Raw genomic sequence first — 472,666 nt, 5'->3', positions numbered from 1 at the left:
GTTTATCTCCCCCTCAGATGCAGAAGACAGTGGTAAACAGAAGACAACGAGCTCATTGTGTAAAATCTCTCGTGGGGACGCACTGGTGGTGGTATGAAGGCGGATGAAAAGAATGCTCCTCCATTTTCAGATTGTGACCGGCTAAATTGTTCTTCTGATGATTCTGCTTCATGTGAGGATCTGACAGATTGTGAGCACAGGCAGCACACCGTCCACCAAAAATCTCAGCCGCACATGTGAAATTGTGCTGTTGGATCTCTCCCCTGATTCACTGGAATATTAATTTGTACACCACATATCTCAAGCAAAGAGACCAAAGTCTGTCAAAGATAATTTTATGCATAATCCCTCGCATCACCTGTTTATGTTCAAAGGGAGTTTTCACCCAAGAGACCAATCATTTTTTTTGTGCTGTAAACAGAGCCTCATGAGAAATCCGGTGCTACAGTGTGGGAAGAGCTTAAATATTGTGCGTTTCTATGAGAAACAGGGTCACTATTCATTTGTCACATGTCTTTGCCGTATGACAGGGGAAAAAAGAAAGACGCCCGACCTTTTACATGCTGCAACAAGAATGAAAGCTATTCCCTGTAGGTTAGCTGTCACATGCAAGAAAAAGATATACTGATGTCAGAAGTTAACATGTGCCTCATCGTCACCAACTGTTCTTAATGGAAACTCTCACATGATGAAAATCAAAACACCTACAGTTTTCAAAAACACCATTGTCAGAAAGCCATTGTGGCTGTTTTTATGTGCTAATCCTTTATTAATTGTAACATGAGAACAGAAACAGGTAAAGTGCACTTGGGAACGTCATTGTTGCCTCTGGGAACAAAGTGCTGTAACTCTAGCTCATCATCCTGAGAGCAAAGATGACATGAGCGACGCATGTGAACATCTTTTTGTGGATGGTCTTTAAAATATCACGTGAATGTAACAGAGAGGTTAAGGGAGAAGTATGAGGTAGTGAGTGAGAAGCAGTTGCTTCTCACATTTAAACTGTGTTATCTCATCACGACTAGTCAGACGATCAATAAAAGTCATCAGGGTTCACCCTCTGGGGAACATAAATACTGACTTTAATGTCAGTCCTTACCATAGTCTCGGTCTGTATCAAGGTGGCGGATCAACCAACTGACTTAAACAATAAATGGATTATCAGAGTAGATGTAGATCACAGTAGTTTTCTAATCAGCTCTGCTCCACTGTAAAAAACTGTATTTATTTTTACTTTTATTAAGTGGATCTAAAAATGCCCTCAAAAGCAATAATGCAAGGTATAGCACATTCTGTGTATATGTGAAAATCTTGCCAGACAAAAGACTGCAACTACTCACATTCATCTTCCTGCAATATGCTCTGTATAATTGGACAAATCATACCTAATAAAGTAACTAATGGTGTTTTTTCAGTGCAGTGTCGTCTAAAATAATCATCCAGCCAACACTATGTAGGCCAGCATCAATAGAGTCAGAGCTAACTGCTGCCACAAACCACAAACATAATTGATTCAGATTTCCTTCTCCTATTTTCTACTGGGATATTGCTGATTGTGCTAGTTTCACATGTCAATCAGCTGATAATCACGTGTCGTGTTTATTGATCTGCACAGTGATTTATTATCTGCCTGCCAGTCACCCTCCAATGGGACCAATCAGTGACTCTCCATGGGATCAACAGTCAAACCTCATCAGTCTGACACATTTTAAGAAGGACTCTGCCTCGCTTTGAGTTTTCTGCACTACAGTAATCATTTCCAGCTGATGAGAAACCTTATGATTCTTTTCTGGAATAGTCCTCATTGATTTGACACAGGAATAACACAATCGATAAGTGTAGTTGCTGTGCACTCGGTTTGACCTTTAAACCAATAAACACTTGCTTCCCACTCCGCAGGCAGATTTTTGGCAACAGCCGCAATTACATAAGCTTGTTTTACAGCTTTATATTGTGAGTAATGCTTTTGTTTGAGTGTTACATAAATATGAGTTCACTTTGCTTGTGATTCAAGGACATTTTTCTTGTACAGCATAGGAAGGATCTTCAAATTTTACTGCTGAAAAAAAAAAAACATCACGATGAAGTCACACATTGACAGCTTATTCACATAGCATGAACAACCTGAAATATTACTTTACTTTACTAGGAACATAATCTAATTTTTTCCACCTTCTTCTGACAGTGATGAAGATGTATGGCTGCAATACTAAAAAACTCCTCAGGGGTTAAGACACAGAGCAAAGAACCATAAAAATAACACCATAAAAAAAGTACTTCTGCTCATCAACAACATGATGTGTGATCAAACAGCAATGTCACTGCTAACAACTGTTGCCTTCTAAAAGTGACAGTCTTATTATCATCTTTGGTTTGAGCAACTCATCTGAAGAGATGGCCCACACATACACATCCTCTCCGGTTTCCTGTCTCTGCCATGTATGGCTCTGGTTGCAGCCACAAAAACCTAGATGCAGCTTAAGTCAGTAAATGCTTGAGCGAGGAGCTGTTTGCATGACGATTTTATCCATCTGCGCTACTACATCACTGTCTCGCTCCATACTCTGTGTGCTGATAGTGACAGTCTGGATAAACTGCTGTGACTGACTGGAAACTGTACATCACCTATCAGTGTGACAGACAGTGACTTATGTCCTGTCAAAATGCGCCCTTCAGAGAAGCTGTGTGGGCCAGGGCCGGACTGATAAACTATTCCCTGGCTCCATTAACACAAACAAAAGCCCTTGTGTTTGTTGCATTAAGATTTTATCGTAATTGCGATTATGTGATTGTGAGTATGTCCTGTTCAGAGGGGTGTGCCCTGTCACCTCTGAGAAAGCTGACTGTTTTCACTACTACCCCTCAGTTAACATACTGTATGTAGCACTGTGAAACCTGATCAGGGCTCTTTCAGGCAGCGCATGGCAGCAGCATGACATATTGGGTTGCAGTATGACGAATGGTGCTGATATGTCCTCCGATACAGTCAATGTAGTAGATGAGGGCGTAAAAGAAAGAACGTTGTGGCCGAAGGGTGCAGGAGCAGGTGGTGCAGGACTTACTGAAGTAGCCGACCTCATCTATTAAACCTGGTGATGGCTGCTGGCATTAATAATTCAGCAGTCTCTCTGAAAACTACCAAAAAATAGATCCTGCATTATTTAAATGGCAGACTGAATTAATTAGAAATATGAATTAATGATGAGATTATCCTAAGCATTCAGCTTAAATCCCTGGCCGTAGCACTCCAGCAATCAATGGATAAATCGGTTTCTACTGTAGATTCTACACACATGCGCACGCACACACAAATGTTCTGCTTGGAGGACTGAGGCTGTAAAATCCACCACATGCTGTAATTGCTATTCAGGAAACGTCTCAATGTCGTTGCTGCAGCTCAGGGTAGTATTACTGGAGACCTACATCTTTCAGTCACCATAAAAAAATTATGATTCTTTCACCGAGTTTCATTTGATCCTTTTGACTCTGCTGCCCTGTCGTATCTCATTAGACACATCTGACACAGTTTAGGATGTTTCAGTCGGTAGTCTCATTTCCTCAGCTGTGCTATCAGTGTCACACACGGTGCTTCAGCTATAACCTCATCACACTCTTAAGAAAAACACATTCTTATGTTGTATGTAATGATTTTTGGTCACCATTGATTTATATGATGTGTAAAACTTTTTGCTTGGCAGTAAGAATCTAGATTCAGTACAGATGTTTTATTTAAGGCTCTACTTTCACATTCCTGTTGCTCTGGTAAAAGCAGGGCTGAACAACAGTCATCCCATCAAAGCTACTTTTACCAGCCAGTAAAATGCAATGATACGTCCTTCTGTTTAAAGATCAAAAGCATAAAAGTTGAGGAACAACTGTAGACATTTATAAATGACTCAGATATGACACATGCTCTCAAGTGGCTTTGTTGCAGTCCTGCATATCTGCCAAACTGTGAAAAAGCTCCACCTCTTCTCTTATGTCTGCACTGACTCTTGTCTTGTATTATTAATGACTAGTGTGGATGATGAGTGACAATAAAGACAAAGAAGAGTTGGAGTGAATGGTTGAGAGTGTGTGTGTGTGTTTGTAAGAGAGATGGCAGGGGATATTTTATTGAGTTGATCTCTTTTAGAAATTACACAGCTAGAAAATTGACAGTCACTGGAAAATATTACCACAACTACTCAGTAAGTGGGTTGAATTTGTTTAGATTCCCATGCTTTTAGGAGTTTATCTGGCTCTGTTTGGTGTCACTAGATAAAATCCAGTATAAAACTACTTTCCAAATTTCCTTCAGGAATGGAAAGCAAAAATAAGTAACCTTCTCCCTGAGTTAAGTTGAGCAATAGCATCAAATCCACTTATGTGAAAACTTACAAAACACTGCTGCAACATTATCCCCAACTGGGAAAAAAATAATGAGGATACAAAATTCAAATTACTTTATGTGTTGTGAAAACTAATTGTGATGATGCTTCTCGATCCAAAACCAATTTGTTGACTTTAACACATTTGCCATCCCCAGACCTTCAGTGCATTAACTTACTTTGTAAAGAGGGATTTTCTTTCTGCACTCATTGAAGCGTTTGTTTGTTTGTTGAGCGCCATGTAACAAAAACTCATTCTGGTAATTGGAGTTTGTGTCTCGTCAGAAAATTGCAGGGTGTCAAATTGTTTAGCCAGGCCCAGAACACTAGACCCTTACTGATAATTACACATCACTGAAAATCATTCACACACACTCACCCACATTCAGAACCCATGGCAATACACACAGCCCACAATGATCTTGGGTGTCTAATTACCAACTGTCACCTTAATTTTTCAAAACTGCTTTTGCTGACTGAGAAAAAGTGAGTTTTTTTGGTTTGAGCTCTCACATTACAGTTTCTATGTGTGTCTGTTGTGTATTAACACTGAATGACAAAAATATAGATTTTGTAGGAGCTGTCAAATGGCAGCTCAGTCGTGTCGCCATCATCCATTCTGAGCATACCCAGGAGAGTTGACCCACTTCATGGTGCAATTCGTCTCAGTGACATCCTCCTTCACTTCTGTCTTTTCCTGCCACTGTCACCATAAATAAGTTCAGATGACCTCAAAAAGAAAGGAAAGTTAACTTTAGTGTTTTCTTCTGTCCATGCTGACACTGTTCTAAAACCAGTAAAAATCAATAATGATTTCGACACCAGTTTTAGTTTTACACAGTTCATTGGTAGCACATCCCCCACTCACACTTTATTTTAAACTCAGTGCCCGTTTACATGAAATGGACTGACTGCACTGTTAAACCTTAAAAACTGCCTTGGTATTACTGTAATGTTGGTGCTCTTAAATGATTTCAGGCCTCCACAGTGAGTGTGGAGCTGAGCTTGATGACTGTTTGGGCTGCAGAGTCTCTCTGTAGGAAGAATGTAACAAATTATAAATACATGCTGAACAAGTTAACAGTTCAAATTGTAGCAAGCTGACTATTCTGCTACTGTGGGTTTCAGTTAAGCTCAATAGCTGGCCGATAAGCTAGCTAACATACGCCGTAAAAGCGTCCATTGCTTCCAGACTAGCAGCATGTTAGCTAACTGCCAGTCTTTACAGATGGAAACACAACTACAAATATTATATCAAAATCAGGACACATTATTTAGGCCGAGAGGCTTCATTACTTTCTTGAGGTGTCCTCCAAGGATCAATGCTTGGACCCTCGCTGCTTTTGCTGTTTGTGTTACTCTGACTTTAGAGTTGTGTGAGATGCTGCAACGATATGAAGCAGGATTGACTCGTAAAAGCCCACGCAAACCAGCCATCTACTTGGTGCCTTAACACGTTCTGTGAGGTGTGTGGATCAGCAATTGATTCCAAAAGTGGAGATTATAAGTAGCAGATAGTCATGTTCACAGTGAGTGGAGGCAGAGCAAACTGAGTGCAGTTATTGTTGATGTCCTACTAATCTTACTTTTTTTGGGGTGTGCTGTACTTTCCAGTTGAAGCAAAACAAATTACAAGAAAGAAATTACCAATAGTCAGCAAACAAGGGAACCATCTTTGTGGGAATTGTATGGGAAAAAGAACAGGATGGATTGAATTGGATGGTGTTTGACAAAAATCCATTTAAATTGGATAAAAGCACACACAACACCACCCTCAAGCCAAAAGGGGTGCAAATGTGGAAAGGCATGTAGAAGCTTCATCAACCTCTGGGCCAAATTCAATTCCCTGCCAGCTTTATGAAAGCAGACTAGACATATTGAAATTTCTGTGCGGCCTCATTAGATTACCATGGTAGGAGCATTTTATTCCTGCATCCAAAGACACAAAGAAAAAAGATTGTCTTTTCTGTGGTGATACACAGAAGACATATCAGACATTTTCAGAGATAAAAGACCTTTTCTCATACACCTACAACATTTATTCCAGCCTCATCCAAAACCCAATGAAATTCTTCACGGGAAGTTCCTTTGAATGAGCAGGAGCACTGCAGCCTTTTTATGCCATCCTCCAGGATGCACAAAGGAAGGTGTCCTCTATACCAAACTCATTATTTGGAAAGCTATCAGTTCTGAGGTGTGGAGTCCATGCATAGTAAGTGAGATCTGCACAGACACCACATGACTCCAAACTCACACATTTAGCCTCAAGCTCAACCATGGGACTTTTTGAGAGACATACTCAATCTGTTATGTGTGTACGTACGTAAATAAGTGGCTTCACTAACCCAAAATGGATGTAAAAAACCAGCATCTGCCACAAGTCAAACACTATGAATGGAAGAACATTTTTCAAAATATTCCTGTCAAATATTTTAGATATAAAATTGTGTCTGAAAAAGTCATTAATTAGACTGTGGCACTGATATACAGGTATGTTGGCCAATTCTGTGAAAGTCTGCTGATTTACAGATTAATTTGCAAGTGAAATTTGGTTACTCTCTGAAGAAACCTTCAGAGAGGGAAAATAAGTTGCCAAGAAGTTAAATGATATGCCATCCTCACTGTTCCTTGAAAAGAAAATGGACTCTCCTTGAGCGTATAACAGCATTTCTTATTTGGGAGAAAGGCCAACTAATGCCGTGAGCTGTGGCCTCATTACCAGCAGGAGGTGAGCTCTATTTAGGGACAGACTTGTTATGTATGCACATCCCAAACAGCTAGAAAGAAAGCTCCAAACAATCCTCATTAAACAAAAGCAACTGTGCAGCAGGGGCACACTGTAGCATCCAAGCCGTAAAAGCTCTTATCTGCATATGAATAGTTGGCAAGATACACTCATTAGCATTTTAATGGGTTGAAATAGAGAATAAACAAATATGCTTATTCAGACATACTGGACAAATCCTGTATGCATTAAATACAAAGACTGGCATGTTAAACCTCTGAATAGGCTGAGCATAAGGGGGTTGAAAATCAGCGCAAATCAAGGCAGCAGCACCTCACTCTCCTCTGCAGTGTAAATACGAAGCTTTGAACTTTTGTTTTTCATGTTTTTCTATACTGACTGCACTGCCTCTCTATAGGTTACCACCACCGCACGCTGTCCAGATGTATCACTTCTGCCTCGAGACGGCACAGCTAAATGCACATTAAATAAACCACAAAAGAGAGCACATTTATTATGAGCACTGCAGGTGCAGTGAAGTGTCTCTGCAAAGAGAAAACACGCTTAATGCGTCAGCAACCACAAGGAAGTTGCAGAGTAGATGTGTGATCTGTTTTGTAGATGCCACATGTTGGGGGGAAAAAAGAGCAACCACTGAGGTCACAGGAAAAAGGTTACAAGAGACAAAACATCTGCAGTTATATTTGTACATGGTGTGCATATGACAGCTGGAGTGTAAAATATGTGTCATCAAATTAGCTTTCTCAGTTATTTTTTATATTTTTAATAACACTTTTAATACTTTTTTTGAACATCAATTAAATTCAATGACTTTCCTCTGCAAAGGAGCTGACCAATAAATTCTTGCCATCGTAGGTTATTGACCATGTTAGAAATATTAGTTTCCAGTAGTAGAGCCCAAATCTTGCTATTTCAGTACATCTTACCACACTGCCCCAGAAATCAATGCACCATCTCCAGCCTGTACAAAACACAGTAGCTAGGTTTTCACAAGAGCAAGAAAACACATTCTCACCCCCTTGCACTGGTTACCAGTGTTGTTCAGAATCTTTAAGGCATCGGTTGGCCTTGCCCCATCCTACATTGTTGACTTTCTCACACCCCTGCTCATAATCTTAGATCTGCTGACCAGCTACTGCTGTCTGTCCTCAGGGCAAGGTTTGAGATTGCAGAGTATTTTCCAGGGCGATAGCCTACCATTGGGAATTATACAAGCAACCTCAGTGTCCCCATTTAAAACTCTTTTACATTCTAATTTTTATAAACTGGCTTTTAATTAGTGTTTTATTGTTGTATGTTTGTTTTAATCTCCCTTTTACTCTTTTTATATATTCATTTCTCTTCCAACTGATAATAGTTCTGTGTATTTTCTCTTTTTATATGTCTGTGAAGCACTTTGTAAACTTGCTTTTGAAATGCACTACATAAATAAAGAATTATTATTTGCATATTTGCAACCACAATGAGCTTGGAGGAAGTATATACCAGCTGCTGTGGATTCCTCAGATGTAGAACCAAAGGCTGCAGTCGCATCATCATGATGAAGTGGAGTGGTTAATGATGAAGTAAAACTCCCCTCTGTGGACGTAGTACTTCATATTATTCCCAGCACCACACCCATGACCAGAAGCAGTATGTAATCAACCTTGATCTCTGCTTCCTTAATCATCTTCGTGCGCACACAGAACCACACACAACATACATATGCATGGCTTACTCAAATTAAAACAGATGGGATCCTCTCCACTTCACACGGTACACTATGAAGAAAAACTAAACCAAAAAAAACAAGGGAATGGAACAGTAGAGAAGAGAAGGAGTAGATGAAACCTTAAGTGGTCACAAAGGAGTGAAATTTCAAGTTTCTTCACAGGCAGTGTGCCATTTTCTGCCTTCTTTTTCAGCCATGGTTATTACAGATTGTTGAGCAGAGATGATCAGACGCACCAGTGGATTTCCAGGCCCACTGCACAATTTACTTCTACTCAACAAAGGTCAGACAAGATCTGAAACAGCTCTAACGTGAGGCTCAGACGCTGGTTTAACTCTTTGCCTGGCACAGATAAATGTCTTCACACCCCACGACAGGAGTAAGACAGTGACCCATCTCCCCCTTCATTGCCCATTCAGGCTCACAAACACTTTCCCTCTGCCACGTATACCCATTAATTTACTGGCCCTTGGGCTGCACTGTCTATGGCTATTGATCAAACAGTGCTCCCAGTGCTAATTTAGTGCCGATGATACGCTCTGTCATGAGGGAAGCAGGAAGGCAGTATTGATTAACGTACAGTTCTGCTAAGGGCGCTTCTGCAGCACTCTACGACAAGGGTCTAATTAACTTGCAAACCTCTTAGAGCACTGCGTTCGGCTGTGCTCTCAGCTCAGCGTGATGACCACATGACCAGAAATTCCAGTAGATCTGGTTCAATTCCCAATGGGGTCATCCATTCTGAAAATGTATGTAGTGACGATGATGGTGCTGGTAGGCAGTCTCAGTGAAGTAATGTCTTACTGCATGATTTCTATTTTCATCTATTAACATCATTATCAAAGAAATTATTATTTATTTACTAGAATCACACCAGAAAATCATACTGCATGTATGTAGGCTCCACTACTTATAGATGTACATTAAGGGGAAGGTTCTCTCTACAATGATTTATATATTAAAACAACAACAATAATAAAACCAGAGTTAAAATAGTATGGAAAAAAGCAATAGACTGTGTTTTGTTGCTATCAGATGTTGCTTAAACTTTCCCTTTTGTGGCCAACCCACTGAAAGATCTGCAACAACATGAATCAGATGGAAGTGGCACACCAGAAAAAGCAGTTTCTGTAATGATAAGTGGAGAGACTGAAGCAGTTCAGTTCCCTATTTTCATTTCCTGCTGCTATGCTGCCACCCAGTGACTCTCTGAAGCTGTAAACCACAATCTACATCAGAGCAAAAATTAAGGCTTTTTATTTAACAAAATGTTAAGACACCACACACCATTACACAGTAGAAATATGATTAAAATAGTAAGAAAATTAAACCAACAATTAAATCAACATAAAATTTGATTGTGAAATTGAAAAAAGCTGTCACACTTTACAAATATCGTGTTGCATTCAGTCTATATGTCGGTATCTTTGTTGTTACAGTGTGTGAATGTGAGAACACTGCAGGTTTGACTGTGGTCACTTACAGACTAATATCATGAAATGGTAACAAATTACACAATGGTACAAATGGAGTCACAAATTAAAAATGTGCATGTGTATTATGAGAAAATATTGAAAATCAACATTTTTAACAACTAACCCAAATAACCACAGACTTTGTGCATTTCTAAACAAGATTTTTTAAAACCATAATCATGTTAACAGCCCATTACAATTTTTATTTAGTTCATATTAAAATTCCAAACACTAAAAAGCGTAAACAGTGACCTACTATGTTGTAAAAGTGCTTCTAGATCATCCTTGCACATTTAAAAACAGCTTATACACTTAAATATGAAACAAATACAAAAGTAGAATGATAATATTTTCACTTTTAAATAGTGATAAGATGTGAAACGTAAGTATCTTTGTTTAGAAACATCCTTGGAACATTTTAAAAATCATATTCCGATGTTTGGAGCATCTATTATCAGAGCTTATTTCAGTACTTTGGAATAAAAGGCACTCTTAAATGAGAGTCGGTTTGATAAGCAACATGGTGAAGACAGAAAAGGCCAAGAATATGCTGTACGATTGGGCGCAACCTTAAGTGTGACTTTTTCTCCTCTGGTCATTTTCAGTCAAGGTAGTTCATCTACATAATATATTACCCCAAAGCTTACAGTTTCAACACCGACTGAACTCTTTTCTCTTTGAAAGATCTGGTTCAATCTAACTAGACATGAGGTCAATCGTTAAAAAAGCTTTACATAACACTACTGTGCAATCTCAAAGTTAAAGCTTGAGTTAAAATAAATTACATTTCCACCAAAGTGAACTTTTTGTCACCTTTCTCTGTTAAGAAGTGAGAGATAAAAGAGTCAGTGATTAACTTTGGTTTTGGGTCAATACAATATGGAGCACAACTGACTGTTACTGTCCTGAGGATTATTTACTCTCATTAGCCCAATTTGGTGTCATGGCAGTGGATCAAAGGCACCACTTATAATCTCTAAAAAAAAAAAAAGTTTAGACAGTTAAAAAATAATGTTAGATGCATCACTGAAAAATAATATTATGTCGTTCCTCAGCCTGTGGAGATCAGACGAAGCTGATTCACACATTCCTATTTGAGCTCAGTACCTGGATATAACGTTATCCTGCTGCTCTGATCACTCACTAACTCATTATTGTATCTGATGGAAGTGAAGTGAAGATGGAAGTGATGATCAAATGAGTCTTTCTGAAGCTTTGCAACACACTGTATCAAAAAAAAAAAAAAAAAAAAACAACGTACAAATTGTACTTGTCTGTTTGTGTTTATGCTTTTGTTGTGATTCAAACACCTTGGCTTCTCTGTGTTAAAGAGTTTTCACTTTATATAAATGGTGTTTGTGCACTGGTGCTGTGTCCCAGTTCAGAGGCTAGACATTTGCACGCAACCATTTGGGCCCTGTACCTACTCTTTCTACCAAAATGAATCCGTCTAGACTCTCAGAGGTCAAATCTAATGATGCATTCAGGCAGTTCCAGCAAGTCGTAAAGTCAAATATTTCTAGGTTTGTGACCAAGCGTCACGATCCGCTCCCTCTCAGCTCCCCTCCGCCCCCGTGCATTTCCCCCTGACTGTGTTTCATCCTCCCCTTTCCCACATCTTGCCATTTTCCATCCAGCAAACAGACTTTCCCTCCTTTACCATTCACCTGACTCCCCACACCCACCTGCACACCTGTTCTCATTTACCTCACCAGCTCCCCTGCCTTTATAGCAGCCCTTTGTTCCCAGTCAGCATCAGTTTGACTGCCTGTGTGTCTGTGTTCCTACCTTTGTAACACCAAGCAGCTGCCCTCAAATAGCAAATGACATGTAAATACCAGTGACAGACTAAAACAAGCCTCATAATGCTTGAGTTTAGCGAGTGCTGAGGTTTCGATGAAAGGGTGCTGGTAAATAAATAATACGGCAAATTTTATTCTTTTATTCTATTCTTTTTATTCCTCTATTTCTCTTTTATGTCTTGGGATTAAAAACACACTTGGGCTGCTATCAGTGACAAGTATTGGAGAGGTTATATCTAGCTCCTCTCATTTACACATTGCAGTGTTTTAGGTATTGGTCTATTCCAGATGAAGACCTACCTTTCATGTTTCTCAACATTACAAGAAGCTGAGAACTGCCTGAATGTTACATTAAACAACAAAACAGCACCGTGTATTATGGCTTTAGGGGCCACAAAGTGGTACAAAAGAATTTAAATCATAGATATATTAAGTTAAAAATAATAAATTAATAACCCTCTGATTGCCATAGGAACAAAATGCACTGTTGTGCTACACAAACTCACTGACATTTATCACACTTTGCAAGGGAAAACATCACTGCATAAACTGCATAATACCAATTAATCATCAGAGGGGAGGATATAATCATCTCAATTTCAATCTTTGGTTGGACCAAACACCTGCATAGTCTGGAGAGGGAACAGAATCACTCATACCTAAATTTAAATAATTTAATCTTATGTTAGTGGACAAAATCTCAGATTTTGGTTATATACTTGTACACTGTACAAGGTGCCAGGGATATTTTCATTCTGTTGAAGTCTCCAAAGGAAAAAGTGGCTTGAGTATTAAAGCACTACAGTGGGCTTAAGATACAGTAAGGGCTATACCCCAAACACCTTACCCTAAAACTAATGGGAAAAAATCATAATTTTATGACCAAAACATAAAGACTCATCTGACTGTATCTCAAAGTAAATGCTAAATAGCACCGTTCACTAAAAATCAAACTGTATCACAGGGTTTGGTACGTACAGATGCAAAGACATGACTTCATGCCCCTGAAGTGAACAAGGTTTCAGACGCCGGGTTGTGTTTTTCCAACGAGGGATCCTCAGCATCCAGGTCTATTGTAGGAGTCATGGCTGTTTTAAGTCTCTGAGGGTTAGAGAAGGAGGAGGTTTAGAAAAGCTACCTTCTAGAAAACTATGTTCGAGTACAGAAGTACATCATATTTAACTTATGTCTCATTCAAAAGTCATAAACTTAGCTCTGCCTATGACGCTTTAACCTCTCCTGTTAGAAATGTTTTCCCACATTAACAGCGTGTTGGTCTATTGGTCCAGACTTAAAATATCTCAACAGTTATTGGATGGATTGCCATGAAATTTTGTACCGACATTCATCGTCCCAAGACAAAGAAGTAAACAGACTAGTGGCATCATGAGGTTAACATTTTTGGTTCTAGGAGAAGTATCTTGGCAATTATCAAATAGATTTCCATTTATTTTTGTACAGATATCCGCTGTGCCCAGATAAGGAATACTGTTGACTTTGACATTGCCCTGATTTCTCCTCTAGCTCCACCAGTAGGTTTAAGTTTTCACCCATCCAGGGAAGTATTTTACCAACTAAAAGATTCACTTTCGCAAAATTTTGTAGTTATCAATGACTACTGGGTGGATAGCCATTAGATTTGGTACAGATATTCATGTCCCCCTCAGGCGACTGTTCACGACCAAATACCTGGTAAACAATTTATCACTTTTAGTGCTAATCAGCAAATGTTAGCATGTTAATACACTGAACTAAGATGGTGAACATGGTAAACAGCATACCTGCTAAACAAGGATGTTAGCATACATCTGTCATCGCAGACATTTTTGCATGCTAATGTTATCAGTCTGAATGATGAGTCTCACCTGGCGAAGTGAGCCTTTGTTGCTGTAGATCTCTTGAATAGCACCAAGTGGGATCCACACTACAGAGACCAGTGACACGCACCAGCCCACACATTCAGCCCACACTGGGTAAGTGTACGTCCCATAGCGAGCAGGGGTGTACTGGACAATGCTGGAGATCATTATGCACTAAGTAGAAGAAATGACACACTTTTACACAACCTTCACCATTAATATATTTATACTGATAATTCCTAGGGAAAAATGTCAGAATTTTATTCAGACAGTTAAAACCTCACCAGCACCAACAAAGGACAGAGCAGCAGCCAACAGAGACGGAAGTATATGTTTGGAGTTTTGCCTAGCATCCTTTTGACCATTAAGGAGAGGCGTGAGACACCTGATGGGAAAAGACAAGTGCTGATTTAACACTGGGAATAACCCCAAACCACTGATGCAGATTTCCTGATGTTTGAAGTAATCAAAGATGAGAGCATTTACCATGTACCAGAATATCTGGATTATGAACTTTATCGGATCTTACCGAAGATCCAGCAGACGGCTAGGACTTCAAAGAAAGCCAACAACACGAGGGAAACCACAGCGGTGTAGTGGTCCATCAGCTGAAACACGTAGATACCTCCCTGGAGGAAAAAGAGTGAGGAAAACACTGAAATGACAAAACAACTGCCACCATGTAACTATTGCTACATACAGTCTAACCAAATACCATCAAATATGTTTCTCTGAGGTGTAAAAGAGTTTTGTTGTTTCTTGCTCTACCTTAGTGACGTGAGGAATCCCCAACACAAAGCAGACGACACACACAGCCAGGGCGAGCATCTCTCTTTTTAGGAAGGGAATTTTGTGACCAAACTCGTCTTTTATGAACGTCACAGCCACCTCAGCTGTCGCAAACTGCAGCACACACAAAACACACCCAAAGTTGATAATAGTAATCCCATTTCACGTGTAAAATCGGTCCCTTCTGACTTGTTCTGACTTTAAGACATTTATGGTGCAATTACGAGTCTATGCAAAGAGCTGTTTGTGATAAATGGAAGCAGTATATTTAGCAGATTTTGACCATGATCAGGTCATACCTTTACAAAATGAATGACATTTTTGTTTAGTGCTAAACGTCAGCACATTAACATTGTTATGTGTGAATGTTAGCATGTTGTGTAAGCAGTTAGCACAAAGTATGGCCATCCACTCTAACCCAGTTTGAAAGTGTTGGGATCATGTAAAATTGTCTAATCTACCAGAAAAGCATAAAAGTCATAGTACAGTTATGCATGTTAGTGCCTGACAGTCAGTTCTGTTTCTGCTTTATGGTTGAGAGGCCTTTTAGATTAGATTAGATTAGAAAGGAAATTCACAGTTCTAGCAGCATCAACAAACTTAAGATGAAAGGTTGAAGGCATGCAATAAATATTGGGAATAATAATAAAAACACTGCTAATAAAAAACACAGTGAAGAAACTATTCATTTTGACCACACAAAATTGTACCTGAATAATCTTTTCCAAGTCCATGGCCAAAAAATGGACACAGTTAAACCGTTGTTTGAGCGGGAACATATTGCATCTTCTGTAACTGTTTTGCCTACATTAGTTGAGCAATGGAACATCTGTTTTGCCCTGTTTCCCCACATGCGTGCCCTCCTCCTCATAACTAAAGTCAGAGAGAAATAAAATCTCTCTGACTTCAGTTTTGTGTGTGAATGTTTCCTTGCATCATCTTCACAGATGTCCTCTGCCTTCATCACACACTTATGTGAGAGACAGAGATGTTTACCTGGCTGTCCAGGCCCAGGCACAGCAGCATAAAGAAGAACAGAGGGGCCCAGAGCTGAAAGACGGGCATGGTGGAGAGGACTTCAGGGTACACAACAAACACCAAACCAGGACCTGAAAACATGACATAGCAAAGGCATTGTTGGACTGTTGTGCCTCCATTAACTGAGTCCCCTGTGTTGTTCTACTTTTGTGAGCAGAGCAGCCATATGGAAGCTGCCCTAACAATGCAGACGACTGGATTTCCCTTAAAGGGCTAGTTCTACATTTTAGATAATATGCTTATTTGCTTCCATTCCAATTGTTCTTCAAGGAGACGTTTGATGAAAACAGGTGCCGGCTGCCAATTAGCTTAGCTTAGCATAAAGACTGGAAAAAGGGGGAAACAGTTACCACCACCTCTAGAGCTGTACGTCCTGTTTAACTACAATTTACTGCAGCCAAATATGTAGGTCTACCAGTTTAGCTGAACCATACAGTTGTGCAATGTTAAGTGTTTAACATAATAACAGCCTTGTGTAGTTTTTTCCCAACCACTAGGCTTGGTGAGGTGTTTAAGAGCAGGGAGGCAGAATGTGACTGGGCCAAACAACACTTAGTTAGGCTCTGTTTCAATAAACAATGAATGGTGCTACAGCTACTGGAGGAAGATGGAGCACAGGATTCTTTTACCTAGTAAATTATTCAGGGAATTTCATCTGTATGTTGTCTCTGCAACACAGTCTCAAAATATTCATTACAAAAAAACCCAAAAAGTGATTAACTTGTGTGTAGTTGGTCTGACATTTAAACATAGTACAGCGCAGTTGCTGTAGTGTGGTTGCAGGGGTCAAAATAACTTGTGCTATTTCTTGGATTTACTTTTCATTTCAACTGAGGATCGGATGAATCATTAACTAACCCACTAATCTTCCACCCACATATAGGGGAGCTGGCAAGAGATCAGCAGCTGTCACTGTGAGACTAAGGACGGCTGTGAGACTCTGAAATGATTTTGAGCCATTGCTTTTCAAAAGGAGCAGAAGATTAAGAAAATACAGTTTGTTGATTGGCCAGTCATGTTCATTATTTGACTCTTGAAGAAAATTAAAAACCATTTATCAGCAAAGGAGGATTAGATCACACCACAAGGAAGTCATCATTTGACTGTGTGATTAGAGCTGACAGAGAAAAACTCCACATGATTCTTTCTTATCTGACCTGGATGCTGAACACATGCTGTCTCTGTTTTTAATAATGCATTACTGAACAGACAAAGCTCCAGCTCAGAGGGTATTTAAGCATTTGGTTACTGATGCCAAACCTCTGTGTGTTTTGTGATTTACATGTCACTACAGTCACACACACACACACACACACACACACACACACTAAAGTTATGTTCATGTTGCAGCTATCTATGACTTAAATTCATAACAGCTTAAAGATACATTGCATTCAGTGCTGCTCTTCCATGAGCCTGGACATCCACAAGAGACAGGACAGATTAAAAAGCAAATGGTCAAACTGAAGGCAGCAGCAATTGAAATATTTTGGCTTTTAGCATCTAGAATGGGTCCAGCTCCAGAAAGGGTGGATTCTGCAAATCCCATAATGCAGTTTGTGATGCAGGTTTTTTATTAAATTTTTTTTGTAGTCCTGATGACATCATCAGGGTTATATTTTCATACTTTAGAAAGCTCCGCCACAGCCACAGAAAACATTATGCAACTGCTTTTACAGCACTGCTACTTAGTAGTACTCCTCACGACTGAACTTGTATAAAATAGTTGAGTGTTGCTTTAAGAAACTGTACATTTCCAGTGTTTTATCCTTAAGTGACCTGCACATTTCGTCAATGCTGACGTGCACATGTTGAAATCCTTTTCTCCATGTAAGGAAGAAAAAAAAATGCTCCCAGGAGCCTAAAAACAAAGACGCGTTCTCTCGGTGATCTTTCCAGGCTTGATGCTTACCATCTGTAGCTATGTTGTCCACTGGGAGGTTATGTATATGAGCCATGTAGCCAATAGCTGAGAAGATCACAAAGCCGGCCAGGATACTCGTGAACGAGTTGGTAAATGACACAATCAAAGCATCCCTGGGAAAGAAGGAGGACAACATAAACCATTTCAACCCAGTTCTGAGAAACTCATCTCAACACATTATGAAGCAGCCATTTGATCATACAGACAGCAGTTTTTATGTTTTTTTTACCAGATCACTGAGCTCTCATTCAAGTAAAAACTGGAGATCAAACTAAAAAATGTCTCCAGCAGGTAAATAATGTAGGACAGTTTCTGGTCTATTTTCTGCACCCAACACAGAATCTGAAGCTGTCATTGGTGCACTCTGTTTACTGTATTAAAACACCCTTCATCTCTCCTTTTTCAAAATGAAACTTGTATTTCTTACTTTCCTAGCTGAATTTCTTCCCCCTATGTGGATGGAAGGGTTCATTTCACTTCTCTGTGGGAAGGGAGTAACCTTCTCAGACAGCAGCTCAAACAGTAAACACGGCAAATTTAGACAGAGAAGACCAAAAATGGAGCCTCCTCCCTAAACAATCTGTCCCCTGTGTTGTTCTACTTTTGTGAGCAGAGCAGCCATATGGAAGCTGCCTTAACAATGCAGACGACTGGCAGCACTGCTGTTCATCTCACGACATGCTGCTGTCTGTACAGTGGAGGGGTTTGGAATCATTTGTGGTAAAGTTGTCAACAGTGATAAAAACGAAGTATTTGTCTTGTTACATAATTAATGTGCTGTTAACATGTTTGGGCTATTAATATAAATATGATTTTTATTAAAGCAGACAAACAAATGAACATATTTTTACCTTGTTCAAACAGAATATTCAGTCTTTACCTGAGAATGTTGTTGTTGAACTTGTTGTAACTAGCCATCGAAATCATGGAGCCAAATGCTATTCCAATGGAGTTAAACACCTGTGCAGCTGCATTAACCCAAACCTATGATGGAGATAAAGGTGAGCATGAATATTAATTTTGGTATTGTCTCATTTAATTTGGTGTTAAACGTCTTGGAAAACATTTTCTGCTGAAGTTTGAAGAGTTTTTGTTCCTTCACATGACAGATTTTTGTATTTGTGTTTTTATCTGAGCTTTTCTTACTGGTATTTCTTACAGAGAAATACCTAAGATCTGAAATAATGATTTATGTGTGTGTGCATTTTTCTTTTCATTTAGTACTAAACTTAAGTTGAACTATTCTCCCTGCAGTAGATATTTAACTTACATATAATTGCACTGTTAAGGGGTCAAGAGAGACCCAGCTGTTGCCAGACCAGACTACTTAATATCAAAGGGAAACTATCACTCTAGTTTAGCTTTCTGTCCTAAAATTTTATTCTGGCATTTGTCCCTAAAATCTTCAAAGTCAAATTTTCCACTGCTTAAGTTGTACTGAGAACAACCTAATCTGGGTTTATTGAATTCATTCCTGAAATTACCTCTTCCCCCTTTGTCTCTTGTGGTTCTGGCTTGCACTGAGTTTGAGCAAACATGAGATAAGTGTGATGGAAATCAGAAAGTGACCCAGATATCATGAGGAGAAATCCTACACAGAATTACATTAAGTCACGTTGTATAAGGAATACTTTATCAACAGAAGACAGTCTGTACCTGAGCCGAAGGGCTCCTGTTTTATGACTTTTCCCTCTCTGGACCGGAGGCCAATAATATTTTAATGACCTTGGTTGCCATGGTGACTGCCATTCTATCAGTGTCTTGATGATTAACCAAGAGATGGACAAGGAACTACTGCTTACAGTAAGAGACTTGCCTAATGCTACTTAAAGACCTATTAAAGGAAGACTTTCTTTGAACACCTAAAAGTTGGCTTATAGTATCTGGTGCCAATGTGTAACCACTGACCTAAGGATTAGTCTGCTTTTTTCTGTTACTCACTGTCACTCAAAGTCTCACCTTCACTTCAAACAGTTTGCTCCAGACAGGTGTCACAAAGTAGAGGATACCTTCCCTGGCTCCGGGGAGCTGCACATTATTGATGAGCAGGGCGAACAGGATGAAGTATGGAAATATTGCAGTGAAATGCGCAACCTGTGTGACAGAAGCAGTAAAAAGCAGAGATCACATCAGAACGTGGTTTGTTGTGAGCGACAGTAGACCTGCATTCAGTGACATGATTTGTGATGTCATTTTGTATTAATATCTCTGCGTGACCCAGGACAAGGTTAATTTATCACGGTGGGTCACACTTTCCATAAGACGAATAACTGCACAGAATATGACAAGAAATTAAATGAAGAAACGTGGATGTTGACAGATTATCAAATTTAAAATTTCAAAGCTCTTCTATGTTTTATTTGATTGTGTCCAGATTCATGTTTGTTTTGCATCTGAAGCTTGTCTATAAACTTTATGTCTAGCATGCATGCAACAAACATATCTCCCTTGCAGAAGAAATAACACATACTGTATAGCATATAAAAAAACGTATTGTACTCACTTCAAACACACTCAGAATTACAAACGTATTATTTTAGATCTCAATCTGAGAAGACCCTACAGACCATAGACTACACACCATATTCATGTAAACCTAGAAACCTCCCTCTCTTTATCTCTGGCAGTAACGCTGACAAAACATCAGAGAGATTCTCAAACACTGAAATGGACCAGGACAAAACAAAAAATTCATCATAATCATCACTTTGTATAAAGCATTATTCTGACCTTGCCAGTGGATTTGACTCCTTTAAATATGCAGAAATACACGGCGACCCAGGCAATAAGGAGATAGCCGAAGAGCTCCCAGCGAAGGCCACCAGCTTCTTCAATGCCACTGCTTTTCTCCAGCAGCCTGTGACTGGAAAAATGGAAAGAAGAAACAGCAAGTGATTCCTATCACAGTATCCTTAAAGTTAAAGACAGGAAAGACCCTAATTAAGTATTATTTATTTATTAAGAGCTCAATACTGAAAAAATAAGTTAATGTGCTTCATTAGGACTGCATAGGTGATGTCTGATCAGATTTGATTGACTGTGGCCTAAAAAACAAACAATCCTATAACCAAATTTTAAAAAAAAAATTGATTTATATGTTGCTGAACCCTGATTTATTTACGGTATGTGACATCAAAAATTTTCCCTCACAGAGAAAAAAGAGATACAGAAACATCTAATATGAAATAAGCAAAACTGGATGCAGTATATTTCTGCAGTTAAAAATGCAGTGAAGTCTTCTCACTCAAAGAACTGTTGACTGGCAGACTGCAGGTGGGTGGCGTTGCCGGGGAAACCACTGGAGCAGTTTCCGACAGCGTTCCACGTGTTGTTACAGGACGTCCAGGGAAGCGTCGCTCCGAACGAGTTGAAGAAATAGAAAAGTGCCCAGCTCATGAGCACATTGTAGTATGTGCAGAACACAAAGGAGATAACAACTGTGGCCAGACCAACACCTGCAGGGTAACACGTAGTGGGGGTGGAAGGGGTGGGGGTGGGGGGACACAAAGTGAGAGAGGACTCTGCAGAAGTCATGCCATCTGTAGGGGATGAAATTACCACACTTAAAACTGTTATAAAATCACTCTGAAACTCCATGTTTTGCAGTGACATGTCAATTATTTGGGCCTGGGATTAAAATGATTTTGCATAAAGATAAGACAACAGAGAAGAGCCAGTATCATGGGGTAATCTGGGGTCAGTGCTGGCCAGGATAAAGTCAAGCAGACTCGGCCACAGATGAAAGGAATTCCTGGAGTCATGGATTAGAAATTCCACTATGTCATTTGGCTGATGAATATAACAGGCTCTTGACCAAAATGAGTACAGGAGAGATCAAAGTCCTCCAGCATACAGATGTAAATTATTCAGTCCTTTAACACCTGTGGTTCTTAGCTGTGTGTCAGGTTTCAGGTTGTGGTGTCTGTGTGTACCATATGCATGTTTTCTTTTTCTTTTTTTTTTTTTTTTCAGCCGTCTCTTCCTCAGGGAATTCAGAGCAATGACTCAGCTAAAGACTCAGGAGCAGGTTCATTATTTTTGCTCAACGACAATTCAGTAGAGCAGACAGTTTTAAACCTTAAGCCTTCTTAAATACAGGATGGCAACTTTTGAAGTAACTAGGAGAAAAGTTTTCATTCCATTTGCTTCTTCTGTAACTTCTGAGAAACCTATACTACCTTTTGTACTACCCGACAATACAAAGCACTGCAAACTTTTATATTCTGAGATCAATAGTTTAAAGGAATAGTTTGGGAAATACGCTTAATCACTCTCTTGCAGAGACTTTGATGAGAAGCTTGTTACTCCTCACACGTAAATATGTAGCTGGAGCCAGCCGTCAGTTAGCTTAGCTTAGCATCAGATGGAGCACAGGATGCTTTATTATTCAGAGAATTTAATCTGTATGTTGTTTTTCTAACACAGTCACAAAATATTTACTAGAGGACATCCATGAAACTGATTCACCTGTTTGTAGTTGGTATGGCATTTAAAAATAGCACAGTGCAGGGATCTAAATAACTCTATTTCTTGGACTAACCTTGAATGAATTGGATAAAATGAGAATTTGCCATTTTACAGGGGTTATGGACTGGATGATTGGACCAGTAACTTTCCTGGAGTCTCCACTGGTTGCCTGGTAATGACCCTCAGTAACAACTAATTGTCATGTTTACCTCATGTCATTTCATATTTCCTATGGAGCCAAGCTGGCTGTTTCTAGTTTTTGTGCTAAGCTAACCAAGTGCCAGCTACATATTCACTGTATGCACAGTACGTCAGAGCAGCATTTAACTTCTAATCACACTTTCAGTAAGAAAGTAAATAAGTGTATTTTCAGAATTGTGGAGTATCCTGTTCCTGATCTTTTGTATAATGCTATCTCTGCTATCTTTGTTATCTTTGATGTTTGAGAATGAATGAGATCTTTTACTACAAAAGCTCTGTCTTTGAAAGACTGGTCTCTCTGCTGTTTTTCAGGGATATGTAAAAATATTGCCTTTTTCTACTAGTCGTGGAAAGACAGGAATGCCATGCTCCACTGGATCCAATGTCACTATCTGGTAAAATGGAAGGAGAGGCAGCTGAAAAACAGCTCTGTGTCAACATGATGACAGAGCCAAAGGAAACCCGCTCTGAGCTCCAGGATCAGCAAGAACCACTGGGTATGGTCCACGTTAAGCGCTCCCCCCTTTGTTATTGCCTGTTTGCCTCTTTCACTCTACACATCTAGCTTACACGGTTGACTGCTCCACTCGTACAACAGACACACTCCAAGTGGTGTAGTGATGTGTCATTACAAACTGCCAAAACACATCAGTCTGCTGTACTCAAAAACAAGGCAGAGCAGACAAGGATGGAGGGAATCAGTTGGAGCCAATCCTCTTCTGTCTCGACTTCTGTGTTTATTACCCTCACCTGTCCACTAGGTGCCCTCACTGAGACAAATCAGACAGTCAGCAAAGAGTGGCAGAAAACCGGTTGGCCGGTTAAAATTACACTTTCATTTGCTATGATTAAGTCTACTGCAGTCAGTTAAACATGAGCATATTCGCTGATTTGTGATAGATATTTGTGGGCATCCAAATCACTGATCACAGGTACATCACAGTAAACTGCACTTGAGTTGCACAGGGAAATCATTCAAAAGAACATACAGAAGAAAACTACCTGCTTTTGGCCCTTGTTTAGCACAGAGCATTAACCAGGAAGAAATGAGCGATAAATCAAGTGAAGGACCCATACGTTTTGACCGGGTAGATAATCTCTGTCTTTAAGGAGATAAGAAAACTATGGAGAAAAATTTGATGTTAGAACAAGACAGACAGCATTTTCAATTCACACCCATAAGCACTGATTGTTGATGGCTGGGCGCTTGTTTGATTTTTGACGCTGATTAGTTTGATGAGCTGCCGAGTGACTGTCAGTGCTCTCTGAGTCCACACTGGTCATTGAGATGAGTGTGAATTCTATCATGACCGCTGTGAGCTTTTAAATGGACAACCCATTATACTGAGCCATGATTTGCCTGGTGTTTACATTTTGTATAAAGAACCAATGTAGACTGTGAGAACACACCTTCAGTCACCCACCTTTGATTTCAATATCATTCAAATATGCAGAATTTAAGAATATTGGTTCACATTCAAATTATTTGACCATTTCTTTCTTGTGAATGTAAAATGCATTCAATCTCAGAGACGGTACAACTGAAAATAGATAAAGAAGTTAAAAAAGACACTGATTATAGTGATTGTAAACAAGTTCCCATCCATCAACATGTGAAAACAATTCATTTATCAAATAGAAAAAAGCAGATTTTATTGCAAAGAGCATGCTTTCACTGATCACTTTAAAATATTCACCTGGATCAAACACATAATGAAATGAGGATCATGGGATAAATGTGCAAGATTTATTTTTTCTCAAAGCAGTCGGTCCTAAGAAAATGCCTCATCTCACAATGTGAAAAAAAACTTTAAAAAGCTAAAAGCTTGTTTCTTGGCTCTTGATCTAACGTTCCATCATGGGATTGCGTATAAATAGCAAGCCACTTCCAGGACATTTCATGTGTCGTGGCTACGCATTTTAAGCTTTTGCGTGTCATTTTACCCACATGTCACGTAACAATGTTTTGGTTAGGGTTAGGGGTGGGTCTCATAAATGAAGAAACAATAAAGCGTGAAATGACATGTGAAAAGCAAAAAAAATGTACAGTGATAACACATGACTTAAAGAAATTGTCCTGCTATTCATACACCGCTTTTAACAGTCAAACAAACCAAAGTCACTCAGTGGCAACTAGTCAGTGTAAAACTACTAACACAGCTCACAGTGCATTTTTGTGGCGCAGGTTTAATCCAACCTGAATAAAGATTTGTAAAATCTCAGTTTTTTTGCCTGTAGGTGGGCCCTCCCCTGAGGGTATAAAGTCTGCACCAGCTTTATGTCCATGAGTGGGTAAGATTTCACTGCATTCCTCCTTAATCTACTGCACTTTTTATGTTGATACAGTGAATAGATACAGTACTGTTGCTGTTTGTTCAGTTTTTCTTTATGCACCTGTGAGTCAGTGCATATGTCATGTTAGTTGTTTGCTCTGTCAACCAGTACTAACTAGTCCTAGCTCACATTATGTTTATTGCTGTTAATTAGGAATCATGTTAGTAAAAATTGTTAGCACAAAGGCTACTTTGTTTTTTTTTTTTAAATTCCATTCAGCTGTACGTTTTGTTTCCCAAATAATTATCATTACTGACTCGCACCCTAACAAATTGTTGTTGACAGCTAATACATAGTTACTGCAATTATGTGTCGTGCGCATGGAGATAAATTAAGTTGTGTCCTTTCTGTTATTTTCAGTACATAAAAAATATATCTGCCTCTCTTGGTCTGTTGCTGTATGCAGGACCATACTGATTGCACCATTTAAACTCCTAATCCAATGCCTAGTCCCCTCCATGGATGATCTATTTCAAAAATGTGGAGCTCTTTGTTTACATACTGTGTTGATCAACAGGGATTCAGGGGCTGATGGTTAATAATTAACTCTTTTGGGGAAGTAATTTCTTCAATAATGGATTGTAGTAACATTTTTTTGGTAGTATATATTATATTATACAACTATACAATGAAATGAATGGAATTTTCAATGATTATGGTTCCTCGTCACAAAAATTTATTCATTCCCTGACATATTTTCCAAATAGCTTGCATGAGTAATGGCCTCTGGTGAAAGCACTTTCACTTTATGTGACTTGATCATCCTTTTGCCTGATAAATCTGAATCATGATCACTTATCTCTGAGTTTACAAGAGGTTTGCTTTCTAAAGGTAAGAGAGGATGCACCAGTTAGTTTTGGTGATGTAGTGAAATACGTAGATGTTCATCTCCATCACATGAGAGGAGCCTTTGGGCTGGCAAGTCACTCACCTTTTAACAACGGACATATTTTGGCGATAGCATGCACTGGCCCTAAACGAGTGTACTGGCCGACGACGTACTCCATGAAGAGCAGAGGAACACCACACAGGAACAGCATGGTGAAATAAGGGACCATGAAGGCACCTGAATCAGAAGAACAGAAAACAACAGTGGGTAGCTGATACTTTAAATATCTCCTCAGTATGTTAAGTATGATGGCTGCCTCAAGAGATATGTATAAAGTGGTAGCTGCTGTGCGTGGTTTAGATAAAGCATACTTACTCTATAACACATTTCTAAGTTGTTAATGATGACTTTGTAATTGCTTATTAATTCTTGCTTAACAAATCACTCACAACCTGATTTAATCCATCAGTAGAAACTGATTCTACGGATGCCAGGTTTTGGGCCCACATGGTAGATATCTTCTGTACACAGAGCTTGCTTTGTCTTTTTTAGATAGCCTGGTCCTTTAATCAGGAAAACACATCCCATAGACTGTTTAACCCTCTGCTCTCAAGACAAATAGTCAGATTTGGGCAATTCATTTCATTTGTAACTGCAGGCTCAATGGCTTCTCAGTGGACACCCACACCTTAACAAATATTAAAAATCATAACGCCTTTGTCAGTTCAGGGAAAATGAAAACCGATCATGTGCTGAAGCTCTTACTTAACAACAACAAGACGGTTTCTGTGCTGAATCTTGCTGAGTCATTCTTACAACGCAACAGTAAAGTCATGACTGAGAGACAGAATTTGCTTGTATAACGTCTCTGTACCGTGATTATTAGCAAAAACTCAGTTATTGCTTCTTTTGTATTTTAAAACTGCTGGTTTGGGTGAAAATATTTTCAGGTTTCACAAAAGGTATGAAGATTTCTAATCTCTAACGTCCTAACTGTCAGTGTGTGTTTTTTATCCATAAGTTGGGGAACACATATTTTACCTCCAGGTAAAATATAGCAATGTCTGTTAAGTGTATCCAGTTCATGCAGTTGCTTTTTGTAGACTGAGACTATTGTCCTATGAAGAGGCATTCATGTAGCACATACCAGTCATCCTGCATGTGACTGGTCTTAATGCTATAGACTTTAAGGACAGTGTAAGAAGATGACACATCACAAAAAGCTATTAAACTGTTACATTTTAAACATAAACTTTTAAATGTTTTAAAAGTAAATACACATTAGCCTACTTATTTTCAGTCAACATAAAAATTAAAGTGAAAAGTCAATTTCTGATTTTGTTGGCACCATTGACTGTTCTCACATTGCAGCACTTAGATATATGTATATCTTTTTAAATATTTTCATTTTAGTTAAGTATGATCTAATTTTTAAGACAACAGCTTCAGTGTCTTTTCAAACCATCTCTTTCTTAAACAGAGAAAGTGATATTGTGAATGACTTTATACAGTTACAGAGTGAGCGAGTCAGTGATTAACAGTGACTATGAAAATGAGAGCGACTGACTGAATGAGTGACCAAGAAAGACTTACTAAGTACCTGAAAAAAAAAGAGTGTGGCCAAGAGACTAACAGTGTGTCAGTGTACGTGTGATTGGCTGGGTTCACTGATTTATATAAAGTCCCACTCAAAGTCCATTAAATTCTCTGGTAGACTGGAGACACAAAGGTTGACTGATGTCATCTTTTTCTGAGTGACTGCCCTGTCGAGCTTTGGTGCCTCTCTCAGAGTCTATCCAGATGAGCTACCTGAAAAGGTATGCGTTCAGAGGTGGCGTGGAACAAAAAAGTTTACTCACTGAGAAAATAACATATATCCTTTATATAGAACATGCTTTCTTGTATTAACATCACTGTCCACTGTCCTTTGAGTGCTACCACTTGTTCAATTTCTGAGGGGAAACCCTAAATATGCTTACAGTCATTGCAAGAGAGAAAACTATTCCCCACTCAAGTTACTTTGTATGAGCCGTGACCTTGCTATATCTGAAGGATTTGTGTAGTGAGCAGGGACAGGTAACAATTGTTATTTTCAAGTGTTCTTTGTAGTTATCAGTGCTTTAAATTATATATTTTAATTTTGCAATTAGATATAAGTGCTGGACACCTTGCTTAATAACAATGTGTATTTCACAGGTAATGTATACATACAATGTCCTGCGGATGAAAATGGCACCCATTTGGCGGAATGGCTCCATTAGAACACGGGCCAGCTGCAGATCAACAGTAAGCATTATATCATATCATATCAACAATCCTCTTTGAGTACTCTATCACCAGCTTCAACTGACAAAATCCAATTTGCAAGCTCAGGGACAGCTCAACCGAAATTAATATTTTGACTGCAGGTGTTGGTAGTTTCATAATTTAGCTAGCTAGCTAATGTTGGCGAACAAGCTCCCCAAGTCAATTCAATATACTACATACAGAAAAGTTATCTAAATAAAATCAGTAGTTTTCAGATGTGCATTTGGCAGATGTTATCACAAAATAAGATAAAACTCATCCTGCAATTTGCAAGATCAGAATCAGAAGTTCAGCTCCACTCTGTCATACGTTGAAATGGCCGCTGAGACAAGCATTGAAAAACTTACCATTCCAGTATCACCAAAAGTTTCAGATTACAAGAGATTGGGTTTTCCTACTAACTGTACAGCTCTGTAGTTTGAGGTAGCTAACATTAGCTGGCAAAGTACAAACTGACAGCTTGTGCATATGTGTGTTGTAGTGTTTGTCGGCTCACTCTAATCTTAAAAATGACTCAGAACTTAATTCAAGTCCAATGCCTTTTGCATTCAATTAAGAAAACAATTTTAGTGAAAGAATCCTAAACATGCCAACAAAGAAAGCACACCACCCAACAGTGGGTAGCAACACATACCTATAAAACCCAAGCACATAGACTGTTCATCTCCCTCAGCCATGTTTAAATGGGGGCCAGCTGGGCCCCCAGCTGGTTAACCCTCAATTATACGCCCTTGCGGATGTATGTTATGTATCTTGCAGTTGTTCTTATTATACTCTCTCTAGTCCACTTGGAGTTTGCTTGATGCATGTGCAGTTGGTGTGCTGACCCTACACAGAGAATTTCATGGGGACGCAACAAATTGTTGGGTATTGGTATTTTGGTTGTATAGCACTGGGCTTAGAGGGTTGTGTCCAGTAAATACTATTTCTATTCCGTACATGCTCTGCCCTTTGCTACTGGTTAACAATGAAGGCAAAGGCTGTGATGGACTGATGTACTCCCAGATGGACCCAAGCCCTGACCCCTAAAGGCCAGCAACAAGAGAAAAAAATAAATCAACAACCTGGCCTAGTCCCACATCTCAGGCACCACTCACCTAGTCGATGCCTCTGTGGGGTCGATCCCCCTCAGATGGTGCCTCAAGCACTGAACCAGTGGCCATGTCTCTAAGGTACAACTGCACAAAGGAGGAGGTGGTGACCTGGAGGATGGGTTAGTACGTAGCTCCACCACGCCCTTGTCCTTGCTGACAGACATGGAAAAGGGGTTCACTGACACACACAGGGATCTCCAGCTCTCTCAGCAGAGGTAATCTCACACCAGGAAAACCAGAGTTTTAAGCCTCAGTTATATTCCCTTGCAGGCAGTCAGACAGCTGTGGACACTGTCCCTACTTTGAAGGTCATCTAGCAAACCACTCTCAGCTCCAGCAGGTTGACAGGACAGATTAGTTCCGACCATATACCACTTACTTGGTTGAGCGTCCCACCCTGGTCAGCCAGGGATGCATCCAGTGAACACCTAAACATAGTTGGGACACACCCTAGCCTCACTCCCTCAAGGGATGGCTGGTTGAGTTAGAGCCACAAAAGCGTAGTCACACACTCCTCTGACACACACTCACTTCTGGTCTGTCCACCTGCTGACTTGGTTGCAGAGTGTTCTTGCCAAAACAGACAGCAAGGCCCAGCTGTGGACCCTGGCTTCCTGCTTCTAAGAGGCCAAGATCAGCCAGATGTACATGTCAGAATCCTCATTCCCTTCTTACTGAGCAGTCTCAACACCATCTCCACACACTTGGAGAAAGTGCGTGCCACCAGCAAGTAGCCAGAGGGGAGGCAACAGTACTGATAAATCCCCTCTCCCACTGTAAAACTTCCTGTGCTGCAGCAGAGTGGGGACAAATATGCATTTATCAGACCTATGGACATTATCCAGCCTCCTGGTTGGATGGACACTATGCAAAACACACAATGCACTAGGGCTGGGCGATTGAATATCATCAAAACCGCAATTAGATTTTTTATCTGTGAAAATGAAATTCAAGAATTCGTGCTAAAATCGTGACTCGTTGCAATCGCGATAGCCTATCTGTAATAACCGCCAGCAGAGGCAGCAGATGTATGTCGTGCGGTTCAAGCTGGTCTTCAGTGTAGACAATCTACGACGCCAGGGGGCGGCAGAAACGTCGTAGTTCCGTATTCAGAATTGCTAAGTGAAACGGGGGAGAGGGGTAGCACGTGCACTGGGGATTTAGATCGCTAGCCCCTGATTGGGCGGAGAATGCAGGTGGAGCCTAACCAAGTTTCGAGGGCGGACCACGAACAAAATAAAATCAAACTTCTCTGTCTAGTGGGTGTGTTCTCAAGAATTTCTGTAAAATACTGTTCAAATACTGTTAGATTACAGCCCGCAATTTACCGCGTATTTACTCCGGAGTAATCTTCCTCCAAGCAATATTACTGTAAAATAGTGCCATTTTACTGAGAACAAGCAAAATAAATATAGCCTAAGCTTCCTGCAATTAAAGACAACATGATTGTAGTGGTGACATTTCCAAGTAAATTGACAGGAATTTCTCATAGGCGGCGATTTCACTGTAGGCCAAATGCATCTGTATATTCTTGACCTCTTAGAAAGTCTCACCTCCACCGCTGCTGTAGCACAGGTAGGGAAACCTCCAGACATTGCCCAGTCCCACCGCGTACCCCACCGATGCCAGGATGAACTCCAGCTGCCCACTCCACGTAGGTCTCTTCGCCTCTGCATCCGCGGTCATCTCGGCGATCACTTTGAGATCCAGGGGTTTCAGGGTATCATCTCTCTCATCAGATGGAATCCTGGAATTTTCCGCACTGACTTCCATCGTAGCTTATTAATAATAAGAATAAAGTGGCGTTTTTTATTATTAGAGTCACTCGGTGCTGCGCTACACTGTATCACACATGCAAAAAATGTCAAATCCGGCTGAATTTAGAGTTAACCAGCTGCATCGATTCCGCCGGATCAACCCTGACGAGTAAATTATCACCAGGTCTCTATGGTGATATTCCTAAACATCTATTTTCTTAACAATGATTCATGATTTTCAATAAAAGCCAACAATATGCGCTGTTAAGGGACAGTAAGGACACAACAACACAATGAAAGGCAGCGTGTACATGCAAAGCCCACCGTGTCTGCTCCCCATTCAGCCTACTCGATCCTGTGTTATGTGACACAACTGCAGATGCCCTTCTCCAGCCTTACTGGTTAGACCACCGTCAAGCGAGAGGGGGTGTTGTAGATACGCCTTTTTCCAAAATAAAAGCCCAGATTAACTTGATATTCAGTAAGCTAAGTAAACAGATGTGTCATAAGGAGAGCTTTCCAAAACGTCCAGAGTATTTCATTTTAGGCAACTTACAGCAAAGTGGACGCTAAAACTTGTGGCTGTGATCTTCAAATAACCTGCCTAAATTGTGGCAAATAAATAAACATAAGTACATTTCAGTTCAGTTCAACTGGACTGGAGAAAACAAACAGTAAACATACAAGAATTTGGTACTTTTATTTTGAAAACAGAAATCAAGTTCAATTCCCGTTGTCCTCTATTGGCTCAGCAGGTCCCAGCAGGATCACAGGAGTACGCTGCGGGACATGTGCAGTGATCGGGAGTCTTCACTTACAATAACCGCAGTCACTGGTAGTGGTAGACATTTGAATTCATCACATAAAATTTTCTGCCTTGGCCACTGATTGGCTTACTTGCTCGACTAATCGTCAGCGTTGCGTCAAAGACTCAAAGAGTCGCGTGTTATGAGAGGTTGTTCTCACACAGTCTCCACAAATATTGAAAAACGATTATCAACCACTTTCTATCTTACTATATATATTTTACTGATTACAGTTTACAGTAAATAACAGTGGTCTGTCAAATATATTCTTCTCTATTATAGCGTTTCTCCATTATTTGAATGTATTGTTTGAAATAATGATCACATATTTGCAAACAGGTGACACAATCATTCAGACTGTAATTCACACAGCAGATGTTTGCCAAACAGCACATTTTCAAAAGTCCTCTACAAAATGCAACTGCGCAGTCTAAAGACTGTGTTGACGTGCTGGTTAAAAATCTCATTACATTCTGTACATTTTTACTGAAACCTTTGAAGATTGAAAAGATTGGAGAGTCTGGATGGAAATAGAAACCTCTCTTGAGCAAATTTCACTGATGGGACTGGAATATGTCCAACTGCCGATGCTTTATTTGCCCAGCTTATATTGGCACACTTTATATGTCTAGCAGCTGCATTTCTGACCATTTCTCACTCAGTTTTACATACATACATACATACATACTTTATAGCTGAAATCACACTGCACTTCTGGTAACTGTTCTGCAAACCATACTTTATAATTTGACCACTTTAAGGCCATCAAGTAAACACACTAATAACTGTGAAAAAAAAATCTTGTGAGCTGATGAAATAAGTTTTCAGGAGATCTCAGATGTCTTAAGCAGAAGCACTGAAGCTTGATGCTTGAAGAAAAGAGATGAGCATTGACGCACAGTTCTGAAGGCTGTCTCTGGCAGAGTGTATTTAAATCCATGGTACTACTACATGTTCATATAAGGTTATTCTGTATCAAACCCCAGCACTTTACATTATGTGTGAAGACTCTGTTTGGTACCTAAACATAAACAGTAACCAAATTCAATCAAACTTTTATTGCATATTATATTTAACACCTGTGGAAGACTTGTTTATCTTATGACCCTGACTGGCATGTTGCTGTGACTGTCTTCTCCCTCAGCCGGACGTTCTGTTATCATGTTATTTAGGTTCATATTGCTAAGCATCTGGACTATGACATGACCACGACCTTGATTGCTATGGAAACAGCCAATGAGGAGGAAGGCTTGAATACACAGTCATTTTGATTTGTATTTGAACAAGTTAAAATCAAACATATTACATACAAATAACAAAAGAAAGAATATGAAGGGAGATGAACAAACAAAAGACTTGTTAAAACATACATTCCGTTGCCAGTTTACCAGGTAACCTACAGCTGGCTTCAGCTAATGCAGTTTAATACAGCAGTCCTGCAATAAACCCTCCTTCATGAAGGTTATTATTTTCAGTTTTTGTTGAAACTGAATGTTGAGCCAACTGTATGATCATGTTGATAAGGCTGCAGTTTGTGGTGCTGTTGAATTGTTCTGTAGTCAGAGGCTCCCCGTGTATTCATATACATATATATTATATATGTATAATATATATTATATTATACCTCTCCAGCACCATAATCTGCAAAAAAAAAAAAAAAAAATCAGAAAGTTAACTGTAACTGCAGTGCGGTCATTTTGGCAGTAGATGGCGCCACTGTTATTCCCTTTCAGTTCGCGACCAAACCTCAGTTTTCTCCTGCTTCCAGGTGCTGCAGCTGAGCCCTTCCGCTCTCCGTACAGGAATGTGTAAACTGCATTACGTCAGTTATCCTGCCAGCGGCAAGAAAGCACCTCCGTCCAAGAGAAGTTAGGTTGCCTATTTTCTGCGGAGAATTAAAGGGATTTGTGTTTTTTTCCCTCTCGTGCTCAGAGTTGGGGGGGTTTGGGAGTCTTGGCCGCTTGACGACGGGGAGGAATGAAAGTCTGAAGCGGCGCATCGCAGCTCTCCTGCTTCTTCAGCATGAGAAGTTTGTAAAAAAGTATCTGAAAATCGACGACACTCTCAGAAAGTAGATGGAGGAACCAGAAGGTGAGGAATGTTTCAGGTTGTATTTTTTAACTGAGGAGAGGTTACATTGTTTTCGTGAAGCAAAATGTTGTAGTCTTATCGTTTCACACGGTGAGCTGATTCAGTGTTAAAGTTACTCTGTTTTTAGCATTTTCGGTGAAACGTCGAACATACCTGTTGTTTACCCACTTACCTTCAGCTACCCAGTTCTACCAGTTTCACCTATTTTAGCCAGTAGCCTGCATTGCTATTCCAGGTTTAAGTAAAGTCCGAGCGATTTTTATTTTTTATTTTTTTTATTATTATTTTCGCAGGTACAGATATTTGTTACTGTGCGGGCTGTGGAGAAAAAATTCAAGACTCATTTCACACGAAAGTCCTCCAAGACATCTGGCACAACGCCTGCTTTCAGTAAGTGTCCACTTTATGATTTTAAACACGCCTGCAATTACCCTCAGTAGCCACAGTTTTGTTAGTCATAGTCTGATAAGTGAAGGCTTTGTTGTCACAGAGAGAAGAGGGGGAACAGTTTGCATTGACATGGATACAATTGGATTTTTTTGCTGTTGGACAACATGGGCTGCTTTCTCTTTTTCTGTTTGGGTTAACTTACAAATGCCCTTGTGGATAATCCCAGAAGCTTCTGTCTTGTAGCCTAAGCATGGGCCTGCATCTCTTTTTTTTTCCACAATTCCTCATTGTTTTTTTTTTGAGCCATGCACAAAATGCACTGTGTAGGATGTCTGTCCTGCTGCTGTCACAACTGACAGGCCTCTGCATGGGGATGGATCTAGGTTCTCCACTATAGATTGGTTGGTGAAATTGTCCTTTTATACTGAAGGGCTTTGACCCTCTGCTTCGAGGCTTAATGATTGCCACACTGGAGCCCATGTGAGCTTCTCTGGTTTTCACAGGTTCACTGACCCATAGTGAGATATCTCTGTGCGGGGCAGTGAACCTGTGGCTGGATGCTGACATACTGTACATGCCAATATGATATAACACTCACAGGGGTTTTCCCTGTGGTTAGCAGTAACATTCACTGATTGTAATGTGTTATAAGATGTCTCAGATTTTTAAAAAGCTGATGACGCTCCTTGATCAAACTGTTCCTGGTCAAAACTGGCACGTGAGGTTTGAACTGACCGCAGCATCACAGCTGCACTTTTAATGAAAAGAGTATGTGTCCAGCAGTCACTGTGTCTAATCAGACACTAACATTATGAAGCAGATGAGTAAGAAGTGGGTGCCTGAATTAGTGAATGTAGCTGACTGGAGCAGAGTTTTTTTCTAAGAGGCCACATTCTGTAGAGAATATCCAAAAATGCTTTGGTTTTTATGACTGGAGTCTGGCTCTGGAGGTCTTCTGGTGTGTCCAAAAAGCCTTAAGAATAGAACACAGTTAATGCTGACTGGTTTGTCTGTTTGACAACTGAAATAGCTCCCACAGAGCTTTGAGCCAGTATCTAGCAGTGTCCTTACATAACCTGGGACTTCATTCCTCCAAACACTGACTCCTCAATAACACATACAGCTCCTTGTATCATCTCAGAGGCAAAGTTCCTGACATAGCTGTGTTACTCACCATTGATCTCTCCCTCCCTTTGTGCTTTTATGCTCCCTCACATTTCTTGGCATCCTCCTCCACAGCAGTATCCTCGTCTAAAGCTGCTTTCAGTCACTCTCTTCAAAAACTTGCAGATATCAGATGTTTTTGCGTGTGTGTGGGATGCCAGACTGCAGCACTGTCGCTCATCTAAATGTGCTGCGGCTTGTCCCTCTGAGGTTTGACTCCCGGATTCAAACTTGTCTTTTTTTATTACAAGCCTTAAGATATCACTTCCACTGCAGCAACATGACACTCTAATCACTGCTCACTTTTTTTGCAAGACAATTATTTTGCTTAAAGAGCCCTATCACTGGACTCTTTAAAGAAACAGCACAGCAAAAACAAAATGTCCATGTTCTAGTGAATACCCCCTGTGGTGTTCCTATTGTCCATTGTCCACATGCTGCCACGCTGCCCTCCACGTACCTCCACCTTGTGTAGCATTCTTACAAGCTGAGGTCACTCTTGTTCCAGTAAACCTGGCAGTGTTATTGAGGTCTATAGGTAGCGGCACGTTGGGCTCTGTCCTGTTCTACATTCCTAGACAACGATTCAGAGGTGTGAGACAGACACAGACAGCAGAATCTTGTTTTTTTTCCCATAACGAAGCTGGATGTTTCCTATCTTGTACTGGAAGTGTATGGAGCTGCAGATATTATCAGATATCATCATCATCATCATCATCATACTTTGCCACAAAAAGACAATCTATTCCATATTTGGTTCTATAATACAGGATGGGGTGACATTTAGTACTCTTGATCTAACCTCATTTCATTTTTTTGCTATAAAATATTCAATTCCAAATACATGAAAAATTGATGAACATTCCTATGCAGTGTATCCACAGACACATATTTTAGGAGACTTATTTTGTTTCCAGTCTAGTTTGGTGGCTGCACTGCAGCACAACACAACAGCTTAAAATATTATGAAACTATTAAACACATTTGAGAGAGTTGATATTGTTCTTTTATTGCTTACTCTACTTTTTGCTGGCACCACATATGACCTGTGTATTCCAGACCATAATTTTATATAGTGCCGGAACAGGAAGTTGATTAACTGATTAGTTGATTGACTTATTGAAAAACAAGAACTGATAATTAATTTCAGTCATCTTTCAAGCAAAAAAGTCAAATATGTATTGGTTCCCAGCTTCTCAAATGTGAATATTTGATATGTTTTTTTGGCATATATAACAATAACCTGAATTATCTTTGGGTTTTGAATTTCAAACTATACAATTTGATTATGTTTGCTTGGGCTTTGGTAATTTATAAAGGACATTTTTACTATTTTTGGACATTTTTACTTATTTTTGGACTTTTTAAAATGTTGTTAATCAGTCTTTCAAGAAAGTGATTGGCGGATCAATCAATAATGAAAATAATTATTAGTTGCATTCCTAATTCTGTGTCTTGACACAAATCAGCAGAGCTTCTTGATACTCTTGTTTACTGAAATCAGAGATCATTTTAAGCATTTCATCCAGAACAAATTGCTTTAACTTCAGGCTGTCCTTGTGATATGAAAGAGGAAATAATTGTCATTCTCCATTTCTTGGAAAGAGGTTGTTGTGTCGAACACTGAGAACACAACAATCAAACATCCTGAGATAAAATTTCACTGAAAGTAAAACACTCTTCAAGGACACTACAAAATATCCCTCTCTTACTATCTCTACTTCTTACTCTGACAAAAGAATACACTCCAACAGGAATGTGGATTTAAGGAAATGAGTAATGTTTACTTTGTAGTGTTTGTGCAGGCTGGACCATTGCATTGTTCACTGAAGAACCACCTGAGTTTTGCGTGCCCGCCCCCCATTCACCAGCACACAGAGAGGGAAGTCAGGTGTTTTCATAAGCACCCCTGCATCACTTTATCTTGATATATTACAGGGACATAATGGACAGTAATTATAGTTTATCAGCTGGTTTTGCCATGGAATGCTTTTTGTTCAGAACAAGGCGGATAAGGTGGAAGCTTTTTTTTTTGTTTTTCATGCCACACCTGGACAGATACTGAGAGTCATACATATCAGATGAAATACTACACTTCACAAGTCTTTCTCTTCCTTGTATGTACATATCTTTTATCTGATTGGACTGAAATGAGTGCAGAGGTATCGTCAGATTTTTAAGCAGATATCGATACCAGTATTCAAGAGCTGAAAAATCTAATAAGTACTTTAAAAAACCTATTAATGCATAACATAAATAAACTTTTTTTAAATTATCAGAATTCCTTAAATTTGCAAATTATAGAATTGTGACTAGAATATGTACAGAGACGGATCTCTTACATTTAAGAAATAAACATGTCAGTGCTGTCAGGTAGACAGACTGTCTAATGGCAACACCGTTTCTACATCAATACAAACACACTATATTTGTGGAATTTCAGTTTTCCAGTTTCTTGTAACTTTTCAGCTGATATAATTCTAGAATTATACAAAATTCTAGAATTATTCTAGAATAATAGAATATAATTCCTAGTAAAATTCTAGAATTATTCTAGAATAATAGAATATAATTCTAGTAAAATTCTTTCACACTCAAACATTTAATTAGATGTGTGGCCTTTGGTGCAGCTGTGGCCGCAGCAGCACAGCTACCATTACTCATGCAGTGTTTACCTCAGCAAACTTTCAGCTCCACTTCCCCTCATCATGTCAGTGAGATGAATCAGGCAGGAGTCATTATTATGTTGACCTCGTGTCCCTTGTTAATATTTGCCGCTCTCATCTGAAATGAACAGGTTGTTTGCCCTTTCATAGTATTTGTCATGAGGCCATTAACATGGTGCCACTTGATGTTAAAGACTGAGACGTTGTCAGCGCTTCCCCCACTCTCTCACTCACTTTTCTCTCCACAAAAGACACAAACGTGGTCTTCTCTCTATAAGAAGACTCCTTCTTAAGTAATGCCAGAAAACTTTGAAATATCTGGAATCTCTGCCAAAGTCAATAAGCATGGATCAACTATACCTGCAGTGCAGAGAGCAGTGTGATGCATGAGGCTCAGCTGAAGGCTGCTGCCAGCACTGCACCAAAAGATTAAAAGTGTGTGATTAAAAACAATCACATTTCCTTTGAAAATAACACCTCTGACGTCCTGACATCCTCTAGCATCTTTGTTAAAATCACTTAGGAACCAAGGTGAAAACAAAAAGGCTGAGAAACTGTATTTGGAGTATTTGCAGTCTGAATGGCAGCAGCAACACTAAAAAAAAACATGACTGTAGACATTTCAGTAACCTAATCTTTGACAGAGTGGTTCATCTTTGATTGTATATTCTGGCAGTCGAACCTGATGCCACCATTTTGCATAACCAGTTCAGCTTGTTTGAGGAACACTCGTTGCCTGCAGGTGCTTCCCAGTCTGCTGGCAACTTCAGCATTCCTCCCTCTGAACATTTTGTCCCGAAGTCGCAGCCATAAATGTCCCTTTAATTTGCCAAAGAGCTTCTCAGGTGACGGCCTGGATCAGTCAGCTGTTGGAGAAGTTTTATTAGAGCTGCAATAAAAAGGAATTTAGTATGACAAGTTCTTAATATTTACCTTTTTAAAGAGTTATGTTCTCAGTGTTTCACTTTAATTTAGACAGTTGACAGAAAAGAGGTATGAGGGAGAAAGTCAAGGATACCCTGTGACTGAGAATCGTGACTTAACCCAAAATTTTAGTTTTATAGTTTTCACCTTTGACCACAAGGATAGCAGGATGCCTTATTATTCACACTGACCTAGATAAGCACAAAGGACTAAGGACTTTGGCCCTATAGGGATTTGTTTTTAGCCTGTTATAACAGACTATAGGTTGTTGTCAAAGCGGTGCTCCAGTTTCTCCTAAACAACTGGATCCTATTAAGGTGCTTGAAACTGGCAAAGGATTTGGATGTGGTGTGCAGAGGCTAATAACCAAATGTTACTTAAGTCCACCATCTGTAAAAGACCGGTAGATTCTCCCTTCTCAAAAGTGGAATAGTTCTTTGTGCCGTCTGTTTTTCTCACGCTGTAACATTAACAGCAAGACCCAGCACATCTCATGAACGAGGCATTTACTATGCCCTACACCTTGTTAAGCACAAAGACAAGTATGCTGTCGTTGTCAAAAACATGCCCCTAGCTAATGTTCCTATCTTTCAGCAGTATGATTGATGGTTTCTACACAATTCTCTTTTTTATTATCTAACACCATTCACTGGAATGTAATGTATGTAACATGTGGAATGAGTTTTGTAAAAAAAAATGTACTAAAAGCTCATCTTGTTTGGGTGATGGTTCAAACATTTAACTCTTACACAGCCTGGCTTTTTCCTGTTTCCTTTTTTCTCTCGTGTTTGTGTGGCTCTTGGCTTTCACCTAATTCTGTCTTATACTGTGGAAACAAGTTGAAATAACTCAAACCAATTAAAGGTGCTATGTGTACGTTTTAGCATTAACAGCTGTTAGCATACTAGTGTAGAAGAAATGTTTTGAGTTCAACATCAATCTTCATGCCTTTACTTGCCAAGAGCTGTCTTCAGCAGTGGAAATCAACACCAATGTTAATTCTTGCTTTCTATCACTTCTTCTACTGCTAACCTTGCCCCAGTCTGACCTATCTCGTAATACCACTTTGTGATAGTGATTGTAAGGTCCAGTCTGCCCTCAGTCCAACATGAGAGGATGAAGAAGTAGCACTGCCCAGAGGAAAGTTTCTAACCTCTTGTAAATGCAGTGGTGGCTGCAGCTCTTTGTAAGTTAACAGCTGCTAATGCTAATGTTGCCTATGTACTGATAATGAAAACTTACATATGGCACCTTAAATGACCTTTTTGACAATTAGTAACTGATGATTTCATGGAAGTCAAGCACAATACAAAATATTTCTTGAACATTTCAAAAATATTTTATTTTATATACTAAAAGATTAATTGATTAATCAAAAATTTCAATTGGTATATTGATAAAATAAGAAACTAGTCTTCTTGCAGCACTACTTTCTTGCTTTACATGCCAGTGGATCATATTAATGTGCACAAGACAGAATGGAAACACAGTACCTGATACAGAGTTATCATACTGTATGAGTGAATGAGAATTTATTAGGCATCACCCACATACCTACATGTTATGTTATTTGAAACAATAGACAGGGCTTTTGAGTCTCTACCATATCACCTTGTGGATGATTACCTGAGAGTTGAAACAGCCCTCATCTCTTCCTTCTTCCCTGTTCATGTACTTTTTCTGTCTGTCAAAATGTGATCAGGATGGTTTTTTTTTTTAATCCTAACAGGTGTTCTGTGTGCTGTGACCACCTGACGAACTGGTACTACGAGAAGGATGGCAAGCTGTACTGTCGCAAACACTACTGGGAGAAGTTTGGAGAGCTCTGTCATGGTTGCTCTCTGCTCATGACTGGACCTGCCATGGTATGTCTGCTGCTCTCACTCTTCAACTCTTGAACACTTCATTGAGACATTTTAAGCAGTCTTTTGGTCCAAAATATTGGATTATTGAGTCATACAGATCATGGTTGTCCAAGATGGGTTAAATCAAGGGCAGAAAGTATATAAGTTACAAACTGGGGGGTGTGGCCTGTAAAAGATTTGGGCATTTTCCAGAAAGCAGGAGTGTAACAAAAGGTGTTATCAAGTGTAGGAGCCAGGGTTTTTCAAACCTTAAAAGTCAGCATCTCTTCTACTGCTTCTACTGCTTCGATTATATTCGTTTTTTGCAAGTCCCCCAACTTTATGAAAGAACTATAGTAGAAGCACTCTTTTAATGCTAACACATCATCCTAACCTATGGCTCTTGCTCTGGTACTGCCCTCTAACCAAAGTCTGTGCTTTTCTCTATATTTAAGATGTTTTTTTTTTCTGGTGGGTAATGATCATTGCAACCCACCAGGCTGCTGGCGAGGCTATATTCTGTTTTCTAATTTTTTCTGCTCACCGGTTTGCGATTGTGCGAAACTACGGTCTAATAAATCCCCACACTGGTTCAAGACTATTAGAACACTATTGCTACATGCGATTGCCAGGCTTTTAGAGTCTGCCTTGCCATGATTCATATAACAACAACTGCCAACAATTTCCCCCTCTACTTAAATAATACCAGAATGCCCACAGAGCGTGTCAGTGCTCTCTGTGTACCCATTTCTCCCTACCGCCCCAGATTAATACTAACATGTATTAAAAGGCAGGGGGCCTGTTTCTGTGGCGATTACAGATGAGTGATACTCTGCAAAGGCTGCTACATAGCAGATTGGACCCCAGACCTCACTTGTGTATTAGTTTCCCCCCTGAGGCCCCTTTCTGTTCCTTCTCAGCACTGAAGTTCTTCACAGTTAACTTCCTCAAGTACAGAGAGGATCTAGTGGGAAGATGCTACATGAGGTGGTTTTTGGAGCCCATCATGCTTAGTCCCCTGTGGTGTGGTGTCTCTGTATATATAACCCACAGTCTGTCACTCAGATTATAATCTTTATTGATGGGTTTTCAGAGATCAAGGTATTAAGGCAATACTATGTAACATTTGAAAGCAGAAATAACACGATTCTCCCTCTACAAAGATTATTAAGAAGCAGTAAAACACAACCTTGCTCACTTTAATGCTATCATAGTGTTTGCTGCTTTACCCTTGCCTGGTCTGGTATGACCAGTAGCTTACTGGTTAATGTTAGTACACCATAGTTAGATATTGTTATGTAACTGACATTACTGAATCAGTTCACTGAGTTTATCATTCCTCTCTACTTGTACTACTGTTATGCTATGTGTTAGCGTCCTGTACCTGCCACTTGCTGCCACGGTTGAGTCTTGCTTTAAAAGGAATACCTGTTTTTTTTTTTTCAGCTGCTTTCCATCATTACACCTTTGACTCAGTCAAGTTCCAGCAGTCTTTGTTTAATTCTTAGCAGACTTAATTATTCAGTTTGCAGTGATTGGCTGTGCCATCAGACTGACACAGACTATGAATTAGATTTCTAATGTTTCTAAAGTAACGTCTTGAATTGGATTCAGACCAGTGTAGAGGGCAATGCCCATTTGAACTGTATCTTATAATGTAATAATTACGTAACGAGTAAAGTTGGGTTTAAAATATCTAAATTTAGCAAACAGAGTCAAATCTGGCACCAGAGAGATGTCAAATGTCAGCCAACTTTGATTTAGTATCTACAAGCTGAAACATGCAATTCAGGTGGCAGCAGCTCTTGCTGGTCACAACCAGGGTCACTTGTCTAACATGGAGCCAGACTGAAGTTTTTCTTTTTGCCATCAAGCAACACACATAATGGACTCTTCTATTTAGTATTGGCATCCCGTTTCATCAGCTGGTGAGGCCAAGTGTTTTTGGCAGAGCTGAATTGGCATTGCAGCCTCTCAGCCAGAAAGAGAATCATTGTGGTCCATCAACAGAGGATGGTCATGCAGAACTGCTGCTGCTTGTTAGGCATTCAGGTCCAGAACAGTATTGTTTTTGTCCTGCGCTTTATTATTTGTTAGTTTACTGATTCATTGAAGATGGTTGTTGTATTTTAAGACACAGTTTTTTCTAATTTATCTGCTTTTGCCTTCCAGTTTCACATTTTTAACCTCTCCAGAAATTAGTCCTACTTAATTATTGCTTCACTTTGATCTTTTTTTGCCAGGTTTTTATAGCTCTGTCTTGCTGTTAAAGCCTGAGGCAGGTCGTGACTGCAGTCTGTGGTGGTGGTTCTGTTGTTGGCTCGAAGGCAGGGAGTTACAGACAGACTCCTGAGATGTCACAATGATTTGGCTGACATCACTTTAATCTTTCTGTAGTGGTGGGGAATCCTTTCCCAGCACTGACTTACTGACTCACAGACTCACAGCCGTGGTAAATGTGGGAAAAAGCCCAACTTAAAATGCACATAACTAAACAGTGAGTCTATAGCTGTCTCCCAAATCCGTAATACACACAAATTCAAAGCAGGTTTGGGTATGTTACATATTCACACCAGAAGAGTGATAAAAGTGTACTTAAACAGTCAGTATCCAGACAAAAGTAAAACCCTTCATTTTTAATCGTGCAGTGTTCATGGTCATTATTCTAACACAATGCAATGCACAAAGGAAATGGATGAGCTTCTCACAGCTGGAAACAGTTAAAATAAGTTATGAATGGTGGTGAAGCATCTTCTGGAACAGCACAGAAAACAAAATAACTATTAGAAAAAAAAAGTTACTTTTTCCTTGCAAAAAAATTAAATTGGCTGTTGCACTCTCAAATCCCAGACTGGTTGACGTCTGTCATTACATGTATTGTTCTTATGAACTAACTGCATACATTTTTATACTATTACATTAGTATATAGTATAAACTGTATACTGTTAGTGTGTTTTAAGGAAGTGGGAAACAGCAGCAAGTTTTCATGCTTCACTTATCTTCAGTCAGGTGCATGTGCAGATTTCCCACTGGGCCACATTTAAAAGGTTTAATTCCTTAAACTTCAGTTTCATAATTGAAGCTGAAATCAGCATTTTTCGTGCTCAGGTGTGTGCACAGTTTGATTACCCACTCGCTGAAGGGCGGACACATTATCTCATCTTGCATGAGAGAGAGAAGTAGGAAGCCAGATGATTTAATGAGTGCAGAAAGAGAAATCAGTCAGTGATGTATAAGCAGCGTTAATATGAGAGAGAAAGCACATGACAGATCGTTGAAAGCAGGAACGTCAGAGAGTGGCTCAGACCTGCAGAAGGAGGTGACATCATAGTAGATTCCAGACAGACTGAGAGTGAAGCAGGTGTTACGACTGTGTCACCGCTCACAACAGGAGGAGGGCAGAGAGCAACAGGCATCAGAACACACTCATCTCTGCTGAGCAAAGCACAGCACAGCACAGCAGCCTCGTCTGCAACGTATTACTGCTTTCCGCTTTGGTGCTGTGGAGATTAGCTGGTTTGTTTGTGGTTCCAGGTGGCCGGAGAACACAAGTATCACCCTGAGTGCTTTGAGTGCCTGAGGTGCAAGGTGGTGATTGAGGACAGGGATACCTACGCCTTGGTGGAGCGATCAAAACTCTACTGGTAAGTCACCTGTACAGGCTGTCACTGATTCTCCTCATTTATGAAATGTGTATTTTTCAGTTTATTTTTCAAAGATGGATTTGAAGAAGAGCAAGCAAGAATGTCTCCTCAAGTTAATGTTCAGCCTTAAACATTATTAGTCATTGTAAGTTAGTCATTATTCCACTACTCCCTGAATTTTTGAGTTCTTTGAACTGTAACTTAATAACAAGCACATGCCCCCACATGTAATGATTCACTCCCTCTCCTGTTGTTTGCAGTGGAAAGTGCTACAAGCAGGTGGTCCTTACACCCATGTTGGAAAAGCGTTCACACGACTCGGTGCTGGACTCGCTGCCCCACACGGTAACCCTGATTTCGATGCCGTCTGCAGCCAATGGCAAGAGGGGCTTCTCCGTCTCAGTGCTGAGGGATGTCAACGGCTCAGCGAGTGTCCAAGTCAAAGAGTAAGTGGCACCTGACGGAGGCTGATCTCTGTACTTGTCTCACTGCCCTGTGGAGACAGCATGAGTAATGCTTTACGTAAGACTGATTATAGGTTTGCTAAATAGCAGGGCACCGGTGTGTGTGTGTGTAAGTGTGCAGCTGCGAAAAAGGTAGTTATTGATGAGCTTAAATTGATGTCAGAGTTTTTAGTCACTCATGTGCTGGTTTGATGGCTAACTAGCAGACAGACCCAGTTGTTCTTAATGTTCTGATATTAAATCAGCACATTCCTTCCACAGTGCTAAGACTCACATATTAGTGTTGGTACCGTGTTGTTCCAGGGTCAGAGGGATGCTTATTAGTCCAGAGGTGCGAAATGCCATTCATGTTGGAGACAGGATCCTGGAAATCAATGGTCTTCCAGTGGGGACGCTGATGGAGGAGGAGGTGGGTTAATGCGTTGCACACATCTCTGATACTCATGGAGTGATATGTGATCTGTCATCGTTTAAATGAAGCTAATTGATGTCCTTATCAAGGGCAGGTTAATTCCTTGTGTGCAATTTGCAAAGCTATGTTCTTATTGTACAACATGTGATTTTTCGCATTCCCCACATTCCTCCATCATTTAGGCCATACATACTTCAGCTGGGAGAGGACGGTATGTGGAATGGCACTTAAAGGCTCATTCCCACAACCTCACCCTCCCTCACAAAATAACATGCATTCTAATACAGTCATCATTCACTGCTTACATCACCTCTCTTGTTTTCCCTAAAATGTATTTTAATATAACATCGCATCTCGAAGGATGAGTTAAGTTGCGTTGTATTTTCTGCAATTAACTCATGCTTTTGAATTAGTTATGCCCAGTCCTTTGGTTAAAATCAAGTTTTATTTATCACAAGAAATCCTGAGTATTCCAGGAAGAGTGCGACACATTCCTGGGAAGTATTAACTTTAAAATGGTAGGAAATCCTTAAACACTAAATCTCATTGTTTATTCAGGTGGACGATCTTATCCACCGCACGAGTCACACGCTGCAGCTGCTTATAGAGTATGACCCAGTCAGGCAGCGTTTGGATCGCCTCAGACTGGGATCACCCAGGAACCAGCTGGGAGTCCCAGCCACCTCCCGCATGCGTCTGTCCTCACCTTCCGATGCAGTCCTGGAGAGAACGGACGTGGTTGATGAAGGCACGCTGAAAAGGAGGTCTTTGAGGTATGTTAGGTCTAACTACAGGGCCAAAAGCTTCACAGCTTACATAATGTGGGTCTGTATTGGACAAGAGATGAGTGTATGTCATTTTTAATGGGCCATGTTCTCTCTCTACTCCAGGCGGAGTAACAGCATATGTAAATCTCCTGGGCCAAATTCTCCCAAAGAGCTGCCTTTTATTACAAGAGACATTGGGCGCTCTGAATCCTTGCGGTCCTCCAGTAGCTGCTCTCATCGCATCTTCCGGCCATGTGATCTCATCCATGGAGAAATCTTAGGAAAAGGTTTCTTTGGACAGGCCATTAAGGTCAGCTTTCAGCTCCCATCAGTTCCTCACCATGTGTTTTATTGCTACAATTCAGGTCATTTTTCTTTTTTTGTTCCCTTGTGCAGTGGGTTTAAATACATATGTGCTTTTGTCCTGCTGGCAGGTGACCCACAAAGCCACAGGAGAGGTGATGGTGATGAAGGAGCTGATCCGTTGTGATGAGGAGACCCAGAAAACTTTCCTAAAGGAGGTTGGTAATCTGCAGCAGGAGGCCTGCGCTTCCTCACAGACAAAACAGAGTCCTCTGGCTTTGCACAGAGCTGTGATTTATTATACTCATAACTGAAAGCACACCGCATGATCCAACAGTTACCTCTTTGTACCTTGTTATTTTGAGGTTTTTGTCCCAGTCTTGTGGGAAAACATCAGCCTGATTTTTATTGTGTTTAATGCTTTTTCTCGTGGATTAAATTTCACCTTTCGTAGAGGCTGATTAGAGATAATCTGCTTGCAATCATAATCATGAACTTCTGTCCTCCTGTCACTTAACTAATCTTCAGGTCAAAGTAATGCGGAGCCTCGATCATCCCCACGTTTTGAAGTTCATTGGTGTGCTATATAAGGACAAGAGGCTCAATTTGATAACTGAGTTTATCGAGGGAGGCACCCTGAAGGATTTCATCAGAGACACGGTGAGTTAAACAAGTTGATTCACTTAGCTCTCTCTTCCTCTTCTCCTCCAGAGTAGAGCACAAAAAAACCCTTCAGTAGCCACAGAAAGAGCTGTTTGCTGCTCAGAGTCGTGTGGGAAGGGGCTGACCTGAAGTAAACTCTGCACTGATAGAGGGCTCTCGGCTCTATAGTGGGCTGGCTGGCATGTCAACTGGCCAAGACGTGGAATGAGAAAAGTTGTAGAAAGTGTTCCCAGGTGAAATTTAAAGAGCTGTGCTTCCCTCCTCCCACTGCTGACTGTTCCTAGGGAGCGGCTCAGTGCATGGCCCAAGGAAGACAGGGAGGGTGTGTTTTTTTTTTTTTTTGTCTCTAAGTATGTGGGGGAGGGAAAATTTTTAATTGTTCATATGTTTAATTTTGCTCACTGTTACTGTTAAACACTTTTCCTGTCTCTACCTTGATGCAAAATCATTTTTGTATTTACCCCTGTTATGCATTATGTCCTCTGAGGAACCTTTTATTCATTTCTCTAATTTATTTATTTATTTGTTTTGTTTTGTTTTTGTACAGGACCCATTTCCATGGGAGCAAAGGGTGAGCTTTGCAAAGAGCATCGCTTCTGGCATGGTGAGTTGGCCTGTTGCTAAGACATTTCTATTAGTGAAATCTTTAGCTGCTATTTTCAGCCATCTAAATGAGTGTAAATGTGCTGTAGACCCCTTGTGGTAGCCCTGGTGCCCGCAAGAATGATTCCAAGGAATGGCAGACAATTACTGGGACAGTAAATGAAAAAATTGGCATGCAATACTAGGTTTTTTTTTTCTCTCATTTAGTCCGTAAAATAGTTGTAATACTAAATGTAAATTTTACCTCTTCAAGCCACCAGAAGCGATTCAAATAAAAGTAATCTGAGTGTGAGAATTTTACCTTCCTTTTGTCTTTGTTTCAGGCCTACCTTCACTCAATGAGCATCATACACAGAGACCTCAACTCTCACAACTGCCTGGTTAAACTGGTAAGTGACATGGCATTGTACCAACCGTTTAACAAAAGAAAATTTGAACAAGAAGAATAAGGGGTGGGAACGATTTGTCTGTTTAATGAAGTGAGCAAAAGTTCTTCCCAGCCCTGTAATTTCCCAAGACAGATGTGTCCAAGGAAAGAAGAGTAGTTGGAAAACTCAATATTGAATTATTTAAGAAGATGCTAAATGAGATTCCTTTACCTTGTAGTGCATTTATTCTACTTCTGTGGGTACCTAAAATCCACTGACTGTAACCTGGTGTTTTTTCATTCTGTCAGTTGGTTGTCAGATCAATTTATGTTCAGTCATATATGTACACATATACACAGTACTTTTTTATACTAATGTGACTTCAGATGGAGTTCAGAATAAATCATTAAAATGTCATCTTTCAACAGGACAACACTGTGGTCGTTGCTGACTTTGGACTCTCCCGACTCATAGTAGAGGACAAAGTAAAGCCCCCACCTGAAAAACCTTCCACTAAGAAGAGGGTTTTCAGGCGTATTGACCGAAAGAAACGGTACACTGTTGTGGGAAACCCTTACTGGATGGCTCCAGAGATGCTAAATGGTGAGCCACTTACAAAAAATAAAAAACAAACTACCAACTTGTTTTACAGAGGATAAGTCATTCTGTGGGTCAGTGAGTGCCTTTGCTTTATCTTTTACTTGATGTTATTTCAGGTAAACGCTATGATGAGAAGGTGGACATTTTCTCCTTTGGAATTGTGCTTTGTGAGGTAAGAACACGCTGGTTTAACTCAGATTATCTCGCTTTGATTTTCTGGTAACATAGCTTGTGATTGCAGTGCTTTTTGGCAGGCACATCTAAAACCCTGGACGAGGGAGCTTCTGGGAAAACACCAAAAATAGTTTTCAAAACAGCTTCTGCTCACAGCTGTATTATCAGATCATGACAACACAAACTTGACAAAATATTAGATTACCAAGCAAATATCAAGTCCCTGCAGGTTTTAAGTTTACCTATATGCTTTAGATAAAACCAGGACATTACAAGTAAAGTGAAGTCCACTGTAGCTGACGTGCTTAAAATGTTAGGGTCTCGTGTGTGTTTCTATCTCTTAATTGATTGACCCCTTATTTCCTCCTCTGTTTTATGATTCAGATCATTGGAAAAGTCTATGCAGACCCCGAGTGCCTCCCCAGGACGCTGGACTTTGGCCTGAATGTTGGCAAGTTTGTGGAGAAGTTCCTCCCTGAAGACAGTCCACCAGCTTTCTTTCCATTGGCTGTGGCCTGCTGTGACCTCACACCAGACAATCGGTGAGTACATGCTGTTGCTGTAACACTTAATGGCTTACACTTCATCATCATGGGTTTCTGACTGGTAGATTAATAATAATAATAATAATGATAATAATGATGGTGATAATAATAATAATAATGATAATAATAACAACAACAACAACAACAACAATAATAATAATGATAATAATAAACTGAACAAGGCAAAATCAAGAAAGATGCAGCGGCTGTGTAGCAAACATTTAAAGAAATCTATGGGACTAATAGTGTCAATCACCCACTCAAATGGCCTAATGAACAATGCGTCCGTGTTCACCTTGAGACACAGTTTCCTGACCAGCTATTTGAAGTCAAGAGTCTGTAGAAGGAGTAGAGGAAAAAACAACTGCTTTCAGATGCCATCTCAACCTGCCTGCACAGGGACACGCCTCTGCTGCCAGATTGCTTCCTCATGTTTTTTCTCAACCTTGTCAGTCTGGTTTTAAACTCAAACCCCTCCGTGTGCCCCCTTGCCCTTTTCCTCCCCCCTTCCCCCTCAGTCCACCTTTCCAGAAGCTGGAGGACTGGTTTGAAGCTCTGTCCCTCAACCAGGAGCTGGGGATCCCCCTGCCAGCTGAACTGGATGAACTGCATCAGAGCCTGAGTCAACTGCACTGGCCTAAAGATGGCTCTCCGACGCAGAGCTCAGATCAGCCGTCGACGCCGACAGCAGCCTCTCCAGACTCTTCTGGCATGACAGACAATGGCACCTAGGACCTGCTCCTCCCTTATTTGATCTCTCTGAACTGCTGCACTAATACTCTGGATGTGAAAAAGAGGAAAACTGCATTGAACCCGAGCCATATTGGAACTGGATAACCTGAGGTAGCTGGACCAATCTTCTCCCTATGTGGGACCTTAACTCTGAGAGTTCCACTCAAAAGATGAGGGGGAAAGACACATTTCAAAAAGACAAGTGTTAGTTACTAATTTCAGCCCCCACTCAAGTCACAGGGTTGTACTAATGTTTACTGTGTATAAAGACAAAATGCAACGAGGACGAACGTCTTTATAAGGTGAAAAACCTCATCGAGTTCCCACATGACAGAAGTTTTGTTTTTCTCACTCTGAAGCTGTTGTTTGCCATGTGTGGAATGTACACATCAGTCCTTGCCCAGAAGAAGACTCACTTCACCGCAGCAGCAAAGAAAACAAAAGAGGCTTGACAGCGAAGAGCTGATTGACATGTCCAAGTAAACAGAGGGCAAGGCTCAAAGAAGACAGGAGTGACTTAAGGCAGCGGTGAAGGCGTAACAAACACTGACCCTAAATAGTTTCATCACTCTGAGATTTGGCACAAGATGGCAAAGGAATGTTTAGATTTTATTTTTGTCCAAGCACCACTGATCAAATCTTTGACGAGATAGTTACAAGTATGGCTCTGTACTTTGTAATCTAATGATTTAAATTCACTCAGAATGATGAATGGACACTATTTGGATTTTGACATTTTTTTCATGCCTATTAAACAACAGAAAGGCAGAAACTCTTCTGGAAAAGAAGGGCAACAATTGTCAAACTTAACCAAGCAAGAGTTGACCTTAATAAGTTGCAATACACTTGTACAGAAGAACTGGATTTTTTTTCTTAAGCAGTGTATATAAATATGTACATATAATGCCTCTAATTGGACGTCATTTTCTAATGGGAACTTTAGATTTGTAGATTTTTAGACATTTCGTCAACGATGGACGTTTTTGCCTTTTTTGCTATCATCACGCAAGGTACTGACGACCAGTTGTAACCACTATTATTTATATCACTTTAGTGTTTCATAAATAAACCTTCAGAAAGTTGAATTGTTGTTGTCATTCTTCAAGTTTGCAGGTTTGTCAGTTTGACAGGAAAACTGCAAGAATCAGATCCTCTGTTAAATCATCTGTAGATGTGTGTTAACTTTAAAACACACTGCAGGGCACTGGTCAGACGTGACGGAAAGAAGAAATCAGCAAAAAATGGCCAACTAAAATATTTTTTCATATTTTCAAGGAAGTAATTAATTAATGACTAATGATAAATTGCTAGCCACGGCTTCAGAACTGCAGAATTCTTGCTTTTGTCTGTTTCATAACCACCTACACATTTATTTGTACTTTTGATTGTTAGTTAACCTATAAGGTGTAATGACAAAATATTTCATATTCATTACTTGAAGCCTTGAAAGTGATTCTCTTTGGCTGTAATTTACATATCTATTTTTTAACTCCTGTGGATCACCAAAAAATGATGAAATATTGTCAGTTGAGGTCTTAAGCTCAGGTTGCTCTCATATCCAAATCAAAATAATTATAAAGAAATCAATCATGTGACAGTCATTTAATAGAATCCAGGTTGATTTGTGTCTTGCATCTTCAGAAGCCTCCTCATGTCTTGTATTTCCCACATTACTGAAGTATCAAGATTTGCCAACAGAGGGTGCTGGTGCAAAAAAGTTCCTACCTTCAACATGACATGCACAACAAGTATCAGTCCAAGCATTCCTCTTGTGACATGTTGTTCTAACGGGGAAATCCCTCTACCTCTATTATTATAACATACACACAACATCACACCATAATGTCTGTGTTTGATGTTTTATTTCAATCTCAGCAGTGAAAATCTGCATTCATACAAATGCAAGTACTAAATTCAAATGCTGAACAACAGTATTGTGAACACGTTGCTTATATGAAGAAGAAAATACTCACAGCCATCACACAGACGCTTAAAATAATGGAACAGCATAACCAGAGATTACCAGTGATGTGGCTCCAGCAGTAATCACAAAATAAGATCATTGGGAGTGATGGATAGATAAACTAACTGGCAACACACTGGGAAGTAATGGTGCATCATGTGCATCAACAAACTAAAATCTTCTGTGAACGGTGATTTCTATTTTCAGGCAGGCATTTTCTAAATGTCTTCTTCAATGAGTAGCTCTACTTTTTTACGATGCAAAAAGTGGCCCCTGAATACAACCATACAGCAGGTAACCATGTACATGCATTCATGTTTTTTTTTTTTTTTTTTTTGCATGAACAACATCAAACTTTGGACTGTTTCTATTCTACTCCATTCCTGTCTCTACCCTGAAGCTTCAGGTGCATAACTCAAATGTCTGAATCTAATCTAGGCACCAGGCTTCTTCAGCACTTGCAACACACACACACGCACACACACACACACACACACACACACGCACACACACACACACACACAGTCCTGCTCCACAAAGACAAGATCTCAGGTTGTTTTCTTGTTCTGATCCCACCTGTTCTGTGTTGTGGCAGTGCTATTTTGTCCTGAGGACTAACTACTGTCTCTCATGCTTCCTGAGAGCTCTCTGTGTATTTCCTGTCACTCCTTAACCTGTGGAAGAAAAGGGCAAGTCCTCTTTCATGTCTGCCAATGACCGCTGTCATGCTTTGTAACCTCATTGGCCTGTCAGTCAAGTACAAAGAGAAAAAAAAAATAAAATCTGGGAAAAGACAAACAAATACATTCAGAAGTATCATGCTAAGGCAATTTTTGGAGGCCTTCCCTTGTCTTTAGTGGGGCCTGTTTTACCTCATCCTGTCTCAGCGGAGGATGACTATTTTTGGACACTCGAATCTGTGTCACCAGTGTGTCTTGAAGACAAACCAGCCTTTACATTTTTTTTTCTTTTGTCCACATCTCCCTTGGCACAGCCAGTAGGGTCAATACAAATGAAAATCAACCACATGTTCATCATGTAACCACACCTCCTGTGGATAACACCATCTCCACATGGAAACATACTGAAAAACAAAAGCTTATAAACATTCCCTCAGTCCAAACACCATCTCTTTACAAGACACTGGTTTTATGACACACCATTATAAACACTTACTCATCAATGTCCATTTTTATACAAGATATTCATACTGTTATTTAACGGGGCAGCCCATGACCTTGTTTTCTTGGCCATCAAATGTATCAAATATGAATATTAAAGACCTCGTGAGATATCTTCATTAACAACAGATTCACCATAATGGTTTCTAGTTGTTAAAACTGTGTCCATTGTGTGTCAGCTTATCTTTGTTGTGCCTCAGTTGTATAAAACTCAAAGGAAACGGGACACAAATGGCACAGCATTCAGTTCAAGTCTTTGGAGCGAACACTGCTCCCCTTCTCCTTTAAAAAAAAAAAAACAACTAAGGTTGCTCAGGGAGGTGGAAAAAGGAGAAACAGGGAGATGGGAGTGTTTTGGTCCACAAAAACATATCACAGCCCACTGTTTGAGGACTACACGCCTACTCATGCTCCGGGGGTGCCAGCTTGCTGGCCCATGAGGGGGTCCCCACCCTCCACGCCCTCCTGGACGGGGGTGGTCTCGTGCTCCGCTGTGATCACAATGGTGTTCTCGTCCACCAGCTCGCAGGTGGGGTTGGAGAAAGCCGACAGGGGCAGGGTGATCCTCTGCATCTCGCGCTCATACACTCGCTGGTCATGCTGCTTCTTTAGGTCTCGACCCCTGAGCACCAACAGACAAAGGAGATTCGTTATGAGATTCATTCGGCTCTTAGCAGGAAAAAAAGCTGCAAACAAAACACTGACACGTAATCACGTTATTAGTTAACTCTGTTTTGCTCTCCACCATCTCCTGGAGGAAATATGTTCACCAGCGAGATGCTGACTATGCCTCAGGGTTTTCCAGTGAAAAAAACAACTGCCTGCTGTGGCTGAAATTTGATATTATGACAGCGGTGAGACTGAAAGTTGTTAACCCAAAAACCAAACAATGAGCTGAGAGCTAAAGCGCTCTGTAGAATGGAGGGGAGTAGAATAATGTGTCTGTAAATATAAGCAACATGTGATCTTATGTCAATAAAATTCATTTATTATAGACTATAGAAGTATTTCTGTTCTTAAGATCAAAGCCATCGTGCAATTAGCAATCGGTGTCAAATTTTATTTAGCTGATTTAGCTGAAAAAATATCGTGATTGAAGTGATACCTTGAGTAGTCTGGTAGCTGATACTGTGTACAGTCCTGTTTCTGGGGACCACCCAAGCTAAATATTCATGATAAGGAGCTTCTGATAGCATACTGAAAGTAGATAACAGAGCATATTATACCAAGTGCCTGGTCTGTAACAAAGTCAAGGGACAGATGGTGAAAGGGAACAGGGAACTGACAAGCTGGCAAGGAGTTTATCTACTCCAAGGCAACACAGTGATGGGAGGCAGCAGGAGGCTGCTTTCTATTGATGTGGAGCCAACACAGGCCAATACACTCTCTGACTCGAAACACTTCCTACCTGCTTGCTTCACTTGCAGCATATTGTGCAACTCAAACTTAAACAGTGTACATCACCACAGATTCTTTACACAAGGTGGTGTGGTTGATTTCAGTTCTAAGCGTATCTGCTTTTTTTTAATTTCCTCTGTTTTTTTCACATCTCCCACAAACCATTTTTGCTTTCTCGCTGAGAATAAGTTAAAAAGATGAATATCACTCTCATGTCTGTACAGTGTGTAGCAAGAGCCAGCAGCTAGTTAGCACCTCTGAAGCTCACTAATTAACATGTTTTATCTCTTTTGTTTCATCTGTATGAAAGCCTGAGTGTAAAAAACAACAATTTGAAGTTTTATGTCGAGTTGTGTGCCAAATTATTTCTTGGCCAGGACCAGAAACTTCCTGGCGGTGGTTGCTTGGCAAACTACCCAGGATTTGCAACACCCCCCCACCCCCAATTTCCAGTCTTTGTGCTAAGTTACCAAATGACACGGGGAGAAAACACTTGCTACATCATTGCAGAGCCTCAGGCTTCTCAGAGTGCTATTTGCTAAGATGGATGGGAAGTCAGGGATCTTGTCAATACCGTAACTACTCCTACTAGTTGGTTGAGAACCCGTTCCCAGTGGGGGTATAGTATGGACCTCTGCGTGCATTACACGCTCTCTGGCCTGGGGAAGTGCAAAGAGTCATTTATATTGTAGGAGACATACAGTAATCTGCGACCACTCCTGGCCTGTGGATGGGGCAGCTGAATTACGAAGAATGTGGGCATGAACGCAGCACAACTATCACATCGCTGAGGCTGATGTCACTGCGCGCTGAGGGCAGGTATAAACCCTGTGACATAATATGCTGCTCCTCCTTATTAATAATCACCTCCCCAAAATAGAAAGCAAAGACAGGGGCAGTGCTAATCAGATTTACAGCCAAACACAGATCTGTAAGGGCATTTTGTGCTATGCAGAAATGAATCAGAGTGCCCGTCTCTCACCACACTGGGGTCCATCATTTTGCATATTACATAACGGCACAGAATGTAAGGGGCTTCTCTGTCTCATTCCGCGCTGTCGTCTCTTTCAAGAATATAAACTCGAAATAGACTGCAGGCGTTTCATTTCCTGCCACGTTACTCCCCATGTTCTGTTGTGGTTGTTGTGATAAAGGCACTAAAATGGCTGCATTAAACAGCTGATGCTCTAAGCTCAAGAGACCACTACCATGCATGCTAATATGTGATTTATCTAAGCATACTGGCATTCATTCCCATCAACAAGGCTATGTGTTCCAGTGGAAACAGGAATGCAAGCAGGCTGTGCAGCATCACATTCTGGCTTTATGTCACAGTTAGATGCACACAGTAAAACATCCTGCAAACAGGCTGATAAATACCTGATAAACAGATGCTCTATATTAGTTCCCCTTTTCTCTTACTGAACTAAAGTGATGATTAGTTTTGCTGTGATTTGGATACTGACCTCTTATAGAAGTAGCCAAGTGTGATGCCAGTACCGAGGATGATTATAATCGCCATCATGAGTATGCCGAGGACGTAGCCTAAAAAACAAAAGGAGAACATAAGAAGGTTAAAAACTGAACCTACAAATGCATCACAAAGACACTGAGCTCATGTAGCGGTGTATGATTTCAGACTGCAGGTTAGCGTGTGCCACCAGTATCATATATGTTGTCAGAGTAACAACAACTATAGCATACCGAGTGTGCCAAGGTCCTTTTTCTGTTTGGGTCCCGTGCGCACTCGCTGGCTGATTCCCATCACCGGCTGCACAGCAGCAACTTCACCCTGAGAGCCTCCTGACTTGGCCGGCTGAAAGCTCTCTGTGGAGGGAGTGGTTCCTGTTGGGTTGAGGGATTCGGCCTCTGCAGGCATCGTAGAGGCTTGTTCTGAAGACACAGTTAAACAATGCTGATGTTAAACGACAGTGATAAATGACTTTTAATTGAGGAACGATGTGAGTTGTGCTACCGTCAATGGACACCAGATCATAACAAAGTAAAATATGTACATAAGATACAGGTCATATTTAGCCATGTACATTCTTTATTTGCTCGACTGTGTTCGACTAGAGTTACTTTCATTTTTGCTTCTCTAGTCCACGTCATCCATCCTGTGCAGAAAAGTCCCTCCACAACTGTAACCGTGACTAGAAAATCTGATTTCACAGATTATGCTAAATTAAGAATACACCATAGGCCAGTATAAATCTGTACATCATCAGATATTTTATCTTAATGTCATTTATACTTTGGTATCTCTCTCTAATATTTCAGCATGTATCAGACCATTGTGGGTTGTGTTGTAAATCAATGAGCTTCATGGCTGCTTTATTTATGTTTTTTAGGTGATTTTTTTCATCAGTGTGTTGAAGTTGTTAATCAGTTCATCAACTGAAATTCCCTTCATCACAGCATATATCAATATCACAATATAAAATTACATATATGGGGACAGAGAATTTCATCCCTCTCTGGCTTTCCTATTATCAAATTACATTGACTTTTATCTTCATGCACATTATTATACCACATAACACTGGAACTATTTATTCTTTAGATTTATATGCATCACACTTTATCTGATTTATTTTTATCTGCCCTGTCTGTGTTTTATTAATGTTGTTTTATCTTATAGTGTGTGGAAGCACTTAATACACTTAAAAATACACTTTGCCTTGATTTGATTTGACTAGAAGTGCATCGTCTGGACCGTGTGGTTTCCAATTACTGTTGGCCCAGTAAAATTACCTCTGACGCAATAACCTCCTCACCAGCAGGACGAAAGCCCTGACACTGTTCTCATGTAGTTGTTGGGACATAAATCAGTTAAGAGGAGCTGTGAGCGCGTGCTTTTTCATATATACCAGTCATACAGGCTCTGTATGCTCTGCTCTGTTTAAAGGGGGGAGAGGAAGGTGCAGCTGCGGATGTCAGCATCTGCTCTTTAACTCTTTTTCCATTTCCTTCACGCAACTTGTTTACGAACTCTGCTGGAGTTAAGGGGCATGAAGTCATAAATTCAAGCAGCCAATTAAAGCTGCGAGCAGCGTTGAACGGGCCCTCGCACCCGGCGTCCGTCGGGGGAGCGGCGACCGCGGGACCCCGGCAACCGCGGGGTCAATGCAGGTCGCAGGGCACACGCTGGCGTAACAGTTCACACTTCCCAGATGTAAAAATTTTAAATAAAAGCTTTTATGCTAATTATTTTCTGTGATAATATTATTCAGAGCTCATCATCTGTGACAGATCATGGCTCTATTGACTGTAACCTCCCTGTGGCAGCTTCTCACAGACACAATCAACTCCTCTTCCCCTCCCCCCTCAGACACACACAGACACACACACACAGAGACCCCCTTCCAAAAACCCATCAAAGAGTAATACAATGGCTCCATCTGTAGGATAAAGTAGAGAGTCGCAACAGGAAGTTACCCCAAAATCTGAGGTTTCAAACAGGAAGTTGGGTTTCCGAACTTTGACGGGCCAGAACCGGCACACGCTTCGACCCAAACTCACAATTTTCGGAGCCAGTCTTCCAAAAATCCTTAAGTCTGTCCTGACAACATTTGAAGTGAATCTGGTCACCCGTCTAGAAACTGGACATCACACTATAAAATATGTCATTTCCTGCTATAAATAGGTGGTGCTACAACAATTGTATGAATATTGACATATGGATGTGTGCAGATAGGTACCATTAACAATCCTGTAAAGTTTGATGCAGTTTGGACAAAGTATGGCCGAAATATAGCAAATTTAAAGCAACTTCCTGTTTTGTGGCGAGTGATCGAACTTTGAGGGGCCATAACTTCCACGCCCTTCAATGAAAAGTCCGAAACTTTTGCAATTTAACTTCGTCTATGTCTTAAGAACAAATTATCAAATTTTGAAGTCAATCGGATAATGCGTCTAGGACTAGTTCGCGTTCAAGCGACCCCTGGAAATGGCCAAAAACACACAATTTTTTCACCTTCCGGTCAAAATAAAAATACTTTCTGTTGGGTTTAGAATATGGCTCCAAGAGACTTTTTGGTGCGTCATGGGATGTTACATATGTGTGCAGATTTTCAGATTTTTAGGCGCAACGGGCTTGAGGGGCTGTTCCGTTAAAAATGTAGGTGGCGCTACCGAGGCCATTTTGCCACACCCATGCTCAAGACCCCTAAATTCTTAAATTTTTCGCCGTGCCTGACGCGTCTGCAAATTTTCAGGAGTTTTGACGCATTTTAAGGCCCTCAAAAAGGCGATCAAAGAGGCGGAAAAAGAAGAAAAAAAATAATAATAATAATAATAATAATAAACCGAACGAAAACAAGAGGGTCCTTGCAACTCGTTGCATGGCCCCGTTGGGCCCACGCAACTCGTTGCTCGGGCCCTAATTAGCTGCTGTCTCCATGGGAAGACTGTTCTTCCTCTGCCCAATGAGCTCAGATTCGGGGTGTGGTTTATGCCTTGAAACTGAACTTTCTGACATGTGACTGCAGGCTTTGTTGTTTTGTGACTTGGGCTGACTACGGAAACAAAGAGGAAACAAAGGGCAAAGTTTGGAAGACTTCTCAGAGTAGCTTAACACTGACCAACTGACCCAGTATAGATGTAAATTATCAGTAATTCATCTTGATGACTAGCATGTGGTTCATCTGTGGTAGATTATTGGCCCATCAGAGTTTAAAATCTGGCTGCATCCTCTCTAATTAAGCTCTCTCTTTTTGTCTTGAGTAATTAGTTGCATAGCTACCAAAATTTCACCTCATTATTTTTAGCCCACTTTTTAAAAATAATGAGAGTTTTACAGGAGAGACAAAGTAATTGCCAGCAGCACCGAGAGAGCGCAGTGTGAAAAACCTCAGAGAATTCAGTGACAGTGTTGTTTCGCATTATGCAGTACGCATATTCATACCTTCCAGGTCGGACTTCTGCAGATGGGGCTCTGGCTGTTTTGTCACAAATTTGAATGATAATTGTGATGTGCAATGTTCACCTACCTTTGCATACGTCAATCGCACAGAACTGTCTCTGGACTGTCCCATCTGGGCCAGCAATGTAGCACCAAGGCCTCTCAGAGGAGTCCGGGTTTCTGCAGTAATTGTGATCTCCGACACCTCCAGGAGGAACGATAAAAATGGCACATGTCTGTTAGAGATGCCTCATGGAAATACAGGCCTTTCTCTGTCTGTGTGCCTGTCCCTTGGTGTGTGGTTAAACCACTAGATTCATTAATCATTAACACTGCTTCATCACACAACAATGAACAGGCAGCACTGAGCACAAAGAAAGGAAACAGCGCAGCTCCTGCTATAAAAGAAACCATTTAACACTATCAACACACTGACTAGTGGCATGGTATCTAGAATGAATGCTGTGTTTATTGCTCTGCTTGTTTGTGAGATTAATAGCAATCCTGTGGCGAGCTGTATCATTAAACTGTGTCGTCACTGTTTGTTTCTCCTGTGCAGACACTGTTGTAAATATCAACATCAGCCATTTAAAGTCGCCTGTTTCCTGTCTGCAGTCCAACACAGAGAAAACACAAGAAAAATCACAATCTCATCCTTCATTTAATGAGGCATTCACTGACCTCTGCATTAAAAATCAATCATCAATTTAAGCAGTTTACCTGTCTGTGAATCAGGCTGCATTTTAAAATCATAGTCTCTGGAAGTGTTGGTCCAGTTCAGACAGGTCAGACCCGAGGAGGAGCTCCCTTGTTCCCCTCTGTACTCCACACCATTGGATCTTATGCAGTCTGAGAATAACAACAAAATAACATGTGGGCACACGTCACACAAAACAGAAGTGAGTGCAATAAAAAAACAGATGAAAAATGATAAATATTATTATTAGAGATGTAGCTGGAGGTGAATCAGGCTTCATTGTGTACAGTTTAATACAAAACACAAATGAGAAATGAAAAGTAAAACACTGTTACATTATATTTTTTTACCTTTTTCTTTTCCATTTGATGCGCTGCTCTCCACCATCGCCACGCTCAGGAAAACAACGTGCAGGGAGAGTAACATTTTGCAGAGCTGACGGGCTGAATTCACCGACAACATGGTGCGATGATGTGCTTCTTCCTCTACAAATTTAAAAAAAAAAATAGAAAAAGAAAAAAAGAATACAAAATGTTTTTATAAACGGATGAAGAGCCTGTGCTGAATGTGCATCAGACACACTGCTCCTCTCTCGCTGGAGTCCCAGCCCTTGTTTTTGTCAGAGGGGCTCAGCTTTCTTCGTAAACAGCCTTCAGTGGGAGGAGGAGCTGCCCTTTGCAGTACAAACCTCAAGGTCCTAAAGCCTCACCGGGTTCACACACACACACACACACACATACATACACGTAAAACACGCGCAGGAGGAAGAGCACAGGCTGATAAACAGTCTGCTAACTTATCCCGGCATGCAGCCTTGTGAGAATAAACTCATCGTCAAAACATGCAGCACGGAAAGTCAAGGAAGTTCATTCACATTTTTGTTTCAGGTGAAGAAACGAGGTTTTGGTTTGGCTACTCCTAAAATTCATCTTCAACCTTTTTTCCTTTTCCCTATCCAGCAATAATTTCCAAGCTTATTACATTTTCTGTGGTGTCTATAAATAGCTGCTCTGCTTTCCGTTTTCATGTAAAAATACACTGACTCATTACTTTCCACTTTTAATCCTCATCCAACTGCAGAGACTTATCTGGCTCTGCTGTGAGTGCTTGGTGCATCTGTCCAAACCCAACCTTCCCTGTTTCCCAGGCTCCCCCTTTTCCTCCCCCACGAGGGCCTGTACTCCGCTGGTCTCGGTCAGAAGTGGGCTCCACAGAGGCTGATAAAGGATCCAGCTGCAGCAATAGCGTTTGCCTCAATGTGCCGTGCGCTGCCCCCCCGTTGTCATTGTTGCTGGCTGATGGGTAAAGAGGGCAGCCAACGCGTGACTCAGTCAATGTTCACTAAGCCACTTTTCAAATAGATGCTTACCCAGTTTTCAGGCAATTACTAGAGCAAACACACAGCATCTGTGTGGCACTCTCTCTCATCACGCTCTCGCTCATTCAGGGGGTTACAGGGGGCAGGAGCCTCTCCCAGCATGCACTGGGTGAAACCATAAATCACTAGACCAGTAAAGGGTTGAACGCATCTGGGAGTGGGCCAGATAATACCTGTAGAGCCCCTTTCCATCACAAAAAGGAAAATGATATAAAGTTAATTGTGGCTAAGAAATTACCTGCATTAAGTCAAAAGAACCTTTCATGTTTTTCTTTTGTGGGCAGAAATGAACTTCCATAACTCTTTAAGTCCAAATTTAGATTTTTTTGTCTCATAATTTTGACTTCCTATGAGCAGTTTTATTTTTATCATGACAAACTTTTTTGAAATGTACTTCTAAATCTACCTAAACTGAGCTGAAGGTGATTCAGTGAAGTTGCTGAGGGCCAAAGTTGGGCAACAATTTGATTTGAGACTTAAATTGGGACTGTAATAATGTTTGGGAGAGTAGTTCAGTACCCTTGGCCTGCAGAATGCTTTAATAGGAATTTCAAGCTTTGCAAAAGCTTTGGAAAATAAAACTGCCGGAAATTGCAGAGAGACAAACATTTTTGGCGGAATAACAACCTCAATAGTACATTTTATTATATTCAGCATCAACAGTTCTTTATAAAAAAAAATCTAATTACACAGTTAAATTGACAAAAAACCTGCTTTTGAAATGGATTTAATTCCCTTTGTTAAAAAAAAAATATTTCTTTAAGAGTCATCCAACAGTGGAAAAACACTTTCATGCTCCAAATGGTTCACACGTCTGTATGCATGTACACACATACACACACCAAGTACAAGTGGTTTTACCTACTTGGCCTTGTTCCCTGTTGCCATAGTTAATCATTTAATTAGCAGGATGCAGGCGTACTGAGAGTCCAGCACTCTCAGTAACGACAGCAAAGGCTTTTATTAAGCCAGGTGGTCATTTCACAGTTTTATACACAATTCGACCTCAGGAAATTTCCAACCCTGCTCACCTCCTAAACTCGCTTCTCAGACTTTCGAGGCAGGTCAAGGCAGGAGACATAATATTGCACACATTGTTCAAATAGTCTGAATAAAAGGTAATATGTCTTTTCATTAAAATTAAGCCTTTGTTTTCTGGCATGTTGACAAGCTGTCGAGACCTTGAGCCACATGTTTTTCTTGTCTTTGTCTTGAAGTAGAGCAAAGTTCAAGCCCTCATTTGAACTTTTAAAGAGTCTGTGCTATGAAGCGTTGTCTTAAATTGCTAATGAATCCATGAAACTAAGACACATTTGTGATTTTGTCTGATAATAGCAGTCATTTTTCATCACTTAATACATACTGTAGCTGTGTCATAATTAAAAACTTTGGGAGGATTCTCGATAAAACGATGTGTTGTCAACAAGGACCACCTGTAGCGTTCCTTGAGGCACATGTTAATCTCATAGAGCTGTGCACAGCAGGTGTTAATTCCGGCGTGGGTCGTAAGGAAATGCATTGCACAAGCTTTATGTATGAATCATCAGTAAGCTTGATGTCATAGCAGTTGCATAATCAGGATGCTCACGAGCACAATGCATCACGCATACACAATGGCAAACTTAACCTAAATAGAGGTAACGTATTTGCATATAGAGTTAGGTGAAAAAAAAAAGAAAAGATAACTGTAACTCTGCTGGTTTACAGTCAGATGTTGATGAACTGGTTGTTAGGAAACTGTCTGTTCAGAGAATTGAATTACCTCTGACAATACAATATCCTTAGGAAATAAAAGTTGTGAGGATACAACAATAAAAACTTTCATCTATATTTCTAATTCAAGTCATTGTCTAATATGGCCAACCATAGCATGCGCTATCTTTTTCATGTCATTGTTTGTCTATTGCTGAGAGCCGCCCATCTCAAACAGAAGCAGCAGGGCTGTCTGGTGATGCAAGACTGCTTTAGTGTGTGGTCCGTTGCGGGGCAACCGCCAGCTCTCTATCAGATCCAGTCAATCATTTTCAGCCCTCATGTGGTTGGAAAATGGACACTTATCCAGGCAGAAGGCCTCTAATGGAGCATTAAACCGTACACTATATTCCCCCGCTGGGCACCAAGCAGCCAATTTCTCCAGATGCTGTTGCATTACATCACTGCATCAGTCTAAGGCTGAGACATGGCAAACAACTTACAGCAATAGAGAATGGGAGCACTGCTCTGGGAGTAAGAATGAGCGCATTGCTTGAGGTGATGGTGATCACAAAGACAGACCTGGGGATATGCTGGTGGCTGTATTTCTGAATAAAAACCTTTATTCTAAAAAAAAAAAAAAAAGAATAAAACTCAAGAAAATGTACAAGCACTGTAGCAAAGACAGGCCTCTGGAGTTTCTAACTGTTTTGCTACACCGTCCTCCTCATTTGCACATGCCCAGAGGGTCTGCTCTCTATGTAGGTAATATGATGATAGATACAAGCCTCACCCACTTACATAACTCAGCCTGCCAAGTACTCGAGTACTGCAGCATCAGCAGTTGCAATATTCATTCAGGGCTTGAGTCGCACATGTAGATGTCATCAGGTAATTTTATCCCCGGGCCACATCTGCCAAGATGCTGCTCGCTGAGTGTACGAAATAAGCTCCTCCGTTCCATCACAGCGGCAGCTCTCCAGCCACGGCAGCTATTAAGGCAGGGGCAAAGTGGACACCGTTCTCACTGAGCAGACTGCAGACTTCTTGTAGAGTCGTGCGCAGGGATGAAGGATCGCAGAGGTGTCGTGCGTCGTCGGACGTTTTCAACAGTTGGAGGAGGAAGGCAGCCCTGGTGAACAGGCTGCACAGGGTGCTGTGGAAATGGGGGTCCATGAGGAGAGCCAGCCAGGCCGGGGTCAACGTCTCCCCTTTGGAGAGAATAAATAACCCCACTGTAACATGTAAAATTCTCAATATATCACTTATGAATTTGTCAAACATATTCTGACATTCAGATTGACAATGTGGTACCTGGCTGGAGGTCTTTGCACACTGCAAGGCTGTCTGCCACCTGTGCAGCACTCTGCTCTGCCCATGCTCTCAGGCTCTGTGCCAAAGCAGAGGATTCAGAGTGTTTTTCAGCCATCTGCAGCAGGCGAGGCAGCACATGTGCCGACATGACAGAGGGCTCTGCGAACACATTGGCCTCATCCTGCTCGTACAGGCTGGAACACCTGAGTAAGAGAGCCATAATAACAGTTAAGCAAAACCCAGTCTAGGTTTGTAAAAGTGTACTGACGCAGAGAGGTGACATACCCCATCTCCGAGGCCTCTCTCAGCACAGATCTGAGGTCAGACTGAGGCAGGTGACTCAGCAGCACCTCCAATGTGCCGGGGCCATCGAAGCATTCCTCCAGCAGCAGGCCCAGCAGTTGGGGCAGAGCCCGGTTGACCTGCATGAGGTAGACCCTCCTCCGACTGTCTCCTCCTCTCGCATGGTGCAACATGGAGGTAAAACAAGCCGCTTTCATCCTCACCTGCTGGTTTTGGTCTTGCAGCAGGTAAAGGCCCGTGTCAATCAACCTAAAGCCAGAAAGATTCAACATTTTGAACTTCTGTTCCTAAGAGTGTTATGACCTGATACACTGTTTCACTTTCAGTATACCTGATCATGACCTCAGGCAGAGTGCTGTGTTTGTTCAGGCTGTGGCTCATTAGTGGGACTCCAGCCACGCACAGAGCTTCAGCACACGCCATTCTGAGCACCTCAGGAGCGTCTGGTGACCGGTGGCGTTCCAAGATGCTACACCAGCGCAGGAGCACAGACATCTTTGTGCTAATTTGCACAAAAATGAGAAGAAGGTTAGAGCTGCTGGTAGGTATGTGACTCTATAACGAAGCAAAATCAAAAAAAGCCAATTAAGTGTGTAAAAACCTGGAGTCTGACCACTGGGAAAGCAGCAGACTAGCAGCACACAGAGCCTGGGACAGAAACTCTGGCCCGCCTCGCTGGTCCTCAAGGTCCCCAAGCAACAAATCCAGACACTCAGGCAGAACCGGCTCCTCCAGTGGGGCCCACTGAGGAAGATGCTGGGGTAAAGAAGAGTCGCCTCCGGCCATTACTGCCACCAGGGCTGCGAGGTAGGTCCTGCGGTACTCCACACTGTGGCTCAACAATGCCTCCTTCAGGTTTGACTGGAGACACAGAGCATTAGAACAGCACTTTAACATACTCTGACAAATCATCAGTGTGCTTTTAAGTACCAACCACACATACCCTGACTGGACCTCATTAGGCATCATAAAAGAAATGTACAATTTAAAATTGGCATATCATAAAAAACAGAAGTCTTGGAAGTCTAACTCTAGCACAGCTAAATGACGTCATAAGAGTTAACAACTGATGTAACTTAAATGAAGAGACACCACATGAACAGTCGTCCCTATCTTTACCACTGTCTGTAGATCAGTTAAACACTAAACAGGACATACATGGGATGGCTCAAGTGGGTGGTCTAGATAATGTAACAATGTGGAGTTTATCTAAATGATCTACATAAACTTCAACACAGTAAATAATAAAATGGACAGATATCCTCAGTTTGACTGTGCTTAAGTTTCCTTGGTTACAGACTATAATAGCTTATATACACACCCTTTTTTTATGTGAGAGGGAAAAGAGATCTCCAGACAGATTGCAGTCTCCGATGGCATTATAGTTAAGCCTATCTTTGCTTCCTCAATTTCCTCACATTGTGCTCTGAGAGGGCCGTTATGCCGAAAGCTGTTGAACTGGTTTTTGGAAAGTTTGTTTTCTTCGTGTTGAAGTCTGGGGAACATATTGTGTCTCACCTGCAACACCCTCTGGATCACCTCTTTCAAGATGGTTTGCTGCAAACTCCGCCCATCTACCACCCACGCAACCAATGAGAGCCTCAGATCTGGGCTTACAGCGGAGAAGCTGTTCCAGATTTGGCGTGCCCAGTTTAGATCTGCACATAGAAAGTGGATGGCTTGTTGATGGAAGGATGACAAACCAACCTGCAAGAGATGACATAGATAGAGCATTAGAAAAAATGCTGTTGGCTGAGTGTTAAAGAGGACTTACAGTACAGCTACTGTAGCCATATCCATAGCACTATAGATCCACAAATGCAGTCATACAACCACGACCAGTGGTTTTACACTGTCTGAGCTTTGAAAGGAATAATGTGCAGTAAATGCATCATTTAAAGCCCGACATCATCTCTCCTCTCTGTAGTATCTGTAGAGCATTCCTCTAAACTGCCAGTATATTATAATTAGACTAGAGCAACATCCTAAATGTCCCTATGGATAAGTCTGTAGGACCATGGGTATTTTTCTGTAACAGTAAAAATCTTGACTAAATAGGAAGCAATTTGTTTTAAAGTTCAGAAAAGCTTATAAGGTTTTATACATTATGAGTTTAAAGCTCTAAAAATCAGTTAATCTCATTCATCAGGGCTTGTGTGTGTTGCTAAATCCTAGCTGGTATGCATAAATAAGTAAATAATAACATCCCGTTTTTCCCTATAGGGCACCGCTTGCTTAAAACCAGTGAGAAGAGCACAAACAAAACAGCACAGGGATGTGGTGGGATGTGCGTTACGGACCTGAAGTCCTGTTTGGGGTGTCTGGAGGTCATGCATGAGTGAGTCACTGAGCTTTGACAGGTAGGTCTCACAGCAGAATCTTCTTAGTGTGTCTGCCACTCCGAGGTAGACCGCTCTCACCAGAGGGCAGCGTTGAGCGTCAGTCACCAGCCACAGCGACGCATCCACTCTGCTCAGAACCTCAGACAGGGCAGCTGAAGGGGCACTGCAAACACAGAGAGAGAAACACACGGCAGGATTTCAAAGCCTGACGGTGTCTGACGAATGAATAAACCAGGCATTTTAAAAGCCTGAGAGTGTGTGATGAATCATTAAACAGCTCTTTTAAGTCTCACCTGTCAGTGCAAAGAGCTCTCTCCAGGATAGCTTTGATCTGCAGCAGCTGTCCGTGGAGACGGTTGTGACAGCAGCGATTCTGTGGACTGGGCAGTTGAGCCGTCAGCTTGACGAGGATGCTCATGTACTCTGAGGGGGGAGTCATGGCAACCAAAGCCTTAGAGGCCATCACTCTCACACTGTAGATAGGACTGGCAGACAGCTGAAGTAAAGGGGGCAGGAAGTCTGACAAAGTTCTGGAAAGAAAGAGAACCAGAGATTCCTTTAATCAGTGGTCCCCTGTCACACAATTAAAGCAAAAAAAAAAATGTTTATTCGAGTTCTACATAAACATCAAAACTAGTTTAAAGCTAGTTTCTTTGCTATGTTCCAAACTGTGTCATGATAAGTAAGCAGCAATCACTCTGTTGAGTCTTGGACACCAGGCTGGAGTTGGGCTAACAGAGTGAGGACAGGGTAGAGCGAGGGTTGGAGGTGTAGCTTGGCCTCGTCAGGTCCACCCTGGAGGTCTTGTGCTGCCCCTCTCAGCTCGCCTAGGAGGAAGGGCTGGAGCGCTGGGTAGTGGAAGAAGAAAGCAGCGGGGGACATGCCGTGCTGGGTAGGGCAGCCGTCCTCGCTGCTGGGCCGCTGGCCGAGCATTCGTGAGCACAGAGAACCTGGAAACAGGATGATCAATTAGTCAAAAGACAGAAAATTATTCTTTTTCAGAATATGAGCCTTAGGTCCTGGTGCAATCCTTCATATTGTAAATACAGACTAAAGTAAAGCTCCTAATGTGCCTTTGTCTTACTGTAAAGTTGCAGTGCAGCATTCCTCATAGCCCAGCAGGGAGAGCTGAGCAGAGTGAGTGACAAGATGGCTACAGCAGGAGCAAACTGAAGGACAGCTACTCCTAGACCTGAGCCACGCACCAGGGCCTGCAGAGTGTGAACCGCACACACCTGTAAGGGAGAGGACAATGACGTGACCACATCTGGTTACTGCAAAGACAGATGTCCTGAATCTTGTCGGCGTGTCTGCAAACCTGTGGCAGGTCCAGCGTTTGGTCCCAGTTCTCGGGCAGAGGCGTCTTGGCCGTCTCCAGTAAGGTCTGCATACTGTGAGCTAACAGCGGCCTTGCTTTACTGGCCTCCTCTGCCGACACAACGCACAGAATGAGCATGGGCAACCCTGCAGCCCGCCTGGTCACAGACGTAGAACGCGGGCACTGCACAACCTGTAATCCCTATAGACAGAGAGGAGACTGAAAGTCAGCATCTCCACTCACAAATTCATTCACCAGCATGTATCTCTACTCACTTGTTTCAGCATATGGGCTGGGATATCCCTAAGCTCTGGATCATTGCTGCTCAACAGAGAGGCACAGAACTTGGTGAAGCCTACGCAGCATCCCTCTACTGCCCCCTGGTGAAGAGAAATATGATTTTCAAAAAGGATGATAGTTTGGGAGATTTAGACTTAAAGCCTCTAAATGGATTTATAAACATACCCAGTGACGACATTTGAGAAGAATATTCTTGAATACTTTTGATGCTCTTTTTAGATCCTCTTTTCCTAGAAGGCACTTGCTGGGTTTGGATTCCGAGAGAATTCTCTCCACCAGAGAACCTAAAAAGATTCCTATTTCCTAAAAAGAAAACATGAAATTAAGTAACACACAAGCAGCAAAAATCAGGTTTTTGCCACTTTCCTAAATGTGGTTGTGCATCTAACTGGTGTATCCGGTTCTGTTTTACCTTGAGGGAGACCCAGCAGCAGGTGAGAACGAGGCTGTGCTCTTCAGACAGCAGAACACACTCCTCTCCGTCCGCTTGGCCTCCTCCAGATGTTTGGGCTATCAGTGAGCTGATGGCGTTTCCCATGTCGCAAAAAGAAGGCGGGGCATCTAAGGCAAAGGAGAGTGATTTAGTGCGTGGCATCATAAATAAATGGGAAATGTGCTGCACTTCATCCCCAAATCAGTATTGTTTCTGCAGGTTGCTCCATACCCTCCTCAGTGGCACAAGCATCCTGGCCTCCATACAGGACTCCCAGCAGCAGCACAGAGATGCTTTCCAGCAAGCCCAGCACCTCCACGGTCAGACTGTGGTCAAGTGTGTCATAGACGCTGCTGCCTGCCTCAAGCATGCACTTCTGAAGGGCACTTACAACACCTGGAGCAGAATTCACGACAGGATTTAAAAGAACTGAAAAATGTTTTCTAAGGCTCAACATAATTTATATAAACAGTGATACAGATCTCAAGTCTCACCATGTATGGGCTTGGCTCTGGCAGCAAGCATCATGTCAGTCTTAGCTGTCAGATAATGCTCCTCCAGCTCCTTCACCAGGAATCTGACCATGCAGGAAGCCTTGGGGTCACTTCCACCGCTGACAGTGATGTCACTGTTCAGTCTGCAGTCCTCAGGCTGGTCTTGTGATCTATGGATAGAACAACCAGTAGCCGCTAATCCCTCGCATCTAAAGCAGGTGTGACTATGAGCAAGGGTATGCAGAAGGCGAGGCTTACTTCTGAAGGAGGACCTTCATCATCAGCGCTCCCATCTGAGCCTCCTGCACCCGAGGGCTGCGCAGAAGCTGTTTGGTTCGCGTGAGCAGCACTGCAGCGATATCACCAGGAAAACTGGGTGGGAAAAATCTCAACAATAACCCAGCTGCGAGCTCACGAATCTGTAGAAGAAAAAAAAATTCCTGTATCTATTCTATCTTTGATTTTAACTATATAAAAGTAATATGAGTTGCAAGTTAAGGCAGCTTTACCTCATTTGTAGAATCTTCTAAACAGCTGATGAGGACCAGCTGTTTACTCCTGCAGAAGAAATCCCACTGTCCTCTTTGTGTGGCACACTTAATAAGAGACCCCATATTTGCTGCAGACAAAATTTCATGCCACTCATTTAAATTCCGATACAAAAGAGTTGAAACTAAAACATATAACATGAAGTATCCATAGATCCAAATATATGCACCACGTAGTATTGTTTTGAATAAATTTGTTTTGGGCGTTTTTTGCCAACATTTTCCAATCACTGGTTTTTCCAAACTGACCTGGAGGTTGTCCCTTCTTTTTGTCTGGGTTCCAGGTGTCTGTGCAGGTCTCCAGCACTGCAGACAGCAACAGCAGCGCAGTCTTCTTCCTCTGATAATTATGTCCCGGCGCCAGATAGCTGTATGGAAGCTGACCCAACCATTCCACAAACCCTAAATGAAATAAAGAAAAGGTTTTGATGAACAGAAAATATATCCCCCTATACTATAAACATCTGTACGGTAGAACAGTCTTTTGTTGTTGATATAAAACAGCAGCTCAACTATCAGTTGATTATCTCACCTATTCCCTGCTCCAGTAACTCCTGTGCCCTCTCTGAGTCGGTCATATCTCCTTTCTTTTTGCCCTTCTGTCCTCTGACCTGTGCCAAGCAGCCGTCTCTGATACGAACAAGAAACCTCTTCACTCCAGCCTGAAAATGCTGGCGAAAAGGTGACGACTCACAGTTCAGGTTCTGAGGAATAAACAGCTTCATTATTGACATCTCCTCTGTGGTTGGAGTGTCTTTGGTTTTGGGGCTGCAGCAGAGGAGGTTGAGAGCGGCGAGGCGGACTTTGTCATCCGCAGACCCCAGAGCCAGCTGGAGGGTTTCAAGGGTGGAGCCGCCTCGCAGAGCCCAGGGGGAGCCTCCGGTCGTGGCTCGATAAGAGCTTGCGATGCAGGCCCAGGCGTGGAGGTGGCCTGGGGCGTACGGGTCCAGAGAGGCCAACAGGTGATCCACAGAGGAGGGGAAGACTTGAAAGGTGCAGGGTAATAAGTGCGTCGCGCTGTTGTTCTGCAGAAGAGTCACGTCAGACGTCAGCGCCTTGTGAAGGACTGGCCGCCAGCGTTTTGCCCACTGATCGGCCAGATCCAGCTCCGAGTGTGAATCAGACTTTTGCAAGCCGGTGCTTAGCTCTCTCCTCTGCTGCTGGATCAGACACTTGTACAGCTCTGATCCACATGGTGAGAGGTGATTGGTTGACAAGCACTTCAGGAGATGACTGGGTATTTCAGCGTACTGATCCAGCACCTGATTGATTAAAGAAACATCCATCAAAGTCATCATGACCACTACTAACTACACTGTTATACACTGTAATGATGTGTAATCCTCACCGTGCCAGTACCCAGGTACGGCAGTAGGGCACAAAGGCGATGATATTTGGCTTTGGATTCCCAAGGCAGTTTGATTATTCGCTGAAGTAGAGTGAAGTAAAGAGTCTTCTTTGTGTCACAAAACTGCTCACAGTCCATCTCATAGAGGTCCAGCAGCAGACAAAAGGCACTGCGTGCAAACTCTGACACACCTTCCACCTGCCGGTGCATAATAAGACAGATGTCAGAGAGGAAACCTGGCAGCACTGTGTCCTTAAGTTATCTTAGAAGATAATATGAGGTCCAACATGTGACATGGTTTGTTTCCCGATGCTTGGTTGTGCCTTTCAATATATGGCAATATCCTGTGTTATTTGGCCATCCATTGAGTTTATAAAGTCAAATAATACCCTTGTAAGTAAATGTTTTTTTTAGGTTTTTGAATTGGAATATAATCATGTTAATCTGACTCACTGGGCTTTCTGCATTGGTCCAGATAATGTGAATGAGCTGTTGCTGCAGGCTGCTGTCGTCAGGTAGAAGCCGGACGCCCGTCATCTTCCAGATATCAGCCAGACATTCTTTAACTTTCTTCAGCCACAGCGTTAACACTGCAACAAAATGTTATATCTGAGCAGATGATATCACCATTTACGCACACGAGCAAAACAACCTGGACGTTACCCACCTTCGAAGGCAAAGTAGTGGCAATCCAGCTTCGCCTCGCACAAAGCAAAGACCAGAGGAAACAAACCTTTCAGCAGCAAACACGTCTAAAAAGAAGGAAAAAGGAGGAGACGGTGTTGAGAGCGAGCAGAGCAAAAGTAAAAACATGTTTTTGATGCGAGCTTCAGTAGATTTACTTCTGTGGTGTCCGCATGCGAACTGAGCAAGATGTGAGGTCGACAGCAGGTCAGGAGGCCCCTGCTCACAGCCAGCCTCCCCACTCCGTCCTTTCCTGCAGGGGCGCACTGTACCTGGAGAGCACCGACAGTCAGCGGCCAGGGCTCTGAGAAATCACAGGAATAACAACTACTCTGTGAAGAAACTCTGGGTATTCACACTCAGTTGTAGAATTTATAGTGTATCTAACATTTATGCTTTTTGTGGACAAAATAAACATGGAGAAAAAAATGGGACACGGGCACATACCTGGGTCAAATACCAAACTTTGATGTGCTCAGATTATTTGTCCTGTGGTTTTGGTAGTTACCTACCTGAGTCAGAGACATGTAGCAGACTCCAGGCAGCAGCTCCTCCAGCTCTGCTCTCTGATGCTGTGTTGATCAGCATGGCCACAGCAGTGCCTGCCAAAAGACGAGTGTCCCTGTTGCAGCACTGCAAGACACAACACTGACTGATAAGAAGAAACAAAGATAATAACTGAACAGACATCTACTATTTGAATAAGTCACTCTGAAGTACTCAGTTAATACAAAACCTGTCCGAGTGTTATGTCCATGAGAGCCTGCAGGATCTTCTGCACTGTTGGATCCCCACGCTCCTTGTCCCACACCAGAGGAGCCACTTCACCGGACAACAGCTGAAATGTTTGCAAGCACACCTGCAGAGATCACAGTTCTCAGGTCAGCAACCGAAATCACACGGCAAGTCTCCGATGAATGCTTTGGATGAGGCGCACCGCTCTACGTGTACCTTGACAGCAGCATAACACATCGGCCCATCTCTCAGGGATTCTTGTTGCAACACAACAGGGAACAACTCGGACACTTTCTTCAGCAAGGACAGGTATGACCCTCGCAACACCTCACGACCAGCAGTGCTGTCTTCCAGGAACATGCAGGCTAAAAAATAAGTTGATATCAACTTAGATATGAAATTAGCAACACAGTGTAATAACATATCATATATAGTCAGCACCAACCTCTCTGCAGATCCTCAAAAGACAAGATCTGAAACAAATACAAGGTAAAATTTATCCACAGTGCCTCTACATGAATATGCAACATACACAATCAAAATGAGAGCTCTGTACCTGCTCAGCGTGGACCATGGAGTGCAAACATTCATGGGTTTCTCTATAAACCAACAGGTGGTCCACCTTTGCCAAATGTTGCAACATCTGCAGAGCAAATGTGAAGTTTCAGTGAGATTCCATTTTGTCGTGAGCATTGTGCAGTGAAGAAACACACTACAGCAGGGCTGACCTGGTCCACTTTACGGCAGGCTGTGGAGATGTTGACCACCTGCAGCTGCACGGACATGAGGAGTCTAACAAGAAGCAGGAGATGACTCTCCTCTAAACCACCAAGCTGTGCCTCTGGAATCTGTCTCAGCAGCTGGGCAGCCTCCTCTAAACAGCGCTCCTTACATCTTTTCACACCGGTTCTGTTCATGCAAGCATCATTATTCATTACCACACTTTGTTTTTATTTATTTATTTTTTTTAAAGCGACACATACTTATAATAGTATATGCAGGACATAAATAGTTCCCAAACATGCTGGAGTTAGTCACCAACCTGGAGGATTCAGACAGTTTCTCACAGAAGAGCCTGAGTGTCTGAATGACATTTTCAGCTGCTTGATGCTCGGTGATCACACAGTCTTGAAGACTTGTCATCAGCTCTTCAAACGACAACATTGTTTCACAGATCCCCCTGAACAGACTTCTGCTGCTGTCAGACACATTGACAACACGCTGGTACGGCTGGTCACGTGATATGACTCTAATTCAGCGGTCAGATGTAGAGTTACAGAGACATGTTGCCACCTAGCGGCTGGAGTCCGCAGGTTTTCAGTTTTTCAAACGTATCAAGGACACATAAAAAAAAGAAAAAACACATAACAAAGGACAACACGTTAAAGATGCAAATATCCCATTAGTACCAATGAAGTAGAAGGCACTTTAAATAATCAACGTTTGTAAGTACTTCACAGTCAATTAGAGAGAGATAGTATTCCCTATAGCCTTTATTTAATCTTTGCTTCACAAGCAGATGGATTAAATTCCTTAAATTAAGGAGCTTATGAATGTGTGTCTATGTATACTGTGTGAATTAATAAAGAGTTGAGTATACACACAGTGGTTCTGGTGTTAAGGACTTACCCACCTCATAAAAAATCCTCCTGTGTTAACCCCTGTTTACTTTGAAAGGATATGCAGATTTATATTTTGGGGGGTATTTTTTAATGAATATGAAAATTAAAAAGAAATTTAGACTAATGAAAATTAGTCATTTGAAGAAATTAACCTCCGGGAATGAACTAAACTCAATAGACGAAGAGTTGAAGATTCTTCTGGGCCCTCTTGCCGACTCCGGTGATAAATATTTCTACCACTCCAGGCCAGAAGAGGTCGCTGTTGTTCATTTAAATATAATTTTAATTCCCCAGAACAAGAACTTTCCCAGACTGTGATTCGTTTAGGATCTCCGTTGCCAGGACATCACCAACAGTTTACAAATATGTCGACTTTAATCTGAAAGCAACCAAATGGCTAATGACAAGTTCTTCCCCTTGTCTGTTTCACACCTAGTCATATGTGTTTTATTGCTTTTTCCCCTGGCTCACACTCAAAACATTGTCGGTAAGTCTCTCATATATATATATATATATATATGCGCACAATTCATGTTGTCTTACGTCAAAATAGCTAACGTTACCTTAGCTTGAATTAATTTCATGTGGCTAAGATTAGCTGCAGCTAACAGAGATACTGTTTCCGCTGTGTTCAACAGTTTTCCAGCCGTCGTTTCTCACTGCAACTGGACCCGCGGTCTCTGCCCTCCTGCTCGGAAACACGTCGGGCATCTCTCTGAGTCTGAGGACAGTGTCTCCATCCAACACAACAGGTAAAAGCTAAAATCAGAGACTCCTCAGTCTTCTGCATCTCGCTGTATGAGACTTGTTTTGTAGCAGACTGCTAAATCAGAACATGAACGATGATGGTGTTTGGCAACATTTAGTTACCTGAATATATATATGCCAGTGGCTCACAGAAAAAGATAAGGAAGGCAACCATGTGACTGCACTTGGTGATTATGCAGTCAGTTGGACAGATTTGTTGGTTGGTGATGATGTGTTTTCTTTTACAGGAAGCATCGGTCCTCCATCATGTGTGGCTGAGGTGACACAGTGGGTGCTCACAAGGGAGCAGGTGGGAAAGGTAAGAGCCTAGTCTTACAGTTAGCAGTAATTTTCCTGTTTTTACAGATAATGTTGAAATAATGCAGAGGTAAGAGGCAGTTAAACAGGGTTTATAGCTGATATTGTGGTTTGAATATCAGTGTTTCTTTTTGCCTCGTCTTTGTTTTCATGTGGCAACCCAGACTGCAGTTCGAGTTCAGCTGAGACTGAATAGAAGTCTGCGTTTATGTGGTGAGAATGAGACAGACGCAGACTGCTGTCCTGAGCGGCTGTGTGTCCGGGAGGCCCTTCGGGTGTCGGCCTGTGTGGGCGACACACCTCAGGCATCACTGCTGATCCAGGCTAAGATACATGCCCAGCTGTATCCTGCGAATGTTGGATCTGGTAAATCAAATGAAACTCATGTCCTTATCATAACAGGCCTTCATGCTGAAGATGTAAGTACTTGGAGTATCACATTTCTTATGAATATAAATCTCTCCATCTCAGATAATGAAACAGTCATTCCAAATCAAGTGTACCAACCACTGGGGCCTTGTCCTTGTGATCTCACATTCAGAGCATGTGACATACGCTGCTGCTGTGACAAGGTATTTACATCTCTCACATTATTGTATTCTTTAACAAGCACTTTGATGAATGTGTTTCTCTCTTTGTTAATCATTGGTAATTTATTCATCTTTCAATCTAACCAGGACTGCTCCTCTGAAGATTTGAGGCTGTTTGAGTCCCACTGTCTCCCAGGACCCTTTGGTGGACAGGTCTCTCCTGCTCCAGATTATCAGTGCTCTGTGCAGTCCTCTGAAAACTCCCCAGACTGGTTTCCATTTTTATGTGTCTCTTCTCCGCCTGAAAACAACCCTTACCTTGGGCTCTTTTACCAGGGAGACACAATGTGAGAAATTATTGAATATAAGTTTTTATTTCTGTTCGTTTTGACTGTGTGATTCATTTACTAACACTTGTGTCATGTTATCTTGTCTAGTACGTCGAAGCCTGGCCCAACCTTCCAAAGGCCTGAGTTGTCAGCTCCAGAACCAGTAAATGTTTACATTCAAAGAAGTCCCATTTTAACATTAAATAACCAGTACTTCACTATTCCTCAGGTAGGTTGTGTGTGTGTGTGTGTGTGTGTTGTTTTTAATACAGCTTAATTATGTCTTGCATTGGATGTATATAGATATTGCTAAGACTGTAAGAACTAATGTCTTGTGTCTTTCTGTTCCACAGAAGGTGCTCGGGCGGTGTGTAAACAATGCTCCTGTAGCATTTTTAAAAAATTTCAATGTCACATGTGTAACACTGCTACACATCTGTCCAACTGGACCTCCCTTACAGACACTACCCATCGATTTTAGGACTAAAGTAAAGAATGGACAAGGGGGTATGTTTTACCTGTTAAACATACTGCAGCAAGGCTTTGATGTGTTCTGGAGATGTTTGAATCCATGTGTTTATTTTTTTCCTGTGTATTCAAGGTGATGTTACAGTGGATGTAACAGATGAAGTGGCCTCTGACATGAGTCCGTTTATTTCGAACAAAGACGCTGTTGCCTCCTCAGGTATGGAGATTACAACATATCCTTACTAAAATAACAACAACGCAAACTCACAATTAACCTCAGTGTTGAAATGTGATGATATTTCTCTGAAGATGAGACGCTGGTATGTGAGAATCTGACCTTAGCGCTGGATTATAAATTCTACTGGAAAGGAAATGGCATCACGAATATCACTCTGACACGCACTGTTGGAACCATCACTTTGAATGGTAGTGGTAAGTGCTTATAATGCTTGCACATGATTTGGCTTATCACCGAAGTCAGTGATACAAGTTGAGAGACACATTTGATGTAGCCTGAGCTAATATTTGCTATTCTGTTTCCTAAACAGTGACACTAACTACACGGTATTCTGCTGTGTTTGTAAATGGAGAATTCATGGGTGAGCCCAACTCAGGGAACCCAGGTGAGTGAAAAATAAAATACTTCATCCTGAGATTGGTTGTGGGAGTGAAGTGTTTTGTAGAAAATAGTTCACTGTCCCCGCTGCAGTGAGTTAACATAACACACAGACATTTTAAATGACAGGTTATCAGGTGGGAAGGCCTGTCATTGCTGGGATCGTGGACACTTTGGACAATAATACAGGCTCAATACAGAGGACATCAATTAATCTTTGGAAACCAGGTAAAACCAATTAAGTCTTTTTGTTGATATTGGGTCACTGTAAGTAGTTTAATAGTGAATTATGTATATTTCAGTCAAAACAACTTGCTGACACAGCACCATTTTCTGATCTGGTTGACAGTTAGTGATGGACTCTGTTCTGCTAATAAGAAGAAACCTATTCTGTTTGGGGAGAATTCAACGTCAGGGTGTCTGCTGCCAGTCAGTCGACAGAATCTGACCCAGTGTAATCTCCTGAGGTCAGTATCTCAGCACGAGTTCATGTTTCATCTATGTCTCTGTGTATTTTTGCCAAAAAAAATAATGTTTTTTCTTCTTTAGAGAGACTGTTACTTCTCTCCAGGCAGCTTTGACGACAGTCACATATGTGGCGAGGTATGGAAACCCAGATCCTCTAACTGTGACAGACTGGATTAACATAAGCTGTAAGTAGATGAGTTTAATAGAGTTTTCTTCTTACACAGTTCATGTGTGAAATCATGCTTTTGTTATTTGTTAATATTAACTTTATTTTTGTGATACTTTTATTTGAACTTGTAAAGAAAATGTAACAGCGATCTGACAGATATTTATGTCTTTTGATTCTAACTAAATGTTACACACAACATATAAATTCCAGTTGTGACACTGAACTCAAGTACAACAATGGAAGACAACACAAGCTCATGCTATGGGATTCCATCCCACCAACGTATCCATGTTTGGACTCTAATCACTGGCGTGGTAGAGGGCATACCTCAAAGAGAAATCCGTGCTTTGCAAGTCAGGTGTGTATCAGGTCGCTCATTGCAATGCCCAGTTTAAATTGTATTCTCAGTCATTATGAGTCACCATGTGTGCCAAATACCGTCAGATCTACAGAGTATTATAAGTCATTGTGAATGAAGAATCCTATTTTGGTCATTTTAGCCACAGCCTGTCCACCTGGGCACTGGATTGTGGAGGAGGTGATATCTCTCCATGTGTGGACCAAATGGAAACTCAGCTGTTCCCAGTCACCTCTTCAGTCACCTTTATCGACATTCCCATCAACACAGGACCACCAAAAACTAGGTGACTCTTCAAACAGCAAGACTGCCCTTACAAAGAGAGAGTTGTTAACTTGAGCCAAATAAATTGTGGGTTTCTTGAGATGCCTGACTGATTCTGACCTAGAATGTGATGTTCTGTTTTTACTTTTTCCCCCAGGTTTCAGATCAACTTCACTGAGTATGACTGTAGCAGGAATGATGTGTGCTGGCCCGAGTTAGCTTTTCCCATCACCAAGTATTACACAGGTAGGAATTTCTCTAATCCTTGGAAACTTGTTGAGTATTTTATTGAGATCATTTGGTTGGAAACTGCCTTAATGCTAAGAAAAATCTAATTACTGTGACAAAGAACAGTGTAATTGAAAAGTGAGTGCAACTGATCCCAGAGAGGAACCCTGGATTTAAAAAAAAGCCACTCTCATATCCCACTGCTGTGAAACAGAGGTATGACAGCACCATTACTGATCATTATTTTACCTTTACCCTTCCAGGTGAGCCATATTCTCAGGCACTGGCTAAGGGCCTTATCTTGGTTTTCTTCTTTATCGCTGCCTCGATTCTTGGGACTCCATGGAGACAAATCCGACAGGCGTGGAACAGTGGCGCTCTCTAAAACTCTGAGAAGAATGTAGAGGAAGACACATGTTTGGAGGGATAAGGAGTGAGAACATAAACAAGATGATTTATTTAAATGTCACTGAAATGCAATGACACCTTTTCCAATCAGAAATATTTCATAATAATCTAGTTTTACATGTTTGTGGGAGTGTAAATAGCTGTTTTGATGCACAATTTTGTAATAAATATTTTTTCTATTATTTGTTGTCGGCACAGTCCCTCCACATACTTTTGATCACTCCATTCTCAATGACTGTCTTTACATGTGCACAAGTATCCTGGTTTTGATCTTATTCAGGATATGGCATTTACATGGAACATTAGAAATGTGGTTATTTGTTAACCTCTTTAACGTGATTCGAACAGTAACCAGGTGTCTCATAATCTGTGTGCATTCCTCACCATTTCAGCTCATAGGACTTGTACCAACAAAGAATGTTTAGAAACCAGGGTAAGGTGTTTACAAGGCACAGAATTTGGTTTCTTTTGGTGTATGTCAGGTAGCATATCCAGGATTTTCAAAGCAGGATTCTGAAAAAAGCATATGGTGTTAACATGTACAAGACACTATCAGGATATTAGTGTGCACTACTGTGTAATCTCATTTGTCTTGTCCAATTGTTTCCCCTCATTTGCATCTTTTTCTGGTGTCTTAGTGTCTAACATTGAAAGGGGAAAAGTTTGCCCAACCTAAGTCTTCAAATTTACATCCTGAGCCTGTCCAGCAGGTTTTTGGAATAACAGAATCGTGTTTACAGAATATTACGCGGCCAGTGACAACTAACATCACCCCAGATACTGATTGCACTAACTTCTCATATTCAATATGCTTGTAAAATGCTTTTAAATTGCTTTTATGAGGACTTCTTGTAATACAGCCCATATATATGGAGTGGTCGGCCTGTTAAGCTCAGACAGTCTACTTATGTCTGCCTAAATGCTAAAAGTTGACGTGGAATGAAATGCTAATGCTAAATGCTAATCTATTTGCTGCAGGAGTTGTATTTTTTTACTTCTTCTCACTTTAAAATTCTACCAAGGAAGTTATTTGCCAAACCTCAGCATACAGCCTTGCCTACGTGTGTACATTTGGTGTATATTCGCCTTCAGACAGCGCTGAGGGCTGGAAAGCAGTATTCATGTTAAAGGGTGAATGTATAGTGCGCAGACTCCAGCGGCCGGTGATGATTGGTCAAAGACAATACTCACTGCTGCTGTGGAAGTTGTTGGTATTCAACAGTGTAAAATGAAGTGACGTGGAGTACTACATGACAAGCGGACGTCTCCTAAAACTTCACAAACTAAGAGAAGAGTTGTGACCATATCTTTGGACATGCACCGTTAGCGGTTTTAATACCGGTGGCTTCATATTTTCGGACTCAACATTGACGAAACAAGTTTTACACCTGAGAAACAGCGCGACTCTCATCGGCTAGCTCATTAGCTATCAGGAACTGCCTCTGCTCTAACGATGGCTATCTGAAGTCGGCGTCATCCAAGTCATACATCGTATTATCACCGGAGCCTTAAAATGACAAGGACTAAGAAAGACTTAACAGTCCGCCGTTGACGTTTACTTTGCAAGAAATCGCAGTAAATTAGCTAGCTAATATTAGCCTCGTCGGCTGAGCTGGGAAGTATCAGAGCGAACTGTCAAAATGTGCTCCCTGCTCCGAGGTGAAGAGATGTGTCTGGCCCAGCTGTTTCTACAGTCCGGCTCAGCGTACGACTGCATCAGTGAACTTGGAGAGCTGGGGCTTGTTGAGTTCAGAGACGTAAGTCCCGAAAGAAAGTCCTGAAACACAGTAATGTCTCAGTTTGAAAGTTGAACTGCTGAGTCGGCTAGTCGCCAGAAACACTCGGCAAAGTGGTTTATGACAGTTTGTCCTGAGGATATTTGCTTGTTTCACACTCTCTCAGTGATGAGTGGGGGTGTGAGGATTGTTAATCATTCAACTGACTGTGTCTCTCACACCTTTTCGTTTCAGCTCAATCCCAGCGTTAACGCGTTTCAGAGAAAACATGTCAACGAGATCAAAAAATGTGAAGAGATGGAGAGGATCCTCGGTAAGCATACACTGATCTTTAATATGCAATCTGCCAGTAAGGCTCCCAGTCTAGTCATTGAGTTGTAGTTGTAGCCGAGCCTTGAGCAGGAAATAAACCTGTTTAGCCGTCAGACAGGATCAAAACAAAGCTGTGATGGGACTGTTGAAGCAAAGCAGGAATACACGAGGGCACAGAGGGCTGTCTCATTGAATCTGAAACTACAGTCATGGGAGATGTCAGCTGGTTGTAGATTTAGTTGAATGAAATGCAGCCTTTGGTTAACTAAACCCGTTATTATTAGATTAAGAGAAGAGAATGTTTGACTGTTAGACTTTGCTTGCACTGTTAGACTGTTTGTGTGCCTTAGAAAAGATTGCTCTTTATTTCTAACAGGATACCTTCTGAGGGAAATCAAGAAAGCAGACATTTCACTGCCAGATGGAGACGTTAACCCAGTGGCTCCTTTACCCAAGCACGTCATGTCTATAATGGTTAGTTACTTGCTTATGTGTATTTTATCATTTTTAATTCCTGGGCAGCTGTTATATCAGTGTTGTGTTTCTGCCACTGTGACTAAATGAATATGGTGGACTATAATTAGTAGAATGTTTTCAAAACATATTATTATTGCTGCTGTTGATCATTGGGTATCTGTGTATGTTCACAGGAGCAGCTACAGAGGCTAGAAGTGGAGTTAGGTGAAGTCACCAGGAATAAAGAGAAGCTGCAGAAGAATCTGCTGGAGTTGACAGAGTACACACACATGCTGCGCATCACCCGTAACTTTGTACAGAGAACCTCAGAGGTTAGCACATCACGCCATAACGGATGCTTTACATCCACATTTTCATCCTGTATATATAGCAGTTAGAATCTGTTCTTTGCTTTGATTTTGAGTTTCATCTTTACACTGTATCTTATCTTTGCTTTTAGCGAGAGCCCCTGCAAGTGCAGTATGAGGAGTTTCCCTTCCTGGAGAAAGACACAATGATGGACTACAGCAGCATGCAGAGGCTCGGAGCTAAACTGGGGTGAGGGATGAAATTCTGCTAGCCATATCAACATGACACGTCTCTTAATGTCTGGATCTGGAGTTTGATTTGTTTTAGAGTTGACAGTAGGCCTTAGCTCTGTCACGGTCACCAGTTTTCACAATTGTCATGATAATAGAAACAGTAAGATCTTGTGATTTTACTAGTCACAAAAACATCATGAGGCAAAATTAAATGGGTTGTACAGTTGCTGATATACATTAAAGGAAAGTTTTAAATGGGACAAATTGGATTATTATTTTCCTTATAAATAGTTTTTTGTGTCCTGTCTGTCACCTATTACAAACCTTATACACAATACACACACAAACAGGCTGGAGCTTCAGATGTTATAACTGATGTGCAGCTCTGGCTCTCTGCCAAAAATTGTGTCTCATACAACACCAGTGTTGTGGGAATGCTCTGCATTCAGGAAAGAGGACAGACATTTAGCTGAATGTGAGTTTTTGTTGGTTGTGGATGTGTAGCAAGAGTGAGGTCTCAAAGGAGAGACAGCTGAGCTCACAGCTGCATATCTCTGCAGTCACTAGGCCACTGCAACATAGTATCACAGCTACAGCAGGCAGCTGGTATCATGTTCAGTTGAGCACAATGCGGCATCAATGATGTAAGATTGTTTAGGTAATGGCAAAGCTGTTGTGATTAACCAGACCTCTTGAATGCAGCTGTGTCAGTGAAAATATTCACACATGCAAAAACACACACCTTATCCCTCACCCCTAAGAGAGAGTTCATGATGAAAGGGGAAAAAAACTCTAATTTTGATTTATTTCAAATAAAGTTTTTCTTTTGTGATGTAGTTACTCAAAGGAAGACATCTCTTTGAACTTGAAATGATGAATTACGAATGATTTTAGAGATGGGTATTGTGATTTTATCATAATATCATTATTGTGGTATTTTTAAGCTAAAAGTTAAAATAAATTTTATGAGCCCCAAAAGGCATGCATGTACATGATAGACTGATGGGGAATGTTTTGCTCATTGTCTTGCAGTTTCATCTCTGGGCTTATTCAGAGGGCAAAGATCGAGGCCTTTGAACGGATGCTTTGGAGAGTCTGTAAAGGCTACACCATCCTCAGCTATGCTGAGGTTGAGGAGTATCTGGAAGATCCTAACACGGTAGGTTTTATTGTGGAACTATTCTGTCCTCTTCAATTCTTCAGCAAATTTAGTCAGACTTTCCCTTCTGGGTTTGTAGCCACCAAATCAAAGGCACAAGAATCACACAATTTTCACTCTTTGGATAGTGGGGTACAAAGTACAAATCTGACATGGAAAAGGGTCTGCAGAACCAAGAATCTCGTATCCCTCCTAGAAGGATGCAATGTTACTGTTTGGTCAACAGTTACTCACAGATTATCTAAATGGTCTAGTTCTAAAATATTGCAGAGTCATTTCTGTAGTGGCTGCTAGGAGAACACCTCATTATTTGAGCTGTTTATCTTTATCAGGACAAGTTTCCACCTGCACACTGGTACAGTATTGTACCTGTCTCTACTCTCCCTAGCTAATCTCAGAAGAAAAGAAATTTGCTTCCTCAGGCCTTTAAGAATGTGCAGGTCAAGATGATCTCTTTCCATACTCCACCACTCTGTGCACACTTGTGATTAAATGTACTATCTCTACCTGACTACAAGTAATATGCTTTATTGAATATGTATCAGACTAAGTATTGATTACATGAACAGTTTCCTTCGACAGTTTCTCAAGGTTAACTTTGTCGTGTCTTCCCTGGCTTACAACGGGAGATTAATATCAACAAGGAGGGAAGAAGAAACATTTCCATGAATTACATATCTCACTTCCTAAGTTAGGTCTAACTGGGTGAAAGGTGCTTGGCTTGATACAAGATAAACTTGATCAACCTAAATTTGATTCATTTACTCTAAATCAACTTTCATAGCACACCTCGAACCTAATTCAATGACCAGTCCGTCCTTGGATGAGGTCCAACTTATAACCTGATACACATCAATTATTACTATGTTTTGTGCCATGTTCAAGGCTGTGGCATTGCCAAGACCCATAATTTACATATTTAATAAGAATAGTAACAAAGTGTAAAATATTCCAGTTTGTATTTTAAGCATTTTAATAATTTTGCTAAAGCAGCAATTTGACATAATGAAAAACATATGTTGGATTGATATTACATGGTACATGGTTTTAAATATAACTAAAAATATTGTTACTTCCCTTTGTTTGTGTAGCGTTTCTTAAGAAACCATGCAGAATATATAGAGCATTGCAAAAGACAAAATAGTTACCATATATATATGTATATATATATAATGTTAAGGAATGGAACGGTATTGAAAATTACACTGGTGAGGCCGCTGTGAGGTCTATCCTTCTCCTCCTTGCTGTGATGAGTGCTGTGATCTTGTCCATTCAAAATTCAGTGACAGCAGTAATCCAGTTATCCACTTCCTCTGCTTGACCAGAGGGCAGGCATGCAGGGCTGTGACTGATCACCAGTGGAATGTCAGGACGAAACTTTCATTTGAGAGTTTATAGGAAATCTTAACATGTGTTGCTGAATGGTGTGAAAAAATGGAGGCTTCACATAAAGCGAAAAACACAACTAGTTGTGAGTTGAAAAATCGAGTAGAAAAATCAATGCTTTTCAGCTGCTGCTTCCAAGGTCGAGAATTACCTTTACATTCAAGTTTTGTTTAGGTAATGAACAACTTGATGTTACACACATAAAGACATGTTTTTAGTTCATTTTTATTAATGAAGCATACAGTTGTTTTTGAGGTGAAAATGTACGCAGGTCCTAAAATGATTCTCTTCTTGTTATCAATGGAGCTGTGGGTCTTATGATTGATATACAACACTTCCTCTTATTTTCTCGCCGCAGGGAGAGCCCACCAAAAGTGTGGTGTTTCTGATCTCTTACTGGGGAGACCAAATTGGCCAGAAAGTGAAGAAGATCTGTGACTGGTAATTATTCCTCAATACTTTATCCAGTGGTTGCTATTAATGTCAGAAAAAGGGCTGAAATCTGTGTGTTTAGGTTTGTTTTTTCTTTTCTTTTTTCTCATTTCTGTTGTAGTAGTGAGTTGAGTGATAACATCCTTTTTGCCTCCGTAGCTACCACTGTCATTTGTATCCATATCCCAGTAACAATGAGGAGAGGAATGATGTTGTGGAAGGACTAAGAACTCGAATTCAGGACCTCCACACGGTATGTCTAACATTTTTTAAAGTATCTGCTTAAGCAGATGTTTAATTAGTGACAGACAAAGAAGAAAATCAGTTTGTTATTGACTAAAGGTTTACTTTTAAATTCATTTGCGATCATCTCCCTGTTAAAATACAACCTAGATCATTTGAAGTAGGAGCTCTCCTGCTGTTTTTTTTCCTGTTGGTGGGTTTGTAAGATAAGACAACAACATGTTCCACAAAAAGCTTGCAGAGTTTTGTGTTTGTGTATCGCATCACATCTCAGTGAGGGTGTTTCTTTTGAACCGGTCTTCTTATGGTAAAAGAACACAGACCTAAAGAACAAAACTTAATGGCTGCTTTATTTTCTAAAAGATTAACCCAGTTGTTCCTCTTGTCCTGGCAGTGATGGGGTCAGTTGAGTTTCTGTCTGGGGCAGTGCACCGTGAATCATTTGGTAGCTTTAACCCACTGTGACTGAAAACTAGAATTGCACTCACCCTCCTGTAGCACATGATCAACATGAGGCCTCAGCTGAAAGTTGAGCAGTTTTTTTTCCTCTCTCTTTTCATGCATACTTTTTTCATCCTCTCCCGTTTCTTGACTGCTTCTCTTGTCTTTCTCATCTCTTTGTCTTTTATTCACAAACACAAACACTCACAACTGCCTCCTGTTTAAAATGTAATCGATAATTTCCCTATGTTCATTTTCCATAGATAATCAGAGAAATTCAAAAAATGTTAACATGATGTATCACGCTGCTTCACTCACTGTGTTCAGGTACTTCACAGGACAGAGGACTACCTGAGACAGGTCCTGATTAAGGCTTCAGAATCCGTCTACACCTGGGTCATCCAGGTCAAGAAGATGAAGGCCATCTACTATATTCTGAACCTGTGTAGTTTTGATGTTACTAACAAGTGTCTGATTGCGGAGGTGTGGTGTCCGGTCAATGACATTCCCACTCTGCGAAGGGCCCTGGAAGAAGGATCGGTGAGGAAGCTCTTAACAGAGTTGCTCTATTGTTGACTTTCACCACAGGCTACATTCTTCTGTTTATTTAACCGGGGCAGTTCTTTCATGAATTGGGATATTGTTATTATAAAAGCAAGTAATTGCTTTTATTTTGCCTTTTTTAGTTTAAGAAAAAGAAAATTTCCATGACTTGGCGAGGGTACTGAAAGGCCAGTGTTGATTCAGTTTGCTCGCTGAATAGGACAGTGTGTGTATTTCAGATAAAGAAATATAAAGAAGCACTAATGGGAACACTGAAGTGTCACAGTGTCCCTTCAGAGGCTTTTTTAAAATTATTTTTATTTTTCCACAACTGACTCTCTAAGGAAGCTGCTGAACCACAAAGGGGACGTTACATCCACCGTCTTTCTCCCCCACTTTTTGCAGTGCTAATAAAACATTTAAAGACATTACAGTGAACTTAGTGTAAAGTAATATGCATTTTAACATTTTAATTTGATATTGTTCTTCTTTTTTTTTTTTCAGAGAAAAAGCGGTGCGACAGTTCCTTCCTTTGTCAATCGTATCCCCACCAGCGACACTCCCCCCACACTTATAAGGACCAACAAATTTACCTCTGGCTTCCAGAACATCGTAGATGCCTATGGAGTGGGAAGTTACAGGGAGGTCAACCCCGGTAAGTTGGATCTTTTATTTTCTTCATTTTTTCCCCTCTCTGTATGTGTACAGATGTGTCATCAGATGAGACTTCAAAATAAGAAGTGCATGGGTCAAACTGAAATGCGAAGTCAGCTTTCATTTGTCAGTTTGGAGTTTTAACAAGGTCTTGTTTTTTTGCATTATTTCAAGATTTTAATTTTCTCCCACTTTTCTTTAGCTCCATTCACAGTCATCACTTTCCCCTTCCTGTTTGCTGTGATGTTTGGGGACCTGGGGCATGGACTTATCATGGCTCTCTTTGCTTTCTGGATGGTGGTGTACGAGAACAACCGCAAACTTAAAAACACCAGGAATGAGGTGAGTGAAGCTTTTTTAACCTAATGCTCATTTGAGAGCTCACTTACTGTAAACAATCAAATGAATGCCAGTGTGTAACATGCACCATGTCTGAAGTGTAACTGAGTGATTTGATGTGATATGTGCAGATCTGGAACACATTCTTTGAGGGGCGTTATATCATCCTGATGATGGGCCTGTTCTCCATCTACACGGGCCTGATATACAATGACTGCTTCTCGAAGTCCCTCAACATCTTTGGTTCTGGATGGAATGTGACGGCCATGTTAAAAGCGAACGTGTGGAGGTGACTACTTTATAACAAGATGGACTTAACATTAACATTATAATAGTAAAAACAGCTAAGCAGACCCAGAAGTGCTTTAGTATCATTTTTACAGTTAAGAAATTTAATGAACAATCTGTTATATGTGTTAAAAGATATAAAGGTAAGATGTCGTTTGTGGATTTGTTTCATATTGATATACATTTAACACACTGATGGTTTCATTGGTGCCTAACAGTGACACTGATCTCAATGGGAATCATCTTCTAACTCTTGATCCAAATGTTGAGGGAGTTTTCATGGGACCCTACCCTCTGGGAATTGACCCGGTGAGTAGAGAATATTGAAAACGGGTTACCATATAAGACAGATCATATTATCATTGTGGTACATTTAAAGAGGCTTTGTCGTACTCACAGTCACAGCAAAAAACACTCTAAAATGCACATGTGTAGTTCAGGTTACACATAGATCCATACTGAAATACACTCACCATGTATTGGTTTAAGGACTATGAAAGAGCCAATAACGTGAGGCAGTCATGTCTGGTGCTGATACAGTAAATTGGATTAGTGCATCTCTATTCAAAACAGTGGATTGTTTGCTCTATTAGTGGTAATGTTACTCACAAAAGGACACACAGTATGCCAGGTCAGGTCTTTTAGGTTAAAATGACATTATTAGATTGCCCCCAGGGCACAATAATTAAGTTGAAGAACATAACACAGCTTATTTATCATTTATGGGATTTAAATAGTACAACTGAAAAACAATATTTTACCAATCAAAACTACCCACTGTATAATACAGAGTATGTCATATTTCTGTCACAAAGATTTGGAACCTGGCATCCAACCGCCTCACATTTCTAAACTCTTACAAGATGAAGATGTCAGTGATACTGGGTGTTGTACACATGAGCTTTGGGGTCATCCTCAGCACTTACAATCACTTGTAAGTACCAGTTTTTCTTTTTGTTTTTTGTTTTTTTTCTTTTTCATTTTTTTAAATGTAATTTTTTGATAGCCTGCCTTATTTTTGTCAACAAAAACAGGCACTTTAGGAAAAAGTACAACTTGTACTTGGTGTTTCTTCCTGAGCTCCTGTTCCTGCTGTGCCTGTTTGGCTACCTGGTGTTCATGATATTCTACAAGTGGCTGGTTTTCTCTGCTAAGGACTCCAGACATGCCCCCAGCATCCTCATCCACTTTATAAATATGTTCCTCATGCAAGGTGATGCAGTCCAGCCCCTGTACCCAGGACAGGTGAGAAGCTAAAGCAAAGCTCCACCCCCGCAACAGTGTCCCTGTTCTTACCAAACACATTAAATATGATGTTGTTTAAAATACGCTACAGATTCAACTGAAACAGATCATATCAATGTAATACCACATTGTTTTTCTCCTTCCAGGCTGGCCTGCAGGTATTTCTCGTGGTCATTGCTGTTCTCTCAGTGCCTGTGTTACTCCTGGGGAAACCCATCTACCTTTATTGGCTTCACAATGGAAGACCTCGCCTAGGAATGTACAGGGTGAGGGTTTGAAATGCATGTGTACACAGATGTGAAAGCTTTCTCCAAATATTTGCTTTCCATTTACAAATATGCAAATCTGTGTTTGTGTGTGTTCTCAGGGATATGAGCGTGTGCGGCGTAACAGTGAGGAGGAGCTCTACCTTATGAGGGCTCATGACATGGAGGAAGGCAGCAGTCACAGTGATCTCTCCACAAGTGGAGAGCACCAGACAGAGGAGGTCAGGCTAACAAAACAACAGATAGTTACCCACTAATCTTAAGCATCCTTATAAGCAACTATTTTTATGTTTGTTTTTTCCAGATTCTGTCATTCATGCTGAGTTTTGCTTTGTTTTTGTGACAGTTTGACTTTGCAGATGAGTTCCTGCATCAGGCCATCCACACTATAGAGTATTGCCTAGGTTGTATCTCCAACACAGCCTCCTACTTAAGGCTCTGGGCTCTGAGCCTGGCACATGCCCGTGAGTATGCCGGTTTGCATTACAACATGGAGGCAGTTCTTCCGTCCTTCAAATCTGTCCAAGCACACACTGAATGTAAAATGAATTTATGAAATTATGGATACTGCATAACAAATTCTAATTAAATAGAAAATTGATTGCAGTGTACTCTTAAGAAGGCAGAACCAAACGGCCATTCAACATCTCCAACATGTTCATATAACCTTGTGTGCGTGCTGTAGCCATAATATGACTTCCAGTTGTAATTAAGCAGTGATGGAAGTGTGGCAGAGATCTTAATATGGCAAATATAGTCAGGTCTCATCAATTATACAGGAAAATGGGCATCGTCATCTCTTTCAGACTTGACTCTGTATGACATGTAAAATTGACGACAAAGAAGAGTGGGGAGTCTAAATAAAAGCCAAAGACAGGCCTGAGATCAGCCTGAATATTAGTAACTGGCATGTATCCCTCGTCTCTGTTTGTTACAATTCCTTACATGGATGGTGCTCATGCTCTTTCCTCTCACAGAGCTGTCAGAGGTGCTGTGGGCCATGGTGATGCGAGTAGGACTTAAAATGGACACAGTTCTTGGGGTCGTATTCCTGGTGCCTGTGTTCGGCCTGTTTGCCGTTCTCACTGTGTCCATCCTTCTGGTCATGGAGGGTCTGTCTGCGTTCCTTCATGCGCTCCGGCTGCACTGGTAAGACAACAATAATACCAACTGCACCTGTGTCACTGACTGGGCCAAATTTCTTTGTATTATCTCAGTGTTTTATATTCATAGAAGCTGCTTGCTTCTTCCTCAGGGTGGAGTTTCAAAATAAATTCTACAGTGGGACTGGAGTCAAGTTTTGCCCCTTTTCCTTCTCTTTGCTGCCCTCCAGCTTTGAGCATGACGGCTTACTGTGAAGCAACAATCTGGTAATACTGTAACGTGGTAAACAGAGCCAAAACAAGCCAGCAGGCTTCTGTGCTCATGCAGACATATTCTTGATATGTCATAAAGTGATTTAGATTTTTCTTTTCATCTTGTAATGATTTTTCATGTAAAGACATTGTATGGCAACTTCACAAACTTTGGACTGAATGCTGCCCCCAAAACTGTTTTAAGAACAGACGGTGCAGAGTGTACTGCTGATAAATTACTGTTTTTCTTATGTAACACAGGGTGTTTTGTACCAGGATCAGTATGCTTCACTGCAGAGCACTTTGTGAGGTTGAAGTGTGAGTCTCAAATTTAAAATGTAACTCATACACCTAAGATCATCAGTTTTCTTTTGAGGCATTATTGGTAACAGTTGTTAATATCACTTGTATGGAGAACCACATCCCCCAAATCTAGAATCTATAAGTAAAAAAGACGTATGATTCTAGTATGAGATAACTTAACAGTAATAAGTAAATGGTTGTCCCCAAGGTTTGGCTATACAGACAACACATGGTAGGATAAATTTGTGGCTGATTTTGGCCAGCTTGATTTTGGTCTCTTCATAGGATTTGCTGATTAAATAAGATAGAAGATGAGAGAACATCTATCTTATATATTTATTTTATCTCTTTCACGCCATTTCTTCTCTTCTGAATCTAGTTATTTTGTCATTAATTTTAGCATAATTGTGTATATTGATGCTGTAATTTTTGACTTCTTTTTTTCTTTCACTGAGTTTTAGTTTTGGCTGATCTGGTTACCTTACACTGGGTAGTGAGCCACCTTTCAGTTACATAGTCCTTACTCAACTTTTTGTTGCACTGACTGCCTTATGGAAGTACAACCAAATGACAGCATACTGTATCATTCTTCAGCTTCCCCTTGTATTCCTACTTTGTGGTACCAAAACACTGCAAAGGATCTTTGACTTTTCAGTTTTGAAAAGTGCCTGGGCAGGTGTGTGAAGAGATGTATATAGTTTTACAGAATTATTTTTTTAATTTATTATATTTTAAAATGTTGCATCAGAATTAAAGATGAATGTTAATGGGATATGATTGTTACTTTTATGCATTCACAGTGTTGCCTATGTGTCCACTTGGTGTACAGATGAACATTCCACCCATGAAAATCTTAAATCATTGATCTGTTGACTCAGCTCTGTTGGTCAGGAGCCCCTCACTTTGAAAGATCTTCTATCCATATTCAACACAGTGGTTGGGCTGTATTAAATCATATTAGGAGAAGATTGAATTATGTACTAATATCACACACAGTAGTATTTGCTAATTTTGTAAAGTTGTTAGTATTGTATGCAGCTGATGTTGGGATGTTTTCTAAGGGAAGGAGACTTAATTGTCATCATCATAACATAATTGACATGTCTGCACTTTTTCAATGGCAACAAAGTTTGCTACAGTGAGATACTGCCATGCGTTTGAAGGTCATGACCTTGTGTCTCAAGTGGAACAATATGGTGTCATGTCATGATGATGCAAGTGGCAGTCACTGTTTAATGGGGTGAGTGATAATTGATTAGCAATCATTTGCCGTAATTAACACTTGTGGGTTGGTCGAAGTGGTATTGCAGTTTCCTTTAATGCAGCCCTAACCTTGCAATTCATTTAAACATTAAATAGTTTTTTTCATTGTCAGACACTCCAGGTCTTTTGAGAAAAAAAAACTATTTCCATCATGATGTCAATAATAAATTGTATTTGTTTGAGTTGTTTTTGTTTTGTTTTTTTCCTCAGAGCCTGTAACTACGTTTAGCAGCAGTAGTAACAGTAGTAAAGGTACAGTCTGTAATTCTGGGGAAGCACTGTTGTGCATTAAAAAAATGTTGCTTTATGTTTATGTGATTTGTATTAAATGTATATGCACACACACACACACTTTGACTATATATGAAAATCTTGGCTCTGTATACTGGAGAGGGATTACTGGAAAAGATACATTTCAAATCAACTTTTTGTACATTTTTGAGTTATTAGCTGATCATTGTTAAGTAATTAAATCAGCTGATCAAGTGATTTATCATGTGATTGGTCAGTTTTTGATTACTTACTGAAATAGCACCCTATTAGAAATACATACAAACCAACAAACTAGATACACCAAACCCTTACTTTGCCAGGACGGGCTCAGTGTGATGAGCAAAGAGATAAACAAAAGGTAATGTAAGGTAATATAAAAAGGTAATATAATAACAAGGCATGTAATATATATATATATATATATATATATATATATATATATATATATATATATATATATATATATATACACACACACACACACACACACGTTCTAAGTACAATAAAATTTGATTGTATTTATTATCGGATGAATTGTTGATATTTTCCCCCAGAATGCTGAGTTGTTTATCTTTTTTGTTTGCTTGTTTTAATTTGTATTCATTGTGATTGTCGATGATGTAGTGATGGAGTGACTGGTTTGGTAGTCAGTGATATACTGTGCACAACTACTGTGCAGACTATTGTCTAAGGCTCTTTTATGTTTACAGATGACTGGCACAGCTCACGTGTGTAGGGTAGTCAGGCAGCTGCCTTCCAGTCATTGCTCTGGGAACGAATTTCTCATTGTTTCGGAAGCCGTTGATGGTTGCCAAGGCAACGCGAAACCGTTTAGGGTACGACTGTACAACACGACCGACAAACGCAAGTCAGCATAGGCAAAGTTTCAAATGGTGACATGTTACCATAGAGTAGATGCGGTTTTTGGCTCTCCAAATGTTAACTAACGGTAACTGAAAAAATAAACATGGTCCACGACGATTTAAGAGTGGAGTGGATCCGAGAGCGGGTAACTGCTGGCTTCAATTTATGGGACTGTCCCAACTGTTTTGACGAACTACTCAATCGCGGAGATGGAGAAGAAGAGGAGAAAATTATCCGGTATTTAAACGTTGTCTCTGAGGAAGACTCACCATCATGTCTTCTGTTTTTCAAAACTATACGAGAGGAGGAAGTTGAGGTTGAAATTCCAGTCGGTAAGTTAGCCAAGGTGTAGCCCCAGTTTGTCCCTCCGATGTATTAGCACCACACCATGGTTACAGAGTAAATAATGCACCAGATTAATTGATAATTAAAAAATGTAATACATCATAAAATCAAGTTATATAAGTTATGCATTCATTAGCACATGTTATTTTGAATTTTGTTACCGTGAATAATGAGACTGCATCTAACTAAAACATGTATAACTTCAGAAAACAGGGAAAATGGAGACTCTTCAGATCCCGACAAGAAGTCCGGGACCCAAAGTGGATCAGAAATTACCTCAGGCCCAGAGGAGACAAATGAAGAGGGTCCCAGCCATGTGAGATCAAACTTTAATTCATACCCCCTTGTCTTAATTGCTCTCACATTGTGACTGTGCTTGAAATCATTTATCTGTGTATGGCAATGGAGAGGATAGCGATAAGAAAAGAAATGATTTACCCATTTCTGATTTTGTGTTTTCAGAGGATTGAGGTCCAAGTGGTTTATCACACTGAGCTTCATGTCTCAGTAAACGAGTACCCAGAGAGATTAGTGAAATCCCGTGTCTTCTACTTTCTCAGGAGCACAAAGGGTGAGAGAGCAGTTCAGTGTCATTACAATAAATCATGTTCAAGCCTCTACTGCATATGAAAAGGATTTACCATTTTTTATTTCTGTTTTAAACAGACACCATTGTTGAACCATTGGACATGAATGAAGCCAATATACTGATGCCCAGGCTGTTTGACATCGGCTTTCATAGTGGAAACCCACTTTCTGTGATGCAGTGCAAACTTGCCAATGTAAAATCAATTCAGTAACAACCAACCGACCACAACCATTATCAGTCACACAAACACTTAATGTAACAACAGCAGCAAAAGCTGTCAACATCAACCATGCATTTCAAAAATGTCTGATTTTCTGAATCAAGAATAGAGGACATATATTTTCACTGTCTCTTGGCAGGTGTATATACCCTTGCTTACTGCCCACCAGATGAAGGTAACTGGTGGAGGTTATCAAAATGGGACAGTTTCTTCTCTGGAGGAGACCAGTGGAGAGGATAAGGAGGAGAGTCTACCGAAGTCAAGCAAGCAATTCTCAGTTCGTGATGATTTGCTCAACAGGACTGTCAAGTTTTTGGAAGTGATTAACACAACTCTCCTACACCTTAAGATTCAAGGTTTGTTTTATTTGATACATCAAGGGTTTTTTTTTTTTCAAGAATTTATCGGTATTTAAAAACAAGTAGAAATATTATTTAAGTCTACAGAATAATCGTTTTTAAATAATTTATTTCATAGCATTTCATAATAAACGGTGCAATCTAGAGATCACTCTCTTTGTCGCAGATGAGATTACACTGCACATCCCTGAGCTAGACCTGGAGTCCGAGGTGGATGTACTGCTTTCTAATCCAGAGATGGTCGAGAAGTTGGAGCAGTGCGTCATGAACTGGCAGACTCAGATTACCATTGTAATTGAGGAGCAGCAGAACAAAAAGCCAATGGTTTGTAGTTTCAATGCAGGCAGACTTGGGAACTCGTACTTCAACTGAAAGACTTGAGCAGCAGTCAGCGTAGTTGCTGTTGAGATGTCTGAGTTATTTCTGACAGAATTCAGTCCCTGTCAGGTCAAAATTAAATTATAAGGTAGCAGAAAGCATAAAACATACATGATGATATCCTTATATCAGTGTGAAACATTCCCTTTCTATTTCCATCTAGGCTCCTGGCCCCATGGCAGAGATAGCTTTTTGGCAGGAGCGTGCATCCATCCTGAGTGCTCTAAGTGAGCAGCTTAAACAGCCTGTGATAAAGAAGATCTTGGAGGTGATGACCAAAGCAGATGCAGGCATTGTTCAGACTCTGGAAGGAACTGTTGCTGAACTTATTAAATACCGCGTGGAGTCAGAGGATAATATACGCTTCCTCGGCACACTGGAAAGACACTTCACAGTGAGCTGCACTATTGCTGAATATTCTTTACATTGATTTACTCTGTTCTCTGTTAACCTTCCTTCATCCCCTTCAACATTATCATTGTCTGTTGTAGAATCTGGCTACTGCAGCAAATTTTGGCTTGATCCTAGAGACCGTCCCTGAGCTGATGAGCAGCCTGCAAATTGTGTGGATGATCTCTTCCCACTATAACACAAATGAGCGTATGGTCCCTCTAATGGAGCGCATTGCCTGGCAGCTGTGTGAACGTGTGTTTCAAGTAATTGATGTCCACACGTTATTCAAGTATGTGTGTATACATCTTTAGAGTTTAAATGTAACTATATTTTATAATGTCAGTATTGTTCAGTCGTCAGTCAGAATCCTTTATTCAAATAGATTGTTTTGTAATTTCAATATAACTAAACAATGTGTTGTGACCTGGACAGAGATAAGAGGGAAGTGGCAAAATCCAAGGTGCATGATTCCAAGCAGGTTCTGGACCAGTGGAAATTGTCCTACTTTGAGGTGCGCGCTGAAATCGAAGAATCAGCGAGGCATCCACGCTGGGAATTTGACCGCAAAAGACTGTTTGAAAGGACTGATTACATGGCTTCTGTCTGCCAGGACCTGTACAATGTTTTGCAGGTCAGTGATAAATACAGGCCTCCCACTCACTAACTGAATATGTGAATGTATAAAACAAAGCAGAGCAGATTTTGAGGGAGTTCTCCTCAATTTGTTTTGTGCAGATCTTGGAGGAGTTCTATAACATCTTTGGCCCAGAGCTAAAAAGTGTGACCGGTGACCCAAAACGCATCGATGAAGTGCTATGCAGAGTGGATAGTCTGGTTTTGCCTATTGAAGAGGTCAGTTTTAGTCCTTTCAACATCTGTAAGATGAGCAGCTGGAAAACGATCATGCAGGACTTCGACACCACAGTTCAGGTGAGTTTGGGACGTCTAGAACACAGAAGTTATGAAATTATGAGTTCTGGACAAAAATAACTGACTAAGCATGGTAGTATCAATGTACATGTAAGTTTGCAGCAGTAAAAATGTTTTCTTTGTGCTGTATGTCAGTTATCAGGCTGATTCACTTTTTACATGTCTGCTCAGGCTATTGAGGGAGAGGCCATCAACTTCATTGATCAGTCTTTTAAGACGCTGCGCTCCTCAGCTGCTGCCTTTGACATGCTCCTGAAATTCAAACACATCCGCTCCAGAGAGGCCATCAACAACCATTTGATGAGAAAGTTCAATGACGTCCTGGCTCAGTATTGCAAAGAGGTAGTGCGCTGTGTAATTAAAAAAAGTGTTGTTTGATATTTGACTTTGCAGTTGAATTTGAATTACTATCAAAGTATGTGATAATATCAGACCATTACAAAGCTTCTATTGAGGAACAGTGAGCCCATGCATGTGCTTTGGTAAGGAATAGTACAAACCTAAATGGCTTGCAGTGTTACACTGCATTGCACTTCACTAATTAAGTAATTACCTATGACATTTATTTAATATACCTTTGATACATCCAGGTTCCAGTTTATTAATCTATATAAAACCTTGAAGTTACATTGCAGACAGCCACCTCATTCAACTGTGTATAAAAAATATGCAACTAAACAATATTTTATGTTGTGCCGCTGTACCAGTTCATCATCATATTTTTGAATAGAGTGAGCTTGGTCTACCACAAGCAGAATTTTTTTGTAGAATCCCTGTCTTTTTTGTCTTTGTAGGTGGACAGTATAAATGAACTCTTTGAGGCAAAGAAGGATAAACCACCACTAAACAGGAACGAGCCTCCTGTGGCAGGATCCATCCGGTGGGTCCGATCTCTTCTCCATCGCATCAAACACACCATCCTTCCCTTCCTGGAGGTGCCGGAGATGCAGGAGTGTGAACAGAGAAATGTGGTGAGTTATTTCACGGTTGCACAGCTGTATAGGTCAGTGTAAATATTAAACCGTTTATAGACACCAAAATGTTATTGAAACCTCTTTGCTGCATTCTGCTCAGGCAAAGGACAAGTATGTGGAAATGGCAATGCAGATCAGGGACTATGAGGTGAAGAAGTATGAGCAATGGACGGCTGAGACAGAATGCAACTTGCCATTGCTAATGAAAAAACCCCTGCTGGTCATGATTATCACTGAAAACCAAACCCAGGAAGAACTGGTATTTAACTCTTTCTATTTAATTACTTTTATGTCTTACACAGTGTTGTGCAAAATGCATATACATTAACTATTCTTATTATCTTCTTCTGCTCTCAATTTCCCTACTTTTGTTTTGGTTTTTCTCATTCCCAGGCTGTTTCTAAGGATGTCCGACCAGCTGAAGGCAGCCTACAGAGGGATGTGCAATACCTGGTGAACTTTGCTCCTGAGATCAGGGAAATCATTTCCGAGACAAAGGACCTTGTGTCACTGGGCCACACTGTGCCTGATATTGCTCGAAATGTTGCTCTGCAGGAGCACAAATTTGTCAAGTAATGACACTCAGCAGTATCCAAATGCAAAGTTTATACCAAACAACAAAAACCACTGATTCATGTTATCTCTGGCCTGACCTGTTTTCATCCTTGGTCTTAGGTATGTTGCTGATCTGAACAAACTTGTTAACTGCTACCACTCTGTAATGGATGACATGAGCGAGGCAAAGTTCATCATGCTGGCTGAACACATCAAAGCGGTCAGAAAAGAGATGCACTTTGGGTGCAAAAGACTCAACTGGAAATCCTTGGGTATGGTGCAAACAGGGGCTGGAATCTCATTTGTGCACAGCCGTGGTCTGATGAAATTAATATAACATAATATGATTTTTGGTTTTAGGTATTTCCGACTTCATCATCCGAGGCACTCAGGCTGTCTCTAAGTTTGAGTCGGTTGTCAGTCAGATTCAGAAGAATGAGAGGGATATTGATTCCAAGTTGCAATCCATGGTGATGTCCAACTTACTGAAATTTCCAGTCCCGGATAAATCAAATGACTTACCAGGTAGAACTAATAGAAGGATATTATTTGTTGGATATAACAATTCAAACTTATTTTCATTGACTTGACTACATGTTTGTTTTTTTCTAAGGTGTAAAGGAGTTCTGTGAACGCATTGAACAAGAGCGGGCCAAAACTGTGAACTTGCTGAGTAGGAAGTATGCAGATATTGGACCCCTCATCACTAAAACAGAACATTTAATCATGGAAACCAGTAGTGGCAAAGCCACATGTATGGCAGATTATTACATGTACTGGGAACACAAGGTGCTAGACTCCCTTGTGAAGATGGTGCTGAGGTGATTATATCATGTTAATGTTTTTGATGCTATTTGTCTATTTTGTAAGCAGTATTAATCCCTCCTTTAAAATACAGTTCAGTATCTGTCTCAACTATTGTGGAGTCTCTCTTGTTAACTTTTACATTTAGGAGCATTCAAGCCTTCAGTGCAGCGCTGATGGGAAATACTGCGCTTTTCCAAATCGATGCCATCCTGTCCGCCCCTAAGATTGTGTTACAGCCCCAAAGCAATGAGATCTACTGGCTGATCATGCAGTGTATCAGGGACTGTGTAGAGAGCACAAAGGTGGCATCATCATGATTCTCTTATGTATCACTGCATTAAAAAAATGTATATTTGTAACCTTTTAACATTGATGGTGTGACTTAATTATGGCCAAATTTTGTGTTTCAGCAATTTATGCGTTGGATGCGTGGGACCTGCATTGAGTGCCCTCCACAACGTGTGGATGGTGAAGATGAATTGGTGACATTTACTTTTTATAGTGACGTGCGGCAGTATCCTCAGATAAATGAGAGTGTCATGATCGTCTCCCAGAACATCAAGCGGCTGCTGCTCTCTTTGGATCGATACCTTAACCACTGGAAACGCTATCAGCCTCTTTGGGAAAAGAACAAAACCATCGTCAATGAAAAGTTTGCTGCAAGAAAACCATCCTGTGTCATGTATGATGACAAGCTGCAGTTCCTTGCTGGTATCAAGCAGGCAGTGATGCTGGAGCCCCTGTTTAAGAGTGAACACATCATCCATCTGAATCTGGAGTCTCTGGCTTACACAGTGCAGGAGACAGCTGAGGCCTGGATCAGTTCACTAGGTAGCCTGCTCAACAAGCCTGCCAGAGAGGATCTCTTCAACTTGAGAGATAAACTCACGGTACTGAGTCATGCTACCCAGATTGCGTATTATGTTTGCATAGTAAATATACTTTGATTTTTATATCTGATGATTTATCCTTTATGGTTATTTTGTACAAAAGGAACTCTCTACAAAGCTGAAACAGAGCCCTGACACTTTTGAAGGCCTGAAGTCTGTGCTTGGCACCATCTCAGACATCAGGGACATGTCTCTAGATGTGGAGATGAGATCCATTGATATCAAGGAAAGATACAGAACACTGGCCATGTACAAAGTACAGGTACTGTGTGTCTAATGTTAAATTATTGCCCCCTGAAAGCACAAGTTGTTTTTATTTCTCCTGTTGAACTTCTTGTGCTCTACATTCAATGCTTAGGTTGGTGAGGATGAACTGGAACTGGTGGCCAGTATTGACCAGATGTGGAGTGACCTGTTTGCAGAATCCAGACAAGTGGATCGAAGTTTGACACATGTAAAAAAATCATTTACACAGGTAAGACTTAAAACCCATGCAACATGCTTTACCTAAAGATGAAAAGTACTGTTTTTCAAGATATATATTTACAGTTCTCCTCTTATTCTCCCTCCAATACTCCCGAAGCTTACAAAGGACAAAATTGAAGCATTTAAGCAGGAGTTGTCTATCTTTGCTGAAAGCTTCAACATGCATGGTCCTGGAGCTGTGGGAGATGATTTGGACAAAGGTACTTGAATCCTGTCTAAAGAAATGCTATATGGTGTTGAATCTTCAAATGTAGTCGGGCAACCAGTCTCTCTCATTTTTCCTTTGCAGGACTGGCCATTATGGAAACGTATGAGGCAGACCTTGCCAAAATAGTTGCAGGACGGCAGGAGCTGGGTAATGCTGAGAAGCTCTTAGACCTACCGGTCACCGTGTACCCAGAGGTTATCAGCATACAGAAGGATATGAAGGGCCTGAGACAAATATATGATGTATATAAAGCTCAGAAGGTGGGATGTGGTGTCTGTCAGATAAAATTTGAAATTGTGAAATGGGACATATTGGGAAAGTAATTCTGGTTGGCATTGAATTTCAAGTATTTAATGTCTGTCCTTAAATCTTCCAGGACGCAAAGACAGAGTGGTCTCAGACCTTGTGGGTTGATTTAAACATCCAGCTGCTCCAGGAGGGTGTTGAGGGTTTCATCAAAAGGTTGAGGCAGCTGCCCAAAGACGTGCGGGCGTTGCCTGTGGCCTTCTTCCTAGAGGGACGCATGAAGGAGTTCAGAGAGTCTCTGCCTCTTCTGCTGGACCTGAAGAATGAGGCCTTAAGAGAGAGGTCTGTCTTCAGAAAACAACATGCCAATTAATAATAGACTGTGAAATACTGAGAATGTATGTAGACCAGGATATAAATACATATGTTTTTTTTTTATCTCGGGCCACAGGCATTGGAAGGAACTGATGGAAAGGACTGGTACTAGCTTTGAGATGAACCCTGAGAGCTTTACTCTGGAGAACATGTTCGCTATGGAGTTGCACAAATATGCAAATGTTATAGGTGATATTGTCACATCTGCTGTAAAAGAGCTCAGTATTGAGAAGGCAAGCATTTGTCTTTTGTGAATCATCTCAAATTGGAGTTGTATCACTTTATCAGTTAAGTCATAAACACTGTGTGTGTGTTTCCAGGGAGTGAAGGAGGTGGTGGAGACTTGGGAAAACATGAAGTTCAGTGTGCTGCCCTATTTTAAAGGGACCCAGGAACGTGGATCTATTCTGGGTGCAGTGGACGAAATCCTTCTGAATGTGGACAACGATGCCATGAATTTACAGAGCATGGCAGGCAGCCGTTTTGTTGGACCCTTTCTTGGCCCCATACAACAATGGGAGAAAGACCTGTCCCTTATTAGTGAGACCATAGAGGTCAGTGAGAGCAGCCATATCTCTCATCACACTGTAGCTGATCCATAAAATGCCTTCCTACTGAAAAAAACTTTCTTGTCCAGGTATGGTTGCTGGTACAACGAAAATGGATGTACCTGGAGAGCATTTTCATTGGTGGAGACATTCGCTCGCAGTTACCTGAAGAGGCCAAGAAATTTGATAACATTGACAAAAAGTTTAAAGACGTGAGTGTCGCTATAATATTATCCTGATGAAAGCAAAGTATCTCAAAATAATATCCTTTCCTTCATTTCTTGTGTAGATAATGAGTGACGCAGTAAAGGGCCCAAACATTAAGCGGTGTTGCCTGGTTCCCAACCGGCTAACAGACCTGCAGGCTCTGAGTGACGGTCTGGAGAGGTGCCAGAAGAGTCTTAATGACTACCTGGACTCTAAGAGGAACGCGTTTCCTCGCTTCTTCTTCATCTCTGATGATGAATTGCTCAGCATTCTGGGGAGTAGTGACCCTGCCTGTGTCCAGGAGCACATGATCAAGGTATCATCTTAACATGCTTACATACTTCTTCAAAGTAGTAAAAGATAATACTCTTCATGCGTGTGAAACACTTTCCTCGTTATTTTTCTTTTCCGTTAGATGTATGACAACATAGCATCTCTGAGGTTTGATGTGGAAAGCAATGGTGAGACAGTAGTTGGAGCTATGGTGTCTGCTGAGGGCGAGGTGATGGAGCTGAGGAAACCCATCCCAGTGGAGGGCAGAGTGGAGGAGTGGATGACGGGAGTACTACTGGAGATGAGGAGGACCAATAGACTCATCACCAAGGAAGCTATCTTCCGTTACTGTGAAGACAGGAGCAGGTGTGTGTAGACTGATTGTGTAGATGTGAGCAAGTGTCTGCCAGTGTTTGTGTAAATGTATCTTTCATATGTCTTTCAGGGTGGATTGGATGTTGCTGTACCAGGGCATGGTGGTGCTGGCTGCCAATCAAGTGTGGTGGACCTGGGAGGTAGAGGATGTCTTTAAAAATGTGAAGAAAGGAGAGAAGCATGCACTGAAGAACTATGCTAAGAAAATGCACCAGCAGATTGATGAACTGGTAACACGCATTACACAACCTATGAAGAAAAATGACAGACGAAAGATCAACACTGTGCTTATCATCGATGTCCATGCAAGAGACATTGTGGACAACTTTGTTCTAAACAGGTAAACTGTTGCCATTTTTTTATTCATCATAGATGACAGTGTAACATGTTTGAAGGTAAACTTTAATTAAATAAGCAATAATCATAATGATTCTATTCCCAGTATAATGGACGCACGAGAGTTTGAGTGGGAAAGCCAGCTAAGATTCTACTGGGTCAAGCAACATGACGATCTATTTGTGCGCCAGTGCAGTGCTTCGTTCTCTTATGGATATGAATACATGGGGTTGAACGGTCGCTTGGTTATAACCCCACTGACAGACCGGATCTACCTCACCCTCACCCAGGTTTGAGAAGCTTTGCATATTTGTATCAACAAAACAAAATAATAAAAAGCCCAAGCAGACACATGTTAATTGCTCTGCCAGCGTGTTTTGACAACAGGGTGGCTGTGAATGTGGTTGTGTATTCCTGATGCAGGCCCTCTCCATGTACCTGGGTGGAGCTCCCGCTGGACCAGCTGGTACAGGAAAAACAGAGTCCACCAAAGATCTGGCCAAGGCATTAGGCCTGCTCTGTGTGGTTACAAACTGTGGTGAGGGCATGGACTACATGGTAAGAAGCCTACACTTGGAATGCTACCAGCCGCTGAAAATATGTTTATGCCTTAAGCCTGACATCAAATTGTTTACATTATAATTCACATTTAAGAAAATACTGTGTATTGCTTTTGCTCAAATGATGAAGAAATTTCCTAATTTAGAAAACAAATGTATTTAGGGACTCTTCTGTATATGTCACATGTAAAAACTTTAACCACATACTGTGGATAATAAGAGGATGTCTGTGTATGTTTACTTCTGTGCATATGCTTGAAAAATAATAATAACTTTGATAACAACAAACAAACAAAAACCAACTCGTGTTTTTTTTTCCCTTGAATCCCTCTCTCTCTTTGTGCACAGGCTGTGGGTAAGATCCTCTCTGGCCTCGCTCAGTGTGGAGCTTGGGGCTGCTTTGATGAGTTCAATCGTATCGATGCCTCAGTGTTGTCAGTTATCTCCTCCCAAATCCAGACCATCCGCAATGCTCTCATTCTGCACTTTAAACGCTTTAATGTAAGTCTGTTGTAGTTACACAGAGCCAGACATGAATATGTGGAAAATTATTCCAGTTTTTATACCAGCTTATTTCACTTGTTAAACTTCATTCCCCCTAAATCACCCCTTGTCAAAATGCACCTCAGTTTGAAGGGCAAGAGATCAGCCTGGACGACCGCATGGGGATTTTCATCACCATGAACCCAGGTTACGCAGGACGCACAGAGCTGCCAGAATCAGTCAAAGCCCTCTTCAGGCCTGTGGTAGTCATTGTGCCTGACCTGCAGCAGATTTGTGAGATCATGCTCTTCTCTGAGGGCTTCCTCATGGCCAAGGTGAGGGACACACACACAAAATACAAATGACAGTTACTGTTTAGCTGATGCTCTCATCATAAGTAATGTATAATCATCCACTTACATGAAATATTGTTCTCAGGTACATTGGAAATGTGAGGACAATATGTAAAGAATTACTTTGAAAATTCCCTGATATTTTTAAACATAAAAGGACAAAATTTCTTATAAACATGGATAAATGTGCAACTTTACAGTGAAAGAAGCATACTACTTACCTACACATGTACATTTCCTACTGAGGATTGTATTTCTTCTTTTTTGTTCTCCTCAGGTGCTAGCAAAGAAGATGACAGTACTGTATAAGCTGGCTCGTGAGCAGCTGTCCAAGCAGTCTCATTATGACTTTGGCCTGCGAGCTCTGAAGTCTGTCCTAGTGATGGCAGGAGAACTGAAGAGAGGATCACCAGACCTCAGTGAGGTACAGACCAAAGAACACTGCACATGTTTCATTTTCATAAAGTGAATAGAAACCCTCTCCTTTTTGCTTAAATTCAACATGGAACTAAGGAGTTATTTGTGATCCCACAGGTCAAGACTGAAGCTTGATTGCTGGGTGTATGTTTAGATTACTCAGTGCAATATTAAATGAGATGTTTTGACAAAGATTCAGGTAGTGTCCACCATTATGTAATGCTTTGTGGTCTTTGTGTTATCATCTGTTATTTTCATCTTTCCTCTCCACAGGATGTGGTGTTGATGCGTGCTCTCAGGGACATGAACCTGCCAAAGTTTGTGTTTGAGGATGTGCCTCTGTTCCTTGGGCTGATCTCAGACCTGTTCCCTGGGCTGGACTGCCCTCGTGTTCGCTATCCCAACTTCAATGATGCTGTGGAAGAGATCCTTCAGGAAAACAAATATGTCATACTGCCTAACCAGGTGTCTCCACTGGGTCTCAGATTTGATTCTATGAGATACAAGCTTTCTTACACAAATTAAAGACGGCTGAGTTCCAGCAGCAAAGATTTAGTTCAATAGCATATGAGTGGTTAGATGTCAGTATAACCTATTCTTTATGCTGTCTGTGGTTTCAGGTGGATAAAGTGGTGCAGATGTATGAGACAATGATGACCAGACACACTACTATGGTTGTTGGCCCAACAGGAGGAGGGAAATCTGTTGTGATCAGCACATTATGTCAAGCTCAGACCAAGTCAGTGCCACTTTGCATCACCTAAGCTTACACCACTTTTTGTGGACAGTTGTAACCTTTATTTTATCCCATCATCAGATTGGGATTACATACCAAGATGTACCCCCTGAACCCCAAAGCCATGAGTGTGATTGAACTTTACGGTGTTCTGGACCCTGACACTCGAGACTGGACTGATGGGATCTTGTCCAACATCTTCCGTGACATCAACAAGCCTACTGACAAAAAAGAGCGGAGGTAAAAAAATAAATAAATAAAATAAAAATTAATTTATACATTGAGAGAAGGGGAAAGAATTCCTTGAAATACAATTTAAAGACATGAACTTTAACTCACAGGTACATCCTCTTTGATGGGGACGTGGACGCCCTGTGGGTCGAGAATATGAACTCAGTGATGGATGACAACAAGCTCCTCACTCTAGCAAATGGAGAACGGATCCGTTTACAGAGTCACTGTGCCCTGCTGTTCGAGGTTTGTCTGAATTTCAAGACTGCTGTCAGCAGAATATGTCTCCCTACACTTTTCTGCAAAACAACTTTCAGAACATATTGTAAGAACTTTTCACCATTACAGGTTGGAGATCTGCAGTATGCTTCCCCTGCCACTGTTTCCCGCTGTGGGATGGTCTTTGTTGACCCCAAAAATCTGCGATACACACCATACTGGCAGAGATGGGTGAAAAACAGACCTGAGAGGGTATGGGGGAAACATACATATACACTATGTAATAACTGTACTTGCTTATAATTTGATAATAACTCAACACTATTTTTTTTCCAGGAACAAGAAGTGCTCAACAAACTGTTTGAGAAATATGTGCACAGCTCTATTGACATGATTGTAGATGGCATTGTTGATGGCAAACAGGGCCAAAAATTGAAGACTGTTGTCCCTCAGACAGATCTGAACATGGTAGGTTAATCTCATCCATCTCCTATGTATGAGCACAGTCCCATCTTCAGACTACTTGCATTAATTGTGTACCTGCTGGTGGTGTGTTCAGGTGACTCAGCTGTGCATGACACTGGATGCGCTGCTTGAGAGTGAGAGCAGCAGTGTTGAGGTCCTGGAGTGTTACTTCCTGGAAGCTCTGTACTGCTCCCTAGGGGCCACATTGCTGGAGAACAGCAGGATCAAGTTTGATGAGTTCATCAAAAGGCTTTCATGCTTAACCACAGTGCATGATGAGAAAACCCTGGCTGGACCTGGTGAGATCCCAGGTAAAAAGCAAGAATTTGTATGTAGATGATCCAGAAATTAACGTGCGTTATCAAGATATTGCATTTTTAATATATCCTTTTCGGCACAGTTTAAATGTGGGTAAATTTTCGTATTGTGCACTAGAGAACAAGGTTGGGAGATTTAACTATACGAGATTGGTTGTCCATCATAGCTGTTTCGGTTGAAAATCAATAAACAGGATTGCTTTATGGTTTTAGGTCGAATGATTATTATGATGAAACAAACTCACTTTTGCCTTTTGACAGTTTTATTCTCCACATTGATATGTGCAAATGTGTTTTATTGTGTCACTTTTCTGTTTTTTTTATTGATACCAAAATGCCTGCATCCATACAGGATACCTCCCGACTCTGTATGATTTCCATTTTGATGGAGCACAGGAGAAGTGGGTTCCCTGGAGTTCCTTGGTCGTCAAATACATCCACAACCCTGAAATGAAGTTTGCTGATATCCTAGGTAATTTTCTTTGAGCTCTGGGGAATCAAGTGTTGTTCACACATTTAAACTTTCTGGTTCTTCCAAGCTCCCTTGCTCCACTTTGATTACCTCATCGTCCGTCTTTGCTTTAGTGCCAACTATCGACACCACGAGAGCTGGTTGGATCCTGGAACAGATGGTGAAGATAAAGAGGCCGATGCTTCTGGTTGGAGAGTCTGGCACTTCAAAGACTGCCACCATTCATAACTTCCTCAAGAACCTCAACGCAGATACAAGGGTACGTTTACCATCTAGCTACATCGACCAACGTTATGTCATTTGAGTTTAAATTCATCAAATTTCTTCCCTTCTCTCACTAGATTACTCTGATCATCAACTTCTCATCTAGAACGACTTCAATGGATCTGCAGAGGAACCTGGAGGCCAATGTGGAGAAAAGGACCAAAGAGATCTATGGGCCTCCTATGGGGAAGAGGCTGTTGGTCTTTATGGATGACATGAATATGCCAAAGGTACCTGCTCCAAGCTCTCAACCAAATATCTTATCTCCTGTACTGTGGTGAATGACAACGCTTGTATGTTTGACATTATCGTATTATGTTGTCTGCTCGTCCAGGTGGATAGTTATGGCACACAGCAACCTATTTCACTTCTGAAGCTGTTACTGGACCGAGGAGGCATATATGACAGAGGGAAGGAACTTAACTACAAAATCCTCAAGGACCTTGGCTTTATTGCTGCCATGGGAAAGGCAGGAGGTGGGAGGAACGAAGTGGATCCCCGCTTCGTCTCACTCTTCAGTGTCTTCAGCATCCCCTTTCCTGAAGTGGAGTCACTCCACCTTATCTATGCTTCCATTCTCAAAGGCCACACCAGAGTGAGTATTGCCTCATAAATCAATACATATCAGAATCTCAGTCATTAAAACATCATCACATCACTCACATTTAATAAACTTGATCAAACATTTTAGTCATTTGAGGACACCATACAGAAGGTTTGTGATAAGGTCACCTCCTGCACACTGGAACTGTACAACAATATCATCAAAGATATGCCACCCACTCCTTCCAAGTTCCACTACATCTTCAACCTGAGGGACCTATCAAGAGTCTACAATGGACTGACCCTCACCAAACCTGACAGGTCTGATCTGGCACGCTCTATTAACAGATTAGCAGAGACTTTGCAGGTAGAGGTGTTTCTAAATGTCTGTGCTTTACCTGATTTCTCTCTAACAGGTTTTTGACTGTTACCCAGTTTGTGCGAGTTTGGAGAAATGAGTGCTTGAGAATCTTCCATGACAGACTCATTGATGAAAATGACAAAGCCCTGGTAATGGTTATTGATAATAGTGGTAGATATTTACAGTAGATTTTCCTCTGTATTGACTGCAGATACAATATGTGTAACTCTTCCTTCAGCTGTAATTGTCACAGCTTAAATACTACTGTATACTAAATGGTTTTGTAGTGTTGCACAGGTGTACCCAATGTGTGTTTTTGCCGTTAGGTCCAAGGTCACATAAAAAACCTGATCGAGGAGCATTTCAAGTCAGACATGGAGGCAGTCATGAGGGACCCGATTCTTTTCGGCGACTACAGGACAGCCCTCAGTGACACAGAACCGAGGGTCTATGAGGACATACAGGACTATGATGCTTCAAAAGCCCTGTTTCAGGTATGGTCAAGTTGCAGTAATTTAATGATATGACAATAGTTTTTACAGTTATTTAGTATATTTTGTATTTAAATATGCTGAAAGTTACGGTGTACCCCTGTGTTTTTGTACTGCAGGAAATTCTAGAGGAATACAATGAAAACAAATCGCGGATGAACCTAGTACTGTTCGATGACGCTCTTGAACATCTGACTCGAGTACACCGCATTATCCGCATTGATCGGGGCCATGCACTGCTTGTCGGTGTGGGGGGCTCTGGCAAGCAGTCTCTCACCAAGCTCGCTGCCTTCACTGCCGGCTGTGAGGTTGTAAAATGCATGATGGGTGTGATAGAGGGCAAATGATTCCTGGTGATGAACAAATTAAAAAATTTAATTTCCTTAGACATGCAGTTTAAAAGGTTGCAAATGCTACAGTTACACTTACAGCAGAGCAAATAAACTTTGTTGACGTCTTCATTACTAGACAACAAATGTTTCATGCCAGGCACTGGGGGAATATGTACACACAAGACATTCAGAGTATTTCCATTCACTGCCATGAGAATGTAGCATTTTAGTTTTCAGTATTTCTCTCAGTACAATCATATCTTAAGCAAAACTTTGGAACAGTGTGGAAACTGCAGAATTTTAAGTTTAAGGCTGCTAAAAGAGAAACTGAAAGGGAAAATTGGGGTTTGAGAGGTTAAGCCGCATCAAACTATATTTGCAAAGAAATGTCCAGCAGTTGGTAATGGAATCTGTTTTTCCCAGGTGTTTGAGATAACACTAAGCAGAGGATACAGTGAGTCGAACTTCCGTGATGACCTGAAAACACTGTACCTAAAGCTTGGCATTGAAAATAAGAAGACGGTGTTCCTCTTTACTGATGCCCATGTTGCCGAGGAAGGCTTCTTGGAACTCATTAACAACATGCTCACTTCAGGTTGGATATCACTCTAACATCCTCACAGTATGTCTGTCTTTGTTACATGCTACAGCTGTAGTACTCTGATCATGCTTTCTCTTTACAGGCATTGTTCCTGCACTGTTCCCTGATGATGAGAAGGAGTCAGTTCTCAACCAGCTTCGCGATGAAGCTCTAAAGACGGGAGCAGGTCCCTCTAAAGAAAGTGTGTGGCAGTACTTTGTCAACAAGAGCGCCAACAATCTACACATTGTTTTAGGCATGTCTCCAGTAGGAGACACCCTGAGGACACGCTGTAGGAACTTTCCAGGTAAAATACAGTGTACAGCCTCATCTAATCATAATATAATTTCTAATTTTATTTTACCAGTTGTGTGCACTGTTTTTTTCTCAGGACTGATGAACAACACTGTGATAGACTGGTTCCTGCCATGGCCTCCACAGGCATTACTTGCAGTTGCTCAGTCTTTCCTCGGTGTGTAATTACATACATTTCCATCTTTTTAAAATGCATTTGTTTGTTTTTTAGATACCCATTTAAGGACTTTCTTTGCCTTATTTAGTTGTAATAAGACCTACAGCAGTAATATTATCCCTAAATCTAGATTCACTGAGTTTTGTTTCCTGTTTTGTTTTGTTTTGTTTTTCCCCTTTTACAGGTGAAAGTCCAATGATTCCAGAGGCACACTCTGCAGACGTCATAGCTCATGTATGCATGGTCCATACTTCTGTGGGTGACTACAGCAAGCTATTCCTGCAGAAACTCAGACGCAGTAACTATGTTACTCCAAAGAACTACTTGGACTTCATTAACACCTATTCTAATCTATTGGAGGAAAAGGACCAGTACATCCTGGGTGAGAAGATGGAACATGCTGGTGCCTCTGTGGGAAGGGTTGGGCTGGTGCTGCATGGCTATGTATCGACATGTTTGTAATGATTTGAGAGACTTTGTTTTGTGAACTTGTTCTCTCTTGTTCCAGCTCAATGCAAGCGTCTAGAGGGAGGTTTGGATAAACTGAAGGAGGCCAGTGAGCAGCTGGCTGACCTGAATGTCAAGCTGGCAGAGCAGAAAGTGGTCCTTGCTGAAAAGTCCACAGCATGTGAAGCCCTGCTGGATGAGATTGCCACAAACACGACTGTGGGTCAGTGGTTAACTGCATCTATGAATAAATACAGTGTATGGTAGGCTTCTGAAAGTAGACACAGCTGTTACAAACCACTTATCAATAACTTTTCCTTCCAGCTGAGGAGAAAAAGGCACTGGCAGAGGACAAAGCCAAAGAGATTGAAGAACAGAACAAAGTAATTGCTGTTGAGAAAAAAGAAGCTGAAAGTTCCCTGGCTGAGGCTCTGCCAGCATTAGAGGCAGCCCGCAATGCCTTGCAAGACCTAGAAAAATCTGATGTCACAGAGATCCGGTAAACTTTCCTCCTTGCTCAGAGCAGCATTTTCAATCTTTAGTTGAACAAGTTTGCAGTGATGATGAATGAATAGATGAACGGTGACATCTGTAATTCACACACCCATTGTGAACGTTTATGAAGAAAATTGATGGTTGATTAATAGGAGTTGATTAATATTCTAGAATTAATGGAGCACTGATAGATTTTAGAAAATCAGGATTTGACATACCTGACAAAAAAAACAAACACCATCTGTTAATCTGTCCTCTCCCTCTCTTGTGCAGATCCTTTGCCAAGCCACCCAAACAGGTGCAGGTGGTTTGTGAGTGCATCTTGGTGCTGCGTGGTTACAAGGAGATCAGTTGGCAGTCAGCCAAAGGGATGATGTCAGAGGCTAACTTCCTGCGCTCGCTGATGGAGATGGACTGTGATTCCATAAATAACAACCAGGTTCGGACTGTCAGAGGTAAGTCAGCTTCACGATCATTGGAAGCCTACCATAAAAACTCCAAATAATAATAGCAGCAGCATTTGTGCTTGCTAAGTGTAATGGTTGTTTTCTGTGCAATTTCCCCTGACTAGGCTTCCTAAAGAACCTCCAGACAACCTTTGAGGAAATGCAAGCCATCAGTAAAGCCGGCTCAGGAATGCTCAAGTTTGTTGAAGCTATTATGGGTTACTGTGAGGTTGCCAGGGAGATAAAACCCAAAAGAGATAAGGTATTGTAAAGTTTTTATGTCACACTCTATAAGACAGAACACAGACTAAAGAGCCATATTTCGAATATGTTTTTTAGGTGGCACGTCTAGAGAAGAACTTCTTTGAGAGTAAGCGAGAGCTGGAGCGCATTCAGAGTGAGCTTAGCAATATCCAGAAAGAGTTGCAGGCTCTTGGAGAGAAGTACCAAGCTGCTATTGCGGAGAAACAGCTACTACAGGAGGAGGCTGAGCTCATGGAGCGGAGGCTGATAGCTGCTGACAAACTTATCTCGGGCCTGAGCTCTGAGAATGAACGGTGAGGCTGGAAAAGAGTTTCAGCACTTGCTATTGTAAACCTAGCCATCCCTGCAAAGAGCTGCTTATTTATTTATTTATTACTCTCATTTTCTTTGTCACTTTGTGTCTCCACCAATCTATTTTTTTCTACTCACTCTTTACACCTCTCCCCACTCAGGTGGACACAAGATTTGGAGGAGTTGAAGCAGAGGCGTGTGCGTCTCCTTGGTGACTGTCTGATCTCTGCTGCTTTCCTGAGCTATGAAGGGGCCTTCAGCTGGGGCTTCAGGAATGAAATGGTATACCAAGTATGGGTTAAGGATGTGCAAGAGAGAGGCATCCCCTTGAGCCAGCCTTTCAAAGTGGAAAGCCTTCTTACTGATGAAGTAGAAATCAGCAGGTGAGAAGGAGTGTGTGCTCACGACAGATTTTGAAACTTGAAACATGAGAAGATGACGTGAGAAGTCTTTATTTTGGCTGTATTCGACACATTGACTAACAGAACTGTGGGGTTAAGTATATGTAAAATAAACTCTTTATGATGCTGTAGGTGGGGCTCAGAGGGCTTGCCTCCAGATGAGCTGTCAGTTCAGAATGGGATTCTCACAACCAGAGGTAGCCGATTTCCCATGTGTATTGACCCTCAACAGCAAGCCCTCAACTGGATTAAGAAAAAGGAGGAAAGCAATAACCTCAAGGTACAAAAAGTTTCATGCTCCTACAAGTTATGTTATTAATGCCCTCGAGTCCCAGAATGGCTGCTTTAGGACAGGTTCCCACTGCTGTCAGCATCTTGGAAAGAGTCACGTCACCTGATTTTGCAACTGTGATCATCCTTTTCTCCCCAGATCTCATCTTTCAATGATCCAGATTTCCTAAAGCAGCTAGAGATGGCCATCAAATATGGCTTCCCATTCCTTTTCCAAGATGTGGATGAGTACATCGACCCTGTGATTGACAATGTACTGGAGAAGAATGTCAAAGGAGCAGAGGGCAGACAGGTCATCATGCTGGGTGACAAGGAGGTGGACTATGATCCCAACTTTAAACTTTATCTCAACACCAAACTGGCTAACCCCAAGTATTCCCCATCAGTGTTTGGAAAAGCCATGGTCATTAATTATACTGGTAAGAGTCTTTGGCATGGCAACCTCAGTTTTTGTCTCTAACATTGGAGCAGCATGTACTAAATCCTTTGTCTGTCCACCTTTTGTATCTGTGTTTCATGTAGTGACCCTCAAGGGTCTGGAGGACCAGCTGCTGAGTGTTATCATGGGCTTTGAGAAGAAGGAGCTGGAAGAACAGCGTGAGCGTTTGATCCAAGAGACGAGCGACAATAAGAAGCTATTGAAGAACCTCGGGGACTCCCTGCTCAGAGAGCTTGCCACATCTACTGGCAACATGTTGGATAACACAGAGCTGGTTTACACTTTGGAAGAAACAAAATCAAAAGCCAGTGAGGTCAGTTTGGCCACAGCAGACATCACTGAACTCATGGAAGAACATACAATTCACAGAAGTCATTCATCTAATTTTGTCCTTGTTTGATGTTGTGACCATTAGGTATTTGAGAAACTAAAGTTGGCTGTAAAGACATCCATGGACATTGATGAACTCAGAGATGGCTACCGACCTGCTGCCAAGCGTGGTGCTATTCTGTTCTTTGTGCTGACAGAAATGGCTCTGGTGAACAGCATGTACCAGTACTCTCTCGCCTCCTACCTGGAAGTGTTTGACTATTCACTGCGCAAATCTCTGCCAGACTCTGTTCTGTCCCAAAGACTGAAGAACATCATGAACACTCTGACATACAGTGTTTATAACTATGGCTGCACAGGTAAATCATGAACACTGAATAAGAAAATGCATGGAAGACAAAGCAAAGTATTTATGATTTTTTAAAATTATTTTATAACCTGAACTGACTGAATATCCCTAGGTCTGTTTGAGAGACACAAGCTGCTCTTTTCCTTTAACATGACCATCAAGATTGAGCAGGCAGAAGGGAGAGTACCACAGGAGGAGTTGGAGTTCTTCATCAAGGGTGAGATATAAATTGAATATTTAAGTGATCACACACACACAAATGTGTATGCCCACAATGTTCAAAGCAAATTGTCATGTTTTTCCACCTCATATGTAAAGGTAATCTATCCCTGGAAAAGAGCACACGCAAAAAGCCTTGTGACTGGCTTCCAGACCAGGGCTGGGAAGACATAGTGAAACTTGCAGAGCTCTTTCCTGAGCAGTTTGGCTCGCTACCTGATGATGTGGAAAAAAATTCTACTGACTGGAAGTCTGTAAGTAACTGCAGAGCCTGGGCCCACTATAGGCATTTCACATCAGTTGAGAATTTAACCCTCGTTCTTTTTCACCTCAGTGGTATGACTTAGATGGACCAGAGCAGGCTTCATTCCCCATGAAATATGATGAAAACCTGTCAGCCTTTCAGAAGCTGCTGTTGCTGCGATGCTTCCGTGTTGATAGAGTCTATAGAGCTGTGACTGACTATGTCACTGTCACCATGGGAGAGAGGTGAGACTGTTTCTATTGCAGTAATGCAGTTAAATATATATAATTATGGATACATACTTTCACTGTGTATTCCCTACATAAATTGTATGTCTACAATTTTCTTTTATTCCTGCTCAGATATGTACAGCCCCCTGTTATCAGCTTTGACGCAATTTATGAACAGAGCACACCCTCCTCCCCCATTGTCTTCATCCTGAGCCCCGGCTCTGATCCAGCCAGTGACCTCATGAAACTAGCTGAGAGATCAGGCTTTGGAGGCAACAAGTTCAAGTTCCTTGCTATGGGTCAAGGCCAAGAGAAGGTACTGAAGAATTCTTTTACATGTCACAGCTATGAAGCTTTAAGTATGGTCAAGTGAAACGAGTACTGTGATCACAAAGTAGTCACAATAAGTAACAGTAATAAGTAAAGGTAATTGTCTTGTGTTCCTGTGATAAAGGTAGCACTCCAGTTGCTGGACACAGCGGCAGCTCGTGGTCAGTGGTTAATGCTGCAGAACTGCCACCTGCTGGTAAAATGGCTAAAGGAACTGGAGAAGTCCCTAGAGAGGATCACCAAGCCCAATCCCAACTTCTGCCTGTGGATCACCACCAACCCCATTCAGGATTTCCCCATCGGCATATTGCAAAAGTCTCTAAAGGTGAAAAACGTACTTCCAACACATATAAAACTATTTGTCTTGTTTTAACATACTGACATGTATTTGTTAAAAAAACAACAATCTTGAAACAAGGGAGACTGCACTAGGAACATCTTAGTGGTAAATACGTGGTTGAGAAACTACCATAATGATAGAGACAGGATTTTGTCTGTGTTTTTACATGTTATCTAATACTATATGCAGGTAGTGACAGAGCCTCCAAATGGCCTCAAGCTCAACATGAGAGCCACATACTCTAAAATCTCCCATGAGACCTTGACTGAATGCCCACACCCTGCCTTCCGTAGCCTGGTGTATGTGCTGGCCTTTTTCCATGCTGTGGTGCAAGAGAGACGCAAGTATGGCAAGATTGGCTGGAATGTCCCCTATGACTTCAATGAGTCAGATTTCTTTGTAAGTTACATGGAAGTCATTTATAATATTGTGGAAATAACTGATTAAGTTCAATTTTTAGCGTGTATTTAAATGCTGTAATACAAGTTGCACTTCAATTTTCACAGGTTTAAATTATTTAACTGTGCTTGACAGGTGTGTATGGAGATCCTGAACACCTACCTGACCAAAGCTCACAACCAGGGAGACAGCAATATTCCCTGGGGAAGTCTTAAATACCTTATTGGGGAGGTTAGGCTCAGTTTATTATGTTTTAGTAAACTGTGCATCTATTATCCTGTCAGCTGATGGTATGTGTGTACAATGTTTTACAGGTGATGTATGGTGGGCGAGCCATAGATAGCTTTGACCGCAGGATCCTGACTGTCTATATGGACGAGTACCTTGGAGACTTTCTCTTCTACACTTTCAGGCACTTCCACTTCTTCCACAACAAGGATGTAGATTACAAGATCCCTCCAAATGGGCCCAAGAAGACATATCTTGGTCAGTTATTATTTTCACTGCTTTACATTCTCTTACTTTAAGAAAAAACGTATGTTGTGTCACCTCTCACAGATTTACCCCGTTGCGGTTTGTTACAGATGAGATTGAGACTCTGCCACTGGCAAACACACCAGAGGTAATGGGCCTTCATTCTAATGCAGAGATAGGATACTACACACAGGCAGCCAAAGACATGTGGACTCACCTAATAGACCTGCAGCCTCAGACAGGTAATAATTCATCTCTCTTGCCTCTTAATTGAATGAGCATCTCTGGAAGTAATATTTATTATTTTTTGAAAGAAGGTGTTCCATACTGTCCTTATTGCCTTTATATACTGTCTTATGCTATAGGTGAATCTGGGGGAAGCATCAGTAGAGATGAGTACATCAGCCAGGTGGCCCAGGACATTCAGAACAAGCTCCCACAGTTATTCGACATGGACGTGATCCGTAAAAAGTTTGGCACAGACATTTCCCCAACCTCAGTGGTGCTGCTTCAAGAACTAGAACGCTTCAACAAACTAGTGGTCCGCATGCAGCGCTCTCTGGCTGAGCTGCAGAGGGTGAGAGGGAGGAGCAGAGGACAACAAGATATCTGGAAAACAAACTGATGAGTGTTGCGTCTGTTTTGGATTTGTTCTGATTCTTTTGTGTCCCACAGGCCTTGGCCGGTGAGGTGGGTATGAGCAGCGAGTTGGATGAGGTCGCTCGGGCCCTGTTTAATGGTCACATCCCTGCCATTTGGAAGAAGTTGGCACCTGACACACTTAAGTCACTTGGCAACTGGATGAGTCATTTCAAGAGGCGTTATGAACAGTATAGCTACTGGGTAAGGACAGACACTCAGAATCACAGATAACCCCTTACATGTAGCGTTCTGCATTTTTCTGGAATCACAGAATAGTTAACTAACGAGTTTAGAATATAATCTTATGTCTGATATATCTGTGTGTATCTTGTGTCCACCAGGTGGATGAGGGAGAGCCAAAGGTAATGTGGCTATCAGGACTTCATATCCCAGAGTCCTACCTGACTGCCCTTGTCCAAGCTGCATGCAGAAAAAATGGCTGGCCTCTGGATCTTTCCACACTGTACACACAGGTCACCCAGTACAGCACTGAGGATGAAGTCAGTGACAGACCTGGACAGGGTAATGATACAACACTCACTGCTTGCTGTGTGGTTAGTGATGAGTCATAAAGACTGATAGTCTTTTTCTGTGCAGGCTGTTTTGTGTCTGGTCTGTACCTGGAGGGAGCAGACTGGGACATGGAGAAGGGCTGCCTAGTGAGGAGTAAACCAAAAGTTCTGGTTGTTGAGCTGCCTCTTCTCAGAGTCATACCCATAGAGGCACGCCGCCTCAGGTTACAGGTGTGGACTGCAGGCGCTACAGGCCTTCATACTATATTTCACTATTTTGATTATTTTTTTCCTAACAGTTGTGTGTATTTCTGTATTTTGTACCACAGAATACACTGCGGACACCGGTATACACCACATCGTTGCGGAGGAATGCAATGGGTGTGGGGTTGGTGTTTGAGGCAGACCTGTTCACTACCATGCACATCTCCCACTGGGTGCTCCAGGGAGTCTGTTTGTACCTCAATACTGACTAAAGACAGTACTCAACCTCACTGAGGTGGTTGGCTTTCACACATTCTCTTCCAGCATGTTAAATGCTGGATTTTTACTTTAAAATTTTTTTTTTTAAATTAAAAAAAAGAAATATAGGAAAACTAATAAGTTATGATTAAAACTTGTACATGTATTTAAAAATAAATTGATAGTGATTAGAAAACTAGATGGGTTTTTTTGTATGTTTTCATTATTTACTCACTAGATGGCACCATAGAGCAGTACTGAGCTCTTCATATAACAGAGCTCTTTACTCTGGGCAGTAGGTCCAGGGATCTCTCTTTGGTGTTTCATTGTGCTAGCTAGTATGTTCAGTGGATCAGGATATTTTAGGCCTGTAAGTCTGCTACTGTTTGGTAATGACTGAAAGTGTTTGCAGATCAGTTCAGTCATGTTTAATGATTCTCTTTCTTAAACAGAACCCTGTCCAGTCTTTTAAAGGACAGCAGATGCTGAACATTTCGGCTGAGGTTGTAAGGGGAACATAAGCTGCTGCCTACAGTGGAAAATGTAACACTGACCAAAGGTTGCTAAAGTTTTCCACTTTACCCAAGTAGCTTTTCAGCTTTTCTCTGCAGCGTAGGTAGCAGGGTAACATTTAACAGACAGATCTAGTGCAGCACTGAGTAATCGAGGCTGCTGAGGTCAGCATGCCAAAGCAGGTAAAGTTTACTCTTACGAATCAGACAGCCTCAGGAGGATCTGGCAGCTGGTGTGGCAGTGAGGTCACTGAAACACAGGAACAAAAAGTTCAGTGGTTTAGAGCCATATAACATGCTCAATCTACATCAGTTGTGAAAGTGCAGCTGTAATCAGGGATGTGCCGGTTCAACTAAACTATCATAAGCCAATGTGAAAATATGCTAAATTTACTCAAGCCTCATTCTTAAAGTCTCTACCCTCATATGAGATCGCTGTCATGCTCCTCATTACTGCATTGTGTAACCTAAGAGGGCCCCTGCTGAATGGCTGAGGGTAAAGGCTAGACAGGCCCCTTCTCAGCTTCAACTAGTACGACTATCATAAAGAGTGGAGATCAAGACATGTTTATGACCAAACACAGGAGGGGAGGAATTGTGTTCCCCTGTTGAAAAGAGGGGAAAGAATGGTGTGTTGTTTAATTAACCTACACTTTATCTTAGTGCACAGATACCTACGCAGACAATAGGTAACCCAGCTCTTTCAGTTTGCAGAATAAAAGGGAAGGGGATTATGGCAGTGAGAGAGTAACTACTCAAGAAATGAGTAGATGGGAAGAAAAAAAAATCCTCTCAATGGAACCAACCCCCGTCTCTCTCCTCAGAGGTCAAATTATTTTCAGCTGCTCGTGACTGGAGGGATTTACATTAACCCTACGCTGCTCCGGTCGCTGCTTTGCACAGCCGCCTGCAACCGAGTGGCCTCGTAAAATGCCAAGGGTGCCCTGAAACAAAAAACTCTGACACATCATTTTCCAGCCCTCCTCCTCCTCCTCTAACGACCCCCACCCCCATCCCAAACAGTTTCCGTTTGTTGTGATTGAGAGCAGGTGGGCTCACTCAATCCCATTCATCCAAGTGCATGCACTGTTTGCTGCTGCTTTCTCCCTGTAGTGTAGTGTAAGAGAGGAGGAGGAGGGGGTTGATTAGTGCCAGTCTGAATGCCCTTCTGTGAGTGTTAACACAATCTCTCCTTAGCAGAGAACTTCACCCAGAACTACAGTATCCTTGCCAGTTGCATAAGTACTCTAAGCAGTCTGCAGCATCTTTTGCAGCAGCTGGTGGTGAGACTCGGGCAGTTCAGCCCACAGGGGCCAGAGACGTGTAGTCACTCCGACCACAGATATACATCTCGGGGCCCCAGTTTTTGGTTGCCGGTGCCAGGTGTTTAGTTTGGAGCAAGACCACAGCCCTGTGGTTACTGGCTGCCTGCACTGTAAACCTACATGTCCCATATGCATGGACAGGAACCACAACTATTCTCCTGCCACTGCACAGATAGATAGATAGATAGATAGATAGATAGATAGATAGATAGATAGATAGATAGATAGATGAAATGTTGAGGAATGATGAACCCTGCTTTATGAGCATTTAAATATAACTTTTCAGATCCAGTGGGGCCAGAACTGAGTCATCATTTGTTTTATATTCACCAAAAAACAATTACTCATCACCGGCACAGCTCCAGCTGATTTCAGGGAAGAAGCAGCGGCAGCCCCATAATTCATTTAGAGCTGATACAACGCGTAATCTGCCTTCGCCTTGAGCATGCATTGTCCTCCGTGAGAGGTTGAAACGGGGCAGGGTAAGAGAGACCCAGCAGGCTGTGCTTTTAAAAGACCCGGGGAGACTATAAAACTGGTTTCATGCCCACTGCTGTAAAAGGCTCGGCTCGATATGCGCACACAGAGGGACGGAGGTAGGCAGAGCAGATAGAGGGAGGGAAAGGAAGAGACACACACACTTTTATCAACACTCACACACGGTGTTCATGGTTTGTTTTCATATGTCGAGTCTCTGTCATAGGTAGAGAAGCAGGAGTTTACGGAGAGGCATTTCTCTTTAGCTCACTTAGGATTTTAGGAAAGGCAGGTTTTACAAAGACACGAGCGTCAGATATCGTTGTTGTAGTCCGCAGAGGTGCATGTGTTTTTCTGCCACTTTAGTGCATAGGATGCGCGTCTTTTCCAGCAGACCCGGTGCTGTTTGACACATTTCCCTCCTCGCGAGCTGGGACCCGCTAACCGGCGTGAACTGGGGTGGAGGTGAAAACTTTTCTGGCCGTACTTTTGATGCCACGGAAATGGGACCGCGCCAACGGGAGAGCGTGTCCGCGCTTTGCAGAAACAGTTTGCTTTGGACTGTGCTGATACTCTGGCTGACCGCGTTTGTTGACGGGACCTGGAAGACGGGACTTTACAAAACCTACTCAGCCGGGACGCAGACAGCAGCAGCCTCTCACACCTCAGTCTACCAGAAAAGGTAAAGACAGCATCTACTTTGTAGTCACTTTACACACACTGTTCTGTATGATGATAACCCTCTGTATGTCTTGGTATAACCTCCTTTTTTTTGCCTCTACAGTCTATTTTTAAACCGAACAGCCTCACTTCTTGTCAATGCATGACTCTGCAGAGCTACTCCCATCTCCATCCATCCACCAGGTCCTATTGTCTTCCTGACAGTTGGTTTCCTTTTTCCTGTGCTGGCAGCACACATTGCTCTGCTGACTCCCATTGTCGGCCCAACTCACCCACTGTCTTCTCTCTGTGTGTGGCTCCTGAGAGCACTTCTGCTGAGGTGGGCTGTGTGCTGCTCCTCATCCCTGCAGCAGCAGCAGGAGCAGCATCATCTGCTCCTTCTCAGCTGTCTCCTCAAAAGCCTTTAGTCCCCAGGCCTGTCCACATAAAATCTGCTCCTATGTGGATCACAGTAGGGGAGAGGGGTTTTTTTTTTTTCATTTTCTGTGATCTAGTGAACAAGATTGATAGCTGAAGTAAAGGTCACTGAATTGAAATGGGGGGTGAGGTGCTTTCATAAAATGATTGATCTGGTGATGAGGGATTTTCTGAGGGAGAATCACTAGACTAAACACACAAGAAGAGAGCGCTGACCAGCTCTGCTTCCCTCCTGGACCGGGCCAGTGTTTAGCTCGGAGACTGGCCAGTGCTTAATGATGGGAGGACCTTTCACATCTTGCAAATATTTATGCTGTCAGGTTGTGATTGTGTGTGTGTGGGCTGAACCTGGCCTGAGGCTGAAACCCCGTTTTCTCTCTGATGAGGCTCTTTTCTCCCTGGGTGTGTCCAGGTGGCTCTCAGGGCTCCCAGCCTCGCTCCACTGGCTCACTTCCCAGCTCAGCTCCCCTCTGTCACTCATGGCCAGAGGTTTTTTTAATGGACATGTTTACTAAACACAAGCAGCTGTGACTCCACCACATCTGGGCTTGTTTTGGGGAAGGGTAGACAAGTTTACAGTCGGTGGCAGCAGGGGGGGAATATAGACAAGAGAGTCAGCCACCGTCTTCAGAGCCAGAGGAGAGGTCAGCGGGTTTGAGGTGACATGAGAGGAGCAGTCCACCTGCTGTCTGGCCTGATCCGTGAAAGCAGCAGTTTATGGTGTGTCGACAAAGCCAAACAGTGGCAGTGGGATTTCAGAGAACAGAAAGTTGTCTCATGAGCATTAGCAGCCTGATATTCAGTGACAGAAACGTCACTTGTCACTTTAAAGGGAACAAATGAGGATTCTGTCACGGGAAAAACCTTCACTACAAACGTCCTCTCGTACCAGCCTGTCTTCACACAGTGATTACCCAAATCAAAGGGGATTAACGGCTCTTGAGTAATTTCTTGACCGGAGCGGTCGCTCTGTAGAGGAGCTGATAAAGTGTTCGTTCACCCTTGGCATTTCTTAACAACTATATGAGCTCAGTGCACTTGGGGGGTGGGAGGTGGGGATGAGGGGGTTACAGAGGTAGCCGCTTCTTTACTTCTTGTCTCGCCCACTTCTTTATCCTCCCTTGGAGGACTTGTCATGGTCTGACAGGCAGTCTGAGCCCTGTGGCCGCCCTCATTCTTCACCCATCTTAACCACATCCACGTTTTCTTTGAGCATGGGAATAAAGATGACAGAGAGTCCGGTAGGCTGAGCCCTGTGTGGCTTAAAGCAGAGCGGCTTTAGATTTGACCAGTCAGATAACTTAAATTAATGTGTGTGCTCGAGGAAAATTGGTCATGGATATTACGGAGCAGTCTCAAGTCAAGTCAGTTTTATTTATATAGCGCCAATTCACAGCAGAAGTTATCTCGAGGCACTGCACATATAGAGCAGGTCTAGACTGTACTCTTTATCTTGTAAAATTTACAAAGAGAGACCCAACAGCAAGCACTAGGTGACAGTGGCAAGGAAAAACTTCCTTTTAAGAGGCAGAAACTTCAACCAGTCTCCAGTTGTGCAGTGCCATTGATAATTATTGGTGGCTGATCCATTAATCAGGATGATTTTCAGGGAATGATGCCATGCACCAGTGTGGATCTGCAGTCGGTTATTTGAATGTAAACCAAAAACTATTTCTTTCAATGCAAGAAATACTAAAATTAAATGTTTCTATCTTCTCCAGTGTGAGGATTTGCTGCCCCTCTCTGTTTAACATCATTGTAAACTGAAAGTCTTTGGTTTTAAGACATCTTAAGACAACACCACAGACTCTTTTCTTGCACTATTTTCTGATGTTTTATAGATCAAACTATTAATCAAAGAAGTGATTAGTTGGAGCCCTATATTTTTAAAGAAAACAAATGGATAAATAATCCAAAATAATCTGGATCTATCTTCTCAAATGAGAATTTCTTTCCTTAGTCTGCTGTGATTGTAAATAATTTTCTTTGGTTTTGGGTCATTGCCTTGACAAAACAAGGCATCTGAAGTCGTCACCTTGGGCTATGAGAAGTTGGACATGTTTCACCATCTTCGATGAGTCGATTGATTAAGAGCATGATGGGCAGATTAATCAATAATGAAAATAACTGTTAGTTGCACCCCTGTACCAGTGTCCCAGTTCCTTTCTGTACACTGCAGATAACCCGTCCACCCAAGTCTCCTTCATGATCAGTGGAGAAGCTCAGCTCCACATGATTCATGACTTCAGCGCTAGGTGCGGAGTCGTAGGTGTGATATATGTGAGTTCTTCAGTTGGGCTGAATTCCATGTTTACTGCCTCAGATGCAAATAACCCGTTACGCACGGAGACACAAGCTCAAAGCTCACAGCTGTTCGGGCCTGAAAGCTCAAAACAGACAGAGACAAATGAGAGTTTCTGCTCGTTCCTCTGAGGCTGGTGTGAAGAGTCGCTTAGCCTTGACCTTCAGGGCCTCACTGGGGTGCTTTCACGATCTTCACCGTCCTCTGCACTTGGAAAACACACGGCAGCTTTGAACTTGCAATATGATATCCCAGCGGCACTGATATTTTCTGTTATCTTATTAAATAATTCTTCCAATGCAAACGGAACATAACCCTTGTCCATTTTGTTTCTCATTTTATTACAGTTTGTTTTACATGTTTCTCTTACAGGCTGCTCTGGTTGTTTCTGTTTTTCCTAGAAGCTGCAGATTGTTACTCCAGGAATGTCGTATCCCTCTCTCTTCATCAATTTCACTGTGATTGTACTCCCTCTTTGTCTTTTGTTGTTGCTCCACATTTATCTTACGCCTCTTCTATACCCCGTGGGACCAACACTGCTTCATAATTGTCTTTCCTTCCACTTCCCTGTTCCCATGGGAAGCTCCCTTGTGTGACCCTTATGGTAAAATGACCTATGTCTCCTCTCCTGCTCTCGTTTCCATTGCTCCTCTCCTCTCCTCTCTTCCCCTCTCCTCTCCTCCTCTCCTTTCCTTTCCTCTCCTCTCCTCCTCTCCTCTCCTCTCTTCCCCTCTCCTCTCCTCCTCTCCTTTCCTCTCCTCTCCTCTCCTCCCCTCCTCTCCTGGCTGTTTGCCACATCTGTCTTTTGTCCTTTGTCCTCCCCAAGTATTTTTCCCACAGACAGAAATCTAGACAAATTCCTCCAGATTTCTATCCATGCTGCATCTCAAACATATCTTTGACTCTTGGTCCCTCCTCATCCTCCTCCCACAGTACACAAATGGATGGGCGGATGGAAATGGAGCTACTGAGATGTTTTTCACCAGAGTCTCACCAACGTTTTGCCCTCATCAGCCCTCTTCGTCAGTTCACACGGCTTAAACTCCCAGCTTCCTCCTCCCCACGCAGTCTGCTGCACCAACTCAGTAGCGTGCGATCATGAAAGATGCAGGCTGCACGGCGCACGAGGCGAAATGAGGGCACGCTCGGTTACTAGAATACAGCATATAAGCCTTTTGACAAGTTCATGAGCTCTCTGTCAGCATTTGCATTCATTTACTGCTCAGCACGTTTTTGTTTCCCTCCAGCGTTTTACTGTCTTGGCGTCTGCGGCGTTGAGGAACAGATGGGCCAAAGCTGTGATTTTTTCCGTCCCTTTAAAATTGTGGATTTGTTTCTTAACTGTTGGCTGTGGCCATGTGTGACTGTGTGAGAGATGGTTGATGATTTATTTAGCTTGGGCCCGGCATTCAGAGTGTGCCATGTGTGCTTAGAGACCCGATACTCACTGAGGGCCTGCATGGTGCTTTTTGCCAGCGAAACAGCACGGTGCTGGTGGGTTTCACACTTCATAACACAAGGGCGCCTCCAGTAAGGAGAAGGTGTTGACTATGAAACATTTTACAGTGAAAGACTGAATGCACCATGCACCTGTGTCTCTTCATGAATAAAGCCTGACAAAATTCAATGGACTATTGTATGGTAATGTGAGGAAGGTTATTGTTGTAGTGTTGTAAGTAAGACAGATTTGTATTCTTTAGTCTTATAAGGTCCAGTGGAGATAATGATACCTAGTTAATACAGTTATCTTTAGACATCATCATATCTCTATCCTTAGAGGAGAAAGTGTTGTTCTTTCTGCCTTGTAATTCTGTGTAATTTGTGAATCAGTTATGTAGGTAATTCAGATATTGGTTGTTAAGCCATTTGGGAAAACGTAAACTCTGCTATGCCAACTGCTGTTATTATTTCATTCACTGAAGCAGCAGCGGTTTTCATTTCCCCCTTTGGTAATTGCATAAGTGAAATGCAAAGAGAGGGAGACAGGGAGGGGGGTAGACCGTAAAACTCAACCCCACTTCCCTCCTCGTACCCCCTGGTGACAGTCTTAGCTGTTCCCAGGTGAAACCTCCTCTCAGCCCTGGGAAAACTCAGATGTTTATCTGTTGGGTCTGGAGAATAAGTGGAGGGGAGGAGTTGGGGTTCGTACCCCTCCCTCCCCATACCGCCAGCTCTACCTGACCACAGTTCCCTCAATGCCTGAAATTTTCCACTGATGATTAGAGCAATTTTTTTCTGGACAAGGGAAAGCAATCATAGGGTAATCATATAGATCAGTGTTCATTTTTGTAGCCTTATGCCTGATGGATGTATACGTAAAGGGTGGGCCTGTATTTAAATCGCATGTGTGGCAGATGAATTCCCAACTCGCTTTTCTTGACAAGTTCATGATTGATTCAAACTGTGTCTTACTTTTTGCATGGTTCCTTTTTACTTTTAAATCATTCCTGGAATATGTTGTCTTAGACTCAAGTATCTTTCATACGCAGCTTCTTCTGGCAGAGTAATGTTTTTATCTCAATGCACCAATAGCTGCAGTGGGAACACAGACTTTTCTCAAAGGTGCCCCCTGCTAGCTGGTTCAGGTCTGTGTGTGTGTGTGTGTGTGTGTGTGTGTCTGTCTGTGTGTCTGTGTGTGTGTGTGCGGCCACCACAACATGTGGGGATTGTTAATGGGAGCTGGTTCAGTCCGCATCCTCCGCCTTTGGCAGTTTCCTTTATTGTAAACTCCGTCTCTCTCACACACACATACAAACATATGGTCTCGCATATTGACAAACAGACTTTGGTGGGAGCACCCTCCCACTCTTGTGAACACATTGGCAGCAGAACACACAAAGTGTAGTTTTGTGCTACAAGCCACAAAGTGTCCTTTGTGGTTTCTGCATAGAGCCCCCTTTCTATACATCTATTGATTGTGTAAACACAGGCTATAGTAATTGTTCTCCTTGTTCCTCCTCCAGCTGTAGCCGTATGAAGGTAATCAGGGTATTTATACTCTTCACTGTCAATAAAGTAATAGTAACATATGGTAGCTCAAACAGCTTCAGTGTGTTTTCCATATATTAAAGCAGGGTAACCGGCCGTCACTTTTTCCCAGCGAGCTCTCACTCTCCTTAAATGAATCACCTTTTACATAATTTTAGTAACTTTTAGCTTAATGGTGACACAAATGTGCTGTCATTGGAACCTTTTCCTGAGCAAAAATCTTACATTTTGCTTCTAGGGACCCAAGAAATAACTTGTGGGTGAATGTAGGTGAGTACAGTTGACTCTGCCCTGCTGTAAGTGATCATATCCTCACTATCAGTTCTTAACCTCTGACCTCCACACAAGCAGGTCGGTTTCTTGAGAGCCTCAGTGAATCCTCATAATGTCTTGCGAAGGCCTCTCTGGAACAGGGAGTGGACTCGTGACCCAGCATTAACCCGTGCTGAGAAACTCTAATCTCCGTATGAGACCTCGTCTTCCTCTGTACTTCCTCCTGGGGGACTTTTACCTCCTCCGAGAGCCCAATTCAAACGGATGTGTATTGACAGAGGATAGACTGCAGTGTAAATACAGCCCACAGCCTCACAATGCACTCCCTCGAATCTCGTGGCTGATTAAAACCGTGTAAACACCATAAAGGAGTTTCAAAACAAAAGGGTGGGGGAAGGGAGGGAGGAATCAAAAACCTCTGCTGGAAGACGACAGCGTACTGAATGTGACTGCATGGCTGATTTACTTTTGTGAGCGTGCTATAGTGTGAGAGCACTTGTCTGAAGGTGTTTTTAAAATACACACAGTTCTTCCTTGAATTATTTACTTTGAAAATGAGCTTTTCTTGTGTGTATAAAAACAACAAATCCTGCTGTTGTTTTATTCTTTAACCTCGCATTTTTAACCTTCGCCCACTTTATTTCTCCCTTCAGGAACTGGTGTCCTCATACAGTCACTAAAACGGTGACATGCCAGGTGCAGAATGGGACGATTCTCCAGCGGGTCTACCAGACATGCCGCTGGCCACAGGGATGCACAGGAGGCAGGTGAGGAAAGCTAAGGGACCTTACCGCTGAGATGTGAACCCTTTAAAGAGAAGAACCCACTTTCAAACACTTTGTTCTGTCACTGCTGTTCATGCCACATCCAAGTCATATCATTTAGACCATATTTACAAGCAAGTGAGTCAGAAAAACCATTCACATCAGCCTCCGACAGTTGTGCACATGTGATGGCTTTAGAGATTGTGTGTGTGTGTGTTTTTCAGCTATAGAACCGTGGTCAGACCTTCCTATAAAGTGGTGTATCGCACAGTGACCTCTCTGGAGTGGAAATGCTGTCCAGGATTCAGTGGTGCTGCCTGTGAAGAAGGTGAGTCACGAAGGAGGGAGGGTTTTCATGGATTCACAGACTAATGCAGATGGTAGTTAGACAGCAGTGGATCAAAATGAACAAGAAGTCAGGGCTCTTGAAGGGAGCACAGCACTGCAATGTAGGACTAAGACATGGTTTGGAGAAACGAGCTCCCTCAACAAGTTTGGCTTTGGTTTTCTCTTTCTTTCACTCTGTCTCCTTTCCTTCACCTGCCTCTCTGTTTCCTCTTTTTATCAGTCTCTGTTTCCTCAAGCTTTTTTCATTTCCCAACATCTGCATCCCAACGCTCTGCATTGCCGTCTTATAGCCTGCGGGTGTGCCTTCCAATACACGTGTACAAGTAATACTTATAAACAGGAGTGATTTCCATTAGGCTTACATAAGGCTGCTTCTGTCTTCAAAATGAAGTTAAGAAATAAGATCCCCCCAGCCTCATCGGGGTGAGTCAGATACCTCCACTTTATTAATCAGTTTTAATGTGTTCATTTGAAGAGTCATTGTACTACGTAAGGGTTGATTCTTTTGTGTGGTTTTGAGTTTTATGGTCCAGCTGGAACCAAGTTCTCGTCCTCTTAAAGTGCCATGCAGCACTGCTGGTTTCATTTTGCGACTACAGTAGCTGCCCACCACACACAGGCACACACACACATATACTCACAGTGTATAATGACTTCCCCTGGCACTGGCCCCCGTGTCTCGGCAGTCTGGGGCGAAGGGTGGAGCGTCTGTTTATGCCAGGACCCAGGACTTGACTGGGTGTAACGTAAATTGTTGGGCTTCGTGGCACAAAGGACAATTAATATTTACAGTGGTTAAAGTGGTCAGTTTTTGTGGTGCTGAAAGCAGAGGCTGTTTTTCTCTTTCATGCTCCCACTCCCAGGTGACCCAAGAACAACTCTCAGCCCTCCCAGCGGCCTGCAGTCAGCCTCAGTTGGAGTACTTTCTCCAGTTTTCCTGCTAGTTTATGCATGGCACTCATCAAAACTGCCTGAATGTCTTGTTTGTTTTAGAACGTCCCCACTCTCAAAGTCAAGAAACACGTTCAAAGTCAGACAAACCCCCAGACTTTACTTAACAAAAGCAGAGGAACGCACAGTCAAACAGGGAGGAAATTATCCAATTAAGTTGTTGCTGGAGGAGATTCCCCTCCGGTTGTCATGGCAGTAGGGGGCTGTCGAGCCAACGGGGATGCTGGGATTAGCCACTTATCTGAGCGTCGTTCCGGGTGGCTCAGATCACAGGCGGCGCTGAGTGGAAGTGACAGGTCCCATTCACAGGGCCTTTACTCTCCGGCACCATGGATGCTATCCAGGGCCACCGGTGCTTTGTTCTGCTCCTGCCGCGTGAGCAGAACCTCTTGCCAGCGCAGAACCTGATACCCTGCTGCTGCTGTCTGCCTCATTCGCAGCTTTAAGGAGAAATAAAAGCACACCGGGCAAAGCTGGAGACCGGATTGTGCTTAAAGCTGTTGCTATAGTGTTGCCAAGTGAAGTTAAAGCTGCATTCGTAGTTCAGTGGGTGCAGGTTTCAAATCCGGGATCTTAATACCTGTGTGTGGCTCCATCTGCAAATCTCTACACATTTCTTTGTGGATTTCCAGACGGCTGTGAGCCCTTGTTTGACCTTCAGAAAGGCTGAATTAAAAAGGCTCAGTAAGTGAAGCAGCTCTGTTATATAAATGGACAAACAACTACTGCATTTTTTTTTTAAATCTACTGTCTAGATCTGACATTAAAAACATATTGCTTTTGATCTCATAAATCTCATAAATAACTAATACCGGATGCATATATCTTTAAAGACCTCTTCTGGAGACCAGTGTTGGTCATATACCTTTGCTCCCACCATCCCTTTTCTGCTAGTCTGCTTTTCACAGACTGTGGAAAATGTGTATGATCCACTCATTTACTCACACCGCCCTGCTTTGACTTCCACCGTTCTCTCACCAGGCCACCTCTAAAAGCCCCTGGCCATGTCTGACTCTCAAGGCCACTCTCTGCTTTACAGCATATATCCATACGCGTGAGCCAGGGCTCTGGGGATGCTTTGAGGTGCAAGAGAGGAGAGGAAGTGTGTTATAAACTGAGAGTATGGTCGCTGATATGACCACATTTTGAATGGAGATGAGAGAGTTGTTTTCTCTCGTGTTCCTCTCCGTTCTCACCCCCTCTGCCTGCCAGCCGATCAGTCAACATCTGTAAATCAACCGGTCCAAAGTTAAGATAACGTGTCTCTGTTTAAGTTTGGGCTTATGTGTTTCCAAAACCAAAGCAGCGGTGTGCAAGATATAAATTAGAGAACACTGTGGGAAGAGATCACGCCGTGCTGTCATATGGTCATATGCAGGCTTGCGAGGATTTTTTTTGGCCCTATCATGTTTGAACCAAGGGCTCTAAAAGCAAAACATTACATCACGCCCAGGCTGATAAACAAACTTACTCCATCTGAGTCCAAGCGGAGTAAGATAACACTGCATCAGACAGGCACCTTTCACATTCGCTCTCTTTTTCTTACATCCTGAACCCAACCTCAGGACTTGGCTGGAATTCCAGGCCAATGCTGTAATTACTGGGTCCTAATTGTTTTCTATGAGGTTTGGGAGATATTGTCTTACTCCTGAACCTGGAACACAATGGTCTTTATCTCTGATTGAGCCAGAGAAAAAAAAAAGCTAAGTATTTGCAGATGGAGGCACTTTCATAGCCTGCCAGAAACGGGGATTTAATGTATGCCTGGTTGGCTTTGGCATTCCAAGTAAGTAAATGCTTGTTTTCAGATGGGATATCCCAACTTATGCTACATCAAACACAAATATCAAAATTATACCTCATTTAGAGGCAATTTTGTGATACAAGAATATCAAATGTAACCCATAAAAGCAACATTATTATATTAGAACTCGCTCTCAAAGACATACAGGCTGCATCAGAGTCAACGTACAGAACAGCATTATTGGACTAAAATTTGGACTTTTGCCCTCTATCTGCTAATTATGATTGAGTCTTAAAAGTGTGAAGATGACACTAAGAGACAGCAGTTGACATCTTGGCCTTGATTTGATTTATGGAGGAAAGCACTTAAAAGAACTATGGCTGCAGCTTATCGCAGAAGGGGGGCCGCCGTGCAGCAAAACATATGGGGGAACGTAGACTTGAATTAGCATGGCTGTCAAAACTCTGCCGCGGGGGTCCCCATCAAGCCGTATCTCGCAGCCAAGCGGAGGCTGCGGTTTTTGGGTTGCAATTACGGGTATGGCTGGGAGGCAGAGGCGCGCTGTCTATAATAAGCTGCAGAAATGTAATCTGTGTTTTCACAGCTCAGCGCAGCTTATCACAGGCCTACACGCTAAACCCTGCGCTTTAAACATCAGTCAGCTGCAGCTTGCCATTAGCAAAAGGAAGAGTGGGAGTGTGCGTGGACGTCGGCATATGTGTCTGTCTGGCTGCCAGGATGAATGCGTGGGAGGGAGAGCGAGGTGTTGAGGATTTGTACAGTGAGGGATGCAGCTGTTCAGTGTGATTAGCTGCTTTAATGGCAGCAGGCTTTAGTGGCTGTGAGTGGAGGGACCCCCAGCCCGAGGTCAAAGGGGAGGGAGCTGAACAAGAGTAGGTGACCCTCAACTCCCACTCCTCTCAGACCACACAGAGAAGCGCTATCAGAGTCATTATGCTGACAACACATAGAGTCACCTTTGCATTCAGCCCTCCTCTCTTCTTTCAGTTGCATTCCTGGATTCCCCTGTGTTTGCATTAGCAGGTGTTAAATATGTTAGTCTCTCCTGCTCCAGTTCATTCACAAAAAAAAAAAAACCTGATTCAATGTCAGATTTAGCTGCATTCATGAGAGTATTTATGCATTCATGAGAAGAGCTGTATAAAGGCACATAAATCGCATACGTATGGGAACGCTGCAGCCAGTGTGCAGAAAAGGCCACAGCGGCAGCAGCAGCAACAGCAGCAGCTGATATTCATGGTTATGTAAATGGCAAGCGCAGCACAAGTGCTGAGCCCAAATTGGAAGCAGCTGAAGTTAAGGCGAACTGGGCTGAGGGCCCCAGATGAGATTAGACATGGGAGCGTCCAGCCCTTTCAGCCCATGCTGCTCCGCTCGGGGGAATTGTCATAACAGTCATTAATTAACAAACAACACCACTGAAAGCACTGACCAGCCAACCTAGAATTAACTAAAGCAAACAGTGGAGGGAAGTTTCTTTTTTTCTTCTTCTTCTCCTGCCTGCCTTTCTTTCCATACTGTCTTCTTATGTAAGTGTGTGCTGGTATGTGCATCAGGTTTTTGAAAGAATCCCCAAATTATACCTCATAGATGGACTCAGGTTTTTAAATTGGAATATATACTAATAATTATGTTAATATTATTATGACATTATTTTGAGAGGTTCCATGCAAACCACATACAGAGCACATACTGGACAGCAGAAACCTTGTAGGCTGTGGAATAAAAATGACAGTCAGAAGAATTATAATTATAACTCAGTCATGGTTTGGGTTTGTCCATAATATTAGAAGCACAGGCACAGTAATGGTAGAATATCATTTTCTAGCTCAGCCAGGTTCATTTAGACGTACAGGAGATATGATTATAAATCTTATTTATCATACTATCTATGTTATTTACGTGATATCCTGTCTGTACATTACAGCAAATATTAATTAATGCTTTACGCTCCATTTGTTGACCTGCATCTTCAGGTGTTTAGTCTGTCCTTAAATCTGAAATAAATGGCAGCGAACTTCAAGAAATACAGATGCACAGTTCTTTTGCTGAATCTTTTTTAAAGTTTCTTACATGCTTAGCCTTGAATCTGAGTTAAGTTTTATGTATCTGGCTCCTGGACTGGAAATGCCTCTTCTGCTTACTGATTTATTTATTATTTCCCAAGACTTCCCGTGGGACTGCATTGAAAACTATTTTTCCTGCAGTCAGAAAGAAATAAAGTGGGCCGAGTCAGCAGCGCAACTTTTAGGGATGAAAATAGACACACACGCGTGCGCGCACACACCCACACACCCACCCACGCCATGGCAGCTGGAGTATTCTTCTGTCCCCAATAAAGCAGAGGCATTTCCTTTCGCCGGGTAGTTTAAGTGGACTGGTGTGCTGACTGAGTGACCCACAAACAGACCGGCTCTTTACAGCCTGACAGATCACACTATCAGAGGCAGGGGAGAAGAAAGACGCAGTCCTCCTGGCCAAGATAAGGCCAAGTGAACTGGTAACGGCGCTTTTATCACGTAGAAAGATAAAGGAAAACCTTTACAATCCTGACCTTTTTAAATCCTCCTCACTAGTGGAGGTGTGGGCTCTTACATCCTCTCTCCCCTTTCTGATCCATTCAGCGACTGATGTCATTAAAGCTGCATTAACCCGTCTGCTCCATGCCCTTCAAGATATTGCCATCTCTCAGCTTGCAGGTATAGAGTGGCATGATGTAGGTGCTGCATAACACAGCACCACTGTCTTTAGGTAGGCTCTGAGACCGTAATGAAGTATATTTGGCGTTTTGACGTCAGTGCTGAGACAATGGCAGCATTGATGGAGCGGGTACGCTCCGAGGTCCTGTTGGTTCCATACAGCTGTGATGAGTTCAACGGACCCAACTGCTGCCTACAGCTCGATGGGCAGGCTGGTAATCTCTTCACAACGCCAGACTTAATGCAAATCTCCATCTCTCAGCTAATTTGAGAGATGACTCCACTTTGTTTCTGTCTTAACCTTCCTTCTCCCCCTTTATTTACCTTGATAAAACAGTGCAGTACTTTTTAACTTTTTAAAACTATTTTCTTGATTAATTGATTGATTGAATTCATTTGATGTAGGTACAGTCATGAAGGATTAAAATACAATATATCAATTAGTAATAATGGAAAATTGTGAAAATTGCTGAAGGTGATATATTCACATTGATTATTTTGTGCAACCAAACTTCCAAAAACCCAAAGATATTAAATTTAGTTTGATTTAAAACAAAGAAAAAAAGCAAATGTTCACACTGGAGAAGCTGGAACAAGCAAATATAGACAATGAGTTGATTATCAATTGGTTCTGATTGATTTTATCTCAGTTTGCTAATAATTTCAGCTCTACTTCTACCAAAAAATGTCACTCTTTATCCCTCTTTTCTTGTCAGTAAAAGCCAGTTACGTCTCCTTCTCACTGCTGTCTCATTCCCAGTTACATCCACACTCTGGACCACAAAAACATGAAAGTACAATGAAAACAGTTGCTTTTAGGTTTGATATTCTTCTCTTACACTGTATCAGTCTGTGGTTTGTGTACACTCCCAGTGGTCCTGATGATCTAGCTGCTCATTTGTCACTGTTATGAGTCCATAAACATATACAACACCACATAAGAGAAGCTCAAGTGTTGTGGCTCAGTGGGTGGGGATTTCATGAGGCCGACCTTCAAACCTCCTCCACTCCCATGTACACTAAACCACAAACAGACCACCACATCACAGAGATCTTGCTGTGGCGTGTTGTGGTGACATCATTTATGGCCTCTCGCATCACAGACCTCCCAACCCCCCCCTCCAGTTCAGTCTCAGTTTCCCAGCCAGTTAAACGCTGCACTCTTGGATAAGGTGTTGAATTTAAAAGCCGTTGCCCCTGTCTGACTTTTGAGCTTTAGTTTGTGCTGGTCTTTGCATATATTTCCATTTGCTCATGTGGTTGATAGGGTGCTCAGCGGGGATGAGGGGAGTGGTGCTGATGGTTGTGATTAGTTCTGGACTGAAGACGAGAGCAGAGAGGAGGTTTGGATGAACTGCACCAGCAGTCGGTCTAATTAGAGACATGCCTGGTTGGCTTTCAGAGCTCAAACCTGACAGAGGAGCAGGCATTCCCCTCAAGGAGCCAATCGCCTTGACCAGAAAGAAATGACCTCATTTGATTGGCTAGCATAGAGGATAATACAACTTGCCTCTGGAGATCAAATGCCTGATATATAAAGCTGAAACTATACACGGCTGGTAAAGTGGGACTTCGCAGTAAGCTGTATTCTCACAGTCACTACTATGGAAATGTTTTTGCAAGTGTTTTGTTTGTGTTTTGGCAGGACAATGTTGCCAGGTTCCATAAACAGAAAAAGTTATAATTCAGTGCAAAGTATCATACATTCAAATCCAGACTGCAGTGCGCTCCAACAATAGGCCAGTGTTTATCATGCAGGCTACAAGAAACACTATAAATTCTAGCATGTAAGCAAATTGGTTACAGGTAAACCATACCAATCAAATGTTGTGAAGCACGCCCCCAAAGAGTTTCTAGAAGGTTGTGAATTGTGACATTGGCTGTCTGACAAGATCTTAGCAGAAATGTGCTCAGATACTGTAATGAAATGCAAATCCAGGGTCAGTTTTCTGCAGTAAACTATTGACATAGTCAGTGTACAGTGAATAATTGGTCATTCAGTTATCGTGCTTCAACATCATGTAGATGTTAGTTTATCCTCAGTCAGGTCAAAACGTGTTTAAAACTTTCAGCTAACCCATACTGTAGAAAGTGAGATTTCCATGTCTTTTGTGATTGTAAAGTTGTAATGTCACAACTGCACAGTCACTGCCCTCAACTGGGCTCCCAGCACAGCGCATCCAGTAATCCACCACTGACAGCACCAAGCTGCAAGGCAGAAAAAAAAAATTTTTGAGGAAACACTGCACAATCAATGGATGCCTTCCTAAGGATAGTGATGTTAAAGTCCATTGGCTAAAGTTTATTTTTTTCTGTAATACCAAGGCATTTTAGTCTGGTCTTGTCTTTTTGGCTCATTTCCTCAGTGACCATCACAATTAGCATTTATCAGTAAGTTTCACCAAGCTACAGTTGGCTACAATCTCTTACCTGTTGTTGGCCTGGCTGTGCGTCACTCAGAAAACAGGCAGCCAATCAGAAGAGAGGCTCAGAGGCAGACACAAAACACTCCTGCCAGAGCTCCAGAGAGAGGCGTGAGAGAGGAGATTTAAAACTATCTTGAGATGGTTTTTGGTACTTAAATTCACAAATAAATCTTCTTGTGGATATCAAAATTTCAAATAAAACTGTGGAAAAGTGTAAAATATGGGAACCTTAAGCATTCATCATTATCCACATGGCTCTTACATCCTGAGCTCTCGTCTAATGTGGTTAATGTGGGTTAATGTCTCTCATAGTATTTCTTATTTTATATTTTAAATAAATTTTGTGAAGCATGTCAAATTGATTGTGTGTATAAGAATGTGCTATTTAAAATAAACCTGCTTTGCTACATATGTTGAACTTATGGCCATCTTCAGGGCTACAGTATTCCACAGAAAGCGTGTGTGTTTCATGTTTGCAGAATGATGTTTACCCCACACTAATAGAGCATGTAAGACATGCATCATTTAGGTAAGAGCTCGTAACTCCTTCTCTGTCCTGCATCGTCTGGGGTCACGTCTCATGGGGTCCTCTTAATGCCCACACACATTTTACGGGCCTTCACGCCCACTCAGGCGTGTTCATTCTGCGGCGCTCGACAGACCATTTCAACATGGCACAGCACTTCCTTCTACCGTCCTCCAGTTCACTGGGAGACACACATCTTCTTGAGATCATCGCGAGGGCACAGACTTATGCACAGGAAGCGTGGCATGCTTCAGTGGTCCAGGTCCAGGTCTTCGTTTGCTGGGAGAGAGAGGCTATGGCAGTGCTGGTGCGGCTGGTGAGGCAGTGTCGAGGGCTTGTAGCCAGAGAGGCCCAGTGAGGTGAGCTCATTAACAACAGGACGTACCCCTGAACCTCTAAACCCAGGCCTGCATTCCGTCCGCTCCAGTGCCCCCTGGGACTCATCCAGGGGTGAGGGGGGTGGCGTGGGGGGCTTTAACAGCCCTGGTGTTTTGGTTGGACCCTCGCCACAGGCAGAGCTGAGCTGTGCATGACGACTGCCTCTCCTGCCCCCACCTCAATCAGGACCGTAAATATAGCCCGGAGAGAGCGTCTGTGTGTTCCCTGCTTCCTCAGGTGTTTATGGCTCTCTCACTCATTCATGCTGAGCTCACGGCCAGGGCCCTGGCAGCAAACAAACATGCGCGCTAGCAGGCGAACGCACACATGTTTGAGGCGCCAGAAACACCTGCTCTCACAAGCGCAGGCGCGTATATTAAGTTTGTGTGTACAGACAGACAAATGACTGGAATTAAAAGAACATTTTTGCACTGCAGATGACTCGGGTCGCACAACCGAGAAAAAGAAAAACAGTGGTCTTGTGTTGCTGTGATCATTAAACTTGATACGGGGGCACAGACGCGTGCTCACTGTCTCTCTCGGTTTCCACACGCATGCATACTGTATATCAGTTGCATGTGTGCCTCATGACAGACAGGCTGACAGGGCAGTAAATCACTGCCACTGCGCCAGAGTTAGAGCTCTATCTGCTCTGTCTGCTACTATTATTGACTTTGGGTCGAGGGACAGAGGATGATGTCATGGTCCTTTTACTTCTGTTGGCTGCCCTCCATGTTGCCTTCCTAAAGGGCTCCGTCTCAGCTTATGGGGACCGTATGTGGGCCCCATGAGGCCATGTCTGGTCAGCTTTGTGGAGACACCAGGGCCGACAGTCAGATAGAACAATCGTCTGCCTTAATGTTGATTTACTTGTATATTATCAGGTCATATTTGGCTTTGACTATATTCCCCACTGTAATTATGTTTGCATTCTTTGATTCACTGTGATAGGGAGATACGATCATAGCCAGCAGGAGGTTTGTTGTAGAAATGGCTTTGCTCTTTGTGTGTTACTAAAAAGAGGAAGATTACTGAGCCTTTCATCAACTTGCCTCATGCTGCCTTCACTGTCAACAATCTCAACTAATCATTTTGGCAGTTTTTCAAGTTAAAAAAACACCAAACATTCCCAAGGTCCACTTCTCAGCTGTGAGGATCTGCTGTTTTCCTCTCTTTTATTTGGTATTAAATCAATAATTTTTTGACTTGGGGTCTGTTGATCAGACAAATGAAGCTGTTTGAAGACATGGTGGGTTTTAGGAAATTGTAAAAGGCATTGTACCAGGCAGGTCGTTGAAGGTAGTGTACTGCAAACTACTGTAGTACACTAAGAATATCTACTAAATGATGCATTTTGTCAAAGCTAAAGACAATGAGGAGGAAAAGTATAGGTAATTTTTGTAGTTTTTCTTATTTGTGTGTATTGAATGAAAACCTTTAAATCAGCATCTATCTGAAATTCAGTAAATGCTTATACTGATATGTCAGAAACCACAGTTGTACAGCTGAGAGGATCTGGTACTGAACCACAGCCTGCACGCAAATTGGCCTTTCTGAGCCTTTTCCAAAATGCTTACCCTCTTTGGACATCCCCCATCATTACATCCTATTTACAAAAGACCAAAAGGATTATTCTCAGGTAATGCGTTTTATATGAACTCTTCACTTTGTCCGTGTAAACCTAGCTACTCGAGTAAACAGAGCCCTATTGAAGCAGAGTTACTAAATCTGCAGCCAGATGGGTTCTCGACCCAGAGACAAAGTGGAGAATTACAGTTTGTCCTGAAAGTCCAAGCTTTAGCCCCCCCCCCGCCCTTCTCATCCCTCTGGCCTCGCTCAGAGGCAGGGTGGTGGGATGGGGTGGGAGGATAATCTATTCCGTCTCTCTCTCATAGATGGAGAAAAAGATGAGTGTGTAAAACGAGAATGGCTGTACTGGTGAAAGGGTGGCACAGTTCCAGTGGGACACGTTTCCCCGAGCGCTGCCAGGTAGAAGAAAAGAGCGAGAGCGGAAAAGAAGATGTGTTTTTCTTCCTCTCTTGTTGTCACAAGCTGACACCTGCAAAGAAATGAGATGGCACTGTTGTTTTAAGCCAGACTGAGGAAAAATATTATAAGAGACGTGGAGAGAGGTTGGGAGGGGGGAATGAAGGGGTTTTCTTAACTGGAAAGGTCTGTTCATGTTACTGTTAAAAGGACAAAGAACAGACTGAAGTAATAACCATGATGAGCATCATTCATACTTTCTCTGCGAGCCATAACCACAATGTTCCTTTGAGGTAATTTATCTTTTCATAATGTAGCTGAACTTTCGAAGTAAAATTAGATTTGAGGCTCCCATGTCTTTGTGTGCTGTGTCTGATGCTCTCTCACAGTCCATGCACCGCTACCCCCCTGGGTGTGGGTGGGTAGCCGTAGGGACGCCAAAGGGGGTGAAAGGGCAGAGAATTGAGGGGTGCAGGGTGTGTGCTTTCCCCGCTGGATAATGGCATGTATTGTTCCTTAAGCGGCAGCGCTGTATCAAGACTATCGTAGGAAATTTCTTGACATACTTGTTTGGCGTCGGTCTTAAATTTCTGAGACACTTCAGGGGTTGCGTGTTGTGAGCTGGTCATGCTAAGGCACAATGTGTCCCTTTTAAAAGCCTGAGTATCGGTAAATCACAAAATTGATTAAAGCCAAAGAGAGAGCTGAGCAAATGCTTCGATGTTCAAGAAGATGATTGACTGAGATATCTAGGGAGTTTCTTAAGTGTTGTGGTGTGAGTGTCCTTTGTTCCCCTGTTTTCTGTTCATTCACACTGTTAGGCTGAGAACTGGTCAACATGGAAGCCTGCCAGAGATACAGAGACTTCCAGAGGTCATTATTAGTAACAGTGAAGTCTAAGCCTCAGACTAATACTTTCACTGTAGATGTATAATTGTGATGGAGGCCTCATACACTCCCCGATCCGCACGGGGGGACAGGAGAGGGCACGCTGGGAGATGAATTACAAACACTGCTCGGGATCATTCATCCATCAGAGCGGCTCTTCTCGCCAAAGCTGGAATTCCTTTCCCCTGGCTGCACCTGACAGCGCAGAAACCTTAGCCTGAGCTACCGCCAGTTCACTCTCTGGTTCCAACGGTGCAGCTGAGTTTTGCTGGAGCTTTTTTTTTTGGGGTGGTTTCTCAAGTTGAGACCGATGGAGGCAGTTTCTGTCAGCAGCAAGCGGCTGAGCCTCCTCCCTGGAAGTGCAAGTGAAGGGTCGGTCTGAGAGGCCGTGCAGCAGACGGGCGGAGCGTGGACAGCTATCATCAGCAGTCTGACTCTAGTCGCTGAATTCAATTGAAAAATGTGGATGTTGACAGGGAACGGCGTAATGTGGCACAGTTCGCCATGCAGAGGGTGCGGAAAAAAAGGCGAAGAAGAAATTTTCAGCCATTTTTAGACGACCAGGTTCATGCCACAGCCTGAAAACTTTGTTTGTCCTTATTTCAAGAAGAAGTCCCTACAGATGTTCTGAACTATGTGTCATCCCTGACACCCACCCACCAAAATCTAAACATCACTGAACCTGTTTGTGAAGTTGTGCAGCACAAAGTTTATATTTGTCTGCCTCCTCTCTTTTGCAGAATGTACATCTCAGGACTTGCATGAGAGGAAGGGAAAGTGCTGCTAATGTAGCTGTTTGATGCTTAATGCTCAAAATATGCTGGTGGTCCATAGCTTCAGTGACGTGGCAGATGTTCACACAGTGACCACTTTGAACCCCGAAGTTCAAAAACCACATCGAGAAAGGTTGGCCGCTGTTTTTACACCATCAGGTTTGCACATTGTCATGTTGCTGATTCCTCACTGAAAAACATAAATACAGAGACAACTGCATCTGAGGACACAAGAGGATCAAGAAGACAAAAGTTCAGCTCTTAATACATTTGTACTCTTCATGCTTTAATACAGTATATTTGGACATTATTGCTACCAGAGTCTGTTCCAGTGAGGTCACTAAATTCATTATTATGGTGATTCATGTTTTCAGTATGGAGGCAGAGTGGGTGGAGTTGGTGAACTGACCCTTTGGGACAGCCGTCACAAGTATGTCTACTCACACTGATCAGCCACAACATTAAAACCACTGACAGGAGAAGTGAATAACACTAATCATCTGTTAACAATACAATGTTCTGCTGGGAAACCTTGGGTCCTGACTTTCATCTGGATGTTACTCTGACACATATCATCCAACTTGACGTTGTTGAAGACCAAGCACACACCCCTCCCATGGCAAACGTTCTCCCCGCTGGCAGCTGCCTCCCCAGGCACAAAAACTGCTCAAAAATCACTCAAGGAACAAGACAAAGAGCTCAAGGTGTTGACCTGGCCCGCAAACTCCCCAAGTCCCAATCTGACCCAGCATCTATGGGATGCACCAGAATAAGCCCTGTGGTGCAACTCACAGGACCCAAAAGATCCACTGCCAATATCCCGATGCCAGACACCACAGAAAGGGTCAGGGTGAATGGATGAGGCGACTGTGACACAGGATACTTTTGTGCATGCCTTGTTTTCTTACTGATATCCTTATTATACAACCTAACTTTATGAAGTAGTCTTTGTGGCTAAGGTTAAACACAGCGATGAGTCATGCAGGTCATTTATCTAGCAGCCATTTGTAACTGTTTTGGAGACGCGAAAGAAACAACGTTGTCCTGTCATCATCCTGTCATCAGATCTGAAAATACTCCAATCAGTTGTGTCAGGAGGCAATGACAAACAGCATTCGTCTATCTCGCCAGTTCTCAGAGAGGAGTATTTTAACCTGACTGTGAAAAAAAAAGGACACAGAAGTTTAAGCCTGCATGAGTCAGCCAGTTGCGCAGATAGAGGGATGAGGCTCTTTGGGCTGTATCTCATGTATGAATTATGATAACTCCTCGCACTCTCCGGGTTTTCACCCTCATAACTTCACAGAAATAGGGAGGAGGACTTAAGTGCCAAAACAGTGTAAAATTACTTTGATTTTCCACTTGTGCTGAGTCTTATCATCTCACCGCCGAGTGATGCCATGTGTAATTCTGAAGCTTTCATAAAGCTTTAAAGTGAAATACTTTTTTTTTTATAGCAGCCTGGTATAGTTTTATGTAGATGGGTGTATAATGAGTTTTAAAGGCTGATTTGCCCTAAATTGTCACTGGTGAGTTTTACAGCTTTCATAAGTAGTTTAACAGTCTGCAGATAAAACAGATACAGCCCTCTAAGTCAGCACAATTAGCCTCCATGTTTCGTGTGTAGCTGGTGAAACTTCATCTCGCTGTAGTGACTTTTATGAATCAATTAAATTGCGATAATAGAGGGTGAGTAAGAGGATTAAGAGCTCATAAGAGGTGCCGTTGATGGTTTTGGTTGACCACTGCGTCTTGAAGTCTTTAATAAGCCGCCGCTCTGTACTTTAACCTCTGTCTGTTTTCTACTACTGTGAGGGGAGGAGATGAAGGGGGGAGCACTTGTTTTGCTCACACACACTTTCTCCCCACATCTTCAAGTGCCTTGGTTTGATATACTGTACTTCAGACATTTTTGGGAGGTTTTTTGGAGTCAGACAGTGGGACACATCCATCCATTTTTTACTGCAGCACCAAATGTCTGGAGAGATCAGGTCAATCTCAGCCAAGACCTCCACGTCTGCTCCAGAGCAACCACTCACCCTGCCAGATATCAGCGATGAAGAGGGGAGGACAGAGAAGATACACACATCATGTTTGGACTACACACACACACACGCGCGCACATGTACACTCTAGACAGACAAGACACCGCAAACATACACACACTTGGGAGACATATTTAGTCGAGACAGGCCAGATGTTTTATCTCAGTATGTATGTGTCAGAGCTCTCCGCTCACTCTGACGGAGGAGTGTTAATCTCTGGAGCTCCGGGCTCGGCACGTCGCCCACGGGCTGCTGTGACCGGGACCGCTCTGATAAATTACACCGCGCTGACCATGGGGGGCTCTGGCCTGTAAGTGATTTAGACCTGAAAAGCCATAAAAGACCCCGTACGCCATAAGTCTTTGATAGACCTAGTGCAACTTCTCCCTCGTGAGTCACTTTCTGAAACTCGATAAGGAAACTTTATCTTCACCTCACTAACAGTCCAAATATGACCACTCATCTCTAAATCACTTTTATACTGGTGTAATGATTATATAATTACTGAAATAACAAAACTATGTTGATATGATGATTAATACTTCATCGCTGATTACTGTGTGTGATTAAAAAGCCACACAGTATAGTTACACATACATCATGACCAAATGAATCATTTTATTCAGTCTAGTGCAGTGAACCTGTGTCTATCTGTGACCTGGAACAGATCCTAAAACAGCTACAAGCAAATCTCACATCTACATCCACCACTATCTATTGATTGATCAACCAACAACAAATACCTAAATAAATAAACTAATAATTTTATCAAGCAAAAAAAAACAGAAATTCTCTGGCTGCAGCTTCTCAAATGTTAAGATTTACTGCTCTTTTTTTTGTTTTATAGCATTAAAAATTGAATATCTTTAGATAAAACAACCATTTGAAAAACTGTGATGGACTTTATCACTATGGGGATTTGTGGATTTTTTTAAAAATTAGTTGCTGGCTCTAGTTTCATGATTCAAATAAGATTGGCTCTTTAGATGTTATTTATAAATGGGCTGAAATCATCTGTGCCAAAAAGTCTGGTGGATGTTTTTTTTTTACTGTTTTCATTATATCGTCACTTGATCACCTATGAAAAATAATTATTTGCAGCCTTAGTTGTTCAGAGGTACAGCAACAGAAAGCACTGATGTTACTAAAGTGTCTACTGTGGAGTTCTTGAAGTTCTTTTCTTTTCCTTGATCAGCAGTTTCTCACAGTGTGGGTGTGAGGGAGTGCAGGAAAAAGGCAGTTGTTGAAAAACTTTGTGAATGCCAGCAGGGAGGAGTTTGAAGGGGAGCCTGTGTTCCTTTTGTAATGCGCTGCTGCGATAAGGGCCACATCCACCACGTCAGCCCCCTTGCTGGAGCCCCGCGGGGTCGGCCGACCCCTGTCGACCCGAAACTGTGATCACACAGTCTGTTTTATTGGCCGACAGGAGTGGCGTGATTGATTGTTCACTTCTCGTTTTGCCTGTTGTTACTCTCTGCTGTAAAAAAAAAAAAAAAAGGCGCTGATGGTTCCGCTTGTGTTTTGATCTGTGTTCCCTCGCTCCTCTGATCCTGTAATCTGCTTCCACCACCACCCCCCCGTATGGGAGCCTCTCCTCTGTATGTGTGTCCTTTCATCCTTGTGTGCGAGTGTTCGCAGTCAGCTCTGTCTGTGGGCATGTTGTGTTGAAGTACCTTTCAGAGATAAGACCCTCATTCTGGCATGATGGCAGAAGGGTTGGAGGATGTAGGGAGTGAAAACACTACGAATAGAAGCATCACTTCTTCCTCCCTCTGTTCCCACTCTTCTTCTCCTCTCTTATCTTTGCTCCTTTTTCCTTTTTTCCCAACACTTCCCTCCTTTTTCTCCCTGAGTGATCTGCAGCAGAGCCAGTAAACTGCAGTGCACTTGCAAACTGTGGGAGAGTCTCTGGGTCCCCATCGCGGTCTTTAGCCTGAGAGCGATGGAGAATGGATGTCACATTATCACTGGAGCACTTCATCACCTAGCAGCATCTCTGCTTTGGCAAACTGAGACAGGGAGAGAAAGAGTTGGACGTAAAATAACATTGAAGGATGAATGGTGCATCACTGAGAGCTTTCCTAGACCAAATCATCCAGCGGCCTCCACTGGTGTGTTATAGCCAAGAAGCGAGCAAAAAAACAAAAAAAAAACAAATCCCCACATCTGCTCTACAAGTCGGAGCCCTCATTCTACAGCTAATAAATCTGCCTTTGAAGAATAAGATACCCTAAAGTAAAACTTTAATGTTTCAGCTCATTTCTTTTCCCCAAACTTAGTTTTTCTTTATCCATTGTTGCTGAACTTATTTCATGATGGAATCTAAGGTAGTAATGGTATGAAAGCTTTTATTTGAATTTATATTGTGTTTGTATTTAAACCGAGAAAATAGCAGCAATGCTTGCGTTAAAGAAAAGGGTTGTTAGCCTTATTAGATTTTTCATGTCTCAGATTTTTACACACAAAACTCCCACAACACTTTATCAGTTGAGTATATTTGGCACTTTGTGCAGTTTTTTTTTTCATACTTAAGGCACTTTTTGGGAAAAGACCTCTTCCTATCATATACAATACATCCATGTGTGAAGGTTGGTATATATGCTTTTATATTTATTTATCTTTTTAAAACTCTTTCTTTCATTCTCTTTCCACGAACATGTTCTTTGTACAGTATGTGTTGGTCTCACAATGGAGTTGGTCTTTATATGACAAGTGTTGCCTTAGGTTTGAGCTCCTCAAGATATTTTTTTTACTCCATGCACTTTGGAAGTAGGTGAAGTAGTGCCAGAAATACTCGCTCAACATAATTCGCACACATACACATACACTTTTCTTTTCTTTTTTCTTTTCTTTTCTTTCTTTTTTTTCTTTTTTTCTTTCACTCCAGGACCCTGATCTGGAGACTGGCTTGTAGATAGACACCCGCTCTCCCCTGAGTCTGTATTATTGTCCTCTGCTCAGCTCAGCTCTAGATGCCCCTCTTTAGTTTATCATCCCTTTGTAGAGCGCACAGAGCATGCACACTTATCTCCAATGGTGCAAAACACAAACAAACCGTAGCCGCCGCGTGCATGAGGGCCCACTTTATTCCCATCTGTCAGAGGAAGCAGACATGAGACAGAACCACATGTTGGAGTGAACACTGCCCAGACCCGAGGTGTTGTCAGTGGGTTCGGGCTGGTTTTACTCCAGACAGAGCAGAGATAGGACACCTGTGCATGAGGGCCTTCGTGCCTAATAATCTTCCATCTGTACTGACAGAACAAAGAGCAGGAATAAACGACATCAAGATAACTCACTGCATCTTAAGTGGCGTGCACACAACAGTCAACATTTTTCTGTTTTGTTTGCCAGATCGTGCCGGTCATGATTATGCTTATCTGCAGGGTGCTGAAATCCTCTGAAGGTCATTCTGTGTATTTCCTCTGAAGTTTCCAAAACATGCGGCGGCGCTGTGTATAAGTGTTTGTCATCAGGATTGAGATGCTAAAGATAGCTTTGGCTACACATAGATTAGCCCTTGAAATTCCTACATGCAGTTTTTAGTGTCATCCACTGCCTACACTGTGTGTCTGTGTGCTGGTGTGAGTTTTCTCCCTAACTACTGCACGTGCACAGACGCACTGATTTCCCATTAATATCTGAGTATATTTGAGGATACACTCTGTTTATTTTCAGTGTGCTCAGAGGATCTTGGTGTGTTAGCCATTGCTAATCCTGCTGTTGTATTTCTGACAGAAGACCAGAGCTCAGAGCTCTTTGCCACCTCTGTGTATTTGTCTTTCTGTGAGCTATTTTGGTAATTCACATACTTTACACATTGTAGTGTCACGATAAAGACTTCCTCCACTTCCTCTGTGTTGTCTTTAAAGGATTAAAGGGAACCTCCTGTTTTTTTTTCTGCCAGGGTAAAGGTCAGACGCTGTATGGATCAGTCGAGGCGCTCTGAGGTCGCTGCAGATCAGTCGTCGTGTTTGTTTTGTCTGTCTTCAGTTTTGCTGGATGTAAGTTTAGCCAGCATAAAGCCTGCGGCGCTGTGTGAGTGATCAGTGGAATGAAGTCCAGATTGCTGCACAGTCTGTCACATACATGTTTCATTCACGTCTTCCTCATGAAAGGCTCCTTATGCTGTGTGAACTGTGGGCATGACAGGGGAAAACTGTGATTGAAATCTCCTTCGTTTGTGATTTACGTTTTGTGTTTTTGTAACCTCAGCAAGCTCAGGCCCGGCATACCTGCGTTATTGCTGGAGTTAAAGCCTCCTACCTCCTGCAGGCCGGCCATCAATCAGCACAGTACCGGTTAGCGCTGTGCTGGATTAGTGCAGGTTTGACCCCCCTCCCCTCTGTTTCGGCATCTCATGTCTCGCCTGAAGTGTCGTCCCCCCCTCCGTTACTCTACCTGAGCAGGCAGGCTCACCGTTCCACACGGTATCACCCTGAACCCAAAAAGCCCAATCAGCTTTGATCCCACCCTGCGGCCCCTGGAAGTAAGTGGGGTCTAATCCCCAGAAAAGCCTTAGAAAGACACAGAGGAATGCCTGGCACACAGCACACCATTCACCCAGGGATTAGACTGAGAGGAGCTCAGCTTCACACAGTCATTTACTCCACTCGCTCTGTGGGGGTATATGTATACTTGTGTGGGTTTGTGGTGTGTGTGTGTGTATATATGTACATGTATGCAAATTCTGTACGCATGCATGCATAGAAGGGGACAAAATAATCCCAAAACCTCGAGAGGACTTTTGCTAACACTGCCAGAAAGTCAGGTCATATTAGGCTGAATGCTAATTAGCAGTATTTGCCAGTAATAAAAGAGGTTTGGCAGTCATCCCTTTGATACTCTAGGAGTATCTGTGCCAAGGCTGAGGATGCACTGGTCCCAAAAAAATACCATAACCAGCTTCCAAACTGGGGCTTGGTGACATTAAAAAATATATTATTATTATATTATGTTAATAAGATTATTTTTTCAATATCAATATGCAGACAGTCCCAGTACTTTACAAAGACACTTTTTCCTATCATTTTTTACCCATCTGTATATCACAACAAATGTAAAGGTAGAATCCACTGTCCTCCACTGTTACGTACATATCAGACAAAACACATGTAAAACAGAGCCTTCAGTTACTCATGTGTTGTATATAACTCAGAATCATTAATTTTGACAGCAGAGTTTTGTAAAATATTAACACAATATGTTCATCATGATAGTCCACTGAAATCAATAAAGTATAAAGTTATTGAATTATAGCACAGCCCTGTTGATGACAATTTAAGACAAATATTTACAAGGAGGGAAGAGGACATTACAAAAATATTGGCTAGGTTGCATTATGTATGAAGTTAATCCCCGTTTCCCTGGTAATGAAATAACTGTCTGTTAATTTGTCAGTCTGGAACCTGAATCTGTTTTCTAAACATCTGTAACCCAGAAATCAACAGCAGCAGATCGCCATCCGGTTTGATCACAGCGACACGCCTCTGAACAGATTTTTTTGATACTTTATAGATCCTCGAAGGAGAAAGCTGAGAGCTGAAAACGCGAACTTGCTGCCTTTTATTAAGGTTTCATTCTGCAGCAGCAGGATTATGTGTGTCTATGAGAAATACTGAGTGCGGAGGCCCCCGTCTGTCAGCGCACTGAGGGGAGGGATGCAGTGGTATCAGCTTGGATGACTGTGTTATTCAAACTCATGTCACAGACGCACAGTACCGTGGTCAGTCTCCATCCTGTGTGTGTGTGTGTGTGTGTGTTTTAACAGGTGCACGGTTGCCTGGAAATGTATAATGATGTACAGAGTGATGCTCAGATTTGGCATTAAGTTGGTGGTGAAGACAACAAGGCAGCAGTGAGCAGCAGACTCATCAATCTTACACTGAACCCGGAGTGTGGAGGGAGTGATGTTGATCCTGGCGCTCTGCCACTGCTTTGAGAGCTTACCCATATGTGACTGTTTGTATGTAATAGAGCATCAGTAGGTAGATTTCATACGATCTAATGGAGGGGATGTGCGTCTGATGTCAGTTTAGTTTAGGACTTCTTCTACTCCCTTACCTGGGAGTGTTCTTCCTAACTGCTCCATCCGGTTGTTTTCTCAGATTTTACTGTCGCTCTGCACTCAAAGCGAAGTTTTTATTTGAGGAGAGAAAACAAGCCATCTAAATCAGGGGCTTTGAGACGCTGCTGTTGAGTCAGGTCTGTGTCTACAGCAGAAGAGACTGTATGTGACTCAGCCAGGTCCACAACAAAGGACTTCTTCAGACGTGCAGCGCATCGGACAAACAGACACAGCCGGCTGCGCTTTTATCAGCCAGACTTCCATGTCTGCTTCCTTTTCATGCATGAACGAATCTGCTGTCAGGAACCCTGTCATGGCACTGAATGCTCAGATATGGTACAGTGTCACTGTAGTGATACATTGCAAGAATCTATGAAGCGTAAATGGTTCGGTATGCTCAAAACAAACCACTTGTTTCACATGTCAGGGTGAAAAGCTGGACATCATCAAGAGTGTTAAGATGCAACACTTGTTCAGATGGTTATGACATTGTACACTTGCACAAAGTCTCTACTTGAAGGCATTCATAGTGTTGTACTCAAATGTACACACAAAAAGTGACGGATGTTGTGTGAAGAATGAAAGAAAAGAGAAAGTTCAAATCCTGCGTACTTTCTCACCACTGCACACCTTCTCCAAATTCAGTGTTAAAGGTCCACAGTGGAGTTTTCTCTATTCTGTTTCTCACCAAAATCCACTGCATGAATCCTCGTTTAGACGTTTCTTTCCTCATAAAACTGCAATGTCAATTTTTTACTGATATTTTGGGACCATTGTTTTGATCCATGTTTGCTCGCGAGCAGTCCTTTCCTGCCTTTTAATGGAGAATTGCTGCATTTCTATGCTCACTGGTGCCACCAATTGTTGATCTAAAGGAGCAGCGATAAGATGTTAGCGAGGTTACATGTCATGTTGTCTACTCATATGCGCACGTTGGTGTCGTTGCACGTTTAAATGAGATGCAAACAAAACAGGAACTTGCTCTTAAAAGCACTGCTCTATAGTGTTACTTGCGTTACTTAAATGGGAAGGTTTGTCAGATTATTGGCCCCTCTGACATTCCTCTGACATCACATAGGTGTAAGTGAGGGTACAGTTTGCTCTTCACTGCACTTCATTTGAGGCATACTGAGACCTTGAATTTTGGCAGCTTTCACAGTTTTTGCAGCATTGAAGGACAAAATAGTTACCTATAAACTTAAATCTTATTTTTTCACATTTGACTTTCTAAGACTGCTTCCAAATCCCATTGTTGCACCATAATTTCAGATAAACACAATTCCTTCATTTCAGCGACTGTTAAAAAGACAATAAATGGGCCTTTCTTGAAACTGCAACACGCAGATTGAGGAGTTTTTACTGAATAGTTTATGTTTCTACAAACTGTTTATATTGGCAGTCAAGCATATTTACAGCGACGAGGGGAATACATGATGAGAAGATAAATAACATTTTTGAGCAAATAAAATTTCTTCTCACAGACTTCTTAGACCCATTTAAAAGTACATGTGGTGAAACAGTGGTCTTCGGCTATTTCACTATGTTACATCAAACATTTTTCACCCAGACAACCCTCTGAGCAGGGTCGAATACCTCCACAGTAAAATGATCCAAGCTTATGAAGGCAAAATGGAGATTAGGGTGTTATATGAGATGTCCCAAAGGAAACTGACAAATCAAATGATTTGTTATGGTGGAGGAAATGGACAATGCTCTCAGAGAGAAGCTGAATCATGAGGAAAATTGAAACAATAGTGAAGAAAGATTTGGCCTACTTCTTACCACACATGTCTGCTGCACACAGTTCATTTATAGCCCTGCAGAGTGAGGCAGGTTTATGGTTTGCTATTGAAGCAGAATATCGTCCTAAGGGGAGCTGGAATGGCTACAGTCTGGCAATCATGCCTTGGCTCTGGATGGACGAGTGCAGTCACTATCACACAGTCATTGTGTTCAACTGGAGCTTTTTTGTTTGGTTGTCATGGATCCTGCTGCACGGTTGTCAGAGGGGACTCGATTGTTTTTATTGTTTACATGGGTGGTTAAGGAAAAATATAGGTTATTGAAACCTTTTTCTTAACAGGATGTAGTCTCGTGTGTACTTGCACACAAATCACGCCACAGGAGGGAAATTAAATTTGGCTGGTGTGGCAACGGGCCTCTGAGCCGTAATAAGTGAGCGTTCAGACCAACCTTGGACAAATAAACTGTGTGTTGGACTGGACGTGTCCTTCAAACACTGAGGGCAAAGGATTTACTCACCCAGCACTGAGTGTGTATAGCAGAAGACGCGGGGCAGGATGTTTAGCTGAAGGTTTGTGGATTGGCCTGCGCTCTGCTTGGCTGCAGCTGTGGGCAGAGAGCTGGAGCGCTTGTCAACCTCTGTATGGTAATGAACAGGGTCAGAGTAAAGGGTCCGTTGGCCAGGAATTCAGCAGCATGTTTTCGCAGAGAGCAGCAGTGTGTAAACTCTGCTTCTCCACCGCTGTTCCTATTACAGTCCGTCTGTTCAACATCTTCTTATTGTTTAGTCTTTGCAACCTATTGTTTGAATATTTTTGATCCTCAAAAACTTTCTTTCTGTAACATCTCATCTTCTAGTTTTTGGTCTTATTCAGTGTTGGACAGTGTGTTGGGAACAAGTTACTTTTTTTTAGAAACAGTTAAGGGATTACAATTCAGCAATTACTTTACAGTTAGTAATCTCAGTAAGGCAGCATTACTTTGACATTTTAGAGGTCGGCTTGTTTGCTCTCTCAGAGGGGCTGCAGTCAGTGGAGAAGTGGCTTGAGGGTGGAACAGCTAGCCTCCACCAACAGCAGCCCTCAAAAGTTATCCTCTCTGCATATTGGGTCTTCTTAGCTGCTAGCTAGCCATTAGCCTATATTCAGCAATTAACATAATGTCTTTTTCAATGAGTAGTAAGTTATTTTATTTTGTTTTTTATTTTATTTTACTAGAGTTGCTTCCCCAACACTCTGTTATGTAACTGTATGTAGTTTTGCACTGTAGCAGATTGTCCTCAGATCTCAGCACTCACTTTGATGAGTACCATGATCTCACAATTGACAGAAATGAGCCAAACATACAATAATAAGAAAATTAGATAATTGACAGGGTTTGACTATTTTAGTCACAAAGACTTATAAAGTGCAAACTGTTAAACAGCTCAGCGCATAATATTTAAAACTTGTGTAGTCAGCAGCAATAACTCGCAGTTAATATGTTATTGTACATGTATGTGTGTGCATGGAGGTCTAATTCTGGCCCCAGTTGTTTTTAGAGCTATTGTTTGCTAGCCACTTGCGGCAGTGTGTTGGCTGAGAGGAGCGGGGTTCAATTACTGCGGTTTGTGGGGAGTGTTTTATATGGAGAGGTCAAAGACAAGACGGACCCCTCCCTGCCACTCTAAAGCGGCAACAGAGGAGTGTGTGGTTTCATTCAGTCGAGTCCCCGTCTGCAGTCCCCTGTTTTTTTACTTGTTTCCCCAGTGACCGCAGGAGAGACAGCAACTGAGAGACTTGGGGAGGGAAAAAGGTTGCACATCATAGGATAAGATGCCAACTAAGTTCATTGAAAGGGAGAGTGTCGCCAAGGAAAAGTTTACAAAGCAGCTTTTATTTGGGTCAACCAGGGTCATTAGGGAGGAGCCGGGTCCCATCAGGCCTCTGTGTTATTGTGTCTCTCTTAATAAAAGTGAAGGGTGTGAGCTGGAATCATCATCCTCTGCCACACGCTTTTATTAGACATCTGCTGCTTTCAAGTGGAGGAAATGTTTAAAGCCTGCTGGGTGGATTTGTAGCGCAGCCCGTCCCGACCACATTCTATCTCAAATCGGCACGCTGCAATTCAACAGATGTGCCCACCACTAATTTTAGCCACTTAACACAGACCACAGCATTGTTTGCTCTCATGACACAGAGAAAATTGTTTCAATTTTTCCATGCACTGAAGGTTTTTGTTTTTAGATACTACTGGGACGGCAGCAAATTGGAGTTATTCCATTTTTAAATTCACTTAAAATTCTTGGGCTTTTATTCTCTCAAGCTTGTGTAAACATCACATTCTCTTTCTGTTTTGTGGCTTTGAACACAAACTGCCTCTCTCTTGCTGTTGTGGATGCTCAGGCAGAGCGTTGCCCACTGAGACAGCCAACAGTCACTCAGGCTTTTAATAAAATGACAGAATACACAACACTCCTACACCCCGAAACAAGCAGTTAAGCAAACAGTGGAGGCAGGCCTGCTCTGCTCAGTAATTAGAGGAGAAGGTGTTGAGTGATTGTGAAACAAAGCTCAATTTTCCTGTAATTAGTATCTGCGAGTGTCTTGCAGCTACTGTCGACAGTCTGGACCAAGCCTCTTTTCGGGGGAGATAGCTGTGGGTCTCTTGTGATAAAACCTTCTGGAAAATACAATAAGCAGGAAGCCTGACAGGAGGGAGGTTATGGAAGGTGAGTGCTGCATCCTGTGCAGAGAGGTCTACCCCTGCAGCGGTCCGTGCCCGGGGAGGCCAGTCTCCCATCCCAGAATGCCGATGGGAGCACATGTCCGCAGGCCAGACAAACACCTCTGTCAGCAGACCGCAGTCACCCCACCAGTCAGACCATTCAGCTCGACGCTGCTCTGTAATTACACACCACCGCCGCCCGCAGGGGAGGGGGCGGGGAGGGGGGCGGCCAGACTGAGGTGCAGACCCTGTCACTGCCATCAGCATCATTACAGGCATGTGCTGGAAAACAGAGAGTGAGAGAGAGATAGGAAGAGTGAGTGAGAGGGAAGGTGAGGTAAAGACAGCCCCATCTGGGACAGAGGAGCGGGAGAAGAGGCAGGAGACCCTCCTTCTTCCTGTGAAAGATTAGAGACCGTGTGCACGAGCACATCTGGATGGGCTGGAAGAGCTGAAAGCACTGATGTGAGAATGGGCAGAGACAGAGCCAAACTGAAGAAGATTAGTGAAGCAACACTGCTGGTCACACTGAACAGGCCTCTGCAGCATTTATCTCTGTTTGTGTGTATGTGTTTGTGCACAAAAATTAAATCGACCACTCATTAACAGCTTAAATAGACACAGACTTTACTGTCAGACACTGCCAAGTCACCAGAAATATAACAATGTCCTTCTCTCTGGTGTATTATTTATTTATGTTTTCTTCAAGGTGAAGTCAAAGTACAACAGATTTGCGCAGTTTTAAAGATCAGCGCAACTGTTGCAACTGCACAACTGGACTTTGTGAGTCTGCTCAGCAGACTCTTATTGTACAGTTTTGTAATTATTTGAAGTATTTTTTCCACTTATGTCAATTGGAAAAGACAGCGAACTGAGAATTTCATTATGCAGTGTAAGTTATTATCTGTTCATGTGACAATACAGCTTTTAGTCTTAAAAATCAGTAAAATCAGAAAATATTCATATACTGAATATGCAGGAGGTAGGATGTGATTTATTTTGGATAACTAAATAAACATACTTCAAAGAAGAGCCACTGACTTTAAAACTACTCCAAAAAGCATAAATCACCTCCTCAGGTGCAGTAACCAGACTAAATGTTATTAATTATTCTTCGTCCTGCTCTGTGGAGGGTGTGGTAAGGGTGGTGTTGCAAGTGTGCGCTCTGCTTTGGCTTAAGTGTCTGTGTTGATTGATGAGGTGAGATGTATGTGCATGAAGTGAGAACCTCTCTGACCTTTGGCGCTCTCGCCTCAGGGTCCTGGAGTCTGTAGCGTAGTTTCATTTGCAGCAGGTCTTTGCAACACCTCACCTAGACTTGTAAACCGGAGCAGATGCAGACTGGCCGCCTCAGTGCACTTGTTTTCAACGCAGTGTGAAGGCAAGGATTCAGTCTTGCTGAGCTTACTTTTTCCTCCGGGACCAATTATCTGACCAATTGTTACAGCCAGGCCGCACTTCCTTCTCACCTGTAATTACAATTGAACCTGTCCAGTGTGTGGGCCGCTCCGCTCTCAGACTGAGAGGTGGGGAAGGCAGAGTGGCAATTCCAAAGGAAGGAAATGATGAAGTGTGTCCCACCCTCTAAGTCAGTCACCTAATAAAAGAAACCTGTGACCCTGGGAAAGCATAGTAAACACTGGGGTTCAGATGCAGGTTTGTACTGATGACCGGATTAAGACCCATCAGTTACATGGGAGGTGGAAACTGCAGATTAACCTGCTTTAATACACTTTAATACTAGTTGAGATTGATTTGAGTCGACCATCAGTGAAAAGGGTTTCCCCTGGTCCACCAACCTGCGTATCTACTGATACAAAGAAAGAAGTGAATAGTTACAGTATTGGCACTCATCCTCAGTACAAGACCCATCTCAAAATCAGGGTCAAACATGTGTGTATAAGACAGTTTTACAATGAAAAAGCAGTTGGTGCAGGTTGAATGATTATTGTAACTGGATGAGACACAATGCATGTTGTGCCCATCTGCCACTGATAAAACAGCCTGACATGAAAATCTTTGAATATTTAATCGCCTGCTTGGGCTCTGCTCTGCTTGGCTGCCACATAATGAGAATTTAACAAAAAAAGAAAATATCATACGATATTTATTATCTATAAACTGATTAATAATAATAAATAATAATAATTCATTTTATTTATTATAAATGGGTGTAAAACATAAATTAAAAGTAAAACTAAAGGCTGTAGTTAGTTTAACTTATAGTATTTTGTCTCTAAAGTGATTTATTTACCTAATTTAGCTTATGTGAGCCTAACTGAATGGTCATCACATTCTAGTCTTGACATCTGCACTTAAAGTAATGTAGCAGGTCTGCACAATAACTGAGTGCAATGCAGTTCTTTCTTGGAAAAGGAGTATTAGATGAGGAAAGAGAGAGAGAACGTGAGAGGGAGGAGAGCAGAGGAAACAATACCAGGTTCAACTTTACGTCACCTCAATTTGTCTTTTTTAGTTCAAAAGTAGACAAAAGAAACCACTCGCTCAGCAAACATATGTTCTGAGTAGCCACCTTGTTCAGCTTGGCTTGGCTTATTCTGAGGAGTACAGTGCTCTCTCTGAGTGGACTGTGTGTGTGTGTGTGTGTGTTTATCTGAAGGCAGCAGCAGCAGTCTTCAGTCTGTCCAAGACAGCGTGGAGACAGAGACAAACGCCTCCCCTGGTTGGCTGTCAGCACCTGGTCACTAATGATGCTGCAGCGCTGAGCTCAGCTAATTGACCAGACAGAGATGGATCAGGACTTTGCGCTCTGCTGCGCTGTTTGTGTGTGTGTGTGTGTGTGTGTGTGTGTGTGTGTTTTGATGTTTGCGATCACAGCTGTTGCCAGGCCCTGCTCTGTATCTCCCCGCAGCAACTTCAAACTTTGAGACAACACAGTTCCACTCAAGAAAACAGACCAGATAAGCCTTTAGAGGCTGTGCAACACAATATCTGCTCCAACCCTGTCTTCACATACTCATCCAGCCTCTGCTGCAGACCATATGAGAGGACAACAAAAGTCTCACTCATGCATTCATGAAGCCCCTTAAGACCGGGCCTGTCTGCACGCTGCTGAGTCTTTCTACAGAAGCAGAGAGCAAATAAACCTCAGTAGGTGATGAGCTTGGAGGATCAGGCAGTCAGTGCAGCTGAGTGTGAGATGTGTGTTTAAGGGCTCTAGTTGGCAGGGCTAACTGGGCTCTTAGCATGAGGGCTCTGGTTTATTTCCACTGGGAGAGTATCACTGAAGGGATGACCTTGCGCCATTAATTACACAACCAGTGCTGTGTATGTGTCTATGTGTGTTTGTTACACATGCACTTTCACACACACAGAAACAAAACCCTACACAAGAACACATGCACACACACACACACCTCAGTTTGTAGAGTGAGAGGTGCAGCTGCAGTCCTGGTCACCGTGCCCTTGGCTCTCACTCCGGTGGTTCCAGCAGAGCTCCAAGTCCAATAATAATCGCTTCGGAATAAAGCTGCGGACAATAATAACATAACGATTTAATGACAGCAGCAGCTTATTAATGTCGCTGTGGAATCCAAATGCTGCGTTCTGCTGAGTGCAGTCAGTTCAGCTTCAGGGTTTCCCTCTTCCACACAGTTTGCACTTGGCATAAACGTGTCTCTGGTGTTGGCTCACATTCACTTTCCTCCTGACTGAATTGTCGTGTCTCACTTTCGTTTCAAATTTTTGGGATTTTTTTATTTTTTATTTTTTTTTAGCGGCACAAAGCCACTTCATTCCTGTGCATGTTTTTGTCAAGCAGAAATTGCAATTTATCTATCAATACAATCTTATGTGAGTGGGTGGAGTGAAATAAAACAACATGTGAACTTGAGTTTGACTCAGCTGGATCTGAACACTGGTTGGAGATACAAAGTCTGAACAGAGAGCCAGCGCAGTGTTTGTGCATTACACAATGAAATAGAACTTATATCCAGACAGGCTAGTGGTCAATTTGCTCACCTTCAGAGAGTGATGCCAGGGAGGGGAAGGAGAGAGAAGTCCTGTCTGGGTTTCATCTGAGGCCTGCGGGGCTACGTGTGTGGCTTTGGCAGACCTATTGCCCAGATTTCAGCAAACAGTTTCATTGGTGTGTCTCACCCTAGCCCCCAGCTACGTGAATATAACAAAGACGGCATGCTCTAAACTCTCCCATAGACTCTTGGATGGCTTGAGAGCTCCACAACAAACTTTAATTTGGATAACTTCAGTCTAAAATAGACGTTCTGCAAAATCTGATTTGTTTTTTAGACTTCTTATCACTGCCTTTTCCTGCTGCCACAGAATACCTTTACATACAATGTACAGTATGTGTCAACATGTGCTCAGGCATAAACAATCCCTCAGGCCATCCTCCACCCTCATGATGAAATAGGAAGGGTTGTTTTATTTACCTTATTTCTGTGACCTTTGCTCCTATCTTCCCTCTTTTTCCTATGACATTATTGCACCAGCAGGGGCAAAGATTATTAAAAGAGTGCTTGTAAACAAATAAGTTAACTCTGTGTGTCTGTTTGTGTGTGTGTGAGAGAGAGAGAGAGAGAGAGAGAGAAAAGCGGAGTGAGAGACATAGCTGATGTCAGAATGGCCTCTGGCCCGATGAACTCTCTGCAGGGGTATTTCTCTAATGAAGAGCTCTTACTCAGTCACTGATTAGGGCCCAGTGCAACATGGGGGCAAAAGGTCAAATACATTCACACATTTCTTTGACCCCCACACCCCGCCCCCCCACTGGTACAATTAGCCCACTGAGAACAAAGAGTAGATACAACGAACCGTGTCCGTCAGGGGGCATTCATTAACTGTGATGATGTTATTGTTGGCCAAGGGAGCGATGGATCGCACTCAAGGCATCCGAGTCATCCGTGTCCTCAGGTCTCACCTTAACACAGCCGGGGTACACACACACACACACACACACACACACAAACACACACCACAGGCCTTAATAGACACAAAGCAGTAGAAAAGAGGGGTCCTGCAGGATTTGAAATGTGTTGTTGCAAGCCAGACGGAGGGAGTGTGTGAGGTGTGTGTGTGTGTATGTGTGGGAGACAGTTGTCCTTGTGCCAGAGCTTTCTAAATGCTTCATACAATAGCTTAAGTGTGGGTGAGGGGATCCTGGCGCTTAAATGTTCTTTTCTCCAGAGGGAGAAGAGGTGCCGTTAGGAGGGGAGGGGCGAGAGCTAGATTTCCTATCCAGAGCCCCCTTATTGTAATTGAGTGCAGCCATCTACATGCTCCGAGCTCCAGAAAAAACGTCCCCAGCATTCGCAAAGTGCATGCACGCGCACACCTCTCTCTTTGTCTCAGCAGCCTTCTCCCATGTGGACTGAAGTGGTGGTACAGACGAGTGAGGAGCGGATCAAAGTGTGTGTTCTCCCCATCTCTCCGCGCGAGGTTTACATTGTTATCGAAACGTGGAGGAGTTTTCTGCGATCTAGAGCGCATGCCATAACATTTCAGTCTCAGGTCTTACATGGTTTAAATCCATCTACACTTGTAATCCTCTGAGAAATACCCAGAACCCAAAACAGTGAAATCATGAGTGTAGAGGTTGAGGAGGGGGAATTATTGGAGCGGTCTCAATTTACCCTAAACCATGTGTTCTGTGTACTTTTCATACTCCTCCTTTGCCCTCTCTCTCCCTCCTCTTTGGGTAATCACTCAGCCCGTTATGCTTTCCTGTCTAAAGTTCCCCAGTGTTTATTTTTCTTCATGACAATAAGCTCTCCATTTTCCTTCTCTGGGCTCGCAGTGAATAGAGACAGATCATGACATGTGATGTTACACATGTCATGATCTGTCTGAGGCTGTTAAAGAAGAATACCCTTATCCGACTCCAGCTCGTTGCTGCAGGTGCTATTTCATGGCTTCTCTTAGTACAGCACTTGGCGCCGACTGTGGCCGCTGGCCGCCGAGTGGAAAGACGTGCGTCCTGGTGGCTAATGAGGTGCTGAACCCAGCCTCTTGTTTGTATCAGGAGCACCTGGGTCGACCAGAGCCAGACCAGGCCAGACAAAGGAGTCAGTCTAGCATTTCCACCAAGGTCTGCCCCATTCAAAAACATCCAGAATCCAGGGACACAAACTCCCACACTTCATAAAGTGAAGGCAAGACAGAATGTGAGCCGAGGCTGCCCATTCTGTCTGCACAAGGAAACTATTGTTTGCCTTTACACGCCCTCTCTCCCAGGCCTTTGCGAATTTATACTCCATAAAGGAACAAGGCAAACAGAAAGCAACTTGGCAGAGATGCAGCGTGCACAATGTTTGTCTCTTGGAAATGTGAGAGACACAAAAGCTGCAACTGGTGGTTTCCATTTCTTCCCTCTCTACACCCTTTTGTCAGCTCTTTCTTGCTAACACCAGCTCACCTGGAGGTCGACAACCCACTGACAGAAAAGGCGCAGAGGGAATTTGTGGTGAAACATCTTCATACAACCCATAGCACAGTCTGTCTGACTTCCTTATCACAGAAGTGATGATATTACAGTAAACAGATCATGGCATACACCTTCAGCCTATCAGTGTTGGATCAGTTCAGAATTATAGACAAATATTTTTCTCGTCTCTTTTTCTGTAGACTCAGTTGTTCTTCTGTTTTTGTCTAACTGTCGTTCACAGTCATTGTAACTGTCACATAATTCCATGTCACATTATTTTGGATGATTAATGCATCTGCATCACCTTAGTTGTTTGTTTGTCCGTCTGTCAGCTAAGGGTGCAGCTAATGATTATTTTCATGATCAATATGTCTGCTGATTAATTGATCAGTCATTTGTTTTGTGTATAAAATATCAGAAAAGAGTGAAAACCATCCCAGCACCTAGGTTGATGTTTTCGAATGCCTTTTTGTCTGACCAACAGTCCAAAAGCCAAAGATATTAAATTTTCAATGATGTAAAACAGAGGAAAAACAGCAAATCCTCACATTTGAGGAGGTGAAACCAGAGAATCTTGGATTTATGCTTAAAGAATGATTCAGCTAATGGACTAATCATTTCCACTCTGATGTCAGCAGCAACATTTAACCTGATTTCTTTTAAATGTGATGGACAAAATGTTACTTGGCTGTCAGATAACTGGGTGGGGATTTAGAGCTTCCCATCTTATGTATAGATAGATTATGTTTTCAAGGTCAAGAAATGCGCATAAGTTCAAATCCAAGCCACAGAAATGACATTTTTCTGTCTTTTTATCTTCTCTTACAGATGCAGGAAACCAGCTCGTGGCTCAAGAGGCAGTAAGGAAACCGTCTACGCTACGCCGGCCACCTGCGCGCACAGGAGAGTCGATGTCTGGTAAGAACTGTGAACATCTTACTGCTTTGCCTATGCAAAACAATGGCAGAGGTATACTATATGTATAAGAGTCTGATTCCTGAAGGCAAAGAAAGTAATGTTCTGTTTTTTTAGGCTGTCTCAACTGCAGTCGAATCACAGCTTTGAGTGACAGGCTGATTTCACTGGAGGCGAAGGTAAGAGCTCGTGTCTGATGTCACTCATTCAGCTGCGGTAACTGAGTCACCGAGGAACATGACAGGCCTCCATTAAACAAGCATGTTTTTTAATTGCCCACGCTTGTTTTATGTCTTCCTGTACCAGGTCCAATTACTCACTTCCCCAGCCTCCATATCACATCGCCACCTTCAGGGGAAAGGAGGAAGTGCACCAGAGGCCTCATTACTGATGGGGGCTGTGCCCGCTCAGGGAGCTCCTGGTGAGCAGGGACCTGCAGGTAGGTACACCACGTTGTCATGCATGAATAAGTTTTATGTTTAAAAAAATACAGCATATTTCCATTAAGGGGGAGTCGGGGGTTTTTTGTTTTGATGATTGAGTCAGAAATCACTCCTTGCAGCTTTCCTCTGCGAGCAGCAACTCTTTTTCTGCCCTCTACCTGCTCACCTCTGCTCATATCCTTTTTCCTCCTCTGCACACACTCATTTCCTTTAGCAAAAAAGTAAGAGCCCAGTAGTCTGTGCTGCTCACTTTCAACTCTCCCTCTTTCTCTCTGGTTGTGTGGAAAGCGATCACCTCAGAGCATGAGAGTCCTCTACTTCCCTGGCATCGAGCCCAGCGCTGGCTACAGCTAAAAACACAGAGTTCATCAACCCTGCTGCACTGTCAGAGGAAGTTTAAAGGAGTGTACCAGTCATATCAAAATGTAGCCACTACGTGAAGGAGTTTTGTGTGGTTATATAATCTTTCACTCTTCGCACAATTACTCTGATGGCTTAAGAATTAATTTGTAGAAAAATGAGACACTTCCAGTGAAAACGGGTGCAGTCTGTGGCAGTGTCTGAAATCACAGCCTCGTTCACTCCTCCGTGTCCCACATTTAATAGACACTCAGTAGTTTCCTCTACAGCGCGTAGTAAACTGACACTCACCCTCATAACTGACAAACGTGAAGTCTCACAACTGTCATTTTTGCATCTGTAAAATGCAATGTATTGCATTGTGGGATTGTTAAGTAGCATACATAGCACTGATGCTCCACTGTGGAATTTTTGTGGACACTGTATAGAGAATAAAAATAGTGCACAATAAACAGTGGGCTAGGAATAGGAATAGGAATATTTCAGACACAGCCTATGTGTTGCAGGGGTTTGTGGTGCTCATTTCTGTCTGCTACAGTGTTTTTGACACTAATAATGGATGGCACCAAAATCTGAAATTTTCTAATCTTAGACATGGTGCCTTTGAACTCTGTATACCATTAATCTTGACAGGGCATAGCAGAAGAGTTGTGTCGAAGGTCCACTTGTAAATAAAAAATATAAAATTAAAGTGGCCAAATTTAGCAAACATGTTCAACTACACCTACCTCCAAGTTTGGTGTGTGAAATTGGTGGAGTTTTCCTTTAACTTCCTACCATCACTGTAGCCAGAGCTCTGTGTTGGATCTGTCACTAAAGGCCTAATTAAGTCCTGCTATGACTGAAATCACTCAACCAGCCATTTTCAGAAATCCACTGGCTCAGTCAAAGTTAATTATTAATCTGGAACAGAAAATTAAATCAGCCCTAACAATGACATAAACATGGAAATGACAGATCTTTTTGCTCTATTGCTTGGACAGAATTCAGAGAGTTGCACCTCATCCCTCAGTGGGTTTTACACCACCTCCTCTCCGAGCGGTTTGAGCCCAGATTTTGTTCACATCTCTCAATTAAGCCACCTCTCTGTTTTCATTACAGGTCCTCAGGGTGAAAAGGGGAAAGATGGGCTTCCTGGCAAAGACGGTAAATTGTAACCATAGTTCCCTTTCAGTCAGTGTAAAAACCATTTAAGATGTAAACCAGTTAAGGCTCCGTGATTACTCATGACTGTTTCCTTCTTAGGGAAGCCAGGGTCTCGGGGGCTGCCAGGTCCCAGTGGGCCTCGGGGGGAGGCCGGGGCAAGGGGCCCTTCTGGAACTCCCGGATTGAAGGGATCCCCAGGACCAGCAGGTAAGAGAGGACTGAAAGTAGAAATACACTCAGCTGAGAGTTGTGAGCAGAGAGGAAGAAATGAACTTTGTCTCAGTGGATGTTGACACAGTTTGTCAGTAAGAATGCTATAAAGATCTGTGTGTGTGTGTGTGTGTGTGTGTGTGTGTGTGTGTGTGTGTGTGTGTGTGTGTGTGTGTCATTGAGAGAGATGGAGGGTATCCTATCCACTTAACAAGACGTGTGAATGGGACACTCTTGACCAGAGACTTGTGGAAACAACAGCGGAAAAATCAGAGAGATCTCCCACAAAAGACTAAATAGTGATGCCCTGCTCCAGAGTGTTTGTCTTTCTCTTAAACCACTTGGTCAACCCACAGACCCTCCAGTGGTAAATATCAGAGTGTTCCAGCAGCCCCTGAGGCCAGCTGGTAACTTCCTGGAATTTGGGCATTTTTTTGGCTAGCTTTTGAAATCATACGTTTCTAAAAGTGCTGTTTTGTTGGGCAGCAAAAGCATTTGTTTTTGTATAAACCTCACGACATCAAGCCACAACAGAAACAGAGGCATACATCTGTTCTATGTATTCAGAGCTCGGCACTTATGTACAAATAATAAATGACCTTTTGGGAAAAAAAATTGAAATAAATCCACAGGCAGCTGTGACTTGAATGATAATAAAGCAAATGGCAGCATAAGTTTGTCACAACATCTGCTCTCGCTATAGGCTGTTATTCCTCTGCTCTGGATCATGAAGGGAGTGCCTCTCCTCTCAGGCTAACATATGACCCCTGCTCTGTGCCTGCTGCTGGGTAAAGATGAGATTTAGAGCAAAAGTTAAACTACAAACCCACTTTCCGAGAAGCGCCATGTGACTTCAATCTGAAATGAACATGAGCTATATATACACAAATCCCAGGTCCTTATGATTTCCATATGCCTGTGGTGTTATTGTTTTTTCTATCTCCATTACTTCATAAGTACCCAAAGCCAGTTCCTGCATCCAAAGCTATGTTTTCCTTATTGTGCTGATTTTTTCAGCTTAAAGAGAAAGATAAACACAGAATTGGAATGTGTCCGATGTCAGGCAAAATGTAGACAAATGTGTTTTTTGAGCCAGGGGTTATGGGAAAGATGGTGGGAAAAAATTAACTTGTGATGTTAGGAGAAGTGACACTGTACATTATGATGAGTCCTGATAAGTTAAAGGAGAGTTGTGTTACAAACTGTGACTTATATTTTGACGGGGTATCCTCCTGGATGCTTTGGGGAACCGTTATCCTTCAGGAAAAAAGAAAACTGTTTTCCCAAATATGTCATGTAGACTCTGAAGGGCCACTTTGACTGGCTATTTGAGCCACTGTGCCGCAGATTGTAGCTTACAGTCTCACCAAAGCAAAGCAGCCAAAACACAGCCCATCACACTACGGCGTTTACCGAGGCTAAATGAAAAACTGAGCTGTAATAACGGTTTCTTTCAAAGCAACAATTAGCGGACTGTCATTGTCGGTTGCATCAGCACATAAACAGAAAGGTGGTGAGTGTGTGTCTGTCAGAGGGCAAGAGGTGGTGTTTACGGGGCAGCACTACCTCAGCGGAGTCCAAACAATGAGGTCAGATGTAGCTGTGGTGGTGTTTTTTTTCCCCACCTTTAAAAAAATGATTGGGTCGTGGGGGGGTGGGACACTTTCACCAGCCGGCCCATACAGGACCAGTTACAGGCTGTTACTGATTCACACACACATGTGCAAAAGCTAGCGGCGTGTATGCAGGGTACATTTAATTTACTGTGAACCAGTGCCAGTAACACTCTGCAGAGTTTAATGGTGTTTATTTGAGTTTTCCTGTGTCCCTGAGTAAGTTCCAAGCACCGAGACATTAAAGACTCTCTTCCTGTTAATTACAGAGAAAAGTTGGCCAGTTCATACACTTCTCCTCCTCTGTCCAGCTGCTGCTTGTACTCCACATGTGCACATATACAGATATAAAGACACACTCACTCCTGCCAGACACTGTAATGATGTATCATTCAGTGCTTTATCTAATCTATTTCCTCTCTGGTCTTTGTCATAGTTTATCCTCCCCTATCATCACATCATCCACAGTCATTTATCATTACCACTCTGCCATTGTGCTTTTTCTCTCTGGAAGACACACAATGCTATGACATAACTTCTGAAGTACCTGTGTATCTGTCACCACAGTGATGTTTCTGTCACCCCTCCCCTCAGGCCCCCGTGGTCCACCAGGACTCCCAGGAGACAGGGGTCTACCAGGCCTACCTGGGCCTCCAGGGCCCCCAGGCCCTCCAGCACCGTCCAGCGCCCACATCCCAGAGCCAGACCACAGTAAGAGTTCTATTCCATACATTCTTCTTCCAAATCAAAACATGGCTCCTACATTACTTACAGTGCAACCCAACTGCCACCATTTTACTCAGAGCTTCAGGTGTGTTGTGGTAGCAGTGCCGAATGTAGCCTCAAGTTGCCAGCCTCAAGCAGAGATGAGAAGGTCTGGTAAACCCATGTCTTTCAAACCCCACATCTACAGATCCCTTCATTTTCAAACTTGTAGTCTTCAGCCCCAACCAACAGTGACTCAAGCAAATCCTGACAGTGTTTTCATATAGAAAATTCCCAAATACCACCAAGCAGACTTTGCAGTGTAAAATCTGTGCACGTCCCCTTTATTTGCTGTATATTTAATTTTTTCCTTCTGTGGCTTTATAAAATTTGGACGATCCTTATGGTGCAGTTTATGAATTCTCACACTTTGCTTTTATGGACCTGGCTTTGTCACAGAGGTCAAAAATTCCAGATGGAGGGTACAACCTTGTCAGACAACCACTTCACCACCTCCATCATGCATGGAGAGGTTTCTCTCTGAGGCCAAACCAGACAACATGACCTCTATATTCAAACAAAAATCAGCTTGCCATGAACCCAGCATGAGCACATGTACACAAATTCAATCAAACCCTTTGTTCTCGGGCTGGGTGACGTGGGTTTTACAGATTTCTAGCTCGACGCTACAAACTGCTGATTCGTGGTTCTTTAGCAGCCTCGTCAACATGTTCTCTCCTGCTGCGTGAGAGCGCTCACAGGGTTTTTGGGACTAATGGTAAACAAAAGAAACAAAGAGAATGAGAAACAGACAGGATGACGGTAATCCTTTAACTGCTACTTGCTCCGTATTGACTACCAGCCAAGTAGAACAGAATCAAAGAGTATTAAATGGAGGCAGAGGCAGTCTGAGATTGACACAGACTTCACATGCTGGGATGAGAACCTGTCCACCCCTGATGTCACTCAACAACTTCCAGATGTAGGCCGATCAGACAGCTGAGGGGGAGTGCGAGAGACAGATGGGGGCCCGCACCGGCTCCTTCAAGGTCAACACATCGGTGGGTTTTATATGTGGATTCAGTGGTAAAACGAAGTATGTGGCGCGCGGATTTGCAAGCTCCGGGTTCCTGTGTGGAGAAAGCTGTGGGTACGTTGAGGTTGGCATGATGATTTCCGAGACTGTGAGCCATTTCTTTCACATCAAAGTAACAGTAGGGAGGGTAAGGACGTGGGGGTGGGGGTGGAGGGGTTCTGTGCTGAGCTTCCTTTGGAAAACACTGGCTTATTATTATTATTATTATTATTTTACATCTGTATCAGGAGGTTGGAATTCCCTTCTGCAGAACAGGAGAGGGTCCCAAACCAGGCAGCAGCCGGAACATTTGGTTGTTTCAAAAGTATGATTTCAGCGTTTCTGAGTGGCCCCACATGTTTTCATGTCACATTAAGCTCCAGATCCCAGTGCATACTTAGCAGGGAATGAAGAGAGTGTGTAGAAATAGACACAGGCAGAGAGAGAGAGAACGGCCCTGGCTTGGATGTCACCCACAGTCCTGATCTGTTAGCGGTGTGCAGCGATCTGGCAGCTGGAGGATGTTTCTGGCTCTCGTCCTCTTCCTCCTCCACCTCCTCCTCCTCCTCCTCCTCTCTGTAATTCCTGGTGTCTCATGCTGTGATTGGATCTGTGTTTCCTGTCTGTATAAAATGACCCAATGACCGTGCACTTCCTCTATGGCTCACACGTTCACCACCCTCTTCCTCTTGTCCTTTAGACGTAGTCTCATGTAGTTGTGTGTGTCTGGTCAGTGCTGTTACACAGTGAATATGGAGGAAAAGTTTTTCATGCAATATTACGTAACTTTTTTTTAATGAATGTGAAACTCTGATCTACTACTGACAGTGCTTTTGAATACATTTTAGTGTAGTTTACTCCACTGTTGAAGTCATTAAGTAACATTTGAGTATATGTTGGAAAACACTGCCCTCTAGAGGTAAGTGTCATTTGTGAAAGTAAAGAAGGTAAAGTCCAACTTTATTGCCCTGAGTTGTGTTTCTTAGTCAGCGTCAACATCATAAGGTTGCCAAGTACTCCTGGCAGCAGGCTCATACAGCAACAATCACAAAAATGGAACAATACACATTGAAAGGCTTATATAAGTTTTCTTCAGCAGGTCAGTTTTTATCTTTAAAATTGGTGCAACCGTGGACCTAACCCTGAACATCACCATCTATAAATGTAACCAAAATAGAACCACTTCATTGGTGGAGTGTTTGGAGCCCCAGTGATTTCCTGAAAGAGAAGTTAAAATCATCAATAATCGATGAAATACTAATAATAATATATAACTTGTACAGAAATGAAAAGTTTGTTTGAATAGTGAGGCTACAAAATCTGATTTTCTGTCACTGAAGCAGCACCATGCTGTGTAATGGTACGACAGATCAGCTTAGTTCCTGTTTGCAAACACTGTTCACAGCCAGGAGAGTAGCTCCTACATCCCATTAAACACACACGTTTTGTTTCAACTCCAGCTCGTGGAAAAGACCCCTTCTTCACCAACACTTTCCATGACTCACGAGGGCTGCCTGTTCCAGGACCTCAGGGCCCTCCTGGGCCTGTCGGTGAGTGTTTATCAGTCGCTCTGTTGTGTTTATACCTAACTGCACATGGGATGTTTGTGTTGTGTTTAAGAAACTTCTCTCCATAAACTCAAAGATTCTGATATTGAAAATGCTTTTACATACAAAACACTGGCCTCTAGTTTAAGTCTCATTTTTCCTCTGTCAGAAGATTATAGGTTCAGTTTTTGTGATTTTATATGCAAATCTTAACCAGGTCACCAAACACAAATCATCACTCAAAGTTGAGTCAACACACTTGATGCTAATCTTCAGCCATATAAAGTCAGAAACAGCTGCAGGTATTGTATACGTGTCAGGTTGAGCTCAGTGCGCTTCACCAGGCAAAACACAGTTAAAAACCAGCACCACCTCCTCCCAGTGGGTGAAGATACTTGGTGCTAATATGATGAATCTTTCTATGTATTACACAGGTCCGCCAGGTCCCAAAGGCCCACTAGGACCTCCTGGCCCACCAGGACAAAATGTAAGCTTGGCCGCAACAAAGCAGTGCACTACAATCACTTGTTTGGTTTAGTACTGTCAGATTTGTTGCCTTACAAATATCATTCTGAATATCCTGTCTGACTCAATACAGGGGAAACCTGGAGCTCCGGGAACACAGGGCCCTGTGGGGCCAAAAGGAGAGCGTGGGGAGAGAGTGAGTACAGCACTCAGAGCTTGGTGATCTTCAGTAGGGTTTTCTCCATTTAACTCTACATCCTTAAACCAAAACTCTCTGAGACATGCCTTTGGTTTTTCAGGGTCCCTTAGGTTACCCAGGAGAGAGGGGCTTCAGAGGCGAGCCGGTAAGCCATCTCCACCCTGCTGCTTTGAAGATTACAGCCTGAGTAGACGAGTGCATGGGGGTGAGGTGGGGTGGGGTGGGGCGTGGGGAACACACATCAACACATGTCATAGCTGGTTATATTTGTGTAAACTACACTATCCAGCAGCACTACAAACCAGTGACAACACAATCTCAGAGAGAATGAGCTCTTTCTGTCAGAGTAAACTGCTGCACTGTGTTTGTTAATGTTTTGAAGACAAACTCATTGTTTTCTCTTTGTTACAATCTCTTCACAGGGAGTACCAGGTCCAAAGGGAGAGCCAGGAGAGAAGGGCTTGCCGGTAAGAAAGTAGTCGGTGGTAGTTCACAGTTCACATGGTGCCACAGGGCCTGGACCAAAAAAAAAATTTTTGATATTCCTTTTTTGAGCATTTAATGTTTTCTCTGTGTCTGTCTAACCCTTACTTTTCTTTTACCTCTTTCTCATTATACAAGAGCAATCTAAATGTAAGATATTTTTATTTATGTCATCGTGTGTTCCCTTTGCAATGCAGTGAATCTATTCAGTGACCTGAATTAAGTTTAACCATGACCTACATCTCAGGTTATGGTTTCTGTCTAGTCCCTACTTTCCTACCTTCTGATAGTCATAGTGTCTGTTATACATTGTTGTTATATGATTTTAGCTGTTAATCTGTCTGATTTTGCGTGTGAAATCTTTTTTGTTTTAATGTGTTTCTGTTTTTGTTGGTCCTTGGGGGTGTGCTCTGGACTGCTGTCCCCTGTCACGACACTGTCCTCTTGACCCTAAAGCTGTCTGACTCCCTCTGCAAGCTACTGTCCCCATGGCTACCTTTCACAGTCACCTTTTCAGCATCTGACTTTGGCATATACATATAAGAATACAAAACACAGTCAACAATGTCAGTATTGTAACAACACCATGTGCCAGCTCTGATGGAGTGAAAGTTCTTTTGAAGGCAAACACTGTGTTACATCCGATCAATTAATTAAAATTAAAATTAATTTTAAACTTGAGAATGTTTCAGTGAAGCTCAAAGACAAATGTATATGCCAAATCACTCCATATGTGTCAGTGGTGGGTCCTGTTGGGCTTAGAGGTGTTGTGCTCTGATGTGAGTGGAGTGGATACAGCTATCCTCTTTTGTCCCATAATGCAACCTTGCATGATTTCATCCTGATATTCTGCATCACTTTCCTTTCTGGATGTGAAAATCAACTTGTATATAATGAATAAAATAACACAGTGCTGTTACAACAGAAATAAGGCAAAGTGGCTCTAAAATTCCTAGTGGAAATGTCATTACTTTTGTGGTAACTGCAAGTGTTTGGCCACAAACCAAAGACTTGGATTACAAGTCATCCTCAGGGGAATGAATTGTTTCACGGCACATTTCATGGCAATCCATTCAGCAGTTTTCAAGATATTTCACCAAAATCTATAAATGTGAACCTTTTGGTGGTGCCACAGAAAATATCAGAGCATCACCAAAATCCGTAGGGTTCATCCTCTGGACAACATGAATGTACTTACAAACTTTTATGGTTATTGAGATATTTTAGTCTGAACTGAAGTGGTGGCCCAACAAAACTGACATTGCCATCCCCTGGAGGCTAAAAATATTATGTAATCAGAAACTGTATGACTAAGTGAAACTTTGCCTTTTTTCAAACATTCAGTATGTATATGTTTGTCCTTCTAATCACAGCATTTCATAGTAGGAATCACTCACCTGGGCAGCAAAAGCTTTAGCTATTCTCTGCATGTCTCTGGTTGATGCTTTCAGCTGCCTCTGTCTGCTTCACTTCTCCTGTTCCACTACTTCTGTCATTTTGAAGGTATGACTCGTGAAGCCAATGCATTATCCTTTCATAAAAAATACAAATCAGATTTGAATGTAAATCTATACTGGCTTCATTCTGTCAGATAACGGCCGGTAGCTTATGTGACCACAGCGTTAAAGAATGAATGCTGCGGTGCTGAAAATACTTGCCTGGTTTAACTGCTACCCAACGAAAGGAATGCAGATGGCATGATCAAATCTAAATCTTGGGAGAGCGTTAATTCAGCCGTGTTATGTCACCAACATGAGGCTGATCTGTAAATGTGCATGCTGATGCTGCCCAGCCCAGCATGGCAGAGACTGGCTTCATATAGCAGCATGGCCAGAGAATGAGGGAGATGTACAGAGAGAAATACAGGGAACAGATTGTGTCTGAGAGTGCTGGGCAGATATGTGGATTGTTTTTAACCTTCTAACTGCTCAACTGTATTGAGAAAAAAATGCATCTCGGCGAGCAGTTCTTTCGGCTTGTGCTCCTTACCTTGACGGCTGTATCTATCTTCACAGGGGGACGGGATACATCAGATCAGAGAGGCGCTGAAGATCTTAGCCGAGAGGGTTTTAATCCTCGAGACTATGATCGGTATTCATGGTGAGTAGGAGGCCTGAGGCAGGGTCAGCTTTAGACAGGGGTCAAAGAGTACCTCACTGCTGGGACAGGGAGTGGGAACAGTCGCGAGCAGCCCCAGGACTCGGGCTGGTGTTTCCACCCCCTCACACAGTCCCCCCTGTCACTGCTCTCTGATAGGACGTTAGCTTGCAGATGTTCCACGACTTGCAGGCAGACCTTGAGCTTCTGGCTCGCAGGGTGACACTGCTGGAAGCTATCATCTGGCCAGGTAACGCTGAGACACCCTCACCCACAGCTCTGCCGGCTCTCACTGACCACTTTGACAAGATCTAGAAAATGTTGAAATATAAAATTTCTGATTACCACTTGTTACTGAAATGTTGAATGTTGATCTATTAGAAATATATACTGTATGAATTGTGTTGGTTGTGATGATCCTACAGTATGATGGCAGCACAGCTTCTTACTATGAGAGATATGGTCCTACATGAACAGTCTTTGTGCCAAAGTTTCAACATTTTTGGTCGTTTCAAATGAGCCTGATTTCTGTTTTTATGCATTTTTCTGTGCTTTTTGCACTGATTTTAAGTGGATGGGGCTCAGTTGGGAAAAAGATGATATCACATACTTCCAAGCACCAAATTAGAGTTTTGCAACATTTGAATCAAAATCAGATGACGGTTTACTTGTTTGGTTGCGGATGTTGCCAGCGCTATCAATCAAAACTGATCAAACCACACCCAACCAGACCTGCTGAAGAAGATAAGCTGTGTTTTTGAGTGTCTCATCAAACACATAATACCTTATAATAGTAATAATAGACAGCTTTTTAGACTATAAACTTGATTGTTGTCATTTAGTTATGAATGTTATTAAGATTTTAAGCCAAAATAATTTTGGGGTTTTCAATTAAAATCAAGATTAATCTTGATCAATTAAAGTATAATTGTGCTTTGTAGATCAATGTGAACCAATGGATGTAAAGTGTGTTAGTTTAGCCTGTAGTGCTGCAGTGAACAGTCTATAAAATAGTCTGACAAACGACAGAAGTCAGCCGCAATTTTGATAATCAGTTAATTGTTTAAGTTGTCTATCAAGCTAAAAGGTCAAACAGTCGATGGTTTTAGCTTCTCAAATGTGAAGACTTGTTGCTTGTTGCCTTGAAATTGTGTATCATCTGGTTTTTGACCATAACAGTCTATTTGAAGTCCCCTGAGTATTCTGACTAGTTAGCAAGATAAGAGCCCCACCCCTGACATAGCTACATCAGAGTAGACTTGGTTTAGGACTGCAGAGTGCACATGTCCTCACACACTGGTGGACAGGGAGGCCCACATTCCAACTGCTGTCTTTCTTCAACAGAGCCTGATCTAGGGTCTGGGGATGGACCATTTGGCACAGCCTCCCCTAGTTTCTACAGAGATAAGCGAGCAGGTGCACCCCCATATCGACTTGCTTCTCCTCTGTCCTCCGACACCAAGGTTCGAGGGAAGTAGATCCCCCTCTGCTCACCCTGAGGATCACGGGCTGGGTTGACTCCCCCCTCCTATAGGTCTCATCGGCACTCAACAGATTTAGACCTTTACTGATGCCCTCTCTGGGCTTTACCATCAGATTTAGGATGGGGGACACCTCAGGGACTCTCCACTGATACTCCACAATACTCCTCCTCCATCGGGAACCTGAGAACTAGTTTGACCCCCTCCTCACCTCACCTATTGCCATAACCAAACACTTACCTATACATTATACACCCAGCAGCTCCTTCTGTGTTTCATTTTCTTTGGCTACAGAACTAAAGCCTCAGATCGTGTTTAGGAAAAAAAAAGGAAAATCTGTATCTTCTGTTGCACTCCTTTAGCTTCAAACAGTTCTGGACAATAAGGGTAATTTAGAGTAAGCAATTGAAGGAGAAATCAGATGTGAGAAAAGAGACTGGATTTAAGTTTGTATTGCTTTCACAATCTAACTGCAATCTGAAGAGATTCCACTATTTAAATATATTGAGCATGTACAGTTTGCAGGACACAATTACACAAACAAACCTCTTCTTATAGTATTAATTTTGTTATACTTCTATCATATTGTTTAACTCAATGTTATGTAGTGCACTAAAAAATGAAGTCATCTCTACTCTAACTGAGATATGTGTTGCTAACAGTAATTTGTAGTTTTCTGGTGTGAGTGCCCCCCACCCCCCCAAAAGTACACGCTGATGACGTGATTTAATGAACAATAGTATATTTACATTTAATCAGCACAAAAAAATGCACTAACATTTGCATTTGGGTTTGGCTGCATATAAACCGAAACAGTCATAAATAATGTTGCATTCTGGTAAAAGGACATGTTGAAATGAAACCTGGCTGTACATTTTAAGATGTTTAACACAAGCACACACACACACAGGAAATAGCAAAACTGTTAACAGAACTTGAACATATTTTTTACCACTGCTGTGTTGGTAAACCTAGACTGCTTAAACTGTCCTGATGAAAAGACTTGATAATTGTTTTTTCATCTTATATCAAACTTATTGTGAAACTATTTAAAAATGATCAATTGTAGTTTATTTTGTATGCTGTTGTGTAACCATTTCATATTTTGAACTTTTTTTCTTGCAAATGTGTTATTGTGTTAAGATAATCCTGTCTAGATGATCGGTGTAATAAAATAATGTTTGTTGTTTTTTAAACAAGTCACCTGTCTTTATTTGTGGCACAACAATATTGATTTAAACAGTATCGCAATGTAAATAAATTACATCCACTCTCTCCAATGTACATTTTATGTGCAGCTACAGAAACTGTGTCAAATAATCAAGTTTGCATTTAGGCCCCTCTTTTCCATGTGAATTCTTATCATTGTAATAGTTGAACAAGACGCCCACAGGGAAAAAGTACAATAGTTAAGCTCAGCAAAACCCAAGCATTATTTATATCCAGTTTACTGCACAAGTGCAAATACTGTTACAGATTCAGTCCGGTAGTGTGAAGTTGTCTACTGTGGTGGCTTTCCCTTTGAAACTACCACAGCTTGTTCCCCAACGCTGTCGTCGATGAGCAGAGAGATGGCGCCATCTAGCTGTTTTGAGGCTGCTAATGCCACTACAGCTTTTTCTGTAGGGAAGCCCATCTTCTCCAGCTGCTGGAGTCTGAGAGGAAACACTTTGCCTTGTAGTCAACTGTCAATGATTACTTCAAATCACAAAAATAAAACTGTATATATGATGTAAGAGTGAGAAGTTTTAAGTAAAAAACAACATTCACGCATTCATAGAAAATGCAACACAATATACACATGATGATATCAAATTATTACTAACCGCAAAGAAGAAACTGATGATTTATGAACTTCCACTTTTGCATCAGGGTTATCAGGAGCATCCTGTAATGAGGCCAGTATCCCTGCCCTTAGCATCTGCTCCTCCAGCGCCTCTGCCTCAGACACTGCAGCGGACTCCTCCATCATCCAGGCGGGCGATGGCTCCATCCAAGGGTGGTGATTGAGAATAGAGAGGTCCCTCGTGGGAGGAGCAGCTGCCTGACCTACAGGCATCATCTGAGAAAGTGATCCGGATCTGTGACAACAGATTAAGTTGAAATTATAAAATCTGCCACGGTGGACATTCAGTGAATGAGAGTTTTGTTGTGAATGAGATGAATCACACCTCTGTGAGGTAGTGTAGGTGGGCAGTCTGAGCCTGGCTGAGGTGGGAACATATGCCCAATCAGGAATGACATCCAAGACCCTGGCCTCCTCCAGCTCCTGTAATGTCCCAATGAAGGGCTGACGATCTGAGGTATATTAAGTATTTTAAAAAGACTTGAGGGTGAACCACATATCACACTCACTTTTGTAAAGGTTAACTAAAAACTGACAAGGAAAGGATACAGTTGTGTCCAATACATATTGCGCAGAAGTGAAGCAGGGCAGGTGTCCCTGGCAGTAGCAGCAGACCAATCAGTAGAAGCATCCAGGGGAGAAACCATACTGGCAAACACCTCAGCAGCCTCCTCTGTGTCACCTGACGACACTGCGCTGTAAACAGAGCCAGCTGGATGCCAGAGTAACCGCAGATCCGACTCGCCTCACCACCACCAACGAAGAGGACCAGGGTGTAAAGAAAAGGTAATATGGCCATTGTCAGAATGGAGAGGACGAGGAAGGCGACTGTTCCCCATCGACGCTCCTGACATGGTCCGACCAGCAGCAGGAGAGCAACACTGACCAGCAGAGAGGGCAGGTCATCATGACTGAGAGCGTAAAGGAAAAGATCTGAGGAGATATGGGGTGGGGTAGGGTGGGGGTTGGAGGTTATGTTTTGATTTCACCAACACTGAAATATGTCAGATGTGCATGTAAAACCCACACAGCACACACTTACCTCTAAACCTTGGGAAGTCTCCACCTGGACCTACACTGAGACTTGCCTGGATGCCTCCAGCATAAACCAGAAGCATCAGCGTTATCATTGAAGATGTTCCCAGACAGAATCCAGGACGATCTGATCCAAACCAAAACCATACTGACATCATGCGACTGAGCATTATTTGATAGCAGCTGCAGTTTCTCCACTCACTTGACCTTTTGGGGCACAGCTCTTGTGAACAAACATCTGTTGCTGCTCATAACAAGCACCCCGTCTTGAAGAAATGAAAAGGCTACTTAGAAATAATAACAGTATCAATCTAAAACTGGCTGCAAAGTCCTCTACGATTTGTCTTGTCACATCCTCTCTGCCAACGACACTGAAATCGTACGAGGAGCCTATAGGTTTAACTGATGCTCTAAAATGATCAAATTCGTAAAACACGAGTCATAAAAGCGTTTTATGTGTAAAAAGTAAAGAAGTAAGAAAACTCCCAGGGTACAAATATTTACAAGGCTTAAAGAATGCCCACTTCCTTACTATGTTACGTACGTCACGTTACGTACGTGACGTAGTCTTCTTCTTTGTGTTTATTGGCGGTTGGCAATTTAGCGTAAAAGCGCATTATCGTCACCTACGGGATATACTGCGAGTCGGTTGATTTCTTATGTGTCTTCTGAATCTGTTAATCATTTTGTTTATGAATAATTTCCCGAGCAAATTGCCAGACTGGTTCCAGCCTCTCAAATGAAAGAGTTTTACTTTATTTCTCAGTTTTATATGATTGAAAATTTAATCTCTTTGGGTTTTGGATTGTTGTTTGGACAAAACAATCTCTATGAAGATTTCATTCTAGGTACTTGTAATAGTAATTATTCCTACCTAAATGCTTTTATACTTAATGTAGATGTCTATAGCAATATATTATAGTATGAAATATACTACGTTTAATCTTTTCAGAAACGTTATAGTCACTATCCGGTCCCTTAGCCACCGCGGTTGAAGCGAGTACCCGTAATTCTCGCGATATTTCTGGTCCCCGCGAAGAGAAGAACCCTTATCCAGCATTCAGCTCTAACCAGTCGTCTTGCATAGGAACAGTGAAATGGCGTCGGCTCCGGGTATGTGAAGAATTGTAATATTTTATGCTGAGTTTAAAGAAACTATGTTATTTAATCAAAACCAAAAGTGCTTTGCATAATTTTAAAAGAGATTATGTCGACATAATCCGTCTTTTCAGTTTATATTCACCGGAACATCGTGAGCCTTTGCTAGCGCTAGGCGTGAGGCCTAGTCATGTTAGCTCCTCGACTCGTTGCGGTATTTTTTACCTGATATTTTCTGCACGCGGAGGTTGATAATGAACGCCGGATTAGCAGTTATAGAAAATTTGTTTATAAAATGCATGTGCCCGTAATTTCTAGTAAGTTTTGACACGCGGTGTTTAATGGGCTTGGTGAGCGTTGCTGTGGTGTTGTTGAATGGCGACCTGACGACCGGTCTGCGTAACGTGCTGCTCGCGCGCAAAGAATGTTTTGTTCGTACGTTAAATCGTTTGCTAATGAATGTTGTGTTGTTTTGCAGATTACAGCTCCTACAACCAGACCAGCGCCCAGCAGGGGTAAGACTACTGACTTCTTACACTCACTGATTGTAAAGTTTTTGTATTTGTTTTTTTTTTTTTTTTTTTTTTTTTTGTAAGCATCGGTTGAGCAATGGTGTAAAGTAACACATTCACTCAAGTGCGGTATTTGAATACAGTTTTGAGGTACCTGAGTATTTACCTTTTTCTACTTTATTCTTGTTCTCTAAAATTCCAGAGTGAAATATTGTACTTAAAAAAAAACCTATCTGCTGTTGTTTCAAGTTACTCATCAGCGTAATATTATATAGAAGGAAGAAAATAGTTTACAAATTCAGCATCAGAATAAGATTATACAGGAGGAGGAAAATTGTTTACAAATTCAGTACATTGTTATAAAGATGGTTCCCAACCTCTTTGACCTCTAACCTCTTGTGAATATTCAAGGATTCAAGGAGCTTTATTGTCATTCCAACACATGTGAACATGAGGTGAAACGAAATAGGTTACTGGTCCCGGTGCAAGCCAATACAGAATAAGTAACTAACTAAGTATAAAATTGAATATGCAGTAATATAAATATAAATAATAAAAATCAAATATTCAGTAATTCACAAAAAAATCCCATCAATCATCGCAGGACCCCCCAGATTAATCTAGTGTCCCTGTCCCACTGGATTAATTGAATTAATTATTATTATTAATTATTATTAAAACTAACTCCACCTCAAGCAACTAAAACTGTAAAATGCTCTTTACACTTGGATGCCATAAAATTTACAATCTAATAATGTCTGTCAGTATAGAGTACTTTTACTGCTGAGACCTGCTGATACCTTAAATACATTTGGCTAGTAATACTCTCTCTTCTGTTACTACAGTAGGTTTTTGAGTGGTTTTTGTAGTGGAGTATTTGTTACAGCGCTGTATTGGTACATTTACTTAATAAAAGACTCTAAGTATTGCATTGTTAATGTTGAAAGAGTACATAGAGCAATGTTTAGGTCCTCTGAGTTCTTATATTTTCTGAAGCTAAAACTTTGATTTGTGTTCTTACAGGTATGCCTCCTACGCTGCCCAGCCCTCACAAAATTATGGGCAGTCTGCACAGGTGAGATTCAACATAGCTGGGTAGTTGTTTGACTGTAGCTGATTGCTTTGTGATGAGCCATGTTTTTGTCTTGCTTGGTTGGTTTGGGGTTTTTGTTTTTATTTTCATTTTAACTGTCTTTAAATGTACAAATAGAAACTGAAGCACACATTTACATGACGATCTGATTTAAGAAAGTTCTTTTAAAAATGGTTACAATTATCATGGATAATTTTACTTAGCATGGATAATGATTGCTCAGTCTTTGTGCGTCATTGGTATTTATTCTAGTATGCTCTTTCCTTTCAGCAGAGCTATGGCCAGCAGAATTATGGATCATATGCTCAACCTGCTGCTGCTGACAGTGGTTATACCCAGACAACACCTGCTGCTGGAGGCTACCCTCAGCAGCAACAACAGTATGGATCATCATATGGCCAACCAGCTTCAGGTCAGTTATTAAAGAAGGAACATTAGACTCATTTTGGTGTGGTTCTGCTTAGAACTACATGGAGTGAGCTGAGTTGGACAGAACAAATTAAGTCACTAGCATGCCTAGCATCAGCATGACGCCCAACTGTACACTGTTTGTAGGTATTTCTGTCGGGTTTATCTTACGTCTGGACAGTCTTCATTTAAAAGATGTAACCTTAAAGTCTAATTGATCATTATTTCAGAATGCTCCCAAGTTTTAGGTTAATGATTGTTTGTTGCCACCCCATAAAAACACAAGTAAAGGATTTTTTTCCAATGATTTGTTTTCCACAGCTGGCTATCCTGCTGCCCAGTCTACCACTCACAGCTACTCGCAGTCAGCCCAGGGTTATGGAGCCAGTGGTTATGACAGTACTCCAGCTGCTGCTGCTCCAGCTGCTTCCCAGTCTTATGGCTCTCAGCCAGGGTATACTGCCCAATCTGCTTACCCTGGTTATGGCCAGCAGGCTGCTCCCACTGCACCACAGAGGTATGTTAACTTCATTAAGCAACTAAATAACAAGTAAATTCCACAAGAATGTACAGGTCTTTATCTTCTGTTTTGTCTGTCTCTATCAGTTACAATGCAAACAGCCAGCCGGCTAGTTACAACCAAAATAGCTACACCCAGCCAGCTGGATACGGCCAGCAACAGCCAGGTTACCAGGCCCAGCAGGCAGGCTACGGCCAGCAGCAGGGGTACCAGCAGCAGACCCAGCAACAGCAACAACAGGCTCCTCCTGCATATCCTCCCCAGGCTGCTGGTTCCTACGGACAGCCTCCAGCCACCCAGTACAGCCAACAAGGTGGACCACCCAGTTACAACCAGTCCAACCATTACAGTAAGCTTTGCTTTTTAATCTTGCTAATCTGTTATTTTCTAATATTCATTCATAATGTTCAGTTTAATGTCACTGAAAACATACATTGATAACTATGTTCTGATGCATTTGTGCTTCTCCTGTAGATAATTACAGACAAGATGGCCAGGGTGGAGGTTCTGGTTACTCTGGCTCTGAGCCTTCAAGGTACCCAGGGGCAGGGGAGAGTAGGGGCCCTGGCAGGGATGGCTTTGATCGAGGTGGAATGATGCATCGTGGACGTGGAGGCATGGGCCGTGGCATGGGGTAAGTGTCTTTCCTTAGCATTTGACCTCACATTTATTTTGACTCTACAGGTGCTGTGGCCACTAGGGGCAGGGCTGAGATAAGTCCTCATCAGAAACAGCTGGAATAAGCCAAAGTAATGTGGCATCTATTTATTTATACAACTTTATTCCCTTGAATGGGTAAGGTCATATTTTATCAACAGTCAATGCTGATAAATTATGGACCCCCCTAGTGCCAGAGGACTGTCATGGCAGATATAGGACATGCCAACATTGGCAACAATTTTAGCTGTTGTCATCCATTTTCTCTCAGCCCTGTCACTGATTTGGCCAAAGGTAAGAAAAAGGTTTGTCCCTTTTTTAATCTAAGTTCATTTTAATCAGAGACCTGTGCATAAACTTTTAGGTTGAACAGTTTATATCCTAGAACGTAATTTGTTTAGGAGCCAAAATCAAAAGGTTTTAGGGTATCTGAAAAGTTGCAAAAATTCATGATTGGTCAGGGGACGTGATAGAATTGTATTCAATGAATATTTCATATTAAATCCAAAAATTTTAATGGGTTTCCTTAAGGAAGTTTCAAACGCTGTCTCAGTAATACTCCTTTAAATCATTTTCTCACCATGGTGCATCATTCCACACTTTGAGTTGGTACAAGAAAAATGCAATTAGATGTTGGATAAATCCTGCAGGTTTTTTTCTCAGTTATTGTGGTGCTGGAGTCCTTAAGTAAACTTTAGTTTGTCCTGCAAAACTGTACACCACAGCATTGGTATGTGAAGGAATTTAGAAATAGACTATGGCCTCATACAATACATTCTGTTGTATTTCATATATATATATATATATATGCTTACTCAAGCATACTATTTGGGTTAATGATGTATTTCCTCTTAAAAAGGTTTTCTTTCTTCTTTTTTTTTCTTTTTTTTTTTTACTTAAAAAAACACATTGAGGAATGTTTCCATTTTCTTGAAACAAGGCTGTCACTGACATTAGGTATATTGTCCTCATTTAACTGGCCAGAGGAAGTTACACTAAAAAGGAAAAATGGCGAGTCAGATGTGCTAATGGTACAGTAAGACCTCTGTAATGAATTGCATCATCTACAGAGAGACAAAGAAAATGAGGAACTATCTTATCTCTCAAGTTTGTCAGTGAATTTTTGCTTGTAGCTTCAACATTTGTCCTAGAAGATGATCAGACATCGTCACATTGTGCCAGCTGTTGTATCAAAAGAAGTTGTTGAATTTCTTAAATGGGTTTTTGTGGTCAAAGTTTCAATATCCACCCAAGCTAAAATTCATCATTTGAAATTGTAAACTTGCTTTATGGGCAAAACTGATTGAAAGCAAATTGGATAGAAATTTTACTTGTTTTCAAACATATTCACTATCTTTATTTGCCAAGCATGTACTGGCAGTGTTTTGTGGTGTCACACTTCTTTGATAATAAGAAAAAAACACATCTAGTAATGTTAACTGACATGGGAAAGTACAATTTATTTATTTCCTGTGTTCATATTTTAGGAGTGCTTTAAGGATTGTCTTAGTGCAGAGACCTTCAGTTCACAGATTTTGGTGTAGTGTGATCCAGTCTAATGGCTTTCAGGTGTATTATATTTTATTTTCCATTATGTCTTATGTAGATATGTATCCCATATCATGGTGAAATTAGATCTAAATTGGGCTAGACCATGACACATTTACTCTAGTACACCCTTATTGACATATCAATCAAATTTGCTCTTGATACAGATTGGGCATTTGAGCTGTTTTTTTACATTGTTAACTGAATTCTGTAGCTGGAAATGGTTTGACCCAACCTCAAATCCAATTCAATGGCATTCAACTCCTGTGAAAAGGAATTGAAATGGTTACCAAGAGAGAGACCAGGGGTATGAAGGTGAACCGAGGTTGCACTGTGCATTTGTTTTCGTTAAAATCTGGTATCACTGCTGTTAAAAACTAAAAGCTGAAAAGATGAAAAGCTTTGTTAAATCAGCATATTCGGTTCCTCAAATACTACAGAGGTACTCCTCAGTATAAATCTTGATGACTGACATAAGTTTTCATTTTTAGGATGTGGTATTGGAAAGAGGTGTTCTTTCCAAGTCTTGATTGATGAGATTTGGGTCAGAAATGCAGCGTGAATTGTCAGTTCTTATTTCAGGTGTTCTTTTTCTAAAAGGTGTAGTTTTTTTCAAGAGTTTCATCTTTTCTGGTTCAGTGTAAACCTTTTTAAATAACAGGGTTCTTATTATTTCTTCTTGTTTTGATACAGTGAATACACACACTTAAAAATGCAGTCTTTTAACATTGTAGTGAATTTAAAACTATACAGGACTCGACCTGAGCAACTTTGCAGTCTTACTGAAATAAAGGTAAATAAGAGCAAATCAAAAGAAATTCAATAAATAGGAACACAACCCTAAATAGATATATAAATTAAGATGTAGTATAGTTGTTGTTATACTAAAATTCAAATTTTAGTGTAATATTAGCCTTGCACAGGTATATTTGTTTTGTGGTGTGGGGGGGCAAAATATGTCATTTTGAAATGTTTTAAATTGTTTTTGTGGTTTGGAATACAAATGTTTGATCACATTCTTTTGAGCACTTTTTAACATGCTTTGTCACATTTATACCGTACAGGTAACAGTGAGAGCCATTTAAAACCATCTTTTCTCTAAAAAGTATCTGTACTCAGTACAGAGCCGCCAGCTTAAGCAGCAGGAGGGAGCTTAAACAAAGATTCGGGGTCTGCCTTTTTTCAAGAACTGAGGATGGTGGTTTTTATGAGCATGATGGGTATTATTAATTGACCAAGTCTTTGTTTTTAATTTAACTTAACCTTGGTAAACACTGTAAAACTTTCTTTTTGGTGTTGATTTGTCTTGAACATTGTATAATTGTATTTTTATTTGTTTTTATTACCAGGTGAATGTGATCACCTGATCATCTTGTGAAATTTCAGATGCATTGTGTTTTTACACTTGTACATATCTGATTCAGCTGTAACTTTTGTTAGAAGTAATGTTATTAGGGTGTCTGGGTACAACTATGTATGCCATCAATGCATCTGAAATCTGTGTACGAATGTTTGGGTTTTGTCACATTTTCAAAGGCAGTGAAAATATGTTAGCCATTAATATTTTTGCACAAATGTATCCACTACTGAAAACTGTCACTGAGTTTGTACTCCGCTAGCTAAGGAATGGCACGTAATTAATACACTTATCCCCTAAATTAGCTTGTGTATATATAATTTTGGGGAGTTTTTAGTTACTGTTCGCCTAGTTAGAATGTTTTGATTACTCCCTCAATCAAGCCACTTTGCTCGAGCCATGGAAGTGGCTGTAAAAGGGAAAACGCCTTCATATCTCCATTTATTCCCCCATAGCGGCGCTGGAGAGAGAGGTGGCTTCAGTAAGCCTGGTGGTAAGTTAACGAGTATTACACTGGTTAGTCCTTTAAAAGCCTTAAACTTTTTGAGCAAATATGCTTCGAGTATTGATGTGTCTTACATTGTGGTATTCAAAATTTATTTACATGAACATATCTGAAAATATTGGGGAATTTTTTTCAATGCCTGAGACCATTTTCCCTGGGGTACTTGGTATAATTCAGTCACTGCTTATGGTTTGACAATGAGTTTTTGACAGGTTAATGACAAAATTTCACTCAAATGTGTCCGTTACTGCTTTAACAAATCTCATGAGCTGAATTCCTGGGTTTTTTGGAGGATTTATTACTGGTCTTCGAGGCTTTTCAAATGACACACAATTATTTGCCAAAGGGTCTGAGGTGTTCTATTTCCAATTCAATATATCACTTGTGGGAATTGTGGTGTACCATAAGGTGCCATTTTCAACTTCCCAATATGTCTGACTGCGTCTATAAGGGAGTGTCTGGATTATCTTTTGTAGTACTCCTCAGGTGTTGTACTTTGAACTTCAGTTGCACACACTGACTTTTCTCAATCTGTTTCTCTCCCTCTCGACTGATGGACTACAGGACCTATGAACAGTGACGAGCGTGAAATGGGTGAGTAGTCTCTCACCGTATTGCTCTTTGACATTGCTGGTTCATATGCAGACTACGTTTGTTGAAGTGATGAGATAAAAGGTTACATTTTTGCCTCATATTTGGTTTGGTTTGTTGTAGGACGCCCTGAAGAGCAGGATGACTCTGAGAACAGCACCATCTACATCACAGGGCTGACTGAGAAGGCTAACCTGGAGGACATGGCTGAATTCTTCAAACATGTTGGTCCAATCAGGGTAAGATTAGCTCTACACTCTGAATGTTAGTGTTAACAAAACTAATATGGAAACTAAACTAAATGAATCCTCACTGTGTGTAAAGATTAACCGCAGACTTGGCCAGCCAGCCATTAACATATACACAGACAAGGATGGAAAGCCCAAGGGAGATGCTACTCTGTCCTATGAGGAGCCAATCTGTGCCAAAGCAGCTGTGGAGCACTTTGATGGTATGTTTGATTGACTGCACAAATGCATCCAGCTGATTTAATTTGTGAATGGTTGTTTATATGTTTATCTTTATATTTTTAATTGTAGGTAAGGAGTTCCAAGGCCGAAGGCTTAAGGTATCCATGGCACGCCGAAAGCCCATGATGGGTGGAATGAGAGGAGGCATGCCCATGCGAGATGGCATGATGGGTCGTGGAGGTAAATGTCAGCTCTATTTGTTAGTGTTCGATTATTCAAGGGAATATTTATGCCACTCATCACACCGTCAGAGGGTTTTGTAATTTGGAATCCACTTGCCTTTTGTCTTTTCTTTTGGTCTGACTTCTGACTTCCTTAAAAAGCACTTCTCTAAAAAGCATACATATATTTGCTGCTGAGTCTCTTGCTTGATGACTTGATGCTTGATGGTTGAACTCTGTAGCATATAGAAGATCTATCTCTGAAAAAATATAAAAGCGGTGAATACAGCCGCATGATTAAAAATTGATGGCATTAATGTTCAGGTATGATGGGCCGTGGAGGAGATCGTGGTGGGTTTGGCCCACGCGGTGGTCCACGTGGTATGGGCAGAGGTGGACCCACAGGAGGCAACATGCAGCAGAGAGCTGGGGACTGGGAGTGTCCTAACCCGTATGTATTACTTCTGTAGTGCAACATTTTCTTGGATGACTTTTTTGTATCAGATGAGTTTGTAATTTAATGCTCTGCTTTACCAGGGGTTGTGGTAACCAGAACTTTGCCTGGAGAATGGAATGTAACCAGTGCAAAGCTCCCAAACCAGAAGGGTTGGGTGGTGGCCCTCCATTTCCCCCCGGAGGTGACCGAGGCAGAGGTGGAATGGGAATGCGTGGAGGCAGAGGTATGGACCGCGGTGGGCCAGCGGGAGTAGGGGGGCCAGGTGGCCCTGGAGGTTTCCGTGGAGGCTGGGGAGGAGATCGCGGTGGGTTCAGAGGACGTGGAGGAATGGATAGGGGAGGGTTTCGTGGAGCTGGGCGTGGAGGACCACCCATGGACCGAATGGGCGGAAGAGGTGGAAGAGGAATGGGTCCACCAGGTGGCAAGATGGATATGAGGTAGGATTAAGTTCCTTTAACTCATCCTCTCATTACCAGAATTTTAATTTTAGATGCAATTGGGGAAAAAAAAACAGCCAGTGACTGCAGATCTGTGACCAAAACATTTGATGTCAATAGAGATGTGAAAAGCAGGCATGTGAATATAAGCATCTGTCATATACTACTTCTGTTGTTTTTCTTTAAGGGACCATCGCCAGGAGCGCAGAGACCGACCCTACTGAAGGATAACTTCGACTGTTCCTCTTGTGGAATTTGATTTTTAAGACGAGAATTTTTAATTTATGATTCCGTATTTCGATGGTTAAAGAACTGCTGTCAAACATCCTGTGCAGTTTCATTCAACTCGTGTTTCCATTTTTTTTTTTTTTTTTTAGTTTTCCATGTTTATACTGCATCTTGTATTTGTGCATGTTTTTTTTTGTTGTTGCTTTTTTTAAATATGCATATTAGGTTTGACATTGTATTGTAAAATGCAATATTTTTCATTCATTATGTAATTGCCTCCCCTTTCCCATAACTGACAATTGTATGATTACAAATTTGGGAAATAAAATTTTACCGATTTGATGTCTTTGAGATGTGTGCTTTACTATTCCACAAATGAGGTCGTACATGAAAAGCCAGAACAGATATGTTAATGCAGCTCACAGTCATGATTGTGACATGTGTTCAGTCCAGTGGCAGCATGAGTGATTATGTTACTGCTGATGGCATATTTAGCAGTTTGCTCTTACGGTCAAGGAAACGTGGTCATTACAGCTACAATTGATAACAAACTGAAAACAAACAATTTAATATAATGCAACTGAGATATTGCTGAACGAGTTGAGACTGGGCGTCTAACTAGAGAGCGATGATGAACAGTCTTTACTCGTGGTAAAGCAGTGTGAAGCACCTGCTTGCATCTAAAATTATTCAGTGTTGATACAACAACATAAAAATGTCCAAAGATGTAGATATCTTTATAGCTGATGTAGAGGAGTTGCACACTTTTGTAAGTCAAAAACTAGTTTTAAATTCTTGAGTGGTGCTGAAAACAGTCAACTCCCTGTCACATTCACATGACTTTATCAGTTGAATACTTGTTCCACCACAGATAATGATTTACATAAATCCTGAGGCCATATTCCTCTAATCTGTGGTGACTTTCAGAAATATCAGATATTTCTCACCCTGAAGGCCTGAGTGTAGGACACTAGGAACTAGTGTGTCATCCACAAGGTTGTAGACTATGTATGGTATGATTGTGTAACCTGAGAAATTATGTCTGTTTTCCGATAACCATATCCTGAAGAGCATTTCAGAGTATTCATATTTTTGATGCATCAGCCATTTTTAGACCCAGAAAAGTGTGCTTTTTTCTTTTCATTGTACATTTTTGTTTGTAGATGGAGCACAGCCGCTGTTGTTACTTTTCCTGCCACTAGGTGGTGCAGCTGTGACTGAAACTTGTGCTGCAGCTCTGACTCAGATGATACTGGCTTGACTGGAGCTTTGCATCAGTGACACGGTGTGTCCTTGCTCACACAAAAAGCCTAAAGTGACTGACGTGACAAAACAGCAGTCCTATAGAGGACTTAGAGTCTTTCCTGTCAATTATTTAATTTTATCTTTCAGATTTAAGTAGCAGAACATTTTTATAACCAGGAACAAAATAGACAATGACCTGATCTGAAGAAAAGTCGCTCTGTTGTTTAGAAATCACAAACACCTTTGACATATCTATTTCTTCAGAGTTTCCTGTTTTAACTGCATTCAGACTTTGGTCTCATTAGTCTGTTAAATCGAGCCGTGTTGCCATGTAAGGCAGTCAAGTTGAATTAAGTGCTGTTATTAATTACAGATGTTGATTCTTGGCATATTTTATTTTTAACATCTGTCAAACATGTGGCTGTTAAAAGTATCTTACGGCCCTTTGATGTTTTCCTCTTGTACACCTATTGTGTTACCACTGAATAATCCTGCCTGTAGGATTTGTCTCCTTTGATGAGACAGTGTGATGCTTCTTCTGCAGTATTCTTTAAGTTGTAGTCAGTAACCATGCCTGTATGTTTCTATACCTGTGTGAAATATAGAGTAGCTGGTTTGCTTTCATAGCACCCACATTTAAGCTGCCTGAAAGTCCCTCAGAGCGGGACACATGTTTTTCAGCTCCAGGATTGCTGTGCTCTGACCTCTGACAGAGCACAGGGGGGAAAATGACTGATATACTCATGATTATAAAAAGCTGATAGGTCATTCTCACATTAAACACTTGTAACAGCTCACATCTTTGTACATTAGAAGGGGTCTGACCTCACTGTCTTTTCATTGATTAAATGATTTTTTTTAATTTTTTTTTTTACTTTAGGCCCTGTAAATTATCCCTTGGGGAAACCCGGTCACAGCTGACATCTTGAAGTGCTTCTCATTTGCTGTGGCCAGTTGCTCATGTGGATTAATAGAGTGCTGAATTCTCTCCCTCTCTCCCTCTCTTTACTGACAGAAAAGCTGATTCATCCCGGCCCAGAAAATGATCTCATCAACCCCCACCTTCTCCCTCTTTCTCTCTCTCTGTCTTTCCCTCTTTTTCTCCCTCTACCTCTCTTTCGTCCCCTCCCTTCCTTTCTTTCTCTCTGTCTCTCCTTCTTAAACAGACACATGCCCTCTTTTTAAATGAAAACAAGCCCTCCCTCTTGGCAGTGGGCTCTGCTTTAATTCAAACAATCACACATTAGGAGAGGACATGAGCCGCTCCAATAGAGGAGAGCCCACAACATAAAAAGATTGTTTAAAGGGGAAATGAGATGGAGGAAAAGATATTTAAAGGCATAGTCAGAAATTTTTGGCTTTATATATTACAGGTGTATCCATGTTGAAGAGTTGACAAAAAGAGATCAGGATTTCTGTGCCTCCCAACAATTTAATCAAACTTTCTTTACAACCTTTTAACACTATCAGAAAACATTTAAAATGTTTGCATTAAAAGAACTCTTGGGATTCACAGCAATTTCTAATCATGTGCTTGTAAGATTACACTTTGTTTAGAGTTAACTCACAGACTGCACCTTTAAAATCCAGAGCAAATTTCCCTCATGTTTTCAAAAATCTAACATACCATCAGAACCCGAAAGTCAGGTTTCTCGCACCAACATTTGTCCCAATTTTCAAACCTTATGTTCAGACCAATAGACTTTGTATAAAGAAAACACTCTCTTGTGATTTTTGTTGCTCTGTGTCGATCCTGCAGTCTCATTCTGGTCTTAAATATTTCTTTAGATGATACAGAAGTCAATTAATGCAACACTAAAGTTAACTTACTATCTAAGACCCCCCCCTTCACCCCCACAAGTACACTGCCCTGCCCCGCACTAGCAAAGGCCCTGTTGAGCAATATGTGATGTGAACAAACACTTCAGATCGTGCATACATTAGATCATGTGCTCTTGAATTGGCTGCTCTGTCTTAGGCTCTGTTTACAGCCTGTTTTGACTTAACTGGATAACAGTGTCTATCAACTGTGTATCTATCTCGTGTGTCTCCACTTCTAATCGCCAATCTCCTCCTGTTTCAGCGTTTACAGGCTCTGTCCTCCCAGGTGTGAGATCATTGATTGGTGCATTGCCCCTTACAAACCGGTAATCATTCAATACAAAAACTGCAAGAGTTAGAGATGAGGATGTTAAAGCTTAACTAACATAGCAGAGATTCCTCTTGATCATATCTTTTAATCACTGATAAGATTTTACAGTGGGAGTGGAATTTCTTGCACTAAGCACAGTGACTGTCTCATGATACAGAGATGCAGGCTTTAAAGGCCTTTATCACTTCAGGCTATTTGCTGAAGACACAGCACAAAGACCTCCCTATTGAGAGACTATGAAGCCTGTTTATGTCTTAACGCAAATGAACAATCATTTAAAAAAATATGCTGCTAGTTTTCTCACAGGGCGGACAAAACAACATGAGAACACAGACACATACAAAATAAACTTCACAAAATTATGCTTGTTACTTGCTGCAAGTACCGTGCTCCAATATTATTTTTAGGTGTACTTCACCAGGCATCTCTTATGAACTTTTTCAGAGAGAAATCATGTACTTTTTTTTTTATCACACTACACTTATTTAAGAGCAGTAGTTACTTTTCAGATTCAGATTTATCATGAAACATGATCAACAATTCAAATATTATGCGCTCTTATAGATTAAATGACCCATGACTCCTCCTGGAGCAGGCTACACTAAATGCAACAACAGTTAAAGTCCAGCAACATAACATATAACCTGAAAAGACCCATTTTGCATCACGATTACTTTTATCTTTAGCACCTAAAGTATACTTTGCTGATGAACTTTTACATTGTGCTATTTCTACTTTGCAGACCAGTAACCACTGGTAAGGCAGGGATTTAATATGCTCATTTTAATGTGAGCTGTTTGTGGGCTGGCAGTGGTAAATGTATGTTATTATAACCGCACTCGTTTCAGGTTTATTGGGAGTAAGAGTATATGATGAGTTGGTGAACATGGGGTTAAGTTTTCCTCCTCCGCCGAGCATTTATCCCTCATAATGGGATGTGCCACCGAGTCGCTCTGCTGGTCTAAGCTACAGCAGGTCAACATATTCAGTGCAAGAGGCGGTGCAACATGGGCTGAGCCTATTTGCAGGGGTAGGAAGATGAGCTGTGGATTCGGCGCTGCACAGCGGTCGTGATTCTCATCGATGAGGAGTCGATCTGACTGACCGCCTCGGAGACACAGGCAATGGTGACACGTGGATTTTTGTGGGCGAGGGGACCCACCGGCCACCGGGTGGATTAACCCGGTCGACGCATGGGTGTGTGCGTCGGCGTCCCGGACTGCTCCGATTTTCTGGTCTCGCTCCGGGACCCGGCGATGAGCTCTTTAAAGGAAACGGGTTTCGCAGAGACATCCGGAAAACGCATCCATGCGCCAGGGCCACTCCGCATCCCGAAATGCTTGTGACAACACAAAGCCTGGCTTTAAGGAGCTCCGATAGGAAACCGCGCATGCAAATCGGCATGGGTGCGTCAACGCGGTTGTTTCAGTGTTTTTTGCGGATGAGGCTTTGGAGCGCAGTCGTGCGATGAGACAATCTGGAATAATCAAGTAGACTTTATTGATACATAATCCGACAATATGGCTGATCAGAGCAACATCCAGTCCGCCGCCTCCAAGAGTATCCGGCCCTTTAAATCCAGTGAAGAATACCTGTATGCCATGAAGGAGGATCTGGCTGAATGGCTGAACACCCTCTACGACCTAGATATCACTGCGGACACCTTTATGGACGGGCTGGAGACGGGCTGCGCCCTGTGTCGGCACGCCAACAACGTGAACCGCGCCGCACAGGACTTCCAGCAGGAGTACCCGGAGGCTGCACAGTCCATGAAAGTGCCATCCAAAGATGTTGTCTTTCAATCGCGCAACGTCGTGCCGGGCTCGTTTGTGGCACGGGACAACGTGTCCAACTTCATCACCTGGTGCAGGCAGGAGCTCTGGATCAAGGACGTCCTCATGTTCGAGACCAACGACTTGGTGGAGAGGTGCAACGAGAAGAATTTCGTCCTGTGTCTCCTCGAGGTGGCGCGACGCGGCGCCAAGTTCGGCATGCTGGCCCCCATGTTGATCCAGCTGGAGGAGGAGATCGAAGAGGAGATCCGGGACCAGGAGAGCCTGCGGATCGATGCCGGGGAGCCAGCTGAGCAGAGCCCGCCTGGCAGGTGTTTTGGTCGGAAGGAGAGCAGCCAGAGTGTGGAGGATGAGGATGAACCTGACCCAGAGCCGTTCATCTGGCCCCAGAAGAGAGTTTTATGTGACATGCGAAATTTGGATGAGTTGGTGAGTTGCCAGTGAAAAGAAAAATGCTCCAGCCATTGTATATCAGTGTCTGAATAACCCTAGCTGACGCCATGGAAACCCAAAATGTTTCATAACTACATTATGATTCATTCAAGTCTTAGACTAGTGTAATGATCTCACAGCTCAGTTTTCACACAATTGAATAATCACCAACAACTTAAGAGTGAAATACAATAGATTTTATCACATCACCATGCTACCAGGATACATATGAATCCATTTTCCCACAGGCTTCTCCAGCTCTGGCCTTGGTGAAAAGTAAATATCATCCAGTGTGTTTTGTCTGGTGCCAAATAGCCTGAAGCAGCTGATAAAAAAAAACAATCACTCCCACAGAAATGTGTCAGAAATGAAGCAGCCTTTCTGAAAAAACCATGTAGGTGCTATGAAGAAGACAGGCACCATATAGATTTCCTGTGGTGTGGGGGCGTGTGCATGGGTCTATGTCTAACTCTGTTTTAGACTGTGCTGTTAAATTCCTGCCTACCTGTAGGGTCAGTTTGTGTGTGTGTGTGTGTGTGTGTTGACACCTAAATGCTTTTTCTCCCGCAGGAGAGCTCTGAAAAGTCACAGGTCAACTTGCTGCTATTTCTCGTGCAGTCTTGTAGAAATGTCACCTCTAGAGGCTCAGATGTTATTATCACTGTTAACAGTCATCTTCAGCCTCTTTCATTTAGCCTGTCCATCAGGAACAATCAATAGAATATCTAGCAGGTGAAGAAGGTGGGTAACTGTGTTCTCCTTTACCTACGCTACTAGAAATGTTTCTCTTGGCATTTTGGTTCCAATACATTTCCTGTCGTGTGGAATTCAAACCATCAACACTCGTCATTTGTCCCGTTTGAACTGGTTGACCTTTGCCAGGCCCTGCTGGACACGAGCACACGACAGAGAGAGAGGCAAAGATCTCATTAGGCCAAAGCTAATGAGCAGACAGACGGAGCAGCAGAGCACATGCTTGGGTTGCAAGCGTGGGGGAGAAGTTAATATTTTCGTGCTGATGAGAAGAACAATGCCAGTCTTTGACACTAAAGATGTGAGGGACAGCAGTGCAGGGAGGAAGGGAGACAGTTGACAGTCACCCACACTTATGCTGGACTGGCCAGCAGAGCAGAGCACTTCCAGTGTGACCTCTGCGGACAGAAATAGGAGAGCATGTGGAGGAGGGTGTGCGCTGTTCGCATCCAGACTGTCTGAATCCACACGCACACTCTCACTCATATGACTGAGTGCTGAGGATTATACAAGCCGACTACATTTTTGGGGACAAAAAGTCCACAGGAAAGCCACAGAGCGTATGCCTGTCTTTCCTTTTCTGTCTGTCTGACACATAACTGAGCACACGTACACTCGCACGGCATTCGCTGTGTCATCTGATGGATAGTGACGGCCTTTGATGTAGGATGTGGCATTCCCAGTCGTCATGTGTCTGGTGAATAAAATCTCCACCATCCTCCCTGTCAACCCTTAGAAAAGCGCTTGCATGTAAGCTGTGCAGAACAGTCCACATCAGCAACATGAGGCTCTTCAAACTAGAAACCACAGTGGTACTAAGATGAGAGGCCTCAGTATTAAAATAGTATAGTATTATCAAGGGTACTTCACAGTGTACTAACACATTCTCTCTAATGACTCCAGCTTCTACTGAATACCTCTTAATTTCCTGGCCTGGTGTATTTTTTTATATCAGGGAAGCTCTAATTGAGTTCATCTTCCTTCTTTAAATAATTTGACGAATATCTGCTCAATCAGCTACCCATTCAGTTCTTGCTGCAAAACATCTGTCCTTCATAACATCAGCCGCAAGTTTATCCTGCAGAACACTTGTATTTGTATTTCACTTTTCTTTGTATTTCTGTGTGATGCAGTGGCCTGGTGAGAGATTAGTGTCTTGTAATTACTGGAAACCTCATTGCTAGTGGACATGAGTGTTTGACAGCGAGGGAGAGGAAGACATTTAAAGGGCTTAGTTTCATTGGTTCACAGCTGCGACACAGACCAGACTGAATGTCTGCTACCCCCACTCATGTGGGTGAATGAGACTTTCCTGCATCAGCCAGGATGGACTGTATTTCATAGGATGTTTGGCTCCTTTTTAATGACCATTAATTTACCAGTTTTTATCTGGTAAATAATGATTACGTAATCATGAGATACTACAATGCTACAAATGTTACGCTTCCATTTGTAGTTATCATATTCTCTGTACAAAAAGCTTAAAATGAGCCAACAAATGGTGAAGGATAACATCTACCCACAGTCACTGTTTATATGTCAAGCCAGGATGTTCTCATTACATGTATGTCCCAAGGATGCTTGAAAACTCACATAGAAAATGTGAGCTATAGAGTGCATGCATGACCACCAGGTATAGTGTGTTGCAACCAATCAACTAGTCGGAGAGAGGCAATTCAATCAGACAGTTAAATGTACATTTATTTAGTTATTTAAAACATTCAGAATCACATATTCAGAACTAATTTTAATTCTGATGTACTATTTTAAAAAGTTTGGCATTTGTTTCTTATGTAGCTCGTATCACCTCAATGAGATTTACACATTCAGCAACTCTATTATTCTATACATTGTTTGGTAGTCGGATGATCAAACTAATCTTGAGACAATACAGGCGTTGTGATAATAGGATTAGATGTCATTATTCTAATCACTATACTAACAGACAGTGGTCAGTCAAAGTACAACTCCTTCTTAGGGCTATTCAATAATCACAGTAAATGTATATGACCGGTTATCATTTCAGCAGTCATAATTTGACCTTGAATACTTGACTCGTGCAACAGTAAAGTGACTCATTAAACTTGTTGTGATGTGTCATATCAACTACCTCCTGGATATAAAAGGCATTTAATCTTAAGTAAATCTGTTGTCTGTCCAGTTTACTTTGCTGGTTACAACACACCCTCATGTAAATACCTACTGACTCTCCCACTGATCTGCCACCACCTACATTCTTACTCACCTCACAGTGGGTTGTCTTTCCACTCTAAAGTTGAGGAAGTGGCCTGCGTCTCATTTCCTTTATCATAGTTTGAGTCAGTGTTACTTGTGAGTCTAAAATTTCCTTTTTCCCATTCCTGACGTCGCTTTTTCTCAGGAATGGTACAAACAGCAGCAGCTGCATATACTGTATGTACACGTAATCATAACATTTATTCTTTGCATTAGGGGATTTCCTTTCATGTCACCACTGGAGAGGGATTATGACAGCAACTTTGATTGAGCCAGTATTTTCCTATATGCTGCAATGAGCCGTAGGCAAATGGTCTGCTACCTTCACAAATAACTTGCACTTAGGCTGTGGGTTTAGTTAAAGAAACACATGCAGTGCCTTTATAAACGGACATATATATAATAATTGAATTAGACTCACTGACCCATTAATACATACTCTAATTGTTTACATGTTTACTCCATGTGCGTGCATCTATACAGTGCAGTATGTGAATTTCTAAACAACAGACCATAAGAGCTTCACAGCCTTTGTCGGCTTCCTTCATTCGCCATCTTTCCTTCTTCCTGCTCACTCATATAAACTGGTTCATGTCTCTTCTCACCCCAGGCTTCAGCCCTTGTTTAGTTCATATATGTGCAAGCCCTCATTCCCATCCCCCACCTCTGTCTCTGCTGGAGATGATAAAAAGCAAAGAGCTGAACAATATGTCTTGTTGGTGGCATGGTAGAGGGGAAATAAATAGGCCGCCACTGTTGGCAGCGAGGTAATCAAAGGCGGACGTCTCAATCTTTGGATGGAAACACCAGCAGAACAGAGGGGAAGGGTGATAAAGACAGAGAATGTGTGTATTATGCCTGTGTGCTCCATTAACCTTATGGTCCAGTTCATGCATTCATGAAATAAAAAACATGGGGGGAGTTAGAGGGCAGATAGTGTGCCTAGAGTGACTTTACTGTACACTCTGTTAAACCTGCCTGCGATGGATGTTGTTCTGGGAGGGAGAGCTACAGTAGAGAGAGGGGAAGAGAAAAGTAGGTCATCATGCTGTGCATTGGGTCACACTTGTACGCTTTGCTGAGAGAGCGTGGCATCCTTCAGTGTTTCTCCCTCTTGTGTCACATGTACTTGTGTTTTTAAGGGTTTAGGATTTTAAAGGTTATTTTGCCCTCTAGACTTTGCACAGTAACAGCACAGATCAGACCTCACTCCGCTATTTTCCATGCAGCAGGGTACATGTGGAAACGGCTGACTCTGCACTTTGCATACTGCCCGCTTTATGTCTTTATTGTGGCATTTGATGCTATCAGCTGATCTTTTGCATGATTATCGTTTAATTTGGTGTCCATCTGAGTTGGCCTTTGTCTGCGCGAGTGTAGTCTGGTTGTTTCCTGCACCTGCCTGGTGAAAGCCTCTCCAAGCCAGTCTCAGGTGGAGACTGTCAGCATGAGAAGAGAGTAGAGGGATATCAATTCCTCTGACCTTGCCTGTCTGAAGAAGTGCTGAGTGTTGTTGAGCTTCATCAACACAAAGCGGCAAATGAGTTAGACACTGGCCTCCACTGAGTGATTACATTGCTTTTTGACTGAAGCAGATGAATAATAGAGTTATTCACCTTCCAGCACTTGATGTCCATTAGATTCCTATATCCTCCCAGCCCCTGATGGGCTGTTTGTCATGTGGCCAGAAGACAGGCATTGATTTTCAGAGATTTTTTTTTTTTTTTTAATCAGTGGCTGATGTCTGTCCCGTCTGGAGCAAATATGATTACATTTTTCACCCTGATCAAACATACAACACAGTTTATAGAAGCATGTTATTATTAAGATAGCAGTTAAAGGAATAGTTCAGCATTTTGGGAAACACACATTTGCTTTCCTACAGAGACTTAGACAAGTGTGAATGAAACTGCTTCCATATCTGTTAATATATTTAGCCGGAGCCAGCTGCTTAGCTTAGCTTAGCATTAAGATTGGAAACAGGGGAAGCAGCTAGCCTAGCACAGTTTAAAGGCAACAAAATCAATCTACCAGAACTCACTAATTAACACACTAAATCTCGTTTGGAAAACATTTTGCTTTTTACGTTGATGTGTAGTCAAGATCCCAGGAAGTTACTACACTCAGCAAAGAAATAATACGGCACATAAGCCCCTATGAAACAACAAATTGCTGTTTTAACATTTTTTAAAAATTAATTAAACAAACAAGATACAATGTATTAGTTGGTGAGTTTTAGAGGTGCTGGTAGGTGGATTTTGTTACCTTTGGACAGAGCCAGGATAGCTGTTTCCTCTTGTTCCTAGTCTTTATACTAAGCTAAGCTAAACTGCTGCTAGCTATAACCTTACATTTTACAGACAGTGGTAAACTCTTCCCAAAAAAAAGCTAATCAACATATTGACAGAACAATAGGTAAGTGTCCAACTATAGCTTTAATGCATTCTTCATATGCGTTCAGTGACATACCTGACCCTGAGGCGCTCTGTTTTTCCATCTTGCCTTGGCTAGCCTGGCCTGTCGGACCAGCTGCTAACAGCCTCTAAATACTTATATTCCCATGATCTCTCCAGTGCATTCCCTCAGGCCACCAGTCCAACATAATTAGAGAACATAATTATCGTTCATTCAGTCATTCATAACCTCCCTTCACCCCTCAGGTTGTTTAAAGAGATAATGTGTGCAAAGGAGGCTGTTCTATGTTTGTGAGATGCAGCATGGTTGTCCACAGAGGCGTTGTTTATAAAGGCTGTTAGGCCAGCAGTTTAATAGGAGGATAGACTACTCTGATATGTAGCTGTTTTCAGTGTGCATTCACAGGCTCCAGGAATGCTTACTTGTGGGTGGTGGAGCAATAACCCCTCAAGTTCCAATAATCTCCATCCTGCCAAGCAGTCGCCCCCTGTGGCCTAGTTTTCTTGTCTCTCCGTGCTTATCTGATGACAAGGTTGTTTCATCTTGGGAGGTTTCCAGTGTACTCTTACGTGCTGTGCCGTATAATCTTTTATTCATCCCCAGTTTTCTTTAACTTTGAAAACACTGTGCGTTCTGTCATAAACAACTTCCACTCTGTATTTGTCTCACGGAAGGCGCAGAAGTGAAATCCTGGAAACACCCTTATGTAAATTCCTGTGGAGTGAGTTGTTGTAATGATCTGTTTTTATAGTCTGAGTTTTGCAATAATTATCTTTTCGCACAGCAATCATAAAAGGAACCAGTCGCAGCAGGCCAACACACCTATGTTTGATGAAGGCACTAGAGCAAACTGTGTGGTTGTACACGGCTTGTTGACTCATGAGGAGAACAGACAAATATTCAAATGGATGCGGCTAAATAACTAAAACCAGAACTATATCTTGTGTATTCACAATATAACGACCAATAAATTCAAATTATGCAACATCAAATACACCTATTACAGTAAAACAATGTTGGCAACTATGTACAATCCCTTGTTATGATACCATTATGATTCTGTCCACATCGCAAATCAGTAAAGAAAATGGTGAACACAATCTAAACATCTTTATCTCCCCCTCTCCCATTTCCTCTCTTCATCCCCGGGGTTTGCTCAGTCTTGGCCTATCTCTTCCATGAGTGTCCTCTCAGATGTTTGCAGGTCAGGAAGGAAAGAGATTGTTGACTCACACTGAGCAGATATGACACAGCCTTAGCAGTGGGCTCATTAAAGGAATATGTACTGTACACTGTATGTTCTTGTACGTTAAACTGCTCTGAAACAGCTCAACGGGAATGTCACAGTATTCTCTCAATAATGAAAATGTTTCTCTTTCTGTTCTTGCGCAAACATCTCTGCATTCCTATCTTAAGATAGTCGCAGCAGATTCCCAGTATAGGGGCGTGCTGTGGATTGTTCAGTCGCAGTTCCTTTTTCTCCCTTTTCCCTCTCAAACATCTGCAGCTCCTGCTGAAAGCGTCTCTCATGTGACCAGCAATGCATCCATAATTCATCCTTCCAGTTTTTCCCCAGTGTTCCAGCTCCCGCTTCCGCATGCTTCCTGCGTGACCTTGTCTCGCTCCTCCTCCTTTCTGTCTCTTTCTGTATGTGTGCGATAGCGTGTGTGTTTTGGTTTCACTGTGTCTGAGCGCACCCGTTGTTGACACAGTGAAGACATGGGAAGTGCACACATTTCATGTCAGAGATTCTGCAGAGTAAATACTTAAAATGCCAGGGCTGCTATTGATTAGGTTATTATGAAAACACTTCACTGTCTAACTGTGTATCCGGCTCAGTGTTTAATATGAGACACAGTGTGAGTCCTGCACCTTCCCTCTGGAGGAAAACTTATGACCTCAGCTGAACAGTTCTGGGGGGAGGGAGGTGTTTTTGGGGCGAGAGAAAGGCTTTACTATAGCAAGAATGAAAAAAAAAAAAGAAGGCAAACTGTACAGTTAAAAAGGGAAGGGTAAGGCTGTGTGTGTGTCTGTTGCCATGGCAATCTTTCCATTAACTCACTGGCTGGGGTTTTTCCAAACAGGGCTCGTCAACCTACTGACAGAATGCAAGACCGAGAGAGAGAAGAGAGGGAGCAAGCAAATGTAGAAATGTAAGCAAAACAGAGAAAGACAAATATAGGTCTGGTTAAGCCAGTGCACGGGCTAAAAATAAAGGCTGATAGACAACAAAGCAGACGAGAGAGGAAAGGAGGGAAAGATGGCTCGGCAGAGGCAGGTGAGAGGGAGGACAGAGCAGCAGGTGAGATGCTGAGGCTTACTACCGATTCCTCCCTCTTTAATTAGCATGGGGAGGAAAGAAGGGTGCTATTTCAAGAAAATAACAAGGTGCCCCCTTAATCTTAGGAGTACACCATAATGTACGTGTTGTAGGCCAAGCACATGCACACACAACAAGCAAGCTATATCCATTGAGCCATGTATACAGCATGAAAGCTTCTCTAAACAGCCAAAGGGAGTGCACAACCTGAAATGTTCCTCTAACACGTCATTTGATCACTTTAACGTCAATGAAACACACTTCTGCCTTTTGTAATGGCTGCCTTTTTACACACACGCAGTTATGGAGCCAGTTGCTCTTCCTCTCCTCCTGTGCTTTCCTCACTTTGCCTCTCGACTTTCTCTCCCTCCCCCAGTCGACAAGTACGCACACGCTTTTTGTCTCAGAGAGACGCCAAGAAAAACATCAAAGTTGTCCAGTCCTGCGAGAGCCTGGGCCGGTGCAGCACAGGCGGATCTCGCTCCACCCTGCAGTTGTGTCTGACTCCAGTCGCCTAATAAGCACCCCCAACCACAGCAAGGGCACCGGCTCCTCGATTCAAAACCCAGCTGGCAGCACAGGCCTGCTGACATCATCACTGCCACCAGTCTGGTTTACTGAGTGCTCGCTCTCTCTCTCGCTCTCTCTCCCTCTTCAGTTCATGATGTCACGAGCAGAAACATTGTCATGTAACAACCCAGAGAGCTGGAGAGAGAGAGTATTCATTAGCACGTCCACATATATGTTTTTGTGCTTTTGTTACCCTCTGCGGTGAGCTGAGTTACCAAAATGTTCTCAAGAGATGAGATGAAGCAGGGCTTTTAATGTGGTAAAGGAACGGGGCGGGGCATTTCAGCACTCAGTAGGTACTTGGGGAGAAAAGTTGACAGGAAAATGACGCACACACACCAAGGCAGCCAAGACTGCTCATTTCTCACACCATAAAACAGAGTCATTGTGTTGCTGACACATAGCACTCACAGGACCAGCAGTACTGTGGTCATACCTTATAGAGATTTGTCTAAACATGATCTCACTTGGGTGCACTGACCTCAAGAACAGGAAGGGATCACTGTTAAGTTCCTCTCAGTTGTGTGTGTGTCACGTTTGTGCACTCTGACTGTTAAAATGTCCCGTTTTGTTCTCCTCAGGTGCGGGAGATTTTGGGCCGATGTTCTTGTCCAGCTCAGTTTCCGATGATCAAGGTGTCGGAGGGGAAGTACAAAGTGGGAGACTCCAGCGCACTGATCTTCATCAGGGTGAGCCGTCACCACCGGAAACCTCACCCTATCTGTAAACATTTTACATGTCTGTGTATGATTCACTTCATATGAAAATAACAGCACATTATCATGCCAAACAAATGACTTGTGGATTGTTATGATATATATTTTTTTCACTTTGATCTACTAAATTTCTGCAATACTATCAAAACAAACAATACACAACAGCAGTACTTATAATTATATCATCTCACCTCACTTGTGGCATAAGTTTACAAAATGCAAGAATAAAGGTTCCTGCCCAGTGTCAGGTCAGCTGCACTTAAAGGGAAAAATGTGATTTATTAGAAAGTGGGTCATATTAGTAGTTTTGGCCGTCGTTCCTGTTTTCATTCCTGAGATCAGAGAGCAAGGCAGTATGACAACAAAGAAGTCAGAATGGACAAGAAAGACAATGACTGTACATGTTTTAACCCCCCCCCCACCAAATCAAAAGTGAATGGTAAAATTATTTATCAAACAGTCCATTGCAAACATTAGTAAGTAACAGATCAACATCCCACGCACTGTTATCTTGCTCTAGATTCTCTTATTCTACAGGGAATTTGTGGTTGGAACATTGTCATTGAGTAAGATAAGAAAAGACAATGAGATGGCAGCGTGCAAATGCTTTTGCTTCTTTTGTGCAGATTATTGTTACTCAAAATTCATGTATATACGTCTATCCCTCATGGTTGCCTGATTTAACTTTTACTTTTGATTTTACCTCCAGATAAAGTGGTTTATCTGACTGTGTTTTGCACCTGCAGACTTTGATGATGAGAAGTTGACATGTTGCCAGATCTCAGAAATCACTTCTGTGAGTTCAGTATTATCACACCCGATAAATGGGGTCAAAACGACAAAAATAAAACCTGAAAACCTGAATTATCCTTTAAGTCAGTTTCACACCTCATGTTCAGTTGAATATATTTATAGTCTACTCTGGCCAATAGCATAGAAGACTGTGGCCTGCAGTAATTGCATGGAACCATACGGTGCAGGCATATGGCATCATATGTTATCTCAAGAGGAGCAAGGTTATGTACAGTAGCAACAGATAAACCACTAAGCTGACTGGCTGCATCGAAGCCTAGTGAATTGTACAGTGCATGTTACAGCATTGTGATTTCTCTCTCTCATGTGAGTGTTTGCACACTGCCTTCGTCTGGCCCACTCCCAGGACTGTACTTTTTTCCACTGAGACACAAATAGAGCTTTAGGTCATTTCCTGAGTTGGTCCTTATCTTGGCTCTGGCCTGTTTCTGCCGGACTGTTTGTCTCAGTTTCAGTTTAAGAGCTGCCACTGTACCCACATCAGGTCTCAGAGGACTGGGCAGGGAGCCTGGTTGATACCAGGGATCGATTTGGTCTCACTTACCTAAAATGTAGTGCTGCCAGATTAATGGACTCTTTGGGTGGCTTTCCAAGTTGCCTGCGTTTACAGGATCGAGCTGCCTAACCGTCAGTGATGTCAATATTTCTTTACTATGAGCGGCGCCACTTTATCCAGACAGGGAGACCTGATACATTCAGCATGATAAAATGTTTGGGCCACCCTTGTCTTTTCCTACATTTTCTATGTTACAGTGAACAGTTTATTTATTCAAGAAGCACAGTCTGAGAGGGTTTCATGAACTGAATTTAACAGGGCTAATTGTAAGGGAAAAACAATATCCTCCACATAACAGTTTAAAATGTAATACTGAGCTGCTACACTGTTTTTTTTTTTTTCACTTTTTTCCAAAAGCGTAAAGAATTTAAGATGGTGCAATCTAATTTAAATATATTAATTATTTTCACATTAACCATCAACACACATATTAAAAGTGCAATTAGCAATTTCAAAATGACAAATATAACAAAATTATTCTTTTTCTATCCATTTTCTATAAAAGGTTGAAACTGAGTTATGATTTAGGCCAACTTTACTTTACACTTGTAACTGCTGTTACTTTTTGTCAAGAAACAAACAAACAAACAAAAATTGTAAGATGCAAGTATTATTAATAGAGATAACATTTAAACACTGTATTTAAATTTAACCTGTTAGATCATTAAAATCTATTTGTATTATAAAATAGATTATTATATTATTATATAATATTGGTCTGCTTCACTGTGATGAGAAAAATAAAGTCATGAGACAGAGACAGGATTGTTGTCCTCTGCATATGGCACCTCTATGATCCAAAGCCCATACAGAAGCCATCATCGGTGCTTATTTGTTCCATTAAAAAAAAAATCCTGCAAGGGAAAGCTAAAAATAGATAAATTAATTTTTATAATTGGAGTAAGAAAAAAAAAAACAACCCTTTACTTCAGCAAAAATTTAAATACATAATCCTCCCCCTTTTCTGACCTCCACTCCACCCACTGTGAAGTAATCAATGTAACCTCATGTTCGCCTGTTGGAGCAGCCATTTTAGCGTGTCAGACATATTTAAATGTCCCTGTTTGAGAATGGACTCTGTGTGTGTGTTCATGTATGCCCGTGAGCCTTTGACTTGTCAGATTAGCTCTCTTCATACTGTCTCCGCCCTCTCCTGATCCCTCACTGGGGATGACAGTGATTATGCATATGCCCAAGCAGCTACAAGTGCACCCAACACACTTCCCTTATTCTTCTGAGGGCAGGAAGCGGGCAGCCGCTTTGAAAGCCAACAAACCCCTATTCATCTGCCAAAGCTGTGACAAGGATCTCAGGCTTGAACCAGGGGATGAAGTGGAGAAAGCAAATGGGCGAACGGGGCCCATATGAACAAGGGAGGGGAGTTAATAAGGCGCCTTTGTCCCCAGGGAGGTCGCGCCTCCTAAGAGGGGAGGAGATGCCTTCGGTCGTGGGGCACAACAGTTGAAATGAACCGTGAGCTTAATTTTTGAACTCACCAGCAAGATTTAAGGAGAAATTGGTTCAGCACGCCCCCGCGATGATGACAAGAAGTCTCTCGGTTAGCTGTTGCCATAGAAACAGGGATTGGGTCTCTCTCTACAGTGGTGAAGACTGTGATACCCCTTCAGTTGTTGGGAAATCTGGCAGCTGAGCCACAGATCTAAAGTGAAACATGGTCCCAAAACATCTATTTAGCCTCAACATACTCCTCAGAGGTGCTGCAGCAATGTGCATAAAATATGAAATGCGTAGTAAGCTTGTTGGATGTGAAAAAGTGATACAGGATGTGATAAAGCACAAGATTTTGTCATACAAGTGTTACTGTAATTTTGAGTAGTTGATCGTTCAGTTTCTGATTATGCTGCAGGTTTGTTTTCTACAGTATCCATATATGTAGATTTTGTGTCTCAATATTTCATGTCATGCAAAAATAGGGATCATTAGCAGAGTGTGTTGTTGTTGTTGTTAGATGACTACTGTAAATTGAATGTCTGGAAATTAGTGCTGTGCAAGTATCACTTTATGACCCTGGATAATTCTCTTTATAGTCGTCCAATTATCACAGCACAATACGACGTGTTTGTTTTATATCCCCAGTGGCTGTTACCAACATGGCAGCTACTCCTCCTCCACAGTGCAAAACAATAACAAAGTCATTACATAGAGATATGAAGCCATGTCTTCACATGTCACAACAACATCTCTGTTGTAGTGTACTGTACACTGCAAAAGACCTTTGTGATGAGAATTCATATCACAGCAATGCTAAACACAGGACATGAAACTCGTCCAGCTCTGTTTTTCACTGCTGGCTCACGATGGTCATGCTGCATCACACAAACAGTAAACCTGTCACTGACATAAGGCCAGAGCAGTGGAGAGTAAGCAGTTTATACTCTCAGGTCTGATAGAGATAAGCAGATCAGCTGTTTTGATGCATCTGATGTAGTAAAGGGAGCGAGGCCAATGAAAAGACTTGTGGTGGATTGACAGGGATTGTATTAGAGAGAGAAGGTGGGGGTCAGACTTCGGTGCATATGCCTCGTCTGTGGCCTTTTCTCTGATCAGTGAACGCCGAGATTAGATCCCGTGCCACGCGTGATGAACTCTGCACGGGCCCACACAGATGTACCATCATGGCTTTGCCTTGGCAGCCCCTCAGAGACACGGGTGCAACCTTTAAAACATGTGGCTGGCAGACCCTGTTACACAACCCGAGGCAGGGGATGCATCCACGGGGCTGTCACATCAGGGATCAGTGTGCTGCCTCAGCGAAGGCAGCTTCTGCCTGGAGGGAGCGAGGCTCTTTGGTCCGATCTTGTGGATGTGTGTGCCTCAAAGAGCGGAGGAGAGTAAGAAGTGACATATCCACCGACCCCCCTCTGTTATGGCTATCCAGCAACACACACACACACACCCCTACCCTCCTTCCCTCTCCTCTTTGCTCCTCTCCCTGATAACTGAAATCTCAGCTGAGGAGCAGAGAGGACAGCAGGGGTGAGTTGTTACCATGCTAATTCACCCTGCTACCCTCTGAAAACACGGGGAAGCCAGCTGAGAGGCATGAGAGAGAGAGAGAGGCTGAAAAAAGAGTGTCTTTCACAGCACTTTGGCTCTTTATTATGCCACCGTACTCTGTTTAATTGTGAGTCGGCATGGCAATGAACAGCCCTCATAATGGCAGCAGCTGGGGGTGATGTGGGAGAAAGAGGAGTTGCGGGGGAGGGAAAGGCAGGGGGCACAGGCAGGGGTGCATCTAGATGTTACGTAACAGTGAGGGCTGGCCAGCTTTCAGCACGCTGCCCCAGTGGTGGAATTTGCATATCTATTGACTTGTGCAGTGTGTGTGGTTCTGCAATACATCCAAACATTTAGCTCATTTTATTTATTTGCACGTGAATGTGTATGTTATTTTCAATTCATATACTGAAGCCTTGTTTTTTCCTTTTCTTGCATCAGGTCCTTCGCACTCATGTGATGGTCCGCGTCGGAGGGGGCTGGGACACATTAGAGCACTATTTGGACAAGCATGACCCGTGTCGCTGTGCTGCTTTTGGTGAGGTCACTTCCTATTCCCCGTCAGGCTCATACAAAACAACTTCACTGTTGTGCCTCAGTGTTACATAATTCATAATGCATTTAAGATTATATACACATGATTCATGTCTAATGTTCTATGTCCAGGCTAGGAGCAGACACTGGGAAGGTCAACAGTGTTGAGAAATAGTTTTTGTCATTCACTCTTAGTAGATGCTACCATAATTTATACAATTCTAAATTCTGTCATTTCACCTTTTTTTAATTCTTATTATTTTTTGCTGTTGACTCATTTGTTATGGTTGTATCACCCAGCAACAATCAGACTGTATCACCCTGACCAATGCCAAGAAATTTAGGTTTAAGAAATTTATGTTGTTAATGAAGACTCTGTAATTCCTCTGTCACTACCTGTTTCCATAACACATCTGTGTAGCTGCTCATCTCAACACAAAGACTTTGTTTTTTCACTTATAAACTGGATACCTAACCAGTCAAAGTCCACGCTCAGTTTGGTCAGCACCACGGTGATACATGCTCATAACTATGCTGGGTGAGGCTGACCCTCCTTCTCCAAAGTGCTGCTGAAGTGGTGATGTCAAGGGCTGACCGTCTGGTCTGGACAGCTGACACTAGCTGGTATCATAATTGGTGTTACATTTCTAGCCACAAGAGGCCATGTTGAAGATCATACAGTATTAAGTGATTATGGAAATATGCCCTTTGTTTTCTATAAATGTTCTCCCTAATGGTGGGATCACCTGCGTTTCTCTGATTGGCTTGTTTCACATGTAAAGGTCCCATCTCTCTGGCTTAGGGAGGCAGCAACAGTATTTGATCTACTGCTGCTTTCTACGAGCTTGATTGCATTGATGTGGTTGGCTGTGATGTATTTCCGGACCTCTAAATGACCTTTATCCTTGATGATTGTACAGGCAGTCTGACAATGTTAGTTAGAAGTCTGTCTTAACCGCCTGTTATCATTCCGTCTCCCTAGCCCACCGCTACCACCAGGCTAAAGCCAGTGGCCAAGGTCAGGGGGCTCAGAGCAAGTCCTCGAGCGCCCACTCCTCCCGCTCCACCAGCCCGGGTCCGCACTGGCGAAACGATGGCATAGCTCCTTACAAGCCGCCGGACAGGCGTTCCATGGAGCCCCCTTCTGCCCCATGTTCCTCTTCCTCCTCCACGCGGTCGGGCCGATCTCAGAACGCCTCTGCCCACACTGAGCTTGACTCTGGCGCGGCTCGTCCTCTGCTCCCACGGCCGCCACGAGACCGCTCAGAACCCCGCCACTTTAATCCTCTCAGGTGAGTGAGCGTGTCTGCGCAAGTGTGTGGATGAGTGTGATACCATGATAAGAAATTAATCTCTCACAAGTAAGCCTGGCAGTTTTTGCCACTTGCTCTTTCCTGCCCACAGACGAGCAGACACGCAGGGCTTACACACACACACACACACACACACACATACACACACTAAGAAAAAACAGGGAATATACACACGAAATACACATGCCAGGAAGCCACAGATTAGACCAGAGCAGATTTATCTAATCTCAGGTGACATTGCCCTGATAAATCCACCTCACACAGCCACCCTACAGCACCTCCCAGTGGCCACAAGGTAGATACCAAACACGTTTACTCAGCTCTTCTTTCTCCACACTCTTCTCTCATCTACTTTCATTCAATTAATTAGACTACTGACTGTCTATCATGGCTGAGATTCTGTGAGAGCTGTTGCTTAAGCTTTTGTTCTCTTGCCATGGTAAACAGATGGTCTGAATCTGTATGAAACCAGTGAGAAATGAAAGCACACATCAGTCCTCTCTGATGTGCTTCTGAAGTGAAGCATCAGTGATCAGGCAGTGGGCAGGCTGACTGAATCAGAGCCAGAGCAGCGGCATGTTAAGATCTTTATTGGTAGCTGTTTCTATGGGATTTAAAGTCAGTGAGAGCTGCTCTCCATGAAGCCGGCAAAAGGTCCAGTTGGTCACATACCTTTCCTCTATGTCAGAGTGTGAAGGCGCCATTGTTTAACACAATTAGGAGCTGAATGGTGGTTTACTTTGGCTTCCAGCCAACGTGTTGCTCATTTCTGTATCGAGTGATGGCTCAGACCAGACGTCAAGGCAACAGCTCATTTGAATTAACCTCCATGTGGGTGGGGCTTCTCTTTTCAAATGCACCAGACTAGATGAAGACTAATCTGACAACTATCCCTAGACAACTGCTCACAGCTAACTGGGGAAGTAGGTCAACAGGTGGGCTCCATGCAGGCAAATTACCATGCCTGAATATATACTAATCTAATTTCTGAGGATAACTTTAGAAGTCTGGTGTAATAAAAACTCAAATTAAAGGCACAGTCTGTGATTTTATTAAAAACCAAAGTGTATCCTCAATTCAGAACACAGAATTGCAGCATGCTGTTATTCCCGAATTGACTGACAGATATTTAATACATGGATTCCAGACAACAACTTTACACACTTTTAAAAAACAGAAATATTTCTAAACCTTGGAGTAAAACAGGCCAGTATGCCCTGTCATGATTAGTTGAGAAACAGACCAAATACTATTTTATTATCTACATATAAAATTATATATTTTAACACATTTGAAATTTTCCTAATCACATAATTAACAGAGCCTCTGCTGAGTGTTTAAATATCCAGTTTACAGTACACACTCTTGACCTGTGCTCATCAAATCTGTCTAGGTTTTTTGTCGTCCTGTAAGTGAAGTATGAGCTGATTATACAGTTAAACCTCATAGTTCTACTGGTGTGTGACTGTTGAGTGGTGTCTGGTTGAGAAAGGTCATTGCAGTGTGTTGGGTTAGAAAATCTGCAAGACCTTTAATCCTGCCTCCACTTGTTCTTATCTTTCCCCGTAATCCCCTCCGGCTGTCGCTGCCCACTGTTCTAAGAAACACAGAGCCTTAGGTTAGAAAAACTGTCTGTGTGTGGCAGTGGGAGGCTGGGAAATACTCACAAATCCTCAGCATCGCACATTACATGTCACCTCATGGGATGACAGAGGATAATGTTTATGATAAATGTGTTGGAGCTGAGTCAGAGGCAATATGCTGCCTTCATACCACCTGTGTAGTAATGTGAGTAATGAGTGGAAACTGGGATTGACAAATTCTGGACTATTTCTCTTAAGTATGTGGTATTATTATGAAAATAACTGATTCTTTGTTTCCTCCTTCCATTATAGGAACAAGGAGACAATGTTACCAGTGACAAGACGGCTGTCTGGAGACAGTGACTCCTCCACAGCTTCATCTAAAGGAGGAGGAGGGGGTCGGTATTCTCTTGGTGGTGCCTCACGGCGCTCGGGTGAAGAGGTAGTCCTGCTCGTCAACCGCAAGGAGGGGAAGCATATGATTGAGAGGCCCGGAGCAGGAAATCAGACCCCATCCCTCCGTCCCTCACTGCCCCGTGCGCGCAGTCAATCTCGGGAACGCGCTGCGCTTGCTCCGATTCTCAAACCCAACCCCCCTCAAGGATCCTCTGATGGAGCACGGACATCTCGAACAGAGAGGGGCCGCTCCCTTGGAAATGAGGGCCCAAGGAGGCTCCACGCTCCACGTTCCCACAGCCAGAGTAAGTTATCCAGCCGTACTCGGTCCAGTGATGCCAGCCCAAGTCCCGCTCCCTTCTGCAGAGACCCTCAGCCCCCGGCTTCGGACAGGCGGGAGGACCTACGGGCCAAACAAGTGCCCCCATCCTCTCCCAGAATAGGTGGTGGGTTCACCAAGAGGCAGTCGTCCTCGTGCTCTAACTCACCTGTTAAAGGGGTCCAGGGCAGCAACAGCAGCCCCAGCAAGAAGACTATAACTACTCCCAGACCTCCTGCCCCGCGCTCACCCTCTGTAGGAAAAGGCAGACTGCTGCCGCCGGTAAACTCAGGAGGTCGACGTTCACCACACTCCTCTCCCCGCAACTCTCACCATCACGCTACTCGCTCCCCTCGGACGTCGCAGGGCCCTCGCTCTGCTGGCCGTGGACATCACAGGAACTGGCCTGGCCTGGAGCGCCAGGAGCCCGAGGAGGAAGGACTAGGCTTTGGCTTCCAGATGCTGCCAACACTAGACCCCCAAAGGGAGCAGGACCTGTATCGTAGCTTCGAGGCTGAGTTTCTTGCCAATACGCAGCAGGCTAGAGGAGTGTCTAATAAAGCCACAGGAGTAGTGGCCCAGCAGGGAGCTGGGACACATTCAGTGCCAATACTCACTGATTCTAATGTCACTGACTCTGCTTATTCCTCCTCTAACTCGTCCTCCTCTTCCCTGAACGTGGGGGCAAAGATAGGAGCTCTGCCTGACCTCAGGGAGTCTAAGAGAACTAATCCTCGTCACTTCCCGCTCGAGGACCCCTTACATTTACTTTATGGACACAATTTTGGAGGACCACACAACTTCGGTCAAGGAGAGCCTGAACAGTGGGGGGACAGTGGAATGGGTCTCAAGAAGCTCCCCGCCATCTCTAGCTCCATAGAGGAGAGGGAGGTCCCATCCTCCCTGCCTGGCCTTGGCAACACAGAGTCGGACAGTTTAATGAATCAGGTCCCCTCACAACCTGCTTTCCACTGTAGGAACATGAATGGAGACCATGGAGGTTGTCCTCCCACAGGGGGGTTGACAGGTCAGCAGGGTCAGCTTGGCTGGGGCACAGGACCTGAAGGAGATGTTCCCCTGGAGAATCACCAGCCAAATTTACCGTATGACCTTGAAAATGGGGACAGGAGTGATGACCTCCCACCCCCGGAGGCGTGTCCGTCACCTGTTGCCCTCCCCCTCTCTGAGGATTGCTCCTTCCAGGACTCCTCAAGTGAAAACTCTTCCATGTGCTTCAGCTTGAGCGAATCCCGCTCCGAGTCCCCTCCGCCATCTTCACCCGTGGCAAATGGGGACACAGACGGAGAAGTGCCGCAGGCTAAGAAAGGGCAGAAGAGGGCAGACGGGGTAGCCCCCATCTCCAAGCACAAAATGAGAGGCAGGTTCAGGCCTCGCACCGACAACAGGCCAGAAAACAGCCCCTCGCGTATCCCCACCCCGGTTAGCTACAGAGACCTTCAGGCTCACAACACTCTCTCCCCGTGCCACACCCCACCGCTGTCCCCTAAGAGCTCTCATCCTACTGGCCGTCCGGCCACATGCAAGGGCCTGCACCAGGCCTTTGCAGACATGATTCACCCTCAGCCACGATCCCCAGCCATGGGCAACAAAGATTGCTCCTACCCTGGACAGACAGGAAGCCTGGACTCTGAAGCTTGGATGTAGCACAAAACTGATGAGTATGACACAGGTGGTTGTTGTCATGAACTTTGACTACTGTATAAAAAAAAAACAGACAGACTTAAGACTGGGCTATAGACTGTTTTCATTGCATGTCAAACACTCCTTCTTTTTCACTTAGTTTCTCTCCTGAACAACTTCAGGGGGTTCACGTTGCTTTTATTTTGCACTCAAGCCAAATTATTTATTACCAAAGGAATGGTCTTTAAAACTACTTTTACTGTCATTTTAATGTATGCATGGGGATGCTTTCGCCAATCAGGTGTTTTTTTTTTTTTGTTTGTTTGGGTTTTGGTTTTTTTGCAAGACACTCAAGGTTGATACAGAGAGGTAGAGAGAGAGCATATGTGCTGCCATGTGCCCCACTGAGGGGCATGGTAAAGTGCCAGAGATTTAAAGCTGCAACTCTATAAGGAGAGAAAACACTAAACCTTTAGTCAGACCCATTAGCTCCCTCTTGTGGTTTGCCATAGCATCTCAGCTTGCCTTGATGGTCAAAGTACTGTTGACTGTTGTGACCGACTGTGATATTTTCAGTCTCTCCACATTATTGGTCTTCATATGTGACCCAGTATACTCATATTTACAATATACTAATAGGTAACATAGACACAGGTACCCCCATCATTCTTGTGACTTTATGAACACTACATGCACTACCAATCTCTGTACAGTTGTCTGATGTTATTATTAATGTATGATGTCAGCTTTTCACAATCAGTTGATGTAGTCAGGATAGATAATGTGTTTTTAAAATGCTTAATGTGGTTACAGGTTTTTAGGTTTATGTTTAATGCAGTAAAAACATTTTAAGTTCTACTTTTAAGTGGATTAAGTGTAAACATTTGAGGAGCAGTGAAGGTTATATTACTTTGTGTCATTGTCACTGAAACAGATATGTTGAGAGCTCTTCTTCCGACCAACCTGTACTCTGGAAACACAACACTAAAATATACATGTACAGAAGACAAACGCTAAGGAGAATGAATGTGTAAATACATGTTGATGTGCTCACTGAGAGACGTGGGTAATTTGTATATAAGAAGGCATTGAAATATACAGTTTAATGTACATATTCACTGTATTAAGTTCTATGCTGCCTTAGCTATGCAATATTGGTGTTGGAAATGCCTTGACGATTCCCTTTGCCTTAAAATGTATTCGCAGGTTAGTTTTTGAATGTTTTTGCTCAACATCAGTAAGATCTATTCAGTAACACTACATTGCCATCATTAACTGTTTATGATAACAGAAATTGGAGAGTTTGAGTGTGAATGTGGAAAATTGTGAGGAAGATTGCCAATTTATATTATAAATTATACTTGATTTAGATGTACAATTCATGATGAAGATAAATAATTTATTGCCTCTGAATCCTACTTCTTGTTTTTAAACAGGAGAAGCCAGATAACCTACTTTAGTAGATTGATTTCTAAGACATGACACAATGTATGGTGACATCTAGTGGCTAAAGAAAGACATGTTTTATTCACAGTTCAAAAAAAAAAAAAAAAGAAAGAAAAAAAAAGAAGAGGAACAACAGTTTTCTCGACAGTAATTTTTCTTCCATACTTTTAGAGTGACATGTTCTGGTGCTGATAAGAGCCAATAATGATGGTATGATAAGGTGAAGTTTGATGGATGAAGAATGGTTTTGACTTGAGTGACTGCATGTGTGCAACAATGCATGAATAATAGATACTGTAACTGGATATCAGGGTTCTCTTGTTAAGGTCTCGCACAGTTGTCATCGATATGAGAGGCCAGACTCCAGCTACAGCACTTCTGTTTTTTGGTATTTATCTGGTGTGAACTTTGTAAAATATATTTGAAAGTGGAAAGTAAAGAAAAAAAGCAAAGGACCTGTAGTGTCAGTGCCCTGCAGAAACCCCACAACCTAAAAAAAAAAAAAAAAAATCTTGTCAGTTAAGAGAAATTGATGTTTTTGAAGTGTTACGGAAGTTAGGTATTTTCCATAGAGACTGTGGAGGCAATGTCAGTAAGAAAGAGAAAAAAGTGATAAAAAGTCATTTTTGCAGGACACTGACACAATGAAAAGAGTTGTGCATATCTTTGTGTACATACTATATGAGAACATGTACAGAGGTGGAGTAAAGAAGGGAGCGATCTTGGTCTAATTTATTTATTTATGAAATCAAGTCTCAGCTGGGTCAAGTGACATCTGTGTCCCAAGTACTGTAGGTGAATAACTGTTTAGGGAAATCCAAATGAGGTAGAGCATTTTAAGATTTTCCAATTTTCTCAACAGTTAACTGTAAACAGACATAATCCTTCAAATATGTTGCCACTTTAAAAACGGTAATGATCCTCCAGACAAAATAAACATATTTTGGCTGTTTTACATTATTCAGAGATACAGCAATTTGATTTAATGCTGACTCAACTACAAATAGTTTATGATTTATCAGTATTGTTAGAGCTACATTGATCTAATATGTAGCTGGTTATCAATTTGCCTGTATAAACAGATATTCACTTATATTCTGATTGCTTTAATTAAATATTTGAAGACATTTGCATTTTGATCAACTGGTTTTAAAAAATCAACCAGTTATGTGAACTGTGACTTCATACAAACATGCATTATTCTTGGTAATAAATTTCTCTCTTTTTCCTGCACAACGTCAAACAAATTTCATGAAACTCTCTTTTCCTCTCTGTCCCCAGCCAGCGAAATCTGAATGTTCACGATCAGACAATTTCATGTTTGCTAATGTTATTTTCACTAAAACTTAAGTTTAAATGTACAGATTGCTTGACATTGTGGAATTTGTATGTATGAAATAGCAATACTGCAAGATTTCACTGTTTTTTGAAGTTGAAATGCTGTCAAGTTGTTCTTGTAATAAATATTTTCCTCTGAAGTTTACAAATTAGCTCTGATCAATTTTCCTGTGGTCTCAGCAGTGTGGAGAACAGACTGTGTTTGGATTGTGGAAGTCCTGCATCGCCTGAAGCTAAAATATAAATGTGGATAATTACATTATTATTCTTAATGCGTGATGTAATTTACTAACCTTTTGTATGTTGCACAAGATGTAAGATACTGTATATAATCATCCAATATGTGTAAAAATTCTTTCACAAAATTATGGTCATTTTAGAGCTGTTTCTAATGTTTACTCTACGCTACTTGAGTTAAATGGATGGACAAAACGTAAACACTAATTGTAGCACAGTGTTAACTGATATACAAAGCATGGACAAAATAACAGAAACACCTGTAAATATAATACAGGTCATTTGCAGGCTCAGACTACATTAGCTTAAACTGAGGCAACGGAGTATGTTACTATTGTATTTACAGAGCCATGGCAACTTTTTATAACTTTATGTTCTATCAAACAGTCAAATGAATATTTATAAACTGCTCTTCACACCGTCAACTCTTCGAGGTCAGTGAATATGCTAGATAGCCTCCTGCATCTAAAGAGTACAGATGTTATGAGACTGTTAACAGTTTCCTGGACAGTGTTGAAAATGACATATTGTTGGCAGAGTCGTTGCACCACATAGTGAACAACCCTCTCTCTGAATGAAAGCTGACGTTGCTCGTCTGTTTGCAAACGATATTTAGAGTAAAGACGGAAGTAAATCAAGTGGGAGGGGACGAAGGCCATCACAGCTACTGCTACGCCTGTTACGGTAAGATGTTTGTGGAGATTTTCTCTTCAAATTCATTGTGCGGCGAGTCTAATTTTAACTCCAGAAGGTACGCTAATTCGTTGGGTAAGGTTTAAACCAGGCCGACAGATTAAGGGCTTAACTGTCCCAGCAAAGGCTTTCTTAAGCCTCTACTTAGAAGGTCATGCCTCAGCTGTGCTAGCTGGAGAAGTGGCCGGGTGCTAGCTGACACTGACAGGCAGCCTGCACTACACAGCTAGCCTTTAGCACCAGTTTCATTCATCTAAGTCTAACCACTGCAAATATGCAGGAATGGGCGAATCAGCTATGCGTGAGTAATTGATCGAGTAGCATCGTTAATTGCAGAACTATCGGCATTAATTGACCTGACTTCACGTTACCGTTACGTATTTTAAGTGTATCTTCAGCTATGCTAACGTTAACGTCATTGTAGCCTGACGCTAGCCAGCTAGCGAACCGTTCCTCCACTTTATGGCTAAGTTAGCTGGTTTAAGTTAAAGTCAGTGAGCGTGAATCGCTCATTCTGTTAGTTCTCAAACTATAAAATAGTGCAGTCTTAGGTCAGTGTCAGTATGGCTTGGTAGCAGCGTTAATTATCGTACAAACGTAATCGGCTATTTCGTGCTGTTAGACGACGATGAAGCCAGCTTCCGATTGGGCAGTTAACATTACAACGATTTACCTTACTGAAAATGTATAGTTAATATTAGTGTAAAGTAACTACTATAAAGGTTTTCATAAATCTAAAACTGTGTGTTTAAAGAGTCCTTGATTTGCCTGGGACAATGTTGTCCAGCTTTGACTTGTCCAAGTGCACTTGTTTTTGACTTTCCAGTGTGATCTAGATGTGAAGAAACGTGCAGCGTGATCTGTCCCATCCTTGCTCTCACAAATAAAAGACAGTTTTAAGAGTTGGTTTCTGGTGCTTTAATTGTAATGTCAAGTTTCCTTTAACTTTCCCCGATCGGAAGCTAACTTCAGCGTCGTTATTGCTAGCTACGTCGACGGTTGTGCTAACGCACCGTATTAACATCAGCCTAACAACCTGTCTGATGTTTTCAGCTGCCTGAAGCTCAATGAATAACGAAACTGCCACGTTAAATTAATGAAACGGTGTTAGGTTGTCGTTCATTGTCATTACCGATAGTAGCAATGAAACGTTAATAACTGACAGGCCTCAACCATAAACATACATTTGGTTTAAACTATCACTTAACATCACCATCTGCTAGCGTCGTTGTTGCTGCAAGATCCTGCTACATCTACTACATTAGTGTTTGTACTAGGGTAATTAAGTATCATGATAATCATGTACACGGCAGTTTATTAGGTACACCTAGCCAAAACGAATAAAGTACAGCAGTCCTGCAGTAAATCCTCCCTTCATTAAGGTTATAATGTTTATTTAATGTTGAAACAGTTGTAGAGAGTGGCTGGTTCAACTTTAAGGTTATTTTGGAGGATGTAGTTTGTGGTGCTGTCGCATTGTGCTAAACTGATTTCTGAAACTTTCTCTTATTTTTTTCACCTCATTTAAGCATCATCATTCTCAGCAATATCAGTGTGTTGCCATTAACACTAGAACCAGAAATATTCATTGTATATTCAGGGAAGGTTTTGTTTGTGGCAGTACTTAAATATGAAGGGTAATGATTATACACAAGTCATAGACTTATACAATACAATACTTAAACAATACATATCTAAAATTTGGCTTTTATTTTCCTTATAACAGGAGAATGTTTTAACTGTTTACTCTGAGTTTCTATTGCTCAGATTTCCTATCAGGAAGTGTTATTATAAAAATCCTAGAATATCTTTTGCAGAGAGTTGCTGGATAAAGAGTGGTATCAGCAACAGGACATACATGTCATTGCATGCTACTCTGTATTGCTGACCAAGAGGAGATAGTGCTGTCTGTTTTCTTAGCAGAATCCATTGTTTTGTGTTTTGATAGATCACTGCCACATGTTTCAGAGAACACAGGAATTCCTTTAATTTCCCTGTGCTTGCACTTCTAGTATTTCCTGTTGCTCTTGTGATTCTCCCAAGTTTCCTCTTGGCGGAAAATTTCACAGTCATCATTTTCACTCTCTCTGTCTTTTGCAGGAGAATCGCCAATTTGGATCCAAGATGACGGACTCCAAGTACTTCACCACCACCAAGAAAGGTCTGAGAACTTACTATTTGTTAAATTTATAAGATAAACCGTTTAATATGTAAAACACCCCAGTGACAAGTTACAGTTTTCAGTTCTCGGGTATTGCTAGTGTCCATGCACTGTTTTTTAAGCAGGTGCTTTGCGGTTTTGTGGCATAGTCAGCCGGATGGAGCAGAATTATTGCCTCTGCATAGAGAGACCTGGACTTTCTGTGTTAATGTCCAATTAACTTATAGTTGTCCAGTTATTGCAGAAAAATGAAATTGGATGTATTCCCAGCAACACAATGTGCTACACATACATGATTGTTCAGTCAGTGAAGGCAGAAATGCTTAACTACAGGTCAAAATGAATACATATTTCCATTTATTTGTATCAACATTGGTGCCAAGAACTTAACAGCTCTGGTTATTGTAAATCAGATTAGACATATTGAGCATTAGCAAAGATTTAACCGTCCTCCTGTGTCCCACATTCCAGAGCTGTGTATGTTTCCCACATACAAGGCTTAGAAAATGCAAACAGATGCTTATGAGTAATAGTTTATACACTCCTCATGTTTGTGTAGGATTTCTTGAGACATATTGTAAGAGCATGTTTCCTTCAGTATCTGCTTTTTCTGTGGATTTGCCCGATGTTGCTGAGTGCAGTCTGTTGCTAACATCTTGACAGAGACTGAGGGTGATTAACAGGTTTACAGAGCCTGGGAAACTCTAAGAAGGTAGATTCAAGTTTAAGCCCAAAATTGACAGAGTAGTGAAAGTCTGTGTTGTTACAGTCTCCTTCAAGCAAATAGGCACCATAGTAACACTGCACTGAGATGTAAACTAAACAAAGAGAGTCTCTTTCAATTTAGCACAAAGCAACACAAATGGATAAACAAACAAAAATAAACTCCTTTGTAATCATTGAAGAGAGGTTCACATGATGCTTTATTCAATACCTGCACTCACAGTTCAGATTCTGCTAGATTTAATTTACTAAAGAAAAATATTAGCAATTCTTAGGCAGTAATTTATTTTCTAATATGTCAAGATAAAACAAGGCTGCATACATATTGTGTCTTCAGGCAATCACATCTTCACTAATCATAGAAATCAATCAGTGAACCTGCTCTTGCTTATCTTTACCACCTACTCAACAGTACCCACAAGTCTGGCTGAGTGGTCTGTTGTTGTAATCAGTTCTTCATATTAATAACAATATTTTTCTTATTTATTCAGTTTAAAGATACAAAGATGAAAAATCTTATATAATAAAACTGATATTCAGTGCATTAAAGTTCCTCACTACATCTGACGAAGTGCACAAAACAAGAATCTCAATAGCAAGTTTTGTTTTGAAAGTTCACAAAAGATTGTATTGAATAAGCTCTCAGCCCCACCCATCAACGGCCAGGTATAATGACTGATGCACTCCCATTTGCTATTTGTTTTACTGGAGCTGTAGGCATACTAATAATGCAGACATGCCCTGCTGCAGCTTTATAATGAAAGCTTTCTATCACCGGACAACAGAAGCAGCACTTAAACCCCTGATGAACTGCTACTACCCAACAGTAGCAGAAGCTGCTGTGGATGTCAGTGTCCCCATTCTATATTTATGAGGGGATGGGAGGATGCTGTACATCGTATGTCAGTTTATCCACAATCCAGTTTGCACACTGTGATGCTGCGCAGTACTCATCTCCACCCTGTACATCACAAATGGGCCACATGATGAATGATTCCCTATTTTCTCTTGTGTGTGCAGGGGAGATCTTTGAGCTCAAGGCAGAGCTGAACAGTGATAAAAAAGAGAAGAAGAAAGAGGCTGTAAAGAAGGTCATTGCATCTATGACTGTTGGCAAGGATGTCAGGTGAGCAAGGAGAAATATTGTCAGAAACATCCACACTGGGATTAATGTCCTGTAACTCATCACCTTCTATATTGAGTCAGTTTTCACATGGCGGTTTGTCCTCCCTTCAGCGCCCTGTTCCCAGATGTTGTGAACTGCATGCAGACGGACAACCTGGAACTGAAAAAGCTGGTCTACCTCTACCTGATGAACTATGCCAAGAGTCAGCCAGACATGGCTATCATGGCTGTTAACACCTTTGTGAAGGTAAAGCTCAGTCTGTCATAAATGTGGAGAAACTGTCAGTTTGTGTTTTATCAGTAAAGAGCAGTAATCTATGCTGTTAGAACTTGTTTTACTGGAAAATTATCAGGGACAAATGTAAATTTTTGAATCTCTTGGTACCAGTAAGTTTCAGGTTGTGTTGTACAACACTGTATGATTGGAATTAATTTGAATCTACTCATGCATGCTGTTTTGGGCAGCTGTGTAAAGTCATTTGCCGTTATTTACCTCATGAATCTCTGATGAGATAATTAACAAACCTCAAGGTGTTGGTTTAGGTTTAATACAGACATCTGTAGTGAATTTGAAAATGCATTTACTTTCCTCCTCTCCATCATCCTGCAACAGCAGTGACACCTCAATAAATCATAGTTCTGTCCTTTGCATAATGCTAATGCAAACAAATGAAATCAAAATATCTCAGATAATGCAAGGTGATACAGAAACAAATCATTATTTGCGACATAACCTCTCACCTCTCTGATCCACCCGTCTAGGACTGCGAAGACCCCAACCCTCTCATCCGGGCCCTTGCGGTTCGTACAATGGGCTGCATCCGTGTGGACAAGATCACGGAGTACCTCTGTGAGCCACTGAGGAAATGTCTGAAGGACGAAGACCCGTATGTGAGGAAGACAGCTGCTGTGTGTGTAGCAAAGCTCCACGATATCAATGCCCAGCTGGTGGAGGACCAAGGCTTCCTGGACACCCTGAAAGACCTCATCTCTGACTCCAACCCCATGGTACGACTCCCTCAGGCATCTTGCTAACTGGCTATTGAGCCAGCCAGATTTCTGACTCAGGGTGACACAGCTGCTTACACACCCCAGCTCTGCCCTTCACTGATAAGCCCTGTGCTGGCATACAAATGTTCAACATGATGCCAGAGCGGTGTTAGTGCAATGACCTCTCTTTTATATCTTAATATGGCTGTTGGCTCCCATTTTTTCTGTCACTATTCATCTCTTCTCTTGTCTTCATCTTTAGGTCGTAGCAAATGCAGTGGCAGCGCTGTCTGAGATAGCGGAGTCCCACCCCAACAGCAATCTACTGGACCTGAACCCTCAGACCATCAACAAGTTGCTGACAGCTTTAAATGAGTGTACTGAGTGGGGACAGATATTCATTCTTGACTGTCTGGCCAATTACACACCTCGCGATGACCGTGAGTCCCAAAGGTAAAACCAAGCACCGCCTTCATTAACACTGCATGTTATTTAGCACATATTCCCAGTCACCCCTGTTTTAATTTTCTCCTCTTTCCCCGTTTCATTCACGTCTGCCAGCATCTGTGAGCGCGTGACCCCACGGCTCTCCCATGCCAACTCTGCAGTGGTGCTGTCAGCTGTTAAAGTTTTAATGAAGTTTATGGAGATGCTGCCCAAAGACTTGGACTACTATGGCACCCTGCTTAAGAAGCTCGCCCCTCCGCTGGTCACTCTCCTCTCCGCTGAGCCCGAGTTGCAATATGTGGCGCTTAGAAACATTAATCTCATCGTGCAGAGACGGTGAGTCTGCAGAGATGAGCTGGGGAGAGGGTCTCTTTACCATCCTTTATACTTTGGGAAATCATGCCCCAATAAAAGTTGCATTTACTGTAGCATGGGAAATCAGTACTTCATTACAATCTAAGTCATTTGCCTCAAATGATAAGAAATGCTGATGTCCCTTTTTAGCCCAGAGATCCTGAAACATGAGATGAAGGTTTTCTTTGTTAAGTACAATGACCCAATCTATGTCAAACTGGAGAAGCTGGACATCATGATTCGCCTAGCATCTCAAGCCAACATCGCCCAGGTAACACACCCACAACTATGATGTATTATTGTCTTAGGGTTGTTAACAAGGACATGTGAATGACATGGATATGTGTCTGTCCTGCTGTAGGTGCTGGCTGAGCTGAAGGAGTATGCCACTGAGGTTGATGTGGACTTTGTCCGTAAAGCGGTCAGAGCCATTGGCCGCTGTGCCATCAAAGTAGAGGTGGGTGGAGATGATGTAATACTGTCAACAGATGAAACAGATCAAATCTTTATGCCAACTATGTAGTTTGACAATAAAGCATCAGTTTAGAAAACTGTTAATGTTTACTGGTATTTAGACTTAATCAGGTCACAACACAAAGTGATAAAAGGCCACTAGTGAGGTTTAGTTATAGTGTTTCCATGATGAACACAAGGTGGCTCTGTCATCACATCAGTGCTGTGTGTTACTGCCTAAACAAGTTAAAGTTCTGTGTTATGATATTTAACTTTGTTTTCATAATTTCAACACAACATAGAAGAAACACGGGGTGTTTACTGTTAAAGCCTGGGCCTAAGTGACTGTTTAACCCTGTAGTTAAACTCAAACACTCCCTTTAGTAATACCACAAGTTAAAAAATTTTTTAGATTCTATATATATATATACCGTTTATATAATGTGCAGGCTCAAAATGTCAAATTGTTTTTCTCTCCATTCGTTAGCAATCCGCAGAGCGCTGTGTCAGCACCCTGTTAGACCTCATCCAGACCAAGGTCAACTATGTGGTGCAGGAAGCCATTGTGGTCATCAAGGACATCTTCCGCAAGTACCCCAACAAGTAGGTTCCCTCTCAGCCATCAGTGTGGTCATTTTTAATCAGCACCTAATGTATTTAGTCACATTTTCACTCTAAATAACTCCACAGAATGTTGAATGTATAATGAGTGCTTGAATGTGTATACAGTGCATGTGACAGAATTGGGCAGAAGCTTAATTTGTGGCTGCTGCTGTGGCTTAATTCTCGTGGTCTGTAAATGGGCAGAGTAAAGCTCATTACACAGACAAAAAGCGTTTTCAGCTTGGCCTTTATCCAAAAAGACACACAAAAGAGTTTTCAGAGGAGAAAATTATCGTCAGTAGCACATAGTGTGTTTGTAGTGGACAGCACTTAACACCCTGCCTTGATTGCACCTGGTCAAAGGACAGGCTCATGCGGTTGCAGCGTGACTTTTGCTGTGCTTCCAACAGAGTGGATTCATGTGCCAGACAGAAACCTGTGCCACACAACAGCAGACAACATCACCCTGGAGTCATGAGTCTCCAAGGGAGCGGCTTTGCAAAGCTTTCGCCTCAGCATGGCTCTAGCCTTTAGCTATATGAGTCACTTCCCAGTCAAACTTCTGCCTTTTCTATTAGTTAGACTCCAACTAACTATTTCTGCCTTGGCTTATCTTGTAAGAAAAGCCTTATGTAAATGGAATTGGTTATTATCAGGTATTTTATGCAGATCAGAAAACATCAGCTGGTTGAGCATCTAGCAAGCGAAGGACCCAAAGACCAAACCAGATGTAAAAGGAGAGTGAATATTGGATTTACATTTGTTAGGCTGCCAGAAAACATGGCTCCAGAGTAATGCTAATGTTGCTCTGCTGTTCTTGTTTTGCTGTCCCTATTGGCAAAAATTAGATTAATGCAGACTCAAGTAAATTGCACTGTAATTGTAATTCTTAATGTTTTTTGTCTCTCCTATTACATTTGCAAAATTTGAGTGCATGTTGTGTTGTGTGACTGTTTCCAGGTACGAGAGCGTGATTGCCACTCTGTGTGAAAACCTGGACTCCCTGGATGAGCCGGAGGCACGAGCCGCCATGATCTGGATTGTTGGAGAGTATGCTGAGCGCATTGACAATGCTGATGAGCTGCTGGAGAGCTTTTTGGAGGGTTTCCACGATGAAAGCACTCAGGTTTGTTTAAGAGAGTGGAGGATGGTCGTTATTTCAAACCTTTCTAATGGTAGTGGTATCAATAATTTGCTGTCAGTGCTGGTAGAAAGTAGCACACGTTCGTTCCTGTTGGTGGGAATAACCAAAGCCATAAGTCAGCTGCTGCAAAGCACTAAAAATGGAGGCAACATGCCATATACAAATGCAGAAGTACTGAAGGGAACTGGTCCTATTTAACTGAAAAAATCTGTGGTAACCATGAGAGAAATGAGCAAAATATTTTGTTTTTCTTATTCTAACTGTGCTTAATGGGAAAATACTACAGTAATTGGAACACTTTTCATATGTGGCTCACAGGCACTTTTTGTATGAAAGCAAGTCTTTATTCTGAAGAGCATTCTGCCACAATTTGTTGTGGGTTTAAACCAAGCTGTACTTGGTTAGACAACTCTCTCTAAGAAATAGATCTATATTATTGCTTTGGAGAGGTTTCTCTGATTATTAAGTGCTTTTGTGGGTAGGAAGAAAATGCATTATGCGTAAAATGTTCCCTTTTGTGCTGCTGTTTGTCATGGCAGATTAGACTATCAGGGTGTGGCATCCATGGGAAAGCCCTGAGAAATAAAAGGAGTTAAAACCTTGTTTGTTTATTGTGTGTTTATAGTGGTTTAAGTAATACAGGGCATTGTTAAACGATCATCAGTGAGATGCACCATGTAACTTAATGTACAGTTTCAGGCAAAATTGTATTTTCAATAGAAGCATTTAGAAATAGTACGTGAGCAGTTGTAACATACTGTGTGTTCACATTGCCCTCTAGGTGCAGTTGCAGCTACTCACAGCAATTGTCAAGTTGTTCCTGAAAAAGCCAACCGAGACCCAGGAGCTGGTGCAGCAGGTGCTAAGTCTGGCCACACAGGTGAGAAAAAACCACACACACACACACACACAGTTCGACACATACATTTCATCTTTGTGCCAACGTCTCTGTTGACAGGTGTTTGAGAATCCTCACTATCCATGTCTTCTTCCTTATATCTGGATCATTGGTTCTCATTAACTTGGCTTTAGATTTTTCTGTCTTTGCTCTTACAAACTCAAAGAGTTCCTCTATAGTTTATCATTCCAGGGACACTGGAGTATTGTAATGGCATTATGGATCTGAACCTTGCTCTTACCATAGCAATGACTGCAGTGGTTTGAGCTTACTCTGCAGTTACACTAACTGCATCTTAATGGCTTTAGGTGGAGAGTTGAATTTTAAAAATCAAACACATCATGTGGAAAATCTATTTAGTGCTATCCTGGCCAAATTTCTATCAGTATCTTTCATTTTGTCAATAATTGCCTTAATAAAGAAAATCAAACTACAGTGCAATTTTTCTGCACATTGTATATGTGTTTGTTTGTTTGAAGGCTTAAGTAAAACTGTGCTTGTATTTCTCAAAGTGGTACACACCACTATTTCACAGTTGTAAATGTTAGATTTCATCTGTAGTTCTGCAGACAAGCTAGAATGCACTACATGTTACAGTATATGAACTACTCCTTAGTTGCAACTATATGCATGCTTTAGTCAGTTACATAACACAACATAGACAAGGGAACTGCTTGTGTGTTACTGCTGTGAATTAACCTAGTTTGAAAAATCTTCTGTTGTCCCATATAGCCTTGAGTAGAAATCTCATCATGGAAAGCATGCGGCAGTATTTTTTTTTTCCTCCCTTTTGTCCTTCATTTATGCGCATGAGGATGACAGAATACGAGAAACACGTCATTATGATGCAGTCTAATACAATGCCACTGTTTCCAAAAACAACTAGAACTGTGGCAAGGTCTCTCTGACAGACTGTCATCATAAGCTTCACACATATAAAATGGATTATAGGGCATGTGTATGGTAATTCATTCATTTGTATAGCTGTATTTACAGAAAAAAATAACTCTGTGTATTTGTGCAACACTAGGTGTAACAGATGTAGAAACATTTTGCTCCTGCAGAAGGCTGGCAGAAAGCAGCAATAGGGAGAAAACACGCCTCATAACTTAAAAGAATCTCATAACAAGATATATTATTTATTCACTGAACTCAGATTCTCAACTTAAAAAATGTACGTCAGGTTGCCTCATACATTATCCAAATCCTAGCACTACTCAAGGGCGGACTCTTTTTTTGATACCTTTTGAATCACTGCTCAGTCTCTCATATCGGGGCCAAGGCAGAAAAGAGTCCAATATTAAGTATTTATTAATCATGCCCCATAAATAATAATCCCTCACCCTCGTGCTTCCATCTCTCTCTACAGGATTCTGATAACCCAGACCTCAGGGACCGCGGATACATCTACTGGCGTCTGCTCTCCACAGACCCTGTGGCTGCCAAGGAGGTAGTTTTGGCTGAGAAGCCCCTGATCTCTGAGGAGACGGATCTGATTGAGCCCACGCTGTTGGAGGAGCTCATCTGCCACATTGGCACTCTGGCCTCTGTCTACCACAAGCCACCGAGTGCCTTTGTTGAGGGCAGCCGTGGTGTTCAGCACAAGAGACTCCCTGGCAGTGCTGGATCGTGAGTCATGCACTTTTTTTCTTTAGACACTGCAGGCAAAGAGGTTTGTTTACTTAAGTGGACCTAGCTTCTGGTCTCTGCTGTAATGTTTTCCTTCAAATCTGCTGAGTAACACACTCCAGTAGTGTCAAGCTGTGCAGCTTTTTGTTTCTTCTTTTCTTCTTGCCTTAAAATACAACTCATCACATCTACTTCCCATTGTTCTCAGTGGACTAGATGACAAATCAGGCTCAGTGAAAAGAAAATCAAATCTAGTTTGCAGAACAGTAATCAAATAAATAACATCACCATGAAAGTACAGAGTCTAAATTAATGTCACTTTCTTATTTTCATGTCTCATTTTATTTTTTTTATTTCTTCTAGCGGTGAGAGTGTTGAGAGCCCAGACACAGGCTCTGCTGCTGGAGTTTCTGAGGCACCCCCTGCTGTCATCCCATCCCAGGGAGACCTCTTGGGAGACCTGCTCAACCTGGACCTGACACCTCCTACCACCACAGGACCACCACCCCCCTCCTCTGGCATGCAGATGGGTGCTATGGACCTTCTTGGAGGAGGACTGGACAGCCTGGTAGGTTATTTACACTCCACTGTTTGAGTGAAGCTTTCAGGCTCTGAAAGGCTGGTATAACACATCCTATTTGATTTCAGTAATAGGCTTAATGTCAGTGGGACCCAGTAACGGTAATGTATCTTTTGTCTTTCTTTTGTCTTTTGGTGCTTTTACTTTTTCTTCCTTTTTTTTCCTTTTGACCCTTGTGTGTTTTCCTTTCTTTGTTCAATGCTGCACCTGCAGATGGGGGATGAGTCTGAACCGGTAACTACATGGAGGGAGAGGGCACAACATTTAATCACCACGTCAGGCCATTTTAGAGGATTAGATTAACCAGTGCTGTTTTACTGTAGCTCTCATGCATCAGTCTGACATTTTCATTTGTCATTTATCATCAGTTATTATCGTGATATGTACAGTAAGCATGCTGTTAAATCCTTGAGTCCATCTCTTGTCTTACCTCTGGGCTCTGAGACTGTGTTTCGTCTTTCAATCAGCCGCCCATTCCCCTGCGGACGGACACTCCTCAGTCACCTCAGCTCCCACATCAGTCCCCATCGCCCCCAGATTACAGCCCCACTGAGGTTGGTCCAGGGGACCACTTTGGACCAGTAAAGGCCAGCACCAGCCTAGAACCCCCTCTTGTCCCCTGTTGTACCACTGTGTCCTTTGAATAGCCTTCCCCAGCAGTTGATCTTTGCCTGTTTGCACTTTGTATTATAATGTTTATGCTTCCTGCTACACTTAGGTGAGATTTTAGTAAATCTTGCCTATGTTCTTTTTTTGTCTTCTATACACAGTAGTTTAGCTGTGTCACTGTGTGGACTCACTGTAATTTTTTTGCATCCACCATCACAATTTTTGTTCACTCTACCCTCAACCTTATTATCACCACAATAGAAAAATGTAGTGAGTAGCATTTGAACAAAATCTATTGGATTTCAATGGACACTCAGGTGGACAGTCAAAGGACCTTTATTGGTGTCTTATGCTGTTACTTGTCGGTAGTGTTAAACCCCATAGCTGTCATCACTGAACAATATTTTAGACCCTCACACCCCTCCATCAGTCCTATTCATACCTCCCAGAATGTTATTTAAAGTTACAACAACAGATAACCGGAATTTTTCTGTGCTTCTTTCCTCCTACTCAGCTTGGCGGAGACCTCGGAGGAAGTCCTGCTGTAAGTCATTTTGTCTTGTGAGTTTTTGTTGGGCTTTGCTCAGTACACGGTGACACAGAATGCATGTTAGGGTAACATGTTTGCTTTGTGACCCACAGATGGGGGCTGGTTTTGGTGCTCCTCCAGCTGCAATGCCAGCCTCTTTCACTGCCCCTGTTAGCGGTGGTCTGGATGATCTGTTTGACCTCGGAGGTGGAGTTGGTATGCCTATGGGAGCCTACAGCCCCCCTAAAACGGTGAGTCTCGATAAGCTGGGGTGAAACATATGACACCATGATGGAACAGCAGCGGTGGGATCGCTAATAGCGCAACTGGTCTTGTCTCTGTTTAGGTTTGGCTTCCTGCCATGAAAGCCAAGGGTCTGGAGATATCAGGCACTTTTGCCCGCCGTGCTGGGGTCATCCAAATGGAGATGACCCTCACTAATAAAGCTATGAGTGTCATGACTGATTTTGCCATCCAGTTTAACAGAAACAGGTAAGAATACTTACTAAGCTTTCTGAGATTTCTGTAAATGTACACACTTTCTGACTCTCCCTTTTCTTTTCTCTCTTTTCTTTTCCTCTCCCTTCTGTGTTTCTCTGCAGCTTTGGTCTTGCTCCAGCTGGTCCGCTCCAGGTTCTCACTCCTCTTAGCCCAAACCAGAGTATTGAAGTGACCCTTCCCCTCAATACTGTGGGACCTGTCATGAAGATGGAGCCTCTTAATAACCTGCAGGTAACAGAGTTTATTTCCCTTAAATTTTACGTGAGTGTGCAAGGTTTTGTTTGAATGAACAGTAACTTTCCTTCGCTGCTTCTGCTTTTTACCATGACTCCTGATTCCCAACTGATATTGACAGTGATGTGACTTGCCTGCGAGATGATTGTCAGATGTCAAGTGGAGACTAGAAGCATGATGTTATGTATGCTAACAGTTTTTGTTGTTTCAACACTGGCCTTATCAGGATACTGACGCCTCAGGTTTACTGTCCAAACATAGCTTCCTACTCAGCCCAGGGTTTCAAACATCATGACAGCACTCTCCGGTGTACTCTAATGTAAACTGAGTTAGCATGGCTGCGTGTTAAGTTTTGGATGATCACATAAAAACGTTGCTTTGCTTTGTCTGTGAAATTCCAAACTCGAGTTGGCAGTGTTCTTAGTCATTTGTCTTTGTATATCCCAAGTTCACAGAACTAAAAACATCAAAATGTTTGATGGGTGAAATATTCACAGACCTGACTGTATCAGTTTGGGACATGAAAATATGACCTTAGCCCTTAACCAGTTAGTTATGCATCCTCACTGTTATTCACCTGGACTGCTGAATTCCCATGCTGTGAATTACACAGAATTAAAACATAAAACGATCGTCAGAGCGGTTTTGATAAGTTGCCAATAAAGAGCGGCAGAGGCAGGCTTGTTTTTGATCAGAAGGTTCTTTTAAGTGGGCAGAATGGTGGTTGGATGCTGTGTGCAGCTGGACAGAGAAGATAAGTGTGTCGAGGGGGATGATAGAGGTGGGGGCGGTCATTAGTGGTCTCACAACACATGACTCCTTTGTTTCTCCTGGCCTCAGCGGCCCTGCTAACCTTTCTACTCGGCTGCCTTTGGGCCCTGCTTTGATGGGTGCGACTGTGTTTGTGACACATTCTCAGATATTTTATTTTTAGAGGTTTTGTGTTATTTTTGTCTTGATGGAAGATGATATCATGTCATTGTGAGTACTCTTTCAACTGCTGATGTGAGTTTGCAGTTTCTTGAGGCTTGTACACCGCCACTGTCACTGAAACCCTTTCATTGCATATCAACACATTTAAGGGAAATGCTTTAGTAACGCTGGGTGTTAGTTTCTCTGATGTTCAAATTAACTGCGGTAACGTTACAGAAGGCCCTACGGTGGCAAAAACAGCAAAGTGGTGAATTTGTCAGGTTCGTTGGTCACAGAAATGTAAATATACAGTATGATTATGTAGTGGTAAAGAAATTTAAAAAGCAGTGTAAAGCACTTTGAATTGCCTTGTGTCTGAATGGTGCTATATAAATAAACTTGCCTTGTGGTAAAAAACACAATTTTCAACAGCCCAAGTTGACAAATTGAGGTTGCTTGTTTTGGCTGACCAACAGTCCAAAACCCACATTATATTTACTGTCATAAAATACTAAGAAAACAAGCAGTTATTTGAAAATAAGCTGGAACCAAATAAGTTTAGGCAAAAACAGCTATTAAAACTGTTGCAATATAATTTTGTAATTTTTACCAATCAAAGTGCAGACCATACTTTAGAAATGACATGCTAGCTCAGCTAGGAAGAGTATTAGGGAGCACAAAAATATCATTATGTACAAAAGAGGGACTGTACAGAGTTAATAACCAGCGGTCTTATAGATTAAACATGACAGCACAGGAGACCTGTAGTCATATGTCAAAAATTATATTCATCTATCCATCCATTATTTAAACCACTGATCCATAAGGGTCACAGGGGGGCTAGAGCCAATCCCAGCTGACATTGGGCGAGAGGCGGGGTACACCCCAGACAGACTGCCAGTAAATATTATATCATTCAGTATTTTTTATTTTATTTTAGTTGGATTTGGTTTCTGACCACCTCGTCTTGGTCAACTGACTCTTTATAAAGAGCTCTTTCAGTTTACAAACTCTCAGAATGAAGCCCTATGTAGCTTGTGTACCTCTGGCCGGCCGTGTTACTGGCAGTCCCGCATTGCACCCACGAATAAGATGCCCTAATGAATTATTCACGAGTCATTCTTCTGCTATCCTCTGGCTGAACTCACTGTCCTTCTCTCAGCACCTCAGTGTTGAGCAGCCTGATCAATATCACTGCTTTCTGCTTTTTTACTTCAGGTGCTCCCATTATATGACACACATTCTTGTGTCAGTGTCTCACACTTTTTGCCACCAGGGCCCACAGACTGTAAAAGGTCCTGTTTGAGCTTAGAGTAGATTCATTCTTTGTTTAACGTAGACCTGCTTTTAGGAGCTTTTTTTGCTTTCCCTTACTTGTCAGTCTTGCTTGTGCGTTATCTCTATGTTTGGAGTTTTATTTTTAACCTGTTTGTTGTTCTGATCTCCTTCTATTTTAATCTTTACTGATATCACCTTGTAAAGCATTTTCTGGAGGCTGTTAATAGAAGTAGCTATTTTTGATCCTTTCAGCTTGCCAGTAATGTTTGCTAATGTTCTTCAGCAAACCTCATGCTCACTGTGAGATACAATATGATAAAAGACCAGTTAGGAGCAAGGGTGTAAGTCTGTTTGTGAGCGTGAGATTTCCAAAGGACTGGAGCCCACTTGTTCAGTAAACAGCCCACATAAACCAGCTACGCCCATCCTTGAAGGGCACTTGAAAAGTAATTACCCATGTATTGCTTTTTGTTTCTTCTCCTGTCCTCCTCCTCTACCCCCTCCTTGGATGTAATCACTCTCGCAGGTGGCTGTTAAGAACAACATTGACGTATTCTACTTCAGCTGCCAGTACCCCATCAGCATGTTGTTTGTGGAAGATGGAAAGATGGGTGAGTGGGTCTTGGCTAAATCACTTCACTCAATACCCTCAAAACCCCGCTGACGTCAACGACATGCACATACGTCAGCCTCTTGGTGAACGGTGCATCAGTGTGATGGGTTCTGAGCATATCAAGAAGTGCGTGACGTAGGGGTGTGTGTGTGTGTGTGTGTGTGTGTGTGTGTGTGTGTGTGTGTGTGTGTGTGTGTGTGTGTGTGTGTGTGTGTGTGTGTGTGAGAGAGAGAGAGAGTGTGTGTGAGTGAGACTCTCCACCTGCCTGAACTCATTCATGTCCTTGGGGCTGCACACTTGCTCCTAGATTGTACAACAGCATTTTTTCCCCTTTTGTTTTCATGCTGTTGTTTGATATATTCCATGAAAACATGTTGGCATTTCACCCTGCGGAGCTTCCTGATGGGGCTAACAGCAGGGCTTCTGCCAAAGGCTGTGAGCTAATGCTCCCGAGACTAAGCCACAGCAGGAAACCTTGTGTCTAGTGTGGAATCAAACCACTCACACACTACTTACAGTGTACACATTTATCTTTACCACAAATCCCATTATTATCTTCACTCTGTGTACATTTCCATGTGCACTCTCTCACTGGACTCAACCACCAATCGTGTCTCTTCATCCACAGAGCGACAGGTGTTCCTCGCCACATGGAAAGACATTCCTAATGACAATGAGTCCCAGTTTCAGATCAAAGACTGCCACCTCAACTCAGGTGAGAAGTGGGAACAAAGAACAGGGAGCGCATTAGTTAGAGAACACATCACAGAGCAGCCGCATCTTGCAGCATCTTTATGTGTCAAGATAGCCAAGCTGAGCAGTGGCGATCTCAAATTCAGATCCTCACTAATGTAGCAAATTGTATTTGATGAGAGCTCATCAGTTGCAGTCCCTATTTACGAGTGATAATTTAGTTTTACACAAGCATTAGTGCAGCTGAACTGGAGAGAATTCCTAATGACAGTTTAATGCAGATTTCCCCCCGCAGATTAAATTTCTTCTTCATGAACAAAGAGAGAGAGTTTCACATCCGACTGGGGTGGAGCAGTAAGACAGAGGCTGAGGAGAAGAGTTCATTCCAGATTAGTGACTGTATCTTTGCTGCACAGCCAGCCTGGAGTGAAATTTTAGGGCATAAGTGAAAAAGAAATCCTCCATGGTCTGGTACATTTAATGACTGACAACCATGCAGCATGGCAGGAGTCAGCGAATTACACTCAATACTGCATTATAACAATGTTGATTCACAGTAACTGAATATTAAAAATGAGCAGTAGCTTGTTCAGATAAGACAGTGTAAGATCAGTTCATCAGTTAAAATGTTGACTTTATTGTGTTCTTTTTCTAAAATATATATTCTTGATCAACAGATGCGGCCTCCAACAAACTGCAGGGTAGCAACATCTTCACCATAGCCAAGCGTACGGTGGAGGGTCAGGACATGCTTTATCAGTCCATGAAACTCACCAACGGCATCTGGGTGCTGGCTGAGCTGAGGGTGCAGGCAGGAAACCCAAACTACACAGTGAGTACTGAACCAGCTATATTAACTGAATTCATGAGTTTAAATCATATCACGAGTGGTGGTGCTTTATTAACTGTTTACTACTAAAGGAAAAAGCTGGTGGGAGACTGTAACAACCTTTGGTTTTACTAAGCAACTCCATTAATGTACCACTTTAAAGAACAGTTTGCTATGCCAACTGCTGTACTGTCAGGGTGAAGGGGAGTTAAGTTTACCCACTGGTGAAGCAATGTAGTATGTACGTGTGTTTTATATATGTATTTACAGTTTAATAACATTAACATTATTATAATACCTGCCGCATAATCAGAAACAACTGTTTCTGTTAAAGATGTGAAACTAGATTTTACCTGTCCTGGAGTGAAATGCCCAAATTCATCAGAATTTTAATAGCTCGGTTTTATTGGAATAGAGCAGGCAGATTTTTATATTATAAAATAACATTTATTTGGAGAATGATTGAACTGAGTGTTTGCAGTGCACGTTTGACTTTTTTTTTTTAATTTAAACTGCCCTACTGTGATGGCAGGAGAAGGTTACAGGAGACGATAATATTACTACATGTGGTGAAAGGAAATTTTATGAAATAGTCCTGTTGACAAGAGGTTGTTATCTATGCTCGAAATCTTATCAGGCACTTTGTCAGGTTTTATACAGGTTTCAAAAAAAATTCAAGGGAAAGTCGGATATTTTCCAAACCACCTTTTAATCCACTGCATAGATTTGTAGGATACTATCTACGCCACTGCACTTTTAAATAATCTGCATCTTTTAAATCCAGAGCCTGAATTATATTTGGAGGCTTTAATCACACCTACCATGATAACTGATCTCAGCACATTTTGATGTTTGGTATTAGAGATTTATCCCATAATGAACATAAGTCAGGAATCAAATGGATCGCTGAACCAAACCATCAACACAGTACTTCATTGACTTCAATACAGAATGGTCTCACTGTTAAACACAGTGTAGGAAAGTTCTCACTTCTATTCTGCACTGCAGCGCAAATTACAGCCCTGCTTGTTGAATGAAGTCGGTATGATGGAGTTAACAAAACACTGTCATCACTGCACGTCACAGATAATGACGCATGTCATAGCAGAGACATGACGGAGAGTGATGTGAAGTATTGAGTGGACAGCGTGCTGACGGAGGGAGGCTGGTTGATTGTGCAGTGAGTGGAGTGTGTCGATAGTATTGGTGACTCATCTGTGCGTGCGTGTGTGTCTGTTAGCATGCACATGTATTTGTTTGAGTCCTCCATTGTGTTGTTGCATGTCTCCGCTTAGTCAGCATGCCACGGTCTCTGCTCTTGATGGATTGTGTTTGGCTTAGAAACTCTGCATGACTGGTCCAGAGCAATGACCTTGGTGTGACTCTCCTCCCCGCTCATCACTCAGTCTGCTTTCAGAGCATGTTCTTATATTTATAAGGTTTAACAACTGGCTTTTTGTTGTCTTCCGTCTAGACTAGTCAATTTGTCAGTCAGCCAGCTCTCGCTCATTAAACCCTCTGAATTTTAAATTGTTTTCACACCTTCCACCGTTTAGTCACTTCAGTCATCGCACAGTCTGACCTGCTGGTGCAGGAGGTTTAAGAAAACACAACTTGGGTGACGTGAAAGGAGATTTTTACCTAACGATTATTCGTAGAGCATTTATTGCTTGCCATTTTTTTCTGCTGGAGGCAGGGTACATTTTTCATTTTCTCGCTCCTGTTTTGCTGTGTTTATATTTCCCCTGTGCGTCTGTTTGTGATGTAACATCATTAATTCAGGAGGTTGTTCTCGTCCACCTTCAGCTGTTTCTGTTCTGTACTCCGTCTGTCTTTTTGATTTCATATTCGAGTCCAAATTGTTCATCACTCTGGCTGGAAAGGCTCCCCTACTTTTTTGCAGATGGGTCATAAATTGTTTAGTGAGGAGAAGACTACACTTTAAAGTTAGCTGTGCTGCATGTACAGTGTGTATTGATGCTCGTCTCTGTGAGCTGTTGGCTGCTGCACGGTCCCTGCACTCTCTTGGCACGGCACATTAAAGCCAAGCTGCCAAAGCCTTTTGTCAGCAGCTATTTTTAGACTTGAAGAAGTAAAGCCCTGCCACTGCGTGTTTCTGGGTTTTAATGCGCTTCAGAAAATAACGCATAAAAGCAATTATTATTCATTGTAATGGGTGGAGACGCAGGGTTTGATTGTAACTACTGCTCATTCTGTTTTAAGGTTTAAACATGGCTTGGCCTAATTTTCTGATATCTCAGAACTTGATTGGCCTCAGCTCTCCCATAACGCCTCACTACTTCTGATAGAGTACTAAAGCTGTGCCCCAATTCCACCCTCCATATTGCCTCCAGCTCGGTTTGACGATGTTGATTGAAAGACATTAGTGTGTATATTTTATTGGCTTGATTTTGAGTGTGACGTTAATTAACGCTGCTATTCCACAATCATTGTATAGAACAGAAATGGAGAAAATCGGCTAGAAAATTCACTTGTGGTGGACAGTAGTTAGACAATTCATGGAAGATCTTAAAAAAACAAACTGTTACATCTTTCGAAAACATTTAGCATTCTCCTTAAACACAGACATGTCATCACCATTAAGTTTATATCGCAAATTTTCATTTTTGTTCTCCTTTAGCTCTGTTTTTGGTCTCTACCAACTCTTGAGTGAAATATTTGACCCTGAAGCTGCTAAATGCTGCACTGTGTTCACCTGTTAATCATTAACTGTGTCTGTCTGTCCTTTATTATGAAAACATTCATTTGCTTTATGTTTCAAAAATTTTAATTTTCTTCGCCCACAAATTTCATTTAGCTCCCACTGGCCTCATGTATACATTGTAGTATTTATAGTGGAAATCTAGGACACCTCTTATCTTTTTGATAGGAAATATGGTGTTCTCATCTGCCATCTCCTGTCCCCATGGCAACTATGTGACCAGTGATGTTGGCTGATTTTTCTCCTCTCACATCTTGAGCTAGTGGTTCTGAGGGTTTTGGTAAAAGTGAGTTTCAACACAGAAATGCACATGACAGCACTACCCTACGCACAAATATATCAGCTGTCCCTCAACACAAGCACAGAGTTAGTATTTTCTCACAAGTCTCTGTTTTTTGGATAAAACTAGGGACGTATGTACTGTGCAGATATCTAAATTTGCTGAGTTAGTTTTGTGGGTAGTGTTACAGTGTGATGAAGTACCTTAATTTGTCAGGTATTAAATTAACTGGACAAGTATCTATTTTTGGGTGATGCAATGTTTCTTAATTGATTTTCCAGAGCATTTACTATATCACAGTCGTATATCGGTATAAAACTACATATCATATCATGACAAAGGATTTTATACTTGCCTACCTCTAACACAGTTGTCACGCTACACAATAAATCTTATGACATAGGACAACGTCTAAACCACCAGACTCATTCTTTGCTTGATAAACAATTTTAAGTATATCAAATTTAGGATTAATTATTACAAATCACTTCAAAACACGATCATGCATCAAACAGTCAGCTTCCTTTGCTCTGCCCTGTTGCAGTGCTGCATTGCCGCTCAGAGAACTGCAGCAACTCCAGGTCACCATTTACTCAGGTGTTTTCGGTCTGGTCTATTACTTGCATGATGAATGATACACATCCATGTGCCCGTCTCTCTTTGGAGAATATCATGCATTTTTTTGTAGCAGAGCTGGAAACACAGAGATGTGTAATCACCTTGGAAATAAAGAACAAAGCTTTATAATAATAAGATTTTTGTCTCTCCTTCCACGCTAGACACACACCTCTAGGTGATTACACCCTCCTCCATCATTACTGTGGCTCCCTCTTTCTTTTTCGAATGCCGCAGTTTCCAGCTCTCTTAATGGCTGGTTACACACAGCGGCTAGAGCATCTGCATTTCCTCACATCTTACCCCATGCTGACAGGAGCGTGGCTGCCTAAATGTTGCCAGCAGCAGCATGCATTAGTGAAAAGCCCTGACTGTACAAAGGCAACACTTAAAGAGCTGTGCGATGTCACTGCTTTATTCCACTGCAGCTCTGTGGTATCCACCACCACACACTCCATCACCTTCATTTGATCTTGGTATTCATCAGTGACTCACCAAATCTCTGCTGAATAACTGATCGCTGTAATTATGATAATGGTGTCAGTCACAAAGAGAAAACATCTTAGTGTTGTTATGATACTGAAATATCAAACTTAGACACTGTATGTGGACAGATGATGATATTAGATTCACTTCACTGCACCACAGTGGAAAACAACTTCATTACTTCAAACAACAAAGACATTTCAGGGCTCAAGAATAATCAATCTTATTTTTAAAAAATGAATGAAAACAAATTCAAGAAAAAAAATCAGTGAAACAAACAGTTGAGGAAACAAAGAGTTTCCTGGTGACACTGGGATTAAGGCCCGAGTCTTTCTCTCCTCTCTTCCTGTCGACTCTCAACTGTCTTCTCTCTGTTAATTGGCAGAAATGGCCAAAAATACTTCCTAAAAAGTCAAGGAAATAAAAAATAAATCACTCAGATAAAAGCACAGATCTGTCAGACTCAGCAGGCAATTATATAAACACCCCCCCACCCCCACCCCCCAGACTGTAGTATTCTTGGATTGAGTGTCTTGTCTTGTTTGTTTTTGCCAGTGAAAAACCAGTGGTGGAGGGGCTGAACTGTTATCTTGAGTAAACACTGTGAGCAAACTATTTTCCAATGGAGCAAATGCGGAGCTGCTCCATGTAGACAGAGGTGTGTGTGTGTGTGTGTGTGTGTGTGTGTGTGTGTGTGTGTGTGTGTGTGTGTGTGTGTGTGTGTGTGTGTGTGTGTGTGTGTGTATTTGGGGGTTGTTTTCTTGACCTTTCAGCCTCTGCAACACGTGGGTCATTAAGGGTTCCATTTGTCACAAAACACAGGCAGTTGTACGGCAATTAATCAGAGAACTGTTTTGAAATATTCAGAATCACTACCTTCTGTATTTTTTATCAAGTGTTTAATTAATCGTCAGAACAGTGATATAATTATAACAAAGCTCCAGCTGCTTTATATTTCCTGTGAAGAGTGTTTCTGAGGAAATAACAGCTGCAGTATGATTTGGGGGGGGGGGGTCTCTGTAACTCTGAGGCTGTATCAAATCCTAAACCTATTCTCAGCTGACACTAACATCAAAGAGTGGAGAGACTACCTCTATTTTCTCAAGTGAGTCTATGTATCTATATTTCTGTCTGTATGTCTGTCTGTGTCTGATAAGACTGAATTAAGAAGGGTTTCAATCCACAGCTTTTTTTTTTTTTTTCTTCCCGTCTGAAAAATAATGAGCTTTGTCTCCTGGAACAGAGGGCTTTTAAAGGGACGATGAGGTTATTCAGATTATTTACTGTGATCTCATTTGCACCCGTTAACTCAGAAGGCTTAAGAAATATTAACAATGCCACATGTCTGTATCTTGTTAAAGGTTTATGTCATTTGTTGTTGCCAGTGGTAACTTGTGTACTCATTTATAATTTTGCTCTTTCACGATGTGTGTCTCTAAATTTTTAACAGAGCAGCTTATAAATGAAATCATATTCAACCCTTCTCCACTCTCCTCTCCCTGCAGATCTCCCTGAAGTGCAGAGCTCCAGAGGTTTCCCAGTGTGTGTTCCAGAGCTACGAGGCGGTGCTGAAGAACTGAACCCCTTACATCGACCCGGCCGCTGCCCTCACAGACTCCCGGCACCTCCCTCACCTGTCCCGCAGACCATATTACAACCTCATCCTGAGCAGGGGCCACTTCCTGCAGTGTTGGGCCTGGAGACAGCACTCTGTCATCCAGCTGTTAAATTAGGACGGTAAATGATCTACTCACTCATTTGGTTTTGGTTTTTTTTCTAAGCCAGCAGAGATTTCTGGTTCACTCTCGCGGCTAGCCCTTGTGGGTTTGTTCACACCATAAGTTTCAGTTTCAGGACATTATCTTGTGATAAATTATCTGAATGAACACGTAAAGACTGAGCAGGTCCTCCACTCTTCCCCTCCCACTGAACCATGCTGTGACCACCTCTGTTCTTTTGGGGACAGGCTGATGTGTTGCCATGACTGTTTTCTCTGCATGAGGCTCTTTAATCATTATCTAGCCCCATTTCCCTGCAAATTGTCTATTTTTAGCGTCTGCAATCAGCAGGTGAATCATCACTGTCGGCATATTTATTTGGGGTACTTTCAATTAAAATGCGGCTGGAAAAAGGCTTTAATTCTCCTTAACCCCCCCTCCACCCCACTGCCTGTGTGAAGTGGACGGTGGCAGCCTGGGCCTTAGAAGAGACACATAAATACTTACAAACTACATTATTGTCGTCTTTGTCATTTTATAGGGTTTTCTTTAGCGTCTGTGGTCAGCAGTGGGAATCGGATCCTCTGCTGTCCCCTGAGAACGTCTGATGTGTGCTGTGTGCATGGAAACTGTCTGTCGGCGTGTGTTTTCTTTTAATTTTTACACCAATATCTGGACATTTTTATAGACTAGCAGCAGTCGTCCACTGACCGCTCTCTTACTTAGTCATTCCATGGTTTAATTTGTGTTCGTAGTCTTGTTAGTGTACATGTGGCAAACTGGGAGAGAGCATCAGGTGTTGAGGGTTTTGTATTTGCTGCCCCCCCCCCCATCACAGCTACAGCCTCTCAGGCTCTCTCTGCCACTTTGCTCTCTCTCTCTCTCTCTCCCTCTCTCTCTCTCTCTCTGTCTACTCTCATTGCTGCTTTTTTCTTTGAGCACCATGACGACCACCTGAGATGAAGGCTCAGGTGAGATAACTCTAAATTCACTGTGTCATGGTTTGGTAACACTTGTTGAGTAATAAGTATAAATGTAGGTAGCACCACTCTGTGGAAGCTGAAACAAGACTAGAGCAGCATCCAGTGTCCCCGTTTTACCCGCAGACTCTACAGATTAATTGGATTCCTTTTCCGAGTCATTACACTGAAGCCCTTTTTATCGGCTCTACAGGATGTATGCACCTACGCTAACACCTTCTACAGATTACAACAGAGGTGGCTGTGTATTCTGAGTGTGTGTCTTTGTGTGTGGTGACGGCTGATTCATATGAAATGCTGTAAAAAAAAAACAAAAAAACAAGTGTTTAATCAGATGTTTTTGATTGACATGATTTTGTTCATTGTGTGTACATCATTTGAAAACGAACTATTAAAAGACTTGATAAATTCACTTTTTGATTGTTTTTTTTTTTCTTCAGTACAAAAAGATGGCCCTTTCTGCTGATGCCAAAGTCCCAGTGTCACCAGATGCAGCAGAACTGTATGTGTTTTATTTGCTGTCTGAAGTCCACATTCCCCATCCAAAGTCCCTAAAAGGCAGTGCGCATCGTTTCCACACACCGCACTTCATAATCATTGATGGCCTTTGAGGCGTTCACGTCTCCCCCTCTCAGGGGTTACTCAGCTCTGCTCTGGTGTAACAGACTGAACAGCCGTCACAGCCCTGCATACAAAGTCAGCCGGCTCTCCTCCAGCCTCGACTTGAGTCTGAGGTGGTAACCACAGCCACAGCCGATCGCATCTTTAAAGCAGAGCAGCTCCTCTGAGGTGGTGACAGGGTCTTTTTTTTTCTTTTCTTTTTTTTTTTTTTTTTTTTTTTTGAAGTCCGAGCTGCTTGGGGAAAGCTTAACCAGGCTTTCAACTGCCTAACCTAACGGGGACCACAAACACCTCTCGTCTCAGATCTGCTCCTCTGTGAACGACAAAGGTCGGCTGTGTTCAAAGACGCAGACTCACTGAGCAGAGACGAGTCAGCAGTGCGAAGCTGTGACAAGCTTCCAACTCTTGTACTAATGACTGATCCATAATATTGATCTTGTGTGAGGAATGCAGCCCAATAGGGGGCACCACTGCATTGCATTTCAGTAAAGGCTCAGTCTGTATAAAGGGAGCAGTATGTTTCCACACCACTAAACAAGTTGTCATTTGTTGGTCTAAAAGGAACCAAATTTACAGTTAACACTCAACTTTCTATTGTAAAACACAGTTACAATAATCCAAAATATGTGTGACCGTAAGATGTAAACTCCCTCCACACTGCTAAAACCTCAGTGTCCTCTGTGTTCCTGACTGTAATTCTGGACTAAATTCATTTTACATTATGATGTTTTGAAGCCTAAAAACATTAACTATGATCTATGATCTGTTTGATGCTACCCAGTCTTTTTCTAGGCAAAAGTGATGTGTGGGTGTATTTATAGAACACCAGGTCCATTACATGCTGAGAGTGGGCTCATAAATTCAGGTCACACTTGACGACAAAATACGTCAATTACATTTTTCTTACTTTGACACATAAGATGTTCGACATGTGGTTTCTCCATTCTGTTTCAATGCAAATGTTTAGATTTCCCATTAGTAGACTTGCAGTTCCCATTTTGTTCTAAGACAGTCTGTAACAAATAGCTTTAAAAAAAAATTAATTAGCCATTTAGTAATGCTTTGGAAATCTGATACATGCAATTACTAAGAAATGGAAGTAGGCAAGAAGACCCCGCCTCTGTTTGACCACTTCCCAGAAACAGGACTGCAGAGATTCAGGACTGATTAACATTCAGAACTTCAGACCTAATAACTTATTAGAAGCTGAGAAACCCACATTACCAGTGGATTACCAAAATTTATCAACACATTCTCACCAAACACAAAGGTTAAACAGCAGGTCTGTTGGGTGGTGTGCCCCTATTACAGGCTATACTGTTCTTCAGTGGTGCAAATAATTGCAATTGATAAAACTACCACAAAGTAACTACTACACATTGAATCTGTGGGCGCAGGGGTCCCTGAGGGTTGGAGAGCCCGAGGCACTTTCTAGCTTTGCCTGACTCTAATCCAAGCAAAACCACTGTTCACAACCTGGACTCCCAAATTGTGTTTTGAACAAATGAGCTGTAAAGCATTACTAAACATTTTTAAATCCTTAATATAACCATGTATAAACCCCTTATAAGACACGTCCGGCCATTCTGTTCCCGACGATCAAGCTCATCTCCAGTCATTCTGAGGGACCAGAAAGTGTGTGATGTTTATTCCTCTGCCTTGTCACTTCAGTGGATTTGCGGCCGCTGTGTTCCGCTGTCATCCGGCAATGACTGATGGGACACACGTCGTTCCTGCTCTGCCCGAGGACCTCCTCTCCAGTAATAAGTCGGGTCCCTGAGAGAAATGATGTTCGGTCTCGCGCCGCTTCTCCATGACCCTCAACACTGATATGATGTACGGTGTGTGTGTGTGTGTGTGTGTGGCCTATTCCTTTGCCATTTATTTGCGGCGTATGGGAGCTCCAAGCTTTCACACGCCTTTTGCGCACGACATGATCCTATTGGATGAGCAGGAGGGCAGAGAGAGAGAGAGGGAGAGGGAGAGGGAGATAGAGAGAGAGCAGTCTTTACCAGCTCATGTCTCTCCAACGGCAGAGACACACGGTGCTCGTTAATAGGCTCCAGATGCCTTTACAGAAAACGCACGTCTGCAGGCTGCGTGGACTTCCTCCTCTCTCCCGAATCACACAGATGTGAACCGATCTCCCCGTCATCGAAAGAAAAAAGAAGATTATGGGCTTGTATCAAATTTCCGAACACGTGGAAAGCTTATTCGCGAGGCTGGCGGCTGCGCGCCCGTCCTCCCTGTGATGGAGGAGCGCGTCGGCTGTGGCGGTGGTGGTCGCCGTGGTGCATCGGTGGAAACGTGCGAGAGGCACAGAGGAGATAATCAATGAAGACACCCGCGCGTTATTTGGCCAAGGTCAGAGTCTAGCCTGGATGAGATTATGTCCATGTGGAGACGTTTACAAGGACGGACTTTTACGCTTCCTCTCGGGGGACGAGGTCGCCTGGGGATGTCCCCTGAGTTTCTGTGTGTGTGTCGGATTGCAGCGGCAGCGAAAATCCATCCATCCGCATGATCATGGTTGAGCTTTAATTTATTTTGACTCTCTCCCAGCTGGCACGGCTTCTTCTTCTTCTACTTCTCCTTCCTCTTCTTCTTCTTCTTCTTCTCCCCCCACCCTCAAGCCTGGAGATAAAGTTTCTTCTCTCTGCTCGACGGATGGATGATTTATTCGGCCACTGATTCCTTTAATTGCGCGCAGTTGAACCCGGTTGAGGTGATTTAGAGGCTGCAGGTTAAAAGGTGGGAGGAGGAGGAGGGGGAGGAGGAGGAGGAAGGGGAGGGAGGGCAGCGCTGGGTTGAATTCCATCAGAGCCAGCCAAACGAGAAAGAAAAACACACACACACACACACGGCGGCGTCCAGCTGTGCTTTTTTTTTTTTTTTTTTTAATTTTCCTGGACGGTCACATCTGTCGTTGTTGTTGTTGTTGTCGTCGTCGTCGCTGTCCATGGTGCTGAACTCGTGCTCCAGGAATGGTGGAGACGCTGAGTATCGCGGTCATCGGTGCTCCCGGAGTGGGGAAAACTTCTATAATCCGCCAGTTCATCTATAACGATTTCTCGGAGGTGTACACGCCGACCAGGACCAGATATGTGTACAGACCCTCCGTCATACTGAACGGGAACATGTACGAGCTGAAGATTTTGGACGTCCCGCCAATCTCCTCTTTCCCATCCAGCTCCAGCCAGGTATACCGTGTCTCTGTCTCTGTCTCTGTCTCGGGACTCAAAAGGTTCAACTTTATTAGAGGAGGATTTACACAAAGCTCTGCTGATCCATTCTCAGATCGCCTGAAACCGCCTCTCGTTCACTGAATCTCTTCTTAATTTCTTTCTTTTCTTTTACAAGTCCCCCCATCTGTTCACAGCCAGTGGCATCCCTCAAAGAAGAAACCACCAATTTTATTTGTTCTTCTATCACTATCAGATGTCCCTAGTCTAGTAGTTGCTATGGAGACCCGACTGACTTAAAGCCTTGGAGAGCCTCACTTTGACGTTGTAAACTCTCTCTCTCTCTCTCTCTCTCTCCCACCCCCTTCATGTGGAAGGAATGCCAGCTTGCATATTGTTTATTATTAATCACAACATGTCCTCCACTAAGAGCAGCGTCAGAATTATTCAGATGAGTTGATTACACGCTGTGCTATAGTTGCTTGTGGTTGTGTTCAAATCTGGCTTGAGAATAATAGCAGGGCTGTGCTGCAGGCATGGCCACAGCACCTGGTTAAACTGCCAGTTTAAAAATAGAACAGACTGCCCTTTTATTCATGACCACAGGTCATATGCCACACCTCATTAGTTGGAGACACATCTGATTGCAGGATCGTTGCACAAAATGAAAAAACTGTGGCACTGTAGCTCTAAATGCACAAGGTTTGTGGTCACTTTGCAAAAGCAGATTTGTAGCTTTGTCTTCTTTGCCAAGAACTGGGGATACTGGGGAATTATCTCAGAATTTCTCACAGCTTTGTTTTCTCTGAAAGTTTTTTTCAGTTAAAGAAAAACACAAAATGCTCATGTTAAAAGCTTTACTGGATGCTGTAGTTGTTCCTTCTGTTCATACGAGAGATTCCTTTCTGCATTTTTCAGTTCATTTTCAGTGTAAGTGATGGGTGACACAGTCCATCATTTACACTGAAAGTCCACAGTCCTCATTCTGTGTAAAAATGTGTTTCAAAGTTCAGGCAAAGCCATTGTTAGGCTTCAACAGTCTGAAGTAGTTTTGTAATTAAAAAAAAAAAAGTTACAGTCTTTTTAGTCAAAAATTCTGTCTTTGATTTATCCTCCACTGTGGAAACACTAAGAGGGAGCCTCTGCATTAAAAGACTGTGATGTTGGAAGAAACCCACTTGGTTTGTCTCAGACTGTTGAGGCCTCGTGTTGACTTCAACTGAACTCATACATTTTTGCACAGACTGAAGATTTTGGATTTTGTCCCCCATCGTTTAAATGGTGATCTCGTCCAGGTGTGATATTGCAGCAACCAACACCTGTTTCAATGTGCATGTGGGCATTTGAGCATTGTTCCAAGATAGACTTGAAAAACATGTGAACCTAACCTTTAAGACAAGAACGCATCTTGGTAAAATTCTCTTCTTTTCACCGACTGAAAAAAGTACAAAAAAGTATGGCTTTAGTGTGTTGTGTTATTGAAAGAATGCGCCTGACTCCACGTCTCTGTTGGCTCAAGATGTGTTTTTGACTCCTGTCCATTGCAGCCGGGGCGGAGAGGCCATGGTGCTTTCAAGATCAAAATCTCTAAGGTCACTATGCCGAGCTGCTGCTGCTGCTGCTGCTGCTGAACGTTTCCCTGTTTCTCTCCCCTTCAGTGTCACACATATCCCTCCCAAGAACAGCTGTGGTTATCAGCACAGACGAGGTGCCACTGAGAAAATGAGATCAGGCCAAGGAGGGGGATAAAAAAAAACAAGAGAGAGAGAGAGAGAGAGAGAGAGAGCAGCTTCGAACGGGGCTGAGAGGCCACAGCTATCATCCTGTCAGGCTCCTGCAGAATTAGATGTAGCTGTTCTACCAGCTTTAGCGTTTTTGTTTGAAAGTGTTAAAAGGTCAGCAGAGTGCTTCAGTGTTTCCTGCCCACAGAGACCCTCTGTGAAGACACTGATTGAGTTTTTTTTCTTTCTTCTGTTAAATGGTGCTTAACCCCCCCATTAGGGACAAGAACAAGCTGGTAGGTGTTAGCAGAAAGCAGGAATAAGGATGAGGATGAGTCTCATGGGTTTATCTGTGTGAGTGTGAGTGTGTGTGTGTGTGTATGTCCCTAAGGTTGAGTCACATGACAGAGGTTTTACGCTCACACAGTTTTCATTGAATATCATATTGTGAAAACATTTCAGGCTCATTTCAGTGCAGCGAGCAGGCGCCTTGTTTGGCAGGCCCCTTTGTGGAAGGTACACAGGCAGAGAAAACCATTAGCTGAGTGCTGCCACAACATTTCTATCAGACAGATTTATGGTTAGACATTTACTGAGGAACGACACTGCGAGGCCCGCTGTACTTTTTCTTCTCCTGCTTGTTTCCTCGCTTTATCCGCTGACGTCCTCTATTCACGGCGAGAGCAGTGATGAGACATGGGGCATTTTTATATGTGTGTGTGTGTGTGTGTGTGTGTGTTTACCCCACAGGCAGAGAGACGTAACCTGGGTTCAGGGGCAGCTGACACAATGGCAGCACAAACGAAACCTGATTGAAATGTACATGCAGCGCACAGCAGATTGAATTAAAACACAGGTCCCCCAGTAGAGTACAGCTGGGAACAGAAGACCAACAGAGGAGAGACAGTAGGAATTCTCTGCACTCAATTAGAAAGGTTGCACAGAGTTTAATGGACACTGTCAGAGTGAGGGTTACCAGATGAGGTTTTATAATGTCCTCTGAAATTTGTGATGAATAAGCTGTAGAATGGAGTGAGTCAGTACGCCTCCATGCTTACGCAGCGTGGCAATCTCTCATCAGTTCAGATTATGTTTGAAAGAAGAACAGTAATGTTCTGGCAGGCTACTTGTGACCCCATTTCAACCACATAGACAGCCATTTTTATCCTTTCCAATGCTGGAGACAGGCAAGATTTCTATTATTTTACTGCAAGGCTGTGGTGGCGTAATGATTTGTTTGCTTTTGCGGTGTGTCTGTCTGTTGCTGATAGTATTGCGCTCAGAGAGCATCTGTCACCGTGTGTCAATAGGATGTGATGACAGATGGATTTAAACCTGACAGTGGATTCAGCAATGATTTTTCTTTTCTTTTTGTCTTTTTCTTTCTTTCTTTCTTTTTTCTTTTTTTTTTTCTTTTTTTTTGTTCTCGCCATAATGTGTCTCCATGACTTCCTCCCACTCAAAATGCTCCCTCTGCTTTGCCTGCTCTCTCTGGACATTTTTCTCAGTTATCTCTGTCGATACAGTCTGTGATAACAGGCTGGAAATTATTGCTTTTCATTTGACTCGCTCAGAAATATGAAGTGTGCGTCTATGAAGTGCACATGAGGTTTACAAATCACTGCAGTGTTTGTTTGGCAAAGTTTTTGCTGAGTGTCATGACTTTTAAAATTAAATCAGGTAAATTAGACAACAGGCATGATTAATAGAATAATTCAACACTTTAGGAAATGGGCTAATCTGCCTTCTTGCCAAGAGTTAAGACGACGTGACTGATGCCAGGAGATGGTTAGCTTAGCTTAGCATAGAGACTGAAAACAAGGGGAAACAACTGATCTGGCTCTGTCCAAAGGAAACTAAATCTGCTGATCAGCACCTCTAAAGCTCATCAGTTAACAAAAACCAAGTTTGAAAACAAGCCAAGGAATAACCCTGTACACATGCTTCTGTAAAAACAAATGGTTGTTTTAAGCCTCTGCGCCAATGATGAAGAGGATAGAGGCATAATGTTTTCAGGTCGTCTGGTCCATCAATAAGTCCCATCCTCATCAGCTTAATATCTCAGGAACTCCTTGACGGAATTTGGCACAAACATTCATTTGGACTCAAGAATGAATTGATTAGATTTTGGTGGTCAAACGTCAAAGGTCACTGTGACCTCACAAAACACTTTTTATGGCTGTAACTCAAGAAATCATTTGCTAATTTGCTATGCAGAAAGTAACACAAATGTGTAATAGGATAAAATGATGAAGTGAGGCTATCTCATACACAAAAGGTCAAAGGTCAGCTTCAGTGTGACATCATATTGTTCTACAACACAACAGGGCCACTTCATCTTCCTGCATGAGAGCCAGGACAGGGGAGGCTCCTGTTCCTCTGATAGTCCACCACAGGTTCACTGGTAATTCTGGTTACACTTTATATATATATATATATATATATATATATGATCACTATTTAAATATAATTAGTGAGCTAGATATGCTGGTAGGTGAATTTCAAAAACTACAGACAGAGCAACACTGGCTGTTTCCTCCTTGGTTCCAGTCTTTATGCTAAGCTAAGCTGAGCTAACTGGCCGCTGGCTCTCGCTTCATATCTAATGGGCAGATATGGGAGAGGTATCAGTCTTTTCATCTAGCTCTCAGCTAGAAAGCAAATAATTCTGACTATTCCTTTAAAGCTGTTTCAGCTTGTGTCAAATCCTTGTTAGCACCTGTTTTAAAAATCAGTTCATGACTATATTTCCCAGCGTTGCTTGATCCCCTCTAGTTGCATTTCACAGTTCTGTATGTAAGAGAAACCAGTAAAAGGCCATCCTCTCCATGTCACTCCAGACAAAGTGAATTAAAGGGCAATAAAACCTACATATTTTAAATGGTTTTGCTGGTATAGGTCATCAGTGAGTAATGGCAATTTCATCCTCACAGGATGCAATAGATTTTAATTGCAAATCAGCCAGCGTGGCCTATGTGTGACATATCTCTAATTACTCAGCACCCTTCCCCCACCAGGTTACACTAGCCTCCCTCCTGTGCTCCAATATTGATCCGTCGCAACCACTCATTAACATTAAGCCCCCCCCCCACTAATATCAAGAGACACGACAGCTTTGTCATAGCCTGTTACAAACTGACCATGGCCTGCCGTTGTCAGGGAAACATGTTCTGTTTGGCTCTTGAGGAGCGAAGGATGAGATGCTCTTTTTCTGCGCCGTGTTGAGAAGACCGACTGGAGGATACAGACAGTGGCACCACACTTCACATTCACGCTCCCACAAGCACACTCTCACATCCTGTGAGCACACACAAATAAACATGCCCACACATGCATTTTAAATTTCTTTGATTTCCGTGTGTCAGCCGTGTGCTGCTGCTCTGTCTTCCCAGGCGCTCACTGTGGTTCTTCATTTCTTTGTTTTTGCCCGTCTTTCTTGTTTGTGCTTTAGAGAGGTTGTATTGCTGTTTCTAGCCCCTCCTCCTCCACATTTAAAAACAGGACTTGGATGACAAAGAGATATGGGATGAAAACACGAGCTGCTATTTTTAGCCCCAGGGACATGAGCCTGCAACTGAAGCTGTATATTTCAGTCAGTTGCCTCAATTATCAGAAAAGAACAAGCTGTGATGATATGCTTTGTTATGAAAGGAGAAGATATGTCTTTTTGGCAAAAGTAGGTAAATATTTTCTGAGGCAATTTGGATTTAAATTGTATTGGACACTCAACAGTAGAAGTGACAAGATGAAATTGCATCAGAAATCATACTGTCTGTGACATGCTCTTCCCTATCTCTGACAACTGATTCAACCTGGATAGAGACAGAGAAAATAATCACACTTTCTACCAGTTTTCACAAAACACTCCCTCCCCTTACTTCCTCCCTGCGTCTGCCTTCTCTTTCACTTTTGATGGCAGCGATCTCGGTGCCACATGTTTGTCTCAGAGCCTGATCGGCCTCATTATCTCCCTGCTGATGTGTGAGGCTGTTTCTTCCTCACACTCACCCACAGTTGCCCTCTTCCAAACTGAATGAAGGCAAATTATTCCTTGCTGACACAGATGTGTTAGTGTTATCATCATTAGAAGCTACACTGATCATCGCCCGCTCCCTTCGCCTCCCCTGCCACAAATTATCAGTTGATTTTTATTTGCACAGACTGCCTGTACAGTACGTTGATTTGAAAAGCATATTCTCTCCAGCCCTGAGAGCAGTGTAATTAGATTTCTCATGTTCCCATTTCAAGTTGCATAAGGAGGTAGAAGAACTAATGTAAACACCAGATGGAAATTTGTGCCCTGTGGCTAATCGATCATCATTGCAAACTCTGCTACAAACAAGGGTCATATTAGCTCAGATGCTAATTAGAAGCATAAAAATTAAAGGAGGTCTGACAATCAGCACTTTGATATCTGAGTTTTCAAAGCAACGTGATGCAACAAACGGAGCTCCAAAGAGGCCAAAACATCTGCACCCGAGGTGCAGGTGCATCAGTCAAAGAAAAAAAAAAATCAAGCAGAACGGATTTGAAAATAGCGACAAAGAAGAGGTCATATGTGGAATTATTTCTGGGTCTAAATTCTGTGTGTGACAGGAAGATATGCTCAGAATTTGGGCAAAAAACAATGTCGTAGTAAAAAGGAGATTGCTTCAAATTTACAGGAATAATTCAATATTTTCGGGAATATTGCCAAGAATTAGAATTAAATTGATGAGTCACCAAGAAATAGTCAACAAATTACATATAAAGTGTTAGTTAGGCAGCTTTACAGGTGACACAGACCCAGGCTAGGGTTAGGTAGTTTCCCTGTGTTTCCAGTCCTTAGGCTAAGCTAAGCTAACCAGTTTCTGGCTCCAGCTTTAAGTGTACAGATATTAGAGTGGTATCGATCTTCTCATCTAACTCTTGTCAACAAAAGTGAATATATATGTTTCCCAAAATGTTGAACTAGTCCTTTAAGATTCTCTATGATGAAATGATTACACTAGTTATGTCTGATCGCTGTGTATCTCAAAACTGCTGCCATATAGTTTACAACAGTTAGTACTGCATAAGAGCACAGCACCCACTGTTCGCCTGACAAATTATACTGAGTTGAATAGAATTGAATGGAACTAAAATTAAATGAAATAAATTAATTGAATTGAATTGATCAAACTGAATAAAATTGACTAGAATAGAGCAGAATAGAGGAGAATTAAAGTGAGTTCAGTTCCTGACAGTCACTGTCTCCAAACCTTCATTAGCAGTGTGCGGGCACACCAGAGGTTATGTTGACACCCTGTCTGCTCATCCCTTGATCCTCTGCTGCCTTTTTCATCTTTTTCGACATTCTCCCAGGGCTGCATTTGTTTTCTCATTTCCCTCCCTCAGCAGATCTTTTCTTCCCACCCCCGAAGTTCCCCTGTTTTTTTCCTCTCCCTCTTTTATCAGATCAAATGCTTGTAAATTCATTGCATGCTGTGAGAGGCGGTGAGGTTGGTGGTAGTGGGATGGTGAGAGCTCGGGGGAAACACAGCATGAATACAAGAATGGGTCACTGCGTTTCTGTCAAAGCAACTGTCCCCCCACTAAGGTGCAAACGTACCCACGTATGCCATGTGCTTTAATTACAGTTTGAAACTCATCACAATCAAACAAATGTTGCTGTTTGTCTCGGTGCTTAGCCAAGCAGCAACAGAAGTTGAACAGTAGCGTGTTCTCCTCTCTCCTCTACTGACAGAAGGCTGCGTGTTTGCATAGCTCTATCTCTAAGCTGTAACCTCTTTTTTTGCCGTCCTTGAACATGTGTCGCTAGGACACTGTGCAGTGCTTTCTGCTGGGCAGTCATCGTGTTTTATTACTTTGTCCTAGGCTGCGAGACTCCCAGAGCCGTGCTAGCTCGAGGACTTTGTTGATTCTGCACTTTTTCACAGAGGTTAAGCAGCAGAATCACTGTCAAAAACTGTGACACTGAGCCAAAGTGCTTTAGAATAATTACAGACACACATGACACACAATCTATCCGCTACTTGTTGAGACGTTTCACTCAAAATCACCAAATAACCTCATGGTGGCTCCAGTGAAAATGTCAGAGGATGACCAAAGTCCTTAAGATTAATCCTCTGCCCACCATGAATGTCTGTATTCAAGGAAATCTATCCAATAGTTGTTGGAACAAACAGGTGGACTGATTGATGCCATCCCTAGAGCCATGCTGCTCAAGGCCACACATTATTTATCCATATGTATATTTACGCTTTTATCTCTTTGTGTCTGTTCTTTAGGAGTGGCTGGATCTGCGCTGCAGAGGCGTTCGCAATGCCAACGCCTACATCCTGGTGTATGACATCTGCTGCGTTGAGAGCTTTGAATACGTCAAGATGATCAGACAGCAGATAGTGGAGCACAGGTATGGTCGACCGTGTACACGCTCTCAGCTGCCCAAACAGTCACCACGCACACACCCACTGACATTCAGCTTGTTAACCCTCACTGGTGATTTCTAATGACGTCTCCATGTCACCCGTCTGGAGACAGCATGCAATTTCCCAAGCCCTGCCACAAAAGCCGCACAATTACACGTTTGTGACAGCGTGACAGTGATAGATAGTCTGCTTGTGGCAATATCTTTTAATTCAGCACACTCCTCCCTGCATCCTGACAGTTAAGTAATGACATTTGATTCTGGCATTGCTGCATGAGAGCTGCTTGAGACGTCACCGGTGATTTAAAGATTATTTTTTAGAATATTTCAGCTTTTATTGGGCACAGTACAGCAGTAAAAGACAGGAGGCTTGAGAACCAAAGGAAGATCACATATAACAAACGTCTTCTGGCTTTGAAACACAAGTAGGGGAAAAAGACCAGTGAAAAGGCATCACCTTCTCTGCCATCTCTGGCATACCTGCATATATTTACATACTGAGAGGTGCAATGAGTGGCCTCATTTGTTCTGCTGTGTTGTACATATCCAAACTGCCACTGCACAGTTCATCCCCACCTTCCTGAAGCCCCAAATGTGTTGCCACAAATGTTTGTGGCCCGTGACAGAAAAACCATTATCATCAGGAGCTGGGGAAGGAAGGGTGAAGACAAGGGGAATGGAAAAAAGGAGGTATTTGTAATCACAGGACGAAGATCTGAGACAGGAATGGAGGAGGAGGGGAAAGAGAAGAGAAAGACGGATATGGTATATAAACTGAAATCATGAATAATGGAGGCTTATGCAGCACAAGGTGACTGTAGTGTCAACAATAAAGAATTTATATTTTTATTTTACTCTACTGTAAAATATGCTTAAAATACTTGAAAAACCCCTCAAAGTTCCTCTGACAAAACCTGTTCAAAAACAGAACATTCCCTTATTTTTCAGCCCTCCTACCTTCAGTTCAGTGAGGTCTATGACAGTGTCGTGCCCCTGCATGACTTCTGTACAGTTTCCCCCACCTCTCACGAGCTGACCCACGCGCTCAGTGTTGTGCATACAGTACATCTCGTTCTGCTAAAACACTTGAGCTTGAGCAGATATGCTTGGAGATATTTTTAAGTCTGTTATGTGAGCGAAAACCTGTGAAAAGGAGAAAAGTGAGATGATTGCAGCAATGTGTGTTTTTTTTTCAGCTCCACATCTTTAAGAACTTTGCCGCAGGGCTCGAAAATTGTACCTTATGTATCTCTCTCTCTCTCTCTCTCTCTCTCTCTCTGTCTTTCTCTCTGTCTGTCCATCTGTTGAGGCAGATGTGAAAACATGCATATGTATGCGTGTCCTTATCAGAAGATGAGGCACGGTGTGACAAAAAGAAAACTTTATTCACTATAAGAGGAAGAGATGAATTGTTAACACAGCAGCTTTAACAATTTCTACCTCAGGTGACACTGAGCTCAGCAGGTGCCTTGTCACTGTTCTTTTATAATCCTCAGTGAATTCAAGTTGACCTTCTACTGTTTTCTTTTTAGAATTCTTATTATTTTTCATTTAAAAAAACAATTAAAGCTGCCAGATCCAGCAACTTTTGCTTCCAACTAAACAGTCAAATTATTCTCATTGTTAGAAATCCTATTTATATAATCACCCTTCTTCATAGTATTTGCTTTACAATCCAATTTGATTTCCTGCAGTAGCTACTTTTTTCTACATTGCCCTGGTTGACTATCATTCTCTCCTTTTAAAGTATATTCTCAGATTTGATTTACTAACCACCACCAATCAGGTGTTACTGGAAAATGGACGGACTTGACTTGACCTCTTAGATGTTGATGTTTTTCATTAACACCGTGGGAGTATACATTACAAACACAAGTCACTAATTGTGCCTACCTCTGGCTTGCCGTACATTTTCACACTTCATAATGCTGTAAACCAGCAACTGCAGAGTGTGGTTGTGGGAGGCCCCTTGAGCCTGTGAGCGCTAATCCTTCAGTCCGCCCCCGCACACCTCAGAAGGAAGGGAAGGGAAAAAAAAAAAAAAAAAACTGCACACAGACATCTTGCACACACCCCAGCCAACCACTGTGACAAACACTAAGATGATAACTGTGCTTTTTCAAAATGAACCTTTTTTTTTTCCTCTGCAGGGAAGGCAGCAGCAGTGAGGTGCCAATCCTGGTGGTGGGCAACAAGAGGGACCTGCAGCGGCAGCGTTTCATGCCTCGCAGGGCAGTGTCGGTCCTGGTGAAGAAGACCTGGAAGTGTGGCTACGTGGAGTGCTCTGCCAAGTTCAACTGGCACGTGGTCCTGCTCTTCAAAGAGCTGCTGGGCATTGCCGTGGCGCGTGGCATGCGCCAGAACCACACCTCCATCCGTCTGCAGGGGGCACTACAGAGGAATCGCTGCACCATCATGTGACCCTGAGTGCTCCCTCCACCCCTCTCGACCCCGAGAGGTGGAGGCCTGCGGCGGCGGTGGAGAAAAGGACTTTTTGATCTAAATGGCTGGAAAAAAAAAATACCCCGTGGCCTCCTGCTTTACTGAGCTGATTTTTCATAATGAGGTTTATTAGACTCGTGCGCTGTAAAAGAACATTCAAATTTCACACATGGTCATCCAACCACTTCCTAGTCAAAATTCTGCCAAATGTGTAGATGCAAGGAAGGAGGTGTGAGAGGGAGCGGGTGAAAACCAACAGGATTAGCACAGCACAGTTATTTTTCTCACGTCAAACAGTCAGTTAGACATTTGAGGCCGAGCTTCCCAGAATTACAGCAGGTCTTATTGAGGATTGTTTTGTGGCTGTAGCTGGGCCTGCAAGGATGAAAGCTGTTATATGAAACTCAAAATGGAGAGGCAGCAATATCATCCAGTCTTCCTTTGAATTTGTCATATTCAGTAAGGTCAACAGCAGATGCTCATATCTGGATTCGTTTGAGGCTAATGGTCGATAAGATAGGACGGATAAAGAGCAACAAAATATTAATTTCGGGGGAGATTATCTGGGAACATACAGATTAGATTGTGTGTTAATTTTAGATTGTGAGAAGTAGCCCACGTTTTTTTTTTTTTTTCTTCCCCTGCCCCTGTTACAAACTTGGCCTAGGGTGAAAGCTGTTTGTTCCAATGAAGGGTGTTTTAAGGTTGTCCTGCAGCAGAAAAATACTGCAGTCCCTTATCATGATGTACTGTAGGACTTTAATCTGCTCCCTCCCCTCAGTCAGTGTCTGTGTTTCTGATGAATACATTAAATCCAGGGAACTGGAGACCTGCAGGAGGCTGCGGAGCCTGAAACAAGAACGTGTACACTCAGTGTGTGTGTGTATGTGTGTGTGTGTGTGTGTGTGTGTGTGAGGGAGAGGGAGACAGAGAGAGGCAGGTTTGATAGCTGACATTCAGGCAAGCAAAGGACAGACACAGCAAGATAAGAGACAGATGTTGAAGCTTTGGATTAGGGAAGGAGCAATAAAATCCCATAGGGACGTCCTGACTGACTATATGTACCTGTACCACCATGTTATATTACAAATGCCTCACACACAGTAGATGTAATCCACTTGTGCACAGATATCCTGCAGAAATAAGGAAGCAGAGCTCAATGACTTCCGTAAAACACCCCATGAGTATATAACAGACACACAGGGAACCTTAATAAAGCTTTCATATCAATATCTAAATAGTATCTAATTGGTAATGTTGTGAGATTAACAGTTGCTTTTTCATTTGATTAGACCTAGCTAGGTACTTTGTGAATATTGGCTGCACTGAAAGTAAGCAGACCTATTGTACATAGGAGTGATTCATAGAGTAATTGACATGCATGCTTTTGTTGGTAGAGCCAACGGGTCAGGGTTTAATTGCACTGATGTGAAAATGTGATATTGTGGTTTTTTTTTTTTGTAATACATGGTTTTACTGACACTGTAATGAGCAGCTGAGTGGAGTGAATGTGGTCGTTTTTCACTGGCATGTGAGAGCACAAGCTCATGATTCTCTCTGAGACGTAGTGTTGAACCCTTCAATCAGGGCAGATGGCTGTATTGGTTTCATTTGTTTTTCTAGTTAAAAAAAAAAGAAATATGTAGCAGAGATACACTAGAAAGCAACTGTGTGTAGCATGAGTTCTCATTGGTTTGTTTGTGTGCGCGTTTCCAAATAAAAAGGGCTACAGTTTTATATCAGAAACATTACTTGTATTTATTTTTACTGTGTTAGTACTGTGAGTATTTTTCTTTTTTTTTTTTTTTGGACACATGATGAATTATTAAATGCATTTGAGAACAGCAACCCTTCTTTGGTCACTTTTTCAATGCTGTGCAGCTATTAAGCCACATTAAGATCATTTTGACAACATTGCCACCTTGTGGTAAAGCAATGTTATCAGGAGGCAAATCAGAGGCAGACAATGGATTAGGCATCATGTTTGAACCTCATCCAGTAATTGGGTTTTTGTTTAAAATGCAGATTTCAATGTATGCAACAAAACTAAGAAGTTGTCTGGTGATCATCAGTAATGTAATAACTGACCTCCATTCATTTAAGTTGACTGTTGGATACTGACAATCATCAATACATAAACTAATTACAGATTGATGTAATCATGTCAAAACATGACGGTTCTTTGGGTCATCTCCTCCCACTTGTGTGTAAAATGGCTGCATTAAACTGTTCTGGATCAAAGGAGCAAGAGTTTGTTGTTGAGCTGTTATTGATCACTTTAGTTCCCAGGGTCAGATTTCCAGTCAGTCAGTTTGAAGTAATTTTTTTATTAGACACAACTTTATTTGGGAAAATGCATTGTACAAGCACAATATACACTGAAACACTGAAGTTCTGAAGGATCCCTTCTACAACACAGTGCTTCAAGTAAACTACCAAACATCAATCATCAGGGAGAGGTCCTAGGGGATTTGGGGGTCCCTGGAGGTCTGGGGCCCTGTTAGGTAATCCAGCCTTGTGGGTAATCCAGATATGGATCCCACTTGTCCTGTAGTTCAGCACTTGATCTTCTAATATGACCCCATATTTTAACGATTTCAGGTTTCCTTGCACCAAATGAAGAGTTTTCTCAAGTGAAAGTGAGTCGGAGGCTTATCACCTCTGTGCACTGTTATCGATGAGCTGCATCAGTCTCCTCACTGGACCGTCAGAATCAGGTCTGATATCAGCAGCCAAACCGCATGTCAAATGTTTAGGAATGTTTCGATAACAACATCACGTGGTGCAGGTCTGACTCATAGACTTGAATTGATAGAGCGGTCATTCCCATTCAGACACACACCGCTCGAGAGGCCGGGTCAGCGGCCGCTCCCTCCTAAAACTACAGCCATAAACTGTTTGGCTCTGTCGTCATGGAGATAGCTGTTGGTTTGGTGACAGCCTTATCAGATTATAGTGGAGGCCATGTAAGGAATTTCCTCTCTATCCAGCGCAGCTCTGTGCTCTGAATCCTCTGCAGTCTGCATCAGCAAAGTGTCTTGGCATCACTTCTCGTCCTTCCTCCGGTGTCCATTCCGGCGTCATGTGAAAGGGGTTCACGGTGGTTTCTCTCGCCGAGACCGGACCCTCCTCCGTCGAGCTCATTCGTCAGTTGCCGACGTCCTCGCCCCCCCGGGTCAGTCCCCGTTTTGGGGCGGGTAGTGTCTCTGTCACCATCCGCTGTCCCCCGGTTTATCCTGCACCCTTCGGCGTGCGGCGGAGCGGAGGATGAGCGAGCAAGGGAAGGGTTCGGCATCCGCCTCTGCCGCGGCCCCAGCACCGGGGTCGGATACTTACAAAGGCTGGCTTTTTAAATGGACCAACTATTTGAAAGGGTACCAGCGGCGATGGTTCGTCCTCAGCAACGGCCTGCTCTCATATTACAGGTAAATTTTGCACGAACAGAGTGCAGCGTTTTCCCCAAAATCAACGGGCACAAGCCGAGTCATATTTCTGTGTCGGTGCATCATGACAGCTGGCTGCCTCAGCTGGCTAGCAGCGGGCTAAAACTGTCTGTTTACTTAAAGCCGACAGTGACAAAACGGGGTTGTTTCGCTTTGACCGACTGTGGGTTGGGGAAAGGTACCAACACAGACAGATACACGTACAGCAGTGATAATATCGAGGCTTCTGACTCAATAAAGTGACACAAATGTGGCCACAGCAAGTACCGACGTTAGCTAGCAAACTGAGCTAGCCCGCTAGCCTCAGTCGGTGGACTGCTGACAGCTGAAGATCCAGCTGTCAGCCCCCCAGTGACACCACCACCACAACAGGCAGAACACCTTTAACGTGGAGTTTATAAAATCAGCGTCCTAATTATTGCTTTTATAATGTCCATTTTTTATTCCTTGTTTGCGAAATTCATTCATTCATTGCATTAGCTAACGTTACGTAGCTGCTCAGAGGGATGGCTGTAATGTAATGTAATGTTTGCAGAGGTGGTCGCTGTATGTATTTTGTCTGTCTTCAGTCTGCTCCCTCAGTTGCAGGCCGAGAGCTAAGGCTGGCTACACAACAGCCTAACACCTGTGGCTCAGGTGCTTCTCGCAAGGGAGTCGTGTTTCCACAGGTGTGGGTGTACAGGAACAACACGGAAACAATAAATTGATCATAAAGCGTGTACAATTGCTGGGTGACAAATATTTAGTCCTCAACACGCACAGGAGTGGCCTGTACATTGTACAGGTTCATGAAGGTGCGACATTGCATCTTGAATTCATAACTTGTGTAACAAGTTGTCTTGATCTTTGAGTGCATTAAAAACAGCTCTTTTAAATTACCAGTCTCATGTTAATACAACCTTACCAGCAGGTGAATTAACTATCACATGGTCCAGTCTGAGAAGGAAGTTCAGTCTTGACCTTGGGAACAATATGTGTGACAAATTAAGCTCAGTCCTGAGGTTCTCTTTTTCCCCATTTACAGAGCTTTCACCTGTAAGTGGACCTCTGAGCTGTGATTATTTTGTCACACAAGAGCTTGATTATTTTCATCACTTTCATTGCATTTCTGTTGCATGTTTTCACCAGCTTGCTCGCCACCACTCGACTGCTTTTGTCAACGTTGAAATACCCTGCTCTGTCGCCTTCTAGGTCACACTGACCTTGGTGCACATTTACCAGTTTAAACTTAATATTGATCCCAGTTATGTTCAGTTCCAAAGTGTCTATCTTGCCAAGAAAATCTATTAATGAATAGACTCAGTGTTTGGACCTTTTGCACTGTGGGATGGGCAGGAAGCAAATAATGATGCGTCACTAGGAGGCCCCGAACCACCTGCGTCTGTATGCATGGTCTACATAAAAGCACAGACATGGTATTTGTTGCAACAGTTGTTCAGTTCACACCGTCTGACCCAGTTTTTGAAATGGTTCACAGCAGAATGAAGGTAAACCCACTTTCCTCTGCTAACAGAACTATTAGTAAAAGCTGAAACTGTGAAGTTTAAATGCCTTCACAAATCAGTAATGATAAAAATTACCCTCTAGCATCTAGCTGAATATGTTAATGCAAACCATAATTGCTTGCAGTAATAAAAATGATTAATGTGACACTAAGCTGATCCCTCCAGGATAATTGTCTTTTTCAAATGTCATCCTTCACTGGGAGGTTAGATCACAAAATCAGCTGTGAAGCAGGAAGAGATTCACCGCCTCATTCAAAGGCTCCTCTGTGGGGTGAATCCTTGTCAGTGTGAGGGTTTGAATCTGGGTCCTCTGGCTGCAAGGCAAATTTTTTACTCACAGTATTTCCCTGCAGCTCCAACAGTTATAAATGCAGTCTTCAAAAATCTAAAATTTCAGACTAACTATGGAACATGCTGTGATCAAACATTTGGAGCACATTTCATCCCATGCTACAGTACTGCCCATCACCCTAGTGCCACACTTTCTCAAGCAGCTCGATTGTCTTTTGTTGTCAGCAAAGTGTTATTTGACACAGAGGTACGGTAGCCAGAGCCCTACTCCTGCCCGCACTCGCGGTGAAAGGAAAGACGCCTGTTGCCTCTACCCTCTATTAATAGTCCATTATGTTGTAAGGTGACTGCTGTCCCTGAGGTAAAGGTAGCCCGTCGACATCTGAGTACAGAGGCAGTGAAGCGCACCAGTTCTCCCCTCCACCAATGTCTTCCTGCCAGACCACAATTGTGTACGTCTGACTTCAGGCTTTGTGTGCATCTATGTGCGCCTTCTCTGGCTGACTATCTGCATTTCTATTGTGAGTGAAGGAAAAGCGAAGCAGTCGGACAACTGCGACAGCATGTTAATTAATGTGTCTTCATTGTATGTCATGTAATAATTGTGTTGCATCTCAGACGCACTTTCTATAGTACATTTTTGTTCTTGTTATACAATTATAAGACAAACAAACAGAGAAATATGCCTTACAGGTCACTATTTTAATAATACGTACATTTACAATTGCTGCTCTCACACTGATATTTTTAGTGAGAGCACTGTAAGAAACACTTAGGTCCCCTTATTTTAAAAGAAAGATCAGTTTATGATATGATTTAATCCAAAGCCATTTGATAACAGACTGAACTATATCATAAGAGACGCAAATTTAAAGCCCAGACAACTTATGTTAGATCAGATGTAGCCTAGCATGCATTGATCAGTTGTTTGATTTGTGGTCTTCAATATTTGTTTGCCCTTTCTAAAAGGCCAGTTTATATTTCTGATAAATCAATAGTGACAGACTGGCAAGCCACTTAGAGATCTAGCCAATAACCTGAGGGATCACTTTCATTACCCAGTGTTCACTGTTGTCAAAGCAAAAGGCCTGGTGCTCTAACTTGTAGCTGAGGAGCCAAAGGGCAAGGGAGGACCGTAATCAATGCTCGGACTCTCTGGATGAACTGACACACTCAGCAGTTGCGCCTGTTAAATTGTAATGAGTTTTATAGAGATTCAACATTGCACTTATTATTGATTATTTCTGGCTCTGACACTGCAAGGCTGACTGTCTTTTACTCCACATCAACCCCGTGCCTTGCCTATTTTTTTTTTTTTTTTTTAGTTTAAATCATCCAAAGAGCCTCATTGTGCCGTTTTCACCAGGACGTGACAAGATCTTTGTCCTCCCTCTCTCTCGCTGAACTTTTTTCATTTTTAATTTCTTAATTGACTTTTCCTCCCAGTTTTAATACTCTCAGCACTTCTTACTCACCTCTTAAAGTAAATCCGACTTGTTGCTTTAGGGAAGATTACAGGGCATTAAAGCTTTGAGTGCTATTGGAGCCGCCATATCAGTGAATCCGGCCTTGTCTTTCATAGTAGACTAGGCCTGCCACGTTTCCTTCTCAGCTGCAGGAGAGTAACTAGATAGTATCAATTTAAGTGCTCAGTGGGGGTTCGGCACCATTGCTGTCCCTGTGGAGAGTCAGGTTGTGGTGTTAGTGCTGGCACGCACCGCTTCTGGATGAAGGGAGGCGGGGGCGGTGGGAAGAGTGGTGTGAGGTAGCCAACCTTGGGCCCAGCTGCGGGGTAAAGCCTGGCCTGAACCTTGTTTATTAGCCTGGCACATCAGCAGAGTGACTGGGGCAAGCGATGTGGATGCTGTGATCTAATCTTGTTAATGGGCTCTTCGTTGGTCTTGGCACGCACCAGGCAACCAGTGTGTGTGTGTGTGTGTGTGTGCGTGTGTGCGTAGGAGTGTCTCTGTGTGTGTCTGTCTGTCTGTCTGGCTGGGTGGTCTTTGCGGGTTTTATGTGAAGGTGAGAGCAGTGACGTTGAAAGAGAACAGGGAGCCACATTCTCACCATCTCATTGCCTCAGTCTTTCAGCAGGTCATGTCATGCCGTCCATGTTGCAGTATCATTGCTTTGGTTTTTCTTGACTTATGTTTCCTTTCCGTGTCTTCAGCACGGCACGCTCCCCAGCATTTCTCTGGCTCTTTTCCCTCCATGTCTTGCGATATTTCAGCCCCCAGCCACAGCAAAACCTATCTACATTCTCATGCTCTGGGTACTGTGTCCTATTGCCTGTCTGTGTGTATGTCTCCTCATTCTCACGGCCGCCTATTCTGTGTTGTTCATTGGTTGTTGTTCTGTCATTACATGCTCCAGATCGGTGGATTTGTGTTTTATGAGGATGTGTGCACAGGGGACGGACAGGTAAAACACTGCAATTCTCTCCTGGTTCAGCGCAACATGCAGGACCCTCTCTCATGCCCTCAGCTGCCCTCACTCACCTTTGCCCCCCTCCTCCCCCTCTACTAGAGCCTTAATGTTTGCCCCTTTAGTCTTATCTCTCTTTCCCAGCTTTTGTAGTTTCCTTCACTATATAATTTCATGGCCTTTGCATGGCCTCGCCTTCCCACAGGGCAGAAGCGATCCGCGTGGATCTCATCTTACTCATCTGCAGCACAGTCAGTTTGCTGACCCACTTATAGCCGGGAATCTGCAGCTGAGCTCTACCGGGCGAGGCTGGAAACTGGGCTGTTCAGGATCTCCGCCTGCCCTCCTCACGGCTTCGCATGGCCCCAGTGCGGTCTTGTCTGTACAACTGATGTGCACCGAGCGCCAGCAGAGGAGCGGTACACTGAGGCGTTGTTCTGGATTGGCATGATAACAAGACTTGACTTGAGCCAGTAGAGGCAGTGTGAGGGAAGTCGCTGCCTGGCAGAACGTACAAATACACTTCAACCTCTGACTTAACAGGGCGGCAGCCGCCTTGTCAGTGTCAACTGAGACTGGAGCTTAGTGCTGCTGAGAGGCAGCTGCTTGTGGCAGCGAGGGCTCACTGAGGATGGATGAATGTATGTTTGAACCCACAGACAAAATCCACATGATTGCATGGCTGCATGCTTCAAAGTGGCTGTTTCCATGGGTATGGATGGGAAGCTGTGACACGGAGGGCTGAGGACATGTTTGTTTTATCCGAAGCAACCACCACAGCATGTGATTTTGCTGATTAGTGGCTGCCCTCTGGTTGAAGGTGTTAAGCAGCAAAATCAGCTGTCTGTGGCTGGACTGAAAACCTGCATACGCTCAGCTCTCTGAGGGACATGATGGCCCATCCCTGCCCTGCAGCTTAGCTTGTCTATCTGTGACAGAATGTCAGGCGGCCAGCTTTCCACCACAGAACTGTGGATGCAATGTTTCTCTTGAGTTTTCTCTTTTTCAGTTAATCTTATTAGTTGCAGTAATGCAATTCTAACAAGAACCTTATTTAAAAACTTGTTATGCTACATAATAAATTCCTTTGCGTTTGTCTGTTTTAGAATATTTGCATCAGCATCTGCATTTTTGCCTGCATTTGGAAATGTATTGTAAACAGATATGTATGCACTATATCCTTTTGTCTAAGACTTATACAGTGCATATATGCACAGACACAACACTCTGTTGCCCTTCCTCTTTGTTCTAATCTCTTGCCCTGCTGCTTTGGCTCTCTCTCCCCTGCTATCTCTCTCTCATTTTTACCACCTCTCACACTCTGTTCCCTCTTTGTTCGCGCTGTTATTCATTGTTTGGTTTTGTTCACTACACAGGCTCGGAGCCAGACAATGGCCTTGTTATCTAGACTACTGTGGCCCACTGAATGTGCAACAGTTGGTCTTAGTGGAGGGTACACAGAATACCCACAATTCTGCACACCCACGCCAGGGCAGGGAGGTCACGCTGCACGAATTAGAAGTTCAGACAGCCCCATTTTGTTTTACATTAGCTAATACAGGTTTAGGTGTCACGAATGAATGTGATTCCGAGTTGGTGCGTGTTCAGTCAAATCAACAGGTACTTTCACTACTGCCTGGCTTTCAAGGTGACTCTTGACACACACACACACACACTGTGGCAGTTCCTCCTTGCCTCCCTGCTTGTGCTTAATGGCCTTAGGAATGTCAGTTGCACTATCCTACCTATACAACCTTGCTGAGTTATATGAATCTGCAAAGCTATATTTATGAATGGACTGTTTGTAGGACAAATACTGTGAGCAATGATGATTAACTCATGTCTGAGACCAGTGTCTTCAGCTCTTTCTTGTGTCTGCCTGTCGTCCTCTCTCTCTGTCTCTCTCTGTCTCTCTTTCCTGCCTGGTATTAACGTTGCAGGACGCAGGCGGAGATGGCCCACACTTGTCGTGGAACAATCAACTTGGCCACGGCGCACATCGACACCGAGGACGCCTGCAATATTGTCCTGAGCAGTGGTGGCCGCACTTACCACCTGAAGGCTAGCACAGAGGTGGAACGGCAGAGATGGGTCACGGCGCTGGAGTTGGCCAAGGCTAAAGCCATCCGCATGATGAACGATCAGTCTGGTAAGGGTAGCTGCATATATGGGAAATTTAAACTACATGACGTGCCTTTTATTGTGCAAGTTAAAGCTGCATTAAAGAGCGTGATGCACCCAAGAGGCGCTGGTGCAAGACGTCAATGGTCAGAGTCTGAGTCTGACCTTGATAAATAAAGGCTTGGCTGATACAGTCTGGGCAAACACACAAGAGTGTGTTTATCTTTTGAACTTAATTGTTAGATAAGTTATTAGGATCCCTGTGTAGTGAAAGGTGTGTTCAGTACTGATTCAACATGTTCTGCATGATTTCTCAGGCCAGCATAAATGTTTGTATGTATTTGACTTTTCTCGGGCCAATGGTCTCTAGCGTCCCCTGGCATTTGATATTCAGCACAGCTGGTGTTTGAGCTCACGCCTTCCTTCTTTAATATAATTCAGGTTCCAGCGAGAGCCAGGAGAGGGCAGCGCAGTCTGCTCAGTCGAGCTGGAAAACAAACTGGAGTATGCTAATGGTGCCGTGAGAACTGAGCTTCCATTCATCCTCCTCCTGACAGCAGAACACTCTCCTTTCCAAGGGGACTTGTATGGTTGTATTAGGTGTTGCTGGTCAAAGGCTGTGGGAAAAGCCTGGGAGGACCGTTTTCTTCACGTTTCACCCTGGCATCATACCAAAGCCTCTTTGCCCCAGTCTTTTGCAGACACGGTCTACAGAGACTGAGACAGGCTATATATTCCTCTGGCCTCCATTTGAAAGTCAGATCACTAAATATAGACTGGGAGGGAATGTGAGTGCTTTTTAGCTTAGCACTTCCAGTAAGCAGGAGAGGAATGCTCGTATATTTATGTTTTGAAAAGGTTAGGCCACTAAACAGCCCACAGTATTTAATGTGTGCGGGTCTGATTGTGTATTTGTGTTTGTGTATGCACCTTGTCTGTTGTCAAGTTCTGCCATGCTGATGTTTAGTTGCAACTCTTGTGCCGCCACAATTCGATGTTCTGTGTTTTTTCGATGTTCTGTGTTTTATGATATCTCTCGCTACAAAATGTCTTTCTTTGTGTATTTAACCTATGTTTTGCACAACATGTTTTGCCTGGTATGTTGCAAGAGATGTAATTTACCAGCCAGAGTAGGCAGACCATTTTAACTTGTATCTCTTTTCTTTTAGTTTAGCTTCAGTGTCCATGCCAGGATCCATGGTTTCAGTTCAATAATGATAAAAGCAGGAATATGCTGGACAATCCTTTAAAAAAAAAAAAACAGTGTGTCTGTTTGAAATGTGGTGAAGTAAAGAGCAGCCTTAGTTCAGATAGTTTTGAAATCTCAACTATGTTTGTAAAAGCTACACTATAATTGCTTTTGCATTCTGATGCTATTAAAATGAGTCATTTTGGAAGATGCGAGCTAGTGTTTGGATTTTAGTAGAACATAAAAGTTATTAGAAAAAAGATCCACATATGAGCCGACAGCATAACCATGTTTTTACCCCAATATAATGATTGAAGTGGAATATAGAGGATCTGTTACACAATGTTTTATTTGTTTTTATTCCTCAAGCTGTAAGTTGTTGTCTGTTTGCTCATTGCCCAGATAAGTTTGCTTCAATTGAATCCTGTCATAGGAGGTAACCTGCCATACGATCCTTTTGTTTTTCATGCGGGATCAACATTTTTGCTAAAAGAATTGGTGCCCTTCCCCTTTGAATGAGATGATTTTACTCTGTCACTGACTCAACAGTTTTTCTTTATCCCACCATTCTCAGTAAACTGTTGACCTTTAAAGTCCAGTAAAGCTGGAGGACTTATGAGAGACAGATTAAAAATCAAAGCAGCAGAGGCCATGATATTGTGACTTTTAGTACTTAGTGTGGGTCAAGCTCCCAAAAAGATCCTATAATTCCCATAATGCAACTCACTAGCATCTTCCATCACACCCTCCCTGCAACCTTGATGCCCAGTTCTTTCAACCCCAGCTGAGGTAACTGTCAGTCAGAACCTCTCTAACTGCTTACTAAATACTTTGTTTAAAAACACAGAACTTCTCTATCTCTAGTATTTATTGCATTAGTGCATTAATTGTCTGCCATAAATTAGACTTTTATTTTAAGAAGCAGTAAATTCTTTGTACTTTGTTTGAGCTTTGAGTCAGTAAATGCTTTAATGCTTAGAGAAATAGTACACATGTCTTTGTTTTTCTTTAACATTCCCTTTCACAGCTAATCTATCTGTGGGAGGAGGATTTAAGAGAATGTGAGGAAAAAGGACACTGTGTGAGTCTGTGTACAGAAAATTAAATATCTGCTAATGCAGCTGCTACTGAGAGTAATGCTCTAGTATGTTAGCGAATGACTATGTATGCAGTCGGTGCTTATCAGAATTAAATTTATGTATAATTTTGCCATCAGGCTCTTTCAGAGCTTCCTATTCTTTGTCTATGGTGTTAGACAAACATGGATCAGTGACAGGGTGCCTAGATTCATTAACCTGTCCTCCTCCTCTCTGTCAGTGGAACAAAGAGCTCCTATTGATCTCATCAGGAGAGCACAGTGTAAACCGTGGGCACATCATGTGTATCGATAGAAATCAGAGTTATAACCTGATATCCTTTTGTTTTTACCTTTACCCTGTACTTTGGAACACAATGTAATTTCTAAAATCTTTGTCCAGTTAATTACTGTCAAATTCCTTAATGAATTGACTGTTGAGTCTCTCTTTGTCCGTCAGCCACAAGATTCTGTCTGTGTACAACAGGCCTGAGCCTCGAATCAATTACTTGAATTTCTCATTTGTACTGGTGTCACATCTGCAGCCTTTCCATTTATAAGCCTTTTCTTGTAAATTACCTGTCCTTCCCTGAGTGCATCTTGCTTTAATTTAAGCTTAGATTGGATTTCTAACAGTTTACTGAAGCTTTTCTCTGTAGTCTGAGGCATAAACATTCAGCAGGGGGCAGTGTTTCCCCTCACTTCAGCATGACCTTTCCTATGGGTTCGCCTGCCTTTTTTTTTTTTTTTTTTTTTTTGCCACTTCTTGTGAAAGTGGGGACCGCAGCCCATTGAATCGCTTTTTCCAGCGGTGACTTGAATTTGTGAGCCAGACGTGCACTCCTATTAGAATTTAACACAAGAGAAAATTTGCTTAGAAGGTGAATTTTAGAGGAAGCTGGAAAGCTTCAGTGGAAATTCATAGATACTGGAACCATTCAATCAATGGTTTCTCTGGGTTGAGCTGAGTTCAGGCAGATACAGCTGAGGTAGGCAGAGAGAGTAACAGCACCTGACCCTCATGTGCTCAGCATGCAAGCTGATGTGTAGCTTGACTTCTCGAGCAACAGTGCATTGATCTGCATCACCGTTTGATTAGTAAGTCAATCTGTTGGTCCTAGGATTGAAAAATTACTTTCAGCGACTCTGGTCATGTGTGTCAGTAAACTGGTAGTCACATGACTTACTCGTAGTGGATCAAGTATTACAGATATTTACATTACCCTCCCTTGCATCATTTTTTTTTGTCCCCTTGTTTTCATGTATCTTTCTGCTTTTATTTTGACGTCCCAGCTGCTCTCCCTTTACACTAACAGGTATTGCTCTGTCCATGGTCCTGAAACAGTAGGGATATCAAAGAGACGATAAGCATTACCTCCTTAAACACGCTTCATTTGTCCTTTTTTCCACCCCTCGCTCTCTCTCCCTATCTCTTGGTCCTGGCTCTCCCTGTTTTTTTTTCCTTCCCCCCCACGTTCGCTCCGGCACACGCTCTTCCTCTCCTCTCTCTTCCATTCTCCCTCTCACTCGCTGTCTGCTTTTCCCGCCTCCCTCCCTCTTTCTCCCTCTCTTTCTTCCCCTTCTCTCTCAGTAAGCCGTTTACTCTGCTTTTCTTCCAGCAGGGTTTTAGTTCTGAATGGAATGACCTCCTGCTTTATCCAACTCTCCCCTCTTCACCCGCTGCTTTTGCTTAAAAAACAAAGCTATTGTTCTGCAAAGTCTGGGGAAAAAATAGAGACAGGATAAGGCAGAGTCTCCTTGTAAGTATGTGGCTTTTCTCCCAATTGTGTTGTGCTCAGGAATGTATGTGTTTGCATGCATACATGTGCATCTGGTTAAGATGAGCTGATGTTTCTGTGTATTTATTTTCTCTCATATTAGTGTGTTTTGGCTGACAGTGGATAAATCAAGGATATCTGTAGTTTGAATGTTATGGAGAGGCTATATACAGTAGACATTTGCCACTGAAACTGTTAAAGCCAACTGAGAGGGAAGACTTTGAAATTGAAGAATTATTAAGGAAATAAGGAGGTAATTAATTCATTTAGTGCTGTGTATTGTTTTGCTCTTTTGTATACATTTTGCATTGTGAGAGGGCGATAGTATCTTTCTGGGCAGGACAAGATACTCAGATTGTAGGAGAGAGTATAATGTGTGTGTTTTATTGCAACAGTCTATATGGCAGTAAATTCAGATAATGTTCACAGTAACTGTAGCTTCCTTTCCATCAATAAATTCATTACTCACAAATTATTTTAGTGATTTACCAATAAAGTGAAAAATGTTTTCTGGTGATAGTTTCTATAAAATCTGTTACACTCTCTTGACTATTATGGAAAACATTCACACCTGTTCTGCTCATCTGCTTAAAGTGTTTTATCAACTGCAAATAAGCAGTATCTTTAATTACTTTAGGCCTATAAGAAATATTAATATAGTTTTAATTAGTCTGCAGCTGCTACATTTGCAATAGGACCCATCCTGTGTGACTTGCTAACTGTCTGAGCTCATGAAAGACGTTATGAAATGACAGATGGCACGCTTATCATCATCATCCTCATCAATTAGTTCTGCAGCGTCTGTGTATCGAATCGCTTGTCCTTGTTTGTCTTGGATATAAGAGTGTGCGCCGGCAGAGGTCGATTCGCTCGATCTGCTCTGTCCCTGCTGACAAGTGAGATGGAGACAGAGAGATCAGAGTCAGATTCATTCTTGTAACATAACAAACATTACTGCCAGATGAAGCCGAGCTCCTTACAGAGATGATGCACACTGTGGCTGTCCAAGTAGTCAACCAGCACAAAAATGGTCTGGGTGCCTTTTTTTTACTTCTTTCTTCATCATCCATGAAATCTGTTGTGAATGTAAAAAGAAAGTGTCCCTGTGAAATCAAACCTTTACTGTCTGACTTTTCTGGACTCACAGTCCCTCCATGACCTGTATGTCCCGCCCACCATTGATTTTGGAGTTACATGCGTCCCGCTTCCTCTCCCACTCGTCTGACATGCACTTTAAATCTCCACTGTGTCTGTGTCATTGTTGTTGTTGTTTTTCCAACATATCCTAAACAACTGAAACTAATCAAACCCATTGTCTTGTTAAAGCTGCTTGGCATCCCCCCCCCGACTTCTGTTTTTCTTCTCCCCTTGTCATTATATTTTAAAACCACACTGGACAAACAGTGAATGGACCTTTAGACATCAGTTTAGTAGTTGAGAGCTATGTGGACAGTCTAGAGATGGCACCTCCCTCTTGTGCTAACACATTAAAGAGAGCTTTCTTGGCTAAAACCAAACACGCTTCAAAGGCACGAGCACATGTGTTGGCCTCTGCATGTTTGAGCACTCTCTTCCTGCCATTATGCCACAGATGTGGTTTGAGGAGTTATGATGGATGTTTTGGCCACAGCCTCCATTCCCTGTGAACAAGCAAACAACAAGCATTTCACGGTCAGCTTTTAAGCCTACAGGAGCGTAATGTTTCAGACTCAAATTTAAATATTTTCTGATGTTTGACTTTTTAATTGTGTCAACATAAGACCTTTAAGTGTTTAGACATGAGATTTGTATTTAGTTTTACTCTTTGATTGTTTAAGAGTTTTTGTCAACAAAAATTTAGTCTAGTTTTTTAGTGAACGTGAAAGTCTAAGCTTGTTTGCCAATTCTTCATTTTCATGTCCTTGAAGCTTTCTGAGCATAAAGCTGTCACCATCTTTGATTTGGATAGGTACCATGGTTATCGGTGAAGCATCTGTGTTTTCATTTGACATGTAGATCAGGGTTGATTGGACCAAAACTAGGAGAATATAGTTATAAACAGGAATTATCATTAAAAGAAAGGTGACATGTTTGAAAACAGAATATTATGATAAATGTGCTTTCCTGTCTGCCTTTCTACTTGTGTGTGTGTGTGTGTGTGTGTGTGTGTGTGTGTGTGTGTGTGTGTATGTATGTGTCTAAGCCGGATAATTACATTTAAATATTGTACTTGTAGTGGTCTTGCCTTTTGTTTCGTACATGGATGTTTTGGTATTAGACCATTGTTAACTCAGTTTAATGGATCTATAAATTATGTTAATCATGAGTCCATACAGTCCGTGGATGTTGCTATCAAAGCACTCTATTGTTACAGAATCCACACTACATTACTGGTGTTATTGTGCTGTCCTTTGTTGTACCAGGATTTGTCTGCTCTGTATGGCTCTAGTGTGTACAGTGACCTGCTGTACGCTGCATGAGACTTGAATTCATTATTAAGCTCACATTGTGTCCCAGTCGACACACGCATTTTCTCTCTGTCGCTTTCCTGCTTTATCAGCAGTAAGGAGAAGTTGAGAAATTGAGAACGACTGATACAGGCAGGTCATTAAAATATAAATTAGTCGAACTTGTGCAAGGCGGTCAACTAGGACAATAGTGGTTCAGTGCTTAGGTTCAGTTTTTCCATTTTCCTCCCTTTTTCATCCGCTTAGTGGATTTCTGTGTTGTGACACCTCTTTTTCCCCAGTCAGGTGAAGCTGCTTGTGCCAACTTATGGTCTTTTCTCCACAGTCAGCTGAGAGTGTTTCTCTCACAGCACTACAGTCTAACGCACTGGGTTTGATATTGTTTTGCTGTTGTTTGAATGCCGCCACAGTTTGAAGTCCAGTCCTCTGTGAACAATGCGATTTTAAACTAAGTTCATCTGGCATTTTGTGCTAAGGATTGCGAGAGATGAAAACAAGTGTCATAATTTTTTAATAAAGTTTTCCTTTCAGCCAAGCTCTTAGTTCAGTACAGTAGGCTAAACATGATGGCAGAGTAGTTTGAGTACATTTTTTAATACGAATCGTCTGGTCTGCAGCAAACATGCTCTCTTTAACTGATGAGAAGATGATTCTAAAAGTATTAAAAAAGGGGCGGCGGGGACTTTAGTATTTCTGTGTGTTTTAGTGGCTTTCACAATATTCTTTGCTTTACTTGAGGTCAGGGTTGGCAGCAGCTTGCATCAGGCAGCATCAGATACAGGAACTTTTGGACTTTTGTTCTCCATGGTTGCTGGCATCGCCTGTGTCTTTTTGTGCAACAATGTCCAAAATAGTGGATAAAAATGTTGTTAGCACTATAGTTGGCACCAAGTTTGGCTTGATAATAAGGAATGTAGGACAGATGGAGATGATGTCACTCAGGTGGTTGAGGGTTTGTGGGTAGAATAGGGATTATTTCTTCAATTCACAAAAAATGCTTGATATGTGGTTCAACATATCACAATATTTTGACAACATTGTGGTTTTTAAAACTGGCTATATCACCACATCTTGGCTATATAGGAAAAAAAATACAAATATACAAACAGCTGTACTTTTTTAGGTTTTATTGAAGATTCTTACAGTCAAGGCAGCATGTATGTGAAGCTGTAAGAAAGCAGTTTCCATAAAAGCCAGGTGATCTCATCTCTGTGATGACACATGATTTACAACAACGTGGGCCTCTAGTAGTTCACAGTGATGAAGATAAGTCAAACAAAAACAAGAATTGTAGTACATTTAACAATCCCTGAAAGAGTTGGTAATCCACGAAGATGAAGCGCTCTAAAATCTCAAGGAGGTAATGCCAGTCTGGTGTTCACACTGGAGCAGTACGCTCTCCAAAAACGTCTTGTTTCTCAACTGTGAAAAGTGATCTCCCCCTGTTCATGAAGCACAGTGGAGGGGGTTTTGTGAACTTTGCTGTCCCAATGTCTGGTAAGCTGCAGCCTCTGATGAATTTCTAATGGTTTTGTGTAAATTCTGCGGGAAAATATAGAAGTAGAAGAAGGACTGAATCTTAAAGAGAGGTCAGGTCACACAATGTGATAATGACTCATACTATCACAGAAATAATCCGTCCGCAACAGGTTTTGACTGCTTAGATTTTGCTGTTCAGAAAGGTTAGAGTCCTGACCTTAAGCCTATTAAAGTGTACGTGCAAGACAACCCACAAATATCACTGAACTGAAACTATTCTTTAATGAGCAGTGGTTCAGAATACTGCTCATACTTGCAGCTCTGGTTAGCAGCCATGGAAACATCCAACTGAGGTTTTATCACTTCCTGAATGTAAAATTCACATACTTTTTAAAACTGTAGGGCTGTTGGTGCTTACGCAGGATCTTCAGTCAGGAAGAGAAGTACTTGGTGTCTGTCTGTGTGCAGAGGACACATTGTTAGATGAGATTTGTGTAGTAGTAGATCTTCAAAGTATCTTCATTTGCATATAAATGAGAAAAATATTCTTAATTACCACTACTTCTACATGTGCCGAGACACATGCTGCAATATATGAGACTCCTCAAACATTAAAAACTTCAATGGCACAGCTCACAGAGGTATTCACAGTGCCAACGGCGACAGCTGCCATGCAAAGATGCTACCTGGACTTGAGTTTATGTGTCAGTGATGACTAATGCAGGACCGGATGATTCATTGCCCCAGCGTATTGAGAGTCAGCTGTAATTTCACTCTGCTGCGTGGGGGCATTCACATGAAGTGTTGTGTCTGTTTGTGATTACTAAATCATCAAGTTGATGCTTGGTCGTCTTACTATGAGCCAGCACAGGCTGAGGCAGGAAGCAATTACTCTTAACTCTTACATTTGTGGTTAATTAAAGATCTCCCACCTCCTTTGGGTAAGTGGGTTTTTATCACCACAGGAGTCCATTAGGAGACCTCAGTTTCAGGCTTGTTTTCCACCGCAGTCGATTTTTTTGTCGTCCTGGTTCTTTGGTGAAAGTGGTCTTCTGGTGCCTCTGTGACAGCGAGGCAGAACAGTGTCTGGCATAATGTGGTCTTTTTGGCTGGATCGATAACATTTATATGGCTACTGCTGCAGGAGTTGACGCAGCCCGGTGTCTTAAATGGTCTCAAATTTAAAATGTGACTTTGAACATGTCATCTCAAAATTAGTCCCCCCCCCCCATGAAACAGTTTTCCTCTTTGAACTTAGCAGTTTGACTGGTTTTAATGAGCTCAGCGCTTTCAGGCTGTGGGGAGTGTTTGGGTTCCTGGTCCCTAATGCAGTAATTGGCTTAATGAGAGTGTAACTCGTGTTCTTTAAACACTCTCTTTCTCCTTAGTTTGTATTTCAGACGGTTCGGCCTTCAACTGTCTCTCCTCCATTAAATAAACAGGGAGATGTGGAGTTGAATTTCTGCTTAACTTTGGGATTTCAAAAGAATATCTTATGATACTTGGAGCAACTTTGATTTCACTCTGGAGTCCAGAGCCTTTTTTTAACTCCATGTCTCTCATGGAGATTAAGTAATGAACAAAAAAGACAGAACAAACCGTTTAAACAACTTAAAAATACATCCAAAGAGATGACGTAATGCTCACAATACAGTGAGCAGTCATATCACACAAAGCCTGCTGTTTTTCACCAGGCGGATTTGCTCTCTCCGTATGCTTAAACTTACTGTAGTGAAGAAAAGAGATGATGAAGGTCAAGTATGAAATTAATTGAAGTTTCATGCTTCATTGCCCCCTCGAACATGCCCCGGGACATTTGGGCGATGTTATTTATTAACAGTCCAACAATCTTTCCCTGTCAGCACTTCCCTCACCTCACTTACAGTCCACAGTGGCCCTCCCCAGTTACCTGTTTTTGCTGTTAGCAGATTTTTTTTTTTTTTTTTTTACAGAATCACTGCAACACAGATATTACAACAGACAAGCTTCATGTGATATTGAAGCAGTGTTTTGAATCAAAGAGGGGAGCTCAGTATGTTTTATATTGGCAGGGCTGAATGATATGATCTATAATAATAAGAACTTTAAAACAAGATCAAAAACTGTCACATTTATGTTAATGACCGATGTGTCTTTTTATCTGGATTAATTACTGAAAGAGTCTGGACTCTGGAACTGATTGGTTGGTTGGATGTACAGTTAGATGTCACCAATTGTAATAACTATTTTCATATTAATCATATGGGATTCAGATTGTTGACTTATTAACTGAAAACTGCAATTAGAGTAAATTTAGGCTGGTAAGAGATATACAGTGTTGGTAATTCAGATTATCATCCAGCTTTGTGTCTGTGTTTAGGCTTGACATTGTTATTGTCCATAATCTTGACAATGTTAAGGATATTTTCAGACATTCATATATCATGAGCACAATAACATACAATTACATGTGAAATAAGCTGATTTTTAGATAACTCCCCTCATTGTTATGCATTACACGAGATGAAACTCCTCATACTTTCTGTGTCAACAAAAAGTTCAGTTACTAATTTTGTATTTTTTTTTATTAGAGCTTGCTCTGATAGCAGAAATTTGTGAAACAGTCATAGGATATGGTCACACTCTACATATGATTCTTAGGAAATTAAGTAAATGATATATATTACATTATATAACATTTGTCCACTGCTGCCTGGATATGCTGTTAGACGCATGTTCACAGAAACCCACATTTATCTTTAGAGGAGGTGCATGGGTTCAGGTGGCCAAGGTGACCTTGAGTTACAGAACAGTGTGATATGTACTCTGGCAGTAATATTAAAATGATATCCTTCTCTCTGCTTTGAAAAGGGAGGGAGTAAGGTGTGTTATTGCAGCCCAGGGCTAAGTACAGTATGAACTGTGTTGTATTCGTACAGTGACCCTGACCTCTCTGTGGGAGGTCAGATCTGAAATGATCTGTCAGCGGCTGGTGATCAGCGCCATAGAGAGAGACTCTGACAGAGGACAACAGAGGAGGGAGAGGAAATAAAAATGATTTCACCTTTCACCCTTTGGCACTTAGTGGCACCGTGCTGAGTTAATATGTCATGACTTAATCTGACATCTTTTCATCCCTCATGTTACCTCATGGTGTCATTTCTTAATACCATCTCTGTCATTTAACTTTCCTGAAATAGCTGACTTTTGCCATCAAGCTACAAAAGCAGCAGAAGGGGGGGGGGGCACCAACAGAGAGGAAGCAATGCATCATGGTCTTAGCTGTGTAGATGACTGCTGGCTGCCGAGTCCTATCTCCTCTCTGCTTCACTCACTCCCTCCCTCCCTCCCTCCCTCCCTCTCTTCCTGCCTCTCCAATCTGCACTGCACTGAGAGAAGCATGTGGAGGAGAATTGTAAATGTGCAGAGCTTTCTGAATGTGTATGCTGAGTGTTTTTGTGTGTGTGTGTGTGTGTGTGTTTCTGGGGGAAAAGGGAAGCAATGCAGGAGAGGAGATAGAAATTACGAGAGGATAGCGCCTGCTTTGCTTCTCCACAACATTGAATGTGTGTACTGTAAGTATGTGTGTGAGTATGCATGTGTGTGTTTGCACGCTGCAATGCTGATTAGAGAAGGTCGCTGCCACGGCCCCCCCCTCGCCGGGATTATGTAGCAGCCCAGGGCAGCGTTGCATCTCAGGGAGCGTGGAGTGGGATCAGGCCCCGCAGAGAGTGGGATGAAGGGCCGGAGCTGCTGGGAACCGGGGACGGTCCGCTCCCTCTGCAACTCAGGCTGCCTGAGTAAACTCAACCAGGGTCAGTACAGCTATGGCTAAAGCTATAGCACAGGAGCACGGAGCTGTCACACTCCTCTCTGTTTGTCCAACGACAAAAAAAAAACCTTCCTCATCCTTGCCATCTCCTCCTTATCGTATGTCTGAGAGGTAGCTGTCATCCCTCCATCCGTCTTCCTCCCCCATGGCATCTGTCATCCGTCGCCGTGGATGCTCACATTTCCTCAGCGTATGTCCTCTCTCCTGCACTCCTCACTGCATGCAGCCTCCTTCCCTCTTTCCCTTCTTTTCTCCCGTGCTGCTGCTCTCACTCACACTCGTTTCCTCTCTCTCGTTTGCGCCTGCTCCACCTCACATTTGCATATGGATGAGTTGGAGCCTGCCAGGCCCTCGTGTTATGTTGGCAACGTGCATATGTGTACACATATAATGTGTGAAGAGTTAATTGCACCAACTGTAAAACTGTAAAATGGGTCATGCTGTATATCCCAGGGTCCTAGAACCTGTCTTTGGGAGGACAGGACGAGTTTAATTTCTTCATATAGTGGAGTGATGATGGATTTTTGCACTGTCCACTCACAAGCAATACCAGCTTGCATAACATGTAGTCCAAATGAAAAAGGATTTTGCACAGAAAAAAATCTATATTCTATTACAGCTCATGGCAGGTTAATAGCATCCTATTGAGTGTACTTCATGTTGTTTATATATGATTATTTTACCTTTGGACGAACAGTGCAATATGTGTTATGGTTTTCCCCTCCCTGTCTTTGCCCATCCTCTTCTACCTTCCCACCTCTCTTATCCCATCTATCGTTTTGCTTCCTATGGCAGAGTTGGACAATGCTGAGTTGAACAGCTGTGCTCTGAAGCCCCGGGCTCCCTGTCTCTTCACGTTGCCTGTTTGTTCACTGAAATGAGTTTGGCATAGGTAGTATAGGCCGTGTTGTTTTAAGATTCATAGGAGGCCTCTGCACACTCTCCTCAGTATAGATGTTGAGATGCGTCGGAAGTTACACAAAGAACATGAGTCAGAACCAGAACATCACAACTCTAAATATTCATCAAATCCTCAGAGGACAAACTTGTACTAGCTGTTCTCTTATACTGTCACAACGTAATGTGATAGATCAAAAACATTCATAAGCACTTCCTATGTGTGTATTTGCTAATTTAAGATGTTGTTAATAAATTAATAAAAAGTAGCTCTCTCAGCTAGTGTGGATTATTTTGATATGATGCGTATTAAACATAGAATTAATATGAATATCTTTCAGCCACATTTTTCAAAGGTTGTAAAGTAAAGCAGCAGACATTTAAAAATGTCTTCCTTACTTGTTATAGAGAAATGGCTATAGAGCTGTGTGTAATTTGAATGTCACCAAGTATCTAATGTTGATCATTAATTTCTTGTGAAATCTAAATAGCTTTTTTCTAGTTCCACTTATTAAACAGATAAAGATACATAGACAGACCAGCATAAACTATATAGATGATGTAAATTAGCCCTCTGTTGTTACCAAGAAACAAAACACATAGTTTAATGTAAATTACTTGCAGAGTAACAATAGTTAGGCAGTGGCTCAGGGCCAGAAGTTGGAGAGCCCACTGTTCCAACCAGGCCACTGCTGAAAAAAGCAACAAATAAACAGCCTGCATAATAAGATGCCTTACAATGTTGAAACTCCCCATGATGGAGAACTCTGAAAGGCACACACATGCCAAACAATCATATCTGGTTGACAGCCGTGTCACTGTCACTGTCATGAAGGCAGTGCTCCAGTTTTAGGCAGGCATTGGGATTTGTGAAAAATAGAAGCGCAAAACATCGTAAGTAAGCTGTGAGAGAGAAAGTACAGTCATTCTGCAATAATTTCTTAATGTAAGAACGGTTTCTTCGTGCTAACGAACCTGTTTGAAATCTGACAAGCCTCTGAAACATTTTGTGACTTCTGTCTAATTAGATTTAAATGATCATGTGGTTGTTTAAGTCCTGTGTGCACATATCTGCACTGTACATATAAAATAAATGCCAGACTCACAGACAATTTCAGGTTTTGTCCTTGTCGATCACATTTTGTACTTCTCGTACACATCACTTCATTCTTGTCTATTTTTTAGTAGAAGAATCAGTACCTGACTATTAATATACTATATTTATGAATTAGCAGGGTTAGTCATTGAAAATCAGTGGCATTGGCAGTCGGACAGTGAAATGTTCTCAGTTCCCAGTGTAAAGCTCTTGGTGTACGCAGGCTGTTATGATGAGCAGAATTATTTTGAGTGCTTTGTCGACATGTGAAACCTCTTCAGGAGCTGCACTGCCATGTGAGATTCTACATCACTTTGATAATCAGTTCCTAGTGAAGTCTGTGTCTCTGCTCTGCGACTGTATCCTGAGACAAATAGAGAGTGAAAACTTTGCCAGCGTGCATGGTTAACATTTTACTTTTATCCCTCTGTAGTTATAAATAAACATATTCCCTACACATACTGAATTGTAGGCATTTTTTAAGAAGGGTGAGAGCTCAGGGCCTGGAGCTCCTGCAATATGATCATCATGTTTAATTTTTCAAATATTAATGCACATAACTTGAGAGTGCTTCAGAGACACCTCTGCTCCTGCTCTGAGAGGGCAGTCACCTGAGCTCTGGTGTCATGGTTACCTTCATGGCTCATTATCTTGCAGTGGTCGCATTCTGACAATTAACATGATGGATCACAATCTAGTCGTGTTCCGAGTTTATTGACCCATGGATTACGGTCCCGTTAAATCTTTCTACATCATCAAGGTGATAAGTGAGACATAATAATAGCTCACCAGTGAGTTCTTATCAGTAACATGCATGTCCTATCAAATAGGAGATCAAAATTCTTGTTTTCTTCTGCGTGTATGATCTTCACGTCACACAGAGGGGAGAGTCGTCAGAATTATAATCCATGAGACTGTAACACCTGGCTTTTTTTGGGCATTTGTGGCTCTTTAGTTGCGAAATGCTCCACTATGTTGTCCATCCAGTCGCTAACTGTGTCTGTCTGCTGTTTGGTGCTGGGCAGGTTGCATACAGTGAGTTTTAAGAGGGTTTTTTTGTTGTTGTTGTTGTTGTTGTTTGTTTGTTTTGACTGAAAGCTGCTGCCTGCTGTGGCCAAAAACAACACTTAACAATGAGCTGAAATTCAGTTAAAAGAGAGGAGCTGCAGATTAAGCTGATGAGCAGTTATTTGATACACTGTTATTGTAGAAATATCACTTATAGCTGCTTTAAGATTTTGTGGATACAGTGGTATCAGCAAGTGTGGTTTAATATCTTAAGCAATCTGCAGGAATAAAATTACAAAAAGTAAAGCATGGGAATGGCAGACCCTACTACTGAAAGCAAAGACTACCATATAGACAAGTAATTACATGTTGTAAATACGTTGAATAGACATTTCAAACAAAATGCCCACTTCAAATAATATCAACAGGCTTTGGTTTCATGAAAATCTTAAAGAATATAACTTTAAATGATCAATAATACTGCATTTATATGTGTGTATTATGTTTGTGTGCATGTGCTACTTTAAAATTGCAACACACAAGTAAATTATTTAAGACTGGAAAATGTGCATTATGTTGTAGAATTTCCCCTGATGTGCTGTATCTCTGTTAATGAGCCCAGTCTGTTAAAATCATGAATATTTTTTATCAGAATTGTTTATATAATGGCCCTGTTTTACATGACCATAGCAGATTCACTCCACTTCACAGCCTGAACAGATGTTGGGATGCATGTAAATGAAAAATTTATGCATGTGAGCTTGCATTTAGTTGATGTATGCTTAGCAGTCTTGTATGCATTGGTTTTCATTAAACTCATTGCCGTAAATTGGTAAATATAGTGAATATCGGTCGATGAAGACATCACTGCAGCCTGTTTCAGATGGTAAACACTGGTTTCACACTTTTTTGTGAGCCATTGTTTCTCTACAGTAACAGGCTTTTTTATTACTGCAGTAATATCCTGGAAATTCTGTCACAGTGACCAGACTTTTGTAGATGAGCTCTGTTAGTATTCTGAGGCTGCAGGATAATTAATGACCTCAGCCTTCAGACTGTAGGAGTTATGCAGTAAGCAAGAGCCTTTTTCCTCTCACAGGTTTCATGCACCAGGTGGGAATTTATAAAAAATGTACTCAGCTTACCAGGATATAAATCTACAGTTTAATAGTCAGCAGACTGATTGTTTTGTTTTTTGTTTTTTTGTCTATCCTAGCACATCATAAAATGTGAATGAATTAAAACCCATTGCTTAGTTGCTGCAGTTTGCTGTTAATCTTCTCTTTTGTTGTTTGCTGCTTACTGTGAGTGTTCGATTGGATACACTGCCAGAGCTGTACTGCAGAGCTTTGGGGACAGTGATGAGTTGCACTGCACAGTTCCTCATTTGCTTGTGCAGAGCTGAGTGCCGTGTTACTGGGTTTAACCTGCTGTCTCCTGTGTTTGTCTCCTTGTGATGTATCTCAGAAGGAGGTATGGAGCCAGTGAGCAATTACTGGCCCGGATTACACTCCCATCCCCTGGGACGCATCTTCGCACTTCATCTAGCTTGTTCTTGCTTCTGTTTCTGATATACTTCTCGTATATTCCCTTTCTCTTGCGCACTCTGTCAAAACAGTCAGCTGCAAAACAGTCATCTCCCTCTGCGGTCAGTGCTGAAAGAAAAACTTTCCAGTCATAGGTATAAACACACTCTGGGCTTAAAAATGCAGTGATCTTTAGATTGCCTGTGTATTAAGGCTGGCTAATTGGAATCAATATCCCATAATCATAATGATTAACTTAATACAATACACAGTATGTCATAGCATGTGCATCTCTTAGCTTTTCCTCTGTCCTAATATATGTATTTGTACAAAGGATAACAACATATAGAAACGATGTTGTAAACCATAATAAGATTTAACTACACTCATATACAGTATAGACATAACTGCCTCACAGCTATGCTGCTGGCATATGAATTTGCTCTGCAGTCCGCAGCACCATGGTGACTCTGACCTGTAAAACTGGACTCTAGCAACGATAGAAATGAAAGCAAGTAAAAATTTTGTGACTAGCTTCATCTCTGATGAGACCCCTCTCAATTTTTAAATACCATCTTTAATCTGGAGGGGCAGTACATTCCTCCCAAGTGTTTGGCTGCTGGGCATGCACATCTCTCCACCACAGGGCGACGTCTTGTCAGCCGGAGGCTTGGCTCCACTGATCTGACAGCCTGTCCTCAGGGACGAGCAGGGAGACGAGCCCTGACAGTGGGATAGCAGAGCGCCGCTCTCCCAATTACATTCTCCCACTGCCTACTTTCCTGCTTCCTCTCTCTCTCTCTCTCTCTCTCTCTCTCTTTGCTTCACTCTTTTGTGCTCAACACTGAGATGGACAATAAGGAAAGAGCTAGGAAGCAAAGAAGCCATGCACATGCTGAGGAGGAAGATGGATGTGTGTTTATGTGTTGTGTGAAACGTTGTGACTTGATGAGCTGTGACCTATAAGCTTGTATCTCCCCTCACCTCAGACACAGATATTTGCTTAAATTATATCACCTCGGGGGGAGCGGAGCGGAGACACCGTGAGAGTCGGAAACACACTTGCATTTGTGTCGACGCAGGGTGTTCTTCAGGGTGGTAGACTGCGGGGGGAGGGGCCGGAGGTAATCTGCCCTTGAGGCATGACTGGGGTGGTAATGGGCTCCTGGCCTTTCTACAGAGAGCCATCCATCCACATCTGCTGTTGTGAGTGAAGGGGTTGGAGATGTAAAGGGGAGAGCAAGGCAGTGACACTGATGCAGACAGCAGCAGAGAGAGGCTATTTACTGACACAGGTTCAGTGTAAAACCCAGTATTCACTCTTAATTCCAGGTCTGGGTGATATGCAGTTGATAGAATGTGTTTAGATGTTGTGAAGGGTTTTTCATCTCTAGTTTTAAAACTTGTTGTGTAGTGCTGGACATTTTATCTCTGCCATATGGATCTGGCTCAGTGACCTGAAAGGACAGTGCAGAGAGGACATTCTTGACATACTTTGGGTTAGATTAAAGAAAGATTTGTGTCACTTGCCGCTTGTTTCAGCGAGGTTTTGGAAAGAGAATTACTTTTGCAGACGACGTGCTGTAAGCAGAGTCTCTTCTAAACAAATATGCCTTGGTACATGTGACAGTTTATTTTTAAGTGGCATTGCTTGGAGCTGCTGAACTCATTGGCAGAATGAGGGTGAATAATATGAGCAAGACTGCCACTTCACTGGCACTTTAAATATGTTAAATTTTCTCTCTCCTGTGCTTTTTGTTTTCCCCTCACAGCTTGTAAAATGTTTTGTTACCACCCACCCAATGTCTCTTTAACAGTACACTGCATATTATCCTAATATTATCCAGACCCTACTCTGTAATTTCACACTGTCAAATGTGGACGTGATGCAGAGCACTGGGGTGGAGTTTACTGTAACTCAGTCAGCTGTGACTTTGCCATTCAGTAACCTCGAGTTTTCATCAGAACAAAAGATAGTCTGATGTCTTTGTTTAATTTCTCACAGGAGGTTACTATGGGGCAGACTCCACTGTTCAGTTGTATTTTTGAGTCTGTTCCAAGTTAGGTTTTGAAGGTTTTGAAGTTCTTTGAACGTGGGACACTCTCAAAACACCCTGTCTTGGTCCATGAAAGACCCCCTCCCTCTTTAACAGATACTGTCTCTCGAGGGGTCATGTGTTATAACTTTCACTTTGATAACAAAGGCCTGTTGTTTTAAAGATAGTTGAGAAACCAACCTGCTGGTTTCAGGCATTTCAAATTTCATGTATACTGATCAGTCCATGTGTGATACATGATCTCCTCTTAACACTGATTAGACCACAGTGGCACATCTCACCACCTCTTTTAGCCTTTGAAAAGTTGCACTGATAGGTACACATGAAAATTAAAAGTTGTAATAATTTGCCATATTCAAAGTTGCATGTTCAAATTAGATAATATCTGGTTATCCTTGTTCTACAAAATGAACTTCAGGATAGTCTGTAGTCTTTATTTGACATACAGGGTTTGTCACTATCTTCAGGGACAGTTTTTCATTAATTTTCTGTTAAGACACAACAAAATAAAAAATGAATGTGCCTCTGTCTAAATTTTTGTCCTCTTGTTAATTGTTTTATTAGTAAGTAAATATATGTGTAGAGTGATTCACTTTGAGTCAGACTCTGGTTGCATGTCATTCACTACCTAATAAAGAAAGAAATTTTCTCCTGTAAAATGTTAAAATATATTTGATTACTCATTTTTAGGATGTAGACATAAATTTATCCAATCAAATGTGATTTGGGGCAGGCTTATTGTTGCCATGTGGGAGGAAATTCAAAACTGCACTGACTCACCAACTAACTTATCTGTCACACTTTGCCAATTTCAGCCTTATTTCATTATCAAACTCTCCAACTCTCTCTGAACTTGCTCTTTGGCTTTCTCCTTCACCTCCCTTGCTGTCTTCCTTTGCGCTGCAGCTGCTCGTCTCTTGAAACACACTCCAGTCAATTTTCCGACTTTACATCGTCAGCTTTTTCATCTTCTTTACCTTCCCGTCTCTGCAGTGATTTTATTGAAATTCAGTGTAATCTGATTCCTGCTTTATTGGTGGCTGGTAATGGATGCATAGTGGTGTTGTTTTCTGTTTCTCTTTAGGTTTTGTTGGTGCTGTAGGGCTGCCAGGTTGACCTTTTGCTGGCTATTTTGTTTTTGTTTTTTTTTTTTCTCCTCTAATGGTCAGTCAGTTGTCTGTTGTGTGTGACAGTTAAGCCTATTAAATATGTTCACACAGTAAATCTGAGGCCTGTGTGTGTGTGTGGCTACGTCCTGGCTGAACTTTTGTTACCTTTGGAGGAAAATGGATGCCCAGGAATTCAAATATGGTGAGAGATTTTCTTTCTTCCCTTCTCTTTCTCCCTTTTGCTCACCCGTCCTTGGCTCCCCTTCTTTCTAAATTAACTACACTAAATGATCTTTCCTATTAGATGAAAGAACTTCACCCCGTCCATATATGAACAATGAAAGTGATGCTAAAGTACAGTATACTTTTCCTAAATATATCTTGTCTATGGCCATACTTGTAATATTGGTCTTTTGATTGGAGCCTGGCCTGAGCCAATGTTAGTGTGTATAGTGTGTATATCAACTTTGTTGTAATGGCTATTCTGCTGACACAAGACCGGACTGTACCAAAAGCAGATTCCACCAACTCTGAAGTGAAGTGAAAAAAAGTCATGTGTTGGTTGATAAGTAACAGACTGCAGAAATGTTTGTAAAAGAGCCCACTGCCATGCTAGCTGCTCTGTCAGGCTTTACTTAGTGGTGCTTTGAACTAAATGCCATCATGGTCTCAATTACTGTGCTAACAACTATGCTGATAATTAGCATGTGTAGTGTGGTGCAACCATGTTCACCATAAAAGTTTAGTGTTTCAACATACAAACATTTACTAGTACGAAACACAGAGTTCAGCTGAGGCTGATGAGAATGTCACAAACTTAACTATTGAACAAATTAAAAATTTGTCCTGGTTGCGATGCTACATTTAACGTCATAGGAACAGTTATAGTTTATGCTGAGAATCAATGAATGAAACTGCTCCATCCAATGGTTGTTGGTGACATTTCACTAAAAAACAAAATGTCCACCTCATGCTGGCACTAGAGGAAAAGTCAGGGCCAACACAGTCAGTAGGGTTCATCTTCTGGGAACCATGAATAACTGTACAAAATTTCATGGAAATCTATCCCGTAATTGTTCAGTTGCGCAGTCTTGACAAAAGTGAGTGACCAAGCAAATTAAAGCGAGGATCCCTTTCAAGAATGTTAATGCTTATGCTAAACAGTGAATATTGGACGTCAAATTGTTCCCACAAATATTTATATTGGTTTTGGCCTTAAAATTGAGTTATGCCCTACTCTTGATACTGAGATGGCTGCTTTGATTAGTCAGTCAAAAACTACTGAAAAAATGTTACTCACTTAGAGGCACTTGTTCACGTTATTGCTCAGTATGCTGCCATTGCAATCAACAAAAATGAGTTTGAAAACACTGTGACTGGAGCTTTGTTTCTTGGTGTCAAGCACCAGCTCTACTTTAGGATTAGTCCCGTGTGGACGTGTCTGTGTGCTGCTTGTTTCTCAGTGGAGCTGGACGTTCCACTGGACAAAGGTCACAGTCAAATTTGACCTCAGTATATTGCTGTTACATGATGTACTCCAGGCTACCAGCACCCCCCAGGCAGATATCCATGTTATACTTGCATGGTGTAAATAGACTTGACAGAGGCGATAGTCTCTTCCACTTCGAGGTCATAGCCAGCTGCCATGTTCTTAGGAGAAAGTGTTGCTGTAGTGCTGCCTTTCACCAAGACTGTGACAGTCTCTCCTATCAGCTACATAACACACCTTTTCAGTGTGACAGATCACACTCTGCATGCTGCGGTGTAGAAGACAGCAGAACAGCACTTTCTAGACGTTAGAGCATTAGAGGGTCATCAGGGTGGATTAGAGGGTGGAGAGACTTTCTCTCTATTCCCAAACCTTTAACCTCACTGTTACAGAAATATATTTCCCTCAGTGAGATTATCAGCGCCCTCCTCCTTGTCCTCATTTCCCTTCTATTTCTCCTTGTCCTTCTGCTTCTCCTCCTCCTCCTCCTTCTTGTTTGTCATCTGTTTTCTTAGTTTTAGCAGTGGTTTTATACATCACTCCTGTGGTGTGGTTATTGGACTGTTACTGCTTCTCAACATGCCAGAAAAAGCTTGTTTTGTTTAGCTTGATTTATTAAAATAGAAACACACAAACACAGATACTTTTATGTGGGGAAATATTCGTTTGTGAGATTTGATAAGCAGGTGTGCAAATATTTCTTGAGTTCAGTGAGCGGGTTCCCTGGTGTTTTGCTATAAAAAAGATAAGAGCAGAACTTATTCCTCTAGAAAGATTGGGTATACATGTAGTCAAGTTCAGAAAATTTTCAGCTCTGCTTTATTTTTGAATTTTCCTTTTTACTATCATTACTGTCATGGGCTGTTTATGGACCTGGGTCTTACTGTTGGTATATTTCTGTCTTTCTGTGTGTGTGTGTGTGTGTGTGTGTGTGTGCGTGTGCTTGAGCTTGCAGTGTGAGTGTGTAAATGTGTGTAATACAGAGCTGATGCTGCGACACTGTTCTCGTATGTTCTGTTTAACCTTGAGTAACCTCTCTTTAGTGACGTCATACTGAAAGGCAGCTGCTGCAGCAAAGGCTCACGGTTATGGGCGAGCTGTCTGTATTCAAATGTCTCAATACAGCCCACATTTACATTTGGTCAGATATTTGCGGTCAGAGCAGCTATGATTAGTGTGTTGCTGTTTTACAGGTGTATTTATGTGTGTCAGAGGAAGCCATCTGTAAAATCTGACTACCGGCTGTCCAATTAACTCTAATTTCCTAAATCACTGTTAAATGTTTTGTTGTCATGGGGACTAAGTAGTTTATCATTTATTAATTTTTTGTATTTCTATCCTTTAATGAACAACACATTACCAAATACACAGAAATATGTAAACAACACTGTGGCAGCCTATTTTTCTCTTTTTTAAAGCATCTGTATTAGTTATTTGTGATTGAGGTTTGCTAGTGGAGGTCAGTGGTGGAGCAATGGAGAAACTATATGTTTGTTTACCATAGCGGAAGTCAGTTCAAGTCAATGCATCTCTACTGGAAAGTGTTTAAAAAAAAAGGTGTCTGCACATTTTGTGGTTTAGCCACATGGCAAACACATGGCATGAAATTTCCATAGAAAAACTTTGGCCAAGGCCCAGTAATCCCCTCTCATTCATGATAATTTGTGTGACCTTTGACCTCTCCCTTCCAGATGATTCAGGGGACGAGGAGCCAACATCCCAGTCGGACCGCAGCGAGATTCAGGGCACCCTGAAGATACTCGTCAGCAAGCTCGACGACCTCAGCACGTGTAATGACCTGATCGCCAAGCATGGGGCGGCCCTGCAGCGTTCCCTGAGTGAACTCGAGGGTCTGAAAGTCCCTGTGGAGGGAGGAGAGAAGATCAAGGCAGTCAACGAACGAGCCACCCTCTTCCGCATCACTTCCAATGCTATGATCAATGTAAGTAGCTGGGACAGACCTGTCTGCGAGCTGCAGCAGCAGCAGTGGGCAGGGTGTAATCTTGGCCCCGCAATCCTTTGGCGTGATCGATGTGACAGGAATGCCAGTCATCTATAATGCCCTGGTTAGTGAGTGATGAGAGATGAGATCAGTTCACATTGTGGCATGTTAACCCAGAGCTGCTGAGCTGAGCCACAGAGACAGCAGTTTTAAACCACACCAGATCTCTGCTATAAGCATTACTGCAGAGGTGATGGTGGTTCCCTGCGCTTGCAGCTTAATGTTAGCCCAAGACGACAAAATCGACAACTTTTCCATCTGTACAACATTCATGAAACTCTTAATTTTTTTATTTGATAAGTTAAAGCTACCCAAAAAAACTTTGTGCAGGAAGAGCGACAGAATTTTCTTTTAGAATAAGATGTTGAGGTTTATCCAGAAGTTTCACCTTGTTAGCTGCATTTAACAAAACACAACCACAGACACAGCCAGGTTTTCAGTTACCACTATATCAGATGTGTTGGCTCTGACTACTAGCATCATAATAACAAATGCTCTACTATATCTGGCCCTGTTCCATTCTCCTCAATGGTAGATACCATGGGCTTTACAGTATGTTCGTAGTGGATGAGAGTTCAGGGAGGGTTGAAGTCCTGAGGGAGTGATATTAGATATGATAGTGGGTGAGGGGGACAGGAATAGCCCCTGCCCCCCAACCCCCAACCCCCTCTCCTCTCAAACGCTTGACTCCTCCCTGCATGGTGAGGAATGTCAGAGGCTTCTAGACTCACAGTTAGACAGATAGACAGACCTGCTCTGACTAAAGCCAGACAATCATACAAGGTTTGTCTTTCTCCCTGGTTCTCTCAATGGCTTTGAATCATTTGGTAAATTTGTCTACTCTTGGGTCAGAGAATGCTTTTTTTGTGCCTATAATGCATGTCTGACTGATTTTTCTGTTGCTTGTCTGGTTGATAAGTGCAAAATAATTTAGTCTGACTTAGTCATGATTAAACTGCAAGTATTTTTTTACTTAAATTTTTTAAACTTAAATTTTTTACTAAAATTTGTTTTGAAATCAGTCAGTAAGAGAGAATTACATGGGTTTAGTATGTGCTAATTCCGCCTGTGAAGAGACTTAAGCCATGTAGTAAGATTTAAAAAAAAAGAAAAAAAGTCTTAATTTAGATTGCACTCAAAATGGTTAGTCCTTTGTTTCTTCTTGTCATCCATTTTTTATTAATTGGTATGGGAATTTGAAACTTTCTGGACAAGCAATAAAATAGACCCTCTTGGGTTGCCTAACTCATTAAAATGCCATCAGGTTTGCCAGGAATGTGCTTCTAATGAGAAAGAAGTGCTGCCACAAACCCCCTGTAGTATTTTTGGTGTTGTAAATGGCTCTATTCAAGCAGAGAGCAGCACAGGATATGGGTATTTGGATTTCTGCAGCTGTGGATTCAGCAACTATAAAGACATGCTCTTTGCTCTAAAATATAAATGTAGTTTTTATGTGCCACTTCAAAGAAACTGGGCTGTATATGTAAGGAGGGAATAAAGGGGAGAGGAGGGGTTGTGGGAAGAAGGAGGCCATAATGGCAAGACACAACTGCATGCTCTCAGTGATCTGACCGTGGCTCGAGGAGAGGGTTGCACTCCAGTTCATTTGGTGGTGATGTAACTTCTCACTCGTGCCAGTGAACTCAAGCTCTTGCCCATTTCTGTATGCATGCATTTACACACCTACCACTTCAAGTTTAATCGCATATTGCTCAAGATGATTTCATTTTTTGCCATCTCACTTCTTCTGCATAATCTCACCACAACTTTTAATTTGATGCCAACATCGGTTAATGCCACCTCATACTTCCATATCCCGCATGCCTGTTGACTTTTTTTTTGCTTCCCCCACCGGACGTCACATGCAGTCTGCGTTTGTGCTGGAGAGTCAGCACAAAAAAAGTGGAACTGTCATATTTTTTTTAAGTGGGTGTTGAGTTTCATATCATGGTTGTATCTGAGGAAGTGGACTGCAACATCACATGCACATCTAACATTTAAACTGATGCTCAGACAGTAATGTTTAGACACTTCATGCAAGACTGCCAAAGGTAAGAGACTGATTGGAGACAGGTCTACTAACATTTTTCATATTTTGGAATTTCCATGCAATGCCATGAGCACAATACAGTTTCAGTCATGGATTATCTGCTCTGAAATACCTAAAGCCATTGAACTGTAACTTTCACAGAGGGTAAGGATGTTTGATTTTTAAGTACTATCAGCATATAATCAACCTTCACCATTACCACACATAAGATTTTAAAATACTGTGTTAAAACCATTAAAATCTCTCAGTCTGTGCAGGTCAGTTATTTATTTAAGTAGCAGGAAGATAAGTATCACTTTTTAAGTTGTTTTCGTTGACTTAGTTGGCCGGCTTTAACTCACAGGATCTTTCTAAACTTGTTAATGATGGTGTGATATTTTGACTTCTGGAATAATGTTATTCAATTATGCATTAATATTGCATAACATTTGCTAACATTTACTAACATTTGCTTTTTTTGTCATGAATACATTTTTCAAAGACATTAAGATATTAAACCATATCTGGACTTTTGTTCTGGTGCTAATGAAGCTAAAATTCTCCAGAAATAATCTCAGACACATGTGTAATAACTGCCTGACTGCAAATGTTTATCAAACGTACTACTTAGTCTGTTGAGGATCAGGAAAACCAGACCCATGTGCAAAGATAAATGAATTGTCATAGCAACTGCATGTGCTACATGAAATCTTAATGTTATTGTAACAGTCATAATGTATCTTACGATTCACTTTTAGTTACTCTTTCTGTTCCTTGTTTCCCCTCTCTTAGATTAGTTATGTGGAAATGTCAGTGATGTTTTGCATGACAACAAGTAAACTTATCCAGGTTACATATATTTACTATATTTAAATTAAATACAGTTAAATGATAAATTACCTATCATGAGGATGGTAGAATGAATAATACATTTTTAAATTTAAAGCATTCATTTAGTTACTTATGCAGTTATTAAATATATTATCCTTTTGTCTTTTTCAGAAATGGCTTTCAGATTTCCCTAAAAATATCACTTCTTTAAATATGTAGTGCTAACTAATAGTATCAGTGTCATATTGTGTGTGTGTGAGAGAGAAAGAAGCACTTTTTCAGACTGATGCATATCCTGTTTTCTGGATGTGTTACTGCATCTTTGTTTCTCTTCCGGCTGCCTACAGGTGATACTGTACGTCCTGACTGCTCTCTCACCACAGAGCAGAGATTATTTGAGCTGTGTGACACATTCTTCCCTCCAGCTCGCTACCTGCAGCCACAGCTTTATCTAAAAGTGGTTCAAGCTGACTCTCAACAGCCCGTCTAGCTCTGTTTGCTGCGAATACTGAGTGGACTCATGTGCTGTCCCTCTCATGTGGGGAAAGAACAATAGCTAGCCCCCACAAAATGCGACAAAAATAGTAATGCGACAGTTTCGAAATGATTATTCGAAAACCCCTCCTCTGGAGGCCACACTCGCTGACAGCTCAGTGACTGTCACATGACATTTTCATCATTCATGTAGTCAGCTGTGAGGTGTTATTTAGGTTCATTGACCTTTTAGCTCACTATGAGGCAAAGCTGTCAGACATATGATGCAGCATCCACAAGTGTTGACGTGTATGTTTGATCTGAAGTAACCTCTTTGTCTCAGCAGTAAAACTAGATCAGCAACAATGATGCCCCCTCTTGACTCAAATATAGTCTGCCATGCAAACAGCTCATCACTCGCTGATGTTTTCTGTGTTTCCAGTTTGCGTCGATACACATTTGACACAGCAGGGAGACTCAGTAAATGTGCCACAGAGAGCTAATTAACATATTGATGATTGTTTGAAACGGTGGTGATAAATAGCCTTGATTACAATGATTGACACAGATGTCTCTACACCTCTACACCCCAGTTTTTTCTCTTTCCCTCATTTTGTCAGCTGTCAGAAGAAGTTAGATCCTGGTGATTTTTTAAAGTCTAGTATTATTTGTTGGCTCAAATATTCATGAAGACTTTATGATTTTAATTTTCAAATGTCATGTTTTGTTTCAGAGAAGGTGTTTTCTAGATTTGAGCATGAACCAAAAGCCATGAGAAGAGTTGTTTCAGGACGCTCTTGTATTTTTAATGCAGAAATCTAAGCTGTTAGTCATAGCAAGTGGAAAGTATCTTGCACCTTATTGAGAATTACGAACAACAGGATGTAAATCTGTTTTTTCAGACTATGTTTTTTCTATGTTTTAGAAATTAAACTTTTTGTCTCTCTGTGTTTTCTCCCCCAGGCGTGTCGAGACTTTTTGGACCTAGCAGAGACTCACAGTAGGAGATGGCAGCGGGCGCTGCAGTATGAGCGAGAGCAGCGCACTCACCTAGAGGAGACCATTGAGCAGCTAGCGAAGCAGCATAACAGCCTGGAGCGAGCGTGGAGAGAAGCACCCACGCTTGTTTCCAGCACCCCCAGTGCCCCTACCACCAACAAGGGTGAGACCGACTGTCTGTGTTTTATTTACTCCTGTGGGCCTCAGTGTGGACCTCACTTTATTGGCTAAAAGTCACGTGTGGCCTCAGGCTCAGTATTACAGGCACTCTTTATGTGGAGGAAGGAAATTTTAAGTTGTGTCAGAAGGACAGGATTGGATTGGATTATACTTAAGTAAGAGATGGTAATTACCTTCACTAAGGACTGAAGGTCATGTGGTCTGTCCACCCAGTTGTTTTTCTTGGTTGTTTACCTATAACCAACTTTTCTTGAAAACAAGTGGTCAGGCTAGCATGAATTATTCTGTGTACATCCATTCACCACAATGAGGGAACTTACCGATTTGAGTGACCCTATGACCTCCTCTTAAATGCCATTTTTTCAACTCTCCTGACCCTCTGTGTCAAACATACATGTGTTATCATCTTTGACAAGGGGTGGGATTGTAGTAACCCTGTGACCTTACCTTTAATGTAAACACTGTAACTTTGTCATAGCTTTAAGTTAGAAGACACAGTTGATAGGGATGCAAAGCATTTAATTTTAAAAGTGGAGAATGGGGTGACCCACCGTTGCTGACTGTAAGGATAATGGCTCACCAGGGAGATGAATGTTTCCTTACTTGAAAAGTTGGCACGGTGAAACAAACATTTCATAACCCTAAATATGAAACTGTTTTCTTTCAATTCTGTTTTAATTGTGGAGTAGAGTTTACCCCTTGTTTGAGGCAAATGCAAATCTTCGGTAACTATGCGTTCATAGTATGGCTCATTATTAAGTAGCTTTTAACAGGAAGATTTTAACAGAATAAGGGCATAAAAATAGCTGAAAATACAGTCATTTTTTTGTTCATAGTGGCATTTGTTTGAAGGTTATAGTTTACCCTCCTTTTCATTAATAGAATCACTTTTCATTTGAAAGCATTATGATTCCATTATACAGGGATTTATGCTTCTGTGTTGGAAGATCCAGTTTGTACACATAACAGATCACTGAACATACCAAATATTGAATGTTGGATCCTGGATATGAGAAAGACACCCTGAGGAACTTGCATCATTCAGGCTAGTTAACCAGCAGGAACATGGCCAATTTTACTAAGCTGATTATTCCTTGATTAATTGCCATGGGTATGTGATTATACGCTGCTCTCTCCCTGAGGTCTGTAGATTACAAACTCACCAACATGTGATGCTTCTGCCAGCACTGTATGTCGTCTGTATGCACTCACAAATCCATATGTCCTGAATGAAGGAAGCGAGAGGCCGCTCAAAGAGGAGGCAAGTGATGAAGATGAGGATACTGAGTATTTTGATGCCATGGAGGATTCCCCTGCATTTATCACAGTGACCGCCACTGAGAACACACAGCACAGGTCAGTCTCACACAGGGATTCATGTGGTCCTGTGCTCTTTAGTATTTGTCTTTTTAGGTATTTCTCGAAAGATAAGGACACCTGAAAGACAAATACAGGGAAGAAAGTTGCTATAAACTATTTTCATGCATGCTCTATTTTGTCATAGCAGTGAATTTGACTCTGGCTGACAGCTGAACAAGGCTCTGATGATGGCTCATGATGTGACAACTTAACCTACACGCACCCAAATCATAGACTTCACTCTTGAATTTCGTCAGATATGGTCACTCTGTCACACAGATAAAAATAACTTAAGACTGTCATCCCGGTCTGTTTTCCTGCAGCAAATTAAACCAATTTCTTGTTTTTGTTTTTGCTCTCTCGATACATTTTTGTAGCGTATTTGTTTACTGCATTGGAGTCAGCTTCTCACTGGCAAGACTTGTTTTTGCTGAGCTTCAGTTTTTTTTTTTTTGTTTGTTTGTTTTTTTTTTTTCGAAAATGTCTGAAGTGCCTTTAGTGTTTTCTTCCTCATCATTGTTATGGCTCATCTCTTGCAACATATCCCTCGACTCCAGCAGCACCATTAAAAATGATGGAAACTGTTACACAGCATTCATCTGTAATACCCGGCAATCTTTTTGCTCCCCTGTGTGCATTGTGGGCGTGTGTGCAAGTGGTAAAGGAGAGAGAGAAATGAACAATAAGTCTGTGTATGTGTCCAGTGCCCATTGAAGGAAACATTTTCATTCTGTTCCAGGCGATCTCAGAGTAATTTGAGCGGAGCAAGCGGAGGTCACCCCAATGACTGGAACCAGGACGACCATGTAAGCGTCTGTCCTCCTAACAAGTCTGAGTAATAGGACTGACATTTGTGAACACTGCTGACTTTTGTAATCTTGATATGGATTCATTTGTGCTGCTGGAGAGCACACAGCTCATTGATTTATTTATATAACCATCTTCACTTGCTGCTCTCACAGTCCTCCTTTCCTACCCTACATTCATCCCATCCTCGCACACGCACACACGCACATAGCCTTTTGTCTGTCTTTCCTGCAGTCTTGCTGTCACCCCTGTGGTGCCAAAGACACACAGCTCAGCTGCATCATTCCGCTAAATCTTAATTACCAGTCAAACATCTGCTCTTCTTTCCCCTTACCTCTCTTTTCACTGCTTCTTCTCTCTCTTACACATCTGTGTCTTTTGTTCATTCTCCTTCTGTCTTTCACTTGCTTCATCACTGTGTCTGGTGATAAGCTGCCAAGCTGTCCATAAATTTGAAAGTATTTCTCAAACTTGTATGTATCGATTTTTTTTCTTACAAAGTTAAAAAATAAAAAACACCTTCTCAATCCCCCTCCCCCCCAATCCCAGATGTCTCCAAGTTGTAATGATGTGTCAGGGAGGGAGCTGCAGCCCCGCAGACAGAGGCGGACTCATATCCCAGACAAGCCCAACTACTCCCTCAATTTATGGAGCATCATGAAGAACTGCATTGGCAAGGAGCTCTCTAAAATCCCCATGCCTGTAAGTACATGAGGCATGGTCCTCCTCCCTGCTGACAGGTGAACATAAATCTGTGGGAAATATTTCTCACGACTTTCCCTCCTTCATTATCTTCCATTCAGGTAAACTTCAACGAGCCTCTGTCGATGCTGCAGCGTCTCACCGAGGACCTGGAGTATCACGAGCTCCTGGACAAGGCGGCGCGCTGCGACTCCTCCCTGGAGCAGATGTGCCTGGTCGCTGCCTTCTCCGTCTCCTCCTACTCCACCACGGTCCACCGGACAGCCAAGCCCTTCAACCCCCTGCTGGGCGAGACCTATGAGCTCGATCGCCTGGAGGAGTTCGGCTACCGCTCGCTGTGTGAGCAGGTAACAGCGAGAGCCACTGGGTGTTTTTGTTTACACGCTCACTGATGTGCATGCACGCATGTGACCTAAGCTGACGTACCCGAGATCAGACTGTGTTCTCAGAACAAGTTGTTAAGCAGTTGCACTTCACCTTTACATGTGCCTCTCTTCGAAGGTGAGCCATCACCCCCCTGCTGCTGCACATCACGTGATTTCCCAACGAGGCTGGACCCTGTGGCAGGAAATCACCATTGCCAGCAAGTTCCGTGGCAAATACCTCTCCATTATGCCTCTGGGTAAGACATTTCACATTCACCTGAGAAGCTAACAAACGATATGTGTAAATAAAGGTTTCATCATGTAAATTGAACAGCAGAATTATGTTAAAAATGACTTCACATCCCACTTGAGAGTTGTAGACCATTGATCTGCCTCCCACGTGCTCTAAAGCCAGAGGAAAGGGTGTGAGAATGAATCTCGGCTGTTTTATGATCCCTTTGACATATACATAAAGTATGGGTATAAAATGAGGTCTCTATTGCACTGGGACAGTAGAGAGCAGGGGACTGTTGGCTCAGATACATGAGGGATTTGATAGATGCAGCCCTAGCAAGGGATGCAGTGGTATTTATCTGACTTCTCCCACTTCCTGTTATATGCCTGCTGTAGCTTTCAAGTGGAAAATGGTGAAATACATGTTATCAGTCTTCTGGGGTTATGTCACACCAGAAAAAGGTGGAAATGTATTGCCTGTGCACAGGTTCTAAATGTGTGAGATGACACGTTTTTCAGCCGCTGCAGGTATAATTGACTGTGGTCACAAACAGATTTTGAATCACAAAAGCAAACCTGCAATCAAACATGCCATTTTCAGGTCTGCAGTTGCGGATTGGTAACAAAAGCAGCTGTGATATTTCTTTCCTCTTATAGCCTTTTGTCTCTGTCCCTCCCCAGGTGCCATTCACCTGCAGTTCCACTCCAGCGGGAACCACTATGTGTGGAGAAAGGTCACCTCCACGGTGCACAACATCATTGTGGGCAAGCTGTGGATTGACCAGGTCTGTTTCCAAGCACTTCTTATCGGTAACCAGCAACCCTGCCTTAATATCTCTGACCTCCCAGAGAAGCCTGTAGATATATATTTTTGCTTTGTGAAAGAGTGTGGCACAGTCCAGGAGAGCTCTGGTTCCCTTCTATGAGGAATGGATTCAGAGCAAAGCCTTACAGCACATGAATAAGGAGCTCCACAATCTCTAGGGATTTATCTTTAGCTTTGATCTCTAATAAGACCCTAAAATAACAGCCTTTTCTTTCTGTGAGGTGGCCCAGTTATATAGAGGGAGGAGGTGGGAGGGGCGGGGCTTCACATCTGCCTGTCGCTTGAGAAGTGTGGTTCTTGTTTTTTCATTTTTTTCCGATGTGATACATACTTAATGTTTGTGTGTCACATCAGTCTCCTGTGTGTGCTTGCCTGTGAATCACCACTCTCAGAAGCACACTGGTGTGCAGATGTGATGCAGATGCCCTGGCTAAAGAGTCCTATTAGAATATATCAACTCTGGATTCATATATCATAATACAAGGAGATGGCAATATCGAACCAGTCAGTATTTGTTGATTCATTGCATTTCTTTGACAGTATTCATGCAGATAAATGTCATTAATGCTACTCACTGTCTCTGTTTTGTGATTACATTTTTTTTGTTGGTCTTACCCGAGACCTTTATTTATAATAAATTGTAGCCTACCTCACAGCAATATACCTCAAATATGCATCCAAATAAGCTGTTATGGTTATTTTTGCGCATATATATGAGCATATAAATTTTATATAATAGTCCAGAAATAATGATGCCACCTCCACAGTTAAACAAGTTCTTCTCTCCTTGTGCTAACACATAGAAAAGAATACAGGAATCTACTCATTAAAATATTGCTGTGCAGCTGCTTTTCTTAAACTCTGATTAATCACATCTTACCACTCAGTTTTCATTCATGCTGTTTGCCACATTTATTCCAGGATGTAAAATGGTCAAATCTACTCACTCAAATACGCTATCATTCTCTGTGTGTTTGTCTCTCACTCTTGCCTCGGTTCATTGTTGTACTTGTACAGTCGGGGGACATTGAGATTGTGAATCACAGGACCAAGGAGACCTGCCAACTCAAGTTCTCTCCCTACAGTTATTTCTCCAGGGACGTTCCACGGAAGGTAAATGCGTTTTTTTACCCCACACTTTGCTGATACCTGACCTTGGTGTAAAGTCATACAATTCAGGGGTTAATTTGTGTGATGCTGCCTCCTGCTGGACAGTACCAACAAATAAATTAGTTTTTTGAGTATTGTTAGAGATAGCTTACTTTACTGTAACCTCCTTCTGAGACATACCAGCTACCTAAAAATGGGGCACAATGCTCTCCTTGGTAGTGACTTTTGAGACAAGCTAATGAAAATGTACTGGTGTCCTACTGAGGGGACGGTGCATTTGAGTGTTTAGCAGTAGGGGAAAAGGACTCGCAGAAAGAAGCTTTGCTTTAGTGTCTTAATTCCTTTGGTATCTGTGTATGAAGTTAATTCTCTGATTTCCTTTTACTGTTTCCAGGTGACAGGTGTGGTGGCAGACAGTGGGGGCCAAGCTCACTACATCCTCTCTGGTACGTGGGATGATAAGATGGAGAGTGCCAAGATCATTCAGAGCAGCCGAGGGGGCAGTGGATCAGAGGGCAAGCAGAAGACCGTCTATCAGACTTTGTCCCCCAAACTGCTGTGGAAGAAATACCCTCTCCCGTAAGCGCTTGTGTCGTCAGCCTCATGAGGAAGAACATTGCAATAATAAGAGTCATTGTTGTTGTATAACAGCTGCAATGTTCAGTCAATATCATTGATTGCAGCATCACACTGTAACTCTTGCTCTTGCCCTCTCAGGGAGAATGCTGAGAACATGTACCACTTCTCTGCATTGGCATTGACCCTGAACGAGCCGGAGGAAGGAGTGGGACTGACCGATAGCCGCCTGAGACCTGACCAGAGGCTGATGGAGGACGGGCGATGGGATGAAGCAAACTCAGAAAAACAGAGGCTGGAGGAGAAACAAAGAGCTGTGAGAAGGAGGAGGGAAGCTGAAGCCTCGGATGCTCTGGATGAAGGTATGAAATGGAGAGCAGGAATGGTGATGTCTGATAGGTGAAGAGGTGCTGAGTTACAGACAGAGATAAGCAGGGATGGTAAAGACTAGAAAGAAAAGAGAAGGAAAAGGGTGTAGACTTGCGAAGTGGGAGGACTTATTTTGGGCACCCAGGATTCCTGTAGTAAAACTCCCATTCATTCCATTTGCTTAGACAGCATTAGTTAGTGTTATCATCAGTACAAAAGATGAGTAACTGACCTTAAAAAATACCTGTTTTTAATAATAATAATAAAAAAGATAAAAACTGTCTACATAAACAGAAGTTTAGCAAACTGAGGAGCATCCCCCCAAAAAAAGACATCCAGTCACTAAGCTGAAAGTCTGTTGTGTAGAAGTTAAAGATTATTCTTTGTGCATTCAGTAGTTTTAATCACTTCACTTGCAGATTCTGGATCAGTTTTGGATGAATTCTGCAACTATGGTGCCGTGTTTTGTTCCCAATTGCAAGAACAAAGGGTTTTTGATCTGCAACAGCAATGGCAACTGAGGCTCATGGGTATTGTAGTATTTAGAGCTAGCTGCCACACTAAAGAGACAGACAAAAACACTGGAAACAAGTTGGAATAATTAAATCTGATGACAATATAGATCCATAGTATTATTTTGCTGAAGACCCATTAGCAATATCATAAAAAGATAATTTTGAAATAGGAATCTATAATGGGAAAAAATACCTGTAGAACCAGCTGGTCCTCCTGCCTTCGCAACTCTATTACAATAGTTACAAAAAGTTTCACATATTTCTCTGTAGAATTGTGTTCTTTGTCATTAGAGGTGGTTTACAGCTGCATGTCAGTTCTTACTGGGACAAACAGCTGAGACAGACCCCCAAAGCATTACATAAAATTATTAACACGCAGCAACTTATGTTGTAATAATTTCTTATGGTCTCCTGAGAACTACTTATTCCAGTAAATGATTGCAGTTGCAGGTCATTGCAGGTCAGAGGACAGGGCTGAACAGAAAAGAGAAGCCAGACTGAATTTTATGGAGAACTCAGCAGAAACTTTTCATCGTGGTGGCATTCCTGTGTGTGTGTTGTGCGTAGGCTAGATTGTATTCGATGTACCCATGACTTGTCTTTCTTTTCCTCCCTCTATTGGTGGTCAGAGTGTGATTATGACTCTGGTGAGTGGGGGTTGCCCTGTGCCCCTCTGTTGTGCATCATTCCCACACGCATACACACACGCACATACGCACACACACACACACACACACACACACACACACACACACACCATCCTCCTGTGTGTCCTCTGTGTGGTCTGCCTGTGTGTGGGAACTGCATGATGCCCCCTCTCATGTCAACTTCTCCAGATAATGACTCAGGAAAAACAAGACTTTTTCCTGCATACATGTGACATTTTCATTTAGATCTGGTCTCAATAATATGTGGTAACAGATGCAACTTTAAAATCTACAAGTATTCTTAGTGTGCTGTGGTGAAGCCACATCAGCAAGTGATTAATTTGCACTGCATTGTCATGCATTGGCACTTTTATTGTGCACTTACCAGCAGTAAACAAGTTATTTTAAATTGCTGTTCATTTTAAATTAAATGTACATTATGTTTTTATGAAGGGAACTGTAAAGACATATTGCTGCTGTGACACCATGAGCTATTAGTTACAATAGCCTAATGTACTATACTTAAAGCATTATGTTTTTATAAATATTCACAAATCAAAGACCTGCAATTTCTGCCTTTTCTTGACTTGTGCTCTGTCTGTATTAAGAAACAGATGAATCATTCGGCTCTAAAAGTCCCAAAACTGATTATAATTTTCTCCTCTGCCGTGATCGATCTAGGTTTTTTCATTGCACATATTGTGCTTACTTGTATTTTATTGATGTAAAGTCAACTTGTTCACCATTGCAACAGCTCAGTTCTCATTTGGAGTTATCCCAAATGCAGTGCCCAGCAATTGATTGCTTCTCATATATGCGTATGTGTGGAGGTGAATTGATCGCTTAGTGAATCGCCTGCAAGTGTGGCTTCTCAACTAAAGTGTGATTTTGAATGATGCCGACTGAGTAACCCTCGTGCTTCTCCCCCGCAGGTAGAGAATACGAAGGCTACCAGCCGTTGTGGTTTCACCAGAGGAGGGACTCAGTCACTGGAGAGACAAACTTTGTATACAAGGGAGGTTACTGGGAGGCGAAGGAGAGACAGGACTGGAGCATGTGTCCTGACATCTTCTAACCCAGCAGCTGACCCCAGATCACACCTAACCTCATCGGACAGGGAACTGCTCAGCCTCTGGTCCTTTATGCAGTGGGGGCATAGCTGGCTTATGAGCACCATGTGAACGTTTGTGAGCATGAGAATGTGTATGTTTCACACACTCTCGGATTTCACTGTACCTCCAAATGTACACTCTCACTCTGTTTTTACAATGGGGGAAAAGAAAGCGGTGTTCCCTGAGTAGTCCTCTTTGACACTGTACGGAAACAGCAGTGAGATAATGTGTGGATGGGAGATAATGACGTTGTAACATCGCACAGTAGAGACACCTGCGCACTCCTGAAATCAGGTGCTCCGTAAATGCTACCCACAATGCACTTTTCTGTGATCACCCCAGAGTTTTACCAGTTGGATAGAAACCCATATCAAAGCAGCTCACGACTATAGACTGACAACTAACAGGGACAAAACCATTAAGAGGCACATAGAAACACAACAGTGTTGAATACACGTGAGTATTTCAGTGGCTGCAAGAAACGTGTCCTCATCCTCTGTTTTATTATGCGAGTCCTTCTTTATAAATTTTTAAGTAATTCCCTCCTTTTCTTCACCAGGATTGATTGATTTCAAGTGCCCCTTTTGGTTGCTGTAAGATAGAGGTTAAGGCCTCAATATGGTGTCTGGAAATTTATGTCTGTTAGATTTTGTAAAAAAAACAAACAAACAAACAAAAAAAGGAGACCCAAAGTGTTCAAAATTAATTAAATAAGACATAATCATATTAATAACTACAGACAAGCGACATGATATAACCATAAAACTGTGAAATATTCAAATATGTTTTTTAAAGACTCAGCCCATTTTATGAAATGTCTTTATCTGCCAGTCAAGACCAACAGTGCAGAGCCAATTATGTGATCAACTGTTGCTTTGATTTTTTTTTTTTTTAAACTGCTAGAAAGAAATACCAGTGGCTGCACTAACCTTATTTGATTGTGAAGATAAGGTATTCTTAAGTGTATATGATTATTGCACAGTTTTATTCTGGTTATATTATATATTTTGTCTTCATTTATTTGTGTAATTGTGTATTTCAAAATATCTTTGTTATTCATTTATTTAATTTTCAAAACGTTGGGTCTCCATAGTCAACAGCTAATGTTTGATTGGGCAAATTATCACCAGATAATCATACACCAGAGGCTGGTTTATCTGAACTGATAAAATATCCAGAAATGCAGAAATCTGTTTTTTGTGAATAATGGGGTTTCCCTCTAGATACATGCAAATAGTCTGTTCAATAGTCAGTTAGACTGTAGTCCATGTAGTGATTAAAAAGGCTGCTTATCCATTTCATACTTTGAAGAGGAAATGCCTGTGTACTTCAGTGCATTTCAGTCATCTAAACACACTTCAGACATCTTCCATTTGTGATTCTGATTAGCAAAATTATACAGTAGTCAGTCCTTTAGTTGTAAAACATTAGTGCAGTTCCAACAGTGCAACATTAAACTTCAAAACATTCATATCACTCTAACAGGAATCTCCATTTAAAGACCTGAATACGCACTTTTCACTGTGGTTGACCATAGGTTAGTACATATCTTTGTGTTGATGTTGATGTACTTTACCTTGTCCTCTGGTGCTCTACCATAGCAACACATACCGTATCCCTGGTGACCATTTTCAGTGACATCACTCTCAGTGACCGTACAAAGCCGAAATCACTGAGACGTTTACCACCCAGTACATCCAGGAACATGTTGATTTCTATAGTGTGCATTGCAGTAGCTCCACAGCCTCCCATCAGTCACTAATTTGTAGTTCAGACGTCTCCAGTAGGACGACTTTATGTGAGACTGGAGCGGTTTCTCACAGGAGTCCAGAGTGGCTTCAGCTGACAGCAGGTCAGGGCTGGTTCCTGTCGCACACCACTGTGCAGTCAGCTTTAGCCACAGAGGACCCACCCCCCCCAGCTGCTGCTCCAGACTCACCACAGCTCACCTTTCATTCACTGTTTGTGGACACACTGATCTGGGATCAGCTCACGAAGGTACCCTCAGTCTTTTGCCTTTAATTGACTGAACAAGGGAAAGAGTCCTCTGACCTGTGCACTACATGTCTATGGTGACAAGAGTTTTGAAAACCAGTTAGTATTTTTTTTTGTAATTATTGTTAGGAATGTAGAATTCAAGGCTGGAGGTATTGTATTTACCATCTAGTCTATTTGTGTGAATATTTTGTGATAAAAGAATGATATTGTAAAATGAAGAATAATTATACTAATCTGAGTGTTAAGTTATCTGTACAGCATACTTCAAATCTGAGAATAATTGACTGAACGAGCCTGAAGGATTTGCTGTCATTTTAATTTTTAATCTAGATTAATTCTGCAAAGATGGAAATCTATCCTGAGGTGCCCGCAAATTTCGCTGCATATTCGTGTTTTATATTTCCATAAATTGTCTTAAGACACTGAAAATATTTTTTATAGGCCATACAGATGTGAAAAATGCACTGGAAAAGAAATTCATCCATAGAGTGCCCCTCCATGCTGAGTATGGCTGATAAAGTGAAGGAGATTTTCAGTGTGATTATGAGCTCTTAAAATGTAAAAAGTTAACCTGTGAGACTTTACCAATTAATTAATGATTTGATAATGAAATGAATGATGATTGATGTTTTTTGCACAAAAGATGCTTCTTTTGTCCATTTACATAAAAGGTTTTGATGCATTTTTGATCTGTGGTTGTCATGAGCACAGTTTGATCAATCACTAAAACTCTTGTTTAGAACAACCTGCTATAAGGAAGAATTCAGCATTTTTGGAAATATGCTTTTTTGGATGAGAAGATCGATACCTGTCTCATTTCTAAAGCTACAACCAGCAGCTAGCTTAGCTTATCTTATCTTAGCTTAGCTTAGCATAAAGACTGGAAACAGGAGGAAACAGCTAGTCCGTTAGTTTACCCTTGTTTGTTTAATCTTCACAAAGTCACTGCTCCCAGCCAAGAAATAGTTTCACACGTACCTCCCCGTAAAACCACATGTATGTTTTGTGCTAATTATACAAATTAGATTATTTTATTTTTAACCTTTGAACAGAACTTAGCTAGTTGTCTCTGTTCCCAGTCTCCAAGCTAAGCTAATTAGCTGATGGCTTTAGCTTTATTGTACAATGAACAGACATGACAGTGATATTACTGTTAACAAGAAAACAAATAAGTGTATTTCCCAGAATGTCGAGGGATTCCTCTAATTTTACTTTTCTGCTTGAACTCTCTTTTTGTCTGTCCTCTTCACAGGCTCAAACACTTCCATTAGCACGCACATGAATACGAGCTGTTGAGCTTGTGCACACTTTACTTTATGAGTGTCACATGTAAGAATGGACACTACTGCGGCAAGAGGTTTCATTTTTGCCATCTTGAAAATCATCACTGCACAGTTAATTCTGTATCATTGCATAGTCATGAAGACAGGTTGCTGCTGAGTGGTGATGAAGAAACTGTACAAATGGAAAGTTTGGTTGTAATTTTCCTTTTTTCAGCAATCAATATGAGGTTTACTAGAGATTTACTTTAATATATTGCGTTTCAGATGATTTTATATTTGAGAATACATATTATATTTTGAATGATAATGGAGAGCTCATCATACGTTTTAATCAATATATTTCCAAATAACTTGACCTTGGTACTTGATGATGACTTGCCTACTGAAGTTGCTCCGCTGAGGGCCTGTACAGTATCAGACAGCTGTAGCAATAATGCAGTGAAGTGTAGATTTGTTAGTCCATGGCTGTTGTTGCTTCAGTTTGTCTGCCTCATGTAGAAAGGGGAAAAAAACAACCAAAGTGTAAATGGAGAGTGTACTGTAGACTAAAAAAAAAAACAAAAAACAAACAAACAAAAAAAAAAAACTCTTCATGCCTTCCCTGTCTCAGAGGGATCTAATGTAAACTCCCTCTCACTGTTTCTCTCATTTCATCTCAACCTACTCTTAATTCACTATGGTGTGATTTTTAGCTTTAATTTTTATGCTTTTATTTTTTGTTCAGATTTCTATATTCTCATTGGTGCCATTATTCTTATGTTGGTGTTTTCATACTGTTTGTATGCATAATGAGCTTGATTTGTGTGCATGTGTGGCACACATTTCCCTCTCATTCGATGCTGCTCAGTTTTTGAGGCGAACTAATGAAGGCGGGAAGATGTTTCTTGCCTTGTCTAAACCGAACCCTGCTTCTCCTCAGACTGTGACTCACGGCTTTGTTGTGAGACAGTGGAGATGTTAATAATGTGATGATGAAAGGTTATGATGACACATCACAACAGCGGCCTGGTACAAGAGGTCAAAGGTAACTGACCTGCCTTGACTACTACTCTTACTCCCCCAAATACACATAGGTGTATTCAGGTGTAACTGCGGATTCAACTGAGGTTTTGCTTTTTTTTTTTTTTTTAAATTGTGTATTTTCTCCCTTAATTTATAACATTGTCTTTAAACAACAAAGACACAATAATGAAAGACAGAAGATAATAAAGTTGTTATTGTTGACACTGAACATCTGTCTGCTGTATTTTCTCTCAGTGGTAGTTTAATTGGCATATTTGAGTTTGTAGAATGAAAAAGTGTCTCACTTCAATCAGTAACAGGCCTTTATGAAACAACAGTGACAGTCAACAAAGCACAGTCTTTGTAAGGAATTGGAGCAAAACTACACCAGTGCCACTGTAACACTGCTTCTTCCAGGATTAAAAAAAAAAGTGTAGAGCACAATAATAAAAAACAAGACATTATAAAAGCCCTTCATGAATCTGTTGGGTGAGCTGTCACAGGTTTGAAATAAATGCAGACCTTATCCCAGAGGCTTTATATTTTGTAGCGCTGTGAAATAAACATAAGTGCAATGGCAGTTTCAGGCCAGTATACTGCAGTTTTACAATTTGTGATGAAAGAAAGAGAGAAATGCAGGATCCTAAATACAATTTTAACCTGGCAGTTTAGAGAGGACTTTGAAACCTTTATCTTCATATTGGTGGGGAAAAAAAAACATTAAAATATTAATTCATTTTACAGCCCCTCTCATGGTTTGTGGTCAAAATGTTTCTATGGCTGCACTGGGAGGACATGAACTCTTGACTCGTCTTTCTAAAATCCTGGCCGTGGCCTTAATGCCAGCTGTCTTGCTGGGCGCTGCTACTGGCGCTAAAATTGGCGCTGTGCGCGCGGCAATGCTCTTTTACTTCTACTTCCACCTCTCCTGTGCGGGTCGCGAGCTGTTTGACCGTCTCCAGGGCAACCGAGTGAAGCTCCCTGCCTGTCAATCAAGACCCAATGCAGCAGCTGTGTACTTCAGCTCTGAGGAGTCAAGTGTAGCATCGATATAAAGTCTCCGCGTTTGTTCCCTCTAGGTAAGTCACGGATGTTAGGTGGTGCAGTGGTGGTGGAGTGATTTAGGAATGCTGAAGGTGATGTTGTTTAGTCTTCATATAACCTAGCTACATGAAAGTGACTGTGATTCGGGTTAACCGTGTGTTTTCGGTCAGACTACATCAGTGTTTAACTTTGCCGTGTGTGCAGGTTTAAAACCCACCAATGATAAAGGTTACATGGTGTGAACATTTTCCTGAAGTGAAAAATAAAAATACAACTTACATTTGTTGGGAACTAATGTAAGTTGTATTTAAGTCATAGCTAATGTTAGCTAAACTTCTGAGAGGGAAAATCCTACAATGCAGCGCTACAGTGGATTTAACCACAGCTTGTGTACTTGCCGTTCATTCTGGGGAAAGGGAAAGACAAGAATACACAGGAATTTATAGCCTTCTTAGTGAAAAGAAGTCAGTGTGGCCTGCTAACAAGCTAAATTGTCTACTTGGTTTCCTGGACAACCTAGCAACATAAACCCCCACTTCTTATGACTGCCCAGTCAGCCTTCACCGCTGCTGAGGACTGCTCAATGTGGGACATGGCGGACAGAAGTCATGACAGAGCAGAGAGAGATGCAGGGGACGCTGATGGGCTTCTTTACACTGGTCTGAGGTTTTACCAGCAGCACATCTACAGTATATAATATATATCTCACTCTCTTGTGAGTATGCACACACTCTTATTAACTCTTTTGTCTGACCTTGCAGATCTAAATGATGACAGCAGCAGTGTGTTTGGGATGGACCCTCAGCCTCTCATACTGGACCACTGTGACCTCCTCCTCGATGCCATCGATGCTCAGCTTGGTCAGCTGCAGGTCTGTGATTTTCAGTGTCTGTCTGCTTGTCTGTATGTGTTCACGTGTAACTGGCAATACATTTTTTAATCAGTAATGTGATAAATACAGGTCCATCCCCCGAAACGTCAGGAAATTTCCAGAAAGCACGATTGCAGCGATGAGGGTAATTTATGTCATAACGCACATCTTATTCCAAATTTGTCTCTTTTTTAAATTTGTTAATCTGTATTTTTGATTTTTTTTCCTAGCTCCTCTTAAGTGGAGTCGGTCTCTAAGCAAAGACACAGGCCTTGGAAGCACAACTCAAACAAGTGACACGCCTATGTCTTGTCTTGATTTGATACACAGTCCAATGATGGAGCAAAAATCAGGTAGCCTAATATTTCAATGTCATTGCAGGAAAAACAAAACTAATTGTTTTTGAGCCAAATTCTTCTCAGAAGGAAGGTTGTTTTTATTAGACTGTTGTTAGGGAAGTAACAGAAATAGTAAGTACTGTCTGTCACTGGCATTTTTTGGTCAACATAATGTGTGTGCTCGAGTTGTGTTGCCTCCTTAGTGCCACAGGACAAGATTTTCTCTTACACAAAAACAACTCTCCACTGCTCTACCCCAGAGAGGAGCACAGGCTGCTGGGGAGACCCTGACATTCACAAGGAAACTAAAAAGAGGTCAGAGAGAAGGACAAGAGACAAAGAGGAAACTGAGTCTAGGAGGGAGCAGGTCATGTGGAGACTGGAGAGGCTGCTCGGAGACACCTGTAATGAGGATACAATGACAGCAGAAACACATCCTCCTTCAGACAGTATCTGCACTGAGGACTTTGTCAAACGCTTCAGAGAGGAGATGGTGGAACTGGCACTGCCAGAGGGTAATATGCAACAGCTAGACAAAGAAGAAGAGGTCGGGAGGATCTCTGACAGTGACACTTGCCAGAGTGAACAAAAAGAACAAAGTGTTCTTAATGTCGAAAGAAATGTATCAGCAACAACTGGGAAAAGCAGTAAAGATACAGTGGCTGCTCATTATTCCCAGTCAGACAAGCCAGGTCCACGAAAAGAACTGGAGAAATGTCTTCCCAACTTTGGAGTAAATATATCACATATTAGTGAGAAAGAACCACAGAAGCCTGGTGACGGTAGCAGCAGTGAGTACAATCCTACATCTCAATGAAAAGCTGTCAAACATGCTCCAAATTTTCACTTTTGACGTTTCTTTGACCACATGAGGATTAAGAGAAAATTATCCATCTGTCTGCTCATACATCCACCCGACTGTCTGTCCATCTGCGTGTCCAATGTTTTGATCCATAACAGGATAGCATCACAACTACTGACTACTGACAGGTTGCCATTAAACTGGTAATGATATTCATGCTCCTGGGATTTTTCCTACTGATTATATAGACTCTGACTTGTCTTCTAGAGCAAAAGACGTGTCAAAATTTCCCTTCAGCTAACACTAAAAAGGTATCTAAAAATAGAGGTATTCATAGTACCCAGGGCATTTAAATCTAAAGCACAGATCTTTCCTTTTCCTACGGCTAATGGGCATATTGCCTTTAAAATTATTCAGCATGTTCATTACCCCCAGAGGATGAAACCTTTCCATTTTGAATGTGAGATTTTCTGTTGACCCTAGGCCAGAATGTCATCTTAACACATAAGCTAACAGACAAATTACAGTGAAATTTTTGGAACACATTCATGTTGTCTTTTGATTTGAATGATCCATTTCTAGAGGAGGCACCCAAACCCAAACATTTTAATTCCCAAGAATAGTAAATTGTATATTTTATATGTACCAGTATATTGTTCATCCCAGCACTTTTGTAGTTAGTGTTGCTTCTGGGGTCTGCTGGCTTATTTTTGATATGATTACAGCCCTGTTACACCTTTGATTCCCCTACTTCCCTTTCAGGCTCTCACAAAACAGAGGCTGTAACCGATCATGAAAACCTACAGCACAACAACAGCTGTTCTCTTGAGGCCAGGTGCTTGGCAGGTACCACACATAGATTACACTGCATCTGCAAACACAGTTTAACTAATCCTCTTGTACATCTGTTCACTGCAAACAGTGACTGGAGGCTGCTTGCTTCTTTTATAGGAGTACCTGTGAGGAGTTTTGACACTGTGTCCATTGACAGCGACCTTGACTCAGTCTGCACAGAGCAAGTCAGACAGCACATTCACAGGCTGCCAGGTAAGACTGCAGGAAATGTGGAGGAAAGTGAGCTTCATTTTAAAAGCCCGAAACGTGTTCATATGTAAAATAACACCATTTGAAATACAGCCATATTATGAAGTTTCAGTCAGCATCATTAGTGCCACCTGCCCCAGGATGGCGCTCTCTCATTCAGTCTGTCACAGGCATGGATGATGATTTTACCAACCAGAGTGACTATGACACACCCACACAGGAAGAAAGTGAACCTCAGCTTACATCAGGTAAAGTGAGATCTGACTGTATATTCTTCAGAGTTGACAGTGACATTAGAACAATTTAATCTTTAAATTTTCCTTAATTAATTAATTTCCTTAATTTGCCTTTCTTTGTAAAGTCCACAGATCCTCTGCACAAAACAGAAGTCCTCCTGTTCGTAAGGCTCATCATAAAAAGAGAGAGACTTACAGGTAAACCAAACGGAACACTTACTAATCATTTTTGTCTTATATACAGTCTTTTATTCATTTAAAAAATATATATTTCAGACTTGTATACTGTGCATTTTTGCATCTCCCAGAGTTAAGTATTTTTTGGATGACAATGACAAGGACACAGATGAGGAAGTTAACCACTGGAGCAGCAGGTACAGGTCTGAGAGGACATCAGAGAAGACGCAGTCAGACTTGGAAAAGATGAAAGAGCGGCTTACAAACATCCGACAAGTAAGAATGAATCTCCCAGTGTTTTTTTGTATATTATTTAGTGTAATTTGAGAAAAGCTTTTTTATTATCACCTAAATAAATTATTCTGTGTATGTTTGTATGAGACCTCACTGAACTGGTTTTTGTGTGTGTGTTTTAGAAATGTGAGAAAGAGGAGGACACATTAAGGTTAAAGAGGACTCAGTTAAAAGATGTTGAGCTCTGCCTCACTGAACTTCAGCAGACAAGAAAGGTGATGTGCAGCATCTTCAGTAGAAAACAAACTGTGTATAGGAGTCTCACTAATACTCATAGTTTATGGTTTATTCCCCAGCATTCCTTGCAGGAATTAGAGCGACTGACTGCAGAGACAGCACAGATGGAGAAGGAGAAGCGGACTCTGGAGACTGTTCTGAGTGACAGCAGGGTAGAGAGGGACTCTATTAGGTATCCTAATACTCTATCCTGTAATATACAGAGCAGTATGCATCAACGTGGTTAACGTTGCATCAATGTAATATTGGTTTTTATAAAGGATAGTTCGGTTAAAGAGTAACACAACAATGAATGTGTTGTAGTTGCCAGCTGGAGAAGTTGCAGAGGCAAAAAGAGTCGTGTGTCCATGAGATTAAAGACATGGAAGATGAGCTTGCAACTCTGAGTCACTGTAAACAGACTTTAAAGGATGGATCCTGCATGAAGAGGGTAATGAAACCTGACTCAAGCAATATGTTTTTCAGTTCTCGGTTGTGCTCGGGCATCCATATGTTTTAATATGTCAAGTTTGTTCTCAATACACTCATTTTTTCTTGCTTCACTGTTCCACAAACAGGACAGCCCCATCATGTCAGTGCTGGAGAGGGAGGAGATGGATAGACAGCTGGATAGTGCAAAAACAGATCTGTTTGCTGAACAGCGACGTTCAAGAGAGAAGCTAGAGTCCTTGCAAGAGGTAGGGTATTAAGGCCTATTTATATTTATGGATATAATGACAATTATAAACCACAAGAAGATAAATATTTTTAAAGTAATTACAGCACTGTTCACACTGTAGAATAAATATCCAAAATTTTAACTACAACATTATTTTTGGTTTGATGTGTGTTGGTGTGTCTCTCAAAAGCATTTTTTAACATTAGTAACATAAACAAATATTTTGCAACATCAGAAAACAATAGTTGTCCTGTTAGTATATCAGAAGACCTGTCAATCAATTCCAGTGCAATAGCAGGTTCTAATCTAATTGCTATGTTGTGAATAAATCATGTTAGTTATCCAGTTTTCTGTAGTTACTGTTGATGTGAATGGCCATATCATGTGAAATTTTAGAGGGAGAAAATATTAGTTTTTGTGCAAAAAAAAATCTCTGGATTTTAAAATATCTCTTGATATGTGTTCATGTGATAATTATGATATTGGAGCAGATATTAGAGGAGACTCGTGAGGAACTTCAGAGGGCCACAGAGGCAGAGAGCTCATTGAGGAACAGGTGTGCTTCTCTGGAGAAGAAACTGATCCAGAAAAAGGAGCAAATTGAGGTGGCACCTTCTATCATCATACATATTTCTAATACTAGTTAAACTACATAACAAAAAACAAATAGAGAATATAATAATCACTTTTTTATTTGTCAAGCAAATGTTACGACGTCAGCATCCACTTTTCTGTTTTTCTTATTCTCCTCTTACTCTCCCTACTATTGCTGTTTCTCTTTCTCTTAGGCACTTGAGATTCGAGTAAGCGAGCTGCAGGTTGAACTGGGAGAATGCAAGATCAGAGTGGGCACTCTGGAGAAGATGTTGGCCCAGAAGGAGCTGCAGCTGCTAGATTTCCAGGAACAGCGTGGGGCCTTACAAGCAGAACGAGATGAGCTGAAGGGGGAGCTACAACACCTGCAAAGCCAGCACTACAGAGCACTGAAGGAAGCCCAGGAACAAGCCCGAAGGATGATGGTAAATGCTGAGACAGACTGAGGCTTTCTGAGGTTTTTCTAATTCTGCAAGTATTTTTTTCAAGTTATTAGAGCTACTCAACAGAGGATAGAGATGGCTTTGAGCAGCAAATCCAAAGGGAGGGAGATGAGTCTGAAATTATAAAGGAATTAAAATACTGACTCGTCTAATTCCTCCTCAGGTTAATCAACAGGCTGAGGAGGAGAAAGCAAGTGCTTTGAAAGAACAGACTCTGACTCTCACACGATGCATTGAGTCCATGCAATGCTCCATTCAGGTCAGTGTATCACACTGAACAGGTAAAATCTACCAGTATGATACCAAATTTTTTCTGTGTTATTCTTGTGTTATGCTACACATACAGTGAGTAAAAACACTCCACAGGCTTACTTTTAAAGACGTGATCTTCTCCTGTTCTGGCAGCTAAAAGAAGAAGAAGCAAAGAAGCTGAGGAAATCTCTGGAGCAGCAGAGGGAGAAGGCAAAGATCCATGAAGAGGAGCTGCACATAGAAGCATCTGAAAAGGTATTCTGATAACCCTCTGCATAAAATATGCAATCTTTTTCAACATGATATGCACAGTATGCTCCCATTCAGGTGTGCAAAGCAATAAAGGAGGAGAGGAGGAAGTGGGAGACAGAAAAAGTGGAAGCTGTACAGGTGCACTGTGGGATACTGGAAGAGCAGAACAGAAAGAGCTTGGAGAGCATGAGGAGTGAGATGCAGCGAGAGAAGAGTAAAGCACTGGCTCTTCAACATAAAGTTTTCGAACTAAAAACAGTAAGGTGACTCACAACCATGATATGTAACATTGGCATTTAAAATAAATTAGAATACATTTTCCTTCTTCTTTGCATGATTCTCTTTTTATCTGTAAGAGAGTGCAGGAGTTGGAGTCTGAAAGTTGCACACAGCAGAGAGAGCGGGAATCTTTGCTGGCTGTTATTTGCAAATCACTGAAAGAGGAGCACCAGGCTGAGCTGCAGAGGCTGAAGAAGCAAATGGCACAGGTGCAAGAAAACCACAGAAAGTAATAACTTGTAGGCACATAAAGTGAAATGCTGTTATAGAAAAGCTGACATGGTGTGGTGTGTGGTCACAGGAGAGTGAGAGGACAGTCCTGCGGCTCGAGCAGGCTGTTCAGCTGGCAGAGAAAGAGGCTGACAAGCTCCAGGTGATGGTAGAAAAAAAGGAGAGCAGCCATAACCAAATCACAGCTGAACTGGACCAGCAGCTCAGGCACTGGGCCCAGGAGCTGGGAGCAGAGTGCCAGCATCTACACCTCTTAGTGGAACAGAGTGGAGCCAAACAAAGCGCTTTGCAACTACCTGCCAGGTATAATGTCCTGCTCTGGCTTACATCCATATCTGCTTTAGAAAAAAGTGGATACTTTGTAGGCAACATGGTGCTAGTGATGATTAACTTCTAATTTGGATGCTTGTGTACTGTGCAGCTCCACAGTAGCCGAGGCTCTTACAAACCTGAGAGCACTAAGAGAGCAGCTGGAGCACGTGATTAGCCATCTCCACCAGGAGCTTGATTCACAAAAACAAACCACAGAGCAGCTAAAAAAAGACAAGGTATAGTTGGGACTTTACATACTGCACAGTGCCTGCTGTTTGCAAATACAGCACAATAAATGCTCGTATGTTTTCAGGTGCAAGAATTGAGCATCCAGAGGCAACAGCTGAGGATGGAGAGAGATCAAGCCTTGGACTCTCTAAAGCAACGTCTCATTCAGGTATGAACTTAACACTAGCTCTTGTTTGTGCAAATAGACAAAAAAAAACATTCAATATCACAGAAATATTGTGCCCCTATGACATTTGTGCAGGAGCACATTGAGGAGTTGAGCAGTCTGAACTGGGCTCATATGAGTGATGGAGGAGCTGAGGGGGGAGGAGCGGCAGCATCTCTCCGCAAACAGCTGAAGGCTAAAGACCTGGAGCTCAGACAGGTTCAGAGGAGCATGGCTCAGTGGAAGGAGCAAACTGCAGCGCGTCTCGCATGCAAGTTTGAGGAGGAGTTGACAGCTGAACTGGAAAGGTAGCATGCTAAATATGAAAACTGCATCCTACAAACTAAGTTGAAGTGCAGCCCTATGATTGTTTTGTCGTTTTTCTTTGAAGCAAATAATTTTTCATACTTGCTTTTCTCTTCATTGTGGCATTCAGAATCTTACTGGCCCATAGCATACAAATCAAACAGTATTCTTCTGTTGTTCTGCTTTTTAAGTTTTGCTCTAATGTTTGCCCTCCCACAGGTGCAAGGCAAAGTTGTTAAGGGGCAGGTAACTCGTTTGTAAACATAGCTGATATACTAACCAGCTGTCTGTCCTTACAATAGCATGATCTCACCTCAACTCACTGTGCTGCTGTTTAGACCATAGATGTTATATTAACTATACATGTAAACACATACCTCTTTCATGTAATAATTACTCACATGTAAGAACCTCTCAAATGTTTGTTTTCCAGGAAAACATTGAAGACTCGAGGGGACAGGAAGAGAAAGTCTGAGAGGCCTGAAGGAGAGATAACAGTTGGTGTAAAAGTTAATGTTTTACTGGTTCTGTGCATTAACATCAAGCTCTTATGCATACCTAATACATGTTACGCAGATACTTAGCGCTCATTTGTTTATTGAAAAAAACAAACTAAAAACTTCTATGTTGGTGTCTCCCTTCCTTTAGGAAACTCAGAATTCAGTTTGCTCTCCCTCCCTCCATGTTGTGGACTCTGCTGCCTCCCACAGCCCCTCAGACGTGGCTTCATTTAAGCTGCTTCGTTACCTCCAGAGCAGAGTGAAGCAACTCCGTCTGGAAAACCAGGCCTATACCTGGAGCCCACCTCCTCCAAATACAGTCCCTTTAGATTTATCAGGTTCCTATCTTACAACAGTGAGTTCTTTAAATAGCAAAGTACTGTTGATTATTGACCCTTTTCAGTGTAACCAGTAGCTCCATTTACAGTGCCACTAAACAATTACAAGTATGCTGCAAACTTTAAAACAGATTAACTATTTCTGTTCAGGTTTTTAATTGATGTACAGTAATACTATTATTACTACTAATAATGATAATCATTTTTATTTGTAGAGCACTCTTCAAAACTCAAGTGCTTCACACAGGGCAGCAAATTAAAACTGAAATCAGAAGATAAAAGATAAGACCATTTGGGTAAAAGATCAGACCAACCAGTGAGATAAAGGAGAAAACTGAGGAAAAAGACAAAGAAAACAAGTAAGAACTGAAATAAAAACAGGATATGCTCTTCATTAAAAGTATGTTTTAAGAAGGGATTTAAAAGATGTCACTGACTCAGCTGGCCTGACTTCCTCACACTCTGCCCCCTTAAGTTATCAGCTGGGTCTCTGGAACAGATAGAAGACCTCTGCCTGACAATCTCAAACTACGCATTAGTTCTTATGGTACTTAACAGTTATAAATATAACTGGGAGAAAGGCCATGAAGAGCCTTACAAGTCATCAGCAAGATCTTAAAATCAATTCTAAAACGTAGGAGGAGCCAGTGTAAGGAACTGGAGTTATGTGGTTATGCCATTTCATGTATGTAGGAAGAAACCCACATCATTGTCATCATATTTCTTTTCAGATCATCGTTCGTTTACATTGAACATGACAAGAGAACTGAAAATTTAAAGCATGACTTAAGATTTAAAGATCATCATCGATATGTATATGAATATTTTCAGCATAGGCGTCTGATGCACTGCAGTCACATTCACACAGATTATATCATTAATGGATAAAACATTACATACTGCTGTCTTGAAATGCTCTAAAATTATTTCTAAAACTGGTAAAGACAGGAGACAGGGAAAATACCACTGTTAAGTGTAGCAGCATCATCAGCTTTTGAGTTTTATTTCTGTGCTTGCCTTCATTAGCTAATGTTGGTGTCTCCTTCACAGATCACTCAAGGTCAAGACAGTGCTGGGATTCAGAGCCAATCAACAATCAGGACAGTGTCAAGTTAAACAAAATGAAACCTTACTCTCTCTTCTCTCTCTCTCTTTCTCTCTTTCTGTGTGTGTGAGTGAATGAGTGAATGAATGAACACCAGTGATATAATGTTCTTAAAATTGGAGTCTCAAGCATTTTGTGGTATTTTTGTATGCCATAAAGATGAAACATTTACTGTCAAGTGTGCTTAACAGATAACAGATTAACGAGCAGGTCACAGTGACAAATGACACGACTGAAGATCTGGTCATCATGTTCACATTCCTCTGTGTTAAAGCTGTCAGATTTTATGGCTTAAGGTTACAGTGAACTGTGAATGAGTGATGAACTGACGTCTCACTGGAGACTGAATATCATGTGAGTTATGTCAAATAACACCATAAAGCTGATGACAGGTCTTTGTGGGAATCCCTTGTATAATCATAAATGTTACATGATGTTTAATTGAACAATAAAAAAAGTTCTGTTTCTTTCAGGTAAGGTCAGAATTAATTGTCAGTAGCATTGTCTTCAAACATCTTCAATCAACTTTGTGAAAATGTATAATGTTAATGTAAAACTAGAACTGTTCTGCCGACCAGTTCAGTTGCAGTTAATTAGCATGTGAATTCTTCATCGACTGTACATAAATGTAATATATATAGAAACAAACTCAAAATAAGCAATACCATGTTTGGGACATTTAAAATTTTACATTTTAACCTATTATAGTGTATAGTGTATTTATTCTTCCCTGAAATAACGAATTCTTAAGGCAAACTCTCTGAAGCCTTTGCTGTTTCGCAGGTCACGAGCTCCATTCTTACCTGCCATAATGAATTTTCTAAATCATACACCGAATATGGAAATGGGGCCGGCTCTATGCAGGGGCAAGAGTGGGCAGCGCCTCCCCCCAAACAAATGCCTTGCCCTCGAATCAAAATTTTAGAAATTAAGAAAACACATTTTAAAAGATTATCCGGACAGAGAACGTGTTAAAAGTTAACACAATCACAAAAGTCGACTAAAGAGATAACCCCCAATATATGGAGGTAGTATATTACAGATCTTAACTGTATCCTATCTTCCTTGAGAATAGAGAGCAATCAGACGCAGTTGCTAGGCAGAATAGACTCAGCTGGCCAATTAGCGATTTCTCTGCCGTTGTTGGCTTGCGTGTGTTGTCATTGGTCGCGTCGTGTGTGTCGTCATCGGTCATGAGGTTCTGTGAGAAGCGCAGAGAGGCGGAGAAAGAAAGGCGGAAAACCGATTAAAACTAATGTTCGAATCGTCGCCTCGGTTTGTCAGTACTGTGAGAAAACTTAATTACCGAAAAAGCCTGGATGGTAAAACAAGCTTTGAAGCCATTCTTTGTCGAACACGAGTGAAGCTGGATGTTGAATACACCTGCGGCGCGAAGGTAAGGCTAAGGAGCTAACTAGTTAGCGGCTAGCGTTAGCATTAGCCTTCTCTACTTTTTACTATATTCCCATTTTCAGTCGTTTACATCGCGTAGGTAAGAGTGTGTTTGTGTGTCCCTGACTAAGGCGCCCCAGACATGAGTTGTGGACCCTCAGCATGGACGGGTGAAAACCCAGGGAGCTTTTGATAGTCTGTTTAAATCCCTATTGTAATAGTTTACAGTCACTTTACTGACATCTTGCGTCTTTGTAAATTTGTTCATTTTAACTCAGTTTACAGCGGTCTATCATATCGTTGCTATCGTTTTATGTCTATTTGTGGTCATTTTGTGTTATATTGCGTCTGCACCTGGCTGCTTTACACCTGGATGTCAGCTTAACAACAGCAAGTTTAAGGTGCCCACACGGCCACGCCCTTTGACGAAAACTCACAAAGCCATTAACAGTATACTGACTGAGTTTGAAGTTGATATGATTGAATCTCTAGGAGGAGTTGGTTCAAATACAATATCTTTAAATGACAAAAAATGAGCAAAATTTGTGTATTAAAGTCAAAATGGCTGACTTCCTGGTTTGAGGTCATGCCATCAAGACTTTTTTGTAGATCTGGACATGTTATACATATATATATATGGCTTTGATGATCAAATTTGAATGTTGCCTTTGCATGCTTTGTTCTCGGGTCCTAATAATCCAAGCAATTTCAATAGGGCCTGTGCCCGCTTTCATGCTCGGGCCCTAACAAGAAAAGTAATATGTAATGGTAAAAGGAGTCTAATATTAGCGGTAACAGTAAAAGTAATCTGTAATATAAAAGCAATGCAGAAGTAATAGTAACCCAAAATAAAAGGATAAATGTCATGTTATAGTAAAGCATCAAAAATGTCAAATATGTCATACTATAGTGAGGCATAAATTTTGTCTTGTTAAATGTTCTGTTTCAGCTGTAATGTTGAATATTTTTCTGTGTTTTAATGGTTAAACCATAGATGAGGAATAGGTCATAATGTATTGATCACATTCCTTTGTATGTTTGTTTTTGATTTCCTCCAGGTGTCACCACTTTGTCCATGACATCGTCCACGATCGCTGAGAAGTCGTCCACGATTGCAGAGACATAGTCCATGATCGGAGCGACATTGTCGAGGATGAGGGAGACATCATCCATGATCAGAGACACTGTCCATGACTCGTAGAGACGTGCAAAAACTGCAGTGACGGAGTTCCCTGATTTGACAGCATTATGTGCGATCAGAGAGACACTGTCAGTGATCACATAGATTTTGTTCATAACCTCGGAGACATCGTCCACGATCACAGAGGCGTTGTCCATGATCACAGAAATGTTGTTCACGACCACAGAGAGTCTTCGTACATTGAAGAAGTTCTTTGAGACCAGGCCTAAGGACTCCAGGTAATTCACAAACAGCTTTACATAAACTGCCCAACCCAGGGCACTGACATTAAATTGTTTATGTTCAATATAACAGAAGTGTAATAATATAGGTAATCTGCAATGTAAAAATAATGTATAAGTAATCTGTATTAATAGAAGTAAGTAACTAGCAATATCAGAAATAAGGTGTAATAGTCAAAGTAATCTGTTAGTAATTAGTTAGTAGTTTTTTATGAATGGAAATGATTGTGTTAAACGTCGATTCGTTGTCCATTGAATCGATATATCGTTTCGTGATTAAACTTGTGATTTACACCCCTAAGTAAAAGTAATCTGTAAAATAAAAGCAATGCCGTGTTAATAGTAATCCAAAATAGAGGTAGAAATGTCACGTTATAGTAAGACATCAAAAATGTTAAAATTGCCACACTATAGTAAAGCATAAAAATGTCAAATGTTATTGTTATTGTTAAGGATCAGTCAAAATGGGATTGAAAAATATCTTAACTTCAGTTTGATTGTACATGATCAGACATTCTTAATGATGTGTATGTGCTAGACATAATAGACAGCACCGTAAAAAACAATTTCAATTCTACAAATAAAATATTGGTGTGAGTTGTTCATTTTAACTGTTAGTCAGAGGGTGATTTTAATAATATCTTTACAGTGTGTAACAACCAGTTCTACACTTATTTACTCAAAAATGTTCACATAAGCTGCTATTAAGACTTTTGTAAATTTGATTGTTCTTCATTAAACGAAAACAATACAAAACAAAGACATTTTAAATATGTGTTAATATGAACGAGGTTGAAATTTTAAATAATAATTCTGTATGTGACTGTTTGTGGTGGTAGGCATATTCAGACTTTTTACTTAAGAATAAAATAAAAATAAAAAATTAAAATTAAAAAAAATTTTAATAAGTGATTTAAAATTTACATAAGTGATCGTGTTTATTATTGTTGTGCAGTTCAGAGTAACATACAACTGCTTCAGTGATTAGTTGATAGACACACAATTAATAATTGTTTTACTTTTTCCTAAATATTTGTTGTTGTTGGTTCTTCAGGTGGTGATGACAGTCAACGGTTCATTTTCTGAAACAGCCCTCTAATGTTTGTTAAATGCTGTGGTTCAGCTGTAATGTTGAATATTTCTCTGTGTTTTCATAGTGAAAGTGTTGATGAGGAATAGGTAGTAGTGTATTGATCATTTTCCTTTGAATTTTTCCTCCAGGTGACACCACTTCATCCACGACATCGTCCACGATCGCAGAGACATGGTCCATGATCGGAGAGACATTGTTGAGGATGAGGGAGACATCGTCCTCGATCAGAGACATTGTCCACGATCGCAGAGACCTTGTCAAAGATGAGAGAGACGTTGTCCATGATCAGAGACATTGTCCCATGCTTCGTAGAGACCTTGCGATAGAATCGGCGGAGACGGGGGTCACCGATTTGACGGCACTGCCCGCGATCATGGAGACATTGTCGATGATCACAGAGACACCGTCTATGATCTCAGAGACATCGTCCACGATTGCAAAGACAGTGGCCCATGATCACAGAGACTTTGTCCATAATCTCAGAGACATTGTCCGCGATCACAGAGACGTAGTCCACGATCACAGAGAGTCTTCGTACAATTAAGAAGTTCTCTGAGACCAGGACAGAGGCCTCCAGGTAATTCACAAACACCTTTACATCAACTGTCCAACACAGAGCACTGACATTAAACTGTTTATGTTCAGTAATCAGTGTATCAGAAAAGTGTAATAATAGAAGTAATATATAGTATAAAGGTAATGTAGAAATAATTTGTATTAATAGAAGTAACGTAAAAGTAATTAGAAATATCAGAAGTAAGATGTAATAGTTAAAGTAAGCTGTTACTACGTGTAGCAGCAAAAGTTACCTGTAAATTTAGAAGTAATACGTAACCAGAAATGTAATATGTAATGGTAAAAGTACTCTAATATTAGAGGTAACAGTAAAAGTAATCTGTAAAAATGTCACATTATATTAAGGTGTCAAAAATGTCAACTGTTATTGTTACGGATCAGTCAAAGTGGGACTGATAAATATCTTAACTTCAGTTTGATTGTACATGATCAGAAATTCTTAATTATGTGTATGTGCTAGGCACATTAGACTACACTGTACAAAACAATATCAAGTCTACAAATAACACATTGGAGTGAGTTGTTAATTGTAAGTGTTGGTCAGAGAGGGATTTTAAAAATATCTTTACAGTTTATAACGACCAGTTCTACACTTAGTTACTTAAAAGTTTTCACATAAGCTGCTGTTAAGACCTTTGTAAGTTTGGTTGTTATTCATTAAATGAAAACAACACAAAACGAAGACATTTTAAATATGATATGTGTTCATAAGAAGAAGGATGAAATAATGATTCTGTATGTGATCATCTGTGGTGGAAGAAATACTCAGACTTTTTACTGAAGTATAATAAACAACACAAGTTAAAATCCTGCATTCTAAAATTGACTTAACTGGTAGTGTTTATTATTGTTGTGCAGTTCAGAGTAACATACAACTGCTTCAGTGATTAGTTGATAGACACACAATTAATAATTGTTTTACTTTTTCCTAAATATTTGTTGTTGTTGGTTCTTCAGGTGGTGATGACAGTCAACTGTTCATTTTCTGAAACAGCCCTCTAATGTTTGTTAAATGCTGTGGTTCAGCTGTAATGTTGAATATTTCTCTGTGTTTTCATAGTGAAAGTGTTGATGAGGAATAGGTAGTAGTGTATTGATCATTTTCCTTTGAATTTTTCCTCCAGGTGACACCACTTCATCCACGACATCGTCCACGATCGCAGAGACATGGTCCATGATCGGAGAGACATTGTTGAGGATGAGGGAGACATCGTCCTCGATCAGAGACATTGTCCACGATCGCAGAGACCTTGTCAAAGATGAGAGAGACATTGTCCATGATCAGAGACATTGTCCCATGCTTCGTAGAGACCTTGCGATAGAATCGGCGGAGACGGGGGTCACCGATTTGACGGCACTGCCCGCGATCATGGAGACATTGTCGATGATCACAGAGACACCGTCTATGATCTCAGAGACATCGTCCACGATTGCAAAGACAGTGACCCATGATCACAGAGACTTTGTCCATAATCTCAGAGACATTGTCCGCGATCACAGAGACGTAGTCCACGATCACAGAGAGTCTTCGTACAATTAAGAAGTTCTCTGAGACCAGGACAGAGGCCTCCAGGTAATTCACAAACACCTTTACATCTACTGTCCAACACAGAGCACTGACATTAAACTGTTTATGTTCAGTAATCAGTGTATCAGAAAGGTGTAATAATAGAAGTAATATATAGTATAAAGGTAATGTAGAAATAATTTGTATTAATAGAAGTAACGTAAAAGTAATTAGAAATATCAGAAGTAAGATGTAATAGTTAAAGTAAGCTGTTACTACGTGTAGCAGTAAAAGTTACCTGTAAATTTAGAAGTAATACGTAACCAGAAATGTAATATGTAATGGTAAAAGTACTCTAATATTAGAGGTAACAGTAAAAGTAATCTGTAAAAATGTCACATTATATTAAGGTGTCAAAAATGTCAACTGTTATTGTTATGGATCAGTCAAAGTGGGACTGATAAATATCTTAACTTCAGTTTGATTGTACATGATCAGAAATTCTTAATTATGTGTATGTGCTAGGCACATTAGACTACACTGTACAAAACAATATCAAGTCTACAAATAACACATTGGAGTGAGTTGTTAATTGTAAGTGTTGGTCAGAGAGGGATTTTAAAAATATCTTTACAGTTTATAACGACCAGTTCTACACTTAGTTACTTAAAAGTTTTCACATAAGCTGCTGTTAAGACCTTTGTAAATTTGGTTGTTATTCATTAAATGAAAACAACACAAAACGAAGACATTTTAAATATGATATGTGTTCATAAGAAGAAGGATGAAATAATGATTCTGTATGTGATCATCTGTGGTGGAAGAAATACTCAGACTTTTTACTGAAGTATAATAAACAACACAAGTTAAAATCCTGCATTCTAAAATTGACTTAACTGGTAGTGTTTATTATTGTTGTGCAGTTCAGAGTAACATACAACTGCTTCAGTGATTAGTTGATAGACACACAATTAATAATTGTTTTACTTTTTCCTAAATATTTGTTGTTGTTGGTTCTTCAGGTGGTGATGACAGTCAACGGTTCATTTTCTGAAACAGCCCTCTAATGTTTGTTAAATGCTGTGGTTCAGCTGTAATGTTGAATATTTCTCTGTGTTTTCATAGTGAAAGTGTTGATGAGGAATAGGTAGTAGTGTATTGATCATTTTCCTTTGAATTTTTCCTCCAGGTGACACCACTTCATCCACGACATCGTCCACGATCGCAGAGACATGGTCCATGATCGGAGAGACATTGTTGAGGATGAGGGAGACATCGTCCTCGATCAGAGACATTGTCCACAATCGCAGAGACCTTGTCAAAGATGAGAGAGACATTGTCCATGATCAGAGACATTGACCCATGCTTCGTAGAGACCTTGCGATAGAATCGGCGGAGACGGGGGTCACCGATTTGACGGCACTGCCCGCGATCATGGAGACATTGTCGATGATCACAGAGACACCGTCTATGATCTCAGAGACATCGTCCACGATTGCAAAGACAGTGGCCCATCATCACAGAGATTTTGTTCATAATCTCAGAGACATTGTCCGCGATCACAGAGATGTAGTCCACGATCACAGTCTGAGTCTTCGTACAATGAAGAAGTTCTTTGAGACCAGGACAGAGGCCTCCAGGTAATTCACAACAGACGTAAAAAATGTCAGAAAATCATGGTTGAGTATGGTATCAAAAATCATAAAAGTCATAAAACTGTGATTGTATGGTAAAACATAAACATATTTTAGTATAATTAGGGATAATAGCATCTTAGTAAGACATTAAATATTGTAGTATAGTAATGCATAAAAATGTCAAAAGATGCCATAGTATAATAAGCCGTCAAAAAATGTACTATTGTAAGATTCCAAAAAGGTCACTAAATTGAGGCATAAACACACGTCAAAAAATGTCATAGTGTAGTAAGGTATCAAAAATTGTAATAAAAATGTCATAGTATAATAAGGCATCAGAAATTGTCGAAAAATGTCATAGTATAGTATGGCGTCAGAAACCATGACAAATGTCATAGTATAGTATGGCATCAAAAATGGTCAAAAAATGTCATAGTATAATATGGTGTCAAAAATTGGCAAAAAATGTCCTAACTAGTAAGGTGTCCAAAAATGTCATAGTATAGTATGGCATCAAAAATGGTCAAAAAATGTCATAGTCTAGTATGCCCTCAAAAATGGTCAAAAAAATGTCATAGTATAGTAAGGCATCAAAAATGGTCATAAAATGTCATAGTATAGTATGGTGTCAAAAATGGTACCAAAAAAAAAACAAAAAACGTCATAGTATAGTAAGGGGTCAAAAATGGTCTAAAAATGTCATAGTATATTAAGGCATCAAAAATGGTCAAAAAATGTCATAGTCTAGTATGCCCTCAAATACGATCAAAAAAAGGTCTTAGTATAATGTGGTGTCAGAAACTGGCAAAAAATGTCCTAAATAGTAAGGTGTCAAAAAATGTCAATAGTATAGTATGGCATCAAAAATGGTCAAAAAATGTCATAGTCTAGTATGCCCTCAAAAATGGTCAAAAAAATGTCATAGTATAGTAATGCATCAAAAATGGTCATAAAATGTCATAGTATAGTATGGTGTCAAAAATGGTAAAAAAAAAAAAGAAAAAAAAAAGGTCATAGTATAGTAAGGGGTCAAAAATGGTCTAAAAATGTCATAGTATATTAAGGCATCAAAAATGGTCAAAAAATGTCATAGTCTAGTATGCCCTCAAATACGGTCAAAATAAGGTCTTAGTATAATGTGGTGTCAGAAACTGGCAAAAAATGTCCTAAATAGTAAGGTGTCAAAAAATATCATAGTATAGTACGGCATCAAAAATGTTTAAAAAATGTCATAGTCTAGTATGGCGTCAAAAACCGTGAAAAATGTCATAGTATAGTATGCCCTCTCAAATGGTCAGAAAATGTCATAGTATAGTATGGCATCAAAAACCATGACAAATGTCATAGTATAGTACAGCATCAAAAATGGTCAAAAAATGTCATAGTCTAATATGCCCTCAAAAACGGTTAAAAAAATGTGATAGTATAGTATTGCGTCAAAAACCGTGAAAAATGTCATAGTATAGTATGCCCTCTCAAACGGTCAAAAAATGTCATAGTATAGTACGGCATCAAAAATGGTCAAAAAATGTCCTAATATAGTACGGTGTCAAAAAAAGTCATAGTATAGTACGGCATCAAAAATGGTCAAAAAATGTCATAGTCTAATATGCCCTCAAAAACGGTCAAAAAAATGTGATAGTATAGTATGCCCTCTCAAACGGTCAAAAAATGTCATAGTATAGTATGGTGTCAAAAATGGTCAAAAAATATCATAGTATAGTAAGGCATGAAAAATGGTCAAAAAATGTCATAGTATAGTATGGCATCAAAAATGGTCAAAAAATGTCATAGTATAGTATGGCATCAAAAATGGTCAAAAAATGTCATAGTCTAATATGCCCTCTCAAACAGTCAAAAAATGTCATAGTATAGTATGGCATCAAAAATGGTCAAAAAATGTCATAGTCTAATATGCCCTCTCAAACGGTCAAAAAATGTCATAGTATAGTATGGCATCAAAAATGGTCAAAAAATGTCATAGTATAGTATGGTGGCAAAACTGGCAAAAAATGTCCTAAATAGTAAGGTGTCAAAAAATGTCATAGTATAGTAAGGCATCAAAAATGTTCAAAAAATGTCATAGTCTAGTATGGCGTCAAAAACCGTGAAAAATGTCATAGTGTAGTACGGCATCAAAAATGGTTAAAAAAAAATGTCATAGTCTAGTATGCCCTCAAAAATGGTCAAAAAAAATGTGATAGTATAGTATGGTGTCAAAAATGGTCAAAAAATGTCATAGTCTAATATGCCCTCAAAAACGGTCAAAAAAATGTGATAGTATAGTATGCCCTCTCAAACGGTCAAAAAATGTCATAGTATAGTATGGCATCAAAAATGGTCAAAAAATGTCATAGTTTAATATGCCCTCAAAAACGGTCAAAAAAATGTGATAGTATAGTATGCCCTCTCAAACGGTCAAAAAATGTCATAGTATAGTATGGCATCAAAAAATGGTCAAAAAATGTCATAGTATAGTATGGTGGCAAAACTGGCAAAAAATGTCCTAAATAGTAAGGTGTCAAAAAATGTCATAGTATAGTAAGGCATCAAAAATGTTCAAAAAATGTCATAGTCTAGTATGGCGTCAAAAACCATGAAAAATGTCATAGTGTAGTATGCCCTCTCAAACGGTCAAAAAATGTCATAGTATAGTATGGCATCAAAAATGGTCAAAAAATGTCATAGTATAGTATGGTGGCAAAACTGGCAAAAAATGTCCTAAATAGTAAGGTGTCAAAAAATGTCATAGTATAGTAAGGCATCAAAAATGTTCAAAAAATGTCATAGTCTAGTATGGCGTCAAAAACCGTGAAAAATGTCATAGTGTAGTACGGCATCAAAAATGGTTAAAAAAAAATGTCATAGTCTAGTATGCCCTCAAAAACGGTCAAAAAAAAAATGTGATAGTATAGTATGGTGTCAAAAATGGTCAAAAAATATCATAGTATAGTAAGGCATGAAAAATGGTCAAAAATGTCATAGTCTAATATGCCCTCAAAAACGGTCAAAAAATGTCATAGTCTAATATGCCCTCTCAAACAGTCAAAAAATGTCATAGTATAGTATGGCATCAAAAATGGTCAAAAAATGTCATAGTCTAATATGCCCTCTCAAACGGTCAAAAAATGTCATAGTCTAATATGCCCTCTCAAACAGTCAAAAAATGTCATAGTATAGTGTGGTGTCAAAAACCATGAAAAATGTCATAGTATATTACGGCATCAAAAACGGTCAAAAAAATGTGACAGTATAGTATGGTGTCAAAAATGGTCCAAAAATGTCCTAAATAGTAAGGCATCAAAAAATGTCATAGTACGGCATCAAAAATGGTCAAAAAATGTCCTAATATAGTACGGCGTCAAAAATGGTCAGAAAATGTCCTAAATAGTAAGGTGTCAAAAAATATCATAGTATAGTACGGCATCAAAAATTGTCAAAAAATGTCATAGTATGGTGGCAAAACTGGCAAAAAATGTCCTAAATAATAAGGTGTCAAAAAATGTCTTAATACAGTACGGCGTCAAAAAATGGTTTAAAAAAAATGTCATAGTCTAGTATGCCCTCAAAAACGGTCAAAAAAAATGTCATAGTATAGTATGGCATCAAAAATGGTCAAAAAATGTCATAGTATAGTATGGTGGCAAAACTGGCAAAAAATGTCCTAAATAGTAAGGTGTCAAAAAATGTCATAGTATAGTAAGGCATCAAAAATGTTCAAAAAATGTCATAGTCTAGTATGGCGTCAAAAACCGTGAAAAATGTCATAGTGTAGTACGGCATCAAAAATGGTTAAAAAAAAATGTCATAGTCTAGTATGCCCTCAAAAATGGTCAAAAAAAAATGTGATAGTATAGTATGGTGTCAAAAATGGTCAAAAAATGTCATAGTCTAATATGCCCTCAAAAACGGTCAAAAAAATGTGATAGTATAGTATGCCCTCTCAAACGGTCAAAAAATGTCATAGTATAGTATGGCCTCTCAAACGGTCAAAAAATGTCATAGTTTAATATGCCCTCAAAAACGGTCAAAAAAATGTGATAGTATAGTATGCCCTCTCAAACGGTCAAAAAATGTCATAGTATAGTATGGCATCAAAAATGGTCAAAAAATGTCATAGTCTAATATGCCCTCTCAAACAGTCAAAAAATGTCATAGTATAGTATGGTGGCAAAACTGGCAAAAAATGTCCTAAATAGTAAGGTGTCAAAAAATGTCATAGTATAGTAAGGCATCAAAAATGTTCAAAAAATGTCATAGTCTAGTATGGCGTCAAAAACCGTGAAAAATGTCATAGTGTAGTACGGCATCAAAAATGGTTAAAAAAAATGTTATAGTCTAGTATGCCCTCAAAAACGGTCAAAAAAAATGTGATAGTATAGTATGGTGTCAAAAATGGTCAAAAAATATCATAGTATAGTAAGGCATGAAAAATGGTCAAAAAATGTCATAGTCTAATATGCCCTCAAAAACGGTCAAAAAAATGTGATAGTATAGTATGCCCTCTCAAACGGTCAAAAAATGTCATAGTATAGTATGGCATCAAAAATGGTCAAAAAATGTCATAGTATAGTAAGGCATCAAAAATGTTCAAAAAATGTCATAGTCTAGTATGGCGTCAAAAACCGTGAAAAATGTCATAGTGTAGTACGGCATCAAAAATGGTTAAAAAAAATGTTATAGTCTAGTATGCCCTCAAAAACGGTCAAAAAAAATGTGATAGTATAGTATGGTGTCAAAAATGGTCAAAAAATATCATAGTATAGTAAGGCATGAAAAATGGTCAAAAAATGTCATAGTCTAATATGCCCTCAAAAACGGTCAAAAAAATGTGATAGTATAGTATGCCCTCTCAAACGGTCAAAAAATGTCATAGTATAGTATGGCATCAAAAATGGTCAAAAAATGTCATAGTATAGTAAGGCATCAAAAATGTTCAAAAAATGTCATAGTCTAGTATGGCGTCAAAAACCGTGAAAAATGTCATAGTGTAGTACGGCATCAAAAATGGTTAAAAAAAAATGTCATAGTCTAGTATGCCCTCAAAAATGGTCAAAAAAAAATGTGATAGTATAGTATGGTGTCAAAAATGGTCAAAAAATGTCATAGTCTAATATGCCCTCAAAAACAGTCAAAAAATGTCATAGTATAGTATGGTGGCAAAACTGGCAAAAAATGTCCTAAATAGTAAGGTGTCAAAAAATGTCATAGTATAGTAAGGCATCAAAAATGTTCAAAAAATGTCATAGTCTAGTATGGCGTCAAAAACCGTGAAAAATGTCATAGTGTAGTACGGCATCAAAAATGGTTAAAAAAAATGTTATAGTCTAGTATGCCCTCAAAAACGGTCAAAAAAAATGTGATAGTATAGTATGGTGTCAAAAATGGTCAAAAAATATCATAGTATAGTAAGGCATGAAAAATGGTCAAAAAATGTCATAGTCTAATATGCCCTCAAAAACGGTCAAAAAAATGTGATAGTATAGTATGCCCTCTCAAACGGTCAAAAAATGTCATAGTATAGTATGGCATCAAAAATGGTCAAAAAATGTCATAGTTTAATATGCCCTCAAAAACGGTCAAAAAAATGTCATAGTATAGTATGCCCTCTCAAACGGTCAAAAAATGTCATAGTATAGTATGGCATCAAAAATGGTCAAAAAATGTCATAGTATAGTATGGTGGCAAAACTGGCAAAAAATGTCCTAAATAGTAAGGTGTCAAAAAATGTCATAGTATAGTAAGGCATCAAAAATGTTCAAAAAATGTCATAGTCTAGTATGGCGTCAAAAACCATGAAAAATGTCATAGTGTAGTATGCCCTCTCAAACGGTCAAAAAATGTCATAGTATAGTATGGCATCAAAAATGGTCAAAAAATGTCATAGTATAGTATGGTGGCAAAACTGGCAAAAAATGTCCTAAATAGTAAGGTGTCAAAAAATGTCATAGTATAGTAAGGCATCAAAAATGTTCAAAAAATGTCATAGTCTAGTATGGCGTCAAAAACCGTGAAAAATGTCATAGTGTAGTACGGCATCAAAAATGGTTAAAAAAAAATGTCATAGTCTAGTATGCCCTCAAAAACGGTCAAAAAAAAAATGTGATAGTATAGTATGGTGTCAAAAATGGTCAAAAAATATCATAGTATAGTAAGGCATGAAAAATGGTCAAAAATGTCATAGTATAGTATGGTGGCAAAACTGGCAAAAAATGTCCTAAATAGTAAGGTGTCAAAAAATGTCATAGTATAGTAAGGCATCAAAAATGTTCAAAAAATGTCATAGTCTAGTATGGCGTCAAAAACCGTGAAAAATGTCATAGTGTAGTACGGCATCAAAAATGGTTAAAAAAAAATGTCATAGTCTAGTATGCCCTCAAAAACGGTCAAAAAAAAAATGTGATAGTATAGTATGGTGTCAAAAATGGTCAAAAAATATCATAGTATAGTAAGGCATGAAAAATGGTCAAAAATGTCATAGTCTAATATGCCCTCAAAAACGGTCAAAAAATGTCATAGTCTAATATGCCCTCTCAAACAGTCAAAAAATGTCATAGTATAGTATGGCATCAAAAATGGTCAAAAAATGTCATAGTCTAATATGCCCTCTCAAACGGTCAAAAAATGTCATAGTCTAATATGCCCTCTCAAACAGTCAAAAAATGTCATAGTATAGTGTGGTGTCAAAAACCATGAAAAATGTCATAGTATATTACGGCATCAAAAACGGTCAAAAAAATGTGACAGTATAGTATGGTGTCAAAAATGGTCCAAAAATGTCCTAAATAGTAAGGCATCAAAAAATGTCATAGTACGGCATCAAAAATGGTCAAAAAATGTCCTAATATAGTACGGCGTCAAAAATGGTCAGAAAATGTCCTAAATAGTAAGGTGTCAAAAAATATCATAGTATAGTACGGCATCAAAAATTGTCAAAAAATGTCATAGTATGGTGGCAAAACTGGCAAAAAATGTCCTAAATAATAAGGTGTCAAAAAATGTCTTAATACAGTACGGCGTCAAAAAATGGTTTAAAAAAAATGTCATAGTCTAGTATGCCCTCAAAAACGGTCAAAAAAAATGTCATAGTATAGTATGGCATCAAAAATGGTCAAAAAATGTCATAGTATAGTATGGTGGCAAAACTGGCAAAAAATGTCCTAAATAGTAAGGTGTCAAAAAATGTCATAGTATAGTAAGGCATCAAAAATGTTCAAAAAATGTCATAGTCTAGTATGGCGTCAAAAACCGTGAAAAATGTCATAGTGTAGTACGGCATCAAAAATGGTTAAAAAAAAATGTCATAGTCTAGTATGCCCTCAAAAATGGTCAAAAAAAAATGTGATAGTATAGTATGGTGTCAAAAATGGTCAAAAAATGTCATAGTCTAATATGCCCTCAAAAACGGTCAAAAAAATGTGATAGTATAGTATGCCCTCTCAAACGGTCAAAAAATGTCATAGTATAGTATGGCCTCTCAAACGGTCAAAAAATGTCATAGTTTAATATGCCCTCAAAAACGGTCAAAAAAATGTGATAGTATAGTATGCCCTCTCAAACGGTCAAAAAATGTCATAGTATAGTATGGCATCAAAAATGGTCAAAAAATGTCATAGTCTAATATGCCCTCTCAAACAGTCAAAAAATGTCATAGTATAGTATGGTGGCAAAACTGGCAAAAAATGTCCTAAATAGTAAGGTGTCAAAAAATGTCATAGTATAGTAAGGCATCAAAAATGTTCAAAAAATGTCATAGTCTAGTATGGCGTCAAAAACCGTGAAAAATGTCATAGTGTAGTACGGCATCAAAAATGGTTTAAAAAAATGTTATAGTCTAGTATGCCCTCAAAAACGGTCAAAAAAAATGTGATAGTATAGTATGGTGTCAAAAATGGTCAAAAAATATCATAGTATAGTAAGGCATGAAAAATGGTCAAAAAATGTCATAGTCTAATATGCCCTCAAAAACGGTCAAAAAAATGTGATAGTATAGTATGCCCTCTCAAACGGTCAAAAAATGTCATAGTATAGTATGGCATCAAAAATGGTCAAAAAATGTCATAGTTTAATATGCCCTCAAAAACGGTCAAAAAAATGTGATAGTATAGTATGCCCTCTCAAACGGTCAAAAAATGTCATAGTATAGTATGGCATCAAAAATGGTCAAAAAATGTCATAGTCTAATATGCCCTCTCAAACAGTCAAAAAATGTCATAGTATAGTATGGCATCAAAAATGGTCAAAAAATGTCATAGTATAGTATGGTGGCAAAACTGGCAAAAAATGTCCTAATACACTATGGCGTCAAAAAATGTCATAGTACGGCATCAAAAATGGTCAAAAAATGTCATAGTATAGTGTGGTGTCAAAAACGGTCAAAAAAATATCGTAATATAGTATGGCATCAAAAATGGTCAAAAAATGTCATAGTATAGTAAGGCATCAAAAATGTTCAAAAAATGTCATAGTCTAGTATGGCGTCAAAAACCGTGAAAAATGTCATAGTGTAGTACGGCATCAAAAATGGTTAAAAAAAATGTTATAGTCTAGTATGCCCTCAAAAACGGTCAAAAAAAATGTGATAGTATAGTATGGTGTCAAAAATGGTCAAAAAATGTCATAGTCTAATATGCCCTCAAAAACGGTCAAAAAAATGTGATAGTATAGTATGCCCTCTCAAACGGTCAAAAAATGTCATAGTATAGTATGGCATCAAAAATGGTCAAAAAATGTCATAGTATAGTAAGGCATCAAAAATGTTCAAAAAATGTCATAGTCTAGTATGGCGTCAAAAACCGTGAAAAATGTCATAGTGTAGTACGGCATCAAAAATGGTTAAAAAAAAATGTCATAGTCTAGTATGCCCTCAAAAATGGTCAAAAAAAATGTGATAGTATAGTATGGTGTCAAAAATGGTCAAAAAATGTCATAGTCTAATATGCCCTCAAAAACAGTCAAAAAATGTCATAGTATAGTATGGTGGCAAAACTGGCAAAAAATGTCCTAAATAGTAAGGTGTCAAAAAATGTCATAGTATAGTAAGGCATCAAAAATGTTCAAAAAATGTCATAGTCTAGTATGGCGTCAAAAACCGTGAAAAATGTCATAGTGTAGTACGGCATCAAAAATGGTTTAAAAAAATGTTATAGTCTAGTATGCCCTCAAAAACGGTCAAAAAAAATGTGATAGTATAGTATGGTGTCAAAAATGGTCAAAAAATATCATAGTATAGTAAGGCATGAAAAATGGTTAAAAAATGTCATAGTCTAATATGCCCTCAAAAACGGTCAAAAAAATGTGATAGTATAGTATGCCCTCTCAAACGGTCAAAAAATGTCATAGTATAGTATGGCATCAAAAATGGTCAAAAAATGTCATAGTTTAATATGCCCTCAAAAACGGTCAAAAAAATGTGATAGTATAGTATGCCCTCTCAAACGGTCAAAAAATGTCATAGTATAGTATGGCATCAAAAATGGTCAAAAAATGTCATAGTATAGTAAGGCATCAAAAATGTTCAAAAAATGTCATAGTCTAGTATGGCGTCAAAAACCGTGAAAAATGTCATAGTGTAGTACGGCATCAAAAATGGTTAAAAAAAAATGTCATAGTCTAGTATGCCCTCAAAAATGGTCAAAAAAAATGTGATAGTATAGTATGGTGTCAAAAATGGTCAAAAAATGTCATAGTCTAATATGCCCTCAAAAACAGTCAAAAAATGTCATAGTATAGTATGGTGGCAAAACTGGCAAAAAATGTCCTAAATAGTAAGGTGTCAAAAAATGTCATAGTATAGTAAGGCATCAAAAATGTTCAAAAAATGTCATAGTCTAGTATGGCGTCAAAAACCGTGAAAAATGTCATAGTGTAGTACGGCATCAAAAATGGTTTAAAAAAATGTTATAGTCTAGTATGCCCTCAAAAACGGTCAAAAAAAATGTGATAGTATAGTATGGTGTCAAAAATGGTCAAAAAATATCATAGTATAGTAAGGCATGAAAAATGGTCAAAAAATGTCATAGTCTAATATGCCCTCAAAAACGGTCAAAAAAATGTGATAGTATAGTATGCCCTCTCAAACGGTCAAAAAATGTCATAGTATAGTATGGCATCAAAAATGGTCAAAAAATGTCATAGTTTAATATGCCCTCAAAAACGGTCAAAAAAATGTGATAGTATAGTATGCCCTCTCAAACGGTCAAAAAATGTCATAGTATAGTATGGCATCAAAAATGGTCAAAAAATGTCATAGTATAGTAAGGCATCAAAAATGTTCAAAAAATGTCATAGTCTAATATGGCGTCAAAAACCGTGAAAAATGTCATAGTGTAGTACGGCATCAAAAATGGTTAAAAAAAAATGTCATAGTCTAGTATGCCCTCAAAAATGGTCAAAAAAAATGTGATAGTATAGTATGGTGTCAAAAATGGTCAAAAAATGTCATAGTCTAATATGCCCTCAAAAACAGTCAAAAAATGTCATAGTATAGTATGGTGGCAAAACTGGCAAAAAATGTCCTAAATAGTAAGGTGTCAAAAAATGTCATAGTATAGTAAGGCATCAAAAATGTTCAAAAAATGTCATAGTCTAGTATGGCGTCAAAAACCGTGAAAAATGTCATAGTGTAGTACGGCATCAAAAATGGTTTAAAAAAATGTTATAGTCTAGTATGCCCTCAAAAACGGTCAAAAAAAATGTGATAGTATAGTATGGTGTCAAAAATGGTCAAAAAATATCATAGTATAGTAAGGCATGAAAAATGGTTAAAAAATGTCATAGTCTAATATGCCCTCAAAAACGGTCAAAAAAATGTGATAGTATAGTATGCCCTCTCAAACGGTCAAAAAATGTCATAGTATAGTATGGCATCAAAAATGGTCAAAAAATGTCATAGTTTAATATGCCCTCAAAAACGGTCAAAAAAATGTGATAGTATAGTATGCCCTCTCAAACGGTCAAAAAATGTCATAGTATAGTATGGCATCAAAAATGGTCAAAAAATGTCATAGTATAGTAAGGCATCAAAAATGTTCAAAAAATGTCATAGTCTAGTATGGCGTCAAAAACCGTGAAAAATGTCATAGTGTAGTACGGCATCAAAAATGGTTAAAAAAAAATGTCATAGTCTAGTATGCCCTCAAAAATGGTCAAAAAAAATGTGATAGTATAGTATGGTGTCAAAAATGGTCAAAAAATGTCATAGTCTAATATGCCCTCAAAAACAGTCAAAAAATGTCATAGTATAGTATGGTGGCAAAACTGGCAAAAAATGTCCTAAATAGTAAGGTGTCAAAAAATGTCATAGTATAGTAAGGCATCAAAAATGTTCAAAAAATGTCATAGTCTAGTATGGCGTCAAAAACCGTGAAAAATGTCATAGTGTAGTACGGCATCAAAAATGGTTTAAAAAAATGTTATAGTCTAGTATGCCCTCAAAAACGGTCAAAAAAAATGTGATAGTATAGTATGGTGTCAAAAATGGTCAAAAAATATCATAGTATAGTAAGGCATGAAAAATGGTCAAAAAATGTCATAGTCTAATATGCCCTCAAAAACGGTCAAAAAAATGTGATAGTATAGTATGCCCTCTCAAACGGTCAAAAAATGTCATAGTATAGTATGGCATCAAAAATGGTCAAAAAATGTCATAGTTTAATATGCCCTCAAAAACGGTCAAAAAAATGTGATAGTATAGTATGCCCTCTCAAACGGTCAAAAAATGTCATAGTATAGTATGGCATCAAAAATGGTCAAAAAATGTCATAGTCTAATATGCCCTCTCAAACAGTCAAAAAATGTCATAGTATAGTATGGCATCAAAAATGGTCAAAAAATGTCATAGTATAGTATGGTGGCAAAACTGGCAAAAAATGTCCTAATACACTATGGCGTCAAAAAATGTCATAGTAAGGCATCAAAAATGGTCAAAAAATGTCATAGTATAGTGTGGTGTCAAAAACGGTCAAAAAAATATCGTAATATAGTATGGCATCAAAAATGGTCAAAAAATGTCATAGTATAGTAAGGCATCAAAAATGTTCAAAAAATGTCATAGTCTAGTATGGCGTCAAAAACCGTGAAAAATGTCATAGTGTAGTACGGCATCAAAAATGGTTAAAAAAAATGTTATAGTCTAGTATGCCCTCAAAAACGGTCAAAAAAAATGTGATAGTATAGTATGGTGTCAAAAATGGTCAAAAAATGTCATAGTCTAATATGCCCTCAAAAACGGTCAAAAAAATGTGATAGTATAGTATGCCCTCTCAAACGGTCAAAAAATGTCATAGTAAAGTAAGGCGTCAAAATTTACTTACTATACTATGACAGTTTCTGACTGTTTTTGACCCCCTATTATACTATGACATTTTTTTATGCCCTGCTATACTATGATTTATTTATTTTTTTTCGCCTTACTATGACATCTTTTTATGGTTTTTGAGGCCTTACTATACTAGGACATTTTTAAAAAAGATGTCATAGTGAGAGGTTAACAACAGTCAGAAACTGTCATAGTAATGTAAGGCGTCAAAAACCCTCAAAAATTGTCATAATGTCAAATGTCAAAAAAGATGTTAAAAAAAAGTCATAGCATAGCAAGGCATAAAAAAGGTTTTAAAAAATGGCATAGTATAGTATGGTGTTGAAAACCATCAAAAAATGTGGGAAAAAAAAAGCTGTACCCCTAACCCTAACCTCTAGCTGCAAGTGGCCACTGGCTAAAAATATTCACTTTCATACAATATTAAACAGATGAGGCAAAATATTCAGTGTTCAGAAGTATTTATTTGAGTAAGTAGTCCCACAGCAGGGAAATTCAGTGTTCAGGAGCAAAAATAGAAACGGGCATGATATAAAATAAGATAATGTATAACAATATATAAACAGGACTATGTACACAGTAATAGACTGGGTTTGAGTACTCATATTGCAATAAATAAATAGCAAAATGAAATGAACAAAAAAAAAAAAAAAAAAGTAACCTAACCCACAAACACTTTGTAGAGGTGTGTGTCTGTGGAAAACAATAGTAAGATCGCTGCTTTAAGATAGTTATGTTTGTCTTAAGCCGCATGTCATAGTTTAGTAAGGCATAAAAATATGTCCAAAAATGTGATTAACGTGTGTTCTTATCTCTGCAGGATGACAGCCGCTGAAGACCTGAAGTGGATGGAAAAAAGAAAACCAGAAGTGTTACGAGGCTGTTAATTGGATAAAAGACCTCCATCATCTAATTGTTGTAAAGAGTTAGTTTCCTGTTATTTGAGTTAAAACACTTTTTCTCTACCATCTGAAATGTAATCATGGGCACATTTTCCAAAGACTAATATGTCTTTATTAAGCACCTGTGAGAACATTCAACAGCTTATAATACAATTATTTAATTAATAATTATATCACAAGCAGTTAAATTATCACAAAGATGCTTAGTCGACATGTTCATCTTTGGAAAATGTACTCATAACTACTTTTACCATAACCAGCTCTAACAAGTGTTTCCTTGTGGTTAAATCTCTGTCATCATCTTTGCTGTGATTTGTTAAATGTTGTCTGGAATTAAAAAAATCTCTATTCTGTGAAGTGATGTTACACAAATTATTTTATTGCATTTAATTTCAAGTACTTTCTTTTGTACTTTCTTATCAGTTTGATACTTTGATACCTTTTTTTTTAGGTTCAGAATTTATTTTTTTTACAGGTTTCATGCTTAATTCTTAGACATCTTAGACCTATTTTTAAAGGTGTGTGTGTGTGTGTATATATATATATATATATATATATATATATGTGTGTGTGTGTTTTATATTATATATATAAAAAACACTATATATATAGACTTTTTATACTAATTAAAACTGATTTGTTCCAGACAAGAGGTTTTAAAGTGTCAAACTGCAGCTAAGATAATGACAGAGTCAGACTGAAAAGGATAAACTAACACTGACCTTCTGGAAATGTCTTCATGTCCATCTCTTCTCTCTCAGATTTAATGGTTGAAGTTTGAATCCTGTGGAGACAAACATCAGACATTAATACATAGGTGTAACTTTTAACACATCAAAATAAAAGCAGAGAGTGTCTGGGTCTTCAACTTCAAACTGTCAAAAGATAAGAGAAGTAAAAGAGTGTGGGCTAACTGGTTCTGGACTAATCAGAACTAGTCCAAGAGTTACATTTGCTTTCTACACAAAGACAGATGATGCTGCTCTGACTGGGGAACTAACTCTACCAGCTCCTGATATTCACACAACAGCAGTGGATGGATATGTTTTTTTTCTCCAAAGTCAGTTAAAAATTTAACTAAATTTGGTTGATAGAAGCCAAAATGAAGCAAAATGACAGTGTTTCTGGTGTGAGAGATGGAGAGAAAGCATGAGACTGAGCGAGACAGCAAGGGAGAAAGAGACTGAGAAAGAGGGGGGAGGAGACAGACAGAATTAGAGTAAAGCGGGGTAAACAACAAAAGATAATCGGACCGATTATTGGCCCAAATCCCCCTTCCCAAAGTAAGTAAAGGCCCAGTTATCAGTTGGTTCTAATGAGCATCTTGCCAGATTTTCCTGTGGTGTGAGGTATGTTCAGAGTGATTTTATCCTCCACCTAATGCAACTCTGCTCCGAAGACGATCGAAGCCGCCCCCATAAATATTTAACACGTTCAATATTTGCGATCAGAAATGCTGTTGTGTGGGGGGAACACTAAGAAGAGCCGAGCATACACTCTGTGGACTGTCACGTGGAACAGAACAATAGCTGAGAGAGAGAGGGACAGCAAGGGAGAGTGAGAGACAGAAAGAGAGGGAGGGAGGGAGAGACCAACAGAAAGAAACAGAAGGAGCAGGAGAGAGAGAGCTGATGTTTAAATTCTTAATTTCCTTTGAACTGCATATTGATGAACTATGTAAATAAACTTTAATAATGAGTTAAGTCTTTTTGTGACAAATCTAACTATTCAGACTTCAGATCAGTTACTGAAGATATACAATTTGATGTCAGTGCTCTGTGTTGGACAGTTGATGTAAAGCTGTTTGTGAATTACCTGGAGGCCTCTGTCCTGGTCTCAAAAAACTTCCTTCATTGTACGAAGAGTCTCTGCGATCGTGGATGAAGTGGTGACACCTGGAGAAAATAAAGAGAAATATACAAAGGAAAATGATCAATACACTATATCCTATTCCTCATTCCTCTCAACAGTTTAACCCTACACATAAATATTCAACGTTACAGCCGAACCAGAACATTAGAGGCAATAATGGGCTGTTTACTGTCACATATGACAAGAAAAAGCATCACATCTTTATGAATCAATAACAATAAATATTTGGGAAAAATTAACTGAATGATTATCTTAAATTTTAAATCTCTATTTTATTTGTCAACTAATCCCTGGAGAGAATGAGAGACATAAAGACACTTTATGCCAGCTAAAGAGAAAGAGTAATCATGTATATTACTGTGAACTACATAATAAAAACTTTTCACTTAAGTACATTGTTGACAGCAGGGTTTTAACTTGTGGTATTTTTAATTATACTATACAGTCCACAGGCAGAAAATTAACTGACAAGTATTTTGAGGTTTTTAAAAATTATCAGAACTAGTGCTATTTTCTGACAATTCACAGACACAATTAATCAGTTATTATTATATTGAATACTAAACTAATTAAATACCAAGGATTTAAACAATAACACTGTTAGTAACATGAATAAATCAGCTCATTAACAATTTTTTCAGACTGGGTAAATCTTTAGGACACATACCTGTTTGGTTTGTAAGGTGAGAGCTGGCGTTTCTGTCCAGGCTGCAGCAGCTGAACAAGCAAACCTGGAAAACACAAGTACAACACTTGAAAAACAAATAATCAAATTAATAAAGAATAGTTCACCTCCAAAACTTGACCAGTGTGGAAGAATACAACACTGAAAACTTAACACTAGAACTTGAACTGATATCATACTTTGAGTTACTAAAATATGACTTTATTGATCTCAGAGGGAAAAGCAATTTTTAAAATAGTTTTATAAGAATTTCTAACAGTAATCTCAGGTCATACATTGTGACCTTCTCTTGAGGCTTAAAACTTGTGGAGGAGAACAGAGTTAAAATCTAGTTTTCAAACTTGTAATTAACACAAAACTGAGCTCAAAAACAAGTTTCTAACCAATAATATACACAACAGGGGATAAAAAATTACTGCCACAGAGACACACAACAGGAAAGAGGGGAAAAAACTGAGTCGCAAAATGATCACAATGAGATGCTTCACTGCCACACAGAAGCACAAAATAACCCCAAAGACACGTTAAATATTCTGGAATAGACACAAAACTACAAAGACACAATGCAAAACAACCACAAAGACGCTGATAAGTAGATGTAAAACAGCCAACTAGAGACGCAAAACGATGCAATACCACCACATATAGACACAAAATGATCACAAAATTACAAAGAAGCAGTAGAATGTCTGCAGTTACTGTAAAGAGATGCAAGCGGAGTTGTAAACAGACAAACAGACTATTAAACAGTTACCACCCTCCATAACTCATGTCAAGGACGCTTTAGTCACAGAAACAGAAACACACTTTAACCCACGCAAATAAAAACAACGCCAAAAAGGAAAAAGCCCCCAAATCAACATTAAAACATAAGGCTAAGGCTAATGCTAACGCGTGGCTCTAATGCAAATGCTTGCCACAAATGCTAATGCTAACGGGTGTAAAACAGCTAGGTAGAGAGGCAAAATGATATAAAATGACCAAATAACCACAAACTAGTGACAACGACATGATAAACCACCATAAATGGAGTTAAAATGATTACGAATCATTACGAGGTAATGCTAATCCTCACCATTAATGCTAACGCTCTCCGATAACACTAATGCCAACGCTAGCCGCTAAACTGTTATTAAACTGCCTTACCTTCCTCAGGTGTGTTCAGCGTCCAATCTCACTCGTGTTCGACAAAAAAGCAGCTCCATGGTTTGTTTTAGCATCCACGCTTTTTATTTTCGGTAAAGACATTTTTTCACAGTACTGGCAAACAGAGGTAGTGTTTCAAGCTTGGTTTAAATCTGTTTCCCAACTTCGTTTCCCCGCCTCTCTCAGCTCCTCATGGCCAATGAGGAGACACTTCACAGCCAATGACGATATACGTCAGCTAACGTTGAAAGAAAAGCGCTGATTGGCCGACACTTCCTGGTCCGCCTTAAAATACATCCATCGTAAAGGCGGAGAGAAGCCTTAGATGTACTAAAAGATCTGGCGTACAGCCATTCCCTAGATGAATCTTCTCAGCATTCACAACATGAAGTTGTACCTGGACGTGGAAGTAGTAAGCATGGCTCCTGCCGGTGAAACATCATCTCCATCGTTGATAAGGCAGGATCCCTTGTCTGCAGCACTCAGGCACAGATGAAAAATATCTCACTTCCAGTGTGGGCGCCAACATTCACAGTGAAAAGAATATGTAAACAGTAAACTGAAGACTGAGACTAATTTTATTTCACTTGGGATGCAGCCAGAGACCACCTTCGATACAGGATACCTGATATTGACCCTAGTGTTAGTCTCAGCCAAAAAAGTCACCTGTCTTATTCTACTTCAAACCACTTTGTTGCGACTATGGTGAATTTGTGTCTCTCTTGGTACCATATGGTCTTAATCAGGCAATTAGATGGTTGCAGTTAGTCTTAGGAATTTGTTTAAGCTTGTTTAAGCATTGATGTGTTCAGCTCTTTGTTGATACCAAATCCTGGCTTCAAGTTGCGTTCTCTAAAGCATGGATAGGAGCAAAGATTAGCTCCTCTACCGGGAAATCCTGGCATAGCTCTCCAAGGTCTTTGGGGTGTAGCTGCAGGGTTTTTGTTTTATCATCTCAAGCAAAATTTCAACAAATGAAAATCAACTATGCCATTCAGAATCTCTACATTGATCATTTGAGTTTATTTAAAAACAAATATAAAGTAATAACAATTAATGGCTGGTTGCATTTCTGGTAACATGTATGAAAATACAATTAAATCATAAAAAGGTGCATTTCCATGACTTTGTTACAAATTCTCAAAGCTCACAGATGGCGTACTTGCTAAACACTATAGGAAGATCATCTTTCTACCACAACAAGTACAACTGCAAGCCATGCTGTGAGCAAATGTGAGCACACAGGTTAATTTTAATATCCTACTAATGATGCACAGAAGCTGAAACTGTACAAAATTCAGGTGCTGCACGCTGCTGTTTCTCAAAGAACAAAGACATATTTACAATATATAAGATTGTTGTTGGCCAGACTTTGGCAAAATTATTTATAAATTATCACATTTCTAAGGGCAAAGGCCAATTCTGCAAGTTATACTGTATAAAACTGGTTTTATATAAGGCTGTCTGTAAAAGTCTTGAGATCATGACAGTTTCCTTGGAGGTTTAAATGAATAAACCGGATTGATTAGGTCAGCACTGTTGTTACATCTTAGATAGAGTTGACTGGGATTATGGTCATAAAACATAAATGCATGACTGTAAAGCAAAGGATGTGTTGCACAAACCGTCCGAAACAGCAGAATGTTCATTTAAAGCCAACGTGCCTTGCCAAACTGACCGACTTAAAGTGGTTCTGGGTCCATTATAGTCTTCTGTGTGACTACATGTACAGTCCTTTACTTTGGCATGGCTTTCAAACTAATTGAGCACTATTACATTTCCATGTCCTCCTCCCCGGAGCTGTGAACCACAGGGAAGCTGTACAGAGGAGACTGCGTCTCTGCAGGTGGACTGGAAGGGGTCAGGGAACTGTGAGGGGTAGGAGATGGACATGGAGTTGGGGGTTGCCGAGATACTATCTGCTGTTTACGCTGCTTTTGTAATGAGCCCTTTAGCCTCCGACAGAAGGGGTCGTCAGGTGGCCGCCACAACACCAGCTCCATGCAGGAATGGCTCCTAAAAGTAAGAGGTAGCAGGTGAGACAAAAACAACCAACAGAAGGAAAGAAATAAGTCTAGAGCTGTTCAAAGAGGAAATTCCTGCAGAACATGAGTCACATCACTTCAAGTTTAAGTCAAGTTACAACTTAAACTTGTTACTTCATTCAACACTAAATGTTCTGATAACAAAATAAGGAGAACATACACAGATTGAGCTACTTTGTGGGGGAGGATGTCGCTGATGCCACGCTGTAGACCCTTCTTCAGACTGTCTGAAATCACCAGCACCGGCCGTCTCGGGGCTGGCTCTACATCCAGATCCTCATCCTCATCGTCATCTTCCAGCGTTATTCTGTGATACATCAATATCACAGTATTCATTTACAGGTATAGAGGGTACAGTATGTGTTCATGTCACCTTTTAATACAAATTCACAAACCAATCACTAAGGATGTAACAGTAGCATCAATCTCATGATATCACTGGAACAGAAGTGTCTCGATACCGTCGCAGACCTGGACAGTAACAAACGGTAAGCCTTCCGGGCACAGCTGTAGTTTCATTAGAGCCACAGTGGAGTAGAGCGATCATCCTTTGCAGTCTGCTCACTCCCTCTTCATATCTATGGATCTAGCACAGTGAAGACTGTGGACGCCAGTGTTGGAGGAGAGGGAGAACAGAGCAGGGGAGAGGGAGACAAAGATTTGAAATTGTGGACGGTCCGGCTGCATTTTGGTTTCTTCAAGTCAAGAAATGAGAAAGGGGAAACTGTTTTTTTCACTTTAAAATGAATGCCTTGTTCACTGTTTAATACATTTTTCTCCCAAGTCTTCAGTTGCCTTTTTTTAAATAATCACAATAAATATCCTATTGTGGACTTATTACCGAAGTATTATTGTATCATGAGATTTTGATACTGTTACATTCCTACCAATCACTGTCATTGAGAGGCAAAACAAAGCTGCTGTGGCTGACATAAATGAAGAAAACGGCATCACGATGAAGGAAACAGACAGATATTTTGACAGTGTATAGATGACTGAAATTGAACATACCAGACAGCGTGCGGGCTATATTTGAAATTTGGCAGACACTGTTTCCTGACATATTGAATACATATATATGTAGGAGTGGATGATAAGGATTAATTAATTACAGGATAATTATCACAGCAAGACAGCATTAGCTTGATACTGGTAAGTAACGGTAGTTACATAAGTATTCAAAGCCATTAATCACTTCTTTAAAAACTAAATCCTATAATTAAACCATTTTCTAAAATATTTCAGATATTTTATCATTATCTTATTTTATCAAGATTTTGATAGAGTTCAGCATGTTCTCATTCATTCAGACACTAGAACATTAACCCGGAATATAGTAACATAATAATTATCACAAATCAATGATATGGTAAGACAAGAAATGATAATAATAAACAATTATCCAAGTTTATATAGCTCATCACCAGGGGAAGAGAGCAACCTTTTAAGCATGCAAGAGGCCTTATGCATGGTTCTATTTTGAAGCAGGATTTGTTCGCCTAACTGAAACCACTTCAGCAGATAAATGAAACAAAATAAAGTATCAGTTTGTGTTGTCTCTCTGTGTTGATGAAAACTTGTGCCTGAATTCTTTCTGAATCGTTTAGTGATTTCAAAAACACATGCACAGCACTCGATCATTTTATCATGTAAATGCATCAATGACAGATACTGATGCTGTTTGTGTTGCAGAGGAATGACCATGACCATGACCACATCTGTACCCTCTATTTACTCAAGATGTCTAAATAGTCTGGAATTGCTGGGATGAGTAACATGATATATTTTTGCCACATATTTATTTTCTTTCACTTGTTTTACCCATGAACAACAGACTCTAGGATGGCTGGTTGGACAAGCAGTTTTTGCAAGTTTTCGCACACCCTGCATATTGCATACCTGTCTTCAATCTCCTGAAGTTTCCTCTGAGCTGCCTCTATTTCCATGCAAGAGCTCTCTGTCTCAGGTCGGGACAGGGCAGGTGAGGGGTGTGACAAAGTCAAGGGCTGAGGCTCTGGGCAGGGCTGTGGAAGTGCAGGGCTGGCTTGCTGTGCAGACAGGGGAGGGCAGCTGTTTGCTGTAGGCCAGTCATGACGAATGCTTGTGTTTGAGTTCTCTGAAATATCTACTTCTGCCTCCACCATTAACCTCCTCCTCTTGGCACTGCATCCCCTGAGAAAGCATTAAGATGTTTATCAGATGAGAGAATGAGAGTATTCCAGGCAATGTCCAGTGTTAGGTCTGATTTTTCTGTGCCTCCCTCACTTACTCGTCATCAACTCTCCTTCTGTGCTTCCTGAGGCATCTTGTCTCCCAGCTGCTGCGTGACAGACAAGACAGATGTGTCAAAACAGAAAATATAACATGTCAGGTGTTGCCAGTGTATTTCTGACAAACATATGGATATGGATGTACAGCCCCAAATCATCTGCTACTTACTTGTTAGAGACAGTTGCTCTCTGTAGGTGGCCAGACGTACTTGGAGGTCCGAGGTCAAATTCAGGAAGGCTAGTGGGGCCTGAAAATGAATACATGGCTGGCAGGAACCCCAGTTCACTGCTTGTGGAAGCAGAGTGATGCATGGTGGTATGATGATTTGAACAGACACACGGGTAGATAACTACAAACAGATCTGATCTGGAAGATCAATACAGATACCTATCAGATAAACTGAAAGGTATTTTCTGTAACCTACATGACGCACAAGTTATAAATCTGTTTACACGGGGCCAGCTGGCTGCTTATTTAGCTAGCTACAACGCCATTGTTGCGTGTTACCGTTAATAAAACGTTACGGATAAAACAGACTATTTCTATAACCTGACATATCACTCTCACAATGTCAGCTCCATTTCTGTGCTGAATAACAACTCTGAATAAGTTAATGAGAAACACACAAAGTTAACGTTGCAGACCGACCTGAGCAGCTGCCCTGCCCCTCGATGTTTTTGTTGATGTTTTGCTAGTTTGCCTCCGTTCAGCTCTCAGTGTTTTCCTTTGGGATACTGCCATTTGCACACAGCAGCGGGCTCTGCATGCTAAAGTGTCACCGACCCTACTATATAGATACTATCTGCAAACACATATATCCCCAAAACTGACAGTCCCGGTTGTGTGAATGGCTTGAAAGACAAGCTGGGTTTAAGCTGACGTTATCTGGCTATTCTGAAAAAGTGAGTCGCTCCTGAAGATACGTCAAGGTTCTAGAAAGTGCGTATGCTGCTTTAGGTGAATTGTGGGAACTGTAGTTCCCGTGGGCAAACGACTTTCTGCTAACCCTTGTATGTGTCAGAGCACTCGTTTAGATAGAGGAACGAAGTTAACAAAATGAAGTTTTTGTTGATGTGTCTTAATGAGCGGTTACTCGCTATTTAGTTTGAAAATATCAATCGTGACGACAAGGCGCAAGCAGCGACCGGAAAATGATAGATGTGAAACAAGATAGACACCTGCCTACATTACTCGTATCGTTCTTACCAAAGACTATGAATGCTCGGCAAGAGAGTTATCGCTAACTCCCTGTTTATGGGCTGAACCGCTGCTGGTGTTTAAAGGGACCCTCTAGCTTTTTTTCATCGCTTTGTCATCTCAAATGACGAGTCATGTGACAGTGAAATACTAGAGGCTGTTGTCTCTGCTTGTTTCCTCACTCAGCTCCTACTCTTCACACTGGAGTCTCCCTCTGAGCAGGTAACAAACTGCTGTTTACTGCAGAATTTACAACGCTTACAAGCCAATTACTAAACTGCTGTAATAACATTATAACAGCGAGCCTGTAATATTTACCTGACATCGCTGAATAGACTGTCGCGTATCTAAGCTGAATGTAAATTGCTATTATTCTCAGTTTTTTTTTCTGAAATACGTGAAAACGTCAATACCAAGAGACGTTTTTCGATCTCATTATTGTATAGTTTATCTGTATTGTTACTTTACATGTTAAGCAAATATAAGTATTTATTTTCACTGTTTTGTGTTACCAACAGGTTATCCAGAATGCTGTCTTCAGTGATAATAATAGGTCTACTGGCTTTTGCCTCTAGCAAACCATGTGGTATGTAACATTTTTAAATAAGATATAACCAGCTATCACTAGTCATTAAAAACCCTGACTGTCCTTACTAATCTGTGTCACCTCTGGGGAAAAACCCAGTTGGCAAATACACATACTCACTGTTTTGGACATTTACAGATTTTGCAATTACCTGTTCCATGAATTTGAATGGCCTTCATGTTGCTTGTTCACTGACAAATGTGCAATTGTCAAACTACAGAGAGTGATGGCATCTATTTGGGCTTCAGTGCTGAGGATAAAATATAGAGAGACATTAGGATATTTGGAAGCTAAACACAGCAATTAAAATTCTTTAATATTACATCTCCATAGTATTTTCTTCCCCTTGTGACTGCTGATGCTGCAGTATTGGTTTTGCAATGCTTTGAAAGTTCATGTTGATGTCAGCAATTGACAGTTGCTTAAGTCACTTTTATGGCTGTGCTCAATATTTCTGATATTCATTCTCTTTTTTGTATATATTTTAATCCAGATACTTCAGGATCCAACAATGAGCTGCTCCTGTCACTCAATAAGGATCTGCTCCGCTCTCTGGAGGGGCAGGAAGGAGTTCCCAATCCCAGTGTACACTTGGCATTGCGACTTTCTAATTACCACAACCTTGCCAAGGAGAGTGAACACCTGAATAGACTGAAAAACATTTTGCACAATGACATACAAAAGTAATGCAGTGTTTACAGAGACACTTATTTTTCCAAATAATGTCATGATATTTAAAAAAAACTTTATGTCTGCTGAATTCATCTTCTCCCTTGATGTTCTCACCTGAACCTTGGCCTCCTCTGTCTGTCTCAGCTCTCTCTCTAACAGCCAGCCTGTGGTCGGCCGCATGGCACTGTACACTCTGGCTTTGAAGTCCTCCTGCTACGACCTCACCACAGTCACCTTCACTGTCAGCGAGACGAGCGAGACGCTGCTGACACACCTGAAGAAGCAGATGGAACAAGAAAAAGAGAACATTGCCTGTAAGTTTACTTTGACCTTTTCAAGGCCAACAGCTGTCATAAAATGTGCTCACTGTACTGTTTTACATTATGCTACAAAACTCAGGGTGGATATTTCTTCAAACAGGATAATGTATGTGAAAAAGTCAAATCTCAACAAAAAGAAAATCCAGTTGGGAGTTATAATTGTTTAGGCTATTTCATAATAGCTGTAATTTAGCTTTATAGCTGTAATGTCTGATGAATATGTCTCAATGAAATTTTAGAATGTGTAAAGGTTGTATGTTTTTTTATGTAAGATTTCTACAGTGACTTTTTTTTTTTTTTTTAAATTCAACTTCTGTGGGAAATAGTCTTAAGAGCAGCTATAGACTAATTCCATCCAAACTGAAATAAAAATTGTTGTGGCACTGGAGAAAAGAAAGAACCTTTAAATTTCTTGAACATTACTGGGACATCACAATTTAATCTAGTTTGGTTGCTGTTATTTCATCTCTCCTTTATCCAGTCAGCCAACGCCCTTTGACTAACTATTACCAGTACTCCCTGGGAGTGCTCGCTCTTTGCACAAGTGGCGTCAGGGTCAACAACCATGTCAGCAACAAACTCATCAAGGCAGTTGAACACGAACACTTCAAACATGGAGATGTCGACAGTATTGGTGAGTGAAACCTAAGATTAATTTTTGCCCTAATGGGTCATCTCGCAGAGATTTATCAGAATGAAGGTTTAGCTTGAGAAAATGTACATTGTCCTAAGACTCAAATTAAACTCCTCCTCTGTCTGCCACATATGCATAATTTATCCTACCTTCCCTCTCTCTAGATACCTATGCTATGGCTGGGATGGCACTGCAGTGCGTGAAGGACTCTGGCACGCATGTGCAGAACGCTGCTGAGCTGGACACAGCCCTTAGCAAGATCAAGCAGAAGCTTTTGGCCTCTAGCAGGACCGACGGCCATATTGGCAATGAGTTCAGCACTGGTCTTGCCGTTCAAGTAAGGAACTTTTCTCTCAGTTTTTGTTCAGTATCTTTTTCCTCTTTCACAGAATGAAATCTTGTAGAACAAAATCTCTGCAGCTCAAACATGCTTATTTACTGCGTTCAAGGCCTTATTGGCAATGGGCAGCCCAGTTGCAGAGTGCGCAGCCTCAATGGAGGCGATGAGGACAGATGCCAGAAGCAACACATACCACAACCCTATGGCCATATCTCAGATACTGCCAGCTCTGCAGCAGAAATCTTACCTGACAGTTAAAAGCAAGGAGTGTCTCAACGAGGATGGTATGTGCAGCATTATTTCTGCCTTCTGTGGTCACTGTTGTGTACTGCCACTGTTTTTGTAATGACGTGTGCCCTCCTACAGATACTCTGGTGCTGGAGCCTGTAGATCCTGTGGTGGTTTTACCAAGCATGACCAAAGTGGCTGTGATGGTGGAGGTGGTGACATCCAGCGGGGCATCTGCTGTTTACTCAGTTGATGTGCCAAAGGGCAGCTCTGTGTTGGAGGCCCTTGAACTTCTCCAGGGACAAAACGTTGGCTTCACGTGAGTTCATATAATCTACATTTATACATTTCAACTTTTCACAGCTTTTTTTTTTTTAAAGTCCTATTATCTGATGCTGTTTGGCAGGTTTGAGAAGGAGTCCAGCCTCTGGGGACCTTTCTTAAGTGCAGTGAATGGAGAGCAGGCCAGACAGAGTGATCGCAGATACTGGCACCTCTCCTCTGATGGCACTGCACTCAATCAGGGTGAGGACACACACACATAACTTAATGTAATTTAATCTAATTTCACTTTGGTTAAAAAATATGCTGGTTTGCTTCTTTAGGTATCAACGATTTCAAGATTGAGACAACTCAAAGGATCACCCTCAAAAACACAAGCTACTGAGAGCCAGTCACTACTGATGCAACTGATGTAACAGCAATTTCTGACAATCAAAAACAGTTCAATTGTCACTTTTTCCTGTCTTTTTTTTTTTTTCATTTAAACCAGTGATTATACTTAAATTGTCTCTAAATCTGTAGAGAAATGCTCACAGTGTTTTTTTCAAGTAGGTTGAATAAAATTTTTATTTTGACTTAACAAAACAGACTTTGCTATGAATATTCTGATTTTAGTGTGTAAAATGTAAAGCTTTTTTTTATGATTGTGCTTTTACAATGAACGTTGTGATGGCTTTTTAAATGAAGACTTTCTGTAGGTTTGTGTTTTTATTACAAACAAACTCTGAATTGAAAGCAAGGGACACTTTAAATAATAAATCACAGTAGATTTTTCTTTCAAAGTAAAGACTTTGTAGTCAAAGTATGCAATCTGGGGGAAATTAGATCTTTGCAAGTATATAAAGAATGTTAATTAATGAATAAATAATAAATAAATAATAAATAATAACTGACATTATCACATACACAGAAATGTATATGTAATGAAACTAGTGGCAGAAGCTGAAGTTGGTTGCAACAACAACGCTTCATATGTATAGACAACAAACTGAAGTCATAAATCAAGCAACAACTGACCTCGTTGATCCGTATTGTTAATACATGTGGGTAATATACATGAGGAAAACAAAAGTACTTCCGGGGCGTCGAGCAACTGCTCATGTACTGTCACCGCCTCAAACTGATATGTTTATTTATACACAACACAGTCGTTATATCTTAGAGCTAAACGTGTGAAATCAAGCAAGTACGAATTTGTCCTCTGGCGTCCATTTTCTGTTCAAAGCACGATTTGGTTTGTCGATATGCTTTTATTGTGAAAGTAAAGAACGCGTGTACCGGAAGTGCTTATTGATGCTAATGTTTGTAGCACTTGGGATACTTTCTTACATGAACTAAGATCAGTAATTTCGTTGACCAGTCATAAAAATCCGAAACGCTAAAGTGTGAACGCTACAAGAACAATTCAGCCAGTATAACGTTACTTAATAGTAATGTTTGAATTAGCTATAAATTGATTATTACTAGTGAATGATCCTGTTACATCATGGGGAAGATGAGCTAGCTACCATGAGGTGAACTCAGCGGTGATGTCAAATCTCTTAACCGCTCACCAACCTTAGCAGGCACTAAGTGACATATAGACAAATGTGACAATCCCTGTGTAATTGTAGCTAATGCCTGTCGTGATGTCCGCCCTGTACCGATGCGTCCTGTTAAACCGAGTTTCTACATGTAAAAAACTATCAGGTCTGACATTTAGAAACTATAAGGCGGCTCCTCCACAGTGGAGGACACCTGGGAGTTACTCACGCGCCGGGAGCACAGCCATAACACCGACAACAACTCAACCAGGTGCTATGGCTAATAAGGCAGACAAGATGAGTGTTTCCTGTTCAAGGTGTCTGTCGAGTCAAGCTTCAACTCAAGATGGAAAAGCTGGAGTGAAGAGAGTTTCCATCGAAGGAAACATCGGTAAGATCATAAGTATTTCTAATCTGTACATATAAACAAACAACGCACGTTTGTGACTTGGCTGTATGTTTCTTGTTGGTTGCGTGTTGCTAACATGTAAGCTGTGTTATGTGATCTCATATATCAGCTGTAGGAAAGTCAACTTTTGCAAGAATCTTGCAGTCAGCCTGTTCAGACTGGGAGGTGATGGCAGAACCTGTGAGCAAGTGGCAGAACATCGAGAGTGGGACCTCAAAGGTGTGCACATTGCCTGACCTCTTTATTTTTTCCCCCCAACAAAACTCAAAAGAGTCCTAAGCTGACCACCTCTGCCTGTGTGTTTGACAGGGGACAGATGCCTCCCCCCAGACGACAGTCAGCAACCTGCTGCAGATGATGTACCAGGACCCTCAGCGCTGGTCGTACACTTTTCAGACGTATTCGTGTATGAGCCGGCTGAGGACGCAGCTGCAGCCTCCTCCTCCTTGCCTGCTCAGCTCAGAAGGGACACCTGTTCAGGTGTATGAGCGCTCAGTCTACAGCGACAGGTGAGTCAGGGCAGGACAAGGAAGTGAAAGTGAAATCAAATTGGTGTGAAGGGACTCTAACAAAACTATTTTAACCTAATTCAAGTTGGGTTACTTCACTATTCCTGAATTCAGACATTATCACTATATAATGATTGTTTTTAAAAATCAGGTTAGAACTGGATATATGTGCTTTAAGTACTATTTAACAATGAGCAAATGCATCCTCCTGTATTTTGTTTGTATAAAACTACACTTGACTCTCTGTCCCGTCAGATACATCTTTGCCCTGAACATGTTTGAGTTGGGTTGTATCAACCCTACAGAGTGGGCAGTTTACCAGGATTGGCACTCTCTCCTGGTGGAGCAGTTTGGACACCAGGTGGAGCTGGAGGGCATCATCTACCTCACAGCCCCACCAGAGGTATGAAAAGAAAACATTTAATGTTTCAAATTCAAGGCAAAATAAATACAACAAATAATCTGTTTTTTTTTTTTTAAAGTACAGTTATGACACAATTATAACTCGTGGTCATTGTTTTCATTTTTATATTTCCTATTGTAGCTTTACATCACTGACAAATATTCCATTTCATCATAAAGCAGTAGAAAGACATTACAATTTTGTTCATTTCTCAGAAATGTATGGAGCGTCTAGAGCGCCGGGGAAGGCCAGAGGAGAAGGGAGTGAAACTGGACTATCTGAATAAGTTGCATGTTCAACACGAGAGGTGGCTTGTTGAGAAAAGCACTGAGTGAGTAATAATGAGATCACATGGGTGTTGTTTGTTCTCTTCAGCCCCTATGCTTTGAATATTTTCAGTGACCTAAGAAATGTACTTTTTAAATCATCGTCATCATCTTACTCCTTTCAGCAGTTACAGAGGATATGCCCAGCTCATCACTATTTAGACAGCTATATAATCAGGTGGTTCCTGTATATGCAGTTCTGTTTTGAATGGTGTTCACATTCTACAAATATAAACAAGTCAGGTAATTTAAATTTGGTATTTACCTGTGATGAACTGTAAATTATTCCACCAGAATCTGGTATAAAATGTTGAAATGAATTAAAAAACTGGAATGAATGACACCAAGCAGTGGGACAGCCGTTGTACTGCAGGATGCTCTGCTCAGATTCCCATTTGACACACACCTTTCCTCGCAGCTGTTTGTTGCTCAGCTGTGAACAGATGACAGTCAGCAGTGTGTGGTCTGGGGACTTGAGGACTGTTACTCTGATGAAGCGTCTAATACAGCTTGGCTCTGTCTCTTCTCAGAATACACTTTGAGAAGTTAAAACAGATACCTGTGTTGCAACTCGATGCCAGCGTGGAGTTTCAGAGTGACCCAGAGGTGCAGGACCAATTTATTACAACGGTATGTTTATTTATTGCACTTTGATCCAATAGCTGCTGTGCCAGATTTGACCACATGAGGTCACTATATTGTTTGAGGTGCCTTTTTTTTTATCCCCCCAGTCTTGCCTTTGATTTATTAAGAATTCACTGCATTGGCACAATCTGTTTTCTGATCTGATGTGTTTTATGTGTCTGATCCATTGTAATCCTAAAGAACCTTCTCATACACAGGTGAAGAACTTCTTCAATGCTTTGTGAGAGGAGTTAACACCAGCTAACATCAGTAAAAGTGGGAAACCAATGAGACCAGCCAGACCTCATTCAGTCGACCTCAACTGACTTATAAATACGAAGTAATATAAAACAGACTTCTCTTTTTAATAAGCTGCTGCCTTCATGAAACACACAGATTGACTTTTGTCTGTTTAGATTGTTACATTTTTCTCAGCATTTTGTTGTTTGCTTGTTTATGTGTTAGTTTTCAGAGTCACCACATATTTATAAAAGGTACTGTTTATTCCACTTGAAACCTTAAAACTATTTCTGTGATTGAAACATCCATCAGTTAAGTAGTTTTAGAGCCTCTGTAAATTATAAACCAAATCTGTGCTATCACTACCATGACCATTTGGAAACACGGTTTACTGAACATCACGTCATCAGTTTTTGTGCATGATACTGATTTATACATTCCTGACTGGCTGTAATAAACAAAGACAAGTACTGTATCTGTTCTTTATTAATAAATAAAAACATAAAAAAAAACATTTTTTTATGTATTGTCCATTTTGTTTCAAAAGATTTGTGAAACTTCACATCACTTGCATCACTGTTACGAAACAGAAAGGTGCTAATGGCTGTGCGAGATTTTAAGTGTTATTTGTTAATGGGTTTTTATGTTTCAAAAGGATTAGGCTCCTAGGTGAATATAAAAGGCCGGGCAGTTTGACAGGACAATGACCTTGGCTAAATGTTTTTTTTTCTGCCTCCTCTGATGTGCTCTGATGATCAGAGGGGCTGTTGAGATGCCTGGAGTGGTCAGGGGTCATCAAAGGGCAGCTGTCCACTATAAAGGGGCCTGTCTGGAGCTCTGTCTGCACACAGCATCATTTCAGCCTGAGACTAGCTGGAGGAAAGAAGGAAGGGTATTTTTACCTCTCTCGCTCTCTCTTTGTCTCTCTGTAATAATTGTTTGTAGATTTGTGAGTTTCAGTTACAATGGAAGCTAGAGTGTTGACAGTGTTCTGCACACTCCTCCTCAGCTCTTTTGGAATTGCTCTCTCCACTCAGGGGCACAGATACCATGCACGCCTCAACGTGAGTTTAGCATTCAGAAATCTCTCAGGTACTCATCGTAGCAGATACCCTCTGTACATGATGCAGCTGTACCGCTCTTTCAGGACTGTTGAGTCCTCACCGTCAGTAGCTGTCAACACCATCACTACACGAGGTGACAACCCGTCAGCACACAGTTCTGACTCTGTCCTAAGTCTGATGGCCAAAGGTGAGTGAATAGTTCATTCTGTTTTTTTACATTGCTTATATGCATCACTGCTCATACAGCAGTGATGCAGTTCATGCAGTTCACTCATACAGTTCACAACCACGTTATGAACTGTATGAGTTTCTCCAGTGTGTACTCTATTCTCCAGCAGCTTTCTGCTTGGTGCACTATCTGTGTTATCAGACCCTCCCTTTTTACAGCCCAGCAAGTGTCAAAATGCTTATTCGACTTTAAAGGCTTTCTCTGTTTTATGTGAGAGGGTGTGTATATTAGCCCTCAGACGTCCTTGCACAGGGGGGTTCAATACACATCCTGTTCCATTCACCCTCCCACTCCAGTGTTTTGACATTTGTCCAAGGATCTGGTTTGCCCAGATCCATCCAGACTGCTGACTGTTGTGTGTGAATTTGCGTTCTCATTTACACGCCTTGCCTCATTTTCAGGTTGCCATCAAGTGGGTGAAAGATGGACAGTCACATTCGACATGTCAGCCATCTCTACCAGTGAACTCGTCCAGCTGGCAGAACTGCGAATCGGGCTGCCAGCTTTCTCTGCCTCTGAGCACGCCACTGTGGATTTATATCACTCCCGAAAACAGGGCTGTGACCTGGGCAGCACATCGTGCCAGGATGAGCACCTTTTCTTGGGGAGTTTTGGCACATCACCCAGTAGCAGCACAAAGTCCTCCTGGAAGGTTTTTAATGTGACTGCTCTGTTAAAATACTGGCTGTACCAGGGAGATAGAGTGTCAAGCCAGGAGGCCTCAGGGGAGTCTGAAACAGACCATGGGAGCGGTGCTGGGGAGGAGGGGGAGATAAGTAGCAAGAATTTGGGGTTGAGGCAAAGAAAAATACACCATCCGACCACAAACCGGGTCATGATGGTCATCTTCTCCAAACACAACCTGCCACAGGAAGGCCAAGCAGCATACAGTCTCATTCATACTGTGGAGAACTCAAAGTATGTGACTATGGACAGAGTCAGCAGTGATAGTCAAAGTCGACGACACAAAAGGAACCGAATGGAGAGGATGAGAGTGGCTGCTGGAGCTGCACCCACTGCTGCACCGGCAGCAGAGCCGGTCCAGAGGCCACTATGTCGGAGGGTGGACATGTGGGTGGACTTTGACCACATTGGCTGGGATGAGTGGATCGTACATCCCAAGCGCTACAACGCATATCGATGTGAGGGAGAGTGTCCCACACCACTGGATGAGTCCTTCCATCCAACAAACCATGCATACATGCAGGTAAGATGGTAACTCAAGTTTTAATCCCATTTAACTCTTTAGAATCTTGAACAGTAACAGGTTTCTCTATAGCTGCTGGTCCACTTGTGTGAATTATTCATCTATTTTCCAGAGCCTCTTGCGACATCACCAACCAGAAAGAGTGACTTGCCCATCCTGCGTGCCAACACGCCTCAGCCCGCTCTCTATGCTGTACTATGAGAACGATGATCTGGCCCTGCGGCATCATGAGGATATGATTGTTGAAGAGTGTGGCTGTCACTGAAGACCCACCTATCTCTGGTTTCACTTCATTACAAGAGCAACTACTGACAGAGCATGATGTTGAACTTTAATTCAACTGTTTCTTTACTGTCTTCATGGAAACATTAATGTTCAAATATTAAACTGAGAGTTCCAAGTCATCGCCTTTTACAACAAATAATGACAAGATATGACTGGTCAAGGTTGAATGACCCTAAGTATATTTCATCCATACTGGGTGGTACACAATAGTATTTTCTATACTGCAAATGTTATATGTTTTTTCTATTTATACATTATCATGTATATTTTGTACATAAAATACGTAAAATATATTAAAACATTTTATTTTGACAAATGTGTGGTGTTGAATCTTGTTTGAACACTATTATCTATTGAGAATTTGAGTTAAGTTTTTGAATATTGGGCACATTGATTTTTAGTTTTACTGAATTTGTGAGTGCAGATACAGGGAATATAAATTTTTATAATAATAATAAGTTTTTGAAATTGCACAACTTTAAATTGACACACATTTAAGAGAGAGGAAACTCAGATCAGTTTAAACTTAAATTCAAAAGTATTTATTTGTTTTTTTAATACTTGATGGCGATTATTTGCTTTTTGGTTTTTTCTACTATACATTTTTCAGCAATAGCTGTTGCACAGAATAAGAAAGTCACACACCTTGTTATACAGAATCCCTTTGGATTAACAAAAACCACTCCTCAGAGGCTTAACCTGCTCGTAGATACTCATTTACATCTTAATCCCACTTGTCCTCTCTGACTGGTGACCAGCAAACAATTTAGTGTATTTGCCTTCTTCACCTCCAATCCACATCTTTGTACCTATACCCTACAGTGCACACATCATCAGAGGTCATTAGCTCTTCTCTGGTCAGGCTCCTTTTGTTGATTGTGATCAAACAGGGACACTGTGTGGAACAACTCAGAAAGTATACCAAAGGATGGCTCAATGGGGGAGAGAAAAAAAAAAAAAAAGCAGTAGCACTTGTTTTTATTGGGGGAGACGGGGTGGAGGGTGTCAGGAAGCAGAGGTGACAAGGGGACTTCGACCCCAAACAAACAGAGAGCAGTGGCGTGAGGGAATGGGGAGAGTCAACGTCTGGATGCTGAAGCTACTGTGGAGGAAGGACAGGGCGGACTGGAACTGATCAGCTGAAACTGTTCAATCCACACTGAAAGCCAAGACAAGACCAGACAGAGTTCTCCCAGATTCCTCCTAAAATTGCCTTGCTGACAATGATGCCTCAAAGATTTTCATCACTTATAAGCTTACACTATCACAAATGACACTGTGGTTCTTTATGCTTAATTAAACAACAGCAAATGCATTATAATCTGTTTATGTCTATGTTGATGAATTATAGTCCAGACCGTAAGCATTTGGACAGTTTGGACACTCTTACTCACTACCCTCTATGCCCAGGGGCATGTGGGGCGGCATACTGAATATGAAATAAAACTGGATACCACATTAAAGTCCAACTTGTTTACATCAATATTTAAAGAACTGATGATGGTAACAGTAGCAACCAACACAATGGAACATTAACACAAAGTAGCCAGATCTTAGTGTCATCACCTTTACATCATGTCAGTTCATACACATCCAACTCATCCTAAACAAACGTGACCCTGTTGGTCAGATAATTGCACTGTCTCACTCTACCAGGAGTAACAGCAAAGATATAATAGGCACTGCCACAAAGGTCTGGTTTTATATCACCTTTGTCAGTGGTTGGGCTCTAACTTCTAGACCTACATTGTGTCGTTCTCTGACATAGAAATGTTTTTCAAACAATCAGTAGACCCTTGAAGAGATTCTTTGACACCATCATCATCTGTGCCATCACCGCAACTCACACACCCATCAATTATCACTTTTAGCCAATGAAGAATTTTTGCTTTGTTTATACCCATTTACATCATGCATCTGTGAAAGGCAGGAGGACACCATGGACAGCTCACCAGTCCATCACAACCTGGACACAAGTGCTCATATCCATAAGTGTGGATAATCTAGTGTCTAAGCCACCTGACAAATCTTTGTACTGAAGTGTTGAACTCCACACACGGAGGAGTGGTACTGCCAAGGAACAGTGAGTAGTTCAGTGCAATAAATATTACTCAGTCTGGGCTGTCCTGGCACATCCATTTGGCCAGTTATTTTGAGGCTCCTAATGACAAGATATTTAAGGGGGAGAAAATAATGGGCACAGTAAATCAACAAGGTGCCAGCAACTTGAGTGGAAATGGAAATGTTGAATGGGAGAAGAGGAATGAGTTTCTTCCAGATATGTGGAGTTGTATATTGACCTCTCTTTACACAGTCCACTGACTGAGGTTATCAGTGAGGAATTCCTGATATGACATGCTGAATCAGGGGAGCACAGGAAGTGTTACAGGCTGCAAAGAAAGCCATCCAAGTCAAGAATTATCACTTCAAACTGTATATTAGCTTTTCATTTTAACATTTGAAGGGCAAATAATTCAGTTGTGTTCATCAAATCTTTTCATTTCATCACTGAAATAACCAAACAGACAACTTTTTGCACTTTCATAAGGCACGGCACAAGACAAACGTGTATTCAAATCAGTGAACCGATGAACATGAAGACGCAGCCCACATTATGTCAGCGGATTGTAATCTGCTGACATGACAGCACAAGACTCAGAAGTAGCACACAATCAATGCACACCTAAAAAATACACAACGAAGTGCTGTTTGTTTTAATGGTGTTTGCTTTAATGCTTTTTGTCACCCTACAAACTGTGTGAAAATCTGTTTCAAAATTTCATCAACAAAATTCGGTTTTACATTCTCTGCATGACACTTCAGGTGAAGTACTTTTTGTAAATTTTAAGAGCATGATCAACCATACATCAAATTATACAGTAACTGAACATTTCAAGGCAGTTTTTGAAGAGAGGTGTCGGGAAATGTTTATGGAAAGAAAAGCACATCGAGTGACAAGCCCTGCTGGAATGCTTATAAATTCAGGAAATTGGATCTTCATTTTCACAATTTTCTCTCAGTGGTGAGGAATGAGGCTTTGTTGGTGCTGAGTACTTCCCAGTGTTGGTTTCAAACTCGTAGCCACTACAGGAAGGCACACTTTGTCACACATAAATCAGGTTTCAAGCCTTGAGACAGACAGAAAAGGCTTCATTACAGATTTGTTCTGAGCAAAACAAGCAAACGAGATTGACAGAGACAGACCCAAGGACACTAAGACACTGTGGATGATAAAGGCGAACCTCCGACTTCATGGAATGGATGATGGGAAAAGAGAAGGTGCTCCTGAACCTTTCTTCACAGCGTCATGTTGGTGAGCCTGACGTCTTAATACTCAGCGCCACCTAGATGTCCATCTCAAACTGCGCGTCATCACCTTAAAAAGACACAAACATATTTCACTAACAAAGCACAAGCTGCTGTGCTGCATCAGGATTAATCTTTAACAGTCTCATGCTATAATGACTCACAGTGATGTTTAAGGAAAACTGGAAGACGCCTGTCATTAGCTGGTAAATCATTATAGTCACAAGTCAACGTACAGAGACTCTTAAATCTCTGTTTGTTTGAATGATGTGGATGACACATCAGACTCCTCCCAAACAAAGGTCAGCAACATAGACACAATCCAAGGCTGAAAAATGAAATCAATCTAAATAGCACCCCTTCATCTATCATCCATATAAAACAATAAAGGGCAGCAATGTTAAAGGAGCTATATGATCTGATGGTTAACAGTGATACACGGAACATAACTGAGGTTAAAGATTAATCAGATGTTCTAATCAGTGTTGTGCTTTTCAGTGTTTATACAAATTTACATATAAATCTAGGACTGAATCCCTCATTCCATGCCACCCTCTGATGTGTGTCTGCAGTGTCAACATACCAGTGTTGTTGCTGTCGGATGCAGTGGTGTTGTTGTTCAGTAGTTCTCCGTTATGGGCTTTCTCACTGGCGTCTTTGGAGGGAGGACTGGTCACCCCTGGAATTTTAGGCAGACCTCGCGGAGGAGTCTTGGCCACCGGGGAGCTGCGACACTCCAGAAGGAACTTTCGGTCATAGATGATCCTGGTACCTTTTGTGTGGAAAGTTGAAGGACGACCATCAGAAACGGAGCAGTGTGTTCGCTCAGGAAGAGCACTGAGGTCACACTTAGATTAGCTGACTGGAATCAGCTCCTTCAGTCACACCTCATTCATCATACGCATGCAGGTGTGCAGCACGTCCATGTTTTATTGACAATTCTCATGGTTACTCTGCTGATATGTTAGACTAGAGATGCAGGAAAAAAGTGAAAAATATCCATCCCATTATGTATGAGTCCAAGGTGAAAACACTATTGTTTTGACATTTTTTGAATGAAAAATGACTCTAATGTTTAATTAGAACTAATCAAAATAGCTGCTGAGCAGCTAACTGACTTATCATTGCAGGTCTAACACTGACTAGAATCTGACCAGTAAAATAATTTAATCTGACTATGAAACATTGAATAAACAAATAAAAGGTGTTTACACAAAAGAAACCCAATGTATCTTCTAACATTTATCCTCATGTTGTGCAGAATGAATCAACTAGTAGAAATCAAACTTGCTATCATTTAAGGTATTATCAGTAATAACAGTATGGAAAAATGAATGGGATTATTGCACAAACACACACACACACATGCACACACATCCATGAAGGAGGTGCTAGTGACAGCAATACAGAGTTGGCAGGATATTACTGTTGATCCCATGTTTAGGGTTCACATTAGTTTTTATGTTTATTATGTTGTACATGACAGTTCCTGTCCTTGGCTATGACTGACTGTGCTGCTTTCGAAGCTGTAGTCAACACACACCTGTGACCGCATTACCACGAAAGACACATATCCACAGTCAAACACCCCTATAACAGCAAAGAGGAGTACTAACAGAATTGAACACTATTTTTAAAAAAAAATGCACAATTAATGGCAATATCCAGATAAATGTTAATGATTACCCCAATCTTTAAGCATACTTTCCACTGTGTCTGTGTGTTGCTGTGTCTGTCTGTTGCTTGGCAACCATTCTGCAGAAGACCTATATTACTTGGTAAAATAATTATTATTAGTTATCAATAAATTATTAGTTGCTGTGTGTTTATTTTAAGAAACCTTACCAAGTGTATGTAGTAACCTTTATATAAAAACAATAAGCCACATGAGGCCATAATTTATAGTTGTGCCTAATAATGCCCTGTAGTTGTTCTAAAATCACAGTAAACCACGACCTCTTGGGGCTTATTAGTTTACTCAAACGTCAGCTCAAAACTCACTCAAAAATGTATACTGTACGGAAATTAAACACAACATAGTGAGCTCACATCGGTAAGAACCAATCACAGCTTAAGTTGTCGGTTACGTAGAAGTGGACAGTAGGAGTCGCCAACGTCCCGAGATCAGCTGATGAAACCCACAATCAAAACCGAAAACACTCCCCTTTAAAATGACAAAGCAGTGATAAAAGAATAAACCACTCACATGCCTTGGGTCACAATTACTTTACTGTTTAACAATCAGTAATATTTTATGCCTCCTCCCCTCTATTCAACCAAACAGTGCTAGCCACTGTTAGCAGTTAGCTGAGGCGGAGCTAGCAGCTGGTTCTGCACGGTGGCGTTTGACAGGAGGCGACCTCATGGAGTTAGCCTAAGCAGTGCCTGCACACACTGTATAATGCCGCTGTGTATAAATCACGCGTGACCGTCGGTAACAGCATACCTCTGCGGCACGTGCAAGTAAAAATGATGAAAGACAACACTACGTACCACCCGGGGTCGTGCTGAACAGGGTCCCTCCGGGAGTAGTGGAGTAGTCATGGGGCATGTGCTCCGCGTCGTTGACAGTCACCCTCCTGGTCGACGGGATGGCCTTGGCAGTGGTCTTCTGGCAGTCTGTGGACATCTTCTCTCAACTATAATAAACTAAAACTAGCTAACTAATTGACATGAAAACAGGCAGAAAAGTCAAAACAACAAAGCCACACCGTGCCTGCTTCAGCTTTGGCTCAAGAGAATGGCTACTTTCGGATAAAGAAAAATAAAAACCTCTTTTTCATAAGTGCAAATGATGAAAGGTAGTATCTAACATTACAACATGCAGTCTCGCGCACACACACAGTGTCCAGGTTCTTTGTTAAAAGGACCTGAGCACACGTTCCTTCTCTTCCACTCACCCCCTACATGCACACAAAACAACACACAGACAGAACAGCAGACAGGCTGCAGGGGAAAATGCTCCAGAGGTGGACAAAGTGGACTTATTCCGCCCCCTACTGGCATGTAATCTCTGTGCACAGGTCAATAGTTGCTCAGATAAAGCCTTTATGGCAAAAGCATATTTAACAGATCCATGTCTTCTTATAAACAATGATCTGGAAGTTAATTGAAGACAAATTAGGCTAAAGGATCAATGCAACTTCTTAAGATCTTGTTAGAGAAACTACTACCAGCTTAATTAGAGTCATGACCTCTAGAAAACAAGCATTGACTGCTGGTTTAGTAGAATGGCCTTTACTATTAAATGGACACTGGAATGGATGCATAATTCATTGTTACAAAGACAAAAACAAAGGGGATCTAGCCACTGGTGTATTCATTTGACCATTTGTATGCCTTACATAAAGCAGCCCTGCTGGAGGCCATAATGCTAAACATTTGGTACTTTGATGAAAAGTAGGTTTGCTCAGTGGAGTGCACAGGTAAAGGCCTGGGGAAATTCAGCATGTTTATAACATTTGGTTTGTTCAAAATTGGTATGATTGTCAGCAGCTGGGTGCACATGGATTTTGTCTCACACAGAAGTATACACACTATACACAAAGACATTTCATTTCTTTATTAATTTTGTAAATGTTGAGCTGGTGTACAGAGTAAATTGTCAATAGATGTCCTCGGATTTGATTGGATTAAAAGGCTTTTACATGTATATTTTAAATTCATGTTTGACTCTCCATAACAATAAAAAAAAGCAAACAAAACAGGTTAAAATACCCACAAGACCCCTATTTATCCCCAGGTTGCAGGCATTACCCAGAACTCAACAGTCTCTTGGTAGCTACAGCTGTATGATGCTAAAAGTACATCCATAACATAACTAGAATCCCAGTTGACAAGTAAGGGTGCATAGCATTCTAAGTAAATATATATATATATTTTCATATATTTCATATATATATATAGCCTTTTATGTTAAAAACATTTTCTGTGCATGTGCGCAGTTGCATTCCTTAGTATTGAGTAATATGCTATTGCGTTAATAATGTCTTCAATCCATTCTAAAGGAATATACACGTGTTCTCTAGTTTTTGCAACAGTTAATATTTTTGCATGAACTTGGTGCATGGCATCATCTCAGTAGTCCCTCAGTGCAGGGCTTTCCATTGTTCATTTTTCGGATGTAACCACTCCTCCCTCTGCTTGCACTTAGTTGGACTCCTCCTTTCAAACTGTGTTTAAACTGTCACCCTGTGGAAGCCTTACAATTGGCTCAGTCTCATATTTGGTAAGGGGACAGAAATAGATCGGGGGTGGGCTGTGTTGAGGAAAAATGCTTGTCATCTTGAAAGACTAGCCATCGAAGCCACCAAGCCTCCCCACGGTTCCACGTAACTTCAAAGCGCTTCCCCCTTGTTTGTCTTTTCATCAGACTCCCCCACCCCGCCTCTCGCTCTAACCCCTGGCATCAGCAGCGGATTTATAAAACAGCCCCTGCTTCAGAAACCAACGCAAGCATACCATAATTATGAGCCCTTAGAGAGCAAACTGTATGCTATGACATAAGGGGTACTACACCATTACACTGCTGTGTAATTTTTATTGACATCTAACTTTTTGTGGTTATTAAAAAAATATAATAAAATAGAAATAATATCTGATGAAGGGATATTTGTTAAAATGTCAAAACCCCATCTGAGGCTTCTCTCTTTAAATCTCTCCTTTTACATGATTTGTATGAATGTTTGTTATGAAATGAGAATGAAGTCATATGTTTGATGATCAACAGCAGATATTGAGTTGAAATAGAGTGAATACTCTATTATCTACCAAAGTACAGAGCCAACACAGATGACTACTTTATAACAAGACTGACAATATACCAAGACGTTACATTCATCATCTCTGGCTGTGAAGCCATACTAAACACTTAATTAATGGGTGCTTATTGCAACGTTTTTGTGACTTAACATCTTTTTCCATAATAAAGCATTCAGTGTCTGAACGTTTGAAAGAAATGCACATACATTTAGTAATTGATATCATGTGAGATGGCGCGCTTATTGAGGTAAATCAATGTTAAAAAAAGATGTGAATTAGAATTACATGTGTAATCTGAGAGCCACTGCTCTTTGTCCGTTTGCAGTATTACTTCCTGTGATATTATCACAACTTTGACATGTCCCAATATCCAGGACTGAATAGGTGATATTAAAATCACACACACACACACGCACACACACACACACACACACACGCACACACACACCCATTAGGATTCCTTTCAAGGTGCATTTGAATGTTAACAAGGTTTAAAAACTATGACTGAACACACCTACATTCCCTGATGAGTAGAACAAAAACAGACACTGGGGACTTTGCAGATGGGATGGCTGATACTAAGTCACACCAATAGTTGCCCAATCTTAAGTGTGAAAACTCATTAGTTTTCTTTTCTAAAGAGGCAAAGTGATAAAATGTGGGATACTAATGTACTGACATCATTTTTGAGTGTAGTGAGGAGTAGCCTAAAGCTGTGATCAACAGAGCCCGAGCTTAGGAAGAACACAAACTATGATCCTAAAATCCTTTCTCTCTCTCTCTCTCATGCAAACACACACACATATGCAAACAATCCTTTCCTTTTGTAAGCAGTTATTGCTTCTTCTGAAGTACAGTTAAGACAGTAGATCATGGAAAAGAAGGACATAACTCGAAAGAAAGGAGTGAAACAAGAGACATGCTCTGGGAAGGGTCAGGCTCACAGTTGCGGGTCAGTATTACAGTTTCTCATCACAGTGATTGGTGACTGACTGTCTTTGCTACACTCCAAAGAATTACCAAGGAGACAAACATCAAAGCTCAACACGTCCTCGACCCTCGACACAATGCTCTCCTTCCTCCAGCTGGCTCTTCGTCTTTTACCCGGTAAGACCAGTGCTACATTATTACCAGCATTTCAGCTACTTTAACCTCAAGTGACATCCTCTGATGGTGGTGAGATGGTCTATTAAGTGCACGTCATGGGCGGTGGTATCAGTTACTGCATGATGAGGTCTAACAGACACTACTACGAGCTGAAGGTGGGATCCTGCCCTCCCTGCTGGAGGCGGACAGGACTGCTACATCTACTCTGAGAGGCTGACTGGAGGGAGGGGGGTGAGGGGTGAGGGGGTGAGAGGTGGAGGTAGGGTGGTAAGGGCAAAACTGTGGGCGAAGAGAGGTACTGGGATTTTGGCTCAGGCGGACATCTGATTAACACAGACCTCACGAGGATACAGCACACTGGGGACAAGAAAAAGGCGGAGGAGTGGGATGGTAGAGTAGGTTAATCTCTCATGATAATCTGTCACTCATCACATATCATCACTCATCATCACCCTCTCCGCAAGGCAAACCACTCTGGGGGGAGAAGGTCAGGGAGGCAGGTTCAGACTGCAGAAACCTGCCTCCCAAATCACAAAAACCCACAGTACGCCAAATGACTTACAGTATGTCTTCCCTCTACAGTTTGACATGTCAAAAGCAAAGGGTGAAAGCACATGAAAAGCACAAAGAAACAAACAACCTGACACACAGAAATCCGACGTTTAAAACAGGCAGAGCGACACAACATTTGTATGTTCTTGTACCCACAAAGATCTCAAGATATATAGAATAATATATAGGTTCAGACCAAACGAACCAAACAAGAAAAACAGGGAGGAATTTCTTATGTACCTGAAACAGCAGCATCAGTGGCATCGCATAGGGATCTTATAACATAAACAACACACGTAACACACAGTCACGTAGAGCAATTTTAGTGCATACGATATTATGTACAACACCAATATCCTTGGGTGATAATTGTAGCTTTACTGGACTTCGAGAGCACTGGGACAGGTTTAAAACTAGTTTGTGATGCTCTTTAGCTGGAAGAGTGTGGCAGGTAGGAGGGGGAGTAACCTGTTGCCTAGAGATTATGTAATTCTCATTATTTTAGTCTCCCTTTTTCTTTAGCTGATAAATTTTTCCCTGTCGGTTTAGAAAACGGGCCAGTGATTGACCATACCCTAACATTGCATGCCTGTCCCATACAGCAGTGTCTCCTCCCCATCCCTCCCCACCCTTTTACCCACCCCTGTATTCCCTCAGTATTTGTAGTTAAAGACAGGCCATGCGGCAGCAGTCACTCATGCTGATACAGATAACAGGAAGCACGTTTTGGTTGCTAGGTTTTTTTTTTTTGTTTTGTTTTTTTGTGTTTGGTTTTTGTTTTATACGAAATCATGCTTCTAGCCTAGTAGTAGATGTTTTTTTTTCTCCACGGTTTCTTTAAAAAAAAAGGTAATAAAAACTACAAGTAAATCTGTATCCTTCTCTTCTGGTGCGTGCTGATAGTCGGCATAGCCGCTGTGGTTGTCATTAAGTTGGGTGTCTGTTGCCGTTCCTTTTTGTCTGTCTGCCTTTTTATGTGTTCTTCCTCCTGTCAGCTGCTGCTGGTCATGTGTCCATGTAGGATGGTTTTGGTGAAGGGGTTGAATCCTGCGGAGAACTCTGCAGAGAAAGAGAGAGAGGGAGAGACGCTGAGTCAGGACAACTGTCTTCCAGCTGTACAACAGATCAGAGCAAAACCTCATAAGGAATCTAACACGGCAGGTGGCATGCAAGCTGCAGTAAGTCAATGCAAGTGTGAGTATTTTTGAAATGGCCTTGCCTTTAATATTCCCTTAAGTTGATCCTTGTGTATATCACCCAGATTCTTCTCTTATTTAAATCAGTCATTTGAAAACTACAACATTAGTTCTAGAAAAGCATCGAAGCAAAAATGGTTGGCAAAAGTGATTTAACATTCAGTCGTGAGTCGCTTCAAATATCAGTAATTGCAAGAATGTCATGGCCTTTACGTTAGAAAGGGCAAGTCTCTCACACATAGACACACACACACACACACACACACACGCACACACATACACACACACACACACACACACACACACACACAGCAGTGGCTCCAGATCGCAATTCACTTGACAACTGGCTTTGCAGGTTTGACCTTGAGAGCTGTCACTTGTTTACAAGATCATTCATGGCTGGTTTGTTTTGCTGAGTGCCAACCCTTTTCCAGCTTGTCACAACATGCATGAAGAAACCAAAGTACCCCATATCATTTACTGCAACATTAATGATGTATTTGCATCAAACTTGCATTGTCTATCTGTATGGAATTATATTTGTGCCACAGTGGGGCATTTTGAACAGACAAATTCAATTCACGAGAAGATCATTTAAAGAATTTGTTAATTTGAGCGAACAAAAATCAATTCTGTGTCTGGACATTAGTACTTACTCACATATATAACTCCATACATCTGAAGTAAAGACGACAAAGCATTTGCCCGAAGGAAAGCAGCCTGAATTGCTATTGTCTATTCAGGATATAAAATATTATTATGTTTGAAAAAAAAAAAGGATATGTCTCCATATCATCTGCATTAATACTGATATAAAATCAAGTTTATATTAGACAGACTTAATGTTACTCATGAGTTAGCAGTTTCCTTCTCTAGTATGTGGGATTTCTTGGTGATTCTTTTGTTATATTTTTGCACTACATGGGCAAAGAATGACAGACATAAATGTTTTTTTCTTCTTTTTGTGTGTCATTTACATTTTAACTATTAGTTGAACAGAATATTAAAGTGTCATTTTGCTGTGCCAGCCTCACATTACATATCATTAGTATTGAATTAAAGGTACATTCAGATACATTTAATCCAGAGAGACTGGATTAAATGGTCTAGCCCACAGGTCAGATGAGGCACTGTGGGTCAGTCCCGTACCTGCGGGGACGCAGCGCTCAGTCTGCCTCACTGCTTAACTCTCCGCAGACTGGCACATTTCACTATCTGAGCACCTTTCTTCACATCCACAGTATCGGGCTACATCGGGGGTGGGGGTGGGGGGAAAGGGAGTTGACGGCAGAAAAGGTCCAGGGATTGGGAAGAGGTGGGATGATGGGAGCAGAACAAGAGGTTGAGGGAATGTTAGTAAGGGAGAGTAGAATAAAGAAGAAGGGATAGAAATGGAAAGATGAGAAAGGAAAAACAGAAACAGAGCAGCAGAGGGGGGAAATAGTGCCACAAGGAGAGAGAGAGGACAGAAAAACAACAGAGGAGATGTAACAGAAATGTGAGGGACAAATACGTAAAGGGAGAGGAAAAAAGAAAGAAATTATGTATAAACAGTCAAGCAAGGACAGAAGTGATGGGTGGCAGTTGAAGATAAGATGGCATCAGAAACATCTACAGTATTTCAGAGCTTTGTCAAAAAATATTTGCAAATATAAATAAATGTTATTTAGCTTTTTCAAGCTCCAAAATGGATGGCGTTAAATCATATAAAACTCATTACAATGACTTTAAATATTATTTGGCCCAGCTCTGATTCAGAGAGTCCTGCAAGTTTGAGTGATACAGCACACAGTCACAGTTGAAGGACTATAAACTTTAATGAGGGAAAAAAGACAGAGAGGAGTCACTCACTGAGATAAGGGATGGGGAGAGAATGGAAAATATAACCACTGCAAGGAGCCACAGTCAGTTCATTCAGTCATTAAAGTGCAAGAAACAAAGATATGAACTGTAGGTGCAGCTTTAGTGATGACTAAAACGATGAAACCCCAAGTGGGCCGATGAACTGTGAGTACCTCAACTGAAACAGTAATAGCAGCAGTGCAAAGTGGCCTCTTTTGTTCTCTCTTGCATGCGGTAGATGTACATGAGGCAGAAATATTTAGGTGGAGATGTTACAGAGGGTCAGCAATCAAACAGTTGACCAAACACACATCTTGCTCTATCTTCTGCAGTGATTTAGGACTGACACATAATGAAACAGAGCTATTGCTTTTAAGAACACAAGAGCACAAACACAAACTGTGCTCTCAGCCTGTCAGTACTTCATACTGAAGCTCATGCAGGTTAAGCTACATAAGGAATGTCGAGGGGAAACCACGACTTTCAAGCTTACTGCAGCATAGAGTCCCCTGTTTGCTATAAACTAGTTACTACATGGATTTAAACCAAACAGGGCCTCAGTCCATTGCTCCCTGCATGTTTTAGCTAACAATGGGAGCCTCGGGTGGCGCAAGGCCTTTTTATGGCCAACAGAGAGCTGCCTGTGGATCAGAATCCCACCTTGCTGCTGTCCCGGCCGAGGATGGCGTAGCTCATGAACTGCTCCGCGTCAACCTCCAGCTCGTCCTGCAGAGAACCCTCCACGCTCACCTCCTGAACCCCTTCCTCACCTGAACCCTTCCCTCTGCGCACAACCTTACGCACAATCTATCACATACATATAGAAACGCACACAGTAGGGTGGGAGAGAGTGATGGGTGAAAGCAGAAAGTGGGAATAAGGCAGTGAAAAAACAGAGTTGGTGAAATATAGAGAAACGATTATGAAGAAAAAAATTATGGTCTTAAAAAAATCTATACAGTTTTTGGCAATATACGGTGTAATGTGGTATGTGATGAACGCTGATGAGCTTGAAGGATTATTGGTTAATAATCATTCTAAGTAGAGTTGATGTGAGACTATTGTGATACTGACATAAAGGAAAAAATGAATGGACCCCAATTTAATAATACAGCATACAAACATTTTGAATTACCTTTTTTGTGACAATGTTTCCATGTTCATCTGTGAACTGTTCCTCGCTTACTTGCTCCCCAGGAAGATCTTCAACCTCATCACCCTGTGGACAGAAGACCTTCAAATTAACTTAAAAAAAAAAAAAAAAACAACCATAAACTTCAATCACTTCTTCTTCTTACTTCCAAGTAAACTCAGGTCTGTGGAAAGAAAATTAGCACTCGATAAGTGATGGACCTCCAGCATGTTAAAATAGTTGTCACCATGGAGTAATTATGTTCACGCTATAAACACATCCACTAATTGGAAACACAGAGAAGCAGATGAACGACAGATGGGCGAGGGGTTAGGGCGCTGTTTGTGGAAGCATGTCAATCCAAATCCAAACAGTTGGGATCCAGTGGAGCCCACTAATGTTTCTTAAGTGACACTTATAATTACAGTTTGTGAGGTTCATGACAATGCTGTTATAGCCCTTAATAACTTGCAGTATGTCTGCACAGCTATTTATAAGCTCAAAGAAATTCCTGCAGCCATACAAGTGAGCTGAAGACTGAGGGCTCGGTCGAGCTTCTGAAGCTTCTGAATAAAACTCCAAAATCCACATTCACACTCTGTACTGGCACTGAGGGCGTTTGAGATACAGTAGGAAGACTTTTTTTTTTTTTATAGACCTGGAGTCCAAATTTGTTGAGCTCAAGACAATCTATTTACATCTGTAACAGCAGAGGATAAATTTAGCCACATTCTCTCAGTAATTTGATAGTTTAAGATTAAAATCATGGACTGAAATAGAATCAGAAGATGAATGATTATTGTTTCATTGATAAAAGTCATTATTTTTGTAATTTTCTGACACATATACAACCTCCAACCAATATTTCCTCATGCACACAGTGTCCTTAGTTAATCCTGTCACGTCACGCCCACTCTCCTCAACTGCAGTAAACTCTGTCAAATCATTTACCCTTATTACCACAAACATGTCCTGTATCACCCCTGCATCCTTCAGCCTCTCACCAAACAATCTTTTTCTCCTACTCTTTCCTTTCATTAATGTCTTCCTGCCTGTAAATGCTTTCTCCACTTTCTCGGCGCAACCCTCTCTCTGTACCTTGAGGATGACTCTGCGGCGGACCACCCTGGTGGTGACGTTTTCCTCTTCATCGGCCACTCCCTCAACCTCGCCGAGCTCGTGGTCCAGCTGGACGTGTATGTAGGTGAGCACGGATCGCACCGAGCCGCTGGCTATGTGGAGGACATTCTGACAGCTGATGACCAGGAAAGCCAGCAGCACGAAGCTGAAGAGGAGCTCGGTCACCAGGGCCCACATCACCCCACTCTGATCCCCAGCAAATCAACACAGCCACTGGACGCGACAACGCACCACTCCAGCTTCACACCCCTCAGCTTTCTGTGACTCCTGTTTCCCCCCCCCAACACACACACCAGCACCTCTCTCAGCTAAGAGGGAAGGTAACAGCTGCAGTCCTCTGCCTTCTGTCACTGGTTCACTCAAACTGGTTTTGTGTCTTTTAGTTCACATTCATCCTCCACTAGCTGGGGCAGTGGGCCCTTTCCCCTGTTCTCTGTTCCTTCTCCTGCTCACTGTCAGGTCAGGAGTACCCAGTCAATGACAAATCCAGGCAAAGGCAACCTTGGAGGGGCTTCTATTCCCACCTCTCTCTCTCTCTCTTACCATGTGATCTGTGGGCTTTAAATACCTCTGGCTACTCCAGTGTGACTCCATCTGCTGTGGTCGCAGCACAAACAAACTTGCCTCTTGACTTTCCTCCTCCTCTATGTACTTGTTACTCTACAAAGTATTTGTCATCCCCTACAATCCACAGAGTTTAGTAGGTACATTTCCCCAAAATCATAACTCTGCGCAGACACAATACTGCAGCACACACAAATAAAGCCAGAGTAGGCTCTTTAATCACACGTATGAGCCATTATAAAGTCAATATCGAGCCCACAAGGGCCTAAAATGCAACACTCTATTTTTGCTGTCACACAGTTTCGTGGCAGAGATTGTCTTTTACAGTGTGATGTGTTTGTGTTGTGCCAGAACATTAACACGTGGGAATGACCGGGGTGGGGATCATGTAACATGAGTGGGACAGCGAGAATGCTTGCTATATTTGGCTGGACATGCTGTTTGTGCCCATCTTGGGCCCTAGACTCTGTGTGTGTCTGTGTTTTTATATTTGTTTGCTGCGTGGTTCTACGATCAGTCATGAATAATATAATGCTGATTTGAGCATTAGGTCTGACTTTAAGGTGATGGTGAATCTCCTGTGTTGTATCTGTCAAAACAACCTAGAACCTGTTCAGCCTTTCCCTGCTAAAGGCAGGGCAAACGTTCCTCTCATTTTGCATGGAAGGACCAACACACTCACCTGGCCCTTCAGGCGCACGTCGTCCCAGGCCCTCAGCTCTGGTACCCTGTGTGGGAAGCCCAAACCCTTCTCAAATGGCTGGGTACCTCTGAAGTGCCCCCGCAAGATCTCTGAGTGCCCCATGTCCCTCACGGGCTGAAGCAAGGCCTCCTGGGACATACGGGACTGGTCTCCGTCCACAGCGTTACGTACCGATGACATCATGGTGTCCATGGCCTGCCTGGGCTTAGGCTGATTGCCTACCCAGGCCTGAGTAGGGTCAGTGACAGGGATCCACCCCGGGCCTGTCTGTTCCTGCAGGTAGGAAAGGAAAGAGCCTCCACCACTTCCGTTTCCACCATTACCTGACCTGGAGGGAGAGAACAGGGGTCAGTGAGGAATTCTACTGTATGCTTACTGCCAGGCACATAGAACTACTTTCATAACTCCTTGGTGATCACTTCCTCCTTGTGGAATTTTCAAAACAACTGCAGTTAACCACTGACATTTGGTGACATGCAATAAAGATAATTGGGACATAAGCAGAGATTTATTGCTTTGCTAATGTGATTGTGACTTTGCACTGTCACCTGAGAGGCAGACAGGGGTATGACTCACCTGTCTCCATTTCGATCTGCAACACAGCTCAGACCAGGTGACTCACTCAGCCGAGCATACACCCTTTGCTGTCCTGTAACAAGAGAAAGCCCTTCCTCTGAGCCTGTCCCTCCTCCTCCTCCTCCTCCTCCTCCTCCTCCAGCTCCATCACCACCAGTTGTACTGGTGACTGCCGATACCTCCGAACTTGCCTCTGACCCCTGACCATTGTTCAGCCCGTTAAGATTCATCCCGGCGATGGTGCCGCCAAGCGAGGCTGGCGTGGCAGTGCTGAGCGAGTCAACGCCCATCTCTGAATCGTCTTCGGGAAGCTCAATGGAGCCACTCAGCACCCCACCCCCTCCACTGGCTGCACTGGCCTGACTGGCCGGCCGACCCAGGCTTCCATAAGGCAGCCCCAGCAGACCCTCTGAATCATCAGCATTGCTGCACTCCAGCGAGGAGTCCTCCACAGGCACCAGGGAGGGGCTGTTGCCCGAGGGCCACACCTGCACATCAGACATCTCCATGAGGGTGTCTTCTTCTGTGGTGGCAATGGGCGCACAGTCCAGACTGGAGACTTCCTGCCAGTATGGCTCAGCGCCCAGCGGGGAGGGCAGGCTGTACTGCATGGAGGCCGGTGAGAGAAGCTCTTCCTGCGCGAGCCCATAACCTGGAGCGAGACAGAGAGAGGCACACTGACACCCCGGCCCCCCACCTCGCTCCCCAACTTGCCCCCACAGCACTGGGACCCCGGGAGGGGGTACGTGCCCCTGCCCAGGAGCTGGGCATCTAGCTTGGGGGGGGGGAGTAGAGGTTGCTGAAGGGACAAATGGAGAGAAGTGGGGAGGGAGAGAGGGGAGGGCCAAGACAATAGGAGCTGGAATAAAAGTGCAAGGAGCTTAGGACAAGAGAGCAAGGGCAACTTCGAGAAGAGGGGTTGTCAAGCTCGACCAGCCAGCGCTGACGGTGAGAGCAGCAGCGGCAGCAGCAGCAGCAGACACAGCCAGATGGACCGAGAGACTGAGACTGAGGTTCGAACCCAGCAGTGACTGATGCTGCTCTGCTGGCTGCCACCTGCAGGGAGACGGACACGAATTACTGCCTCTGCCCCCAACCCGGGGCTCGGACACAGTGAGACACACTTTGTCACACATACACATGCCGTAAACACGCTCTCTCGCTCTCTGTCTCATACTGTCACACACACACTCACACTCATATATGCATGCATTCGAACCCACTCCAAGACAGGCAGGTTAATATTGTTGTCAGGCTGGATAGCATGCATGCAGGCAATCTCATTTTCTCCTCACACCCATGTTCAAAGACACATCACCTCACTCAACACAGCTGTTTGCTCTCTCTGGCATATACATTTACTTATCATAATGCACTCAGTATAACACAACTATACTTACTCGGCATTTTATTGGGTACACCTAGCTAAAACTAATTCAGTCTAATACAACAATCCTGCAATAAAACCTCCTTCATGAAGGTCATAGCATTCAGTTTTTTGTTCAGACTGATTCAGAGAGGTGCTGGTTCAACAGTGTGATCATTTTGGAGGATGTAATTTGTGGTACTGTTGAACTGTATTGGATTATACAGAGAGGCATTTCTGTTAATGAACGTACTCTCACTGATACAAATACATACAATTGGGTTGAAGAAAATAATAAAAACACCTGCCCCATAACGCAATACAATACAACAGCATCAGAAACCAAAATGACCATAAAGTTGAATCAGCACCTCGCTGAAATAGTTTCAACACAAACTGAACATTATAACTTTAATGAGGGTAGGATTTACCGCAGGACTGCTGTATTAGAGTGCATTAATTTTAGCTAGGCGTACCTAATAAACTGCCAATTGTATGTATATAAACATATAACTTATAGTTGTACTCATATGTATGCAAGCACATATACAATAGACTTGATTTTCCTTTTGTTGTTAAAGCCACATGGTTGCTGCCTCAAACATATGTCATATCAATTAGCAAAACTGCACATTGTTAATGTGCTGTGGACTCAGGTCACTCCTACAGCTGGTTCTTAAAAACCCATTGTAACAATATCTTTTCTTTTTTTGAAAAGGCAGACCTTGCATGATAGAGCACAATGTCACAGCAGCAGGAATGATTTTTTTATTTATTGACATAATACCTGTATATTGCACAAAAAATCCTGTTCGAGATTTTGAAGAGTGCACTTACACAAATAATCTGCCTTGTATTTGTCTTGCAACCTCCTCATATTTAATTAATTATGCGGAAAATGTCCCCTGTGAATATTTGAAAAGTTTGATGAATGGCAATGTAGGTAAAGCAAAGTGTGAGCACGACTATTACTGTAACACTATAGGACCAAGAAGTATATTAAACAGTGGATGAAACAGAACTTAAGAGCAAGAAAAGGAGGAGATTCCCCTTCTGCATGAGCATGTGTGCATGCTTAGGAGAGACAGAGAGCGCGAGAGAGAAAGATAGAGAGCAAGAGAGAAGGCGAGAGAGACTCACTGTACGTGTTCACTGTATAGTGATGAGAAAACTGTGCAGAGCTGTGCAGGGTGTAACTTGATTCATGGTTGGCAGTGCTGCTGTTGAGTACTGCTGAGTGTGCAGGAGATATTTGTGACACCAGGCGGCCAAAAAGACCTCTTGTCCTACTTTCTGTTCTCTCCTTCAGCTTCTCAACTACTGTCATTTGTCTGCAATATAGTAATATGAAGTTATGACTATATATATATATATATATATATATGTATATCTCAAATGCTTGATTGTCCATTGGCTTCACTTTAAATACTGAAATGTATCTGTCAGTACACTTAGAGTTTAATATGAGTAATATAAGCTGCAGCAAATACAGTTATAGTTTTTACAACATCATCAGGTGGAATCAACTGACCTCCTATTTTCCCTCAGAGTCCTTATACAAGCCTATTCAATATATTATGGATTACTTGTAGATGAAAATCTGAGTCATGAATGAGCTTTTCAGTCCTCTCTCACCATGTTAGTAGATGAGGCGGTGAAAGAAAGAGCTTTGGGAAAGAAAGAAAAACATTAAGGGAAGGGCAAGAGTGAAATATGAAAAATGTGGCTGTGATTGTCTGACCCCCCCTGACTGGAACACATAAATACTGAAAAACAAAGTAGTGAAGCTCACGTAAAAATACATGTAAAGGAAATATACGCATTTGCCAGTACACTTAAACACTTATACACATGTATATGGAAGACACAAAACACTTTCAACTTAAAACATACATAAATACACCCACACGGATACACTCACACACAAACTGATTTATGAGTTTCACATTAAACAATAAGCACATTTACAATAAAGGGCGGAACAATATCAAACGGATACTTGTACGACACTTATAAAGACATTAAACACATATATTTCACACAAAATAACCCATCAGATGGACACAGCTTATGTAGAATCTGTGACATACAAAACAACCACAACATTCATACATGAACAGAGCAGACACAAGTCACAGTTCACGAAAAAAGGTTTGTAGCCTTTTTTACCCCCCATAGGACAGATCACTGAGGAGGAACAGAGACAGACTGAGGAGTCACTATCAGTATGCATGCCATGCAAAGACAAGTCTGTCGGTCAAGCAGCGTAAGGTGCCAACACAGTTTGAGTCGTCATCTCCAACATGCCAGTGTTACTCCTGCCCCTCATCCCAGTGTCTCCATGCAAACACAGGGGGAGATGAGCGATGAAAGTCAGCCTTCGTGCACATGCAGTCAGGCAGGAGGGCAGGGAAAGAAGGGATGGGAAAAGAGGGAAAGGACAGAGTGGGGAAAAAGAGAAAAGAAGGGCAGCAGGAGAGAGAGAGGAATATAAAATAGGGTGATGAACACAGACAGAAACAGTGAGAGAGAGCGAGGGTCACCTCCCCCCTCCCAGTGGGTGCTGAGTACACAGTCTGTGTGAGGGGGTATCGATCACAGAGCGGACACTTAAAAAGGTGGGGTTTTCAAAAATACAAAAAATAAGGAAAATGCACGAGTAGTCGCAAAAAAAAAAAAGATGTGGGTCAGAGGTCAACATGAGGTCGGCATGAGGTCAGAGTTCGGAGAGGAGTGAGAAGGAGGAAGAGTAGGGCGGCTAGGCTGCAGATGACATGTCCAGAGAAACACAGAGAGAGGGACAGATTCACAGGGAATGAAAACAGGGCTCCCAAAAGGACATTCAGTGCACCAACATTAGCCCTAAAGAGACTCAAACTACTCCCCATGCAACCACAGGCAGATAGAATTTATCCCCTTACAAAAGTTTAAAAGAAGGGATCTTCCTCTGTCACTTAGTGAGTTTTTTTATTTTCTAACCTGGAAATAATCTTGAATATACCTAAATCTGCTTACCTACAGCAGAGGTGCACTACAACTATGAACGAAAACGTTTAACTAAAATTCTACAGACATTGTTTTTTCAAAAATAGAGGGGAAGACAGGTAAAGACAGAGAAAGATAGAATAAAGGCTGCAGTGTAAGTTATTCCTGCACACTAGTGAATATTTTTGCTGCTTTTTCTGGAGTGAAAAACACTATTTCACTGATAACAAGAAATGGCTTCTTTTGAATGAAAGACTGAACCTGACTTAAAGTAACAATTTGACATGTTTGAAGATACACATATTTCCTTTCATTGCAAAGAGTTAGTTGACATGAGCACAGATGTGAGAGTGTCTGTACAGTAAATATGAAGCTACCACTAGCAGCCGGTTAGCTTAGCTTAGCATAGGGACTGGAAACAGCTGCCTACCAGCACCTTTAAAGATCAGCAATTATCAAATTATATCTCATTCATTTAATCCATACAAAAACCAAAGTGTAAAAATGACAAGTTGTGGCTTTACAGAGGCTATGTGCTGGACTATTTACTCTTTCTTGGTGTGGTAATTTATTGCCAGGAAACCCACAGAGACTCAAGGAAGGTGCTGCACCCAGCCAAAAACAGTTTCCAGTTTCCCCTGTTTCCAGTCTTCATGCTAAGCTAAGCTAACTAGCTGCTGGCTGTGGCTTCATATTTGGCAGACACTTTTGGCAAGAGAGCAAATTAGTATATTTCCAAAAATGTCAAACTATTGCTTGAATATGAACTGAGTAAATCAATAAATTAACCCGTGAAACAAATTATAAAGAAATGAAATATTCACAAATGTTTACATAAATCAAATGCACAAGAAAATCAAAAATAAATTCATGTGTTTTAAGGTTGCGGCTTGACAGTTATTTTCAATTTTTTGAGCATTTCTAGATTTATTAATCATTTCTTGTCTCTGCCGGTTTTATTTATTTAATTGATTAATTTTTAATTTATTTTACCCTTTCATTCACTGACTCATTTCATTTATGGCCTAAAAAGTCAGGTTTGGTCTCCCAGTCCACAGACATACTAAATTGGAACAGTAAGTCATAAACCTCCTGAAACACCTCACTGTGATCATTGTCAAATATGCAGACAATACAATATTCAGATATTCGGAGCGCCACCGCGTTTTCTTACGCAGATCATCAAAGCAGGAACGGCCTTTGGGAGGCAGGTAGCCAGACAGATAAGACAGACAACACAGATACACGGTTATCAGATTCACTGCAGCTGTGATCTGAACGTCTCCCTTTTCACCCTTTGACCCTCATGGTCATATTTGTATGCATCATTACATCTCTGATTATTGCTCCAGTTTTCACAGAGAGGACCTGTCACCTGTTGGACTGACTCATCGCCTGCACTGGATACGGAGAAGAGAAGGCAGTCCAGTAAGAAGAGGAGGGTGGGGTGGGGGGGGGGTGGCTCACACCAGGCCAGAGGTGAAAATGGAGTCAATAAGATGTAGGTTATGCATGTGTGAAAGAACCCATGAGGAAAAGGAGCAAAAGACTGAGGACTGACAATTGGTAAGAAGGCCAGTTATACTAGGCTATACTTATGATCTACATGGACTGATCATGTATGACAAGATGTTGTTTTATAGACAAACTATCCAAACTAAAACGTAGCCCATCTAAGTTAAAAATGGTGCATAAAAATCCAAACTATGGTCAAATATTATAAGGTGACTGAGAACAAAAACTATAACTGTAACAACATCATTATAATATTATTATTATTGATATCTATGTGAATGGCTGGGGGGGGGTCTCTCAAACTCTGGAGCTCCAGCACATTCACTGTTAAAGCGCACTTTCCTGTATATCTACTGCATTTCTCTATTACCTTCTGTCACAGTAAAAAAAAGTTTAACCAAAGGCACTACAGAGGTTGTAGTACAGTAGGAGTGTCCTGAGTCCTTCTGCATGTAGCTGGGGGTAAAGTCCTGCAAAAGTTTGACGTTTGTGGCAGCTTTTATACAGAACAGCATCATGGGGAATAAATAAGAAAGACACAGGGACAACACAGAGAATTCAGGGGGACACAAACTTCACTTTGCCTTCAGGGGATTTTTTTTTTTTTTTTAGGGAAAAAGGATGTGTGTTTATTGGCAATGTGGCTTGAGGTAAAAAGGGACATGGGGGAAGGGGCTGCATTGTTGGATCTGGGGAGGGAGCTTACCATTGGTCATACCAGGGGAGAGGTGGTCTCTCTCATTGTGTCGGCGTCTGCTGAGATCACGGGTGCCTTGTCTCGTGGGCTGAGGCGGCTGGCCCTCCAGCATGCTTACGATGTCCATACGGTCAATACTCTTCAGGGCCGTGTACAAGCTCTCCACTGCAGTGATGATGGAGACACACAAACAGACAAGGGAGACAGGGAAGGAGGAGAGGGGTTCCCAGGACAAACAGCAATGCAGTTGTAACACCAATCTGACTTTGATTGGAGTAAACAACATTCACAGCAATCTCAGGTACTCATATACTCACTCTTGGCCCTCTTGCCCTCACGGGTGGCCCACAGGTTGAGCAGCGCAGAGCTCTGCTCCAGCAGAGAGTTCGGATTCTCCACACGGATCTTATTGATGTCATCCACGCTGAGCTGAAGCTCACGTGCCAACTCTGTTTATAAAATGAGATGGAGAAGATCAAGTAAGCAAGGGGAAATATTTATATCATTTAGTCCATGAGTCATGCTGTTGCAATATACAAATGGTACACTGCTTCACAGTAGCTCTATCCAGAAGAGGAAGAATACTCTGTCTGTAAAATAGCATGGCTCTTGGCAGGAAAACAATAATTAGTTTCAGTGGCTGGTTGCCATGTTATAACTTTGTTTAATCAGCAAAGAGCTAGGCAAGCTTGTCAGACATAAGGTAAACATGGATGGTTCACAGCACATTAAAATCGATTCAGTATATTAATCTATATGACATATTATCGTATTACATCAGGTTATAGTACAATATATATATATATATATATATATATATATATATATTTGTATATTACCAGCCCAGCTCAGTCCCAACTGTTCTGCAATCACAGCCATTTTCAGCTCTGTCCTCTCCATGGCACTCATAGATGCTGCAAATAACCAGAGCACAACTGAAACTTTAACATCTGAGTCATGGATTCTGTATATATGCTGTGGATGAAGTAGTACAATGGAAAAAAAAACACAGCAACTTTTGCACTGGGAGAGTGAGAGTCTCATACCCATTGCAGGTTCATTTAGGGCGCTGTATCGTTCTCTCAAAGCCAGCGGGGTCAGAGTTCTCCTCCGGTCCTCACTCCCAACAATCTGCTAGGCACAAGCAAACGCCACTTAAGTGAGACGTCTCAGGGAAACAGATTGTATATAAGCACACCTAATGTGTCTTGTCAATGTAAGCTAACTTTGTGAGCTTTACCTTGATACATGGAGGCATGGTAATGTTAAGATTACAGAGAACGTGCTGGCTGTCCTCGTACTTGGTGGACTTGCGCAGGAAGGACAAAAATCCAGTGGGCTCTTTACTGCTGTCTCTCACCTTAGACACACAGATGCAAGGAAAGCAATGAAGAGACAGAGCTGATGGTGTTATGGTGAGCGACAGAGAATATACAGTAAGAGTGGGGAAAGATTTGTTAGAGAAACCCTAATGGAGATACCTTCACAGACACAGGAAGCCGGTTATCTCTGAAGGCCTGGAAGCTGAAGCAGCGAGGCTGCTGGGTGGCCTTCCTCACTGGTACGAGATTTCCTGAACACTCCAGGTGAAGTGGCATTCCCTCCATCACCTGCAAGATGTGATTCTTGGCCAAACTGGAAAGAACTTGCAGTGGAAATGCTCAGCAGAGCCCCAGCAATACCTTTGTTCCATGTAATTGTATTCAATCAACAACAAGCATCTGACAGTGGTTTTAAATACTTAGAGATACAGTTTTATCATATCAGTATGATGCTCTGCCTTTGTCTCTGAACTGACCTCTATATCTCTGCTACGAGCCACCTCTGTGAAGTTCTCATGTTGTTCCAGGGTTTTATCCATTTTATCGTCGGTCATGCAGTAGCAGCGCAGGCGGCCCTCACGGAGCTCATTCATCTTCGCAAACACCACAAACTTGGCCATGTAGGGCACAGCTGACAGCTCTCTGTACAGCAGGTTGGCAAAGGTGACGGCCTCGGCTGTCCGAGGGCAGTCTGCGAGCCAGAATCTGAGAGGAACAAATGACACTTAAAGTATTTTACATAAGTCTTTGTCTTTTAGAGTCACAGTCTGATTGCTAGAATGAATTGAGATGGACATGTTGAACTTAGTGTTATGGTGTGATGGTTTATATATTGTATGTGTTGCCAATTGTACTTACCGTGCTGACACATTGGTTGTGAAACTGGCACAGTCATTAGCATAGATAAGCTTGGTCGTACCAGTGATGTCCTCCCACTGGGCTGGGGCTGTTCCGCCTAGGAATCAGGCAGGATGAGAAAGGTCAAACTAGTTAATCTAGCTTCAGCAAAGGTCATTAAGAAGAAGTCTCATGGTGACAGTGTTTGTACAAAGTAAGAACAGAAAGTTTTTGATCCAACTATGGCAAAGACACTGATGTCACCACTGGAAATCAGCAATTTTACCTCATAAATCTTTCCTTGTCACGGAAGGAAACTGCTCCCATCAACAGAAACACACACACACACACTTACTCACCCACACCCAACCACAAAACTCCCCGTCATGCAGTACCTATGACAGAGCAAAGCAGACGCAGACTGGTGGTGTCGCCCTCCCCAGAGTCTCGGGGGCTCTCCCTCCAGGACGGGGGCAGGGGTATGCGCAGGCCGATGGGTCGGTGAAATTTGCGCCGCCGAGGCTCCACAGTGACAACGGGGCTAAAGTTTGCCTGGTTACCCAGCAGCTTTGCAACCAGCTCATCTGGAACTGGCTGAGCCTGAGGTTGAAAATAAATGATGGAGAAACGGGGCAGGTAACATGGGCACAGGTTTGATGATGTGGTAGAAAGAAGGGAAATTAGACAAAGGAGAAACACATATGAACAGACAATGGAGATTTTTAAAAAGATGTCAGGATAACAGGACAGCAAGGCAGAATGAGATAATGGGAGGTGGATGATGGGCCAATGGATGAGGAAAAAGAGAAGACAACCAAAGAGGGAAAAATTAAAGGTGAAGAGAAAGAGAGAAAGAGAAGCTCACGGTGAATAAAATACCTTGTGCTTTAAACAATACATTTGGAAAGACAATAGCAACACAAATAGGTTGTAGGACTTAATACTTATTTTTTATTGTGAAATGTAACAGTGTGTGTTAACAAGAAGCTTTTACAATCATTAGTACAAAAAGGATATCAAAGAAAAAGGCTCTGTGGTTTTTCATAAGGCCACTCATGACATGATTACTACAGCAACATTTTAGTTAAACAGATTTGTTGATGGAAAGGCTTAAAATAAAACTGTAGTAGAAAATACTGAAAATTAAAACCATGTCTATTTTACTTACATTCAGTTATATTTACTATTTTTAGCTTAGAGTTTATGGCATGTGTGGTAGCGTGTTAGTTGACAAGAAATATTTAGCTTGTCATAAATTCATTCATGTGTCTAAAGGGCAGCTGCTGAACCAAAACAAACAGCAGAAGGTCCATTCATACTGTATCATAATGTCATTTTGGTTTACTGAAATGTAAAACATACTGATATTGGAATTACAAGTCTCCATCTGATGGTTAAAGTTCATGTTGTTGAGCTACATATTCATGAAGGCTTTTGAATTTAATGTTTTTTAAAGTTTGTTGAAAACAGGAAATACTGCAATCAGAGTCTTGAACTGAAACTCAAATTAAAATTAAATCACATGCAAATTGAACCTTGAAATCCCAAATCAGCAAATCTGAGAAAATGGCACACATTTGTATGATAAACATATCCATGCTGCAAGGAATTATGAAGGCAGAAAATGAATAGATTTTTACTGTATGTATGTTTGTAAATGTTAATAAATGTGTGAAATTATTGGAAACTGAAACTGGTGAAAGTGGCAAAATAAATAAAAGTCTTTTGATGACTGGAGTGTTGATTTTAGAAAGTGCAATCTGCAAGTTAACCATGTTACAAAATCAGATTAGCCAAATATTCTGATTTTGATCTTACAGCTCACTGACCACTGGAGTGGTGTCATTCCTTCTTTGATGTTATGTTTACTTTTTGAAACAGGATGTGGGGACGGGGCATTTGACAGTTACATCATAGGCTAAATCATAGGTGGATAATTGTGTAAAGAAAGACAGTTTGATCCAATAGGACGGTCAGAAAAGCAAGATTATTGAAAAACTTGTGCTGAAAGTGGCTATTTCCTAGGATCCATAATATATATATATGTCCTCTCAAAAACAGGTATCTGCTGAATAATAAAGTGTGGTAAAGGATTTTTCTTGTCTTTGGTGTGATTGTTTGAGGCAACCTGAACCTGAGACTTGGAAAGTGTAGCTGTACAGACAAAAAGGGGCTAAAAGCCTCAACAAAAAGTGATATAACGAGAAAGTAAAGAGACTTGAAGCTCAGGTGTTCAGGTGTCATCCCTTTTTGTGTGGGGAAATACTTAGGTTCTTCTAAAAAGAAGGCTTTGAGCATGTTTTCAGACATTCATGATACCAAAACCACTGGACAAGAAGTATCAACAGTCTTTCCTGGCTATACCAAGAATGCAGAAGATTTCCCATCACTCCCATCCCATTCCCGTCATGTTTGACGTAGGTATCTCAAATTAAGTGTTAAATATACTAAATACAGGGATTTGCCAGTGACATAAATACATTAGTAAGAAAGACATCACTGAAGATGAAACAAACAATAACATATCAGCACTAAATGAGCAGTCCACAGTTGTATAAAGGTGCCAAGTGCATGCACTGTGTTAAATAAAAGGCAAAAAGGTCCTCTAGAAATGAGAAAATGAAAACAAATAAACAGAAACAGAAACTAAATCAGGAAAACTTGATATGATCAGGTCATTCCAAGATCAATCAAAATACATCCAACATGCTTTTTTTTCAGGCAACACAGGCATTAACGATTCTGTCTTTCTTCTCCTTCCATCTGCACATCGTCCCATCTCACCTGCAGCCCCAGGCGGACTCGTTTGGTGACCGCCGTCTCTGGAAATGTAGCCTGGACCATTGGCACCAGTTTACTTGTCAGTGAACCTCCCTCCGGACCAATCAGGTCACTCTCTTGCTGGACACGTGACACAACAGCAAAGTAAAGGGGGAAGTCGGTAGAGATGATGCGGCGAATTCGCTTCTTCCCGAGCTCCTCTTGACTTTCTAAGTCTGGAGAGACAAGAGAGGGTTACATTTCTGAGGATGTGGTACCACCCAGTGACAGTTTTTGAGTGTCAACCTGATGTCGAGCATGACGCATTTTAAACTCTTACCCTCATCCATCCCATTGAGGATTGTTTCTAGCACCTCATCACCGTAGCGATTACGATGCTCTTTCCAGACGGAGCCGTTCTCACTCCTCAGCACCACAAGCTCCCGGTCACCACGTCCCAGAGCAGCAAAGTGGGGGATCTCCACTATCACTGGTCTGAACAACACAAATGCAAATGTTAATCATTTACTAGAAATAATACAACAAAACAAGGTAAAAAGATATTACTCTAAGGTGGATATTTTACTACTGTTGAGCCTGTACAAACATATGAGGTTAAAGTAATGCTAAACTGTAGTAACTGTCAGTTACAAAGATATAGAAGTAGGTAAAAACAACCTTTTATTGCCAATATTCAGTAAGGAAACTTTGAAAATATCAAGAATTATAACTGGAGTTTGGAGCGTTTGTTAAAGTGACAGCAATGCTGGTTCTGGAAGCTGGGATTTTTGAGGAATATACAGTCCACCATTCAGCCATGTTTTAGTTCAGTGAGTGAGACTATACTTTTGGAGCTCTGGTCAAGAGACTGTAATGTTTTGTTTTCTGTACATGAAAACTATTTAGCCATTCTGACTTGAAGCCTGACAGAATTAATTACCTCTTGTGGCTGCAGAGGGTGCTGCAGTTCAGCAAAATTTACATAGTGTTGCTTTAAGAAAAAACTGTGTCATAACTTGCTTGATTGTAAACTCAAAGCTTTGCAGATGATCCAGTAAATCCTATCCACCTATCCTTATCCACTGGGTATTATAACTTCATCAGCAAAAACTTTTTAATAACTTTGAGTCAAATGTAGTAACAAGCTGACTACTAAATTTTAATTCTAAGATCAGGTGAACAAAAAGAAGAAAGTTTCAGTTGCAGGCAACACTTAATTTTAAGTCCCCCCATTTAGTATTTATAAACAGTATATTAACATGTACGCAGAGGTTTATAATACACTATGTAGTTGTACATATCTTCATAGAACAAGTTATAATTACTGACTAACACATTAAGTAATACAAATGTCCTTGCGGCTGCATACAACTACATTACAGTGTATAATAAACCAGTTATTACATTTTCATATACTGCTAATAAATGCTAAATAGGGAGCCTTAAAGTAACATGTTACCCAGTGGCCTCCTCACCCCAGGAACTGCATTCCAGCTGGGCCCAGGGAGATGATCCTGCTGGCCAGCCCCTCTCCCTCCACCAGTGGAGGGGGGCTGGTCAGCTTCTGCGGCTTCACCAGGCGGCAGGTGATGCGGGTGGGGGCCGCACAGGTCCGCGGAGGTATGATCACACGCAGACCATTATGCCTGCTGCCTCGCATTGAGCCGCCCCGGGCATCCACCATAAAACTGACCAGGAACCTGTCATCGGACAAACATTGTGATAATTTGCCGCAGGATCAGATAGTAAATAAAGATTGGTGGAAAAGTGGAAAAAAAAAAAAAATGCTGTGCTGACCCTGTGTGTATGGGACTGGCAACTGGGCTGACATTGTCTGACGTCTCAGTCGCTGGGCTGCTGGGTATCAGTGAGTCCTCATCATATTCTTTGGGCAGTGGAAGTGGAGTGTGTTGCTACAACAGACAGAAAAACTGTTCATGACATTCTCAAAAGAACACTGTTTAGCATAATGTTTTATATGAGCCCAAAAGTGCATTACTTACACAATCATCTGCTTAATGGAGAGGATATGAAGAGGGCTATGATAAAATATTATGACTATGTACTCATTTTTGAAGTGGTATTTTTACAGTGGATAATGGAGAAGATCATTAAACTTCTAAAGGCTGTCGAGGAGGAATTGTCATTTACAATGATGTCACCTTACAAAAAATTATGAAACTAAAATAACTGCATTATGTTGCATGATTTCAAAGAAAGTCATCTAAAAGTATTCTTCTTAAAATTTTAACCAAAACTGTGTGGTTAGATTAAAACATGTCCATGATACACACCACTTCATATTAATAAAATCACACGACTTGATTGTGAAAGTTGATACTTGACCTTGGAAATAGTATTTCGACTACAAAAATCTTAACTCAAGGTCCACTTACTGGCTTGTTTCTGAGCTTTCAACTGCATCTCACAGTCTTCATCATCAAGGTTGCTTGATGATGGTTGATTGCACTTAATTCCACTGAGGAAGACTGTGACACACAATAAACTTTGAAAAGGACTTTTAATAAAATGGGCACTGTCTAAGAAAAGTCTGGGTTAGTGTTGCTTTAAATTGGATGAAGTGTCTCTTGCAAGTCCCTCGATGTTATAGAGCTGCAATACTAAATTGCTGGAGTGCCCCTTTAAAACCTTCAGTCTGCAGTATCTTAGTTATGTTGCTCTGTACAGTACCTGATCTATCTCGTGTTCTTTCAGGATAACAGTCTCTGGAGAGACACGAGGGATCCTGGGGATGGCTGGTGAATAATTTCTGTTGCATGAGAAGAGAAAAGCATAAATCAGATTAAAGAAGTTTCTCTACATCTCACCTCCTCCCAAGTGCTCATCCCTGGTGTTTAGTGAGTGTCTATGGTGTATCCCCCTCTATCCATCCATCTATTAGCCTGTGGCTACCAGCTTGGCTCTCTCCCCTGCTTCCCCGCCCAGCCCCCCTTACGCTGTGCCCAGCCCTCTCTCGTACTCCAGTGATTTCTTGGGGGAGAGGAAATCGTCATCATGGTCTTTCATGTCATCCATCTTCATGTACCTGGCCCCTTCTGTCCCCAAGAGCTCCTCTCCTTCAGAGAACAACATGCCAAAGAGAGCGAACAGACCGGTTGGTGAAACAGCACAAGAGAAAGAGAGAAAGAAAAGAATAAGATTGTTACCAGGCGGTTAGAAGTGTTAGACAACATGATAACCCAGGACTTAGGTGATGGCTTTGTGATTTAGGGGTTAGACTGGTGAAATGAGGCATTAGTGACGATGTTCTGTACACTGACCTTACTGGCTAGTCAATGGCAAAAAATTAAATGCAGCCACCTCTACAGAACGCCAGAAACACTTTAAAAATAGGGTACAAGGACAGGAACGCTACAGCAGGTCACTGTAATCAGTTGTGGTTTCAGGCTGCTGAGTCCAACACTTTTGATTCAGCACCCCTAAACATTACTACATTGAAATAAGAGAGAGACACCTTATAAATGTAGTCTGGAGTTTTCAAAAACCCATAACTGCTCAGTTAGAGACAACAGCATCATGGATGTGCACAGAGCAGTGTCTCCAGGGAGAGCATGCATCAGCATAATCTCATTCCAGAAATTTGTTGTCTCTTGAATAAACAGTTATTGAACTGGAGGTTTTAGAGGTTTCATCGGGCTCAGAGAGTGATGTATGAGGAGATTTGCTCTAAAACACACAAATACAAATACAGAAACAATCACAATAGCATCAGGACACAACAACACACATGACAAAAGCACAAGCCATTCTTAACTCCATTTTGAACACACAGTACAGCATACCTTGATGTGATTGGAGGTGGTTACTTACCCCCAAAAACTCTCTGTAATTTTCAAGAATTCACCAGCGACAAAAGTAAGTCTTCCTTATGTGCATTAATTTGTGACCGTATCAGCACAGCTTGTGTGAGTGTGTGAGTGGGTGTCTGTACTCGCTGCAGAGCCAAAGTGATGTTGTAGGTGTCGTTATGCTGTTTGAGTGTACTTCCCACAGGTTCATCTGAGTCAGCTGGATATTCTCTGTCTTGTGTATCATGTATGTGTGCCATGTCGGGTAGGCGAAGTGTTACCATATGCGAGAGTGTGCATCGGATAATCTGCCTGTATCATTTTACCATCCCGGATATGAGATGTGTCTTTAAGACTGCACCTCAGCTACTTTCTATATTTAGAGCAACGGTGACAATCTGTCTGTGAAATTATCAGGAGACTAAAAATATCAAGACATAATGTCCTCTGACATCATTGTCAGTGGTGTTGTAAACTTCAGGCACAAAAAATTTAACCTGCAATAAGCAATTTTTTGGCCACTTGGAGGCAGCAGAAACAAGCAGTGAGCTGAAATATTGATATGGGAAACAGTTGCTTATTTACATATCCAGCACATACAGAGCAGCATTAGTATTTTTTGTGTCATGTTTCTGTCCACCTGATTGACGTAGGTCTGATATTCACTCTCTTTATAGCTCTGTTTTTGGTTTCTACCAATCACTGGGGGAGATATGTGCCTGTTTAGCTGCTAAATGCTACATTACGCTCACAAGCTAATTTCTAACTGTGTCTGTCTCCTTTTTGGTGCTGGGAAAGTAGCATACAGATGGTTTTTGCTGAGAACAGCTGCCTTGAGAAGAGAGAAGAGTGAACCAAAAATCTAACGGAAAACCAAAACAATTAGCTAAAGGTCGCTACAAACCTCCATAGGTCTGAAGGTAACTATAATGTTGATAGTTCTGATTACTCTGTTCACATACAAGTAATCAAGTGATCCATTGTTAATACAAAAATGTTGATTATGGCCACTTAAACCATTTCCTTAAATCACCATTCCCCTTTAACTCCCAACCCAACAAACTACAGACTAACAAACACAGTTCACATGGCAGGAACACAAGATGCACAATGGAGACAGATTTAAATGCAGACACAACTTATACATACATACGTATAAAAACAAAAGGAACACAAATACAACTCAGCTATGAACTACTAGAGCTCATAAAGCAGTTTTTTTAAGCCAAATATTCTATTAATTTGATTTGGTGTTAGTAACAATGGATCCAATGCTTGCAGAGGTGGTCTGTATGTACTGACTATAACTAAAAAAACAAGGGCTGCTGTCATAACATGGAGGACAAAGGATACCTGGAAAGTTAGAGGATGAGTGTGTTATTCCAGGGACATATAAAGGTTACAGACATGGGTGCTATGGGTGCATGCCAATGAGAAACCAGAGCCACCATCACAGTGAGCACCACTACAGAGGGAACGAGATAGAGTGGCACGGAGATAAAGATGGAGAGAGTGAGCTTGAAATGGAGCCACACAGTTTATTACAGAGACCTATGAATGCTGCACAAAGAGAGAAAGAGACATTCATACCTAATGTTAGCTGTGCAATCCCTAAAAAAAGGGCAAAAGGCAAAACAGGAATTGAAAAATGAATATTGACCAGATGACCAGTTTAAACATGATGTCATAAAATCAGCCTGGTAAACATTAAGGAATATTTTGGTAACACCGACAGTCCATTACACATTGTTTCTTATTGTTTTATATAATCAATAATAATTTTATTGCTTTACCTTCATCCTCAGACACATCCAGTATCTCATCTACTGTCTCAGGGAAACTCATGCGATGTTTCTCTGTGGTTGTCTGCAGGGCACAGAAGGAAGAGAAAGAACCAATTACAGATATGTCAGAGAGAGAAAAAGGTTTCAACTTGAATTTTTTAATAGTATTTCCATGTGGTTATCGTGACCACATAATGCCAGTACTGTGTGTCGAGAGGGCATAATAGCATTTCTAAACTTCTCACCATGGAAACTGTCTCCTCAGTGACGAGCTTCAGGACGTCAATCACAGAAATGTAGCCCAACCTCTTAGCAATGGCCAGAGCTGAAGTCCCATTCTAACAGACAGAGAGGGGAGCATATTGATCAGATGACTGAAAACCAAACGTTTTAATGAGCTTAAGAGGTGGGGGTGGCATATTTATGCTCACTGTCGTGGTCTCGTTGGGTTGGGCTCCATGCTTCAGCAACAGTGTCACAATGTCCGTGTGTCCCTGCTGGGCTGCCTGGTGCAGAGGAGTGTACCCAAGCTGGAAGAGTGAATAATAATAGAATAAACTGTATTTCTAATTACAACACACTCCTATAAATAAACTGTTTTTTTAAATTGTGACTGTTGGGGGAACTTTTCCTGGGATGAACAGCAAATCATGTATTAAAAATGAGTTACTCCCACCCCATCATATTTGCAAATAATCTACAGGAAACACTGCATCTTAGACTCATATTTGTAAATGAAATACTCAGGTTCATACATGACACTGTAGAGACTTTAAATTATCCTCATTCCAATAAATCTTTATCAGTGCTAACAGCTAGAGAAGCCTGCTACAGTCACGATCTGAGCTTTAACAATGTAATGTACTGTTATTATATTTACTGATGAATGAGACCGAGACAGCAAACACCGTGAAGCTGTGTGACTCATGCCCACGCTAATTTTTGTTGTAGTTTTATCCAAAACCACAGGGAGGCACTCACCCTTGTTTTGCTGTTGACATTGGCCTGTTGCTGCAGCAGGAACTTCACCATCTTGATGTTGCCATAGTGACACGCTACATGGAGAGGGGTGTAACCCATCTGAGAGGGGAGAGAGAAAAATAGTACAAAGTCACATAACTTCAATGTCTTAATGACCTTTTAATTTGACTCCATTATGCAGATTTGATCCAATTTGAGGTTGAACGTCTCATGAATATTACATCAACTGATTTTTCAAATTCACAGAGTAAAATTATTTTGAAAAGGGAGCGATTATAAACACTGCATTCAGGCTGCAGTTTAGGAAAGAGGGGATTCAACTGTTTCTTGTGTAGAACAATAACAATATCACTAATTATAACACCTTAACATTATAATAAATTCCAGTACAGGAGCCCTACAACAAATACTATCACTGAAAAATGCTCTTACTGTGTCAAGGTTGTGACAAATGGGTGTCAGTCTTTTTAGGGCTGTAGGTTTGTCGTGCTGTTGTGCTGATCAAGTTATACATTTCTAAACATAAATTAAACTTTACTTACGATTACTATCAATATTAATCTGATACAACTCCACGTCGAAACACAGCTGTAAAACCAATGCACCAGAGGTCTGAGTGATCTGAACCCCTCTAGGACCTGCCATGTATTGATGGTAACATAACCCTCTGCCATGAGATCATCAGGCTATTTATGCTACAGAACTTAAGACACTATCTGCTACTGCACAAGTAATTTCTACACCAGTAAGGCTTTGATAACCCTGACCACACTTTTAAGTGAAACTCTCTTAACTGGAATAGGTTAAACTTTTTCTTGTTTTTTAATCATGAGACCCTGAGACTGAAGAGGTCTTACCCGTGTGGCAGCATAGACTGAGGCTCCCTGCTTCACCAAGATGTCAGCGATGCCAACATGTCCTTCCTGTGCCACCAGGTGGAGTGGGGTTAATCCACTCTGTAGGCAACAAAAGTCAAAGGACAAACGTTATAAATATATCATAGTACAAATCATAGATTCGCACACATTTATCTCCATTTCAGTCATTCTTTCATCATGTATGTTATGTTCTTGCCTTGTTGCCGAGGTTGACGTTGGCCTGTTTGGAGATGAGCAGAGACACCATGTCGGGCCTTCCTTCCTGTGAGGCCAGGTGGAGAGGTGTGACTCCCTGCAATGACTCAGCATTGGCTGAAGCTCCGTACTGCAGCAGGCTGTTAGCCACCTCCACCTGGTTCTGCTTGGATGCTATGTGGAGAGCAGTGTAGCCATTCTGGAGCACACACGAGTGGTGGTTAGAGAAACAAAATAACTTGTAATTCAAGATTTATTGTGTATGTGTGTTATTTTGTTTTGGTTTTTTTTATTTACTCTGGCTGCACTGTGCGGTGACCCTCCCTTGCTGACGAGCAGGTTAACAACATCCAGATTGTTGTGATGTACAGCAACATGCAGTGGAGTCAGACCATTCTGTAAAAACAGAGTCAAAACGTTACATCTTAAATTGCTTTTTAAATCTTTTAATCCTTCCTCCCATACATCCAAGACCTTTCTGTTTTTCTTACCTTCCCTGCAGCGTTAGGATTGGCTCCTCTCTCCAGCAGCAGCTCTGCTACATCCACCTTGCCGTACTTGGAGGCCACATGCAGTGGAGTGAAGCCTTTCTACAGGGACACCGACAGGAATAGGGACAAAATATTAAGGTACCTGAAGCTCAAAGTCCAAATTTGAGGTACTTTTTGTAAGACATGTGTTAGAATATGAAGAATGGATGCTTTACCTTGGTCATCTTGGTCTGCTGAGCCTCCATGTCCAGTAGGATGCGAATAGTTTGCACATGACCTTCCCGGGCAGCGATGTGTAGGGGTGTGTGTCCTGCTGTGGTAGTGGAGTTGGGGTTTGCTTTGTGCTCCAGCAGCAGCTTCACAATATCCTTGTGGCCCATCCGGGCAGCACAATGGAGAGGTGTTTGGTCATCCTGGTAAGGGAGGAGAGAGAGTACTTACAAAATGTAGCATAAGGTTTTCTATTGTCCTGTTTTAATTTCTCAGCTTCCCCACTACCAGTCAAAATGAGGCTGTGATGTGTAGGAGGGAAATCAGACACCAAGCTCTGTCTGCTTCATCAGCCAGGAATCAGCTGCTCAAACTGACTTTTTAGATCAACGCTTTCATATATGACATGAGTCCATGGATATACAGACTGCACTGTGTGAGATCTCTACCTTGGCCTTGGCGTCCACCGATGCTGCATTCTGCAGTAAAAACTCTGCCACCTCGTAGTGTCCCGCCCGAGATGCCATATGGAGAGGAGTCTCTACTTTCTGCTCACACACAAACAGTCGAACCACACAGTCAGCACTTTAACAGCAACACCACAATGTTGTTTAGTTATTTGTGTTGCTCTTGGGATTTCAGATACATTTCAGATTCAGATATATCTCAGGTACTCACCACATTGGAAGCGCTGGGGGAAGCTCCTTTCTGCAGCAGGATCTTCACAATGTTCAGATGACCCATAAATGATGCCACATGTAAGGGGGTCAGGCCAGACTGTTCATAAGGAGGGCAGAATTAGAGGAATGGACTTGCAGATTTATTAAAGAGATGAAATACATTTAAATGTAGATACTTTTATGAACTCTTTTTTAGATTATTTTATTCACTCAGATCCCTCACCTCAGTCACAGCCTCTAATGAGGCAGAGTGTTTGAGCAGGAGATCCATCACACGCATGTGGTTCTTTTTACAAGCAATATGCAAAGGAGTGAAGCCATTCTGTAAAAACAAGGGAACAGTTATTATCACCCCAAAGTCAATAAGCAGCTTTGCTTTGCCTGATTTGACAACATTTGTTCATCTGTTTGCCACTGACCAGTGCCCGAGAGTTGGGTTTGGCCCCTTTGTCCAGCAGCACTTTGGCCATGCGGTGGTGGCCGCAATGTGCCGCCACATGCAGAGGGGTGAGGTGGTCCAGTGTGATGTCATCGATCTCTGCGTTGTACTGCAGAAGCTGCTTGACGCAGTCCATGTGGTCGCCCTGTGCTGCCATGTGGATTGGAGACAGGCCATTCTGGAAAAAAAAAAGATGTGTTGACTCTCTCATCCCTTGCAAAACGGGAAGTAAACTGTCTGTTTAAGAAGCAACAATAACAGGAATGTATGGTTGTGTCTAACAGGTGGATTACAAACTCACACCTTCATTTATTTAATTTAGACTAAGAAACAAAAAAAACACCCTGAATCTCATTGATTTGCACTCATGACTAAACCAGACAGTGTTTCTCTATTTGTATCTACAGCAGAAGGTTTACCTTGGTCTTTGCCTGGATGGGGGCTCCATGGTCCAGCAGGATCTCTATAATCCTGACATGACCATTTCTGGCTGCACAGTGCAGAGGAGTCAGCTCATCCTGGAGAGAGACAATTGTTAATGATTTAGTTAATGATGCATCAAAGACATTAAGTGAATCAAAGAGTTTGGGGAAACAGTGGGATAGATGTCTGCTGTACCTTGGTCTTGGCATCTATCTGCGCCCCTCTGTCCAGCAGGAGTCGGACCATGATCACGTTCCCCCGTCTGGATGCGATGTGCAGAGGAGTGATGCCGTTCTGCAGAGAGATACAGATCTGCTTAGACACACACAAAGAGAACAGATAGCAAGGACAAGAGGTTGACCTCCCTGTTAATTGTTCCCTACCTTTGGGGTGAAGTTGACATTGGCTCCTCTGTTGAGCAGCAGTTGAGCGACGTTCAAGTTTTCATAGTGTGCAGCAATGTGGAGGGGTGTGAATCCAGTCTGAAGGGACACAGCAGTGTGAGTACACATCATTCTTATTACCTTTGCACTTTAGAAACACAGAGACAGACCAAACAAGGACACCAAAAAGAGATGTCCATTCCTCCTGCACATGTACTGCACATATTTACAATGACACACACACACACCTTGCTGAGTACATCAGGATTGGGGTCGTTCTGCAGAAGCACTGCAGCCGTGCGTGTATCGTCGTTGCGTGCTGCAATGTGCAGCGCAGGGAGGCGGACCTTTCCCTTGGTGCCGTAGTTGATGAGCAGGGCTACGACATTTTCATGTCCCTGCTGAAGAGCCACGGCAAGAGGAGTGAATCCATCCTGAAGCACACATAGGAGACAGTTAGAAGACAGGTTTACTCGTGGGGGGGGGGTGGAGAGATGTAAGGAGAGAGGCTTATGAGAACGAAACAGAATGGAAACACAGCGAGTCTGGATCAACGAGGATGGGATTGAATTTGAGAGATTACTCTTTGAAAACTTCTCTCAGTTCTTTGGTACCTCAGTTGGAATGCTCTGATTGGCTCCGTTCTCCAGAAGAAACTTCACAACCTCTAGATGGTTTTCTTGCGCAGCCATGTAGAGTGGAGTGAAACCCTTCTGTCTCAGGAAGACGCACAACAGACACACACAGCACCACCACCAGCAGCAGCAGCAGAGGAGACACGAGCACAGCGACAGAAGGATAGGAAGACGGTCACGGATGCACGCACAAAGATGTACACAGAGAGGAAACACCAACACACAGAAATATAGGAACAAAGACACATGTTAACAGATGGAATTGCAATAGTTACTACAATGGTTTCACAGCTAAGTTCACGTAATAAGTACTGACGAGTAGCCTCAGTGTGTCCTGTGATCACCGCTGTGAGAGCAGCACTGAGTCTCACCTGGGACTGAGCATTGACATTGGCCCCGTAGTTAACCAGCTCTGTGACCACCTGCTCCTGCCCCGCCAGGGCTGCAATGTGCAGGGCCGTGTTCCCTTTCTGTTTAAACACAGATACACGAGAACAAAAGCACACAGTCATGATGAGCACTAACAACAATGAAGGTTGAAATCCCACGTGTATATTCAAAGTGTGTGTGGTTTTTGGACGTTGGGTTTTATATGCAGACGAATCTTTCATGTTGTCTTCTGTGCTGCAAGATGTAGATGAACAGTGCTTACATGTGACCACTTTTAATGGGTTAAACATTTCACATGTAAAAGACAGGGCTGGGTATCACTGAAATGTTCCATAGAATTATTGATGCTAGTTTTGGTACCGGAAGATTAGATTTAAATCAGGAACTATTTAAGACAAAGTAAAGAAAGGCACATATTTATTAACAGGTTTTCATACCCATACATTTTGGTTGGTACCAAAAGAGACTGCTTTTTTGCAGGGGATTTTACCTTTGTGGTGGTCTCCAGTACAATTCCATTGTGGAGTAGCTCCAGCACCATTTTGACGTGGCCTTCTTTCGAGGCCAGATGCAGCCCATTGAGCCCATTCTAAGTGAGAGAGCAGAGCAGACCTCATACTGAAGGGTCCTAAACACATTATTGACGCGAATGTTCCCTAATAACCACATGTATGCACACAAACACACGTAGGCCATGCCAAATGAAACGACTGGGGTTGTTATCACAGTGACTGAAGCACTCAAAAACCATAGCAGGCAAATACTTACACTAGACACCACGCATGCAGTACTCTCAGAATCAAAGTGGTCATTAGCGAAAATAATATCTACAGGGATGAAAATCAGGATGTGAACATTTTCATTTGATTAATGATGGTGAGAGGAGGAGGAGGAGGAGAAGGAGGAGGAGGACGGGAGGGGGATGGCAGGCCGCGGGTCTCGTGGCTGGGAAGAATACGAGCCGTGTGGAATAGGTCTGACCTCACACAGCCTTCCTTCAGCCGCACAGGACATGTGAGGTTGGACCTTTCCCACACCACTGATATTATTCCTCTGAGTGGGGAGACCACAGCACACCATCACTCTACTGTGGACAGAGGAGAGAGGGAGGGAGGGGAGAGAAGGAGGCGATGGAGGAGGAAAAAAAAAAGCGAGGTGAGTTAGAACAACTGTAAACCAATAGTAGGAGAGAGGGTTGTGGGGCAGTTGTTAAACTGAGAGTGATAGAAGAGGAGGGGAAAACACAATAAGGGGAGGGCAGGAGTGAGGCAGCGTGCTGGTGAGCTAACCATGGCAGAGGTATCCACACAGACAAGGAAACAGAGACACAGCTGCCACAGTCAAGCCTCCACCTGGCCAAACTCCCATCACACTGTGCATACAGCATCAGGACACAGTCACACAACCAGAACAACAATACTCTCACCACCAGCGTTAAAGTGACAATCTACAACTTTTCAAATATACGTAAATCTTCTACACAACTGTGTACTGTAAGCTGAATTTAATGTCTATATTATTACGTTAAGCCTGGGCAAAATTAAAGCCCCCATGTGTAGAGTTTGAAAATTCCTAATTTTGCTGCCATCTGGTGGTAATATAGAAAATGACAGCATAGCTTGGCTGAAAGCAACATTTACAGTAGACTGCACCAGTTTTCACAAGAGATGTTTCTCTATAAACAAAAAGCCACCAGACTAATTACATAATCACATAAAAAAAATTACTAACTTACTAATATAACATGTTGTAGGCCTATGTTGTAGATCACCACTTTAACTCAAACACAGTTAACACCAAGCAGTGATAATAACCCAATTTCATATGACGAATATCAACAAAACATCAAAATGAAACTGTGTAATTCAGGAGAATTCATCTTGCGTGTAAAAAAAAAATCTGGTATCAGACTGTATTTATGCATGTGATTATATTTTTAATCAATGGGGTGTCTCCCTTCATCATCATTGAGGGGGGTTTTCCAGTACTGGCTACTGTACAGTGTCACTTTACATGAATAAATCTATTGTTATGTGGGCTCTGTTATGAGGCTTGTGAATAGGCCTCATAGAAGCCCTGACAGAAGCATTACCAGCAATAATCACAAAATGTTGAGGACAGCATAAGTGAATGGAAGGGAAACCATGACTAAGTTAGATTAATGAGCCAGAGGAATCTCTCACGCATGCACGCACACACACACACACACATATAGTTTTTGGCCAAGTTTCAGTAGCCTGAGGGCAGCAGTCCTAGCCCACTAGCACTGCCTCTTCCTGGACACTCTGGGAACAACCGTCAGAGTAAAGGAGGCAGGATGGAAGAGACAGGGCGAAGGAGAAGACCCTGCCCCATTTATCACCTTTCCCCGGAGACCCTGTAAACTCAACCTGTCACCTCCAGCTGCTGATTAACAATCTACCTGAGCATGCATGTATAGTGCAGTGCATGAGTGAGTGCACAGGCAGATGAATGGGCACATAACAGCACAATGGTCAGCTCAGACACATCATGCACACTGGACACTCAAAACACATTTATATAGAAATAATAATACAACAAATGGTGGTATACATGGACAATATTCAAGCAGAATATAATGAAAAATGAACTGGATCCCAAATGAAAACCCTATTTCTGTGTGAACTGTAGCGGAAATGTAAAAGTACTGTAGGTCATTTTACTGTTTACATCTGATCAGGACCAAAGGATGAAAAATGGCTAATCATTTCACTGTTTGTTTTCACCATTAGCGAAATTGTATTGCCTTTTCCATTCACACATTGCTGTTCTTTTTTTGAATAAGAAATGGGCAGCCTACCCACCTCCTGAATTTTAATTTAATCAGTTAGAAAGCAGATAGGGAGACAGAAGACTATATCCTGGCAGGATTCGACTGTGGGCAAATGAGTGCTCAAATATTTCAGATTCTATTCTTGCCATGCACCATTATGCAGTATGACTGAAGATCATTTTTTGCAGATAAGCAAAACTGCCTGACGTGAGGAAAAAGACAAGGGTGGCAAGTGCAGTATAAATAAAAATCACTGGCTGATAGTTAGGTGAGCTTGCCAATCAGAAGTTATAACTTCAACCGATTCAATCTGGGAAATGAGCAGCTCTCTCACCTGATTAGCCGTATTTATATCGATGCCATTTTTGATATGTTCCAGGGCTTTGTCCAAGTTGCCAGAACGGGCCGCTCGGAGAAAACTGTTACCAGCATCTGCCTGCAAGTGAAACAGAGAGAGGGAACAAGAGGGGGGCAAAGGGTGTAAGAGAAAGTGAGAGACACATAAAGTGGAAGAGTAGAGAGGGAAAATGGAGAGGGAGACAGAGTTTGGTTATTATTATTAGAAGAAAAAAAAAAGAGTAATTTAAGGACGTTCAGTGGCAAGACGGTGGTTACCCATCAGTTTTCCTCTCATTTCATTAATCCCCTGGTATTTTGGAGAGTGCAGTTTGAAAATCTGCAATCACACCTTGAAAATGTGCGTGTCTGAGGGTGTGGTGGGCATGTCAGTGAAGTAGTAGTAGTACACAGCCTCCCCTCTGAGTGTAAACTTGTTTCTTAATTCCACAAAACCTCCAAAAAATGCATCCATAAGTCTACCTGCAGCTCTGTACTCAGGCAATAAGGCAAGTGTGATAATAGCAACAGTGTCTGGTGTGTCAGTCTCTGAGTTTATGTGTGTGTGAATGGAAGAGACAGAGAAAGAGACACAAGGTGAATGGAAAAAGGAGAGAGAGAATGAGAGAGAGAAGGTTTGGTGAGTGCTGGCTCACGGGCCGGCACATGGCACGTCTGGTGTTTTTGTCTGTGTTTTGTTTGTGTCTGAGGGCTTCATGCCTCTCCCAGGCAGCCAAGGGTGCTGCTGAAACAGGATCACTCATGCGGCACAGGGGAAAAGCGAGAGGGAGAGGAGGAGAGGAGGAGAAGTGGGAACGACTGAGGGAGAACCACAGGGAGAAACTCGACTGCGGCAAACCCTGCACCTTTTCATTTTCATTTACATAATCTCCTCTCTCCCCATCATGCCCATCCCCTCCCTACATCATCCCCTCTCTCCATCTAACCAGCTATCTCCAAATGCAGGTCAGGAAAATCAACAGCCATCCAATCATTCAGTGCATGTGTTTACGCACAAATGCAGAGATTAAATTTATGTCCGAACCTCTGATTTTCTGTTCCAAAAGGGGAAAAAAAGCACAAAATCCTGCTATCACGCACACACATACACACACACATACACACACACACACACACCAAAGAAATTGTTTTTCTTAACTTCATAACAGAGTGCTTTAAGCTGTGTTGTCTGTTGTTGTGACAGGGTTGTTGGTCCTCTTTTGACAGAGAGGGAGTGAGCCTGGGTAAAAAAAAAGAGAAAAGCTCCGCATGCCTGAAGTAAATGCATAGCAACAAATGACACAACACACACTCAGCATGACACCAATGGCACAGCACTGTGCAAAGAGAGAGGTCACTTTAAAAAAAAAACAGGGGCAACAGCAGGGAAACAGAAAACTTTAAAAGAAAAAGTTGCTTCCAGCTGACTGAAGCAGCAAAACACTGTCTGACAGTCTGTAATTTTTGTTCCTCATATCTGCTATAGAGATGGAATGTATATGGTGGCAAGGTTTAAACTTAGTATGCAGCATCTTGTGTGTAAAGCAATAAATCCTGGGCTTTTGTGTGAGTACACTGACTCATGCAGAGCCACTTGCCTCTGAGTCATTGTCATTCTCTTCAGTAAATGGTTTTGTTTTTAGCTTTTGCTCACAGACAATTGAGAAGCATATTACTCTGCAGCACAAAGCCCCTGAGTCACAATCACACATGCACGGAAAAAACGCTGACAGGGAAAACACTGATTAGACATTCCCACACGCAAAAAACCAAAACATTTGACATACTGTAGAGCAAAAAACTGGATTTATAAATGTACCATGGGATGCTAAGATAATTACTTTTATACTAAAATGCAGTAAACAATACAAAAAAGGTATAAAAACATATATGAGCACTTCAGCACTGAGCTACTATCTCTAGATCGCTTGTCTCACTGTCACAGTTAACAGTCTTATTTACTTACGGTTGCTAAGCTGTCTTGGTACTGTCTTACTTCCATAGACTTTCTTGTTTGCTTTCACTTTGAAGAAAATGGTAACCTACAAACTTCCTCCCTCCGGACTGCTGCAGAGCAACCAACTGACCCCAGTACACACACACACACACCTGTCACAAGAGTTACGATCACCATACTGGGATACACCATCCTTTAACGGCACTGTTTTGTCACATAAATCTTTTTGAGTGTGTGTGTAACTTGACATTGTGTGTGTGTGCTCAACATTGAAAGTCCATTTAGCATTACAAAGGAGGACTTAAACGAAAAAAAGATTTGCATATTCTGCAGCTTATATATCATATAAGTGATGCTTTCATAAAAATAGTCTATGGATCTAATCTATAGATGGATTTTAAGTGTCATAATTAAAAAATAAACCTTTCACACTGTTATATGTGGACGTATTGCATATGTAAGAGCTAAATATAAATATCAGAAGACACAAACTATGCAGTGTAGCAGATTGCAGCCTGTTGTCAGAGATGTTTGCAGACTCTTGTCATGGTGAGACAGGAAAAATGCTTTCATCAAAGCAGGAGCAAATACAGCTGATGCAGAGACACCCACAGTTTAACACAATATACATGGTCTCAAAGCAAATGGCAGCATGGTAACACCATGGTGATCCCGACTGAGGCCCCTCTACAGGCGTCCCACCCCCACCCCCTGGACTCAGACCACTGCACCACAGCCACAGCCCGCCTAAGTTTACAAGACGACAGAGACTCACTATAATCCCCCAGAAAAGACTCGTGCAACATGTCGCTCAGTTACAGCAAATTTTCTCTCTCTCCATGGTGAAACTCTCCTAGTGGTCAGTCTGTTCACTTTCGCATGTGTATGTGTGTTGCTGTGTGTATCTGCTTGCGTCAAGAAGTGAGTGCGTGGTGTGGTGAGATAAGGATGCCGGGGAACCACACCCATCCACTAACTCAGACGTAAACAGGTACAGTGCATGTGCATGCAGCACAAACCAGTGGAAACACACACACACAGCAGTCTAAAAATGTTCCGTGGTAATTCCTCTGCTACGTTTTGCTGGACTCTGGTATGATTTAGATGAATGAGTTCCCTCTCTGATTATTCCCATAGAGAGTAGACAAGCTTCAGGCTCTGGGGCTGAGCATAAAGTGGGCAAGCACATTAATCAAACTGTTTGGAGCAAAGGAAACAAGACAATAACCTGCTCAGCAGCTCCATGGTTAACATTAGCAATATCAACACACGCTGTCCTGCAAGGTGCATGCAACTGTCCTCAGGCTAAGACAGTGCAAGGCTCCTCATAATTACGAAGTAAAATTATTCCCCTATCTCATCACAGAAAATCCTCTCTACTGAACTCTCCTCTTCTCATCTTTATCTTAGTTTTTCTTTCCTGTTGCCTTCTATCCCTCCTTCTATCCTCTGCCTCTTTCAGTCCTCTCACTCTCTCTCTCCCCCCTCTCTTGCCTCCTCTGCCGGTTGCTGCAGCAGACAGGATGACATCACCCCCGTCGCCGGTGGACTGCAGTGGTCGAAAACTCAATGTATACATATGTGAGCGTATGTATGCGCAAGGAGGCACGGCCTGACATCTGCATCCCAGCCGCGAAGATCCTCTGCAACGCACAGCTATAAAACCTGAAGAATCATCATTTTCACAAGAGATCGATCATGTGACTCTGAATGGAATCGAATTGAATGTGTGTGTCTGTGTGTGTAAAGGGGGAGAAAATAACAATGTGAGGCTCGAATGTGGAGGCAGGGACACTGGAGAGAAGAAATCAGACTGATGATCTTAAGACCATGTTCTGTGATCTAACTGTAAAGATCATGCTTTGAGAACAGGCTGCTGTGTGTCCACAGTGGGCTTGAAAATAGCTGACTGAACTTAGTGTGCTATCGCTCCATCTGTATTAAATCTTCGTGCAAAATGTCCCCCTTTTATCTCTTTGCAGTATGAACACTGTTGCAAGATTACTTCCAGATACTGTAACGCTGTACTGCAATCACAGTAGCCTCTGTCTCATCTGCTTTTGTTGATCTAATAGGAATGAGAAAAACAACTTGGTTTACTCAGATGATCACTACAGTCACTACACCTCAGCAAGAGAGCATTCATTTAACTGTTCCTATTATTTGATCAGTTGAAAATTGACATTTTGTTGTGATTTTTAATTGCTCGTTCAGCTATAGTTTAAGACGGGTCCTCAACTGACCATTTACAATGAGGCAACATCTCTTTGTGATGCCTCACACAGAGAGGTCAGGGCCTAATTGTGGATGTGTGTGGTAAGCAGTCCAACCTAAGAATTTTTCCTTTTCAGATTGTTTAAACACTGTACAAGACAAAAAGCCAGCCAAAGTAAAAAGTTGTAAGAATAAATAGTCAGAAAATCAATCATTTAACCACTAAGATTTATCTTGGGGGTTAAACCACTTGTTTAATGCAAAATATTTTTTCTAACAGTCTAGATAGGTTAGTCTAAGTCTGAACGGGTCACGCTGCTGGAGAAAGAATAGCTGGGACTATCTTGCCAGTGCAATCGAGAGACAAATCCTGGAGCTCCTCCACTGAATGTCAATGGGAGAATCTCGCTGCCAAAGATCAGAGTGATCTCTCTGGGATATGGAACTATCATCTGCCTCAGAAAATCTCAGCATTTCTATTAAAATTAACATGAAATTCACAACACAGAGAATCCTTCTCTCTCTCTCTCTCTCTCTCTCTCTCCCCTTTTCTCTCTCTCTCTCACACACACAAACACACACACAACAACATGAATTTGCAGACACAGCACCAGGTGCAAATCATAAATATTTTAAGCGCCACCACAGCTCTTTGTACACCCGGCAGAAAGGTGAAAATAAGGTATGTACCTATGTTCAGCATGTCACAAGTCCTGCTTTAGTTGCAATAATTTCCTGAACTTTAAACAACATAAATTGTGCCAACGCACCAAACTCTGTCTGCTGTTTTTTCCCTACTAAACTCAATATCTCGATGTATTTAAACTAAACAGCGCGACTGGATGGTTTCTATATGTTTTAGGGGAACACTGAACAGCGGATATGGAAATTCCTGCAGAGTGTGCTTAAACAGCTATTTCATCACCCATTTCTGCTGACTTGCATTTGTTCTAGAAATTGATTTTTTCTTCCTCTGTCCTTTTTTTTTTTTTCTCAGGCCTCCATCCCTGCATTCATCTCTCAGGCTGCTTGAGAAGGTTGAGCAGGCAGCAGGCTGTTTCCGGCTACAGAGATGTAGTAAGTGTAGAGTCAGTCAGACTGGGACCCGTGGGACCGCTCAGCTATGGACACAATTACAGGAAGCAAGCGAGCGGGCCACTGGGATGAAGCGGTTACATTCCCCAACTCTACACTGTCTGTCTGTATGTAAATCTGCCTGTCTGTCCCACCGTTCGTCTGTCTGCCTCCATTCCCTGTATGTGGTGAAGCGTCTCGCCCCATTTTTATTATTTACTTTCTCACACTCCCAGCCCCCCCTCCCGCCTCTGTATCCCACTGTTTGTCCCTGCCGTACTCATTGATTGTCTCTTTATATCTTGCCCTGCTGCAGCCTCTGCGCTTGTAGATGAGATTGTCATGGTTATTGTGATTTTTTTGTGGGGATGACAAAGGAGGTGAAAGCCATAGGGTGGAGATAGGGTTTGGAACCTATGGAGGATAGAGCGATATGGTAAACATTCTGTGTTTTCCTGCACAGTAACACAGTATGAACAGTGTTCATACCTAGTATAACCATTTGGTGGGACAGAAAGAGTATATGAGAAGTAACTTCAGTCCAAATATCAGACTAACTTTAAATCCATGAAATTAAAGTCTATCATTGTAAAATTAAACACCTGAACTTAATATAATTGATGGCATATCTATGCTGTAAATTGAATAATGCTTGAGAATTGCACCTGAAAAAAACAGCTACAGAAAACCACTGCACCACCCTGCACTTAAGTATAATTTTGAGGTACTTGTACTTTTCTATTTTATGATACTTTACACTAGAACTCAATTACACTATAGTGTTAAGTGTACTTTTTACTCAGCTATATTTATTTGACTGCTATAGTGACTGGCTACTATTTTACCTACAAAAAGTGGTTAGTTTATAAAATATGTTTCCTTATAAATTAAACTATTCAACAGTTAAACCAAAAGTAGTTAAACCTGGTCGTACCTCTTCCTGTTACAACATTAAAATGCTGCTTGCATGTTAAAGCACAAAGAGAAGAGTCATTCTCTGGGTGATTAAAGTAAAATTTTAAATGCAGGACTTTATCTTTAAAATCTTTTAAGTATTTCTGTACTGTGGTATTGGCACTTTTACTCAAGTAAAGAGGCTTATTGGTCTTCTCAGTTATACAACACTGTTCTGGCTGTTTAAACTAACTATTGGCCACATTCCTCCGAAGTCAAGTTGGTCTTTTTTACTTGCAAATTTCTCTTATCTTTGGGAGGGAAACAATGATGAAATACTACAAGAAGTGTAGAAGTTTTAGACAACAGAGGACTCTGAGATGAATAAACTCAACTGACAGCATCGTAAATTGACTGCAGTTCATCCTCAGACAGATAAACCATAAACACAATAGGCACATTTCTACAAGTTGCATCATCTAAAGTAAAACCTCACACAAACTGCTTCTCCTATTACTCCAGGTAAACTCTGGTTGACACAAAATTAGCGCTCATACGCATCCATGAGATCGTGTGCCCTGTGTTGCCATTGCCTCTGCTGGCTCACTAGATTAAATAGTCTATAGTCTTCCTTGAAGCCACGCTGAAAGAATCTCATTAATTGACCCGCTAATCAGTTTACTGACCTCTAGTTTACTTACCAGAGCTAATCCTGGTTGACATCATACAATCTGAACATCAAACAGAGGAGCAAATAAAGTCAAAAACAAGCTTAAGGAGGAAAAACAGAACATGATACACACCCACACACATACGCACTTTACACTAATCTTGGATGCACATGCATCACAACTTTCAAAGATACTCCCAAGCAATCAAGCCCTCCCCATGACAGGCACCGTCTGATGAGTTTGATCAACAGAGTTTATATTTGGGTCTGTAAGCAATGACTTGCTATGTGTTTTTAATGCTCCATCACTTCTCTTCACTCATAATTTAAATCAAAATCATAAGAAGTTAGTCTGCAATAAGAAAGTGGCTCATCACTTTCTTATTAAGCAGGACTAATGTTTACATCTCCATGACCTGCATCGCTTTCTCTTTCTCTGTCTCTCATTTTTCTTTTTCAGTGTCAGCCTGAAAAGACGAGGGCATATTCAGGACCAAAAACAAAAATGAGCAGTGAAAGCGGATCCAGGGAGATGTCTCCAAAACAGTCGATGTGAAGGGACGGAGAACAAGAATACTACTTAGTAAACCGAGAGCAAACACAAACAAGGCATGCGCTGAATAAAAAAAGAGCTTTAACAAAATGGACAAAAAGTAAACACAAATACATAAATATTAATGTGTTTGAGAAAAAGTGCATTTGAAAGAAATGGATTGAAACTGGGAGCAAAGCCAGTGACAAAAGTCTTGGCCCATCACTGTCTGATGTAAAAGGATAAAGACAGGGAACATTGGCAGGTGCATTACATCTGCAACCAAGGATTTTATAACAGAACAAAACATTGCAAAACAGACAGCAATAAAAATAAGAGTGGCGGAGACACGTACAGATAGAGGGAGGTAATGTGAAGAGACAAAAAGAGTGACAGGAAAAGAGATGAAGCGAGAGTGCAGACGGAGGAAGGTGAAGAGAAGACGGAGAACAGCAGAGTTGGTGGTACTCACTCCAAAAGTGACGGTCTTGACTGGCATGCCTGTTGGCCCTCCACTCTCTCTTTCTTACGTTCTCTGTTTCTCTCAAACACACAGCTGTCTTTTCTGTTGCCCCCCTGCAAGTGCTGCCGTACAGGGCATGCAGACCCCCGTCCGACGAAAACACGAACACACACACACACACAAATGCCCAGACACACACACTTGAGTAAGCATGGTGGGTGGAGAGACTGTGGAGGGTGGGGGTTGAGGGGACGGGGGCCCAAGGGTTTATCTCTGGAGGAATGCTGCCTGTATCTAAAGACACACACTTCACACGCAGCCAAAAACAAATGGGTACCTCACACTCTCCCCATGGGTTTCCTACCTACGTCCTGGCTCACTTTTGGCAACTTCTTTCCACTTTATCTAACTTTTTTTAACTTTTTATTTTCTCTCCTTCGTCCCGAACTACTTCTTCTGTCTTCTGTCCTCAATCACACTCTATGTTCTGCTCGCCACCTCAGCTATCCTCTCCACTTATCAGGTTTTGTTGCACCCCAAACACTCTGTGTCACCCCAACTTTATCCCTCCTTTCTCCTGTCCCTTCTTCCCCACACGTCACGCCCGTCTGTGTGTCTCCTGTATGTTTTGTGACAGCCAGACAATCATTTTTTTTTCATGGACCAGGCAATACCAAAAAAAGCGTAGAGCTGCTGTGGAGAATGGGTGTGTTTTTTCGAAGCGGGTCTGTTTCAGTCTCTGAGGTGACTTACAGTGACAAAGCGCCTGGTGGTGGTGGGGGGGTTGCTGCCACCGCCCCGTGACAATGGGCCAGACACACGGGGAGGGAGGGGTGGGGTGGGGGGGGGACTTGAGGATGGAGGGGCCAGCCTCTCAAAAGGCCCTGCCTCTTTTAATAAAGCGTCCATCATTCCCCGCTTGAAAAGGCCCCCTTTTCTCTAACTCTCCCCTCCTCTCTCCCTCTCCTTGCTAAATGCTGGGAAAAGCACATCGCTGCCAAAACCATGCAGAGAGATAAATGCTCGTAGGAGAGGGGAAGGAGGGGGCAATGTAGAAAGAAGGCTACGCACTACTCAGTGCCACTGGACCGTGACCTGGGCAAAAACATCACGTGGGACGTCTCTCCTGTCCACAGTACTGAGTTTGGACAGTGATGAGAGCTCTGTTGCCAAAGAATGCGGGGCAGGGGACTCCGGACACTAATGTCCATGAAGACATGACAAATTATCCTGTGGTCCTCTGTGGAAAGGGACTGCAACTCTTCCCTTTTGACATAAACCTCCTCTGGCTCTCAGCCTGCAGTTACTCAACTCATCTGAAAATGGGAATGAGAACTTATCAGGTCCTAAGTGACAGAACTTCTTAAGGTGTGATAGAATCAAGTGAGTGATGTTGGAGGATTTTTCTGGAGGTGTTTACCAAGCGTCAATGACTTAAAGTCCCCCTCCACACAATAATGTGTTTTTTTTTTCTTAATGTCACGTCACTTTGAAAGTTGGAAGGTTGTTTTCACATTCATCTGTGGAGGCTGATCATTGAGAAGTTTCTCTATACTCACCTTAAATTTAACATGTGAATGTACAAGCATGACTGTATGCTAAAAACTAGTTTGGAGGTGAATCATGTCCATATGTCTCTCAAGTAAGTGTAAGTGTGATATGAGAACTTTAAAACTCTAGTGCCTATACAGAATCAATGTTTACATTTAAGTTAAAATGGGACGTTGATACCAAAGACTGTAACTTTGGAGGATACTTTTTTCATTTGATTTACTCATTTACATTTCTGCACAGAGCTGTGAATTTTGTCCTCCATCACTTCCTTTGGAGGGAATCTTTTAATGATCAGTATGGGCAGGAGGAATGATTACAGGAGCTAAAAGCTGCTTTGAAGTACATACAGGGACCTGATTATTAATTTAGACAGACATGAGAAAATGTGAATCTACCCTTTAAACTTTTGAAACGACAATTTTTTGCATACATACATTCTTGATTTTTTGCGAGAGGATGTCATTTTAAGAATTTTTAACTAAGTAACTGGCCATTTTTGTGAAAAAACAATATATCAGACACCAATTTTCTTTAAAATGACAAGTCAATGAAGATGGCAGAAAGAAAGGCATCAGGCTTGTATTTGATGCCAGCAGGCTCAGCTGACGTTCACAGCATCATGAGTATCTAGGTTGTAACTCTGAGCCAGCATGAAATGATGCATTCTCATTATTCTCTTGAACAGGCAGGAGTCTCACTGACTGTCAGAATATGTGGCCCACTGTGGTTTCAGATCATTACAAAGCGTAGGCCACACTCCTGTTTCGTAACAGGGATGATTTAGGTTTGGGACAGACATGCCCTCTGCACCCTGTGTCGAGCCCCTCTTGTTGGCAGGATAAAGGGCTACAACTGTCCACGTGTGCTGCTTGTGGTGGTTTATTACCCATGTCCTGACGTCTCAGAGAACAGAGACTATAGCTGAAAAGGTGGGGGAGGAATGAACATAAACACTGGTAGTCTGTCAGCTGTCTTTCTTCAACCTGTCACACTCTTTGCCCTCGTCTGGCCCCTATTCTCACTGCCACTCACATGCTGCCTAATACCACACATGAATAACACCTCCATTTCAAAGTGCACCAAGGGTCTGACCTCAAGCTGCAATATTTCCAGCTTTCATTAACAAAGTTCCTGGGTGGGAAGCCAGATGGGGATCAGGTCCATCTTGCTACAAAACTGACTCAGGATGGTAAGTTCAACTGTTCAGTGAAGGGAGGGACATGGGAGAGAAACATGAGACTCTTTGTACTGTTCATTTCATTCATGCTGGTAAATATCCTCACATCCAAGTAAAAAGAAGCAGCAAGGACCATAATATAAGAGGACTGGACACAATCAATTTGGAGAAAAAGGGGGAAAAAACTTGCAGCATGAAAACAACTATGTATTGTGTGTGTTACATCTACAGATGCTTTGAAGAACCTGGTTTCATAACCATGCAACAGGTGCAGGACTCAACGCTCAATATTCAGTACAATATTCCTAGTTTTGAATTCAAATGTGTCAATGATGTCTCTATGTGAGGTTGGACCACTTCAATTTAGCATAACGGCCCTCTAGTGGCAGCGTGATGCTCTGCAGTATTGGCTTGCAGCAGCTTCAAAGAAGAGTATGGGCTGGGCCAGGCTGATTACTGCAGCCCTGGCATAAAACTCACACTTTCACACACATTAACACACACACACAATGTACACATTCAATCCTGTGCTTCAGCTCTTCCTCAGAAGCTACATTAAGCCTGCCTGGCATCTGAACTGTCAGAAGCACGATTTAACTCAGCATTAACAGCAGCGGGTGTTAAAACTGCCTTCACTCTGCAGACAGATTACATATCACATGTCAGAGCACACACACTGGCTCATATATATACATAATATAATACATACGGTAATATACAGAAGCCTCAACAAATGCACATGTGCCTCAACGTGACAAAGGCAGACTGACCTGTGGGAGACAAAAACAGGGGGTTAGAAATACTCGGACGAGGGAGGGGAGCAGAAAAGATGAAGGCAATAGAGAAGAATGACAGTGGCAATATGTCTGCGCAGGGCCAGGCTCCCATTAATCTTCATAAGTGGAGAGGCAGAGATGGGGAAATACAGAGTGAAGATGTGCGAGAGGAGAGAGAAAGAGCATCACAGTGGAGCAATTCTGTCTTCACAACTCCCCATATCTCCCTCTCTTGTATGTGCGCAAAATCTATACACTGGCTGAAAACACAGACTCCATAATTTAAAACAAAGGCTCTACCCATCAGTCACCACCGGGCTTGAGTCAGCATCAGACAGGATCCGAGCAGCCAGACCATAATTCAATAAGTCTGGTTAATACATGCAGAGCTGAAGCGGCCCAAGTTTTTAGACTCTATTCAGACCTAATGTACTGTCCTGAAACTATGAGATACAAACTCCTCTTGGAGTTCACCTGCCACTGTCGACATGACTCTATTAAAGTGGGACATAATGCAATTCTACTATAAGTCCCCCGAGAATATGAACTGTACTGTTTCCTTTGAAGAAAAAGTACAGCAAAAGCATCACCCTACTGTTTTATTATAACATATCATCCACTTTAGAGCTGTAAACCTACGACGACAGCAATACTGCCAATGCTTTCCAAGCCAAGAGAGAGTGGGGTTAGCAGCCCTTACTCAAAAGGCACATTTATATCAAATTCTAACACTGAGTAAATCCTGAGTCACTGGTCAAACTGGATTTCCGCCATGATCAGTGACACAGATGCAAAATCGTGAGTCTAGAAGAAAACCCCCTCCATTTTATTTTAAGGACAAACACAAAACCATGCCAATGGTTGGTTTTAAATAAATAAATAAATAAATAAAAAATCTCAATTACAGCTGCGCTGCAGATTAGGTTTCCTTATATTTCTTTCTTAAGCAGTTGTGACCCAATCACTTGGTGGGACAATCTATGGTTGAAAAATACATTTTTCAAAAATACTGACAGCAAATAGTAAAGCTGTAGAACTCACAGGAAATCTAATGAACAAAAATAGAAATGCAGCCTATAAAGCTTTTTTTTTTAAATTACAACAACTACATAAACATTATAGTGATGTGTTGTTTAAGCAAGTTTATGTTTGTGAAAATGAAATAAGTTATTTAATCATGATAGTACTTAATTTCTTGTTACTTATCAGCTGATACACAATGCAATATCAATGTATGGGTGATAAAATCAAACTATAATATTGGCCTGACTGATGTATTGGTTTGGCTCTACTGCAGATATCTAATTACACAGCAGCTGTAATCTGTTGGAAGAAAAAAATCAAACAATGAAGTGAGTGCATTAATGTAAAGTTGTTGACATTAATTGTAAACGTTGTAGCTGGCCCTATATGGTACCCTACAGGCCCTTTGCCTGTCAGCATTATACTGCTCTCAGTGCACTGGATCTGGATCTGATGGTCTATATGTCATCTTACAGTATGTCATTACCACTTGCATTGTGGGACAGTGGCATTTTCCCAACATTTGTTTCAGCTTGCCTCAGTGCAGGATCGGCCTCATTTCTCACCATAAAGAGCGGAAGTGGTGAGGAAACGGACCGGGGATGAAAAGATGAAAGACGAGACGGATGGAAAGAGCAAGAGGTACACGGCGCAGCAGAGAGAAGAGAGGACGTCTTGGGCACAGTGGAGACTGTGATGATAAATAAATGCGCCTTGGGAGCTTCACTGAGCGTGTGCTCCAGTGGGTGTGAGTACAGTATCTTCTCCCACAGTCTTGTTGACAGTATGATGGCATCTTCATCTGCACTGCTTTGCTGAGTCAGAATCTGATTTCTCTCTTACCCACTTCCCCTTCTCTTACACACCTTCTGTCACCATGTTATCTACAATGAAGCGGCAGAGTTTCTGTGTGCAGCAAAAAGGGACCCATTCAGACAGCACTTAATTAACAAACAAATACATATTTGATGTTGCCATGCTGATTTCCACTTGAAGAGTTAATATTTGCTGCTCATGGGCCAGATGCTGAGCTGCCAGCTGTATCTGAGATTGACCTGTTAATAAATATTAAATACAAGCAATTAAGGGAGATGCTCTCATCAATCAGGGCGAGTGAAGTCAAAAGAAAGATTATAAATCTGACGCCAATTACTCAGCTGCCTCCGCTTAACTACTTTAATGCTGCCTTGCAGATTCAAACACACACTCACAAACACACAGACATACTCATGTACTCATCAACACGCATTCACCTACAGTGCAGGACATGCAGGTGCATAGCACACACTCGCTCATGGTCAACACACACATATATGCAGCTCGCAGCAACCTTCCATAATGCAGGCGTTCAGTTCAGGCAGCGGTATACTCAAACTGAACGAGGTCGTGCAAATCGTCCGACCATGTGGGGAGGCCAACTTTATGTTTGAACTTTTTTTTTTTTTTTTTTTTAAAGGGAAACTTAATGTGGGTGTGAAAAGCTAGGCGTCAAAGTGAGGTGGACAAATAATAAACTGGAGGAAACTGAAAGAGGAGATCACGAGCAGAGGTGCAACTCAGCCAAAGACAGATGGGGCCCAAGGTAGTGACATATTTTGACTGGGCTCATTTTCACCTGCATACTTAGAGTTTAGGTCGAGGTGGGCCTAGAAGATAAAATATGTATTTTAAACACTGGAATATTTACAGTCAGCATTAAAATTACAATAAACCATTGTTTACAGTGTCCTTTCTTGTATTGTATTATTTTATACACTCTGCATCATTATTACAAACAAACCAGGAATCTGTAACTTCAGATCTCTTTAGGTTTCATTTGAAAATGTGCTGTTTTCATCACATTTATCTTCTGTCTGTCTACACTCCTAACTCCTGGTGGTGGGCTGCACTAAAATCCAATGAGACTACAGTTACTCTGCATTAATAGCTAGTGATAGCTACACCAAAAACCACCAGTGTTTAGCGAGATACACTTTTTGTGTGAGGCTGCATTAATATATCACACTATTAAGACATATTAAAAGGCACTTAAATGGAAAACTAGATATGACCTTTTAAAATTACAAAGTGGTTGAAGCTACTTTAGCCTGAACAGCCAATAATATATGATGGTAAAGCTGCAAAATAACATCAAAACATCTTCATTTTTTAATTGCAAGAGTTAATCTGTAACCTACTTTAACTGTTTCCAATAATCAAACTTAAACACATAATAACAAGATCATATTGCCAGTATAGGGAGCATAGACATTTGATTTTCCTGTTCCAGTCTGTGAAGCTATGAAGGTTTAACTTGAAAATGTCAAGCAGACAGAGTCTGTCTGTGAAACACTGAGCACATCTGTCCTGGCTGTTGTTCCTATTTTTTTCTTGATTTTTGGTCAGTTTCTTCTGTCTCCATTCTCAAACAGCCAGCCAGGTCTTCATCAATGCTAAAGTGGACACGGCAGAAGCATGACTGTGGGGAAAATTGTAGAGGACTTGGACCTGTGCATATTATTATACCTGTGGTTTACACACCTGGCCAATCTGAGCAGAGAGTGGGCATGAGAGATTGTCCATTGCAAAGGAGTTTCCTAGAGCTTTCAAAGTTTCCGACCAGCACTTCTTTTGGAGTATACTTCCACCTTCATCATGCACTCTGCGCATTCACCTAAAACACATGCACATGCACGCATGCATGCACATTGATTGTCGCTCAGTTTCTCGCTTTCTCTCTCTTTTTGTTAAGTAAACACACAAAAAAATTAAATCTGATGGTATCTAATATGCCTTAGGATTTCAGTGGAAAAGGAAAAACAAATGGTGCTGTTTAAAGGTCAACCAAAGTCAAAACTGTCACATAAACTGATTTAGAGATTTAAGTGTGGGTAAAGGGACAGAAGTTAGAAATTAACAGAACTTAAATGAAAACAAACAAAATACATAAGAAATGTGAAATTTAATTGTGAAGGTGGGGTCACAAAGGAACAAAAAGTAAACATATATAATCTGAGAAAGTCTGGACATGGCTTCCTTAAATCTTTCTGTATTAGTAGCTAGACACTGACTGGCACATTACTTTATGACAGTTGAAATACATTTTAATTTCTACTCTCTCCTCATAGCTACAATCTTGAAACAAGTTTATTGGATGTTGCTGTTCAGTTGGAACTCCATATCCATTCTGTATGTCCATATGACAAAAGCAGCACAATTTTACTTGTATATTTGCCCCCTCATGGGCTACTGACAAGATCAGGTTTGCACATTTACCATTGTACTAAGATATCTTGTTCTTGTTAGTGAAATGTGCTTGGAGATGTAGTGAAATAGATATTGAACTTGACAGATTTTGCTACCTGAAGAGCTATGTGAATTCTACTTGAGTTTATAATTTCCAATTTTAAAGATGAATCTACCTTTTTAAAGTAATTTTCAACACACTATAGTGAACCTGTACGGTAGGTGTGGTCTGTATTTATAAAGCCATTTAGGTTATAGTTACTTTGGATGGCTCCATTGAAAGTAATCTTTGTAGGCCATATTGTTCCCTTGAGGCGTCTCACTGTTGCAAAAAGCCAGAAAAGATCAGTTTCTAATGGGTCAGCAAGACGAGGAGAATCCTGCTCTCCGGTCTTCTTCCTAAACTTGGTATCTGGCCAACTGAGACATTATTACACGACTTTTGCAGTGTTGCACAATAGCAGTAAAGCCCCCTCTACCTTTAATCTGAGTGCTGTGAGGCTGGTATCAATAACCCTGGGACAAAAATGAGAGTTACAATATCTGAATACGCCGTGGCCTTTCACATGTAAATGAAACTCTGCCCCCCTAGCCGAAACAAATTACAGCCAACTGCTGGTGGCTGGACATGAATGGGCTTCCTAATGTAGTCTGCATCTACAGTGGGCTGGGGAGCAGCTGGAACAGAGAAACTGAGACGGGGGAGAATTTATGTGACAGTGCAGAGTGTGACAGTTTGCTTTTTTTTCATATTGAGGCTGCCATGCAGCCGTACTGTGACGAATGGGGCTTGGCTCCCTGAGCATCTGTCTCCAAAGACTCACTGAGGGGTAATTAGAGCTGTGGGATGATAAGGGATATTCTCCAGGCCCACTAACTATTAATGATGGCAAAGGGGACAGAGCCTTTACACCGAACTCTGACATCTAACGATTCTGTGCTACAGGAGGGGGCAGTGTAGAATGGGGTGTTTGTTGAAGTGTTAGATTTTTGTGTAAATTAAATCAGCCCTCAGGGAAAGAGTCCTGGTTTGTGCAACCCGTTTGAGGAGTGGTGAGAGCTTCACTCACTAAGATGCTGACTGTCCAAACTGCATGACACTAAATGCTTTTGGACTTACTCCGTTTCCAAAGCTGAGAACAATGAAATTAAGCTGGAGTGAACTTATGGTTTATGCAGCTTTGGCCATTCGGTTCTTCTTGGTTATGGTAATATTTCTTTCCACCACGTGAACTCTGAACTCAGTGACCTTGCTAAAACCAGGTTCAATTAGGTAACAAACATGAGGGATCAGACAAGCTAATGATAAAATCATTACCCAAACTGTCAGTTGCAAATATCTATCACAGATCCTTCATGGATCAAAAATTCAGAATACAAAGAGTAGTCACTGACCTTGTTCAGTTCAAGTTCAAGTTTTATAGATGTCATTTTTATAATGGTAGTTTATAGGGAAAACACTTTTTGGGCCGTGAGGGATATTTTTGTTGTAAAACTATTCATCACTTAAGTGGAGGTTGAGTTGTGCCGTATTATTTGTGGCACTATGGCCAGTATTAAACTTTTACCTCCAAATTAAGACATTTAGATAATCAGGCTTAACTGTTGGTTTGTTTATAAACTATATGACCATCTGACCACTCATGTTTGTTGGCATGTTGAACATATTTTTTGTGAATTTGCTGCATTCCCAGATTTCTTTAATGTCTTTGCTGAGTACAATGTTGGAAATACATGACAATAAAAATTTAAGTTGTAATAAACTAGTTTTCTTTTAAGATGCAGAACTGGGGCAGTAAAGGAAGAAGATGAAGGAAGGGAAATAATACTTTATCCCTCTCTAGTAAACAGTAGTTAGGGGATGCAGACACCCTGTTGCAGGGGTTTGGTTTATGCTGCTGTTGTTTTCCACTGCTGTGTTGGCTAAGGGCCAGTGAGGGGGGACTGGGCTCTTCAGGACGATCTATCACTGCACCACTCTCTCTTTCCATGTCTCTGTACTCTGGGCACAGACAATGTGTTTGTATGTGTCTGCTCCCACCGAGCAATCACCATATTTCCTTTCAAAAATGACACCCTACTCTATATTCTACTCTGTCTACTCACTGACTGACTTTTATGTTATTGGTAAACCAGTTCAGAAACTTGAAGAGCATTAGACTGAGTCTACAGCCCCAGCAGGACTGGGTCTGTAGGACTGGGTCTGTAGTTATAACAGGATGATGTTTACAGTCCTGACAGATAAATAAACAAATAAAAATATCATCTATCACCCATTCACACAAAAGGGAAAAGAAAATTCATAACAAAAATGGAAAAATACAATTGCCCAATGCACACGCATCCATGAGCATCACTGTGGGAAAGACAATACTCCATATTGTTGTGTGTTGGGCCAATGGCCAGGGAAACTGTTAGTGATGATGGTTTACTCATCCACTTGCCTTCTACATGTTACCTTCATTCTGTGTTAGATGTGTTCACCCCATCTTTTTTCTGCACTTTCCAATGCTTTACTTTGTTCAGTACAGGTTAACCCAATAATGCTCCAGAGTGTTTGGGAGCAATATGGAGATCGGGAAAGTAGGTTTGGGAATTTGATACGAGCGCAAGGGGGGAGGCTAGGATTTGAGGGGAAATCATCAGGGGCAAGAGTCGTCTGGAACAAGTTTCCCAGCAGCAGTATTGCACTCAGATGATCTCTCCTCCGTCAAGTAACAACAGATTCAAGATCATCTGTCAGATAAATGCAATAAAAACCTTTGGCAAACGTATCCCAGACTGTTTAAAACAGATAAAACCAGACAAAACACAGGCACAGCACATGACAAACAGCAACATGGGAAATACACAAACGGCCACAATACACAACACTGACACATCAAAGACACAGGCAAAAAGGCAAGGCAGAACCACATCTACGGTACTCGACAGCAATGCCAGAATGGAAAAATACACAAACACAGACCGAAGCACAGACACAACACAGACGGACATTCAAACCACATTCTGTACTAATACACAGATTGAAGCCATGCAAGGACAAAAACAAGGCATGCATACAAACACACTAATAAGAATAGAGAGGACGACGCCCCCACCCAACAACACACACACACACACACACACATCTCTCACACACTTTCTCTCTCTCAAACACACACACACACCTTAATTTCATCCTAAACACGAACACAGTGGTACAAATGACACAAGCATATTTTGGAAATCAGAAGAACCCACAGGAAAAATACTTGAACTGTTGTCTATTACCACTACTGTAACACTACCTGTGTTGTGTGAAATAGTTTGTGCGACAGGAAAACGAAGACGTACTTGAAACTCATATCGAATCTATGGAAACTATATCAAAGCTATATTTTGCCCGTGGACTCTTGCCATGTAATATGCTGCTTGTGAACATTAATTTCAAGAGAAATCACAGACACCGATATATAAATATATATATAGATGTTAATATAGATACAGATACACACTTATGTTATAGAGAAAAACGTGAAAACTAAAAGAACGCAAAACAAGAAACAACCAAATGAAGAAATTAAAAATCAGCGAGTTAGTACGATACATCAAGCAAGGACAGGAACAAAGAAAAAGCTCCAGCCTGATCCCACGACACCTGACTGAATCAGCTCACAGCACAACAGCAACACTAGAAAGTCAAAGGAACCAGAACTACAATACCATAAGCAACACACAACAAAAACAAGAGAGATAAAGATAAAAACAACAACAACAGCAGAGCAACAACAGTGACACAAACTTTAAGTCACAGATACAAGATGGTCATAAATACATTATATATATATATATACATATAGATATATAGAAATAGGAAAAGCCAGATATACGTGTTGCAGATATTTACTTCATCATCATAGTGCCATACTCCTTGGCCATCCGGCATCTCAGAGCTCACACTACTGTCCTGATCGATTAGCCAGCGATGCACGGCGTGGGCCTAAAAGGACATACGACATAAAGACAGAGCCCAGTTAATCGCAACAGTGAGAAGCAGAGAGATGGAGAGACAGGATAGAAAAAAGGGAGAAAGGGAGAGGGTGGGGTAGAGGAGGAAAGCAACAGAGCGGACAGAAAACAATGGCAAGGAAATGAGAAAGATTCAAAGAGGAACAGGTGAACATTATATCGAGACACAGGTAGAAAACAAGGTGGAGGGAGGGACAGAGGGAGGGAGGAGAAGAAGAGAGCAGGAAGAGGAACCACCCCACCCTATCCTGCCCCATCCCATCCCACCCTCCCTCCCTCTGTCCCCTGGAAAAAACAAAACAAACCAACCCCCCCCCCAGCAGGAAACAGGTCAGGTTAGGATGAGTGGTATGACTGTGGAAGCACAATGTGGCACGACACGAGGACATCACACATACAGTGGTGAGCGCCGGGCAACGCTGCACTGATGGTGATGGAGGAGGATCTGGTGTTGATGGTTTGTGGCTCACGGATGGATCGGCTGTGTCGCTGTGGAGAGCTGCAACCTACGCACCGGAGAGAGTCCCTTAATATCACACGCTTGTGCGAGTGGTGTCTGGATACAAGATGTAGTGTACTTACCACATATAGAAATGTGCAACCACATATGTGCAGCGCAAAACACATGACATAAAAATATCTTTAACACAATAACACAGGAAAAAAAACATACAGTAAGACCAAGTCTGGCCTCTGACTGAGACACATTGAGAGAAAGTGCATTCTACATTTCAGCATTGTTTTACAGCAAAGAAACAGAACCATTTTCTTCATAATATATAGTGTGTAGACAAGACAGTAACAAATATACAAAAGGCACAGAAAACAGCAGGAATGGTTGAAACAGCAATTCATTGAAAAAAAGCCAACAAAAGTCTGTGAGCTCCAGACAATAAATGGACAACACTTGTTTTCTGTCTGTCTGCTCCTCTCAGCAAGTCATACAATAAAACACACACACAACCTCCCAAAGTTGTCCCTCTTGTCCCAGACAGACAGGGGGGACAGTTACAGACCAGGCCTGCTTAGACTCCCTCAGTTGAGATTCAGATCAAACACACACAGTGGCCAAACTCTAGTCCCAGTCACCCTGAAACACACATACATGCGCACACAAACACACTACGAACCCCATCTGTTACTCTTTGACTGTTGTCGCGTCAGCACCAAAAACAACCGAACGCAGCTCCTTTTGTGACGCTCGCTGGACCTTTGCAGCAGAAGGACTTGTCAAGATTTGCACCAGGGTGAAATCGCAGAATCCAAGGATTAATTACCCTGTCATGGCTGCTACTGCACGTTTACTATTTACTTTACGCCAGCAATTTTACAGTATTTGAGTAATGTTTTTAAGATGCAATGATGCGGGTTGTCATATGATGACATTGCAAAATAACATTTATTTTTACCCTGAAGGACCATTTAGCACACAAACTGTTGCGTGAAGGAGAAAACTGTAGATTCACACCTTTAACGCAGAAAATGACGAGAGAAAGTGAGGATATTACATGCACACATGTGCAGGGATACAACCATCCACACACACAGACTATTGTATTACTGTACCATGTGTACTGGCTCCTTTAAACTTTATCCTGATGTAAATCCCTGATCCCTAGACCAAATTTTAATTTTAATTGTAAACCTAAGGCCTAACCTGAAAAAATCCTCTTTAAGAGGTGAGGATTTTCCTCATCTTTCTACACTTGTGAGGACATTTGATCCACACACACACACACACACACACACAAAGAGGGAGCAGGACCTTCTGTGTCAGGTGGTGTGTCTGCGAAGACAGATGCATTAGCTGGTAAACACATAGCAGAGAAGTGGAGGACAATACACAGAAACAGGCAGAGTCACCTCAAGGGTCCAGTGAATCAGAGGGTGACAGCAGAGGCCAAAGCCTCTGTTAGGACACCCGAAAATAGACAAAACAGCAGAGGGGGGCAACTACAATGTACCACCAGAAAGCACTGTAGTGAATGTGCTAAATTAGAACTCTCAAAGCATGAATTTGCACTTTTCATGACCTTCATTTGTGAGAAATGCTTGTAGTAGCAGTGCTAAGTAAAACTGTCTGTGCTATGAGTGTGTTAAGGGGGGTAGTGTGTGTATGTGTGTGTGTGTTTGGATGTGTGTGTACTTGATGCACAGCGGCGTCATCCGAAGAGTTTGTGGTGAGTTACAGAGCGTGTCAGCTTAAAAGAATAATTGGATTAAGTAGCAGACGGCTAGTGATGACAGGGAGAGAGAGGGGTGAAGGGGTGGTGGTGGTGGAGGAGGAGGAGGAGGAGGAGGAGGAGGAGGAGGGGAGACAGAGTGAGGCAGAGGGGGGAGAGAGGTGCTGATAAGAGTAACAGGCCATTTGCTGCGGAGCCTCTGGGAGCCTCTGGGCAGTGAACAGACACGCTGAGGGAACTCAAACCGTTACGCTGTAGATTAGAGGGATAAAGGGATAACACTCGTAGTCTCTGGACAGCTAACCAGCAACCCCTTGGCATTTGGGCATACTTTACATCAAACTCCAAGACAAGCATAAGACAACCAATATGAGTCATGTACAGCAGAGAAGAAAAAGGACATATCATTATGTCTCAGCTCGCTTTATGGGCTTTTAAACCTTCCTGATGGCCTCTGGAGTAGGGCCACTCTGGAGGCTGTTACCTCTTCACATTTGCAGCTTATCCTTCACAGTGTCAGCTATACAGGCATCACACTGGGGATAGAACTGAGGACAGGGGGTGAAAGAGAGAGGAGTGCAAGTCAGAGAAAGTCTCATTTCAAAGAAAGAGGAGTGTGTGTGAGAGAGAGGTGGAAGAACGATTAGAGAGTAATCCAGAGAGAAGGGGGCAGGTGGTGAAATATCACATAACAAGGCCGTCTCTGTGTTTCATTTGTCACAAGCATCATTTGTTGTATGTTGGCACAGATGACTTCAGGTGGAGCAGAGAAATGAGCTAGAGTCTGAGCAAATTCCAATTACAGAAATATTGGACCAGAAAAGAAAATGTGCTTCCAATGGATGAAACCACAGGAAATGTAAAGGGCAAATATGAGAAATTAAACAAAATGTAAAATGTGCATGTTGTGTTTTTCCTGTGCATGCAATAAAACAACACAGTGTGTGTCACTACTATATGTCAATATAACATATTCTCTCCTCTTTCCCTTGATCAGTCACAAAAAAGACATCAAGTCACAGATGTACACTCTTTAGTAGTAGACTACAGCTGTCCGACATGAATTCACATTCACTACACATACTGTTACACTGACAGTCGACAGAACCTGCTGTGGTCAGTTTACAGCAGGCCAGAGATGATTACAGTACACTTTAGATCTGCCCATCCCATTAAGATTCACATATAATAAATATGCACAGATGAAACCAAAGCAGCCCATGACAATATCACATAAAAACACAAAACACATGTTCAGATTAATTAGCAAGTGTACACTTACTTTGCAGTACATAAAGGCTCTTGTTATAGTGCCACCATCTGGCAGATTGAGAGAGGTTTGAAAACAAACTGTCATTGATAGCTTCAGTGATCTATACAAACCCTAATTTTTTACACGGTGCAGGCTAACAATATGTTGATTATTATGATATGTGGAGTAGTATCACTGGTTGAGCTGCTGGTTTTCACTAAACTGAGAAGCAGCGTGTGCTCAGAGCTTTTATTAGAATAAGTCCTCCACAGAGACAAACCAGCTCTGTGCTGCTCAATGGACCTGCACTGCCTCAATAACTCACACTCCCTCTGTGAAAACAGTGAGAACAATGAGGTGCAGAGGAGCTGCGATGTACAAACGGCTGTAGCATTAAGAACCAAGCACCTTTCTCAAAACACCTATTCATCAGTCAAGTTTGTTTTAGTCCTGCAGTGCATCAACTCCTCTCTTGATTGTCCACCTTCCTGTCCATTATGTCCATAGTAATTAAGCTCTAATGTCAGGAGTCAAACTAGGCCAATGCCTGGCTAGTTCTTTGTGAAAGGCTGACACATCTAAACTAAATGGACCTCTACTAAATTATTCAACTCTTGAAAAAAAAAAAAAAAGATCAAGATAGCATCTTCATTGAGGTGCTCGACTGTTAAGAGCTCTTCTGAGAATCCCATAAGACTCTTGATTTATCTGGTCTGTAGTTCTTATTTCAACACGACTTAACTGAACACATCAGGAAAGCACAGGGGATGTTCACCTAATGTGATAAACTATGAGCGTGATTACAGAAGAGAAATTTTTGTGTAGACATAAACAGTACACACAGGATACATGAATATGGTATCTAATAGGTAAACTGGTCGTTAGAAAGGTGAATTAAAAAGCAAATTAAGAAAAGTTAAGCTGGTATAGACTCTGGAGTATCTACATGTACGAGCAGTAGAACGGGATAATGACATTTTTGAGACTAGTGCTGATGCAGCAGCTGATTTTAAGTACCCATACCAACCCAACATTGTTTTGATACCTTCAGTGTTAAATGTTGCCCGCAGTCTTATAAACAGTGTCAGTATTTCATTAGCAATTGTTTAAGCTGAAGACTGCGAAATGTTATAATTAAGGTTAATGAAATGATAAGACTCAAGAAGAATAAAGTTTTTGTTTAATTTGATTGAAAAGTTGTCAGTATTATTTCATATGTGAGTTTTGAATCTTTGCCTTAAATTGATACTTCATCCACCTAACACTCTTATTAATATGCTGATTATGATTACAGACATAAAGTATAAAAATAAAAATCTATGAAAATTTTAAAAATGAACCCAAAGCGCCTTCTGTGAAGAGTTACATAATTAGAAGTCTTTTCTTATTTCAATGGTAGTCATCCAAACACATTTTTAATTTCACACTCACTGGGGGTCTGAGTGCTTAATATAACAGCTCAACTTTGATTTGATGATTTGAGTGCTCACAGCACTGTGGGTGGTTTTACTATCAGTACCAGTATTAGCTGCATTTTTGTATTTCTTTACTCAGAGAGACCTGACTGACAATGTGTCACATGGAATAAGAGCTAAAAAATAAATAAATAAAACTTGTTATATCATTATGGAACAACTTTATCCTTGCAAGGGAAGATATTCAGCTAAATATGCTAGGGAACACTTTGGTGCATTATAAAAAGACACCCTGTAACCCACCCGGAAAACAAATAAATAAAACATCCCCGCTTAAAACATTTCAAATGGGTGAGAGGTTTTACATGTAAGCAGGCGTAAATGTGCACAGATATAGAAGAGGAGAGTAAAGAGATGACAGAATGAGAATGAACAGGAGAGCTCTGCAGCCTGATTAATAATGCATGACAGAGAGCTGCCAGCTCTTTGCCCAGCAGCAACCGGCCTGAGTTCCATCAGCAGAGGAGAAGTGGTTTGTGGACGGGGCACAGGTGGAACCGCCAGGTGGGATGAAAGGGAAGGATGGTGCAGTCACCTCCACCTATCACCTCTACCCTCTATTCTCCTTCACTCTCTGTCTAACTCTCCATCTGGGCGCACGTTCACTCTCTGCATGTTCGCTACACGCTCGCATAAGGAGCGTGTACAGCCACCCGCTTCATCCTTTACTGTCCACTGTGCCTTTACCTACCTGTGTCTTTGCTCTTGTTCAGTTATCGTGCACAGTGAAGGGCCCACGAGCAATAAGGATGTCTAACTAGAAAACCTTACATTCTACCTTGATGCGATCAGCACATAACTCTGACATACTACCACTGTGAAGCTTTTCTGTGAAAATTAGATTACACAGGAGCTAAAGCACTGGACTGTAATACATAATAAGGTGGTCCTGTTACTTTCTCCATCCCCTCTGGATTACCCCTGTCCCCACCCTTGTGCTCTGAGCCTGTGGAGGTCAGAGGTCATTAAAGCAGAAAGATTAAAATCACAGCACACAGAGGACAGACCACTTTGATGTTCTCTGCAGCGGAGAGAAAGTACAACCTCTTCTGATCTTCAGCTCTGTTTGTACCTTTTTCTGTCCTCCTCAGAGAATACTTATTGGGCAATTGTCGAGGCGGTGAGTGGACGAGTCTGTTTTAACAAAAAGGACCTTTTGAGAGCGCCAACTGACACCAGTAATGTAAACATTTATAAGGCTACAGCAAAGTTATTGTGGGTAATCACAAGTCATTTCATGTTACTCTTCAGACCAGGAGATAAAAGAGAAGAAACTCAGACAAACCAACAAAGGAACAACTGATTTGGTGAAACTGCTACAGTGAAATTCAGTGCTTACTGTAGTTCTGAGCTCTGTGAAGCTGAACTATAATTTGACACAGAGAGAACAATGTTTTCATGTTTTGTGTGAACCCCTGGGACTTGTGATGTTTGGACTAAAGCTCTGTAAAAGAAAGAAGAGATTAAAAGAAAGACAAGACACAGAAATGGATAGTATGAGGGAGAGGGAAGCCAGTTTAAATTTCTTTATGTGTTTTATCAATGACATTTAGCTGTACCCTTTTGCCCCTCCCTCCTATTTTTCTCTTCTTTCCATTGAAAACCGTTGCTCTTCCATCCCAGACTATTTTTATCCAATATTTCATTACCATAATAAAACACATGCATGAAAAAAAAGATAAACTCAAAGAGACAGCGCAGCCAAAAACCTGGATTTGAGAGGCTTATTTTCATCTTTCTTTCTTGTCTTCTATTCTTTTATGTTGCTCTTTTCTTTTCGCTCAGAGAAATGGAAAGAGACATGCCTTTTCTTTCAGCCTGTGCCTCATTATGGTGCTTTTCAGGTCTGCTCTTTTGTATGGGGCCAGCCCAGAGCTGTGCACAGGCATAACAGAGCAGCCGGTGGATTACCCAGACTCACGTCAACACTCAGACAGAGCCACCAACCAGTCCACCAAACGCCCCTGCCAAGTGTAGCATGAACGTTACATGCTTTAATAAGTGTAGCCAAGGAGCCATGCCAAGACTAAACCAACAGCAACAGCTGGTGTACCGCAAACATCGGTGTGGACAATACAACTAGGTCTTTAAACCAGGGCACGGCTATCATAGTACTGGACAAAATATACTACTGTCCATTGATAATCAGCATGCAGCGTGTAGTCTAGCCACACAGAGCATCACGTCTCAAACCGTATGCCAATAAGATTAGACGTTTAGAACTGATACAAGTAATTGTTTTGTCACTGAAAAGCCTGAGGTTATCAGCTGCTTTTGAAACAGAAACACAAGCAGTGTCTCTTTACTCAACATTAGACCTATAATAATACATTTTCAGACAATACATGTTGATACAAAAAGGTCTGCATGTACTCTGAAGCATAAGGACACCAGATAAACACACCCAGTGAAGACTGTTCAAAGTCAAAAATTGTTATTAAAAACAAACACTAAAAAAACAGTTCATTTCACCCATCAACTAACAATACTATAATTTTGACACGTCATTTTTCATTTGTGACACATTTGTGTTATTTATGATATTGCAACAGATGCTACACCAATAATAATATACCAATAACCACACACACAATATCCCTAAATTAAAGCTGCTTTAATGAATCTTCTTATCTTAACAACAGATCTAATGAGTACATGTAAAAACCACAAAAGGAGCTGTTTTCTATGAAAACCAGGCCAAAAATCCAGCTAATGCAGGTTTAATATGCAAAAAAAACCCACACACATTTAGGTCTCTCTCTCTCACACACACACACAAATGTTAGAAGAAGATGTCCTACAATGCATTTTGCATGTGCATTTGTGTGTGTACTTGTTCATATGTGCATATATTGTATATGTGTTCATGTGTGTGCTCAGCGGTTGGCAGAATAGAGCCGGAGGTTCTGGTGGTAATCTATCAGAGCTGTACTCCAGCTCCCTCCTGGGACAGAAAGACAGATGCCCCCCTCTATCACTACTGCATGTAGCTCTCATTAAGCTCCTTTTCTGTGGTAAGTTAGTGTTCCCCACATTCACACCTGTATACTATGGTTTACACATACATGCACGCACACACTACATGGGCAAAATCACACCTGCACACATAAATACACTCACAGGCACACATATATGCAGTTTTTCTAAAATAGGCTTTGGACTCATGGTTTTAAGAAACTTCATATTTTTATATGTTTTGGATATCATCAAGCCTTATATTTAGTGCTGCACCAATGTAGCACTGTACGTCTACAACACTGTCAGACTCTTGATGGACAATAATCGAACTTGATGCCGCAGAACCAGAGATATCTTTTTTCCTCCTTGTCAAAACATGCTACCTTCTTTGCCCACAATGCTACTTGACTGCTGTCAGTTTGGTCTGAGGTTCAGGTGTGTCTCGCTACTAGCAGGTAATGTTGACCCAAGCCGCTAGCCTCAAGGAGGAATGTAAAGCGGGCTCCATGACCGCAGATTTTTTTCATTTTCAAACTATAGCCCTTAGCTCCAAACAATTGCAGACTCAAGTGGCATCACTCAAGGCAAAAGGCTTTATTCATGGAAGAATGTACACAGACATCACTGTGCACAATTGGTGAAGCTTCCCTTTATGTGCACCCAACATGAACCCTAACCCAGCAACTCTGGAATTTTTCTGAAGAAGCAATCCTGAGACTGCTCTCACTGCTGTGCCAGGACACACTACAGTGCCATAATGTGGATAGGCAATAAAATCCCATAGATGACTGCCGCGTAGCTCTTAAGAGAAAACTTTATTGCGAGCATCCTTGATTAGATTCACAGTGGGGAGATTGAAACTGAAGGGTAATATTCTCAGGAGGGAAAGGGACAAAAACAGCAGCTAGCAAGCTGTGAGGGTGAGAGACAAAGCATTAAGTTTGTCAAATCCCACAGAAAAATGGATTTGTCTTCCCAACCTTTAGGCAGAAAAAGACCCTCAAAAGCCTACAGAACAGGCCTCCTACATGAGGCAGCAGTGATGAGGAGAGTAAATTACTTTTGAAAAGCTTTAATGTAACACCCACGAGCTTGGTGTGAAGGTTTACACCATTAGCAATGCAGCTGTCTTCTGCTTGATTCACTCACAAGATGAAGGAACCCTGAACCCTCACGAATACACCTGCTCATCAACAGGACACTTTTATTCACAAAAGCTAGATTGGATTCAAAGAAAGGCAATGACTATGCTAAAGAGACAACAGTATCTGCATAGTAATATTACCAGCATGTACTATAAAAGACGAGGACAAAAGAAGGCAGCTAGCTGTCTTGTCCTGTCATAAAAGACACGGGGACAAGAGAAGTAGTGCTAGGGCTGATATGTGCCATTTAGCTGGCAAGGAAAAGAGAAAAAGTTGGTGTAGCTGTTAAGAGCTCGAGATAAAATTCCTCCCTCATCCACCTTTTCGTCTCTCTTTCTTTCTTTCTTTCTTTCCCTCCTGTTGTTGCTGACTCAGCCTCAGGGAGACTCCACCATGAGGCCAGCCCTGCCTTGGTTTCAGTGGGGCTGGAGTACTGCTGCTGATTGTAAAGGTCTGTGTGTGAGTATACACATTACATGTACATGCAAATGTGCTTTAGATCTGCTGTATTACTTTATATAAATGTATACACACACACACACATGTTTTATTAAGCTGGGATACAGTGAAGTGTGAGATGAGAGAGGAGGAGGAGGATGTCAATATGAACACTGCGGATTGCATCAACATCTCAGCCATTCCTCGGCCATTTCTACTGCTCAGTCAGACAGAACAATGCTACACCTGTGATAGGCTTTGCAACAAGTTACAGTTCCAAAGGCCGAAAAAGCAAATATGAAAACAGTATTGATACGCCATCATTTAGCATTGTTATGTATTGTGCTTTCAACATTTTTTTCTGCCGGATCAAAAATTTTCACTTAATGAAAAATCTTTTGAGTTCTCCTCAAAACATTGAACATTATCAGACACCTCTTTATCGCTTTCTTTCACACACACACACAGTCACTCTCACATGCAGCTCTGCAGTCCTTTTAGACTTCCATCTATCTGCAGTATTGACACACACAGCACTAATACACCTTAACATTAACACACACACACACACACACACACAGCTGTTGAAGATCCATTTTCTGTGTGTTCATGAAGAGGGCACGTCGAGTTCCTTACTGCAGCTCTTCCCTGATTCTGTAGTCAGCACTAACGGCACGTGGCTTAAACCTACACCCATGTGCACACTAGGACAGGAGCTAAGATAAACACATGCACACTTTCACACACATTTTCTCTCTCAATCACACACACACACACACACACACACACACACAACCTTGGAAATACCTTCACATACACCCTTGCATTAATACAACTCTGCACATGTCTGCATTGCACATTATGACCTATACACACACACACACACACACACACACACACAAAGAGGTTGGTGTAAAAGAGAGGTTCACTCCCTCATACACAGTCATACAAAGCAGGCAAGCTGAATGCATCTAAAAATAGCACCCCACTGGCACCCCCACTGCCATCATTATTCCTTTCATCGTCCTTATCAGCAGCGTGGGGCTCATTCAGTTGGTGGACAGTCAAACCGCTTTCATGGAGCTTTCCTCACCTCCCCATCTGCACTGACATCACCATACCCTCCTCGTACCCTCTTTTCAATTCTCGTCCTCCATCTCTCTTCTCTCCTAAGTCCCTTCCCCTCTCTTGCTCCTCCTCCTCCTTCTCTCTCTCTGCCTGCTTAGTGGGAAGCACTGATGAGTGACACCCACCACAATGTAGAGAAGAAGAGATGAAGGAGAACAGGAGGGCACATCCCAGAGGAGAACCTTAATCTTGGCAGAGGAGACCCACTGATACTGACGATGTAATGACATCAACCATAACTAACAACAGATGAAACAGGATTTTAAAAAAGGAGAAAATGATAAAAGCAGAGAGATGAGATGATGAAACAACGCAGAGACGAATAAAAGAGGGGAATAAGTAAAACATGAGACAGAGGAGAATCTCCACAGTGCTCATCCTTTACACACTGCAGTCAAAACCTCTGCAGTAGAAATTAAACATAGCTGGCTTTAATTTCTGCAGTTTCACAGAGACAATGGGCTCCTATAGGAAAAAGCTGTTTAATCCAGTAATGTCTGCATCGCTACAGTATGTAATCTATAAGACCTGCTATTAGCAGCAACCTGATTAGGACTACAACTAATGGTTATTTCCATTATCAATATATCAATTTAACAATTAATCTTTAAGTTAAATAACTGTTAGAAAAAAGCAAGAATTGCTCATCATTGTTTCCAAGAGTCCAAGGTAACGTTTTGCTTGTTTTATCTGACCAGCAGTCCAAAACCCAAAGACATTCTATTTCCTATAATACATGACAAAGAAAAGCAGCAAAATGCTCACGACTGAGAAGCTGCAACTATGTAACATCAGATAACTGCTGCCTGAGAAAGTCAATTGACTAAGTGATTAACTGACTAAAGATTTCAGCTCTAAACCTGAGAATGAACCTTAGATTAAAGCCCTAAACAGTCATGCAGGACTTGATAGTCTTAAGACTTTCGTGTGACTTGACTTGATATTTTGACAAATTACCTTCAAAAAGATTATAAAGAAGACTTAGAAGATTGACTTTTTATGTGGGGTCTGTAGTTTGCTAAACATAGATTATAATGATAATTTATGTACACCTGCACAGAAAGAAGGGAAAATAGTTTTAGTCACTTTGTAATATCCAGAAATGATGCATGGTGCTGGATCTAGATGTGAATGGGCTCTGAAAGTAGGTTAGTAAAGCTAATGTTGAAAAATGATCTGACAAAAAACTAATTGGCTGACGGTGCTCTTTTAAAGAAGTTTACTTGCACAAAAATGAAGAGCATCCATTTTATACTGTCAGAGCGACAGTCTGGAAGGTCTGAGGGTAGACTGGACAGATGAAATGTTCTGGAAAGCTGGGCATTGCACAGTTTCTGAACACTTTCTTGCTCTGACCTCTTGATCCTTATATCTCCCTAGTGTCCATGTTTGAGTCTCTTTTTTCGAACAGCTTGTCTATACACCTGCAGGAACATGTCCTCAGGATGGCGGCGCTGAGGAAAAACATGTCAGCTAAGTTCAGGTGGACTTAAAAATAATCCCGTCAGCAAACTCCAGATCCTTATTTTTTTTGGATGCTCAAGCAGTTCCTGCCCTTTGTGGTATATCACAGACCGCGAGTCGGGGTAAATCCTGCCAACTCTCAACCCCCACTGCCACCCAACATCTAAATTAACTTTACTCTCACATTATTCAAGCAAGAGGCGACACATACAATAAGAACTCCCCACTGCCACACACCTGTGGCCTGAGAAAAACACACTTCTGTTTTCACGAAGCATGTGTTTCCCCCTCCAAATGAGACACATACCAACGTCCCTAACCCTTAGCAGAGCCCTCTGAATCAGGAAGAGAGCACTTGAGTTGGGATTTGATGGGTGAGAGTGGCCGGCTTGAGGAGATTGTCAAAGCTGAGAACATACAAAGACGCACACATGGAGAGCCTGAGGTCACTTCAAGGACTGAAGAGAAATAAAAGCAGAAGAGAGTGAAAAAAATGTGGGCGTTGTGAAAACTAGAGAGCTGGATAGAAATGGAGAAAAGAAGCACTAAAGAGAGAGGAGAGGAGAGAGCGAAAAGGTTTGGATGTGATGAGAGTGAACATTGTAACTGAAGCTGTACACGATGAAGGGGGTCAAGAGGGAGAGAAAAAGTGGAGAGCGAAAAGGTGATACACTGTTGGCCCTGCTGAAGGAACATGTTTGTACTGGGAGGCACAATGTGTGGGAAAAATTGTGAATAAATTGTCATCAGTGAGAGGTGGGCTATGGAGTACAAACACATTGGATCAAAGTAAGACAGACTGACAAATCAACAATTTGTTCTGTAATTTGAAGCGAGAGAAGACGGCGCACTCTGACAAAAAAGTATGATACAACAAAACAAACCTCACTTTTGTGTGATAATGAAAGCAGGAGTTACTACTGAAACTACTGAATGAGAATGTTCCAGCAGTGTCAACATATTACAATTCACAAAAAATATATGAATATGAAATATATATAAATAACATCAAGCTCTGTCTGGTGCACAGTGTTTCAGTAGTGTAGTACCATGAAGGACATCATATTGTGCAAAAATGTTTGCTACACTATTCTTATCAGAGAGGACAAGGGGACACACACTGCTTTGAGAGTGCTGAATGTATATAACAGCCTGAGAAAATGGCCATATCAGCACGTAAAAAACAAAGTCTAGAACCAGAAGCAATGCCTCAAAATAGTTTCAACCTTAGACAGCACATTGGCTCCCATTTTGAATAAATGGAGCATGAAAGAGGGATGAACAGCTATGGAAGTGCCAAGCTAGATACCCACCACCCTATGCCCTCCTCAATCTGCCACAAACACACACACACACACACACACACATACACACACACACACACACACACACACACACCCTCTCTCTTTGTGTTTCTTTCTCGTATTCAAATGGCTGCTCTGTCACGCTCTGGGTCGTTAATCTCTGTCAAACTCGTCCTTCTGCCAGCGACATGTGTTTTTCTCGCACAGGTATTCTTCGGTTCCGACAAAGGTGTCCTTCATGTTTCAGTAGTGTCTGTGTGACAAGGCATGTATACAGAAAAATGTGTGCAAATGTTGTCCACAGTCACATCTAACCAAATGCAAACCCTTTTAACAGTATATACAAATACATATTGATAGTGACAAGTTTTGTGTGTGCTGCCAAAGTCTTATTCCTCTAACAGAAGTATTCTTGTTGTTGTCCAAAAACACATAATAATATTCTGCCCTGTTTCACTGGGTGATATTCTCCTTCATTACCATTCACATGGACACTGTAGTTTTTTAATTAATTCATTTTTTTTAACTCTGTCCTGCTGTGCTGCACTGAAATGGATTAAACTGTTTATTACATTTGGAAGTTGTGGATTTTTGTGGGCAGAAACACTGTCCAGAGACATGACCTGTGAGCTGTTAGTGTGGTAATTCAGATTCCATCTACATGTATTAATGCCTCAGTTAGAGCTGACTTAATTATTTAGTGGGAGGGTGATTCTCTTTGCAGTTTGGGTAGCATTTGGTAGCACGTTTAACTGTTGCTTTGACCTTTAAAACCCACAGCACTGAAAAGCTGAACCATTCAGACAGGCATGAGACAAGAACAAAAGCCTGGAATGAAAAGGATTGGATGATGAAATGAAGCCTGAACAGGAAAAGGGAGGTGAAGAGGTGTTTTAACCACTCAGAGAGAGGACAAACTGGAATTAACATAATCTTTCAGTAAGCGGAATAAGAGGTCCAATTGATCTCTCACATGACACGTGACCTTTCACATGCACAAAGCCGTGTTCATGAATGTATATGAATATGCTGACTGGCCGAAATCCAACAGTAGCTCGCCCATTATGTGCTATGTTGGAGCAGTATTACCATTCACCACATGAGCTCAGGGAAACATGATACTATTCTCACATAACCATCATATGAGACTGATACAGTATATGTGGTGAAAAATATTGATGTGTGAAGAGTATTTCTGTAACATACTACTTAAGAAAGCAGGCCTGCAGATCCTTCTCCTCTGTTTTGAAACTTACATAAGTCTACGCTGAAAGTGTGCAAGAATAACATCAACACAAGACTGTAGGAGTAAACCTTATCTCTTGATAAACTGCAGTAAAATGCAGCAACAGTACCATGTGCTGAGCTACATATAAACGCATATCATCATAAATATAACTGAGAGAAATCCAATTTATTCAGAATATCGATACAACAGTTGGTTCAGTCATGAAAATGAATCACTGCTGCAGGTCATAAATGCCTGTGCGCATCTTGAGAGCTGGAGGACGGAGCTCACCTCTCCTGCCATTAAATCATTCATGACCCTGCAGTGCTGTGGACCACACAGTGCCAGACCTGCCTCCACCAATCTGTGTCTCCAACTCTGACGGTATGCACTCACACCAGTAGATTCCCTGTTTTAAGCCCTGCACTAAAATCAGCCTCCACAGACGGCAATTACAAATGCTCATCCAGGCAGGCGTACACATTCACAAACACTCAGACGGTCTGTATTTATTTGCGTCTCCCTGCCCCTGCTTCGTGCACCTGTATCCTCTTGCTGCCCTCAGTGGCTGTATTAATCCGTAAAACATGTCTAAATTTCTTCCTCCCTCTGACAGTGTCTTCCTCTGCATAGCACTCCCTGCACCATCGATCAGAATGGTGTCCATATTCATGAGCCCTGCAGAGGGTCTGACGGGGCACTGAGATCCTTTGCGGAAAGGGGAGGGGGTTCCCTGAGACGCTGTCCTCTCTTTCCTGTCAAGGTTGCTCTCCCCTGACCAAAATGTTCCTCCACTTATTATGAGCAAATGAACCTCCAAATCCTTGTCTGTCTTCAAAAATCTGCTTGACGACTTATTGAATTTGGTCTTCAAACAAGCAGCAGCCGGCTTGGGAGTCAGGGGACTTTCACTGTAACGTTTACTTAATAAAACCCCTCACCGATGAGTCCTGCGTGATATACTGTGCTGATGTATGGTTATTTATAGGAGCGACCCAAGTTATCTATGCAGAGAAGATGGAGCCATGTGTTGGGTTTATGAGGCAGACGCAGAGGTGGCGATGCTTCACTGGTGGCGTGACAGATGTTTCCCACATGACAAGTAAATCAGACGGTCTGGATCATATGTTGCACAATTATCTATCTGCCCACAGTGATCTCAGGTTAAGAATAAGAGATTCATCAGGGTAATATATTAGTACAATCAATAGCATCTGTGATAATGTTTTTTTGAGTAATTGACTAAATATACTGTTTCATTGAGGTTTTTGAAAAATGATATTAATTTTTAACCTCTTCACCCTTGAATTCCATCTCACTGTCTATCAAGCCAATGACTGAACAAGTGCAGAAATCCTTAATGAATAATTGATGACTCTGCGTAACAGTATTGCAGAACAGCATTGAATTGCTGCACTGGATCAGAGGGAGAGGCGGGTGTGAACACAGCTTGTGCGTGTACCGTACACTCGGCTGGTATCTGGGGCAATGTGTGACTGTGTGTGTGTGTTTGTGTGCGTGTGTGTGTGTGTGTGTGTGTCAGATAAAGACAGAGTCCTCCAGGCGTCCCACACAACACAACAAAACACAGCCAATTCCTAGTGAAGGCTCTGTAATGCTATGTCCTTCACACTTCCTGTGCTCTCTTCCTCTGACTCTTTTCAGAACGTGTGCGTGTCTTGGCGATGACCTTTGAACCAACTGTCAAGCCCACTCACTGCATCATGCTGTGCTGTCAACCTGCTCGGATGCTGAGCAAGTCCCAGTGAACCTGAATATACGTGATATCTGACCCTGCTCTGACCAGCAGAGGGAGCTCATCTGTCACAACAATCCAACTTTTAGGAATAAAACAGATTAAACTTAATATTCCAAGTCACATATTTTAGTCACAATTTCTGTTTTTTAAGACAACCAGGAGCAAAGTCTGGTTGGCTTCCTAGTCTCTCAGAGAACATTTTTGTTTTGACACCACATTCATCTCCATACACTTCTCCTTCCAACTTCTATTGTTCTCACATCCTTACTGTAGCATGTGGCTATTCAGCTTTTTTTTCTGCTGCATTTCTCATTAATCTTCCTATTGAGAGAAACAGATGTCTGGATGACTGTGCTGAGCCATACATTGGATGAAAACACACATATGCACTCTTACTCCCATTCACACTGCATATATTGAACTTTTATACTTAATGTTGCGCCCACATCATTTCCATTTTGAATATATAAGTAATCAGGGGCAAGGAGGCTACATCAACCTGGGTGAGAACAAGTGTCATGTGCTGAGGATGCAATTAAACCATATATAACTTTCCCTGTAGAGAATCCCTTAACATTAAACTGCACAAAAACAGAAAACCAATCATTCATAACCCTGTGGTTGCTTTATGCATTTGATAGACTTTGCAGTAAATGAGGATTCTCTGACTGGAATATACTCTATTGTACTATATTATTAAGTTTGGCAAAGTTAAGAGAAATAATTGGCATTTGTTTTTTAAAAAGGAATGTTTTTAGACTACAGCAGACAACTCAACGTGACACAGCCAACAATGTGTAAACTGCTTTAATGGTTATTTCGGATTTAAACTGTTAAGGCCAAATAAAAAGGATTTTCACTCGACAGAACGCTTCACTGAGCACACAAGCCAGATTTTCACACTCACACATACACCTCTGCTGTGTATCAGGATATTCTGAGCACATTACATAACAACCAAGGCTAAGGTTTAAGGGTACTACAAGTGTGTAAAAACAGACATGAGAAACACAAAAATAAGCCTAAACAACCATGTATCTCTAACTGGAATGATTTACAACTAAAAGAAATAAAGTAGGTGTGAATTTACGTAATAAGTTTAAACTGTATGAAACTGCAGAGTAAACCTTTCCTACATTAAACTGGTGTTGTGGATTATATGTAATAAAGCTTTTTAAATTATTATATTACATTACCCACTCCTAAAATACTGTAAATATTATCTACATACATATGGTTACTGTTAAATATGATCAAGTTAATCAGATGAAGATGACTTGAGGAACTGAAGAGGGACAAAGTGAGCGTGAGAGCTCACAGAAGGGGGTGGAAATAAAAAAAGCAGTGAGTAAGTGTTGAAGTGGATTCAGTTTCATCGACTCAGCAGGAAGTAAGAGTGCAAAAACGACTAGAATGGATTGACAGAAGGGGATGTGGGGCAAGAAAACTGATGAATGATGGGAAAACAGCAGGTCTTTTAAAGGCAGTTGCTTCATGATGACCTTCAGTCTCCTGACCAAGGACAAACAAATGCCTCTTCATACCCTCTCCAGTTTGCTTGAAGGTTAGACAGAGGGGATGGGGAAAACAAGATGGGGACATCAGTGGTACTGTCTTCACATTTCAAATTGTGTGCGGTGAAATTTATTCATTTTTCTCTGAGATACGGAGACAGGATTGAGACAGAGCAGTTACCATAAATTTAAAATTAACATTAACAGGTCTAAGGCTGAAACTAACAATTATTGTCATTATCTATTAATATCCTGATTGTTTTCAGAATTAACTGATTTCCAGAGACTAAGATGACGTCCCATTTTGTCCAAAACTCAAAGATATTCAGTTCACTGTCACTGAAATTACACAATGCCTACATTTGAGATAACAGATTACTTAAACAGTTGCTTGATTATCAAAACTGTTAATTATTTTTTTGCTTACAAACTAAATAATCATAATATATATAATTTATGTAATAATTATTATAAATGGTTTCAGTTCAAAACAGGACTGATCTTGTGAAATGGCTGCAGATCTTTTTATATACTGTACACAATGACAAATTCTGTGTGTTTATACACAGCATATCTACTGAAAAGCTTAACACAGCTGAACTGCCAGACTGTTTGCACGCTGCTTAAATCCTAGCAAAGTTTACAAAGTCATACATGAGATACACAGCAGATTCAGACTTGAGATCTATGAGCTTTTTATCCACTGACAGTTATTATGTGACTGAGAACGAGCTTAGGATCAAAATCTTTTAAACATGTAGATGAGTGGAATCAACAGCAAAGTTATCTACTGTACATCAGTCACAGATTTCTTTTAAATAAAGAGGCTAAATATTGATCCAAGAGTTATTTTTGTCACACAGAATGACCCAGAGGCTATAGTATGGTCATACAAAGAGGAACCTACAATGAGCACACATATACATACTCTCTCGCTATCTCTCTCTCTCTCTCTCGCTCTCTCTCTCTCTCTCTCACACACACTCACACACACACACACACACACACACACACATTTGCGTCAGATGCAGAAGCGTTCCTCCAGTGTGTGTAGGCAATTAAAGGTCTGTGCCTAAGGGGGTGCTGAGGCCAAAGTCACAGTGCTCTATGCTCTGACAAACATTTTCTCCATTACCAGCAGACTAACTGTCCTGCACCGCCGCAAGCTCCACTATATATTCTCCTTCACTTAGACTCTGCAGGGAGGCGGCGGGGGGAAAGGGGTGAAAAGAAGAGTGGCCACAGGAGTGAAGGAAAGGGGGTGGAGGAAGCGCTACTGTACGAGTAGGCAAGAAGAAGGAGCAGAAAAATAGATGAGGACATGATAAATGTAGCCAAATGCAAAGTAGTCAGGATCTAACTCCAGCCATCGATAAAAATGAATAATTTACTAAATAATCTCATTGAAACTGTCAGTCTCCCCATGTCCCTCTGACCAAACTGGGCTGGAAAAGAAAAAAAAAAAGCGGATACAGTTGCTCATTTGCATTGACCTGATCCATATGGTTAAAATGGATTTTCGGTGCAGTATGTGGTTGTACAGGAAATTAAATATGGATGTGTATGTGTGTATATATGAAGCATATACTGTTTGTGTGCAGGCTACATTTAAAGGACAGTGTTTCTGTGTTTCTGAGGGAGATAATTAGAGCCGGCACTGAGCCAGATGTTTGTGCTCAGCAGGGTCAAGTTAGTGTATTTACCCTCGACTCACACACACACACACACACATACACACACACACACACACACACATACAGTGCCATACAGCCCCAGAGTGGCACACTGACCAAGGACACACGGATCAAAGTAATGTGCTGCTGTCCTCTAACTCATTTACAGTGGATGCTGAACTATTTCAGAGAAGGATTTTGTTTTTCCACAAACAGCTGGAAAATGATACACAAAAATGACCATGAATGTTTGTATATTTAAAAGATAACATGACATATTAAGGCTATTTTTACACATGATATGTTTACAAGGAGAGATTATGTAGTTGTGTGCCTAGAAAGCCAAGTATTTGACTGGAGGAGAGAGAGACACACAGAAGACAGTAAATGAGATGATGTCAGTGTTGATGATGATTAGAAGCTCCTCTGTGTTAACACTAGGTGGCGACATCCTACTCTGTCACAGAGCAGCCAACACTGTGCTGACTAAGGGCTAGTGAGATGCGCGTGTGCCAAGTCTACATACATGTGTGCTTACATGTGATAAGAGCGTGAGGTGCGGTTGACCTTGTAAAGCTGCTGCATACACACTGATTCTCCTTCATCCCGAGCCGATACCACTCCGGTCCCCGAGGACCGACCCCCAACCCCCCCTTCCTCTTCGATCTGAACTGATTTAATATTGGGGGGGGGGGTGCAGCTGAAACATTATCTGAACAAATGTCTGTTGAATTTATCAAAGGTTTTAAATGTGTGTGGTGGAAGTTGATTATTCCATATCTACCTACACAGCACTCCCATTTTTCTGTCTTTTCCTGTCGACTGAAAACATTAGGCTTCTGGAACAGTAAAAATTACTGATGCTCCACCCCCACCCCCCTCTCCTGCCTCTCTCTGTTGCTCACTTAATCTCTCTTGTTTCTCCCTCTCCAAATGTGGATCCATAGTGTTTAGTGCAAACTCTGAGCCTGAGAGAGAAGTAGAGAGGGAGGTGTTAAGAACTGAAAGCATGATCTTACAGTGTTGCAACGTGCCGCAAGTAACTGCGGCAGAGAGAAGGGGGGAGAGAGGGAAGGAGTTGTAGTCTATATAGAAGCAGGAGAATTGATTATGGGAGGGATGGAGGAATGTACTCTAGCAGGGAAGGAGAATAGGAAGGGGTTGGGCACCTGGCTCTGCATCTGCTCGAGAAAAATCTCTGGGGTCAGCCAATTAGAGGCTGGGTGACACCACTATCCTCCCAGCTAGCTAGTAAATCCTGCGCCACAAGACAACCCACGTGCCTCTGCTCAATGAACGTGTGAGCTCATACACTGACACACGAACAATTGTGAAGATACACACACACACACACAGAAAAAAATATGCTTAAGCACACAGTGACACTGGCGATTGTCAAACATGAACAGTCATGTATGGGAGTGCCCAGGGTCACCTGCTTTAATAGAACATGTGTTTAAGAGGTACTGTTCTATTTCTGTGTAATTATTTTATGTCATTAAAATGTCATTGAAATGACCAACATACATCATGACCAAAGAGTGCTCACATCCCGTACCTGTGGCAGTATTTAACCTCTGACAAGACAGCTACCCAATGTAATAGACATATTGTATTGGTATTGTAATATACTTTATTTGCACTAGTTTGCATTGAAAAGTACATTTCACGTTTCTATAAACAATGTGCCTATTATTCTGAGTAACAAACATTGCTTTGAACTGTAATGACTGGAACTACTTTCTACCAAAGAAATACTGCCTCAGCGACAAATATATAAAAAACCTCACCCACTCAGTAGCTGTTGTGGAGCTGTCCATCATATCACATGAACTTGCTAAACAGATGGAGTTGCTCAACTGTCAACAACTGGAACTGAGGAAATGAACATTTGAACAGCTCTTTCTGTGGCAAGTGGACAACTCCAACTGCATAGGAAGATCATGTGATACGATCAAAAGCTCCAGAACACTGAGTGGATCCCGTGCTGATGGGACTTTAGTAGAAAGGACTTCTAAGAGTGACTGTTCAAAGCCAAGTTTGTGGATTATCCGGAGTAAGAGGAACATTGTTCATAGAAATAAATTATTTTTTCAATGCTGTGAGCATCACAAGTGAAATTCCATTTACCTCCACTGTACTGGAATGGAGCTAGAAGTGCTGCTGTTCTTCAAGCACTTTAACATCAACAAATCATTACTACATTACCAGTCTGAGACTTCAGCATAATGAAATGACACTGATGCAGAACAGACTGAGCCTCTACATTGAGTTTTGTAGAGGGAAAACATTGTCAGAGTAATTGTTAACTAAAATAATCGTTATATATACACTTGGCAAAGAAGCAACATAATAATTCAGCCAAGGTAATTAAATAACGTTTACATGTGCAACTGCAGATGTAGCGTGTTCACCCTGAAGGTCTTATTATGTTCTGTGCTATGCTTTATCCTTTGAGTGATCTACGTTTTATTGGCCATCCTCCCAGTGAGCAGAGCACCACTGTGCATGCTGGGTGGGATGAGAAGTGAAGAGGATCAAATCAAAGTGACACCACCTCTCCCTTCAGGGGATTCAGATGAAGGGGTTTACAAATGGCTAAGCTTTTAATAACAGGTCCATGATGCTACGACACTGTGATGACACTTGACACAGGGATTAGATGAGTCAAGAAATCTGCACTCCACTAAGTACGATTTGTCATCAGGGAGCGAAGAATGATGCTCCACGACACCAACCAAGGACAAACTCCTAGTTTTGAAATGTCATCATCTGTAACCCAAAAGGACTGCTGTAGTCACAAGAACAAAATCTGAATCTCCTCCTCAAAAGCTTCACTAAGCTTCTGTAACATGTGTACAGCATTTTCTGGACACCACTTTAGACTGTGCAGGTTTAATACAGTCAGGAAATTCAGACTCCAATCATGAACTCAATCTTCTCCTGCCCATTGCATTAAATGAATCAGACGTTCTCTATTGTCCGCACTCAGAGAACTGGAACTGAGAATTACAGCCGGGAAGCTGTGCAGCTGTAATGACCTACTGTACTGCTGGGTTTTGAATTGAATTATTCATCTTCCCTCCGGTAGACAGAAAAAAAAAAACGGAATCATCATATCAATCAGGTAAATAAGACACCCGTCACCCAATACAGAGGGAAAGGGTGCAGAGTCACCCTGGGGTCACCCACTCTCCTCTGATATTTCACTCCTTCTTGCTTTCACTCTTCTCCTCTATTGCTCTACCTCTGGGCTATATTCCATCAGCCTGTGCACTCATCCTCACACCAAACACTCACATACAATCACTAACACATAAGGTGCTTCCCACACACATACAAATACAGTCCTACACTGGCATGCCCGCACAAGCATAAGCACAAACTTGCAAAATATGTGCTTTAAAATGAAGATGTGCACTTGAAGTGCAAAGTTGTCTGTATTTTGATATCAAAGATAACAAAGGGACTGTGCTTAAGACACAACATTGCTTTGAGCTATATGCTAACGTCAGCATGCTCACAATGACAATGCTAACACGGTGGCGCTAACTAGGTATAATATGTACCATGTTCACTGTCTTAGTTAAGTGTGTTAGCTTGAATGAAAAGTCAGTGTACCACTAAATGTATTGTAATTTATCCTGAGAGGAACAAAAACGTCTGAGTCAAATTTCATGGAATTCGATCAGTTGGTTATTTGGATTTAGCAATCTGGACCAAATTGGTGGAATGACCGGGATTGCCACCTCTACAGACGTACTACTATCACGGTCAAAAAAACAGCAAAGATCTCTACTAATTCAAAGCCATTACTCATACTAATCTACTCACTTATTCTTATTATGTGTGCTGAAACATGAATGAAAAGACAGTGACAAAATCATAAATTCAGTAAAAGTTTGGATCGGGACAGAAAATTTCAACTGCAAACACCTACAAGTTATATGTCCTGTTATTTAAAGCTGAACACACAGGACAAATGCATTTCTTTCTACAGAGCAAAGTATGGCAAATCAATACAGCAAATGGTTGGCTGCACATTGCAGAGGCTCCTAACTATTGCACATATCAGTCCAAGAGATGCTGCAGAGTCTGAGGATATCAAGGCAGGACTCAGAGTACCTGGACATCAAACCGCACTAAGCTCCCTATCCCACCTCCTGTCCTTTCCTCTCTTCTCTCTCATCAGCCAGAAGGAGCTTAAAGGGAAAGAGCTCAGGTTGAGTAACGGACACCAAAAGCTTTCGTTTTTTTTTTTCACAACAAGCTGTCCAGCAATGACCTATCAAATTCCTCTAAGACGATATTGCCTCATTCTTTCTCATTTTCTTTCTCTCCCTCCCTCTCTCTCTCTCTTATTTGGGCATGATGAGGATCCATTTCAATAACCCTGATCTCTCAATTCTTGTTTCAGGGAGTTACGTAACAGCCGCACTATCAGAATAACAATTGGGAGGAGAGATTAGCGCAATCGGCCAAGGAGAGAGAGAGAGAGGAAGATGAAGGGAGGGAGGGAGGCACTAGGAGAAAAATCTAAGGAAGCCCCTCTCAGTATGACACATCATTTCACGTGCTGTTTCATAAATGAACAGATTTAACTGTGCAGTGGGAGGACAAGCACAGACAGATGCGGCTGCTGTTGATATTTTTTGGGAGGTTTACGCAAACCTGTCTTGGAGACTAATGCTTTGTTGAAAGCACTGCAGTCCTACATGTCAGTTCAGCTTCATTTACAACCATCAGCCGGGAAACACACCAATAAATGGTCTGTCTCTCGCAGGCTTATGAGGATTATCAAAATCATGTATCATGCTTTCTTCTATTACAGAGATAATGACAGAAAATAAGCAGGTGCAAACACTTACGGTTTCAATCTTCAGATGAAAGAATGAATCACTGCATCCTCATCACTGATCACTGAATTTAAAAATATCCACAGGCTTTGGAGTTTTGGGGAAGCCGTACCCCTGCAGAGAGGGAGTGCCTGCTGGAGGCTTGATGTTATTCTGCTTGTTTATTTCATTATTTCTCCTTGTTTAACAAGGAATGGACTTTTTCTCTCTAATCAAATGAACCTGAATGGGTGTGGTGGGGTATCTGCTTTAAAAATCACTCAGTCTCCACTAGCTCATAAATAAAGCCCAGCTATGGCCCTGGAAAAGGGAGGAAAAGGGTGGGGGTGGGGAGTTGGTGAATTGGCCTCACATGCGCCTTCCATTCCCGCTTTAATTAAAGGAGTGTGGGCTACAGCTCCTGGCCAACCTGCCCCAGCAGCACTTACTGTAGAGCCAGGAGCTGGACTCACTGAGACTCATTCCCAGCCCCTATCAACATGAGTGAGTGCCTCGGCCAGGCCTGCTGAGTCATCTGTCTGAGGGGTTCCACAGGGCCACATGGACTGCAGCCCCACACACACACACAAAAACACACAAATGTATGATATGGGATTCATTAACACACGTGCACACATCTGTGCAGTTTGAGCAAAGAGAAGTGAGGTAATTAGAGTGTTAGTTGGTTGAACTGGTGATGTCTAGTGATGACAAAAGACTAAAAGATCATCTTAAGTCTAATACCAATGAAAAATTAAAGCTGCGAGCAGCGTTGAACGGGCCCTCGCACCCGGTGCCCGTCGGGGGAGCGGCGACCGCGGGACCCCGGCAACCGCGGGGTCAACGCAGGTCGCAGGGTACACGCTGGCGTAACAGTTCACACTTCCCAGATGTAAAAATTTTAAATAAAAGCTTTTACGCTAATTATTTTCTGTGATAATATTTTTCAGAGCTCATCATCTGTGACAGCTCTTGGCTCTCCTGACTGTAACCTCCCTGTGGCAGCTTCTCACAGACTCAATTAACTCCTCTTCCCCTCCCCCCTCAAACACAAACACAAACACACCCACACAAACACAGAGAGAGATACCCCCTCCCAAAAGGAGATAAAACTCAGTTTTAACTTGAGTTTACAAGCTTTGAGCTTTGAGCAAAAGCATTTTTTTAAGTTCTGTTATTGGGTGCATATATAAATCATTTATGCTTAAACAAGGCTTATAATGAACTTATTTGAATAGTGAATTTTTCATCTGCCTAAAGTCAGGGCGAAGCCACTAACCAGCTGTAGGGATGGGTATCATTAGGATTTTATCTTTAGCCATACAGACTCCTATCAGTCCAGCTCAGACTGTTACTGGTTTAAGAGAGTGAAGTTTATAGCAATTTGCAAAATTTGGAGATTAGTGACAAACTAACCAGTTAGACTACATACAGACAAGCTTTCATTTTAGCTGTTAGTAACAGTTTGCCATGAGCTTAACCAGCGTGCTGTGCTTCCTGTTAAACATGTCATGAGACTGTGGACAACGCTGAAAATATTACTTTACTAACTACTGGCTGAACAGGCGCTTTGACAAAGAAAAGGTAAAGGCCAGCAGCTTTTACTTTTCAATGCACTTGTCGTCAACTTGAGTGGCTTATATTCAGCTGGTTCACCTCGACGCCGGTGGATGTAGACATGCACTTTTCCTGTTGCCGTACAGAGTAACACGAAAAAATCAGCTGACCCCTTGTGAAATTTCCTAACTGATCAAAACCAAACTGTAAAGACAGCATCAATCCACGCTCAGCTTTGGTCAAGGGGAGACATATGGTAAGATTACATGAATTCATGTAATCTTCTTTGAGGCTACAATTTCAGACTTAACTTAGTCATTCACTAGTGTCTTGGCAGCGTTTATGGGGTTTTTAGACAGGTCTCTCACTGGTTTTCTTTCCAGGGTCATTGAAATCTTTGGCTTCCTACCTCTGCCAGGCTTGTTCTGCACAGTGTGGCTCTCCTTGAATTTCTCGGTGACGCTTCTCATTTGAGTTCTTGACGCTTGGAAATGCTGTGATAACTTTGTATATCCTTCTCCTGCTTCCTGAGCATCGACAATTCTTTTCTTCAAGTCTACAGTGATTTCCTTAGTTTTTGGAATGATGCTTTCTCAAGTGACAGCTCAAATCTTAACTGAAGTTTTTATCCCGCGTGTAAAGCAGCTCTTGGCTCTCCTGACTGTAACCTCTCTGTGGCAGCTTCTCACAGACTCAATCAACTCCTCTTCCCCTCCCCCCTCAAACACAAACACAAACACACACACACACACACACACACACACACACACACACACACAGAGACCCCTCTCCAAAAATCCATCAAAGAGTAATACAATGGCTCCATCTATAGGATAAAGTAGAGAGTCGCAACAGGAAGTTACCCCAAAATCTGAGGTTTCAAACAGGAAGTTGGGTTTCTGAACTTTGACGGGCCAGAACAGGCACACGCTTCGACCAAAACTCACAATTTTCGGAGGACGTCTTCCAAAAATCGTCAAGGAGGGGCTGACAACATTTGAAGTGAATCTGGTCACCCGTCTAGAAACTGGACATCACACTATAAAATATGTCATTTCCTGCTATAAATAGGTGGCGCTACAACAATTGTATGAATATTGACATATGGATGTGTGCAGATAGGTACCATTAACAATCCTGTAAAGTTTGATGCAGTTTGGACAAAGTATGGCCGAAATATAGCAAATTTAAAGCAACTTCCTGTTTTGTGGCGAGTGATCGAACTTTGAGGGGCCATAACTTCCACGCCCTTCAATGAAAAGTCCGAAACTTTTGCAATTTAACTTCGTCTATGTCTTAAGAACAAATTATCAAATTTTGAAGTCAATCGGATAATGCGTCTAGGACTAGTTCGCGTTCAAGCGACCCCTGGAAATGGCCAAAAACACACAATTTTTTCACCTTCCGGTCAAAATAAAAATACTTTCTGTTGGGTTTAGGATATGGCTCCAAGAGACTTTTTGGTGCGTCATGGGATGTTACATATGTGTGCAGATTTTCAGATTTTTAGGCGCAACGGGCTTGAGGGGCTGTTCCGTTTAAAAATGTAGGTGGCGCTACCGAGGCCATTTTGCCACACCCATGCTCAAGACCCCTAAATTCTTAAATTTTTCGCCGTGCCTGACGCGTCTGCAAATTTTCAGGAGTTTTGACGCATGTTAAGGCCCTCAAAAAGGCGATCAAAGAGGCGGAAAAAGAAGAAAAAAAATAATAATAATAATAATTAAAGCTGCGAGCAGCGTTGAACGGGCCCTCGCACCCGGCGCCTGTCGGGGGAGCGGCGACCGCGGGACCCCGGCAACCGCGGGGTCAACGCAGGTCGCAGGGCACACGCTGGCGTAACAGTTCACACTTCCCAGATGTAAAAATTTTAAATAAAAGCTTTTATGCTAATTATTTTCTGTGATAATATTTTTCAGAGCTCATCATCTGTGACAGCTCTTGGCTCTCCTGACTGTAACCTCTCTGTGGCAGCTTCTCACAGACTCAATCAACTCCTCTTCCCCTCCCCCCTCAAACACAAACACAAACACACACACACACACAGATACCCCCTCCCAAAAGGAGATAAAACTCAGTTTTAACTTGAGTTTACAAGCTTTGAGCTTTGAGCAAAAGCATTTTTTTGCAAGTTCTGTTATTGGGTGCATATATAAATCATTTATGCTTAAACAAGGGTTATAATGAAGTTATTTGAACAGTGAATATCTCATCTGCCTAAAGTCAGGGCGAAGCCACTAACCAGCTGTAGGGATGGGTATCATTAGGATTTTATCTTTATCCATACAGACTCCTATCAGTCCAGCTCAGACTGTTACTGGTTTAAGAGAGTGAAGTTTATAGCAATTTGCAAAATTTGGAGATTAGTGACAAACTAACCAGTTAGACTACATACAGACAAGCTTTCATTTTAGCTGTTAGTAACAGTTTGCCATGAGCTTAACCAGCGTGCTGTGCTTCGTGTTAAACATGTCATGAGACTGTGGACAACGCTGAAAATATTACTTTACTAACTACTGGCCGAACAGGCGCTTTTACAAAGAAAAGGTAAAGGCCAGCAGCTTTTACTTTTCAATGCACTTGTCGTCAACTTGAGTGGCTTATATTCAGCTGGTTCACCTCGACGCCGGTGGATGTAGACGTGCACTTTTCCTGTCGCCGTACACTGTGTAACATGAAAATATCAGCCGACCCCTTGTGAAATTTCCTAACTGATCAAAACCAAACTGTAAAGACTTTGGTCAAGGGGAGACATATGGTAAGATTACATGAATTCAAAATAACCTACAATTCCTTCAAATTAATTTGAAGCCAGTTTAATTTTTTGAGCCAGCTTTGACATCTGCAGATATGAGTTTCTGAAGAGGGGCCTGCTGAGGTTAGATGTGCTGAATAATATCCATTTTCATATCAGAAAAAACACTGCATTAAACATTGTCTTAGCTCACTGAGCTGAGGTCAACAGGTAATATAACCAACCTGTGAGGTGGCTCACCCCCGTAAGATAAACACATAAATGATCCCTGATAGAACCGATAATTAAAGGCACATCAGTGACAGGGAATGCTATTAAAACTAAACTATAAACTGGTGACATTAACTGCAAAAGAAGATTTTTATTGATACATTTCAGGTAGAATTTAGTTTTCAATAAGGGAAACAGTGTAAGAAACCTGAATTTGTTGCAACAAATTTAAAATAAAAGCTTTTATGCTAATTATTTTCTGTGATAATATTTTTCAGAACTCATCATCTGTGACAGCTCATGGCTCTCTTGACTGTAACCTCCCCTGTGTTAGCTTCTCACAGACTCAATCAACTCCTCTTCCCCTCCCCCCTCAAACACACACACACAGACACACACACACAGAGACCCCCTTCCAAAAACCCATCAAAGAGTAATACAATGGCTCCATCTATAGGATAAAGTAGAGAGTCGCAACAGGAAGTTACCCCAAAATCTGAGGTTTCAAACAGGAAGTTGGGTTTCCGAACTTTGACGGGCCAGAACCGGCACACGCTTCGACCCAAACTCACAATTTTCGGAGGACTTCTTCCAAAAATTGTCAAGGAGGGGCTGACAACATTTGAAGTGAATCTGGTCACCCGTCTAGAAACTGGACATCACACTATAAAATATGTCATTTCCTGCTATAAATAGGTGGCGCTACAACAATTGTATGAATATTGACATATGGATGTGTGCAGATAGGTACCATTAACAATCCTGTAAAGTTTGATGCAGTTTGGACAAAGTATGGCCGAAATATAGCAAAAATAAAGCAACTTCCTGTTTCGTGGCGAGTAATCGAACTTTGAGGGGCCATAACTTCCACGCCCTTCAATGAAAAGTCCGAAACTTTTGCAATTTAACTTCGTCTATGTCTTAAGAACAAATTATCAAATTTTGAAGTCAATCGGATAATGCGTCTAGGACTAGTTCGCGTTCAAGCGACCCCTGGAAATGGCCAAAAACACACAATTTTTTCACCTTCCGGTCAAAATAAAAATACTTTCTGTTGGGTTTAGAATATGGCTCCAAGAGACTTTTTGGTGCGTCATGGGATGTTACATATGTGTGCAGATTTTCAGATTTTTAGGCGCAACGGGCTTGAGGGGCTGTTCCGTTAAAAATGTAGGTGGCGCTACCGAGGCCATTTTGCCACACCCATGCTCAAGACCCCTAAATTCTTAAATTTTTCGCCGTGCCTGACGCGTCTGCAAATTTTCAGGAGTTTTGACGCATGTTAAGGTCCTCAAAAAGGCGATCAAAGAGGCGGAAAAAGAAGAAAAAAAATAATAATAATAATAATAATTAAAGCTGCGAGCAGCGTTGAACGGGCCCTCGCACCCGGCGTCCGTCGGGGGAGCGGCGACCGCGGGACCCCGGCAACCGCGGGGTCAACGCAGGTCGCAGGGCACACGCTGGCGTAACAGTTCACACTTCCCAGATGTAAAAATTTTAAATAAAAGCTTTTATGCTAATTATTTTCTGTGATAATATTATTCAGAGCTCATCATCTGTGACAGATCATGGCTCTATTGACTGTAACCTCCCTGTGGCAGCTTCTCACAGACACAATCAACTCCTCTTCCCCTCCCCCCTCAGACACACACAGACACACACACACAGAGACCCCCTTCCAAAAACCCATCAAAGAGTAATACAATGGCTCCATCTGTAGGATAAAGTAGAGAGTCGCAACAGGAAGTTACCCCAAAATCTGAGGTTTCAAACAGGAAGTTGGGTTTCTGAACTTTGACGGGCCAGAACCGGCACACGCTTCGACCCAAACTCACAATTTTCGGAGCCAGTCTTCCAAAAATCCTTAAGTCTGTCCTGACAACATTTGAAGTGAATCTGGTCACCCGTCTAGAAACTGGACATCACACTATAAAATATGTCATTTCCTGCTATAAATAGGTGGTGCTACAACAATTGTATGAATATTGACATATGGATGTGTGCAGATAGGTACCATTAACAATCCTGTAAAGTTTGATGCAGTTTGGACAAAGTATGGCCGAAATATAGCAAATTTAAAGCAACTTCCTGTTTTGTGGCGAGTGATCGAACTTTGAGGGGCCATAACTTCCATGCCCTTCAATGAAAAGTCCGAAACTTTTGCAATTTAACTTCGTCTATGTCTTAAGAACAAATTATCAAATTTTGAAGTCAATCGGATAATGCGTCTAGGACTAGTTCGCGTTCAAGCGACCCCTGGAAATGGCCAAAAACACACAATTTTTTCACCTTCCGGTCAAAATAAAAATACTTTCTGTTGGGTTTAGAATATGGCTCCAAGAGACTTTTTGGTGCGTCATGGGATGTTACATATGTGTGCAGATTTTCAGATTTTTAGGCGCAACGGGCTTGAGGGGCTGTTCCGTTAAAAATGTAGGTGGCGCTACCGAGGCCATTTTGCCACACCCATGCTCAAGACCCCTAAATTCTTAAATTTTTCGCCGTGCCTGACGCGTCTGCAAATTTTCAGGAGTTTTGACGCATTTTAAGGCCCTCAAAAAGGCGATCAAAGAGGCGGAAAAAGAAGAAAAAAAATAATAATAATAATAATTAAAGCTGCGAGCAGCGTTGAACGGGCCCTCGCACCCGGCGTCCGTCGGGGGAGCGGCGACCGCGGGACCCCGGCAACCGCGGGGTCAACGCAGGTCGCAGGGCACACGCTGGCGTAACAGTTCACACTTCCCAGATGTAAAGATTTTAAATAAAAGCTTTTATGCTAATTATTTTCTGTGATAATATTATTCAGAGCTCATCATCTGTGACAGCTCTTGGCTCTCCTGACTGTAACCTCTCTGTGGCAGGTTCTCACAGACTCAATCAACTCCTCTTCCCCTCCCCCCTCAGACACACACAGACACACACACACAGAGACCCCCTTCCAAAAACCCATCAAAGAGTAATACAATGGCTCCATCTGTAGGATAAAGTAGAGAGTCGCAACAGGAAGTTACCCCAAAATCTGAGGTTTCAAACAGGAAGTTGGGTTTCCGAACTTTGACGGGCCAGAACCGGCACACGCTTCGACCCAAACTCACAATTTTCGGAGCCAGTCTTCCAAAAATCCTTAAGTCTGTCCTGACAACATTTGAAGTGAATCTGGTCACCCGTCTAGAAACAGGACATCACACTATAAAATATGTAATTTCCTGCTATAAATAGGTGGTGCTACAACAATTGTATGAATATTGACATATGGATGTGTGCAGATAGGTACCATTAACAATCCTGTAAAGTTTGATGCAGTTTGGACAAAGTATGGCCGAAATATAGCAAATATAAAGCAACTTCCTGTTTCGTGGCGAGTAATCGAACTTTGAGGGGCCATAACTTCCACGCCCTTCAATGAAAAGTCCGAAACTTTTGCAATTTAACTTCGTCTATGTCTTAAGAACAAATTATCAAATTTTGAAGTCAATCGGATAATGCGTCTAGGACTAGTTCGCGTTCAAGCGACCCCTGGAAATGGCCAAAAACACACAATTTTTTCACCTTCCGGTCAAAATAAAAATACTTTCTGTTGGGTTTAGAATATGGCTCCAAGAGACTTTTTGGTGCGTCATGGGATGTTACATATGTGTGCAGATTTTCAGATTTTTAGGCGCAACGGGCTTGAGGGGCTGTTCCGTTAAAAATGTAGGTGGCGCTACCGAGGCCATTTTGCCACACCCATGCTCAAGACCCCTAAATTCTTAAATTTTTCGCCGTGCCTGATGCGTCTGCAAATTTTCAGGAGTTTTGACGCATTTTAAGGCCCTCAAAAAGGCGATCAAAGAGGCGGAAAAAGAAGAAAAAAAATAATAATAATAATAATTAAAGCTGCGAGCAGCGTTGAACGGGCCCTCGCACCCGGCGCCCGTCGGGGGAGCGGCGACCGCGGGACCCCGGCAACCGCGGGGTCAACGCAGGTCGCAGGGCACACGCTGGCGTAACAGTTCACACTTCCGAGATGTAAAAATTTAAAATAAAAGCTTTTATGCTAATTATTTTCTGTGATAATATTTTTCAGAGCTCATCATCTGTGACAGCTCTTGGCTCTCCTGACTGTAACCTCTCTGTGGCAGCTTCTCACAGACTCAATCAACTCCTCTTCCCCTCCCCCCTCAAACACAAACACAAACACAAACACACACACACACACACAGATACCCCCTCCCAAAAGGAGATAAAACTCAGTTTTAACTTGAGTTTACAAGCTTTGAGCTTTGAGCAAAAGCATTTTTTTGCAAGTTCTGTTATTGGGTGCATATATAAATCATTTATGCTTAAACAAGGGTTATAATGAAGTTATTTGAACAGTGAATATCTCATCTGCCTAAAGTCAGGGCGAAGCCACTAACCAGCTGTAGGGATGGGTATCATTAGGATTTTATCTTTATCCATACAGACCCCTATCAGTCCAGCTCAGACTGTTACTGGTTTAAGAGAGTGAAGTTTATAGCAATTTGCAAAATTTGGAGATTAGTGACAAACTAACCAGTTAGACTACATACAGACAAGCTTTCATTTTAGCTGTTAGTAACAGTTTGCCATGAGCTTAACCAGCGTGCTGTGCTTCGTGTTAAACATGTCATGAGACTGTGGACAACGTTTGAGCCAGCTTTGACATCTGCAGATATGAGTTTCTGAAGAGGGGCCTGCTGAGGTTAGATGTGCTGAATAATATCCATTTTCATATCAGAAAAAACACTGCATTAAACATTGTCTTAGCTCACTGAGCTGAGGTCAACAGGTAATATAACCAACCTGTGAGGTGGCTCACCCCCGTAAGATAAACACATAAATGATCCCTGATAGAACCGATAATTAAAGGCACATCAGTAACAGGGAATGCTATTAAAACTAAACTATAAACTGGTGACATTAACTGCAAAAGAAGATTTTTATTGATACATTTCAGGTAGAATTTAGTTTTCAATAAGGAAAATGCTGTAAGAAACCTGAATTTGTTGCAACAAATTTAAAATAAAAGCTTTTATGCTAATTATTTTCTGTGATAATATTTTTCAGAGCTCATCATCTGTGACAGCTCTTGGCTCTCCTGACTGTAACCTCCCTGTGGCAGCTTCTCACAGACTCAATCAACTCCTCTTCCCCTCCCCCCTCAAACACACACACACAGACACACACACACAGAGACCCCCTTCCAAAAACCCATCAAAGAGTAATACAATGGCTCCATCTGTAGGATAAAGTAGAGAGTCGCAACAGGAAGTTACCCCAAAATCTGAGGTTTCAAACAGGAAGTTGGGTTTCCGAACTTTGACGGGCCAGAACCGGCACACGCTTCGACCCAAACTCACAATTTTCGGAGGACTTCTTCCAAAAATTGTCAAGGAGGGGCTGACAACATTTGAAGTGAATCTGGTCACCCGTCTAGAAACTGGACATCACACTATAAAATATGTCATTTCCTGCTATAAATAGGTGGCGCTACAACAATTGTATGAATATTGACATATGGATGTGTGCAGATAGGTACCATTAACAATCCTGTAAAGTTTGATGCAGTTTGGACAAAGTATGGCCGAAATATAGCAAAAATAAAGCAACTTCCTGTTTCGTGGCGAGTAATCGAACTTTGAGGGGCCATAACTTCCACGCCCTTCAACAAAAACTCAAAATCTGCCGCAATTTAACATCGTCTATGTCTTAAGAACATACTATTAAGTTTTGAAGTCAATGGGATAATGCGTCTAGGACTAGTTCGCGTTCAAGCGACCCCTGGAAATGGCCAAAAACACACAATTTTTTCACCTTCCGGTCAAAATAAAAATACTTTCTGTTGGGTTTAGAATATGGCTCCAAGAGACTTTTTGGTGCGTCATGGGATGTTACATATGTGTGCAGATTTTCAGATTTTTAGGCGCAACGGGCTTGAGGGGCTGTTCCGTTTAAAAATGTAGGTGGCGCTACCGAGGGCATTTTACCACGCCCATGCTCAAGACCCCTAAATTATTAAATTTTTCGCCGTGCCTGACGCGTCTGCAAATTTTGGTAAGTTTTCACGCATGTTAAGGCCCTCAAAAAGCCGATCTAAGAGGCGGAAAAAGAAGAAAAAAAATAATAATAATAATAATTAAAGCTGCGAGCAGCGTTGAACGGGCCCTCGCACCCGGCGCCCGTCGGGGGAGCGGCGACCGCGGGACCCCGGCAACCGCGGGGTCAACGCAGGTCGCAGGGCACACGCTGGCGTAACAGTTCACACTTCCGAGATGTAAAAATTTTAAATAAAAGCTTTTATGCTAATTATTTTCTGTGATAATATTTTTCAGAGCTCATCATCTGTGACAGCTCTTGGCTCTCTTGACTGTAACCTCTCTGTGGCAGCTTCTCACAGACTCAATCAACTCCTCTTCCCCTCCCCCCTCAAACACAAACACAAACACAAACACACACACACACACACAGATACCCCCTCCCAAAAGGAGATAAAACTCAGTTTTAACTTGAGTTTACAAGCTTTGAGCTTTGAGCAAAAGCATTTTTTTGCAAGTTCTGTTATTGGGTGCATATATAAATCATTTATGCTTAAACAAGGCTTATAATGAAGTTATTTGAACAGTGAATATCTCATCTGCCTAAAGTCAGGGCGAAGCCACTAACCAGCTGTAGGGATGGGTATCATTAGGATTTTATCTTTATCCATACAGACCCCTATCAGTCCAGCTCAGACTGTTACTGGTTTAAGAGAGTGAAGTTTATAGCAATTTGCAAAATTTGGAGATTAGTGACAAACTAACCAGTTAGACTACATACAGACAAGCTTTCATTTTAGCTGTTAGTAACAGTTTGCCATGAGCTTAACCAGCGTGCTGTGCTTCGTGTTAAACATGTCATGAGACTGTGGACAACGTTTGAGCCAGCTTTGACATCTGCAGATATGAGTTTCTGAAGAGGGGCCTGCTGAGGTTAGATGTGCTGAATAATATCCATTTTCATATCAGAAAAAACACTGCATTAAACATTGTCTTAGCTCACTGAGCTGAGGTCAACAGGTAATATAACCAACCTGTGAGGTGGCTCACCCCCGTAAGATAAACACATAAATGATCCCTGATAGAACCGATAATTAAAGGCACATCAGTAACAGGGAATGCTATTAAAACTAAACTATAAACTGGTGACATTAACTGCAAAAGAAGATTTTTATTGATACATTTCAGGTAGAATTTAGTTTTCAATAAGGAAAATGCTGTAAGAAACCTGAATTTGTTGCAACAAATTTAAAATAAAAGCTTTTATGCTAATTATTTTCTGTGATAATATTTTTCAGAGCTCATCATCTGTGACAGCTCTTGGCTCTCCTGACTGTAACCTCTCTGTGGCAGCTTCTCACAGACTCAATCAACTCCTCTTCCCCTCCCCCCTCAAACACACACACACAGACACACACACACAGAGACCCCCTTCCAAAAACCCATCAAAGAGTAATACAATGGCTCCATCTGTAGGATAAAGTAGAGAGTCGCAACAGGAAGTTACCCCAAAATCTGAGGTTTCAAACAGGAAGTTGGGTTTCCGAACTTTGACGGGCCAGAACCGGCACACGCTTCGACCCAAACTCACAATTTTCGGAGGACTTCTTCCAAAAATTGTCAAGGAGGGGCTGACAACATTTGAAGTGAATCTGGTCACCCGTCTAGAAACTGGACATCACACTATAAAATATGTCATTTCCTGCTATAAATAGGTGGCGCTACAACAATTGTATGAATATTGACATATGGATGTGTGCAGATAGGTACCATTAACAATCCTGTAAAGTTTGATGCAGTTTGGACAAAGTATGGCCGAAATATAGCAAAAATAAAGCAACTTCCTGTTTCGTGGCGAGTAATCGAACTTTGAGGGGCCATAACTTCCACGCCCTTCAACAAAAACTCAAAATCTGCCGCAATTTAACATCGTCTATGTCTTAAGAACATACTATTAAGTTTTGAAGTCAATGGGATAATGCGTCTAGGACTAGTTCGCGTTCAAGCGACCCCTGGAAATGGCCAAAAACACACAATTTTTTCACCTTCCGGTCAAAATAAAAATACTTTCTGTTGGGTTTAGAATATGGCTCCAAGAGACTTTTTGGTGCGTCATGGGATGTTACATATGTGTGCAGATTTTCAGATTTTTAGGCGCAACGGGCTTGAGGGGCTGTTCCGTTTAAAAATGTAGGTGGCGCTACCGAGGGCATTTTACCACGCCCATGCTCAAGACCCCTAAATTATTAAATTTTTCGCCGTGCCTGACGCGTCTGCAAATTTTGGTAAGTTTTCACGCATGTTAAGGCCCTCAAAAAGCCGATCTAAGAGGCGGAAAAAGAAGAAAAAATAATAATAATAATAATAATAATAATAATAATAATAATAAACAGACCGAAAACAAGAGGGTCCTTGCAACTCGTTGCATGGCCCCGTTGGGCCCACGCAACTCGTTGCTCGGGCCCTAATAATAATAATAATAATAATAATAAACAGACCGAAAACAAGAGGGTCCTTGCAACTCGTTGCATGGCCCCGTTGGGCCCACGCAACTCGTTGCTCGGGCCCTAATTAAAGCTGCGAGCAGCGTTGAACGGGCCCTCGCACCCGGCGCCCGTCGGGGGAGCGGCGACCGCGGGACCCCGGCAACCGCGGGGTCAACGCAGGTCGCAGGGCACACGCTGGCGTAACAGTTCACACTTCCCAGATGTAAAAATTTTAAATAAAAGCTTTTATGCTAATTATTTTCTGTGATAATATTATTCAGAGCTCATCATCTGTGACAGATCATGGCTCTATTGACTGTAACCTCCCTGTGGCAGCTTCTCACAGACACAATCAACTCCTCTTCCCCTCCCCCCTCAGACACACACAGACACACACACACAGAGACCCCCTTCCAAAAACCCATCAAAGAGTAATACAATGGCTCCATCTGTAGGATAAAGTAGAGAGTCGCAACAGGAAGTTACCCCAAAATCTGAGGTTTCAAACAGGAAGTTGGGTTTCTGAACTTTGACGGGCCAGAACCGGCACACGCTTCGACCCAAACTCACAATTTTCGGAGCCAGTCTTCCAAAAATCCTTAAGTCTGTCCTGACAACATTTGAAGTGAATCTGGTCACCCGTCTAGAAACTGGACATCACACTATAAAATATGTCATTTCCTGCTATAAATAGGTGGTGCTACAACAATTGTATGAATATTGACATATGGATGTGTGCAGATAGGTACCATTAACAATCCTGTAAAGTTTGATGCAGTTTGGACAAAGTATGGCCGAAATATAGCAAATTTAAAGCAACTTCCTGTTTTGTGGCGAGTGATCGAACTTTGAGGGGCCATAACTTCCACGCCCTTCAATGAAAAGTCCGAAACTTTTGCAATTTAACTTCGTCTATGTCTTAAGAACAAATTATCAAATTTTGAAGTCAATCGGATAATGCGTCTAGGACTAGTTCGCGTTCAAGCGACCCCTGGAAATGGCCAAAAACACACAATTTTTTCACCTTCCGGTCAAAATAAAAATACTTTCTGTTGGGTTTAGAATATGGCTCCAAGAGACTTTTTGGTGCGTCATGGGATGTTACATATGTGTGCAGATTTTCAGATTTTTAGGCGCAACGGGCTTGAGGGGCTGTTCCGTTAAAAATGTAGGTGGCGCTACCGAGGCCATTTTGCCACACCCATGCTCAAGACCCCTAAATTCTTAAATTTTTCGCCGTGCCTGACGCGTCTGCAAATTTTCAGGAGTTTTGACGCATTTTAAGGCCCTCAAAAAGGCGATCAAAGAGGCGGAAAAAGAAGAAAAAAAATAATAATAATAATAATAATAATAAACCGAACGAAAACAAGAGGGTCCTTGCAACTCGTTGCATGGCCCCGTTGGGCCCACGCAACTCGTTGCTCGGGCCCTAATAATAATAAACCGAACGAAAACAAGAGGGTCCTTGCAACTCGTTGCATGGCCCCGTTGGGCCCACGCAACTCGTTGCTCGGGCCCTAATAATAAACCGAACGAAAACAAGAGGGTCCTTGCAACTCGTTGCATGGCCCCGTTGGGCCCACGCAACTCGTTGCTCGGGCCCTAATAATAATAAACCGACCGAAAACAAGAGGGTCCTTGCAACTCGTTGCATGGCCCCGTTGGGCCCACGCAACTCGTTGCTCGGGCCCTAATTAAAACCAAGATCTATGTGGAATTGAAATAAACTACAGTCACTTGTCTTGGGAAAATCTCCAATTTCCATTACAGCACAAAAAGGAAATACAATGTTTGCACAGAGCTCAGAGAGGAATAGTTTGACATTTTGGGTAGGCGCACTTGTGGGTTAGGCTAGCTTAGCACGAATACAGCATATTCTATTTCTTATGTGTAACACTGTTTTGAAGAAGGCTCAAACAGAAGTATGTTTGGAGCATTTGGGGTGCCTTGATTGACAGGTGTCGTAAGCTATCACATTCACACTTTAGTCAGCTCTGCCCTGGCTCCACTCTGTTGGGATTTTCTCTAAGCATCTGACAAGACAGAAATGAGTGGTAAACTTACTGGTAAACCTATGGCTGAAATGTTTTCTGAGTCCATGGACCAAAATGTATTGTCTGCACTTTTGATGATCAATTGACTGATTGTGTAAATGCCAAAATATGTGCTGCTTTTCTCTGTTTGACGTCACTTTAAACCAAATATGTTCAGGTTTAGGATTGTTGGCTGGACAAAACAAGCAATGTCTGATTTTCTGATATTCCATAGGCCAAACAATTCATCAGAAAAATAATGTAGCCCGAGCTGGTTGGACCAGCCAATTTCCAACTAATGATACACAGAAGAGGTGAAGTAAGAGGCCACTATTTATTTGCCTTGAGCCTGAAACAGATATTGACTGAAGCCAAGTCAAAGGAAGAGACAAAGAAAGAACACCTATAAAAACTTTAAGTATTTACATGTTGTAGCAGCCAATGATGAAACTAATTAACCATCTCCCAATGGTTTGACCTGAAGAATGGTTCATTTAAGATTCATTTACTTTGATCACAGCCAATGGAGGTGCAGGTAAGCAGGCCAGCAGGGCTGATCAGCAGACAGGTGCTAGATTTGGCTCTGATGGGCTTAGTCACTGCTGTAGCACCCTAATCCACTGCACCAAACCTGAGCAAACACTCAAAACACACACAGTCCAACATACACATAAACGCAGCATCAACACATAGACAACACTACAATACCAATCTGTCTCAGACATCGACACATTAACCTCAGTGAGGGCTCTGCTTCCTGTTCAGGCAGGGGAGGGTAAGAGATTTTGGAGGGCAGACAGAGACGAGGCTGGAATGCTGATCTACTGCTGCCACCTCCGCTTTATATGAAGATGGAGATAGCACTTAGATAGGTACTTTCACCATTGCAATGTTCGCTGGCAGCCATATTAGTTGCACAGTCCTGCATCACAGTGGTTGTTTAGGACAATGAGCTGTCTATGCAACTGATTTTTACCTTTAAGATGCCTGATTAGCTGTGATCTGCAGCCAACACCTCTGAGTGCCAGACAATATACAGCTACAAAGGAGCCATAATGCCTCCTGACCAGACTTACTGTATTGATGAGTCTGAGAAACAGAACCACTAATAGGTCAGTCCTCAGCTGCCACGACTCTGTTCCTCTGCACTTCACTGCCTTGTAAGTAACAGCCTGACAAGTCAAACACTAATGATGACCCTTTAGCCACAAAACATATTCTTTTATATTATTCTAAGGATCCTCAGATACCCCCATTAATACAATATCATATAGCTACGATTCAACAATAGTCAGTTGAAATTGAAAATTAATCAGATAATCAATGAATTTCTTCAGTCATTTTCTAAGAACAACTGCAAAACATTTGATATTTCCAGCTTCTCAAATGTGAGAATTTGATGCTTTTTCTGTGATGTCTGATGTTACAGTATAATTTAATAGCTTTTTGATGACATCATCTTGGGCGCTAGGAAAGTGTGAAGGGCATACTGCTCTGTTTTCTAACATTTTATAGCCCAAACATAGAGTTAGATTTTGTTTTGTAGATCAAAAGATAAAATGATTAATAAAGAAAATAATCATCATAATAATCAGTCATGAAAATAATCATTACTTGGAGCCCTACGGTATTAATAACAATACACTAAAGAGTGACAACTTTAATTTTAACTCATGCTTTGGGTGAGCATGTAAATTTGCTGTCAGAGAAAAACTGCTGATTTACATTGGTAATAATCCAAAGATATCTGGATTTTTACAATTAATTAATCTGCAACAAATTTGATAATCAATCATTTAAGTTATTTTTAAAGCAAAAGTACCACAGATTCACTGATTCCAGCTATAAGTGTTTGCAAGTTTAATTAATCTTATATGACCGTAAACTAAACAAACTAGAGGTTGGACAAGCAATTTGATAAGAATAAAAAATAATGGTTAGTTGCAGCTCTAATCACAACAGTAAAAAATATAACAGGTGCCTGTGAAGAGATTTACATATGAATTCCAATGTATCCACATTGTTTCCAGATTAGTGCTCACTGAAACACAAAACATACACATACTCGTTCAACCAAATGAGCAAAAAGCAAATGACACCAGAGAGAAATCCATATTACTGCACACAAAAATACTGCTCTGAACATACATCCTGAACGCGACTATTGGATTTGTTAAACAGCCTGGAGGGCTCATCAAATAACAGTCACATATTGTAGCACTAAAACAAGTGGTAATAGGAGGAAGCTAATATCTATATGGTCATAAAGAGTCCAGGCTTTTAATACCAGCTCACAAGACAAATTCACATTATTGTTTTGTTAAGAATTTGCTATTAGGTCTTAAAATTGCACTTTATATTTTTTTTAAAAAAAGCAATCCACTGGTAAATGTAATGACTTTTTCATCATGATGAGAAACAAAAGGAAGAGATAGATCATATTGATGAACACTTGGCTCTGTTTTCTGGTCACAATCCCACTAGTCTTTCTTCATTTCATTTAGAGCAGATCATCAAAATGGAGAAAGATAAAAATAACTGCAATTAAATAAAAAACGTTTTCCTTTGCCAGCTACCAAAATTAAGCTCCCAATATGTTAAGAATGTATGGGCCAAAATAACACTAGTAAAGAAGGATAAAGAAAATTTTGTGGCCCTGGAGTGTTAATATATTTTCAAACTGTCTGTTTAGAAATAAATACCAGGTGTACATTTCCTGTGACCTTGGAAGAGTCCTGAATCTTTAATAAAGTAAACAGCCTAAAATGAAAACTGCACTAGATACATTTTTTTTCTCCATTTTTAGCCGTGATGCTGATATGAGACAAACGATGCACACAGCAAAGCACTACCTGGTACTTCAGGGCCATTGTCGTCAGGTAAACCACTTCACTCTGAAGCAGCTTTGGATGTAGACACAAACACACATACAGAATGAGGTGAAAATAGGTGCTGACTAGGACAATAGGGCTTTGTTCGCATCCTGACAATGCTCATTTTTCAAGAGGAGCAAACTCATCAATAAAAGTAATTTGAGGACAACATTATCCACTGCTCAGCAACTGACCTGTGCTGTATAATACCACTACACCATGAAGCCAATTAAAATGGCACTTTCACCCTTTGATGACGAATTGTTTGCTTTATGACTCTGGACGTTCATCAGCGGACACTGTTTTATGTCACCACAGGGATGGAAATAATCACATAAAACAGCGACATACATTAGTCACAAACAGTAGATTATAGGGATTAAAACAATAAAGAGGATGAGCAAATCAAGTAATGTCTTCAAAAGATCCTAAATCAAAATGAATTACTAAACAACGAATAAAGCTTTTGACTAAAAAACATCAGCTATCAGCCCCTGGAAGCCACAATACTTATTAAACCCAACTCGACTAAAGGAGACTAAACCAGGTGATGGTCTAAGCAGCCAGCTGACCGACTAACACTACCATCCTTTAAAGGCAAAAAGTACATGAGCAACAATAAATCAAGCACCATAAGTTGAAACAATTCATTGTGCAAGACACGTAAGGATCAATAAGAGAAGCTTTGAGTGATGTGATTGATGATTTGTCACATAATAACTCAGGATAAAGGATGGAAATGCCCCTAGTGAAGAAGGAAACTGAGACTTACATAACAAAAGCCTGGTTTGTTGGTAACAAAATGACAGAAAAAAAACTGGTGAGTGTGCCTGTTTTTAACACAAGTGTGAGTAAAATAGTGAATAGTCATATAATTAAAAAAAATGTTATTCTGTAACAGAGAAAACTGTTGACCTTGCCTACACCGCGAGGATAGGGACACTCCCGAGGTGCAGGTCGATACACGAGACAGCTAATGGTACAACTACCGAAAAAAACAAAACAGGTGTCTAGTGGCAAACAAAAGGGAAATGACCAAGTGCGACGGTAATTTTGTTAACCAACATGCAATGGTAGGAAACACAATCAGTCAAGTTATGACTCTGACTTCATAGCTGCAGGCAACAGAGAGGAAACAAAGAGGGCACTGGAGAGAAAGAGAGATAAAGAAAGAGAATTCCCCCAGTATTAACATCTGCTCCAGAAACCAGGAATGGCTGTAAGCCGGTGTTTAAAAAAGGAAGGGAGGTTGGGAGGGGGAGCTGGAGGGGAGTCAGGAAGCTTATTTGAACGACTTAAGCTGCATGATGGTTACGTAAGTGATATGGGATCCTGTGAAACCACACACTTTCAGTCAAAGTTGGGCTGCATCAGTAACCTCACCAGAAATCTCATCCCTGCCTCATTCATTCTGTCAGAGCTGCAGGTTTTCCCTTCTTGAACCTCCTCTTGCCTGACTTGCACATTGCACACACACGCACACATGCATATTACCCACAGGCATCTGTGTATCAGTTTTCACACACTGGTTCTTTTAGAGAGGTTGATAGGATCTGTCTGTCAGAGAGGGTAGAGCTGAGGAATATAAAGAAACCTTAACTTAGGCGTCACCGGCGTCAGTCATCACAGACAGACCAGCGGGGTCTGTGATGAAACGACTGGGTCTGGGTCTGAAACAAAAAGAGCTGTGGAGCAAACCCCTGTTCAGAGACAACCACCCTGGGTGTATCTGAGTCATACCACCTTCCCCTCTCTTCTCACTCTCTTTCTTTCTTTTCTTCCTTTGATTTTGCTCAAACACACCATCTAACCCCTTCTTACTCTACTTTGTACAAGCACACTGAAAAAAGAAAAATCTAATCCGTGTACGGGCCCTTTCAGCCCTGCCTCCCCTCTCTGGGAAAGTGGAAGCTGTACTGTGCGTTTGTCCATGACACTGTCTCTACTGCATCAGCATCAGATTGGTTTACAGCCAGCCTGGCACAGGGCAGGCTCGCACGGCGGCTGGACTCATACTCGGTTGCCAATTTGCCACCAATACACAACAGCACAATCTGCAGATGACTCATTTTCATTAATGAGTTTGAGTGAAATGCGACGAGCGGCCAGAGGAATAAAGTAGACTCGGAAGCTTGATGATATGTCCCTGCAGTCGGTGACTGGCAGAGCAGAGATTTATTGTTTACAACAAGACCCCACCACCACCACCACCCCACCCCCGTGCGCCAGTTGCTCCAGCTCTGCCTGGGACTTCTCAGTCAGACAGAAAGAAGCCTGCAGGTATCGCTCTGCAGTCATTACAATGCCACATAGAGGAAAAGCTGAGAGGAGAGAACGGACTGTAGCTGTCCTCGTGGAAGATTAGCACTGTAGTGAAATTTCTCTCACTGACACCATACCGCAGTGTGAAAACAAAAGAAAGAGAGGAGACAAGAGAGAGGGGACGATACAGAGATGTGAAGAGGGACGGAGACACAGTGAGAGGTAGAGTACTCCACTGCCTTATCAGACGGCTTAGACGGGACAGTCAATAAAGCGGGTATAAAGCAGTCGAGAGGAGTAGGAGAGCATGCAGTGTGTTGTACCGTTTCCCCGTGTCTGTATGCGCAGGACATACATGTGTGCCAGGGAGACTCTGTGTACACACAGTAGAAACACACTCGTGACTGGGTTTCCATGTGTGCCCCGGCACCCCTGACCACAGCTTAGCATGACAGAGAAAGAAGGGGGGTGGGAGGGAGCATCTCAACCTTCCTGCCCCCCTCTCTGGCTGCCCCCTCCCTCCCCACCCCTATCCCCCCACTCCCCAACCAGCACCCCACCCCTGGCTACCCCACCTGTGAATAGTCCCAGTACCTTGCGCTTTTTATCCCGTGAACGACTCCTCTTTTTGACCCTCTCCTCCTCCTTCTCTTTGCGCTCCTGCTCTGCCTGGGCTTCTAAATCCTTGTTCTTGCGGAGATGTTTGGCCGCTTGTGCCATGGCGTCTGTGGTGGGGGTCTAGGCGGCGTTGGCGTGTCCAGGATCTTACACCGGTGGACTGGCAGAGGAGGGGGGGTCTTGGTACCTGGTTCGGGCCAACACTAGCACCACTACTGCTGCTGCTGCTGCTGCTGCCGCCGCCGCCGGTGCTGCTGCTGCTGCTGCTGTGTTCCTCTATGGCCCTGCAGAGTCTGCGAGCGTGCTCACCCTCTGCCTCCTACTCCTCCTCCTCCTCTTCAGCAGTGCAGTCACATACACACCGGCAGTCCTCAGCCGTCTGCTGTGGGATGCTACTGCAGCGCAGCTCTCTCTCCCCCTCTCTCCCTCACTCTCTCTCTCCCTCTCTCTCTCTCTCTCTGTCCAATGCTCACACACTCTCCCTCTCTCAATCGTTCATGTACTCTTCCTTCGCTCCGTTTTTTTCTGCTGTTTTCCTCTCTGGTCTCCCTCCCTCTCGGTGCATGAAGAAAATTGGTAAATAACAATGAACAAACAGGTTTTTCTTATTTACTTGTTTTTCTTCGCTACATCATCCCTGCTTTCACTGCTTCACACATGCTATAAAACTGTTCACCGAACATACCCCCCCCCCCCATCAAGAAAGATTAAAAAGGGATGAACTGACAGTCAGTTGAGGAATAGCACAAGCAGCTTTAAATCAAAGTCAGCTCTCCCTCCTCACATTGCATTGATTTTGTTTCCTTTTCCTGTATTTAATTTCTCAGTATCTCATAGTCCTGCTGTGTGTCCATCTGTGGAGGATCGCTAGGCTGCACAGGGAACCCGTCATCGCCACAGCCAATCACACCAACACTCACACACACACACACCAGAATACCAGAGGAAATAAAAAAAACCTAAAACATGCATGAGGGAAAAAAACTGCCTCTCACTCCTTTACCCCCACCACACCCCCACCCCCACCCCTCTGTGCTCCCTCCTCCCTCTTTACTGTTCAGGCGCTGCAGCAGACAGGATTGGTACCCATGCAAGGATGTTGGTGCAGTGTGCTTGTGTGTATTAGAGTGAGGCTGTGAGCAATAAAAGGCTATTCCATATCACTCCCTGACTGTCTATTGTAAAGTGTGATACAGTAACATCATCAAAAGCTTTGCTTAATTGACTTCTTTTTCTGGTCTCCTGCCTTCCCTTTCCTCCTCTTTCCATGATCTCCTCTCACAGTTTTGCATACAATAAAAGACAGTGGGTGGTATAAATACATGTATTATACTCTAAATGGCTTCTGTGTATAGTGCTCATGTACAATGTATGTGTGGAAGTGTGCGCAGAGAGAAAGAGGTCCATAGGAAGGGAGGTGCTGATAGAGCCGGCACCTGTTTACTGCTTTCCTGTATCCTCTCTCTCTCTCTCTCTCTTCCCCTCTCTCCTCCCCTCCCCTCCCCTCCCCTCCTTCTCTCTTCCTCCCTGCAATGCTGCTGACGCAGGCAAAAAAGATCCTTTAACATCTCTCTTTGCCCGGCTCACTATACATCACACGTACAGTTCACACTGATAGTGTAGACTCACAAACATACACACACGCACACATTGTCCACATGCATGCTGACACAGTGCTTCGCTGCACACACAAACAAACACACACACACAAGGATAGCTGGTGAATAGCTGTATTCTGCAGCAACATCTTAATTTCTGGCTCATTTTTACTCTCCCCCATTAGTTAATTTGTGATATTGAGCCCAATCTGAATGAAAAATGCTTTTCTAAGAATGAACTTAGAGAAACTCTAGGCTGTTCCTTTATTATTTAATGGCAAAATGATGTCACAAAATTAAGACTGTTGCCATCTTTTGAGCTATTCCTCATACATACCACTCATTATCTGCTGCCACTTCCTGTCTGTCCATATCGCTGTACTTAGGTCTTTCTCACTCTGTTTTTCCTCTGCTCTCCTGCCAAGGCTTCCCCTGATCTGATAGCGGCTCTCTCTCTATACTGCAGCATACTAATGAATAGTGCTGGTGATATTGCCCTCTGTCTGCAATGCTACTACACAAATCACTTGCTCATGTGGCCGAGCTATGACACAAACAAACACAAACACTGACGAGGCTGACAGCGCTGTGGCAAGAGATCCATCACAATATTGAACTCCTGTGGAATGTGCCTAAATGAATCACCAGCAGGACTGACTGCCCTAGTAATAGGGAGGTTTTTGCTTAGCCAACTAGATTGGTCTTGTTAAGATAGGCTCTTGCTGACCTAATGGAGGGCCAGTTTTACAGTGAATTTTAATAAAGCCAGTGGGACCACTTATTGTAGCAAGATCATCTGGGGCTGAACCTGGAGAGACCCTATGGAGAGGAGGGCGTTCCGTACCCATCATATACTGCCAAACCTACAGTCTCTGAGGATTTAAGCAGCAGCGTAGCTTAATAGTCAGAGAGTAGCTTTACCGGAGCAACATGCTTCAAACACCTGTCAGGTTTTTGGTAGGCTGCCGCACATTCTCAGCAGGCATGAGTTTCCTTGAATGCATCGGCAAGGATACGTTTTCAAATGCTCACTGTTTGCAACTGCATTAACATATATCAGTGATGTAACTTGTGTTGTATTGTGATGCAAGTTACTGTCCCATACTGAAATTAAATGGAAACCAGAGGCTAGTAAATCAATCTCAAAACTCATGGTTTGGTTTGGAAAACTTGGATAGTAATATAAAGTACCAAAACAATGACTTCAGATGTCTTGGATTAAAAAAAAAAAATCAATTAACATCTGCAACCTGACAATAGCTACAGCAACCAGTGACTTCAACCAGAAGATCAACGAACCAATCAGCCAACAGACAAGTATATTAAAAAATAGGACAAATGCATCAAAAGCGAGCCTAAGTGATAAGAGGAATACTGAAGTTCAAAATTCATTTCTGACTTTCATCACAAAGTCCATTAGCAGCTGGTGTGGGGTCTGTTTCATCTGTGTGCAAAATACAAACAATGATTTGAAAAATGAGATCAGTTCTTGTCCTGTTCATTTTGACTATGTTCACTGATCTAATCAACATGCCATGTACGCAACCACTTGTAAAAAATTACCTAATAATTTCTGAGCATCTGTCGTTTGTGCAATGTGACAATGCCACCATTAGAGATCTGAATGTAAACAATGTTCACATTTGCTTCTGTGCAACAGGCTTGTGGAGCTTTCAAACATATCACATGTTCTTTGCCTGCAGATGGAGTCTGCCCGGTTGTCACAGTGTTTTAGATGTTAAAATTGGAATTTTTACTACTGCTCAACAACTTTCTAAGACTGCTGTTTTCAAGGTCAAGATTAAACTTTGAATCTCAAAGGCTGGCAGTGTTATGTTTCACAAACAGCACTGTGGTCAGACTCTTCTAAAAAGAAGCACTAATGTATAAAGAAATGATTATCATACATATTTTTTGTTAGAATATAGAGTGCGCAAACATACAAAACCACTAGAATGGAACCTAAAAAGCACATATAAGTCTCTTTTTGTGTTTCAGAGTGCACCCAGTGCATATAGACGGTCCCTGGGGTGGTCCTGCCTGGGACACAAAGGGACAGGTTGTGTGGACCTGGGGGGAGAAAGAAACACGCAGCTACTGCCCGAGTTCCCTTCAGTGTGACGGCCAGCACCCACCAGCACATTAACTGCTCCACTGCTCCTCTAAAAACAGTGGATGGGACACGACAGAGCCACACACACACACACACACACACACACACACACACACACACACACACACTCACACACATACACCGTCACATACACTCACCGCGGTGAAAAGAGACAGGAGGGGCAGCCAATTCAACACATGGAAGCATATTGTATGTAACCTCACTCTCAAATCCGGACCCTCAGGGAAGCAACGCAGCCAGTCAGTCATGTAACTGTAAGTGTAGCCCTTACAGTTCAGTGACACGTCTCAGCTTGAAACTGAAACAACTTTTAGTTCCCATGTCTTAAAATGCCACATTCTGCAGGTCAAGTGTGTGTTAACAAGTGAGAAGTACACGGTCCTCAGACTGGATTTTCTTGCCAGTCATTCTCCAAAGTAAATGTCAGTTTTACACTAATTTACACCCACGCCACAGGTGAAACTCTTGGGACAATAGTCTCATTTCCTTCGCTAATTTAGTCACTATCCTCATTGGATACAGATCACATGGGCGCACAGGTCTGGAGGATATTTCTCAAACAAACACTTCATTAGATCAGAGTTGGTAATAATGACAGGAAAGCTAATAATGCATCTTATTGCTTTGCGTCAGTAATATTCACACATCAGCAGCAGCAGCAGCGGCTCATGTACAGATACAGTTAACCGTGCTGCTGGTTTTTACTGTGCTGCTCATGTTGAATCCACCTCAACAGCTCTGATACAGCGAGTCTCCAGTGTGTTAGCTGGCAGAGGTCCACAGTCTACAGTGAGATACAGTATTCTGCAGGCCTGTGCCTGAGTTATTTTAGCAGCAGCGTTAGTCAATATCAGCCAAAATGAGATGATAGGATAAAGAAAAATCTTTGCTTGTATTTGTGTTACGACAGTATGGATGAACACTGTGGACTCATTTTGTGATTTCAAGTGGATCAAAGGATCATGATACTGCCCTTTTAACCACGTGAAGCAGATTATGTTTGGTCGTCACAGAAGATCAATTTGAAATCAAGAAACATGAAGCTGGGGGGAATTAGAGGTCAGACAGCTCCCTCTACTGAAGAAAGGGGGGTACTGTGACAAACAGGGACAGGAACATTGGATGTTCAAGTGTATGGTCAAACATGAAGGGTCTTGGTGATAACCAACAGTTGAAAATGGTTCACTCATCAAACAACATACAGAACAAGTTAAGAACTGAAAGAGCCAGCTTCAGTGAAATCTGACAAGACAAAATGCCAACAAGTATGGCAGAATCAGGAGTAATTCATAATACAGTGTTATGATCATGCGACGTGTATACACACACACACACAGACACAGACTCACAGTAAAGCTCAACACTGCACTGCAGCACACAGCCAACTCAGAGCAACACCACAGGACTGCTCAGTTCAGTGCTGCTCTGATAAGAACACACTGTTCACATATAATCGCACGTCCAAATGACCATGATGAAACAAACTCTATGTGAGCATGAGCACTGAATTTTGTGTTTAATTAGTGAAGCTGTTATGTAGAGAACCAACAGAAAATGGATTTACAATAATTCTGAGAAGCAATTAATCATGTAATTTATTTATGAGGCAGAAATGGCAAACATTCCCTGGTTCCAGCTCATCACATGTACAGATTTGTGGCTTATATTTGGTTGAATGAAGATGTCTTCTTGCGCTCAAGGAAACTGTTCAAATCAAAATCTAACATAAAAATGAACTGGTATGGAAAATTAATGCAATGTACTGTACAGGTCAAACAAAAAGTAGACATTTCTAATTAAACTGCCCAGTCTGTCTTGATCAGCAAATCCACATCACATCAAGTTAATTAAACTATTATTTGTTGCAGGTCTGGTGCTAAGGCATGTTGTATTTTCAGGTGTACTTGTTATTTAGACTTTCAACAAAACTAGCTATCGACATTCTTCTGTCTTCCTTCCCCTCCTGACATTTGGGTGGTGGTGCATAAAGGGAGGATAGCACAGGTTAGCTGAAAGACATGAAATGCTCCTTTATAAACATCTCTGTCTCTCACACTCTCACTCTCTCTGTATTTCTGTGTCTCTCTCCCCCTCTGTGCTGGCACTGCACCAGCAGAGAGAGCACTGATTGGGAAAGCCATATGGCAGGTAACAAACCAAGGGCAGGCTTCATGTCCACACTGTGCTGCGGCTCAGGCACCCTGCCACCTCATCTAAAGAGCTCATCTGATTTGGCTCTGTGTTCTAGGGAAGTATGTGGACGAGAGCTTGGTATAAATATGACACAAGCGTTACTGACGCTGCACCATCACCAGCCCGGCGATGTGAACAGCAGTTCTGTGTCGTCTCATGGCTGCAGAGTCAGCAGCAAATATCACTGTCACACCCACTGGGAATGACAGTGGCCTGAGGCAGATTGACAATTGCTGCTGTAACGTACTCTGCAGAAGCACAGCACAGCAGCATGTAAGAAAAGCAATACTTTGTTCTCCATTGTTAAAAGGGCGGTGTCTAGCGATCGTAACAATTACATAACTGCTGGGAGAAATGTGCTGAGTCTGATGAGCATTTTCTTGATTGGAATTTTAATAATAGCTCAGATTGAAATCCCTTGTTTTTATAAATCACACAAGTGAGTCTCTTGCTTGCCGTAAATAACAGAGGCTGCTGTCTGTGAAATGTGAACACAGGCAATGCTTGGCTTTCTCAGTGTAGTCAGGTGTGAGAAGAGTGGTACTGTTTTATCTCTTAAACTGCCATACCAACAAACTCCAGTCACCGAGTCAAAACCTCTGGAGACACTTCTACAAAAAAAAAAAAGAAAAATTAAACTCTCAGAAGTGACTCAGTGTGTAATATCCAAAGTAACACGCTTACTTTCTGGTTCCATAACTGGAGCATTTTCTGCAAAGTCCCCGACCAATAAATGGACACTGCAAAGATGAAGGTAAAGGAGAAGCTACAGAATGTTTTGGCCCCTTGAAAAATGAGGCTACAGCAGCTGAGGTAGGTTTATCTGGTTCTCTTCTGCCATCTAGTGGTGTTATAGTGCACATAACTAAATACAACAACACAATGGCTCATTGATCAGACTGAAGCACTGAGTGATAATGTCTCAACTCTCTGATTTATAGTTGACTGATGGGTAAATTATAAAAGGTGATTAATTTGATGTACACATTGTTTTAATGCATGACTATCTTTTCTTGTCAGTGGTTGCTACCTACTGTATAATAGAAGAAAAGCCTTCTGCTGATTTTAGGTTTTACTTCTAAATCAGGAGCCCTATTGTTAAAAAGGGGCTGATTCATGGAATGTACTAAAAATGTCAAAGATAATGTTTGAGTGTTTTTCCAGTGAGAAACAGATTATTTCTGGAGACATAACATTTTGGAATCTTTTGATTTTATCATACTCTGAAGTGAACCACAAGGTGCAAAGGATGTGATGGATGAATGAATGTTATAAGGAAGGTGAAAAGAGGACATGATGGGAAAAAGATTTACTACCTCAATGCTTAGCAGGCACACACAGGGAGAGTCGACATGAACTCAAAGGTTGTCTGATCAGGGAACACGATCACTGCAGATATCAGGTGGGTGGTTTTTTATGTGTTGGAGGGCCAGTGTTAGTGATAAATCACTGTCAGTGTAATCAGCTCAGTGGACTTTCCAAACAATAAGACAGCTTCTGCTTTATGAGCCATATTGGTGGGTGTTTTAATCCATTTACTAAAAATTATATTTAAGTTAAATTGAATTTTACACTGCATTTTTCCAAAGCATAATCAAGTTGCACATAGTAGAGACAAGCCTGCGATAGATAAAATGTATTTCTTGCATCAAAAAAATGCACAAGTTTTGGACATAACTACTTAAATTTACCAACCATAAAAAAGTTTGTCTCTAGCTGTAACTGCGTCGCTAAATGACAGTTGATAAGTAAAATCTGCCCATTGTTCAGTTTTATGTCTCTGCAGTTTGATTTTTATAAAACAATGGCTGCCTGAAATGTAGGAAACAAAAAACCTTATGCTTTAGAAAATGGTTGGTAACGTTGGTGATGTGAAGTCTTATTTGACCTCAATGAAGAACTAGATCTTCTCGCATTTTCTGACGAACACGTGTGTGATTGCCGCCACCCACTGTCGCTGTTAGTGACCAAAAAACATAAGGAAAAGGAACCAGAATAAAAAATACTGAACAACAGTAATTAGGTCAACTTTTGCAAAAACAAAAACAAACCTGTCCCAATCCAAATGGCCTGAAACATTCCGAAACAACTTCTACTGAGACAAATTTGGACCTGAAACTTTTTCACCAAAAAAGAAAAAAAAAGAAAAAAAAAACACTAACCCTAAGCAGACGCTGAACACAATTAGATCGACTTTCCAAAAAGCTTCACTGCAAACCTGTCCCAATCCACTCCACTTTAATAGCTGAAAGTCTTGGGACCAGCTTAAAGCTGAAATGACGTCTCTAGCATAAAGTATGTCACAATATTGCTGCATTAGCAGCAATCAAGCAAACAGGGGTAAGATGTCAGCAAGAGCAAAAGGAGCAAAGAGGGAGAATTAAAAGAGGGAAGGAAGTGGAACAGGAAGTGCAGGGGAGGAGGAGGCCGGAGGCTGGTGTCCATCCCCCTGAGCCCTATTCCCTTCCTCTCGCTCCTCCCTCCTCTCATTCCTCATCTCCTCTCCTGCTCTCCCTCTTTTCCTCTGTGTATTTTTCTTCCATGGATTCCTTACACATGGCTTCCTCTGACCCCTTCATTAAAAGAATTATTCCATCCTCATCTCAGCTCCATCCATCTTTTCCTCACAGGTGGCCAAAACAACACCACAAAATACTCCCCGTTTACACTCCACCGCACCTCTGAAACGTGTTGGTATTAGTCTGTCACTGTAGCAGATTTTAGAAGTATGTGATTCAGTTTAGTTACATTAAAGCCAAATACAAGAGCATCTGCTTATACTGTTCCAAAACCAGAAACCTCAGACAACAAAAATACTCTCCATGGACCGTTAGGGTAATTACTGGTTATCTTTTACAAGGTGTAACCAGAGCCAACCAGACAGTGTCTCCCCTCATGACACCCAGCGAGTCCTCACTTTGTCCCAATCTGTTCCTTTAGATGTACAACCCGCCTCCTTCCACCTGTCTCCTATTCTTCCTTTCTAATCAGGCGTCCCTGCCAATCAATTTGATCGCCATGACAACATTTTGCATGACGCCCCCTCAAAACACCACCAGCACAACTGCTGCCACCACCACCCACCCCCATAAACAAAAACAAAAACACACACACACAAAAAAAAACAGAAGCTGAATTCCGACAGCTCAGGATTGATGAGGGGGAGTCCTGTCAAAGGCCAGAGATTAGATTAGGACTGAAGCACGCACACAAACCACAGCACAGCTCAGAGGCAGCAGGTGCTTTTGGTTAAACCTTAATTACATGATCTCTGATTTCTCTAATTGATATGGTAATGACTATGTAATTAATGCAAAAGCAGAAATACCAGCAGCTCTCCTAATGAATGGATTTATTTGATTAGATATCCTCCTGCATATTTATGCATGCTGCTATACAGGGAACATATAAAACGGTTGTTTGTGGTTGGTGTGACAGTGTTGCTACCACTGGCATTACAACACCACAACACTGCATGTGATATTATTTTTCATAGAATTTATATCCTAAATATATATATGTGTTTGTGTGTGTGTGTGTGTGTGTGTGTGTGTGTGCGTGTATAAAAAAAACCCACAAATGAATGAAACTGTTTAGAACTAATTGGAAAAAAAAGAAATTCTGCTAAAACTAAAGACATACTACATTACTTCCAGTTCAAAAGATTCTAGTAAGAACACTGAAGACTGAAGTAAGAGAAATAATCCCTGCTCCTTCACAGGTAGGTGGTGCTATCAGGCTGCCTCACACACACACAGCAGCCACAGTTTGCATGAATGAAGATGATCGTGAGCGGAGCTGATGCACCCTCTGGAATTTGTAAAACTTTTTTTTTTTTTTTAAGTTGTTATTGTAAGTCTGAAGATTTTGGTTTGGTTTGAAGAACACACTCACACAGACACACACAAACTCACTCACACACACCGTCACTCTTTTCATAGACACGCACACACTGAGCTATAACTTCATCACTGGCAAAAAGGTCAACTGTGACAACTAGATGTGACCCAACTGCAATTACTCTCTGCCCCCTGCAACACCCGGGGTGGGGGATATTTGGGGAGAGACTCGTGTATGACGAGTCACCTTCTGGGGATGAGAAATCATCTCTCCTGTTTCCATCGAAACGTCCCCACCGCTCACTGACTTTAATATATGGCTCCATATGTCTTTTCTCTTGTGAGATATCTAAGGGGGGTGGGGGGGTGAAGTTTTGCGGAGAAGGCAAGCAAAAGCACATGTGGGCCCCGGCCAGGTGTGAAGAGCAGAGACCTCAGGCCTCTCCATCATTCACTTAGCCATAACCGCACCACCCAGACACTGCTCTGACAGCTGATCTGGACACTACTGTACCTGTCTCTCCTAGTCAGTCTGCAGCAGGTTTCAAAAGACAGAGTAATGAAATCCAAAACAGACAGGACTGACAGTTACCACACAGGCTGATGTGAGGTAATGGTTTCAGCTTTATGGTTACAGGATTAACAGCAGTCTATCAGAGAGAGTGGGCATTTGCCAAATTGATAAGATCTTTCTATTTAGTTTTCCACTAACATGATGCTTTTAATGGAGCTTTGACTAAAAGATTAACAGCACATCACCTACAGCCCATGGCAAGGGTGGAGTACCTGAGTTTCTCTTTCAAATGGATTTCCATGGAAAGAGAGAGAAACAGACTTCTCCACTTTGAAAAGGAAACTAAGACTTTTCTGCTGTCCAGACAATCCTAAAAAAGTCAGTTAAATAATTATTGAGTCATAAAATCTTGTTTTTTCTCTTAACAGTTGAAAATCTGCCATGGAACTGATTTTTTTTTAGCCCTAAATAATTGCCTCAAGAAGACAATACATATATCTGTTTGATAAATGATGTACTGCACTGGCATCGGGACAGTTACTTGTTTAAAAAGTGCAGAGAAAACGATTTTTATCGCATGAAGTAACTAGTTGTTGTTTCATGAGTCAGAGGGGGCGTGCTTTGTTTACCCTGGGCCTTGCTGAGTTAGCTGCAGTACTACAAGGCCAAAAGCGGAGTTATGAAAAACATCAATCAAAACGACTGTGAATCACAAAATAAAACTTTTCCACAAGCACGGCTTCGGATAAACTGTCTACTAATTACATTTGGTCAACCGCACATTTCGTGACGTGCTGGTTTTCGGAGACAGACAGGAGAGGAGCTAATACCATTAATGAATGGTGGAGCGCTAGTTGGTTAACTAACTTACCTCTGAATAATGTGTTTCTTACGGGGCCACTCGGGCCACGGTTGATGGATGGCCTTACAGAAGCCGGGTCAATTAGCCAGGCTGGATTTCCCTCCATGTCGGCTGCAGACGGCACCAGGAGAGCTCCCACCTCTGTCACGCGCCCTGGCTGTAATTAATCACCAGTGTGGGGCCTTCTCACCTCACACCGCCGCGCGCACAAACAGCCAATACGTGCGTTTGGCCCAAATTACATCCCCGCTCCTCTAATCTGGCTAATTGTCAATATTATACCCAGAGGAGGAGAAAGATCGTGATATAAAATCTCTTACCTGGCGACAAGAACACCCGTCCTGCAGTACAGTCTGCAGAGAAACAGCTGATGTTTTCCAAATGTACTAATAAGGCAGCCATGAAATAAATAGAGGGTGAAACCGTGAGAGGCAGGTTTGTGGAACTGTACAAGTAAAAATTAGTAACTGGGTGCCACATCCTGGCTTTTCTCAGTGTTCACACAACAGGCCTCAGTTAATTAATGACCTCCCAAAATCCACTGGTCCCGAAACAACTGGATCTCAGTGTATAATGTTTTCTAATGCTGTCAAAGATTTGTTGTTGGCAAATGCAGACAGTAGAAAAACTCTAGCTCTATGTTAAACTATTACATACATAATATAATTGAATTTCTAAGTGTACTATCAGTATTAATGTGGGTTACTTAAACTGAATGAGATTTAAACGACTGATCTAGATCTACATGAATGATCAAATTTGTCAGATTTCATTAAGTTTTCAATGCAAGATCAGAAACAGGATGTGAGTGTTATACTGTAGAAGGAACATATGATGACTCTTAAAATTTCATTTCTCCTGGAGGCGTCATTCCAGTTACCCCTTTCACCTCATGAAGCTGTTACTATGTGGTTTTGTCTCTCTTTTTCATACACACACACACAAACACACACACAGGTACACAAAGCACAGATTGAGAGGCAGGGACAGAGACATCACTCTGTGTTCACAGAACATACTCCTGTGGTCTGGACAAAAGCAGCAGGCTGACAGATGAGGTTTGTGTCTGGGGGCAGGGGAGCTATGTGTTGCTGCTGCTGCTGTTTGTGTGTGTGTGTGTGCGTGTGTGTGTGTGTGTGTATTTGT

General features: G+C 41.5%; 21 protein-coding genes and 2 long non-coding RNA genes across 45 annotated transcripts; 15 read left to right on the top strand and 8 right to left on the bottom strand.

Moving 5' to 3' along the window:
- Positions 1–10,068: 10,068 nt before the first annotated feature.
- On the bottom strand, positions 10,069–31,094 carry si:ch211-225b11.1 (uncharacterized protein LOC561694 homolog). 6 transcript variants are annotated; one of them, XM_051075152.1, is made up of 15 exons: positions 31,028–31,094; positions 30,500–30,724; positions 27,757–27,818; positions 25,648–25,782; positions 20,959–21,169; positions 20,445–20,577; positions 19,674–19,808; positions 18,595–18,698; positions 17,703–17,827; positions 15,749–15,861; positions 14,732–14,866; positions 14,493–14,592; positions 14,248–14,348; positions 13,970–14,137; positions 10,069–13,205 (listed from the first exon to the last, which is right to left on the bottom strand). In XM_051075152.1, exons 4-15 carry the CDS (start codon positions 25,772–25,774, stop codon positions 13,101–13,103), a joined length of 1,557 nt encoding a protein of 518 aa, XP_050931109.1. In that variant the 5' UTR covers positions 25,775–25,782; positions 27,757–27,818; positions 30,500–30,724; positions 31,028–31,094; the 3' UTR covers positions 10,069–13,100. The 6 variants fall into 6 exon arrangements, with proteins under 6 accessions (XP_050931109.1, XP_018524992.1, XP_018524993.1 ...); XM_018669476.2 differs by lacking the exon at positions 27,757–27,818; XM_018669477.2 differs by lacking the exon at positions 27,757–27,818 and having other exon boundaries at positions 30,500–31,076.
- Positions 31,095–33,300: 2,206 nt separating this feature from the next.
- Positions 33,301–50,949, top strand: limk2 (LIM domain kinase 2). Its single transcript, XM_018669555.2, has 16 exons — positions 33,301–33,600; positions 33,894–33,990; positions 40,474–40,609; positions 44,124–44,233; positions 44,494–44,679; positions 45,001–45,106; positions 45,668–45,882; positions 46,000–46,186; positions 46,311–46,397; positions 46,708–46,839; positions 47,390–47,446; positions 47,769–47,834; positions 48,242–48,416; positions 48,530–48,585; positions 48,972–49,129; positions 49,651–50,949. The coding sequence occupies exons 1-16, from the start codon at positions 33,585–33,587 to the stop codon at positions 49,862–49,864; spliced, it is 1,998 nt and encodes a 665-aa protein (XP_018525071.1). The 5' UTR covers positions 33,301–33,584; the 3' UTR covers positions 49,865–50,949.
- A 760-nt stretch (positions 50,950–51,709) lies between these two features.
- pik3ip1 (phosphoinositide-3-kinase interacting protein 1) lies at positions 51,710–60,646 on the bottom strand. The gene is made up of 6 exons (XM_018669231.2): positions 60,357–60,646; positions 60,030–60,158; positions 59,398–59,514; positions 56,111–56,299; positions 55,873–55,951; positions 51,710–53,630 (listed from the first exon to the last, which is right to left on the bottom strand). Exons 1-6 carry the CDS (start codon positions 60,466–60,468, stop codon positions 53,414–53,416), a joined length of 843 nt encoding a protein of 280 aa, XP_018524747.1. The 5' UTR covers positions 60,469–60,646; the 3' UTR covers positions 51,710–53,413.
- A 1,366-nt stretch (positions 60,647–62,012) lies between these two features.
- Positions 62,013–74,208, bottom strand: si:ch211-225b11.4 (thyroid adenoma-associated protein homolog). 2 transcript variants are annotated; one of them, XM_018669230.2, is made up of 31 exons: positions 73,938–74,208; positions 73,624–73,804; positions 73,452–73,538; positions 73,341–73,368; positions 73,112–73,260; positions 72,897–73,019; positions 72,673–72,793; positions 72,319–72,464; positions 72,144–72,228; positions 71,930–72,066; positions 71,477–71,674; positions 70,661–71,390; positions 70,378–70,530; positions 70,090–70,199; positions 69,839–69,999; positions 69,581–69,750; positions 69,318–69,482; positions 69,066–69,214; positions 68,819–68,956; positions 68,629–68,733; positions 68,354–68,554; positions 68,120–68,270; positions 67,733–67,985; positions 67,329–67,565; positions 66,994–67,198; positions 66,212–66,400; positions 65,307–65,554; positions 65,025–65,195; positions 64,676–64,942; positions 64,391–64,593; positions 62,013–64,287 (listed from the first exon to the last, which is right to left on the bottom strand). In XM_018669230.2, exons 1-31 carry the CDS (start codon positions 74,057–74,059, stop codon positions 64,040–64,042), a joined length of 5,631 nt encoding a protein of 1,876 aa, XP_018524746.1. In that variant the 5' UTR covers positions 74,060–74,208; the 3' UTR covers positions 62,013–64,039. The 2 variants fall into 2 exon arrangements, with proteins under 2 accessions (XP_018524746.1, XP_018524745.1); XM_018669229.2 differs by having other exon boundaries at positions 65,295–65,554; positions 73,938–74,205.
- A 620-nt stretch (positions 74,209–74,828) lies between these two features.
- On the top strand, positions 74,829–79,602 carry tctn2 (tectonic family member 2). Its single transcript, XM_018668292.2, has 18 exons — positions 74,829–75,004; positions 75,156–75,269; positions 75,513–75,583; positions 75,747–75,948; positions 76,054–76,154; positions 76,260–76,459; positions 76,550–76,670; positions 76,795–76,948; positions 77,043–77,126; positions 77,219–77,341; positions 77,458–77,532; positions 77,655–77,753; positions 77,875–77,992; positions 78,075–78,178; positions 78,373–78,520; positions 78,663–78,806; positions 78,942–79,030; positions 79,276–79,602. The coding sequence occupies exons 1-18, from the start codon at positions 74,911–74,913 to the stop codon at positions 79,395–79,397; spliced, it is 2,163 nt and encodes a 720-aa protein (XP_018523808.1). The 5' UTR covers positions 74,829–74,910; the 3' UTR covers positions 79,398–79,602.
- Positions 79,603–80,612: 1,010 nt separating this feature from the next.
- On the top strand, positions 80,613–92,696 carry atp6v0a2b (ATPase H+ transporting V0 subunit a2b). Its single transcript, XM_018668684.2, has 20 exons — positions 80,613–81,177; positions 81,391–81,469; positions 81,845–81,942; positions 82,119–82,256; positions 82,385–82,482; positions 83,499–83,625; positions 85,370–85,452; positions 85,603–85,696; positions 86,455–86,667; positions 87,175–87,325; positions 87,527–87,666; positions 87,795–87,952; positions 88,170–88,260; positions 88,767–88,885; positions 88,986–89,196; positions 89,343–89,462; positions 89,564–89,683; positions 89,809–89,926; positions 90,440–90,611; positions 90,718–92,696. Exons 1-20 carry the CDS (start codon positions 81,061–81,063, stop codon positions 90,818–90,820), a joined length of 2,550 nt encoding a protein of 849 aa, XP_018524200.1. The 5' UTR covers positions 80,613–81,060; the 3' UTR covers positions 90,821–92,696.
- A 506-nt stretch (positions 92,697–93,202) lies between these two features.
- dnah10 (dynein axonemal heavy chain 10) lies at positions 93,203–118,107 on the top strand. Its single transcript, XM_018668681.2, has 78 exons — positions 93,203–93,852; positions 94,072–94,181; positions 94,328–94,436; positions 94,532–94,647; positions 94,814–95,030; positions 95,200–95,357; positions 95,575–95,805; positions 95,903–96,093; positions 96,237–96,435; positions 96,540–96,734; positions 96,906–97,076; positions 97,529–97,705; positions 97,809–97,967; positions 98,102–98,280; positions 98,384–98,535; positions 98,624–98,788; positions 98,877–99,084; positions 99,216–99,372; positions 99,481–99,960; positions 100,064–100,222; positions 100,319–100,435; positions 100,544–100,646; positions 100,736–100,914; positions 101,031–101,242; positions 101,352–101,508; positions 101,596–101,829; positions 101,913–102,035; positions 102,113–102,346; positions 102,446–102,669; positions 102,749–103,018; positions 103,121–103,304; positions 103,438–103,572; positions 103,923–104,075; positions 104,204–104,392; positions 104,688–104,834; positions 105,101–105,292; positions 105,448–105,566; positions 105,645–105,803; positions 105,905–106,040; positions 106,143–106,265; positions 106,350–106,481; positions 106,573–106,789; positions 107,148–107,267; positions 107,381–107,526; positions 107,609–107,761; positions 107,866–108,126; positions 108,223–108,395; positions 108,491–108,584; positions 108,762–108,929; positions 109,046–109,234; positions 109,682–109,853; positions 109,942–110,145; positions 110,230–110,310; positions 110,495–110,692; positions 110,819–110,980; positions 111,082–111,256; positions 111,526–111,707; positions 111,824–111,960; positions 112,038–112,255; positions 112,415–112,636; positions 112,787–112,934; positions 113,085–113,364; positions 113,468–113,697; positions 113,800–114,073; positions 114,176–114,280; positions 114,382–114,536; positions 114,617–114,771; positions 114,889–115,072; positions 115,211–115,411; positions 115,616–115,825; positions 115,961–116,056; positions 116,140–116,311; positions 116,410–116,541; positions 116,665–116,876; positions 116,975–117,142; positions 117,283–117,463; positions 117,539–117,684; positions 117,783–118,107. The coding sequence occupies exons 1-78, from the start codon at positions 93,624–93,626 to the stop codon at positions 117,927–117,929; spliced, it is 13,752 nt and encodes a 4,583-aa protein (XP_018524197.1). The 5' UTR covers positions 93,203–93,623; the 3' UTR covers positions 117,930–118,107.
- Positions 118,108–120,153: 2,046 nt separating this feature from the next.
- emid1 (EMI domain containing 1) lies at positions 120,154–172,672 on the top strand. Of its 3 annotated transcripts, XM_018668688.2 has the most exons (17): positions 120,156–120,911; positions 127,544–127,657; positions 127,879–127,982; positions 160,187–160,276; positions 160,391–160,452; positions 160,580–160,712; positions 162,178–162,222; positions 162,322–162,429; positions 164,640–164,756; positions 167,286–167,375; positions 167,807–167,859; positions 167,971–168,033; positions 168,137–168,181; positions 168,459–168,503; positions 168,658–168,669; positions 170,535–170,619; positions 171,961–172,672. In XM_018668688.2, exons 1-17 carry the CDS (start codon positions 120,733–120,735, stop codon positions 172,092–172,094), a joined length of 1,479 nt encoding a protein of 492 aa, XP_018524204.1. In that variant the 5' UTR covers positions 120,156–120,732; the 3' UTR covers positions 172,095–172,672. The 3 variants fall into 3 exon arrangements, with proteins under 3 accessions (XP_018524205.1, XP_018524204.1, XP_018524206.1); XM_018668689.2 differs by lacking the exons at positions 168,658–168,669; positions 170,535–170,619 and adding an exon at positions 170,776–170,866 and having other exon boundaries at positions 120,154–120,911; XM_018668690.2 differs by lacking the exon at positions 168,658–168,669 and having other exon boundaries at positions 120,158–120,911.
- A 150-nt stretch (positions 172,673–172,822) lies between these two features.
- On the bottom strand, positions 172,823–175,602 carry rhbdd3 (rhomboid domain containing 3). Its single transcript, XM_018668692.2, has 5 exons — positions 174,986–175,602; positions 174,493–174,876; positions 174,269–174,395; positions 173,924–174,178; positions 172,823–173,752 (listed from the first exon to the last, which is right to left on the bottom strand). Exons 1-5 carry the CDS (start codon positions 175,146–175,148, stop codon positions 173,599–173,601), a joined length of 1,083 nt encoding a protein of 360 aa, XP_018524208.1. The 5' UTR covers positions 175,149–175,602; the 3' UTR covers positions 172,823–173,598.
- A 391-nt stretch (positions 175,603–175,993) lies between these two features.
- On the top strand, positions 175,994–185,362 carry ewsr1b (EWS RNA-binding protein 1b). 2 transcript variants are annotated; one of them, XM_018668687.2, is made up of 15 exons: positions 175,994–176,091; positions 176,555–176,591; positions 177,612–177,663; positions 177,955–178,093; positions 178,411–178,606; positions 178,696–178,958; positions 179,084–179,243; positions 182,627–182,664; positions 183,241–183,270; positions 183,391–183,506; positions 183,592–183,718; positions 183,807–183,917; positions 184,223–184,349; positions 184,436–184,792; positions 184,980–185,362. In XM_018668687.2, the coding sequence occupies exons 1-15, from the start codon at positions 176,076–176,078 to the stop codon at positions 185,014–185,016; spliced, it is 1,806 nt and encodes a 601-aa protein (XP_018524203.1). In that variant the 5' UTR covers positions 175,994–176,075; the 3' UTR covers positions 185,017–185,362. The 2 variants fall into 2 exon arrangements, with proteins under 2 accessions (XP_018524203.1, XP_018524202.1); XM_018668686.2 differs by having other exon boundaries at positions 177,952–178,093.
- Positions 185,363–188,150: 2,788 nt separating this feature from the next.
- On the top strand, positions 188,151–212,761 carry gas2l1 (growth arrest-specific 2 like 1). Its single transcript, XM_018669458.2, has 5 exons — positions 188,151–190,639; positions 199,517–199,624; positions 204,480–204,576; positions 205,555–205,864; positions 207,781–212,761. The coding sequence occupies exons 1-5, from the start codon at positions 189,938–189,940 to the stop codon at positions 209,846–209,848; spliced, it is 3,285 nt and encodes a 1,094-aa protein (XP_018524974.1). The 5' UTR covers positions 188,151–189,937; the 3' UTR covers positions 209,849–212,761.
- A 654-nt stretch (positions 212,762–213,415) lies between these two features.
- On the top strand, positions 213,416–238,056 carry ap1b1 (adaptor related protein complex 1 subunit beta 1). 4 transcript variants are annotated; one of them, XM_018669162.2, is made up of 24 exons: positions 213,716–213,839; positions 215,639–215,699; positions 217,443–217,548; positions 217,659–217,794; positions 218,310–218,555; positions 218,800–218,990; positions 219,099–219,320; positions 219,489–219,609; positions 219,700–219,795; positions 220,279–220,394; positions 221,355–221,520; positions 222,320–222,418; positions 223,806–224,065; positions 224,429–224,633; positions 224,859–224,879; positions 225,113–225,199; positions 225,769–225,798; positions 225,897–226,034; positions 226,130–226,275; positions 226,386–226,515; positions 229,235–229,319; positions 229,950–230,036; positions 230,692–230,846; positions 236,452–238,056. In XM_018669162.2, the coding sequence occupies exons 1-24, from the start codon at positions 213,813–213,815 to the stop codon at positions 236,524–236,526; spliced, it is 3,006 nt and encodes a 1,001-aa protein (XP_018524678.1). In that variant the 5' UTR covers positions 213,716–213,812; the 3' UTR covers positions 236,527–238,056. The 4 variants fall into 4 exon arrangements, with proteins under 4 accessions (XP_050930937.1, XP_018524678.1, XP_018524681.1 ...); XM_051074980.1 differs by lacking the exons at positions 213,716–213,839; positions 225,113–225,199 and adding an exon at positions 213,416–213,529; XM_018669165.2 differs by lacking the exon at positions 225,113–225,199 and having other exon boundaries at positions 213,718–213,839.
- A 2,175-nt stretch (positions 238,057–240,231) lies between these two features.
- Positions 240,232–254,258, top strand: rasl10a (RAS-like, family 10, member A). Its single transcript, XM_018669167.2, has 3 exons — positions 240,232–241,465; positions 249,438–249,562; positions 251,728–254,258. Exons 1-3 carry the CDS (start codon positions 241,250–241,252, stop codon positions 251,996–251,998), a joined length of 612 nt encoding a protein of 203 aa, XP_018524683.1. The 5' UTR covers positions 240,232–241,249; the 3' UTR covers positions 251,999–254,258.
- Positions 254,259–254,465: 207 nt separating this feature from the next.
- Positions 254,466–302,413, top strand: osbp2b (oxysterol binding protein 2b). The gene is made up of 14 exons (XM_018669309.2): positions 254,466–255,444; positions 261,623–261,831; positions 284,456–284,706; positions 289,064–289,262; positions 290,515–290,635; positions 291,378–291,444; positions 291,995–292,147; positions 292,249–292,494; positions 292,649–292,769; positions 293,428–293,531; positions 294,590–294,685; positions 295,077–295,261; positions 295,400–295,620; positions 297,722–302,413. The coding sequence occupies exons 1-14, from the start codon at positions 255,287–255,289 to the stop codon at positions 297,862–297,864; spliced, it is 2,274 nt and encodes a 757-aa protein (XP_018524825.1). The 5' UTR covers positions 254,466–255,286; the 3' UTR covers positions 297,865–302,413.
- Positions 302,414–303,132: 719 nt separating this feature from the next.
- On the top strand, positions 303,133–313,643 carry si:ch211-102c2.8 (myosin-4). Of its 4 annotated transcripts, none has more exons than XM_051075321.1 (29): positions 303,133–303,263; positions 303,782–303,887; positions 303,990–304,099; positions 304,190–304,244; positions 304,330–304,452; positions 304,698–305,228; positions 306,002–306,085; positions 306,191–306,286; positions 306,424–306,531; positions 306,645–306,717; positions 306,828–306,972; positions 307,113–307,205; positions 307,287–307,399; positions 307,531–307,657; positions 307,785–307,904; positions 308,377–308,490; positions 308,674–308,904; positions 309,086–309,181; positions 309,328–309,429; positions 309,502–309,684; positions 309,783–309,914; positions 310,007–310,239; positions 310,358–310,484; positions 310,562–310,645; positions 310,739–310,950; positions 311,168–311,194; positions 311,382–311,457; positions 311,597–311,786; positions 312,837–313,643. In XM_051075321.1, the coding sequence occupies exons 2-29, from the start codon at positions 303,812–303,814 to the stop codon at positions 312,959–312,961; spliced, it is 3,786 nt and encodes a 1,261-aa protein (XP_050931278.1). In that variant the 5' UTR covers positions 303,133–303,263; positions 303,782–303,811; the 3' UTR covers positions 312,962–313,643. The 4 variants fall into 4 exon arrangements, with proteins under 4 accessions (XP_050931278.1, XP_050931277.1, XP_050931276.1 ...); XM_051075320.1 differs by having other exon boundaries at positions 303,749–303,887; positions 311,597–311,803; XM_051075319.1 differs by lacking the exon at positions 311,168–311,194 and having other exon boundaries at positions 303,749–303,887; positions 311,382–311,445.
- A 436-nt stretch (positions 313,644–314,079) lies between these two features.
- On the top strand, positions 314,080–320,384 carry LOC127143184 (uncharacterized). The gene is made up of 5 exons (XR_007814438.1): positions 314,080–314,287; positions 315,342–315,702; positions 316,927–317,375; positions 318,499–318,947; positions 320,071–320,384. It is a non-coding gene; the product is annotated as an uncharacterized LOC127143184 (long non-coding RNA).
- Positions 320,385–333,279: 12,895 nt separating this feature from the next.
- On the bottom strand, positions 333,280–336,342 carry LOC108878097 (uncharacterized). Its single transcript, XR_001960195.2, has 4 exons — positions 336,279–336,342; positions 335,555–335,634; positions 334,462–334,523; positions 333,280–333,676 (listed from the first exon to the last, which is right to left on the bottom strand). It is a non-coding gene; the product is annotated as an uncharacterized LOC108878097 (long non-coding RNA).
- Positions 336,343–338,444: 2,102 nt separating this feature from the next.
- Positions 338,445–342,926, bottom strand: ccdc117 (coiled-coil domain containing 117). Of its 6 annotated transcripts, none has more exons than XM_018669395.2 (6): positions 342,407–342,926; positions 341,927–342,124; positions 341,757–341,807; positions 341,387–341,659; positions 339,648–339,794; positions 338,445–339,458 (listed from the first exon to the last, which is right to left on the bottom strand). In XM_018669395.2, the coding sequence occupies exons 2-6, from the start codon at positions 342,067–342,069 to the stop codon at positions 339,215–339,217; spliced, it is 858 nt and encodes a 285-aa protein (XP_018524911.1). In that variant the 5' UTR covers positions 342,070–342,124; positions 342,407–342,926; the 3' UTR covers positions 338,445–339,214. The 6 variants fall into 6 exon arrangements, with proteins under 6 accessions (XP_018524911.1, XP_018524914.1, XP_050930996.1 ...); XM_018669398.2 differs by having other exon boundaries at positions 341,927–342,046; XM_051075039.1 differs by having other exon boundaries at positions 341,757–341,804; positions 341,927–342,046.
- Positions 342,927–343,063: 137 nt separating this feature from the next.
- On the top strand, positions 343,064–346,804 carry tcn2 (transcobalamin II). Its single transcript, XM_018669393.2, has 10 exons — positions 343,064–343,177; positions 343,474–343,541; positions 344,035–344,224; positions 344,358–344,527; positions 345,015–345,167; positions 345,332–345,504; positions 345,617–345,791; positions 345,874–346,054; positions 346,142–346,260; positions 346,341–346,804. The coding sequence occupies exons 2-10, from the start codon at positions 343,484–343,486 to the stop codon at positions 346,400–346,402; spliced, it is 1,281 nt and encodes a 426-aa protein (XP_018524909.1). The 5' UTR covers positions 343,064–343,177; positions 343,474–343,483; the 3' UTR covers positions 346,403–346,804.
- Positions 346,805–346,916: 112 nt separating this feature from the next.
- Positions 346,917–350,565, top strand: LOC108878561 (deoxycytidine kinase 2). Its single transcript, XM_018669394.2, has 7 exons — positions 346,917–347,931; positions 348,059–348,168; positions 348,259–348,458; positions 348,714–348,861; positions 349,077–349,192; positions 349,718–349,817; positions 350,030–350,565. Exons 1-7 carry the CDS (start codon positions 347,634–347,636, stop codon positions 350,054–350,056), a joined length of 999 nt encoding a protein of 332 aa, XP_018524910.1. The 5' UTR covers positions 346,917–347,633; the 3' UTR covers positions 350,057–350,565.
- Positions 350,566–350,778: 213 nt separating this feature from the next.
- spaw (southpaw) lies at positions 350,779–353,043 on the top strand. The gene is made up of 3 exons (XM_018668376.2): positions 350,779–351,302; positions 351,746–352,551; positions 352,664–353,043. Exons 1-3 carry the CDS (start codon positions 351,017–351,019, stop codon positions 352,814–352,816), a joined length of 1,245 nt encoding a protein of 414 aa, XP_018523892.1. The 5' UTR covers positions 350,779–351,016; the 3' UTR covers positions 352,817–353,043.
- Positions 353,044–355,544: 2,501 nt separating this feature from the next.
- On the bottom strand, positions 355,545–359,091 carry LOC108878192 (eukaryotic translation initiation factor 4E-binding protein 1). The gene is made up of 3 exons (XM_018668636.2): positions 358,636–359,091; positions 356,726–356,914; positions 355,545–356,212 (listed from the first exon to the last, which is right to left on the bottom strand). The coding sequence occupies exons 1-3, from the start codon at positions 358,769–358,771 to the stop codon at positions 356,181–356,183; spliced, it is 357 nt and encodes a 118-aa protein (XP_018524152.1). The 5' UTR covers positions 358,772–359,091; the 3' UTR covers positions 355,545–356,180.
- A 598-nt stretch (positions 359,092–359,689) lies between these two features.
- On the bottom strand, positions 359,690–460,817 carry ank1a (ankyrin 1, erythrocytic a). Of its 3 annotated transcripts, XM_018668615.2 has the most exons (45): positions 460,357–460,817; positions 415,074–415,166; positions 395,624–395,725; positions 392,986–393,084; positions 392,477–392,575; positions 392,085–392,183; positions 391,719–391,904; positions 391,471–391,569; positions 391,283–391,381; positions 391,084–391,182; positions 390,645–390,842; positions 390,449–390,547; positions 390,224–390,322; positions 389,995–390,093; positions 389,551–389,748; positions 389,336–389,434; positions 389,142–389,240; positions 388,846–389,043; positions 388,629–388,727; positions 387,772–387,870; positions 387,222–387,320; positions 387,036–387,128; positions 386,800–386,872; positions 386,597–386,617; positions 384,154–384,274; positions 383,889–383,967; positions 382,995–383,110; positions 382,673–382,897; positions 381,538–381,692; positions 381,222–381,433; positions 378,833–379,037; positions 378,459–378,555; positions 378,077–378,305; positions 377,760–377,888; positions 377,519–377,638; positions 377,325–377,409; positions 377,118–377,192; positions 376,596–376,727; positions 376,288–376,443; positions 369,716–370,367; positions 369,119–369,467; positions 366,736–366,819; positions 366,261–366,407; positions 364,908–365,006; positions 363,516–363,621 (listed from the first exon to the last, which is right to left on the bottom strand). In XM_018668615.2, exons 1-44 carry the CDS (start codon positions 460,480–460,482, stop codon positions 364,935–364,937), a joined length of 6,114 nt encoding a protein of 2,037 aa, XP_018524131.1. In that variant the 5' UTR covers positions 460,483–460,817; the 3' UTR covers positions 363,516–363,621; positions 364,908–364,934. The 3 variants fall into 3 exon arrangements, with proteins under 3 accessions (XP_050931161.1, XP_018524131.1, XP_018524149.1); XM_018668633.2 differs by lacking the exons at positions 369,119–369,467; positions 369,716–370,367; positions 376,288–376,443; ... (36 more) ...; positions 415,074–415,166; positions 460,357–460,817 and adding an exon at positions 367,831–368,369; XM_051075204.1 differs by lacking the exons at positions 364,908–365,006; positions 369,119–369,467; positions 369,716–370,367; ... (37 more) ...; positions 415,074–415,166; positions 460,357–460,817 and adding an exon at positions 367,831–368,377 and having other exon boundaries at positions 359,690–363,621.
- Positions 460,818–472,666: the final 11,849 nt, after the last annotated feature.

Source organism: Lates calcarifer, linkage group LG13 (assembly GCF_001640805.2).
Source record: "Lates calcarifer isolate ASB-BC8 linkage group LG13, TLL_Latcal_v3, whole genome shotgun sequence".
Classification (NCBI taxonomy): domain Eukaryota; kingdom Metazoa; phylum Chordata; class Actinopteri; family Centropomidae; genus Lates; species Lates calcarifer.
Note: the sequence above shows the minus strand (reverse complement) of the source record. Positions and strands in the feature narration are given on the sequence as shown.

What these genes read in the sequence shown, in the direction of transcription:
- si:ch211-225b11.1 (XM_018669476.2), bottom strand. An exon ending in TTCAACAACAACATTCTCAG is followed by an intron (nt 17,828 to 18,594) that starts GTAAAGACTGAA and finishes CTTCTTTCCCAG; the next exon opens with GGATGCTTTGATTGTGTCAT. An exon ending in TCTGTCCTTTGTTGGTGCTG is followed by an intron (nt 14,138 to 14,247) that starts GTGAGGTTTTAA and finishes TCTTCTACTTAG; the next exon opens with TGCATAATGATCTCCAGCAT.
- limk2 (XM_018669555.2), top strand. An exon ending in AGGATTTCATCAGAGACACG is followed by an intron (nt 46,840 to 47,389) that starts GTGAGTTAAACA and finishes GTTTTTGTACAG; the next exon opens with GACCCATTTCCATGGGAGCA. An exon ending in GGCTCCAGAGATGCTAAATG is followed by an intron (nt 48,417 to 48,529) that starts GTGAGCCACTTA and finishes ATGTTATTTCAG; the next exon opens with GTAAACGCTATGATGAGAAG.
- pik3ip1 (XM_018669231.2), bottom strand. Translation starts at nt 60,468, where the DNA reads ATGTTGTCGGTGAATTCAGCCCGTCAGCTCTGCAAAATGTTACTCTCC. An exon ending in ATCAAATGGAAAAGAAAAAG is followed by an intron (nt 60,159 to 60,356) that starts GTAAAAAAATAT and finishes TGTTATTCTCAG; the next exon opens with ACTGCATAAGATCCAATGGT. An exon ending in TGCGATTGACGTATGCAAAG is followed by an intron (nt 56,300 to 59,397) that starts GTAGGTGAACAT and finishes CTGTGTCTTCAG; the next exon opens with AACAAGCCTCTACGATGCCT.
- si:ch211-225b11.4 (XM_018669229.2), bottom strand. Translation starts at nt 74,059, where the DNA reads ATGTTGTCGTTTGAAGAGCTGATGACAAGTCTTCAAGACTGTGTGATC. An exon ending in CAGCCCATATGCTGAAACAA is followed by an intron (nt 68,555 to 68,628) that starts GTGAGTAGAGAT and finishes CTCTGTCTATAG; the next exon opens with GGATTACAGGTTGTGCAGTG. An exon ending in GGTGTCCAAGACTCAACAGA is followed by an intron (nt 67,566 to 67,732) that starts GTGATTGCTGCT and finishes CTTTCTTTCCAG; the next exon opens with AACTTTGTCAGACTTCCTGC.
- tctn2 (XM_018668292.2), top strand. Translation starts at nt 74,911, where the DNA reads ATGGCTAATGACAAGTTCTTCCCCTTGTCTGTTTCACACCTAGTCATA. An exon ending in TTTTACCAGGGAGACACAAT is followed by an intron (nt 76,460 to 76,549) that starts GTGAGAAATTAT and finishes TATCTTGTCTAG; the next exon opens with TACGTCGAAGCCTGGCCCAA. An exon ending in ATCCGTGCTTTGCAAGTCAG is followed by an intron (nt 78,521 to 78,662) that starts GTGTGTATCAGG and finishes TGGTCATTTTAG; the next exon opens with CCACAGCCTGTCCACCTGGG.
- atp6v0a2b (XM_018668684.2), top strand. Translation starts at nt 81,061, where the DNA reads ATGTGCTCCCTGCTCCGAGGTGAAGAGATGTGTCTGGCCCAGCTGTTT. An exon ending in AGCACGTCATGTCTATAATG is followed by an intron (nt 81,943 to 82,118) that starts GTTAGTTACTTG and finishes GTATGTTCACAG; the next exon opens with GAGCAGCTACAGAGGCTAGA. An exon ending in GTGAAGAAGATCTGTGACTG is followed by an intron (nt 85,453 to 85,602) that starts GTAATTATTCCT and finishes TTGCCTCCGTAG; the next exon opens with CTACCACTGTCATTTGTATC.
- dnah10 (XM_018668681.2), top strand. Translation starts at nt 93,624, where the DNA reads ATGGTCCACGACGATTTAAGAGTGGAGTGGATCCGAGAGCGGGTAACT. An exon ending in TGGCTCAGTATTGCAAAGAG is followed by an intron (nt 97,077 to 97,528) that starts GTAGTGCGCTGT and finishes TTGTCTTTGTAG; the next exon opens with GTGGACAGTATAAATGAACT. An exon ending in TACTGTGAAGACAGGAGCAG is followed by an intron (nt 102,670 to 102,748) that starts GTGTGTGTAGAC and finishes TATGTCTTTCAG; the next exon opens with GGTGGATTGGATGTTGCTGT.
- emid1 (XM_018668688.2), top strand. Translation starts at nt 120,733, where the DNA reads ATGGGACCGCGCCAACGGGAGAGCGTGTCCGCGCTTTGCAGAAACAGT. An exon ending in ACCTCAGTCTACCAGAAAAG is followed by an intron (nt 120,912 to 127,543) that starts GTAAAGACAGCA and finishes TTCTCCCTTCAG; the next exon opens with GAACTGGTGTCCTCATACAG. An exon ending in CAGGGATGCACAGGAGGCAG is followed by an intron (nt 127,658 to 127,878) that starts GTGAGGAAAGCT and finishes TGTGTTTTTCAG; the next exon opens with CTATAGAACCGTGGTCAGAC.
- rhbdd3 (XM_018668692.2), bottom strand. Translation starts at nt 175,148, where the DNA reads ATGCTCAGTCGCATGATGTCAGTATGGTTTTGGTTTGGATCAGATCGT. An exon ending in AATATGTATTGGACACAACT is followed by an intron (nt 174,396 to 174,492) that starts GTATCCTTTCCT and finishes AATATACCTCAG; the next exon opens with ATCGTCAGCCCTTCATTGGG. An exon ending in ACCTACACTACCTCACAGAG is followed by an intron (nt 174,179 to 174,268) that starts GTGTGATTCATC and finishes CTGTTGTCACAG; the next exon opens with ATCCGGATCACTTTCTCAGA.
- ewsr1b (XM_018668686.2), top strand. An exon ending in ATATGGCCAACCAGCTTCAG is followed by an intron (nt 178,094 to 178,410) that starts GTCAGTTATTAA and finishes TGTTTTCCACAG; the next exon opens with CTGGCTATCCTGCTGCCCAG. An exon ending in CAGTGACGAGCGTGAAATGG is followed by an intron (nt 183,271 to 183,390) that starts GTGAGTAGTCTC and finishes GGTTTGTTGTAG; the next exon opens with GACGCCCTGAAGAGCAGGAT.
- gas2l1 (XM_018669458.2), top strand. Translation starts at nt 189,938, where the DNA reads ATGGCTGATCAGAGCAACATCCAGTCCGCCGCCTCCAAGAGTATCCGG. An exon ending in GCGCACTGATCTTCATCAGG is followed by an intron (nt 199,625 to 204,479) that starts GTGAGCCGTCAC and finishes TTCTTGCATCAG; the next exon opens with GTCCTTCGCACTCATGTGAT. An exon ending in CGCCACTTTAATCCTCTCAG is followed by an intron (nt 205,865 to 207,780) that starts GTGAGTGAGCGT and finishes CTTCCATTATAG; the next exon opens with GAACAAGGAGACAATGTTAC.
- ap1b1 (XM_018669162.2), top strand. Translation starts at nt 213,813, where the DNA reads ATGCAGGAATGGGCGAATCAGCTATGC. An exon ending in CTTCACCACCACCAAGAAAG is followed by an intron (nt 215,700 to 217,442) that starts GTCTGAGAACTT and finishes TTGTGTGTGCAG; the next exon opens with GGGAGATCTTTGAGCTCAAG. An exon ending in TTCCGCAAGTACCCCAACAA is followed by an intron (nt 220,395 to 221,354) that starts GTAGGTTCCCTC and finishes GACTGTTTCCAG; the next exon opens with GTACGAGAGCGTGATTGCCA.
- rasl10a (XM_018669167.2), top strand. Translation starts at nt 241,250, where the DNA reads ATGGTGGAGACGCTGAGTATCGCGGTCATCGGTGCTCCCGGAGTGGGG. An exon ending in TCCCATCCAGCTCCAGCCAG is followed by an intron (nt 241,466 to 249,437) that starts GTATACCGTGTC and finishes TCTGTTCTTTAG; the next exon opens with GAGTGGCTGGATCTGCGCTG. An exon ending in CAGCAGATAGTGGAGCACAG is followed by an intron (nt 249,563 to 251,727) that starts GTATGGTCGACC and finishes TTTCCTCTGCAG; the next exon opens with GGAAGGCAGCAGCAGTGAGG.
- osbp2b (XM_018669309.2), top strand. Translation starts at nt 255,287, where the DNA reads ATGAGCGAGCAAGGGAAGGGTTCGGCATCCGCCTCTGCCGCGGCCCCA. An exon ending in TGCCCCTACCACCAACAAGG is followed by an intron (nt 289,263 to 290,514) that starts GTGAGACCGACT and finishes TCCTGAATGAAG; the next exon opens with GAAGCGAGAGGCCGCTCAAA. An exon ending in ACTGAGAACACACAGCACAG is followed by an intron (nt 290,636 to 291,377) that starts GTCAGTCTCACA and finishes ATTCTGTTCCAG; the next exon opens with GCGATCTCAGAGTAATTTGA.
- si:ch211-102c2.8 (XM_051075317.1), top strand. Translation starts at nt 303,770, where the DNA reads ATGACTGCCCAGTCAGCCTTCACCGCTGCTGAGGACTGCTCAATGTGG. An exon ending in GCACATTCACAGGCTGCCAG is followed by an intron (nt 306,287 to 306,423) that starts GTAAGACTGCAG and finishes CACCTGCCCCAG; the next exon opens with GATGGCGCTCTCTCATTCAG. An exon ending in TGAACCTCAGCTTACATCAG is followed by an intron (nt 306,532 to 306,644) that starts GTAAAGTGAGAT and finishes TTCTTTGTAAAG; the next exon opens with TCCACAGATCCTCTGCACAA.
- ccdc117 (XM_018669395.2), bottom strand. Translation starts at nt 342,069, where the DNA reads ATGCATCACTCTGCTTCCACAAGCAGTGAACTGGGGTTCCTGCCAGCC. An exon ending in AGAAGGAGAGTTGATGACGA is followed by an intron (nt 341,660 to 341,756) that starts GTAAGTGAGGGA and finishes ATGCTTTCTCAG; the next exon opens with GGGATGCAGTGCCAAGAGGA. An exon ending in CTTCAGGAGATTGAAGACAG is followed by an intron (nt 339,795 to 341,386) that starts GTATGCAATATG and finishes GATGTATCACAG; the next exon opens with AATAACGCTGGAAGATGACG.
- tcn2 (XM_018669393.2), top strand. Translation starts at nt 343,484, where the DNA reads ATGCTGTCTTCAGTGATAATAATAGGTCTACTGGCTTTTGCCTCTAGC. An exon ending in TGGAGATGTCGACAGTATTG is followed by an intron (nt 345,168 to 345,331) that starts GTGAGTGAAACC and finishes CCCTCTCTCTAG; the next exon opens with ATACCTATGCTATGGCTGGG. An exon ending in GGACAAAACGTTGGCTTCAC is followed by an intron (nt 346,055 to 346,141) that starts GTGAGTTCATAT and finishes GCTGTTTGGCAG; the next exon opens with GTTTGAGAAGGAGTCCAGCC.
- LOC108878561 (XM_018669394.2), top strand. Translation starts at nt 347,634, where the DNA reads ATGCCTGTCGTGATGTCCGCCCTGTACCGATGCGTCCTGTTAAACCGA. An exon ending in ACCTCACAGCCCCACCAGAG is followed by an intron (nt 348,862 to 349,076) that starts GTATGAAAAGAA and finishes TTCATTTCTCAG; the next exon opens with AAATGTATGGAGCGTCTAGA. An exon ending in AGGACCAATTTATTACAACG is followed by an intron (nt 349,818 to 350,029) that starts GTATGTTTATTT and finishes TCTCATACACAG; the next exon opens with GTGAAGAACTTCTTCAATGC.
- spaw (XM_018668376.2), top strand. Translation starts at nt 351,017, where the DNA reads ATGGAAGCTAGAGTGTTGACAGTGTTCTGCACACTCCTCCTCAGCTCT. An exon ending in CCTAAGTCTGATGGCCAAAG is followed by an intron (nt 351,303 to 351,745) that starts GTGAGTGAATAG and finishes CCTCATTTTCAG; the next exon opens with GTTGCCATCAAGTGGGTGAA. An exon ending in CAAACCATGCATACATGCAG is followed by an intron (nt 352,552 to 352,663) that starts GTAAGATGGTAA and finishes TCTATTTTCCAG; the next exon opens with AGCCTCTTGCGACATCACCA.
- LOC108878192 (XM_018668636.2), bottom strand. Translation starts at nt 358,771, where the DNA reads ATGTCCACAGACTGCCAGAAGACCACTGCCAAGGCCATCCCGTCGACC. An exon ending in GTTCAGCACGACCCCGGGTG is followed by an intron (nt 356,915 to 358,635) that starts GTACGTAGTGTT and finishes TCCACACAAAAG; the next exon opens with GTACCAGGATCATCTATGAC. An exon ending in ATCCGACAGCAACAACACTG is followed by an intron (nt 356,213 to 356,725) that starts GTATGTTGACAC and finishes TGTCTTTTTAAG; the next exon opens with GTGATGACGCGCAGTTTGAG.
- ank1a (XM_018668615.2), bottom strand. Translation starts at nt 460,482, where the DNA reads ATGGCACAAGCGGCCAAACATCTCCGCAAGAACAAGGATTTAGAAGCC. An exon ending in GAAACATTGTCACAAAAAAG is followed by an intron (nt 366,408 to 366,735) that starts GTAATTCAAAAT and finishes TGTATGTGATAG; the next exon opens with ATTGTGCGTAAGGTTGTGCG. An exon ending in TCGGCCGGGACAGCAGCAAG is followed by an intron (nt 365,007 to 366,260) that starts GTGGGATTCTGA and finishes CCCCCGATGTAG; the next exon opens with CCCGATACTGTGGATGTGAA.